General features: G+C 38.2%; 2 protein-coding genes across 51 annotated transcripts; one reads left to right on the top strand and one right to left on the bottom strand.

Moving 5' to 3' along the window:
• Positions 1 to 65,475: 65,475 nt before the first annotated feature.
• Positions 65,476 to 367,117, bottom strand: RIMS1 (regulating synaptic membrane exocytosis 1). 50 transcript variants are annotated; one of them, XM_038132937.1, is made up of 36 exons: positions 366,925 to 367,117; positions 250,426 to 250,639; positions 248,757 to 248,768; positions 225,917 to 225,970; positions 222,142 to 222,482; positions 219,041 to 219,912; positions 192,568 to 192,635; positions 191,708 to 191,818; positions 189,659 to 189,758; positions 188,141 to 188,264; positions 182,647 to 182,703; positions 182,201 to 182,247; positions 181,064 to 181,176; positions 179,888 to 180,018; positions 179,399 to 179,570; positions 179,113 to 179,269; positions 177,807 to 177,878; positions 171,656 to 171,815; positions 171,029 to 171,154; positions 167,012 to 167,074; positions 163,544 to 163,621; positions 163,090 to 163,203; positions 162,537 to 162,626; positions 157,023 to 157,106; positions 152,985 to 153,062; positions 150,770 to 150,841; positions 145,706 to 145,818; positions 140,150 to 140,179; positions 131,684 to 131,796; positions 123,140 to 123,306; positions 106,126 to 106,358; positions 75,252 to 75,393; positions 72,077 to 72,189; positions 69,621 to 69,722; positions 68,804 to 68,943; positions 65,476 to 68,413 (listed from the first exon to the last, which is right to left on the bottom strand). In XM_038132937.1, exons 1-36 carry the CDS (start codon positions 367,086 to 367,088, stop codon positions 68,195 to 68,197), a joined length of 5,046 nt encoding a protein of 1,681 aa, XP_037988865.1. In that variant the 5' UTR covers positions 367,089 to 367,117; the 3' UTR covers positions 65,476 to 68,194. The 50 variants fall into 50 exon arrangements, 49 of the variants coding, with proteins under 49 accessions (XP_037988865.1, XP_037988867.1, XP_037988890.1 ...); XM_038132939.1 differs by having other exon boundaries at positions 171,656 to 171,812; XM_038132962.1 differs by having other exon boundaries at positions 219,419 to 219,912.
• A 64,673-nt stretch (positions 367,118 to 431,790) lies between these two features.
• ASRGL1 (asparaginase and isoaspartyl peptidase 1) lies at positions 431,791 to 452,268 on the top strand. The gene is made up of 7 exons (XM_038133287.1): positions 431,791 to 431,998; positions 433,051 to 433,343; positions 437,073 to 437,215; positions 442,161 to 442,315; positions 446,523 to 446,641; positions 448,452 to 448,562; positions 451,211 to 452,268. Exons 2-7 carry the CDS (start codon positions 433,157 to 433,159, stop codon positions 451,444 to 451,446), a joined length of 951 nt encoding a protein of 316 aa, XP_037989215.1. The 5' UTR covers positions 431,791 to 431,998; positions 433,051 to 433,156; the 3' UTR covers positions 451,447 to 452,268.
• Positions 452,269 to 469,339: the final 17,071 nt, after the last annotated feature.

Genomic DNA, 469,339 nt, shown 5'->3' with positions numbered 1-469,339 from the left:
GGTCATTAGGGAAAAAGAAAAAGGAGTCTGCTATATTATATATAATATGATAGGCCATAATAGATCTTTACATAAATAAATGCAATTTAAAGGATTTTCTAAAATGAATATATTCAGTCCTTTAATGAAATTCATGATGAAAACATTTTACTCATTCACTAGCTGAAACAACAACTAGACACAGAAAATTGAAATTAATGTGGCTGTAGAATGTAACTCACTCTCCATGCTGAAAATCAACAATTTTCTATATCACTGTTGCTATTACCTAATAGATGTCAGGAAGAGATATCATGCTAAAGATATATCTTTATCAAGATATATATTTATATATACATATTTTATATATATGTTTGTGTGTGTGTGTGTGTGTATTTTACTTAATATTTTATTTTCATATATATTTTTATCAAGATAAAGCATGAATGAAAACTGAATTTTAGGATGGAATCAAAAAATGGTCAAGGCTGGAAGAGACCCCTGGATATCATCTGGTACAATCCCTTGCTCTAGCAGGGCCACCTATTTTCCGTTTCCCAGGACGATGTCCAGATGGCTTGTGAATATCTTCAAGGAAGAAGACTCCAAAATCTGGCTGAACTACTTCATGTTCTCAGTTTGGGATCATGAGATTATTATAAAAGGTATTTGCAATGACAACCTAATGTGATGCACTCTTAAGCATGTTTTAATATACCCAGAAAAAGGAAGCTAGTAAACAAAAGAAGACCACATGACAAACTAAGATACTATACCCAGTAGCTATAGTATTTTACCGTTTTACTAGAACTGTCAGAATATATTTCTAGTAAGAAATGATTTCACACATGTATGGAATTATAGAGCAACTTAACAGAGCACATTGGCAGAATGAGTCACAATAGGTGATAGACAATGAAAACCCAGAGGAGCTGCAGGTAAATGTCTGGCCCCATTTGTTTCAGTCACTGTGCACTGATACCAGAGTTTTTACAGCTCTATGGCCTAATAAAGCTAAGTCTCACCAGTGTCAAGAAAAATCTATGCAGTGGTGTACGCTTGGATCTACAGAGAGCTTATATCAAGGATTAAATCCCCTAAATACCTTGACCAGTGATTTAGAGTAATTTTGGTGTGCTGAGTGGCAAGTTCCTGTTGCATTGCACAGTGGGTCTGTCCTCAACAAGGACAGGGACTTGGCACCACCCAGAGCTCCTGCATGTGCCCCTAGGACAAAGAGGTGAGAAGAACTGCGACCAGTACACACATGAACCCCCTCTGCTGAGAGGATGCAAATACTGAGACGAGGGCTAGGGATCACAAAAATCCTGCTGGATCTGCCAGTTTGAACCTCTACTCCAGGATATAGTGCTATTTTCTTAAAAAATTTTGCACTGATCCTCACTCTTCATGACAGCTGGGTTATTTCAGCAGCCCTCTGCATCCTGATTTCTAACCCTGTTTCTCCCTTGTACCTTATATGGGTGCTCTGGGCATGAGGCCAGTACTGACTTTGTTTTGGTTTTGAAGATCAAAAACCATGCTTGGTGGAACAATTGGGACTTCTTCTGTCAATACATTGCCTGCCACTCCAAATAAAGTTAAAGAGAACAAGGTGCCCAAGAGCTGTTTCAGGCCCTGGGTCAAAATGCTTCAGGCTTCTCACACTTCTCAGCAGCTCTGACAGAATCTTATCAGAAGTCCCCTGGGCAGCAAATTGTTGTGATTACAGATGGCTTTAATACGACAAAATTGAGAAAATGCTTTAATATGCTGTTGTCATGTGCCACCAACTTATGTGCTTAAGGTTTCCTCACTACATAATCTCCTTCTCTTTAGCTCTAACTGGCATCTGCTGTAAATTTGTTTTTCTTAAGTAACATTCCATTAAAGGAAATTCTCGGCATAACTGCGTCCCTGAATTATCCTGTTGTAATTCTATATTTGATAGTCCAGAAACCAGAAGAGAGTTTGGCCATATCTGCTTGGGATAATGATCATCACTGTATTTCACCTCTTCTCTGTGAATATTTTTATTGTGTTCCTGCTAAGATGAGAAAGAATTCTGTAAAATGCATTAGCTTATTGTACTTGGCTGTGCAAAGAGCAATGCAGAAATGTAAGAAGAAGATTAGGAGTTTGAAAGAGATGACTTTTTACCAGAAAAAGCAGATCCCACCTAAGAATCACAACTACACTTAAACAGCTAAATACTTTTTAAAATTTTGTTTTTGGTAATTCTGGCAGAACATATGTTTCATTTCTCCAGAGTCAACAGAGCCTTTGCCTATGTCTTAAAAAATGCTTATTACGCTCATGAAGGAACTAATATTAAAGGATCTGAGAAAATATTGCTTTATCCTGCTGGGAAAAATCTTCCACTGTGGTAACTTAGGAAAAAGAATCAAGCTTTTAGGAGTCCCAATTCTTCAAGACAATAGGACTTGATGTGCTGCAGCTTCCAACAATGGATTGCAAGAGCCTGCTAATTTAGAGACAGGTTAATTAACTGCAGTAGCCTCTCCCAAGATTTCCAAGGTAGGACAGGAAACACTAAACCAATTTAGAAAGATAATATGACAGAGGTAGGAAACAGAGATTAAAAAAAGGTCACTACCAGGCTGCCTCTCCTTAGGAATTCCCTAGTATCCAGCTGGGTATCACTTTAAAAAGCTAGTCCCAGCAAAGGTGTTTCTCTCTGCTCTTAACTGCTGATTTTTAAAACTGAAATGCTTTTACTGAAGCAGAGAGATTAATTCAGCCTAAAATAGTTCATTAATTCTTCCCTTACCTTTGATAGCCTCTTGTTCTGTTTATGGTAAGTGAACAACACACTCATTTCGGGGTCTGCATTATGTTTCTCATTACACACTGACCTTGGTTTGATGCTCAGTGACTGATCAGCACTGGTCTTTTGTCAGTCCCAGAATACAGAAAATGGCATCCTTGCCCTTCTACTCTCTCTCCCACAGCTGAGAAACAAAACAGCAGCAGTCGTGTTAGGTACAGGCACAGCATGATGCTCTCTGCCACAAGCTATTCACTCCAGATCTTTCACAGTTTTCTATTGTTTTCTCTAGGTATTGAAGTGCTTGGTCTCAGGGACCATCTCTTTGTTCTTCTTCTGTACAGCATCTGGCTGATGGCCCCCCCCCATCCAGGGCCAGCTCTCACAGGTTTTATAGTGATGTTGTAACAACAAGAACAGCAGTTTAGATTAAATGCCACCAAGTCTCTGGGTTTGCTGTAACCAAACACACAGAGATGTTGTTTAATTTCTCTCTTGGAAACTGTCAAGAAAACAAGTTGCCTAGCAAGAAATATTAGGAAATATGTCAATCTTTCTTAAATTAACAGTCAAATGTAACTTTCAGGTTTCTTAGTTGCACAAAATTTCCTGCACCTGAAAGACACAGCAGGGACGTTTCTCTTGCTCCCTAGAACTTGTTTCAGTCACTATCACTGGGATGTCCACATTGATATCTTCCATTTGCAATCTAACCACCTTCAGTATCTTCACCTTCCACCTTCAGTATCTTCTCTCTTCTGTAGTCCTAAGATGTTTTAGCCTTTTCAAATTACTAAAGACCACAGGAATCTAGGGTAAATCAAGCCTGTATAGACTTTCCAGTCTCCTAAAAATAAATAAATAAATAAATAAATAAAATCAGAATAAATGTTCTATCTGAATCCTATACAAAGAAACATCAAAACCATAACCAAAGGAATAGAAATATTTCCTACAGAAATATGTTCAAAATTTGAATTTTTAATGTTAACATCCAAATAAACTAGTTAAAACTTTGTAATAATGGAATGTGATGGGACCTAGTCAGCATTTTCAAATGGATTCCCAGTAGTAACTTTCCAGAAAGATCAAAAGGCTTATAAACTAAAAAAGGTGGGTCTCATTAGGATATAAAGAATTAGAATTGTAGAATCATTTTAGCTGGAAAATTCATTTAAGACCATCAAGTTCAAGTAACACTGCCAAGTCCATCACTAAATTAATAAATAGAGAAGCACTTGAAGTGACTGGGAGAGATGGAACCAAAGTAAAATGGTTTATAAACAAAACTCTCTTGCATATCATTTTCTGGAGTGCTTTCATCCAACTCTAAAGCTTTCTTCTCAGAATCATACTCTGGCTGTTCCTTTTGGCTTTCTAGGAGGACTTCCCTCTCACCTCCATGGATGTTGGCTGTGTGCCTGCTGCCTGCTGCCCTTTGTGCAGCCCCAGAGCAGAGGATGTCCTGCTCAATATGGTGCTTCTCCAGCTCCTCTACTGGCTTCTCAGCACCAACTCTATGGGGCTGTGGGCAGGAACTGGCCCTACTCCCCTTGCTGGTACCAGCACCCTTCACCCACTCCTCTGCAGTCAGCCAGATGGAGAGAAAACCAACCCAAAGTGTCACCAGAACCCACATGAAGGTGTTAACACATACAAAGCTCCAAGACTACAAATCTGCTTTGTACATCTCCCAGCCTTCTGGTCTGATGCCAGCTGAGATCTGAAATTGCTTGTACTGCATGTATGGTCACTTAGGATACTGCTTCCAAAATTATTTTTGGCAGAGGGGTGAGGAAGGTGGAGGAGCAGTACTTGAAAGAAGAAATAATCCTTTCCTTGAAGGGGTTAGTTTTGGCTATAAGGATTTATTACTATAAAACATACTTCTGTCATACCCTCTCCAAAAAAAACCCCACCTCAATTATTCCAGATAATTGTAGGAATAACAAACTAGCTAAATAAACAAATATCCTGTGAACAGAAAGCTTGGTTGTGTTTTCATTTTTGCTCTGCACTTCCAGGATCTTGGCAGCTGGGTGTGAAATCCAGTGCCTGAGAGCGCAGCTCTGTGAGACCCCAGCAAGACCCTTGTGAAGCAGGAGCTCCTGCCCATCTGCAGGGGTAACACAGGCACTGCGGGTGGGTCTCTAACAAATCAGCTGAGCAAAATTCAATATAAAATTCAGGTTAGATGTATTCTTCAGCATAACCTGTTCCTCTTGTACCCAGCAGCTACATACATCTTCTGGTAGAGCCCAGAGACTGAGCTTCTTGTCAGGGCAATGTGTGTGGATTTGTTTGCTCTCAGGTTGCTAGGAGATCTTCTCTTTCTCAGTTCTACCCTCCCAGATAAAAGGATTACTACTTCCGCACTTCAAAAATTAAAGAATATTTTTTGTCTTTTTCCCAGGGGTTGTGAGCACTCCTTCAGCACCAGTCCCTCGGGGAGACGAAGTTACAGACTACCACTAGCCTGGTTTTGCACTCGGCTAGTTTTTGGGTGGGAACCACACACACCTGAAAATTTCAGGGCAGGAATGGGAAAAATCATGGAGATGAGCTACTCCTCAGAAGGAACTGCTGTTGCACTTGCATTTCTTACACTATGAGTTTGAATCTGTGGAGCAAAAGGCTGCCTAAATCTTTTTTCAAGTTGCTAGGGGAAAAAAAGATAGAAAGAAAAGACATGGGCTTAGATCTCCAGTGACTCCAATGGGCAGGGCAGCAAGCCCTGAAGAACTGGATCAGTAAGAAACTCAGTTTCTGCTGAACCCTCTTGGGAGAATAGTCCCTCTGAAACAGAAACTGCTCAACTGTTTGACAAAGAGCATGTGCTTATTTAACTCACAATGAGAGTTAAAAAACAATGAGATGAGAGCCATAGATTAGCTGGAAGGGAAGGCAGGGGTGCTTTACACCGTATCTTGTTATTTCAAAATGAAAGAAAACATTTTCTGCATAGCAAATTTGATCTGTGAATTCCATTTAGTATTTATCTTGAGGTTACTTTTCTATTAAACTGCTCACATAAATCCTTTTGCCCTGTATTTTTCAAATATTGTCACATTTGGGAGTACATTTTGTCATTGCTTATTCAATAACCAGTACTTTATCAAATTCTGCTGATCTTATTACCTAGGTTTGTTAACAAACAGTACACAGTAACTGGGCACATTGCTTAATAAAGTTAATTGCTAATCTGAATGCCCAGTACTAATCAATTATCTTTTCCCTTAGAAATAAAGATGCTACAGAATGGACATATTCTGATTTAACTGTAGGCATTAACTAGAAAATAAGCTAAATTTTAAGCAGTGATTTTAAGCAGGAGTTAACTCCAAATTTTTTTTCTTTCTTAATTAGAAATAAATATTTGTCTTTCAAGAAAGGCCTATAATATTCATTAAGTTGGATGTTTTGGAGCTGCAGAATTTTTTAAGTCATCATTTTAAAAATAAAATATTTTCCATTCCCACTGGCAAAATTACCTGACAATGAACCACAAATATCTTGTTTGGACTAGTATTTTTGAGGTCCTGAATCCTTCAAGCTTTGTCATTTGTAAATATTTCCATGCCTACTTTGCTGTAAATTGTATTCAATAGTTCAAAAGAGATTTTTGCAATAGCAATCCACTTTTGCTCTGCAAGTTCACACCTCCAAGGAAGAGCAATTGGTGCTATCTGGTTAGCTGTTTTCCTTTCTCTGCATTATTTGTGTTCTTTTCTTCATACATTCAGTTATGTAAAATTGGCTTAGAGGTTTCCTTTCTGTAAATTTCTTTTATGAGTAAAGAAAATATTTCTGTCCTCGGGACTACATGGTATGGCTTTGTTCTGTTTGCTACTTCATGTCAACATCAACCTGGGCATTTTGAAGAGTCACTCCAAGAGAGACAGACTGGTATTTGAGTAATATCAGTGAAAGCCATAATGAAAATAAAAAATTAAAAAAAAAAAAAAAAGATAAAAAGAAAGTTGAGCCCTTTAACTTGTGCCTAGGTACCAGAATACTAGTTTTGTTGTGAGGGCTGAGATCCTGATTGGAAAAGGTTTGCTGAAAACTTTTGAGAGGGAAAGGGAGAGAGCAGCTCACACCACCTATTATCTTATTATTATACACTATTATCTTGCAAGTTTTTACATCTATTACACTGTAATTTTCCTGCATATTCAGATTTGCCACAGTATCTGTCAGAAAAAATAAATAACTGCAATTAAGGAAATCAATTCCTTAAAACAAATTGGAAGGTATGGAAAATCTGAACTTTATCTGATTATTTTAGCTTACTCATGATAAAGCCTGAAAGAAAAAAAAACCCACATATTAACATTATGACTAGAAAAAGCATAGGATGAAGCTGACTTGGTTAACCTTCTGGGTGATTAGATTGTTTAAAATCTTTCAGTGTTAATGGCCTGAAACATAAGGTCATAAAGGTCCTTTACCATGGAGAGAGGGAAAGAGGACTATAAATTCTCTATTGTATTTACTCTTGAATGAATTTGTTCTCTCTGATTACTTTTCTGATGCATATAGAAAACCTGAAAGAGATGCATGCAAACAAAAATATCTTACTGATTGGGGCTGACTGTAGCAGCAAGCTTTCTATCACTAAACTTTAGAAGAAAAAGTTTAGGCCATTCCTCTGGCAGTGGGAAAACCATCAAAACTGTTTTGGTGCTGTCAGCACCAACTGATGGAGCTCTCATTTGCCTGCTTTTTCTCCTCACAGAACGAGTTAGTTTGAGAGCTGTAAATGTGGTTCATTGCCTTTGTCACAGACAGACACCCATGGGAAATGTGCACTTCAAATTCCCCCAAACTAACTTATCCGTGCTCTTTACCCATTTGCTTTGTTATAAGCACATCATCAGCTGAAAAGTACTATAAGTCAAAGACTTTGTAAGTACATTACCATGAGACCTTTCAATCACAATGGTTATTTAAGCCTGAGATATGAGTGTGAACCGTGTCTCATCCTCTTCTTCAAGACAGCTTTTCAAGAACAAACTGAATTTGGATTATATAGAAATCTTTTTGGCACTATTGATTTTTTTCAGAGATTAAAGACTTGTTAGAAAACATCCTTTCCATCCCTATGTGATTGTGTATATATTGGCCAATATTTTTAAGCGTGGAGTCCTTGGGCTGAACACTTTTGGATATCTATAAGTATTAAACATATGCTCTGACTTTCAGACATGCTCAGCAACCACATTCACAGATCCTATAAAATTGCAGTTTATTTTTTTCCATAAGTAACTAAATACAAGAAAATAACTGTAAGAGAGCAGAATTCAGTACTGGCATATTTTCTTTTGAAATTTCCATCTTGGTAGTAAATGGCTACTTTGTGTGTCGTCCTGCGACTGTTATACAATTCTTCCAGATCTGTCTGGGGTATTGAGAAGTGTAAGATAAATTTTTTTGAACAGAGCTGTACAAAACCAACCAACAAAAGAACCTTGATTTTAAATACTTGGAAAAACACATACACCAAGTAATAAGCAGAAGTTTAGAAGCTGACTCAGAGTTCTTGTTTTTCTGTAGAACCCCATTGCACTCCTTGACTCTGTCCTTGTTTCTGTCCTTTATGCCAGCTCCATCCCCTTATACCTCCAGTTTCTTCCACATATGCCACCTTCTTATATTTATTCTCATATTCCTTCTGTTTTCTTTGCAAGTCACATAATTTCTAAAGGGGCACGGGGCAGAATGAAAAGGGACTGGCTTGAAAGTAGATGCCTTGACTGCCAGCCAGGAGGCCAGAGGCGGAGGGTGAGTAGTGAGCTCACTCAGCAGCCTTATCTTAAATCAGACAACAATGGGGACCATTCTTCACTACCCACTGCTCAGGTTTCTTTAAAAACTGAAGGAGTTTAATATCTTCTGGACACCTAGCTTTCTATGAGAGTTTACTGGAGAGTGAATTAAGCTGGTCATCTCTAATCCTCTGGCACAAATTTCTCCTCACTGTGGGATGCAGTTCATCATATACTGGAGAGAAAACATCCTTCTGGGCCTCCTGAGGTTTGTTATTCTGTTCCATTCTTTGCTTCTTTACTTTGCAGTCCTGCTCTGTACTCTTCTCTCCTGTACTCTTGAGCAGTGGATTGTTTCTGAGTTCACTTTGCAGGTTAACTCACAAATCCTACCTCTCGCCTTTTCTTTCCCTGTGCTATGAGAGAAAATGGGATGTAGTAGAGGCAAAGGAGGATAAACCATATGCAATTAAAAATATTGAACGAATTGGATGAGGGGAAGTGGGAGAAAAAGTGAGTGTGGAGATAGGAATCTAGCACCTGAAGTTGTTTATGGTAGATTTCAGATGACATTCTTGAGGTGGCCCTTAAAGTGTTTCATAACTGATAAGCCAAAGGACACCATAGAAAATTATTATCTGGAACTTCAAACTCATTCCTGTGCAAGTACCTCTTTGTAAGTCAAAGATACTACTCATGGGAGTGAGTTTACTAGCATATAGGGTGTTAGAAGGATCAAAAGCATTATAATGGAGAATTAACAGTGTTGAGTAGAAATCTATTGCATTCCAGATCCTAGTAAGAATATGAAATATTCAGTTTTCATTGCCCCACTAAGACTTTGTCAACTACAACACCTTAGTCTTTTAAGATGAAGAGTTCTTAAATTGATATCTTTAAAGGATTTTATAAAGATGTGCAGGACTGTTCATAAAAGAACACCAATGTGTGCACAGAGATGAAGGTATTCTTGGAGGACCTTGAAAATATAACAAAGCAGGAAACAGATAAAAGCAGGAATGGGAGATGTTCTAATTAAGCTTAAACTAAGAGAAATCTGCATATTCCACTGTTTGCTCATCTTTATCTCTAAGTGTTAGAGGTGAAAAAAAGTCTCATTAGATTTCACAGGCCTGGAGAGCATGGTGCTGACTCTGGTTTCAGTGAATCTATTCATCTTCCCCGGTGTTGTTCTGGGGCTAGCAATTTCCAACTATTTTAATTAGTTCTTGTTAGTTTTGCTTTTGTTTCATTTTGGGGAATTTTTTAAAAATTGTATAGAAAAGTCTTAAACATCTATTTTTTTTTTTTTAAATTAAAGCAGTGAGTTTCCTCCAGAGACCAATAGCTAACATTCCTGCAGAAGAACAGAACAGTGGTGTTCCAAGGTGGCAAAGGGGCAGTGCTGCAGGCTCTGCTAAGCCTGAGCTCTGCAGCCCAAGGGCATGTGGAAACCATGGCTCCATACAGCCCTGCCCCACCAAAACTGGGTGTTGCAGTCAGGTGCACTTGTAGATGAGGGTAGTGGAGGTGTCCCCGTGTCCCCACCCAGGACAGTGAAGTGGCACTGTGGGCCTGGCATCCCTGCACCAGAGGCTCCTCAAGAAGGGCCCCTCGGGGACAGGGTGCCACACACCAAGTCCCTGGCCAGTGAGCACCTGCACATGGGTGTCAGGCACAGGCACCTCACACAGCTGAGGCACACCTCTGCCCCTTCCAAGTGTTTGGAGCTGGATGAGTAAGGACACCATAAATTAGCTCTCCTGGGGTGAGTGACTTCATGTTGCCATTGTGACCAGAGACTTCCGTGGCCAGTCCCTTGCGCCTGTGCTGACCCTCAGCCCCCCACAGTGACCAAAACAGCTTCACCAACCGTCTACACTTCTATGGAAATTCATCACAGATGCTGCAAAAACGTAAACCCACAGCATTGCCACCACACATGCTGCCTGGGGAGCACTGGATGACACAATGTCCTGCCAAAACTAGGATGGTAGTGAGATCTAATTGCTGCAAAACTGAATAAAGCTCACCCTGTGAAGGAGCCAGCAAGTATCTCTTACTGGAAAAAATCAATACAGTGAGGAGATGGGCCTGTGATTAATGGGATAACATTTCAGATGCCTCTAATGCTGGATTCTGGGACCCACTGTTGTGACTGAAGCAATGCATGGACTCCACATCAAAGCTCTGGATGAGGGAAACAAAGAGGAGTTGTGCTTCTCCCAGTTGCCCCATTCCTTGTGTGCCCTCAGGCAAATGCAGAGTTCATCTGTACAATGGGGACAGGACACAGGCAGCAACTCCTGTGATAAGTACAGAAAAGGGCAGCCAAACAGTTTAGCTCACACAGTGACTTTGTTTATTCTACCATCAGCACTAATATCTCAGGAGCTCTTTTATTTTAGGTAGCACCATAGTATTAATAAATAATATTAATACAAATATAGCCAACAATGATCATTGTCATGGAGCATATTTTACATATATGTGTAGTTTACTTCCTTGGTTCTTTCCTAATAGCCCAGCTATTAAAAATGAATAAACCACTGCTTTTCTTCAAGAAAATTCATCTCAAGTATCCTTCCTACATGCATGATATCTTCTACTGGCTAAGTGTCATGGGTGTGGTATATTTTGCAGCCAATGCTTAGCAATATGAATGAGGACATAAGTCTATGACACTTAGCTAGTAAAATTTTTTGCTTTATTTTGGCCTGAAAAGACAAATATCCAAAGCCACGTGGCACATGCCTGCAGGGACCAACTCCTGGCTCAGCCATCTCTTCCTTTACTGACACAGGAGCTCTGCGAAGACCACAGAGATGTGACTCTGCCCTCAGATCTGGCAAGCTGGGACAGTGATCTCCAGATGCTGGAAGGATGCTTCTGGAAGTATGATTACCACATCAGTTTTTAAACTTAGAAAGAAAATTATTTTATGCATCTCTTCTCTCCTTATCACAGCTGTCTCAATCTCTCACTTCTGGACATTGTCACCCCTTCTCAGCCATTTCCCTCTACAATTATGGATTTCCTTCCCTTTGACATGAATCCATCTTCATATTAATTTCCTATTAATTTCCTATCCAACATTGTTTGCTTCTTTGCCTTGGTATTTGCCTTATTCTTGCACTGACCTTCTCATACACGTCCAATTATTCACTTCTGTGCAATTAAATTACTGGATTATCTCCTGGCCACTAACACTCATTTTTTTACATTACCAGGCAGGAACTACTGTGCTGTCTTCCACATTGTTCTCTTTCCCACATGCTCGGGAAATGTTCTCCATTATTCCAGAATGCCTACAAAATTTTGATAATGGTTATATTCCTGATGCTGTTAACTCTATCTACCCGTGTTATCCATTCATTTCTCCTTAATTTCTGTTTTATGTCTGAGCTGCATTTTTTGAGGGATACATAGTCCTTTTGGTTTTGTGTTTGAACACTGACTGTCATGACTAGGTCCTGATAATGATACCCACAAAAAAAAAAGTGAATTAAATTTCTGTTAAAATTATGATCTTGAAACTTTAGCAGGGATTGAAACCTGCTATTTAATTTTAATATGTCTCTTGGGACATTCTTTTTTATACAGTGCGCAGAAGACAGCAAGGTCTTAAATGAGACTACTGCCCTGCTGAGTGGAGGAACCACTAAATGTTCTTGGAGCTAGTGTAGGAATAGCTGCTACCCAGGGCTATTAGTACTTCACAGAAACACAGAGCAGCTGAGAGTGGTCAGGACCTCTTTGGAGTGTCTAGTCTACCCACTATGGTCAGAGCAGGGTCAGCTACAGCAGGCTGCTCAGGGTCTTGTCTTATTTCCAAGAATGGAGAACCTACAAGTGCCCTGTGCAATTTGCTCCAGTGTTCAGTCACCCTCACCACAAGAACAGCTCCAAAATTAGTTATCATAGAGATCAAGGCAAATGTACCACTCAGCTCCTGAACCCAGACACATTTTTGACTCATAACCAGTTCCACTGGGGAAGACTTCTCCCATTTTCTCCAGAGAGGGTGAAAATTAAAACCTTTTAAGGCTACTCAACTGGTCCAGTACAACTTCTCCAACAGTTCCAGATGTGCATCAATTTCCCCCTTGTAAGCTCCACCTGCACCAGTGATGTGTGTGAGAATCTGCTACTTATGAAGAATCTGAAAGGGAGCATTACCACAGATGACAAAGCAGGGCATTGCTGAGGCCACACACCTGAGGTTCCAGCAAAAGACTAAAGACACAATCCAAGTAAGAAAATCTCTTCATAAAAGAGCTGGGCAGTAATGCAAGCTTCCCTGGATATTCAAGAGAGCTGATTTTTTTTAAATGTTTGGTGATATTTATCCTCATTGAGAAGTATATTTCTTTGACAAATACCATAAAGCATTTGTCAAAATTTTGGTATAAAAAAAGATTTTTTTCTCATGAAAATAAAAACAGAAATAGAGACCTCTTCTCTCCTTGATAACTGAAAAGATACATTCTTTAGCTAAACTATTTTTATTTATGAGGTTTTTCATTTAGACAATGATTAATTATGGAATATTTTGTCCTAACATATGCAAGGACTTCGGAACTCTGTTTTTCTCTGAAAAATTTTGCATTGTGTGTTAAGTTGCAGTTTTAAACTGCAGAAGTCTAAACAGCAGAAGACACAGCCTAGAACAGGAGCTCCTCTGTTTAAAAAAAGCTTCTAAAATGATGATATTAAATTGTTATTTTTTTCAATATTTAGCAGCCCGAACCTGATTTTGTCAATGTATAATTTAGACTTCAATAAGATGTTGAACATTGCTAATGGCAAATTTTAAAGACAAATGGTGATAGTTCTTCTCTGGTCCGATTGAGATTTCATATTGAATAGAAGCCAAGCATTATGAATTGTGTTAGCTGGTGTCAGTGTAATCATTTCATTCAGTCATAGATATTTTCATCTCATAAAAAAAACCCAAAAACAAAACAATGAAATGAAGCATGTGCAAACTTCTAGTAGATGACTCTCTGTGGATATACTTCCCTGGTTCAGTTCACTGAGACAAGCATTTATGTGATAAAATAGAAGGTTTCTTTCTAGCCTGGGCAATCATGTGAAGTTGTTTTCCTGAGATCTCTGAAGTTTCATAAAGAAAACAGATTGTGGATTTTCAATTTTAAATCATGTCCATCAGTTGTAGGCTTCCACTTTCACCACTAACTGCTCTGCTGACTCATTGGCTGACTCATTCAATGAATTTTATGCTGTTCAATCTTAATTTAGCTAAGAGGGAAGCAGGCCATCAAGCATTTGCCATCTTAACACACACTCTCTCTCTTAACTTTGACTTGTAGTTAAATGACAAAAACCAGAATTGGACCACAACAAGGAAATCCAGGATTTGCTGCCCTGTAAAATTTGATCCTGTCAAGGAAGGTCATGCACTGGAGCAGCACATGGCCAGTCCCAAAAATACTAGATGTGAAATGCAATGTCTCTGGGTGTTGCAGCTTGGTCTCAGTCCAAGTTTCTACTAGTTACACACTTACACTTATCATGAACTGAGACTTACAAAATGTAAGTGCTGAAGGGAGCTGAAACCCTTCCAGTGGCTACACTGCAGACACTTTAAATATTTAATACAAAGTGATATTTTGAATATTTATGGATAGAATTATAATTGGATGTTTTCCTAAGGATGGAACTTGGTTTTGCATTCTTTCTAATGATAATGTATAAACAAATAAAATCTGGGACTATACCAGAGACAATAGCTCAATCCCTTGCTGTTTACATGTTTCATATTAAATATTTCTGAAATTTTAACTTCATAAAGCACACCCAGTGAAAAATAGACAAAAATTGTTTCAACAAATAGGGCTGTTTGAACAGATTCTTATCGTATAAGGATGGTCATTTAATAATATTTTTTTTAAGATTCCAAGTCAAGATGAAATCCTGTTACATTATTTACACTACAGCAGCTTTAACCTTCCTTCACCCCAACCTCGGCTATAAAAGGCATCCAAAGACAACAGCAGCAGCATCCTCCCTCTAATTAAATTAGAGCTGGCCAAGACAGAACTCAAACATTTTTTCTCAAAACACAGTCAGGGTTTCAGGCTGATTATCTTTCTGCTTCTGCTTTTTGTCAGTTGCATGCCCACAATTTTTTGGGAACAGGGGAATACATAAGTATTTGGAGTCTTACTGTCATCTGACCTCATTTGCTGATACGCTCAAGGGAGCAAGAAACAGCAGCTCACAATGGAGGTGACTGCAGAAATGACACAAGAGTTTGGAAATGGTTAAAGTTAATCCATGACCTCAGAGACATTCTTAACACATCCAGTGTCCCAGGGACACCAAGTCCACTGTTCTGTATACAATAGATCTGAAAAATGGTAACATTTAAGTTCCTACCACTTGGACTGACAAGGAATTCTGGGCTTCAATTTTTCAGACAGGTACATGGTTTTAAGGTAACACCTCACACATGCTGTTGACAAGGAGAGTCTACCAATTAAAAATTACGGAGAGAATTTAGTAAATTGCCACAAATTGATTTCTCTCAGTTCAAAGGCAGCTCAGGAATAAGCCAGGTAACAACCTGTTCTTCATCACAGCTGAGGCATGTACAGGAGTAAAACCCTCAGTGACCTTAGTGTGATAAACTCCCTAAGACATTTGGGCACTGAAGAGTTGGAGGCAAACCAACCCAGGAGGTTTCAGAGCTGTATTATGGAATTCAAACACCACTCTGGCTAAATCCCTTGTTCCAAGACTGCATCTCTCTGAATAAGTCAAATGTCCTTTATACAATGTGGACTAAAAATTTCACTTACAATCAGGGATCGTAGTCCTCATATACTGCTTGCTTGCTTAAGACCACAAAAGTATCACATCGAAGTAGGAGGAAGGAGTTGAAGCCTATAAGATATCAAACACAAGTTACTCATGATCAGGCACTCAAACCCGGGAGTCTGGATTAATCTTCTTAATTGATGGTGGAGTGCTGTAGCGATGAAAGCACAGAAAAGTCCACAAAGACTTTAACAGTTCGTGCTTTGTGGAGAAATTGGAAGATGAGTTATAAAATTTGGTTAGGTGTGAATAGAAACACAGCACATTTCAGTACAGCAATCACAATCTATTGTTGTTGCTTCGATAACACTAGGTCTGGAGAAGAAGAATTTATTTAATTAGATTTCCACAACGAGCCCAGAGAAGTCAAAATAAGACTTTATATACTTGATTTTTCTATTTTCTCCTTTTTGGTTGTTTTTACAGAAGAATCTTGTATTTAAGGTACATTTAGTTGCACATATGAAAGAAGACAACTTCCCTGCAGATGCTTATAATTATGCACGGAGCTGCAAATGCAAGAAGCAAAAACAGAACTGAGGGAAGGTCCATAGCTAGATTAATAGAAACTGAGTAGCTGGGGTCAGCCCTCTACAATGCCACAGATGTTGTTTATACCCTGCACCTAAATTTTCCTTAAAAATGGGTAAAATATCACTTCCTTACATCCTGAGAGTCCTCAGGAAGAAGAACAATATGCTAAGACACTACTGTAATGAGGCCATCTAAAGGATTTACAGATAAGAAAAACATCTGCTGCCTTCTGTAACAGTCTTTCCTCTTTTCCCTATCTCCTAGGCAGCAAACTGGGCTGTGTCACAGGCAAAGAAATTTAGCTCTATTCTAGCATGTGCAGAACTTTCGTCACATTTTGTCTAATCAAAGATTTTATCACTGTATCATAAGCCACACCTGGTTCCTGTATAAGAAAAGCAAAATTTCTGGCAAAGTGTGTTGTCAAGCTTTGAGAACATTTGGTTCAAAATAGGTACTCCTTTCCCATCTGGTCTGCAGACATTCACAGTCTACCTGGCTTCTGTATGGCTCTAAGGTAACTCAAGAGGGAGAGAAAACCAGGTCAAGAGTTGTTTTTCTCTCTGCTCCCATTGCCAGAGGCACAGTTCAGTCAGACACTTGCAAGGCTTTTACATAAAGCTTTACAGAGTTGTGCTGGTAGATGATCTCACTTCAATTAATACAGTAGATTGCATTTATTCATTTAACAAACATACTTCCACTTTTATTATAAAAGCCCTGGTACGATCAAAGGTGCTGTGACAAGTTTGAGAAAAGGTTTATCAGTCCAAAACTAGAGGTCAGTAGGAGAATTTGGGTGCCTGACAGCTTTGCAAGCTTTCACCAAAATTTTCTTGGGCAATTTAGATCTTATGCTGGGACTCATGTGAAGTTCCACTACTGCCATATGTTTCTAATGTGGTGTAAGCTGCAACACAGCTTAACTGTGCTTCTAAATTTCTCAACACTTCTTAACTCTTAAGTAGTGGACTTTGCCAGCTAAGTACAATTTTTAACACTGCTTTTTTGGTAGTGGCTGTATATTACTTTATCAGTATAATGACATGAACTGAAGAAACAGCAAATTCCAAACAGAAACTCTCCCAAGTGAAATTGTATTGATGCTGAAGAACTGAGTCCAGACCTCCAGGACTGGAAATCCACCACATAGTGATCTGCCACTTGAGATGTACAGGCAGGGAACAAAATAACAGCCAGCAGCGTTAACTTGTTACTTAGAAAACTAGTTCTAGTAAGGATAGGGGTATACTAGTATAGAAATCTGTTCATTTGGGATAGGAAGACTCAGTAATCACAGATGATAGTCATCTGGAAGTCAGCATGAAGTAGTGGATATGATTTTCCTGACTCTTTTTCAACAGCTTTGTTTTTTTCTTACCTTTGGCTTCATCCCATGCTTATTCTCTTTTGCCAGCAAGTGTATAACTTTTCACGTCCATCTCAGTATTTTTCTCTAGAAACATAAAGTGGCATGATCAGCTTTGTGGAATAATACATCTAATTATCAAAATACTAATAGCATCTTTAAACAAAGCATCTGATGAATGTTTTACCCTTAATAGCATGCATTCAAATAATGCAAAACAGTTTTCTTTCTGTGTAGGCTAAATAAGTCACATGTCTACTTCACCTTAAATATTGTAGGAGACTTTGATTTCTGTCTTCTCTGACATTTCAGCCATGACTGCTGCACTTTCAGGTCTAAGAACTAGAAAAGTTTGCTCTCCATTCTGTGTTGTTCTGTTGGATAGCCCAGAACAGACTAGAAAGAGGTATTCTTATAACAGACAAGTTGAATGCTATTTTCTATTGCATGAACCTTGGTACTTTCTCCTGATTAAATCTTCTGTAGAGTACAAAGTAACTTTTTAAACACGAAAAACATGCCATTAGAAAAACTTGTCTTGCTGATGTTTTTATCTCCTATATTCTGTGTCATGCTTTGAAGTCTAATGAGGCAAGCCACTCTGCACTCCTTAGGTAGCAGTCTAGAAAAAAGGATTTGTGAAGCATTCAGGTGCTTCCCTTAGTTAGGAATTAGCTTCTTTTTTTTTGCTAGGAAGATGTTAGTTTTAGACTTTTGAAGACTGTTGAGTGACATTCCCTTATGCTCATACTTAAGAATTCTATGGTAAAGCACATGAAAAGGGATAGGAAACATTACCACAACTAATAGCAGAAGTAAAGAGAATTAGGCTCTAAAAGTCTTAGGCGGTCCTCAACATAAATAATTCTAAATTCATATCTACATATTTGCTTTTCTCATCATTAACCACTATCTGATTACATCATCATTCACTATGAGAAGCCAGAATGGAAATCTTGGAAATATACCTCGGTTTACATGAGCATTATCTAGAATTCTTATAAAAGCACAAGGTGTACTATGCTACACAAGAACCACGAGATTTCACAGGCAAAGAGGAAGAAAGTGCCAGACATTTGTGCAAAGCAGATGTCTTGCTGGGTTTGCTATTCATGCTATTATTAAATGTGCTATATGTAGTTTTTAAAAGTAATTGGAGATATGGGTGTCACTGAACAAAGTATAACTTACTGATATTGTGTATCACAGAAGAATATTTTTGTAGCCCCAAAATAAATTAAAGGAATTTAACATGAGCAGACTGAGAGGGACAATTAGTTAATGGGCTGTCTATGGAGCTCTGAAGTACTGAAGGCACTTGGCTCCAGCTAAAGCCATCTGGAATATCTCCATTTGTACTCAAATCTTAACAAGAAAGAAATGTCAGAAGGGGGTAGGTAGAGTCATATAAAACTTAGGGAGCCATCTGGAAGCCCTAGGAAATATTTAGAGCCCCAGTTTTTGCAGCTAGGACATGTCAGGAGAATGCAGGCGGCAGGTATAGAAAACAGAAAAAAAAGAAAAATCATTAAATACAAATAGAAATTACATTCTATAATTATCTTATTTGCAACTTTAGTCCAAAAAGTCTTGCTAGTTATGTCCTTACCTTTTTTTTTTCCCCACAGAGACATTTTTGTGTCAGGAACAAGATTAATCTGGATGGAATCAACAAACACAGGATATGATAACAACAGTGACAGCCATGAAAAGATGGTGTGTGCAGGGCTCAGTTGTCCTGTGTGAGGCAATGGACATCCTACCCATCCTGTGTTTGGACAGCCAGGAAAGAGCTCTGGAGAAGGCAGTATTCTTCCCCAGAGGAATAAAGGAAAGGTACAGCCCACAGGTGCCATGCTGCAGCACTGCCACAGCCCCTTACAGCATTGCCCTGATGTAAAGATGGGAAGGTTTAGCTTGCAGCAGAAAGCCACACTTGATGCTGGCAGGAGTAGGCTGTGCAAAATGCTGCAGGCCTCCCTGACCTGCAGACCTTAAACTGCAGTGGAAATGGGGTGAAAAATGTCTGGACTGTGAGATTTGTACTGTGTGATGGCTTTGCATTATTAGTTTGGGGAAGTAGCTCCTAACTTTGAATCAAAGCAAGGACAGAAGGCTTGTTCTGCTATCCCCTGTTCTCATTCCTCCCACATACACACTGCTGCACTGTGACATACAGAGGAGCTTTAGAAGCTCCAGGAGAGCTAACCAGGATCAAGCTCTCTTCACTTAGATTGCCTTGAGAACTTAATGTCTGAAGAAAGCGAGTAACAGAAAGCAGTTTCTTATCTGCTACGGGAAGCTGACACAATATTTCCCTAAACTGGATCTACCTTCACCGGTGTCTGGAGGGACAACATTCTAAGTGATTTCCAAAACTTTTCAGTGGAACATGGGCATTCTGCCATTTACGCACAAATGAATAAAGCATACCCCAAAACTCTCCAAATACAAACTCCAGGTGGACTGGCTGCATTTTGTGTCTGTGGAGAGCAGCCCACACTTTTTTTAACCTAGGAAGCACAAAACCCAGAAAGTACCACTCTCTTCAACACTCTGTCCGTACTGAAGGATGCCAAACACGTTGGTAACACTGCGTAGGTACAGTCACCATCCAACAGTCTGGGGACAGAACGTGTGCCTGTTCTACGACCGAGTGCTGAAAACCCTCTTTGCTGCAGCAAAATTTCTTGTCTAAATTAGCATAGCAACGGCCCTGTGCTCCAAATGTCCCGAAAAAGGTGTGGACTTCCCTCCACACAGTGAATTCCAAGCTTGTGAAATGTGGCATCCTGCCATGAGAAGCTGAATCTCAAAGTGACCTTGTTTCACCTCTGGCTGGTCAGCTACCTCCCAGCCAAAGCTGATCAGGAATTGTAACAGCAGGGGAGGAGAGAAAGTAAATATGAGTATTTATAAAATCTTTTTCCACCTCCCTTGCTCAAAAACAGTGTCATCATCTCAATGCTTAGGAGCCCATTTTTTATTGTTCAGACAGAAAGCTCACAAACAACTGCCAAAACAAAGCCATTTCCTGGGCCAAAAAGACCTAGGGCTATTGCCCACAACCTAAGCAAATCTAGCTACAGGAAGGCAATCTGATTTTCTTCAATAAACTTACCTGTACCTCAATTTCACTGCCAATTGGGTTCACATTCCAGCTGAACTGCCATAAATCATTGTTCTTGAACGAATTTGCAAGGCAAAGACAAAAATAGGCCTTATTCACTTCAAGTCTTAGCATAGCACCACAGGCTTTGAGAGTCTGGTACACCAGCCAGTGTTGAGCTTGGGCCCTGCTCAGAAAACAACTGAACTTTTTTCTCTTCCTCAGGGAATGTACATAGCAACGTGGGTGTGCTTACCAGCACCTTGAAGGATTGGGTTGATCTTTGGATGCGGTGTTATATTAAGAAAAATTAAGTATAATGACAGAAACACTTGAAGTACTTGAAGTAGGAAAGCTTGCCACATCCCAGCAGAAAAACAGAAATCTGAGTTCAGGATACCTGTGGGAATGCAATGGGACCAATTGTGATTTTGTTGATGCTGCAGGTGTGCCAAATCTAACAAGCTGCCTGTGGAACCACTGCCATTGGCAGCTGCAGATGCTGCCAGCCATCTCAAGAGCAGTGATCTGCGTCTGCCAATGAGAGAAGCTGCCAGAGTGAATTATCGCTGCTAAACTGTGAGGTTGCTGTGGACTAGTGGGCACTTAAGAAGGAGAGACACCCCAGAAGAACTGCCCCACTCCCCTTGAGGTCAGAAGCAAAGAACCAGATTTACACCCCTTGTTTCCTACCTATTTTGTTTCTGTCCGATACACACTGTCCCATACACACAACAGATAACTTCAGTTTGGATTAAAAAAACTTAAAACATCCCCCCACAAAGAAAAAAAATGCCAGTGTATTCATGAAAGTAAAGTCCTCATGCAGAAAAAGAACTGCAGGAACACTGTGAAACCAAGTAACAGCTATTCTGCGATCTCCCTCCCACTGTAACTTTACACAGGCAGCTCTCAGAAAGCATGAATGGGATGCAGGGGGCAGAAAGAAAAGACCCAAACGTGAGGAAACAAGTAGTCAGAGCAGAAATCTGACTATTTCAAGCAAATTAATACAGATAGCGATGATCTAAACTACTGCATCAATATTACTTATAGACAAATTATTTATTAGAGGTTTCTGATCATTTTTCAAAAGCAAGTGATTTTAAGTGCTGCACAGAAGACAGATCCTAGCCTAAGAAATTTTCAGTTTTGCTTGCAAAGATGTCTAGATAACAAGTGTCATTTGCTGTTCATAGCAGTGCAGCACACAGCCACATATCTCCTCTAGCCATGAACTGAAATCCCACTGTGTTAAGGACTCTAGATATAGTTGGAAGTGAAAGAAATGGAAAACAGCCAGATACAGGGAAAACCAACACTTTATGAAGTAAATACTCCTGCTAGAGGAGCCATGATCATAATTTACAGTTCACAGAGGTTTTGTAGGCCCTCCTATAAAGACTGATTGCCTCAGGAGCCTGACTCAGTGTTGCTTCAGCGCTGGTGCAGGTGAGAGAGCTCCCCTGAATATGAGGACCAAGAGGCAGAAGATCATACAAGCTAGTATTTGAAAATTTTAGCAGGGAGCACTTGAAGAAACCAATTAGTGGAGGCTGCTGGCTTTCAATTTTAAAAGACAGGGAAGACACAGGTGATAGGATAAGGTGCATATGAATCTAAATGCAAGTCCAAAAGATCAGATGCAGCAGAAAGAGAGATTGTGGGGTGCAAGAGTAAAGATGTTGACAAAAGAACCAGACAGTAAGAAAGGTGAAATAATGTAATCTAAAATAATATTTTTTAAAACCCAAGATGGCAAAGCATAACATAAACATCCTCATTGTATGTATATAAAATCACAAACTCCTTTTGTGATTTTTCTAATATGAATGTTTCTATGTACCGAAAATTCATCAAATCACTACCAATTCCCATAGCAACATATAGCCCATTTCCCATAGCAACATATAGCCCACTACCCTGCTTCCAATCTGAAAAATTTCTGAGTCCTTTTGGAGTGGCAATAGTTATTTCCCCAAAATAGATTCCAGGTACCAAAAAGAAAACTTGATTCCCTGTAAAATCCAACTTTGAATGTCCTACTTTGAATTCAAAGACTGACATTCCTATGCAGCACTAAAAGACATTAAATGTGTTTTAAGGCCACAAAATATATTTACTTTGGTAGCCCAGGGAAACATACAACTGTGCAGCATGGTCAGTAACTGCTGCTACACAAGCATCTGACTGTGAGGGAAGAACTACACTATGGCCTTGATGTGGAAGCCAAGGTAGTAATTTCATTTCTGACTGCCAAGCAGTATTCAAAAAAGCCACTATATATATATATATATACGTGTGTGTATATATATATATATGTGTGTGTGTATATATATATATATATATATATATATATATATATATATATATATAAAAGGATCTGTATTTTCATCCCCTATTAGAAGGTGAAGGGTTTTTAATGTTGCTTGGCATTTAAAGATTTTCACAACTTGGGCTGTAAAAATGGAAGTATAAGATAGGTTTGGGATGTCCAGCTACAGATCCATAATGGTTAGAGGTGTCCTAAAAGTTGGGACAAGAAGGAGCTGCTGAGCTGGCACATTGCTCCTGCCGCTCACAAAGTGTTAGTGTAAGCACTGAGAGAAGCCATTAAGCAGCCTTGTCTGGTCGAGGAGAGCTGCCAAGGGATATATATTTTGAGGCCTTGATAGTGACTCTTTCACAGTGTGCCACTTGTGGATGATGTATAGGGCAGTGCTCAGTTCAGCTATTTGCCGTAAGCGATGCCTGTACACCGTACCTGTTTGCCTCAGTCTTCTCGTGATGCTCGAGGTGGAGTGAGGCAAGCTGGGCTCGGCAAGTAAGGCTGGGAATCAGCTGAAGAGCAGAGGACAAGGCTTTCACAGGCTCAAAGTACATGCTCAAGTCTGTGTTACCCTTCTGGTGTCTTCACCTACCTCAACAGTTGTCCACCTGCTAGGAAAGAAGCTGCTGATAGGAAGGATCACAGATATCCAAGAACATCTGCAAAATGGGAACAATTTCCACAGGGAAGAAGTTGATGTGTCAGCTTAAGGTTTCTAACCTCAGCCATTGCAGCAGCTTTTGTAAAAAAAGGCTTAAAAGCTTAATCTCCCTACAAAGCAAGGATAACAGCACTTATTACTCAAGAGTATTTTACTAAATACAAGTCTGGACAAGGATGAAAAATGAAGACTAAGTATTGCACTAATAATGATTAAGCCTAATGCTAATCCTGCTTATATTTCCACATCAGCTTAGCTTCTGAGTCGAAGCTCCACTGCTTCCTTGCTTTTAACCATCTGTTTTTCTCACCTCTTACCTTGACTTTTATTATGTCCTTCATTATAGAGCCTAGACTTGATGTGTCTTTTATTTATGTATTTTTTAATTCTCTATTTGTTCAGCAAAATTTTTAGAGCTCATAGTGGTATTCTGTGGGGAAAAACATCATTAGAGTCCAAGGGAGATCTTCAGTGGTTGAATCATAAGTTATCTGGCAGCTTTAAGTGGCTTTTGATACGAGATTGAGCCTGATGCAGAAAAACAGAATTAGACCTTGGCATCAAATTTTCCATAAAATAGAAATCTCAGTAGGGGAAAGAACTTAGCTCTTTAAGATGGAAAGTTTTAACAGGAATGATACAAATTCATTGAATTGCTTGCATTGTAGGAGGGCAGGTGAATGACAGACAAGAAGTGTTGAGGTATTGTTTTCCATCCTGCTTCATTTGGCAAGGCTTTCTTCACTATGGAACTGCTTCTCTCCTTGCAAATACAACAGTGTCTTCATCATAGATTAGTCATAAGGGGATAAGAGAAATCCAAGTAGATCATGCCAGCACACCTGAAATAGCAATGCAATATAGGCATAAAAACCTTAAGAAATATAAACTGAGTCTTTGCCTTATGAATTAGGAATACTTTGAGGATCTATGGGTAAAATAATGAGTTCTATTTATTCACATAGAACAACTGCAGTATGAAATTTATATATATATATTTTTTTTTATCAGGGATCTTTAGTTGTGAGGGAATTGGGGTATACACATTTTTAAGGAGAGAATAGCCTAATCCCAAAGGCTGGCTCTGGGACTGAGCTGACAGAGGCACACCCCAGCTTTCCTGCAGAGAGTAGAGGGGCACTCTTCAAAAGCTTTTTCTCTCTAGTTGAGTGGCTGAGTGAGGGTGATGTGCTCATTGTTATGAAAACAGAGACAGAAGGACTGCCTGCCCCACAGCTCAGAACCCCACAGAGGAAAGCTCTTCCATGCATTGATTGACCCACATTTTAAAAGCAATTTGTCTTCTCTGCTACAGTCATGAACTTTTGTCATGTTTCAGGCAACACTCTCCTCATAGTTAAAGTCAGAATTTCCCATATATAGGAGTCAACAAAAGTAGGGCATGAGCTGAAGGCTTTTCAATGGCCTGGCTGTGCTGCTCCCTCTGAAGGAAACCTTTCAGCCCCTAGCGAAGTTACTTCCTACCTCCACCCACAATCTGCCAACACGTTGTTAATAAACAAAATCCTCTGAATTTGCTTATGTTTGAGATGTGGGGTATTACAGAATACCCCACATCATGCTTGATGAAGAGCATCTTTCCAGAATGCCTTGTCTGCATGAGAGCTTTCTGGAGAAAGCAGAAACCCTTTCTCTTACAGCAGAAAAGAGGAGAAATGCTCATCTAGTTGCTAAAAAAAAAAAAAAAAAAAAAAAGAAAAAAAAAAAGACATTACCATGAGAGACATAACTTGCGTTGCTCTGCATTGGGCTCCTCCAGTGTGACTTAGAAAATATAAATGGACCAGTATTTTGTGATTATTCTTCATCTTCCCTAAAAGAAGAAGGTAAAATCGCAATATTGCCCATTAGGGCTCTTAAATCATGTTGATTGTACCAATGGCATTTCTGGTGCATGTTTGTGAAAGACATGAAATTTAGAAGAGCATATTTTATCTGGATGAACAGCATTTGGGACAAGCCAAAGAACTTAATCAGAGAGATTTTTGTATGAAGTAATGTGCGAGGATTTGCATGATTTTACCCTGGAGAATGGGCAATTCCATTTTCTGTCCCCTCTCATTTCTTATGCCAAAATAATGATTTCAGGACTCAGCAGAGACAGAGAGTGCCTATCTACTAGACTGTTTGTTCCTTTCAGTTGCTGAGGATTTATGCAACTGTTGATTAACTCTTGCATTACCACATCAGTGTGTCTAGTCTTTGAAGTGGCCTGAACTTTTGCCATCTGACAAAAACATTTCTTCAGAGGTTATGCCTAAATAAAAAAAATCAAAACCTGAGACTCGCAGGAAACTGAGTCTTAAGAAACTTACAAGCATCCTGCAGCCAGTGAGCCCCACACCTTCCCTTCTCTTCATTCTCTTCCTTCTCTCAAAGGATCCCCGTATCACTAACCTTTCACAGCCTGTCCCCTGCTCCAGCTTGCCTTTTCCTCTACCTTCATGCATTATATCTTGGAGATTTATGTGAGGAGACACATTATCTGAAAACATATTTTACAACTAAAGGTTTGAGGGCCAGAATGATGAAAATCCAATATATTGGTCTGAAACACTAATGGTGAAAGACCAGCTATCACTGGCAAAACCCCAACACTAATCTAGCTGCCCAATGAAGCATGAACAAATGCAGCCCAAATGTCTCCAAAATAACTAAGAAGTATTTCTTCACCCCATATAAGGTTCAATGTACTTCTTCTGAGTGGGACAAAGAAAGGCAACTCTATCTCCTAGGGCTGCAAACCAGCTCTCTTTATTGCATCCTAACCAGAAGCCAGACTCTAGAACTACCTAAGCCAGCAGAAATTCTGGCATCCACACCCTCAGCAAAGTCCTGGATTGGATTTGATCCCATTTTCCTGGCAACAAGTTTTTGAAAGAAATATTCAAATCTGACTCTATTTTACCCTGAGATTCAGAATGGCAAAGTCAGGTGTTTCATGTATTTGATTAACATCTAAAACTAATTTCTCTCATCTTTTACAGCTTCTTGAAACACATCTACTCTGCTGCACTAGATTCCAAAGATCCATTGTTTTGATATGAGACTTCAGTAACATTCCCTTTTGCTTCACTTCATTTTTCCATAATGTCATGTGACACAAGTTACAGATGCGATGCTGGACAGTGAGTTATGCATGACGGGTTAGTCTGTTGCTGGCAGCAAGGAATGTTAGATGTTGCATAAGCAATGTGGAGGAGTAAAACACAAATGGGGTAGTAAAGACAGCTTTGTCCAGTCCTGCCTTTTCTCATTCATTTTATATCAGTTTCAGGCTTCAGCATTCTTCTTTTTAGCACTACTTATGCTTTCTTCATGGATGACACCTGGTTTACATCAGCACTTAGCTTAGTGAAAGAGCACCTAATTGCTTGTATTTCTCCAAATACCAAAGGCCAAAGAGGCTTTTAGGAGTCCAGTAGGATAATTCAAAGGGAAGGGTAAGTCAGTGAGGACAGGGAACAAATAGAAGACACCCTCCTGAGCCTCAATAACCTGAATGGTGAGGAAAGAGAGGAATCCCTTCAGAGTCACAGATTGAACTGCAACTTTTGAGGGCTTTACTGTCCTTCCATAGGATATTTTAGTGTTTGGGGTGCAGGGTGTGGGATGAATTACTTAAGGTACACTTTTACTGTAGCTTTAGAACAAAAGCATATGTAATCTTCACATTGGAAGAGCATAAAACCCCAATGGTGTGCTTGGTAGCTCCTCTAAGAAATAGTTTTAGAACAAGAAATACCCTGATGGAGAAAGGGTTTGTCATCCACACAATCCAAGGCACAACACAGACTCAAAGTACATTATTATTTTATATAAGAAAAAACAGGCAAGAGATACTGCATGGGTTTCCAGGACAGAGCCAAGAAGAGCAGTAAGAAGTTTGGCATCCCAATCTCGCTTCCCACTGACTTCTGGCATGTGAATTCCTACTAAGAAATCCCAGCAGTGGCAATTTCATGTGCTGTCCAGGCTAAATGAGCCTCTCTTGCCCTGATGAGACACATTTAATCTTGATGAAATCAAGCACTTTTAATCTAAATGTATCTAAAAAAAATCCCCACCTATGTAAATATATTCCTATTTTCCTTCTATACAAATGACAGTTGGCATGACATGGAATCAAGGAATCATAGAATGCTTTGGTTTGGAGGTGTCCTTAAAGATCATGAAATACCAACCTTCCTGCCATGGGCAGGGGCACCTCCCACTAGATCAGGTTGCCCAAAATCCTTTATAGCCAAGCCCTGAACACCTCCAGGGATGGAGCACCCAAAATCTCTCCAGACAAACTGTGCCAGTGCCTCACCACTCCCACAGCAAAGAATCTCCTCCCAATATCTAATCCACACCTACCCTTTTTAAGTTTGAAGCCACTCCCCCTTGTCCTAGCAATAAATGCCCTTGTAAAAGTCCCTCTCCAGCTCCCTTGTGTGCCTGCTCTAGGAACTGAAAGGCTGCTATAAGGTCTCCCCAAAGCCTTCTCTTCTCCATTCTAAACAACACCAGTTGTCTCAGCCTGTCTTCATAGGAGAGGTGCTCTAGCACCCTGTTTATCTTCATGGCTGTATATGTATGTATGTACATATACGTATATATGCATATGTGCGTAAATATATATATGTGCTTATGAATTAACACATTCTTTGAACTTTTCTCCTGCTAATTGTGCTGTCACCTAGAATGACCTAGGTATTTCTTAAAAATTTTTGTCATTTTGGCAGCTTAACTGTTACAGCAACTGTTGGCAACTGTTACAACTGTTCTCTTGCCATAAATAGTTCAATTTCATTAATACTTAACAACAGAAATACAATGTCTCTCTCTCACTGAAGAAGAGCCCCCTGCCCCTCCAATGCAGCACAGGCTTCATTCACCTCTTACAGGATTTTTTTCTGAAATTGCTTATTTTGTTTTCCTCATATCATTAAAACTACTTAGTGCAGATATTTTTTTCAGCCAAGTTTATATTACTTGTCTCATAATCTAGAAATATTATTTATATTTTATTTGCTGCATTTGCATTGTAGATGGGATTTTTTTGGGGAGTGGGTCAGTAAATATTGAATTAACCGGAAAACATAATCATTTGTTTGGTTCCTTGTTAGCTTGGCTTGTACCAAAAATATATCCTCTTACTCCTTCCTTTTCTTATTTTTTTTAAGAATATATCACTAGAGTTTCTTCTTGTATTGGTGTTTTTGTAAAACAATTTAAAACTGTACTGTGCTAGCTCAACTCTGTTACAAACACAGCTCAGAGCGCTCCGCTTCAGGAAAGCCAGTAAGCAAGGACAGAGATTGGAGAGAGAAGTGGTAAGAATGATCAGAGAACCAGAAAAGGTGATTTCTGTGAAAGTCTTAAAATGTTCAGTGTACAGAGAAACAGTCTGAGGGAAAAAGATAGCATTCAAGCATGTTGAAAAAAAGATGTTTCACAGAAAGGGAAAGAACTATTTTCTTTGTGGAATAGAGCAGACAAGGCAAGAATAAGTGGGCTTGATTGTAGAAAGGGAATTCATACTGGATATAAGAATAAAAAAACCCCAATAAGAAATTCTGAAATAGAGTGAAGCACTGGTTTCATTACCAGATAAGCCCTGGGAGCCTCACTACTAGACACTTTCAAAACAGATATTTTGGCAAATATCGTGAATCATGTCAGAAATGCAACAGATCCTTCCTCAGAGTAGGAGTGAGTGATCTTTTGAGGTCTTTCTGAGTGCCTTTTCCTATGATTCAGCCTTCAGTCACATCACTTAAAACACAATATGGAACATCATTCTTTGTGGCAAAAACTGAGAAGGGAAATTAAGTGTAAAAACTGGACCTTTGTTACAAAGAGACATGAAAGCAATAAAACAGTAGCATCAACAGACACATTAACCATAAATCCTAATGACTTGAATAGGGAGTAAATAGTTCTATGAAACAAAAACATTTTCCTGTTAATTGCATTATATTAATTAATTAATTATATTAATTTATTCAATATTAAAATATTGTCTATTAGTTGTTAAAAGGATTTCAAAACTAAAACATAAAGCACACTTTACATTATATTTAGCAAATTAAAATGGAATAATTTATGGTATTCACTGCATGATAATGTGACATATACCTTACCTTACATTAAAAAAAAAAAGCCAAAAAAGGTCAAGATAACAGTATCAGGAAAACTTGTAAAACCCACTTAGAGAACCAATTGTATAAGAAGAAGACAATGCTCAATTCCATCTCTTTGCACTTTCATTTCTATGAGGTTTGTCATTACCTGACAAGGCAGCAGGGGGTTCCTTTCCAGAGGGCAGAGGGGGAGAGACACCTGGTGCCCACAGGAACTCCATGACTCCACCACCCTGCAGTACCCCTGCCTTCAGTAATGCCACATTAGACTTCAGGGCTCTTTTTCTGCATCATATTGGAAAAGTGAAGGCCTGACCTAAGTTAATGTGAAGCTATGGAATTTAACTTCCAAGATTTAAAAAAGTGTTGGCATCTTAATGGAAAAGTATTATAAAAATGACACCGGAATATTTGGAACTGAACCTGCCCAGCTTCATATATGTAAGCAGCTTGCTCTTTCTTTCCTCCATTCATTAAATTGATTCCAGATTCAATCTGTGATCTGAAAAATATTCTCTTCTGTAAGCTCATAAGCACTGAGATGACAAAATTTTGGCCATTCAGATCTGTAAACAAATGAAAACTAGGACCTGTGTTGTTTGTTATTTACATGAACAGGCTCTGGAATTGTGTAAGTCTGAAAAAATGGAAAGACTTTATAAATATAATAGGTTTCTTTTCCAGATACCAATGAAGAAATAGACTACTTTTTTTTTTCTTAGCCATGTTAATTTGGCAGCTCTAGCAGGAGGAGCTTGTTTTTGTCACTAAAATTAATTTCAACTTAACTCTTACAGGGAGCACATTACAGATAAAAGCAATTTCCCAGTCACTTTTCAGACTGAAATGGCAGGTAAGATGGAAAGAGACACATTGTCTTAACAGTAAGAGAAAGCTGGAAGAGAAGTGAGAGAGGTTTCAAAACAATTTTAGTTCTGAAAGAAAGAAAAACTTCAGGTTTCCCTAATGGCAAAAGGAAAAGCATCATCATTTCTTTAAAAGTTTTGTAAAATAAATGTATGATAAAAAGGAAGGAAGGCGTATTTTAAGGGTAAAATGTATTTTAGGGTTATTATTTAAAGGTTGTGATTTTAAGGTTTTTCTGTAAGAATATTTTAAGGTTTATTTTCATGGTAATTCTAAGGCATTGTTTTAAGTTGCAATCAAGTGGTAAAATGGAGGACCGATGACAGCAGCAGGGTTGCTACCGGCTCACGAGTTCACGGTCACCATCAGCTGAAGCAGCTCAGGATCCAGAACAGATCCACAGCCACAGGGCTACGGCAGCAGAACAGGTGCATTTTCCTTCTTAAGTTTATGTGAGCCTGCCGTTTTACAAAAACCCCTTTTAGATTTCTTAAAACAGCAGTGGAACTTCCTAACATTGCAGGTACTTTAATAAAAATCACTGTAGCCAAGTTCCCCAACATAATTTCAGCCTTGTTTTGTGTACACCAGGAGCTGGAAATGCAATGTGGCTTCTCTCACTAAATTACACTTACAGAGGGATAAAAGGTAAATTTTAGCCTGCCATGCAACACTTAATGGTCCTCTGAAAGGCAGCCAAACAGGCACCAGTTTTCCTACATCTGCAAAACTGAAACAAAATTCAGGCAGAAACAGCCACAGTGTTACCCCAGACCCTAAATGTCCAGTTCCATTACGGATCAGCATTTCTCCCCACTACAGTCAGACCTTGATCTGCCAACTGAAAAAGATAACCAGGTCATATGCTGTTTTGCCAAAAGGATTGGCATAGCACAGAATCTTACTTTTCTTTACATAAAGCACCAAAATCCAATGAGTATTACAGTGCAAAGGTTTTCATCCAACTCTCACAGGGGCATATGGAAAACACAATGTAATTGTGCAATGCCCATGGTGGTTTAAGGGGACCATGCTGTGTTTCTCAGCGGACTCTCATGGTGGACAGTCCAATTCCAGTAGCCTGGGAATTCTTGTTGTACCCAATGTCTGGTAAATTACTCAAGTGAGACCTGTGGTTCGTGTTTATCACACATTACCTTGAAAACACCAGAAAAACTAATTTGTTAGCCCTTTATGAGACATTCTTGTATGTCATTTCATTAGGTCTTGGAGACAGGAAATACAGGAGAAATTTAGTTAAGAAGAGAAAATGCCAGTATTGGGTGCTTCTCTGTAGGCTTGTTAGAGGAGCAACACATTAGATGTGATACCTGTCTCAAAATAAAAATTTTAATTGTGCAGCAATTGTTCAAGGATTTACCATTCTTTCCTTCAGATTCAGAAAACAATGCTCATGGGAGTGCAAATCAAATCACCTCAGCTAGGAAATGCCTGCCTTCTGAGGTGGGCAGAGACCTGGAAAGGGAGCAGAGCAGCACAATTCTGGTGTCCAACAGCCTGTGGAGACCCTGAGTGGATTATCTAAACCCCAGATGTATTTCAGGTAGTTGGTCATTCTTCTGTGAACCACAGAAAGAAGGATCTGCTGTAGGAAGGTGAGAGAACAAACCTGGATGAAGATACAACTCAAATACTCTGTATTTCAGGTCTGCTTTTAATTATTTTATCAAGCCTTCTCTCCTCTTTACATGTAATCTCTTAATAATATTTATGAAATATCTTGTTCCATTAAAATTTGTGTTAGTTAGAATGAATCCAATTTCCAAATCTGAGTTGAGTGTCTTTGGTCAAAATGATGGAGGTTGTGCAAAGAATAGAAAGAAAAAAATACTCTTACCATCTGTTAAGACTTCTATTTGGACTTGGGAAGCACATTTCAAATCCCTCCTACTGCCTTCTCCAGAACAAAGTGCATGTAGGATAATCTAAAGGAAGTCCATTTCAGTATCAACAGGTCAACCTGGTTCCAATTTGTATAAAACATTTACTGCTGACCAGAGCAGGGACTCATAGTTGGGCATCCCCAGGTCATGACTTGATTAGCTCCCTGGCCAGCCAGAGGCAAAAGTGTTTCCACTTCGTCTAAAATGGGACTTTTTGGCAGAAGAAAGGGTCCTTAGCACAGCAGCTACTGGGATGACAAATATCCACTTTGGATTTCTGTCTCTAATCAGGAAGAATAAGGGTGAACTTATCTCAAAAGTTATCAGCACATCCCGGCCTTATGCATATCACCCATAACAACAACTTCTGAAGCTCCTTTAAAACTATTTGTTAAATTTCTGTTCTTCCCAAATTGTCAGTTGTTTCAGGTTTTGGGGTGAGTATTTTTGGTTTTTTATTTGTATATTTTTGTTTGTTTTGTTTGTTTTGTTTGTTTGTTATTTGCTTGTTTGCTTTGGTTTGGGTTTTTTTTCCAAATCTTCTGTCTTAGAAAGCAGCAGCCTCACAAGCTGATTTTGCTGCACAGGGGCTCATATATATTGTTTCTCTGATGATTAGAAACCATCTACTGCAGTACAATGTGAAAGTACAGCTTTCAGGTTCTGGGTTAATGCTGACTTCTATTTTCAGTGTTTTTTCTTCCTCCTTAGAATCTACAGCTTTTATCTTCTGGGCAGAACAACCTTGGGGGAAAAAAATCTCACATTTTTCTGTCTTATCTGCCACTCTACTTTCTAAGAAAAAGTTAGAGCAAGCCACTGTCCAGAAACATTGTTATATTCAGTATGTTTTTTTTAAGGGTATGCACAGCATAACCCTCAAAGTAGCTTTACTGACAAAGTATAAATCAATAATAAACTGTAACTTTCCCCAATTTTTTTTTTTCACATTCTGCTTCATTCTCTGTCCTACTGCACCCTATATCTGTTTCCTATGGAGCATCTATGGATACCTAAATATTTATTCTTCCTCTGGAAGTCCTTTTGCCCACTGGCTTCAAGTGCAAAGGTAGTGGGGATGGTGTAGAGACCCAGCTGTGAAACAGCCTGTTAGACTTACTGATGTGGCAGTGTGGACTCACTGTGACACTGAATGCAGGCATGGAAAAGAGGACAGTCCTCTTGCCTGCATGTTGCTTAGAAGACCAACGCCACCTCTGTAAGCCTTCTGGCATTCTTCCTGGTATGGAGCCAGAAGACACCTCCATGTAGGCCCCTCAGCCACCATCACAGGACCTGTCAGGCACCAAATGGGACGGTGGCAATCAGACGGACACAAGGTCCCAGGGTTCTCCCTTCTAGAGTTAACCTGGCCATTGGCTTCTGCCACTCATGCTTCACATTCACTTAATGAAAAATACACAATATTAAATGAAACAGAAAATAATGAAGCTATTCCATATATCATTTCCCTATATATAAGTTTGTATTTCAGAGCTACAGAAGGGTCTTACTAATGCCAGCATTGCTTAGAGATCCATGCTCAGTTCAATTGCCTTGTACTCATCCTTGACTTTTTGGAAATGCTTTGTACATAAATGCTTTGTACACAATGCACTTTAAAACTTATCTATCTGCTGCAATAAATATTTCATTTAAGCTTGTCTTGGGTCTCAGTTGTGTGAATTCCTCTACGCTGTGACCAGAAAGCATCTTTTCCTGCTTACCTCTGAGATTTTATCAGCACAGCACTGTCTTTTTCATCATCATCACTCTGTAAATATATTTAGAACTTTATTTCCTTGGTGGCCCATGTTCCCAGCATGATATACCATCATGGAAAAAGGCAAATGGTCTGATAAAATCTTGATGGTTTATATAACCTGTTTCCTAATCTGGTTCTTTACGCCATAGATACTTTGACAGACCTATTTCATGAAATTGCTTCTGAACCTCACATGCCTGCAAATCAGATACATTTTCATTAGTATAATTTTAACACTGAAATGGAATGTGGCTCAGGCACCTTATATTTTTACAGATTGGAAGTTGACATTTCTGTGCCCCCAAAGGGGTACAATGCTTGATGCATAAGAGAAATATGACATTTGGTATACTCAGCCAATTCCTTCAGACAGCCAAGCTGGACTCCGCTTTCAATCACTACCTATCCTTTATCTAAAACTCAGATGCTGTTCCTGTTATTTAATATCCATCATACTGACTTTATTTACATAGATACCTACCTAAAGGCACTGCTGGACCCTTAGTGCAAATCAGCAAGTTTTAGCAGTCCAAATCAAGATCTGAAACTCATACCCGTAAAGGTATGGAGGGATTTACTCAGGGAACCCTTGATCTGAGTCCCAGTCACAGCAAAAAAGAGAATAACCCAGTACTCAAATTCACATTTAAGATAATTGTTGAAGAGTTCAAACACAAGGAATGTGTTTGAGTGTAATCCTCTCCTGTGCTAATGGAACTGCAGGAAGGTAAGATGCCTGCATGCTACCTGCATGTTTTTGATAACAGTCTGATGCAAGGTACTATGACTCTGACTGGCATCACATCCTGCTGCTTCTTATAAGTGTTGGTTTGTTTGCTTTCTGAAAAGGAATCCTACCAAATAAATTTTATTTTTTCCCAAATCTGTAAATTCAATTATTCAGCAGCATTATCCAGCTGACAACCATCAGGAGTGAAGCACTGAGAATATTTTTGAATGAGAAACAGAAGTAGATTCACTATTTTTTACGCTCCAGTATTTTTTCTCAGATGTTTCACACAGCATGAGAGAGATTTAGCAGACCATTGCACAGCCTTGGCCTTCCTACCTTCACGTTTTTTTAATCATCAAAGGTTGCTCATTTGTCATCTAACAATCTGCTTAGTGAAAATGAAATGTGGCACTTTTAAAGACAATTATTTATTTTAAACTTAACTTTCCAGATCCCAGCTTTTGGTCACTTGTGGGTAGAAATTAGATCAATATACCTCCAAAATTTGGACCATATCTGCTTGTGTCCAGATCTTCTGCAATAGCAAAATGACGAGCAACACTATCCCACTTCCTTCCCTTCAGAGAACTGAAACAGGCCTGAGCTGGGAGTCTTACTCTCCATTTTCATATCATGTAAAAGAGTTTAGCCTGGGGCTTCTACTTCTATGTTCTTTTTTTTTACCCACAAAAAGTCAGATTAAAGAAAGAAAAAAATCCAGCTTCTTTTTGAAAAGGGATAATTGGAAAATGTAGGCAAAAATATTTTCTGTAATATTCTTCTTATACAGTTCTTTGGCTAGAATATAAAGCAAAAAAAGTCACAACTTATATTCTGATGGAGGAAAAAGCCCCAACCAAAGAACAAATCTCAGCTCACCTGTTTTTGTACTCGTGCAGACACAGCATTCAGCATTTAGACCTTCTCAGAAATCTTCACAGCATTTTTCTCTACTCCAAACTAGCTCCTACTTATTTTTTTTTATTACATCAAACCAAAATTGAAATAACATCCATTCATACTTTTAGACAAGACAATATCCAGAATAATTATTTTTTCTTTCATAAACAAGCCTAGCAACTTGCAGCATGGTGGTCACCAAACAATGACAGAGGTTGTTGAGGTGATGGGAACAGCCATAAAGGCCACCTGATTAGAGGGGGAAAATTACTTAACAGAAGAAAATATCTACTGGAAAAATACTCTCAGAGGAAATGCCTGCCAGCCTGGGGACTTATAACCTGTGAACCAGAAGCATCATCAAGAAGTGCTCATTTGGCATCTTTGAAGTACACCTAAGTACCTAGAAACCAGAAACCCCCAGAGATACCATCAATAACTGCAAAAAACAAGGAACTTTAACAGCAATTTATTATCTGAAAAGGTGAAAAATAATCTGGAAAAAAGGGAAAACCTCCTGAGAAAGAATGAATTAGTATGTGACATTGGCTATTTTATCAGCAAGAAGATGATAAAAGTTTGAAAAAAAAAAAAGTCTAAAATAGCAGAAAACATTATCATCTGCCCCAGATGAAAACCACCAACTAACACTTATTGGCTGCTCAGAGTGGTGGTGCCCTAAGTACTCATGTATCTGTGACACAAAAATTACTTCTATTTTTTATCAAAAATGGAGCTGTTTTCTCCCTGACAACTTCCTTCGCTGCACATACTTTTCATTCCCTAAACAGCTTGAATTCTCCACATGAACCTTTTATGAAATCTTGGACTGTCGTTGGGGTGCCTTACTGACCCAAATCTCTGAAGTAAGACTTCCATCTCTGTTACATTGTTGGTTCCCTTTGGGCCCCCTTCTGGGGTTCGTATGATTTGTCCTCCCAACTGTTTGAACAGTTTTTCCCCTTCTAATTTGCTTAATATTGATGTTATATGTTCATATAAGTAATCTACAATAAGTATATCTGCTGCTATATTGATAGGTTGCTTTACTACTGAAGAATTTTTAGTAACCTCCTTGGCTACTGCTAAAATACTGATGGTCACTCTAGCTGATTGCAGCTATACTATTGATAGATGCTATACTATTGATTGCTAGGCTTATTGATTGCTGACATACTAGTAATGGCTGAGAGAAATTTTTAAACTTGGGAGATACACACTCCCTTTATTAAGCATAGGCCTACTTGCTAATGCTGATTTTTGTGCTAATAAGTGACAAATTTGGAACAGGCTGCCCAGGGAAATGGTGAAGTCACTACCCCTGGAAGTATTTAAAAGTATTAAAAAAAAAAAAGTAGACATGGCACTTTGAGATATAGTTTACTTGACACTGTGATATTTGGTTAAAGGTTGGACTTCATGATCTTGGATGTTTTTTTCCAGCTTATTATTCTGTGATTTTATGATCTGTAAGGAAGCAGGGAAATTTAGAGGATAAAGTCTCCATGTCTTTATGCATTACAGAATCTTAAAAACCCATCGTTGTGATCTCCTCACATCCGCAGGCAGGGAAGACTTTCAGGCATGACATGAGGAGGAGAAAAGTCAATTTCCTCAAAGAGCTCAGAGCCAGAAGTATGGATGTACTTGTGAGGTTGGCATGGATGATGCAGCAGCACCACGGCCAAGATGGGTGAGCTGAGAAGCAAATGTGGAAACTGAGAGCACAAACACATATGGAAAAACTATAAGCAAAATGATATGAGTAAAAATATGCAGTATTTCTGTACTTGTGAAATAACTAAACTTGATTAATTTTGCAGATAAAATTGTGAAAATTATTGAATGCTGCTAGGAAATGATGGCTGGACTTAGTTCTTTCCTCTGCTACCTATATGCATTTCATGAAAGGAAAAGCCAATTATTTCCATTCGGATCATTTGGATTTAACTCTTGCTTCTCTTAAACCACTTCAGGTCCAAAACCTATTTATTTACAATGTCAATTTGCTTTTAGTTCTCAAGCTCAGTTTTACTGCTCATCTGGTAGTTGTTGATATAGGCAGTTGCTAGGAAATAGAAAATTAAAAGTCCATCTCAGCATGTGAAAAATCAAATCTGCTACCTTGCTGCTGCATTTGGAAGTCTATAGCAAAGACAAACATAGGAGATAGGAGAGAATGAGCTTTAGCACATCTGAGCAAGAGCATTGCTATGAGCTGATGGAGATAAGATGATTCTTTCACTGTCCTCCTCCCAAAAAAGGCAAAAAACCAATTTTAACCACAGCTGCTTGGAAAGGGTTTTTTGATTTGGTTTTTTTTTTTTTTCTCCTAAGTACTCTTTTTATCTGTTTAAATAAAATCTGCAGACCTGAAACTTTGACATTTGCTCATATGGCCCAAACATGTTGCTGCAGAGGACCTCTCCAGTGCTTGCTCCTGGAGCCAGGTTCTTCCCTCATGCACTCTCTCTTCTTTGCAGAGATGCCAAAGCAGACCCGTTGCCACAGTGCATTTCAGGAGACACCGTCATCCGGCAACTTGGTGAGGACAGCAAAGGCAAGAGACAGCCAAGGAGTGACTCCCACAAACCATTGGCAACAGTGCCAAATGAATTTTTCCACACATCTGGCCAAAATGTTTTGCCATTTAGTCTTCAGAGGGAAGAGAAAAAAACATAAATTTTCCATCCAAAGCAAGTGCTGTCTTGTGAAAAGAAAACTCTAAATAGAACTTCAAGAGAGTTTTGACAGAGGTTTTCCGATCAGTGGTCTGGTAAAATGGAGGGTGCAGAGACAATGGTCGCACAGGCAGTGTCCCCCTTGCCCTAGCTAAATGATAGCGCACAGTGGAGGTTGCTGGAAATCTCCACAACTCCACAGCATCACTCAGGAGGGCCTGACCCCCTTTGCTATACAGGCCACGCAGCACTCTCAGTGCCTTGCTCACAAAAGGACCTCAGCAAAAAACCCAAAGGATCCCTCTTGGTGCCTCAAATCTGGAGAACTAAGGGGGGGCCCTGCAGGTCAGGAGTTTCTCCCTGAAAAATCAAATGTTGATATTAAAACCACTTATCGTCTTTCATGTGTGTTTTCTTTCTTTTTGTGGTTCTGATTAAGCAGCAATATTCTTCTCACTACAATTTATGGATAAACTTGCCCTTACTAAGAATGAAACCTCTACAGTAGTGATGTATGCCCATGTTGGTTGTTTTATTGCTTTTCCAAAATGCACTGTTTGCAAAAAAGGTGGCTGCTCAGCAGGTTTTTTTTTTCCACTTTAATATCTGCAAGATTTTGGTCTTGTCCTTTCTCTTTCATGCGCATTAATTTGAGAAATAAGCAGAAACTGTTTCTTAAATCCAGATAAAAAGGATACATAATAATTACCATCTGTGCAGCTTCCTGGGGTGATATCCCCACAATGCTCCCCTAATCTAATAAAACTAAAAGTGAGCAAGATATTATTACTACTATCCACTCACCACCATATTTTCTCACAATGGCAAATTTTTCCTTCTCATAGTATGTAGAGGTAACTCACAGTGAACCCCAATATCTGTATCTTTGCCCATGTGATCATTCCAGTTCCTCTTGTGCACCTACACTTCAAAGTCTCAGCTCTGAATCTCTTCTGGAGACAATTTTTATCAGGCAAACAGCCTCTCTTCATGGTCCTTTCCCAGGCAGACTTAGAACGTGTCTTCTCAAGGCTTTAATTTAGCTCTCTTTCTTAAACTTTTTTTTAAAGAAAGACTGAGTTCCTTCTGTAAGTCTCCTAGGTATCATGTACTATATAATTTCCTTGACTTTTCATTTTCTATGAATTCTGAAACTTGCTACATAACAATATATCAAAAAAGAAAACAGTGTCTAATATGGTACTGCATAGTGTGCATTCAGGCTGAAAGGGAAATAATTTATTACAAAGGAATTCTGCAAAGGAAAGTACTCCTAAGAGGAACACTAAACAACTCTAAAAAGATTAAAAACAACATATGGTATTTTTCCTTTCTTCCCCCAATACTAGATCGACCAAACACGTAATTTAGCTTTTTATGATCTGGCATCAGCAAGTGCCAGTTATCATTGTTCAGTTGCCATCACACAGCTCCTTAACAGATTGCATTATAGCTACAATTAATTAGGAGAGCTTGCTGCTGGCACTGCCACCCCAGGTCTCCAGCTCTCCTGGGGAGTATGTGGTCACTCCCCGATGGAGAGCTCTCAGCTGGCAAAAGCCAGCAGGCTCTGCAGGACCCTTAACACAGATTTTTCCAGAGACTCGTTGCATTTAACACTATATAATGACAAAATCTCAGCACCAAGGGAGGTGTGGAACAAGCTTTTGAGTACAGGAGACAGCTACAAGTGGTGAATTTAACAAAATACAGGAGCTCACTAAGTCTTTTAGCTGTCACCTAAACGCATAGCTGTCATAGAAATATTCGAGTATCTTGCTGGAGCTACCACTCTGACACCATCCAGCTCCTCCCTGGGGCAATTCAGTGCTTTCAATGTGACATCTATAGGCCTTGAGGGGGCCCAGCACAGCACTAGTAGAGCTGCAGCTTCAATGCTGTGGGATTCTGAACTTCTGTCTATCCAATAAATCTCATTAAAGGAAGCTAAAAATAGAATACCATTATTTCTCCATTTGCTTGACCAGTGAGTGGGAGGCCTGTGCTGGGGACTGGGAGAAGCAGTCTGTATATGTGTCTGCAAAGCCAAGGAGCTATGTCTAAGACTGATTTTTATTAAGCTGCATCCCAGTGAGAAAGTTGGTGAACTCTAATTTAAACCCAATAAGGGCTTTTATCTGACTTATATTATTAGAGAAAGTAGACTGGTACTTTTCAAAGTACCAGTGATTTAAACATTTGCGTTTAGCAAAGATAAAGAATTAAAGTTAGTTGTCAGAGTATGCAGATTGTATCCTCCTTTACAGTGCTGGTCTTAAAGCAGAGAAGGCTTAATTCATACAATTGCAATGAATTTTTGCTTAATAAAGCCCTGTATTTATGTATTTACAACAATGCTGAATACATGAAATATTTTAATTAGAAAATTTCCCTTCACTGTTGTTTCTTTTATTACACCTTTCTTCAAAATGAATGAAGAGGTAAAATCTCCATCACATTTCTAATACTATGTTGATATGCTATCCCCTACAGTTTCCAGAGACAGATGTAAAAGTGAAAATGCCTACAATGCAGTCCCAGTTCAAGTGATATGCAACAGTGTTTTCCCTAAGAGTAAAACACCCGCTGCCTCCTATTAGACTTTTAATAATTTGTCCTTGTACTCCTCTGATAGTCTGTTTATGTGTGTCTTTCAAAAGCCCTGCAAAACAGGAAAAGACTAGTGTCTTCACAGATCCTGAATCACGGAATGAAAGAGGATTGTTTAACTTGATTAAAACCATTCAGTGAGTCAAACTAGAATTAGAAAGAAGACCACAGAACTGACACCTATTATCCACTGTTCCTAAGTTTCTCTTCCCCTCTCACTTCAGGAGATCTTTTCATTCTTGTATTTTCTATTCAGAATACTATTTTTTTTTGCAGTGCTACCTTCATGCTCTTCAAGGAACTTGAGCCAAATTGAAAACAATTTCAGAAAAAAATAGATAAAGAAATCAAACCACAAAATATGAAAGTGGTCTTCTTTATCCACGTGCATAAATTTTGTGGAGCTTCTTACTTTATCTTCCATCTTTTACTGGAAAATGTTTAAAGTTAAAGACAAGGGGGAAAAAGGCACTATAAATGATAGAAGGAAGTAACAGGATTATTTGTTGTAATATTGGAGATGTTTCTGGCAAAGCATTCTTTATAATGTGCTTTCTAATGGATGTTGTAATCTTAAAATTAAATAAAATAGCGTGAGTTAAAATTACATTCAATTTTCTATGAGGAAAATGATAGCTGAATTTAAAAAAGGGAATACCATCTGTGTTTCAAGGTAATTACTTACACGTGTTTTAATACTCATGATTTCAAAAATGCTTATGATTTTCAGATCTGATAACAGATGGAGTTTTTCCTCACAAGAGAATTTGAGGCCTCTGTTGTTGTTTTTCTGGGTGCTACAGTCCAGAGCCATGAGGCAGATTCACATTGGAGAATCTGGACAAGCGCAGCCCAAGCATACAGAAAAGGGAAATAGAGGGTCTTTCATAAGCAGTAGAGAGTTTCAAAAGTCTTACAGACTATTAAATATTTCCCTCAAAATTAATTTCAATTACTTGTTTTAATGACATAGCTTGTTAATCCATCCAGCTGCAACCAGTCCTGAGTGAAGCACAAACAGTCCAGGAGGTCCCTGGACAGTATTGGTGACAACTTCCTGCACGGGTGGTGGAGGATCCTCCAAGGAAGTGTGTGCTGTTACTGCACTAACTGGGAAGGCCTCGTTGGAGATGTGAATGTTGGGCACAGCCTTGGCTGCAGACAGTGAGATTGTGGAGTTCAGTATCGGGCCAGGAGAGAACAAACAACAAGTAAGATGACAACCATGGACTTCAGAGAGATCACTTTAGCCTCTTCAGAGGTCTCCTGGAAGCATCCCATGCAGGGAAGAGGGGTCCAAGATAGATGGCTGATATTCATAGATCACTTCCTCCAGGCTCAAGAAACGTGTATCCAGATGAACAAGTAATTGAGCAAAGGGAGTAAGAGACCTGCAAGGATGAATAAAGAACTCTTGTCATTACGGAAGTGTAAGCAGGAAATACACAGGTGATGGAAGCAGGGTCAGGCCATCTGGAATAAATAGAGAGAGGTTGTCAGAGTAAGGAGAAATGAGGCAAGGAAGGCCAAGGCCCATCTGGAATTAAAACTGGTCAAAGATGTCAAGGACAACAAGGAAAGCTTTTTCAAACACATCAAAAACAAAAGGAAAACTAAGGAAAATGTGGGCCTGTTACTTTGTGGAGGAGGGGCCCTGGCAACAGAGGATGCAGAGAGGCAGAGTTATTGAATGCCCTCTTTGCACTGGTCTGCCCCGACAAGATCAGCCCTCAGGAACATCTGACCCAGGAGACCAGAGTAAAGGAGTGTTGGAAGGAAGACTCCCCTCCCCGAGGAGGATTGGGTTCAAGAACACTTGACATCCATAAGTCCATGAGCCCCAATGAGCTTTGCTGTTATGCAAAGTCCCCTAATTTTTTTTTCCTGATGTTTAACTTTTGAACTGTGAACAAGCACTGTGTCCTTTCAATCAGAGAACTAATAAGCTCCTTCAAGTGGCTTGCTAGTTTGCAAAACTACTGCACCTACCTTCCTTACCTTCCTCTCACCTCAAGTTTGCTTCTGATTCTTTGGGAAAGGACAGCTTGTGCATTGAAACAGAAGCCAAATATAGAGAGACATTGAGTACTATATAACATTTTAATACAAATGTGCGACTAGCAACTTTTAATGTTAATGTATTTTAACAAAATGGTATGATTCAGAAATTAAATTTCTTGTCCTCCTCTCTCAGAGGGCCTGAATGTTCAGGATGGGGTGGGCATCAGCGTAGACAATGACAGAATTTAGGATTGTGCAAATTGGATTTTTGAGAAAAAGACAACTATACAACCTTTATTCATGGGGCTGGAAAACCCATTTCATCCCTGTGCAGACATTGGCTGGTGTGGGGTGAGTGTGAACAGCACCCACAGAAAGGCAATGTACCACAGATTTATCAGATATATCAGCTACTGTCAGAGGAAATTGCCCTGTTAGATGGCCTGGAGGCACTGCAGACAGTTTTGGCTATAGCCTGAGATCTACAATATTATCTAATAATCTTTTCAGAGAATCTGAAGGAGGGACATTCAGTCTTCTGCTGGGACTTTATAAACACCTTCTTTTTAAATACCATATGAAAGCACTCAGCAGCACACACCTCTAAGTAACAACTGAAATTTCTTCCTCACAGCCCTCTGTGGTACAGGATAAAAGCATAGATGGCTTTGATTGCATTTTTAAAAACGTGGTCAAGAAAATGAATTGTGCAAATTCTCATGATTAATATTAAGGAGGAGAAATCTCAACTACTAGTTAAAGCATGTTCTTAATAAGAGAACATTTGTACTAAAACAAAATGTCAAATATTTTCTGGTCAGCTGCTTTCTCAGCTTGATGTGCCTCCTACTCTCCCACAAGCTCAGCGTCACCTGCTAAGCTCCAGAGTGAAATCAGGCCTACAATCTTGGTGGCTTTTCCAAAGGGTCCTGGTGCCACTGGGGAGTTACTGTGCCATAGTGGGAACAGTCGGCCCCTGCCCCCTGCAGAGAGTAGACACAGCAGGGAGGCAGGAGACCAAAATTTGGAGGGACCTCAGGGGAAATGCACCTTTTGGATCTGCAACTTTTGAAGAAAAATTAGAGTTAGAGAATACAAGTGAAATAAATACTCACAGATAATGTACAAGACTATTTTTAAGAAGGTTTACTCCCCATGGCCAAAGGTATTCTTTTCCACCCTAGGGAAAGCTATCAAGGGGCACAAACCTACAGGAGCTCTGGGCTTCACCAGCCCCTATAGTGCTCAAGGCATCTGGCTTCCTTGAACCAGTGCCATAAGACTGTGTTACCAGAAGAAAAGGCTACACTGGAAAAGAAATCTTAGGTCAAACAAGGCATCTGTGTTGACCTGCATATTTACAAGCAACATGTCCAACCTCTGCAATTATACATCAATGACAAAAATTTGAAAAACCTTCATTGGAACACAATCAAAGAGATCTTCTTTTAAATATAACCCTCACCTGCAAAAGGTGTTATTACTGAAGAACTGAGAAGCATGAGGAAGTGGCCTAAAAAAAAAAGTAGCCTAAAAAAAAAAGACTACTCATAGCTGCAAGCAACAGAAAAGTGAGGCTTATGGAAACAACTGTTTCATAATCAAAATTATAGTAAGTGATAAGGCTGTGTATTCTCTAGAGTAGAAACTAAGGAGCTGTTTTCATATAAAGATACTTCGCTTATTAAGTTAACTGAGAAGGTCACAGTGAAGCAGAATGATGTTCCCAAGAAACAAAACCCCAACAGTTTTCCTCATTATTATATCTATATTCCACACAATGAGTAGGCACCTAGATGTTGTTACAACTACATATTAGATTAGTTGCAATGATTTCATTGAAACTCTGTGTTCTGCCTGGCCTTTTCTCTCTCTTCTTCTCAATTCAGACACTAAACTGCCCAAGACAGCTGCAGTATTCTGTCGGTTTTACAGTCTATTGCAGGGAGATAAAAACACCTAAGCTCTGCGATCCAGGTGGCTCTGCATCAGCTCTTCAAAGGCAAAGGTAGAAAAGTATTTCTGCAGGACCATATCTACCCACACCTTGTGGGACATCTTTGCTGATTTACAGTGGGCACCCCAGCTAAAACTCACCACCCACAGACAGAGTTTACAGAGCTACTCAAGTGAAGGAAGGGTCTTCCTAAGCCCCTACAGCCCCTCTTACTTTCATCCCATGGATCTGAGTTGTTCAATGCTTCCTCCTATGTTTTGGAAAAGCCCAAACGACGAGTTCAGGACCATTTGGATTTCAAATTCGATTCAGATTTATCTCCTTTTACTGACATCTGTTTTAATCTTTAATGAGGCAAACTGTAGTGTGCAATTTGGAAGAAAACCAAGAAAAACAGGGTTTTGATTTTCAGTTCATTTAAACACCAGACGGTCAAGAAACATCATCCTTCCAGCTAATTGAAATCTGACTGCAGATTGCTGCTAATCTGGGCCTGATTTGTGAGCTGTATTGTGGTCCTGTGTGACCAATCTGCATGCAGCAGCCACACTGAAATGGAAGGTCACAAACAAAACACATAATAGGAATATTTCAGTAAAACAAACAGGAAGAGAAAAAACCCTGAAGTTGTAGGGCCAAAATACTGTAAATGGAAACTTTTTCTAGCCAAAGCTTTAACCATCTTACAAAGCAGCTGTAGAATAAAAATTCTGATATGAAGAGCATGGACCTCTTGGATTCTGTGGTTGTCTGGAAGGGCCCATCTCCATGCTGCTGCAGGTACAGCTTTGATTTATTCTAACATGAGCTGCCTTTACATGAGCTGAGATGGAGACCAGCAACAGATCTTTCACAGCAACAAGAAAATTATTGTGACTTTATTTACCTGTCCGAAATCTGAAGCAACTACTGTGCAAATACACCCCAAGTTCAGAAACTTAGGGTGACATATGCTCCTTTTTCTAAGTACCTTCAATTGTGTTGAGCGCATTAGACTCTCATTTAAAAAAAAATCTTGGTTTTAATTCCTGCTCAGAGGTTGCCACAGCACTGTGACAATCAAAAGAAATAAGATGTCTCATATGATAATTAATGCAATGAGCCTAGTGAATTCATCATGATCGCTGTAAATGTCATTCCTTGGGCCCACAGTTTGTTTTCACTGTGTTTTTAATTTATTTTTTAAATTTTTTTCTTCCAGTGCTGATATATGCACACTTGGTAAGAATAAATAGAAAAGATACTATTGTTTGGAAGATGCTGCAGAGCTGACAAGTCCCTGGGAAACCTTTAACACCAGAATGATAATTTTAAATTGGAATCTGAGAAGACTATGGCCTGGCTGACAGTCAAATACGGTAGAACCAATACCACATTATTTCTGGGAAAAGAAAACACCCCATTACAACATTCAGGGCTCATTAACATATATGTGACAGAAATTTAATAAAACATTCAGAACAGAATCTGGATGTTTTGGTCTGGACAGGTGAAGAAATCAGCTGGGCATTTATGAAGAAGCAAACTGAGACAGATAAAACATTAATAATGTTTTTGTTCTCATGAAAGGTAAATATTCTGGAGGAGAACTAGGCAGGGCGCTCTGGGAAGGCTGTGCAGGGGCTGGGGTCCTTCTTGACTGCACCACTCTTCTTTAGCTGTGCTGCTTGGAAGGTGCTGTTTAGCCTACAGATAAGTTTATAATGCTATGGCACGTTCATCTCAGTCTGAAAGCACAGAGGACACTGTAACCCTATAAACAGCACTGTTTGCTTCTATTTATCTTTCTTTCTTTCTTTCTTTCTTTCTTTCTTTCTTTCTTTCTTTCTTTCTTTCTTTCTTTCTTTCTTTCTTTCTGGCCACAGTTAACTGCTGTCTCCATTTCCTCTTTGGGTTATTGCTAGAATTAATCTCTCCAGGGAATTCAACTGCTGAGCTCAAACTTACTGACTGCTGCCTCAATGGCAATGTGACAGACTTTTGAATAAATATATAGACATGTAGATGTAAAGTGACTATTTTATTAGTGTAAAATAATTTTGTAAGTATATTTTAGTCCCTTAAATAATTTTTAGCCCAGCTTGACATGGCCAGCAATACCAACTTAATAATTTTTTAATTCCCTGGGAAAGAAAGGCCAAGAATTATTTAATGATCCCTTTAAGTACAATGTATATTATATTTTACAAGAAACTGTATATATGGTCTTTCCCAGAAACAAACCCAAAGCTGTTGCATTTTATAAATTGTACGAGATTACTGCCAGAAAGACAGCTGAAGTTGTTCTGATGTCCTTTGCCCAGCAAAGAAGTGCTGTCAGGGAATGTGGTGGTATCTCCAGCTCCTGCCTCTGCTGCTTTCCAGCATCTGGTCTCCCCAAGGAAGAGAAATGGGATGGAGGGAAGAATGCTCCTCATGCCTTGTCTGGGAGCCATGTGGAAAGTTTCTGATGGGAAGCTGGTTGGCAGCAAGGAAAGTTTATGAACCGAGTGTGTGAGCCAGCAGAGAAGATGCTGGGTACGTCTAAAAATGTCTGGGCAAAAATGTGCAAGCCAAAGTACATATACACAGGAGAGAGAATGCAGGGCAGCGGGTGGATAAATAGTAGAAGAATGAAGTAGCTGCATAAACATTACTGGAAAACTTCAGACTGGTACAGAAAGGGCTGTGAGGCCACTTGGATAATTGAAGGCTTCTATAGATGTACTGGGGTCTTAACTCCCGCTACTGCCATGAGATTGAGGGAGCAGTTCAGCATGTCATTGATGGGCAACTGAAATGCTTTCCTAATATGAGCTGGCTGCTCCAGCTGCTTTTCCAGAAAGGCAAGGGTCACATCTGCCGGCCTCTTACCAATGTCTGGGCTACCCTAAGGCTCTTCAAATGCTTTGAAATGACAGGTAAAGGCAACAGAATAAAGCTCCTAACCAGCAGAGCAGTGGAGCATGTCTTGGTTCATGGTATACATCTGGGCTTCAGTTAAGTTATGTTGATTTAAGCACAATGGGATATGCCACGTGGTCTCTCATGCATCCCACATAAGATCTGCCCGCCTTATGAAGCTGCTGGGTGTCTGTGGTACCTCTAGTGACTCCAGCTCCCTAGACATCTGGATTTCATCTCCCATGGCTGGTGAGCTTTAGGCTCCACTGACTACATTGACCTGCCTTCTCTGTTATGCTCAGTTTCAAGACCTATAGATTTAAAGACATTCAACTTCAGGTTTGCCATTCTTGAACCGAACAGTGTTCCAAAGTGTTTAACCAGAGGCAAATGCTGAAAGACCCCTTAGAGCTACTCATTCACCCAAAATAAAAAAGAGTTGTATCAAATGTTATCAACAATTTGAGGAAGATTGTGTTGGCTAGATTGGATGGGGTTTTGTCTTGAAATATTTCTTTCCACTTGGCCCGTTAAAAGCACTAAAACTTCAATCTGTAATGGAATCTATAGTTTTCTCTGCCCTGAGACATTGGATGGTTTATTTCAAGAATTTGTCAAAGAAGCCTATCAAAGGAGAATTAATATTTTTAAAAAGGTATTTGCTATTGCTTTATAATTTCAAGAGCTGTCTGGAAAATTTCAGCAAATTAAACTAGAAAATAAATAGTATCATAATTTTCAGTACATCTTCTCATTTCTTGGAATGGTTATAACTATTCCTTCAGAGACAGCTCCTAGGGACCAAAATCTATTGCCTGTGTACAAAATCAAGCAAACAATCCCAATTTCTAAAAATTTACAACCTGAATAAAATCCTAATCCAGAAACCCATTTATTCATTCATTTTACAGTAAGTGTTTAAATAGCTAGGGCCTCTTAAAATCATGCTTCAACAGATGAGCTGTTTGAATGTAAAATATGCTTGTCACTTTCTGAGTTTTGCCAGAATTTCCATAACTTATATAGACACTGAGTTTAGGAACATGAGAGCTGAAATTCCAAGCAGTATTTTTATACATACACATATACATATTCTGTGTATGTGAGTGTGCGTAGTATATGTATAGATCTGTGTATAAATATGTATTCATGTACAGATGTATATCCAATCGCAAAGCTTGAACTACTGCTGGGAATCTTAGTCACTTCTGTGAACTGGAAAGGTCACTTGAGCTGTATGAATTCAGAGAACTTGCTCTGGGGAGAGAGCCTGGAAGCGTCAGCCCATGTAGCTGTCCAAGTAGGGGAAAATAATTCTGGAATATTTTTTTTTTAATAGGGATGAGCCTGAAGAGTGAAACATAGTGCCAAAGCATCCCAAATGTAGCTGAGTTTGAAAGTGAGTTATAAATTGATTTCTCAATAGAGAAACAGTAATTTGTCATTTGGAAGGACCATCAGGAGGGTCCAGTCATAATACTGGGCAGGAGCCATCTCTCAGTCTTTCATCCCCAATAAGGGCATTCATTAAAATACTTGACAGCACTGTACTGCATGCCTCTCTTTTGCACTGCTCCTACTGACTCAGAAAGCTACAGGGGTCAGCCGAGTGGACAGAGAACAGTAGCAGTTTGAATTTTTGAATTATTTTCTGGATGACCCTTCATCCTTCTCTCCCGCGTCAATGTATATGTGAGTTTTCCTCTATGTTTGATGACTCTTTCAGGTCCTCAGTGAAATTTGCACCAGTTACACAGGACTGCAGATCAAATCACAGATCCCCACCTTTTGTGTCAGGGACTCCCATCTACATTTGACCCAAGCCATGACATTTGTAGAATATGTTAGTGAGCCATGATTACAGGAGCCTCCCTGCTCACCTATCCCTCCCCAATGCTGGCTGTATGGCCCCAGAGGGAAGGAGATCAAAGGGAAATATATTATCACTTTGGGAAGAGTATTGCAGATATCAGGAAATTCCCTCCACTGTCTGATGGAGTACAGGAGAAGGAGCAAAGTGGGCAGTGCTCTGTTGACACTGCCTGCCCCTTAACAGTGTTAGCACAGACTGATGTTGGAGGGGACATTGAGTATGTAGTTTAACTGTAGTTGACATTTAATGCTCCAGGGCATTTACCTGGGGAGGGATAACCAGGGTAGTTGTAATGTGCTTATTTACAAGGCACTGAATGCAGTACAGCAATCTCCTTTAAGGAATATTTGTTCTATTTTCTTTTTGTATTTTGTTTCCAATTCCTCAAGATGTAGTGGTTGCTCTTGGCAACGTTCTCCAGTTTCTTCCCAAAATTTATGAAGACAAAATGGCACATTTGAGGATAAGCCAGTTTGAAAATTAAACAAACAATCTCCTTCCATTCAGTGGCAACGTCAGAGCCATAGGTCTTTTGCCTTGGTAGTTTCCTGAGATTACTGTCATCTATTACCAAAGCTACTGGGCCTTGCAGCAAAAAACCCAGCATGCCCCACTCCCAGGACAACCCATATCTTAGCACATCCTGGGATGTGCACAGTCCTGCTACTCGGAAAACAAGAACTATTTCATCAAAATACTTGATGAAATTATCCTCTTTGAAGTTAACCATCTAATGAAAAAAAAAAAATCCACAAAAATATTTTTATTTATCTTCATTCCAGACTAATTTGAAATCTGTAACCACATACTTCAAAAAATGCTTTAAATGAATATCAGCTCTATAGTGGCATTCACAGAAATGTTTATCTAACATTCCTGAGTGGATGACCCACAACTGAATAATGTCTCTGTGGCCCCCAGTTAAGTAAAAACAGAAAAGCAAAATAGGCACAAAACTTCACAATGGGGAAAAAACAACAGTGAGAAAGATGAAGGAAAAAAATCAGTTATTCTAAATAAATCCTTAACTCCATCTGCATAGTATTTAATTATGGGAAAGAAAGAAAATCAAACCCTTTAGATACCAATATTTTCAGGCAATTGACACATCTTGGCACTAACACGATCGTATTACCGTGAAATAGAGTATTTAAGTCCGACAAACCTTGGCTGTAAAACCAGATTTTCCTGAAGATGGATGAATGTGGAAGAAAAGAAATATTATTTGCTTACAGATTGAAGTACCAATTAGGCAAAATTATATGCAAAATATGCCACATTGGCCAGAAAACATGTCACTTAAATGTAAGTTGCTGAAAAGAATAATCACTTGGAGAAAGCAATGTGATAAAGAAGTTATTTGAATCAAGATTCCACCAATTCAAGTTAATAAGGGGTTAACTCCTGGTTTAGTTTTTTTAAAGAAATTTTACAAACAGTGTTGGCTTGAAAAAAGGCACATACTCGCAGTGCCAGTTACAGACATTTGTACTTGTCAAGAAGGAAATGGAAACTTTCCTAGTAAAAGATGTACAGCAGTGGGGCTAATGTTCTGATTTTGACCTTGTATGTTAAGATTAAAGCGTATTACTGTGGCATGGCCATCGTTTAGTCTTTGCCAGCAGTACAGTACATCTTCACTCTCTTGATTTTGAAGTCTATTATCTTTTTAACCCCTTTTATTTTAAGAGGGATCTGAGTGCTTTTGTTATAGAGCAGACAGGGGTGAATTTATCACAGGTCAGTTTGCCAGAGATTTTACCAACCTGCTTGCTCAGAGCTTGACCAATCAGACAGGGATTAAGTAAAAAAAATAATTTATAAACTATTTTATCCCTAATTTCTTAATAATTCAGATGGAGGTTGATAAATAGAATCAGTAGACTAAAAATCAGCTGTTATTTAAGTAAATGCAGTAAAATGAATACCCTAAATTTTAATCCAAAGAAAGATTATTTTCTCAGCTCCATATCCGAACCACTTAAAATTCCATATTTGCAGTTTAAAGCTGATAAAGAAGCAAGAGGGGAAATACTGTTCCAATAAAAACTGGACTCCAAGAGGTTTTAGGGTGAAGGTCCCAAAAGCACTTCCCCATTACCTAATGGGGATGTTACTACTTCTCTAGGAAGAGTGATACTGAGCGTTTCTGAACCCTAAGAGATGTCCTTCTCATCTCAGGTGGGCTGTGTCCTGTGCGGTTTCACAGCACTACCCACCACAGGGATGGATATGTCAAAGCTTGTTGCCTTCACTGTTGTAGTAAAGCAAGTCTATAGTGGTTAAGCCACCTAGCCTGGCTGTGGGTGTAACACATCAGCCCAGTCTGGCTCATGGGCTGCTCTGCTCTTTGCTAGCATGGGGGCAGAGCCAGCTGCTCTGCCTGTTACCTGTCCAGGGGGATGTTTGAGCTCTGCTCCCAGCCTGTCCCAGCAGCGTGGGGCAGCATGGCCACAGATTCAGCTGGAAGAATTTGCAGTTCTTTGCTTCCCCGGGACCCCATGGGAGCATAATACAGCTTATCACCACAATTCCCTCCTTCAGAAGCTCCCCTGCCTGAGCCTCCCCTCTCCTCAGAGCACTGAGCGTTCTCGCCCAGATTAAAGTATCAGGTTCACAACATTTGAACTTGAGCTGCTGACCCAAGTTAAAACTAAACAACCTGCTATTCACAACTCTTTGAAAACAAGTTAGTGAACCTAGATTAAGAAGATACCTTTTTTCCTGTATTAGTAAAGGCATACTTTCAAAGATGTTCTCTCAATTGTGTTATCAGCTTGTTTCAGTGGTGTGGTCTCACCAGGTTTTACGTACACAATGCCAGTCTGCTCCTTTTCCACCCAAAAGCAAATGAGGAAGGCCATTTCTGTTCAAAATGAGTGTACATTTGTGTGAGATGTTTTAGGAACAGCAGCCTTGGAAGGTAAGGGCAACATGCCCAGCTCTATTTACAGAGAGGGCTGAGGATGTTACATGTATTTACATATCATTATTGTAATAGGGAAGAGTAACTTTCCATACCTCTGAGCATTTCTCTTGCATCCAAAATCTAAAGAGACAGATCAAATGAGGAGTCTGTCTGGAAAAAAAAAAGGTCTCATATAAAGGACATATAAACTGAGGGCAAGATATGACCAAAAACCCATGGGTGGCAAAAAAACCCGCTTATTTAAAACCGCTTATTACATCCATAATTGTAACAGGTTCCCTTGTTTGTGTATTTGACTTCTAGAAGAGATATTGTTATGAAATTAAGATGAACATATTACACTGTTCCAAATGATCATCTTTATGTTTTTTAATAAAATGTAGGGTAATTTACTTAAATGTAGGATAGTTCACTTAAATGTGAACTTCTGAAGTTTCATACCATAAGAGAATCAGATATAAGGAAAAAAACTAAATTTGTCCAGGCTTGGCTATAAGTACCCCAACCCCCCTCCCCCAGTTCAAGGCCATGTAAATTAATCACAAAGCAATCTCCTCTGAGACTGTTCTTGCTGGAGAGGGGGACAGGCAGTAACAAGAGCCCTCCTTCCTCAGTGGAAGACACTGGGAAGCAAGAGGAACACAGGACTCATCTAAGGCAGGAGGACTGGCTGGGGGAGCAATTACTGGGCACTGCCAGTGCAGTGGGCAGTGACAGCTGTTTTAATAACGTGGAGAGGAATGTATAGGACATGGATAAGAAACATCAGATTAACAAGAACTGACTTATATCTGTAATTGGTCTTACTTATTCATGCAAGCATTGGTCATGTTGCAGAAGGAAATGTTTTAAGGTCTGGCCTCAAGTTCTCAGGGTCAAAGTTAAAGATGCCAAGCTCCAAGAACACTTTAACAGCCAACCTTAACTGCAAATGCATACTTTCACCAGGTCTCAGTAGCAATTAACGGGAGGGGATTAAGTTCAGTCTCTCTGAGGGCCCTTTTCCAAGAGTTTTTTGAGCTGAGACCTCCTCAGCTCTACTGTCAGAGGGCTACTTCTCAATCCCTGGGAACAACTGCAAAAGGAGAAGACAGAAGAGGTTCATGACAGTCCTAACCATATTTATGGGCAATGAAACATGCAAAACCCAGCTGGCATGTCAGGACGGTGATCAGCAGCTCAGTTAAAAGTATTAGTTATTGAGTTTGGTGAGGTCCAGGAGGCTTAGTCATGCAGCAGCTTAGTCAGCTCTGAGTCGCTTCAGCCTGTCCCAGACCCAGAGGGATCAGGATCATTATGTGGAGAAATTCAGAGCCTGCAGGATGGTCTCCTCTCACTGGAAGTCTCAGTCATATTTATTGTCTCACCTGTATGCTCCATCCAGCACCTAGGTGGTAAGCATCATTTGGGCAAGTTACAGAGATCCAGGCCTATTTTCCCACATAGCCTACAAGTATAAACAACTGAAAATGGAAAATTTTCAACTAAAACAAGAATACACCATGTGCCATGGTGAGCTGCACTTACATTTGACCAAGCATTCTTTCCCATGATTGAAGTGTACCATTATCCCATAGATACAAACAGTCTCTGTTCCTTTTGGAAAGAATACTGTAACTTTCCAAATACAGCTACAACTACTTTCCCAAAAAGTAGTTTTGTTCAATCCCTCACCACAGGTCTTTGGCTGTTTCGAAATGGCTGCTGTGCCATAAGCTCACATCTTTCCACAGCCATACAAATTACTGAGTAGCTTATTAAGCTTAAAATAAGATCCAGAGTAATTTAGAGAGCATGTGAACTTGCTTCAACACACAGAATGTAGCTGCACTGTTGATTGATTGACACTTTTCTACAAGCCTTTGTTTTTTGGAAAGAACAAATGTGTTGCTACAAATGCTGTGGAGGGGGATTAGCTCTGAAATCCACCACTGCTGCCTTTTGTCTTTTAGCCCTTCCACGGAGTAACAAACAGAGCTGTCACTGTTCTGTTAGTTACATTTCTCTCTCTGCTCTTACGTACATAAATCCCTAATCTCATATGTAAAAGCAGTGGTACACAGTAGGCAAAAATCTTCTTTAGAGACGCCTTATGGAAGGTTTGGATTACAGCCCGGTTAGAACATTTAATAACAGCAGCAGCGTTCCCAAATTCCTTTTCCAGAGTTTGCACAACCAGTAAACGAAGCTTTAAACTCACACTGAAAATTGATACAATTTGTTTGTTGATATAGTTACCGTCATCTGCAGTTGTATAATTTATTATCACCTACTGCTGGTGGGGATAATAAAAGAGTGAGTGGGTTTTGAGATGTGAGTATAACATGAGCACAAAATCTCCACTGGAAATACTGAGTCACTTAATAAACATGTAGACCACAAATTCATTCTACATTATTCATTACACAGGTTACAGATGGGCCTGAAATAGAGGAGTCTGCTTAGGTTTGTGTGCACATCTGCTCGAGCAGGGAGGGAGGGAGTCCAGCTCTGGATGTCACTTCAGCCCACCTCCGAAGACAGAGGCCAGAGGGAAAGCTTGGATGCAACAGAGTGAACTGGATCCACCTCCAGGCCCATCAGCATGCAGTTTTATAGGTTTTGGGTAATCTCCAATGTAAATATTGTAAAAGATGTTGTTGAAAAAGTAGTGATCAGGGGTGTCTATATTCTTATAAGCAGCAGATAAGACATCGGAGATACCACAGCTTCTTCTTGACAGCAGCAGCAGTGGCTGGGCCCACGCAGCCTGGCCTCCTGGTAAGCAATGCAGGCAGTGGCTGAGTACAGGTATACCCACAAGGTGCTCTGGCTTAGTCATGTACATGTGCCAGTGCAATAGAAGCTGACCAAATGTCTGGTGGGACCATCGGACCATCATCCGACCCTCAGCTCCAAGGGACCAATCCTGCCCTGAAGGTACAGACTGGGCAGCACTCACTCCCAACCCAAGAGTCAGACCAGAAGTTGGAGCTGGTAAATTCAGCATTCATTTTAGACCCTGGGAGGAGAGAAGCATCTGCAGAGAGAAATGCAGGGGATGTAAGCACACTGGTGGGTGCACAGCTGCAAAAACAGGGACAAGCTGGCCTTAGGAAGTGACTCTGAAGCAGCTCTGCCTCAGAGCTTAGCCAGATGAACAAGGGCAATTCTTCTTCTTGCCTGTGCACTTGCCTAACCCAAAACAAGCAGCACAACCTGTCTTTTCAAGGCTGGAAACTTGCTCACCTGCTTGGGGGCGGGGAAAGAAATCAAACCTTTGAAGATTACATGTAGCTCTGCCAACTAATGACACCTGTCATAACATGAACAAACTACAAGGAGTTTGCATCTGCCATTTGAAGTGCACTTTGTAGGCGAAATACGAGGAAATTGGTGTTCAGATAAAGCCCAAATGTTAATCCTCTGTGTGTGCTCTGGAATAGGGGAAAGAATAGGAGAAATTGTGGAAATTCTACTCTAAGTAATCCCCACTGTTTTGCTAATTTTTTTTTCAGCCATGGACTATTCTAAGTTGTGGCTCCTGTGAGAGAAGTAACCGCTTACAGATTTAGCCATCGTGGCAGAACTGACAGGTATCAGTAGAATTCCCCCAGACTGAAGCACTTATTTGCTTTTCCATAGCTTTGCTGCTGTATTAAAAAAGGCCAATTATTGATGATTTCCAGGAAAAGCTCTGCACTCACATTTTTGTTCATTGCATAAGCCTTTAGAAGTATCTCAATCATTAAATATCTTTTATTCTACTTTTTATTTCTATTTTTTTTGCAAATGGTTTTGCAGTGCTGCAGTCCAAATGTCTAGAAAGGCTATAATTTCTTTGGATAATCATAACTCTGTTTTAATAAAATGGGCAAAGTGCTTAATAGAAACCTTATTACTATTTTTTGCAGTCATGGTTTGACATTTAGATGAATGCTAACCCAGCTTACAAACATGAGGGCATTCAAGCTCAGATGCCAAGGCATGGCCATGCACTCCATCTGCGATCCCTTTGTGCGACTGTCAGGGTGCCTACAAAATGCCAGTCAAAAAGATAGGACCACCATCTTACCCAGGAATCGCATTACAGGCATTTATATTTTCTCTGCATTTTACACTATTCCCCATCTCTTGAAAAGCCACTGTACTCACTTGCAGTTGACAACACATCCATCCAAATTCAATCCTACAGCAGTTTCCTAGGTAACTGGCACAGAAACTCTCTACACAGCAGAACAAGCCAAAATACCCGTTAGCGTTTCCACTTCTTTTCAACCCTTTTGAAACACAAAAATATACAAAAAAAACCCACCACAAAAGCATTTAAAAAGCCCAAACCCAAAATTAAACCAAACCAAACACCAACAAGAAAGCCAATAACAAGGTAAGTTCAGCCACTCTGTTTAACCTTCATCCAGGGACTTCTGCATCTGCCAAAAATTAGCTCAGATCTGGAGACAAGACTAATTTAATGTCTGAAATTATTTTTCAAGGGTTGGAATTCTTTGGGTTATCTTCACAGATTGCAAAAATCTTTCTAGGCTCTGACTCACACCAGTAATGTGGACAGATACTTCTGAATCATGCTGGGAGCTAACAATTTGTGTCTCTGCTCTCCTAGCCCCTCTTACCGTAGTCAGTTTCCAGTGGGACTTTACAAGGGCTGCAAGGCAAGGACCATTAACTCCCGCCTATTAGTATACTTCCAAGGAGGTGCTTCCTCAGATTGCCTTATACATGCTTCGGTTCAATACTCGCCTGGGATCATGCCAGCTCTCATCTCTAGTGCTGTGCACGTGGCTGCAGCTCGCTTACCAAGGGATCCACTGTTCCCCTCAAGAGAGAGACTCTGCAGCCCCCCTCTGGGACTGGTGTCTAGAGACTCTAGAGGAGGAACAGCAATAAGGGAAGGGGTAGAGGCCAGCAAGTGCATCTGGTTCGGCAGTGCAGCTGTGGTTGCGGCAGCTGTGGTGAGGCAGAGTACATTTCCTTATTTTGTGTGCAAGAGAAAACAAATTCTTGCCCTTGCCTAATATCCACGTGCTGCATTTAAGCACTGGGGAAAAAAGCTGCAGCCTGAAGCCACAGGGTCATAGGAGAGATTGGGCTGCAAAGCTACACTGACAGCCCTTCCTAGCATTAGCATGCACACACACACAGAGCTGATCCCTACAAAAAGGTAATTAAGGTGAGGGGGAAACCTGGGAGTGGCTCGCATAAAATACCCTAAAGGGGAGGAGTGGGCTTAGGAATGTGCATCTGAAGGGCTTGGCCTGGTGTCAACTTTTGAATAAGTCCTGCTGAATCTTGCTTGCATACCCAGGTGAAGCCAACTCGGCAGGCTTTCACCAGCCCCATTCACAAGGAAGTGCTTCGCAACTGGAGGCTGTAGCTTGCAGGCAAGGCCCTCCCTTCTCTGCCTGCAATTGTGATAGCTTGCTGAAGGGCAGCATGTGCACATCAGACTGGAGCATAGTTCAAAAGAAGTAAGTGTTGCCTGCAGCAGTCCTCACTTCAGAGCATGTTATAGCAGGTTGAAGACTGCTGTAAGCTCTGCCAGTCACTAACTAGAGAAGCTTTTCTAGCAACCAAGCATTGCCAGGACCCCTGGCAATAGCCTCTTTTCCTGGAGCTTGGGGGGAAAATTCCAAGGACACTTTCTGTTGACCCCCTGCATCTTACACAGGAGAGGGGAGCTTCAAGAAGATGGAAATACAGGGTTAAGTGTGGGAAGTTTTGTCTTGTGACCTAGTGCGACACTGACATCGAGACCAGCTGCCCTGTCACACTAGCTAATTTGAGAAATGGTAGGTTTTACAATTGCAGACTTTTATGTTTGGGATCTTCCAAAGCATAAAAAGTAAGCACTTATAAAAAGTAAGCACTTCTCTCATTGCAATCTAATAGAACACTATTGCTGAAGCTAAATAAGCAGGGGGGGCAGCAAAGCATGATGTTCCTTGTTCACTCTCAGTGTTATACCAAGTTGAGCATCATTCTTTTAGTTGTGCTCCTTTTTTAGATTCCCAGCAGCTGGGTTAGAGTCCTAAGCCAGGGTCCTGTGTTGTTATCCCACTGAGATTTGTGTAGAGAAGCTCTAGCACTGGCCTTAGGGCTTGGCCCTTTCACCGTTGCACTGTCTGATGACCTTCAGCTGAACTGTAAGGTTCCCTGTGCCAGGTCAGACTGAGCCCAAATCCCAGAAGAATTTAGTTTTTACTGTTTGAGGATGTTGGTGAGCTGAAGGCAAGTAGACTTTATTCATTTGGCACTTTTGGCAATTTAAAGGCCACGCTAAGCTACATGGTGCTATGCAAAACAGTCCTGTGGAGTTCCCTCTTTTAGGTCCTTCACGGTGCTGTGTGCTTTTTTACGGCTCAGATCAAACTAGACCTTGCTTCCCCAAATCCAGCCTCCTTTTTTGTCCCCTCTGACTGAGCAAAATCTTTTGTTTTATGCCATTGTTGACTTAGCTTTCTTAGATAGCAGCTAGATAAGCAGTACCTGAGTTTTCAAACCATTTTGGTTGTCAGCAGTAATATCTTCTTTTTTTCTCCTTAAAGAGGTTACCGTTGAAGTTTAATAATATTCCAGCACAAGGTTTCGCTGGTCGCAAGAAATTCTCCTGATGTATCTGACTTGCAGCGTAATCGGAAATTTACGAAGGTGCAGCGAGGGTACAGCACAGTCTAACAATAAAAGCGGCACTTGGAAAACAAAATGAGCCTTGTCGCCGAACGACACGGTAGCCTGACATTAATCTGTCAGAGCAGCCACTGCTAATAATGCAGGAATGGGGAAAAATGTGGTTTTTAAACACTCCTTAGAGGAACTACATTGATTTAAGTGAGTTCATAATCACCATTGAATCAGAGAACAGGGCGAACTGTTAAATATAACCATTATATTTCTTTGTATGCTTTATGATTCCCCCTTCAGAACTTTCGACTGTTTTGAGAGCTCTTACGTGTAACCAGCAGACAGGCACAGCCAGTGATCACACACCCGGTTTCACTGCACACCCAGAGAACATCCGACACTTGGGAAAAAAAAACATACAGCTGCTTTTTTTTTCTCTTTTTCTCTCCCATAAAAAGCGCCTGACAAAGGCTGCCGCCCGTTCCCCGCATTCCCGCCGGGGCCCGCGCAGGGGCGAGGGGCGGCCCGGGCCCAGCCCCGCGCGGCGCTGCCCGCGGTGCTGCGGCGCCCCCCGGCGGCCGCGGGGGGAGCGGCGGCCGCGGGGGCGGGCGGGGCCGCGCCGGCCGTGAGGCGCCGGGGTCCCGCCCGCCCGCGGCGCGCCTCCCTCACCCCCCGCACGGTTTTGACGGCTTTTTGGCCTTTTCCGCTGCTCGCAGCCAGGCGCTGCCCTCCGAGTGCGTTTCCCCGAGCAGATTTACATCTCTGCGTTGCTGTCAGTACTTGCAAGGCCTGGGCTGGGCAGCCCGTGGCTGCGGGTTTTCCATCCCGCTGCCCCTCAGCCATTGCCGGGCCACCTGGGCTGTTACAGCCCCGAGCCCTGCTCTGCGGCTGCGCTTCTGAAGCCGCTGATTTCCAGAACGTGCCAGCTTTTGCTCTTACTTGCCAGGGCGTTTGCATTATGAAAATAAAAGATGAAGGGGTTCATCCGCGAGCCAGGCGATGTCCTCCTGTCACAGACAGAGGCTGCCACCTCTGCCGTTGCTGCACGGATCGTTGCCTCCTTGAAAGGCAGATGAAGCTCTATGCTTTGCACAGCTGGAATGGCTGGCTGGCCTCCTGCTCGGGGTGCTGTCACCAGAAGAGCCTTGCCACACGGTGTGCACTGTGTGTGTCCGCCACCTTTTGTCACAAAAGCGCTTTGGGTTCGGCCTCATTGAAATCAGTGGCCAAGTTCCATGTTCTACAGTGCAGACAAAGCAAAGGCAGAGTCCATAAAAATGCACAATGTGCATGAGATATGTGAGGAGGGGAAATAGAGGTATTAAACCAGTCACAAAACCAGCCATGTACAAACTGAAGAGCAGCCCCAGAGAGCTGAGGTATTCAACAGTCCTCCTCTGACTTCCTCCATTCACTCTCACTCTCTGACGAAATATGATCTCCAAAGAATACATGTTGGATTTGACAACATTTATAAGATTCAGGTCTGAGCTGGTATCACACACACACACACAAAAAAAAAAAAAAAAAAAAAAAAAAAAAAAAAAAAAAAAAAAAAAAAAAAAAGATGGGAGAACAAGACTAAGATGAGTGCTGGTGTTGGGAGGTTGGGGGGAGATACCCATTTGAAGAACAAAGAGGAAGTTTAAGCCCTGCCATGGCAACATCTCCCTCTCCTCTTTTATATTTTGGAGTTTGTTTTTTGGAAGCATGATTTAAGAATGGCCTAACAGACATCTAACAAAGAAGCCCACATGTGTAGTGGAGCTGAAGCTTTATATGGATAGCACAGCAGCGACGTCTGGTGCAGCTGGAATTTAATTATGTTTTGAACTCCCCAACAAAAGAAAATTTGATGTGTTTTTTCCTTCTGTCTTTTCACACACACAATGAATAAAAAAGGCCTGAAGGTTGCATTATCTGTTTTAATAGGAAAAGTTTAGGATTGCTGGTCTGTTCCACCAATAGGCTTGGGGATCAAGTGAGCTGCTGGCAGCACTGGAGCAGAGCAACTGAAAGCTGAGTCTAGGCACCAAACTCCACTAAATTTTGCCTCACAGTTTTGCAAGAGCAATGATCAGAAAAAGGGCAAGAGGAGGGAATAAGACAATTTCTTACATTTCTTGGAAGAGCAGATAATGTACTTCAGCTGTCTCACAAATCTCAGGGCCTTTTTCCTACCAGATAAAAAGAAGCAAAAGAGGTCAACAAACCACTCTCAAGCTGCCTGTGAGAAGCTTGTTGATGCTTCCTATTCCCAGCAACTACAGACTTCACGAGACTAAAAAGAAACTTTTTGCTTTTTGAGACTAAAAAGATTTGTGCCATCAACTTACTTCTTCCATACTGGTTAACTCCTAGATAGTCATCTGTCAGAAAGTAAAACAGTCACAGAATCAACTAGGTTGGGAAGGACCTTTGCGATCAAGTCCAACCTATGACCCAACACCACCTTGTCAACTAACAATGCATAATATCACTTTGACAAGCCCTACTGTTTCCAGTACCAACGCAATGAAGTTGGGCCAAATCCCTTGACCCTTCAGGAAGATGTGCACTGCATCTATAAGGCTTCAAAGAGTGGCCACTTCTTTTTGAGGGTTTCAATCAAAAAGACAGGGGCCAAGCAATTATGCCATAAGTTTTTCCATGGGTCTCCCTTTTTGGTCCCCCCCAAGGTGAACAGAGGCACTATTTCTGTTCCTTCCTTCCTCCCCCTCTATGCTTCCCAAACTTCTGCTCTGCTATTTCTGACTTACTGGTTTACCAATCACAGAGGACATGACATCTTTAACATCGTATATGAAGTTTTATCAGAGCTGATGCAAAAAACACTTGTACACAACATAGAATTTGAGATTAAATATACCCACCTTTACATTCCCTTAATCTCACAGGCAGTGCATGTGTCAGACCATCTACAAAGAAAAAAGTATGTGAAAACTGCTCTGTTAGAAAAATCTGCCTCTGTAGCACTGGCTGCTAACAGTTACAGTCCTTCTGACCTGTAATATGAGGGACACCTGGGGACTCATTCCAAATCCAGATGTTCTCTGTCTGATTCAGGGCTGCATTCTCAGGCCTTCAAAATCCTAAAAAAGTATTTTGTATGTTTCTGAAGTATTTGTTTTTATTGTAATTGCCTTCTTTTGTTTTTCTTTTTCTTTTTTATTTTGTTTGTGTTGCTTTGCTGTTCCTATGCACTCAAGGGTTGAAGGGTTGCTAACTTCATCTCAGACCCTGTCTGTCACTCTGGAAGAAATGCATCCCTTTCTAAAACTAGAGGATGGTGGTTTGTGGGCTCTCTCTTTTGCTGCAGCTTTAAAAGACAGCAGCCCAAGTATAATGCTGCTCCTGGCTGTGGCTCCTAACTTTGCTCAGTAACTAATGTTTAGAAAACATTCCCCTCTAAGCTATCTCTCACTCTCTGAATTAGATAGCGTATGATCTTTGTTGTTCTTACATGTTAGTGTAATATTGCCACATTTTTCCCTCTGTGTGGACACTCTTTCTGCAGTATGCCGTTTTCAAAAGACTTTAAAATAAATATTTTTGGTATATACTGTAGCATTTAATTGAATTGCTATTTTACAATGTTTACTGAATTTTAATATCTTAAATTTTGATTTAAATTGCATGACAAGAGTTTTTAAAATATCTAGGATTGTTGTACTGCCCTCTGTACGAGCTTGTTCCAACTGGAATTTTTATTCTGCCTTCTATAATCACTAGTCTAGCATGGACATGGGCATCTTGGCTCTGTGGAGACCTGCTGCAATGAAGCAGCCTAGGCCAGTCAGACCAGACAATGGGAAGGTGCTGGAAATGCAGAGGTGATAGTGATGCTGTACTTCCTGAAGAGTAGGAGTCTGGAACATGAGACATCTTCTCTATTAAAAATTCTTTGTATAGGTGTTGGCATAAACTAAAACAAAAAAATCTGCATTTTGCTTTGGCACAGGAACTTTTATTTGGCTGTAGCTGAAATAGGGTGACAAGGTTCAATACAGAAGATATTTCTTCCTGATACTTGTCTGTGTAAAAAACGCTCTGGGAGCCAGGAGAAGATGAAATTTTCTTATGTCATTTATATCCCTGATGACCTCACAAATGCTTTTTGAAAATTTATATTGTTTTGTCTGTATTTATGCAATATCTTTGAAATGGGGAATTATATGTACCTCCATTTAATTAATCAAAAAATGATGAGTTCAGAAACCCATAACTAGGTTCTCAAAGCCACACAGTATATCTCACTGATATAAATGAGAAGGAAATGTGAAAAAAAGACTCAGTCTTCACTGAAATGAATGATTTCAGACTTGGTGAAAATCCACACAGAGGGTGATACCATACAGCCTTTCACTACAGACCACTGCTTTACCACGTGAGCCACTACTGATTTGTAGCTGCATTTTGGCACGGCTCTGAAGCTGTAGACACGTTAAAAGTAATCAGAATAAATAATTCTGAGTTGTCCATTGAGCATTCTAATAATGAGCTCCTGCTCATCACCTTTTGAAGGGAATTTTTCCAGAGGCAATCTAAAAATTTCTGTGAAATTCTTAGGTGTCACTCTTCTAGCAGCAAGTAGCTGAAACCTCCAAAAGATTTGGCTTTTGAGAATGCCATTCTCATACTAGCAGAGGTTTTGACAACTTTATGCCCTTTCCCTCAGTACCTTCTAAGACATTTTGACTTGACAAGGCAGAATGTATAAGGTTTTATGTCCCAATTTAAAACTATGGCTTCAAAATATGCCATTGACAAGAAAATACCTAACTAAGGAGCATTTCATTAGACCAGGGTCTGCAGCTGAATCATTAGCATCACCTAGAAGGCAGTTTCCCCTCCTGTCTCTGCACTCCAGGGGGCAGTTTGGATCACAAAACTCGGAAGACCATTTGATCTGTGTGAAATGCCTGCCACACACAACCTCTTTCATAAGCATGCTATTTAACCACCAGCATACATGGTCATTCCTGCAGACACAGAGAAAATTCATACATGACCTGTGCATTTTCTTCTTCTCCTAGAGAGTAGCCAATGGACTGGAAGAAGTATTGAGACTCTACTCTCGATAGTTATCAGAATAGTTCTTAATCACCAGAATGCTCATCATCTGGCTTGAGAAAGAAATATCATCCTTTGACAACAGTAAACTTTCTTGCAGATTGCTTTCTACTATGCTTGCAGAATTATAGCAGGGTAAGAGACAATGAGCATTTGGGGCTTTAAAGGAAGACTGCCAGGTGACTTTATTCATTTAAGGCAAAAGAAGAGTAAAAAATCCCATAACTTGTTTTCCTTGAGTTAAATGGGCTGCAGATAGCGGAGTAAATGACTACACAGGAGCTGCAAACACCCAGCTTCATTGAAGACAAGTTACAGGCTGTAAGTAAAACCTTGGAGGACACAGAACAGCCACTGAAAGCCCTCTCTGAACTTGACTTCTGTGTATCTTCTGTAACCCATATCTGGGTTGAACCTGACTTATGAGAAAACAGGCAGCCAAACTGTACATGTAATTTCTCTGTGAATTATGAAAACATGAGGTCATGAAGCTCTGTCTTTTCCTGTCCACTCACAGCAGTTCTGATGCCTCTCTAACACAAAGGTTAAGGCCAAAAACTTCTTCCTCTGCCCACAAAGAAGGACATAAATTTGCATTTGAATATAAAATTTAGATCATTTACTCATCACAAAGAAAAGAACTGTCTGATTATATGACAGGGATTTTGAGTTTAATAATCTTTGCTCTTCCCCTGCATGACATATATATAAGGCAGTACTGCATTCTTAAGGGAAAACCAAGAGAGGACTTCAGCTGATTTATTTATATATTATAATCACAACACTCAGCAATGAGTTTTTAAAAGGCAGCAGTCCCTGGGAAAGGAGTCCAGCACAAAACTTGTCTGACCTAGTGTGCTCCACTACTTCATTCTTGAAATCTTGTCATTTGTGATTCCTGTTCATCAGAAACACCATTAATGAAATAGTTTAGCATGCTCTTTCGCTGCCATATTTTCTGTCCTCTAGGGGGAGATCAGCAATGCTGGATTTAATTTATTTCTCAGGATCAGAAAGGAAAAGATATCCTAGTATTAGACACAGTGGTCAAAGTAATGAGATTAATAAAGTTGAGGGCTTTTTGCAACAGAATGAAAAATTCTGTATTTAAACAGATCACTCCCACCACACAGAATAACATGCCTTTTGTTCAGAGATTTACCATGTTTAATTAGTCATTTTTTCAGTATCTTAACCATGTATTCAGTTAAATAAAGTAATAAACAAAAGTGTTCAAAGTGAGGCAATACTGTCTTTATGTTATTATTATTAGTGATCAGATATCTGTGGGACATGGAAAACTAAAAATAAAAGTACATAATCTTTGCTTCTCTAGCAAAATTTTAGTGCCAAATTCTGCTCTCAGGTAATTTCTACAAAGCATTGTTCATAACAGCATCACAATAGAAGGGCATGTTCATGGTTTTAAAAAGTGCCAAAGGTCAGTAGTTGTTCTCGTATCCTAAAGGCTCAGCACACACCAAGTGGAGCCCTGGTGCCTAACTCGTATCACCCCACTGCCCTACTACATGCAGCCACAACATCATTCCTCTCTAACAAACTGGTTTGATTTCAACAGATAATAATTTGGATTTTTTTTTAGTTTCAATTTGCCTGCTTCATCAAATGAGAGCACAATTTGGCTGCTTTCTCAGAGAAAAGGAAGCCAACCAAACATGACTTTCACCAGGCCTCAGTTTTTGGCCCCAGATTTCAACATACACTATTACAGCAATCAAAAGAACCATAGAAATTACTTATTTTACTGTTCCTTAACACATATCACACAGTCCTGCAGCAAGCAGAATCACAGATGAACCTCAGAACATACAGAGAGCACAACTACTACACTGGACATGAAAAGGAAATTTTATTAAACATGTTTACATAACATGAGTTGGAAGTTCATTTAAAAGCACAGGGGAGTGTTAAGACAAGTGGTCAAAATAGAAAGATACTATCGAATTATAGCTAGTTGGTTTTTGTCCACTAAGACAGAACAGGATCTAGTAGTAGTGCACCAATGCTTGAGTTCTTCCTGCTCAGCAGGTCGAGCAGTAACCAATCTGTGCCCTATGGAAAGATGGGCAGAATAATTCCCATGTGTTGAGTAATAATAAATAGTTCCACTTGGTGCAGGCAGTATGTCTATGAATTAAAACCTAGTGTGTACACAGTTTCTACATGTGTTACAGCCCCACAGTAGGAATCTACACCAAAATATTTATTAGAAGGAATTTGGTCCGTACTACATCACGTTTTCCATAGGGTAAAAAATAAAGTCCATCTATAGACATTTAGCACCAGACCCACAGACCTAGCCTGGCTAAAACCTGCAAAATGTCTATAAGAAAAATGGATGGCTTAGATTTCTTGGTTACTTCAGTATAGTAATTACGAGCAAACTGTACAAGTACATGCAACATACAAGCTGGCCTATGTGGAACTAACATACATTATTAAATAACCTTTTTTTCATCTCTTTTTACAAAACGTGCATGCAGCTTTGAACAGTTCCAAGTCATGCTGCTCTATTTGTGTGATCACAAAATTGAATGGCCTGTAAAAGGAGGGGAAACATATCAATGCACCTGCAGGAATCTGCAGTTCTTCGCACATTTACAGGATATCACAAGGGATTTCAAGGCCAAGAAGAACTCAAATGAATAAAAAGCAAATTGAAATTTGATTTTTTTTCTCCAAAAAGTAAGATATCTTGCGTTAAAAAATCAAGCCTTGTGCTTGCATCAATCTCAAAGAAATGTAAACTAAAATTTGGTAAAAACATTAGTAAGTGCAGAATATTTCAACTGGAATCTCCAGTGAAACATTGAACAACTCATACCATGCTCTATCCAGGGCAGACAGGTGCGTCTGAAGCGACACACATCAGAGAAGCCTGGGTACAGCTGAAAGTGTCATATGCTCAATTCATTCCTGGTCAACATTTTGGGAAGTCAAATATACATTTATACACAGAAACGTAAGTATTTCCTCTCCAATTCTAGGAGGAGAATTGCATTACCAGTAACATATTCAATGTCAAAATTAAGACTAAAGCTGCTTTATACCAGTCCCCAGCAGTAGTTGCAGAATTCTTCAAAATTCTTCCATGCAAAACATCATAAACAGAAAAGTTATTATATATATATATAATGCAAACATATCTGCTTTTTACAAAGAAAAAGTGGCACTGTGATGATTTTTATTTTTAAGAATATAACTTAGATTGGTCATTTGTTCTGGGTTCCCATGTGAAAGACTTGTAAGTACCAGAACTGAGGAACGATTTGTACTCGCTGGAATTGTAACTGTGGCTGTTGAACACTTTAACGATGCTTACAGAGATATGCTTCAGCCCTTTTTGTTTGGTTTAGGAAAAGAAAGGAAGGGTCTCTGTTAGCATTGTGAGGACTTCTACAAAACTAGCAGAATCACGTGGCAAAAAACTAGTGGAAGTGACAAGTACAGAAAAACTGCTGAAACACCAGGAAGGTAACACTGCTTGAGGGCTCTCTCAAAATGTGAAAAAACAACATTGTTAACAGAGTGAGAGCTTCCAGTTTGGGTCATCTTTGACTTAGGTCGAATCTAAATGTCCCTCTCTTTCTTTCTTTTTCCTTTCTTTCTTTTTTTTTTTTTTTTAATCATTATAAGCATCAGTGGTAGCTGCTAATAGGTTAGCTGTATGTGATATACCTTTGTTCTGTCAATTTAAGCCATCTCTCAACAGACAGACATATGTTTGGATAATTGCTACAAGCAAAAACGGAAGTGATTGTCTCTCTCCAACTGTGTTTCTTGATCATGTGAATATCTGGTTCCAATTGTTATCCTGCGTGATGTTTTGAATAGACAGCACCTGCGACTATGATCTAATGCAGGGAGGCCCAGTTGAACTTTCCAGAGATGACTGGGAAGCCCTACGTGTCAGGGGAGTCAATGTTGGATCCACTAGCGATGAAGGTGGAAATAATTTATACCAGCCTATTACCACGCTGGACAGATCCAGTTCCTCCAGAAGGATCTGGGCAACTCCCATGAAGCATTTGTGGTCCATTCGGCCATAGTCTCCCCAGACTATTACCTGAAAGAACATAAAATTAAGGTTCATGATTGTCCCCAAATCCATGCTTATACAGGGTTATATACTTAAACCTGTGCTTATGTATGTTCACTCTTGCTGTTACATGTGTTAGCATAAGGAAAATGTTATTCTCAAGAGTGAATGACTGCTTCCCTTTCATGGGAAAACCTCATGGCAGGACAGGAACAAGAGCCAGCAAAAGAGAAATGTTTAATGCAATAAGACATTTTGCAAGTCTGAAACTACAAGCCACAAGGATGTCTGTAACGGTATTTATAAAATTAAATGCTTAGCGAGTTGGAATGGCTTTACACATACTCATTAAATTTAGGTAAACATGCAACTGATTCCCCAAATGACAGCCTAAAATGAGATCAAGAAGAAACTGACCTGAAGGACTTTACCCTGTGGACTTTCTTCAAAAACCAGTGTCTGTTGGTACAGAGGATCAAGTGTCTTCCTTGCAATTCTTGTCTTCTTCTTAGCTATACATGCTCCATTTTCCAGTAAATACACTTTAACATACGGAGCTGCAAACAGAACATCAAGAATGTTATATTTGGACTTACAGTGCCCATCTGAAATGGAGAACAAATGCCTTAAAAGGAAGCAGAGTAGAAAGAAAATGACATGTTATTTTCATTTTATCTTCGCAATTGTATAATCTGAATACAATTATATTCATAAAAAAGATGACACAGCCCACAAGAAATCAATTTGATTTTTATAAACTTTGAAGGTAATGATCTAAGATCTTACTAACAACAATTACACTTCATGTCAGTTATTTAAAAACATTTTCTTTTTCCAGAAGTTAGCTGTCACTGACAGCTATTTTGTATTCTCTATAAATGCTTAGGGGTCAGAGATCAAAGCAAAAGGAACCTTTAAGACTCTGCCACTCCAATGACACAGACACGAATTGCACTTTCATCTCTAGCTCCTAAAGAGATTGCAAAGTACCATTTTCACTACATGTTATCTAAAAGAACCATTCAAGGTTTTACAATAAGCAGTGGTTGGGGTATTGATTCTAAATCTCCTCTAACAACTGTTTCTATAGATAACTAGAACTTTAGCAAATGTCCTTATAAAAGTGATACAGTATTATTACAATTTACATTATGTAAATTATTGACACTGACAGCAACAGTAGCACAAGCTGCTCCCTGCTTGAAGCATTGTTGTGTACAGTTTTTTCCCCTACCTGGGGTAGATTTGGAGCCAGGTTTTTGTGTGAGGCCACGGGCTCTAATGACTTCTACTTCTAACTGGCCTTTTTTATCCACCATTCCAATCTGGATGTCACCTGAGAGGAAGAAAGAAGCCCACATTTTAGAGAAGCAGTTCAGCACAGGAGAGAAGGTATAAGGGTGAGCAAGAGAAATACTAGTTTTATATTATTCTTCTGCATTACTGTGCTTGTTGTGTCTCCTGATGATCCCGTTGGCTTCTCCATCCTTAAACAAGGACTAAATAATATATACTTAGGGCGCATGGTTCCCTCTCTAGGTATACAGTTCATACCAACTAAAAAGAGGTATTTTTTCTTCAAAAGTCCCCACCAGGCACACAATTTTTATCAATATTCCACACACATTTTTGGTGTGACTAAAATGTCACAACATGTTAAAAAAAAAGAAACTGTTTTCATTTCTAAACAGTCAAACTTGTTTCCTTGCCAGAGTTTTGACAAATGACATTTCCTGCAGAAAAAGGGAACTGCTTACTCTGAGACTAAGCAATGTTCTGATCTAGATCAATAAAATACAAGGGCAGTAAATTATGTACTGATGCTCAAAACATTGTATCTCTGTGTTTTCATATATCATGGAATCAGCTGAGTAGAAATCTAACTTAGTAGAAATCTAACTTAGATTAAAATATATTAAGAGAGGCCACTTAGAATTAAAAAATGTGCAGTATGACATGAGCAGCTACATGACACTTGAGCAAATAAATGAACTACATCCATGAAACACATGACTACGTATATATTTGATATGTAAGCTCTGATTATCTAAAAAAACAAATTCACAAATAGCTGATCCTGAACTATAGAATTTGGAGTCTGGATTTAGAGAAACAGCATTTTGAAATTAATTTGGCATGAGATTTTCACATGTTTCTCTAACAGCATATTAACGCAGTGTTTATACCTTGGTATGTGAGGCATGACAGAACAGCAACAAAGCTTTTTTTATCAATTAAACTTTGCTGGAATAAACACAGCCGTGTTTGGCACTAAAAATAGTTCAGAGGAAAATTCCAACAAGCCCTCTTAAGAGCACATCTCAATCTCATATCCAAAATAAAACATGCAACAGGTAACCAGAAGGGGGAGCGATAATCCAAACATCTTCAAATCATCACTAATGAAAGGATAGCACAGAGCAGATCTTCTAAAAATTGTTTAAAAACGGTGGAGTGCTTTTTGTGGGCCAAAACTTGAGTTTATAGTAGATAAAGTTGTAAAAAAAAGTCAAAATAAATGTTTTACTCAAGTTATCTACAGAAAAATCTTTAGTCACAAAACAAGATTAAAATAAAGAAACAGAAGAAATGTAGACACTTATATGCATGCCAATAAAGCCATTTAGCTATTTATTGGACAAATAATCTCACTAATACATTTTCTTCCAAAATTATAATAAAAATGCTAATATTTATAAATTTGATGTTTATGAATGCTTTAGTAGCAGTCATTTGGATTTATACAGCAAGTTTTGCCTTAGAGGGTCCTCAGAGCATTCTAAATAGCATATTTTTCTTCTGCTCTTCAGTTGGGAACACTGTTTTTTGCAATTTTTTTTTTCCGTTTCTCTCTCCTTTTTCAGATGTGTTTCAGTAGCCCTTCCTAAAGCTGGTTTACCAAGACAGTTGTACTGAAGCATTGGCCATTTATTATTTCCAGCAGGAGAAGTATTATTACAGTAGTGGATCAAGGACTCCTCCATTAGCATCCTAAAGCATGTCTAAGAACTGCTCATATATAAGCAAAAAACCCCAAAAAACTCCAACCCCAAATGTGTCCAAAGATACTTATTACATAGTTCTGCACTCTTGTACTCCTTATACAACTCATACCCTGTTAATAAATATGATACAGCTAATGATGCTAAAGGAAGTTACAGACTGGTCTGGAAAATAGAGAAGATCACAGATAGCCCCCAGCAGCTGTTGTAGAAAAGGACTTTGTGTCTCTCATGACAAGCACTGGCTTTATCAGTGACTGATTATTGGTCATTGCCGATCTTTCCAGAAGTTTCACTTTCTGGAGTTAGATGAAGTAAACTTGGAACAGTGCAGTCTGCCAGAAACCCTCTGTCACATCCAATATAATCTGTGTCAAGTAAATATGAACTCTGAACAGTTGAGCTTTTGCAGGGAGCTATGATTGAAGAAGAATATTTTTGTGTGGGAAGTAAAACCCCTGTCTTCAAATTGCAAATAAGTTTAGCCAGTAGCAATAGGAGCAAATAGTTTCTCACCTCACTTTGGGTGCTGCCATGATATGAACACTGGTGACTGCAGATAGGACCTTCATATTGACAATGAAGGAAGACACTTGGTAAAAATCCTTTTGGTGTTGTTGTCTGCCAGTGTGTGCATTAGTTAGTTGTCTTATTATTTGTTTAACAGAGGAGAACATATCATTCTTACCCATGGCAGGGGTCGCTAGTGTTTGTCGGCCCACTAACTGTGCAGGTCCCAGTCCATCGAGGAAATCACTGAACTGACTGTCAGCGCCCAGCCGTACTCCAGGAAATATTAAGCTGAAACAAAATAGAAGCTGGTTAAGCATAAGAACAGGATTAATTTCTGTCATCCTACAGTATTTACCACAAAAGTACTGCTGATACAAGGCAAGCAGCTCAGGATGCACAACCACAAATTATTCTGCAGCGTCCAGAATGATCTGTTTCCCATGGACCCCAAAGCAGAGTAGAGAAACTCTGCACATCAACTCGAAGTAGTCCATAAAATAGGTCTTGCTAAGGAGGTCTCCAGGAGCAGTGAAGAGCTTGATTGGTAAATAGACTAAGAATGACCTTGTATGAGAACACATAAAAAGCTTCATGAAATTTCATAGCCTATTCTTCATTAGTGAGTGTGTGATTTACATTGATCCAAACCCCATCTGCATCAGTTAGAACAACCAGGGAAAACAGATGTATACACTAAATTACTCTGATTGCTGCAGCTGTTTAATGAAGCAGTAAACTGGCAGGTAGTAGCAGTAGTGGTGATTAGAGCTAAATCTAATGCCACTCTCTAGCCAAAATAATCTGGCAGACAAATCTGGATCTGCAGTTGCTACCCACCCCTCAGTCACAATACAAACTGAACCATAACACATCAGCACAGTGTACATGGAAACATTGAAGGTCAGGTTAGACAGGGCTTTGAGCAACTTATCTTGAAGATGGCCCTGTCCAGGGCAGTGGATTAGACTAAATGACCTTTTAAATTACCTTTACAGGTCCCTTCCAACTCAAGCTATTCCATGATGCTATAATGTGTACTTTGCCAAGCTGCTTTCTTATATTCCATAGTGTCCACTTTTTTTTTTTTTTAATAGATATACAAACAATAACAAAAGAAAAAACAAAGAGAGAGAGAAAGAGTGATCCATGGTGGGAAGACTCAGCTTTGACTTCCTTATAACAATTACGAGAAATAAACAAACAGACTCTGAACCAAGTCTAGACAACGCATTCCCCAGCAGGCCATCCACCACTTCTTCTTCCTCAAATGAAATTCCCCATTAGACTGAAAAAAGAATAGCAAACTTCCTAATAAAGCCAAAAGCACCCAGTATTAAAAGCTTTGGTTTCTGCACATCAGCCCTGTGTGCTTCAGCCATTCAATTTACAGTTCTTTTCAAACCCAGTAGTTGCATAGAAGAAGTCCATTCTATGCCTGCATTAAACTTATTGACTGTCAGTGGCTGAAGCTGGTCAGAAAATTTTATAGAATCATAGAATAGCCTGAGATGAAAGGATCCACGAGGATGATCAAAGTCTGACTCCTGGCCCTCCACAGGACAGCCCCAAAAATCTCACTAAGTGCCTGAGAGCATTGTCCAAACACTTCTTGAACTCTGTCAGGCTTGTTGCTGTGACCACTCTCTGGGCAGAAAAACTTTTTCTAACATCTAACCTAAATCTCCCCTGATTCAGCTTCATGCCATTCCCTTGGCCCAGCGTTTTTCTTTAGAAAACTCTTTGCTTTCCAAAAGGTAAGATTTTTCACAGAAATTTAGTTTTAATTTTTTTAATATGGTTTTTTTAGATGGAGGAAGAAAAGAATCTGAAGGTTTCCAGTTCAACACCAAGATACTGTCTGCTTCTCTCCCCAGCGGCACTATCCCTTCACTCTTGCATCTGCTATGAGATGTTTCTTGTTTGTTTCATTGGCCTTTTGTTTCCAAAAATGTGTTACATTTTGCCACAGGCTGACTAACAACATTGAAAACATTCATTTGAGAACACACTTCTGGCTATACATATGATAATGAAGGTTGGAAGTACACATTAATCTTAATGTGTATTAATTCTAATCCATTAAACTTCAGTTAAGGGTCAAGCAAAAGAACATGACAAGGTACTTGGGGTGCATACATCAGTTCACTTCTCAAGCTTGCTTTCCTCACTGCCTTACTCAGAGGCTAATTCTCAAACCAGCAATTTATGGCTCTACCTTTCTTTCCTGCAGATGCCTGCTGCGACCTCCATATCCAGACCTTGGCTGCCGCAGCCCTGCTGAATCTTTTTACACACAGTGAAGGTGGAACAGAGGATTAAGCTGTTCCACTGAAAATGTCTTCAGCCTTAGTGCTGGGCTCCCACCTCTCCTCTCCACTGCTAACCAGGGAAACAGGCTCCCCCAGCTCCTCCCTAAAGGGTCCAGTTTATCTGTCCCTGTGTCACCAAGGTGAGTAACTGATGTCCTACAGATTGACACTCCAGCCTAAGAGAAGGGGAGTGGTAGGGTGAAGTGTTGAAAGGGTAAAAGTAATGGCCTGTCAAGGAATCATAATGGGGAAAACACTCTGATATTTTACTCTTGTCCCTCACTCTTCATCTGATCTTTATCTGCTTTGGTTTTGAATTAGTCATGATGGAGCCTGTTTTTCTTACATGGCTCTTAAAATTCTTAGCATTATCACAGAGCCACAGAATGGTTTGGGTGGGAAGGCGCCTTAAAAATCATCAAGTTTTGATGCTTGTGCCATGCACAAGGACACCTTTCACTAGATCAGGTAGCTCAAAGCCCCATCTAACCTGGCTGCAAACACTCCCAATGATAAGCCAATCCACAATTTCTCTGGGCAACCTGTTCCAGTGTTGCAAAAAAATTAGAGTGGTGCGAAGATCTGTTGATGGAGGCACCTTTACGCAGATCCTTGCCAACGCCACCATAGCAGCCTCAGCTCTTTGTGCCTCACACCATATGCAGTAGCAATTGTGGTAACACAGTAAGCATACAAAAAGGTGAAGCCAAGAAGTCCAGATCTCTAATTTTTTTTCAGGTCTATAAAGGTGCATTTGCCCACCCTCATTTTCCCTTCATTTGAGGAGTCATCTTCTAAGAATTCCCTAGTAACCACTACACCTTGACACATGCAGTAGAGTCCCACTGAGAACTGTGAGGATACTGGAATATTCCTGCACATATTTGTGTCACAACTGCCTTTGCTCTCCTTTCCTACATATCAAACTGTTCAGCAGAGAATGGAAACAGCTGCCCCATTCCCCACAGCTGTCTGTGGGAAAAAAACTTCTATATCATTAGAAACTTCTCCTACATTACTGATATTTTTAATGCCACTTACTTGCCCTCGGAGCTATAACTATTTATGCTGCCGTCAGTGGATTCTCGACTTGGCTGTCGAACCATACGACTTCTCATCTCTGCTGCCATTCCTGTTTCTGTGCTTCTCTGTATCGTGCTCTTTAGCTTCTTGCTGCCAGCCTCTGAAAGCAGAGAAAAAAGGAGCAACAGTTGGAATAACTTGCAGCAAAGCTTTCCCTTGCAGTTTTCACCCAAGAACAGTGCTCTGACTTGGTCATTCCTATTTGCTAACATAAAAAGGCTATTCTGATTGAAGAAGCAATCTCTCTTCCTCAGTTACAAACTGGAAATTACTTCTGTTTAAAAGGCTGCAACCTGAAAATCTTTATTAGGGCAAACTGTTACATATTAGATGTCTTGTTAACAGCCGAAATGTAGACAGGTCATGTTACTGTCTACTAACCACATACTTGGTAGTATGCCTCTAGCCACCTTGCTAGGTTGAGTGACTGCAAAAGAAGATACAATTCTCACAGAAAATAAAAAAAAGGGAAAAATCCTTTATGCATTCCACAGAAAAAAATGTTAAATACTAAGATAATTAGTATCAAAAATATAATAATGTATTTTGACTTGACAAAATCTTACTTCTCCACAAAATGTCTTCAAAGTAAATAGTGGACTTTACAGAATATATGATCTCAGCAGTTCTGCAACAGAAATAACTCTTGGGGAATTTGTTTGGGAAACCACAGTTAAGCTGGACAGGGTCACAGTGGAGCATCTGGTTCAACCTCCCAGCTTCCTAGTGCCCACTGCACAGGATTGTGTCCAAACAGTTCTTGAATATCTCCAGTGAGGAGACTCCACAACCTCTCTCGGTAGTCAGACTCTAGGCTTGCAACTGTAGGATTAGAAAGTAATGTAAATATTTTAAAATCGTTCAAAGACTTCATCCATTTGGTCAAGCTTCTTATCCCACGTCCTTTAAAATGCAATTTGATTTTCACCCAGAAGTTTTCACATTTCCCTTGAGCAAGAAGAGCTTCCAGTGCTTTACAGGTTCTCTATGCGTTATGGCTGATCTAGAGTGAATTCTGCAGTCACATGGCAGAAATTAGTCTTCTAGATGATGATAGTTGTTCTCAATGATCTTTAAATTTCTTCCACCAAAGCCTCCATGTGATGCAATAACATATGTTGTCTTCAAACTCATTGTCCTGGTTTTTTTTTTTGAATTTAGTTTAAAATATGTACCCAAAGTTCAATGGGTAACATTACTTTCTCTCAGAAAGTAATAGATTTGACAAAGTTTCATGTAAGTACATGCTACAACATTCTTCTGCATTTACGCCTTCATTTCAGTGGTCCTTTATTCACCCCTGGAAAGTCTGCGTGCATCTTTTTCATGGTCTGCTTAGGGAAACAGATGAAAAAGCATATATTTCTTCCATCTCCACCTGCTGTGGAGACTGAATTGTTCTGAAAATTTTTTCACCTTCCTGTTGCACATTGTTGAGGTTTGAAACTGACAGATCTTGACAGATCTTATTCATCACAGTAAAACTTTTGTAGCCTCCACACAGCCTGCCCATTCCCAGGGTGTTTAAACATGCTGTGGAGATCAGCTGGCCCTTGCTCTTTGGGTCTGCAGAGCTGGTGGAGGGCAAGGAGAAATCATACCCTAGAGCTATCAGAGTAACCTCTCTGAAGCTCTCAGGGAAACAGCAAACATGGCCAAAGTGAAAGAATTACTATATTGGACTTAGAGGAGATATGCCCACAGTGAAAGGGGCTGAGGTTTCCCTCTTAAGCTTTTTGGACTGGGGTTTGTTTATCTACGGCCACTAAGCCACACCCAAATGCCTCTGCGTGGAAGAGATCAGCTACTTCCAGAGATCCTTTCCTCCCTTCCAAGGCCAGCAGCTCTGAGATTTTCCTGTGGGCCACTACAGCTCATCCACATTGCCAGTCCTTGGTCAGCTGAAAACACATTAACCAGTGCTGCTGAATGTGAGGTAGAGTACGGTAGGCAAGGTACACCCGGCAGACCCAGACACCAGGCTCCACTCTTACACAGGGCAGGTGGCTGTGGGAGGGATTTGCTGGAGCTTCAGTGACTCAGTATGTAGAAACCCAAATGCTACATTCAGTCCTGAAGTTTCTCTTTAAAAACTGAGGGTGTGTTCAACATATCAATGCTGATAGGCAGGATAAGCCTCAAAAATAATGCTAACAGCACCTAGGAAGTATAAGCCACATACTGAGTTGTACTTCAAAGCAGTACAGTATTTTCTGTAGGTGTGCATTTTCCACCCATATTGTTTTCTCAATCTCTCTCTCTCTCTCTCTCTCTCTCTCTCTCTCGGAAGGACTGTCTGAAAATGCGTCTGTTTCCATCTGCTCCTACAAGCATATGAGATTATGTGGTTTAACCCCTGCCTGCATTTCCAGAGCCAGCCTGATCAGGCAGCATGACCTGGAAGATATAATAGGGTAGAGCCTGAAATGTGTTCAGCTGAATAGGGTTGTTTATGAGTATTTAAGGTTCAGGAAAAGTAAATGAGGAGACTCTAGAGGGAGATACAAGACCATCATGGTCTTGGCATATATTGGTAAAGATAGGTTGTTCTGGACCACCTGGAAAACATGATGGGTGCTGAAATTTAGCAATGAGAGCCAGGCTGTGGGACAGATAATGAATATAGACATAGAAATGTAAAAATTGTAAAATAAAAACTGTAAAAATATCCATTCACTAAATTACAAAAATTAATATTTTAGCTTTGAGCCACAGTAGAGATTGAAAATAGCAGATGAATTTTTTTTTAAGAGTAATGTTACGTTATCATGGATAACATTGGTACTGCTGTTTAAACACACTTCTTTGCTCCACAGATTTGAAAAGCACAGACCCTGAATCCTAGGAATCCTTGCATGGCCAAAACCTTGTCTCGCTGAGCTGCAAGTACCAGATTGTCTTTTTCCAAGTACTTTTCAAGTCATTGCTCTCTGTCTTACAGTCAAAATTGTACTTTCTCTTTTCTCATCAGCATTTTCCTTTTCAGGCTGAAGAAACAAAAGCATCCTTTTGCCTCCCCTTATAACTGCTATTAATATCCATAACGTTTCCTAGGAAAACTAGAGTCCTCCAATTTATTCATTTTTATAACCTCAGTCTTAATATTCTGAAGTACAATCAGAAATATAACTGTAACCCAACAGAATGATGAAACACAACAAGTGTTTTAGGGCATAGAGAAAATTGCTTTTACTCATTGATAAGAATCAAAATACTTGTTGCACAGGTTTTGGAAGTTTTACCCTTGGTCACTTATGCATCTCATATCTTACATGATATAATGCATTATTTTTGCAATTTTAGCACAAAAAGTCAAGAGATGGTTTATCTTGTTAGTCTGCTCCTGTAAGCTTCTCAGCAGAACCTAGTTCTGTGAGGGAGGGAGGTGCTTAGCATGCAGATGAGTTGGGAACTGCTTCTATTTCTAAAGGTGCCTTGCTAAAGTGAACTCACTCTGGGGTACAATTCCAGTCCTGCTTGACTGCATGATAAGATCCAAAAAACTGCCAGTGTTTTCCCTGCTATTGATAATACTTCTTTTAGAAAACTTCCACTTTCATCTCGTATTACTTTTAATCTAACAGCTCTGCATATATCCTTGGAATGCTGTCTTTACATGAATGATACAGGTCCATAAAATATTCAAGTTCAATATCTATGCTATGACATACTGAGATTTTCTACTCCTGTCAGGGTGTCTACTGGAGAATGCTTGATCCCGCTCCAAATCTTTATTAGTTTGATATGTACAATTAAATTTTACAATACATCACAGTTATTTGCATTCACTGTGTAAATTACACTATATTCATTGTGCAGACTGAGGATGTTTCTATACTGAATATCATTTAGATGTAAAGTTTACTCCAAATGGTCTGTGTGCTTCTCTGCTATGTCAATTGTGTAAGGATTTCTGCATGCAGGAATGCAGACTGATGTGCATAATTTACATGTAAACACCTGGCTTAACAGGTACAAGCTGCAGAAAAACTACTAAAAAGCAACTGTGATTAATATTTTTGCAGATTTAATAATTGATCCCAAAGCATCATAAAGCAGCCACCTGCAGTTACAAAATAGACACAACTTGTAAGCATTTTGCAATTAATCAACAGGCTTGTTGTAGCAGTCCTGCTGTCCTGCACACTGATGCGCGTGTGCAATGTGCTATTTCCCTCTACTTATTATAAATATAGTCTGTAGTGATTCCTGTTTGCTCTGACAAGAAACTGGCCCCTGATTTTGGTTTTCCCTGACAAAAGTAAGTTAAAAAAGACCAGGAGCTGAGTAACCAAGCACAGCGAAAAGCAACTGTGCTCTACCTTAAATCTGCACAAAATATCAAAGCATCCGATGTGTTCCAAATTTCTGTACGTCTTAATCACTCTGAAGTCTAGGAGCCAGGAGCTACTGACAACAGAATTACAGTGAGAGTGCCAATGATATTATCTAGAGATTTAAGATGGCCTACTACAGATACCTCAAAGCTAGCTTTACATTCTAAATGTAAATCCAATTCAGACAGGACAATGCCAGACATTCCCCCTCCCAGCCCCACCCCACTTAGCAAAGGGATGGCTGCACATGGCATCACCATTGGCCTGGCTTTTCCTCTGTGCTCCATGTGGTACCTGAAGGCAGGTACTACATTTTGCTCTTGTTTCAGTTCAGGAAGTCTTAAATGACGAGGGGCTGCTGGAGCAAAACTCTCATCCAAGGTGCCAAGGTGCATATTGGATGCCATGGATCAAGGCTAGGGGACATACAATAAAGTGTAAAGACATGGGCTTGGCAGCTTAGTCAATAGGACAATATTAGAGACTACCGCAGAGCAGAAGACAATCCTGACATGACCCTCTATGCCCTCTATGTGCTGCCTATGGGGAGAGGTGCCCTAAGTGAGCATTGCCCAGAATCGTACCTGAGGGCAACTAGCTGGCTAGCACCCAAAAAAGAAGCAAATTTACACACATGCAGCACCCAAGTATGTGAAAATTCATGATTGGTTCAAAAGAACACACCAGAGAACAAACCATACACCACTGCTAAATCTACTAATGAAAGGGTTATTAAGAAGTGTCATTGCAGGGCTCAAGGGCAATTCATTTGCAGTATCAAGTACGCTCTTGCGTTCAAAGAAAGCCTAAAAGGACTACAGCTCCAAGCCATCTCTGATAGAATCCTGGCAGAACTGTGACCATATGGTTGGTTTGTACACTGACTCTGTGAGACACCAACGAGATTATGTCAGCTGGAATAGCAAGGGTCAACCTCAAAGATCTATGAAAAGAAAAGCCAAGGGGCATATTTCCTTCTGGTACTTTCTGGTGTGTTAGTGACTTTACTACTTCAAATTTAGCTGCTTGGAGACCTGCTGGGTTACAATTTCTGCAGCATTCCCCTCACTTTGCATGTAGTGCTTTTAAACAACATTGAAAAAGTGCCCCTTGGCTTATGGTCCTAAAACAGAGACAGAAGAAAAAGAATAAATAGTTCAAAGAGCATTTGGTTTTTTAAATGTGTACATCTCTCAGGTGAACTCAGCAGTTCTTTGATCACTAAGACTGAAAGTGCATAGTGACTATGGACAGAAAATAAATAGTAAAAAGCTGACATTTAAATGCAAATTTCAAAAAGACAAGTTTCTAGACTTTATATCATGCAGTATTTCCCCTTACTTTCAATTCTGTGTATTGTGCAATACTCTCCAGAATATAATGCTCTTTGACGTGACGTGAAATGTTGATGTGAAATGTTGCAGTAATTGTCTTTTAAGTGTTTCTTCCAAATAGCACACAAAATATTCAAAGAAAGGAGAATGCTGGTTGATATTCTGTAAGATCCTGAGTTTTAAAATCCAAATATAAACCATCATACACTTCTTCCCATTTCTATTCATTGCAACAAATCTACAAAAAAAATTTACTAATATAAATTACAAAACCTTCTTGAAAGAATATTTACCTTTTCAGCTGGGACAATTCATTAATAATAAATTCTGTCAGAAGTTTGGAATAAACTGTATCTCAAAAATGTATTTATAAACTCATCTGGCAAACGCCTTTCACTCCAAAAACTTTCAGATAATACATAAAAGATAATGCAGTTAGTCCCTTAATATACACAATATATTTTTCTGGCATATGTAGAGCAAAGGAATCCTAAGAAAAGGAGACTTCACTGAATGGATGTCAATGGTTGTACCAATGCTTTGATGGCATTTTAGACAGTATACAGCAGAATCTCACCTTTTGACTAGATTTTTCACTGAAAATCAAAATTCCAGAGTCAGACTGTTAACAGTTTTAGATTTCAAAATAACTTATTCAACAGCTCCTAGTGGCTTGCAGGAAACAGAAGAAGCACTTTGAGAGCAAATGACAGGAGTAGTGCAAAGCATCAAAACAAAAGCAAACAAGATATAGAAAATCAGGCCATTTTTTATTACCTGACAGTGGTCTCAAAACCTTAAGTCACTGCTTTTACAAATTGTATCTCCTTTAGATATCTTAGACATATTTACTGAAAAAAGTAAAAAAAAGAAAAGTAGAAACAAGCATGTGTTTTATATGTTTATTCTGATACTTACGATTTTTTCATGTCAGGGAAGAAAACCTGTGTTTAACCAGGACATATATATCTTAAGGAAAAGCAAGGATGTCTGGTCAGAAAAAGATCAGTTACAGCTTCTGAAATTACTTTATGAAGATTGTTTTGTCCACATACTTGCAATGAAGAGAAAAGAGCCACTGTCTGTCAGCCAAAATGAGGCAATCAAAGATGATCTATAGCAATGAGTTTCTGCTTCTGGGATTGTGCTAAGCATACTTTATAAACATACAGAAATGAAAGCATCTTAATTATCTTTTTCACACATATGCAAAAAGCTACATAAAACCAGAATATGTCAGTGAAGCTGGTAATAGAACATGCCATGTTCTTCAACTCCTAAAGCCTATTTCAATGAAATTCAATTATTAAAACAACAAACCCATGTTTCCAACAAATTATTTACTATATAAACAGTTTATAAAATATCAAGCACTCACTTTCTCATATACTCTTGGCTTTTTTGTTAGATGGGAGGCGAATGTGAGACAGAGCGAAATAAGAAGCTCAGAAGAGCTGTTAGTACTTCAACAATAACATTTTTAATTTAAAACACAGCCCTATATTATTTATAACCAGCCAAGCCCTCTCAGAGAACTGACATATGGTTTGGAGATAACATTTGTCCAAGGCAAGGGTGCTGGGGCACAGCTTGCAGTTAATACAGCAGGGGAAAATGAAATGCAGTGCAGAAAAAAGAAAGGAGATTTTTCAGATAAACTAAACAAACGTTCCATTTCATTAGGAACTTTTACATATTTAAGTAACTTGATGTCTTCTGTGGTTTTAGGCAGCCATTACAATTTTAGTACATTTGAGACATTTTAAGCAAGTTCAAGTATTTATTAAGAAGAGTTCGGTATTTATTATTAAAACATGACATTGTATTTAATAAAAGACAGTATTTTACAAGATGATATCACCAGTATGACAATTTATAAGGCATCACTAATAAAGAAATTCACTTTTACTCTGCATCTTCAAAAAATTTCCTGAGAACTATGTGCTGTACATGATGGCAGCCCAAAGTCTAATTATATTAGTTTCCTCCAAAAATCTGTAAATTGAAACACTGTCAAAACCACTAGTGCTAAAGTATCCTCCAGTAAAAAATGTTACATGCCTTTTTGTACAGTTGAAAAGTTTCTAAATAATAGCTCAACCCTAATACAATTACACAGCATACTAATCAGGAGACATTACAGCTTCAGAAACAGTCCCTTCCTTCTCATCTCAATTACCAACCAGTGAAATTATCTGAAAATGCTCTACCTTTTCAGTAGTTTGATTTGCTCCGACTGCAACTTTCAAGCCCTCTAAATTTTATTTTACCACTACCAGCAACTCCCAGGTGGAGAACACATTTCCCTTTAAAAATGTTAATCACTTGCATTTAAGAGATCATTTCTAACGTATCAGATCAACATCATACCACACCGACTCCAGTTTTCCTTTAGTGACTGTAGCATTGCAAAGTTGTAAGTCCAGACTACCATACATTGCTAAAGCAAGACTCATGAACAGGCTCACCACAGTAAAACACAGAAAATACAAGCTTACCTTTGGTTTAAGCAAAATTAAACATTGGCTATGATACAATCCTTAGCAAGCAGCCAGCACCTAAAGCAGCTCCACCTTTGTTTAAATAACTTGTGCAGTTTGAGGGTAGAATAAATCTTTGGGGTGCTGGTGTTGCCTCTCCCTCGTTATCCTGTAACCACTTTGCACTGCAGCTCTGCGAGGAATGATCAAGTTGCTTCACTCACAAGTTCCTTTTACAACTGTGATTACATTACAGGGCCTTGCAGTGAAAAAAGTTCTGAACTACCTGCCAGCTAGCACTTCGTAATATATTGCTGAAAGGTTAAAAAACTCAGTCAGCAGTGCATTTTCCAGTTTTGTGCAAGCAGAGAAGAGCATAAAATATTCTTAGCAACCTTGGTCAATGGTCATGCACTTTTTTAATGCTGCTGGTCAAAATTTGATCAGGAGTCAGATAAATTCAGAATCACATTTCTCTGTCCTGGTGATTTTGATTTTTGCATGAATTTGGTACAAAACCACCTGAAACACTGCAAACCTGAGAAAACATCAAATTAGCATTAAATACTAAGTTAAAGTGTGCAGCAGAAAAGTCTAAGTGATGTTACTGTCTTAGAGGGACTTGAGCGCAGCAGAGTTAAAAAAGTTTCACTGCCTCTGAAATGCCCATGTGCATTCTGAGAATAGAACTTCATTTTTTAATTGCTCCTTTCATCTTTAAACTTCCTTTTGAGGAAACAGACTTTGCAATATTTGTTTCTATGTCAAATTTTTTCATTTCTCTGATACTCTATTCTGAAAATGTATTGGACTTTCATTTTGCAGTTGGTTAAGAATCAATTAATTTAACACACCCTAATCAACTGGCATTTGAAATTGTAGGGACCAATGTGCCTTCTCAGGGTGATTAGAGCCAGAAAGGAAAAAGGAAATTATTCAGCATTTGTCAAGCCAAAATAAGAGAATGATTTCAAACAGAACTATAAGGAAGAAAAAAATTAAAATGTGCACAATACAGTTCTGTAGATCTTCAAGTTATGGTAAAGTTCTGGTTATTTCAGGTATCATAAAACAATGAAGGAGAAAAAATGCCACAAATTAAACTGTTCATTTCAGCTTGTAAACACATAACAGTAATTAAGATTGCAAATACTGTAGAGGTGACAAAGTCTAACTCCTCCCCAGTAGTGATGCAGTACATCTCATGTCACTCCTATGCGGAAATGTCCATGTATTTTCATTGCTTAGGCACAGATTTCCTATTTAGTTCAACAGCTGAAGTTATCTTCTTGGTAATTTTAGAAATGATGCTTAGAAGGTGATATTGCCTTTTAGAAAAATACATAGCTGTATGGTATGTAATTCTCTCATGATGTGTGTTAAATTAAAAAAAAACCAAAAACTAAAACACGATTAAATTGAAAGATTTATCTCAATCCAATACCATGGTAGGAATGAAATGCTGATGTTGGGAGCTGCTAATATGTGCATGTCAGTCTCCCAAGACCTGTATTCAGCCTGAACCTGGCAAAGGCTCCAGGTCCTGCCTGCCACCTTGAGCAGTTTTACACAAAGCACTGCACTTGTGTCAAGTGTACAGAAGTTCCGTCCCACACAGGTTCTTGCTTAGGGAAACTCAAAAGAGGTTTAAAGTTGAAATAAAACACACAGAGGGAAAGCTACAGGGCTCTACAGCCTCTCAGAAAGCTCATTGGGTCACAGCCTTTCCTCCTTTATGTTTCTTCTCCTAATCTCATAAAAAATAATTCCAAATATTTCTTATTTGTAGGGCCAAACCCCCTTTCCAGGATTAAAATTGTTTGACTTACTCTTCTGGATGTGTAACACAGAAGGTTGACCAAAAACTTGGCTTGTTCTTCCACCACTGAATCCTAAAATATTTAACTCTCTACCAAGTTAATTTTTCTTGGTAGTCTCCAAAGTACCACATCTCAAATAAACTTTTATTTAAACTTTCTACAAATTTAGACAAAATTTTGCATGTTATTTTTGCAACCTTGTTGACACTGCTGTCCCTTGTACCACCATCAGTGATCCCACTGAAGTTTCAGCTATAGTAAACTGTAACCATGCTCTTTTTCAGGAAAGGTACCTGTGCTCATGCTTACTTTGCTTTTGAATCTCTTTTAAAATGTAACTGCCTGAAGTTCCAAGCCAGCTAGGTTGTGATGACGTACAGACAACACCTCTCACCTCTGAGACCAGCCCAGGTAATAACTTCCACAAAGGAGGCTGAACACTCAGGAGATGCTCTTTCTTTTGATCAACTAGAGTTCAAATTCAGTTAATAGTGGTCCTGATGCAAAAATTTGTCTTTTGAAACAGCTTTTTATTCACAGCAGTAGTTAAGACAGGTAAGTAGTGAGCAAGACAGTCACTTAATGTTTCCATGTCCAAAGAGCTTTTTGTGGCATTACACTCAGTCTGCTTTGCATTAGTTACAGCCATCTGTGGGTAAAAACATCTATGCCTTGGACAGCGGATCTGAGCTAGATAAACACTGCATAACTCTAAGATATAATTGTTCCTTTTGTGTTTATATTATTGAAAGTGGACAACTGCACACAAAGACCTGCTTCAGAGACACATCGTTCAGCCAAACTTCCCAAATGAATGCTCTGGCATAACTCTGCTATGAAATCCTAAGGTTTGCATCCAATATTGCTGGTTTATGTTCATTATCAAATATGCTCTGAGGAAAACTACTGACAAGATAGAAAAGTTCAGCTGTGACACAGACAGACACCACCAGCACAAAAAACCTGTCATCAGTATTGCTTTGATATCTGGGCAAGGTAGGGAGCAGCGTGAGACGGCAGGATTTTCTGTAACACCTTGCATTTTGCCATCAAAGACAATTACAGGTTATTTTTGCAGTCCCTATGGCTGCTCATTTCTCATTTTCCCCAGCTCTCCTCTCTTGGTCACAAACCTTGCTTAGCGAGGAAGCACTTGCCTTTCTCAAAGGAGAAGCAGAGGAGACAACAGTCAGCAGACATGAGGCAAAAAGCGCACCAATACAGAAAGAGTTGTTCTGTGATTTCCATGGTAAATGACACTAAATTTTTACTACAAAGCAAACTTTTTTTATTGTGACTGTCGGCTTGTTTTATAATAGATTTATCATATAAATAATCTCTTACAGGCATGATAAAAAGCTAGGAGAAATACAAGCACAAGGGAGAAATAGCCATATATATAATAAAATAATATTTCAGAGTATCTGAATTACAGCCAATAAATAGAAGCAGAGAGTGAGCATTTACAAAATTTTAAAGCCCTTTCAAACACAAGGCAGAATGAGAGGGGGGGAAAAAAGTGGTGCTAATACAGCCTATCTCTACAGAAAAAAAACTTGGTTCCCTCCCAAACTTCTAGATATTTCTGAAGTGAAAACACTTCCAAACTGCTGTGCCAACTAAAACAGAACATTATATGAAAGACATATTTTAATGCAACTGTGCATGAATACCAGTAAGTTTAAGGATCAAAGGCACTTTTCCTGAACTAATACAATATCCAGAAATGTTGTTCCATGGATGCTAATAACAAAAATACAGTACAAATCTAATTTCACTACTTCTGAACTATTCAACAGGCCATTTTCTTCCCTGTGTTTTACTCAAAACAGACACTATGATTGAGCATTAAATTTTCCTGCTGTATTGATATAGAGGGCACTAACAAACCTATCATAGATGAAGAAATAAGAACCATTTAATGATAAACTGGAAAATAAAACTTGCACATCAGCATCGGCACCAAAGAAAATGAGAAAGGACAGCAGAAAATTGCACAGCTGTGCACAAAGGGAAATTTTCAAATCCACAAAATAAAAACAAACATGAAAATCTGCAATAATCAATCAGCCAGTATGAACCACAGATTTCAAATTCTGAATTTACTTTTGGATAGCAGAGAGTAAGATGGCTCCCCAGAGTACACAGCACAAAATCAAAATATAATTAACAAACCTTATTTTCATGGTTCTAGGCTTACAATTGGTTAAACAGAAACCTGCCTTTTACAGTAACTTTAGACTCCATTACTCAAGCCAGGTAGTACTACATCTTTCCAGGGATTTCCATATATATTAGCTCATGGATGAAGATCATAAAATACAAAAGTAAAACAAACTTGCCTTTCATAGCAGGATTACACCATGGTGCTTGAATCTTGCAGAACTAATGGTTTGAAGGTCAGGCTCTTTGGAACAGATGCACTAATCTCTTATTATCTCTATTACACAAATTATTTCAGATAGTATTTTTTCTTGGAACCGAGAGATAAATCTCTATTTGCTGCCGAGGATTATTGTGATCATTAATGAGAGTGGTTCTTCTTGGGTGTGTTTTAAGTGTGAGAGGGTAGCTCCTATTAAGTACAAGTTGGTATAAAAATACCAATGGCCAATTAAATAGCAGGGAAAAGTAGGACACATAAATTCCACACAGGTAAGATGCTGTCAAAATAAGGATTAAACATAATAGATGCACAGAAAAAGAAAGATTCCTATGTACACAATAAATCAAAATCACATAAGGTAAAATCTAAGATCAGAGCACAGCCTTGCTTTATTATTAGGAAATACTATTTAAGGAAATATGCAGTTTTGTTATTATACCCTCTATAATAGGTCAGACTTTAAAACTCCATGGGTACAACACAATCTAATGTGACAGAAGATTTGAGATAAAACAACAAATAATAAAAAGTGCATAAAGCCTGGCTTGTTTATGTAAAGCTGGTATTACTACCTTCCTGACTAAGTAAGGTCTCACAGGACATAATACAATTATCCAATTGGTATCTAACTTCTAATAAAATCACAATGAAAGATGACATCAAGAGCATGCAAATATCATAAAACAGAAATTTTGTGAAGCTCCTTGAAAAATTTAAAGAAATAGCTACTGCCAGAATAAGAACAATGTGAAACTGGGTTTGAATAAACTTAAATATCCTACATAGATATTTTAATATATATTTTCCAGTCTTCATATCACCATAATTATATATTATTAAACACACCATCTTAAGGCTATGAAAAATATCAAAACTAGTATGTCAGGTATTAGAAAAAGAATATTTTTGAAAAAGAGTCTGCAAGAACAAGATTTACCCTATTTGTTAGTGACATATCACTGAAGATGTGTAATGAACACAATCTCCACTTTCTTTTGAAGTGAGTTTTAGTCTGCATTTCAGTGGTAACAGGAGCCAATGTAACTGAAAAATGACTCAAATCTAAATTTTTTTTACTTAATAATCCTTTCACACAATGTGCCTGATTACATATTGTCTTCAAAAGAATATTTTTACTCATGATATCTCCTATTTTCCTCTGCTTCTAATAAATGTATTTAATTTTTAAAAAGAACATATTCTAGTGGAAAATTGAAAGCATTTCTCTCAAGTCAAGATCTTCCAATATATAGTCAGAAAAATTCTTAGAATAATTTATGGTTTTTTTTCCATTGATATGTTTAAGTAAATCAATTTTTCTAACCCTAGCCTAGTGGTGGTCTTTCTCTGAAGACTGCACTATGTGTAATGCCACATTGGGAAAGAGGAAGATGCCCAATGAAGACCAAAACTTTTTCAAAGGCCTTAACTTTTCTATACATTTTTCTGTCATCCTCAAATGAACTCTGGGCTACACAGAGTCACTGACTATATCAAACTAAATATAAAAGCATGGATTATTTAGAACAAATCTGAAGTGCATGGTGTTGTTAAATATTTTCTTTTCCCCTAGATCCATAAGAAGTTTTTTTGTCTTACATATTCACAAAAACATGCAGAATTTTCACCAAGTCCAAGTTCATCATGCGTAGATCTCCAGGGGGCTATTCCCCATGAAGCATACATAGGACTGGACCTCACCATGACGAGGATACTTAATACATTATATTTGAAAAAAAATTCCAATACTTTGTAATGTGACTTTGTAATTATTTGTTTCAACAGTGAGGAAAACAAAACACTTTAGAAACCAAAGTTAACTTGCCTAAAAACTCCCGTTCCAGCACAATGGTGCCTGAAAATTTGAAATACTTGCTGCTAGGATATGATTTATATAAAAAAGTCTTATGTTTTTAATACAACTCTCGATCTGTGAGTTAATATTATGTTCTGTTCTATTCATCCCAACAACAAAATTATGAATAAAGCACCAACCCAGAATCATGGTGAAATTCTGGTCTGCTTTTCATCAGAATTACAAAGGGTAGAAGAACATCTTGTGTACACTTAAGTGATCCCTTATCATAGCACCTTCCTATTCAGCAAGGCAGGTAACCACAGGATTTTCAGATATTTTTTAAGGATCATTTTGACAGTGATAATTCTTATTTTGGTAAAAAAACCTAGCAGTTGTAATGAAAACATCTTGTTACAGAGAGTTCAGCACTGTGCCATCAAGGATAACAAATGTCACCATGCTATGTTCTGAAGTACAAAACACAAGCTAAAAGAACAGTCAAAAGGATGTGAGCATAAACATACACATTTGCAAGGCAACTCAGTGATGGATGAATCTGTTTTAATTTAATTAATGAGCTGTTCACATATCCTATGCATTTCTTCATAGTTCAGCTGAGTTCCCAGCTTAAAAGACTTTAGGAATCTTCTTACAGTCAGGTCCTGACTCAGCTTGTGGTCAACATACCTTCTATAATATCACTAAAAATCACTAATCAGGTACTGCTACTTGCTCATTAAGCTAACTTTACGCTGCAGGGAGTGATCTGTGGTATTTACACTTAAAGCAAGTAACCTCTAAAGAGTAATTAATTAAAAACCCCCAAACAGAAACATTCTTACTAGGAGGACCTAAGAAATGAAGACTCTAAATGAAGCCGGCTCACATTATACCCCAGCAGCACAGAGCTGAGTCTTACTTTAGCATGTTTGGGCATCAAACATTATATTGCTTTCAGCCACAGATCCCAATTTCAAGAAAGCTAACACTCTCATAGTTTATACTGTAAACATTATTAAACATGTTTAATATGTAAGTGATATATAGACACATTTTAAAGTATGGAAATTTAATGTCCCACGGACTCTGTCCTTACAACAATACCCCTGTGTAAAGATTACACACAAGTGGTTACACACATACATGCACACTACATTACTGTCAAGCAGTTACAAATATCTTTTAATCTTACAGTTAAAGTTGTAAGCTTTTTAGGAAGTCTTGGCTCTTCTGCAGACTGTGGTTTTTTCAGTGGATCACTTGCAGTCCTGAAGATTGCTCATCAATAAAATGGGACAATGGCACTTACCGTTCCTTTCTAAAATGCTTTAAGGTCTATGACTGCCAACAATGCAAAGAACAAAGAACCATCACTATTACTAAAGAAGTCTGACATGAACTATAAAATTCAGAACATAAATTAAGAGCACATAAAATAAATTGCACTACAAAGTCCAACGGTACATATTTAAATAGTAGCCATAGCAGCTCTTGCTCCAGTCGGGATTGCAAAATGACTGCTATACTCTTACTAAAACTCTAAGAAAATAGAAAACTTTGTGCAACAGAAAAAAAAAATCTACAAAAGGTCATCCATTTATTCTACAGAACAGTCTTATTGGGCTGCTAAATTCTTAAGCCTTGAAATCAATGGAATTTTTAAGTATCAAACTCTCAAGACAATTGATTTCTTCAAAATAAGCATATCCCACCAACAAAGAGACCATTTTTATGCATTAAGAGAAACTACCTGTGCAGCTAAACATTTTGACTGGCATGGCTGTGGGAAGCTCTTTGAGTGGAAAAGAAAGTTACAATGCAAAGCATCAATGTTCACTTCTCAGTTTTGCAACTTCATTTCATGTATAGTTCTTTTAACAAAAACTGATGATCCTACTTCTCTATGGCATATGGCTTCTGTCATAAGTACTGTCAATATTGTAGTCATGGGCACCACATGAACACAGATAAAGAGTAAAACATGAGAAGAAAGTCAGGAGATGTCACATCTGTCACCCTAAACTGTTATCACAGAATTACAGAATGGCTGGGGTTGGAAGGTACCTCTGGAGATCATGCAGATCAAACCCCCTGCCATGGCAGAGTCACCTAGAACAGGTTACACAGAAACACCTCCAGGTGGATTTTGAATGCTTCCAGAGAGGGAGACTCCACAACCTCCCTGGGCAGCCTGTGCCAGTGCTCTGCCACCCTCAGTGTCAACAAGTTCTTCCTCATGCTGAGGTGGGCCTCCTTATGTTTTAGTTTATGGCCGCTACTCCTTGCTTGACACCCATCTTTGCGATATTCATATGCATTGATGAGATTCCCTCTGAGTCTCCTCTATCTTCACTCAGTCTCCCTTATGGGATCAACCACTGATCCAGCTGGACATTTGATTTGCCTTCCTGTTTCTCTTCCTCACTTTTAACTCAACTACACTTCATGCTGTCCAAATACTGTTTGCTCTTTTAGCAACAGACTATTTGCAACTATAAGCAAAAAGTAATATTGAAACAACACTAAGAAAGCACAGTATTGACAAAAGCATAGGCACACAACCCCCAGGTAAGAGTAAGAGAACATATTTACTGCTCAGTGTACCAGCACCAGGCACAGGGCAGCACTGGGAGAGTGACAGCACATTGCAGCTTGCTGTGCTCCCCAGTTGCCCTTTCAAGACTAAGAGCATTATTATATTCCCAGCACGCAAAAACTGCCAGTTCCATATGCTAGAAAAAAGTAGTATTTTATAAATGGTACACAAAAAAAAATTATTAAAGTACTTATACTTTCATCATAGACATTGTATCACAGGTGCTGTTATAATATATTCTACTTGACTGATGACAAAGGCTTGGCTCATGACAGTTGTGCTGAGAGCACAACTAATTCAAGTTACAATAAATTTACAATTCACTGTGTCATTTCCATCTACATGGTTATTCAGTTTTTGTTTTGACTGGAAAGATTCCTAGCAACTACATAGTATTAGTTTTAATGATGACATTTGCTTATCAAAGGAGGTAGGATATTTAAGGAGATCACCAGACATTTGATCACATTTAAAACAATTAACCAATGGGCTTCTTAAAGATTTTTCACCACTACTGAGGCTGACAACCTCATTTTCTTTAACATAAACATATTAATGGTTCCTTTTGTGCAAACAATTAATACAAAAATATGACACCGACACACACATAACTGTGCCTCTTGATTAGCATTCATACAGAGTCTAGCATTCACACAGAACCTTAGAAAGCTGACTTTACATCTTATGGATGCTGAGCAATCAGCAGAGCAAATGACACAAACCACTTATGAGGTAGAGCGTTACAGCATCTCAGCAAAATTCACAAAAATAGAAGCAGAAATCTCAAGACAGTTGTTCCTATGGAAAATAAGTGTGCCAAAGGCACTCCTGCATTTGTAATTTGAACTTAGCTATCACCCAGCTATCACCCATCAGGTTCAAGCCTGGTGCTCTGACACAGTTTGGTTTTTGCATGTAGAGATGCAAGAACAAGAATGTGGCCACTTTGTGTAGCCCAGAGGTGGTTATTTATTAACACCTCCTCTATCCAAGCAACTCTGCCCTGTGTCTCTCCTCCATGCAAGACAGGCAACAGAAAACCTTGCAGGATTCGGCTACAGGACATGAAGGATTGGGGCAGTGGCAAGCCCTTGTTTCCGAGGGGGACCAAGGAGAAGGCTGGGAGCAGAAATAAAGGGGTCTGGGCACAGGCCAAGTAAGACTCAGCTCAATGAATTTCAAGTATTTATAGATGTTGCACTGGAGTCAGTCATGCCAGACTCCTTTAAGAACATATACAGAAAACCAGACATTTTAGGGGCACTTAGTTCAGACGTTTCCTTGAGGATGGTTAAGCCATGTGTGGAAATGAACGTTTCTTTCTGCTGCCTAGAAAGCAAGCCTGAAGTGATGAACTGATAACTAGGCTGTGGACACCTATACTTGTCTGGACTACTCCCGCCCTTTCTGATTACAGCACCTGGTCCACTTCTTTGAAAAATAGTGTCTTTATACTTGTCAAGGACAGGGTTCATGTTCTAAATCCCACAATCCCTCTCCAGCTCCTGAAGTACAGCTGTACCATGTAGGTCTATTGAGAAAAACAAAATCTGAAAGAGATAAACTCATGGGATTCCTTGAAGAGCTAAGCAGTGGGAATAACTGGTGGAAAGATTTGTGCTCAAGTCTTTAGATGCAACCTTGGGTCTTTATTTTATTAATTAAGAATGGAACAATACATGATGTCAACTATTCAGTCACCAGCATTTTCACAGAAAGATTTGTCTCTGGACCACAAATAATAGGACTGGAGACAGGCTTTTTGCCCTCTACAGAGTGTCCCCTGGCCCAAATCACTAAACTTTAAATGGCATTGTGGTAGCATGCTACAATCTAAAGATGATTACTGGGAAAAGTCACTCTCCTGGGATTTTGGCCATGGGCAAACTTTGGACCAGAAACTACTGTGAGGCAGACAGGGAGAGCATGCACCTTGGCTAAAAGGGGATCCCATCAAATTTCTTGACATTATTCCCAAGTTGGCTATAAACATAGCTATCTTCATGAAACAGAGTATAGGGTAAAGGCCTATATGCAGGCATGGAGCATAAAAATACTTCTTGTGAAAGAATAAATACAACTGTATTTGCAGCTACGTAAATGCTGTCAAAGAAAACTGTGAACTGCTACTCAAACTCATCACAGTTTCTCCAACACCTTCTCAGTAACTTTTTCTCCTGGATTCCCCAGTCAATGACAAAGGTTCAACTCTTATGAGCTCATTCCATTCCTGATCTGTGACTAAAATCCCTGCATAAATGTATTAAAGTTGCCTGTTCCAACACATGCTAGAGATGATTGCTCTCTTGCTGTGATATGTAGCCAGAGCTGTGAGTTTTTCCACATCTTTCCACTTTTCCACAGGAAAAGTAAGCACAATATAAATGCAACTCAGTTCTTCCAAACCCAGCTCTTGGGATGCTTGTCCCTCACAAGGACCATTACTGAGACTCTGGAGACAGGGTTTGTTTACTAGATTGGATCCAGTGTGTGACCTTTCTGAAGTGACCCCTTCACAGTGCAGGGGAGTATCTCTACCTACGCAGAAGAACCTGGTCCCTAACATGGTGTGCCTCTAAGTTAAAGACAACTGATTCCCTCAAAATGTTTTCCTGGTGAATTATTTCTTTTCCAGCAATAAATACTACTTCAATGGAGAACTTTAATTATGCAAAAAGCAAATCAACCCGACCAGTATAAAACCTGGAGGATTTTTTCTATGCCCCTTGAACATCTTTCCTAGAGAATGTTTGGAGTCCAGACTGAAGAAAGCAGATGAGCCTTGTCAAAGAAATCTCCTCACCCTGCCCTGACCATGAACTCTAGAAAAGAGCTCAGTTCAGACAAAAGATCATTAGTAAAATAACTTTTAAAGACAGAGTAATGAGTCAAACTTATCTACTTTTATACATAAATCCTAGGTCATATCTGTCCCTAATTAATTCAGTGTTTAAGTCTGGCTAGGCTCTGAGAGAGAACACTTTACACCATCAAATCTAATAAAATGGTAGAACTATAAATAAAGCCACCAAGAGCCATGTGAAAGCAAAAGTAATTAAAACAGGACCCTGATATTCCTGCATGGAAGAGCTTCTGGATATTTTAACATGCTCTGTAAACAGGAAATCCATTTGCACGCACCTGTGTTGTCAATCTGACAAGTTCTGTTCTGAAACCAAAGAAGTCATCGCAAATAAATGTATTCCCAAGACACTGATTCTTTTCCCGAAGACACAAAATCCACTATTAGCACACCACCACCAACAACCCCCCAGACTTTTAGTAGTGTTTCACACTGATATTTTCCAAGCACCACACAAAATCAAAGGTACCTAGTTAACCCAAGCTTCAAAGGCAGGAACTGTTTTGGGCACCCACCCTATCTTATCGCACCATCAAACTTCAGTGCTTCACAGATGACAGAATTAAAGCAGAAAGACAACTGCCTCTCCTCTGGGCTTAGCAGCAACCTGGCTCGACCTGAAGCAGAGCCAAGCTTCCATCACACAGAGAATTTCTGTTAGGATGGCCAGACATCTAGAGCTTCCACGAATTAAAACATCTCATTTCTGAGTCCTGGTAAAGTAAACCTTTTGAAGTGATTAGACACTAGAAACTGAATTTTTGCAATATGAAAAATGGCTGTATGGGTAAACGAAGAAAATTAAATGTGTCTGTCTGTGAGCATCAAGTATGTCTATAAATATTAAGTAATTTCAAAGCAATTCTCAAGGTAACTTTGAGGATAAAACCACAACAGTTCATGGAGCAAATACTGTAGTGTAGTTTTAGCCTTTTGAATGTCTTAATTCTATGGCACTGCAGTTAAATATTTGTAGACTTCAGTCTGAAAATCTAAACAAATTGTCCAATTTCAGTAAATTCAAGCAAGCTGAGACAGACCTGAGGATACACAGAGGCCACACGTACTGTTACTGAGGTCTAAGTAACTGTACTGAGGTTTGTACTAAAGTAAACAGCAATTCAACTTCAGCATTGCACAGTATTTTTATGCTGTAAAAGAGTAAGTTATGCCAAAAAACAGGCATGCTTAGCACCTAGCACCACCAGAGAAATCAATACAGATATAAACAAACATCACTTTGCACTATTGGACCCTTTCAGACGTTATATGGAAATCACTTCTAAAAACTGCTTATCAAAATAAAGAAAAGCTGGCAGAACATTCAAAAGCCTAATCAAAATGGTAAAAATATGCCACGGTTGATAAAAAAAATATTTGTACTTTGACAATATGCCAGTTGTAGAGATCCCATCATCTCTGACTTCCTGGGATTGTTGTTTTTTGGGGTTTTTTTGTTTGTTTGTTTTGGTTTTTTGTTTTGGTGTTTTTGTTTTTGTTTTTGTTTTTTTTTTTTTGTCTTGGCAATTTAACATGCAATAAACTGGCTAGCCAAAAGGAGTGGTCAAAAATCACTCAAAATTTAATTTTAATACTTTAAATACCAGTACATGTACAAAGGAAAAGACAGCATAAAAATAAAAAAAGATCTATTCAAATATGAACCCGTAAAATTCTCACAAGTGAGACTGATTTGCTGAGAAAGCAATCACTTCTGGTATGTTTTGGTGAAAGCCATTCACAAGCACAGGGAGCAGACGTTTCCAGGGGACAAAAGCCACTGCTCATCAGCCATGTTTATGCATGAAGTGCAAGCAGATGCCACTGAAGAGCCAAGCTTTGTACTGAAGAAGAAGCAATGAATTGGGTGTCTCAATTCCCCCTTTCCCTTCTCTTTGTGTGTCAGACTGGTTGTTAGGAAGCAAGTTTGGACTTGCAAGTAATATGAGGTGCTTGTTTTCATCTCTTCTATCTCTGTGCTATTTTAAGACTTGCCAAAGTGGTTATTACTTATGTTAATTTAATTTATATGCCATCTAAAGTATGAAGAGTACTCTGGGTAATAAAAGTTATACAATCAGAGATCTAATTCCTTTGTCACACAGTTTACATTAAACTGCTGCTCCTTCTCTTCTTTGAAACAAAGTCAACGTTGGACTGGCCAATAGCCCTGGGGAGCAGAAACACTGCCTGACTGATGCCTGTGGGTCCAAGGCCAGTGCCTGTCCTTGTTTATCATCTGTCCACTCGTGTCCTGCAATGCTGCTGTTACCTGGCTCTCAGCCAGCTGAACCCAACCTCCCTTCTTGATGTCTGGAAAGGACTGGAGAAGGGAGTTGCTTTTAAGAGTGTGCCTCAGGTGTGCTCTGACTCCTATCCATGTGCAAAGCTCCTGCTGGAGAGTCTATGTACCAAGAGGGCTCTGCAAAGCTGGGTGAAAGTTTTCAGCTGAAATTTTTTAAAGAAAAAAAAAGATTCAGCAACACTGAATCATTTTGTGAACTGATACCTGCTGTGACACTGGCAGCATTTTATTTAAAACTGTCATTCATATTTATTCCTATTTTAGGAAATACTACAGCTAAATTTTGTCCTTTCAGGAATCATAAACTTTTAGATCGGAAATAATTTTTCATCTACCTTAATAATATGCAAAAAATTATATATTTTTAATTTCTATGAATATTTTTCCATAACTTTACTGAGTTCTGCATATTTCAGTACTTATGATACAGAATTTGGTGTATCTAAGGGCCATCAGCTGTATTGCAGACTAATATAGCTACCCTATATAGGTATACAGCTTTTTTAATAAATACACTAACACAATCAGCTGCAGTAAAAGCAGCAACCTTTATTGTTATTATCACCATCATCATTATTTTCCTGAAAACCTCTCATAAACAGCAGTTTTTTGCCACAGGTTAGGTTTATTGCTTTTTATTTGGATTCTGTTGCTAATAGTTCTATTCCTAGCCAAAAAAAAAATTACCGGAAAAACTCTCAAAGCTCTCTCTTCCCATTCACACGTAAAAGTCCTAAAAATATTAAAATAATGTCTCTAAATCTAATGCTTCTTTGGATTCACCAAATGAACATTTTTTTAAACTCAGCCTACCAATATCTTATTATCAAAAGTATGATTTTTAAAAATGTTCTATAAATTAAACCAAAAAACAACCCCCACAAAAAACCACAACTCCTGCCAAAAAACATACAAACAACAACAAAAAAACCAAAAAACCAACCCAAAACCAAAAAAACCTTTAAGATTTTTTACAAAGTCAGTTTTGTTTTCTAAAATTTACCAAACTACATAATTTCTTGGCCCTACTGGATTTAGAGATATGATACCTGGATGTGAAATACTGTGTTGAACAGGCTAGCTAAATTTAAAAAAAAAAATATCAAGGTTTATGTTAGATAAGAAAAGGACTGCTTCTGAAAGGTAAAAGAAAAATCAGGTCTATCAAAATTAAGCTCAGTCATCTGACTCTAAACAAAAAGGGCTTTATTCTTCAGTGAGAAAGTAGTGAATTCCTGTGCCACAGAGGAAGAGCATTTTTCCTCTGAATGACTACACGTACTCTAAAATTCTACAAGTTCCAGAACACAATCTGTGGATCTAATCAGGCAAGAAGCATATGAAGAGTAACAAAATACAAGTTTTAGACTGACATTCTCTTACAGAGAGGCACTTACACTTTAATATGAAGATAGTACAATTCTCTTCCCTCTTGGTAGTCCTTTGGCACCACTCTGTTTCCTTTTTCTGTCACAATTTTGGTATTATTTCAACTCTGTGTTTATACTTGCACAAAGTAAAGCTTGTGAACATAGTGTGAATCAGATAAGAAAGCAAATAAAAATCTTCTTTAAACAGAGCTCAGTTAAATATAGTCAGAACTCTAAGTAGGCCTTCTTCGAAGACCTTTCATAAGAAAATACAATGTAAACATAGCAGTGAAGCTACACTTATTAAATACATCTGGCATATTTTGAAATTATACAAGACATGCATGACATAGTTTAGGCATAATAAAGATTATACTTTTGGAAAGCTATACATTTTCCTAAACCCTCTGCTACTTACATATTGAAAATAGCCCTAAGAACAGTTATTGCTGCAGTTATATCTGTATTTAAAAATCTAGGGAGAAGTTGCAAATACAACAGCAGAGCAATACTTTTGAGGACAAGTCAGGCAACAGCATAATAGGAGAAAAAGTCAAAATTTGCATTTCAGGAAAAAGGAAGAGAACCACATGTAGCACTAATTCAACAGAGCAGTGGGACTTTGAAAATACTAGCCCTTATTAGGAAATCTTTTGGAAGATGAGTAACTGGAACTGAACTGTGTTTCTATTAAGGGTAGTGAATTCCTCAGCAAGACAGCAACAGTAAATAAAAGAGAACATGCTTACATTCACATGAGTTTCAAAGAATTGAGTATCATTACTAGAAAAAAAGAGTTCCTCTTCTGAAAATAATCAGGTATTTTTTTCTTTTTTTTAAAATATTCTTCATCTGTTTGCTCATTACCCTCCCCTTCTTCCCCACCCCTTGCTGCAGAAATATTTGGGTGCAGGAGCAGCTCAGAGTTTAGCTGGGACCAGCGTTGCTCTTTCCTGCTGGGTGTCAGGTGCAGAGCCCAGATCCCATCACCATCCCTAAGGTACCATGACCAGCCCTGCTGCCTCACCAAAGATTTTTTTAGATTGGCAGAAAAGATAAATCCTTCTAAATGTCAATCTCCCTGCATTCTTTTTTTTGTGCAACAGAGCCATTATCCTCATAGATCATCACAACTATGCAGAGCAAGCCCTAAGGGCCTGCTCTGGCAAAAAAAACCAACCCAGATAGGGAAGACTGTCACAGAGATAATACTGAACAGACAAGCAAGGCAAATGAGGGAGCTGCAGGACAGACCACCACACTTCTGCTAGGCTGCTGAAATTTACTTTTCAAGTACACACAGTCTAAAGTTAAGGAAAAGATTTTGAAACCCTACAGACTTAAGAAAATGAAACAGAGATAGTTGTAGGTAAGGAAACTCATGTGTAAATATGAAACATTCTTGCAGAGATCAATGCCCAGCACAAGCAGACACTTGGAAATGCTCCTCTAAGAAAACAGAGAACAACATGTGAATTCCAGTAGAGCAGGTTAAACCTGTGAGGTAACTCTATAGCTGTAGAATTCATGTTAATTATGAAATCCAAGCTAATTTTCTGAATCTGGCATTAGAAAATCTGGTATCTTGTAGCATTCCCCTTGGATGAACAAGAGATGGCAACACAAAAAAGTAGTATCAGAAAAGAAATCCTATGAAAACAGCAAAATGGTATTATGCAAGATGAGAAACAAACAAGAAAAAAGGCTCTTTCCCTATTGTGCTAAATGCTCTGACAGGTTTAAGATACTTCTCTCTCTGTTCTGACTGTTTAAAACTTTACTGTAATTTTGATACAAATATAAAAGTTATTTGTATCCAATTTATATCTATTTGTTATTATAGCAGTTTCTGATAGCGCTGTCCTTCAGATTCAAAAACTCTTCTGTGTTTTTTTCATCTGAAAATTTTCATTACTCATTCCGAAAGGTATGAACTTGCAATCTGAATTGTCGCAGCTTTTCACTCAGCTTGTTCTGTGAACATTCTGTGATTCAGTGATTGCTACTCAGGAAAACTATTCTATCATCAAGTTCACCCATCACTGAATCCCAGAATGTTCACAGAATAAGCTGCGTTGGAAGGGATCCACAAGGATCATCAAGTCTAACTCATGGCCCAGCACAGGACCATCCTCAAGAGTCCTCCCTGTAGATTACCAGGAACTGACACACATTCTAAATCACTTTCCTCATCATATTCTAGCAGCATAAACACTAGCTCTCAATAAAATATCAACAAAATGTGCCTGTGGGTTTTGTCTTTAAATTCAACTAACAGACATTCTTGTTTTAATAAAACCAATTATGCCCACTCCTTGCCGGTTTCTTCCTGACATCCCGTATTCCTTACTGATTTCCATGCTTTCTATCCAGTCTAATAATTATAGATGATTTATTGAATGCTAGATAAAGTATTTAAAATTTTTGTCTAGCACTCATTTCTTATCAAATAAGCACAATTTCTTTCACTACAGTAATAAAACAATAAACTCACATTATGAGGTAAAAGAATTATACTCAGAAATGCAGCCTTGTCATTCAATCAATCAAGCAATAAATATGAAATGTCAAGGTAAAAAAAAAAAAGCCTGACCACTGCATGGAAAGGTTGCCACAACCTTTGTAAGAAAGTAACAGAATTATGCAAAGAAGCAATGGTGTTCTCAAGAGAGACAACAAAGGCCTTTGCCCTCCAGCATATTTTATTTCTTATTTATTATCCACTTATTCTGTCCATACTATCTAAACCTGTAGGAAACCTCTCATTTTACCATAAAATTACTACAAGGATGGACAGAAAAATACTTCTACCATAGCATTTCCAAACAAAAAAAGATTGAGAAAATTAAGAGCAGATTAACAGACTGGGGCGGGGGGGGGGGGAATGTGTGGTTTTAGTTTTGATTGTTTTGTTGGTTTGTTGGTTTGGGTTTGGGTTTGTTTGTTTGTTTTAATGGCAGTGTCTGCTCTGAAATGAGTTAGCTCTGAGCCTGGAAGGCTCAATTTAAGCATTGCTCTGCTCCCCAAGCAAGGGGGTTTTTTTGCACAACATTGACTTAGTGACTGTTAATAGTCACTAAGTACCTCCAGTGAACCTTCATAATCTCCATCAACAGAGTTATGGAGGAGGTTTTGTTTTCTAAATCTTTACCTTAATTTCAGTCATCCAACCATGAGAGAAAGCCACCTTGAGACCAGTCTTGGAAGGTGAAATGTGGGGCAGTCAGCTGGATGAAGAAGAGCTCTTTAAGCTGCAGTGAGCTCACAAAAAGAGCATAGGTATACTGTGGGATGCACGACTCTCAGAACTTTACTGCTCAGTGACAATTCCCTCATTTAGATGATACAATCTTATCTGAAATTGGGAATTTGGAGTTTAATTCAAAAGAACACAGAGAAAGCCACCTCTTTATAGGGCAAATTACAGAAAATGACAGAAAATATACTTCAGCAGGGAATTCTAGTCCTTCAGGAAATTCTAGTCCTTACATAGAGAAATACATTCTAAGATAGTGTTTTTGCTCAGGCTGCAAGTTACTTCCTGAGGGAAGCAGACAAACACTTCAAGATTCCCTCCAAGTATCCACTTCAGAAACACACATAAATTAAAAGAATTTTTCTTCATTCTGTTTTCACCTTGTGACAACACTTGATTTCAGCTCTGCTTCATGGTATTTAATCTGCCTCTGAAATGTTAATGACTATGGCTTAACTTCAGGTTGTTGATGTTGAACTTCCAACAGAAGATGGAAAGCAAATAACTTTGGCTCTTACACAGAGAAATCTCATTGTGGTTCACACCATAAACATGGCAAGGTATGTTCATTTGGAAAATTGACCTGGTGGTATCAGTGTAGTGTCAAATTAGAAATGCTGCCCATTCTTCTAAGCTCCTTAGCTCTCTCCTTCTCTGCAACTCTTCCACTCTCATCTGTGTCAAAATAGTTGCAAGCCACTGTTGGCACTTAAAGAGAAGAAAAGTGTGTTTCTACAAACAGATGATCTTTCTGAAGCACCATCTGCTGACCAGGGGGTAGAAAGCAAAAGGGAGGAATTCTTTTACTTTCTCAAGACACGTGTCTGTCTCAGGAGAACTCAGAGGGATCCAGGGATGTGAATACTTCTTTTCATCTGAGATTAAGGTTTTCCTTCTCTCCAGAACTCATTTTACTGTTGATACCCACGCCCCATTGCCTCTATCTACTTCGAAATGCTTCGAAATTTACTTTAAAATCCTTTACTATGTCTCTATATATGGTAGAAATTCTGTGGTAAAATTCTTCCTATTTCAGAAGTTTTCATCTCATTCAAAACAAACCTAGAACCTCAAATCAAACTGTGGTATGATCAACACTGGCCTCAGTCATTCATTGATATGGAAACTACAAGGTAAGATTTTCTGTAGGAGGGAATAGTGTTGTAACACAAAATCAAGACAGCTGATGATGATTTCTTATTCTGATCTAGTTTCCTATAATTTTCCTGTGATTTAAAGTTTAGTTTGCTGTATTCAGAAAATTGGCAGTTATATATTTATTCTGTATATATGTGTATATTTATTTACCAAAATAAGGCAAACAAAGAAAGCTAGAAAAGTTGGATTACAGCTAAAATGGTTATGTATGCCTGGAGCTATTTTCAATTTTCTGTGGTCATTTTGGGAGTTTTACTTCTTTTTTCTTCCCTTTTCCTTTTCTTCTTTGTAACTGTGATAACATAAGAAGAGCTGGATTTTTATTAGGAATATTGTCAGCAGATTAAAAGCTTTTTCTGGTGAATGTTTAACCTATCCAATTTGTGGGCACAATGAACAAATACATAGTAAGTCGGGACTTCACAGAACAGTTACTACAAGTATTATGAAATCTTAAACATAAAAGGAAGGTGCAGCAAAAATACATAATTTCATTGCAGATTTACATAACAATAGAAACCAATCCTTTCACTGACCATCTATAAGGCACATATTCTGAATAATTATTTTCCAGCAGCACTGAACAGGGTGTGTAAAATAATTGTAACTGGTCCTTCTAACTTCAACATGCAAGGATCTGCTCCATATGTGCAAAGAAATCCATGTGTGTATGTGTAGACACAAACATGTATGCACAGGCTCACGCACACACACTCCTTTTTCAGCTGAACAGAAAATCAAATCTTATAAATAATAGCTACCTTGCAGCAGTTCCATACACACCACTGCAATTTTTATATAACATCAAGCCCATGCAGTATGTTAAAAAGGAAGAATTATCTACAAATCATCAAATGCAGCCATTTTTGACCATTTCTTCAAGTGAAAAATGTGAGACGGTAATAAACTTTACTGGCTTTTAAGACAGCAGTAAACCAGAATTTCAGATCTACTCAATCCATAAGAATATAGAACCTACGCTTTTCCCAAAAAATTGCCTTTTTATTTCTGATTTTCTGTTTTGAGTTTTCAGAAACAAATAACTATCTTTGTCATGCTTCCCTCACTTATAATCATGCAAGTAATAGAAATAAAACCTGAAAAACTTATGGAGGCTACACATTTATTTCTGTATTTTTATACTTCCTTTAAAATACATATACTGCATCAACAGCACACCTCCAGTTCCTGAAGATCTGTCTCAGAAGTTCCTACTTGGCACCACTTTTTGAGGCCCATAAATTTTCACATCAGATCCAAAACTTCAGACCTTGACTATGAGAAACAATTTTCACATAATAAATTTTAAAGAAGTACCCAGTATATATTATATTGTCATAACAGAAATTTTCTATAATTCTCAGTAGTGGAGACATTAGTAAGTTGCACAACACATTAAATGAAATAGACATTTTTAGGTTTCTCCTCTCATCTTGGATAATATAGGAAGGTGTGTATATTGTTCTAAAAAATCCCACTAATTAACTGATTTTTGACAAAATTCAAAATTAGTGACTGACAAAAAATGACACATTTTCATTTGCTCTTATTCTGCCATAGATAATACTCTTAGCCTGAGTCACAAGACAAGTTAAAGATGATTCTGAACTGTTTTACAATCATGAATAATACATAATCATGTTTTTCATATTTGATTTGCTCTTTGAGTTTCAGAAAAACTTTAGAAGTTCCACTCCTTGCAAATTCCTATTGTTTTGAAATTTACACCAAGCCAAACTTGGAGAGCTGTAGTACCTTTCTATGAGGATTAGGAAAATATGAACTTTAAATAGAAGATTCTGAGAAGTGCTTGGAAGTCACAGCTCAGATTTTAAGTGGATTAAAATATCAGCGTAGAAATCCTTTCTACATGCCAACACCACTTTTTATTACTTACAGAGAACACCATTGATTCTGATACATCTAAAATAGCATCTTACTGTGCACAACTATCTATATTCTAGTCTCAGACAGAGTGCATTCTTGACCAACACAATATTATTTACAGTTCTGGGCCTCAAATACACCAGTTTCATTTATCATTTGGCTCAACTGCATGATTATGTACTGGTTAAAAATTCATGAGTAGTGTAGAAAAGTATAACAATCTTCTTGTTATAGCTGACCAAGCTTTAGTTGTGAAAGGATCAATTCTACTGCTCATCTGGCAATCAAAGAAAACCAGGGGAAAGGGGGGAAATATTTGATGATATAAATAAACAATATTGTTACTTACCTTATTTTAGATACCCTGACTATGTGAGAAGAATGCTGAAATATGAGTGCACTGCATGCTAGGCTGAAGCTTTTCCTCTTTGTTTTTCTTCTCTTAGTAAGAAAGGACCCTTAGGGTCAGGTTCTGCTCCCAGTGAAGACAAAAGCAGAAGTCTTCACTGGGGTTCAGGAGCAGGACAGGGACTTTAAAACATTGTTCTTCCCTTTTTTATCTTTCTGTATGGGCTTTTGTTCCTGGAGGCAATGCTGATATGAAGCTTTTAAGATTTCTGGAGTCACAATAAATAGTTGGAAGGCTTATGCTCCTAATGAAGCATCATGTTGTCATCTAATTTATCTGAAATCACTAACCCCAACTTGCCAGTATTACTTACAAAAAAATAAAGTATTGGATTAACTCTCAACTTAAAAAACAAAAGTAATTTTTAAAAATGTATTTTATGCCACTACATGTACAACCTCTGATCCGAGTTGCATAACTGCCATTCATTTGCTCAGATTTCAGTTCCCACATTCATACGCAACTCTTCTGCTAAAAGAAATTTCCTACACATAAAAAGCTGGTCTTAGCAAATGGTTATCCACTGCTGATACTTACATATGTCTCATTGCATTTCCTGGCCTACCTGTAAACAAGGCTTCTAAGAGGCAACAGTTTTCATTGATCACGACAGAAAGCAACTACAGCACATATTCTAAAATACGTTTGTATATTTTTTCTTGCAGATGTTTAATAATCAAAGAAAATTATTATCTCAGGAATTTATTTACAGCTGGAAAATCTCTCTTGAGCAGTCTGTACGCATATACATGTAACACAGATGCCACAGATGAAATTATGGTAAACCATGTTTGGTGAGAGTCCTGTTTCCAAAGAGTGTGTGTCTCACTCACCTGTTTGACTAAGTTGAGATGTGCTTCTGCTCCTTCGAGACACTATGGCAACCACTTTGGCACTAAAGCTGGAACGCCTTTTCTTCCCACCTGTTCCAACCATGCCGACAGCCGTGTCCGACTGGCTCCCGTCGATGTGCTCCAGCTTATACATCTCTCCGCTCACACTTGTGCTCTTTGTGATTCTCCCTGAAGTCCCCATCCGTCTGCCTTGCATTTTAGGAGTAAATGTACTACAGTTACAAAGTAAAAACAAACATGTTAATTTATCTGTATAACAGCATTTCCAAAAGCCTTATTTTTTTTAATCTGTGAATTAATTTTAAGTCTTGATACATTTCCATTTATTTGGTTCACAAATAAAAGCTTATTTTGATGCTCCTCGGAGTACATATTTTCAATACTATTGTTTGTCCTCCACTTTGAGGGGAACAAATAGAATGAACACTTCCCCATGTTTTTCAGAGCAACAGAAAGACACTTAGAAGTTATGTGAAGCTTCCCTGTCCATATCCCCAAATACAAAAACAAATAAAACAGCAATTTTACAACCAAAGAAAATTAATGTGGGGCAGTAGTTTAACACATGCATCTTATCAGTGCTGTTCACCAAAGACTTAAGACCTAACAGAAATAAAGATATCATCTAAATTTTCATACTTTTCACAGAGATCATGTAATATGTAGTATTTTTTAGGTCTTCAGTCTCTTACTTCATTAAAGGTAAGTGAAATAATCACAGTATGAAAGCAAAATAATTTTGAGGCAAAATGCCTAATAACCCACTAGAATTTTCATTGATTGACAGAAAAACTAATCACTCTGGCAGTTCTGTTCGAGTTCCTTTAGCTATTGAATTGCATTTGAATGTTTCTATGCAAATCCTTTTTCTGCTCCAGCATATAGAGGCAGGATAAAGTGGTCACAAACACGGTTTAGAGAACAGTCTCAAATACACAGATCACACTAATACCCAGTCCTAAGTCTGCTGTCACCAGGCAATGCCCTAGCTCTAAAGGCAATATAAAGTTAGTTGTCACTCTGTAGAGGCAAAAATTTAAGTTGCAGTGGACTCACTTCAGATGAAGTTGTAAAATCAGCCAAGCATGTAGGAAATTTATTAGCCTTGTATTGCTGATTAATAAACCTACTGGTAACATGCTATTTTAGGAATTCTTTTTCAGTTTTTCAGTATTTTGAAGTCAAATTTATTTGTCAACCAACAGTCCCGCGGTCTCCCCCGGCAAGTTCCCTCCCCAGCAGATGCAACGTCCTGCTCCTGTCCCCCATTCCCATCCACCCCTCACTACCTCTCCCCCAGTCAAAATTAGAAAGACTGGGGTTAGAGGCTTTTTTGTGTCATGGCAAGTTTCAGACAGATAGGAAATCAGGCCAGGGAAAAATAAAGGCATCAGTGGGAGAAAATATGATATCCTATAACTTCTATGGATCTGGGCCCTGCTGGAGTTTGAATCCATCCTGTGCCAAGACAGAGCCAAGAGAGTATAAAAAATTGTATCCCTAAACTATAATTAAAACAGTGTAGCCCTGTCGTACTGGCAGTTACCAAGAGTTACTAATGTGTGACCCTAGGCAAGAGCACATAGAAATAGACAGTATTCTTTGAAAATGAAGTAGGAAAAGTTAAGTCTTTGCCTAGACTATACTTAATAGAAAGATCACTATCAACCTCTTCATAGGCTTTTAACGATCTTCAGCACTCAGAATCTGCTCCTGTTAAGCTCAGATAAGAAAACACCTATACCATCAAGCACAACAAACTGCTTGATGCACCAAAGCGTTCGAGAACACATTTCAGTGGACTACCTGAAGTACACTGAGCTTAAAATAAGTTCTGTCGTGTTCTCTGCTGTCCCAGAGAAACTTTATTGACTGGGCTTTTGGTTTTGAAAGGCAAAAATATAAGACATTTTAAAGTTTCCATATAGAATTCCTTTGTATTTTATCTCAATTCTCCCCACCACGCACTCTTTCACATAAATGTGAGCGCAAACACCAACATATTCAATTATTCTAGGAAGAAATTTAGATCAAAACTCAAAAAATACCATCTTCCACACCACTATCAAAGAAAAGGTCTCTAGGGTGATAGAAGGCAACACTGTTAACTGGTTTCTTCTCTGGAGCAAGAGACACTTCACTATTTCAAGGTTCAAAGTCCTCACTTCAAGGGATTTTACATCCTACTTTGATTAGACATGGACAACTCCTTTCCAAGTGGTAATTTCTTTCCAACACTTGGAATTGGATTTCAGTGACTGTTTCTGTGTTGCCAAAAATGGCCCCTCCACAAAGCTTTCTGTGGTCATTTTGTTCCCATTTTTGAGCCTTGGAGTCATCAATTCTGTCAGTTCCTGAGTTATGCATCAATATGTCAGTAAGAGAGGGGAAATAAACTGAAAATACTTCTTTTGAGAGCATCTGTTGCCATTTGAACTATATTAACATGTGCTTTGCTGACATACTAATCTATAAACCTATAATTTCCTATAAAAGACTATAAAATCTGCAATTCAAATAAAGAATTATTTACCATATTATTGAATTTGCTCTACTGAATTTCAGGTGTTTGTGAATATAATAAATACTAATATCATGATGTTTTATGCCAGCCTTCACTTTTTTTTTTCTTTTTTTTACAATTTACCTAAAATGCTCTAATCTCACTTTATTTATTATTTATTTAGGAGGCAGTGATGTCCACCAGCTGAGAAATAAGAAAATATAGTATTGTAACTTTTGGAAAAAAACATTTTTGACGTATGAATTCACTAATTCAGGGAACACAGAAAGCTTCTGAATAATAGAGAAAATTACTTTTTTCAAAGACTCATATAAATTTAATTTTTGATTCTTTGCAATAGGTAGAGGGAACTAGAAGATTTTTCTTAATTAAAAAACCCTGAGAAATTTATAATTTAAATTAATCTTATACCTCTTTTTACCTTGCAAATATGAAGTCCTACTTTCCGAGGAAATATATTCTAGTGTACTAGTACAAAATAGCCATTAATTTTCTAGACATGGGCATAATGGGATAGTACCAAGGATCCTACAGCTGCCCAATACTTCCTCTTGTCATAACAAAGCAAACAGAGTAAGTTTTCTTTGTGTTCATCTAATCCCTGTGCTAGTTTATTATTTTTCAATAACTGAATAAGAATGGGCATTTAAAATTCAGCATTCTTATACCATCTAATTGGTTACCCTTAGAACACAGTGTTTTGCCATTACATTACTGATTATCTCTTGAAGGAAAAGATCCTAACTCACACTCTTGCTTTATTCACTGCTGTAAGAGTTTAATTTATGTATGCAGCACAAAGAAGAAAAGGACCTGCATGAATACATCTCTTTGCATTTAACTGTTTTGATAATAACATACCTCAATTTTCATTTTGTTTTCCAGACTTGCTGGGATTATTAACACATTCATTTAAATGCAGATGCAAGTTTTTGCAGTCTTGTGGCTAAAATTGGTAAATCATTAAATTATGTTTAAACCTAGTTATCATAACACAATAAATAAATATTGTTTTCTGAAGAAGTATAATGAAGAGTAACATATTTATCAGTATAGTCCATTAAGTCATAAATTAATTAATTCACTAAATTTTTATTTACAATTATTTTATGATCTTTAGCAGTTCTTCTGATTAATAATTTGGCAAATGTCTTATGTTATTTCTAAGAATTTCTAATTACAGTCATAACAACATAATTGATGTGCATATTAAGAATGGTTACAGACAATATACATGGGCCTGTGTATTCCTTCACAGATATTCAGCATAGAAAAGGAGTCGTTGCATGTTTAACTTTTGAAAAATTTATTTAATTTAACTTCTAAAAACCTCCCTCTAAGAACAGCAAGAGCAGAGGAGCCTCCCCAGCACTGGGGACAGACACTACCCCCAGGTTTCTGCATCAGCAGGGAAGACACTGCTCCCTCCACCAAGAGAAAAATGCTTTTATTTCCTGCCAAAACTTATGCAGTTGAGACAAATCTCATCTAAAGTTGTACCTGATCTACACAAGACATCAAGACTGTATTCACATGTCAGCCATCAGAGTTATGAAAGAAAGCAACACATTCAGTTTGCAAGCTGCCCCTACCTGAAAGTTGCATCTGTGGGAATGAAGAATGAGCTTTTAAGACAAAAAACTTAATCAAACAGTAGTTTGAGTTACAAACTAGCATAAAAATTAACCCTGAAGCAAATTTTATAAGATGAGCTCACTATAAGAGCATTGTGGATAATACTTGCTTATTTTAAAGTACAGAACACTCAACTATGTAGGACTGAAATCAAGCCAAGTACCTGTATTACATCACTATAGATCTTTCTATGTACAGATAACTACTATATATGTATTCAAGATCCATAAAAGCATACTGGACAAATCATTTGATTTGAGAAAATTGGTATATAGACATACACTCAGTATCTCTCAGTAATAACACAAAAAACCTGCACATTCCACCTGAAAAAGAAAGTTAGTAAGACAGTGGGTAAGAAAGCTAGAAAAATACTTGTCCATTAACTCACCTATGTAATATCTTGAAGTATATCCTTTCACAGAAAAAATCTGAACAGATTAGCCATTGCTAAAATAACAGCGTTTCCTTCATTCTCTTAGAATTACTGATGATGTATAAAAGAATATTTTAGGTGTTTATTTTCATGAGCCCTCATTTTTACTCCACCCATTTTCCCAAGAATGCAAGCCATGAGTAAATAAATGATGCCCTGTATTCCTTGCTGTGTAGATGATGTTGTAAGCTCTTTTCAGGCAGTTGCAGCAACTTGAATCTTTCAGCAGAATCCCTGGCCCCCACCAGCACAAGCCACTGAGCTTCCCCTCTGCTGACTGCAGCACCACGTACTCACGCATAGCCCCTGTGGCTCCCTTTTGCAATGAGGTAGCTCATGAATACTAATAATCTTCTAGACACATAATAGCTCTGGACCAAAGGGAAGATATTTTTATAATGAAAAACATTAAATTTCTAAATATAGATGTCTTGTTATTAGTATTATATGATATATAATCAATAAATACAAACAATTAATTAATTATCTACAAATTTCTTTTTCATTCTAAGAAAATATTTATATTTTATCTTATATATGATATATTACATTTGCTGCAAAATAAATTGCTGTAAATTTTAAAATAAATATTTATAAATATTCATTAGCATTTAATAAATTAATTGAAACATGGTGCTTTACAAACCAAAGGACAAACATCTATTCTATATTCTAATTCCCTCTGGTTATTCAAAAGAATATTTTAGACCATAAAAGTTGGTTCGATCAAGTAATAATTTCGTACAATCTGTACCAACTGGAAGTACATATTGATTTAACATGCACATTGATCATATATTAGATTGTCCTGGGGTGAAATATGTCCTATGAAATAGCTATTAAAATCACAAAAAAACCCCTTGATTCTGCTGTCAAGTCATCATATTAGAGTCCTATTGGTGAATAAAGATATTTGAAGATCCGTAATTTGTAAGTTGTATCTGTTGCTGACAATATTCCTATATTGCATGAAAGTGTCACTCAGTGCCACAGCTGCTCCCTCTGGGTTGACACAACCCCAGCCCCACAGTGTTCAATGTGTAAACTCTCACTGAACTAAGGGCTGGGGAAGATTTCATTACAGCAGCCTCCTCTGGGAGCTTAACTGCTTCAAATCCTACTTTGGAAGATCAGGAAATTTCCATATTGGAACACAGTATATCAGAATCTGGGCTGTGACAATGCTTTTCTCAGGAGCACATTGACCACTGAACTGTGCCAGCTTCACAGCTCTGGCAGATTTCTGCCTTTTAAACTTGGAAAATTAGCATTTCTCTATGAAACGAAAGAATAACTATTCAGAAAGTAAGCCTGAACATTACGAAAGATAAGCAGATTTCAACTGTTTTCCAAGCAAAAGATAAGCAGATTTTTTATTATTTGCCATGAACATTTCAACTTAATTTATATTGTCTGAAACAAGCAGAGCAATTGTCTCTGTATGCGGGAGCCCGTGTGTCTGCCTGCACATACCCAAGGCACCATCAGCCTGAAGCCAACTAATGACATGAATCATAAAATGAAACCAACACAAAAGCAGCCACTCCAGGGGCAATGTTCAGGGTTAACTAATGCTATTAAAGCTGATGTGGAAAGGCTCATGTGAATCAAAGGACAAACAGCTCAAATGACCCAAACTTGACTCCAATATAGCCATGCATATATTCAGTTAAACTGTACCAAACACAGAAAGGATGTAAATCTGTATCAAGAAAATAGATATTGGGGGGGTGTGTGTGTGTATGACAAACACAATAATGGGTAGGTCAACACTGAAGGAAGCTTTTTTCAGCATCAAGAAAGCTGAATTCACCAGTTTTTCTTTCTTTGCATGACATACAGGAGTAATGTTATTTTCCCTGTTGATTTTTTTCCCTCTAAAGGACGAGGTACTGAAGTACCTGTGGTGTCACTGCTCTTCATGTAAAAAAGCCACTTCATTGATATGAAATAGATTGCTCACTGCTCCTTTTCAAAATTAGAGAACAGCAACAGGCAACAGCAACAAAATAGGAAATGCAGGAGGAGAATCTGAAAAGCTAAATGGGACAATGCAAGGTCAGGACTAACAAAAAAAATGCAGATAAATTTTAAAAATATAGTAAACTGAGATGAAGAAAAAGCAAGTGAGAAGTCCTCTGAGGTCTGAGCCATGGCTAGAACTATTTTGCTACGTTTCTTTAATCTAAAAATAACAAGTCCTGCCTGTTTAAAATATTAGCATAATGTACTTAAACTAAAAGTTTATGGATTACATTTCATTTTTATCAACTGCAGTAATTAAATGAAAAACCAATTAAAATAATTTTTTAGTCTTTTTGAAATCATTCACAAAGACTGCTGGTGATTTGACAGTTTCTTTGAGAGAGGAAACATAATTAGATAGTTAAAAATGCAGAAGCAATGCTCTATAGTACATTTTTCATGTACAGATGTTCTGAAGGAATTAAAGACTTCATCTCCATCCCTCTCTGACAGATACATAAAGCAGTTTATAATGATGGATTTTCAAAAATCATTATCTTTAGATAATGAATAATTAGAGCATTAATTACTCTGGTTTCACCTTGGTGTTGTATACAAATGACCTCAGAACCAGAAGTTTCCATCTGTAATAGACTCTTTGGGGGTAAAGAGGATACATTATATTCTTTAAGCAGCTTATCTAAATTTTTTTCATTTATATTGCCTTCATGGTATAATTTGGAGGCTACTGCCCTCTATTTCCCCCTGAAAAAAGCAGAAGTTGTGACTCAGGTTACATCAGAGTGCCTGTCCTTGCCCCAAGACAGATCACCTGAGCAGCAATATTAACTAATGACAGTTCATGCTCAATGTGTTTCTCTCTAATGAAACTGGGAAGTGCACAGTTAATGAAACTTTTCTGGAGTTCAGTTTTCAGCTGCAGTGACTTGGATAATCAAAAACAAAGTAGGACTGGCAATTTACTTCAAGTGTTGCAGTGGATGCTTGCACTGTAGAGATTTTAGACAAAAATTGCCTTGTCTGTTACCTATATCTATTCTGTTTGTCAAACATGAAAAATTTAGGTAGAAATTTTCCATGCCTAGTTTCTGCCCATGGTCGAATTTCTTCTTTTATCTATTCTAAGGTCCAGCTGATTATACCATGGCAGATTTCCTGGCCCTTCTGAAGGAAATTACAAGGAAAAAGAACCAAAACCAAAACCAAACAAAAACCCAAAACCAACAACAAAACCAAAATTATCAATTCACTTCACTTTGAGAAGTGGCTAATGCCTGACTGAAAGATTCCAATGACGTGATCCTTCCATTTGGCACAAATAGAGTAGCTGCCAGTTCTTTTGAGTACCTGCCAATTTGGTAAAACAACTTCCTTAAGTGATACCTCTCATGTTAAAAGATTACAAAGAAATCAACTGTTTAGATACCAGGAAACTTTCCTGTTACAAAGTGGCATTGCACTCACTCCTGGGCCCTATTGCTAAATCGATAGTACATTTCCTGAATATTACTATTTTGCCTCCAGGTCAGAGGCAGAATGTTAGCACCTGCCAGGAATTGCACCTCTTGTCTGCTCTGCATTTGGGAGAAATTAGCTAGACTGTCCAGGATGCAGGGAGGTGGGAATTATTGGCCATCAGGCATGAGTCAAGACAAATCAACTGGCTGGAGTACAGAGAGGTTTAATGGACAATAATCCCTGGAAGGAAGGAGTTCATGGTGATGCTGAAGTAGAAAGAGAATAAGAAAAGTGAGGAATAAATTCTTTTTATCACTCCTTCTGAAAAAAACCTGTTCCTAAAAATTCCTGTGGAAACTGAACGAAAGAAGTCTTTTCAATGTCCTATCACAAGTATTTAGTATATTATGACCCCCTCAAAGGATGGCCAGTTTATCATTTGTAGCCACAAAACACTCACTATCCTCTCTGCTTTTGCAGAGAAAGCTTTTTCATGTGCCATCATTCCTTTTCACATGGTGAACTCAGCAACCATGCCACCATGCAATCTCTTACTCTGTCATTGGGTGAAACAAACCAGAACCCTAAAGAATCGTGTGTGAGTTTTGCTCCAAACTTCCCTCATGATGGGAATGTTGAATCCACAGCATCAAGGCACAATAAACTCCCATGCAACAGGCAGCATATGACCACCAACACAGACATGTCTGAAATGACTTGTCACTAATGACATAAAAACTATGGGGCAAAGAGTGATTTCTCAGAGCAGTAATAAACCAGGCAAGTGAGAAGACCATTCTTTATTTTTTTTACAATTCCTGACTCATTCTCTAAACAAGTTTAGAGAAGGCTTTATCCCTATGGCTTCACCTCAAAATCTTGATCAGGCTTTTTGCAATGTAAATACCTTTTTTTTTTTTTTTTTTTTTTTGCAAAAATGAACATTACTACCATCCTGAACTTTAAAGAAACCCTCCTCATTTATCAGTTTTGATGACAGCTACAACACAATTGTCCACATCTGTGAAGCGGACATCCCTAAGTCCTTGCTAACCCTGCTAGGGAATTTGCATTAACTACAAATTTCATTTTGCACTGTAATAAAACTGTATTATCTTACAAGGCTTGCACTGTTTGTTCTTATATCCATGTTTCTCTATTTTAATTGTTATATTTTAAGCAAAGTAGCACTCATACTATTGCTACTCAACACAGTTATGTGAAGACTGACAAGTTTTCTATCAGCTTGAGCTTTTGGTGTACATAAAAACTAGACAAGGAGTTTAAAGTTTTGTTTAAAATACCTCTCTGTGTTGGCAAAGATCATTTACTCCTCTAGGAGAAAACTGAATCAAGGTATCAATTTGTTAAGCACACACAGAAGTCTCCCCTCCCTGTTTTTAAATAAAGATATGAACTATTGTTATTTTTAAACCCAGATTTAAGATGTTACCATTATGCCAATGTGTTCCACAGCATGTTATTAATAACCATTAAAAGTGTATTAATTCTTGAAAAAATGTATCACTATCTTGAGTGTAGACTTGTTAAAGAGTTTAATGGGTTTTCACTTTCCTGTGAAAGTCACATGGTTTTTTGGCTTATAAATTTCCAATCCAGAAAAAAGACTGTTATTTGTATATTTTAATACAAAATAAACATTGCATTGTAAATAGACAAATGACTTTAATTAGTGTAGACAAGTTCTAGTATCTCTATTTCTTTTCTTGAAAGGAGGAATTCCAATTTACATAGAAGAGGTAGGATTTCACACTTACGAGAAATATAGCCTAATCATCTTAAAAAATCTTGCTCATTAAAATTGGAGGATCTACAATTTGTCACAAGAAAAAAATACCCAGGTCAATAAATACTCTTAAAAGTCAAGTTAAATTTGCAGAGACATAATTTTAAAAATAAATTGGGAACTTAGTATTTTGACCATTAAAAACGGAAACTTCAGAAAAGAGAACAGCACTATGTCCCCAAAGCCATGTCAGTTCACATTAAGAAAAGAAACTATTTACTTTTCAATGAGCACCATTGCACTGGAGCTTTGACAGCTGATTAAAACCAAATCACATTGAAGCATTGATTCTGGCGATCCATAGTCCAGCTGATGAACTGCAACTGCAGCCAGCTATAAATTTGCAAGACCTTAGCTATGCAGGCTTTGAAAGCAGGTATAACGTGGAAGATAAATGGCAAATGAGAACTTGGTTCAAGATTCTTTAGAAATGTGACAACTGAAAAGGTTGATCTGATTCATACGTGAATTTATATGCAGCAGAATTCATCATTTCTGCTGCTTCTGCACGTATTTGACTCTGTGGTGCTTTCAGCCTGAGAAATATGGAACAGATCTTCCACTTCAAAATACAACACATGGCAGAATTTAAGCAGAAACCCAGGAAACACCCCTTTGAAAATGCCACTTGAGTGCCAGCTTTCAATACGATGCAGACTGATATTGCCACACCACTGTCTGTGCAGCTGGGGAGATTTGTAGGATCTAGCTCTTAATACATTGTGAACACCTACTTCTAAGCAAGAGACCCAGCTGAGCACGCTGGCAGAGCACTGTGATCATGGTTACCTGATGGCACACAGCTAGGAATGCATGAGGCATGCAGGGGTTTGGGTTTCTTTAAATCTGCTTGGCAGCGCCACAGCACACAAGATGATCTACTATGCCTTCATCTATGACACCCTGAAGGCTCTCAGAACCCAAGAATGAGGAACCACCTTGATTCCAAGTACATGATGTCGCCTTTTCCAGACAAGGATCTGTGTTGATAACACCTTGATTAATTAAAAAATATTTATTTTTATGCAGAATATCAGTAATGAGAGCTATATACCCTAGGAATACCCAATTTTACCTAGTATACACAAACAGATTCCTCTTATGCTAGGCTCCAGCACTGCACATTCCACTGCAAATTTATAGAGCTCAATCCTTTCTTTATATAATGTGAACTTGCCCTTACACTGGTTTGTTAAGAAATATGGGATCAAACGTAAGTAGGATACAAAATATCTCATACTCCACACATTTTCACAATCTTCTCCCAGGTTTAGATAATGAGTGTGGCATAGTGAATATCCTCCACAAAGACAGTCTGAAATTACTTGTGAATTTGTTCCTATTTTCCAGGAGATTTACTTTTATTGATGAATAAGCTTTAGTGTTCTGTTGTTGCCTCCACTAGTTCTTCTTGCAATATTTATATCAATAATTAAAAGATTTTACATTCATTTTTTTCATGAGAAAAGTATTTTGACTATACCCTTAGTCACTGTAGCACAAATTCAATATAAAGATTTTAATTAATTTTGTAATTAGCATGAAATGAATGGGTTTCTTTATTTCAACACAGACCTCAGTCTCATCAAATGCACGAAAAACCTTGGTGTGTTGTTTTCCTTCACTGTTATGACATGAAGTATAACTTTGCGCAGCTGGCTCTGTGGTGCAGTAGTGCTGCATTTTACTGAATCAGTGTGCTGAGAATGGTGGCTGCAGCCCTTGTCTGAAGAGAGGGCAGGGGAAGGAGTGAACAACTGTATTGCACCAGTCACATCTCATACATTTATGATGTAACAAGCAGCATTATTGGGAATCCTGAGAAGAGGTCAGAAGACCCTTCAGACTCTATCTAGCCCCTCACCACCATAACTTGTATCAAACTAGCTCCAATACTATGTGGGAGGATGGAAAACCAATGGGAGAAAATCTATCTCCAATCCAGAGAGTGACCTTTGGCTAAATCATCTTGAGAGATCTGCAGCTCAACGCTGCTTTTTATCCTCAGTGAGACTGCAAACCTTCAGTCACTTCACTTGGCTCCAAACTAAAGACACTGAGCATTTTGTGCAAGAGAACAGCATGATAAGCAGCATGAAATGAAAATCTGAAAGAGAGTCAAAGAACAGGTGAGGCTGCAGGACAGTTTTGGAGATCGCAGGGTCTGACTCTCCTGCATACTGCAGGTGTGATCAGAGCAGGCTGCTCAGGGCCATATTTGCTTGGGCCTGGACATCCCCAGATACACAGGACTGTGCAAAATCTCTGTATCACCTGTTCCAGTGTTTAATAATTTTTGCAGAAAAAATATTTGTATTGTGATTTGCCTTATTTCAGTTTGTGCTCATCCTCTCACTGAGAAGAGTATGGCCTTTTTTCTCCACTCTCTCTCTGCAGACATTAATGCACATTGATAAGACCTCCCTTGAGCCTTCTCTACTCCAGGGTGGACACTCAGCTCTCTTGGCCTCTCCTTGTGTGACAGACACTCCAACCTCTTCACCATCTTCATGGCCCCTTGCTGGACATGCTCCATTGTCTCTTGTACTGGGGAGCCCAGCACTGACTTAGAACTGCAGAGATGTCTCACTAGAGCTCCTCAACTCTACTGAGTGGGAAGGATCACGTTCCTCAGCTTGCTGGCAACACTCTTCCTATTGCAGCCCAGCATGGTGTTGGTCTTCTTTAATGCAAGGAGGCACTGTTGGATCAGGTTTATTTTAGCATCCAGAAACATCCTAGGGATTTTCCTGAAAAGCTGCTTTTCAGCTGCAAAGCTGTGTTCTAGCTGTGCGTCCCCAGTGTGCAATGGCACATGGGGTTACTGCTCCCCAGGCAGAGGATTTTTCATTTCCTTTGTTGAATTTAATGAGGTTCCTAATGGCCCATTTTCTCCATAGTGGAGGTCCCTCTGAATAGTGCCACACCCCCCTACTATATCAACTATTCCTATCAGTTTTCTGTTGTCTGCAAACCTGCTGAAGGTGCATTACGCCCCATCATTCCAAACACCAATGAAGATGTTAAAAAGTACTGCCTTAATATTGACCCCAAGCATACACCACGAATGATTTGCCTCCAGCTGGACCTTGTGTCACAGGTCACAATGCCCTGAGCCTGGGATTCAGCCAGTTTCCAATCTGCCTCCCTGTTTACTTACCTAGGCTGTACTTCCTCAGTTTGTCTGTGAGGGTGTTTTAGAAGAGGGTGTTGAACTTCTTAGCAGAGAGAAGATAGAGAACATCTGATATTTTTCTCCCATCCAGCAAGCAAGCCAACTAATGAAGCAAGGCCATCAGGCTGGTCAGGCTTGATTTGCCCTTTGTAATTTCATGCTGACTATCCACAATCACCCCCTTGTTCCACACATATGTTTGGAAATAGTTTCCAGGATTATTTGTTCCATCACCTACCCAGAGGTTGATCTAAGGCTGACAGGCCTATAGTTTCCAAGATCCCTTTCCCTTCTTGAAGATAGTAGTGATGATTTTTCTTCTAGTCTTCAAGAACATCCCCTGAATGCCACGTTCCAAAGATTATTGACTGGCTTTGCAATGCCATCAGTCAACAACTGCTCATTTAGTATTCATGGGTACACCTTGTCATGTGCCAATAACTTTTACGTGTCCAGTTTATTTAAATGTTCCTTGATCAGATCATTCGCTGCTGAGTCCTTGCTCCAGACTTTCCCTTTGGTCATCAGTGTACTACAGAAACCTCCTGGATTACTTGTGCCCTACTGCATTGCTCAACCAGCAGATACCTGGATGGTTTATGTTCTCCATGAAAACCAGAATCTACAACTGGAAGACAGTTTCATCTAATTCTTCCTGATCGAGAAGTCCATAGCAGACACCCACAATATAATGACATTGGTTGGGCCTCTAGTCCAGACCTACAAACTCTCAGCTGGTTCATCACCCTTCTCCAGGCAGAGCTCCCTGCACATTCTGCTCTCTTACAGAAAGGGCTTGCTATCCTTCTTTGCTGTCCTGCCCTGTGTTTCTGTGGATTGCAGCACTCCAGTAATATGAGCTATCTCACCACATCTCTGTAACCATGCCCTGCAGCTGCACAACAAACCTCCAATTCCTCTTGCTTGTTCCCCATGCTTTAATAGCACAGGCCATCGGGAGAGCCACACACTTGTGTTCACTTCCCAGAAAAGGTATGAGAGCTTTCCCTAAATGCTCTCCTCTCAATCACATCCTTATTCATATGCATAAACTCTGGGTGGCTCCTCCCTGCGCTGTTCAGTTGTTTATGAGGTCCTGGCTGTCTCCATATCCCTGCACCCATTGCCTATCAACCCATCAACCACTTCCTCACTTGATCTCAAATCATCATTTCTCTACTCCATCATTCCTGTTTTAAAGCTCAAGTGTACTGGAGTTAAGTGTCAGAGTACTGAAAGAACAGCTACACAGAAGTTGTATATTCCATTCTGGAAATCAGGGAAGAAAATGTTTGTCAGGTAGAGTCTGACAGTACAAACTTCAGTGACATACAGAGAACATAAATGCCAAAAAACCATATACGAGTTTGTGATACAAGCCGTTCAGTGGCATGGCATAACATGTGAAATAAATTAGAACTGGATTAAATCCACTGTTACAACTCATTACATTATCCTCTTTCCTTGATAAGCTCATATAAAATATTTTAATTACACTTAAGCATTCAATTTAAAAAAGCATATAAAACCAGATTAAAATTTGGCACAGACATAATGATATTATATCACACACTGATCAACATAAAAAGCCATAATTCTTAATAAGACATAGTTTTCAAATTTAAAATGAGAGATAACAGTAATATTCCTAATGCAGGGGCAATTTGTTTGAAACCCAGAGACAGTGAGACAAATTCACATCAAAAAAAATTATTTAGTCTTTCATAAATTTAGCAGATTTTATTAAATCGGATTTAAATGAAAGACCTTGTGGTAGCTTGTTATTCCTCCAAAAGAGAAGCCTCCACCTCACCTTTACCATGCAGGACAGCTCCCTACTTAACAGCACCAAGAAGTCCAGGTTATCTGCATAAACAGGTTACAAATTGAAAGTCATGCAATGACAGAATCTGGCATAATTTTTTATTAAGTCAGCAAATGTCCTTCTTTGTCTGATCAAGCCCATATGGTGCTGATTAATCATCATGGGTTCTTACTTATCAATCATTTGCATTAAACCACAAAAACATTTCCTTCCGCTTCATTTAGGATGCGAGAAATGTTTCAGAGCCATACACAGTAATGTCTCAGGCACAAAGTACTGCGTGACTGTATCATGAATCCATAAAGACCATGATCAATGAAAGCAAATCTCCATAAAGAAGGACTGATAATTTGACTTCACTCATTAAATGCACACCAACTCGAAATTCACAAATCTGATTCTGATTCAAATCAGAAGTGCCAGAACTTTTTGTTTGCACACCAAAAATTCCTGGTAATTTTTTTCCTCACCTCCAACTAGAGAGCACAGCAGTTAACCAGACTTCCCAGAATGGTAATACGAAAGATGCTTTGAATAACTTCATATACAGAGTAGCTTATCCATGCAAAGCCATTTGTTTTAACACATACCTGAAAATGCTAAACAAATTAGAAAGCAAGAACCTATTTTATAAACTTGTATTTAGAACTTGCATCAATCACTTCAGGTTACAAATCTGAATCCCAGACTACTCTTCAAGGTAAGGATATTTGTTGAATGACTTAATTTAGTGAAATGGCAAGAACTGAGCAACCTCATTTGAGTTTCTATATGCTAACTAGGTTCATATCTAGAACATATGTGGAGAAGAAAAATAGGTGCATATTTATGATCAGATATTCTGAACTCAAGGAAAATTTCTGACAAAATCTGTTACACATATCCTTGGGAAAAAATCCTATTCTTGTTGAACCTGACAAAGACACCATGAGACACTAGTTGAGAAAAATTCTGTGTCTATGAAATAAGGTGTTTTGGTATGAAGAAAGACCCTTGTAAGAGTGTCAAATAGTGAAAAGCTAGGACATTATGAAATGCAGCATTTAAGGACATGAATTGAAATTATTTTAAATACATTTACTGTCCCACTGCAGTGTTCTGCTGGATTGTGGATTACTGCAGCTGTCACGTTATACCTCCACCAATCTGAAATATGACTTTAAACACCTTTGTGAACATTCCTTGAAAAGAAAATTAGGTGTATCTAGCTCAAACACAGAGGCCAGTTTCTGAGTTTTCCCAACATCCCCCCCTTTTTGCATAAACATACAAAACTCCTGCAGCTGATCTTCTCAGACACTGAGCCTGTCTAGAGGTATTCTGAGTGGTAAATGATGCCTTCCAGACTTATATTAGGCAGATTTCCTGGTAGGGATAATTTTTTTTTTTTTTACAGTTTATAATTCTTCTTGTATTTTAGAACACCTAAAGTCAAATTTTTGACAGTTCAGGAACTGGCAAATGTAATCAAAGACTACCAAGCTAATCCTAGAGCATTTGTAGTTGCTGAGAGTTTTGTCATCAAGTTAAATGAAAACAAAAACCAATGTGTGCATCTAAAAAGCCCTAACCCCAGAACAGATTAGTATCAAGGATGAAGGATGTATTTGATTATTGATCATGGAAATGAATTAAACTACTTCTGAACAAGAAATTATTGATCATGGAAATGAATTAAACTACTTCTGAACAAGAAATATCAAAATTACTACATGAATAATAGTTTCAAATCTAGTAATTTATCATATACATGAAAACAGCAAAATAAATGCATGTAAGTAGGGAAAAATACTTTGAGAAAGAAAAACTAAGCTTTTATGAAAAAAACTGCTTAACTGAAAAATCTAGTAATATTTCTGCTGTAATACCTTACTGACATACTGATTACACTGATTCTTAGCCAACAATGAGAGGACAACCTGTGTACATTAATCTATCATCTTCTCATGGGAAGTTTGCTTTCTGTTTAATGCACAACTGCAAAAATATTGTTATCTTAGGCCAGTCATGGAAGACAGTTTATATGAGCATAACATTTTTCACAAATTCTTATGTTGTGGTTATCCAGTTTCAAGGATTTCTGGTTGTGTTATGGCACTCAGTGAAAGAGGGAGTGTGATGCAATTGAAGCTGCATGGAGAACTCACCTGATCCTGCCCCGAGGGCGCTCAGATTGCTCTGACATAAAACTTGTGCTGCTGAGGCGAGAGGCACTGCTGGTTCGGGAAATGGCTGACACATCACTGACATCACTATCTGATGATTTGGCAGAGACGTTATCACAACTTCTGTACTGATCTGTTTGTATATTATACTAGAGATCAAGAAAAGAAAGGGTGAGGAGTCTCATCAAAACAGAACACATTCATTGAGACAACACATGACCTATGTATGACAATTCTCTTTAACTGCTTTTAGATACAACAAAATGGTATGAAATTCAAAGATATGCCTACATTAAGTAATGCCTTTATGTCTAGTGCAGAAATGAAACATGTTATTTATGGACTAAAGAAGATACTTGGAATAAAATAACACATTGGGAATTAAATGGGCTGTTGGTTCTTCAGCACACTAGAACTACAATAAAGAAATATTTATATGAAATATTTATGCAGCAGACAGACATCTCAAGCACATGCACACCATCCATTTGGCTGTAGACTCTGTTTTAAATTTTTAAAATAATAAAAATATCTGTTATGAAATACCTTCACATAGAACTGCATACGAGCCTGAATGAAATGTAATGCTACATGAAGGTATAAGTGATTGATATCAGTTCCTAAGCTCTATAAAAAAAGAAAAAAAATTACATTTTCTATCTAAAAATTTCTTTTTGTATTGTGATACTAGAGGACTAGTTAGGCAGAAGGCTAACTCAGTAAATACAGTATGTTTTCCCAGGCAATTCCCTGATCTAGTTGCTTTTACATCTGCACATGCCCAAGAACTAGCAGAAGACCCAACAGGATGAATATGTGGACAGATGTAGAAGTTACTTCACATTTCAAATCAACTGTCACACCACACGTTACATAATGCTCTTATTGCTCATACCATCCACCAGACAGGTATAAAAGGAAGCTTCAATCCTAGCAATGTCACACTTACCTAAATCTTCACTCATAGATATATGAGGACAAAATGGTTTTCTGGCTCACAAAACTAAAACACACTGTCATTAGAGGAAGGTACTCTTGGCTGGAAAGGAACCAAACCAGTGGCACACTTCCCAGGGTATATTATGGGAAAACTATTAACACATAGGAGCACTAGGCAATTTTTGACATGACACTCTAGGGAGTTCATTTTCCAGATCTGTGCTCTGTAAAATTACAAGTCATAAAGGTTTATTTTTGAATCATACACAAACCTGTGGCTGTCTGTGAATATACAAACTCCGACTAGGCACTGGGTTGCTGGCTGAGTTACTCAGCAAATGCCATGACTTAATTTCAAAAACCTGGCAAACACAAGCTTGAGTTTGTATAGATGAGTGTATCAGGTCTCCTTTCCTTAAGCCAGGTTTATCTTCTCTTGCTCCAGTGCCTTTCAGCAACTATGCTTGTGCACATGTGGAAACTTCGTGGTAAGACATTGAACATAAATTGAGGAAGTCAATAGGAGTAGAGAAAGGGAAGGAATAAAGCAAGTCTAATTGCAAATATAGAAATCTACAGGACAAATGGAGATTATATAAATTTACTGTCTCACTGTGTTTCTCAGGTGTGCATTAGAACACTGCTTAGCAGAAACTCTAAGCAATACCCTGTGAGGGCCTTACAGTGGCTGAGTAAAAACATCTGCAGGAGATAAGGCTATAACTTTATGAAAATGGGTACCAGAAAGGACTCAAGTACCACGATGTTCAAAAATATTTTCAACTACAGCAGGAATTTATTGGGAGGCTCTCTTTACAAGTGACTTGTGACTTCACTGAATAAATGCCCAATGGGGTGAGACTATGCTGGTAGGTTTATTCAGATCACCTTTTGGTAATGTAAAAGTAGAGTCTGCTACTTGTAGAGTCTGTTAAACAATTCTGCTGATTGCTATCCTTCAGACTGCAAGATCAAATGGTAACTCCAAAATGGAAACATAAACCATACTAATTCTTAGCAGACATATTTCATAATATGGTATCACATTTTCCTTCTAAAATCTAAAAAAAATATTCAAAGCAAGAATTGAAGTTTGAAAACTTTTTACTTAGGCTAAATATTTAGAGGCTAGAAAACTGAATGGTTAATTGTCTCCAGCATAAGTTAAATTGTCCCAGCCCTGAATCAAACTTGATGTTTTATGCAAAATTCCTAAAGAATTCCCAACGAGTCCCTCAAGCTACTCTAAATGAGACATGAACAAATATGAAAAATATCTGGACACATTGAATGATCGGGCTTTCCATTATGCTAAATAGATTTGCAATCTGCAAAATCATCCCATTTAATAATAAAATTTCTGTTGATTTCAGTGAAATAGGGATTTCACCCATCCCATATATTGAGATTATATCTACAAATTAATCCTCTGAAGTTGAGGTTTCAAAAATTTTTGTTTAAAATATAACCAAGCAATCTTTCTCAAATGCATGGGGTTTCTTATGTACAGCAACAGACTGTTTCAGAAACACCTCCATGCTTAATTTGTATTTGCTGAAGACAACCTGACTTCTTCCCTCTGCCATTACAAGGTCCAATTACTTCTCTTTCTCTCCAAAAAGTCCATATTCCCTTTGTGGCCTTTGGTTTGAGAGTGTACACAGTGAACCTGCTGGGGTAGAAGACTTAGGTGGTCCCAGAGCAACCATGATATGCTGCTGGAGAAGGCAGACACCCCCATCATAGAACCATCAAGGCCAGATGCAGTGACTTCTGGAAGCTGTCCTGCTGGAAGTCTTTCTTCTAAGTACTGAGGGAGGTTTTGGCTGCTGGCCTTTGTTCCAAGCCACACCTGAATCCAGCTGTTAGCACTCAACTTATGATTCAACAGGTGGACTGGGTATGTCATGAAAAAGACCCCCTGTTTCACTTGTACTGAATTTGTTCCATCTTTCATGGGGTATCTAGGTGAGCTGGGAAGGATGGGGAGAGGGGAGAGAGGGAAAGCATCAAGCATGGTTGTGCAGCTTACTGGTTAGAATACTGGGAGAGAAGTTAGAAGTCCCAGTTTGTGTATCAGTGGCTTTTTAGAGATTCAGCCTCATCAATTCACTGTTCAGTATCAATATGAAACCATTTACTGGTGCAGGGGTCTTCAGCCCAGGTATCATCCTGTAAGTGGCAGCTATATAGATACCCTCACTCTGCTTTTCTCCCTATAGTCCAGCAGTTAGAAAAATGGAATTGTTTTGTAGCTATCAGACTGGCTTAAAAGACAGTTTTTCATATGTTGGTAAACAGAGTATTTTACAGTGAGATGGGACATAAAGAAAAAAATGAATCCATGTCTTCTTCTACTTGCCTTGTATTGCAATCACACAGCTATTGCAAAAAAACATGGAGCATCCCTTCCTAAATGAGATTTTCATGGCATGGCTGAGCTTTTCCTATCCCTTTATACTGTATGGCACAGCTGTGATTCCCAAGAAATTGAAAACCTTTCCCTTCACAGAAATAGAGATTAGCACAAAAAGTAGTGATGCTGAAAATTAATGCTTAGTGCTACAGAGTTTACATTTTACTACCACTGCTTCTGGATTTAGCTTTTCCTTCTTATACCTGCTGCTTCTAATTAATTCACTGACTTCTACAGGAGGCATACAAGTTGTCCTAATGATTTCCTACCTACCTCTGATACAATCTGATAATCAGTCATCTTAGCTAACAGATGAACAAAATTAAGGCAATTCTGAAGTTACGCTTTTTTCCCTTCAAATACAGAGAGAAATAAATAGTATTATTCCACAAATAGTGCTCATTAAAATAAGAATATTTTACTGCTGCAATACACCTGAATGTATAATTCAGAAGAAAAATAACATGGCCTAAGATAGTCTTCTATGGTACCTGCAATGAAGTAATGCCTGCAGGTTTCCAACTGGGCTCAAAAACAATATGAAAAAGTACTACTGAAAAGCAAAAAGCTGCTGCTGTTGGAAACTGCACATATATTTGCAATAAGTTTCCCTGAGATATTTAAACATTACATCATTTTGAAGCTTCAAAATTAAGTATATTTTCAGTGCAACCACTTCTCTTTCAACTCTATATCTTAAAGCTTATGTAACATTTCTTTTCCAAGGTGCACAATTCATCCCATTAGGAGATTCACTGAAGTTTGCAGCAACTGCAATAGAAATTACTAAAGAGTAGGTGTGTTTTTTTAACCATTAATAACAGCTAGTTTCAAATGCCAAAAATATCTGTGCTTTTCTTGCCTGCATTACAGAAACAGACATCCATAAACAGCTGGAATGCAGTTCTTCCATTCACTTTACCACCTGTTGGTTCTTGCTCAGCAGCAAAAGGAGAAAAAAGGGGTGTGATGAACTGCAGATGTGTTAATATCAATGGGAAGAGCATAGCTACAAACCAAAGAGTGTACTTCACGAATTATTTTACAGATCCGTCACGACTAACAATGTTAGCAATTTTACTGATTATAAGGCACATCTTAGAAGTCATTTAACAATTCACTAGAACATATTAGAGAGTATTTCTAATATAAAAGTATTTATATTCCCAGATTTAACTCCCAAAAACATGAAGAATACAAGAGTTCAGAGCTTGGAAAATTAAATGAGTGTGCTGTCCTTTGACTGCAAAAAAAGCCCCAACTGACTAACCCTGACAGGTATATACCTTGTTATGTGCTTAAAAAGAGGAAATGAAATGAGAAAATAAAATGGCTTTAAAATGAGGTCATTAACATGAGGAAAGGGAAATACAGACCAGATGCACAGATTCATCCAGGGACTTACACAAGTCTTGAGATAACACCTATCTTTTGAGGCACTCTTATGAGGAATTTTGTCAGAAAACACTGAATCCTGCTCAAAGCACTTTCAGTTTTATGATTGCTCACATAGGGTTTCTCTGAATGCTGCTGGCATTCACAGCCCAGCAGTTGGCACCTTAGGGTGCTCAGGACTCACCACTGACTCCCACCATCTTCTGTCTTAGGAGGAGCTCACACCATGGTCCAGGGGCCACTAAGCACCAGTGATTCTAAAGAACCCTTCCTACAATTGTATCCAACTCCTATGAACACGGCTCAACTTCCAAACAGGGAACAGTAAAAATGAGCAAGTCAAACCATGAGGAAACTGCAGTGAAGCCCACAGGTCAAATAAATGGAAGTCACTAAATTTTGTGAAATCCAGCCAGTACTGGTGTGACTGCCATCTTAATATGACACATATTAAAGATTTTTTTCTTCCAGGTGGGTGAAGGGGACCGAAAGAAGATGTCACGTCTATGTCTGAAAGTATTTTCTGTATACAGCCCTAGATGCCTTACCCAGCATAACTTAACATAATCAGCTTCCTATCAGCCCAGGTATCCTACCCAGCCCCTGCTTTAGACCTTAACTGTTAACACATAAAAGTTTTAAGACAGTAACTTTTGAGTTAAATCCACAGTGCCACAGAACAAATGCCATGATTACACTTTTACGCTAAATGCTTTTCAATCACATACAGTCTTAAGTCAGTAGTGCATCTAAATATAGAGTGACATCCTTTTAAAGTATTACAGTGCTCTAATCAATAACTCTCTTGAATAAACAGAACTTCCAAAAAAATGTTAAGCCAGAGCAGCTGCAAGCATGGTGTTGTGTTCTATGTGTGGCATCTGGAATAAAAAAAACGTACTGTATTTTGAATTAAAATTGCATTACACTGTAATTCACCTCTGTGCAAATCCAGAATTATGCCACCAAATGTTTTGATTCTCTCAAGCACTGAAACAGCACAAATATGTGCACACTAGCCACTACAGCCTCACCAATAGATAAAAAAGAAGGCAAAAAAGCTCTTGTTTAAACTCTTTTGAAAAATCCTCAGAGGTCTGGTGGTTTTTTAAGTTTCATTTTTTTTTCTTTTTTGTTTAGCTTATTAGAAGTTAACTGTTTCACAAAAATTGTGGAGTCTTTCCACTGCACTGGGAGGAAATAAGGATGTGAGCTCTCAAAGCTCCCATGTGAAAGTCTCAAAACAGAGTGGAACAACCATAAGGATGTATGCAAATGTTGCAGGGCAGACCGTTGCCTATTCAAAATCCATTAATGGATGTTCAAAATGGAAACTTGCATAGTGCACATTTGGAAAATTATTGCTTGCTTACTGTAACTAGAAAATTAAGAAACTGAGTGGGAAAAATTCCAAAACTGTAATGCATCAGAAATTGACTGGAAATTGCAAAGGACCAGTTATAAAATCTCTGTTTAAAAAAGGCTTGTTTCAATATAAGAGAAAAACTTTCCAGAATTATTTTGTATATGCATAATTAACCATTGCAAATATGATCAAGTCCCATACTGAAGGAAAATTTCTGAATGGTTTAGAGAATTTTGTATGTAATAAAACAAACATATTTGCAAATGCAAAAATATTGGAAGAATCAAACCCATGTGAGTTGATTGCTCTGAAATGCAGAATGGACTATTTTCTCAATGTTCAGCACAGTATAATTTCTCTAATAAATATGTTTATTTTCTGGAGCAGTGGGAAAACACTGCTATTTAGGAAAGAAAGAAGGATTTTGTTTAAAGAGAGAAAACCTCTACTTGCAATTGCTATTTCTTTAGTAGTCAGCTAATATTTATTTTTCCCTATTCCAGATGCCTATTATACGACTTAATATTTTTTATTTCTTTAGTTAAAATTAGCCTTGTTTCTGCAGCTTTCAAAGACTTTTTACAAATTTTGCAGCAGCAATTTGGTACAGTATTCAGTTCTGAGAAGTCTCAGTCATCAGCTTTACTACAACAGCTGATATAACCTACTACATTTTCAAATGTCCAAATCTTCATCTGTCTTGGTTATTTTCTTGACTCCTTCACCATTTTCTCAGGATAGAGAAAAACAGTAGCATAATGTTTGCTTTGGTAGCATTTTTAAAGTGATGACTATCACCACAGCGAAATGAAGCAAAATTCTGAATAGAATAATTTCAGTGTTCTTTTGATTCAATACTCATCATGATTTCTATTTTGATTTACACATGCATTTAAAACCAAAAGAAGATCCTAAAAAAGTCAAGGTTCTAAGGATAAGAGAAATTTTTAACATTGTGGGTTGATGTTTTCTAACAACTATTTAACCATACACTGGACCTATACTGATCAAATAAGAAAAACATATTGGAGGGCCAAAATGATGCTTATCATAAATATTAGAGAGTTAGGATCAAGAAATATGTTTTAGAATGATAAATAAAAATTTTTAATCAATCTCTAACATATAATCTAACTCAGAAACCTGGCCTTTGTCTCTGAACAAAGGTGTCTGGTTATCCTGGCAAAAGTTGTCAGACTGTGTGTTACCTCTCTCTAATGAAAATTTTATCAACCCTATTTTGACTATTTTTTCTACCTTGTTAGGTGGTACTTGGGAAGTACCACAGAGACACTTGGGAAGTACCACAGAGTACCAAAGGGCATCTCACCCTCTTGCCCTGAGTGGACCTCTTTTGAAGATAGCAGCAAACTCAGCAGCAATTGAGCTGTTTTAATTTTAAAACAAATTCCTGCTTCTGATAGAGGATCTCACTGGAAATTTCCACCCCAGCTGCTGAGTTTTCTTAATAGCACTGATATCCCACAATTTGGCCCTTCAGGGCCTAAAGCCTTGTTTCTCTTGTTTCTCTTCCTTTTGAGAACTGTTCATTTAGGTTCTATTTAAACATTCCTAAGTAAATCTGTGATTTTGCTTTACATGAGTACCTCACTTATACATTATTTTAACCTGTACCTCCAGGAGCATCCAGCTCCTCACAGCTCGAATTGTAAGCAGCAGTGCAGATGGGCAAGACATTTTCATCAGTTTGCTTAGAACCCTATACCGTTCAAATGAAAAAGTTATGGCCTATCATTTTAGCCTCATCAAGAAAACAAAATCCCTCTGTACAACTTTGTTAACGTAATTTCAATATATTCCATTATCACAGAAACTCTTTATGCTTCTATTCGAAAATGAAATCAAAGTAATCAGTAGGTACTTCAAGAAAGGAAATAGTTTATCTCTGACATTATTAGGATGCAAAAAAAAATAATACAAATACGAGAACATCTGCATGAGGTTGGACCTAGTTCTGTCTAGATCTCTACACATCACACAGCAACAAGGGCCAACCTACTCTTTCATGGCCTACTTTTCCAAACTCCAGGGACTGGAAATATAACGACTTCCTAAGCTAGATGTGATAATCTCTTTTTAACAGCTGTTGAAGGATCTTTCTTTCCTAAACTTTTTCTTTCTGAAAAGCTTTCCTGAAGTTTTTAAGCACACTGGTTTTTCCAGTTTCATTTGAGCTGATGTCAAAGACTAACTCTAATGCACAGCAGATGGGGGTAAAAATGATGCTAAAAAGCTATTAGTTGAAGACATTTCTGTCAGGATTTAAAATAGAGTTGGTTATATACTTGGTTGGTTATATAGAGTTGGTTGAAGGTTATATACTTTAAATAAACAAGTTTATGCCTTCCATTTTCAAGCCAAAGTATCATTTCAAGACTACTGACTTTACCTTGGTATATTGCTCACGCTCATGTTCTTGGCTAGAACCAGACCCTGATGTCTGATTATAACGGTGCGCTTTCATTTTCATCTGTCTCGTTCGCTCCTCCACTACTAAGCTTGCTGCAAAAACACACAATGAAAATCAATTAAAAATAGAGAAAAAGTTTTGGAAAAAACAAATGGTTTAGCAACAATTTTAGCTTATTTCCATTTCAACAAAACAAAGAAATGTACAAACATGTAGAACAAGCAGGGTGTAAGCACAGAACAAAGGAACACTAATGTCAAGAAATCAACTACTTTCATTGTGAGAGTCTTTACCTGAAAATGAGCAGACATCCCAATTTCTACACATAATCAAGCTGGTGCAACAGATATGAAAAGAGTGAAAAAATTTAGGTGGCAGACTGAATTATACACCTGTTAAATATTCTGGATGCAGGGGACATAAATCCATGATCACCTAAGCATGTGTTTGTTTAAATGTAGAAAATATTACAGTAGCATTCTAAGAATTAATGCATGAAACAGGTATTAAAATTTATTTTTAAAGTAATTAACTCCTCCTACTATATTGAAACATAGCAGTTTAACATAGCTTAGACTATTTGAGAGGAATAGTTTCTCCAATTCAACCAGTCATATCAAAAACACAGTCATTTTCTAGTAGTTTGATTTTTTCTTTAACAAGACCTCCTTTAAAATCACTACTTTGTTCTGTAATGATGACCTTTACTTCAAATAATTATTTGTTCTTGTGTTTTCAACTTCCATATGGCAGTGTTTCTTTAAAAACAGATATCTTGCACCTTCAAGGAGTTGTGGTGCTATAAAGAACATCTTCTTCAACTTGAACAAGGTATGGCAACTCATATTGGCTGTGCCTGCCACAGGCAGACAACCTTGCACTAACAGAGAGAGTGCTGTAAATGCCCCTGGGCCAAGGCTTCCTCCAAGTAACTTGCCACCACTTTTGTGGCAGCAAATAAATTTCAGAGGGATCTATATATTCTGCTATTCTTAAACTTTCATAGCATTTTAAATTCAAAGCAATACAGGTAACATCAATACCAGGAAAACTGTCACTTTTTAACAATTCTAGAACTAGACCCAAATATTTATCAGCAACTATTCTAAATCACAGGAGTATTCACTACATTCATTGTGGTTTAACAGGTTATAACATCTCAGAAAAACTTCTTTTAAGCTGGAATTCTTTTATGTGTCACAAATTTAATTTTACTTGAGGCAACCTCCACAAAATCTTCTGCTTTTGTGCCAACCGTGGATTTATATTACTCTCTACAAAACCACTACTTTTATAAGTCAAAGAGCCCCTCCCCAGATTGGTGACAGGAGAGAGACACCTATATTAAAGCTGCCTGTAATCAACTTGCAATCACAAAACACAGATAATTTTAAATTACTGGAAAATAAGTACTGTATGCATTTTAAATTAAGAGGTACTTAAGTTCTCATGCATGGCTTTTATGCTGTTAGTTATACACTGTGGCATTATTTACAGATTGATTTTTTTGTCTGTGCTTTGCCAGCACAAAGATATAAGGCCAAAAAAAAAAATAAAAAGCACTACACTCAGGATTAGATATTTTAAACTATAAGCTACTGCACAAATCACAATTGTGCCTGCACATAGCATTTGTAACATGCTCGTGGAAATGACAGAATGTCTGTGTGCTGGTTGGGTATGAAAATATATACAAAGGCATCATTGTGAATTCCTTCTGCATTTCTTATTTAAAAATAAGAAAAATAAGTACAACAAACTACATTAAAATTCTGCTACAGTTACAAATCTAAGGCATTAAATAAAGTTATCATTATCTTCAGTCTCCCATAATGCAGAGTCCAATCTAGCAAATTCTGCACATGCAGAATGTCACACTGGGCCCAGCAATTATTCCAGATGACTAATTATGCCAGTAAATGTGTACCTTAATTGCAATGAATCCAGTTCCACCATCAGATATGCAGGCACAGCTCCAATTACTTCAATGGAAGTTGCATGGAGGTATCTGAAGGCAAAATTGAGCACTTTAGGTGAAATTTTTAAAGATGGCCTCTTATTTTCAGGACAGATATGAAAGGATTAAGATAGATCAATTAGAGACTGAAGTAAAAAAAAATTGGTATCTTAATCCTATCATACATGCATGAAATAGACTGAGGATATGAAATCAGAGGGAAAAAATGAGACCCCTTTAAAAATTTAGCCCTACATGTGTATGGTGCACAGATTAGAGTTACTCTAAACATAATCCTTTCATTGTGTGAATTTTAGGTCCTTTAGCCTGTCAACTGTATGTTATACTAAATAATATATATGATATGTTACCCTGTATTACCTATGATACCTGGGAAAGAATATTCTGTTATGTAATTTAATGCTATTTCAGAGGTTTTTACTTCAGTCAGGACTGAGTAAATATTCAACCTTAATTCTGTAATTCTTAATTTTTGTTATGTTTAAATCCTTTAGCTTAACATATTTATGTTCTGGTTTTCCTTTGTATATATGTGACTATATCAAAGAATGTGAGAACAATTAATGAGTACTGTGAAGTATTCTAAATTCTCTAATGGAGAAATTTGATTTTGTGCATGAAGTATAATGTAATTTAGCACCAATTAGCTGTGAATTTATTTCTAAGCATGCATTTGCACGAAACTACTCTAGAAAATCCAACTGTGTTCTTTCCATGCATATCTGGGCAGATGTTGAATGTAGCTCAGTTGTGTGATGGAAAATTTTATCTGCCTGACTAGTGGCTTGGGAAAACCTTTACATGTTAATCATGAGAAGCAGAAAAAAGTCTAACACAGGAGCAAAAACACATTAGCAAAACTGTAACAACCATAGGTAACAACACCATATGATCACATTGCTTTCTTGGAACATGGCTGGTTACCACGGGTAACAAAAACTGGACATAAAAATACTTAGCCTGTCTCTTAGAAAAATATGGATCTACTTTCTTTTAAGACATCACTATTTACAGCGTGCTTTTCCTGGAGGTCTTGAGAGGTAAAACTACACAGTAATTTACAGATCAAAGCACTGTAATCCCAAGACCTTTAAACTCTAGAGTGGCTCTAGAATTAAAAAATGAAGATTTACCATAAGTGTCTAAAAATAGTGGTACAGCTAAAATCAGTATCAGTTGTGTCAATGTGTTACTCTCTGGTGTCAGAAGTCACACTTCAAAGACCTCTAACTCTCATCTCTTCAAGGGCTGGTAATTCAGATGTGAGATCGATCAGTGTAAAAGTAATTGAGGGAACTCATTGATCAGACTGCTTAAATAAAGGGTGCAACCTTATAGCCAAAGCTTACTACTAATAAACCACGTGAAGGTTAACAACGATGATGTACATAAACAATCAAGCCATGCAGGAGAGAAAAGACACACATATGAATGGAATCAAAATGTTATATTTCAATTCCATTAATCTATTTTTAAACCCGTCTGACTCCTGTAATCCCAGGTGTACTGGGTCTGGCTGGGATGGAGGCAGTTTTCTTCACAGCTGCCTGTTCTTCTAGTTGTGACTAAGTGTTGGTAACACATCAGTGTTTTAGTAATTGCTGAGCAGTTCTTTATAGCACTGAGGCCTTCTCTGTTCCTCACACTGCAGCCCCCTGCCCTGTCCTGACTTCCCCCTGCCCCCAAGTAGGCTATGAGAAGAAAAAGGTGGGACAGGTGACCCCAACTGACCAGAGGGACCATTCCATACCATATAGCGTCATACTCAGCAATAAAACTGTGGGTAGTCTACAATATGCAATTCCATAGGACACTACTTGAAAGAGGCATGGAATAAACTAAAGAAAATAGCTAGAGATCTTATTTCAGCCTGCAATCTACCCTCAAAGAAAATTAGGACAGACTAACAGTTGTTTTTTTCTTAAAGGAGATAGACACTTAATTTTTCTAAGACTTTACTTGTTTACTAAGATTTTATGTGCTAGTCACATTCATTTTAATATATAACGTTAAGATTTATAGTTACATCTGGTGCCACTAACTAGTTGACAGCCCTCATGTTTATTTCTGTCCTCAGAAAACTACTATGGGCATGTTTCAACCCCTAAATGATGTTCAGCTGAGGGAGAAGTTAGAAGTGGCTAGAATCCTAAATGTCCAGAATATATACTACCTTTTCAATATGTACAAAATAACACAACAATAATCTAGGTACTATACTACTATATAACAGATAGAGTAGGGCAGATAAAGTTTTTCTTTTTTCTGTAAGAAAACCTTTCTAGACAGATGTGTCATATGGCATATTTCTGTTACCCACAGAATATGAATCTAACAATTCAAGAAATATGACTTTCTAAGAAATTAAACTTGCATCAGCATCAACAACAGACCAACCCTATGAAAATCATTGAGAGCTATAAAAGCAGCACTAATAGTAGTGGCTAGAGCAAAAGAAGCAGAAGTAATTTTAAGGTCTAAAGATCTCCCTTTAAGGTTTAAAAGGGGGTCTGAACTCCATGCTGGATGCAAAATTCCCAAATGACACGATGCCTTAAACACCCATCTATTAGGCTAATAGCATAATGTATGTAACTTATGTGGGATCATTTAAATAAGGATTGTATAACAGGCAGCAATAATGAACAAGCAAGAAACAGCAAAAATGCTGTAGCTGCCTTTCTAGTTCTAGTTTTTATTCTTGAGCTCTAACTCTTTACATATCCACCTTTTTCATACTGAAACATTCATCAAAGAGACTCTACATTCTGAAAATTTTGGAAAACAGTGTATTTTGTCAAAAAAAAATCTGGTAAGAATCTCCTCACACATTTCAAAAAAGAATAGGTAAATCAGTAAAGTAATAAGATACATGTTTAAAAAGTCCGGTGATTAAGCCCAGGAACAAATTTCCATCCATTGCACTCATTAAGTGAAAATACCTTTCTAAAAGGACATTCTTGCTCAAAGCCAAGTATGGGCTTAATGCCAGAATGACTGGTGACATTACATGGCCTGTGATTCAAACTGATAACCATACTGTGCTTTTCTAGATGGTAGAAAACCTATGGATGTCTTAGCACTGGCCATACCGTTTTTCTATAATGATGAAGTCTGCAAAAAAGGCAGCATTTTCTCTCGAGGCACTTCATCTTTATGTTCAAGGTGGTCAAGACAGAATGAGGAGGTGCAGGCAAATAGTATGACTTGGAAAACCTCCAAGTCTTACCCGCACTATGAAATGCCAGAGTAAGCTACATAACAAAGAAATTGGCATCAAGATTTCAGATAGCTGCAACTCTTTCCAGACTATGTAATACATCCATCCTTAATGATGCAAACTTTAAGAGAAAAGGTCTAGAAGTCTAAAATGACACAAAGATTTCTTATATAACGACGTACTGAAAAGTAAGTTGAAGTTAAAATTTATCTCATAAACTTATCTCATAATTACAATGCTTCTGAGGCAAGCCCAACAGGTTCAGGCAGGGGAACAGAGAACTGCACTTATTCCAGAAGACAAGAGAGGTCTGACCTATTCTTCAATTTCAGATCTCATATTAAGAAGAAAGCTTGAAAAGCTGACAAACAGCTACAGCTGTAGTTCTGTCTAGAAGCATGTACACAGCCTTTCTACAGCTAAAAGCTGTAGCTTTTTTTTCCCTAAAAGCTAGGAAATTAATCCATCTGAGCAACTTAGATGCAGATGTGGAATCAGGGAGAAAAATTATCTAGTTTGAAGAATTATATATGAAAAAATAAAAAAAAAATCTGGTTTGAGAAGTGGCAGCTGAGGAAGAAACTAGGCAGAACTCATGTCCATAACAAAGACAAGGAAATAAAGCAGCAACAAGATTTGGATGGGAGAGTCCTCTAGTGCAGAGATGGCTGTGTGGCACAGAAAAGAAAAGTCACATTGGTGTTAGACCAGGATGATCCATTTCAGAAATAATACAGAGAGTCTCTTATTTCATTTCTGTTGATCCTGCAGGATGAGTTTTGCAGTATGCACAAACAAAATATCCTTGCAATAGGTTTCATGGCTTTAAAAATTCACAGCAAACACTACCACAAAATTTAAAAAGCACACAAAACCACAAGCAGATAAATGTTCTGAAATATAAGGTGAGTAAAACCAAAAAATCAATTTGTTGCCAAGATGAAGAACTTGCTACAACTTCTTTGAATAAACAACTTTAAAAAATAATGGCAACATGCAGACTGTGAGGGAAAGAGTCCTGAACCCTGCTCTACCTGACCAGAACCTGCTGTAGCTACTTCAAGCTTGTGTGCATGGATTTCCTTTCCACGGGAGCTAATGGTTCTCTGGACCTCCTCCCAGTCATAATTAAGGCACAACCAAGGCACATAGTCAGATTTTCAAGCTGGGAGATGAGCTTGGATCTCTCAGTACACACAGAGGCATGGTGGCCATCTTGAGATTAACAACTCACTCCAGAAGGAAGATACAGAAACCTGAACTGGATGATGCAACATTCAGTTCTTTCTCAAAGAGCTTCAGGGGTCATCCACAGAGAAGCTTCTACGTAAAAGGAAACAACAAGAAAACAAACACAAACCTCTCAAAATTAGGAAAAAAACCCCCCCAAAAAAAAACCAACACCAAAATAACAAACCACTGATTTTGGCAGCAAAATCCCTCAGCACTTTCATAATCTGCTGAAGACTTTATTGCAACCTTTTCCATTGATTACATGGAACAGATGTTTGTTGCAGACTCAAACAGATGTTTTCTTTGTTGTAGACTCATACGGTCAGTGTTGTTCACTTCTGTAGTATATGTTCTCCCTCACATTTATGTCTCCTTTCATAAAACATCCTGTAACTCCCCATCCTCCTCTCTAACTCACCTACTGTCTATTCTTTTTACCTCTTGTAAGAAGTTACAGTGGGCTACTGGTATAAATCAGCTCAAATTAAGGTATTTATGGTTCCCCAGATCTGCTGGCACTTCGTTCTTCTGGCTGCTCTTCTTTTGCCCAGCTCTTTTTAGCCCCTGGGTTTCATCTGCTATCAGCTCCCTTGAGCCAGAGGAATGTGTGCATGTAAATATCCCACCACCTTCTACACATGCCCAGATATTGAGCCAGATCCATCCAAATCTTGTGGAAACAAGCTCTTTTACAAACCTGTTAGAGACAGTCTAGCTTGTCTGCATAAAGTCCATTGTTTTAAACAAAAAATATCCACTGCAGCCCAAATCTTGACAGAGGCATAATCAACAAACAGGTAAGATTGATTTGTACTGTCCTGTTTGAGAGAAATATAAACACTGAGACAGAAATAATTTATAAAATCAACCACTCTTAGCACTTTAAGACATTTCATAGTATATTTTAAACACTGCAACAATATCATATAACTGCTGACACCTAAGTTACATATTTCTTTTTAATCTCTTTTTAACATTACCATGAAAACATACTTCTGTATGTTTGGCATGGGTATTGGAGTTCATACCTAGTGGAGAAGTTGCTTTATTTTTACCTAAGTATTCATCCTTTCAGAAAGTAAAGTAGTTGCAGGAAATACTTTGATTCAAGTTCAACTCGCAGTTTGGCTGTGACCCACCCAAGCCTATATTCAGACCAGAATTTCCCAAGATGAGCAGGACTCAGGAATAAAGGTCAGAAAAGGTTAATCAGTGCTAGTAATATTTATGTAGCATAGTATTTTGATTTTAACATTAAAAGGGTGGGGTGGGTTTTTAATTTTTTTTTCTCCAAGCTTCATTTGGATTTTGAAGTAATTTCTACTTTCAGGTAAAAGGAAAAAAAAAAAAGGACTTTTCTGCAATGTGGCTTTGACAGAGATGTAACAGACTACAGTTTTCATTTTGTGGGACAGCTTTAGATACCTGTTGTTTGAACTCACTGATTCTCTGCTATCAGCACAGGCATAAATTCACAGAAGGTGAGCATTTTATGTCTGCCCCTAAACCTGCCCCACAACTTTCTGACATGGGACTGACATGCAAATAGAACACAGCTCATTCTTCAGAATGTCTCAGCTTACAAAAAGTAGTTTCTGACCATCATCACTTTATTCCTAAGCCCACACCTAGGAAACATCCTTCACTGCTGCCAAGGACCATGGTTGCATCACTAGAAGCATGTGCTGTGCAGAACTCAAGAACAGTTTAGGAAAAATCTTAAGTCTTTGAGTGAACATTAACTCAATCAAGCATCTTCTGAGCCATGTAAAATGTCATGATTACCTCTGTTAAATCCAGTATATTGCATGTCAATAGAAGCATGAGAAATCACGAGAGAAACCATTGTCAGATTCTAAAGAGGGGCATCAGATAGCACAGAGATATTTGAGAAACAACCTTTTTGTCTGTTAACACTGTTAACTAAAACCTATACACTGCCATGGAGTATAATGAAGGAAAAGTCAGTATCAACAGTTGCCAAACATTTGTAAAAAATTACATAAATATTTACCTTTTGTGGGAGAGTTAAAATTCTCTTGCTCTTCAATGAATTAAATGCACGGAATGATGGAAACAGAAAAAGAAATCAGCAAATTTAAAGTTAGATAAAGAAATGTGTTACATGTGACAATGGCATGTACAGTAGGCAGTACTCCAGCATATGTAAAAGTAATGTAGAAAATTAAAGTGATAAACCATGACAAATAATAAAGCCTATGATTTTTTCTTTAAAATTAACAGGAACAATGATGTTATAGAGAACCAGATTGTGGAATCCTTAAGTATCCTACTAGAGAAGTATCATCATACCCAAATTTATGAATGACATAAAAACCTTGTTTTAAATATCACTCCTGCTTCTGAACCACACAGCACAATTTGAAGTCTCTTCTGCAATAATGAGTGTTAAAAATTTATTTTCTATTAACTGAAATCTGTAATACTCAATAACCACCAGACTATTAAAAATCAATTTTTAAGGAAAACATAAAAGATGATGAAGCTTGAACTCATTTGCAAGAGTTAGCAGTGCCAAGAAAAATACTCTCCAGCGTGAGTAAAGATTCCACAAGCTGCCTCAAAATATGCAGTGACACCTAATAATTTAAAAATAAAACCAGAAATATGGAGACAAAACAAACAACATTGATAGGCTGAAATCTAAAACTGAAAGGACTTATTCCTTTTCTTCTGCCACTCAATTTTATACTGATAGATTTGAAAAAAATTTTTACTCAAAAGGTTTGATCTTTTACCATTACCACAACCATACTCTCACTGCAATGACATTTCAATTATCAAGTACACAAACACAAAACTGTTTTCACTAGCACTCCTTTTGGTTTTGGGATCTTAAATTGGTTGAATATAAAAAAGATACTTGCAACTCAATGTATTATTTGACAACATACCGATTTTCTGTATGAAATTCTGATTCTTATTTGTTAAAGGAAAAAATACTGGACATCAAAACACTTTGTTCTTCTATGACATCACCATTGCACAAATATCACACACATGAACTTTATACATGTAATCCCCATTCAGCCCCAGCAGAGTCTTTATTGGAGTAGTTTTTCCTCATGTAACAGCAGCACACACACACACACACACACTTGCAATTCACCTTCCATACAAGTGCTGTACACAGCTTTTTCCAACATCAGCTAAGGTACAGCAACACCTAATGCTGGATGCATGTTCGCTTTGCTCAGTGTCACCACGTGAGCCCTACTGCTGCAACCAGAGCCACTGGAAATACACACAACCCCACTACTCCAGTCAGGTTTACAGATGCTCTCTACATGGAAACAGACTGCTGTTATCACAAACCTTACTCTCATTATGTGACTTCTGAAATAGGAAATTAAATTGTCAAAGCTATGAAAAAGAAACCCAAAGAAGACCCAAATAGAAGGCAGATAGAGGGAGTAAGACCTGTTTTGCACAAATTACTCCTGAACGATTGTTGCTATACTACAGCCATTGCACATTTATATAGCTGGTTCATGAATTTCAACAGTGTTGTTTCCTTTTGTTATTTAGTTGCTAGAGTAATAACACAATCCCTACTATCTGCTGGTATATTCATGTCCTTGATCAATACAACAATCAGCCATTATGCAAAAGTGTAGAAACCCACCCTCAAATCATATTCAAGCAAGAATTCCTGTGATGTTTGATAGCTGCAACGACAGAAGATGGACTGAGTAAAGATCACGGATGTACCCTTTATACAAAAGTATAATTTTAAAACCGTGCAACTACACCACAAAGTTGTTATAGAAACAGCTAAAAAGCAAAGTCAATGCAGAATCCCCATCCCTCCTAACAATTGCACAGTTCCACTCAATCACGATGCAAATAAAAATACAGTGATGCAAATCTGTTACAGCCCAGCACAGAATGACATATTGAGAATACACCATTGACCTTACCATGGCTTAGAATTTCACTGCTTTAGTCATTGAGCCAAAACATCTTCATAGCATTAGGTCCTTTTATAAAATCATCCATTAATACAAGAAAAATCAAAACCACTTCTTTAGTAGCATAAAGTTAGGGCAATTACTATTAAATTGTGATGTCTTGAAAACATACACAGACACACCTATACAGGACTAATTTTCAATATTCAAACATCTCAAGACCTTTCAATACAAGAACATCCCAATCTAAGGTTCTAAGAAATACTGCTGACAGGGCTGCAAAGGAAATAAATACAACTATGTCTTCCTTGAAAATGACTGTAATAAAAATAAAAAATCACATTGCCTAAAAATTACAGAAGCCTACAGTCTTAACTGCAACCACTTTTTAAAACCTGCATGCCCTCAAGTTGCTATTATTTAGTTAGTATTTTCTCAAATATAACTATGCCTCATCTCCACTCTAAAGCCACACAAAATTGTTCTCCCCTTCAGAACATAATCACCAAGAAAACTGTTATTTTTTCACATTTTTTCTTTCCAGTGTGAATTACAATACTGTTTAAAATTTTAGTCCTTAAAATTGACCTTTTCCTCTACATTTAAGGTTGTTTCTCCATTCCTGATCAGTGGTGTCCTATCACCTCTGTTTCTATCATGGAATAAGGATCACTATTTTGGTCTTCTCTGTAATAATTACTTCTGTGAGTTTGTTTTGGTTTTGGTTTTTGTGGTTTGTTTTTTTTTTTAAAGTATATGTATTATTCAGGACCTTGTAAAACTATCTTGGTTTCTTGTAAGTTGAATTTTTATGATTCTCAGACAGCCAACCAGAGTAGTAACTAAGACAACATCATTTGGTAGAGACAAGGAAACAAGTTTTTGTTTAGTTCTAAACTTGACAACAAAATGGAATGTCTGAAATACATCAGCCAAGCCTTATTAGCATGGATATGATCACTTACAATTGATAGCTAAAGATCAGAGATTAGTACTTAAAATATCACTGTTTCTCCTCATGAAAACCGCTACCAGTCTGTCGCTCCTTCATTAAATCTCATTTGTTCCATACTGAGGACTTTAAAGAGTAATAAAATTACTTCACTGGATTCTTCTATGTCTCGTGAATGTGCAAGAGAACAAATAAGAAGCCCATTCTTGATATACAAATATGCAATTTTTTTGCAGCAATCACTATGCCTTGTGTAACAGACTTAAATGCATAAATGTATATATTTAGATTCATAGATATATATGTTTAGATGAGTATTTGACCCTCATAAAACAACAGGATTCTTATGGAATGTAAAGAAGTACTTTACTATAAAAATGATACTTTATGGCATATCATACAGGTTTTCTTTGAAATGCATGACGTCAAGATGACCATCAAAATATAGGAAGAAAATGCATTTTGAAAAATTTCCAATGACACATGGATATTGCACTAGATTTTTACATCATCTGTATCTACAGTGACTGTGAATTTAAACCAGTAAGGACACCCACCAGTTCCAAGCACAGTTAATGCAAATCTTTTACAGACCTCCATATTTTTCGGGTTCAATACTACATTAAGGTCAGATCACTTCTGGTCACTACATTTGACCCTGGTACTCATTGACAGAGATTATAGAGGTGAAACTAATATTAAAATCTGCTGTAATCAGAGCAAGTACTGTGGTCTTATGGCCTTAGTGAATTTAATTTCTAACAGTAGTATTAAGTTAGATATACTAGTACTTCAACAGATACTGACGTTTTTAAACACATATTATAACATCTATTCAACTTAGTACTCTGCAAACATGTTCTGAGCCTGAAGAGAGCATTAGACATGGGTAAAATAAGAAAAGATCCCTTTCAGAAGCAAAGCCAGTCAGGCAGATGAAACCCAAGTACTGTGCAGAGAAGGAAATGTCTTTAACAGCTGATTCCAAGTGCTGTGAAACAGCCCCAGTGACAGGCGGCACGATTTGTAACAACAACCAAGGCACGGCGCATCTCACCTGCACGTTCTATGTGAAAGGCGCAAGCACAGTAAGCACAAGTGCAAACGGGAGTTCACTGAAACTGCATCACTTTACAAGTGTTCACGGTATCAACTTTATAAACCTAGCTTTGGCCTTCTGCTCAACTTCCATTTTTTCTTTCCTCTTCTGTACACATCCCATTTCTATTCATTTTCATGTTAAGTTCTACATTCATTTCCAATGCTTTCAACAAAACATAAACTGGTATTTTACTCTCACACACCAGTTACCGAGACCAGCAGAAAAATGATACATGAATATGCAAAGGAAAGCCAAATTAAAATTAAATTAAAAGCTAATTCATCATTATATATTGTGCCAAGTTCTGAAATTGAAGCAGAAATACTGAAGAAAGTTGAAATTCATTACTTATTACATTTCCCTATGAAGCTCCCAACTTCCTAATATGCAGAAATAGAAACTCTGAATGTAGTTTGTAACTAGTTTATAATTCAGACAGTACTAGAGTCACTACAAAACGAGAGGACCTGAATAGGTAGTTTAAAGTTAATAAAAGTCACTTATATCAGTATATTAGTCATTCAAAATTAACACATTTATAAAACAAGAGTACATTTTACATGTACTAATTCAGGGGTTTGTATGCCATCCCAGCTCAAAGCCTTAACATTAATGCAAACTGATTGCAGATTAATGCAAACCATCATACAAGACAACCTCATTGGTAATCTGCCATGATAAGGCGGTCATGGTCAGCAACTTTATCTGTTCAAGAATGTGATCTGCTGACAGTTCTGCAATGCATTACAATATTTCATTATTAAAAGCATTTCTTCAATTTCCACAAAGAAGAAAACCCTCTAGTATGCGGCAATCTTGGTTTTTGCTTGTAGTAAATGAGAAAACAGGATTTTTTAAACACAGAAGAAAACACAAATGTACAAATATCATCCATTGTGCCACTTCATTTTACCACAACAGCTCGTTCTCTGTGTGTTGTATGTTGCTAGAAAAGGAAACAGCAATGTACATCCTTATTTGATCTTAGTATGTAAGAAACTTCTTCCATAATCATCAGGTCTACATTGTCTTTTTCAGAAAAAAGCAGCACTCTTTCCCTGATCAGTGTAATCTTAAGCAAGAAAGGACTTGTGGCCTGTGCTCTCACATTTCCCATGGTAATTGTTTTCATTGTTTATTAATTGGACTATAAACTCCAGAAGAAAAACAGATCTGTGACATTTGCTATTAATATATCTTAATAATGCACAACAATAAATATAAATCACAAAATCACAAAATAAAAATGAGTAAGACTGTCAAGAAACATTGTCCCAGGTTCTTTTTTTTTTGTTTTGATTTTTTTTCTGCTGATAACATACTAGACATGTTGGAAACTACCATAACTTAAACAGAAAATTGAAACATGAAAAGGTACTAGAAAAGTAAGGCAATTAAACCACATGTAATAACCCACCAGTCAAACTTCACTGGATTTCCCAAACTACAAAGATGCTTTCATTCTCTTCTATTGCTTTACTGGTAGAATTATAGCATTGGACATATAGATATGCAAGAAGACTTAAAGTAAAGAAAGGTAAGACATCAAAGAGTTTGAGCTATCACAAGCTCATTATTTGATACCTTGCTCTATACTGCCACTTCTTACTGGAACTTGTGGTAGCTGTCTTCCCCTACGACTGCTGAAAGAGGTGTCTGCAGGAGGAGACTGCGTGGGACTTCCTTGCTGATGTGTTCTGCAAATGAAATTGAAATGAAAACAGAATAAGGCAAATGACGACACATTTTACATTCTGATTTTTAAACACAAATTCAGTTGCAGGTACTGAAGATGGGTTTGAAAAAGTTTGCATTTGGTCTATGCCATATGCACATACTCAGGTCTAGATATCTAGACTCATAAGGTCTTACATTTAATTTCATAAGGTCTTACATTTAATTTCTCATAAGGTCTTACATTTAATTTCTCTTACTACCTTCAGCTATAGAAAAATTATTTCTTTTTGGTTTTTTGTTTGTTTAATTAATTAATTCATTTGTGGGTTTGTTCTGGTTTAGGTTTTTTGTCATTTTGGGGATTTTTTTTTTATAAAGTAATATTGAAAACCCAGTGAATGAAAAGCAGTTTTCTAAGAACCACTTACAATTATTACTCACAATTTATATACATTCTCCTGCATTGGTAAAAGGGCAATATAAAATGCCACTTTTATATTTTATTAAATTTAGTATTCCCTTTATGCTGATGCAATAATTGCACAAGGCCACTGGACAGCAAGCATCTATTTGCAAAGGACAGCGTGTGCTTTTCCCCAGAACACAAAGAAGAAAAAAGACCTTTAACCTTTGTATTGCAGTGGGGGAAGGGAGGGTGTGTGTGCATGCAAAACATGCACAAGACTTTTAATATTCATATCTAAGTAAATATCCTAAATCACTTTGGCTGAATTCTAGCTAGCACTGTTTCAGAACATTTTGGCTACTTGATGCCTTATTTACAGATACCATTTCAGAGTGTAAAGCATCAAATACCTTTGGAACTTTAACATTTAAAATAAATACAGGCACCTATAATAACTATAGGGAAAAGGTTTAAGAAAGTAAAACAAAGATGAGAAGCAGCAGATTGCTGAGGAGAGCTTACTGTGAAATGCCCTTGCCAGTTACAGTAATGTCACACTCACTATAGTGCATAAGCACTGTTCATCCAGTTGCAAGTAGATAATTTGGAATTTAAAGTAGCACATTTATGCAAGTTCAAAATACTGTTGGCTTTCACTAGGTAGATCAACTGATTTTCTCTCAGCCTGTAAGATCAGAGTTTGCTGTGTGAACACAGCAAACACAAGCTAACAACACATACAACAAAAGGACTAGCACACAGTAGGCTATAAATACCTGGGTTTACCACAAAAGCTTTTCTGTTTCTAAAACATACCTTTTATTTTTATTAAAAAATATTAACTGCATTTCAGTTAGTGACCTAAAAAAGGACAACCTGGAAGCACACCTGTGATTCCCTTTACAGTTTGAAATAGAAAATCTACATAAGTAACTATAAGTACTAAAACAGAAATATAGTTCTAAAGGAGCTCTAATGAAAGTATAACTAATATTATGCAGTAAAATGATTGATCATGTTAGTATAATAGATCATAGTTATTACTAGTTCCATAACTACAAGATAACCTGAAGCATTTCAAGTTTGTAGAGAAAATATTGTAGCTGTGCCTTTTTACTCTTTGGCTTCCCAACAGGGCAGCCTTTTGTGAATTGTACTACTGTATCAGAAATTATATCAGAAAGTTCAATTCTCGTGCCATCATTTCATTGTGGGGTGGTGTGTTGGGGTTTGTTTGTTTGTTTGTTTGTTTGTTTGTTTTTTTAATTTCTGCTGACTTACGAAATCTCCCTTCAAACACCCAGCACAACTTCCCCACAAGATACAGTCAAGGTATCCAAGGAACTGTCTGGCTCACATGACTATCATACACTTAAGAAGAAATCCTAAAAAAGCCCCTATATATGAAATAACACAGGGATATTATCCAAGGATAACAAACAGGTTTGGATTCAAAATAATTTCATTATTTTGTGGAAGGCTGTGGAAGACCAGTCTCAATGTAAAAAAAAAAAAAAGATTTTGTTGCTTGAGCTTGTATTCTCTCTCTTAAATCCTAACATTTCTTCAGCTAACTGCTGGCTTGCCCTATTGATAACCATAACATTCTTGTAGATACTGAATTTCCTGATTCTGAAAGATGCTTACAATAACAAAGATGAGCTGACTTCCGAAAATTTCTGTCTCTCCATGCTGACTACGACAGTAATCCATGCCAACTACTGCACATAACCAGGTTTTAAGCATATATCAGATGTCTAAACATCATAACATCCATAAGGTAAATATGGACCTTACTCTGTGCCAGAAGTTCTTGTTTGCCTTTACTATGGATAAATGCTTCAATCTAACAAAGTCAACATGTTATCAGTTCTGATTTTTTTCCTTTTAGAAACTAAATATCCAGGAATTTATCTGAGAGGCCAGTGAAACACCAGAAGTCTGTCCCACCATTACAGAACAGGACAGGACTTACCTGGAACTCAGAAACTTATCTCCTTCTCCAGTAATACTCTTTTTACAGACATGCCCCCTTCCAAGAAAAAGAGGATCTGCTTAACTCAAATGAAGACAAATCAGGCTTAAGGTTTGCATTAGCTGGGGTATTATAATGAGATTAATATGCTTCTTGGGGTGCAAATAAAAAGAGAGACAAAAGGTAATTGCAGAATAACTAGAATGGCATTAAGGACTTGCTGCCTAGGAGAAAGATCTGTTGCTTGCAGGAAGAAGCCTGCAAATGGCTGATCAGAAGAATGAGACAAAAGGGAACACGGAACAAGTATGGAAGGCAAAAGCTAGCGAGAAGATGAGACAGAAGTGAGATAAGAAGTAGAAAGAGAAGAGGAACCTGGGAAAAAAGTGCTACCTGGTGAGCAGTGAGACTGCAATGAGCATGTACATGTGAATCTCCTGGTTCCTCACAGAGGAAGGAGACTGCAAGCAGCAAACCTCTTAATTCAGCTGGCAGTGGCCTACAGGGGAAACCCACTGGTCAGCTCTTCCAGTATACAAGAAAACTCAAATTCCTTTCCCTTCAGACTGATGCCTCAGCAGTATGCTGCAACCTAAGAAACTATAAAGAAAAACTAAGAATAAGCGAGGGTCACCAATCCAGCTCACCCCTGGAATACTGTCCTATGCCAAATACAAAAAATACAGATCAAGGCTGTATGTATCCTAAAATATGACAAGTAAAGTCACATCTGGTAATTCTAGGGTTAGGGCTGAAAGAAAACATTTTCTAACTGGGATAAACAACTTCTTGCTCGTTCATAAAAGAACAGAAAATTATTTTTGTGTAATCAATTTTACTCCTTCAGAAGTTTACTGAATCCTATCTAGAAGGCTTATCTAATTGAATTAGAACTTCTAGGCTTTAAAAACTATTTTCAAAAGGCTGCTTTTTTCTCTTTTATGTACATTTCCTAAGCTATCACACTACAGTGAAAACTTAATCTTACATAGCATGTTGAAATGCCTTATAGGGAAGCTGACAGCATGCTGATAGGTTATTCCAGTAATCTGCTTAACTAATAGTAGACAGGATTTGGAAATGGCAAAATAAAGCCCAATTGTAAGAGAAAAATGAATATTTGAAGAAAAAACAGTCTCAAGCTATATTCGACAGGAAAATTCATTGCCTGTCCTATTATCAAAACTTTCTGGCACTAGTGCAATATTCCATCATGATGGAATACTGAACTATGGAATTCAGACTTATTGAAACATTTTTGTCTCACATCTAATGCTAGTGAATCATTTAATGGAAACAGAAGCCTACAACAGGTACCATGGAGATGTACAAAGAAGCAGTATAATTTGTGTTTCCCTGTACTCTTGTTCCCTGGGATCACTGCTGAATTACTAAGAGCCAAACCCTTAGGACATCAGTTACTTTTCAGAAGTCAGAAAAAACAGTGGGAAAAAAAGGTTTCAGTAATCTCCATGGCACAAAAGTCCTTGATTCAATCATTGCAAGGATTTCAACCATCATTTAGGTAATCTCTCTGACTCAAACTGAAAAAGCACCTGGGTTGTTGTGACAACAGAGTCATGTGACTCAAGGAAAATGCAGCCATTGCTTTTTGATCAGGAACAATAATCTGGGACTAGAAGCAATAGACTAAAAAGCAAATAAAACTAAAAAAAGTGCCTAAGTTTTGCTACATAATGTGCATTTGCATTGAAAATAGAGATGTCTGTGTTGTTCATGGAAGTTTTAAAGCTCTCACAATGTAAACAAATGTACATCCCACCTCTGTGAATCAAAATAACATAAATCAATTTCTGGCAAAAGCAGGATCTCCTCCCTCCTCACTGCTCTTATTTCAGTTGATAAACAGAGTTGAAAACTTAACTAGATGTATTTATATTCAGTATATATCTTTATTTTTTCTACATATATATCTTTATTGTTTCTATATATTTATATTCTATTTTATTAATATATTTCTATTAATATATTTATATTCTATTTTTTCTATATTTTTTTCTATTTTTTCTACTTTTTCTTAAGATTTTGAACATGTAACTCCATACTACTATAGCATCAAAGTTTAAAGATATAATGACAATACAAATTCAGAAAAAATGCAATTAATTTTAAAAGTTCCAGTTTTTATACTACTTTTATCAAATTATAGATTTAAATGTGTAACTTACAATTTTTATATATTAAAGTGAAATTGAGTTGATCAGAGGCATTTTGAATTATTTATCTGTTATAGCTGTCTATCTATTTATATAATCAATTGTGGTTTTTCATCCTCAAAGTTATTGTAAAATAAGGATTTTTTTGAAAAAGAATCAGTAGTGTTAAAATGAAGAAAAGCACTTCTAGTCTTTGCCATTGAGCTTATCTGCAGTGATGGAGAATGCCAGAAAAATTCCACATGTATGCAACAACGTGATAATAATACAGATACAAAATATATAATACTGTAAATTATGGCAACATAGCCTTCTGTCACAGATGTTCTATAAAAGCTGTATTAGAGGTATATTCCAGACTCTGGGATCAGACTGATAAAAAGAGATTCTTACGCATCAATCAACATTCCTACCTTTCCGTTTCAGCTGCAGGGCCTTTCCTAGCTTGTTTTTGGCTGCTATATCTTTCCACTTTTCTGGACTGCCTGTGAAATGACATGTCAGAAAAGAAATAAACAAAGAAGAAAAAAGAATACAGAAATATGAAGATTATTTATTCATGTATTATAAAGGTAATAAAAGAAACGGTTGACAGATGAGAAAGTGACAACTATCACCATAAACAGGCTGGTGAAGTCTAGGTTTAAGAGATATTGCATTAATTAGGTTTGATTGAGGCTCATGATGTGCAGCTTTTGAGGTACCAAAACAGGGAAGAAAACATTAATCCTGACTGAGCCTGCAACTAGTTTCCACTTCACAGCCTGGATTTGACTAGAATCAATGACTCCTCATGGCCCTATGAGGCATCTCTTAACAGCATGAGAAACAAGTTCAGAGTAGACAGCAGGAAAAAAACCTTGCAGAAAGAAACAGAAAATATTATTTGAAGGTTTAAATAGAACTAAAAATTGCTTTTAAATCTAAATATATCAGATTTTAAAAAGGCTGTCACTTTATTAATAAAAAATTGTTTTTTCAAAAATCTTATTCTATTACCTTTTAAAGTTTTTAGAAACAGATTAAACCAATTCTATTTTCTTCCTAGTCAATATAAGTTGTAAATTATTTCACTCCTTCACTCCTTTCCTACACAAATGTTTTACAGAATTCATTTGACATTCAGCTAATGAAGCACTAGTTACCTCAGACAATCTAAGCACTCCCTTTGATATTGAACAATGAAGAGTAATAGGAGTCTATACATATAAGAACAAAGGTAAAGCCACGTTTCACAATTATTACCCAGGACTATAAATATAATATGTAAACCTCTGCAAGTCTTGAGTTCCAAAATTTTCTGTACTGTTCATAGTAACATTAGTATTTACAAATTAGAATTTACTACTTTAAACCTCAGAAAATCATCAATATGTATTATTTTTCAGAGAAAAAAAGTTCATACAGTATTTCAGGAGTGGTAAAACCAGGGAGTGATGATTATTCAATCCTAGACCAGAAATGCTGACAAACTTTAATACATGCAAGATCTTGCAATTATGCAATCAAATGTCGTATATTAGGCTATATACATTACTGTGGGCAAAACAGAGAGACAAAAATAATATTTAAAATAGTATGTTTTCCTATTAAATCTTCGTGGTTATAAAGAATAATCCAGTCCCTGAACTGGAAGAGACCCAAACAGCTGGGACACCAAACTATGCCCAAAGAACATAATCATAGTGGTTTTTCATTATTTTTACCCACTGCAGTATTTTATGATCATTTTATTGTGATGCAGTTGATTCTACAAAAAAGAAAACACTGCAGCAAATATAATACTTTAATAATGCAAAATACTTTCTGCATGAGCAGAGGTCACTGATACTTTCAGGATTTTAAAAAAAGTATATTCTCACAAAAATAGTATGTCAGATTAAAAACGGAAATCCCTGTTTTCCTCAATCTATTTTATTTTTTGTATATTCTCATTGTTTTTCAATTTTTTTCCTTTACCAGGACAAATATAAAGTGGATACAGGTGAAAACACACACATTAAATGCTGCAGCTTTACTTAAACCTACAGTTAGCAAAGTTTTTAAAGTTACGGCTATATCCACTGTATGCAGCAGCATTACCGTTCAAATTATGTCACCCTCTTCATTTTCTGTTTAGTTGGTTCTGTTTGGGGCTTATTTTTCTCTTACTCCTTATGTTGCTTGCCTAGATTGTGACAATGCATACAATGGAGAAAGAGCTCATAGTGAGTGGTTTCAGTCGGATGGAACAGCCAAGAGCAGGATGTGCTTTGCTGTGACAAGTAACACAGTAATACACAGCACTAATGAGCTGAGTACACTTATTTCTCTGCTCTCAGGGCTGGCTTGAGAGCAGCACGTGCTAGAAATTATTGACAATCAGTTTCCTTTTTGGTTCCTCCCTCTGGCTCAGATGATGCTGTATACATTTCCAATTAGCTCAACATGCTCTGACTTCCTTCCTAAACATACTTCATAGGAGAAAAAAAAAATATCCATGAATGATATGTGCACATATGTACTAGTACATAAACCGGGGGAGGGGAAAAAAAAAGAAAATGTGTGAAAGTATGCAGAGCACATGAAAAATATACTATAACCAATACCTCATTTACTTTGGTCTATGATTTGAGTAAATAAGGATACCTCTGTGCTGCTCCAGGTTTAGCACTTAGGTGGTCTACACTGTCCTGTTTTGGAATGCAAGACTCCAGCGTCCTTGTTCTTCACAATATTTGGAAACATGGATGTGAGTTTGGACGGAATGAGCAGAAACAGAGAGATGGTCACATGCAGTGAAGGTGGAGACATGCAGGCAAATATATAAACAAAAAGCATTAAGTCACTATCTATTGAAAAAAGCTGTATTTCTCATTTTCCTATTCCAAACACTATACAATTTTTGATGGAAGATCAACAGTCTAAGATGCAATGAAGTACAGAATGATAGCCATGACAGTATTTTTAAAAACCATTATGCTCTACATGCTGAATGGCAGCACTGTTATTTAATAGCTGCTATTATCCTTCTTGAGAATATATAAACATATAAAAAAACCTCTTTGCTTAAGAAGATGGATATTTTGTCATTATAGTGTGAAATTCTCCTGAAAATGCAAGTAAATTTCCTAATTTCATGCATTTTGAGGAAACCTTCATGTTCTATTGCCACACAGTTTGCTACAGTAACAATTTTCAGTAATTCAAGAGCAAAGTAGAATAACTGATTCAGATTTTTTTTAAATAAAAAGCATGTAGGAATGTTTATGAATTTCTATGGAATTTTAATTTCTGTTGAAGCCACAGAATTTGTTCACAGCTTTCAATTTGGAAAAAAATATTATTATCTTGTTGGTTTCTTATTAGTTTTTAATGAAATATATTACAAGATCCATAAATGGATTTTTTTTTCAAATCAAATTTTAATTTTAATGAGAAAACTCAGCAAAATTGGTGGTCCACTAATAATCTAACTTTTATTGTATATTTGCATCAATACTCATTAGGGTCAGGAATGGCTAAAATTCCTCACTAAGATCATAAATCTTCCAACTGTCACACCAAATCATTGAACAATATATATCATATTTAGGCAAGCACTAGATATTGTTTTATACACAGACAAGCTATTTACAGTTCATGTTCCAAAGTTCTATGTCCCTCAGCGTATTTACCAGATCTGTGTTAACAAATCTACACACATAAATTTGACAATATTCCTACTGAAATTAAAAATTAGTACTTCTGGAATGAAAACGTAACATTGTTATACAATTCAGTGTCCAGTATTTTTAAATGATTTATTACTGTCTTGTGCAGGAGCCCTCAGTGGTTTGCAGTGAGCGTTACTTTATGTAGCCTTGAAGCCACCAGGAATGTCATGTTCAATACTTCCTGACTTTTACTGAAGTTTTCTTAAAGTCTGGATCTGCATGGTACCTGCAAGTACCAGGAGGGCACTTGCTCTGCAGCTGGCTTCAGGTGACTCTGGGACAAGCATTTTTACACATGCATGCATGACTGACAAAAGCTACTTCTCTTAAATGAAAATAGATGAGAATTCCTTTCTTTTTAAGGCTTATTTTATCCAGTCTTGGTTATATGTTGATATTATATGCAGATTTTTTCAAACAAACAGTCTGAAAAAAATTTCACCCGCCATTAAATGCTCAGCTTTAATTCCCCTCATTTTTATCATCACCTAAATTTCACAGATCTCCAGATACCCATCTGCCTACACTGTACACATTAGACATTTAGACTTCCTAATTTCTAATAGAAAAAATAAAAAACTTTAAAGGAATTATGCTATCAAATCCAATAGAAAAACTATCCTTCAATATATCTTATAGAAATAAATGATTCCAAACATTTCCAAATTTTTAACACTGAAATAATACACAGAAATACACTGAAATAACTCATGTCTTCTCATCAATATATCAAGGAGTCACTTCTTCCTGATATGGCAAGTGAGCAAATTCCAGAAGAACAATCTAGCCAAAACTTTTATCAAAACTTATGTTAATAACCATTAGAAATAAATACAATGTTGCAAAAAATTAATTGACCAAAATTGGAAATAATGCATTAGTCATAGATTTAAGAAATGTATTCAGAAATTGATCTTGATTCCACTCTATATGCAAATTGGACCCATTTGTAATATAAATCTGTGAGGGACTCAAATGAAGAGTAAGATGAAGTCTGTCAAAGTCAATTAATCTGTGAAATGTAATTTAAAAACTGTGATAAGCAGTTAGTTTGTTATCCCTGCTGATCCGTCAGTCATTCCCCAACAGCCACTACACTTCAGTTGTCAAATTGATACAAGCATATCTTGAAAAAACTTTAATTATTGAACTGAGCAGTACTGGCCCACTGCAAAAACTATGTGAATTAATCAGAACGAATGTAAACTTAGAGTAGAGAACAAAGGTAATGCACCTTTGATTCCTTCTCTGATGTTCTCTCTACAGATATGCAAAAAACTCAGTGTTTTCAGAACTTCTCTTAATGTCGGAGAAAATCCTGGAACTCACAGGCTGCAAACACTCATCAGCATTGAGGTTAGCCTAAATTCCTTCTGTGCTCATCAGTGCCTGACTGCTCATCACTGGGGTTTTGGTGACCAGATTGCATGCAAGACTTACAAACACAGGTAGGCACTGGTTTGACATAGAAAATCAGAGTCCTGTTTATCCATCTCAAAAACCTTGCCATGACAGATTCCATATCCTACAGATGTTTCATTGTAAAATATTTGCTAGTGGGCATTAGATGATTTCAGCCTTGCTCCACAAAATTTCAGCTGATGTAAAAAGGCTTGCTATTTGGCATTGAGAATGGCAGTATTTAGAGGAAAACCTTATTTCACTGATTTTTTCAAGTCTGATACCCTGAAGTCAAAGGTAATCTTTCAATTGACTCAAAAAATGAGAACCAAAATTACTTTAAAATGCTTAAAAGACATAAATTACATTTCTAAACTCTTAGTAGCTGTCCCATCAAAGGGATGTGTTGGCAAAATTTCTGGAAATGCAGTATCTGTAAGGGAGGACAGCTCTGAAATTATGTTTCACTACTTTAATTCTGTTTAATTTATAATGCTGTTTGACTCCAATTTAAAAAAAGGAAATACTACCCACACACAGTACACTCTTCCCAGCTGGTCTGAGTGGAATATTTCCAAAATCGAGCAAACAAGATAAATCACAGTACAAATATCAGTACTGTGGTTAGACTTGAGCAGGTCAGGACTGGCACCACTGGTATTTCAGTCTTACAGTTTTAAATGCAACTTCATAAGTTCATGTGAAGATTATTTACATTCATCTGTATTTACATTAATCTCTGTTCTGTCACTTACTGTAATACAAAATACTGAATGAAAAATTTTGAAATTGCACTTAAATATAAATTAAAACGTCTGCTTAAAATAAAGCCAGATCTATTTGGAAATAAAATAACAAAGAAAAAAATTACTGCTGCCAAAGCAATGGGATACCAAAACTCATGTGATTAGAAAGCTCATGAGAAGTAAAAAACAAAGGTGCTTCTATTAATCATAGATGATATTCAGCATAAAAATTTATTTAGAGCCCTGATGTTCTTAATCAAAACCTACCTTATTAGGAAAACCTGCTCCATGGAGGCCATCCTGACTTGGACAGAATTTACAAACAGTGCCAATTTTTACATACATCAACTAGAAAGTGTTAACAAGACCTCCAACATATCAGCCTGTGGGTTTTTTTTCCCATTAGGAACAGTTGAAAAAAGGAAAACCAAAACCAATGAAAACAAACATATACACAAGAATATGCTCTACAACAAGTATTTATCACATTACAAAGAACCACAGTGAAAGCACCAGCACCTTTTACAGAAGCACGTAAAAACAGACTAAAGAACATTAACACAGATGATGTTCTGTTGTACCAGACATCATATTTTGTGTCTGGTGACTATTCAGACAAACAGAAAATTTGAAAATATGTTCATTCTTCTGTGCTTTATAACAGTTCAACAAAATGCAGAGATGATACCTAAACTGCTGTTTTATTTTGGGCTTCTGGAGGTTGCAAGTCTCCACAAAAATGCACACTTCTAAATTTCAATTTACTCCTCTGAGAGTGCAAGATGCAGTAAGCCATTTTTCAACTGGGAGGAGCTGACTAGTACCTGTCATCCTCTGGAGATGCATGCTGGATATGAATCCTGGGACTAGTAGGTCGTCTCCTCTCTAGCGAGGGGGACCATCTACCCCTGTTTGCCCGTTCAATAAAACAGGAAAAAAATACGGTATTTAGTTTGTGGTAAAATTAAATATATGGGATTTGGGACTGGAAAAATACCCCAAAAAAGTAACAAAAGTGTGTAATATAATTATTTTTTCTAACAGCTTTCTAATACCCAAGTATATTTTACTTAAGGCTGATTAACGCAAAAGCATCAGATCCGAAACAAAGAGAAGGTGTGCCCAAAGATGCAGAATTTAGACCAATATAAATCTTCTATATGGTGTACCATTAGGTTTTCAAATAGTCTCAAATGCTTGACTACCTAAAAGCCTGTCATTTGTGTAGGAAGCTGCAATTCCAAATTAGAAAATACTTTTAGAGACCATACGATGATCATTATTTTGGTATTTTGCTAATCCCATCTCTCCTAGCTATTTACACAGAAAAATGTAATCTCAGTAAAAATGTAGGACTTTTACTTATGATAAAAGTTCTAGGGCATAAAGTCACCCTTTTCTGGAATGCAGTGAAAGAATACAGGTAAATTATTTAACTAAAACTAAGCTACACACATTTGTGTACAAGTACTGGGGTAATTTTTTATCATTTGAAAACATACACTCAAGTGTGTGCAGCCATCTTCCGCTTCTATTAATTTCTCTTTATCCCTGCAGTACATGCCAGTACATTACGTTACACAATTAAAGTGAACAAAAAGCACCTGAACTGAGAATGAAAACTGGTGTATTATGAGATTTTTTTTCCTTGAAAAAGGTCGTTCAATTCAGAATTATATATACTGTATTATAGACTGATGCTTATTTTTTTGGGGATGTCATGTGTTTGTAATGCAACAATCGTATGTATAAGCATTTACAATACCAAAACAAACTGATTTATTGACAAATAGCACAATGTTTTCATAAACTCAGCACAAGTATCTTATATTTCCCTTTCTGAGGCATTCTTCCAGTCCATGTAGTAAGGAAAAGGGTTTGATTTATGGAACATGCAAATAACAAAGGCTTTAGGGACATGAGCATTATTTGAGCAGTTAGGTAGGTGTTTCAGATGTTTTAAGAGCAAATAGATTGTTAGTAGTTAGTTTCTTTTTCTCTCCAAAGCAAGAGTTAAAGAAAATGTTAATGCATCAGTGCACTCAGTCAAAGCCCTTAATATGCTGATATCCACTACAGATATTAAAGAGCATTTGAAAGAATTAACTAGAAATAACATGAATTTTCAGACCATGCTCCCTTTCATTGAATGCTGAATGACTGTGAGCCACAGTACAACACCAACATGTAACTACCTACTTTACAAGGCTGGAAAGAACCAGAAAGACATGTCACAGACCTAATGCAAACAGTTATTTCACTGTACATTATTTTATATGGAAATGGGGGTATTTGACATAACTGTTAAGGGCATGCAATATAAAAATCAACATGAAATCAGGACAAGCTTTAAGTGGATCAACCTCCGTGGTATCTGTTTATGATTAGGTAACAGGTAACTGCTGAGCTTTGTCTCTTGTTCAGATAGTAGTGGCCAGCTGATGGCAAACATCCTGTTTTGATTCCCACTGCAGTGAAGCACCTCAGAACAAATCTAACACAGCTGTGGGGCTTTATTTTGCAAGTTTGCTGACCCTTGTATATGACCTAATCCCTGGGCTGTGCTCCTCAGTTTTGTTTGCTCAGACCTCCACTAAGTGATGTCTCAGGCCAAAAGCACAGTAGAAGTACAAATCAGTGCAACTGTTCTCGTGCTAACACATACAACTGCTTGCAACAGCAGAAATTTAGAGGGTAAATAATAGCCACACTACATATTATTAACTATCCCTGACTGCAATCTTAAATCAGTCTGGGGAATGTGCTATTATGATGAGAAACCATTCCTAAATCAGTTCAGAGTCTGCCCTCGAACCTCATGTCTAGGTGTTTTCCTGAGCAGAGACTGGGTGTTGAAAAGAAATTTCTCCATTCTAAAGAAATAGCACCCAATTTACAAGGAAAAAGCAGAAATTTTGAGACACAGTGAGAAGGATAAAAATGAAAAAACCCAAAGCATAATGAAGTAGTAGCAAGAAAAACACTTTCAATGGCAATAGAGGACGTTTTATAAACTTAAAGATGCCTTGCGGGCCATCAAAAGGAACTTCAACCACAGAATCATTCTGGAAAAAAAACAAATTAACAAAACAGCTTGGAATAAATAGAGGGTAGATGGTGGAAAGAGGGAAAAAAAAAAAGGCAGGCACGGTGCAACTGCATAGAGGTATTAGTAGGGGATCGATATTTTTGAATGTCCTAGAATACACTGTGCAAAAGAGAAGTATATGAAGAATTAAACTCTGTACAAAATCAGTACATTTAACAAAAAAATTTAGCAGGCCTGTGTCAAGGCAAGGTTAGTTTGCCAGTCAAGTTATATGGACTTGGTCAAATGATGGAACTTACAGGAGGAGAAAAGAAGTTCTGTCCTCACTGATTTTTGGTTCTGCTATACTGAAACTAACTTGACTTTCATATCACAAATTCATATATAGACATTAAAGTAGTTTTCTGCTTGTTTATAAGCGAGTCAATAGAATGACTTTTACTGGCAAAGCAGTGTCTTAAAAACCAGTAACTACTCTGACCATTCCAAATGACATGAATGACATTGTATAAAATTCAAGGATCAAAATTGTTTCCAGCAAATCAGTGACAGAGACAAATAGGGCTCTACTGTCCATCTGTTATAACACTACCGTTTTGATAAAATGTGGTTTATTTTAGCTCTTGTTCTTAAATATAATCTAATTCATACCCTCTGAGTCAAAAGGTGAGGTGGAAGAAGTAGACGTAATTTTCCACAGGTAAGTATATTCCTAATTTTGTTAAAGAAAATATACAAAGGTGTTTTTAGAAGTCTGTATTTAGAGGCATAGAAGTCTAGACTTTTAAATAATATCTATAATTCTGTCATTCAGGGAAGGGAAAAGACAGAAGAAACAACATGAAAACAACTAACAATGTCTTCAACTTAAGTCTCTCAAATATACTGTAAAGTGCTGTAGACTGGACTTCACAAAAACTTAGAGTGCTTCTCTTTGATGGACAAATTCTAGACCTGACAAGTGTCTCATCTCCTCTAAGTCTCCAGAAATGAAACAACCTTTTCCATATTGTCTATTACATTGTAATTTTTATTGTGTTTAATATTTCATTGTAATTACTTTCAAAATAGATTTCCTACTGCTCAAGGTGAACTCGTCTTACTGTATTTTAAATCTTTTGTTCTTTTCTTGTCCAGCACAGAACCAAAATCCTTTCTACAGACCCTGAACTTAATTCTGTGTTCTTCAGACTAAAGACACCTCTATCATCACATGCAGCTGATGACTGCCTTCATGTTCAATTGTAAGCAGATTCCACATTCAACAGAGGAGAATTAAATCATCCAAAATTTATGTTCCCAAAACCAAAAATATTATTTTGGTGTGGTTTATATATTAAATATAACATTCTCCAAAATTTGGGCTACATAAGAAAATCTTCTATGTCACAAGAAAGGAAAAAAAATCCTCTGCCAAAGCCACACACACCTTATTAATTTGAAAGAAATTATCAAGAAAAAATGGAATATCAACTTCCTTAACAACAGCTTTTCTGCTCTATAAAGGATCCCAAGTCAAAATCTCCTATTCAGGACTTCTAAAAGCTAAGAAAAACTTCCACAGTGATGGGCAATTTTTTCTGCATCAGACCCACTGATGATTTGGCAAAACCACATGTTTAGTAGCAACAGAGGCCATTAATATAGACCAAACTCTTTCCTTTATGAGGAACTCATGCAAAATGATGCAGATTCTGCAGAGTGCCCAGTGGACAGGGTTTGCTGGACATGAATTCCAAAGCCATAATAGAACTTACTTCACATCAGGACAGATGTAGTTTTGAGTACAAAATTTTTACTAGATAGTTTATAATTTGAATAATATTATAATATAATATTTTATATTTGAATAAAATTTATAATAGTTTGAATATTCAGCTTGATGTGTGGCATCTTGAAGTAAGTACAGATCACACTGCTCACAGTTATATGCAATTACATTAAGTAACTGATTGTAGATGCAGGCAGCTGTATGTACGTACACACTCAGTGATTAATATGATGTTACAATAGTTTTAAAAAGATTTAGAAAAAATATCTGTGTTTCATTCTGAGTGGCTATATATCAGCTGGGTTTTTAATTTTTTTTTTAATAAACATGTTCATATTATCTGTAATGTCTTGGGCTCAAACTTAAAAAGGAATAAACTGCTGTAGATCCATCAGGGATACCTCAGCAGAACATTAGTTCCTTCTCTGTAACAAGAGCATAACTTAAGAAAAAGCACAGTTCCAACCAAGGAGCAGCAGGAAGTGGGGAGAAAGGAAAGGGAAATTATAAACAAAAAACTCAGGTGAAACCCTTTGTCAAAGAGGAAAGTGCATTCTCAGTGCCTTTCTTCAGGCATCCTGCCCCACAATAAAGAAAATAACACAACTGTTAACAACCACCACACTGTGTATTCACTGAAAAAGCACTATTAACTTTCATACTAGTTAAACATGTACTGGACAGACTAAAATTTAATTCTGTCCTATTCCCACTCAAAGGGAGCCTATTATTGCCCTTAGTGAGGCTAAAATCTCACCCTAAAGTGGTATAATTCTTAGCCAAAAACATGGATAGTGACGGAGAATTCTCTTGTGGAATCACCTTTTTTACACCAGTTGTATTTGATTCACCTAAAATTTCGAATCAAGCTATTGTAATTGTGAAAGTACAGAAAGCATCCATAACATGCCTGCACAATGTATGTGACACAATAATATTTCATTTAAATTGTAAACATGTCTTAAGACTTATGAGAACCTTAATATAATATCAGAGCAAAAAAACCTTAATGCAGTTATCCACCCTGCAAAAGCAGATGCAGCAGATTAAAGAAAGCAATGATGTTTGGCTGTTTTTTAAAAAATACATCAGTATTGATCCAGTTCTGATTTGAAATGTGAAAGTTTTGTTGTATTCTCCAATTTAGGCCACCGCTTTATCAGCAGTTCACAGAACAAGCAAGAAACAGATGTAATGCTTTTTAGCAGATGATGATGAAGATTCACAACTGAGTGGTAGTTTCAAAATACTTAACACTGCAATGCTATTATCAGCATACTGAGGACTTTTGGAAACAATGAATATCAGCTTGAACTAAAACAGAGGAAGTAGCCGGAAGCAGTCATAAACTCCAACACACAACTTACATGACATACATGAATACAGGAGCAAAAATGTCTACAAATACCAAAGCAGACAAGAATGTACAAGAATGTGGAATACTGATATGAAGAAAAACAAAACTTATAAAGATCACCAGCACAGATGACAAGAAATTCATAAGTTTTTATTTTATACCTTTCTCGTTCTGGTGAATGCAAACTAGTATCTGGTCTCAAGCAGTTGGTACTAGCACTCCTAGCCCTGTCAAGGGAGGGCTGCAGTTCACTAGTGCCAGTGCATTGCATCCAATGGTAGAAGAGAAAGAAAAAGAAAACAAAGAAAGGAATACAATGTTAGATATTAACTCATAAAATAATGCTTTCTTTACAGAAAATGTAGAATCACAATGATTTAATTAAGGAAAACATGAAAGGGTTGACTGGATGATAGTGTCAAGATTTGTTTAGAAAATAAAAGCAAACAAAAGGCTGTGAGAAACTTTTTGCAAATATCATTGAAATGTTTAAAACTGAATGAGACAGAACAGCATCCACTTGTAAGAAAAGTGGAATGAGAAATACCAAACAATAAAGTTATATCCTTATTAACAGCAGTAAATTTTAAGCCAACATAAAATAATGTGATCCACTATATGTCATGTGAAATCCCTTTACAGTGAAGCTCATTTATTCTGCAAAATCCATGTTAGATACCAAACAAGTGGGGGGATTAATCCTCAGTGTCTTACCTAACCAGTAGATCATCTCCAAATTTCGATATTCGTAAATTAAGGCAATCATGAAGGAGTGAAATATCCTGTCTAATCACGGGTTTGGTCTTAGCACATGCAGGAAGAGTTGAGCTTTGTAAATTAAATTTTTTTAAACAAAATGAAAATAAATTTAACATGTAACAGAAATCTCATACATAAACAAAAGAACATAATAGAGAAAAACATGCAACATATAATTTTAACAGTGAAGATAACTACAACTAATACAAAGTAGTTTGGTTTAGGGTTTTTTTTGTAACATAGGTGTCAATTTAAAAATGTAGATGAAGTTATTTTAGGATTTTATCCCTTATCTCTCAGTCATAAAAATGTATGAAACATTTTGTTCTTTTTTTCTTTAACAAGGGAAGTATATTTATTTTTTTAAAAAGAAGCTAACTACTTAAAGGGGACTCTAAATACTTCTTACCTGTATAGGTTCCAATGAGTACCATTTTCTAGTAAAGGCATCTTGGGTGGTAATGTTTTATAGTGCCTAACAGAACTTCTGGAATGTGGTGGGTTAGAAAAGAACAAAGGACAACACAAAAAAATGCCAGAAATAAAAAGACAGGTAAAGGCAAGCCAAGACTGACCAGACCATAAAATAAATGCATAATATTCTACTATATTGTATAGCTGTAGGAGTAGATATCTCATCTATGTTTTTCTCAAATACTGTGACAGCCATCTGGGGGAAAAATTTTGTATTAACCCTCTTCTTAATAAAGTGCAAGAAGTTATGCCAATGCTAGTGCAGCTCAGATGTTTTCTTGAAATGGAAGTAATATATATTCCATTTATAGATACTTTAATTTAAAATGTGCAGACTGTTCTAAGTTGATATTAGATCACTCTTTATTTCTCTTACTGATGCCTTACTTAGACCTGCAGAGATTTTTACCTCTTCAGAAGCTAAGCATGAAAGGGGATATATAGTATCAAAAATTTAATTACAGATGTATTAGCAGCTGGTGTTTTTGAATGTGGAAGTCTTTAGAACGTGCTGTATCAGCTTCAAAATTTACTAGCAATTAAATGTCACTAATTAAATGCTAATTTAAAAACTTAGGAGAAGTACTACATCAGCAGCACAGCAGCACTAAGGTGTCACATGACAACTGTCTAATATCATCATAGACTTTTGAGAAGGAAAAGCTTTTTTTTTTTTTTAGCCAGCTCTCCTCATTGAACGAGAGAAATTTAAAGGCAGACAATGGCTGCTGAATGGGAATTATGGCCATTTAATGGCTAAGACTCAGTAACAACATTCTAACAATTTTCCACATACCCTACTAGGGCACAACTATGGAGCTACTAGGACAAGAACCAGCAGGCTTGACGATTTTGCAGCAGTCTTTCCTGATAGGAGATTTGATTCCTGTTAAGCCTTGGACCAAAGCACAGCAGGATCAACATTAGAAACCTGGCTGTGTCACAGACAGATGAATCAACTCTCTGCCTGGAAACATAACTGTTTGTAAAGCCCTAAAGGATTTAACAGAAGAGCTTTGACCCTTCTTGTATGGGTTTAGTGGTCACCTCTGGTGAATTCTCTGTCAGAGGTCACTGTAACATTGCACAGGAGGAATAAAGGAATGGCTGTCATCAGGCCAATCCTGGAACATGAGCAGATATTGCCAATCAAAGTAGGGGTGATCAGACATGGAATGTGGCAACCCATGATCTATAGCATAGGTACACACCTTTCCACCATTTCTATTAGTTAATAATTGCAGACAGAGCAACAGGATGGATAGCTAGGACTAGTATTCCAAACTGGTGCATCAAACTCACCATATATCTTAACCCTGTAGCTTGGACTACCTAATTTCTTTCATTTAACATGAAGCCATTAACATTTCTTTCCCATTTTAAGCTGAAGCTGTCTCAAAGACTAATTAAACCATTGTTCAGCAAGCTGCCTAGAAAACAAGGATAAAGCCTTATAAAATTTCTAACATGAATAAATGTTGGGTCACTAGAAATAAGAAAGGACAGAAGATGGCATAGAACAAATTTTTGCTGAAACTGTTTTCAAAATTATTCTTTCGAGAATGTATATTGCCAGTCGGGGTATTATTTGGAATTGGGGTGTATAAGCCTCAGAGTTAAATTTAAAAGAATCCATCTGTTGTCATCTATGGCTTTTATATTCATCTTCAATACATTATTATAAGTACTAACCTCATTTATAGTATACCACTACTATTACATTTAAAGGGTGATTTTTTTGGGCTTTTTGATCACAAAAATACTGTAACAATAAATGGAATAAAGAAAAAGGCAAGGAAGTGCTGTAGGCTCTGAATTCAGTGTAGCTATTACCTAACTTTATTGCTGTCCTTGCAAAAAGGACACGACTTGCAAAAAGTTGCCCACAACTTTTTGCTGTGACCAGACTGGTTTCTTAGATTTGTAAAACTATTGGAAAGCTAATGGCTGGGCAAAGTGCACCAGAAGTTTATAATGCTGTATTTACTTCTTTAATTGAGACTTCAAGCAATGTCATTGAAAAATTGCAATAAAAATTATAATCTTTAAGAGGGAAAGGAGAAAGCACAGGGCTGGGGGCAGGAAGAGGATGACGCTACAGAAGATGGACCAAAAAGGCCATGGGAAGGAGGCAGGAAAAATTGCTATTATCTGACAGTAAACAGACATAAAATAACAAGAAGCTAAATAAATTATTAAACTCTAAAATTAAAATCTTGAGGAAAAAGTCTTTTTAGCTGAAGTACAAGAATGAAAATATTTCCATGTATAACAAAAACCTAATTTAACAGCTTTACTGATGCAGATTTTTTTGAAAGCTTACATATTTATTATTTTAGTTTTATACTACTCTGCTTTATAACAAAACCCTATCACAGCATCTTCAATACTGCTTCAAATTTGACGATGAAAATTAAAGCAAGCCAAGACATTTAAAAAAAAAAAAAAACAGCACTTTGTAAAAGAAAATCATAAATTAAATAAATTAATAATAGCACTGGACAACGTGGTTTAACATTTGATGATTTTAAACATTTTGCACTGACACAAAACTCTCATCAACACCCAGATCCTGAAGGGACAAAGGGTAACTACCTGGTTGAATTAGTTGGTTAACTACTTCAACCTACATTTTTACTCATTGTAAATGAAAGATGTTCTACATATCGTGGATTTTTAACATGGTTAACAGAGATGGTGAAAAAAAAGGTGGGGGAGCAGACTTTGATTTTTTAGATAAAGATATTTCAGTCCTGTTTAGTTTCACAACTCTGAAAAGCGGTAAGACAGGGAGCTCCTAGCTTTGGAACAAGAGATTAATGAAGACTGAAGATGGGCCCAAACTACAAAGTTTACACGTGGATCCAATTTATAGAACAATTTTTAGAGGCAAAACCAAGTAATACAAATCTCCTCAAATCTGGGACTTCCAGTAAGGCCTTGTACATCAGTATTTATTCCTCTGCAAGTGACTAAATCAGCATGAGATCAGGTGTCACAACAAGCAAAGATTATTTAATTGTGCATGGCTGTTATATAAACATAAAAATGCAAATAAAAGTAAACAAAACCAAGTGAAAAACCAATGTTTTAAATTATTACAATGCTCATGCATTGGGAGATCGGGATTTTTGTGACTAGACAGAAAATCTACCACAAAATACAACTGCAAAACCAAAGTTTCTTCAACTCCTTTAGTCCTTACTGCTGAGGTTCATAAACAGATACACACATCTGAATCTAAATTAAAACAAGCAAAAAAGAACGACTGACATCTGGACCACAATGTACTTGGAAGTTCTTCATGTACTGGGACTAAATACCACCACGGAAAAAACGCTGGGCACACGAAGTACGCAGAACTAACCAGACGTGTTTGTGACTCCCACACTCCTGTATTTACCTGATGGTGTGTAGGCACTCTGCACTTCTTCCTCGCTTTGCTCTGGGCAGCATAAGAAGCTCACTGCACAGACAGGATGGGTGGTGAGTGAAACAGATATAGTTATGAAGCATTAGATGACATGGGTTATGCCAATGATAAGCAAATGAAAACATCAAAAGAAATGAGAAGCATTCACCCAGATAGATAATCTGATAAGACTGCATGTCTCAAAATATACGAGTCAAAAAATGCATGTAATAATTAAATTTTCAACAAGTTCATTTTAGTGGGGCACCTCCTTCTGTGATATTTTTCTTTTAAATTCAGAATTATTTTTTAAGAGCTTTTCATGATGAAACAAATAACAAAAAATGGCTACAGTTTTCTAATAACCTCTTGTCTTATGAACTAATTAATGGAGAACTGCTTTAAGAAAAAAAAAATGCCTGTTGTTTATTTTGTGTTGGGTTTTGTGGCTACCAAAGCTGCAAAACCATACATGTAAAAGCAGTGAAAGTTTGATAATGATTTAGTGCAGGTTGGTTTATGGGAAGAATAACCAGTCACCCTTTAGAGAAAATCAAAAAATATAGGTTCATTTAAAATACTGTGTTTGGCCAAACATAAATTCTGACTCATAGCTCTTAAAAGGTTTTTGTAATGACAATCCTAAAGAAACAAACAAAAAAGCTAATCAGCCATCAGACTTTTTGTTTCTTATTCTCTCAAATTGAGGAAAATCAGCCATCTATTCTATTTTAATTATACTGTAAGCAAATACAGACTATAGCCAGCAAGATGGTAAAATTAATGCATATTTATGCCTATGGTAAACATGACTATGATATGAAATATCCCTTGAATTAAGCCTGTAGTTTTATGCACTTCAACACAACCAGAAAGAGCAAGCTCCAAAACTCCTATCATTGTAAATATGAAATTAAAGGTAAGCTTCATGGAAACATGCTAATTTTAAAAGAAGCAGGGAATCCCATGAAGTACTATGGCAAAAAAAAGGAAAAAAAAAGAGAGAAAATATTACAAAACAGATAAAGCAGCAGTTGTTCAATGTGTTTCACACTTCATGTCGTTCTAAAATGATCCATTTCATTGATACACTACAGGCATTATTTACCTAAAATTCTAAACAGGGCAGCTTGAAATAATGGCTTGTGAGTCATGTAAGATTTAATTACATCTGGAGACACTAGCTTGATGCAACAATATGTACTGGAGTTGAATTGAATTTTAAAATTTTCTTTCTAAGCCAAATTTCTATTCATAAACTCAGAGGACTGACAGGATTGCATCTTTCCAAAATACAAACTTTGGATTTTAGGAAAAAAGTTACTATTTTCTTTAGAGTTGCAAAGTAGATGCAAAATCCACATTAAATCATAGGGTACTTTGTTAATATTAACCTTTTCTAAGCCAAAGAGTATCTATTGTAATTGGCCTCAAAGCAAACACTAATAAAAAAGTCATCCTGAAAAGTGATGTAAAATAACAAATCCACCATTAAATCTTCTAGTTAAAAAAAAAAAAGAAAATAATCCATCAAGAAGATTACCAATGTTGTGAGAATATGCAGTTCTCTGATAAATTAAGTCTGTTTTGGGTGACATTTAAGGTAGAGATTACTAATCTCAAACAAATGTTTTCTATACTCGTAATTAAGAGATTTTACTTAGGTATAAAAAGAAACACAAAAAAAAAAAAAAAGGGCCATGCTCTTGAAAATCGGACAATGATTTCCTAATAAAAAGCTTTTCCTAACAGTTTATATATATTCATATATGTGTGTATGTATGTACATAAATATATATAACACTGTTGAAGTGGACAAATAAGTTCCACTGGAAACTTATTGCAACGGATGCTTCTGTAAGAGAGTGGTAGTAACTATTTTTACAAAGACATATATTATGATTTAATATTGATTTTGAACCATTAACAGATCCTTGAGAAAATTACTGAAACTAATCAGCAGCTGTAATTTCTGGCATGAAATTATTGGGTAATTCCTCAGCTTTCAAGCCATGTTTACATTAGATATCTATGTGAACGTACTTGTTTAGGTGAAGGGTTCAGTAAATGCACAACACATAATATCTACACTACTCTTGATACTAATCCATAATATTTAATGAAGTTGGTTTTTTCTTTTACTTCTTGGATGTGACAGAGGATCTTTGTTAACAAAACCTGGTTTGGATCTTTCCAAAGAAAGATCTGGCAAAACCTGCCAGAATTAAACAGACTTCACAACTGATGAAATCTAGAGGAAAAGATGAAAAGGAAAACAGGGAAAAGGAGACCACTGCAGACAAGATTACTCTTCAAGGACACTAGACACATGGACCCATCTCTAAATCCTGTAAATAAGCCATGTACATCCTTCATATCTGACCTTTAAACTTCCGAAAAAAGTTTTGTGAACCCTGAAAAGAACTGAAGACTCTAAACAAATCCAGCAGCCCATTGCTCATCCCCAAGAAAGGCTCAGTGTAAACCCAGCTCCTCTCCAACCAGAATCCATGCATCTATCACCAGTTATGTCCAGGTTTGAGGCTTTATTAAAAGAGAAATTTCTAGACAGCTAACTGTCTATATTTATACTGACAAAAGCTACTTTTTAAAGCCTTTTTCTCTTCAAATCTGATTAATAAGACATCAATTCAATAAATATCTTCAGGAATCTTTTGAATATATCACTGCCCAAAATAAATAATAACAGAAAAAAATTGCAACAAGTGGAAGTTACTTGAATTAGCCTAACTACGAATCTGACTACTATATTTGAAAACAATTTTAATTCACCTCTGAAAAAAATTCAGTGCAAAAATCCAACTTAGTCAATTTTGTACACACTTCTTGCCTATTTGAATTTTTAAATGTACCAGATAATTCAGTAATTCCCACACCTGTGTTACCATACTACAAAGGTAAAACAGGCAAGATCATATACAAAACTGAACTAGCTGAACTGGAAGAGCCATCTGTTATTCAGTCTTTCTGTTGCTTCAAATCTGGCCAAAGATTTCCAGATATTTTTATGGTTTAATGTTTACATGTTTTCACGTCACTACGAAATATGTTCCGTACGGAATTTACTGGATTATAGGGAAAGATTTTGTTATACTTAGCTCTAAAAGTAGTTACTTACTGCCAAGAAAAAAAAAATCAAAGACATTACTATGACAATTGGTCCTATCTGAATGGTAAATCTGCTATTATAGTCTAGCTATATGAATTTTTTTTTAAGGAAACACCATCCCATAAGGATTGATAATCTATGTGACTGTTATTATTTTTCACAACTGCTGAGCTGAAATACCTTTCTAAGCTTTTTTTTTCATGTATAAACTAAAAAGAAATTCTAATTTCTTCCATTTTATCAGAATATAGACACCTGAAAAAAGTCCCTACAAGGGGAGGCCAAGCGTTCTTTGAGTGTAGCCACTCTGTATATTCCAGGGAGAGATGTGTATGTGTCACACATCTAAGACTGGAAAGTTTTGCACACTACAACTAGTACTGCAACTATCCTTGCTATGCCTGGGTTGTGTACAAAGTTCACCAGAATGCGATGCAGGGAGACTGCACCCATAGGTGTCCAAAATTTATAAGTATATGAATGCAAACTAGCATGCCTCCAACTCCCAGCTAGGAGGAATTCATGTCTGGTATTTTGCTGGCTAGCACAACTGGTAAATTCTGGTATTACAAGAAGAGCCAGAGCAAACATGAAGAGGCATGGCTTTCTAGCAAAAATCTCTGGGCTTCATTTGGGAAAAGCAGTAGAATATCTAGGAAAAACACAAGAATAATTTGTCTAGACATCTGCAATTACTGTCAACCCGGTATATAATTTAACAAAAAGAAAGGTATAGATAATTTAACAGTGGCACTATCAGTTATGATGAAGTCTCTCCCTTCCCCATTGCTATCAGTCACATTTCTAATGAAAACTTGAAAACTAGGCAAACTGACAATGTTTCTTAACTTTTTTCCATGTTCAGGCTCACAATGTACCTTTCTTGATCAGACAAATACTGACTATCCATCTCTCTGGATCTGTAATCAACTGGAGTTCTGGAGGCATCATGGTGTCTAGTTGGAGAACGTGATCTTCTCATCTGATGAATTTCATCTAAACTCCTGAAAAGCAGAAGTATGTATGATAATCTTGTTTTCTCATGAATAACAATGGATCACAGTACAAGTTGGTTGAAGGAATTCTTTAGTCATAAATTATTAATACATGATTTCAGAAAGAACGCCATTAAAAATCATGCAATTTATACATGCCATTATTATCCTACAAATATTCTTAAGTGGCTTCATACAAGATTCTGCCACTGACTGAAAAAATTTCCCAAACCATGTATTAGTTATGGTACACAGATGATGAATCACAGAGAAAATACGAGTAAAAAGAGGTAAGTTTTACAAAGTTATGATTCATCCCACTCACTCAAGAGTGGTCCTCTTGAGTGAATAACAAAAGCATATATCAAGTTTAAATACTGCACTGATAAATTTAGATAGAAAAACCAAGCTTTAAAATAGTGAAAAATTCCCGAACAAGAGAAAAGTTAATAATGACACAAACAATTATACAAATGTGAAAGCACACTGAGTTTCACTTGAGGTGCCTACCTCTGTAATGGCACATTTGGTAAACGTGAACGGGGCCTGCCCTGATCGTCACCACGGTGAGGAGACACAGAACGTGAACGATGATGAGTTGTTGCTCTTTGCTGCTCTGGCACAGTTAGCGTTGTGGATTTACCTTCTCTAGTACTAGACCTATAACCTACTGGCAAGAGGGTAACAAAAGGCAATTAGAGACTAAAGGTCTGGCTTTAGAAAGAATTCAGATGACTAGTCTTCCAGGAGCACCTATCCAAACTCTTAGGCAACTTTCAGGTCATCACTCAGCTGTTGTACATCCCCAGGTATCATGCAGAATAAACCACTAGCATTACCTTTAAATGTCTACATATACAGAGACTGAAAAAATGAGACTTGTTGATGGTCTGGAAGATGTGGAGAAGTTTTCTTACTTGGGGAAGAATATTCTGGGTATTTTGTGTATATAAAAAAATATTTGAATGGCATATAAACAGTGTGGATTTACCTGATCTAAAAAATGGAGAAACCACGCTTGCATACAACAGCACAGACTCACACCGGGCTGCTCATATATAAAGCATCTTTCTGCCTCTTGTTTCAGTTAAAGATATTCTCCCACTGAACTTGGCCAAAGTCACCTACTTAAAAAAACTACCAGGATTTAGAGAACATTGTACTGAATATTGGGTGTTGCATACTGTGCAGAATATTTTTTTCAAAATATTGTGATTAAGGTGAAAAATTTCTCACGGTATTTTTAAACGGGATTAAAAAAACCAGTAGAATGTTAGCACATTTTCAATATTTCAACGTTGTTGTGACTGTTTTTACGTAGCACACTGTTTGCCTTGTTATATATTTTGACTCCCGTCCTAGAACAGACAATGAAGCTCAGTAAGATAGCAGCTTTCAAAAGGTACCTGTTAATTTTCCAAAAATACCTAAGGAGATCTGCTCAGACTTCACTTGCTCATTTCTAGACATTTGAATGAGATTACAAGAATCCCTTGACAGAAAATCCCTTAATGATATAGAAAGTCATCCCTTAAATCATCCTTTAATCACCTTACAAATTCTTGCTTAGTTATCAAAATAATAGTTTTTCTTCTTCCCTGAATTTGTCTAGAATTAAAGTTACCGTAATGTGTGATTTTGTACAGCTAAAAAACCAACTTCTATCAGGAATCTTCATGCAGGAAAAGATTTGATTTTGTCCCTCAATTATCAATTGGAGGAATTCAATAAATTAAATAATTTGCACTTTTTATGGCTTTCACTACAGGGTTTAAACTTTGGGGGGGTTTTTTTATATTTTATATAATTTGTATAGTTCTCTAGTTCTTCTCTGGTCTTCTACAAAATTACAAACAGTCCCTGTTTTAAAAGTGTGCCTTGTATACAGAGTCTGCATAAGACTTGATCATGTATTCAATGACATTTAATACCCTCTTTAGCTGCAGGTTGGAACCCTGACCACAAACATCAAAGCAGCATTCACACTTTTTTCCCCAAATGTGTAAGAGTTTACCAATGCATCCTAATGGCCTCTAGAAGTTGACAACATGCATTAAACTATCTACTGGGGTTTGTCAACCTTTTAACAAAGTAGGACTCCAGTCTTCTGCAGGTTTTGGTATGTTGTGATGCTGGAGTACCTTACCTGCCAAAAAAGTGTTTCAGAGTTCTGTAATAAAATTATAAAGAAACATGAGGATCTCCCTGATGTCAGAACAAAGATTGGGTGCAAATTTTGAAGCAAAAGGGGGATTCCCCCAGGACTTCAATGGAGATTCACGAACCAGGATTGCTGCAGAAATTGTCTAGGTCTTTTGTGAGAGGAAGAAAATATATGACAAAAGGTGGATGTGTTCCCTTTTCCAGGACAGCTAAATCTAAGCTGCATTAGCAAAAAGATAATTCATTTTCCAAATAAACTTGTGTTAGAAAAAATCCTGTCATCTCTATCAGTAGGAAGAGCAGTTTACATATATTAAAAAACCAAAGAAATCCTAAAAGTCTTTTCAATCTTTAGGCAATTCTACCAAAACACACACAACTTAGGTTTAAAAAACAAAATAAAAATTTAAATTTAAAATATATTTCTAGAGCATTTCTAGTCTCACGAAAAAAATTGCACATAGGATTATTCTGTAAATTCAGAAATCTAGTATAAAATGATTTTATGTTATATACTTTGCACAGCCAAGCTATCTCAGGAAGAATACCTAAAATTTATGCAGTGTGTGCACATAAAGCTTACAGAACAGAGACAGTAATTCATACTTATCCCAAGAATTAATTCAAGAATTGTCAAACTGGTCACATCACACTCATACCTTCAGTGACCATGACAGTGACAGCAACAGTAACATTTCCTCATATCCTCCAATACAAAGGCTCTGTGCTCTTCAGGGTGAACAGAGAAAAATTTTGCATGGACCAGCATGATAGCAGCAACCAAGTTGATGGTAATTTATGCAGAAGTTTCTCAGTTGCTCACGGGAAACTGTCAGGTGTGACAAGAAATGCACGCAGGATGGATGATGAAAATGGATCTAGCAAATGTTTGATCCCAGAATTATTTTTTTTTCTTAAAATCAGTACAGACAAGGAAAAGGTAGTGTATTGATGTCACCCTGCTGCTACAGGAGGAAGGCAAATACATTTATACAGGTTACATGTGACAGAAAAATAAACTGCTCTGAAGAGTTACTCACAGAATAAGCAATGCAGCTTGTTAAAAACACCACTGGGGATACTGGCAACTGTATATGATGGGTTTTTTTGTTTTGCTTTTAATTAAGGAAGTTACTGAAGCTTTGGTTAAACAGACTGGTCTCAAAATGTGTTCAGATTTTATGAAAACTTTCACTGACCCTTACGGAGTACTGGGCTGCCCAGTACAATACAGACACAGAGTGACTGGTGTGAGAACAGCTCAGGTTCACAAATTTACTTAAGAGACTTGAGCATCTCGCATATATGCAGAGGTTGAGAGACTTAAAAGAATATTTTCTTTGTGTAAACAGATGTCAGCATAGCACAAAAACCCTGTCAAAATAATTTTTGTTAAACCTGAGCTTCAAATAAAGTTACTTTCAGCTGCTGATATAAACTTTTATGAACATATCTAAGGGCTGTTTAAAAAAAGGAGATGTATATCACTGCAAGATACTAGTAATAAATAAGGATGGTATAATTAAATGAAAGATAAGATCCTTTAATTAGTGATATGAGAAAGGAAAAATACTTTTAAAAAAATATTTTGGAATTTATTAAAGTACTACTATTTTTGATGCAACAATCTTTACTTCCACTGACAAGAAGTTATTCTTTGCTGCTACTAAAACTTCTAGAAAAATAGTTTTCTTTGTTATTACTAAATTCTAACACTGCATTTGTCTTAGCAATTGGTAAAACATTTGAAACTATAGTTTTATGGATTTTCAAGGTTAGTTAAATTAGCAAAACTATTTTCCTTCATGTTTTTAGCTTGCATGGAGATGAAGTGAAATTTTGTGGTTTTACATTTTGTAGTTATGTGTTTATTTTTTAGCAAATAAGCAATAACCTTTGTGAAAATCTTGAGATATTAGGGGGCTAAAAAACTTCCTTTTCTTTTTTTCTCAATACTTCAGGAAAAAAAGAAAATTGATAACTTTCAGGAAGATTCTGCCTGACTAACCTGATCTCCTATGACAAGGTTACTCTCTTATTGGATGAGGGAAAGGCTGTGGATGTTTTTTACTTTAAATTATTAAAATCTTGTACACTGATTCCCTAGGATTTTCCTGGAGAAGCTGGCAGCCTACAGCTTGGACAGGTCTTCAAAGGGAAATATTTTCTTATGTGTCAAATGTTGTAAACTCAATTTTGATGTTCTTACTTCCCTTGAGAAGGAATATCTTAAAACTAGACTAATGTGGTTGAAGCCAATAAAGGCTACTCCAAAATGGTGCATCACCATATTACATTAAAGGGAAATATAGATATTTTCTGTTCCTTCCCACACACATGCTGTGCAAGAGAATGTGTGAGAAATCAGAACCAGACAAGAGCTGGGCTACACTCTGGTGAGGACCATAGTACTGAAGGGCAGGAGGAGGGCAACACCCTGCAGAACAACAAGGAACTTGCATGGAGCTTAGTTTTAACAAAGGAGTTCGTTTTATGGAGAAGATACTGCAGTACTCATTCAGTGCCAACAAAGGGAGCAGTCCAAAGGCTTAGCAATTTAGCAATGAGGCAAGTTAAGAACGTTGGACAGGAGGGTAAAAATGCATATATATGAACTTGATCTCCAGTCACATTTGTGAATCAGTGCCTAAAGTTCTCAAATAACTTGACAGACATTGGGACTGGAAACGTTTTCCAGGTGTTTTTGCAAAACACATTTTCATACACTGTCTAGGCTTTCATAGATTTGCAGCAGATTACTCAAATTTACTTTGTCCCTGTGCCTAAAGTCTAGCTCCCTTTAAAGAACTCAGGTTGTATATGCAAACAAACCCCACACACTTATACACATATCCTCTTCCCACAGGAATCATGAACAGATGAACCCCTCTTAGAACTGCCAAACAAATGTGCCAATTAAACTCGAAATGGGCAAACTTGTGCTTGGTCAAGTGAACTAGCAGAATGTTTCTGTTGAATGGACTTCAGAAAGAGCTTCCTCACTATGTCCTTCAATTTTTAAACTGGAGACTCTCAGATCATTGAAAACCCAGTTTTAAAAATTAAATCCTGCTATTTTCTACAGTGATCGCTGAGAAAGTTTGGATCTGTGCATTTGTCAAAGGCACACCTGCACATGAAGTCCAAAGAAATGCCAATAAGACTCAGTTACTCAAATGCTGGCCCAGTGAACATGCAGCTGGACCATTTGGAATGCTTCCTGACAGGTGGGCAATTATTTATTTCAACTGGATGCATGAAAGGACTGGCAGCAGAAAAAAAGCCCCAGTTCTTAATAGACTATACAGAAACTTTAAACGTAAGTGTACAAAGATATACTGGTATCTACATTTTCAACTACTAAAACTCCCCCCCCCCCCAAAAAAAAAAACCAAACCAAAAAAAAAACCAGGAAAAATATTTAGAGCCTTTTATTTATATTTAATTTTAAATGGTCACTCTCTCTGCTGATGTAAAAATATCAAATATCATAACTAGGTATACATGAATGAATTTCTCTCTTAGCAACTGAGGTGCAAAGTATATAAAATAAGAAAAGAACCCAATCAGCATCAAAGGAAGGAGAATTGGTCTCAGCTAACATCAAGATGATACAGCATTAATAAGATATGTGATTTATTTGCACAGTAATAGTGTGGATAAATAAATTGTGAGATTATTTTAAACTGAGATCATGAAGATAGAAAGCTTTCTGGATCCTACCACGATTTAATTTAGTGGTTTTCATCAGGAAGATCCAGAGAAAAACTGACTTCATGCTGGCAATGACATGGTGACTCTTCAGTTAGCTTGGGAAAATTGGGAAACATATTTATCTGACTTGTGACACCAGGGAATGAGAACTAGAAGAATGTGGTATCCAAGATAATCCTCAAGATTTTCAGTAAGTAGGAATGCTGAACTACAAGTCAAACCATGACAGTCTCTACAAGTAAATATTTATGAACATTTAGGGTAATGATAGTTCATGAAAGCTTATGAAAACCATAAAAATATAGCCATGCTGCATGCATCTTAATCTATAGCCATGCATTATCAATAAAGTCCATGGAAGACTGCATTAAATCTAAGTTTCAAGCAAAAAGCAAAATAATTTTAAAAATGCTTTCAATAAAAACTGAACAACTTTTACTTTTTTTTAAACTATTTTAAAACGTGGGAGTCTTTTACATTTAATTTGCATATTAAATAATGCTTGGAGCATTACACAGTAAGAAATTAACCAATTTGAACAAACCAGTGGGCCCCATATGAAGAGTGATGTGCAAAATAAATATAAATGAATGAACAGTAGAATCTTTTAATTTACCAGGTATGGGACAGGTACAATGGAATAATCAGGAAAAACTTTTTTCCACAATGCACTCTCCAAAACCAGTATTCTCAATATTCCAAAATATTATAAAGAAAAAAACAAACTAAACAAGCAAAAAAGAAGAAGAAAAAGAAAGCAGGACCATGCTGTTCATCCACGCACCTGGAGGAACAACTCCAATACCATCATCAACATCAAAATCTGAGATGTCACTATCACTGATTGGCCGAGATCCTGCACAACAGTAAGGTAAACAAATACCTGAACAACTGGTCATGTTATAATATGTAAGAATATGTTCATTTAACATAATAATGAAATGAAAAAGATGATTTTAAGTCCAAGCAAGAGAGAAGGAGAGCTCAACTGCAGTGACTAACTGATGCTTCAGAAGATAGCTGAGCCAGTTTAATATCTTACAGCTGCTGCAGCCTCCTTTCCCTTTCTCTTCCCCTCAAGTCCTCAGTAATCCTCTACTAGGACAGATTATCTCTGTAAGCCTCCAAAGGCAAAACTCAAGTAAAGGAAAAAAAACACTTTTGTGTTACTTCAGTGAATATGCTGAATCAGCTTGCTGAACAGGAAAGGAGATGAGGCAACATATGGTGAGAGAGAAGGAAGAGGAAACAGCAATGCCAGCTTTTAGAAAAGCTCAAATATCTCACAAAAACTAACCTTTCATTTGCTCTCTCTATACATATCCTGCGTTTGGGCATCTACACAGCAATTACAGCAGTAACACATATTTATAGTTCATTCCTGAATGTGCACCAATTTCCTATGCATTCCCTATGCATTCCTATGCATTTCCATGTTTTAGAAAAATCAGAAAAATAGCTTGGAAATGCATTTTAAATCAATCCCCTACATCTTTCATATTTATAAGTAAATCTTAGTTTAAATGAACAGAGAAACTATGATGTTGAAATATCTCCTTTTAACGTGCCTCATACAAACCTGAAATCAGACTCATGAAAACAACTGTACCTCCTAAATACATTAACAAAATGTCTCTTTTCTGCAGAAGTACACTTTAATGAGCATATTGGAAGTTGATACTAACTTCATGGTGAAAAATGGTTTTAAGCCTTGTAAGTCTTTAAGGACTTTTTTTCAAAAAGTAAAATGCTTTTAATTTTTTTAAATTATCCAATAATTATAAAATTCATCTTTCTATTTAAAAAGAAATTATGAAAAAAAATCTTTGAACAATTTTTTTGCTAATGAAAGCCAAATCAATTCCAGCAGGTTTCACACACTTGAAAGTTATATGTCACAGTTGTAAGGCTGTCATGTCATAATGTCACAATTTAAATTGTCTTTCTGCCATACATTTTCATTACTTTCATTACTTTTAAAGACTATGAAATACTATCTTTTTTATTTTATTTAGAATTTAAGTACCATTACACCATACCCAGCATTTCTAATTTAAAATTTAAGAGACTTTAATGGAATTTGGACCTACTTTGTAATTTTTTGCTAGTGCTCTCTCCACCATGAACATGTCTTCTTGGCATGAATGGTGATGGCTGAGGCAGAGGTAGTGAAGATTCATCATGTGTCTGTAGCTTATACCAATGTGGTTCATCATCTAAAAGTGCTGTCTCCAGCTCTATAAGAATCTAGCAGAAAAATCATCAAGTTTCAATATTACTTTCAAGGCACTCAGAGAAAAACACACAAAAAATACATATGCAAATATACTCAAAACCAAACAATGAACTTAGAAGAAATGTGATTGTGCGCATCACCTCTCCAAGAAATTCACTCTCTTCTTCTTGTACTCTTGGCTGATCCCATACTGTGATTTCAAGCATTCGTTCTCTAAAATCTCTACGATGTACGTGTGAGTAGAGAAAAGTTTGATTCCATTTTGGCTCTAGACTTTTCTTTACTGTTTTGGTCCTTCTTTTACTTTTATCACTGAAACATAAATATTTTTTGCAAATTATTCATAGAGATAAATCAGAAAGTACCATGTACTCATCAGGATGTAACTGCTTTCATTTTCTCTTAGGTGATAATCCCTAAATAAGCATTTTCTGAACAGTGGTTCACATTCTTACAGAAGACCACAAAATTAAATTGATACTGACTTGCATGATTCAAGTGTAATTTTTTGTTATAAATAATCTAGCTATAAAAAAATTGTAAAAAGGAGTTTTTCATAAGCATTCATTAAAAGCTGATTCAATACATGGTAAATTAAAACATAATTTTATCAACTGGAATACTGTTACCTTCTGTCTGGAAGAAAATACATTTTTACATAGGGATTTCTGGGGCGTCCATCTACTCTTGGTGGCAAATCTGTTGCCTGTAGAACATTTACTATTAACTGATGTCCCACTTTGTCGTACCAGAGTTTAACCTACAGGAATCAAGTTACCAGAAAACATTACTGAAAATGGAGAAAAAACAGAATTTTCAGATTGCATCAAAAATAACCACAATGTACAAGTAATTGTTGTTTGGTTTTTTTTTTTTTTCCCAGAGACAATGAGATATATTTCATTTAAGATCCCTTAATATTTAATTAGGTTAGATGGAAAAGGTGATGGTATATACCAAGACTCTTATACTTATCACAGCTGAATAAAATTATGGTGCCTGATTATACCTCCATTGTTTATTGTACTCACTGCATAATCTTGGAACTGTAAGAGCACCTAAACCAGCATGTCTAGCTCTGCACCTTAAAGCTACACTAAAGAGAAAGTTCTACCTGCATCTAATCTCAAGGCAAAGCTGAAATCTATCTACTCAGATTTGTGACCTTTTCAAAAGTGTTTATGGAAACAATAATATAGAGCTACATAATTTATGAAGAGAATCATAATGTTAGGAAATTTTTAAGCCTGCTGAATACTCCTGAATTAATAAGATCAATATAAAAAATAAAAGAATGTAGAAAACAAAGTTTAAGTACAGACAGTATATTTGATAAGCAGGACTTCAATTAGTATTACAAGAAAGTTTCAATATGTATCTAAATTAAAATGCATTACTGAATAGTGTAATGCATAGCAAATATACAGGCCTTTAAACGCTCCCATAAAGAAAACAGTGATACTATGCTTGAATCTGCAGATTACTGGACATGTACAGCAAAGTCACTCTTTTCAGTGCAGAAGCTACAAAATTACAAGTTTCATGGCACTTTTATGGGCTCTTCTCAACATGAATTCCTGCACTCTTTGGTGTATTAAGACAACGATTTCTTATTTCTGCTATGATTACAGTCATGGCTTGTTAATGCATCCAGAGTGTGTCAAAAATTTTTTGAAAGATGTTAATCTTTACCAACACTGAACATTTCTCTTGGCCTCCCAACAGGCCTTGGGAATGTGCAGGGCTGAAGGACAAGCACTTCACAGATTTCCATTAAGAACCCAAGAAAAACAAAATATGCTCACAGAAAGCTGCCCTGGTAGGACCTGAGGTGCATCCCGTAGGGCTCCAGGGCTAGTTGGAGATATAACAGAAATAGAAGGCCTTTCCATCTTCTGAGATTCAAAAGAACTTGAACCTAAAACCACATGAGAAACACATGAACTTACCATCCAAAATTTGGATAAATTATGAACTGCTTTTTCTTTGAATTGTATAAAATTGATGTAGAAAACAGAGTGATAAGACTGTTTATTTACCCCTACATCCCAGATTAAACCTGTCATTTTTTGGTTTATTTGAAAAACATATAAAAAGAGTGTTCCGCATACATCATTGACAAACCATAGCAGGTGTTTTAAATAAAGTACTGTTCTCTGACTGAATTACACATCTCCCTCCCCACTCAAAGTACTCTGATTCTATGATACTAAGTCTTTGATGAGTTCACCGCATCTGTTGTATGGATTATACCCCCAGTAGCCTCTGAAATTTTAATAAGAAGACATGCAAGACATGAATCTGGCATGGAGGATATTTCAGCATCTGCTGGACATCATCAGTTCTCCCCTAGTGAAACAGAGCCTTCACTAATGATATGAGCTTGTGACAAGTGATCACACCTTCCCTGTCCCTGGGAAGGTTTCTAGTTGCATCTCTGGAAAGGCTCAGATGGGAAAGGACTGGGAGCCATGGCCCTCAAATACTCTGGCTGAAAAGATTCAAATGGCATAGTTAAAAAGAACACCAGTCTTCTGAAGTTTAACCTAACCTAGGTTTTCTTGTTAAAAAATAAAAAGTGAAACAAGAACTTTGGACTTATTCCGCTTGGTGCAGGAGGCGCCTGCATTTGTGCCTTTGGCAGTCCCTTATATCTTTTTTCTCTCTTATATTAGGGGAAGTAAATTACTGTTTTGGTACTATCAACACAAGATATAGAATGAAAAAATAGAGTTCTGCTAGCATTTGAAATCTGTATATGTTTAACAAAATCCATATTGCTTCAAATTTAACACACAAGGCGAAAACCCATTGAATTTTGTCATGCAAAAACCTCAGAGACAATGCAATTTCCACAGATCATCTTTCAGAAATTTCATAGCTGAAATAATTTTGTTGGGTACAAGATCACGCTTAAAGAAAAGAACAAGATGTGTACTCACTAGACTCTAATGGGGGGTGGGAAGTCTCAGGAATCCGTGGAATATCACTAAAATGTGAATACATAGTAATTAGAAACAGCAGAGACAACCTTTGGCTGTGACAAATACATAGTTGGGACAGTGTTTTAAAAACATGGATCTGTTTTTGTTCTAACAGGTTACAAGGAAAGAAAGAGGAAATACTTTATGAAAATCACACTAACACAAACTACGTTCAGGTTAAGGAACAAGCAGATATAATAATATGAGCCCCACAATGTTAACATTGTGGATACTTCTACAAGATACTTCTACAACTGGAACAATAAAGAAAGAGAAATTTTAGGAAGACAAAAAATATACAGTACATAGCTGTACTTCCTTTGCCAAAAGGAACTACAGCTATGGTTGTTCAACTATTTTTTGGAAGAACAAAAATCAAAAAAATAAGACAAATATTAACTCACTAGTAATTTTTATATAAACGTCTCAAGGAGTTCAGAGAATGAAACTGATGAAAATGTCTTACAATAATAAAAAAGGAAAACGAAGATCATTAGCAATGTTAAACAAAGACGTGAATAATATATCTCTCCAAAGGATAAAAGAAAATGAAACCATATTACAACTGGGTATGGACATTTTTCAACACATACATATCCAACATATATGCAGATATAGTAAGATCAACTGATTAAGTCCACACTCATCTATCAGCATTTTCTCATCAATAAATTTATTCTTCCACCAAAATTTGGATGATGCTAGTTCCTGGCTCTTTCTATTCTCAGCCATCACTGAAAATACATTACAAGAGCAACAATCATCTAGCATTGCACAAATCTTAACAAAGCAGCAGAGCAGGGAAATGGGGAAAAACTCTCCAGTGAATTACTTTAATGTATTTTCATGCACACAGACTAATCCAAAACTGGAACTGCAATAACATTTCTGAAGAACATTTACAAGATTTTAGGTCTATAGTTGAGAATTTTAAAGGTATTCAGTCTGCTCGGTGAAACACAGGAATTTTTCTGACTTGGAACTTAATAAATTAAGATTCCTAGGTATATAAAAGTCACTTATGAAAAAGAAACAGACACTTGTATCAGAAAAAGAATGCAACAGTGCCCAGTCACTGAGCCTTAAAGTCACTTTTCTTGTCCTGCAATGTAAACTTGTGGTGCCTGTGTTTTAAAATAAACTATTTCAGCTCTACGTTAATGTCTCAAATCAGCTTAAACCTCACATCACTAAATAAGAATGTGCTTCTCCTTGTCTTGACTTCATGAGTCAAGAACAATGTGGTTTCCTCAAATTCATGGAATTATAGCTGAATTAGTCATTCTTGACATGGCACAGTACTACTCTACAAACACATGAACAGATTAACGACCTGTTGCACAGCAGGGCTGCTGTGCAGTCTTCTTCCTCTTAGCATTTTCTCTTTTTCAGGTCAGACTTTTCAGGGCATTTCTCATCAGTCTGAAGTATTTACTTACCATAATCAAACAGATTTTTCTGTTCAATAGAATGTTAAGTTTGCAATATTTTCTTGTGCTAGAATATGAACACTCCCATCTGCAGTATGGCACTGTTTGCAATACCATCACTTTTAGGATGTCTAAACAAAGGTTCACATGTGCAAGGACTGTTCTGACATGGAAAGTGCCAGCCACAGTGCCAAGTTCTATAGTCCTGGTGTGACTGAAGACACTAAAACTAATTGTGTTTGGATTTTTTTTTCTTGTATTGTCAACAATACAGTAGGAAAAAAGGGTAAAAATAAACTTCAAATATTAATTACACATATAATAATAACATAATAACTGATTCATATTTCTGCTAAGGCACTGTCACACTATTACAACCAATATAGAATTATTTAATAACAAATCAACATGAGAAACAGATCCACACAGTTTAAAAGAGGATTAAATGTTGACATTTTAATTATAGAATGAACATTCTAAGAGGAAACTATAATCTAAAACTTTCCATGTAAGAATACTAGTCTTATCTAGCCTGCTTTTAATTTTGCACTGCAAAAAATATTCTGATGTATGATTTACAAAAAAGTTCTTTAGAAGAAATATTTGCTCTTTACTTAAAATATTCAAAACTAGACTAGTCAAAGGAAAACAAAGTGAAAAGTTGCACAATTGCTTATCTAATACAGTAACAAAATTTTACTCTCCTTTTGGAGCAATATGAACTTGAGAAAAGTAGTGTCAGACACACCTCCAGTACAGAGGTGCCAACTTCAAACTTTGTCTTTCTATCTCTACCTTTTGTGGTCTTACATGATATTACATATTATTATCTTATGTCTGATTCTTTCATGCCTCAATGACTATGTAAATTAAACAAAACTGCACCTTAAGTTGAGACTACTCTGTGCAGATATATGGTTTGCGAGAATCACTACTTTGCACAAGAACAGCTATAATTTCTCTGAGGTATATAGTCAAGAGGTTGCTCACTGAAGAAGAACCAAATTTATATGTGGTTGCAACCCACACTTTTTAGGTTGTTCTAGGAACAGATGTATCATATTCTACACCCCAGAGAGCTTCTAAAGAGTTTCTGAGTACCTCTCCCCAGTGCTTATCCTGCTATTTCCAAAACCATTCCTTGCCATCAGAACTTGTAGATCAATCTGCAGTTTGCACTAATTACTTGGGCAGCTCTCTGGAGCTCAGCACTGCCTGGTTTATGATGGAGGTTCAACCTCCTTGCCAGGACCTAGACCACAGTAACCAACCCTGCACAGAGGAACTGAATCATATCAGAGAAACAACAGTTTTGGCAGCATTATCTGTGGAAATCTAAGAAAAGATAGCTAGCATCTGACAAAGAAAACAGAGACAAATGAAAAAAACATTTGTTTTACCTGCACTATCCCATAGAGCACACAAGAGATGGTGAGTTAGTTACCATGCCACGCTTCTTCTCCAAGAAGTATACTGCCAGAGGATTTTCTGTGCTGTCCTATGTTAACCACCTCTCACATTGTATGCATATTCATAGGTAATTCTTCCCCTCATACTGAGATAGCCAACCCATTAATTCTACTTTTTATAGGTTTCTTATCTACCTTGTGTTGCAGCCATTAGAATTAGTGTCAATTAGTTTCTATGGAGTTTCCACGGTACTATTGCGGTTATACTGTTTATTGTTGTTATGCCTTTAGCTGCTAATAGTGTTATGTGCTTCATATTTTTCTCTAATAAACATCCTACAATTATCCATTACTTAAAATTACATTAGCTGGCAGACAGAGAAATCCAAATTTACAAGACTGAACAAATTGTTTAGACCGCAGTTTTGTAACTGGCAGTCTAATTTGTGGGCAGCCTAATTTGTGGACTTACAGTCCTTCCATTATTCACTTAAGGCAAACTATGTCATATTTGGGCTTTTTAGACCTAATATGCTAGGAATTTTTAAATCAAGACCATTAAAAGTGCTGGTACATTATTTGCATTATTAATACTGAGAGATGAAAACACTTAAATTATGTAGATGAAATACCATTTTCAGGCCTTTCGGGAACTTATACGCTCACAGGAATTTTTTGCTGTAATGGATTACCACTTAATGCTGTATCAAGCAACTTCAATTTTGCTTAGTCAGCACCTAAAAGTACCCACCAAACTTTGACATACTAGATACGTTGGATAGGATGAAATAAAATGCCCTGTCAGGAATCTGAAACCATCACACAGTTTGGAAAACAAGACAAAGAGGAGCTAGGGACAAAATTAAAGTAATCTGTTAATCAAGCAAATCATTTTCCATTATGCAACACAATTTACATAGATCATAATTACTAAGAAAAAAGATAAAAAGGGAAAAAAGAAAATCCTGCGCAGCATGCTCTTTCTTTTGATAACTACTATTAGGATTTTCTCTGTTCTGAAATTTTTGGTTATTTTCAGATGACAGACAGGTAAATCCCAATCTGACATAAAACAACTGGACTTTGACTCATTACTGCAGGATAGAAAGGATCTGTTTAGGGATATTTATTTGTTCTCATAAAGACTCCAAAAAACAACCTGACCCTCAAGCAAAAGAAAAAAAAATCTATAGAGACATAATTCTACAAGAAAAATGTTGTTCTATTATGCAAAAAAACTCCATGCCAAGATTCCTTTTATCTCAAAACAAAAGCAAAATCTAATGTGATCTAATTTTTACTACATATTGAAAAAATATGTATGGGTGATCCAAAGAAAAACTTTACATTTTATTGGTACTATTTCTGGGTGCACAACTCTAATGTAAAATCCACTGTACAGATTCAGGAACATTCTTCGATTTTGAACAAACTTCAAAAAAAGGTGGGGTTTTTTTGGTTTTTCTTTAGGAATGTGGCACTGGAATGCAGTCACCTTGTACTTAATTTTTTCTAAACTAACAGATTTATCAAATTTGCAAACTAAAAGAATATATGTGGTTTAATACTGAAGTTATCTTAGAAGTTTAAGAGCACACAACATCTGCAATATTGACAGAAATAAAGATGTCTCAAGTCCATTGTTTAAAATGCTCATCTAGCACTTTCCTTTTACATCAGTTCTACAGTTGTACAAATCTGTTTCCACGTTTTCTTGGACTGAGATGTGGAATTCAATTCATGTCCAGTATCAACATATTTCTTTTTTTTCCTGTTTTAAATATTAAAATTAGACTTCCTAAATACTCCTTAAGGCATGTTATTTTTAATAACAAAGCTGTACAACTGATATTGCAATTTTCTTTTAAGAATATCTCCTAATTTATCTCAAAAAATGCAAAATAAAGCTTCTACTTCCCCTGGGTCTTCAGCTGGATGGTAATTATAGCATTTAACAGCCACTATTATTGCATCAGATTTGCATTTTCCATTAGAAGGTCAAACTGATAAGTGGAATTATCTATTAATGTCAATTTTAAAGTACTTTTATTAGAGATTGCCATTAAAAAGACAAAATTTGTTTGCAAAATATAGCTACACTCACATGGCACAGACAAAATCAATAATCAAAACATAAGAGGATATTTTAGTCAGAAAGAAAATGAATTGGTTTTTGTTTTTAAAACTGGAAAAGTATCATATTTGAGACAAGCAAAAATTAATAATTAATATGAAAATAGCAAACTCAAAATAATCATTTCTTATTGTAAATCATGTGACTGTTTTGCAAGGTAAATGTGAATTTACAATAAATTATTAATATTCAATTTAGTAAGACCTAGTTCAAAACATTCTTGATATCACTAAAACTACTATCACTAATGCAGGGCCAATCCCCTCAATTTTATCAATTTGAAGAGATATTATTTTCCTTCTAAGGTGTATTTGGGAAATTGAGAATAGAAGAATTGTTGTCACAAAACTCCAAACCTGAGTTCATTATAAAAAAATAGATATTATAAACATAACACATTTATTCTAATTTTTTATTGAATCCTTTTATTTCCATGTTTGATTTCAACAACAATCATTTAAGGATAAATAAAGTCTTTTCAATTGCGAGTTCTGTGTTTCCTTTCTTAGCTTTTTAAAGAAGGCCTGTTTAAAATCCTACTAGTATTGGCTTACTAGAATCCTGCAATGCTTCCCTCCACTCAAGAAGACCTTTGTAAGATATTCTGATCTACTAGGCTAAAAGCCTGAAAACCAAAATTTGTCATGCACAGGTGTACCTAATCCACCAATTTCCCTTTCCCTTGGCAAAAGCCTTTATAGTACTTTGACCACACAGAAAACAATATTCATGCTTATATGTCACTGCAAAGGCACAAGACTGTAAATGGTAGTGAAGAAAACAGACTATACAGAATGTCAGCAACAGAAGGAGAATTGTAGCCCATCACTAAGCAATAAAAAATAATTAACTCAAAAATAATTCCTTTAGGATTCCTATTAACAGAAGAAATAACTATGCTAAAGAAGCAAGTCTTTAGCCTTACCCAATAGGCCTTGAAACAATGATTTCAACTTGAGGTTCTGATTTTGATTCTAAAATAATGTTGTAAACTTCTTCATTTGTAGCTCCAGGCAAGGGTTTACCATTCCATTCTAGAACTTCATCCCCTTGAATTTAAAGAGAAGTTTATCTCACTTTCATATTTTTTTACAAAGAATGAAATCTATATTTTCAAGTAACATGAAAATAATTTAAAATCATGAAAGAGCTGTACTGAAACCTTCAGACACTTTCCTGCCAAGGTGCTTTTTAGCTGGTTGGCTCCCAGTGCTTATTCTTGCATAAGGATGTTCTGTTCCTTGTGCAAGACTTCATGTTTGCAATTATTAAAATTTATGAAGTTTGAAAAATTACTGAAATTTTTATCAACTACCCAAATTTTGCATATTCTTTATAAGAAAAAAAGTGGTTTTTCCTAATTGCAAGGACTAATCCATGCCTTTTTTGTGTGCTCTGGTCCCATGCAATAGGATGAACAGGCTTTCACTCATTGGAAACATGCAAATATATTTTTCCTGGGAAATAATTTTGGCTCTAAAACTACTTTTAGAAATTGAAAATAGCTTTCATTTAAAAAACCCCAAAATAGAAAATTAGGATTTCAGCCCAAATAGTTTAAGATTAGTGGAGACAAATTTATTTCCTGTAATTATAATCTGCATTTAAAATCTATAAACAACTGCTGATTTGGTAAGAAAGAAAAAACTAAAAATGCAAAAAAAAAGTAAAATATTGTTAGAGACTCATCATCCTTTCTAGTTCTTTATTACAATCTGCTTCACACAATTATCCTGAAGCCATCCACATTGGCATTGGAGCTTCTGGGTTCTTAAGACACTACATAGGTACTTTGGTTTGCTAAGACAACATTTGGAAAGTAGTTGCTTAGAGCTATTGTAAAAAATATAAACCATTAAGAAGTGACTATGAAAACCAAATGCTGTGCATAATTCTCACTTCATTTAGAAGCTTGAAAATAGCCATTAGCACAGCCATTTATTTGTAAGTGCAATAGATACATCTGATAGAAATGAAATCTTTTAGGACCATTTTTCAGCTTCTTTTCCATTTTCATTTTTAACAGTTAACACTGAAAGGAACACTGATAAAATCCCCTGTGTATGCAATGTGTATGCAATGTATTCAGTCATGTGAATTTTGTTTGCCACAATCAGTTTAAAAAAAAAAATGTTTACATTGCTTCTGTGGAGTGTTATAAGCAGCTCCTGAGCCAGCAAACAAAAATTTACCAGAGTCACTCAGTCCCCTTACCAGTATTCCTCAGGAGTGTCTTTCGTTTTCCTCATACATCCAAGCAATTGGTGTTTATAATAAATTAGAAATGCAGGCAACCATGGCGTTTCATAATAACATTACAGCATTGTTCTGTATTTTAAAAATATTACCATAACACATGACAAATGTTTGTATAAATTAAAGGTTGCATGCAATAGGCCATTACTAAAAGACAGTATATTTTATATGTAACTGATTGATTTACCTGCTCTGAGATGCCCCACCACATCAGCCAAGCTACCTTTCTTCACTTTGGTAATGAAGGCACCGAGTCGTCCTAATTCTGTCATTTTTCCTCCAACAACCTAGTTAACCAAAAATTTGTGAGTCTCCAAGCCACCAACCGGATGTCAGATAAAGCACAAATATATAGACTAATCAGTTTTCACATTATTTTTAAAATTACACCTGAAATGTTCATAGGCAAGCCTATTATCAGTTTGGGTTTTGGAGAGGCTTAAAGACAAAAAGAAGTAAAGCTGACACAGAATTAATAAAACTGATATTCCTTTTACTGTGTTTGACTAATCAATCTTATGCAGTTTGCTAAGTACCTACATTTGTTGCAGAAAGAACACTTCTTAATAAATAACCAAGCAAATTCACTTTTTACAAATAATTGTCCGTCATGTACTCAAATTTAAATTGCAAGTGCGCATCATTTCCAGTGTATGAAATCCCAAAATGCAGCTGGAACATCAATTGAAAACTTAGCAAATACACTACTATTAAATATGGGCATCTAGTTCACAAGAATGTTGATGATGCTAAAACATAGGCACTCTCATCCAAGAACACAACAGGACAAATCTGCAACTTCCGGCTTTTGTTCAACAGAAGAGAAACTGAAACTGAAGAGATCTGTTTTTGAAGATGACTACAGGACACAGAGATCAGGAACATCAGAAAAAAACCAAGTGCCCTCAAGAGGCCAGATTTTAAATAAAATACAAAGAAAATGTAGTCTTGCTGACTTGGCATCTCTTTAATTATCTTAGTCTCTCCAGTAAGGTGAGGGGTTTTTTGTTCTGGTTTATTTTTGGTTAGGTTAGGGAGATCCTGGAGGATTTTTAAAATAGAATGAAAGAGCAGAATGATGGTTCATGACGTATTAGTTCCCCATCTTGCAATCACAGAAACTAGCGGGAGCTTTAATACCAAAAAAGTATCCAGAAGCCTATCTGCCAACAATATTGTCACATGATAGTGCATAAAATTTATCAATGAGGGCGTTAGTCCATATTACGTAAAACTGAAACTTGAAAAATCAAAGAGAAACATCTCTACAACTCTACAATCTACATTTCCTACTTGGCCCAGCCTTTTTTTCTCACATATTCAAAGAGAATTGTTTGCTGGCAGACAAGATCAGCTTTGTGCTACAGACTGCTAAACATTTAGTAGAGTGAAGCTGTTTTCATCTTTTGTATCACCATGCCACATTATCACATTTCAAGGTGGGAATATTTCAGATCTTGCATTCTTTCTGTCGTTCTCAGTGGAGAGGGAAGGACACCCAAAATAAATTCTATCAGTCCTCTTTGTTGCTCCATAGATTAAAAAATATACACAGAGAGAGAAATGCTTGAACTAGTACTAGCTTCAGAAACAGAACTCTTTTTTAAGTGTTCTGGCAATTTAGGCACATGAACCTAAAAGTCTGCTAAAAACGTAAATTAGGGTTTTAAATCAATTGGACAGCGTTGCCCATATCTCAATTCTGGGGTGCTAGATTAACTGGAATTAAATTTAATACAACCTCTATTATGATTTAAGAGGATTTTTGTGTAAATATTTGGTTTCTTTCTACAAAATTTCTGTTTTCAAATGGCTGGGTGGCTTTTAAACACTGACTTTGTAAGCATTTGCATCCAGATGACATTTATGTATGTTGATGATAACATGATTTACTTGACTAAATTGCAAACAGCAGAGCTAGAAAAGGCAGGACTCCGTTAATGCATTGCCATGTGTAGCTATTTATCTTGCAGATAGGAAGCTGAACAAACATACCCTTTTTAATCAAAAAGGTTCAGCCCCTCTGTCATGGACAACTGAAGACTGTATAGAAGGAGTAAATGTATTTATAGTCATAATTTATCTGTATAAGTTTCAAAATTTAGGAAAAGAGAGGAATACTTTTTTGTCGAAAGACCGTATCATTTGAGAGCCCTCTGATTTAATGTGTTACACCTGCATGTCTAAGGTCAGTGGAACTTCTTTTCATTTAGCACATAAATCATGTAATACTCACTTTTAGCCCCAGTAATGCACCTGATTCTTTAGGCATGGTTGTTCTCTTGTTAAGAATAACACGCCCAATTAAGCGATCTCCCTCTTTGGAAGGCTGCCACGTTACGGGATGCTGTTAAAACCCAAGCAATTAAATTGAATTAGAATTAAAAAACTGTGAACATCCTCCAGTATTTAGATGCACATGTATAAACCAATACAATTACTGTATCATCATGTCACAGTAGACACAAACATCCTTCAGATGTGTTACATAATGCACCTGAGTTTTCTATGAGTATATCTGTTAGACCCTGGCTACATTAAACATTTATCCCTCTTGTAAGAAAATCTCTGCATTAAGTCTACAGACAGAACTATAATCCAGCTCAAACTTCAATACAATTAAATATTTTAAACACATCTTAGATAATACAATTAAATATTTATTTTTAAATTACACGGCTCGGGAAAGCACATTCAGAAATGCTGTTCGTTAGAATAACACATGTTATGCAGGTCTACCATATGAGGGTTCATTATATAATAAAATCAAAATTATGCTTCCCAACTCCAAGTCATAAAAAAATCACTAATCTTTCCCAGAGCAGCATCACACTCACAACTGCTTTTTTTTTTGGTTCATAGTGAAATTAAGTGCCATGTCTATAAAGGAATTAAAGTCAGGTTAAAATTCAGGCAATTTTACAAATATGCATTTTGATAAAACTTTCTTTCTGATTTCTTTTTCTTGGTAGTCTAAAACAAATTTTCATATGATTTGTTTAGAATATTTTTTACAGTCAAATATCTATGCTGAACTAAAATAATTAGCAAACATTTTAACTCATACTTATGAGTCCCTATTTTTCTATTTCTTACCGAACTAATAGGGGACGTCTCCCTGCTGTGCCACGTGGCAGGATCCAGCCAGTAATAATCCAAGTCACCTGGAAGAATATGAATAGAAAGAAATGTGTAATCTCTCAAACAGAGAAAGATGTATGAATGATTACTTCTGCATGCATGAATTTTAAAGTGCAATCATTTGATGAAGCGAATACAAAACTTTTATTATGATTCAAATCAATATATAAATTTGAAATTAATATAGTGTATTATTATAAAATAAGGCATTTATTTGGACCTCTGCTTTTTCATGAATTGCACCTTAGAATTGGTTGTGCACACTGTCTATTTTTACCTTTGCTCAGTCCAAGAATGGACCCCAAAGCACCACATTCACAGCCCTCCTCCTCCCCACCATCTCCATAATAAACACACAGGACTACACCTAATGATGACACAAGAGGGAGAACTCCACAAAATGGGCACTTAGCTATAGTTAAGGACAGAACAGTCAACCACGCTCTAGAATCTGGAGAGATCAATGTTGTGACAACAGGTATTGTACAGAGGGAGAGGCACAGGAGCAGCAAATAGAGTGCCAGAGGGAACAGCCACACATATACAGCAAATAGTACCAACAGCAGGTACAAGGCTGCAATCTTCTCTTTCACTTGGGACAAACTTTTATGCTGTGTACCTCAAGAAAAAAGACCATGAATTACAGTGGTCTGGGAGCCATTAGGACAAGGAGGACACTTTGGCAATATATCTTCAATATATTACTTTATAAACAGATCTCTGTAACACTATTATTAGATGCCTGTGTTCTAGTAAGAGTAGTGATCTAGTAGAAGCCCAAACAAAGCATGCAAGGGAGAACATACCTTTACATGCAGAGATTTTTTTATTCTTTCTCTACAAATACTTAGATGCCAATTATGAAATACAAGTTGCAACATTCTCTACAACTCATACTACCTTTAATAGCTTACCATCTACATGATCATATGGTCAAGTTTATTTTTAAACAGCATATTACTATCATATGCATAACTGCATGAGGCAGTTTGTGGTTTCATTAGCTACTGCAGTTCTGCAGATTTGGAAAACACATTAAATCACATTAAAGATCTTTCAGTTTTATTTTTAGGATTCTTCCTTGTGCCTTTATAAACTTCAAAATTACAAGAACAACAAACCCACAAACTACACTGATACCTGCAGTGCTGGCAGGAAGCTCAAATCTATGGTACAGAGCTCCCCAAGTTTCAGTAATGGACTCAACAGTAACACCAAAAATCAACAGTCTCCTGTGTGGGCTGACCTGCCACACACCAAACACAACACACTTGGTCTTGTTTTAGAGTTATTTGCTTAGCAATAGAGAAATGTTCAGGAGGGAATAAATGTCCGCTCCAACACGCAGATGAGTGTATCCAAGTCCTCAAACACATTTCTGCTCCTCCCCATTGTTCCCTGCTTTCTTTTCCTGTCTTCTTTCCTAGATTCAGCTTCTTGCTCCTAGTTTCCTTGCTGGTCTTCCTCCTGGTTACTGCAGATCCATGACCACTTAATTCATGCACCTAGCATCCTCCGCCACCACATCCCTGCTGTAGCAAGAGCCTCTCATACATCTTCTGTCTTGTCTAACCTGCTGATTTTCCTATTCTCACCATCTACCTACCCTTTGCTGCCTTTTCTTCCTTGCTCATTTTCTTCTGTCATCCGTCTGCTTCTGCTTCTGGCTATAGTGTCCTTTCTTAAGGTTCTGTATTGTAATCCTTCTTTAACCTCAAATCCTTTGATGCTAAGCTACATTCCTGCACCCTCCTTCCCACATCTAAACCTTTACGTGTCTGTCCCTTTCCCCACTTCTATCTGCAGAAGCTGGCCACAACACCAATTCTCTCACCCTCTGCTTTCAAAAGATGAGCAGGAACTGCACTGCAAATGCAGCTCTAGTGAGCTGAAACATGAAAGATATGCTCAGAAGCTATAAAGGTAGCTATCAAATCAAATGTCTTGACTGAATGTCACTGAAAGTGGTAAGTCTACCATTTGGTGAATACTTTAAAAGCTGCAAGAATATGTGAATTGGGGAGAGAAAAGTACACATTCTTTAAAAACGACTCAATTTTAAGATTTCCATTAAAATTCAGTATAATAGAGACCACTGGCGCACAAATGTCTGGGGCAATTTGCAACTATAAAAAAGATTATACAATAGAAAATGTCAGTTAATCTATTCATAAACACTCATCAACTAGAACATAAAAGTTAAGACACAAATGAAAAAACTCCCCAAATGGGCATTAAAAATATTTTATGCAAGCAACACTGATCCTAGGGACATCTGCAGTTCAGTACTCTGTTATATCTTTGAAAATAATTTCTCCTTGGTCATCCTATGCCATTGCTGCTTCTTTGCCTGATGCCTATTTATGCTATTCTTGCACTGCCACACTCCAGAACTCACTCTTTAATTGCACAAAATAACTTCACAGCAGCAGCGTTTTGGAGATCTGGGAATAGGCAAGTTACATGCAAAAATTTACTAAGAACATAGCTTCAAAATTTCAGGTTTTCTCCAAAAAACCCCACCAAAACTGAAAACAAAATTCCCTATACACAGAGAACACTCTCCATTGGTAAAAGTCATTAAAAATAACTAGTAAAACAAGAAAAATTTAAGACATTAAAGAGAGGAAAAAACTACTTTTATGAGGAGCAAATAATAGCTTTATAGACTTAAACTGCTTTTAAATACTTCTTAAACTATTCTTTAAAAACATGAAAAACTTAAAAATAAGAAGACCCCATGAAAATACACATATACTATATCATTATTTTTTGTACATTACTGATGTATTTCTAAAACATATTATTAAAAATGCATTTGCAGTTTTAATGTTTGATTTCATTAAGACCAACTGAGTAAAACAGGGTATTTGTAAATATTTGTAAAACCTTATTTCCTAAGGGAATAATTCAAAAGTTGTATCCTAACAGCAAGGAAATGCTTTTCCTATTAACATGCTGCCGCTCAATTACTTTACTCTTGGATGCACATGGATGCAATAATAACTTACAAGACACAAATGTGCTGAGCTTTTTCCACAAGTCTTTTGCAGCTTTTCATCAAAATTAAAGATGAAGAGTAAAACTCTTAATAAATTCTCATTGTTTTTATATCCATAATATGTGTGCTTTCAAAATAAAGGAAAAGCTAGCTCATACCACCAAAAATCCATTTTCCCAAAAATACTTTGTCTTCAGCAGCACTCTCCATACCAAAAGCTAATGCTGGGGTACTGTGATTTCAAGTGAGATCCCAAAAAGCAGAAAAGTTCTAGAAAAAACAGCCTTGTCCCTCTCACAAAGCCAAAACAAGCACAAAATATGAGAGGGTCTGTTATTGTGTATGAACAGTCATGCTGATTTCCAAAGAGTCTTGAATACTGGGGATAAAATACCCCAAGATGTTTTCCGAAATCCATCCAGATCATATTCAGATACTACTGATAATCAGCAAAGAATGTGCTTTAGTGATTTACTCAAATCCCTATGTGCTGGATTTGCAGGAGTTACTTAAGACAAGAAGCAGAATCTAATGGTAAGAGTCAGTCAGCCCATGTTAGGCACTTAATTAACCATTAGCAGTATGTATCTGCTAATTGATACAGCAGTTCCATCAGATGACTAAGAAACTTAAGACAAATATTTTTCAGAGGCTAAATCTAAAATTACTCTGCAAACTGAATAGACAGACTACACCTCTCTAACCCACAGAATCACAGAATGGCTTGGATTGGAAAAGATCTTAAAGATAATTTAGATCATTCCAGCCACATCTTCCACTAGACCAGGTTGCTCCCAGCCCCATCCAACCTGGCTTTGAACACTGCCAGGGAAGGGGCATCCACAACCTCTCTGGGCAACCTGTTCCAGCACCTCACCACATTCACAGTCAAGATCTTATCTAAATATGCTCTTTTTCAGTTTGAAGCCGTTCTCCTGTGTCCCATCACTACAATCGCTTGTAAAAAGTCCTTCTGCAGGTTTGTTGTAGTCCTTCTTTAGGCAGTGAAGAGCTACTAGAAGGTCTTGCCAGAGCCTTCTCTTCTTCAGGATGAAAAAACCCCAACTCTCTCAGCCTGTCTTCATAGGAGACATGCTTCCATCCTCCAATCATGGTAAAGTTGATCCTTTGCAAGAGTTTGCAAATTCATAATTTTTTTTTTTAAAAGGAATGATTTGCCCATTGCCGATTATGAAAAAGTTTTTCAATGTATTTTTTTTTTTTTTTGTCTGGGCATAAAGGAAAATTTTCTGTGATCTGTTTAAAATGAGTTTCTTATCCAGATATTTATTTAACAAAGAATTTTTATGTCATACATTGTGATTTGCCTTTAACTTGGTGTACAGGCTAGACATGTACTTTTTTATAATGAAGTACTGCACTTGCTCATTGTTGAATGAAGGCTGCTCAAAAGACAGATTTGCAAAAGACCTTCCAAACACAATTGGGCCCATTTCTGTGTTTCAAATAGACAAAATAGACTTCCTACCTGAATTATTTCAGTATTGTTTTAAGGCTTTATAAATTACTGAAAGCAAGGGTTACTAATCTTGCCAATGAAAACTTGAAACCAAAAATCACAGCCTATCTAGTAGTAAACAAACTGAGGAGTTTTGAATGTTTCCAAAATTTTTAACATGGACACAAGGGACATAAGTTTCCTGAATGTCTAGGGAATCTTCTCATGAACTCCCTGAGCCAACATTTAGTAACTTCACTCAAACACCCAGAGTCTTCAAAAGTTCATCAACCTCTTCCCAGCTACATTCTTGTTTTTATCTCAGAGACCATCTAAACTGCTATTCTGAGGATGTGTGAGTCTTATTGAAAGCATGTGAGTCCAAGAATGTGTATGATTCACAGAGGGATGGTCCTCAAAAGCATATTCTGTAGGGTCATGACAAAGTGTGACAGACTTAGAGATGTAAAACATTAAGCAAGATGCATGAGCTTCTATTAATATGAAAGTTATTTTACAACGTTTATTAAAATATTTTCTTGAGGATACCAGAAAAATGTTCAGCATCAGGAACTTAAAATCAACAGGCAAACATTTTTATTTTGATACTGTGGCATTTAAAGATTTAAGGGAAATTTTGCTGTCTAATTGTTGTCTCTGATTTTGCTGACTGGGATTGCTCTCTTGAGTGGGATCTAATTTTGCATATGGATGGAAGGAGATGTCCTTCTGGAAATTTAGAGCTTCTCTGAATAAATTTATTATTTCTATATAATTCCAATTCAATATTGACACTAACTTGTTTCAACAGTTTCATTGAGTTCCTGTTTAATATAATTTACACTTTCAGTTTTGATATGATTTCTTGATAAGATTTTTGTTCAGCGTATAATGAAATTTGGAAAACGTATAGCAAGTTATCTCAAGAAGTCACATGGTCTCATAATTTTGGACAATATGTACACATAGCTGTCTAGAACACCAAAGGCCTGACAAGTTCTTAATATTTTTTCTGGTGTTCTTCAAATGCACTTCAAATATACACCATGCTGTTCTTCAGCATAACACAATTTTTTTTTCCCCTGTGGGCTGGTTTAGTTTTTTTCCCTATCTCCTGGGCACATTAAAGCAATTGAGTAGGTGTTGATGGCAAAAAAAAGTAATATTTCCATTTGGGTCTCCTTTGGTATTTTCTCCTGACAGTTTAAAAATTTTAAGTTTTTTATTTTAGTATTTGTTAAAAACTGATTTATTAACAAATTATCATTTAAAATCAAAGCTGAAAATAAACTCTCCTCAAGCCCCAGGCTGTTTCTATACTCCCAATAGCTAGAAATTTTTACAAGGATAAAGAAAACAGAAAAGAAAATGGCTGTAAGGCTGTAAAGCAGCAGCCCACACATTAGAAGCACTGTGGGGGTTTTTTGGTTTAGTTTTCTGTTGATTTGGGGTTTTGTTTTGTTTTTTGTTGTCATTGTTTCTGTTTGTTTAGGGCTTTTTAACTATCATTCATGAGTATCCTCAGTTATGCTGCATTAGAAGATAATGAGAGGTTTTGTTTCTCCAGTTCAGAGGGGAATACTGCAGGGAGAATCTTTGGAGATCACTGTCACTTGTAAAACAATGAGCAAAGGATCTTTGGAGCTTTGCTTCCCACCAGTAGAGAGGAAATAGCTAAGAATGAGACCATGAATAAACTCATGATCTTCAAAAAGAGACTGAAGCTGAGCAGAAAAAAAAGCCAAAAACCTTCCTACAAATAACCCCAAAAAACAAAACAAAAAAAAAAACAACGACCCAAAACCAATGAAATCCTATTGCCAAATAACCAAAGCAAAACACTCCAACCTTAGAGAAAATTAGGAAGCAGCCACAACAGCAAAAGGAGTCCACCAATCATGGCAGCATTTAACAAATAATACCAACATTAGAAGTAGAACCAGGCCGATCCAATGCAGTCAAAGACTGACCAACTAAATCATAAATGTTTCATTTTCTGGAATAATCAATGTAAAGTTCCCTTTGAGTGTGTACCTTACAGTGATCAAGTACCAGGAAACACACAAGACCTAATCAGAAACACAAAATATAATGCAAACAGCGATGTATGCAAAAACAACTGAGATAATTCTGCAACCATTTAGTCCCTACTACTCAGTATTTAGTACCAAGTAGTTGCCAATCTAAAATACTATGTAAGGAACCTGCTACTATTTGGCTCTATCAGCAGATGTCAAATGCATTCATTTGAGCAGGAGTTTTGTTTATGAGCATGCCATTTTAAGAGCCACATCAGAAAAAAGAGTCTAGCACAGGCTGAAAACCTACTTAGAAAATAATATTCAAAATATATTCTAACCATATTTGGCTAAAATTGGTAACAAATACCCCCTGAAGTATCCATTAAGCAGGTCTGTAGTGTTTGTCTGGAACATAGTAATAGTCAACACTCACTCTACTCTTCCATGTAATAAAACAGAAACATATTGACTTGACTCCAAGGAGAAAGGAATGACTTTTTATAGTAGGCCAGAACCAGACTTCAAAGATATCCTGACAACCTAGAAAAAAACAAACTGGAAACAGAGGATCAGGCTCAGGTAGCCAAGGAAATGGCTCCACACTCAGACCAGGATAAACAAGTGTAGAAACAGGGAGAAATCCACCAGTTGAGAACCAGCAGTGCAGAAGATGATGAGGTGGATATAGCTGATCTCAATGGTAACAGGAGAGGATGGCACACAAGCCTGGCTGCTGTTGGAAAAGCACTACCCTTGCCTTTTGGGAGTTACAGGGTTGGCCAGAGACCAAGACTCCAGGCCTTTCCTACTTTTGCTACAAAAATACCTCCAAAGGTCAGACTGGTGAGGAACTTAAGGTTTTGTTGTTCATTTCATGGACTTTGTGTTGTGTTATTGTCCATCATGGTTTGTCTTTTGGGCAGCCTTGTACTTAACCAATACCCTGACATAGGAGCTGACCTTGATGACAGCTCATTCTCTCAGGTTCTGTCCTTGCAGCACACAGTTCAGTTTTCAGAGAGGAATATTTAGGATAATGATACTGAAGTGTCATTATGGGGGAGAGATGATACAAATTTAATGGACAGAGAGCTATAGATAGCCTGGTTTAATAGTCCATTATAACTCTGTAGGGAGGGGGTGTGGGGCTCAGTGTGATTTTAAAGCATCTTTTAGATCTCTCAGGTCTATGTTGAAGGCTGAAGACATGCTGCTGATTGTCCATTGCCCACAGCACAGCCTTGAATCACCGCAACACAGGGTGTCACTGCTCTGTATTTCTCAATCCCAATCCTATTTCACCCTCTTCATCTACTTTTGCCAAGATGTGCAAGAGACCCCTGGAATGCATTTTACAGTCATCTACACAGTGAACAGCTTGATGAAAAAACAGAGATTTAGCTTCTTTATGTACCTATAAACAACTTACTAAGCATGAGAGAGTGCAAGGCTTTGACCTTAGCCAGAGATGTTCTCAGTCTTATCCTTTAAACTCCATGGACAGCGAAGGCTGACCATTGTCTCTCCCAACCTCAGCATTCTGTCTTCCTGATACTCCTGCTGCTGCTTCTCTTCCATCTCTGTTTTGACTGCTATTAAATCACATTTCCTCCAATGCATACCTCAATATTCTGCCCTCAGTAAATGCTAATTCTCCTCTAAATTCTGTTAAAATTAAATAGATTTCTAACGTGGATATCTTAAAATATAGTATCTAAAACATTATTTTCAAGAGCATAAAACCTCTTTCATGACTTATTCTATCATACATCTTTAGGAATAATTCTTCTAGTGATAAAACTGCTTTTTAAATAAATTTTTATAGACAGTGTTATCAGCTACTTAGATATAGAATTTTAAAGGTATTTGTTATTCTCAACACACTGCATAATCCCCAAGGAACTTGCAGTGATGAATCCTTCCTCTCACTTTCCCCTGTAACCCTTCAGTGATTTAGCTGAGGACCTTATTTCAAATACAAAAAGGAAAAGCTGATGTCCTTCCCTGAGCAGAAAGTGCAATGCATAAATATGATCGCGCAGAAATAATGTACAAAATAACCAGAACTGTACATTTATTATAACTCAGATATTATTATACCATAACTGCATCTTATGATAAACAAACATATTTTTATTCTATGTACATGAGTTTGATGATTTTTCCCCCTAAATAATGTGCAAAAAGAAAAGTAACAGAATCATATTCCATTTTGAACTTTTTCAAGCTCCTAAAAACAGAATAATTCAGGAGATTGAGGACTTGTCAATTGTCTTCTGCCAAAAAGAAACAGTACACAGGAATTTTCATCTGTTTCCTGAAGTAAATTTCTAAATTCTTTATCCTTGACTTCTCCAAAATGCAGAAGTCATAATGCAATAGGAATATTATGATTATTTTTCAGAAACACATTTCTATTTTGATGTGCACTTTCCAAATACAGATTTTTGTTTAAAAGCTCCTTCCATATAGCATCGCTACTGTCAAATTATATTTAACACACGAGCTTTCAAAATATAAATATAACTGAAACACTGACTTAAAAGCAAAATGGTTCTTTATTCCCTCTTTAAGCTGAATATATGCTACAATTAACACTTTAACATTCCAGGGATACAACATCTCCACTAAAACTGCACAGTCAAATAAATCTGCTCATCAAAGGATATAATTTTGTTTAAAAATATGAAACATAAAATTATAATTAAAACCTCAGCACTATATAGCTCCTTATTTACCTGTCCCTGAATGCAACGTATGGAGCAGAAACTGAAGAAACCCAGCAAACATAGCAGCTTCAGCAAGAGAATGTTTAAAGCACAGCTGGCATCTAGTAGGTTGCTGAATCCAGCCTGCAACTGTAGCAAAACCGTAATGCCAGCAAAAATCCACTTCAGTGAGAAGGAGACGATCTCAAAGAAGTCATGAGGTCCTTGCGTCCTGATTCTAAGCCAAATTATTCTGCAGTGTCAAGCACTGAACACCAGTGACACCAAACAGGGCTAACGAGAGCTCTTGTCAGCAAAACAGATCTCTGCAGTGTAGTGCAAGCATCGATTACTGCATTAGTTCGCTGCAATGGCAGGGAGTTTCAGCCTTTAGAAAGAGTTAATGGCTTTTGGGATCCAGAATCAACGATCCTCAGGAAACAGATGGGGGGGAAAAAGCTCCTTCCTCTCTGGATAGAACAGGAAAGAAGTTTCTTAGTGCTTTTAAGTCAACAGTAGACACACGCTCAGGCACCTAAGTAATCAATACCACTGCTGCAGTTATTATTTATATTCAGCAGTGGTGCACTGAACAAGTTTAATCAACTGCATAGACGAAGCAATTGTGTTTAGGAAATGTGGCTTTTTTAATTTATGTAAAACATCCCAAGCTGCAGATTTACTTCTAGCACACTGAAAACACAAATAGCCCTTGAGAAAAACGTACTACTTTTTAAAAATTAATAGGATAATTTAATTATTTTCATATATAACAGATGTGTGCATGGAAACATAATTTTATATAAGAAAAATATACTCCAAATAAAAACCCCCAGGAAAAAACATTTTGTATTCCAAATTACATGTTCAAGATAAAACAGAAAAGCAGAACTTGTATTTGCAAAAGCCAGATGATTAGAGAATTATAGTTAATAGAATTTACTAAAGTATTAAATCTACTGTAATCATATCCAAATTATGTATCATATCCATATCATATCCAAACAATAAAACTATTTCTGTGGCAAAGATAGCCTTCCTCTGTACAAACAGATTTTCTGCAGCCTATCTACATACTGCAGGACTTCCAATATACAATGCAGGACATCCAAAATACAAAAAAACCCTGCTGTTTAGAAACTAAAATGTGAGAAAGCAAAGCAAACAAAGAGAAGCTTAGAAGGGATAAAATATAAATAGTGAAGCTAATGAGAGCTTACAGCTCTTTCATACTTAACAATATATGGATCTATTAGTAATAATGAAAATGAACTTTTAATCAAGTTGTTTCCCTGTAATTCTGGATAAAACCCAAGGTACTGAACACTCTCTTTCACACTCCCACATGTCAGTCAACAGCAAAAGCCACAGAATATCCCTGGCCACTGCTGACTTTAAGTGTCCCCAATAGCACTGCTGCAGGAGGAACTGTCAACTGTCTAACTCTGCTTTATTCACAGACATGCCCTTGTTAGGAGATGGTGTTAGGAGATGGTTTTTTTGGAGGAGAACTGTGTCCAGTCTTTATAAATTTCAAGAGACTGCGATCAACTGCTACTGACCAAGGAACATACCCAGCTTTCTCCTAAAGCCAGAAACACTTCTTGAAAAAGAAACAAAAGACAGAGTATGCCAGATGCCTGATGCTTCCACAGCACATCCACTGACCCTTCTGCATTCCTCCTTGAAGGATGACCTCCTCTTCTGCCAGGGCAGGCATTGAGGGCTTTGTCTCACTTTCAGAACACAGCATACCTGGGTCCTGAACACGCACCTCTCCTCACCTGCACGTACTAAACAAGGCAGGGGATTTTGTCATAACAAAAATCAACAGATAAAAAATTCTTGCTTGCTACAACCTCAGAATTGGTAAATGAGACTGTAGTGAATGGGGGTTGTTTTCTGACTTATTTCAAGCGTTCCTGTCATTTCCATGGCATACATGTGTCTGAGAAAAAAATAATGAACTGTTTTCCCAAACACATTAAGAAAGGTTGTCTGTGCTCCATGGTGTTGTTAAAGCTCTCACTGTCTCCTACTCCCCTATGTGATAACTCCTCCCTGCTCCTCCAGCAGGCAGTTGTCTGTGCCTATTTCCCACTGCTATCCCTAGCCGTGAGCTCTGCCCAAGCCCTGCCTAAGTAGCCCAGCCTAACAGCTTCAGATGGCAGAGATGTCTGCAAGTATTTGCTGAAAATAAGGGAAGAGAGGAGCAACAGAAGAATCTTCTGAGGTCAGAAAGGGCATGTTGCAGAACAGAACAGTACCACCAACTCCAGCATGCATTGCTCATCCCTAAGGGTGGATTTCATTCCTCCCAGCCCCAGACACATTGAGCCTTTCTGCTGCTCCAAAGGTTCATCTGACAGCTTAAGAATAAAGTGCTGATAGTTGGTCTATTTACTTTTACATCCATTAATAGTATCAAAGCATAGCAAACTGAATGTAAAACTGGACATCATTCCATTTTCCTAGTAAAAATACATAATTAAGTTTTAACACACTTCCAAACTTTGCACAGGATAGCACTGCCTTTGTAATCTCTGCAGGTTTTTTACCCTTGCAAATGATTTTATTGCCACTATCTTTTGAGGCATGTTACACTACACATCTGATAGTTAGATATAATCTACACAACTGATAGTTAGATATTGACCACCACATTTCATAATCTTCCTGCTAATAGCTGGTCTAGATCTTAATCTGTGTATGATACTCCTGCAGTTATAAAAATTTCTAAGACCATTAGAAAAGCATGAGATTGTTCAATCTCACACAACTCTACTGAGATCATAGAAAACTTGAAGTAGTCTTTGGCTTTGCACCCAGAACTAAAAACATTAGAAAAATCATATTTGCTTCTGATAAGCTTAAGTGCAGTGTTAAGCTAAGACTGAGCTAATTAAGACATTTGCAGCATAAGTACATCTTCTCTTCAGTAAAGTATTGCCCAGTGAAGAGACTGAATGTTTTTCAGTCTCTTTTTCAGATTCTTTGACAAAATAGTTACAACTTTGCAAAGAAAATGTTTGACCATTTACCAGAGAAAGACTTCTATACATAAATATACAAATGCATAAATTCACACACTTCTGGAGAAGGGGTTACAGATTGACATAGGACCAATTGTGAAATTTTTCGTAACTACTGAAAAAAAAAAGAGGTTAAGAACTCCTTAAAGGAATGTCTGCCTTTAAACATGCATCAAACTTGTTAGAGCTCATCAAAGTTCCTCTCCTTTCACAAATGAACATATTCTGTTTATATTCCTAGCCAGGTGACAAAAAAAATAAAAAAGCACCAAAGGAGAAATTAGGTAGTCGAATCAACAGAGTAATATACTGAAGCTCACAAGTTTGGTCTTTTATTTAGCTTGAGCTAAATCAATGTCATGCTGCTGTTGCTCCACAGCTTTCAAGTCAAACCTTGATCCAAGCTAATCAATTCAAAGTGAAAGTGAAATAATGTGGCATCCATCTGAACAACACCATGTAAAAGCACACACTGGGAGCAGGCTGTGGCGTGCCTCCACTGGCATCCCAGACTAAGGGCTTGACTACATTGTTTCTGGATGTCCTCTGGGGGAGTTTTACAGAACATCACCCACCATTTTGCAGCAGACTGGAAGCCAGAAGAGCATTTCTGCACAACCAAGAGATAGGAACCCCTTCAAGCACATAGGTCTGAAAGAGTCAGTAAGGAAACGCCCTGCTATTTATGGCTTTTGCAACCAGCATTCCAAGTCCCTGTCAATTGTTTAGTACTGTGCTGCCAGTGATGTTTCATTTCCCCCTCCTCCACCCAGGATTAACTCGATTGTTCTTGACTCTTCTGAGGAAGATGATCATGACAGTGAAACTGGAAAGAGACAAAATGAACACTCATCCTTGAAAACCTATGCTGGGCCTTCAATCCCATAGGTGCAGTGGCTGAGATCACTGCTATCCAACCTTCGTGATTCACTAATTTTGCAATGCATTTATCTTAGTTTCCAAAAGTCAACAGCTCCTAAGATAGATCATTTTGATAACTGGCCTTGACTGAGGAGAATCTACTGTCAAGAGAGAACATCAGTGCAAATCTAACAGTGCAGCCACTGTCAGATTTACAGATTTCTGGACTTCTTCTGACATCCGAGGATGATGAATTGACCTCTGTGTGTCAGAGATTTCATGGAGTATTTTTGTTCACGACAAGGGCAGTAAGTAACACATTAACTTACAATATCCATAAAAGATCTGCTGGATAGAATTTCTAGAGCCAAAGGTCCTTTTAAACAAACCTTAATTCAAGCAATTTGCTCAGCTATTCAAGTGCCAACCAAAGCCAGATGTTTTCAGTTAAATGGTGACAAATCTGCAGGCACTGACTTTACAATTTACTGATCAATGGCATCAAAATATTATTTTTGTTCCCAGCTAAACTACCGTGTCTATTTGTTGTGTTACTGTCTCCACCCGCACCCCACAGCACAGTGGATGTGGAAGACTCATATTCCAAGTCCCTTCCCTGCCTGTTGCAGGGTAAGCTGGTTTGAAGGGTTGGTATGCCAGCACCACTTTTGACAGCCATGCTCTAGCACAGACTTGAACTGACAGAACCAAATTGCTGCGATCCATTCAGCCCGTAGGATGAGGCTGCAGGCATTCACCTGCACTTGAGTTTTCCTGGCAAAAGAGAAGTCGAGCAAAATGCATTCCATTCAAACCCAGACTACAGCAAAAATAGGAGAATCTACCTAAGGTGACAATGCCATTACAGTTCATTTAATTCAGCCACATAACCTTGCAAAAATTCCTTAAAACAACATTTTTCCCCCTTCAAAAACTCTCCACTCCCATTACAAAGTAAAAAACCAAAAGATTACACGTTCTGAACTAATTCCTTATTGAAAGGTTACACAGCCATGACTGGTAAACGTTTGTGTGTTACTATTTTATTTTTTTCTATATTTCAGGATAATTTTGACAATTTAACTCACATTCTTTCCTTTTCTTTTTCCTACTACCTAAATGGTAGTAGATGGATGTAGACATGTTTAATTTCTGAATCCTTCTACAATTCAGATTCCTCCCAGATCCTTTAATTCTAGAAAATGACAGGTTTAAAACTAGAAATTAAAGGAGCAGTATGTACTGGACATTCCAAAAGGAACCTCTATTAAGCAGCATTTTCCATTACTTTAAAATGTTATAAATCATCCAGACAAACAAACAAAAAAAAATGCTAAAACCACACATCTAAATGCAGAGTTTAACGGTGACCATGCTGTTTAAGCATTGTCAGAAAATTCATTCCTAATCCTTATAAAAATTTTCTAGGGCAAAGTAAGATTGGGTCCACAATAGTACAGATAACTGATGTTATGATGGCAACATGCCTAAAATTCACATCAATATTTGTTGTTGCAGCTTTTTTTAAGGGAAACTATGCTGATAAATTAGAATTTTTAAGGATATATTTGAAGAGAAGTCAAAATGTAAATGGTACATTTGTTTAAGAAAAAAAAAAAAGAAACCTGCTCACTGGAAAATTAAATGTCTTCCTAAGTGTTTCAGTGACTTGTAGGAATAGTCATTCCCTAAGAATTTTTAGCAGTGATCTTTACAAACTTGGTAACAAGAACAGATTAACCAACTGATTTCAGAGCAACCTTTCTGTGGAAAAGAGACAGCAGCAGCACAATAGGATTTATTCCCAAACATTCAGGGACTGTTTTGCCTTTCCCCAAACACTGTCTGCTTAAAGAGAGTGACAACTGCCCTGCTGGCAAATCAGTAATGCCTTTCCCATGGGAGATAACTGAACCTACCTGGGTACACTTATAAGGTTCAGTGTGTTACACAAACATTGGCAGGCACAGCAAACACCATAAAGTTTAGAGAACCTACATCTATTTAAAATTGTATTTTTGAGTTCCTGTTTTATCTGTAAGCGCAAGTCACTTTTATACTATATTTTAAGTAAAATCTGAGCCTGTAGAGAATACAAAATTCCTAGGCATACCATGCACTTTGATATAAACTGACACTAATTTGCTGTGGTAGTGCTCTGGAACATGACAGGCTCACTAGCTCTGAGCTCATGACACTGGTTAGGATTCACTGACAGAGCAGAAGTTTTTGCTCACCTCGTCATTCAGCTGAGAACTGTATAAAGCACATGTGGGTTAAAGGGAGTCACCTGGGGAGCACTGCTTTGCACAGCATGAGCTTCCTGCTCTGCAAAGCTGTGTGTCACTCCTACCCAAAACTGACAGGATACCAGTGCCTGGTGAAATTCCCACCTCAGAGGCAGGAGAAGGGCTGAGGCACTCCAAGAACTGTATCCAGCTGCTTCAGAATATTTCCTCTCTTGTGACACCTGCCAACGATCTCCAATGCAGAACATTCTGACTTTCAAAGACATGACAGAGGCAAAGAATAAAACAACAAATCTGCAGGATTTTATATTCACATATAGCTCTATTCCCTACCTCTGGGATAATGTCCTGTTAATAACATATCATGATCCTTGAAGTATTTAACTGGAACAGACTCACTGGAGTGCCTTCTAATAGCACACATACATTCTATTTCATATAAATATATATATTCACAAACTTGTACATCTCCCAGAAAAATCTAGTCTTAGTAATGGTATGAAACTAAATTAAAACAAAGAATATGAAAACATTCCTTCTCATACATTATTGTATAGTTTCTTTTTGTTCCTAAACCCACTTGACTGCAGCATATCCTTACCCTAAGGATACTTAGGGTAAGTAGGAAGAGAATATGCAGCTCCACCAAGATTTCTTAAGCACAAACATAGAGAGTCACGTGTCAATGTGTAACTCTGAACGTCTCAAATTTTGAAAATCTGGCTTGTGATCCTCAAACAAGAGTACCTTTTCCTTGTTATGTTTAGTGTTTTTTTCCCTGAGGATAGGACTCAATTAAAGAAATTAATAACTGCTTCCATAGAGCTATCCGTGTCAGTGTCATTCCCATGTGCAGGATAAATCCCATACTTCATTTGTAACATTAAAGCTACAGGACAACATAAATCTGCCTATGGAAAAAAATGCACATGCAGACAAGATCTGAAAAAGGTTTTCAAATTACTGGTTCAAGTAGTAAAGTGTGCCTGGATTTCCAGTTTCTCTCTGTGCTGAGAGAGAAACTGTCTTGCGCAGAGGCTGACAAAAAGAGTGAGATTTGACTGCTCCATCTGGTGGCTCATTAAGCACAATTTTAATGGTTTAAGAATACGTGTCCTTATGGTTTAAAAAGGGCCACCTCTGGAGTTTTTGTTTTCACTGAGCAACAGGGCAAAATAAATTCTTAGAACCTAAATATTTTTTGCACAGGCAGATAATGGTAGGACAAGGAGGAATAGTTTCCAAGTAGAAGAGATTTAGATTAGACGTTAAAAAGAAATTCTTTGCTCAGTGGGTGGTGAGGCACTGGAACAGGTTGCCCAGAGAAGCTGTGGATGCCCCATCCCTTGAGGTTCAAGGGCAGGTTGGAAGGGACAATCTGGTCTAGCAACCTGGTCTAGTGGTTGGATCTGCCCATGGCAGATGATCTTTAAGGTCCCTTCCAACCCAAGCCATTCTATGAATATAACAATTTTACTTATTCCTTTACCACACACAGTTCCCCCAACTAATATCATATATATTAAGCTAGGATCCGTGATGCAATCAAAACTTCTGTGTAATGGAATTTAAATACATCCTTAAATTCTCTGCAGGTCTGCATTGAAAATTGCAAAATAATCCCCTGCTAATTATGGCCCAAATGAACCGTGCAATACACATTTCTCAACTTGCTCAGTGGAGCAAGTTAGACTTGGTCCAGTTTGCACATGAGGCACAGCAAAGACATAGGTGAAAAAGTAAAGAATGATAATATTTTCTTATTTAAAATAGAAAAGGTCATGTTTACAGAGAGAAAGAAAATGTAGAAAGAAATTATTCTAAATATAATGTTTTATTAGCAGTTCCCTCATGGCTTAAAAGAATGTGTAATAAAATATTTAATATTAAGGGTCTAAAACAATTCTGATGCAAGCATGCATTTATTGCATAGCATCACAGTATTTCCAAGACATCCACTCTTTTACAAAAAAAGGTTGAAGTTGCTTAACAATTAGAAAGCTCTCCATATACAATTTTAGCAGTCAGTCAAGGGTATGTGCTGAGGAGGATTTTTGCTCATGAGAAAGAGAGGTATTTTTAAGACATCAGACATGTACAAATGCAGCAATTTAAAGTGATGGAATACCTAAAAAAGTAACAAATTCAACTCTCAACATCTAGAGCAGCTGGGCATCTACAGAGGGAGTGATGAACTGACTAAGAGCATGTTGGACAAGCAGCATGTAGGTCCTGGCTGTCTACTACGTGCCTTAGCCAACCAATAATCGCTGGTGCATATTACACTTAGCACATGTCGTGCTTGCAAACTTTCTATTCTCACAGCAAACTTACTCAGGAAAGACAAAAACAGCTATCAAACTGAAAATTGAACTGCAAATTGAACTGCAAAAACTGCCCCCTCCTTGCGTATCTTCAAGCTGAATGGTGAAAGAAAACTGTCTCCCTTTGAACTAGAACCTTAGAAGGGTCTTTTTTTTGGACCAGAAAACAAACATGCTAAGTTAAGGACATAAAAATTGCAGGGTGGGGGTGCAGAAAATGAAAAGAGCAGAAAGGTCCAATGCACACAAAATATCACACTGTTGTAACTTTTAGAGGTGGCTCTATCAGTAAAACAAACAAATTAACAAAGTAAAAACAAAACCCTACAGCCACATTTTTAAATGGCTTACAAAACCAAAATAACAAAAAACAAACTGAAAAGACACCAACCCAAAGAATTAAAAAGGCTGTAAGGTCTGAAAAAATGAAAGAAAGAGTTTCACAATATTTATAAACATAGAAATATACATAGTATACATACATGAATCACTTTAATAACTGGCAAGAAAACCAAACAGGCAAATCAAAGTGTAATTTAGCTGATTAGCAGTAAATTAGTATGTAGTGAAAACAGGCATCTAAACTCATGGAGGCGACCTGCAGCTATCTATGAGAGAATGCAAGCATGTCAGCAGACACTAGAAAGTAACCTGAATTCTGCTGGTTGCTGATAAATGGACCAAAAAGGTAATCAGCAATAAAATGTCCTTGCACTAAATAAGCATTCTTATTTATTATCATCAAGGCAAGTCGCAGTCTCAGTCACGTACTAAAATCTCGCTAAATTAGTCAATGTACAATCAAAAAAAAAAAAAAATCTGGATTCCACTGAACTTACTATTTAAATGCAAGGCAATAAACCAGCAGACAAATAAATAGAGAACAAGTGACTACAAAGTGACTACAACTTACACCATTGTGTTAGCCAGTGCCAAATGGGTTCTCATTCATACTGTGCCTTTAGAGTAATCCCTGGAACAGCTGTGCCCTGGCCCAGCTAGCACTCTCTGTTTACTACTAGGCAGGACACAGGCCAAGAACAAACCCTAAGAGACAGCTTCCATACACTCCTCTCCTGAGGAGCTCGAGAATGCACTGCAATTCATTGCTTGGCCAAAAAAGTCAAAGAATGGCCACTTCATTTGCTAGTCAGTAAATATCACTGTCGAGATGGGCATATTTGAAACCATAGCACATGTTGGGCTTGGCAACACGGGAGATATGGAAATAAGAATCAGTTTAAGAGATTACAAAGCGTAGATCGGGAGTCCCTGATTTTGAAGCTCACATGTTCTACAGGAGAAAGAAGGAACAAAGATACCATCGGAAGAATACAAAAACACATAAGCAAATATGGAAAAACTCTTTTCAGAGGAACATCCAAAATGGACAGGAAGAGGATGAAACCATGCATATTTATTCAAAGAAAACACAGGTATCTCATAATTATTAACCTTCTTTCTGACACAATCAAGTTTTTCATAGAGCTGTTTATCAGTATGTTGATTGTAGGCAACTCATATAGACCAGTCTGTCTACTCAAAGAAATGCTTAAAGAAAGAAACTGGAATGGTTCTTGTGTATTACAGTAATTGTGTTATTGTACACTAAAAATTATATGGAAAGGTATCAGAAAAATATTAGCACAAAGTACTAACCAATAATACTCAGTACCTCACAGTATAACCCTATGTTTGAATTCAACAGGATGATCAGAATGAATACACTAGGAAAAGGACAGAGGATGAACGTCTTCCGAAAATAACAGAATCAGATGCTTGTTTGTTCCTAGTTAACTCTATAATTAAATAAAATTAAAATCACTAACAGTACCTGCATTATTCTAGAAGCCAGTAATTCATTTACCTTTTTCTTTCATAGACTTTTATTTTGCACCCAAAATGGGACAGATTTCCCATACAGGTGGAAAAATGCAAAGGTTTGGATTTCAGTTCCAAGACCACAAATCATCCTTTAATGATGGATGCTCAGACACTGCTCAGACACCTCAACACTGCACAGACTATTCAGTTATGCAGCTTTACCAAACATATTTTGGTTCATCTTTCACATTTCATCTTTTCCTCTAAGTTCTCTGATCAAAAGAGTAACAGTAAAAGCTGAGTTCACATAACTTTTATGGTACACAAAAAATACATGCATATAAAAAATACTGAATGGCAGAAGTGTAGGAAAGAATCAACGCCTGGCTACAACACCATGCCATGTATCAAGTTACTGAGTTTTAAGTCCAGTTAACTTCATAGCAGTACTTTGAAATCTACTGCTCAGCAGCTAAAATTAGGACAAGCTTTTCAAAAGCTTTTTCATCTCCCTCTTAGACCCTTAAAAAGTGCTCCATGACCCAGAGCTCATGCTCACATTCTCATGCCTGCTACCTGCAATGGCTTCTGTATGGAAAAAGCTGACTGCTGAACGTTCTTGAGAATTGACCTTTCATGGAGAAGCCTATTGAGCTCCTGAGTTTCTCTACAAGTTCAAAAACTCTCACGGCTCCTGAAAGTAAAGGTACCCTGATGTCAAACATTAAGTGTTTTTGAACATAAGACTTCAATCCAGCCATGCTTCAGTATCTGCCCTCCTGTCATGAAAATAATCATCTTACTACTGGAAAAATTACTATGAGGAAAAATTTGTTGCTTCTTCATGAATTAGATGTGCAGAAGAAAGATAAGCAACAAAGAACAAACAACTAATAAAATGATGAACTTGTGAAAAGTCAAGCAACCCAGAAGACGGGACATATTAATAGTAATGAAACCTAAGGTCTTGCCAACTGAGATAGATGTGAAAGAAATCTAGACTTCATGGTTTGTGACATCATCTTGGTAAGTCAAAAGGTGAATTTCTTTTTTCCTTTTACAAAATCAGATTATTATGGATTTTTTTACTGGAAATGGCTTCCAGGCTGACAAAAAAAGAATATGGCACAGATAGGGGTACTGTGAATTTAGCCCCAGATGTTGCCAGCTTAACTCAGATCCTGCCACAGGAACAGCAGCAGCATTTCTTACATAGAGCAACATCAGTGCAGGCTCTGAAGAAACTTTTTTTTAATTTTCAGGAATCCTCCATTTCAACTGAGTAAGAAATTATGATTACAGTTTTTCTTAATTTTGCTTATCTATCCTCAGGGTTAACATGGTTCCTGGCAGCAAATTTCAACCTTCCTAGCAGTAACTCAGCCTTCCAGGGGAAGAGAGGAGCACTCACTCAACCTCTCTCCCTCAATCTACTTCTTTCTGTTTTCTTTTTTCACCCCCACTTCTTTCCTAAACTATTCAACCACAATCCTTCCCACCTTTCCTGATTTATCACGTTTTATAGACCTTAGTGATATTTTGCTCTTTCCTCTGAGCTTCCTCCAGCATGCTCACAACCTTCTTAAGGTAAACTAGAAAAGGGGCTGTATTAGGATTTAATAGGAAGATTCAGCCACATATCTTCCATGACATCCTCACGTATATGGTTACATATTTCTCTGAAATGCAGGATAGCTTGAAAACAATTTAACTTTTTTACCCCAGTCATGTTCAGCTCATCTCACTTGTATATGCATGTACTTTAAATAATTTCATATACACAAACCAGATTTTTTACTGCCCAACTCTAATTCAACAAGCCTTTATTTACAGCTCCACAAGCACTGTAAATAATTTCAGGTGCTCAAAAGCACTGAATACTGATAGCATTGAATAATGTTAGCAATGAACAAAACTCTGAAACGAGAGTCATTTTAAATTATATTTCCATTAAAATCTGAATCAGATGTAGGTCTAAATTACTGCAGAAGGACTAGAAGATAAATTTGAACTAATGTTTAAAAAACAGCAATCTTCCTAGGAAGGGCGTTTTATTTTACACTAACTTAAATCTCAGCCACACTTTTAAACAAATTCTGCTCCAGTTTTAAAACTCCATGCCCAACTTTCCAAACAGATGTTAAAACATGCTAGCAGATGTTAGAGTACAATTTGACTTGCCTACACTCCAAACTGAAAATATCTCTGTCAAAAAGTTTAACTAAAAGATTTCAAACGAGCCTCCTCTTCTCTACAGTCCTTTCCTGATGTTTTCCTTTGGTTCTTTTATGGGCCCTACTGCACTTGTGTGGTTTCTCTCTTAGCCCCCAAACCACCTTTTGTGTCAATAATGCTTACAGAGCTTGGAACAAATCCTTGGGGCAAGGATCTAATTTATTCTCTCCTGTGCCTGGGAGCACACCCAAGCACAAGTACCCAAAGGGACCCTCAAAACACCAGAAAAGGATGGAGGAAGGGGCCAGATCCTTTCCTCCTGGAGCTGAGCCAGCACCGACATATTTGTCAGCAAACCACAGCATCCCTTTCTGCTCCTGACCTCCACATCATCTCCTCCTGCTCACAACCTCCTGCCTCACACCTGGGAATAAACCAAGAAAACAGCAAGATCCCTGCCCGTAACATTTTCTAACCAGAAATTAATGTCATAAGAATGAAATTAAATTAAATTGGGTCACCCAGTTTCTCACAGTACCGTGAGAAAGGCATTATGAATGAAACAATCATGTCTTCACTGAAAGCCATCAGAAAGCCATTTCAGGACTTTGTTTTTCAAAGAAGGCGCCATGCCTCCTCATCATGCTCTCCTCGCTCCCAAATAAATCCAATAGCAAGTATACAGAAGGAGTTTTACTTCGGTTTTCAACATTCTACCACCAATTTGTGAGTTTAAGTTGTTATTTCAAGCCTAAAGTGTGTGAACAAAATACACATGTAGGCAAATATGAACAATAAGTATGCAAAATGTAAAATCATTAGCACATTTATGTACATAAAAGTACTGGAGCAGTACCTCCTCCACATTGCTCTGATTTCCAACAATATCTTATCTTCCAGTTTTAAAGGTTGCATGACAAATTCTGAACTATGTCTGGCATCCATCAACTGATATAATAACTTTTATACAACTTCATCTGGACACAAATCTACTATTTTTAAACAAATTCTTATTTTTCAACTTCGAAGAAAATACGTCTCCTCAAACTTATGCCAGATACAATTTGCATTCTTCACTGGATGGCAGTAGACAGAAACTGCTACTTTTAAAGTGAGGTCTGGATTTAATTTCTACTAGTCTGGTTTATGTTATTCTAGTTTGTCTTTGAAGGAAGTATGAATGCAATCTATGCCTTCTACAAGGATTCCTTTCACCTAGCCAGGACTTCACTGGAAATGCAGTCCACCTATTGTTCAACTATTAGAGATTTCAGAAAAAGGAGTTCTACAGCCTCTATTAATAATGGACTGAAAATGATTATCAGCAATCTGCAGTGTCCTGTAAAGGGACTCTATTAATTAAAGATAATTAATAAGAATTTGAGATGACACTCATCAATTTTTCTTTTTGGACACTGCAAAGAGCTCTGTCTCTAGATTTACTCCAAGACGGAAACAATTTGACACAAATCTTTGGATCCTCCACCACAGAAGTAAAATCCCAGCGGATTTCAAAAGACGTTTATTTTTTGGAAAGAAATCTCCCAGTGCTTGTGCACAAATTTTTGAATAATTTTGAAGAAATACATATTACATGATTAGAGTAAATAGCAGGGGATGTACTAGCTAGATTAGGTTGCTTTTTTTTGAAGGCTTTTTGGGCTCAGAAGAAAGGGCAATGCAATACTAATCTGAGATATTTCTAGGAAATGCAAATGTTCAAAAATAACACTTGCACAGTAACTGATTTATATGTCATTTTTGGCTATTGATTTTCAATGCACTTTTATCCACTCTACCTTTACTTTATCTTTCTCTGGGGCATCATTTACCTTTAAACATCCATGTAAGCTGTTTCTCAGAGAACTTATATTTTATTTGTTCAACATAGAACTGAAAATAGTACATCTTTATTATTTTTGTAGTTGCAGATCATTTCATATTGGCACTCACCAAATGCAAACATTACTTTTAAGATCTTGGGGTTTTTTATAGAGCCATTCAAAGTTTCTTGCTTCATCTATGTTACTTTGGCACCAGGTTTCTGACTGAGCTGACATTTAGATAAGAGAGGATGGATTCCAGACCCTCCTGGGCTTATAAAGTAAAGCACCATAACTCTGAATATGTGCAGTATCTCTCCCAAGTTACAAGCAAAGAACTGAAGAAATTCTTGTCAAATTGAGTTTGTAACAATGCTATTAAATTGCAAAGAATGGGATTACGACCAGGGTTATAATAGCAGCATTTTTAAATTATTTACCTATATATATATATATATATATTTCTTTAAAACTAAATCCTTTTACTGTAGCATATATTCTTTTAGAGTACTGGGGGATTTCTAAAATATTTTCTTAGGTAATAAAATCTCCTGCCTTTCCATCTATTTTTATTAAATACTCCAGAGTATTTCAAGTACTGAAGAAAATGTAACTGAAAAATAATTGGATACTTTACTATCAAAAATGCTTCTGCTTTCTCATTTCTATTTTTTATGGGCTACACACCCCCATCTTCTAACACTTTCCATTTACAATCCTTGTTATAGACAAGTCATATCAAAAATCAGGCAAAAAAATTAATGGCTAAATATAATAGCCATTCAATTAATAAATATACCTCTGTAATTAATGCATTGAATATCCCTCCATATACACACATATACACATATTTATGCTGACAATTAGATACAAAGTATCAAGGAATGCTCAACAATGTAAATCATGTATGTGGAGGTCAGTGTTCAGACAGGTCCCTAACATAATCCTTTCAATAATTTTTATCCAAATACACTGAGGTAGCACTCTGATATGATACTAACCAGGGTCTCCACTCTGTAAAGGCAGACCCTAAACATGTGTCTAGGAGGTAACCAAAAACTTGATTCAGTCATTGAGAACATAAGCCTTTAGCAACATTCAAAATTCTCTGGAATTCATAACACAAAGGAAAAAAACAATCCAAGCCTTAATGCTTTAACAATACTCTGGGAAATTGGTCAAAACCTGAGATCAGAGTCATGAGCCTGAAAGTAGCTACTGAAAGATTTTACTTATAAAACACTATTATAAGACCAACTATATCAATGTAATTATATCAGTATAGTAACTTTCACCCCGGAGTTACATAACAACAACCTTTCTGTTTATAAGAATAACCTACACTGATCATGGAAAATTCTGTCTACTTCAAAAGCAGCCTCAAACTGAGAAGCATAATGAAAACAAAAGACAAAGATGGAAAAGAAACGCTATATTACTGACTTCTACTACCAACAGATGGAGTCAGGGAAAATCACACAAATCCAAATGTCAGCTTAAAACACTGCCACAAAATAAGGGAAAGAGATGTGTTGTCTTAGAAAGACAGAATAGTTAAGACTGGAAGGGACCTCTGGAAGTCTCTAGTTCAAACATCCTTCCTCAAAAGTTGTGTCAGCAGAGCAGATCGCTCAAGGCCATTTGGGTTTTGAGCATGTCCAAGGATGGAGACTGTACAAACCTCTATGTGACACATTCCCGTATTTGACAAAATTTAGTCAAATACATGAGGTTTTTTTTTTAATGTTTGAGTGGAATCTGGAATAAAGTTTCAGATTATGATCACCATTCCTCCTTAAAAATGAGCAGAAAAGCAAGTCTCCATATTTTGAATGTAAAAGCTCATGCTTAGAAAGTTAAAACAAGCACTCATTCAGATGGGATCGGAGAGCAATCTGCTATTTTTGCTATGTACTCCTGGAGCTTTAGGTGATGCTAGGAGACCACAACATCAGATAAATACAGACAGACAGGTTAGCATATATGAATCACAGACATGTCAGGAAACAGTGCCAGGAACTAAAAGGCAATGCAGACAAGCCTTTGGAATTTTCAGTATGAATACCAGCAAGAAACTTTCAAGGTACAAACACAGATAGTTAAAGTAAGGAGCTAAAAGCCAAAGACACAAAAAGCTTTCAGCTCACTGTACTGTCAGCTAAAGACAAAGCAAGATTATAACACTGTTGCTAAATTCTGCCACAGTCTTTTCTGACAATGCTTATTTTATCTGTTCAGGCTTCCTAAATTTGATTAACTTCCTCAGCCAGAAGAAAGGCTTTGTTTAAAAGCACATAGTGTACTACAAGTTACTCCTTGCTGCTGAGTGTTACCATCAGCAGATGAAGACAAACTGAAATAACAGACTTCAAACATACTTAGCTCGAGAGAAAATTCATCTAGACAACAACTTTGTCAATTCTAATTTCTTTTCTACATAACACTCCCTTTGCATCATACCTACTCGTCCTTAGTAACAATGAGCTCTGGCAGGTTTTTGATATTTTATTAAATGTAGTAAAATTTGCATATCTTACGATGCTTTATAATGGTCTCCTCTGATTGTTACAGAACTCACTTTCAATTTTCACCCATCCACAGAAAACTGTTCTACGTACAGACAAAAGAATGAAGTAATGACCAAAGGAGTACAGATATCATCAAGAGAGTAGACTAGAAACCTTGAATTCTGTCTCTTCCAGGTGAAAGAGGGAAGAGAATGAAAAGCAAACTCATCAGCTGATGCTACCTGTAACCACCTCATCTAAGAATGCAAAAGGAAACATTGTAAAGCACATGTAATCAGATATAAGACACTTCTCAGTTGGCAAAAAAAAGAAAGGCAAGGGGAAAAATTGTATGATTAAAAAGAGGAAAAGAGAGAGAAAAATACAGATTTTTTTTTTTCCCCAAATCATGGCCATGTGCATAATATACAGAAAAGTCCTTACCTTTTTCACTGACACTTTCACTTTCTATCTCCACATCTTCACAGCTAGTATATTCTGGTGTTGATGCCCCTTCTTCCTCTGAGCTACTAACTGACATCTGCCTTTTCTTTCCGCCTCTTTTTGCTCTATGAGGCTTTGGAGGGGATGGCCGCACTGATTCCGACTGGTCAGAGCTAAGGGAATCATTCCTTAGCATGGTCTCCATTTTCTCCCGCTTTGCTTTTCGCATGAGAATAGCAGAGCTAGGATCAAGGCGGCTCTGTTTTATAAAGGAATCGTGGTTCTTGTATTCTACGTGTTCTATAGGAACTGGACTATGCCTGGGAGTTGGTGGGCTATGATTAGTTAATTGTTTAGAAACAGAAATTCTTACATCACCTGTTCTGTCTATAGAGTACGACCTCTGAGTTTCCACAAGAGATTTTCTGTCCTGAGTTCCCTGTAATTGTGAGCGTTTTCCTAATTTATTCTCAGGTACCTCCGCTTCCTCCATTTCTGTGTGTGGCAAAGCTACATCACTGTGTCTTCTCTCATGTCGTGCTTTAGAAACTTTGGCGTGCATGCGCATCTGCTGCTCCTCAGGGTGTGGTTTTACAGGGTATCTTGCCAGATTGGGGTCACTCTTGTAACGGGTATGATATTCATCTTCCTTCCTTTGTTTTTCATCATCAGGCACTTTGCCTTCCTCAAGTTTCTCTGGCAAGTCTGGGTAATCCTGTGACTTGCCTTTCTCCAGCCTTCTACCTTCATGCCGCTCTTTACGCTCCCTGTCATCTGTTGGTCCTTCTTTTTGAAGTGAGGATTTTGGCACACGCTTACGCTCACTCTTTACACCTTTGCCATTCTGGTCAGAAACCAATACTGCCTTCTTCCTACAACGAAAAGGAGTACAGTAATATGAAGACTTGAATGGAAAATAGAAATACTTGCATACAGTTATGGAAAACAATTTCAAAACCAGGATAAGCTATGGCAAAACAGAAAATACTAAATCCATTAACATTAATTAAATCTATTAATCCTTCCATCTTAATTTTATTTTCCAATAGCAAACAACTTCCAGAGTCCACAAAAACATAAATTATGAATGGTCCAATTAATGAGTAAAATCAAAAATGAATATTGACATGGATAATTTACCCACATAAGTAAGAAGACCCAGAGTTGTCTCTGTAGTAACTGCAAACTTATGACAGAGTACTGGAGTTTGTTCTCCATTTTTCTGGCAGCAGACATGAGAGTTACAGACTAACCAAACAAGTCAGTCACACTTCAAGTGCCCTGACAGCATAGATATAAATACCACCAAATCGAGTATCTACCCCTATAATATTACAGAAAGAAGTAATATAGTTATAAAAAAATGCAAAAGATAATATATCCAGAAATAGTATTTAAACTAGTTTGATTTATCTTTGAAACTCTACAAAGAAGTGCTCGTTTCATAAGCATGTAAAGGAAAGCAAAGTGATTCCTTGAGATAAATTAATGGTATTCCTTTCTCCAGTAATAAAAGAGGATGAGAAGTTTATTTCTCTATGCAGACATAAGTACAAAACAATAAATAATGAAGCTGCATTAAGATTTTTTTTCTCTTTCATATTCTGCAAGCTAATAAGCAAGCCAAATAATCATAAAATTCCCTTATGGTGGATATTTTTTATTTCTCTCATCATTCCAAATGCCCTTTCATTTAGCAGTTCACATATGAATCCATTAATTTTGAAGAAGGAGGAACACAGCTATACTTCTCAAATACAGTGTATTTGAGAAGAATGAACACCGGGACAAAGTCACTAGGACTTTGTTTTGTGGCACTGAATCTTCCACAACTGACTCATCTTTGGATTACATATCAAAGACCCTCACAAAGAACAAAGTTGGACATCATCCACATTAAGCTCCCTTCTCTTTTTTTTTTTTTTTATCCCCCCATCTCCTGTTTCTCCAGAGTTTTTGGCAATTAACGGGACCTGAGCTTACTACAGATAGTCTTTAATCAGAATGCTTGGAATTAATTTGAAACTCTCAGTGACAAGTAAAGAACACTAATTTTGCATAACTAATATGAACATCTCAGTTTTGGGCATCAAAGCAGAAATCTAAAGTATTTTCCTGCCCTAAAAGTTACAGCTGCTCTGGGGGCCTTCCCTTTGTTGAGGGACCAAAGTCAACAGAATTATGGAAGGGCATCACTTACACAATATATATATGTAACACTAACCTGAATTTGATACAGTTAAACCCAGACAGATCTCCCCCATACAGTAAGCTACCAGCCACTGCTCATCCATTTTCAGCTCCACTAGCTAGGGGAAAAAAAATCATCAACCATTCTGGCCAGAATCTGGAGAATCTTCCATGGCAGACTCCTGTTTTGTTGTCATAGGCTCCCTCCTCAACTGCTCTGCCATCTGCCAGGCAGCAGCCAAAGGAACAGCAACTGTTTCATGGCATTAACCTCTCCTAATTTGCTACTCCTCAACCCTTTCATCAAATGGAATGCAGCTCAGGAATTACCTCTTTAACTCATTTAAAATAGTTTGCTTCTGGTTGCTTTGTTCTTGCAAACAACTTGCTCTGCATTCAAGATGGTACTATTGCTGTTCTACATGAATGTTAACTTCACACATGTAAATGAAGTCTTTTAACTGTATTATTTCTAACAACAAAATTGGAAATATCATTCATGAAGAGATAAAACAGAAGATTTTCTGAAAGAATTCCACAGGGTGTTTTCTGATTGCTTAGGTGTGGATTTTTCAGGAGAGTGTTGCTTTAAAAATTCAAGAATGCTAAAGGCTTGCTCTTGCTTAATAACTTTAAAATACCAGTCAAATTTAAAGTTTAAAAGTAACCTACAATTCTATAGTCAAAGTGTACATCAAAATGCATTGAAGTATATGGGAATATCCATAAAATACATTTTTTTCCTCATTTTTCTTGCACAGATCAAAATAGACAATGTATTTGCTAGAAGTTTATCCTTCCCTGGTGAGTAAATCAATTTAATCTTTGTTTTTACACAGCAGTAAACATACAGAAGGCCCAACTGAACTAGCATTTATAATTGTGGGCTCTATCTAGACAGAAAGCATTACCTCTCTTTTGGAGGTTCACTTCTAGATCTTGAAGCTTGCTTTTGGTCCGGGCCCATAGCCGGCTGCGACACTTCTGCTCCTTTCCTACGGTCAGGCTGCACACTGGAAGAAGAGATTTCCTGTGATGAGGCAGCTGCTGTACTTAAGGGAGTCTGTGACCTCGATCGCTCTTGAAGTCTTGCTTTCTTTTCTCTAGGTGCATCCGAGCTCGCGCCTGTCGCTGTATCACTCAGCGTTCCGTCCTGGCTGGGCGACGGCTGTGGTCCACTTCCAAAAAACCACGCTCCAGATTTCGTTAGGATTTCTTGTTGCTTTCGACATAAATTGCATACCCACATAACCTAGTTGAAGACAACAAGAAGAGTCAGTGCAGCTACCTCCCAGAGCCTGGAATGCATGCTCACTACCGCCGAGCAGGAATGACCTCTGGCTCTCTGAGCTAGTGAGGCTGGTGCTCATGACAGGACCCAGAACATGCTTCTGCACTGGCTAGAGCCAAGCATCCTACAGGCACATGCTATGCGAGCTTCTCCAAAATGTGTTGTCAATATACATCAGTCCTACCTGTGGCAATCCTCCCTCAGCCCAGCCCTAGTTCTCCTCTGAACAGACACCGACAACATGAGCAGTGCTTGTTGGGGGGGTTGATGCAGAGGGGAGTGGGTTGGGTTTTCTCCACTGGTGTGGATCGCTGTCAGGACAAGACAAGCCCACCAGACTGTAAACAGGACTTGTACCTCAGGGGGGCAGTGTCCTGCTCAGCTAACTCCCAACTTCTGTGGTCACAGAAAATTGACACGGTATTTTCTTGTCAATTAATTTTCTCACATTAAACAATTCCACATTATCCTGCAAATAAATTCATTATGCACCGTGAATGATTTTAGCTACACCTACTGCAACTGCTTAGAGGTGTAAATTAAAACCTTAAGAAATCTACTAACAGAAAACTAAATACACAATGAAAAGAATGTAAAAGTACCATATTTTGTACTACTTGCAAATTATCATCATTTTCTCTTTGAGTGATAGCTGCAAAATAAATTAACAAACATGTGTCCCTGTAAATCACAATAAAGTTGTGTGCCTAGACCACGGTGCCTAGGATTTTTTTTTTAAATTTGGGGGGTTTAATTCCTTATACACAGATATACAGGAGCACACACATTAAAGCAAGACTCTATGTTTCCAGCCTGTATACTGCAGAGACAGTCTTATGTACAGGAGCAACTCACCAGAGAAAAATAAATAGTTAATCAAGAATAAAGTATATGAAAATTTAAGAAAAAATTTAGACAAAGAAAAAAACAGTTTTCAGAAAGAAGAAAAAAATAGGCAAAATGCATGAAGGATATAGAAGAGAGAGGATTTTTGTCAGAAATAAAAACAGAGATGAGAGGAAACAAAGCTGATTATTATTAAGGAAAATGGTAAAGAAAATCTCTTAATTTAATATAGAAAGTATATAGGAATGGGTAAAATTGCAATGAGGCTAAGAAGAATGACAAAAGTTGGAAGGAAAAATATGATTGAATTATTTTGTGTAAACACAGGAATGATGCAACAGTCACAAAATTGTACAGCGCTTAAAATAAAAAATAAAGAGGAAAAAAAACACTTAATGGAAGAAACTGAAACAGGACAAAGTTCTGTTACTGAGCTCTTTTACTCTCTGGCCTGTGGAGGTAGTGCATGGCTTACAAGGCACGATGAAAACTTTAGGCATTTCACATATTTAAAATAATTAACATTTATTTAAAACACTCTAGAATGGACTATCTTTGTAGGTCTGAAAACTACATCAGAACTTTCAAGTGCATTCCTGCATTGTTTGACCAAACCACACAGAGAAGACATAAAACTCTTTACCCTCTGTCAGAATTGTACCTTTATCAAAAGATGACTGTTATATTTCTTCTGTTTAAAAGGCTAATAAAGCATCTACTAATATTTTAATTAAAAAAGACCCAACCTTAATCAAAAACTACAATTATTCCAACAGGGGCATTAACATATATCATGATGAAAACAAATAACACTCAGTATGATAATAGAAATAGCAACTTTGACAAAGATAAATTCCAGACCTTTAAAAAAAAAAAAAGCCCTTGATTCCAAAATGCCTAATTTATTCCATCTAATACACCTCAAAAAACAGCAATTCAGTTTATTAGACTATGTGTTCTAAACAGAACAGACTTTTAGTCTACTAGATTATTACAGGTATTCAAAAAAAAAAAAAACCCACAAAAACAAAACAGCAAGGCTAAAAGGAAAAAAAGCCACATTTTAAAATGCTTTTATAGGATTTACCACAGCTGTTAGTTCATTAGACACCAAAAGTGTGCATGCAAATGTGTCTGTGTATAAAATCCACGTCAACACTAGAAACCAAAGTCAGTAACAAAAAATGTCAGTACTTGCATTTTAACAGTTTCCAAGAAAAGTTGAAAAAAGTGTTAATAAAAAAAATAATCAACTAAAGTTTGTTTAAAGGATAGGGAATACTTAAATAAAAGTAAATTATCCTAATTAAATTACATACATGTGTATGTATGCAATACCAGTAACATACTTCCTTTACAACTTAATGTATTTGATAATTTTAAATATGTATAAATCATGTAATAAACTTCAAGAAAATACTGTTAATTTGCATAATCACCCTTGATACTGTAATTAATTTTATGCAAAAATATTATGAGGTACAAACAAATAAGAATAGCTAATGCACAAAGAGACTCCGAAAAATACAGAATACTGAAAGAAGAAATACTAGACAAGTAAATACAAACCCATTTTCTTACAGCTATTTTTAAACTCTGCATCTCGGACACAATACATACCAATCACCACAAATTACACACATAGGAAATCTGTATTATACTCACATAGAAGCTATACTACCACCCCTGCTTAGGAATCTCTTCAGGAATTAAAAAATGCTACAATTGCCTTGAGATCTATTCGGTCCAAAAAGAAAAATAATAAAAGCTCTTCTTTGAGAGGAGAAAAAAATCAAAAATTGAGGTGACAGAAGAGTTTCAGTGACAAAACTGTATATTGAAAAACATTTTTAGAGAAGTATGTGGAGCAAGCAATTCAGCAGCATGCAGGAATTATATCCTGATTGAATATACTGGGATGTGGTCCAAACTAATCCAAACTAAAGCAGGTCTGTGTAATAACTTATCTTAACAATCCACAGATGTTAGGCAACCAAACAAATGCTCTGATGAAGGATTACAGTTCTCTAATGTGGCTTCTGGACCTCCACGCGGTGCATCAGTAAAATGAAGAGTGTAAGACAATTTTACTCTGGCTTGTCACTTCAAAAATAGTTTCTGTTTACTCTCCTCTGGACAGTGAGCTCTGATGAAGTGCTACAGTGAGTCATTCAAAACATCCAGAGTCTGGTTTTTGTTTCTGGGTTTGTTTCTGGTTTATTGTATCCTTGCACATGTCAATGCAATTTCACATGTGAAGCTATTAAAGAGAACCAGTAAAAGGGGGTTCTTCATTCAAAGGGTTCATATGCATGGCTCTGGAAAAGTGCATTTTCACAGCATAGCAAAGGGTTTGGGGCTTTACTGCTACATAACAAAAAAGACCAGTGGCACACACAGGACTCAGCACATGTGGGTCAATAGTTCCCACACAGATTCATGTGGAAACTTGACAGGCTGCGTGAAAACATGCTAGAAGGATCCCATGCTTGCCTTCATGTGGAGTACAGAGTATTTCATTCACAGAAAAAAATATTCCTCAAACTTACTCTTACAGGTACTGCTGAATGTGATCCACAATGAGGAGGAACAGTATTCCTGTACTAACACAACATGAAATTCCAACTTGAAAGAGCCCACAGTAAGTAATATAGATATATATAACTATACGCACAGAAAAAGCATTTTCAGTTACAAAAAAAAAGAACAATCCTACATTATTAAATATTTCAAACCTGCATTTTAGAATGCAGAAAAAAAGGTTTTTTTTTCAAATTAAAATTTGGAAACTTCCAAGCATGCACTGGGAGACTAAAGTTACATTGTGGGGGGGCACAAAAGTTATACCAAATTTATGTGACACATGCCAGGCAAAACTCAGACTGAGGTCAGAGCAACTTCCCCAAATCCTTCACCCAAGCCCGGATTCAGAGGAGGGTCCATAAGGAGCACACTCCTTTCTCTATGCTTCTTGAGTTTGGAAACTGAAATCTCACAGTTAGGATTATTCCCATGCATCCTGCTTCATCCCTGTGCAGCAAATTAGGTAACAAGTGTGCTAACAGAGCAGGCCACAAGCTATTCCTTACTGAACCCTCACACTACCTTAATTATTTTCCTTCTGAAGGGTGTACACACAACATTTTTTAAGGTTGTTGATTTAATGTACATTCCTTCTGCGCACTTTTGGAAGACACTAGTTATTTCAGACAGATCTAATTAGGCAGACCCTCTGCACTGCCTGAGGCACCATTAACTTCAGCCACCAGAGCTCTGCCACCACCCTACAAGTCATCTCTTGAAAGTCAAAGAGAAGAAACTGTAACAATTACCTCCCACAAAATTTTCATTCACAAAATTAAGTTAGATTATGCATCACTTAATGTTTCTGAGATAATATAAAAACATGCAGCAAACCATGAAATTATACAGCATTGCATTCATCTCTTCTGCTATATCAAAATGATTTCTGTAGTAAAATCCTAGCTAAAATGTTGTGATCACTTCACTCCTTTAAAATATAAATAAATAAAGCTGAAAATCTGCTTGAATACTTACATTAGTACAAAATCTTAATAAATAAACAACTCTGCCTTCCTAATGAATGTGTGCTCGTGAGTCCAAGTTTACATTAAATATATTTTTCAAAATGTACAGACAGCTGGGTGCATCCAATAGCTTCTGCTCAGCAAAGGGGAAGGTCTTCTCCCCAACTCCCTCCTCTCTTTCTTCCTATCTGGGCTTGTTCTCTCCCTTTCTTGCTCACAGGAAGGTTCCCTGTGCCACATACTCACTTGTATACTGTTCCTAGATGGTCAGGTTCCCCAGGAGCCACTTGTACTTAAAAACATTGCAGAAACTTATCTGTGTTTTCTTAAACCGGTTTCATTCTCTGTCACATCTATTTTTTTCATATAGGGAATGATGAGTCGTGAAATCATGTGACCAGAAAAAAAAGCAAATGGGGATAAAGGTATGTTTTGCCTACAGCACTGTCTCAGCATCTCCCATCAAATTACATCTGGAAATGACACCAACAGTGGCACACCAGACTTACACACAAACGTTTTTGAGCACTGAAGCCAAATGACACAAAATAATCAGTACCTGTGCTAGGATCTCTGCTCTACTTCAAAGCAAGCTGACTCTGAACAAGGTGCTTCCTGGAGGTGCACCACAGAACACTCAAACTCCCCACCTCCCAGGAAAAGTTGATAAGAAAATGCTCAAGGCAGAAGACCAAGAGTGTGCCAAGTAGCCTTGTGTCAGTTTATTCACAATGATACTCTAAAACTCAGGAATAGTCCCAGATTACATTTAATTTATTAGTAAAGAAGCAACCGAGGAGTCTAGGTTCTCATTTTCTAAAGCCTCTCCCTAGACTGAAGTGTTCAACAGGACTGTGCAATTCTCTGCTGCCCACCTCTCCAGTCAGGGAGAGGACCACCTTGCCCATGCTGATGGTCATCAGACATTCAGGGCTCAGCAATTTCAGGACAGTGACAACAAGCCATTTTAATTTAGTACTCTGTTCTTCCATTCCTATGGAAGCAGATTATCTTCAGAACTTATGTTCTCAGCTAGATATTTTAATTCCAGTTTGGCAAGTAAAGGAAGATTTTGCAGACAGCTGATTGGGCTCTTCCCTATTTTCTGCCCGCACCCTACAATAATGCGCTACCCCACTGGACAAATGCAATAAAAAATTGCACAGGTATGGAAGTTTTCAGGTCTTTACATTCTTAAAAGTTACAAAAAACATGCAGCTCTATAAAATTCATATATATATATACATATATATATTTTATTAGTGTAATCTCTTTTGGCATCACAGAATCGACATGGCAATTCAACCACAAGACAGGTTCATAGGAAACGAGGCTGCTCACAGAACTACCTGTTGCCTTAAAGCCTGTGGTGCTACTTACAAGCTTGACTGAGAGCTTCCAGGAGGGATGTTTAGAAGCCTGCCCTACCAGAATTTTCCACTTGCACAAGAGACTGCACCTCCTACTGTTTTTCTCCTTGCCTTTCAGTTGAGATGTTACATTTTCAAATGAGATTCTATGTGTACAAATAAGGATTTAAGTAAGATGCCTAAATTGTTTCTGTCTACAGTGAAATGACTATAGGCATGTCAGGTATTTAGGTCTCCAGCCAAAGTTTCATATAGAAACAGTGAAATAAAATAAGATCCTATGTCTAATGAGAGCCTAGTGCCTGTAGCAGTAAGTCAGCATATCCCAGCTTGCTGCCACAACAGTTAGGTCCCATGTGCCAGCCATATGTATGTGTCTTATGTATATAGAGCATAAAAAATGGCATCAGAGGCCTACTTTTAGGCAACCGAGCACACAGTTCATGTACTGATCCTAATCATGTTCCTGACCTAGGTTCCTAGATCCACAGCTAAAAACTGCCTGTAGGAGAGGGAAAAGATGCAGAGGAGCAGTGATTCGAGGAGCTAACATCAAAAGGGCATTTCATGCTAGTTTTGTTGCCATTGCTGTTAGCAACAATGTTACTAGTCATTTTATTTTAAGATTAAATAAAGAAAAGATAAAACACCTCACTTTCTTCACATGCCCTTCTGCCAAAATCTCTCAGGTACTGCTGCCAATCTTTCAGAAAGCTGCTGATAACTTTCCCAAAAATTAAACATTATCTAGAATAATCCTGCAGCAAACTGAGTGTTGGAACTCAGACGATTAGGCAGCTATAAAGTAACAATATGAAATATCATTCTAAAACAGCACACTGCTATGTTCAAGACACTATTGCAATGTACTTCTCTGAGAATATCTTTGGAGCTCAAGGAAGAAAGCAAATTCACTAGTGGTGAAGGCGGCAGTTGTATCTAAAAATTCACACCAGCATATTTACATACAGTAATTTAAATATTCTTCCCCTGCAAGTTCTTTTCTAAATCTGCTACACAAAGAAATTAGTACTAAAAAAATACTACAAAAACTGCATTGTCATAGTTACAGCTGTGATTTTCTAAAGCAAGACTATAGCTTTGGTCTCTTTCCTCATAGTTTAGATTATTTTTCAAGTTTATTTCTCCTGCCTGAATTTCTTTTGGTTTCTTCTGATAACATAGTAGCCATGAATTGCTAGGCACATTTTCTGTAACATCAATCTCCATTTTTCACAGACCACTAAGTTATCCTAGAAATTATTATCTCACAGATAATTTTTGTGTATTCTTCTAACTTAAAAAAACTCCTAAAAAGTTTTGCAAATCTATTTGAACATTTGGCTGTCTTGATGAGCCACAGAAGCTGTACTCCTCTGAATCACTTCATGGTTCCCATAGTTACAGATACACATAGAACACAGTTATTTTTTATTTTTTTTTTTTACATTTCAGAAATCTGACAAAATAAGGTAAATGGTATGAAACAGCTTTACAGTCAGGACTGACATAAAGTTTTAGTTGGTATTCATAAAACAGAGATAACTCTGTTTATCTACTTCTACATCTACAAACCGCAGTAAAAATATAGAAATGCTCAGAACCAGACTGTCTTTAATCATGGACAGGTATGTTCATCATTTCTGTGGGAGCTTTCACTACAGCACCATTACTTATATTTTTATACTCTTCTTTTATATAATACATCTTTTATATATATATACACACATACATATAATTATTTATGAAAAGCTCATGGAAAGGAAAGTGAGTCAATTGGTGCAGGTCATAGGGGAATTGATACGCATGAAATAAATTTTGTTTTTTATTCTTATTGATACACCAAAAAATATTAAAAATAGCGTTATAGATTCTACATCTTTGGAAACATTCAAAACCCAAAAGAACACAATCCTGGCAACCTGATCTACTTGGACCTGCTCTAGGTGAGTATTTGGATTCAATGATCTCCAGAGGCGCCTTCAAACATCAAAAACTCTGTGAAACTCTAAACAATAAAGCACTAAAGCACTGATTAAATAATTATATATAATATATAATGAATAAAGCCTTATTGTTCTTCAGCTATGCTACATATTTTACTGCTAGAAGGCATGCCTCTTTCTTGTCTCACTATCTCACACAGGTTTCTGCCCTAAAGCAAACCATATATATAACCTGAAGATCTGAGTGGAGAGGCTCTGAGCTCACATGAGGGGTTGTGGAAAGCCCACAGCATGCTGACCCATTTTCTTCAGAGTGTACACCATGATGCATGAGCACAGCTATGAACAGAGCTACTTCCTCAGCTATCCAAGAGCTTAAGATTACTTCTACCAAAAGCTGGTGGAGTGTCTGAGTGCTGGAAAACTTCCAATATGATATAGTGAGGACAAAGTTGTCTTATATTTATAGCATATATGTGTCTGTCTGTATATATATATACATATACACACATCTCCAGAGATTTCAGAGATTAGTCTCTCTATCCTGTGTTGAAGAAAGGTGTGAACAGCTGATGGCATCCCCTCTAGGTTTGAGAGGTCATCTACCTAAAACATGTATTTGAGGTTTCCAACCTGTACAATGCCTATCACTGTTGAGTTAATGAGAAGAACATACTGGCCTTGACTGCCACCAGGAGCATGGGGTCACCAGGAGATCTTTTCTGACACCTCTATCTGCAGAGGCTTTTGGGGGAAAGAAAAATGAACACAGGAAACGAGCAATGCTAACAGACCCTGTTTGGATCCACAGGAAGAGACAGTGGAGCTGAGACTAACAGAGCACTATGAAGACGTGATGCAAAAACTCAGGGGCTGTGAGGAAGAGGAGGATTATTACTGGCTGTAAATAGGGATAGAAGGCTGGCAGTTAAGGAATACTCCTAGCGGGAATGAGCTGAAAATAAAACAGTGACAATCATGTTAAGACAAAGATTTTTATGGATGATGTAACAAGCTGCCAAAGGAACATAAGGGAGCATGTGCAGCACATTTGGATCTGTTAGTTATAACAAACGCCCAAAATCCTCTTTGGAAGAACAAAATGTTTGGGAGAAGAAAAAAGCATGCTTTCGACATATTGCAGGATCATCTCATTGCAGAGATCTCTGCCACACAGCTTGACAGAAATCTTCTCTGACCACTTGGATTGATCATCCTTCCACGCACAGAGGATTACGATTTAGGAACGTGAACTCTGCTTCGACAGAATTTTCCTCTGTGCCCCACCAACTCCTATGCTGAGAAGTTCTGGCTGCTGAGTTTTCTTAGAGCTCCCACACTCCCAAGTCCACACAAAGCCTAGAAAAAATCTGTCAAAGCCTTGCAACCAGTTTGTGAAATTAGGCATCTAATTTGTGAGTGGTACAGTGGGAGGAGAGTGGCACCAAACATATGCTTCCTCCTGTGCCTGGGCAGCTGCACACACAGCCCTGGCTCACCACCACCGTCTGGGACAGTCCTCCTGAGGCTGAGCACAAAGATGTGAACTGGTTTCTGATCTGTTACAAATACTTTCTTTACATCCCATACAGATAACAGTCCTAAACAGAATCTGCATAAACCTGGAAATGTAAACTTAAACAAAATTATTATAAATAATTCGACCTCGACCAGATTGATCTGCATGTTTTAACTTTTCTTAAGAAAAAAAAAAAAAGAAAAAAAAAGAAAAAAAAAAAAAAAGAAAGTTCTCAGTGAAAGAGCAAAACTCACAAATTACTACTTGTGAAATATTTCATTGGCACCATGGTGTAAATTTCGCTGGACAGAACTTTTCATGTTGAGCATCATATGGTACCTTTAGTATTTGGCACAATTACTACTACCCAGTAGGGTTTTGACAAAGCACCAAATAGGATTATGCCCTATACAGGTTTTATATATTCACATTTCAACACCTATCCTTAGGTTTATAGTTTTTTTACATAATTAGAAATACTTAAGCCTGACCTTTTGTTATGAATGTAAATGCTTGTATTCTTATAATTTTGTAAAGCATAATTATATGCTTATAATCCTTATAATCCTTATGATTACAGAAAGCAAATTCTTCCCACTGATACTATCACAGCAACTTCTTACATGTTTAAAACAAAAACACACTTTATTTGTACAATATTCTACCTTACATGGACCAGCAACCTGATCTCCTCAGACAAAAAATCTACCAGAGTATCCTGAGGAAACACAACATACTGTGAGAGTTTGCTCAACATCTGATTTGCAGTTACTCCCTTACCAAAAGGATGACACGGGTTTTTTGGCTTTTTGTTGTTTGGGTTTTTTTAAATTTCATCTTTGTTGATCCTACCTTCTGAGATGTCCATGGTCCTTTCTTTTAATTCTCCCACCTCTCGCTCCAGGTGCAGAGTCTGAGGCTAAGTTGATTAAGTCTGTGCTATCTGTGCTACCAAGCTCGAGCACAAAGGAACCTCAGTAAATCTGGGATGGAAGATTTGAGGAAGGGGAAGAGAGAATATCAGTGTTCTACAAGAAATTTGAGTGGATATTTCAGATTTATTAAAAAAAAAAAACAATAACTGGGGAAAACAATGTTTTTGGTAAGGAAAAGTGTAGATTTTTAGGAAAGCAAAGACCATGGAGACTGAGAAAGGGTTAAACAACTATGGGTCTGAATATGGAAGATTCAAAAGATAAGGAAAAAGGAAAATGGGGCAGGAAAATGCACCAGGAATTTTGTGCCAGTGTAAGAATATTGCAATTTTTTAACTGATCTAAACAGCAAATTTACGGACTATACCCAGTATTAATATCAGAGGTTTACTGTTCTGAATTTGCAATACTACTGGCAGGCCACACAGGGAAAGAGGGAAGTTTCAATAGGGTAAGATGATGTAAAGCAGTGCAGAACAATACGCTTTGTAAAATCAAACAGTAATGACATTTCATTATCTGATGAAGCTACTGTTACAAAAACAGGGTAAAATTTGAGATCAGAACTTTGCTAGATGAGGAGAACCATTCTGATCTTCTGCACTTACCTGTATATTCTCAGATATCTAATCAGGCTTTGTAATTCCTAAACAAATAAAAGGCATATAGTGCAGTGACAACTTAGGGCTATTTGGGGAAGAGGCAACAGTAAAGGATATTTTGCCTCTTTATTATCTGAAATAGAGGGATGTCTACTCCATGGTGGTACAAATACAGGGACCATGAACTGGACTTGTGCTTACATGCCTGTTCAACAGAAGCAAGCAATCTTTTTCATCAGGTAAGGGATTTATGTGTTGTAGGTTTCTGTGTGTGTCAGGAGTTACATTTAATGGCCAGCTAGATCCCTTATATAAAAGAAAGAGAACCATGTCAGCAAATAAGAGAACTTTCTTATTCCCTGCTTGGTAGAAGGTAGCTTTGCCATAGCAACAGCTTCCAGAGCTGGTGAGGTCCATCTACTATCGCCTAGACTTGGATCACCTCTCCTGCTTACTGATATTTGCTCAATATTCAGCCATAGTTTATGTAGCTGAACACTAAACAAACATGGAGTTTTCAGGAAGCAGGAGTACCTCTGATCACATTGTGTATCAAAAAATAACTTTCAGACACATCAGCCTTCTGCTGGGTTCAAAGACTGTGCCCATTTTGTGAACTGCAAAGATCATTTTCACCAAGATGTGTGATAAACATTCTATGCTCAGTTACTGTTCCTCTCAGTTTTGATTTGATCCTTCCATGTTCTTGTGACTCCATCTTTGAGCTTTTTAAATTCAGATTATATAACACTGCCAGCAGAATGATCTCAGCCAAAAAAATCAACTTTAGTTATTTAAATCCAAAACAGACATAATAGACAAATCAGACAATTCCACCCTCTTCCACAGTCACAGGGAGAGGTTTTCAAGAATATATTATTTCAGTAGTATCTACTCTTTCAAGAATCTGAGTTTAAAAATTCCTTTGTATTTCTCTCTAGTTTATAATTAATTTTAACTTTACGCTGAAATCAGGTCAGTAGACTACATATTTATAAGGTTAGTTTTATTCTGGTTGTCTCTGTAAGTTTTAGGTGATTATACTAAAACCAGCGGTTTATCCCAGCTTAAATGCGACTGGTTTACTGGAGGTCAGGCTCTTCTGGCCCTGTTGTCTTTAATAACTTTCCTTTAACCACTTCAGTTCTTTAGACAAAAGAATACAGGGAAGAAGGGAAGACTTGTGAGATGAGGTGGCCAAGAAGAACAAATGTCCAAGAGGACATGGATGAAGAGATAAAAAGGTTCAAAGTACGGTGAAGAGAAAAGAGAGATAGGCAACAAGTTGAGGAAAAAAAATTGAGAGATGGACATTAGGGAGAAAGTAGGACAAGCATCAGAGATTATGAGGAAACTAGTGTACTGGAAAAAAAACAAAATTGGATTGCTTTGTTGTCACAGAGCAAAAGTTTTATTGCATTTGGAACAGAGATGTCACATAGACAAATAAAACTTACTTCAGAGGAAACTCTACTTCCTTTTCTTGGTTTAAAGGTTTTTTTTTATTTGGGTTTAGTTTCTTTTCTTCAGAGAAGAAAGAAGGCATTTGAGGATTCAGGGTTGTCTTTCTCTTTTAAGAGAAATGCTTTTAGGTGACCTGTACATCTCTTCAGGCATATTTAGCATAAGACATTACCAAGCCTACACACACATGCACTATGACAAACCACCTTACTAACGAGCAGACCAGGACTCTCAGTGCACAGCAGAAAACAGCAGCAGATTGGTCGTGAGACACTAAAGCTCTAAATGCAACCAAAGCACGTCCAGCAGCTTTTGTAATAACCATGCGGCACTGCAGTCCTTTATTTGCAAATCCTTCACTTTTTTCCTCTCTGCTTATTTTAAAGAAACAACTTATTCTGAAGTTTAACATTCAACCACTATAAGAGGCCTCTATTTTTTGCCCTGAGCACAAGTGATGAGAGTATTGATTCCCTTGGAAGAATTTGCTGCTTGCAGACTATGACAGAACTGAAAGGTTTAAGATCTGCACTGAATGTCAGTCATGCTCTGCCTAAGTCATACTATAGTACCAAGTCCTCTGTATGATTTTAATGGCTGTCCTTCAAATTAAATCAATGCAGAAGCGACTCTTCAATTTCTAAACCTGCATATCTTTATTTCTCCCCCTCTCTACTATGTAATTAGATCCAAGCATTTTGTTTGAAAGGGTTGCTGAGACTATGCCATGTCACTTGCTGTGCAAGCACAAGGAGCTTTTCTTTTTGAAACATTTATGGTATTTGCTAAACTTAGCCATCCCAAAATGTTTATTACACAGAAACCTAAGAATCACTCTATACTACATTAATCTTGAACAATGTTCTCTTTCCTTGCTGATTGAAGTGCAGGAATCTAAGTTCTTTGCACACATTTAATGCAATAATATGTGTCATTTAAATTGAAAAAGGAAATTATTGGGCAGCTAAAGTCAGCCACCCAGAAAACTGTCAGAAATAAGAAGGAAAAAAGATTGAGAGATAGTTTTAAATAAACTCAAAAGATTGAGTTTATCAGTAAGATAAACCACTAAGAAATGGTAATTACTGTTAAAATATATGCTGAAGAGGCTATATACTTAAAAGGACAGAAAAATAAAACCAAAATAGAAGCAAGGAGGAAAAGGTGATTTTCTTAGCCAAGAAACATTGTGGTAGCTACATTCACAACACAGATTTGGCAAAAAATTAGAGATTTTATTTGGCAATGATCATCTAAGAAAACTCTAAAATGCAGATTCAAACCAAACAAACCCAAGGCCTTAATCCACTGAAAGGGCACAGAGCAACCTGTGTCAGATGAGTTTTGAGAACAGAGCCAACTTACAAGTAATATAAGGTGTTGTACACCAGAAAGCTCTTCTAGTCACAATTTAGCACTTATAAAAAGAGTGGCTTTTAAATGCAAATGTTAAAGTAGTTAAACCCCAAATGTGATCTTTCTGGGGCTAAAATAGAGAGACAACCATTTTATGTTGATGTGAGTTTACAGTTAGCTCTGTGATCATCATTTAACTCATTTTCATCCACATGGTGTATACAAAGTCGCTTCTGTATGATTCTAATTTATTACACAATATATAATGTAACAGTGGAATACTAAGTGCCGCATTATTATCTACTAAATATTTAATTATTAATTAGCTTTTAATGGAAATAAAGCCTGGAACACTGCCTCAAAAATTGCGATGATATGGCTTCAAAATTTCATTGCAATTAGAAAAATTAACAGAAGAAAAAAAAAGAGAACTGAAAGCAAGTGAATAAGGATAGTTACAACCCATGTGCCACTGACTGCAGAAATGATAAAAAATTAAGAAAAAAATGAAATCTTCCAAAGTAATGTTTTAAAAATCTGCATCATTTGCCCTGAAAACAAGCTACTGTTTCATGCATAAAATCCAAGGATTAAACCCAGTCAGTTCACAGAAGACAGCAGTAACTACAGGAACTTATAGCCAAAGAGGAAGTGATTAGAACATGGCAAGCTGATCCTACGATATGCAGAGCTACAAAAAGAAATGAGCCTTGCCAGCCCCAAGGTGAGGAGAGGAAGGTGTTTAGGGGAGGAAGCACTGCAGTCCCCTGAGCAGGGATTCCCCTACATCCTGCAGAGAAGACCATGCTGGGGAAAGTTTTCCTGACAGAAGCTGCAGCCCCTGGAGAAACCACATGGGAACAGGTACTCTTCCTGAAAGACTTTGCCCCACGGAGGACTCCAAGCTGGAGGAGGAGGGAGCAACAGAGGAGAACTATTATGGACTGGTCCCAGCCCATGCCTGATGCCCTGTGCCACATGGCTGGACAAGGCACAGGAGTGGGGAGTGGAGTAGTAAAGTTGAGACAGGGAAGAAAGGAGGAGCAGAGGGGTATTTTAAGTTTTGTCTTTGCTTCTTACAATCAAACTCTATTTTAGCAGGCAGTAAATTAAATTAACCATCCCCAAGCTGAGTCTCTTTTCCCCACAGTGGTAGTTGGTGAACCAACTCTCTGTTTTTATGTCTGCCCATGAGCTTTTCCATCTTACTTTCTCCTCTTGTCCTGTTGGAGCCTCTAGCAGCCAGACAAGGTCAATCCACCAGAGAAGCCTCTCTAAAAAGACTTACAAAATGAAGAAGTGTGTAAATCCTATATTTGTGAAACAAACTGCATAACACTTTTTTTTACAAATTACTGAAAGCCCATCTACAGTCCTTGGAATCTTAAGTTTATCCCCATAGTGTTCAACGGAAGAAAAAAATTATCTGGATGCATTTTAGCAGCAGCCCAGATAGATTAAACAGCCTTCTTAATCAAATTTAACTTAGTCATGAGCTTCCATATCAAGAGACTTAAAATTCAAGTTATTTTTCATGTAATTAGAGTCACTGAAGCATTAACTTCTGTTTATCAGTGGACCTTGCTAATAGAGGGCAAGATTGGTCAAGTTTTCAACTCTCTTTTCAATTGATAACTTGGAAATTTAGACACATGGTCTGGAGAGAACTGTACCTAGCAGTATGCAACAGATGTTGACACTCCATAAAGCTTTTGCTGCAGTAACTTTTGAAGGTGTATATCTCTCTCTAGGATTACAACAGGAGAACAGATTCTGAGAAACACACACTAGGTTAGCATAAGACTGCCTGCCAAACCTGCCTGAAACTTTTATAGCTTGAAGCATTGGGCTTGCTCCTTGATTTGGCTGCATGGCTAACTGCATCTGCCTTTTGTATCCAATTAGCTGCCTGTCATCTTCTTTTCACAAAAAATAAGCAGTTTCTCCCAAGTCAACTAGACCAACTTGGTTTATCTCCAATCACCATCTCACCCTCAAGAAGGCTAAAACATTCTATCCTTGATTAAGGTTTTTTATTCCCTTAACTGACTTGATCTTTCTGAAGCTGAGTACTCAGCTGAACTCTGCCATTCTCATTATCTGAAAACTGTGCATAGCAAATTTTCAACAAGAGTTTATGACTGTCTCATTGCATGGTCAGAAAGTAAAAAAAGAAAGATTTTGTTCTTCACAGGCCTACGAATTATACTCAAAAAAATGGAAAAGAATTTACCAACGTGAATAAGCATATCCTAAATCAAATACTGAAAATTTAAGTGTGGTTTAGTACAATTTTCAGTAATATACAACATTTGCTTGTCAGTGAGAGTCTGTAATGTAGGGCAAAAAAGCCAAACTGAACTCTCTCCAGTGGAATGTATTCACAACTTTCCACATATCACAGACTGCATAAGACCATATACCCTTTTTTAAGGAGGTCACATGTAAAAGACAAAAGGTTAAAAAAAACCAGCTGGTGCATGAATTGTCAGGTTGCCTGTAGAGGAGAAAGCACGTAGGTTTGCACAGAAGATTCAGAGTGTGTGTCAAGTTTCATTAGAAACAAGACTAAATATAGGTTTCTGAATGTTTCTACAGACCATTGCTGCTGTACGATTTCCTACTGTAACTGACAAAAATCTGTTGTAGGGTTCAACTGGCCTCCATTCCTACCTTCAATGCCCTAACATTTCCAAAATATGAGCACAAAACTGTAAGGTACAACATGGGTATTACCTGAGAGCCACTCTCACTGGGGCAGCTGCTGGGAGTTGCAGTAAAACTCTGCAGTACCTTATAGGACACTTGATGACTTGGGGCTCTATCTGGCTTAACAGGAGACACAGTTGAGAAAGATGCAGAGCTGATTTAGTCTAATTCAGAGCAAGCTGAAGCACTCTGGGGCACACTGATCTCCACCCAAAGGTATTACATAAGCATAAACCCAGCTCACATATAATGAGCTGTGTTCTCATAATACGAGGGGTACTCATCTGGAACTGGTTCCTACTCAGTCTGGCAAGAAAATGCATTGACTAAATCTCCTTTGGACACCTCACCAGTCTCCTCTTTAATAATCTACACAAAAGACCAAGAGGTAAGCTCCTCTAACATCAACAATAGGCTCTACTAAACACTCACTGGTTGATTAGGAAAACATCAGGGGTATGGAGTGAAGAGGTATAACCTGCAACACAGGACATCCACAAGAGTATGTTTATATCGACACTGAAAGCTTAGGGGGCAAAAAAAAAAAAACAAACAAAAACATAAATTAGATTAAATCTTCCTCAATTTAATTCCCTTGTTGCTTTTTCTGCTGCATTAAACTTACATGGGCAAGAAGCTGCCTCTGTGGTCTCTTGACCCATCCACAAAGGCAGTGAGATGAGTCCCTGAAATAGTCTAGAAAAGAAGGCTTCTTTACAGCCAAAAGAACTGATCCAAATAATCCTGAGGGGTAAAGCTGTCAGGCTGACAAAGGTCTTAAGAGGAGTTTGCTCATGAACTTTCAACTGCCCTCTTTCTGTTTGTAGAAGATATTTGGTCAGAGAAGAAAAAGTACAGAGAAAGATTAACTTTGCTGATGCATACAGGTATGAGCTTTGATCACTTTCCACATGTTAAAGAGAAAAAGTTACACTACCATTATTAAAATCCCAGCAACAAACAAATATTTCCTCCAGTCATGACAACACAACCATCATTCCCATGCTCATCTATTTCCAGAGAGTCCCAGCAACATCTGCTCATCTCTATGATTAATCTGCACTTCTCAGTAACACTCAACTTTTCAGAATGCAATATCCCAAATAACTGTCCCAAACCTCACCACTTCAAAGTGTTTTGCTATGGAAGCCTGGTTTTTATGAACAAGTTAATAACAAATATAATAAATAATCGAGAAATTAAAATTTAACTCCAAAGATTCCGTAAACCTGTTGCATGTAAGTTATTTGACAGGTGTTTTAGCTGGAGTACTGAAACTGCACAGTACATGATTAAACTTCAGCCTAAATAACACACAGCATTTTGGAAACCTCAATCTGGATTAAAAAAATTATTGGGTTTTATCTGCTCTTTAAGGAAATTCAGATTACATTTTGTCCAGATTTTAATTTAATCTCTGACCAGTCATTAAACAACTGGTAACAGATACTTTATATCATTTTATAATCACAGTTTTGGAGAAAGATTTCATTTATCTCCATAGGAAGGCTGACTTGCAGATGGGTCCTTATATTAAAGGAATTGAAAGAAATTCACAAAATATTACAGAAACTTTGTCCATAGATTTCCTTGCTTGAAATATACACTTCTACCTTCAATTATGCTTAATAAAATCATGTACCTTAGGTATATGTATGCCAAACTATCCTACATCCTCTCTAATTGCAGCACTGGAGATGTATAGACAGAAAGTATCCATAAGTAAAATTACAAAAGGCTCCAGAATGCAAAATATACAAAAACATAGATGGAAGTATCTTTATCTAGGACATTACGTGGCTAAAAATACACTGAATTTAATCCTGGATGAGGATTAAGGTTATTTATGATAAAAAGAGAAACAGAAAGAGAGCACAGATTACATTTAGCCCTCATAATTACTTTGTTCTCTTGAAATTTTTTCAGCTACTTGTTGATTTCTTGTAATACATAATAGGTCAAAAATCTTACCAAATCTCTCTTTGCATTAAGATCTCTTTTTGGCTAAAATACCTCTGGTTTTGTTATTTATTCTACACTCACGTTTTAATACTCCAAGATTATTTCTGTATAAACAGAAAAGATATAGTTTTTTCAGCAGTAGCACAACTAGGGCAGCTACATATTATAGGAAACCACATTCTTAAAATTCAAATTTTTAAGAGAATGGAGATGCTTTTTCTATATCTTCTTGATTAAGATAGTTATTTGCTTACATTAGTTCTGCATTCCATAGCAAAAAATAATGGTATGTTTATTATATGTGGTATATAGAGATCTCTAATCTCTTTAATGATTTCTGCAGTGCCAACAAGTAACAAATTATTCCATTACAGAAATGAAGATAACAGAAATATAGCAAATACACAATACCTTGCAAAAACATTTCTGGCATCATTTGAAATGCAATAGGGCAAAATGAATTCAGAATTAACAATTGCAAATTTGACATGGCAATGAAAATGCCAGTGGAGTTTTGGATTTTAAGATACCATAAAGGCAATAGTCCAACAGTAATAGTAACGAGATTGGATTTGACTTGTTAGCGCGAGATAACAATAAATTCAAAGCAATTCATATAATGAATTAAAGGACTTGAAAAAATAGGACAGTGTGGAAAATTAACACAATTAAATGTGCATAATACACTGAAAGGATGCAAGAACAATTCCAAATAGGTATAGTGATCTCACAGCTGGAACTGCAGCTTGCTATCTACAAGTTTTGCAGGGATTTAAGGCTGAGTTTCCTTTCTACTGATTGTAACATTACTGGAAACACGTTGAAGTAATGAAGAACTGAAGAACTCATAAACAGATTCCTGGAGTGAGTATGCTTTGAAAATTATCATCTACATAGACCAAGTTAAACAGACATCCTACCTGTAGCTAACCAACCCTATTCCCAAAAATCTGGAAAAAATATATAAACCTGAAATATTTACTGTATAATCCTTAAATATTTATAAGACTTAGTATTTATGAAAATATTAATACTGATTCAGCAATAACGATTTGTTCATAAGAATAAAAGGTTCCTCTTACAAAAAAAGCCCTCATTAAAGAAGAAATGCTCCTCACAAAATTAGGATTTTAATTGTATGTATCATTATTACAGCTATCTACATTATTGACGGCACAATTTCAAGCAAAAGGGGATCAAATAATATTAATGCATTTCCAATCTATCAGAATTAATAACTATAGGCATTGTAAGATGTGGAAAGAAGATTTTATTTCATGCATATAAAGATGCAATTTTAGCAATTTTAATTGATTTATATTTTTTTCCTCATGATTTTATGAAATTGTATACATATTCTGACTAGTCAGAGATGATCAGAATTGTGTCTGGTTTAAACTTTTAATTTTTTCCTTTTACCTTACACCAGATACACATACATTATCATATTAAATCTGTAAGGTCATACTTGCTCATTTTCAACACTGTATTCACTGAATAGACAAGGATCAAAATCCACTATAAAGTTACAGTCTACAGGATCATATTGATTACACTGAGGTATATGAACACATATACCTTTCTCATGACTTTTTACTGTTGCACCACTAGTATTTTCTTTCATTGTCCTCTTTCTTCTTAAGGTGCACTGCATAAAAAAAATCTCAGATTTCAATTGTTATAACTTGCTTAATTTACTTTTCCTTTCCATAGATATCTGCAGTTGAAACTAATTAACTAAAATTATCTTCCTTTACACAAGACCTTGAATCCCACCTCTTTACTTACAGATATTTAGGTCATAGATGAATCATGTTTGAAAAAAAGTAAATTAAAATATTTCTATATTGCTGTATTTTCTGAAGCCAGCACTTATTAGAAAAGTGCAATAAAATCATTTCAGCCCAGATCTAAATACTTACTCAAAGTATACTTCTGGACAAAAACACAAAAAGAAAAATAATTTCAAAATTTTGTATTCTGTCTTTGTAGTAAGATCTTCCTACCTACCCAAGTCAGGTAGGAAGATGTTCCTCTTCAATATTGACAGCCCTATATCCCATATGGAAAAGCAGCTTTTATCACAATGGAGTTCAACAGCGATCTCCCACACCTCACATAGTAACTGAGCCAGTAGGATACACAATATTTTTGGGAGAACTGCTGGAAGGCTCTCCTGCTCTTGCTCCTCAGTTTTATATCATCAACTAAATTGGACCAAACAGAATGTGAGATCTTGAGTGTTAAAATGATAAAAATACTACATTGAAAGAAAATAAAAACTTAATGTTTATTTGGTAGCTTTGGGGTTTTTTTCCTCTCTGAACGCTGAGCTGAAAAAAATCATCATACTGTTAGTGCACTTTCTAAAGGATTCTGTAAAATTCTGAAATTCATTTGTCCAAAACTGTAAGTCACAGAATTATTCCCTAACAGAACTTAAGGAGATTTTGCGTAAGCCTATAATGTGTATAGTTACAATAAGCAAACAAGTAACAAAAATGACATGAAATATCTTTGAGATTTTCACTGTTCACCCTGCAAGTGTGAACTTGCCAAGCTGTAAGGACCAAGTTCCTGTAGGTAGCCCTGCCTGAGCAGGGGGCATTGGATCAGATGAGCTCCAGAGGCTCCCTCCAAACTCAGTCCTTCTGAGATTCTGTGACTGCTATGGCAAAACATCTCTTTTTGTCCAGATAAATGGGCACATAAATAATAACTCCTCAGGTGATTGAAATACCTTGAATCATTTACAGATTTCAAAGGTCAAAAAATTGGGTTGCCCTATACTTCCTGTATTAAGCTATGTAGTAGGATGCACATATGTGGTATGCATGTATATTCACTTATGAAAAATCTGTACAATATATGCTTATACATACATATATATATATATATATATATATATATATATATACACATGACATTAGGTAAGAGGAGGTAGAATAAAGCTTCTCCTGAAATGCCTAATTGACCTTTGCAATCTTATCCTTTTTTTAATGCAATTTTTTGCACTGGAAGGAATTATTACACTCAAAGGTATTGTTTTGCATTCTAAATAATTCTCATAGTCTCAAATCAGTTAAATTGAAACAACAATACTGAAAATACAAGACTAAAAATAGGATTACATGGCAAGAAATAACACTGCGGTGGATTAAAAGTTTGGGGCTTCTAGGCCCAGTTATACTAAATGGGATTTCCACTATTTATGTCAAGCATCCACAGATTGCTGTTACCCAACCTGCATGAAACAGCAAGAACAGATGTGAAGGATTCAGGAGCCCTTTACCACAGTAAAGAGAGAAGGTTGCAGTAGCAATAGATTTTCTTGGTCATAAAATGTCTACACATAAAGCTACCAAATCGCATGACACGTCACAGTTTAAGAGTTTGGCAAACAGGTAAAGTAAACCTGGGTAAAACACAGAGCTTAATAAAGTGGTTACTGATTTAGTGATGATTTAAGGCTATGGTGGAAGAAAAACCCAGGTGTCTAGTGTCCTGACTTCTACAGTCCTATTATTAAATGAAGAAACTCTGATCTGGTTAACTTTAGTGCATTAGCATCATCTGCCTACTTTTTTTTTTTTTTAATATAAGAAAGAAATAATCATTTTTGCTAGCTGGATCCTATAAAAATTGTATTTCAAGGCGAACATGTTTCCTCAGCAAACTTGGTGAAGAGCAAGCTAATTTTAAGGATTTTCCTGGAAATTTTATACACATTTGTTTGAAAGAAATTAACTTCCCAAAAGCAGAGGACAGTGATCCCCACCTTACTTGAAACAGAATTCCTCAATTTCTTCCTGGCCTTTTTTTCTTTTCTGCTTGAAACAGCAGTTCTAGGGAGGCACTACTGAAAAGCAGTGCTTCTTTCACAATGCATATAAGCCCCATATCTTTTGGGAAACAAATTATGTTGAATGCGACAGAGAGAAAATCTGCTATCAATTTGCAATTTGCTATGTAATTTACATCTGTCTGTTAGATTTTTTTGTTTTGTTCTACAGCTGTGTTAGTAAGAGCATACAGAAATTAGCCTCCTAATGGACAATCTGACCCAGGACTTCTGTTCAAGAGATGTAAAAAAAAAAAAAATCCAGACAATCCAGACATTTTGTTCTGACAATATTACCAACTTCTGTTAAAGCATTAGTACACAGCTGAATTGCATGGAATATGTACTCAAGTTGGTAAGGCTTAAATTAAAAACCCATTATGTAAGCAAATTTTAAGCATAATTTAAAGGAACTAAATGACAAACTCCCTGAAAAAGCCACCTGACATACAATTAAGCAAATGTTTCCAAGTTGTCTTTCTTTCCAAGTATGAATCAATGACATTATACTAAAATGAAAACTATCTCAGTGAAAGCCAGATCAGAAATAGGACTCTCTTCTGCACTGATTACCAGCATTATTTTCTGCAACCACATACTACTAAGTTCAGTGACATAAATTGTCATATACTTATAATGTATTTTACATCTGGATTTCCCACCAGTTGCCCTTTACGTATGGAAATAGAAAAAAAGAAAAAGAAAACTGCTCTATTCTGCAAAACACAGGAAAATTGTGACAACATTTACTTTTATCGTTTGGTCCTATTTTTTTTCATTTGAAATTTGACAAAAAATAATCCTAATGAAACCTCTACAATGGCAGACTGATTGCTATGGATAATTATATGGCTTAATCTGGAGCATGGATCTTCCACCTAATTCTGTCAATGTCATGCATATTTCACTTAGTTCAATACACCCACAGGACCTCACAAAATACTTGAATTTTGATCCAAAGAAACTACATTTGCTCGTTCATTTTGTACCCTATAGTGTATCTCCTTTTCCATATGAGAAAGAAACATCTATCAGGTGATCGCAAAGGCAATATATATTTTTGTATTACCTAACCAAATACTATGAAAAGGTTTTACAGGAATGAGGAAAAAAAAAAAAAAAAAGTTGTATTTTCAGTCATTTTTCTGCTATACAAGGTTGTGGTACCATGAGAGGGAAGAACAGAGAAACCAGTGGCAGCCAGGTCATCAGGAGTACTGAGGTTGGGCCCTTCCCACCCCTTCCACCCCTTACCAAACTATGGACAACAACTAGTTGGACATTTTGCTGACTTCACTGCCCTAAAAACCAAAATATTTCACATCACAGGGGAAAGTGAATGGAACAGAGAGAAGTAACTTAAACCCACCACTATTTGGCAATTAAAATTTTGGTGTATGGAACACAACTAAAAGGATTCAAAATGGAAGTGTAGGCCCTCTGTAAGGAACCAAAACCACCTAGAATATTCTGCCAAAATAGAAGTGTCAGCTTTCTCTTAAAAAAAAAACCTACCTGACTTCCTTCTGAAATGTTATCTCGCATAAAATTGAATTAAACCCATTAAATGTGGTCTGCCCACAACCATATGAAAGGAAAGCAAACTCAGGTCAGAAGTGCAAAGAACTAAGCAATCCTCAAAAAACATGAAAGAACTTCAGAAACGTATTTGTGTATGCATTTTGACATTTTAGAACAAGAATCACTGAAATTCATGTAACTCATTAGTCACTGGAGTATGCCAGTTATTGCCAATTAATTTTGGAAGTGTAATGGAGTCATTTCTGGATCAGCCTAGGATGCCTACTAACTCTCACTACAAGGTGTTTTGGGATGTACTTTATGATTTTAAATTAGGAGAGAACATATTAAGTTCCACTACATATGGTGAAAAAATCCTTAAGAAATATTTGGCACTAACTTGAAAAGGTCAAGGACAGCTTCAAAGCATTACATTTTTAAAATATTTAGCTACAACCAAGAGCTGCAAGAACCTCTTAGGGACCTTGTACATAGCCCTACAGCCACGAGCAACCACATCACATAAAGCCTTTCCTAACCTCATTAAATTTAGCCTTTAAAGTTTTATTGGGCTCTTTTTCTTTCCAATAAGCGACATGAAATAAATCCTCAAGGCTTTCATACTTGTAAACATCTTTTTTTCAAGCCAGGAGTGTTTAGGGCCAAGTTACACATATTTGGTCTCATGTATTCTCTGTCTTCTATTCTTATTGTTAAGATCAATTCCATACTTCCAGTTGTCAACTATAATTGCTTTAGGTCTTGTCCTCTTAATCTCCCTAGCCTTCTCTCACATGAGCAGCTCTCCATTTCCTGAGTCATCCTCTGATTGACTTTTTTTGTGCCTGTCACAGTTTGTAAAAGATGGGTAATGCATGGGAAGCAACACCCCAGGTGAGGTATCATTAATTCCCCAACTCTACAGGAAACACCCTGAATCTAGGTTAACACTTGATTTTTCCTGAGCTGACACTTCAGTAATTCACACTTCATCATCCTTCCCAAATGATGCACCCTTAACTTGAAGAAATTTGGTGCATGTGTTTTGCATCAATATAGTTTATTGTGGGAAAAAATCATGGGGATACTAAGGGATAAATATGTTTTAAAAGTTTTTATTGATATGAAACCTGCCATATGTAATTAGTCAGGAATGTTGAGCCACTGAAAAAAATTAAGAAATAATATTTTTCTCACGTTGCTCTATTTTAATTATGCCAATTGTTCAAAAAATGTTGTTTTTAGGTATGTATTACTATTTTTAAATTAATTAATTATACATATTACATTAACTTTTAGAGAGAGGCACTGCTAAAGCAAGGGTACTTTAAAGAAATTATCCCCATGTTTCTCACACATTCAGGACTATTTATTATCATTAACTTTTCAGCTGTTAAAGAGAAGTAGCTCAGCTTTATCACACCATATAGAATTTATTTTCACACATTACTATCATGGCATTTTCTTGGCATGTGGAAGCCTAGAGTTCAACACCTAAACTAACCTAAACCTTTAGGAAAACCTAAACTAAGACAAGTGCAAATGATAAGATTTTATTTAATTGAATTTAGGACAATCCAAACAAGTCAGATATGTCTTCAGAATACCTCTTCAGAGTAGCACTAATACTGACATATTAAAAACCTACTGCAATACTCAAATGTGATACAAATAATTTTCTCTGGGAATTGAACAGTACTAAATTTCAGGTTACAGGTATGCTAGTATTTAAATGGGGGCAAAACACATAACACCACTTCATATCACAAGCATAACTCAACAAAGAACGCATCAAAAACTACACTAGTGTGTAGTAAATAATTTACACTAGTTTCAGAAAAGCTAGCTAATTGCCACACTTAATACTCCATTTGAAAATCTGGAGTGCCACTTTTTGCAGAACTGCCCCAGAAGAGGTGGTAAATGCACGTGCACTCTTCTGCTCAAGTCCTGCCACACCTGATGCCACGCACAGGGTGCAGAGATGAACAGGGAGCTGCCCTCACCTATTTGAGACAAGGCACAGGCAATACTGGTGAATATGCCTGTACCTGATCCTAAAAGTTCTGCAGATTTTTGAAATTATAACTAGGAAATCAAAAAGGATTCACTCCACCCTGCTCACTATACTTACGTCCAGTTTGTTTGCCTATATATATTATTCCAAATGTCAATCAAAAAGCTGTTTTTACAAGAATTCCCTGAATATCAGCTGCAGCCAGAAGTGAAACACAGCAAACCATGTAAAACCATGTAAAATTACAATTAAAAGACCAAATTAGATTTCCTGAAGCTGATGGAAGTACCCTGCATGCAAAAAGTCAAAACTGTTAACTAAAGATGTATTTAGGCTTTAGTTTTTAGCCTATGTCTAATTCTCAGTTCTAAATTTCTTTTATTGTCATAATTTTTACAACAGTCTTGGGTTTCCATGTTGAGCTGTCTTTAAGGCTGATGTTCAGCTAAGGGATGTGTAGGGCCTGGGTGTCAGGATTCCTGTTCTCCCCCCTCCCCTGTGGATGATTATGAAATTTCAGTTCAGTTTTTCACATTAATATGTATCCCAGTTAACTAACAACATTATAACAATAAATTATAAAAAGCATGGATTCTAACCACTTTGTCCTCCTTTGGGAAAGCATCCAAGGAAGCAGAATAAAAAGAGAAAAGAAAAAAGAAGAGATAAAGAATAAAACAGGCAAGTATTAATAGACAGATTTCAAAGAAATGCAATTCTAATAACTCTCTACAAAGAGACAAAAACACAAAATTAAGAACAAAAAGAGCTTTAAATAAAAAGATGACATTACTGCATATGTTGAAAACATGTTTTCCCACCCTGACCCACAGAAGCATAAATAATATAAGAAACAAAATGCAAGTTACAAATGAAATGACACTCTTCCATTTCTGTGGCGTGAAATAGGGGGTAAAAAAATGGTTAAAATATATATTCTTTTTTTTTTCTGAAAAGTTAAGCTGTATCACATGCACTCATTAATAGAATAATTTAATACATCAAAGTAAACTATATTTTCAGACTTGCTCTGATGACACCATCTACAGGTGACAGAATGTAATGCATCTATTTTTACTAATACTAATACATGCACATTTTCATTCAGTTCACCTACAAAGTTTTCTTCAGCATATGAATGTAATTTAATTGAGACTCACAGGTACATCGAGGCTATGGAAAAATTTCTAAAATAACCATGAAATGCATCTTTTTGAGGGGTTATTTTTGGTTTACATGAAATTTCAGAAGGCCTATTCAGCTTATGTTCATCTTAAAGAAAGTGAAAAGGCCACAAACTAGTTCCCCTGTGAACATGATTATCTGCTACACAATCTGTGTTCACTTTAGGTGTATTTGTGTTGATACCAAGAGCACCTATAAATTTACCTTACAAAAGCCTGGCATCTTAAAGCCACACAAGAAAGTTGCCTCATCTCAGGACAGAAACCAAAACTGTTCATGTAATAAAAGGAGATGTGTAAAATGTTTTATAACACACCATAGTCCTTGATGACCAGCCAAAAATAATCACTGGATAACAGTATTCCAAATTTAGATCCTACTGCTCCTGCATGACAGAGGAGTCAGAGGCTTGAAAGGGACTGACTGACCAGAGGCTACTCTTGGATAACGTTTTGTTTTGTGGAAAGCTGCTGCATCTAACTCATGCAGATCAGAGGGAGAACCATTCAGTTCACTTACCTGAAAGTAGGATGCTTAATCCATACTAACCTGAAGTTTTAATCTTTAAATAAAATTTTAAATAAATTGGCGTAACATTTTTCCTGTGCTAAGAAAAGTACTGGTTTTTTTGGTTTTTGTTAAACCAAAAAGTTGACTGATTTAATGTAAAAGCAATCTATAAATGTTTATGACAAGCTCTATGAAAATAAAAATGTAATATTAAATAAGGCTCCAATAAGAATTTATTACTATGGAGTTGTACCTGAGCAAAAGGGTTTCTTCTTTTATTCCATGAAAAACAAGTACATTTTCCACAAGCTGTCACTCCATAGAACTAGACACCATTATTCTTTTGCTTTAATTAACTCTGTGATTCCCAAGTACCTTGGCAATCATTAAATACATTTGTTTTACTTGTATGATTTTACATTGATTTATGTGTATGATACACACATCATAATGAAGCAGTGAGTGAAACACTTAAGTAAAATGAAGCACGAAATGCCAAACTTAAAGTGAATTATCTGCAGCATGACAATGTCACGGAGGCTTTTTCTGAGGAGTACACATCAGAAGACTTACATTGTTTGATCGCAGAGAGACACGACCTCCACATCGAGCACAGAACTTGGTCCGGCAATAAGAGCATAAATGGCCACAACCATCTGCAAACTTTGTTTTATGACAGATTCCACATGTTGGAGCATCATCCTTGTGCTCTCCCTGGTAACGGCGGGCTTCTTCCCCTATCTTTCTTACTTGCTCTTTATAGCTTTCAAATTGTTGATGCAACCTCCTGCATAGATGAGAAAAAAGTTTATATAGCACGAATAGGAGGAAAGATTACTACTCTGCATTTCTTTCAGTTTGCAACTTCACCTAATATTCTGGGCTTGTTCGCAATACTACATGTACCTCATACCAAATACACACTCCACATGAAAGACTGTATAGGGCAATCTAAAGGAAAAAAAATAATAGACATCTTTATTCTTGAAGATTTACTTCAAAGATTACAAGCAAATCATTTCACTTGACCAGAAATTGATCCATATGCATATACTAAATAAAATTGCCTACTGAATAAAAGAAATAATTGTGTGACCAAATTTGCATCTTTTTAACCCACTTAATTTATATATCAGGTGTAATCAAAATATGTAAATCAATCTCCAGTTTCAGTGCTTTCTAAATCTAGATTACTAACACATGCAACAAATATTTCAAAACATGGTCTACGATGACACTGACCTTACAAGAATATGAGAACATCTTTTTATTTCAAATTTACATCTTAACAATCTATTGTGTTTTTTCTTGTTAAGTATGAGAGACTACTTAAGGTTTGCTATCCCTCATTATAGATATTCCAGCTTGGCTGTAGGAGTATATAGAAGCATTAGCAAGTACAGAGGTTCCTAGGATGAAGACTGCTGTTGAAAGAAGCAGCACTTCTCCTCCAGCTGCCCCAAACAACAAACACCCTGACCCTATGCCCACCATCTGGAGAAGCATGCTGCTACACAACACACTCACCTCCTAATCACAGCTCAGAAAGACCTGAGACAGTCTAAGGAGGAGATTCCAGAAGGGCAAAACTTGGTCTTTGCACCATGCTATGTAGAACCCAGGCTTTTCCAGATGTTGCTTCAACTCTACATCTCCATGGATTATGTTAAAAATCATGAGCAACTACACAGATTATGACTAGAAAGAGGCAATCTTGAGTTTAATAAATGGAAACAGTAGGTGTGTTGTCTATAGAGATCTTGGTGATATCCTTTATCTCTACTCTGAGCTACCTACTTCCTTAATTAGCCGTGACTCACACCGTTTAACCAGTGCACTTTTAGTGACACAATTCTATGTTTCTGTGGCTTTGTCTGTGTTTGTGTGTGTGTGTGTGTGAACTTGTCTGGAGTTTTAAGACGTAAATGATCTGTGTTCTTTGTATGAAATACTTTTTTGGTGATGTGAATATTTTTACTTTAACGTGGTATTCAAACCTAAAAAATGATAATTCAACTTGACTCACAGGAATTGTGGTAAAACACACATAATTCAGTTGGACAGGAATATTATTGCTTGTAAATTGTATTTCAACCAGATCTCACACTAAAACCAGTAACATCACATGGGTACATTCTAGTGAGAATGCAGCAACAGCAAAAGCTAAGCAACCAAATAATCTATTCTCCCTAACTACAAATACGATGCATTATACTTAATGCTTTATGCAAATCAAAAGCTTGGCAGGAGAAGCAAGGGGGTTGTTTTGTTTTATTTTTTACTAACCTGCTTAAAAACCTTTGCAGTATTGAGTAAGATGAGAAAAGTAGGTCAAAGAATTAGGTAAAATACTGGAGAAACTTAATACTTTTCACCATATAACTGGATTACACATATGAATTAACTTATCTTACACAGCTTCTCACTTATAATGCATAAAAACAACTGCAGACGTTCAGGAATTTTTATAATAACCAGCTTAAATAATGCAATTAAATAATGGAGAGGTCTGTAGGTAAATTCCTTATTACATCAAATATTCTATTCTACTAAAAAATGAAACCATGGAAACTAAATTCAGTTCTCCTCCACTAAAGTAAAACCAAAAGCCCTGGCTGTTCATTAACATGGAAAGGGAAAATAATAGCAAGCACTGCCCCTCTTCCTGTTCTTTCTGAATTAGACCGTCTACATTTGAACTTTTTCTATCTCAAACGAAGCTCCGGAAGAGTATTAACACAATTATGTTTTTGTCCTTCTGTGTGCACCAAGGAGTACATGAACATGCTACAAACTGGGCAAAACTTATGTGAAATGAGATTAAAGTTCTTTGTAAATAAGTATCACTTGTTTATAGATTTGTTAATTTCTGAATCCATGTAAGACACGTTTTACTATGAGGGGTTTGAAACCTTTACCTTGCATATCATAAACAGCACCACTGAGGAAACGCTGGCATTTTATCTACAGCAAGAATGGAATTGGAGAAAACGACTGCACATTTCACAGAGCAGAAAGAATCTTACCCAGCTCACAGCAGGTCTGGTTCAATTGGCTCTTTTTTTAACCACCTTTGCTACCTTTTTGAGGAAAAAGCTGGACTTCTGTATCTCTGGCTCTTCTATAATGGTGGTAGCAAATCCCTCTCAATAGTTTTGCCATATAGAGATGTATTTTAAATATTAAGCAAGAACCAAAATACAGTGGGTAGGTTTTGACTTGCTCCTTAACTTCTGGGCTATTGAGCACACATTTTCATCAGATGCAAGGAAAATTTACATGTACTAAATATTCCATAATGTAGACAAGCACCTAAAGGTTAAACTAAAGACCTAATAACAGCATGATATATGATATAATGATATGATATATGATATAATGGCTTGGCTGACCCTTGAGGCAGATACAAATTCAATCCCCTCTAATAGAAAGAGCAACCAGACCACTGTGTAAGAGGGATCTATGCATAGACACGTGATTTCTCATCATGCACCTAAACATTTATCTGGTTCTGCTGCTGAAGTGAAGGGCACTTGCAGGATTAGCTTATTCTGAGACATTACTGCAGCACTTCACTTGTGCAGACCTCCCACCACACTGAACAAAAGAGCTGCATCCACAGGAGCTGACGTGTCTGGGGAGGGCGCTGCTATTTCACACTCACAGGCACGGCACATATGCGTGATCAAAAAAAGATCCCACCATGGGAGAATCTTAGGGCACATCACGTCTCCTATGACTAAACCACACTCTTCTGTTGCTAAAATACTGGAAGAGACTGAGCAGCTTGGAGAGGGACATCAGCCTCGGGACTTTACTGCACCTACGAGGGGTCAGCATCACCACCCACAGTGCACAAAAACCAATACATACTTTGCGTGTCTACGGGGAAAGACCTAACCCGCTCACTTTTACAATATACATAGAACTCAACATATGTTGAGGTTGCTGCTGGTTTTTTCTCCAAGAAAACAGGATGGCTTCCTCCTCCCTTTTTTTTTCAGAGGTAGTTCACAAAAATCCCTGCTTCAGCTGTGCTATACATGTATCATACTTTCATTTGAATATTCATTATTTTACTTGGACAGTAAAACTTCTACTTTTTACAGTGTAAACTAGTAAAAAAATTACTGATAAGCAATTCTTCAAGGCTTTACTCACATCTTCATATACATAGCAAAAACTGTAAGCCTTGGAGAACACTTGTGATAAATACCTTACATAATTTAAACCTTTCAGACAGCTCACTGATATAATTAGGAGGACAAACAATGAACATTGATGCCATTTATAATATTAACTGATCAAAAAATGTTACATAACACAGAGAAATGAAGCTGGACCAAGATGTATATTTATTTTCTTATTATTTTAATTATTTAAATTAAAATCGAAGGCCGTAATTTTTAACAGACTATATTATTCCTTCTTTTGCTGTTTTAAATTCATGTGTTAAATTATATTTTGCTGTTTTAAATACCTATCTAAATTATTTGCACATATATGATAAAGAGCAGAAAGCTTCAAAATATCGCATTTGCATACATATGCGCTGTCGGCATAGATTTTATAAAAAATTTACACTATTTGTGTCTCTTTCATGCAGAGTTACATTTCAAATTACTTCAAATGTAGCATGAAATTATATTTTGTACTTCCTTAGAAATCCAGTAGGTGGCAATGCAGATTGTATTTTCACTCTCCCAGTTCGACTCAAATGGTTCAGTCTCGAAATTAAACACCTGATGTAATGTTATAAAAATATTATGCCCTGTCATGAGTTCATGTTAGTAGAAGAAGTGCCGCCTTCTAAGTGACACAGCCTTAAGTAACTATCCACCAGCAGCTACCACATGTCTGAAAAAAAGCTTAGTAAAATACAGCACTTTGTCCTCTTCACCCACACCCCACAAACACATCATCACACGGAGCTCAGACAAGTTTTTCCATAAGATAAGCAGGCGTTTTACCAAGCTCTGTTCTTGGCATTCTTTTTTTAAGACAAATAAATAATTTAAAATGCAAACGGCAATACTGCGTATGCCCACCAAGGCAACAGCTAGAGCTAAAAAACCTGTTGGTGATCCTTAAGCGTCTGCGTTGAAGCTGTGACCTGAAAAACGTTGTTCAGCTGCTCTGTAAAGCTGGGATTACCTCAGCTGCACCAGATGCCTTGCTGGTCTGCCAGCACTGCAGCACCCATCTCATGGAGGTGCTTCCAGAGGGAGCTTGGCTTTGGCCTCAGTCCCATCAGCACCTCAGCTGGGAAAAGCTGTCAACTTGTCACGGGTTTTGGGAATACACGCTTTAAACAACAAAGTCAAGACAGGCCATTTTAGCAAGTTGCTGTGGACAATTTTGTCTGAATAAAGAGAAATGAGGGGTTTATGGGGAATCTAGTATGTGTTGACAAGAAAAACAGCTGAAGTTGAGTGGAGAAGTCTAGATATATTTTCTGGTTACTTCATTAATCATCCCATGCCACATAAATCCATTATTAAAATTTATACCCTCTGTATAGGTAGGACAAGTTAAGGCTGAATAGTTACAACATATCTAACTCTTCAAGCTCCCAAATTCTTGATGTAACAATGTTACTGTGTAAGTCTATTTGAAGACCAGGATATTTCAAAATGTTTGGAGGTGTGCTGCTTTTTTAGCACGGGCAATACTTGGTTTGGTTATTTTGTAAAAATGAAATAACTGCAGGATCTACTTGTATTGCAAAATATTGGACTTCTGTGATTTTGGATGTTAATATTTCTATATTAACGCTATTATTGTATTTTTTTTTATTCTGTGTGAACTGCTGTTGTAAGAACCAAAGGCAAGCAAGACATGGTTTCTGCAAGCTGTGAAACATATGATTAATCAACTGATCTTTAGAGGTAAAAAGGGCCATGTTTCTGTAAAAGAAATACAAGCATTAATCAAAGGACTTCAAATGGTAGAGCTAGCAGCTTCCATATCCATATACTCCCCTGCACAAACTGACTGCTTCTGGTCTCTTTGGTGTTTCCTACTGTCCAACTTGTCACTTTTCTGAGACTTTACTTACCACCCATTTGACCTTGCCCTAATCACATTTCCTGTAGGTCCTGTCTCTCACTTCTACACATTTTTTAATAAATATATCGAAATAGTTATTATAGACATATAGTATGTTCTACATCCTACAATAAAAGCAATAAACATTCCTCAAAATTTCAGATTTTACCTGGACTGAAGCTTTCTTCATCCTCCCCTGTTCACTCAACACACTACTATGGATCAACTCCATTTTCTCTCAACTTGGCAATCCCCGGCCATCCATGACATTTTTCATCTCACCAGCAATCACCTTAATCCAGCTGGGCATCAGCCCTTCCTTCTCCACATGCCAAGATCTCTTCTTCCTCCCCGTTTTATTGGTGCAAACAAAAATCTCACCATGCTTGTAACTCACAGTTCTGTCTCTCTACCTCACATTTTACTCTTTCCCTCCAAACAGAGGGGTTTGGCATAGATACTGACTTCTGTCAAGGGTGACCTGTACACCAAACTTCATAAATTGAAACAGAAATTTCCTTCTACCTCCAGCACAACTTACCACCCTCTCCATTCTATTTGCACTCGGGACCAATAATCACTCTGGTACACACTGGAGTCAGACCTACTTCGACCTTCACCTAAACTGTTGTATAAGTTGTGGGGGCTAATTTTGCAAATTAAAACCAAACCAAACCAAAACCAACCAAACAAACAGAAAACCACACACCCAAAAAACCCTCCATAACCAAAAAAAAAAAACCCAACCAACCAACTACCAAAACAAAAACCACAGAAGTTCAGCTGATTTAATATCTTTCCAGCTTAAACATTCAGCTATCACCAGCTCATCCCTCAATTCCTTTTCCTGCCAGTGCAAGCCTGTCAGTCTGATAGTCTAATCACAGTTCTGCAACAAATATAATTTAATTTATTTTACCCCTCTCTTTGTATTCCTCTGATGAATTTGCTTTTCTACTGCATAAAACATAAATGGCTTATCTTCACCTTCAAAGACTTTGACAGCCTATTTCCATCCTGACTGTGATTTTTCATTCAGTACTGAGATGCTTCTGCTCAAGGTAAACTTTCAAGCAAGAATCACAGAATGGTTTGGGTTGGAAGGGACCTTAAAGATCACCTAGTTCCAAGCCCCCTGCCATGGGCAGGGACACCTTTCATTAGACCAAGCTGCTCAAAGTCCCATCCAGTCTGGTCTTTGAGGGCTCCCCTTTGTTGCCTCTAGCATGGGAGTATTAGGAACATCACCATTATCACATTATCCCCCTTAAAACTCTCCTTCACCTTGATGCCTGCAAAGATCTGGACAAAAATTAGATATGTCAAAAGCATTTTAAAACTTTTACTTAACAGGCTAGGCAATACAGACTCTCCTGTCTGTTCTTACTGTTCTATTATTTGACTAATACCTACAGTGCAGGCTGCCCCTGTGACAAAGATCACCTTTTTTTCTACACATGTGAAAACTCCCACTCAGAAGGGTCACAGTCCATGACAAGTGCTTCCAGGCAGTATGGTAACACCAATCTCCCAACATCATTCAGAAACACATTAAGGTAATTTTTTTAAATTTCTTTTCATCATGTTTTCTAGCCCTCAGGCAATATACTTAGAGCTGTCTCCATGTCCATATGGGAAAAGCATTTTTAAAGACTTAGTATATTCCTATAGGTCCATGACACCAGTCCAGGTGAAGCAAAACCATGAAAAATTTTATTATGAGAATCATGATAAAATTTAGACTTGGCCAAGACAAAGGTTTCACTTACAGACCTCACACAGGAACTTAAACTTGGCCTTCACCACTGGAAAAGTTGTGCCCATGTAGCAGATATTTCTTCCCTCTATACAAGTTGTCTTGATTCCAATTCCTTTCTATAATCTATTATAAAGCACATACTACCTGGCAGCAACCTCACAAGCCCGTACAGGCTGTTGCAAAGATGTCCCACACCTTGTCTAGAAAGTGTCCCTGCTCATCACATCAGAGAAGAGACACATCAGCAAAGTGGTGTGGGCTGCAGTTTATTCCCAGGGCTCTTATCTGGTGCCTTTTCACCAGCAGGAACAGTCATTTTCAAGCTAACATTTTACTTAGGGCAGGTTTTCTGCAAGCATATAAATGAGCTCATTAAATAACTTCTATAAAATGCAATTTTTCATCTTCCTGGAAGATTTCCTAATGTAGATTATTGGAAAACTTTATTTTCATATACTTCTATTTGTTGGTGGTTTTTTAAAATAACTACAGCCCACAAGCAGACTTTTTCCTTACACAACTGAAGAACTGTGAGTCAAGAATGTGCAATATCTACAATAAGGAATTTACATTCCAGCTTCCCACAGTTCCTCCCAAATGACCGATATCCTTTCTGAGGTAAAAATGAGAAACCAGTGAACAAAGCAAACAACACATAATAGTACTAAAAACAGTACAGCTGAGGAATTCAGAAAGAAACTGTGCATGGCTTGTATTAAAAAAGCATTTACATGTTGAGATACATTTAATACTAAAGGAATCAGTGCCTTCTGCTCAAACTCAATTGGCAAAGTGACAGGTTGGAGCCAGTAGAAGGGTGGGGACAACACCCCACAATGTGTCAATGCCTCTTCCTTTGTTCTTAACCAGTATGGCCATTCTAACACGCCTCTCACCTCTGTGGGCAACCTCACCAGTATCAGTTATCCCATGTAACCATCACAGCTCTGCTGCCTTTTCCTGTTTAATTTCTTCACCACTGAGCTCTCCTAACACAGACAGCACAACAGGAGAGCAGCTGGTTTGCTCTGGGAAGTTGTCACCAATTCCAAGAGAGAAAGTTCAAAAGGTTTCATGAGTTCACACAGAGCTGCTAGCAGCCTGGACTTTACCAAATGCAACACCGAAAAAGTTAGAGAAATGTCACTATGTTACAATCTCACTCTTACTACAGCATTAAAACACACACTCAGGCCAAGCAATTGTCTGCCTAATAAACACAGGACCTATAAGCATATTCAGCTTTTTAAAGATTGCTGAAACTACTCATGCAACAAAACTGCAAAGGTAAATGGCTGTATTATTTTATTTGCCATTATTCATGCAACACTTGTTGCAGAAATAACAGCCATAATGACCGAGGGACAGCAATACCCATGCAACCACACAGTCAGTCACTCCAGGAACCTCAATGGGGTTAGACGCGACTGAAAGAAAGAAAATCTGACTCCACACAGTTGCATTAATGCTTATGGTTTAAAAAAAAAAAAAAAGTAGAATCAGAAACTGAGGAAAATTATTTGCAGCAGAAGCGTGAGCTTGAGCATCTCTTGCACTTGTACTGTCAAACCCGGGAATTTTAAGGTATAAAACTCTAGCAGAGTATAAGATGCTAATATTGCTTCTATCTGACTTTATCAGGAATATGTATCTCCTAGAAAAAAAAGGCTAGAAAAAAAAAGGCAGATTTAAAATAGCATGGTTTTCTATAAAGATTGTTTTAAAACTGAATTTGATTTTCTACAAACACTGCTTTAAAACTGAATTTCAGTTCCCAAAAATTTGTCAGCTTAAGTCTCCATAAGATCCACTGTAAAAAAGGCCTGAGTAATTTTCTCCTGTCTACCCACATTATCAGACTGATGCCTTAAGTTTAAGTTTTAGCTTTCATATTTAAGATTCTGTACTGCCTCAGTGTGTGACTCTGAACTTCATGTAAAGTGTAAGCAAGTTCTCTTCATGGGGTAGTTAGACAAAACAATCCTTTTCCAGCCTGAGAACATCTTTGCAGCTTTAGGCTCACGAAGTGTAAACAACGGTGAATAGAAGAGAGCAATCTGGGAGGAAGGGACCTCATAACCTGAAGCTGTAATTGGACAATTGACCCCAACATGTAAATGAACCAAAACTTATAAAAGTGTGAAAACTCGTGGCTGGTCCATCCTGGGTCCATTTTGGGCAGAGCCACAGCTAAGCTCTTGTTCTGCCCAAGGTGTGTCCTTTGAAGGCCTTTCAATAAACACCTACTTTACTCCTTTAACTCTGTCTAGCCTCTGTTCTAGATAGCCTCTTTAGGCATCAAGACCACAACAAGGAGAGCATCTTCCAGCATCTCTTCAATTCACCACACTCTTACAATTTAACCTCTACTAAACAGGGAAGTAATCTCAAGATTTGTTTACTTAAGTTATGAAATCAGGGCTTACTCTAACATGAAGAGAAGACAGACAAAAATACTAAAGGCAATTAATAATATTAATTTCCCTTTGTACTTTCAGTGAAATGTTTTCATTCTCTGTGTTTTCTTTATATAGCATAACAGAAAAACTGTTTTAGTGTAGGTGGCAGGAAACAAAGGTCCCAGAGACACCCAGCCATGCCAGCACCATTTGTGACATTACAGGGCATATCCTTTTTACATTACTGCATTTGCAGATACAAATAATTTTCATACACGGTTCCTTATTTAAAAGAACAAGCCCTGAACTATGTTAGACAGAGCTTCTCTTATAAAAACTTCTAAAAAGACTGCTGGAAAGTCCCTTAAATTTTTTTCCTTATCAACTGACTAAGTGATGTCTTCATTTTCCTCATTTATTTAAATATTACTGATTACCAGTATTACTGATCACTTAAATATTACTGAATTTAATCCATCACCCCACTCTCTTCCCCATGTTCTGTAACAGACCACAGAACTTGTCTTGAATGAGCTGACCTATGTCAGCTTGCAGTGACATAACAATACTTTAATGCCACGGAGTGATCCTTTAAATAGGAGTCTCTGAGCTCCATAGGAAATTTCTGCAGTAAAATACTTTTTTGTGAAGTGGATCTGCCAGCAAATGTCCCTTAAAATACATTAAATATATGAGTAAAGAATGAATAATTTTATTTTCTCTCCAAAAACATCAGTTTCATTTTATTATGGAATACAAATATCATTTATTTAAGCTAAACTTCACCAAAATCAAATTTTTGTGAACAGACAAAACCTAATCTGTTTTCAGACTGACGTGAAAGAGAATTAAATAGTGTTCTCTTCAATTTATTGAATTAATTTATTGAATCACATAATATGCCACTGCAGGCACTTTTTTTCTCTAAGGATGGTCATCATATCTCAACCAATCAGCCACAAAACTCAGAATATTAAGAAAGGAGCAGGGCAGGGAGAACAGGATGGGGGTGGGGAAGCAGAGTGCTACAGTAGAAAAGCTCAATTTAAGAATCACAGAATGAGGAAAAAAGATAATGAAAATCTTAAGGAAAAGTTTTTAAAAGGGAGGCAGAGATTTGGACCTACACAAAATCACACACACAGGTACAAGTATTTAGCTCTCTTGTTCTGAATACAGAAATATAAACCAGTAGACATATTATTGAAGCATCACATGAGAAAGTGAAAGAGAAGCCCATCTATCCAACCAAACCAATTTAAAAAATAGTTCCTTAATGCAACCCCATCTAAATTGCAATTAGCAACCAGAGCAAGAATAGACCCTGACAATATACTCTGACAATATTGGTTTTGCTACAGTCACACAGTGGGAAAAGATGTTTAAACACCCTATCATCTGCTGCAAACAGTACAACGCACATAAGGTTAAAAAAAAATCCTCAGTGCTGGAATAGATCCTTTCAGTCAGCTGGCAACTGGTAAAAAGTTTGGAAAGTTGTGAGGTATGGGTCCTGGTTAAACATTAACAGGATATTACTTGGGATCAATTCTTATCAAAACAGCATTCTGAAACAGTCTTTCTCATACATGCATTTGGAAGAAAAAATAAATCTCAGTATTTTTGGCATCCAATGTGTTAAACAGATGATAGGTATCAGATGGCAATACAGGGTGAGTAGCAAAAATATGACAAACCACAGTGGTCTGTAAACAGAGCAAAGCTACTGAAATTCTAACTACCATATGGCAGTAACAAACAGGACACGTGCAAAACAGGAAAAGATCTCACAGTGAGGGGTGTGATAGAAGCCAGCAAGATGCAGAACTGAAAAAAAATACAATAGGACTGCAAGCGCAACAGTGATAACGTTTCAAATTAATTATATTCAGCTGAGGCTCACTGTGTACAGTATGTCTTCTACCTAAAAATAATTTAACAGCCTTGCTGAGAGCATCTCTAATTTATCATCCTGTTCACCTTCCTTTATAATTTCCATATTACAAGGAACAAAAAAGGCTCACACATCTATTTTAAATATACCATCAAAGTGCTTGAACACAAGATAATGATTAAGCTTGTCTCCAGCATTACTTAATTCTCTTCATTCTTCTGGATGCCTAAGTAAACACAAATGAAACGCATATGGCATCTTAGTGAATTAGAAAATTAGAAAAGGAGAATATTAACTGGTTTATTTTATGCTTTAAGCATACCACATGGTAAAATTAAAAATGTCAAGGCTCTTTATATTTACAGTTTATTTTAATTTCTTCATTTAATGTACTCTCTATTTAAGTTAAATGTCTGTGGTGGTCTGTATTGGAGAGGATGAGCAGTGAAACAGCCACACCGCAGATAGCAGTACTTTGAGAGGCCAGGATAGATAACATCTAGTCCGGTTATGGTGAGAGGTGGTTGAGAAGAAAAGAATGATGGGAACAGTTATGTAAATTAAGTTATTCCTTATTAGGTTATGTTCTGAACCCTGCCCTCTGATTGGTTCCATTTAAGGTATTATTTCTGTTCCTCTTTGTTCATTGGTTCCCTGCCCTGAGTTAATGTCTATGTAAGGCGTTTTTTGTCTCATTTTGAGGTCTTCTGGAGTAGCTCCCCACAGTGTACAGCTTATGTTTTTGTTGCGCATCGATTGTTAGCACACCTTGTATTTCACTTTATTAAACTTTGGTTTTCGAGCACTCCAGTCGTACCTGTCTCTGTTTTATTTACTGCCATGCTCCCGGCTGATCTGCTCCCAGGTTTGCATTCCCCAGTGGCAATGAGGGCTCGTCCACTGCGCCTCACAAGCAATATCCTCAAGAATACTATTTGTGAAAGAAAACCAATAGCATTTTTCTCCACATTTTTAATGCCAACTTTTTCTCCAGAATATCACTGCTCATAACTGTGTTAAGAAAATAGTCTTGAGTTTAAAATTACACTCAGTAGAAAAATGGAGCCTCTTCTGTGATGAGCATCCTTGCTTCTTGATGCTGACTGAGACTGTACAAGCTAAGAAATAAACCCGCGTCATCAAAAATAATTTCTGCAAAACTGTCTCACCTGATGAAGCTGTTGAGTAGAAAGTGTAAGTCCAAAATTAGTGTACACTATTTTTTTCTTTGATCTAAATTTTCATAGCAAGGCCTACAGAAAAACATGACATTCAATTTCTGGTTTTCTTCTCCTTTCCCTCCTGTATCTATCAACATTTCGACTGATTCCTAAACCAACTACTTATGCCCAAACTCTTATGAAAAGACATTCCCATAAAAAAAATCTAGTCCACACAGTTCAGTACTGCTAATATTTCAAAATACAGATTTAATTTCTATAATAATGCATATTGAATAAATGCCATTTGGACAACATAGCAGAAGGACATCAAGAGGGATGCTTCAGTAACCACATTCTCACTCATCACATCCAGCAGACCCACTGCAGTTCTCTCCTGAGGAGTCATACCCATCATAGGCATGATTTTAAGAGAAGAAAAGCTTCTGCCAACCTATTTACCATTTAAGTCCTAGCAGAAAACCCCTAAGGCTCATTTTAAACCAATAATATCTTAAATAACAGGAGTGAGTGTCCTTTGGGAAACACTGCACAAAGTGTACTAAACTGTTTTATGATTCTGCTTGCTACGCTGAAGTACCCATAAATTTGGCAGAGAGACGTTTCTCCTAAAGTTTTCCTTGGTTAGTATTTTTCTGCTGTTCCATAGTGGTTCTCACAACAGCCCACTATGCAGTGTGGAGTCACAGAGATTCAGGCCCCCTGATCATTTTGGACCACCACAGAGGTCCACAAGCTCCTGAGCCATCACATGCCATAAGCTCAGACCTTCATAAAATTTCGTTCAGTACCACAGAAGGCTCCAGGAACAAATCTGATACTCCAGTGTAACTGTGTCCATAGACAAAGCACTGAAAATTTTCAAGTGACCAAGAATTTCTTCCAGACCACTTGGATCTAACCATACCATCAGTCTCCCACTTGCTCTCTAGTAGGAACAGGTATTTCATTCCCCTTGGATAACCCTTTGCAGAGTCAAACACTGTAAAGATTTAGTTCCTGTCACAACTCAGTATTTTCTTAACCTAAAAATGGATTTCCAGATGGAGCTAGATGTAAAGGAAGAATATCAATCTTTTACATCAGGCCTTCTTATTGCTTGCAGCCTCTTACTGCTTGCAGCTTCTTATTGCCAGCAGCCTCTAAGCAGAGTTCTTGTAATTTTGATGACACTGACTTGCCCTTCTGCCAAATTCACAGATTTTTTCACAACAGCATGGAAGAGTCACAGAATGCGACCATTGTTTTGCAGTCTTGTTCTGCGCCACATTTTAAAAGGCCCTCCCTCCCCTTACATGGGGTATGTAATTTCAAATCCAAAGCTGTGAGTCAAGAGTGCTCAAGTGACATTTTTATCCAGTACATTGTACCATATTCTCTAAAAGCTGAACAGAATGATGAAGAGTGGAAGCTGTATGGGTACCCAGAGTGAGATCCTTCAAAATGGATGATGATTTCTTATCAGCTCCCTCCACCCAAGTGGAACAACTAAAAATTTCTTTCTGTCAGCTATAATCCGAACAGCCACAGTGCATTTTTGAAGTAGAAGCGAAAATCTGGAGGCTTCAAGAAAATTCCTGGAGCTGGCCAACAGCAAAAATACTGAGATTTTTTCCATGTTTCAAAGAAAATCACCTAGAAGCCATCTGTGCATTGCGCCACACTTTGGTCTGTCGCCAGGATAGCAAAGAGGTGAGCTGGACCCAGAACACTGACATCATCCAACCATGTCACTGATGTGGCCTCATACGTGCCAGCTTCACAAAAAGTAGGAAGCGAGGTACAATTTGCCAGAAAAAAATTGTTGTATTTAGTGGTGTGGCAAAACAATCTGACTTGGCTGATGAAAGGCAGTAATTTTCCTACCTGAAAAAGAAGGAGTAGGTATCTCTGAATAGCAGCAACTCTCACATTTTTTTTCTCTAAATATTTTGCCAAGATTATCAAAATAATATCCTGGTATGACCAATAATATGTGTATATTCAAAAAGCTCCCTGCGAGGATTGCACCATCTGAAATGCCATTTCTAGCACTTAAGGAAGAGGTGACTAAGGATATGGTGCACTGAAGGACAGACAGGATCTGTTTTTCTGTGACAAGGACTGAGATGTATGAGATTTTTTGTGTATACTAGATTTTCTGCCTTTGCTCACTGCCACTGCTATTGTAATTCAGTTATGTCACAGGTCACTAGAAGACCAGAATATATATGTGAGGAAGACTGCAAGAAGGCAGAGTGTTAGTAACTAAAATGATAATATCTCTAGATAAGAAGTTTGAACGAAAATCTACTAGGTACCCTATTTTATGTAATTTTGTTAGATCTAGTCACCAGGGGGATTATTTGGTATTTGACATGGATTCCTCAGCCAAACCATTACACTGTTAGTACCCTGGAAGGATTACTACTTTAGCCTGGAGGAGTGTGGAAGCATGGCTTTACACACTTTGTGTCTTTACCTAGTTGATTACCAGGGAATTATGACTGGTGGTATGTGTGACTGATGGCTGAGAAACATGGTGGAGTGGTTGCAGCCATTATATTGGAAACATTATCATCACCTGCAATTACATATATTAAAGGTTTAATTTTAGGTGAGTTGTCTCTACTGGACCATAAATCATCTAGTAGTGCTCTTAGGAAATCTGTTCCTGAGTTAGGAAGATGTACAATATGAGCTCATTAACATTCTTGTAACATGGTGGCATCAAAAGCTTTAGTTCTAGCTAATGTAACAAAAATGGCCCCTTCTGTCTCTTCTAGAGGAATTAAAAATTAAAAAGAAAAATTGAAAAGGCAAGAAAAACAAAACTCAAACCAATAAATTATCTAAGTTCTGGAGTTCAGGAAGTGTGTAACACTGTATTGATGGGATCTGAAGCTGTGTTATGCATTAACTTGAAGATAAGAAGCAAGTATTGTTCAGAGAATACTGAGAGATCAACACCTACTAGGTGAATCTCACCATTAAAAATGCATGCCCTGCTTCCAAGGACAGTCACTTCAACTCCCATCCCTCAGTGCTTATGCTGCCTTTCACCACTAGATTAAAAAGCTTTTAGTGGTGAATACTGTGCGTGTATGAAAGTGTTTACACTTGATAATTAAGTCACCTTTTGATCTCCTGTGTGATAAACTAAAGAGATTGAAATCTCTAAATCCTCCACTGCAAAGTAGTTTCTCCAGCATCTGAAACATTATTGTAGCTCTTAACTGAACCTTTTGTGACCTTTCAACAAGCTTTAAAAATATAATGCCCTAAGAATTGTGTCTTTCCTTTATCCTTTTTTCCAAATGTTGTATTACAATTGCCAAGGGTGAACGTCAGGTTTAATGGTCCAACAGCCTCCATGGTTATCCAAGTGCCCCTTCTGAATACTGCCTCTGTGTTAGGAGTCTAAAAAGTTTACAGAATATTCCTAATTCCCAAAATTTAACACAGGAAAACAGACCATCAGAAAGCCAGAGACTTCTGCAGCCAGGTCTTCAGTCTTCTTGTGCACAAATAATTCAGGCCTATTTATTTAAAAATATTTATCAGAGGCAGGTGATGTTACAAGTTTTGTTCCATTACTATCGAAGTCAGAAATGACTTCTTGTCTTCACAGGATATAAATACACTTTTCCATTTTTCCCAATGTAGAAAAAGAAAAATTTAGCAAATTTTTGTACATCTGAAAAAGGGCCAGCATCTTCCTTAGCGTGTCTTCTGTCTAAAATACATTACAAAATTATTTATTTGCTATCTCTTACCAACTCCCTGTATTTTGTGCCTTATAATTTTAAACAGTTTTTGTTTATAAAGAACAAGGACAACTAAAGATGAATAAAGGCAGTTGGTGGTGCTGCATCATTCCTAAGGTAGATATCAGTTAGTTAAAATATCACATTCCCTAGAAGATATTCCATATTAAACTTGACAGGATACTGTTGAATGCAAGCAAATGAAAGTTTCAAAGTCTTACATCAGTATTTTCATCTCTGAAAAAAAACAAAAATATTGCCCTATTTTCTTTTTTGTAGTGTCTACAAAGACTTGCATGAAATCTTTTCTTCACATAAAATCTTTCCAATTCTCAGTAAGCACATTTGAAATTTTTTAAAGTACAAAAATTAACTTTCATTTTTGTGATGCACAGGATTTACAGTTGAAGAGTCCTACATAAGTACCTAATGAAAATTAAAATAAAATTTAAAAATGCAAAATGAAAAGTGGCAATAATTTCTTTTGGGGAAAAAAAACCCCCATCATTTTCTTGGCCAGTTGGGTGTACGCTTTTCCTGTGATCATTTGTACTACTGAAAAAATTTCAAAGTCAGAAAAAATAGCTTCTTTTCATGGAAAAAAAAAATCAACTGTCCCTCCTTAAGAAAGAAGTCACACTTCTAATGCAACTACTCTATCCCCCTCCTGTCAAAAATGCTAGATAATGTGAATCACAGTAGAATTTAAACAACTAAGCCTTATATTACTTTCACCAAAAAAAAATGCATGTATTACTTGCAGCAAAATGCTTCACTGTGTTCTCTCCTTATTTTCTTCTACTAATGTTCCTTAGCTAAATCCCAGTCTACAGCTCGGAAATTCCTTAGAAACAATTCTGCAATCCTTCCTTCACCCTACTTCCTATTTTTAGCTTTCAGATGTTGGCAGGTAGAAAATTTGATTGCTTGCAAATCCTGAATTTCAGCACAGTTCCTTTGATTTCCTTCTTCGAGGTTGCAACAATCAATTAGTATGTCCCCACTGTCAGAAAAGTTCTTAATTGAGTTCATGAAAAGGCTTTTGAATTCTTGACTGAAGTGGAACACTCTTGTTTATAGCTCATGGTGCCCTCGCTGCCAGACTATGAATAGCTCTTCCGCTTCCCCTCGTGCGCTCTCCAGCAGCAGAGAGGCTGCGGCCCCTCGTCAGCTCCGCTGCCACCATCGGCACCGCCGGCAAACCTTCCATATGCCGGGCAGAGATCACCACTGTGCCACTGCTGGAGGCGTTCTCCAACAGGCTTGGGCCTTCATCTTAACTCACACACATTCAACTCCTACAAAATCCAACACGTCACCATTAAGAAAAGAAGTTTTTCTTGCCATCTTCTATGAACTGAAATGATCGTTACAGAAAACATCTAAAAGGCCTAGTTCAGAAAAAGGATACTTCTACGAGCTGAAATTCTGACTTTTTATATAAAGTTTTAGACCTCCAAACAATAATGTGGCATTCTGTGATTTTCTTAAGGTGAATCTCATTTTTAACCTTTGAATATTTATTATGATTTTACTTAGATAAGTGTTTAGCTCTGGCAAGGATATGATTTGCATTTTATTTGTAAGGAGAGCAAATATGGATTCACACAAGAAGAGAGGCCTAGAATGACAAGAATTGAGAAACATAAAATAAAATTTCCAGATTAAATCTTGGTAGATGCTGAAAACAAAAAGGGAGTAGATGACAATACAAATACTGCTCTAGGAAAAAACCAAAAAATTTAAAATAGGGTGTCAGACAACTTTTGTCACTTATTCATTTTTAGCACTTTCAGAATCTTGTAAATATACTGCTCTGCTATTCAATTTTCTTCTTCTCTATTCAGAAAATACTAGCTGCACTAGCAGGCTTCCACTATGTCACGCCAATATCACTCTATTTTTTTTACTTCCTTTCTTATTCATTAGCTGAAATGATGAAGTCAAGAGGATTAATAAGTAAGAAATTTTCTGTTTCTATATCTGACAGTGCAGCAAATTTCATAATGTACTAAATTCTTCTGAGACACATTCATTTAAAATGTGTCTTAGTTTTTTAAGAGACTGGCAACTGTATAAATAAACTAAACAATAGCTGCTTAACTCAGCACCTTAAACAGCACAAGCCCCTCCAACATAGATGTTCCCAAAACAATGTTCCGAATAGCATGTCAAAGGGATGTACTACATTCCCACAGTCAGGCAGCTGAATCCTGCCCCTAGTGGAGTTTATTGTGTAATTGTCTCACACTAAAGCAGAAATCTGCTTTTGATTGCCCTGGCCCTGCCTGAGCTGCTTTCATTTTAGTTCTGGAAACAACCGTCTAGCAGTCAAAATAACAAGACAAAGCAGAAGCCTGCTACACTCTTTCAGAAAGTCACTTATTCTGGGGAAAAAAAACCAAACACCTCTCCCATGCACATAGAGGCACAACTCCTCTCTCCCCTCCTCAGAAAAACAAAACAAAAAAAACCCAAACAAAACAAAAACAAACAAACGCAACCACAAAAACCCCAAAGAAAACAAGACATCCTCTTTTGAAAAGGAAGAGCATAGCAGAATGCTTAATTCAGACAATTAAACTGTATCAGCACTTTTTAAAAAATCTCATCCACACTTCAGAAATTAAGGACCACAGTAAGAGTATTTGTGCAACTCCAGCCTATGCAGTGCTTGTTATCAAATTTGTTATTATTTTGAAATAACCTAAATTCACATTAATAGGGCACAAATCCACACTCAATCTAAATATTATCTTTCTGCTTGTGCTTTAATAACAATCACATATCATACCATCCTTCAAAGTTGATAGTAATGCTTAATTATAAAGGACTGTGGTTTACTCATGCTGAAATAATTCTTCAGTCTAACATGTTTCATACATAGAGTTAATGAAATAAAATATTTCTGCTACTTTCTAAGTCATAAATTCCATGTGCTTACAGTCTCTCTTGGGATGTTGTATGTGGAAATTTCAAGCAACGTATGTATAGAACATCTGTATGTCCAACACTGTTCAAGCACTTGATCATATAAATCAGTAAAACCATTCTGATCAGATATAGCTGTATTAGAGCAAACCAGACAATTACACATTCCACTCTTGGTGAAATGCTTTACTGTTCCCTCATCTGAGGTCTTACATATATGTACATCCTCAATCTGCAGATGAAAAAAGTTTCTTCTTGGGATAGTAGAAAAGTAAAAGTAAGCAAAGATGTCACAACTAATCAAATACCTGATTCAGATGAGAAGAAAAAGAGGGATCTCACAACTTCTGAATTACAAATGCACGTGAATTTTCTTCTTCAAGATCTTTCATCAAATGCATTCTCACTATGGTTAGCATATGCTAGGGATCTGAATTAAAGTTGTTTCCTCAAGTTCACAAAGGATCCAAAGCCAAACCCAAGAATGTTAATTGGGAATGGATAGTCTTATCATGACCCTTAATTATTTCTCCAGCACAACTAGATTGAGGAATTCACGGCCCAGCAAACAGCTAGCATCTTCATGCTTAAATACAGAGTTAAGCGTATTAAAAGCTGGGGGTGAAGAGGTGGCAGGTCTGTTCATAGTCAAGGGGAGGATGGTAAGAATAGTAGGTTTTTGGTTTGCTGCTGAGTCACACTAATACAAATTGTGTCTTGTAGGTACAAGAAGAACAAGAGGTACCTAGTACCTACAAAACTGACTGTTGCACTGGATAGAGTGGGAGGTGAAAAGGTGGACACAAGAGAGTTGATGAGTGAGGTTTTTATTCCTTAGAATTTAACTTGCAGAAAAGAATTTTTACTGATTTAATGGTAAAAGGGACTGACCCAAAAAGAAATGCATGTAGGAGACTCATTTAAGATGAGATAAAAGGCTGCACATGGTCAGCTAGATAGAGTTTAAAAGCAGAAGAGTGGACCAGAAAAATGCAGTAAGCAAGGTACCAAAACACAAAAATTGGAGGGGGGGGTGGGGGCGGTATGGGATGTGCTGCATTAATCACTTAAATGCAGTTATGCAGTTCTGTCATTTTCATGAAGCCACTAGTTTTCTTCTGATTTTTAAAAATGAAAATAATGTATTCTTTCTTTCTACTTGGAGACTAACAATGCCTAGACTTGTCTAAGAATCTTTCAACTGAATACTATTTAATTTCTTCTGCTATACAAGAATATACAAACCTAAAATGCCTACCTTCCTTAACAGCTAATTAAAAGAGGAAGGTATCGGTCAGAGTAGGTCATTTTCTGAAATTCTCTTCTCCATCTTTTGTATGAGGAATTAGATGGATGTATCAACTATATGGATATAAGTGGAACTCCAAGAACAGGCACCTAGAATTTTGGTGAAGTAATACCTACTTAGTAGAAGTTGAACTAAGGAATCTGAACACTTTATTGGTCTTTGCTGCATGTTTCTTATGCACGCATTCATCTTTTCTCTTTGTGGGTCCTGCTGCTTTACTAGTCTTTTATTTCTCGTCTTCATACAAGATGAGAGTCCAGAGTCATACAAAGTCATCCAGAGTCATACAAACCATCAGGATGAGATTTCCAGGATCATGCAAATCCTCTGTCCTTCCCAAACTGCCATTCTCTAATATGTTTCATTAAAGAAAATTAACTAAGTTTAAAAGAGCAATACTTGGAATTTTTTTCATTCTCTCTCAGAGTTTTTTAACAATTAAAAAAATATATCTCTTCTTAATATTACTGCCTAAAATTATATCTTAAAAACAGACCTCTCATCCTTACTCTTGCTTTTCTTCATTGTAAACATTCAGAGAGGACCTTTTCAGCTATTCAATACTGTATAGTATGTGATATTTTTGAACTGAAATTACATTCTGAACACACCACAGGATTGCAATGTTACAAGTTACTACCAAGAAGCATAAAATCAGAAACCAAAAAGATGCCATTACCCACACACAGTCCATACCCTGAGAGAACCTGTAGCTGATAATTTGTAGTTTCTACAGAAGTGGTTTGAAGAATATCATTAAAAGAAAGGAAGATGAAAGTAGATTTGCTTGAAAACATAATGAATGAGGGCATGCATTTTATTCAACTCTTTTCCCAGAATTGTGCTTCTATTCATGAAGGGAATACAAGAGGTAGTTCACAAGTGTCTTTTACAACTTCCCAAGAAGTTGTATTGGGTTTGCATGGCCAGGTTTTGGTAGCAGCAGGGTGGGAAGGAGGCTACAGGGGTGGCTTTAGTGAGAAGCTGCTAGAAGCTTCCTGCATGTCTGGCAGAGCCAGCTCGAGGTGGATCTAAGACAGATGTGCTGCTGGCCAAGGCTGGGCCAATCAGAAACAGTGGTAATACCTCTGTGATAACATACTTAAGAAAAAGAAATTATTACACAGTTGTAATTGCAGACAGAGAAGAGCAGGGCAAGAACCTGTGAGAGGAAAGCTCTGCAGACATCAAGCTCAGTGGAGAACTAGGGGCAGGAGTTGCTCCAGGCGCTGGAGCTGGGATTCCCATGCAGCCCACGGTGAGGCAGCTGTGCCCCTGCAGCCCATGGAGGGACACAGGGATGCAGAGATCCACCTGCAGCCCTTGGAGGAGACCCACACCAGAGGCAGTGGGTGCCTGAGAGGAGGCTGTAAACCCATGGGAAGCCCGTGCTGGAGCAGAGTCTTGCACACCTATGGAGAGAGGATCCCACACTGGAGCAGGTTTCCTGCTAGGACTTGTGACCCCATGGGGAAAGCATGAGCTGGCTGTGCCTGACGGACGGCACCCTGTGGAAGAGTGGCACATATTGGAATAGTTTGTGGAGAACTGTCTCCCATGAAAGGGACTCCACAGTGGAGCAGGAGAAGGAACAACCTGCTGAGAAGTAGCAGGACAACCTGTGGTGAACTGACCAAAACACCTATTCCCCGTCTCCCTGCGCCGCTGAGGGGAAGAGGTAGAGATGAAAAGGAGGGTTGGGGAAAAGGTGGTTTTAAGGTCTTACTTTACTTCTCATTATCCTGTTCTGATTTTGTTAGTAATAAATTCAATTAATATCTCCAATTAGAGCCTGTTTTCCCCATGATGGTATTTGGTGAGTGATTTCTTCTGGTAAGAAAGAAAACCCATAAACCCTTCATTATATTTTCCCTGCACAGTCCAGATGCAGAAGAGAGTGATAGGGAGGCTTTGGTGGGTGCCTGACTCAGAGAGAAGGTCAACTCACTACAGAAGAATAAAATAAAGACATTTCTATGATTGCTAAAGAATATCACAATTATTCCCCTATTTCAGGATTTCTTTCATTCTTATTACACCACAATGAAGTCCACAGTGGCTTCCTACTGCATGTTAATACAGAGAAAGGTATGAGGAAACCAACCCATACCTTCCATCATGAAAAGGATGTCATCATAGGATGTCACCTCTAACATGTTCCCTCAATTCGACTCTGGGGTTTGAAATGTATTCCTATGCACTTCTCTTTGACAGATTAATGCTCTGAATATGGTAGCTCATTAAAACATTTTAAAATAAAGTACAGTTTGGGGATTTCTAATGTGACTATAATTTCTAGAATTACCTCAACATGGAATTTCTTCATTGCAGTATTTCCCCAGACATCACTGCAAGTACAGAAAAGCAAAGCACCAAAGCACACTTTCCATTTTAATTTGTAATTGCTCAGCACCATAAAGTTGCACAGGGAAGGCTGCTGGTGAATAACTGTTTGGTGCACATATTCAGTAACTCCTCACTACAAGCAAATGAAATCAACAGTTTCTATTAATGGACAGAATATCAGCAGTAAATGATGAGCTGAATGTCCTTGCTGATGCACTATACAGAACAAACAAATGGAAAATGCCTCAGCAATGTCTTAGGAAGATGTCTCAGCAATGACGGGCAGAGCCACTCTGCAAGTTACTGCCTGCCATCTCTATAGTCCGCAGTTAACATTGCTAAGTCTTAGTGACCAAAAAAACCAAAAATATACGGTCTTAAACAGAAAGAACAGTCTGTGAGTAGCCATCATATAGAGTCTTGGTGGGGGTAACTGAATTCCTTCAACTTTTTCATACCAGAGAAAGGCACAGTGTGGAAAATACAAAGTGAAGGAAAAGGTGGACTATGTAAAGCAGTAGATGAACAGGGAAGTTATGTTTCCAGCTATTCTGTGCTGGCCACAAAGCTTGCTTCCAGAAGGCAATGTTTTCAAGAATCTCCAGAAGTTAAACCTCAGCTAATAAGAGCAGATCCATGATTAGGCAACTAGAACACAAACACTCTTTTAGATTCATTTTGCTAAAACTGGATCTTTATGTCAATGAAATTCCCCATATAATAACTGGGAGAGTTAATGTCCCTGCAGCCACTTCCCCACATTGAGCAGTGAGCAGACACATTTAATACTACAGGCTATTTGTTCATATGCAGGTAAGAATAAAATAAAGTGATACATTCAGGAATTTGGAAAACTAACTGCCTGACAGAAGAGGTTCAGGACCAACATTTGCTCTAATTATTCCTCCTGTAAGCAGGAAAAAAAAATGACTGCCATACCTTTGGTCTAAAAATCTAGAAGCAGAGTCTCTCCCCCTCTCATGCCCTCCTTATTTAATTCCCCTTTCCACTCACCTGCTCCCCCTCCTTCTTTGTTCTATTTCCACCTTCATTACCACCTCCTCCTCACCTCTCACATTCTCCCTTTTGTCTCCCTCACTCTCCCTCTCACTTTCTCTCCCCCTTTTCTACTCCTCATCCCACACACCCTCCTCTGTTAGCTTCACTATGTGAGAAGTTAAGAGGAAAAGAAGAAAGAGAAAAGACAGAAGGATTTACGGAGGTGGAGAACTACAAATAAAGACGGAGAGACAAAAAAAGAAAGATGTGCTAAGCCATCCTATTTGTGTCAGTGAAAGCAAGGATATGAACCCAGAGCCCCTGATTCTGCAGACAGATGCTAACTAGTAGGAAACAATTCTGCCAGCAGGGACACCATTTAAGAATTCAATCAATAGCAAATCTCTAGTGAAAACAAATAAGCATGCAATATTCAAATGTAGATTAAAAACCATTAAAATCACACTGGGTTTTAGTGGCAGAGTTGGAACTACAAACCGTAGTACAAATGAAGTGATTCCCTACTCAGAAAAGCTTCAAATACAAAAATGGCTGCACAGTCATCTACCCCAAAAATACCTGCAGCTGCTTATTTGTGTACAGACCATCATATACACATCTATTTATTCATATAAATTATCTGGAAAGCATACTTTTTAATATTGAGATTTTACTGACAATATTCATAATTACCAATCCAGTTTATTCTTACATATTCTCCGCCCAGCATTCACGATGTATGTGTCAGAGTTTGCAGCACAGATCCTCCAGAATTGCTAAGCCTGCCTATCTTTCATGGCTTTAGAATCAGTCAGGCAGTATAGAGAGTGATGACTGGTTTTTGGGTTTGTTTTTTTTTTTGTTGTTGTTGTTGTTTTCTTTTTTAATTAGATCATATCAGAATTATATAATTAGCACTGTGTAGGAGCAGAATTAAGGTAACAGCAAAATACAGAATGATTCTACACTGCCTGGCATGGCTAGTGTCAGCAGTAAACCAGCTATAAGCATCTGATCAATTTTTCCTGCCACATCTGCTTTCCTGGCCGCATAATCCAGTGGAACCAGTTCCAGGAGGAGCGAACAGAGGGTGCTGCTCCAGTCCCCCAGTTGCAGAGCTAGCAGGGTGCAAAGGAGTCACTATCACTTTCACTCTGAGTATTCCTGGCTTCCAGGAGCAACTGCAGACCTGCTGTGCCATGCACAAGTGATGTGGCTTTGGTATTATGGGAAACACCTACTTGGCTGCAGGCACCTTTTCTCTGACCTGCTGTAAGGGAGACCAAGGTGTTGGAAGCAGGCTACGCAGCACACACTCTTTCTCACCCTCTCCCACGGTGAAGCACAGTTAACAGCTGAACAGAAACACACTGAGCCTCCCCTGTTGGCAGCTAATCCCTCAGGGCAGCCGCACAAACACCACCCCATCACAAGGTGTAAGACGTGTACGGCAAACTCACATGGTCCTCTGCCACACCAGGAGACAGGTCTTGTGGAAATGAAGCAGTATTGAGAAAAGCAGCAATCATTACAGAGATGCCTGCTCACCACAATTTGCAGACCACTGTCCTTGCAGCTCTGGCAGAGTGGGAGATGGTCCCTTCAGAACTCCTCTAGACATCTCTGCTGAAATCTACGGAAGAGCCCTCACTGCTCTCTCTCTTTGTCTACATCTCTGCGTGAGAGAAAGTAGAATGAAGCTCACCTTGTTCACTTTATCTCAATAAATAGCTGCCTGATAATCATTATCTATTTTAACAAAAAATAACTAAATACCAACAAGTAAGGCCTCACAAAGCAGTCAATATGATTTAAAGCAATGTGACTACTGTAAGAAAGGCAAGTTGGAACACAGCCACATTTCACAGAATAAACAAAACCATGTAGGCTGTAAGGGGTCTCTGGCCTTCATCTGGTCCAACACCCTGCTGAGAACAGCATGGTTTTTGAAGATGCACTGCTGTCTGTGAGCAGCAAAAGCAGCTCTGCAAAGCAAGGGGAGCCAGCCACTGAGCAAGACAACCAGGCAGGCAGACATGGCAGCCTCAGTGACAAGGCAGACAGGCCCTAAGCCCAAATGTGGGGAGCAAAACAGGTTCGGTGATGGTAGCCAAGCTCAGCCAAGAGTCCAGTGATTGCCAGGTAAGTCTGTAGTTATGACACATGTCCCATTAAACAGCATTGTTCCCACGATGTGTTCCTGAGGGATAGCACTAGTAGCCAGTTGTCAGTTGTATTTTGGATGTGGACCACCAACCTTGGAACGCAGCAATCCAACCAGCACTCACCAGTCCTCAAGTTGTTTACCAGGATACTACTGAAGACTTTTCTGGAGAACTTGCTGAAGTACATTTGAAACAACATCCAATGCACTTCTTTGTTTACAGAGCCAGTCATTTGCAGGAGGCAATTATGTTGGTCAGGTATGACTTGTCATTAGTAAAGCCATGCTAGCTATTCTCAACACCTTCTTGTCTCTCATGTGCTCAGAAATGGGCTCTAGAATAATTTGTTCCATAATCTCCTGATACTGTGGAGAGACCAGCAATGTTACAGGTGTTGATCTTCTACAACATAGGTGCAGCACTTATATTTTTCCAGTCATCAGGGATCAATCCTGATTGTGAGATGATAATAAGCAATCTTGTTACATTCACAGGCTTCCTCCAGAACGTTAGCTGCATCTGAAGCAAGATTTGTAAGAACCACTGCAAAAAAGTTCCTTACATCATTTCTAAAATATGTTCTATATCTAGCAAAATTTCAGATCAATTCCATACTTTGCACAGGTTTTATCTGATCTGGGGTCCAGAAACTGACATTTTCACATGCCACTAGAGACTTTAAGGTCCTATTGATAAAATTAGCATACAGATTAACATTTCATCAACCAAGAGCATTTGAAAAGCCCACTGCACCAAGGACAAGGATTGTCCCTCTCATCTAAACAAGATCCCTTTCAGTTTGACGGATTACATTTGTTGTCAAACAAGTTTGCTCCAATGCCAAAGCCATCCCTGTGAAGTTGGATAAACTGGCTTTAAAGATATTTTCTGTGAATGCATAGCAGCATGACATCTTCCAGTGGCTCAGATGTGGTTAATCTAGATCTGTGTGTGCAGAATGCTCTTTATCCACACATGCATCTTCTGGCTAACTTATCCACTTGTCCGTTTGCATATTCAGGGGAATGCTCCATGCCCAGTCTCTCCACTGTGATCAAGTTCCTATGTAATTCCACATAATGGAATTTCAGTAAGATACGGTACTTTTGTCAGATAATCAGTTAATATTCTTTCCATCTCACTGAAGCCAGGATGTAGGCATTCTCTCCATCCTGTGGAGAACTGGCTGCACTTTTTTGCTTCTGTTCTGCCTTCAGTACAAAGGGAATTACATTAGACTGGCAGCAACCGTCTCATGGCTTATTAGTATTTTCTTTGCTGATATTTGAAAGGTTGTACCCAGAGAGGATGCATTTAGCAGCTAAGAAATGGTCAAAGAAAGACAATACTTGAAGACAGTTCTCTCTTTCCCAAACTAAAAAAAAAAAAAAAAAAAAAATTACTAGCCTAATTAACAGCATTATATGCCCTATAAAATTAATTAAGGAGAAATCAAAATTTATCCAAAAGATCAAGAGAATATTCATGAGATTGCTGATTGCTCCACAAAGTCCATTTCCTGACATGACCTCTAAAATTTCTGTCATTTCTCTACATCCCATTTTTTTCCACATCACCCTCCTGAATCAGAACTATGGACTGAATCTTAAAAATTAATAACCAAGAAACATATAATATTCCTATACAATATATAAGAATATATAATATAACATACTTTGTGCCAAGTTTCCCACTTACTTTTCAGCAGATACTCATGTTTTCACATTAATGAACCAAAATATATCTCAGGTAACATGATTATGATTATTAAGAAGGCATCCGTTTTCTTCTCTTACTCACTGTTGTCAAAATACTCAGCAATGGCTTAAATCATACTACCTGTTTTTGGCAATTTCAAACAACTGTATAATTTATACATTACTTGATAATCACATAACTTTTATTTAGCTTAAAAGTTCACTACAGATTCACAACAGCCCCTAACAACTAAGTGGAGTTTATAGTCTTCTGATCCCACTGCCTAAGACTTGTCAGGAAAGAGAAATAAAGAAACAGAAACCCTGCAGGTGTCTCCTGGATAGAAATCCTGGAGAATAGTGGGGCGGGGAGGGGGGCAGTTCACCTGCTGTTTTTTCACACTTATCTGTCTCAGTGTCAGGCACCATCACTACCCAAGGAGAGCTGGTTTTTGGGTCACTGCAACCGTTCTCCTGAACTAGGATTTTATTAACTCATAATCAGTTGCTGAGACACACCTAAGGGGCATCTTTAGACTGGCATTTCCTCCTCACTACAGCCCACAGGAATTCCAAGGAAAGCGCCTTTTTTTCCATGAATTGTTTCAGGAAGTCACAAAATGAGTACCCTTGGATGTCTGGCAGATGCAGGTCTTCAACTAAAAAAGAAATTCCAGGCTGGTATGTATCAATCAAAAAGCCTGAAGATTTTAAGTTGTGACTGCTGAAAACATCTGATTCTATTAAAAATTGAGTGGGACGAGGAAGGGAAGAGAACACAGAGAAAATGGGCTGAACCATGAACAAAGAGACCAGTACTTCTGGAAAACCTTAAAGTTTGACTGTATCCTTCCTCACTTTTAAGAAAAACTTCCGAATATCCTACTGTAGGCAGTCCTTACAGTATGTCCATTTTCACCATTTTCCTCTAACATGCTTAAGAGAGAGTTTCTGTCCTGGATTTTACATACTTGACCCAAGACCATAATTCTGGAGGATAATTACATGCCTCCATTATACAGAAGAAGTTAGCCTAAGGTCAGCAGGGTCACACATCAACTACAGAATACTAAATAAATTTCAATGTACTTGATCTGCCTAGTGATCAATAAGAATTTTAAAGGTTTTCTCAACTCCATGATGAAAAAGGCTGAAGAAGCATGTGGGCAGTATCTGCACCATCTGTGGGACAGCAGTAGTAAAAAAAGAAGTTGAACACAAAAATGCCATGATATTGTTAGAGATAAGACAAGCCTTAAACCCTCTGTTTCTTCACTAGGTTTAGTAGCTGCTACCCAAATAAAAGGAGTTGATATCAGACATACTCCAAAGACACTGTGTCAAATTATTCAGTGACACTATCACATCATATAAAAGCCACTACCAGAAAACACTGATTTGAAGTGGTGGCTGATCAAAACCATCCTGCACTCTTTGAACAATCTCTGTAAGCTAGCATGACTACAGTCTCAGTAAAAACATGGAAGACTGAAATCCCGGGGCGTTGACTTAGTACCTATTTTGGTTGATATAGAAATCTTGAAATATTTTATTAGAAAATAAAGTCAGCGGGATGTTTTACAACTTAGAATGCTCTGATATCCAGTGTTCTCTAAAAAAACTTCCCAGCACACTCCTGTAAACTGTGCCCTCCGCTAAATGGCATCAATAAAATGGCAGCTCCCATGGAGAGAATTTAAACGAAAAAAAAGAAACCCTTTAAAAGCTGGAAAATATAATCCAGAAAGTTCATACTTTAGTTTTATATATACATCCCAGAAAAATCAGAACTTCAGAGGTGCTTTAATGACATTTGCTAATCCAGAACTCTGTGATCCATACCTATATTTAGACCATTCTCTGGGACTGGTCCTAAACACAGGAACCAAAGAAAAAGGAAACCATTTGCAGATTCATGTGAGAGAAGTTCACATTAATACTGACTTGCTGATTTTTTGATTGAAACCATTAGGTGTGATATGGGTTCTGCCAGAAGGAGAAAAAAATGTATTAAAAACAAGGCAGCTGTTATTTCACCAAAATGAGCATCCAGCCTCCAGAGCTCAGCTCTGATAACGACAGATAAGGCTCCACAGCAGTATCAACAAGATGGATCATTTAGGCAATAAGTACAGTCCTTATTTACAAAGACCATTAACTAGCTATGTGGACACACACACACAGAGAAAACACATGGAAACTTTCTTTTGGCTAAGGTTTTATTTTACAGTGAACTTGGGGAGAGATGGGGTTTCATATGAAGTTGCAGAAAAAGTCCTTAAAAAGCATTTTGAAATGAATGTCAGAACTTCTATTACCATTTCTTTTTGATGAGTAACGATTTTTACTTCCTCCAAAATCTATTTTAAAAAATTTTTCCTAATAGAAGCTACTTCTAAATGACAACACACAATTCCATCTTTATGCATACCATGCATTTCAGAGGTCACTGTGAAGGAGGAGTAGGAGGCTGCGCTGGATTTAGGCTAGCAGGAAAACATGTCTTGCAGTCAGCCCAGAGAAATCCTGGCACTGGCCACCTTAGGGCTGCCTACACCACGATGCCAGGAGAGGCCCCTGGGCTGCAGCAATCAGGACATGCCCTCCTCACGCCTCTGAGTGACCGTGCACCCCGAGGAGCTGCCATCCTGTGCCCCAGCCCGGGGGAAGCCGGCCCGGCCTCAGGCACAGCGACAACACCCGCTGCTGACAGCTAATCAAACAGCTTTATATTAATACATAATTGATTCTTTTTTAAAAAAGAGACTTTCAAAACATCAAACCATCTTTCTCGGTCATTAATTCAACCCTCTGAATATTTTATATCTCCAGACACTTCTACTAGTGCATACTTATTTTATTTTAACAGCACTTCATCACAGCACTGATGCTACTTGTATACATCCACTGCTTCTTAATTTCATTGTGTACTCAAATACAAATGGAAATGCCTGGAGTTTGATGTCATTACACCACCCAAACCATACTGGAAAGATGTGAAGCCACTTTTACTAGCAATGGTGAAACTTAGAAACCAAAAATCTGTCTGATTCCAAACACAGAATAGCTAGGCCTACTTACGTAAGACTATTTCTGGCAAACAGAACCTTTTATTATTTATAAAACAGTAGCAACTCCTCTTTCCCCTGAAAAGAAACAAAATTTTCCCTTGTGTGAACATCTTATTTTGACATAACTACCTTAATTTATTTTTTAATTTACAGCATACATCTTCTTTTTTCAAACCCCAAATATCTACATTATTCATTCGATCCAGAATAATTTATGTGGGATGACGGATAAAAAAGCAGCCTGGAAGACAAGAGCTTCTTTTGGGTTTTATTTCCCAAGTGTTATAGAATTGATAATTTTATGAAAACTGAATAGTCAATACCATACACATAATCCACTACCAGCTTCACCTCCTGCAGCACCTTCCTAGCCTGTAAACCAAATTCCCAAGGAGCAAAGCATCATTCACCCACTTCCACTCTTCATGCACTTCCAGCTTCAGATTTTCTACAGATTAACGGGTTAGAGATGGGGCTCGTGTTACTATCTCAATCAACTATCTGCAAAAAATATAATGTATTGTTTTCATGGTAATCAAGGAACTACATCATAAGAAGAACACCCTGCTGAATTCACCTGCTAGCTTTTCCTCCAACTCATCAACTCAATTGCTTGCAACTGCTGTCGCAACTTTACTCATCTAACTTAAAGCTCAATAAGCAAGAAGAAGAGCAGATATAATGAACATGTCCCCCAGTGGCTGCTTTTTAAAAGACTTCTTAGAAGTCTAATTTTAAGAGCAGGATGGGAAGAGAGGAAAAAAATGACAGAGGAGCAGTGGTGAGGAGTGGGGAAATAATTTGTATTCTTTTCTGGTAAAATGAGTTCTATGAGACCTGCTTCCAAAAACAGAAGCAATGCTAGTGGAAATAAATATTATACCGCTTATGTTCTGCTTTTCTTGAGCATCTTCTCTCTGAAGGCATTGAAATATTTTCAGTAATAATACCAGCTAAAAATTAAGTGTTCCACCAATTTTTTACTTTTCTTAACTCTGCTCAGAAAAATTTAGAGCCTTAGTATTGATCACACAGTGCATCATCATCAACTGCCAATGAGAAAATACATGATGATGAGATAAACTGGTGGTGGAAAATACAAGTGGATGCCAACAGCAGCACTGCATCATACCAGACTTGGTTGTTGAAAGAGGCTAAATTCTCCTCAAGGATTTAAATGTTTTACCATTAATAAAGATCTACCTCAGCTCACTAAGAAAACCCCATGGAACCTAGAAAAATATTCATTACATCAGTACACGCACAACAGAGTTTGGCAATCTGTCACATCTAAAAGCAAGAAAAATAAAAGGAATAATCTCATTTGAAATGAACATCAATACACAGTTCTTCACGTGGATCCGCATATGCAAGATCAATTATTAAGAATATTTTTAAAGAAAAAGTGCACTGAATTTACATGTGGTTCCTCTGGGAAAAGCATTACTCTTTATCCAGGTAACTTTAGATATTAAAATGTTAAACTCCAGCCCCTTGCTATTGAGACTGTTATAAAAACAGGAAATTTAAATGAGAGGCTTAGAAATTTGATTTATCTATTTTTTATATAAAAGGCCAGTTTTCTCACCTCACTAGTCTCTCCCCAGGAAAAATCAGCATGTTCCAGCACCCTGGTGGAAGAGAACGTTGTAGTGCAAATAAATGACTAAAGATGAACTTGTTAATGACTATTATTTTTTCAGGTAATATGCACACCTAGACCACACATTCAAAGCTGACTAATCTTTGTCAATTAGGATAAATCAGGAAGCTTTGCAACTATTTTTAGTTTTTTTTTCCAAAACCTAGCAGCCTTCCATAACACCTTCTAAAATGTTGGGAGTGGCAATTTTTTTCAGAAAATGTCTACAGTGAGGAACTGCAATCACATAACTGGTACATAAATGAGCAGTTTTCAACATGATTCTCTCACAGACAGAAATGGAAGCTGCTTTTTTCCAACTCTTTCCCACACTGTACCCAACTACTGCCATCTTCTTCCTCCATTAATTATCCTTTTGATTTTTGGTTGTGCTATTTCTTCCCTATTGCTTATTCTGCTATGCTTATCCACTTTCTATTTAATTTTTCAACTTTCCTTCCCACTTATTTTTTTTTAAATCATGATTTTCTTGATTCCCTGCCTCCTATTGGTAGGGCTGTAGGATACACCTGCTCTTAGCAAACAATTGCATAGTCTGAGAGAAAATTTGCATAAAATTACATATACCAATGTTATGCAAATACAAATATCCCACAGTTCTACCTTGCTACATCTTCCCTAAGTCCACTGACTCCCTCTTGTGTATTCCACTAGCAAATTCTCCTAACTTCACCTATTTCTCCTTCACCAAAGTCCATCTGTCTCTCAAATCCCAATGTCCCAGTCTCACTTTCTTTGTGCTTCCCTCCATCACTTCAAAGATACATTCTTTCAGTTCTGCCAGGTCTCCCATCACAAAGTGGGAAAAATTCAGGACCAGAAGGCAAAAAATATTTGAGCTGGAAGGTCAGGAGAGAACCACAACTGGCCCTTCCATATTATTACAGAAACTTTGTTTGGCTGTTTACAATCAGAAAGGATGCAAAACAAATAAATAAACAGAATCTAGAAGCTCCCATCAAAACCCGAAGGCCAAGCAAGTCTGGTATCTTCAGATGAGAAGAATTCACCAGTCAAAGAAATGTTGATGCTTAGGTCAGGATAAAGGATGGCTGCACCAGCAGTGGCAAGAAACCCATGGACAGAGAAATACAAGTGACCCCAAGCAAAAGATTCCACGAGCACGTGGGAGGAAAGAAAGTCATCTTCAAAGCCTTCATTTTACCAAATGGGAAATTTAAACTGCTTACGAAGACAAATTCTCCAGAATTTCCCTTTCATTTTCTGTTACTTCTCTGTCTCTTGAATGCATCACTTCCATAGTATGTGTGATACGTTTTAGTTCTCATGCAGAATCATTTTGGTTGATAGGGATATCTTGAGATTTTCTTGTCCAACCTTGCTTGGGGTCAGTTACTGCAGGTTTCCAAGGATGAAGTCTCCAGGTCCTCTTCTGGAAGACTGCCTTCTAGATGTTCATTCCCTAGCCAGTACCAGTGCCTACAGTTACTACTCTCCAGATGCTAGACTGTATATTCCTTTGCTGAACTTCATAAGTTTTTTGTCTGGCCAGTTCTAAAGCCTGTTTAGGTCCTTCTGACTTGAACACATTCATCTCATGCATTAGCTGTTCCTTCCAGTTCTGTGTTATCTGTGAACATGCTACAGGTTCATTCTGTCTTGCAGACAGCTCATTAATGAAGAGGTTAAACAGCACTGGACCCAGCACCCAGTGTACTAAAAGACAGCACTGAACATGCAACACTAACTATGTGGGAGAGACTTACAAAAATACCTTAAGGTTAACTATTCACTAGCTTTGCTAAATGAGTTAGCTGAAAATAACCCAAGGATCATTTACATTGGGTTCTTGTTTACTAGAAAATTGACAGTACTGGACTGCCAAGGCTCACAGGCAACATTTAGTAACACTGAACACTCAGTTTTCTATAGTGCACATTGCAAGGCAACTGCTTAATAGGCTGGCATTTTTTTTGCAAAATAGTTTAAAAGGCTGAACTCTGCAGTAGACTGCAACAGGAAGTGCCCCAATATACAACAAAAAACAAAGGAGGATATGCACAGCTAGAAGGCTATGCTCCCATCATATTTACCTGAGCGCACAAACTTTGTGTCCATTCTTCTAGTTGAGTGCTGGAACTGATAGAACTGGAGGCCAACTATGGCACATCTCTAAACCCCCCTATTGAGGACAAACCACCTCCAACCAGGACAAGAAAGAAATTCCTTCAGTTTGAGTCGACAAAAATAGCCTTTCCTTGAACATTCTAGGCTTATCCTTCAAGCCTTTCCTTGAACATTCTAGGCTTATCCTCTTAATTCTTTATTAACAAACAGTTAACAAGCAAGAAACAGTTTATGCTCTATAAGAGACACATGCTGTAGTTAAAAGACCTAATAGATGACTTGAAGAGCACAGAGCAGATTGGGTCAACAATTCTTACCAACAGCACATTGTGTTACTTATCACCACTTTCCTCATTTGCAAGTATGATGTCTCTTGACTCAATCCCAACTTTAGCACCACCTGGCTTTCTTAAAATGGTTTTCAATTCATGAAAAATATGTTCTTAATTCTCATAATGCAATAAATAGCCCATTTGATATACTTTATGAATAATTTTTTTCCATATCCATACTCTTAATTTTAAGTTAGCAGTTTAGGATATTACTTTAAATATCTTTGCACATATACATCGTTCTAAATACAAATGTTATTGATAAGAAAGAAATCCTCAAAGGGTGTTACATCGTTCTCAGCACTCAGAAGCACAATTAAATCTATTCAACCAGACAGACATTATTTAGTAAGTGCATTCCATAAGCTACTGATTCTGAAATTATGCTGTAATACAAAGGAACCAATTTCCACATTAATTTGTATTAATGCAATGACTTCAGATCAAGAGTTTTCCTTATCCTGTTCTTGCCTACTATGAAACCATGGCCTGAATTCCAGAAACATCTCACACTTGAGAGGCAAAGCCCACAGAAAAGTTCCATATTGAGAAGAATAGCTTTCACTTTTGAAGAACAGATGTTTTTTGTCATTCTCACAGGATCAACACTATTTATCCTAACATTTTAGCTACGGAGACCTTCTAGAAGTTGTTCTTTGCCAAAATCTGAGTTTCCTTCAGAAGTAATCCAAAGAAATTTAGACTTAGTAACATGCCTTTTTAGACACACACACAAATTGCGGAGAAAAATAAAAATCATTGCCCTGTAAAATATTTTTTTTAAACAAAGGAATGTAGAAGAGTTTGGTGAATAGCCAGTCCTTTGGTTACTACACTGCGCATAAACACCCTTAGTCTCTTTGAAACTTTCTAAAAGATAGCCAAGCTTATCATAAGTAAACACATAACCAAAAAATTAATATCCCCCACCACTGTAGATCATGTTTGATCTCCAGGTCTTGCATCTGAGTCTGTATTAAGTCCTACTACAAAAATCCTTGTCCCATGACCCATTTCATTTGCATATCCTGTATAATACAAGAACAATTCTCTGTATAAATTATTCCTGTTCGTGATTCATCAAGCTTCTTATCACAGACATGGTTTTCTGCACCACTGGACAGAAAGGCTCCTACAGGGAGTGAAGTCAGCCAAAAGAGAAGCAACTCAACCAGAAACAAAAAGATTAATTAAACCCACCAATTTACGGAAGAAAAGAGGGCAGCAATAACTATATGCTGCAATTTACAGAAGTTGTATTTGTGCATCTCTTCAGGAAGAAAGGCACCTACAGAGCCTTCCCTAGCTCCAAGATGACAGTGACTGTTTGAAGTGGTATCTGGATAAATTTCTCCAATTCTATTTAAAAAGCTGTAAAACCATTAACACGTCAAAAATACATGACTTAGTTTTCCCATGGCAAGCTATGTTACATAAACATTCACCTGCTTACTCTCCAAATTGCACTATATTTTTAAAGCTATTATGAATTCATATTTTATCCTACTTCTGTTTTGATGGCTTGTAACAGATGGTAGAATTATTTAGTTTGTTTTCAGTTTATCATGTACCTACCTTATATGTGTTTAACCCAGAAAGGAAGCAAGTGAAGAAGAGGAGGAAAGCCACCCCATTGCGTCGCTCTACCTACTTCCCTGGGGTTACACGAGAGACTGCTTTGCTCCTCAGAGCTCCTGTGCGCTAGCAGCTCCTGCCATGGACCATCAAAGGGAGGGCACTGAAGAAATCAAAGTTTGAAAAGCTGCCAGGGAGGCTTCCAAGGCAAACCTCTGATGGACTAGAAGGAAGGGCACTGTTCTGGAGACGAGAGGAAACTGCATGGTTTGGATGGCTCAGGAAAATTCTGAAGGTGGACCAATTCCTCCTTTTTAAGAGGCTCAAGTAAGATTCATCTGGCAGACCACAGTTTCCCCCAGTTAAACAATTATCTTCTTTTAGATAATCTGAGTCTGGCCTAGTCAAACATAAATTTCGCTAACTGGAAGGTTTCTGCTATCACTTAGTTTGTTCAGCTTGAAGAAAGTTGGGTACCTTCACTCAAAGACTCAACTCTGAGTAGCGTTTCCTGGTGGAGGTTCCCTACTTCTGTGATACATTCATTCCATTTCTCCTTTTGAGATGGGGAAGTAAAGACACGAATAAATGACCTACATAAATACAGCAGCTGTCAGTGCTAATATAAGGAAATTTCTTAATGCCCTATTATTTGGGGGAGAAATAGTGACTCAGTTATTCTAAAATAATTTTGTTTTCAAAATAAAATAGACTAGTCACCTGTAGTCTCTCAACAGTTAATGTTGAAAGACAAAGATACAAAGGATTACCATTAAACTCATTACAGATGCTTTTCTCAGTATACAAGCCCACCAGAAGGACTTTTTTACAGCACTAAGAAGAAAGTTCGGATGACAAGAAAATGTGTATGAGAAAAATCTCACTCCAAAACACCTGCAGAGTTATGAGTTTTCAGACACTGACTTTTCCTTGCGTTGTCTGTCAAGTTATATTAGAAGCAGAAACAGAGATTTACCTATACATGTGGTTTCAGAAGTAGTAAGTGCTTTATTTGCTGTAACTTCAAAAAGTTGAAAGCTCCTAAGGGCAGTTAAGGTCTCCCGAAAATATGCTTGGTTCATATAATAAAATCTACGACAGTAATAATGAAAGTAAAAATGGTTTGCATTATTAAAGCATTTCTCTTAAAAAGAAACTAACATTTGAGGCCAACACTTATATTTGTACTACGTTCCAAGTTCTGCCAGTCAGGAGGTCTGGTAGGAGGACTAGAATTACAGCAGTGGGATTTACCATAATGCAGACTTTAAGAAAAGGCCATTAGAGTAGCTGTTCTGAGTACAAGTACCATTAATGACTTCAGATTGGCAAGCAGCCTGACACAGACATGATCACTTCCCATGCCAACAGTATTAGCTGCTGTCAAGACCATGGCTAATGATGATGTCTGTCACTTTTGACACTGTTGACTGTGACATCCAGTCAACAGTAAAATGGTTTATGAACCTCTGGCTGAATGTGAATCTGGCTGAGTAAAATGATTATGCATTATGTGAATTCAAAGCACAACACTTATTTAACAGGGCTATCGGAGATACTGATGGAAGTTCCCAAGAAACAAAGCATTCTGTGCACCTGATAGTGAAGCATTACAATAATGAGGATGTTGAAATATTTACACAGAACTGTAACACTTTAAATATTCTTATCCTGATGGGATATCTGAATGAAAATAAAAATCCGGGAAATTATTTTGACAATTTCATGAAGAATTCCTCATTTAAAAAGACAGAGATCTAGGAAAACTAAAACATACAGACATGCCCTGATTTGGGTGAATTCTGTTGAATTTAATTTTAGAGAATCATAGAATCCTTGAGCTTCCAAAGTACTGCTTGAGGTCCTCGTCCAACCCCACCCTGCTCAAGCATGGTCTACTACAGCAGGTCACTTGGGACCATGTCCAATCAAGTTCTTGATTATCTTCAATGATGGAGACTTCATGAACTTCACGTGGCATGACGTTAATAGGCATTTGGTCTAACGTGCTGTATTTTTCTGAGAGCTTTTTCATTCTTTGGCAGCTGAGACAGCCAGCTATCCTCAAAAAAAACCACGGACCATCCACCATACAGTTACCAACAAGGGAGAGAAACTGCTCAGAGCGGCATATCCCACAGCATGCTGGAAGTCTGGCAAGTCTTCACTTCAATGGGCAGGACAGTGGAAAAGTGGTTTATTTTCCATTTTAATGCTTTTCTGTTTTGCCATAACTGCTTAATTGAAAATAGTTTTTACATTCAGCATCTTTTCCATGTTTTTAACTTTAAAAGGCAACCAAAAAATTCCAGCTCTAACTACAATCTTCTGACATCAGAATCAACCCAAGATTTGGTATAATATTACCTACATCAAGAAAAAAAGCTACCATGGTCTGTAATTTTTGTCGCCTCACACCATACTTAAAGCTTAAAAAATCATTTGACTTACAATAGTACAAAACAAATCTAAATTATTTTAAAATAACTTCTCAAGGTGCACATAGCTTAAAGAGGCAATCAAATTTACCTGAAACATACTCTGATGGGAAAGATAAGTATATTATCAGAACAAGTAATCTTATTAAAATTTCAGCAGCTGTAAAGAGTTTAAATTATTCCTTTCAAGATTTATCAAGATGCTCAGAGGGAAGACAAAGACTCAGATAGACCACATACTACAAGACAATAATAGATAATTCACCATACTGAGAAGGACAAGAGGGAGGCAGGCAAGAAGGAAGGAAGGCAGGAAGGCAGGAAGGAAGGCAGGTAGGAAGGCAGGAAGGAAGGCAGGAAGGAAGGCAGGAAGGAAGGTATTCACTATTTCAAATGGCTCTTATTTCAGATGACAGATTTCAAGATGCTTTTAAAAAATAGAATTATCTCCATTCTATTGATAAGGGTGTTACAGTCCACAGGAATAAAAATAACTCAGTGCATATGGCTGGACAATTGAACAATGAAGAACAGTGTAATCCAAAAACCTAGTACCATCTCAGGAGATGGGAGAGTGCTCTATGCACAGATACTGTCAATGGGAATTTTTTCCTCTGTTCTCCAATATTGCTGCTTGCTTTGCTGGAGGATGACAGCACACATACAAAAGCAAGCAGAACATGAATTCAGATCACATGTGCAGCACAATAATGACAAACTGTGTGAATTTCTGAAGAATGGGGCAAATATTTTAAAATATGTATGGCTTTGGTAGCCAAAGTGCCAAGCTAATGTTGCATGCAATATGATCTAAGGGCATACCACATAATTGGCTTAGTTAGCTGCTGAAGCACTCTCCATTTCTTGCAAAAAAACATGCCAGTATCTTAAAAGGAATATTGCTTTCAGATTAAATTTTAATTATGTAATTTCAAATACTTACTTTTTCTGAATATGTACATGGTGCGATACTATGAAATCTGTCTATTACAGTATACCACTCTGAAGTGCATAAGTAGAAGTGAAGTACATACCTTGAGCTTAAAAACTTACATTTTTAAAACATTCTTGAATTTGTAGGAAGCAAAAGCCAGAAAATCTTGAAACATTTCTTCCAAAAGCTGACAATCTCAAACAAAATATCTTAACGAAATTTAACAGCTCTAAAGGTACATTTTTAACAATGTAGGATCAGCAGTAGCTTCGGCTTAAGGCTATGCAAAGTTCTAAACCAACAGAAATTACTTTGTGTAGCAGAGTTTATCATCAAGTGAAGAAGCAAGCATGAAAATAGAAAGCTTACTGCATCAGAATATTGTAAAGTAAAATGAAGAAAAATCCACTTTCTTGCTTATATGTTAGAGTACCTTCAGAACCCCACTCTCTAGGGTATCACTAAAATCTGCTGGTTAAGATCTTGGCTTGGTTTGATTCTAAGTATGTCGCTTACTTCTCTAAAAAAAAAATGGAAAAAAAATTGGATAATGTCATTTCTCATTCTGTAACCTGTTAAGAGAGGATTTTTTCCCCTCTGAGCTCTGCTTCACTTCAGCCAGCCCCATACACCCTGGACACTTCTCCATCTGGGCAGAAATCCCAAAGTAGTAGCAGAGTTAATTCTAGCAACTCCTATTGAGATACCATCAGTGTAATGAAAAATGGTGACAAAGTGACTGCTTCTCCCAACTCCAGAATACCAGCTTCCCAAATCAAAGATGTGAATGGCACACTCACACATGCTTGAAATTGCAGTCTATGCCAGGAATCAGGAGAGGAGAGGAGAGGAGAGGAGAGGAGAGGAGAGGAGAGGAGAGGAGAGGAGAGGATTGCTGGTACTTAATCTATCACTTCACTAGCTTTTCGTAACAAAGGCAAATGCTGACAGGTGAAATGCTCACCTGGTTCCTTGTAGCTGGAAGCTGAGAATCAATACAGGATCAATACAAAGAAGGAAAATTCTGAGATGTGCCAGAACTAAGCCCCTCAAACTCAAACCAAAAAAAATCCATAATGAAGGGAAAGCAGCAATCTCTCACTTCAAATCACAGTTTGTAATGCAATGTAATCATCCACCCTCCAGAGGTAGTCAAGCAGTATTTTGTGTCTCGCCTTTCAGCCATTCTGAACAACATAATTATCATCCTTTGCTAAAATGGATGCAGGAATGATGCAGGTTTAATTCTCTAGCCATGTTTTATGGCGTGTTTGGTTGTTCATATGAATACTGCAATTCAGTAAAGCAAGCTGAACTAAACAAAGCTAAAGCTTTTTTGCCTGTACAATGACTTGAAGAGATTTCTAAATAACAACACTGAAATGCAGAAGGACATATTGCAAAGACTTCCAAAGATGTTGGAAGCAAAACTACTGACATTTGCAAATCTTATATAGCAAACATCTCCTTCATCTTACTTCTTTTCCAGATCTGCTCTCTTGCTTCAGCATTAGTTCCATGCTTGTATTGTACATATATGTGAAACACACCAATTGGAAATACTTTGAAAGCACCAAATTTGATTTAGTAACTAACAGAATTTAGCAAATGATCACTTCATTACAGAACATTTCCCCTTCCTATATGAAGGCTGGGGTTTACTTATAATTTAAAGCACAAATTCAGATCTTGTTTCCACAACACTTAATATATCACCAGACACACTTAGTTTCATTGATTTATTTTACTAATACATTTTCAATTCTGCTTTATTTTATCATGTGATTCAAAGTGACAGCCTATTACTGAGTTCATATTTCCTGTCTGATTTTTCTGGAGTTTATATAATAAATGTATTTGTAGTCATTATTTACACTACCACTTTGGAATTACATTTAACATCCTCTATGCAATACTACATACTTACCTATGACAGATCCACTCTGCCTCTGTAAAATACTGACTTTCTATTACCACCATGAGAAAAGACAGAATTTTAGGAAATTAATTTCTCACCTACCTACAGTTTACTCAGGATGCTCATAAAAGGCATACCAAGTTACCAAATCAATGGAGTAAAAATAGACGTAATTGTTTAAATTATTATTTGTCCTTCCAATGCTTTATACTCACAATAGATGATAAATAACTTATATTTGTGACAATCCTATTAACACAGACATAACTAAATTAGAATTACTAATTAGTTTTTTGGTTTAAATGCTAGAAATATGGAAGCACTAATTAGTTTTTCTTTTAAATGCTAATAATATGGAGGCAGGAGTGCAAACTAAAACTGTATTTTAAAGTTATATGTGCATTTAACACTGAGATGAAAATTTTTAAAGTGTGCTTATTTACCCAGAACACTGTAATCAATGAGTCATTTCTGTGATACTGGTCACAAGCTGATAAAACATTGCCTATTGCTTTTATTGCAATAAAAATGCTAATTGTCTACAGATTTATTTTTTTTTTGTTCTTAAGCACCGACTGATTTCTTTACCACAGGGTGGTGGTAAAGTGGTTTAACACTTTTGAACTGTTCTCTTCCTCAGATATTTTGAACCTAAAAAATAATACTTATCTTGCACTTCAGAAAGATAATTGTGGTTTATAAAGATGTTTTTGTAAATTTCTTAGCTCTTTTGTCCACAGAGGACTGGAATATTTTGTTGGTCAACTGCAACAGTATTTTGACAAAGCACTGTATGTCTCCAGCATAGATATGTAACAGGCTGTCGTTTTTGTCAGAACCAAAGAAATTCTCCATCTGATTAATATTGTAGGTTTTGATGTAAAAGAACTTGTTAAATGGACCCTCAGAACAGTCAATTTGCTCATTTAATTGGCTCAGTATTCTTTCCTACTTCTCTTAATTGGGTGAGTAACTAGAATATAGATAACGCAGTATAAGGATAAAATTACATGCTGTGGAAATTCTGCTACAAAAAAGTGATGGTAAAACAGTTCAGAATGAAGCACATTTCAATTATATAATAAAAATACATTGCAGTGACATTGCAACTCTCCCTGTAACTGTTCCTAGCACAAAAAAAAATAGTGGAATGTTGTAGTGGAAGTGGAATGTAGTGGAAGTTACATTTGAAAATAACTTATTAAATTACATGGGTCTAAATGAAGAGTCAGAACACCCAGAATAGCATTAACTCTGACCACTGAAAACAACAGATGACAATTACATGACTAGCTCATTTTTTGTACTTGCAGTCTAAGAAAAAAAGTAACTGTTTTTTTTTATTTTTAAGAAGCATTTCTCCTGGCTTCTGTCATTACATGTCAAACTCACTGAATTATCCCTCTGAAACTGCAAGGTCCAAGTAAAAAAAAAAAAATTAAAATATCAAATTACATCAAGACATGGCAGAAAGGTGGTGATAGAGGCAACCTAAGAAAATCCCCTAGACACTAAGCAGCAGAGCAATTACTGAGGCATTCTCTCCTTTTCTACTACCTAGACAGATCTCCTGGTTTTCTCAGATAATACAAAGAAAATATTGTGGTCCTAGGAAACATTATCAGATGCAGACAGTATCAAACACACAGAACACCTTCTAATCTCCTTTACTGCCCTGGAAATTCAGAAGGAGAGGTCATCATTCCTCTGCTAAGAAGGAGTAAAGTCACACTGGACAGATTTTTTCTGTACTACAAAACCCTCCATTAAGCCAAGCTGCCTCTGTTCCCTCCCTGAAGGGAAAACCTTCTCCTACAGGAAAGAGTCACGAACGAATCTTCTTGAACAGGCTTCCTGACCAACATACATGTAGTGGTAGTACAAGCCTTCCCCTGAGATCAAGCTTTGTTACCATATAACTTTTTCCAAAATGACCTTTTTAAGGAGGGCTGTAGACTGTGGATATGTACTCGTGGTCACGGTAAGTCCTGTCAGATATATCTGCCCAAATATCAAGGACTCCAGGTACAAAAATGTAAAACCAAAATGTGGTCTAAGGCATCATAGCCAAATGCAGTCATTTTTTCTGCCTGACTTCTGAAACACTTTGGCTTGTGGGCATTTCTGTCTTCTTTGATTAAAAAAAAAAAAAAATAAATCCCTGAATATCAGATGATATTCACAAACAGATTTGCTTTAATGAAAATTCAAAATTCTTTCTAAATAACCCTTAAGGGAATATTTGAGTTGCATTACACATCATACCATTTTTTCTCTCCTTATCTATTGTATATAACCCATACCTATGAACTAAACAATCTGTTTCTCCCAAAAGTAATAAAAACTCTCCCCTACACATTGCTATTACTATTTCTATTTTTAAATCTAAGCAAAATGCAATGATGATAAGTGCCTTGTAAGCAGACAGAAAGAAAATTACAGAAGAACAGCACAGCATATCCCACATCATTTCAGGTAACTCCAAAGAAATGGCCTGCTTTTTTGTTCAGGTCCTTACTTCATGCAGATCCCTACAGTATCTGAAGGCTATCTCTCCTCCATCAAACCTAAAATCCTCACAGTTACAGATGTGATCATCAGCAAGTCCAATTCTGGACTCAAGGTACACTTCATTTTAAATTGCCTTCCAGTTCAGAATTCAAATCTGCTCCATCTGAACATATGCATTAAGCGAAAACATGGTTGCTACTGCTATCAAAAGATTTAGAAGTCATCTATGAATCACAGCTCAAATATCACAAAGCTTCATTTGAAGAACAAATACTACACAACATTTCCCAAACTTCCAAACTATTTTTGGTAAAATTTTGTATTTTGCTTCCCTTTTGTGTTAACAAGTGTTGTCACACTGTTTCAAGTCTGTCACTTCAGTGCAGCTTGTCTTTTAATTTCATTGATCTTATAAATCAGCAGATTCCTACACTTTAAATACTACCTGAAATGTAGCTTTGGGTGCTAGCATAGAAAGACTTAAAAATATTCAGAATAGCATGAATATTCCAGGTGAAATATTTTCTCTCATTCATGCCTCCCTAGCCACTCTTACTAATGGATGGGGATTTTCTGTGCACTTATTCAGGGTTGCTGTTCCCCTAATCTTAAATGTCTGCTTCATGAAGATGGACAACTTGTTCACATTTTAAAAGCAAGCTATCATCACTATCACCTGCAGAAAAGTTTGAGGTATTAAAAAGCAAAATAATTTAAACTGCAGTAACATAGTAACATTTCACCATTGTTTTAGGACAGAACCATCTGACCAACTGAAAGCAGTTTTCTCCCCAGAAGCCGTTTTGAAATCCTGTCTAGAAGAGTCACTAATTCCACAGGTATCCAAGCTGAAAAGACAAGAGAAAAGTAAATTGCTTATAAGCCAGTAACTCTTCTTTTAGACCAGTACTGCTACTAATTGATTCTATTTCAGTATGACAAACTTTTAATCAGACAACTGGGTCCTGAAGAAGCATGTGGCATGGCGTAATTTTGTTGCAAATAATCAAGATAAGTTATCTTTCCACAGACTCATGTGACCAAAAAAATGATGCCAGGAAATAAACTGTTTTGAGAATACAGGAGGAACAGAAATACTTCCGTGGTAAGCAATGCTCACATTGCTTCACAAGCAATGCTCACAGAGCTTCCCTCTGCTTAAAGAGGGAGCTTTCCAAAGTATTTACAAGATGTAAATGAAAAGCCTGGCTTTCATTTCTGAGGGCATCCTGAAAAAAACAATCCTGCATGTTCTGCTCCTTTCTGCAGAAATTTCAAACTTTATAGCTTTACAAAGTTAATAATACAGAAAATATCTGTGATTTGTCAGCTGCCCTACATTGCACTGTAGATGTCATACACCAGACAAAGGATGCAAACCAGTAAATCCCTGTAGGGAAATACAGAAGGGCCTCCTCAGAATTGTGGTCCTTCCTCCTCAACAGCAGACAAAGCTTTCCAGAAAGCTTGTAAGCAGTTCTCCACTCTCCTGTCTAGGCCCCTCACAATTACAGAGGCTCTGCAAAAACATGGTAGATTTGCAATACGGTCTTTCTTCGGGCTTTCTTGTATGCTGTCAATCAACAACATCACAGAATCATCCAATTGTTTAGGCTGGAAAAGACCCTTAAGATCACTGGGAGTGGTACAGTCTCCCCTGAGCCTCCTCCTTTCCAGGCTAAACATCCCCAGCTCCCTCAGCCACCCCTCACAGGACTTGTGTGCCAGACCCTTCACCAGCTCTGCTGCCCTTCTCTAGACAGCACCTCAGCATCTCAAGGCATGGCCTTACCAGTGTCAAGCACAGGGGAAGAATCACTTCCCGGGTCTGGCTGGCCACACTATTGCTGATCCAGGCCAGGATGCCATTGGCCTTCTTGGCCACCTGGGCAGACGCTGGCTGGTGTCCAGCTGCTGTTGATCAGCACTCCCAGGTCCTTTCCCACTGAGCGCTCTGTACCCCCAGCACGTAGCACTGCATAGGGTTGTTGTGACCCAAGGGCAGGACCCAGCACTTGGCCTTGTTGAATCTCATACTGTTGGCCCCAGCCCATTGATCCAGCCTCTCCAGATCCCTCTGCAGAGCCTTCCTGCCCTCCATCAGATCAATACTCCCACCCAACTTGGTGTTGGCCACAAACCCACTTGATTCCCTCACCCATTGATAGAGACATTAAACAGGACTGGCCTCAATGCTGAGCCCTGGGGAGCCCATAGTGACAACTGCCTGTGACTCCATTCACCACCACTCCCCTGGGCCCAGCCATCCGGACAGTTTTATAGCCAGTAAAGAGTGCACCACCAATCCATGGGCTGCCAGCTTATCTAGGAGTATCCTGTGGGGGACACTGTTGAAGGCTTTACTATGTATAGGTATGTTGCAGTGCATTTTGCTTCTGCTTGTATATTGCCAGTTATGTGTGTGATTTCCCAGTTATGTATGTTTTCCCCCCCATGGTTGGTTCTGCCCAAGCTCCCTTTTCCAGCCAGAAGTTCTGTTACCCCCCTTTCTTGCTGTGTCATTCCCCTAACCCCTCCCCAACTCCCTGTCCGTCACTCATCAGCCTGTCCCTCTCTTCCAGAAAGTTCCCTAGGGAGTGTCGAGTGAGGGGCCCCTCCCCATTCCAGATACCCATTGGTTTGTATCCCTTGCCCATCTTACTCCAGCCACACCCCTCTGTCATCTCATTGGACTTGCTAGCCATGCCCCTTCCTGTACTACCCTTTATAAACCCTTGTAACCTTTTTTCCTCGGCTTTGTCTAGCTGGTCCCCCTGGGTTCCAGACCTCTCGCTGTTGGGAGTTAATAAATCTGGTTTGCACCCCCAGACGGAGTTCCTCTTTCCTCCGCCTCGCCTTAGCTGCTTCTCGCCTGCCAACTCCAGCTAGGTGCCCCTCCTGAGGCGATCCTGCTGAGGTTCTGAGGAATGCCCCCCTTGCTGTGGCACGCTGTGTCGGAGCTAGCCGCCAGCAATCTGACTCCCCCGGAGGGAAGTCGTGAGAACACACAGCGCAGCACAGGTAGACACATCCAATTCCTTCCCTCATCCACTAAGCAGGTCTCTTTGTCACAGAAGGAGCTGCCTTTCCTAAACCAAGGCTGGCTGGCCCTGATCCCCCAGCTGTCCTGCATGTACTGCCCCATGGCACTCAGGAAGGTCTGCTCTATGCCCTTCTCTGGCACCAAAGTCACTGACAGGCCTGTAGTTACTGAGATCCTCCTTCCAACCCTTCATGTTGATGTACATCCACATTTTTCCAGTCAGCTGAGATCTCTCTGCTTATCCAGGACTGCTGACAAATGAAGGAAAGTGGCCCACTGAGAACTTTAGCCAGCTCCCTCAGTACCCTCAGGAGTATGCCAGCAGGGCCCATAGGCTAAGTGGTGTAGCAGGTCACTAACAATTTCTCCTGGATTATGGAGGTATAACTGTGCTCCTCATCCCTCTTCTTTCAGCTCAGGGGTGTGGGTATCCAGAGAGTAACTGGTCTTGCTATTAAAACATGAGGCAATAAGAAACTCCATTTTCTCATCATCCTTTGTCACTATGTCACTATCCAGCATCCAATAAAGGCTGGAGACTATCCTTGGGCCTCTTTTTATTGCTGATATTTTAACAGAAACATTTTATTGTTTTTATGGCACAGTCAGATTAAGTTCTGCTTGGGCTTCGGCCTACACCAAAGCATGACCTAGTCTGTGCTCCAGATAAATGTTGCAATGGGCAAGAAGAGAAACCCAAACCACTCCTTCTACCCTAGCCTGACTGAAATAGAAAAAAATACCAGCCAATATTAACAGAGAAAAAAACTAGAAAGATCTAGGAGCAGTTGAGGACATTTTCACAGTTATTTTGGCAGAATATGATCTTTTCCATCCACGTCTGTTTTGCTCTGGTGGAGCAACAGCCCTCGCAGCGCTCTGTTCTCCTCCACCTCAGAGCTGTCTAATCAGCTCCAGCTCCCGAAGAACACAAGAGCCCCACCCGTACTGCTGAAGTGCCCTCCCTTCATGTGCCTGCATAACCTCGTAGGGCACCTGCTCATTTCTCAGCAGCTGATGCAATGTGCGAGGCTGGGGTTCGGACTGCCTTAGTTGAAGAGGCCTTTGGGACAGACCTTGAGCACTACAGCCACGAGCAAAAAGAGCATAAACTAAAGCATGGGGAATTGAAGCATGAGTGATGGCTGCCAGACTGTGGAGAAAAGAGCAGCAGATATTCCAATGAGAATGATGCCTGATTCCCACCAACCTTAACTGTGTGGTATTCATTCAGTATTATTTGTCTTTTTTGAGACTTTATTCTTCTTTTTGTTGTTGTTTGTACTAATAATGTTCTTCCTTTCATTAGGCTACATAAATTACCCTTTGTACTGAATAAAGGTATTCAGTAAATAATAAATGGAAAAAATGTAAAGTCAAAGGAAATAGGAAAGCAGCAAAACATAGAAATGGGAATACCCTCAAAACCTAGAATGAAAAACTGGATCAAAATGGCATGCAGGGCAAAGTGAGGAGTGTTTTTTCAGTCTTGCATACTCCAAAGATTTACCTTCAATCAAGGAAAAAATGCTAAAGTTTATTATGTAGAAGAACTACAAAACAGATCTCTCTCACCACCTCCTTCATCATACAGACAACAAGACAGTGATAAATGGGACAGGACAAGAAGTGATTGGCATAGACTCCATGGATAAACTTAATAATTTAAGGGCAAGAGAAAACCACCATTGTTCACAATACCATATTTTGGTGCATTTAGATGAGATGCATTCAGAAATCTGTCTGTATGGCAGATGTCCCATGAAAGAGCCTGGAACAAAAAGCTTGTTTTAGAAATGGGCTAACAAGCTACTCAATTCTGAGTCAGTGACTGGCTGTTCAGAGAGAATGTCTTCGATTGCCTGGTACCATATTTTATCTGAACTCTAGGGTGCTCTCAACTGCTCTAAATTTATTGTGGCTTTGGGTTTTACATCTCAGTATACTCAGGTTCATTTTGTTACAAGGCACTAGAAATAAAAGCCACTAGAATATGGGCCATCTTCTAAGAGGATTTTTTTTATGAATTGGCAACTGATTTTTCAAAAAATGGAAGAGATGTCAAAAAGAAGAGACATCTCTTCTTCAATTGGAGAGACATCTACAATCACTTCACTTTTATCTAAGTCATTTAACCCAAAATCACAGGCAGCTAAGAGGCATTAACTACTTTTTATCACTATTTTTTTTATTTTATATGCATGACATGAATTATATTTTATAATTTTATTTTTTTTTTTTGTCCTGGGACATAGGATCAAAGCTACACCGGATTTTTACCCAGCAGCTTCAGTTTTTCAGTGCACCGAAGCAGCATCACTGATTATAAATTCAGCAAGTCACCTGTTTCACTACTTCCATGTTTCTGGTCTCAGTGATGAGAGCTGGACATTATTTGGGCAAACTATAGCAGAAGTTTTCCCCTTCTCATCTCCCTGTGGAGGAGCAATGGCTTCACTTTTCTGTCTACAAAACCCCAGGCACACCCACAGATGTGTTCCTGAAACAACGTGTGAAGAGTGACCACTGAGTGCCTCAGGTGGCCGGAGCAGGTGCGGCGGGAAGGCGCGCCAGATGATTCACTGCACGCGCACGGTGCTCGCGTGTGCACAGACTCCTCTGACTCCACAGTGAGCATGAAACATCCCTGCACTCCACGTGGACATCTGGCTGATTGCTAACACATAGGAATTATTTGTGTGGGATCCCTAGGTGTCTCACAGTCCAGCCAGCCCAGTCAAGAAGGGCAGAAGCCCCATAAACATCCCACAGAAAACTGCCAATTCCTTCCTTCCCCATCTCAACCCGAACCTGGATGACACTTTTTAATATTACACCTCAGCAATCAATTGGAAAAGAAGGATGAAAGGGATGGTTTCTGTTTATCAGGAAGACTATAACTGGGGGGAAAATGGATTTTTCGTTTAAGCCCTTTGGCAGGAAAGGGAATTCTGTGAACGGAGCACACCGTTGCCATAGGAAGCTCACGGTAATGCAGGATTTTAACCCAGGATTTACATTTTAACTTCTTCAGGTCTGGAATAGTCTAAGCCTTAGTCTAACCCTTAGCACATCAGGCCTGACACCCCGAATCATAGTATAATTACAGTAAATGATTTATCAAAAAGGTATTTAATCCACAGATGTATAGAGCCTTCACCTACAGGTGAATCTGTTGTTTGGAGAACTCACTGACTCAGTTGTGGTTTCCAGATGTTAAGTTCATGCATATTACCCTTACTCCCAGTAGACAGAAGGATTACAATTCAGGTCCCCATATTTATACAAGATTTATACAGCTAGGAATCTAAAATAAACATTATTTTCTTCAAAACTTAAAAATCTTTGCTCTATAAATTTGTTGGAAAAAAATATAAAAGGTGTATTCTGATTACACCTTTCCTCCCACCTTAGAATTAAAAAGTAGCCATTTCTAATCACAACATGGTTCATGCAAAAACATTGTTTTTGCAGATTTTTCACAGACTGGTAGATTTATACTTGCTAAGCAAAAACCCTATAGTACCCTATGGTTCAAGGAGTGAAAAACCACACACATTTCCATTCACACAGTATATGCCTTCATTCTTCCTACTCCCTATCCTTTGCATTCTCTTCCCATTTTCTCACGTGTGCCCCTAGGCATTCAAAATTATTCTTTACAATGCAGCAAATGCACTTTTTCCTGCATCTAAATCAGCTTTTCTTTTTTTGGTTATTCTTTTTTTTTTTTCTCTGTAGCAAAGAACTATTGAGACTGCAATGCTTTCTACAACAAGGCCAGTTTTCAACATTAACTTAGAATACATGAACAGAATGGACATTTTTGTACTTGATGTTCATCAAAGTTCTCTCAGATCAGACAGTATTATCATCTTCCCCTCCACCATGTGACAGGACTGTGGCTTACGTTTATGTCACTCACACCGTGAAAAAAGCCTGGCTATCACTTTCCAGCTCCGTACATTTGCAGAAAAGCAGATATAGGTTTCCCAAAACCCACACACTACTGAGAGACTAAGCTGTATGCTTGTCAGATTATATTAAATAGTAAATATAAACAGAAAGAACTTCAGAAGGATTTGGCCTGTCTGCCACTAGTTCATACAAACCCAAAATGGAAAAGGTGCTTATAGGGTGCATACAAGGTCAGGCTCTAATTTCTGAATCTCAAGGAGGGTAATACCTGCCTTTCCCATCAGCTCAACTGTCAAAGAGGGCTGGATGCTAGAAGCAGGCTAGGCTAGCACACACGGTGCTGCTCTCAGCCAGCACATTCAGGTGCTCCCTTGCCCCCACGTCAGAAATGCCTCCTCATCTCCACTTCTACTAGAACTAGACATAATTCTGCAGTAACTTCTGGAATCAATCAGATGAAGACTCTCTAAATCAAAAACAAGCAGCTAGTTTGCTTACCTCAACAGACTCCGCTACCCTTCTTCTCAAAACCACACAAGAAGATATTAGCTGTCTTAAATTCTATCTACTCTACTGCAGCACAAGAAGAAAGGGTCAGCTTTCCAGGAGTAAAGGATTTTGAACCAGATTGCATGGAAGTTCCAACAGAATAAGCTAAGAAAATAGCTCTTACTGTGGAGGGTTTCTTTATGGTTCTACTGAAAGCCTCCAAATACACTTTTCCTGGAAATCCCCAGTACAGCCATACAAGACAACTACATGTACTGTGTTCACACAGAAACAGGTCCTTTGGGAATGATTTTTGAAAGCAGTCATGCTTAAAGGGAGGTTTTGGAGTGGGTTGATAAAGTCTTATCAGGCACATGAGAGATTTCAGTAAAGAGTCTATCTGAATTTTTAAGTTCTTAAACACTGTCCAGATTTTTGTCCTTGCATTTAGGCTACAACCAATGACAGAACACGCTACCTAGAAAGATGGAAAAGATAAGTTACTTGGCTTAGGAAGTAATGTTCACTAGTCTATCTCAGAATGGTTTGTTCATACATAGAGAAACTTGACTCCTGTGACTTTACTCATCCACGTTAGAGCCAGTCCCTCTGTGGTTCTTGCATAGCCAGGAGACAAAGGCACGTGTAGGAATATCACATTTTTTGTCCATATTTACTTTAGACTGAGACATAGGAAGTCTAGATACAGGGTTTCCTACTCCTTTCAATTAATCAGTTGGTTTTTTTTTTCATAACCAACCACCCTAGAAGAAGCCAGTGATGTTGCAGATTTTTATACATAGTCTGAGGCATCCTATTTTAGCTGTCTGGATGGCAACTGAGTACTAGTCAGTTAGCCAGTACTACCAGCTCTTTCACGTTTTCCCCTTTTCACATGGAAGCAAGCAGAAAACCACAGTCATAGGCAGAAGCAATTTGTAAAAATCTGCATCGAGAGAAGATATTGGTTAGAATGTGTACTGGCAGCAAAGATAAAACATAAAAAAATGTTTCTGCAGGTAGGTTTCTCAGCCTTGCAGCAGCCATGGCACTTCTGTCACAGAGGGATTTGTATGTTCTTTGGGTTTTTTATTGTTCCAAGACAAAGAACCAAATACAGGACTATGATTTTTCTGATCAAATAAATCTAGTTCTGTAGTTAGTTGTTAGCACTGGACTCTAAGAACAACATATAAGCACAAAAAATACTTTACTGGGTTGGGCACATGTTCCATCCAGTCCTATACTTTGGCTCTAATACTAATAAAAGATGGTAGATGAGGCTACCTAGGGAGAGCACTTGAGCTGCTCAGCTTGGCATAGCCCTTTCCCTTCATTCTCCAGAAGCATCCACTGCTGTTGCTTGGGGGATGCAAAAATAAGATGGGCCTCCCAAAAAATTGAGAGGATATTAGCTATATCTGAAATGTCACAGAAAGCCGTAGCATGCTACATGGGGAAGCTGCCAAGTTAAAAATAGAAACTGCCAATCTGACTACAGCTGTGAGATGCATTTCACTGACAGACTGGCTTTTTTCTCCTTTATTTAAAAGGATGATTCTCTTAAAAAATCCCCAACATTGTAAAATGTTACCTACTTTGGAACACCAAAACCTGCAGTGCTGACTGCAGAGAGAAATTAAAAGCAAACCAGTGTATTGCAATACATGTACTCATCAGCAGTAGGTCAGCACAAAGTGCTGTGATGGATCTGCTGCTGCTCCTGCTTTTCTACTTTCTGATTGTTGCAATAAAAGAGATCATTAGGAATCTAAAAAGGTATCTTTAAAGGGTGAATGCTCAATTACTAAAGTGGGACTATCTTGCCTGGGTTTGAGAGTCTTTTCAGGGCACCACATTCCCCTACATAATGTTTAGAGCTGTACATAAAAGCTATGTATCACTCATCTCTAATATAAGCTGCTCTCCAGTAACAGATGAGGACTTCAAGCCAGCCTCCAAATATCACCCAGCTGAATGGGCTTAAAATGAACAGACAATATATTACCTGAAACTTCCAAAAGATGAAATATCAGTAAGGTGCAATGCAAGCTTACATTTGATTTCTTCCCTCTGTTCTGAAATATGTCTTAAAATCGAAAAGAGATGGCTTTAAAAGTTGTATTTGTACAGCACTTCATTTTTCAAAATGCAAGGAACCAAGCACATTCATTTAACACCCACGTAATCTTATGAACAGATATTTTTTTAGGCATCTGTAAATCACTTCACTTTGACACAGTAAATTAATTGCACATGTACACATGGATAAGAAAGGCATCAAACCCCTTGCGTGCTGCTGGACTTGAGCAACTGGCCACTTCTCCATCTCAAAAGAGGAAACCAGTCTACTGCAGGAAAGTGCATTTACTGGTGCATGAGACTCTGCCAGTCCACTCCATGAGAAAAAGTAACACACCTGGAGAAGTCTCACCTCCAGCCTGATCTTGCATACACTGATCTCTCAGCATGTCACACAGAGTATTCTTTCTTCAAGTGTGTATTTTTCTTTGATGTACATAGATTACACTCGTTAATACTATTGAGAGCACAGAGAAATTCTTGAGAACAAAGAAAAACCAGAGCCCCAGGGCATATGCACTCACTCCTACAGAAAACAGTGACTGCTATAGTTTGAGCTGCCTGAACCACAACATGAAGCTTCCTCAAAAGGAGATAAAGCATACATGCACTTTCATTGGAACACTGCCATAGTGATGTTTGGCTTATATATATTTTAGTCAGAGCTTCTGAAAAGCTTCAAAGAGCCTAGAGTGTACAATTTAATTAGCAATTTATTAGAGAGAGACTGGGGTCGCTTTGAAATTCTGCCATCTGATAAGGAACAAACACATTCAGTGCCTTCTAAACCATACATACACAGTGCTCCAGAACTTAATTTCAAATGAAATCTCCTAGCCCAGCACTATATTCTTGCAGACCATGCTTACATCAGTACTGGACACAGGAGTCCATCTGCAAATAGCTCAAATACAGGAAATTCAAGAGTGACTATTCCATTTCTCAGTGAAGATTTTTGGTTCTGTAAGGGAGTAAGTGTTTTGAGGTTAGGACCCTAAGCCTCAATTTAACCACCAAGGATCTTCTACTTTCAGGTGAATTCCTTACATTTAAATGCAATGGCAGCCTGGACATAAACCCAGCCTAAAATACCATGTCCCAGCCAGCTGTAGATCAGCCTGCAGTGTTAAGCTGCTCTGCAGCTTTCTGAGAAGCTGGGAAATGCATAGGCCAAACTAGAAGAGAGAGAACAGCAGATACAATAGCTTTTACTCACATCCAGTTTTGAATAAATCAGATTTATAAATTACAAACTGAAGTGTTTCAAGCTGCTGTAACTGCCACACTTTGGATAAAAAGATAAAATAAAATCCTGTCGAGACCATCCATGAGATTGGCAGTCATTGCAGCGATGGGAAAAATATAGATGCAACAATTTTTAGAGTGAGAACATAAAGGATGGCTTGCTGCTTCTGACACAGTCTCTTCCTGAAATTAAACATTTGCTGTCATTTTTTTCTCAAAATTATGAAGTAAAATAATATATTCCCTACTCACCTCAAAATTTCCCTTTTATCTCTGGATCAAGACCCATTAATTTCCTAAAACTGCTTATTTTAAAGGCAAAATACATACTCCAGAGGTGTCACATAAACTAGAGGGCACTCCTTGAAAGTGATTTATTGCCTTTAACTGAACAACGGTAGATCTCCGTGTTCACAAACCATTGTAGGCTTGAGAAGAAAATAATTGAAACATTTTTCTTTATTCTAAGCAGCCCGTTTTAATTAGATGCATTTAGCATACATCTTCTCATTACACTCATCATACCATATTCGAGCAGCTTCTCAAATCGCTTGTGATTGCACAAACTCGTCTTCTGCAAGAGCCTGAAAGGCGGCTGCTGCTGCTGGCTCCACCTCTCAGCTCTGCAGTTTTTTATGAATGACTAGCAATCACTGACAATGAATGACTGCCAACTGCCCACTCAACCCTTTCTACTCTTCCCTGCACGTACATACTAGAGAAGCAAACAAGCGTCGTGACTGCAAATGAGCCTCCAGTACGCTTTCCAATATACGGCATTCATCTTTCAAAACAGGAACTAAATGTTCTTCCGGATACTTAGAGTATAGAAATGAAATATTAAAAGCTTATGCAACATCCTTTTTTTTTTTTTTTTATCAACCAGATAACTTTTTAGGCATTTAATCAAAGTGAAATTGTCTTTTTCTGAATGCTTCACTGCTTCAGCAACAAACAGGAAAACTGGAATTAAAGAGCCCTCACCTACTTCCAGCAAACTGAGATTTATCTGCAGCCAAAACACAAAAATCTTTCTGTTGTTCTGAAATACTATTTGGTAAGGTTTCAACATAAAAGATACCTTCCATCCAGAAAGCAGTTACTTCTATAAAACTAATTTCTTAATTTAATGGATACATTAAAAAAAATCAGTACTATTTTGCTGATTTACTACAATGAGAATGGCCTATAAAAAACATTAAATGTCAGAGCTACTATTATAGCCTGATCAATCTAAATTTGTGACTTTAAGCAGAGGGTAAAAACCCACATAGGAGAAACATTTTAATTACAGAATAGTTACTAGCGTGAAATATAAATCAAGAAGTCACTCACTGCATGCTCTGAAAAGGCTCTGCAATAACTGAAAATTAAAATTAAAATAAAATAAAATAAAATAAAATAAAATAAAATAAAATAAAATAAAATAAAATGCAAGGTATGCTCTATTGCCTACTGCTTAAGTTGCTCTTTCAGTTCTTGCAACCCTGCGGCCCAGTATTGCCACTTCCAGGAACAAGTCACAGGCCTTGCACTGAGTTTTCAAGGCTTCAGGACAAACACTTGTCAGGCCTGCTTTGTCTGAACGTCCCTTGGCCTGTCTTCTGCTTGGTTTGACTTAGTTTAGCTATAGCAGCAAATAACAGAGCTTTGTATCTCCCGTTATCTAGAAGAGAAAACAGGACAAATTTGGGACGTGCAAAGATGAATGAACGTGAGCAGGTTGTAATTAGCACACTCAGAAATATGAAAGCAGCACAGGTATAGCAGTGCCTTCACTGGGCATTATTCAATCAGGACAAATAAAAAGCACCTAGAACAGAAACAAAAAAAAGTTGTCAGAAGATTCTGTCTAACAGAATGTCTAACAATTATCAAGAATAGACTTGAAGATTGGAAATTTTACACCATGTTTCAGCATAATTATTGCTAAATAATGATCATGAATCAGAGGTAAAGGCTAGGGAGGATGGGAGGGACTTGGGATCAAAAGAGATCTTGTCAGTATCCTTAAAATAGCAGCAAATTTAAGTAATTTAATGCAATAACAAGTATTTCTAATGTAAACGTGTTGATAACCAAGTATCAGTACACAGGCTGCAATCCCATTCTCCATACACTTTCTCTAATTCCACTGGGCTAAATGAAGCTCCTACTCATGCTCTGCTCACCTGAGCATGAAGAAAATAATGTAAGTAGTAATCTGTGTAATGACAGAAGTATTTCAACACCTTTATCTTCACATCAGGTGCTTAACTTCAGCTGTGACCCATGAAGTCATCACAAAATCTATCAAAAGGTAATAGTGAGCTCCTCCTTAGGTGCTGCACCCTAAAGGAAACTGTTTCCTCTTCTCCAGTTCCCAGCAAATACTGATACATACAGGACATGTGAAGTGTTATGAAAGGAAGGACAGAGCTAACATTTCTGTTGTGTTCTGGGGACCACTATTAAAATAAACCCTTAGCAGCAATTTTTTTGCTGTGACTTGGGTTTTCTGGTGTCTGGGGGGTTTTTTTAAGCCTTTTTGCAAAGGAAATAAAAATACAGAGCCAAAGAAACAAACTAATAGTTTCCCTACTTAAGGAAGATCAAATGGCTGCAAAGGAATAGCAGCTAAGGAGGCCTGACAATAAGCATATTCTTACCCAATTAGTTTGTTTTCCATCTCTACCAGTTTTAGGCAGTCTTGTGATGATCACCACTCATTTTTTTTTTTCCCACCATGCTTACTTACATCATTACACTATCACAAGCTAGCACAAAACTGCTATCAGAAATGAGGAAGGTATCAGTTATAGACACAGGCTTTGAAGGTCTCTAACCCTGACAGAAGCTTGGTGCCTTTCCCATCCCACCACACTGACGTTCACCTGTAAACAAAGCATGTCCTCTCCTTGACGTTTGCTGCACACAGTCTTTAAAAACTGATCACTTTGCACTGGCTGATTTCTAGGCCAGGCACCCAAGGGAGATGATCAGCCATTAAGACTTCAGTAGTCAAGTAAGATTTTTGCTTCTGTCACAACAAAACCCAACATTTTCCACACAAGAACAGCATTAATCAGCTTGCAGTTCTCATGATCATCCTCCAGCTTGAGGCACATCTGATGACCCCCACAGGTGTTTCACTCACTACCCCACAGAAAATATCCAAACTGCTATCTCAAACAGTCAATACATCCCCAAATTTGTTTTCTTCTGTATTGCTTCCCCTGGGTATGTTGCATTTTCAGTATAGCAAACATGACTGCTTAATGCATTCACACTAGTGCTATTCATAGCAAGCAAATCTCAGTAATTCCACTTTTTCTTTTGATCTAATTTTGCAGGTGTTCTGATGCTGACATGATTAGGTTGAGAGCATACTTCTTTTTCTAAAAGTAATTCTGAGGCAAGACCAAAAAACCTTTATCACTGCAAGATCTGAAATACCATCAGTCTTAGGAACATAATTATGATTTTTTTTTTCTAAGCTATTTAAGAGTCTTATGACAGATTATGACTAAATAGTACTAACCATTCTTTCACATCCAATTCAAACAATATGATCATGGAGAAAGCCAACATGTTAGGCATCCTAACATATTCAGGAAGACAGTTATGTTAATATAGCACAAAATCAGCTCTTCCATTATTCTTGATTACATCTATGCTGCCCAGTTGGAAATATCTGAGAGATGCATTTAGACTACATTAGGGGACATTTATTGTATGAATTATTTGCAAACTGTCAAGCACCAGCATGGTGTTTACCTAGAATACATGTATCACCCTTAGTGTCTTCACTTTAATAGACATGCAGTAATTCAGGTGTTTGAAGGGTTGTCCCCAAATAGAACAGCTACACTGATATTTTGAAAGCTGTTTTTTTCCACCTTTCATGCTCTATTCACTACATAAATTATGTAAATGCAAGTCATTTATTAAATCTTTCACAGAGATGCATTCAACATGAATCCAGGCAAGGAATGTGTGCATGAATATGGTGACAACATTTCAGACTTTGCTGGTTCTGGGCTAAAATAAGATCTGCAAAGAACTGGGAAGGCAGAGAAGAGCAGGCACTGGTTTTTTTTACATTTTATTTTTCCTTTCATGGAAATCTGGATATTCCTTATTTTAAAAAGTATACATTACTTGTCAAAAGTGAACCTTTGTGGCCTCTGTGAAGACGTTCCATATTTAGTCTCCACAGAACTCATTCTGTACATAATCTATACATACTCTTATACATAGGATCACAGGATGCTTGAGGTTGGAAGGGCTCTCTGGACATGATCTAGTCCAACCAACTGCTCACAGCTCTGATGTCCTATCAGGTTGCCCAGGCAGTCTTGAAACCTCAAAGGGTGGAGACTACACAATCTTCGGGCAGTCTCACTGCTTGACTATCCTTATGATGAGAAAGCTTTTCCTTATATTCACTCTGAGTCTCTCAAGTTTCTTCTCAAGTCTCTTTTTCTCTCAAGTCTCTTCAGTTTATGCCAAATATCTCTCATCCTCCAATCAACACAGTGTTTGGAAAGCCTGGCTCCATCTTCTGAATAAACTCCTTGCAGGTACTAGAAAGGCACTAACACGTCCCCGCTAAAGCCATCTCTTCTCCAGGACAAGCAGAACCAGGTCCCTCAGCCTCTCTCAGGACAAGAGCTCCAGATCAATCCCTAACCATTCTGGTGGCCTCTGCTGAACTCACTGCAGCACATAATCACATCTCCTGTATTGTGGGGCCCAAAACTATGTGTATTGTATCAGGGAAGATAGAAAAGGTCCAAAAGATGCAATATTCTAGATGACACCCAGTGAGTGCTGACTAGAAGACAATACCTCCCCTTGATTTCCCAGCTGCTGGATGCTGTTGGCTTTTGCTACCAAGGTATACTGCTGGCTTACATTCAGCTTCCCATGTGCTGGGTTGGCCAAAGTATTCTGCTGAACTGCCACCAGCCAATTTCCAGCCCACACAGGTACATTGTTTCTAAGCAGGAGTTTGCATTTGCCCTACCGAATTTCATAGGGTTCCTGTCAACCCACTACTCTTATTTATCAGAGTCCCTATAGATGAAAATCCTTTCCTATCTACTGGCCCTCCCAGTATGGCATAATCTGCTAACTTAAACCAAAATGCATTCTGTTGCCTTTTTCAGGTCACTGGAAAAGACATTAAATGGTAGAAACCCCTGTGGCACTCCACTGGTATCCAGGCAGAATATGAACCATTAACTGCTACACTCTGAGCCTAAATATCCAGCCAGGTTTCTAATAGTTGGTGGCTCATCCAGACAGTAAGGCTCCAGTTTGGACATGAGAATATTATGGGAAACTGTATAGAACTCTCTGTTAAAGCCAAGGTCAATGACACAGTACTCTCTTATCCACGACAACAGTGATTTCATCATAGCAAGGCAACTTAGTTGGTCAAGAAGGATTTACTCTTAAGAAATACATTCTGACCGTTTGAATCACCAATTTGTCCAAAAACATATTACAAGAGGACTTACTCCATGATTTTCCCAGGGGCTGAAGCAAATCTGACTGGCTTGTAGTTCTCCAAGTTAAAATTGTGGAAGTTTTTGAAGGTGGCCACATTTGCATTTATCCATGCAATACAGAAATCACCTGACCTTCCTTTTCAAGGTAAGACAGCAACCTTGTAAGGACAACTTCTGACAGAAGTCATAAGCCTCCAGTGTTTCTCAACACAGTGTTCCTCCACTTAAATAAAAACTGCCCACGGACTGTGGCTGCCCTGTTTTGCACAGTCAGGACATTCAGGTTCTCGTCTCTGCAGGGTCTCTGTGAAGACACTCTCAATCCTTTCTCCATCTTCCCTGATACCATACACATAGTCTGCTCCTCTCCTCCTTAAGCTCCATAACTTGGCCACAACCTACCATCTAGCACACACCTCCAGCAGACACAGTCACCACCTCCAACTGCCCCAGCCTCAGTGAGCCTGCTAACAGGAGGCTAATATAGATGGGTTCTTCCACAGGGACTGTCTTGCAATTGCACTGCTTCCCTGGGCAGTCCCAATCATCAAGCAGGTGGGCTGCAAAAACATCCTTCAAATATGGGGTTTCCTTCAAAACCCACCAAACAGCCTGAAAATTAATCCAGCTAGCCAGAGCGTTCAGATCAACTTGTGAATTGTTTTTCAGCATTCTCCTAAACTGAAATCTCCAGAACAATCAGACAATTAAGTACCTTTTTAACCACTGGGACCCTCCTGGAATATGGGAGCCTGAAGTGATTTTTGGCCACATGCTGCATGAGAAAGAGCTTCTTAACAACAATGGCAGACACAGAGAAACTGGGGACCACGGGTAATGCATTTCATGTGGCATGGGTTTCTTTAAGCCAGCTAAAAAGACTCCTCATCTGAGAGATTTTATGAATATTATAAGGCCTCCTTTGAATTTTTCAATTATATTTCAAATTAGAACCCAAATCAGACTACAATATGTTGAAGAAAAAGGAAACAGTGCAATCATTCTGTCCAGTTCCCTTTTGTTTATGGATACTCATTTCTTTGGTTTTGGCAGATCAGAATGGACCTCCAAGTACAGAATCAGTATTAAAGGTCTGAGACCAGAAGTAGGACCACCATGAAATGAAAGAGCATTAACCAGGGCCAGACATAAACTTCTGACAACATATAATCATGGACAGTTATGATTCTGGGGGAGGAAGGAAGCAGAGAATAACTTGCTTTCATGCATGTTTTCAGACAAAATGTTTAGGTCCATAATTCATGTAAACAGCATATCAGATATCATACAATTAGAATGGTCTGGTTTCAAAGAGATATTAAAGACCATTAGTTCCAACCCCCCTGCCACGGACACCTACCATTAAGACCAGGTTGTTCAAGGCCCCACCCAACCTGGCCTTGAGTACCTCCTGGAATGGGATATATACAATTTCTCTAGGCAACCTGTGCCAGTGCTTCACCATTTTCTCAATAACAAACTTATTCCTTGTATCTAATCTAAATCTACCCTCTTTCCTTTTAAAGCCACTCCCCCTTGCCCTATCACCACATGCCCCTGTAAAAAAGCCCCTCTATAGCTTTTTTAGCCCCCATAGGCCCCCTTCAGGTACTAGAAGGCTGCTATAAGGTCTCTCCAGAGCCTTTTCTTCTGCAGGCTGAACGACTCAAATCTCTCAGCCTGTCTTCTTAGGAGGGGTGGTCCAGCCCTCTGGTCATCTTCATGATACTCCTCTAGATTCATTCCAATAGGTCCATGTCGTTCTTATGTTAGGGTTCCAGAGGCAGATGCAGTGCTTCAGGTGGAGAGAAGGGGAAGAATAACTCCCTTGAAGCAGAAGGGGAGAATAACTCCCTTGCCCTGCTGGACATGCATCTTTTGAAGCAGCCCAGGATATGTTTGGCTTTCTGGACTGCAAGTGCACATTGCTGTGTCATGCTGAGCTTCTCATGCACCAACACCCACCAAGACCTCTTCAGGGCAGCTCTCAATCCATTCACCACCCAGTGTGTACTTGTACTTGGGATTGCACTGATCCATCTGTAGAACCTTGAATCTAGCCTTGTAGAGCTTCATAGGGTTTACACAGGCATGCTTGTCCACATCCCTCTGGACAACATCCCTTTCCTCAGCGTGCTGACCCCACCGCACAGCTCAGTGTCATTGGCAAACTTGCTGGCAAACTGTCCGTGTTGCCAACAAAGATGTCAAACAGCATCAGGCACAACACCAGTCCCTGAGGAACATCACTTGTCACTGGTCCCCACCTGGACACTGAGTCACTGACTACAGCTGAAGTGCATCCATTCCTTATTCACCAAGTGGTCCATCAGTAAAATCCACGTCCCTCGGGTTAGACACAAGGATGTCATGTGGCTAAAGGCACACAGTAATACCAGAGTACAAGTGCTACAAAATGTACCATATAACCACAGGTATAAATGTTTCATGAGCTCCAGCAGAGCCTAAAAAACTTATTGCAAATTGGGTGGAAGAGAAAATGATGCTCAAGGAAGGGGAAAGTGGGTCTTCAGCACTTAGGTCCTTAATCACCCAGCATGTGGGGGAAAAAAAAAATCCAAACAGTTCCTCATCATGTTCTCATGACTAAATAAATAATTGGAAGCAAGGGAGAGGGAAAACACAAAGACTCACCCCTAACCATTCCTTACAACTGGCTTTATGCAAAGCCAGCAGCAGGAGTATTTTAGATATGTAACGAAATACAACTCTAATAAGAAGACAGTTACATAAAAATGGAGCTTATACAGAGAACTCCCACAGGCTGCAGCGTATTATTGGTAGCTTGGTAGCCTATGAGATGTCCTAGCCCCTTGCCCAATGCCACCCCAAGGCTTATTCCCAGGCCAAGAGATTTCCCAAGAAATACACTCTGGTGGTTCTTTAGGTTGCTTTCATTGATCACTGAAGCCTCTGTGGGCAGTTGTCTCATTCCCAGATTGACAGTTTCTCTCCTGTAGTTTACTAGCACACATTGGTCGCTTTACTGAGGCCATATTTTGCCATTTAAAAATGTAATTCAAGCTAGTTCACTCCTAAAATTTTATTTCTCTCTAGTGAAACCTGCCACACAATACTAGACCATATAAGCTTCACAAAGAAGGTCAACACCATCCTGACCTGCATGAGGTGGGGGCACTGCCAGCAGGTCAAGGGATGTGATCCTGCCCCTCTACTCAGCCCTGGTAAGGCCACACCTGGAGTACTCTGTCCAGTTCAGGGCTTCCCAGTACAAGAGAGACATGGACCTACTGGAGCAGGATCTGCAAAGGATCACAAAGACAAGTGCAGGTCATACAAGGGGAGACTGAGAGAGTTGGAACTGTTCATCCTGGAGAACAGAGGGTCAGGGCATCTCAATAATGTGTGTAATATGTGATGGGAGGGTACAAAGAAGACTGAGCAAGGCTTTTCTCTATGGGAGCCAGTGAATGGACAAGGACCAAATGTCACAAACTGAAATACAGGAAATTCCTTTTAAACATGAGAAAACCTTGCTTTTTTAATCAAGAGGTTGATTGAACACAGGTTTCCTGCAGAGGTTGTGGAGTTTCCATCCTTGGAGATTCTCAAAATCTGACTGAATGTGGCCCAGAGCAATCTGCTTCAACTGACCCTACTTGAGCAGGGGAGCTGGTCTAGACGATCTCCAGAGGTTCCTTCCCATCTTAGCTGTTCTATGAGTCTGTGTGCACTGGATGCCTCCTAGGTATGTGTTCTACAATATTTTGCAGTGTGCTAAGATTTTCTCATTCTTAATGTATATGCTTCATTATTTTCCAGAGAACTAGGGTAGAATTTCAGCAGTATAATACTGTAAGTTCAAAACTGTTCATTCAGGAATATTGTTTCAGAAGCTGAACATGGTTGTTTCATCAGATGGTGCAGAAAATTCATGTTTCATTAGCATTTCTTTCAGTGGTCCCACCTCTATTGCTTATACTTGTGAAAACATAGTCAAGAAGCCCCAGAACACCAGCACCAAAGTCTCCTGCATGGTCAGCAATGTACTTACTGTAACTCTCATTATAGTCTCTACACTAAGTTCACTTGGGGAAGGAGGGAAAAGGGCTCAAATCCATAATTACCAGTCAAGTGTACATTTACATCAGTTCTGCATCCAGAAGTCTGGTGTATTCCAGGGAAAGAGGTCAGGAGACTAGCTGGCTGCTAGTTAATAAAAGTGTATCTTGCCCCCAAACCATAAACAGTCACATGCATTATTTTCAGGTAAGCAGCGGAATAACTGGTCTGTGCTTTCTGGGTTGTGATGGAATCTGGACAAAGCACAGAACAGTTCAGAAGGCCAGCAGCATCTGATCTGAGATAGCCTGTATCCAGAGCATAGGTTACAGGAGCAGCTGCTAATCTGCATTAATTCAAACCTTTGCCTATAGTACCTGAAAATTCAATCAAGAGGGGTATTAAAAGCACTGTTATTTCAAATACAAAAGGGTTGTATATCTTTAGGACCCAAAATTATGGCAACATCCAAGTTAACTTCCCAAGTTGAACACCCTCTCCTCCCCATGCAGTGCATGATCAATAGTATCTTTAGCATGCATGATCAATAGTATCTTTAGCTAAATGAGATCCAAGTGTGCCCAACTAAATGTGTCTGAAAATGGTTAATAAATCCAGACTTCTACACAGTTGATAACCAGGTTTTATGTGTATCAAAAATACAAGTGCCTTCCTTGCCATTCACACCACCTTCATCCATTGGTAGCAGAAGGTGGAAAAAAACACACGGTTTTCAGTAAATATCGTTTTGACTAATTGTCAAAGGTAGAACCAACTTAGTTTTTGAAAGCTATTTGACAAATATAAAGGACTAAAAACTTCCTTTTCATAAAATCTAAATTTAACTTTAATAATTAGAATTTTTATAAAAAGGAAATTGTCTTTCAAAGCAAAGATTGGCACTAGTTCATGTTGTCAGATTTGACAGCATGAAATCAGGGAACAAATGACGAAATTCTGCAGCTGCTAAATACTGTCAAATACACTTTACAAGTTTTATTCTTATAAATTCATTATTAGGAAGTCCTGTTCTTGCAAGGAACTGTCTCTCTTCCCAATGTACAATTAGGGCAAAAATAGTTCTAAAACACTCCTCACGGTTGTTAAGATGACTTGTGATACTTTTGACATTTTTTAAAAAGCCTTGGTCTGCACACAGCATTGTACCAGAGCCCTACAGAGTTGGCAATAATTTGAAACATCTGTAACAGTTTAGGAGCAAGTTCCTGCAGTTGTTTTCCATGAGTGACTGAACAACCACACACACCCCCAGCAAAGGCATAAGCCAACCCAGCTGACTTTGTACAGGAGTAGGTGACAGCAAACCCAACCCACTAAGGCAGCTCAGAGCTGACTGTGACCTTCTGCTGGCAGAGAACAGCTACTGATGTTTTAAACCACTTCACCTATATGTATTGGATTTCATTTTTCTAGGTAGAAAGGAAAAATATAAACTTGGGTAACAGATATTGCATGTGTGGAGTCACATCAGCATTAGCCTGATACAGGCTAAACTGCGGTACCTGTATGGTTGGACAGACAAGGTAGCACATGTCTTTAAAAATGTAAATGCAATTCCAAGTGTTTTAATATATAAATCAGATACAAATCATTTGAATAATTACACTGCAAAAAAGCATATTTATTTTAGAATAGCAATCAAGTGCTACATTAATTTTAAAAATCCCATTGGTTTCTTTTCACTGTTGTTAAGGAGAACTCAAAATCAATGTGACAATAAAATTGCTTTTGGAAAAGCATATGCTAACAAAATTTCTTATTGGACTATTGAACCATTTTTTTTCTGTATGTTCCATCTGATTTGTTGAAAACCATTCACAATTCAGTGTTTCAAAAGTCAAAAATGTAACTGCATTCAGGGCACCTGTGGTGCACTTGAGTGGTGTCCTTGCCATTGTCATTTTTAATAACAGCACATGTCAGCTGGACACAAACGAGCCCTGCTCCTCACATTCTGCTCAAGACCGACTAAGGTAATTCACTTCCTTCGATTAGGGCTGCAGACACAACATGCTTTTGTGCAGACCTCATTGCAGCACTTCACTTCAGCATCTACTGACTACATTCACTTCTACCTCCAGACATCATTGTGGATCACCTGACTGGAATCCCTCAATGAAAAACCTGCTTTACATCAGTTCATGCTGGGAATTACTGCAATCACCCAGATCCTCTACTCCCAAGCTCTAGAAAGATTCTCACAGTAAACATCCATCCTTCTATCTCTGGGCAAGGCAACACAACCTGATGTCCTGTAAAAAACTTAGGTCATTCTCATACCCTGTCACACTGTGTTAATAGCAACAGAGAAGGTAAAACACTATTTCTATATGGCCTAGACAGGGAGAATTTGAGACGCCAATAAAGAAAGCATGATGTTCTTGTAGAGGTTAAAAAAACTGAAAAAAAAATGTAGAACTGCTTAAATTAAAAGCCTAAGCTCTACAATTTAAGCAGAATTCACATATGGAAAATGGAAGAAATCTTACCAATGTCACTATAATCAAAGATCACATAAATTCACATAATCAAGGAAGGTTTGTTGTCTCTGTCAGATAAGCCAAGCATGAACATGGATTCAGTTTCTAAACAACATATTTTACTTTATCACTAATAGAAAAACCTTCATTAGAAAGCACTTGTGTATTATTATCACTATGTTTTATTTAGTTTTATGTTGATTTATCTGTTGCTTTTACAAAATCATCTTTTCCTATGAAAGATGAGCAAGTCTATTTTCTGTTTACTATAAAGCTTGCTTCCTGACCTCTGCATTTTGAAAACATGGACTATTTTTTACTACTTTAAGTCACCTAATTTCCAGCACAATTAGAGCTACATTTGGTATCCTCCACCTGTAAGTTTTTTCTCTCATCATTGGTTAAGTTACTGCATCTACTCATATAACATTTCTAATGATATCTTATACTAAGACCTATTGGCTAAAATTAAATTGCAGTTCTACAGTAATGTTTTGGAGTTCCATATCTCTCCAGTACCAGGAGAAAACTCTTCAGCACTTGCACAGAACCTCCTCATTTGGCCTGACAAAGGGTGTCCTGGGTAACCCAAAAAATGTGTGTTGTATTCCATATCTTTGCATATCTTGTTTCTCCTCCTTCCCCAGGCAATCCATGGGAATCAGCACTTCTGTATCTGGTAATTTTTACTGTTATTTTGCCCATTATTTTTTCCATTTTTACTAAACTTTTTAAAATTTTTTTAAATTTTTTTTTTCACATTTGTCTCTCCTTACTGGTGGAAGGGTAGTCCTTAAAACTAAAGGGGAGATAGCTTGTTTCTCAGGTGCCACCCTGTAAATTGTCTTCAACCAACGCAAAGGCCTTTGCAAGAAATAAATGCCTTGTCCACATTATATTTACTGGGAAATAGAAATATAACAAGAAGAAAAAGTATTTTCAAGGTCATCCAGCAAGATACAGGAGAATCTTCTAAATTCCTAGTCCCAGACCTGTTAGTTTGAGGGATGGGTTACCTTGAGGATTTATTGGCAGTTCATGTTTCTCTTCCTTATAACATTACATCCAGCTCCAGGTAGACTTTGCCAGCTCTTTATCCATAGTCCTGACTGCAAATGAGAATGTTCCCCTTAAGATTATTTTTATGTTTTCTCTAAGTGTTCATTAACACAGATTTTTGAGCAAGATATCCCCCTGTGCTGTAACTCTCAGATGCACAGGACAGGCATCCAGGAACTGCTTCCAATTTCCTGATCCTGAGAAAGAGGATTTAGCTCTGACACATAGCTACTGGCAAGCAGCTCCGTGTTGCCTCACTGCCACAAGGAGGGAGATTCAACGTGCATATCTTCACACACCTACCAAAAAATGGTATCGCTAGCTGAGTTACTCACTCTAGGTTTCATCTGTAGTCGGCATAGAAAAATATGGACCTCAGGATGAGATGAATCTACCCTAACAAAGGCCCATTCCTCTCCAATGACAGCTACAGAGAATTTCATGTTACAAACTTGAACAGAGATTTCCAGTACAGGCATGCACTTATATTTGTTAAGTTGAATTCCACTGATGGTTTCTAAGTGAGCACATTCTAGCATAGGCTTGGACTTGGATGTGGCATACACAACATACCAAGAATATTTGGGGCCAGATTTTCTTTTATGGTGTCTGAACATCCAGAGGACTGCTGTATATAGCCAGAGAGCTTCATCTTTACACATGTAACAGCGATCAGCTAACTTCTCTCAGCTCCACAAGGTTTCAGTAAGAACAGCATTGCACCCGCCTAGAAAAGGCACTCTCCCTTTGATACCTCACATCTAAGATCAAGCTTCAAATGTGTCACTCAGTTTTTCAGCCCACAATCACGAATTTAACCTCCTATCAATCTGGCTGGGAATTCCACATCCCTGGATTAAATAAACTCTCAGACAGAAAGTTTTAGACTTTCCTCTCTACAACATGAGAAGAAGCCTGAACAAGATGACTCTCAGGCTGACCATCAGGAGTTCTATGAATTCAGGTGGGAGAAAGACTGAGAAAAACCCAAACTCTCATACAAGTGGTTATTCACAAGTATGATAAATTCTCAGTGTTTTCCTTCTTTCCTACAGTCTAAATTGAACCAAATCTGCATTATTCCAAACCATAATTTTCTGTCTTTTGGGGCACTAAAGACATATATTCGGGACATCTCCCTAGCCAGCCGTCAGGATCACACGGTGCCCACCCTGGATGGTGCTGAGGAAAAAGGTGCCTGGAAACAAGGTACCCCAGAAGAGCAGCCAGGGACTGAAAACCCATCAGTTAGAAGGCTGGAGACTGTGGACACAGTGCTGGCACCCTGGGGGAAGGGAGCACCTTTCACCTTCCATCAGAGACTATAGAAGTCATTGTCCCATGCCACACTCAAGGAACACACCCATTTGTAAGAGAGGAGAGGAGAAGTACAACCCTATTTTTTCCCTTCATACCTGGTCCTAATCCTCTCAACACACACACCAAGTCCTCTTTGACCTCTGCCACTCCTGTTCCTGTGAGACAGAAGCACGAGTTGCCTTCAGCTTCCGCACCCTATTTTTAAAATCCGTACTGCTTTCTGATTTTTTTTAGGTCAAGCCAAGCTGCCCACGAGTCTGTTGATGCTCCATATGCTGCTGAAAGCTGGAGAGGCAGAAGGGCAAGTGAACATTAGCAGAGATCAGTCAGAAGGAGTTGGAATTTCAATAGCATTGCGTGTAACTGAAGGTGGAAGTCATTCCCAGTCAGTGCTTCCCTAGAGGAAAGTTTTTTGTTTTACAGATCTTTACACATAAATCCTTAGTAAATATGTTGCATACCAAATATAAATGCTGAACACTGGAGGACTGGGCCATGTTTTCCACATACAAAATACACAACTCCATTCAGCAGAAATGATAAATACATAGCACACTGGAGTCCATTTTATTCTTCATGCATATGTGGCATGTGGGAGGTGATGTATGGATTCCTAAAATTGTGAAGAGAAGTCACTGCCACCATCACTAGCTGGCTAGATCTGAAAAGGAAAAGACTGTTTTTTCAGTTGGCTGAAATTGAAATCTCATGAGAACAGCTGCTGTCATTTGAGTTCAGGCCAAGATGGCAACATTTGAGACAAAAACAACTGATCTTGTGCATTTCCCACCACTTGGAACTGAAATTTAGAGATGCCAGCATCCGATATTTTTAAGTACAGAGTCGAAGCTTAGGCAGGAAACTGAACTACTGAAGCAGCTATGCAGTCACCACCTGTGTCATCCTCTCACCCACACCTCATCTCCAGGGTCTTTAAAGGTCCAGGAGCTCCAGAAAACTCTATGTCTGGAAATGGTGGACAACAACCACCATTGATTGTTGGCCACCATTTTGAACCACGGAGCTTTCTGGAGAATGCAAGGAACCTGACACTTCAAAAGGAAAACCCCACTCAGCAGGAGCCAACTTTCTCATAGATCAGCTGAAATGAGGACTTTAAGTCTCACTAGGTATGTATACCATCATTGCCTTCTGCTTCAAGGACACATCTTCAGGTCTGCCTTTTCTAATTCAGGCATAGAGAAATACAATTAAAATTAGCTCTACTAAAATAAATTGTTATCCTACGTACCCAGCTTTCTAAGGCTGACAGTGAAGCACACACGACAGATGTTAATCGTGCCACTTAACACATGACTGGGTGGATGCTATGGAAATGTGGGTGGTTTAAAACTGGATATAATACCAACCTACAGCTGCAGAAGTAACTGAACTCTGCCTCTGCTTTAACAGCAGATCTATTATTTATGTGGACCTATTCCTATGAAAGAAAGATCCTTTTAAAATAGCCTCATACCTAAAAAGTATTAACCGAGCACTCAAATCACTACTAAAGAACCATAAGACAGGTTTTAAGAGCTAGTAATTTGTAATGAAAAAAAACCAAAGATTATAATTGACACACCTGAAGAACTATCTATACAGGATTGAATGTATCCCTTTATTTTTGCTCACTAAAAAATCTTACCAAAATATCAGAACTCTCTTTAAAATCTTTTCTTATTGAAAGCTATTCATATTGAAAGATCTGCAAATAATTCTCACTTCAAACAAAGCTTTCAAAATACTAATTATCTTAAATTTGAGTTATGTGAATGATTAGAATGCATGATATACTTCTGCTCCCTCACTGAATCTGTAAAGCAAGGCTGCAATGCAAACAACTGCGATAAAATCATATTAAATATCTGCATCAAACATTTGTAGGTATTTCTTTAAGTATGCAGTCGGCTCAAAGAATCCTGAAGTAAAGTTGCATGGAAAGCAAAAGTAAAATGGTTATCAACACAGTGAAAATTTAATTTGGTTTTAAATGGAAATGAAAAGGTGTTGAAGATGTTTCACTCTTTTTCTAGTTCTCAGGGCACTCAGCAAATATTCAGTGAAGAAATGCTTTGAAATAGGAAAGAATGTAAGCTTTTCAGTGTTCCAAGTGGAAAACTGCTACATAGATATTCCTTTACCTGTAAAAGCTACACTACATTCTGTACCTACAGATGCTAATACTGACTTTTAAAGAACAGCTATCCTAAAAGCTGATAGCAGCCATAAAATTCTCCATTTGGAATACAGGCAGCATTCTGTGGGCAATACTGTCTCCGTGTCAAAATTTAAGTTGTTTAAATTATGATTTCAAAGTTCTTTCTTGGCTATATTTTGTGTACTTGAAAAAACATGTCAGATGACCATGATTTGACCTCAACCAGTCAAGATGTTCAGTTTTACATCCTGTGGAATAGATGGCAATAGCAGAGTAAAACTAGATTTTAAATTTCAAATTATATTATAGCATAAAAGCTTACTTCAGAACTGTCACACTGTGTCTGAAACCTAATAATTTCAGACACAGTGGTAGGTAAAAACCTTTTTTCCTTTCATTAGAGATAAGTCATTAATATTTCTGTGATAACTACAGTACATCAAAACTGAGTGCATTAATCTGATCAGTCTCCTGACGTGCTTTTAACTTTTCAATTGCTTTCTTAAAAAATGGCCAACGTAAATTGCATTGTAACAGTCTATCTGTATTTTGGTTTTAATGCTTATATCATTGAGTTCACCATAACAATAGGATATCTACATTTAAAGTATTATTATGTGAAAGTATTATCAAAATCACTACCAATTAGTGAAATTAATTAGGCATGAATAATCACTCTGAAATATTTCCTTAACGAAGACTAGTTTTAATAAAAAGTTATTATATTTGACATTATGATTAGTTTAGTGGATTTTTTTTCAATTTTTGACCAAATGTCTAATGACTCTACTAAAGTAATTTTACACTCAGTTCTGCAGTGTGCACTTTTGTAATTAAGGGTCTCTGTTTCAGACAAGCTATTCTAGGTAAGAGTTAAAAGCTGAGAGACTAAGATAGTGTATGAAATTCGAGGGAGGCTTTTTCTGCAAAATGTGTGATCAAAGTCTCACTGAAATCAGATGAAGCTTGCTCAGCATGGCAAGCAGGAAAGTCATGTAACAGATGCTTAAGGTTTAATCATTCTTTTTCTCAATTTAACACAATTGCAGGTGTGGAGAAAAAGTGGAGAAAAATCTACAGAAAATTGTATCCATTTTTCCCTAGACTGATTAGAAGTAAGTAAGTAATTTACATGGTTTGGTTCAGTGACCTGTAAGATAACCCATCAACATTAACTGTGCTGGTAATGAATTACATTCACAATCTTTCAATATAACTCGGCGTTCTGTAGAAACAGATTCTGCAAATGAACACATCAAAGTGCTTTAAAATTATTATTTAGCAATAATTTTAAATTCAATATTATTAATTGCCACATTAAACTAAGCTCACACTCCCCCTTTTTCTGCTGTGGGGGCTGACATACTATCCTTCTGAGTGGGCTTAAACTCATAGCCATTAGCCTATAATCTGACAGAGTCTCTAAAGAATCATGATTTCCTAAGTTTTATCAAATATGCAGTCAGGAAAAAAAAGTGAATTCAATTATGTATTTTTATTTTTTCTAACAAAGTCATTAAGTTTTTACTTTTTTAAGGATCTTGTTTTCTTTTTTAATTCAGCTGAAATAAAGTGGAGGCAAGGCAAGGAAGTTCACTTAACAACTAATTTACTGTATTTTAACACATTCTTACATTACTTATTTCCAAATAACCTGGTAGCCATAGGGTTTTTTTATTCATTATTTTCAAGTCAAAAGCATTCTGTCTCTGCACAGAAAATTAAAACAAAGAGTATAATTTCATTGCAGACCAACTTCTAACGAGCCAGTGCACAGAAACTGGGCCTTATCAGCCAGTTCAACAGTTGTTACCTGTAGGACACGCAAAGCCCTTTAGACTTTTGAATTCTTCAGACAGTTTGTTCAAAGCTTTGGACCCACACCCGGTACATCACAACCCTGAAGTTCACCAGAAGCACTTTGCTTATGCTTCTCTTCTTATAAAGCAAGGAACGTCTCACAGGATCATAGAATCATTCAGGCTGGAAAAGGCCTCCAAGAGGTTATCATGTCCTACCATTAAGCCAGCACTGCCAAGTCCACCACTTAAGCACAACCCTGTGTGCCACATCTACAGACACCTCATAGACGAGAAGTTTGTGCTGCATCTCACAGACAGCACCATCCTCCACACAGGACACCGCAATGAACAACAGGAGACCAAAAACTGAACAGGGAAGCAGCTGCAGTTCAGTGTGATTGAGCCTATTCCTTATTTTTGGCTCCTGTAAGTCACTTCCGAGCTCCAGAGTTCCAAAACTCCGGATTATTGACAACAGCCAGAGCCAGCATGCATGCAAGGCAGAGATTCCAGTCTACATTTAGTTGAGGTTTTCTTGCATGGCCTAAGTGGTTTAGCGGGCAGGGTATGCTTTTGTAAATACAAAAGCAAAACAGAAAGGCAGATCAATTTTTGCCTCCTTCCTTGATTTTGAAAAAAATATAATGTTTTTAATGCCAAAAGGTAAATAAAATAGGAGCATCCCAATCACTTAAGAATTCCCCAGCTATACTTCAGACTCAGTGAATACTAATTAGCAGATAAAATGACAGCAAAATTATTACTTCAGTGTTAGTAAATATTTTGATTTTATTCTTGTTTGAATTACAAGTAGAAAATTGATAGTCTTATTTATGACACTTTCTTTTAATGCAACTGAGAAACTGAGGTACTCAAATAGGCCTTCTTTTTAAAAAGGAACAGGTTTTCAAACACTGACAACCTTGAAAATCCTCTAAGGTGTTGCATCTAAGAACTATCTTATTTCAATGACAGTTTTCAAAATCAAGGCCACCATCCTTAATAGGCACATTTTTTTTCAATATTGGTGAACAACTACGATGTTCTGGTGTGGAACGTGCTAAAGGACTGTGAGGAATCATCAAAACCAATTATCTTGAACAGATACTGCAAGTATGTGCTGAAGTGAAGCACATGAAAATTAAAACTACAATGCTAAAAACAGAGGCATGTTTCACCTAGGAGCAAACATTAACATCGTATTTCAAACACCTAATGGTAAACAGCAAAAACAGGCAACGTACAATGTCAGCATGCTACTGAATTGCATTGTATGTAAATGACATTTACACTTTAAAAAATGACAAAAAGATGATTAATCCTGACTTATGTCCCTCTAACTTATTTTAAATTCTAAAATAGTGTTTTTCATCTCACTGATTAATGACATACTAGTATGGTGCAGGACTTTCAAACACATAGCTGATACAGAGATGTACAGTTAGGTTAACACATTACAAAACTTTTTAACACTATGTATCTTCTAATTTTAAGTAAACACACATTTTGTCCTTACACCTAACTCCCACTAACCAGATTTTCTATACTGAGAGAGGTGCTATTGGCTGCACAGAATTCAGCATCAAAGAGCTAAAAACCAGTCTCAGTTGGCAGAGACTGGCATATTCTCAAGTACAGGTTTGCAAAATGACTACGGAACTTCCTGGGTAGTGACTGTGTAACTGCAGGACAAACCTCCTTGCTGACTCTGCACTTTGCAAAGCTGTCAGATTTTGTTTGAGTCTCATTTGTTGCCCAGTTAACATGTGTGTTTCAGAGAACACTGAGAAAAACTTCTTCAAAATAATTTAGTTGTTAACCTTTTCTTACTGCCCCTGGTACAAGTGGGTTTTCTTTTATCCGAACAATCTTTCTCAGGTAAAGACCATGAAGCTTCTGGATATTAAAGCTTATCTCCCTCCTCTGTGGAGCTCAGCAATGATGAGTTCTTGAAAGGAGAAAGAACACAATTCTATACATCCTTCTCCGAAGACAGATGATATCCAACACACAGGACAAACTTCTACCAGCTTTAGAAGGAGCTACTTAGGGAAGTAAAAGCTTCTCCAAACAGAAGTCAAAAGCCAAAAAAGTCAAAATCTGACAGATCTTATTGATCATGCCATTTTAGCCAGATCTGTGGATGCTCTGGATGCTGGGTGCTGTAGGTGTGCAGTCACAAAAGCACAGCCCCTGACTGCAGCTTATCCAAGTACAGGGAACACCACAATGCATGGACACCAACAGATGGGAGAGCAGAAGGAAAGCATGAGTCAGTATTGGCCCATGAGTCAAAAGAGCTGGCACATGAAATTCCAGGTATAACTGCAGGTCTGGCAGGGGACTTTTGTATAATGAGGAAGAAGAAAAATTGCTACTGTTTGCAGAAGGGTGATTAAAGCTCTCAGTAGCCTGGGCATCCAATGTTTTATTACGACCTACGCAGTACATGTGACTTTAGCCAGGCCTCAGTCATACATTTTGGAGGGAAATGAAGGTAAATGTAAGAAAATTGCAAAGAAAGAATTTATGAAAATGCACGTTAGTCCTTCTAAATAAAGGGAGACATAGTTGATGTAAATTTCAGTAAAGCATTTGATATAGTCAAATGAGAAATCACTGGTTAAACTGAAGAAGGTTACTCCAGCAACCAAGCTGAAGAAAAGGCATGAAAACATTTATCTGAGAGGGGTACTACCAGCCAAAAGAAGGGTGACTAGTCAACTTTAACAGAACTGGGATTAGGATTGCCTGTATTTATCATTTATCTCAACAGAATTTCCAGAATAAGTATAACTGTGATGAAAAAATTTTCTTGTGATACAAATTTGGGAGGCAACAATAATTAAGGGGAAGACTGACCTGTACATGAAGTCAAATGACCTTAAGTAGCACAGTAAAATTACATTCAGTAGTACAAAATGTATTGTCAGGCAGCTACAGATTTAGAGCATCTATTACAAGCTGTGAGTTCATTACCTGGAAACAAGTGAGGAAAGAGAGAAACCCAACAGCCCAAGTCCGCTCGTTCATCAGAGCACGGCTGTGAACAACAAATGCAGACCCTGAATATGGTAAATATAGCTCATTACTGATAGAGATGCAAGAATGCTACCACTGTAAAAGTTCTCTCAAAACCTCATCTGTACTGAGAAATGCTGCAGAAAACCCAGTGAAAGCCTAGTAATGTACCCAGCCTTAAATGTAGGTTTTTATTAACATAGAAACAGGCAGTCAGGGATGGCCTACAAAACTGTATTGGACCTCCTATTAAAGCATTTTGACAATGTTGCATATATTGTTACCCTAAAAAAATTCATATGTTTTATGTATTGTAATTATATATTTATATGTATTTATGTAACATATTTAAGTTCCACCTAAAGGCTTTCTAATCCCTCATGAATGCAAGGTGTATTAAATAAAGACAAGAAATTAACTAATGAGAAAGCAGGAAACAGTGGCCTGTGATGTTTTGCTGTAGAAGTGGTACAGGAAGGCTCCCCTCCCTTTGTTATGTTCGCAGACCAAAAAACAAGTAAGAATTAGTAATTAGCAACATATACTCTCAACCAGTCTCTAAGAATTCAAGGATTTATGGACTTGAAAAATGTAATAAAAACATCTCAGGTATAAGGGCGGAATATAAAACTAGAATGGAAAGAAATGAAAGGCACCACTGGAATTACCAGAAAAAAAAAGCATAAGAGGAACAAACTTCCCTACCACTCTGAGAGACTCCTCAACTGCAGTGATTATTTCAGCCTAGCTCAGATGATGAATCTGTCTGTAAGTTGCATATCTTGGTAGCCACCCACTGACAATTCTTGAATTTCAAGAATATATTATGACTCTGGCCAACCTCCTTCTGCATTTGTAGGAAGAAGGGAGACAGGAAAACCTCTTGGAACATTCTGCTGGGCAAAAATACAAGTAGGATAACTTGGGAATGAAGCCTGACTGAGCAAAGCAGACCCAAGGAGCTCATTTGGTCACCCAAACAAATCTTGCAAGAATGTAATACAGTCTTTAACTACATGAGGATAAAATGCACAGAGCAGGAGAGCTGAACAATAAATAGTACATATACACTATCTAGAAAATAACTTCAGCCTGAAATTTATAATATCTAATTGGCAGGCCAGATGTGATGATCTCTTCTAGCCGGCATCTGGGAAAGTGGGATTCCCTGTGACAGAGGAATCCTTTTGCAGAGAGTTGAATAGTTATGTGTATGCATACAAAAAGCATCACTCCTAACACATCTGAAAATACCAAGCCCTCCTCTGCAGCTGAATACTGGAAAAAGTAATTTTTAACCAGTTTCTAAACGCTTCCTATGAATATCAAAAATAAAAGTTACAGAGCTACAAGAATGGCCAGCCTCATGTATTTTACTCTTCCATAAGTATATAGCAGCCAGAAGTACACTGGGAACATCACTGAACAGACCAAATATTTAGATTGAGCTTTTCAGGTCAGGTAATAAACACCGCACAGAAAATCTGAATCAGGCTATAGCATGCAAGTGGAGGAGGACAGGGAGAGTATGGGAAACACCAACAGAATTACATCGTTACTCAGTTTAGATATAAATATTATCCTTCTGATTCAGATGTGTGATCATCTTTTCATTGCTGGTCCTTTGAAGTGCAAACACATCTAAAATCATGAAGAGATATTTTTATCAGTTATCTGAATTATTTTCTACCATCATAATACCTGAATTATAAGGGAAGCCGCAACTAAAAGCCTTTTTATCACATAAAAGCAGTATTCTGAAATAGTTACAATTCAAATTATGATCCACCAGTATATAAGGGTAGGAATTTTAAATGCAGGAATCACTATTTGACAAGTATTTCAGAACAAAAATTTACTTGTGTATGTGTATAAACACATATATATGATTTTTCTTCAGATAAGGATTTTAAAGACCAGCAAGTAATTCAACAACTATATAGTGGGAAGTAATTTAGGAAGATGCTGTCTTATAAAAAGTCTTTCCTCAAACTAGCACAGACAGGAGCAGGCAGCATCCACACTGATCATCTGAGGTTTAGCACAGTGCTTCTCACCTGGAAGAGGCACATCATCTTTCCAGGGACTGGCAGAACTCCAGCCCTGCCTTCACAGGCAGCTGCTGACACATTGATTTGAGCCACTAGGTTCTGTGAGCCAGCACACGACTGCCCAGGGCAGCTCCCACATTAGGCTGCTGGTCTGGATCTGCCTGCCTGCCTTTGGCTTAGAGGTAAGGTAAGAAGCCAAAAATAGCCTGCTGCTCACTGGTGATGATTCTGACCAAATGACTTGAGCACAAATCACTGATCAGTGCTGACAAAACACTAGCAGCTGGGAGAAATTCAGTGCTGTAGCCAGTTCCCAGCTACCTCCACAGCTTCAATAATTTAACCTACAGCATGGTGTTGAACTGATATAGCCAGAACAAAAGCCAGTGGAGGCACCCCTTCAATTCAACTCTCTCCTTGATTCAGAAAGATACATTGGTTATTTCTAACACAGATTTCATAATGGTTCCATAACACAGACACTGCTCTTTTCTGAGGGCTTTCTTCTTTTTTGGTAGAGAGAGGATGGTAGGAGCAATGCTGGCTTTGTCTCAAAGTAGGAAGGTGTTGAATCCAGTGACTGTCCATCATTCTGTGTCACGGTATGACTACAGTCAGGCCACAGTTAGGCCACATCTTACTTAGCATTGACTGAAATCCTGCATGGCTGGCTTCAAAACTGTCCAGATTCAGAAGGATCAACAAAGCAAGGTGCCTTCTAAACCTAGTGTGACTTGGCAAGGAAAGATTTTCTGAGAATTAGGATCTGTGATCTGCAGATTTTACAGAGAAGACTGCAGATTCATTGCTTCTCATACAACATGGCTTTATTCATGCATGAAAATCAGCTGTGATTTACACAGCTACGCAGAATGTATCTCCAGGGTCTGGATCTGAGTAAGTCCTAGTTTGCAGCTCTGATAACCAGAGAAGGAGGAGTGGTGACCCTTGTGTTGTGCTACCCCTTTAGGGTATCTATGTATGCTGACTATATAGGAAATTGGTGTGCTGAAATCTGCTTAGTGGATCATGCTCCTCAGGCCAGGTGCCTAGACTTAGGGGTTGCGAAAGCTTAATTTCTAACAAAAGCCATCTTTCTGGACATACTCTAACTACAGATCTAAGCCAAACAAGTTTATTCTCTCTATCAAACAGAAGTTGCCCAGTTTTATTTGTGTCAGTCAACCGTGCATTTGGTTATACATACAAAGCAAAAGCTAAAAAGAAACCATAAATACTCTATTACTGGGCTATCATTATTTGTCTTGTTTCATTGGCCATTTCGATTTTAATATCATTCACCTCTTTGTGGCAGGATCATATATCTCTCACCAGTGTTTTCAGCTGAGGGGACTCCACACAGATTTTCAGTGGCACCAGCACCACTTTGAATACAACTTATTTCTGAGCCCACCCTGGCTCACACCCCACATGCTGATGCCAGTGATGTATCAAAAAGCAAAGACGGGAAGGCAGATTTCCTTTCTGCAAGGAGCATTGCAAGGTCTTCATATATTCACTAACAGCACATCCTCAGGCTGACTGAAGACAAAGATAATTTGAAGGAGACATATTATGTGGTTTGCACACAGAGAAAAGAGACTACCTTAGATGTAGAACAAAGAGCTCACAGTTCCCTACAGCATCTGGAAAGCATCAGACATGTCTCCCTAAGAGCAGAGGGCACACAATTTCCAAAGGTGACTAAACAAACAGTGGCACCATTAGCTACAAAACTGATGTGCTGACAAAGTTTTGAAAATTTCCTTATTAGAGTTTTCTAATGATTTGCTGATGCATACTGAGAAATGTACATACAGGAAAAACATGCTAATTCAATTTACACATTTCCTGATTTCTGAGATGTCACACATGAGAACCTAAAGCTGTCTTTAGTTTTTCAAAGAATTTCTATGTGGAAAACTACTGAGTTTTTTGCCTAGGACTGAGCACTCGCACCATCTGGCAAACATGTACATGTGAGCACACACAGGTATGCACCAGAGCCACAAAGTGCCATGTACATCTTATCCAGTTTTTCGGGTGAAGAATGCAGCCCTCACATTCCAGTTGTCACCCCAACCTCCTTTACTAGCCAAATGGGCACTTTCAGGCTATGAGTCATTTGTCTTAGCATAGAGGTAAAAAAAAAAAAAAAAAAAAATAGGTTCTTCAAGGGTGTGATTCATCTGTCCTGTTTCTCTCCATTCCCCACACAGGGAGCCTTGGGTGACTAACTCAGATGTAGATGTCTACATTTTGCCATATGAATCCCACTCACAGTCTGTAATTTCCCAAGTGTATCATACAAGAGCATGAGATTTCAAAACCAAAGAAGAGAGGTAACAGAGACAATCTCCCTATCCTCCCCCCTACCTGTGCCAAGTTAATTATATATGTTGCTCTTATACTGTATGTGGTCGCTGGAAGATCTGACAATATATCCTGACTTGTAAGACTATCAAAATATTTTCCAAGTACTACTTTTTTTCTGATACTCCAGTTGAATGCTATTATAGAGCCAAGAAAAACTCACAATGAATATCACATTTTCAGAAAGGAAGGAGTTAGATGAAATTATAATTCAATTGACTAGATGAAAATTGTTTCAAGGGAAGGAAATCTGCATGTCAGAAGGTTTCAGCATCTCAGAGGACAGCCTAGATTCAGGCAATCTGAAAAGAGAAAGAGGGTTGATCTGTATTCTCACAAACAACCAGAGCTAATCAAATTTTCCTAAATTGATTAATAGAAACAAAAGAAGAAGCAGGGGTCCACGTAACTGCTCTGAATATTAACTTGAAAACTGTAATCTCAAGATGACCCTCAGTTCTTGCAAAGCTGAATTCTCAGTGATGCTGGATTTTTAACCTTCCCTGGAGGTGGCAGCAAAGGGGGAAGAAAGAGAGAAGCCACTATTTCCTTTACTTGCAGACACAGAGATGAGAGGAAAAAATAGCACAAGGTGATGTCTGAGGAAAGGAGGAGAATGAAGCATTTCAGAGGAAGTTGAGAATCATCAAATTTTTTATTTATAGCAACGAGGAGAAATTTCTAATCCTTCTATACAGAATATGCTCATTCTAGAAGTTGAAGCAATATCCACTTGGGCATCCTCAGCTGTGAGAAAATAAATCCTCCTCTTTTGCCCCTTCTGACTTCGATGCTTTTTTCTTGTAATTTCCACTTTTCTGAGTAAAATCACAACCACTTGCTTCTCTGAAATATTTAATGCTGTTTCTTGGTATACAAAGCCAAACCAGACGACAGATACAGAACACATTATTTTCACAGAGGAAGAAAAAACAAGTAAAGGAGTGCTCCACACAGGTATCTTTGAAGTACTTAAAAACAAAGACATATCTCAGGATCCCAAGCAATAGGATGTCTTCCTCAATAATCTGCAAGCTTCTGTTTGAGGAAAGTTGTCAGATGAGAGATCCCTATTAGTGAGTATTTTCAGTGTTCCCCTGAGAAGAGGCAGACAACGAAATTACAGTTCACGACTTTGGGAAAACTGCTGTCACGAAAAGCTAATGATATCACCATACTGTGTGAGATATTAGTACATTACCTATAAATATACTTCACAGAAATACTGGACCACCACTAGAGTCCGTGTATACAGATCTTGTCTGGAATCTTTATAAGACAATACACCTCTGCTTTTCCTTCAAGACATTGATTTGAGCTGTTTTACTTCTTTTTTTCCAGTTTTGTCATTAATCTTACAAGAATTTCCAGAGACATTTCCATATTAACATAATTGTCTTTTTTTAAAGTGAAGCACAAGAACATTTCCATTTTTAGAGGATTTTTCACAACTAAGAGCACTGTATTCCTTCTATTAAAATATTTTGCAGACTCATTTTCTTCCAGTATGCATCTAATGCATTTAGGTCCCAAACCTGCAGTGAGCACAGATGCAGGGGTCTGCCCACACACAGCAGGAAAAGGGCCATAATTCTGACTCATCTGGTAATTTATGCTTCTATACTGGTGTTACAATAATGTTAATATTGCATGAAAATATTTCTATAACACTTATAATATTTGTCAAAAAATAATATTCAGAAATTGTCAAATTGCCACCATCATTCCTACATGATCAGAATATCTCATCTTCCAGTAGGCTGCACTGGCAAGGGCATGTAGGAACACAGCAAACCCAGCACACATGCTTTGGTATTGCCACTGTTTGTAATGACCTGAGCCACAGACAGAGCTCAGAGGGGCAAGGAGACAATATGCCAGCACATAAAAATATTCAACTCAGTTGCTGTGAAATGCCTCCAAATTCCATGGCATAAAATGCTTTGCCTGCTGTCAACCATACATTTAGCAGCAGATCTTTAAGGTCTAACACCATTGTCTCTTGCTAAAGTGAATATTCAGCTCATGTTCATCTCTCTCTCTTAGGGATGCAAAAGATAACCACAACTCTCAGAAAGTGCTTAGCAAGTAAAAACAATAAATTTACACTGGCCTATGTGTAGCAATGACTGTACAAAACAGGTCTAATGTATAAGCAGGATAAATCACATGGAGAATAAATATATGTGTGTGTATGTGTGTGTATATATATATATATATATGTATGTATGTATGTATGTATGTATACACTTCATCACAGCTAGGATAAATTTAAAACTTGAGACCAAAATTTAAACTTTTGAATGGTATTCCTACTATCTCATTTAATCAATTAATTTGGTCAAATTAAGAAATGTCCCCCACTAATTTTTTTCTTGTTTTATTCACCTGTAGCATCCTTCACTGATGAAATATATGATATGGGAAGTTTTGCAATTTTTACTTGGATGCACACAGTCAAATTCATGCAAATTTACCAGTTTGATTTCCTTTTGTATTCTGCCTTTCCATGCTTGCATTTCAGGTATCTTTAATCTTTTGTCATTAAGTATACTAAGAGTTCCACAAATGCAGCTCCTAAACTCTCAGTAAGCTGTGATGGAATTGCTGGGATACATTTCTTTTTATTCTATGCCAAGAACACAAAAAAAAAAAAACATTCTCCGAGAAAAAAAAAAATCAACAAACCAAAGGATGGTTTCAAACTGCTGATCAAACTAAAAGGAAATAAGGAAATGCACAGGCAGTTTCAACACGAACAAGTACCCTGTGAAGAGTATATAAGTAAAATTCAGTTGTGTGGGGATGGGGTGAAAGGCCACAGGTGAAGCTGGAACTGAAGCTGACAAGGGATGCAAAGAATAACAGGAAGGCCATGTACAGGATGTTAACCAGAAAATAAAGGTCAAAGAAGGTGAACCACCCAATAGACAATGCTGGAAAACTCTTAACAGAGAATGAGGAGAAGGCCGAGGTGCTCAACAAATTTTTTGCCTCAGTATTCAATGGCAACCTCTCAAGGGGGTGGACTGCAAGATGGGGACTGGGAGAACAAAGCAATTCCAACTGAAAGTAAAGATCAGGTTCATGATCACCTGAGGAACCTGAGCAAACATAAGTCTATGGGACACAATTAGGACATCCCAGAGTCCCGAGAGAATTGTCTGATGTAGTTGCCAAGCCGTTCTCTGTGATATTTGAAAGGTCATGGCAGTCAGATGAAGTCGCCATGTGACTGGAAAAGGAAAACACTGTACCCTCTTTTGAAAGAAGGATCCTTGGACCTACTGACCAGTCAGCCTCCCCTCTGTGCCTGGAAAGGTTGTGGAACAGAGCCTCCTAGAAGCTGTGCTAAGGCACATGGGAGGGGAGGGAATTTGGGACAGCCACCACAGCTTCACCAAGGACAAGTCCTGCCTGACCAACCCTGTGGCCTTCTATGATGGAGTGACTGCATGGGTGCACAAGGGATGGGCTGCAGATGTCATTTATCTGGACTTCTGTAAGCCTTTGATGTGGGTCCCCACCAAATCCTTCGCTCTAAATTGGAGACAGAAGGATTTGATGGGTGGACTGTTAGGTGGATGAGGAACTGGTTGGATTGTCATATCCAGAGGCTTATGGTCAATGGCTCTGAATCCCAATAGACATCGGTGACAAGTGGTGTCCATCAGGTGCCTGTATTGGGACCAGTGTTACTTAATATCTTCATTAATGACAGAAACAAAGGGATCGAGTGCACCCTCAGCACATTTACAGATGACACCAAGCTGAATGGTGTGGTTGACACACCTGAAGGACACGATGGCATCCAGAGGGACCTGGACAAGCTCGAGAATTGGGCCTGTGGCAATCTCATGTGGTTCAACGAGACCAAGTGCAAGGTGCTGCACCTGGGTCAGGGCAATCCCTGGTACCAATCCAGCCTGGGGAAGGAACAGATCTAGGGCAGATCTGCTGAGAAGGACTTGGGCTTGCTGGTGGAGGAGAGGCTAGACCTGACCCAGAAAGCCAGTTCTATCCTGGGCTGCATCCAAAGCAGCGTGGCCAGCAGGGCCAGGGAGGTGATCCTGCCCCTCTCCTCTTCTCTGGTGAGACCCCACCTGCACTGCTGCCTCCAGCTCTGGGGTCCCCAGCACAGGAAGGACCTGTTGGAGCAGGTCTAGAGGAGGGCCACCAAGTAAATTGGAGGGATGGAGCACCTCTCCTATGTGGAAGGACTATGAGAAGAAATGGGACTGTTCAGCCTCACCTTCCAGTACCTAAAGGGAGCCTACAAGGAAACTGGAGAGGGACTTTTTACAAGTATATAGTGACAGGACAAAAGAGAATGGCTTCAAACTGAGAGAAGGTTTAAATTAGATTTTGGGAAGAAATTCTTTACTGTGAGATTTGTGAGGCACTGGCACACGTTGCCCAGAGAAGTTCTGGATGCCTCATCCCTGGAAGTGTTCATGGCTAGGTTGGATGGGCCTTAAGCAACCTGATCTAGTGGAAGGGAATTTGAAACGAGGTGATCTTCAAGGTCCCTTCCAATCTAAGCCATTTGATCACTCTGGCGTTGAAGCAAAACTGTTGCTCTGAATGACTGAGATGAGTTTATTAAAAGAATCTTTAACACACTCAAATGACAGACCTAAGTATAAAAGATATGACTGTGTGTGTGAACGCATGCATGTGGCAGAGTGGGAAGATGTGGAATTACGTAGATATGTACGTTACTGGATAAAACAAGATCATATTTGGGAAGAAAATAAAATAGATGCAATTCCTGTGGTCTTGAAATCTTCTCTTGAAAAGGTCAAATCATTCAACACTTATAGATCCTTCCCAAGTTCCAAATTATTGGGTCAATGTTACTCAAGCCATAACACAATGAAAAACACTGAGTGCTTTTTTTACTTCCTACTAAATGATTAGAAACCCTTCTCTGATTCATTTCTGCCCACATGAAATTAGAAATAAAACCGAAACTAAGTAAGGCAACACCTTTTCCTACCACTAGGTGAGCTGCAGCCCTTTGATGTGCAAACACAACCGTTGTCATTATACTTTGAGGGTTCATGTTCCAAGGGAGCTGTACTGCAAGGAGGAATGCAAAGAAGGTTACTTACAGGCTCATCATTCTGAAGCTAGATGATGATAAGTCGTGGCTGGAGTTTATTAGTTCTTCAGTCAGTCAAAGTCATTACTTGACTTTTCTACTTACTCGCATTAAATTAAGATTGCTTGAAGGCATGTGGAGCAATTTACCTTACATGAACTAAATGAATTAACAGAATTGCACATGGAGAAACCATTATCTGATCCCTGGTTGCAATACTTCACAGTTCCTTAGCATCTGTCATCCAAGATCTCAAAGCATTCAGAAGCCAAAATCATCTAAAGATGAGTCCTACCTTGCTCAGAGGTTACTGCTTGCCCAGGTTTGTGTCTGCCTCTCACTGAAGGTGTCTGCGAGGCCTTTAGAGGTCCAAAGCCATATTCACAACGAAAAGTGTGAAAGTTTGAAAAGAGCAGATCTGCAGGCACAGGTTCATGCATGGCTGGAAGGGGCACCAGGAGTCACACGGGGACCAAATGCACAAGCAGAGCATTCTCATTACCACATCTCCACAGCTCTGCTTGCGTAGGTCTTATGGCACTTGACAGGGAAAGCACCTCAGAGCATAGTTCTGCAAATGGCTGTATTTGAGCCAAATGTTTTGGAAAGGGCAGACACACCCACCCATCATGCTCCACTCATCCACAAACACACATCTTTGGATTACTGTATCCCTTCTCATTTCCTGCAAACAAGTTTATCCTTTCTTTTTCTCAATATACTGTAAGAAGCTAAAATTGAAAATTAAGGAAATTAATAAATAAGAAAGACTAAGCACATTTGTTAGGATTGTTCGGCCACTAGGGAATCAAAATAGCAGTGTCCACCACCGTGTGACACATTATGGGGCTTCATGAATGTAAAAGCCATGGTCTCACAAAGAGACGCATTTCTCCAAGGAGTGTAGACAGAGAACTGTGGGCAGAGGATTGAATTTTACACAGTTTTAACTACTGGTATTTGACTTCCAACACTGGGCTCCCTTGGTAAGAGGTGAAATTCTCATGGTGTGGCACTGAAGAAGACTCAGGATGGTGACAGCTAAGGACAAATCTCTGTATTTCTGAGTGTCAATGTCATACCTGTAGAGTTGATTGCAATGTCTGAAACAATCCAGAACTGCACAGGTACAATGCTGATATAAAGCTTTAGTAATTCCATTCCCTTTTATATGCAAATTCTTTTCTGCACATCACAGAATCTCATCGAATGACCTGATTTCATACACTGGAATTTCTGAACTAATTTACAACAAATACACAGGTGGATGCGCACACACACACACATATATATATATGTATGTACACATTATATAAAACACACTTAAACATACCACAGAAAGTCTGCAGAAATTGCCAGTAAGGAGTGGTCAAGACCCTCCTTATAGATATGACAAGTGACATGATAACACTTTGCATCAAAAACAGGTTTTAGGTCTCAAATGTACATTCTTCATGCAAGATCCTTAGCCATCAGGATCCAGAGTAACTGGATATATTCTCTCTCACAGCTGATGCAGCTGATATAAAAAATACTGAACTTACTAACTCAGTGTAGTTGAAATTATCAAATTGACTCCATGGCTCACTGGTCAAGATGTATACTTAGGAACCTGAGCGATTCATTCACAGAATGATTTGGGGGTTTTGTTCTTTGGCTTTGGTTGTGGGGTTTTTATCAGAGAGGAAAATGAGTGAGAATTTTCTGATTCAGCACAATTTAAAAATACACTATTTTTTGTCACTGACTATCCAAACTCTCTTCTTTTCCATGTTGGGACTACATCCCAAAGAACAGCAATCAGCACACACAGAGCAGTACTGCTTAGAGGGTGTGTCTTATTCTTTTTAGTCTACATGCACTACGTGACACAGTAGGGCAAACATTCAGAAGGGTTCAATTTTCTTCCAGGCACCAGCACAAATCTGATTTCACAAGTATCTGGCCTGCTGAGTGAGCACTGGCACTGACTCCCTGCAAAAACAAAGGCAAGGAAAGGACAGGCACCCCTATGTGTTTGCAAAGTACAGCAGACTCCTGCAATTCCAGCATGCTGGTGGCTGCATCAAAGCTACAGGACATGGGTAGATACCACATTACCAGTAGATACCATATTACCACCGCAGTATCAGCAGAGGCATTCAGTACATTCAGCATTTAATTTCTCTTTCAGAAACACCACAACTGCACTGGAGGTGGTGAGGAGAGGCCTACTGACTTCGGTGGGCAAAGAATATCACCATGAGTCTCTACAGAGAGTATCACACTTAACACACAACACTTTTCATATTTGTCATGATATATTACAAGGTAAATTTCCACTGTTTTTTCAGGATTAGATTTTTCAGATACAGAAAAATCAGTTTATAAATGAAATTCAACAAAATATTCTTTTTAAAAAAGCCTAAACAAATATCACCTCTTATTACTATGCTGTTTTTCTTTCCTTCCAGAACACCACATTCCAGGATATTTTGAGTGATACCAGTCTCTACCAATTTTCAATGAAGTGGAAGACTCAAATGTCTCCATATAATGTAAGTTAATAAGTACGTTGGAAAGAAAAGATCAACCCTTCTGCTCTGTCTGCAATCTATTCCTAAATCATAAAATATTTAGCTCCAGTATGCTGATATTTTAATTTAAGATAAAACTCAAAAACATCGTAATTTGAAAATAACTGGCATTTAATTGTAGGTATTTGTATTCATTTGTGAATTCCTATAGTAATTCCTAAGTTAAAATAATACAATTGACCATTCACTATGTTTGAGTGGATTTCTTTGGAAAGTTTTAGTAAACAGCTTTGAAACACTTCTCTTAGAATCACAGAATCATGTTAGATTGAAAAAAACCTCTAAGATTCTCAAGGCCAACCATTAACCCATTCCAGCCAAAACCAGCATACTGGTTACCAAGTCCACCACTAAACCATGTTCCACATCTAACTTTTCAATACTTCTAGAAATTATGCTGATTCAACCACGTCACCTCCCCAGGCATCCTGGTCCAGAGTTTGACCATCCTTTCAGTGCAGAAATTGTTCCTAATATCATATCTAAACCTCCCCCACCACATCTTGAGGCCACTTCCCCTTCTCCTATTGCTTGTTACCCAGAAGCAGAGGCTGACATCTAGCTGGCTGCAGCCTCCTTTCAGACACATATAGAGAGTGGTAAGATCACCCTTGAGCCTCCTTTCTTCCACCATAAACGCCCCAAGCTCCCTCAGCTGCTCTGCACAGGACTTCTGCTCCAGACCCTTCACCAGCTCTGTTGCCCTTCTCTGGATATGCTCCAGCCCCTCAAAGTCTTCCCTGTAGTGAGTGGCCCAGAACTGGACACAGCTCTCAAGGTGTGGCCTCACCAGTGCCAAGCACAGGGGGACAATCACTGCCCTGGTCCTGCTGGCCACACTATTGCTGATACAGGCCAGGATGCCAGTGGCCTTCTTGGCCAGCTGGGCACACACTGGCTCATGTTCAGCCACTGTCAACCAACACCTCAAGGTTCTAGAGCTGTGTATCAGGGCACTCTGTATCTACTTCCTTTCTCCTTTTCTCTGGGCAGCTTTCCAGCCACTCTGCCCCAGCCTGCAGCACAGCCTGGGGTTGAATGGTTGGTTGAATAACCAGCCACTAAGAAAACTGTTTCTAAGCAGTTATGCATGGGGCAAAACATCATTAAATGTAGACCAGAGCATGCAGGTATTGCAGAGACAGCTGAAAGAATTGCTTTCAACATCTTCTCTTCTGAAGAAAACTGTTTCCTTCATAGGCAAAGAGAACTAGGTAGGTCCTGATGAATTGAATATTAAACAAATGATTCCACAAAAAATTTCCTTCCCTAATTTATTCCAGTGGCTTCTTGTAGCCAGGGAACAAAGGGCCATCCCTGTTGCTGTCTCGTAAGGAAGGCATTCATCAAATGCACCACCAGAGACAATTTTCCTCTCTAAATTTGCCTCCTCAAATCCTTTCTTCATGTAATACCTTTGCAGTGGTTACTCCCTATTTCTTGCAGCTTATTGTAAATAAGCATTCCCTACTGTTATACTGACTTATTAGCTTTGGAGAGGCAGTACATCCTCCTCTGACAATTGTCACCCTAACATAAGACAGTCATCACTTAAGAGAAAAAGTAAAAAGGAAGGGGTTTGTTAGGAGGATAAAAAATACATTCTTCAAAACAAGTTTGGTTTTCTCCGTAACTTATACCTAGCTTATTTGCACCTATGCATATATTTATCTAAAAACAAAACTCCAACAGGTATCCTGGCTGCTAGAGCAACAGCATAAGGGGTCACAGTAGCACAACATTAAGTCTCTTCAGTGCAATCAGCATTTTGATAGATGTAACTCTCTTTTATCCCTGCAATATTCTTTTGTAGGTTTGTCTGGGAAGTGAATGCAGTCACTTCTGCCACCTAGAACTGTGCACCTGGAGATTTCAAGGACATCTCTCCTTCCCAGGTCATGTCTAAATGACCACTGCATGTAAGGCCTACATAAATATACATATTTCTAGAGAATATTTCTAGAGCTGTGTATCAGGGCACTCTGCATCTACTTCCTTTCTCATTTTCTTCTATCAGATACTGTTGGGACTAATTCAAATAATTATTTAAAAATATATTAGTAATAGGCATACTGCATTCAATTTGTGCAAAATTCAGGAATTAAAAAAAAACCCCGACAGCCCTCCTTCGAAGTTATAACAGCAGATTTTAAGAAGCTCAGACCATCCTAGAAAATGGGAATACACAGCTGTATCCAACCCCTCTTTTATAACAAGGACTATAAAGTGATTGAGAGCATCTGGAGCCATTGAGCTTTACCTGTCAATACCCCAGCAGTAAAAAATTCCTGAGTCTGTTAGCAGTCACAGGCTACTCTAACAGGTTCCTCAGGAAAAAAAAAAAAAAAAAAAAAAAAAAAAAAACAACACATTTTGGGTTCTGTTCTGATCCCAGCTTGGCCAAACATAAAGATTGGATCTAAGTAATTCTCACCTTATCCTGACATGACTTAACAAAGCTATTTCTGAGCGGTTTGGTTCTTTCATCTTCATTAAATATTGACCTACAAATTCCTTATTTGTTTCATTAGAAACAAAATACTTGTTAGCATGTTTGGAAAGGGGCTATTTTTGGGTATACAAAGATACAGCTGCTCCTTTTACAGTTACAACAGAAGGATGCTTGCTGTTTAAAATGTGCATGGTGTTACACACAGCTGCTTGCCTCAGCCAGAGGTGTGGTGTGATTGGAGGAGGGATGGGAGTCTCAAGAACAGCAGCTTTCTCATTCTCTAATGGATTGTTCTTTGAAGAGCTGGGACTACACAAAAAAAAAAAAAAAGCAGGAATTGTCGGGATGAGAGGGCTGAGGCTGTAGAGAAGAGAGGATATTAAGCTGGATGTGAAGAGAAGTAAATGGAAAAGAGCAAGAGTGCAGAAACAACGTGGGATGAAAGATGAGGTTAAGATGACAGATGGCAAGCAGAAATGCACCATGGCTTATATCTGTTTCAGCAACCACAGAGAATACAAGGATGCTAGCTATAGAATCGTATCTATGCATATTTTATGTATTATATATTATATATACACACATACATTCAGAAAAATGCTTTATAAGGCATTTAAACAATACTTAGATAGAGGTTTCCCCATCCCTCTCTTCCCTCAGCCACGGGTTACCAAGATACATTAGTGAAGCAAACCTCCACCTCAAACATGTTCACTTGAAACCAGCAGCAGCAAGTACCTTTCTCACTGCTCCTTCTGGGCTTGTAGAAAACAAACACTCCTATGCATATTTTCCAGGCCAGCCTAAAGGAAAATTTGGTGGCAAATTAAAAATACAAGGGAATTGCTGAACAAACGACACACTAAAATATTTAGCAAATTGTGAAGGACTTTCAGAAGACTCCATCTAGCACTTCTTAACATGCTGTATTTTTAAATAAATCATCATCTTAAAATATGAAAAAAAAAATCTGGACAGAGGCTAGTAAAAGGCCCAAACTCTTCCTATTTCCATAACATTCTTCATTCCCTCACTACCACAGCATCCACTCTTATCTCTGCTTCTTACAGTTGTAAAAATGTATGCAAACAGTAATGGAACAAGTGATTGCAAAATCCAATTTTCCTGCTCCTCGTACAAATTTCCAATACACCCAAACACCCACCTATGCTTTCTTACTCAGTGCAGGAAAGCCCATGTGCTAGCTGCTACAAAATGTATTTTAAAAGACAAACTTGGACCTCTAAACGCACTTAGACACATACCACCATAGACCATTCAAAACAAAGAGATCAAAGATTATACTCCTAAGATTCTGCTCTATCACCATACTGTACTGTAAAAAAAAATATCTTCTAGGACTATTTAATGTTTAAGATATTATATTTCTAATGAAGTCTCTGCACTTATTAAGCCACACACATATACCCAGTACTTCATTTTCACTGCAGAATAAAACAAGCAGGAAGAGGAAAGTGTGAGTGGCATAAATGACAATGGAGGCAAAAAAAGAAGGACTAAAGGCAGTGACAACTCACTGGGTCCTTTAGAAGTTCATTGCCAGAGTCACAAACCGATATCTTTTTCACAGATTAAATATTTTGCCTTACACTTCTATTACTTTTTCGTGCATTTTTCTGTTCTTCTGGACATTAAGTTCTCTGAACATTGCTAAGTAATCCCTTCAAAAAGCTGACACAGTTCCATGGCTCCTTACAGGAGCTCTGAGGAACTCAAGGTTTTTAACCTTTAAAATGAGACATTTAGTCACAAGTTCCTATTATCATCAAAATACCATCAATATAAGAACATACATATATATTCCCTTAGCTGAGTGCAACTCAGTGTACATTTGTTAACCTGCAGCATGCCCTCCCTGCTGAGGTTAAACAGAAAAATGAAGAGAATTCCTTGATATGTGCAGAACATCTTGTATACAAAGATTATCACTGGCTATGAGAAAAGAATTTTTGCAGTCACCACTTCCTAAGCTTCTAAGCCACTTGTTAAACTGCTGAAAGCATACCACTCATTAGGGCCTATGGCTTCTAAAAGAGCCACTAATTTTTCAGTAGCTTCCTGTACTTCAGGGCATAGAAGACTGAAACAGCTGTACTTGGAAAGAAAATTGTATTTTGGAGTATGCACTTTATTATACACTAAACCAAAGTTTATCATGTTTGATTAGGGGCCAAATAAGGTCTAGAAAATAGAGAAACTATTCATTCTAATACAATTTGAATTCTACATTTTAATACAGTTTTACATTAAGAAGGAAGGCCCACAGAAAAGAATGTTAAAAAACCCAGAAGATCCCTTTGAAGATCTATTTTAGTTTTCCTTTTTAAGCAGACAAAAAAAGATCTTCATATTAAATGTCTCATGAAGAAGTGTGGCCTTGGTTTCGAGCTTTCAGTGAACCAAAACAATAGAGAAAATTAACAAGATGTCAACAGTATTTTTTAAATCTCTCTTGTTAAAGTTGGAGAAGCATTAATTCTCAGTGTTCTCTGCAGATCCTATATGGCTAAAAAAATTACTAAAATCACCTATTTTCTGTATATTTATTAAATTTGTATATATAAAACTCTACAAAAAAAGGTTTGTAATAACTCCCTTTAATATTTTTGGATTATTTAAAAATTAAATAATAATTTTAAAAATATAAAAACTTTTGCTTACCGAGGAACTGAACAAAGGACTGCATTATCAGAACAACTACATGGCCACCTTGACAAGCATAGAAAACTGCTTTTTGTATGACATTTTTCTGAAGGCAGAACCCCAAAAGGCAAACTAATGACCACTCCATCAGTGCAGTAGGGATTTCCATTCAGAAAAATCAGCAGATATTTCCACTTCTTACAGTAAGGGCTTGAGTGACATTAAAAATATGAACTAAAGGAAAATAAAATATCATGGCATATAGGACCAAGCCTGCACAATCATGTAAGAAATAAAAACTTACCTTTAGAGGAATAAATAGTGCAAATCTGCATTATTTAAACAATTCAAAGATGGCCAGGGAGCAGTACATGGATCAGCACTGACTGTCCCCTGTACTCGGCACTGGTGAGGCCACACCTTGAATCCTGTGTCCAGTATTGGGCCCTTCACTGCAGGAAGGACACTGAGGTGCTGGAGAATGTCCAGAGGAGGGCAAGGGAGCTGATGAAGGGTCTGGAGCACACGTCCTGTGAGGAGCAGCTGACGGATTTGGGGGTGTTTAGTCTGGAGAAAGGGAGGCCCAGGAGAGACCTCACAGCTCTCCAGAACTTCCAGAAAGGAGGCTGTAGCCAGGTGGAGGTTGGCCTCTCCTTCTGGGTAACAAGTAATAGGAGAAGAGGAAGTGGCCTCAAGATATGTTGGGGAAGGTTTACATTGAGTATTAGAAATTACTTCTCCATGGAAAGGGTTGTCAAGCATTGGGCCAGACTTCCCAGGGAAGTGGTGGAGTCACCATCTCAAGAGATATTGAACAGATGTGTGATAGATGTGGGACTTAGGGACATGGTTTAGTGGTGGACTTGGCAGTGTTGGGTTAAGTTGGACTCAATGATCGATCTTAAAGGCCTTCTCCACTCCCAATGATTTTGTGATTCTTCTTGCGGAGGACATTTTAATGCAAATAGAGTTTTGTTAAACATGCTGCCAGCTCGTGCAGTGAACAATATTCCCTGTCATCAAACACCAAAGCATGACATTTCAAGAAGAAATGTTGGTCACTAGCTGTTTCAAACGTGCATGCAGTCTCAAAGAACTTCACAATATGCAGGGAATCCACCTATTAAATCCACACCATGGAATCTTTGCCTCTTAGGTTACATCACTGAGCAGCATGGCTGACTTTGGACAGAAAATGCAAGTGGAGAGATTCAAGGATATTCCCAGCAACACATTTTGGTAAATGACAAAATTGTGTCTAGGTGGAAGATGTGTTACCTAACTGAATTAGGTAACTGAGTTGACTACATCAAACCTCTGAGTTTAAAAGCAGCAAACTTGAACCTTTCCCATGAGCTCAAAGTGTTGAACTTGCTGTAAACTACCAGTGTAAAATAGCAATCCCTAGAAACATGTATCATATACAATTATTTGTATTCATATCTGATTCTTAAGAAATTATCACCCTGAGAAAATCATAAGGCTTCTCTATCCAGGAGGTAGCAGGTCAGATAGAATCCCAGAGTTTGTATTCTGGTACAGAGGGAGTCAGATCCAGCTGCAGACATCAACGAAGCTGGTTATCTGGATTTTTTGTTGTTATTGCTTTGCCTCGCAGCAGAGAGCCATGAAACCTCCACTGAGACCATGGATTCTTGGGACCAAAGCCTAGAGATTATCCAAATACTTAGGAAAGGAGTGACATTGAGACAAGAAACAATTTGAAAAAAAGAAGATGGACAACTGAAAGGAAGAGAAAAGCATTATATCAGTTTAACAAAAGCAGATCTAAAGTACAGGCAGACTCCAACTTCCCCAGAGTGGCAGCACACAAAAGTTAATTGTATCTCAAGTCTCTGTCCAATAACTTAACATCCAGACTGATTCTTTCTTAAAGTGAAATCAAGAAGTATGAATCTCAGAGTAGCAATACCAGAACAATGACAAATTTTCTGGATGACAATGACTGAAAATTGCGCCTGCCACTTGTTATAGGATTACTGGAAGTCTACTGTTATACCCAGCATCATAGCAGCACAGTGCACCTCTGCAAAAAAAAAAAAAATAGATACTCTGATTATAATATCTGGCAAACAAGCATCTGAATTAGCAAAAGCCCATCACAGTCACCACTTCTGGCTAAGCCCAAAACTCTAAGTTCAACCAAAAGTACTGAAGACACGGGAAATAAACCATTAAATTGTCTTAAAGTGATCCTTCCAGTAGTGCTGGTTCCCAGCATGCAATCCGATTGCTGCCTATAAATTGTGGTAGACAACTCAATATCAAGGGCTACTACCTTTCAGGTGCTTCAAATAAATTAAACTATAGGAAAAAAAATGTTTTCAGAAGATTAGTATCATTAGTTACCCTGCTCTCATGATGGATGACCATCCTGATAGACATCGGTGACAAGTGGTGTCCATCAGGTGCCTGTATTGGGACCAGTGTTACTTAATATCTTCATTAATGACAGAAACAAAGGGATCGAGTGCACCCTCAGCACATTTACAGATGACACCAAGCTGAATGGTGTGGTTGACACACCTGAAGGACACGATGGCATCCAGAGGGACCTGGACAAGCTCGAGAATTGGGCCTGTGGCAATCTCATGTGGTTCAACGAGACCAAGTGCAAGGTGCTGCACCTGGGTCACGGCAATCCCTGGTACCAATCCAGCCTGGGGAAGGAACAGATCTAGGGCAGATCTGCTGAGAAGGACTTGGGCTTGCTGGTGGAGGAGAGGCTAGACCTGACCCAGAAAGCCAATTCTATCCTGGGCTGCATCCAAAGCAGCGTGGCCAGCAGGGCCAGGGAGGTGATCCTGCCCCTCTCCTCTTCTCTGGTGAGACCCCCACCTGCACTGCTGCCTCCAGCTCTGGGGTCCCCAGCACAGGAAGGACCTGTTGGAGCAGGTCTAGAGGAGGGCCACCAAGTAAATTGGAGGGATGGAGCACCTCTCCTATGTGGAAGGACTATGAGAAGAAATGGGACTGTTCAGCCTCACCTTCCAGTACCTAAAGGGAGCCTACAAGGAAACTGGAGAGGGACTTATAAGAGCATGCAGTGACAGGACAAGGGGGAATGGCTTCAAACTGAAAGAGGGCAGGTTTAGATGAGATAATAGTAAGAAATTCTTTGCTTTGAGGGTGGTGAGGGATTAGAATAGGTTGCCCAGAGAAGTTTTGGATGCCCCATCCCTGGAAGTATTCACAGCCAAGTTGAAGGGGGCCTTCGAACAGCCTGTTCCAGTGGAAGGTGTTCCTGCCCATGGCAGAGGGCTTAGAACTTGATGGTCTTTAAGGTGCCTTACAACCCATTTTATGTTTCTATGATTCTCTGATTCCAAGATATATGAGTGATCATAGCATCACTACCATATTCTGACTTCTTGAAATTACAAATTCAAAATTAATAGACACATGTTGGTACAGGAGCAAAATACCACTGATAAACCAGGTAGCTGATGTCAAGTTTTGTTTCTACAAAAGTGATTATTATTCTGTAATTTGAGGAAGAAATACAAAATTGTCAGTCCCAAGCTACAACATACTACAGATTTGAAATACCCATCTCCTTCCTCCTTTTTTTAGTACAACCCCAAGTTGTTCTACGTTCCTCAACCTTCTTTTCCAACTTAACTTGTGTCTCTCTGCCTCTCCTTCATCTTCTTGTGGTCAGCAGCACTCCATGAACAGTAGCATTTGCTTGTGTAGCTGTGAAGTCACGATTGCATCTATTTCAGTCTGAGATTTCATTGTGCATGCCTAATAAAGCACAGTGAGGCAGACATCTGTTTCATATTGAAGTCCCCATCCTATAATCCTTAAGGTCATTCAAAACAACCAAAACTAAAGTTTAGTCTAAGACTGTGTCCTGCTGTCACCCCTCCCAAATACAGCACTGATACACTGCTTTGCTTCTTCCATATCCATCTTCTGCCTGCCAAGATACAAGATAACACTACTGCTTATCTCTTTCTCATCACTTTGGAAAACTCATTACTTTCTCCAACATCTAAAAAAGAAAGAGCTAAACCAGTCCAGGAGAGCCAAGGCTTAGTTATGTGTTAATCACAGTATTAATGTGTGGCAATCTTTAATTGTGAAAATAAGATTCATAGTGTAGCCAAATGGGAGTTTCTACACTGGAGGGGAAAAGGCAATAAAGAGCTGGAAATGCTCCTCCTCCCCTTTCCATCTCTTTCAGAGGATGGATCACACAGTGCAGGATCAAGCAGAGACTTCTATGTTACCTCTAAAGGATTTACAAGCTCTCTCCACTCCTTTTCCATTGTACCACAGGGGAGAATACAGAGAGGAACAGCCAGACGTTCCAGGTGGTGGGATCAGTGCTAGAAGTGGCCAACAAGGCCCATGATACCAAAGCACGAATGAAACAAGACTGCATTAAAGCATGCTTCCTCATCCCAAATGAAACTATGCAGCCTATGAGATTATGCACCTATGTGGTTTATCTTAAAAACTGGAGCAAAGTTTTCTAGTGTAACTCCTATATATGATAGGCATATGCACAGCCATGCACACACCAGGAAGACCTCCACTCACTGCCTGGGGATCAAAGAGTCATCCCCTACACACCAGAGTGTGGTACTGGGGGAAAAACTTCACAAAAATGCCAAGGAGTTTTGTCAGCCAAGAGCAGTTGCTGATTTAGCTAAGTAGGGACCTTTACACATTCTGATTAAGGTTTCTACTGTACAGTGAACTCTCTGGCCCCCATGATTTACCCTTCTCCTCACCTGCTGAGGCTTTAGATGTACTTGCCTCAAATGTCAAAATCCTTTACTCCTTTTTGTTTCCATTTAATCAGTTCTTTTTAACTCCGTTCTTCACCTACCCAAAAAAGCAGAGATGCCACCTTTAATTAAAGACAAAAACACACAAACACACACCGTTCCCTCGGGCACTGAGCCTGCACAGATTAATATGTACATGCACATAACCTCCAATATGTCAGGCTGGAGATGACAAGGCTGGACAGACGCAGGGGACATGGCACCCTGCCTATAAACCCTGAGACTAACAAAACAGACCTACTTGTGCTTTTTAAATCTCATCTCACTCCTCTCTGCTTACTCTGTTAGGAAGGCAATCTCCTGGTTCAAGGCATTTCTATAAACTCCACCATACAGCTCCTGTGGTAGCAGGAGCTTTCCTAAACAGAGGGGGGCATTCTTCTTATGAGTAAAAAGATTAAAGCAAATTCTTCTTCTTCTTCTTCTTTTTCTTCTTCTTCTTCTTATTTCCTAAACAGAGGGGGCATTCTTCTTATGAGTAAAAAGATTAAAGCAAATTCCAAATACTCAAAGCCAATTCTGGAGCATCAAAAAAGATCCAAAATTCTGAGACTGAATTAACAAAGCAAATTGCTTTGAAAAATAATAATGTGGATTACTACCATCAGGTTAGGAATTCTAAGATGTGGTTGAGCTTTTATTTCCAAGTCCTCTGCTACAAACAAGGAGACCTGACCAACCTTTTTTTTTTTTTTTAAATCAGACCAGATCTTTTATGTGAATCTATCTTTTAGTGAGAAGGTATGGGGCAGCCAAAGAGTAGTCAGATAATACTATGAAATTATTATTTTCTGGAAATGTTGAATTCAAATTAACTGAGTTGTGCACCTCCTTCTTCAGTCAAACTACCCTGTGTTTCCGGACACTCTTGCTGTACAACCTGAGCCTGCTGAGATCTGTGAAAGCAGCTCTGCCAAGCCTCAAGTGTCTGAACCTAATGACTCAGACCCTTCTCTTCACAGTCTTGAGGCTGGCTAACACTCTGAGGATTTCTAAACCTTTGTGTTTTATACTTGCCTTCTAATTTATTTATTATCACACTGAAAATAAATGTTCACCTCCTTCTGATTTGTGCGGTTAACCATCTCCAGTTCAAGCCCAAAGGGAAACAGACACATAAATAAGCAGGTCCCAGGTCTTCTACCAGAGGATCCATCACTTTGCATTACCCAATTCTCAGTGTGAAGAAGTGCTATTTTACGCTTGTTCTGTACTAGACACATAGTCAGCTGCAGCACTCACAGTCTACTTCCAGACTCCCATCCCAGCTAATTCCAGCCTTCCCCTAACATCTTGCTCCTGTCATATATTCCTCCATTTCTGATCCCCACAGCACTGCCTGTAATGCCCTCTGAGTACAACTTCTTGTGCCTTAAGGGACGGGTACTTTCTTATAGTTTCCCACTTACTTGTGTCCTTTCCCCTTTCCTGCTGTCCCTCACAATGCCATGACTGCACTCTCATCCTCTCTCTTCATTTCTTTTCTCCCATAGCAACTAAGTCAACCATAGCTTTTCTAGTGAATAGCCTTGCCAGCACAATGCAAAACGCTGACTATTTTGCAAACTTTTCTCATTAATCTGGTGGTTACCTTCTGAGGGCATTTTAAACACCTTAGCTAACATGAAGCTTATGTTTAATGCAATAAAATAAAATAAAGATGTTATCAAAGAATCTCAGTTTCACTGATGACAGCTTAATGATAATTCACATTCAAAAGGTACTGCTTCTCATGTCGAAGGAAATATGCTCTAACCTCAACAGCCGTAATACTATTTGAGAAATGAAAGATCCCCGAAGGAAAGATAGTGATCTCAAAAATTATGCAAGAGGGATCTGAAGAAAGTGGCACACTGCTGTACAGGTCTGAAAATCCAGTCAGAATAATTGACTGAGCTGAAACCTTTGCCACTGCTGTCTGTGTCCAGCAATGAAACATGAAGGGTCTGGGAACCACTTCCACTTGAGGAAATGCCCAGGATGGGTTCAAGGGAGCTCCCTGTTGGTCAGCTCCAGAATCCAACGCCTGTTTCCAGGCTCCCTCCACTCCCTGCTGCCCACAGCTAAAAAACCTGCTTTACAGTAGGAACCAGCTTCCTACCCAGTCCTCACTCCTGAAGTCAAGGAGTAGTACCATTGGACATCTCAAATAACAGCTGTGTTTAGACAACCAAATCCCCTCCTGGGAAACAACAGCACAGCTTCAGTGCTGTCACCACGCCCCCAGGGACAGTGCAGACATACCCTCTGCCATGACTGGACAGTGCTTTGTATCTCTGGACAGACTGCAGTTTGTCCTCTCAGCAACTTTTCATGAACTGAGCATGACATTTGCACTGACCAACACTGCATTTTGCTTACAATTTTCCAGGAAGCTCACCTTAAACTTAAACAGAAATGCAATTTATTATGTTAAGAATGGCTCCTTAACTCAGCTTGATTTGGCTAAGATTTTATTTTATTGAGAATATTATTATAATGCCTGGAATGAGGAAAAAGAAAAACTGCCCATGTTCCTAAAATATAACAGATTGAACTCTGATGGCCTAGATACACTGTATGTAATAAGTCAGAAATAGATGTAATATATATCCATGTAACCACCATGATTTAAACATCTGGAAGGTAAGTAAAGTTGAAAGCCTTAATGAAAAATACAGTATGAGATAAAGAATCGTATATTATAACTTTATAAACTGTTATGAATTCAGCTGGGAAGAACCATATTACTATAGGGCATGATTTGAACTGTCTTCTAGAGAACAAACTCTAGTAGTACTTTTCAGGCTTGCAACATAAAACAAAACAGATTTTGAGAACTAATAAAAATAGGATGCTGACAGCCCTGGCATGCAGCTCTCCTAAGGATATTTTGCTACCAAATAAGAAAGACTTTACTTCACAGTATAAAAAAACTTGCAGACTGCTAGATTCTGACAAACTATGGAACTCCACTGGGTTTGTGTGGCAAGGTTTTGGTAGCTGGGATCTACAGAGTAACTCCTGTGAGAAGCTGCTCCAAGTCTTCCTCCTTGTCCATCAGAGCCAATGCCAGCTGTCTTCCAAGATGGACCCATCACTCGCCAAGGCCAAGCCTGTCAGTGTCAGTGCTGCTGGGATAATCATGGAATCACAAAGTCATTAAGGTCGGACAAGACCTCCAAGATCACTGAGTCCAACCTTACACCAAATGTCACCATGTCAATTAAACCCTAGCACTAAGTGCCACATCCAGTCCTTTCTTATACACTTCCAGGGACAACGACTCAACCACTTCCCTGGGCAGCTCACTCCAGTGCTTAACCACCCCGTCCATGAAGAAATTCTTCCTGATGTCCAGCCTGAACCTCCTGTGGTACAGCCTGACACCATCTCCTCCTGTCACTGATTGCCCGGGAGGAGAGCCCAACCCCCACCTGGCTGCAAACTCCTTTCAGGCAGTTTTCGAGAGGGATAAGCCTCCTTTCTTCCAGGCTGAACACTCCAGGTCCTTCAGCTGCTCCTCATAGGACTTGTGAGCCTTCACCAGCTCTGTTGCCCTTCTCTGGTGCTCCAGCATCTCAATGTCCTTCTTGTAGTGAGTGGCCCAGAACTGGACACAGCTCTCAAGGTGTGGCCTCACCAGCGCCAAGTACAGGGATACAATCACTGCCTGGTCCTGCTGGCCACACTATTGCTGATACAGGCCAGGATGCCAGTGCCACCTGGGCACACACTGCTCATGTTCAGCCACTGTCACCCAGCAGCTCCAGGTCCTTTCACCTGGGTTACTTTTCAGCCATTCTGTCCCCAGCCTGTAGCACAGCCTGGGATTGTTGTGACCAAGAGCAGGACCCAGCTCCTGGCCTCATGTTGAGCCTCGTACAGTAGGCTCTGGCCCATCGATCCAGCCTGTCCAGATCCTTCCTGCCCTCCAGCAGATCAGCACAGCCACCCAACTTGGCATTGGCTGTGAACTTACGAAGGGTGCACTCAATCTCCTCATCCAGATAAAGACATTAGACAGGACTGGCCTCAATACCAAGTCCTGGAGAACACCACTAGTGACCAGCCATCAGCTGGATGTGACTCCATTCACCACAACTCTCTGAGCCCAGCCATCCTGCCAGTTTTAACCCAGATAAGAGGTCACCTGTCTAAGCCATGGGCTGACATTTTCTCCAGAGGAAGTCAGTGTCAATGGCTTTACTGAAGTCCAGGTAGACTACATCTACAGTCTTTCCTTCATCCACTAGGCAGGTCATCTGGTCACTAAAGGAGACCAGGTTGGTCATGCAGGACCTGTCTTTCCTAAACCCAGGCTGGCGGGGCCTGATCCCCTGGTTGTCCTAGACACACTGCATGATGGCACTCAAGATGATCTGTTCCACACCAGAGCAGGGGAAGACTATAAGGACTTCTCCCCTGAAAAAGAAGGAATGGCAGAGACAACATGTCATAAACTGACTGTAGCCCCCATTTCCCATCCCTATGCTGCTCTGAGGGAGAAAATCAGGAGTGAAGTTGAGCCCAGTAAGAAGGGAAGGGTGGGGGAGGGTGTTTTAAGATTTGGTTTTATTTATCATTATCCTGCTTTGATTCTTACTGGCAGTAAGTTAAATTAATTTCGCCAAGCTGAGTCTGTTTTGCGTGCGACAGTAACTGCTCAGTGATCTCCCTTGCTCTTACCTGGGACCATGAGCCTTTCAGTATGTTTTCTCACCCCTGCCCAGCTGAGGAAGGGAGCAACAGAGCAGCTTTGGTAGCCACCCAGCATCCAGCCACAGTGAACCCAGCAGAGCACACAGCAATAAAAGCTCTCCTGTACTCTCTGTCGCCTCAACTTTAGCCTGGAGGAAAATGTACTTTTCCTTTTCCTTCAGGGAAAACACTTTTAATTTTCTTGTTCATTCAGTTCTTGGCCTCTGACAAAGGAGTCAAAAATGTGGCAGTTGCCAAAGTCACTTATTGATTTTCTTGGTTTATTTATGAATTCCAGACATGCAAGTGCCTGTCTTCAAATTTTAACACCTGGTATTTCACACCATTAAGTAAATTGCCAGGAGGACTACTTCCTTTCCATCCCTGCAACTTCCACATAACTAGTGAGCTGCCCTCACAGAAAGTTCATCAAACTTTGGCTTTCATAGAAAGCTTTCAAATTTAGGTCTTCACTAGAGCTGTATGTGAAAGTTACCTACCTTTTCTACTTTAAATAAGCCTTTCTTCTGTGGTCTTAGTCTACCAGTACATGGGAAGGAAAGCTTTGTATTAAAATGAAAAGTAATAGGAAGCAAAGGGAGAAGTAAAAAGGTACAGTATGAGATCAACATGAAGTTTCAAGGCTAATCCCAGTACAATACATTGCAGTAATCTAAACAGAATGAGACAAAAACCATGAATCACTCTGTCCAGGTCTTGGCTTCAGAGAAATATGGCAACACTTGCAGGCAGAAAAAAACACACAAGCATAAATTTTTCAAGGATAGAGCTGAAAGCACTCCCAAACTACAAACCCTGTAAAAAACTATGAGGGCAAACCCCCTTCCTAACAAGGAGCATTCTCATTGCTGCTTTTCTCCTCAAGACTCTTCCCTCATATTGTTCATGTCATTAATTTTACTTTACATCACCAAAATCTCAGCTTTTTTTCTATAGATCCCATACAGAGCAAAAATCAAGAAAGAAAGACTCAGATCACCTTGGCTGAATGAAAGATAGAGCATTGTCTCAGCAGCCATGTAACTAGAACTCCCCAGCTCCTTTTCTACATGAACTGCTTAAACCTGGTCAGACAGGGACACGCTTAGAACTTGAAACAGGGACACCAGAAAAAAAGGGAGGTTACAAGTGAACAAACCTGTAAATTCCTCCTGAATCCCTGAACTGATAAGTCGACTCTCAAGAACTTGTGTTGATAGTTTTTTATAGTGAGTGGATAATTGTTTGAAAAATACCTTTTTAAGGGATGATGTTTTGCTTTAAGCTAATGAAGAAAGATATAAAAACCCTTTGCAAGATAAATTATGAAGACATTTTGCTTTAAAAAAGTGAGAGCTTTTAAATTTAAAAACTGCAATCAATATAATATCATTTAAAAACACAAAATACAAGAATCATAATATATTAGTGAGGTTCTGTATTCTTAGAATAGATTTCTCATCAAAAAATCAATATCTAATTTTGCTGTGAAATACAAGAAAAATGTACTGTGCATTAATTTCAAAGGAATTTACACACTTTTTACATATACACTAGCAGAATCAATTGATATAATTCTGCAATTTCCACCTTTGAGTAAATACAGTTCCTTTCTGTGAGTATATTGAAAAAGCTTCTTGGAGAAACCAAAGGAAGACAAAATATACTATTAAGACTGCAGGAAGTTAGGGGTATGCAGAACACAAATTTTAAAAATACAGATACACTTCTGAACAGTGATAAATAAAGTGGGGTGCTTTTTTTGTTTGTTTGGGGTTTTTGTTTGGTTGGTTTTGGTTTTGGTTTTTGGGTTTGGTTTTTTTTCAGAAAAGCAGGTAGCCATGCCTTGGTTTCACTTTTCTTAGGTTTACTTTCTATGTAAGGCTTGGGACGTAACTGGACAATTACTGGAAGCATTTGAGTAAAATGTGCTTTGGTCTGCAAAACACAAGATTTACACAGAGGTATCCCATTTCAACAGACTGAAGAACTCCTCGGTTTTACTCCACTTAACAGATGTGCTTCCAGAGAGACTTGTTCAAGGCAGAGAGTCACCACAGTTAATCAAACTCAGCAGAGACACAGGGCAGCAGAAATACAATGTTTTGCTGGTCCATGGCTGCAACAGTATCACTTGTCCTTAAGATATGACTGCAAGCAAAATTGTCCAATTTTCAGCTCTTTAAGAACTTTCACCAATATACTCTGCATGTTTACAGCAATGCTAAGCAACATAATGTTGCAATTAAAGTCCATAAAGCAACTTGTACGTATTTCTGTACAGCCTAGTTCCATATTCTTAGGCACAAGCAAATATACACATATAAAACCTCTTTTAATTCTCATCCATAAAATGCAAACCCATTACCCTGACACTTTGCAGGTAGCATCCCGGGCCAAAATCAATAGAGTTAACCTAGAATGATCTAGAGCCCTCGTAAATTCTGTCCTTTCTTCTAAACTGCCTCAGCTCACGCTCCCTGTGCTCCATCAAACAGCTGCCTTCCCGTTCTATGTCTATGGCTTAAAACATAAGACCAGCAGAACATTAAACTGCACAGCAGAAGTTTGTCGTGCAGTGTCAAACTTTCTGCAATAAATAACAGTAGCAAGGAGACTTACCACTAAGAGTAACTAAAATACTTATAGCTTTTTCACATTATTTTGCTGCTCAAGCTTTCACATTTTCACTGCACATGTACATCTGTGCAGTATCATTTAATCAGTACAAAATTTAATCTCCTGATGTCAAATGTCAAAATGATTCTAAAGTTAATACTACAAATAAGCAAAAGTGTAATGACTTTACTTTGAATATAACTTCATATAAAAGGCTAGTTTAAAATGCAGAGAGTAATGAATATAAATTTAAAAATATTTTGCTTTCTTAGAATTTGCAAGTGCTAAAGAAATTGTGCAAAGAAACAGATGAGAAAGCTCAGACAGCTATTACATGTGGTTTTGCATAGGTCTTAATGCTTTTTCCAAGACCAATGGAATCACTAAAAGAAAACAGTTCCACTAAAAAATCATGGCTCAAAACACAAGTAAACATGTTCAATCATTCAGCTCCCAGACTGGCCTTTTCTTACATAAACTCCTTCATTGTAATTTCTTGCAAAATCCTATTAGTAAACATTTAATCTTTAACATGATTAACAACCACAGATGTAAGCAGTTCACAGTGAAAACTTTGGATTGTTTGTATAGTGTAGGACCATAGATTTTCTAAGTGTCTGGAAAGAGAATGATGTATCAATAGAAGTATTACAAAATCCTACTTTATGGATATGATTTTGAACCCTTTACAGTATATTCAAAGACTTTAAAATTAATATATATTTTACAAAAATGCAGACAAAATTTTCATGAGCAGTGGCTTCAAGGCTTCAAGATTTTTAGTGCTTGCTAAGCTCACAGCCCAAACAAAGTTCAAAAAAAAGTATGATCTTTTATTAGACCTGCTAGCATAAGAGTTAGACAGAGTTTTGGATACATAAATACTTTGATCAATTCAGAGTATGCAGTATTGGTAACCTAGAGAAGCACTTGAGAAGACACTTCACACTTAGGTCGTTCAAGCGTGTGAAGACTTCCATTAGCAATTTTCAGAACAAACAGAGTGCTCTGCTTCTTGCTAAAAGTAGTAGCCTTTTTCCCTGCAATAAAATAGTACTTACACTAAAATAGTGTTGTTGGGCTGTGCTCCATTCATGACCAATGTCCTAATAAATTTCACTTAATGAAGTTCGAAAAGTAACTCTCAATTAAGGATCTTAAAGTAAATAACTGTATTCTGAAGCAAGGCATTTAAACAACCATTCTAGAAATTCACTAGAATTTAATGTTTATCTAAAGCCCAAAGTACACAGAAAATTATTTTCTGGTTACACCTCAGATCCTCAATATCTGAAACAGTTAATTTGCTAAATCCACCACAGTCATCACTAAGAAGTGTAGCTCTATCTGCTGGGCTCATCCCTGATCAAAAACCACCTCTCAGGGCATATACTGATCTTCAGTGACTACAGGAGGCCTTAAAATAGGAAAGACAGACGAAAACATCAGATTTCTAACACTATGTTTTTATTTCAGATACCTGAAAAAACTCCATATACAGACAGGTACATTCCCTTTTCTTCAACAGTATGAACAGTGCTTACCACAGGCAAAGTGTACAAAGTCCTGACACTGAAAATTAGAGACACATAATGTGAAGAAATTCCAAAATTTGTACCTAAATAGGTGTTCTAATTCAATCCAGAACTGTCTGGAAACAGTTACTCATCATGCTGTGTCTCTTCATGCCTCTGAAGTGGCAACTGTATGAACAGTTTTGTGTGTCATTATTCTGAAAATTGCAACTAGCTCTTCTTGCATCTGTAACAGTGCCAGAAAATATATTTGGAACATGGCTTTCTTGCTTAAAACTCTCTGGACACAGGTATCCAGGTATCTGACATGCAAAAAATCAAATTTTGAAGATGATTACTTCAGTTCTAAGTATAAAGAACTACAATGCTATCTTATGAATTGTCTTATCTAAGAAAGCATTAAATCAGACTCATAGTTGTATTATTTTCTGCTGCTTGCTGTCAATATCAAAAGTAAGTCTGACTAAAATTTACTGTCTAGATTCCCAAACTAAGCTACACTATAAACATTGCATAATGTTTTACCACATCTATGAAGTGTAAGATAAGAGATTAAACCACCATAATTCTTGACAGATGTAGATACCTGATAAGGTATCTGCATCCTTACAGATCTAATACCTGGATTTGACTGAGGCAAATCATACAGAGGTGCAAATCTGGTGAGCTCTAAATCATTTCAGTAATTGTAAATTTATGCAAGTATTTTCAAAAAGCAGAATGAAACTACTCACTCTGTGTTTGTAACTGATGACATAAGATTTTTTTACATGTTTTATTATTGCTGGGAACTGAATTCAGACTACAGGCACGCAAGCTTTTTCCCCTAAAACATAACTGCATGCTAAAATCTATTAATTAAAACTGATAGGCCCAGGGGAGTAGACAAATGCAGTAGCCACCAGTGGGTAGAGCGAAGGAAAAGGTAAACTGAGCTAGAAATTATAATTGGCTCTAACCACTAGCAACCCAAAACAGAATTTCAGTTTTGTCATTTTCCACCTTCAACAATGCCTGCATTTCATCAAGCTTGAATACAAGGGCAGCAGTATTTTTAAACAGCCTTTTCTTAAGGCATTTATCTCAAGTCTTAAAATGCTTAGTAACCGCTTGATGAAGGAAGCACACTACATCTTTGTTAGATGCTTTCCTACCCAAGGACGCAAAAAATTCTTTGTATGAGTCTTCAAAAATAAAAGGGTATTGACAAGACTAAGAATTTCAAATCTCTCTTAATGTTGTTCTCCCTCTGCTCCCTCTCCCTCTGCTATCTTACAGAAAATAAACATCAGGATAGTACCCTCCCCCTCTAAGATGAAGCCTCTTCTACATAATTCCTTTTAAGATAAGGTTTGTAACAACTCTATACTTGAGAAGCTCCTGCCCAGAGATCATGGGTTTTCACACAGTCTTTGTCTTCACCCTTCTGCAGGGCACAGATAATGCCCTGAATTTGAAGAATGACAGACTTCTTAGTTAGAAAGTATTACTGCAATGTCAGACAAAGCTGGCAATGAAGCTCCGGCAGAATCTTGCATGAAGTGGAGAATCATGTGGGAAGACGCATGCGCAGAAATAATGCCATGTGCATTCCAATAAAACCACTGAAACTGGGGCCAGAAAAGAGCTCTGGACAACAGTTTGCACCTTAGACGTTCTGAAAGCTCAACATTTGCCAATCTGAAGCCTGCGTCTAAAAGATGGTAGGAATGTTTATTACTGTCTGTCATCCCCTATCAGCTCCCATTCTTCTGTAGCTTTTAAGAAATGCCCATCTATCTGCTATTGTCTGCTGACAGTCTCCTGCTCCTCCTCAGCAGGGAGACGGCTGCCCAGTAGATCAGTCAATGACTGCCTCATAATTGCCTTGCTGGTGACTGTGTTCAATTCTGGATATGTTTCGAATCCTCAGTCTCCTTAGAAAACTCAGTCCACCCTCCAGTGAAAAAAATCACTAACAATTCTCTGAAATACCCTGAAAGGCATGAAAATACTCCTTGCAATTCTGAGGTCACCACAAGTTGTCTGCTTTATCAAAACACATCTATGACCATGCCTGCCCTCTCAGACTGATGAAAACCTGAATCTTCAAATGTTGTTAAATTCCTTCTGATGCTTCCATTGGCCAAAAGGCCACAACAGTTTCTGCACTGTTGAAATTCTCTCTAGTCCTCTCTGAGCAAAGACCTTGGGCAGTAAAGAGGAAGGGGTGAGGAGCACTGACCAAGGCAATCCTTTCTCTGAATGATGTGAGAACATGTTTAGATAATGGTGTCTCTTGTAAGCCTGAAAACCTCCATCGTAAGTCTTGCACAAGGAGAAAAATCCGAGGGGGCCAATCAGCTGGAAAGAGGCTCTGCAGAGAAGCAACTGAGAATTCCTGGTCAACACCAAACTACACATGAGCCAGCCACACACGCTTGCAGCAAAGAAGGCCAATGCCATCCTGGGCTGCACTGGAAAAGCATCACCAGCAGACTGAAAGTGATGATCTCTGCTTTCTGCCACGTCTGGATGATAAATCTACTTCTGAGCTCCTCAATATAAGAATGACATGCTGGAGCCAGTGCAGCAAGGAGCCATAAATACAGACAAGGGATGGGAGCACATCATGTGAGGAAAGGCTGAGAGAGGGGGGCTGTCCAGCCTTGAGGAAAGAAGACCCAGAAGGATTTTTACTCGTGTAAATGCCCAGTGGGGAGGACAAAAAGCAGACAGAGCCAAACTCTTCCCAGACTTGCCCAGTGACTGGACTAGAAGCAATGGACACAAACTGAAACATGGGAAGTTCCATCTGAATTATTACTGTGAAGGTAGCTGAACACTGGAAAAGACTGTCCATAGAGATTGTGGAGTCTCCATCCTTGGAGATACTCCAAAGCCACCTGCACTTGGTCCTGGGCTACCTGCTGCAGGTGGGCCTGCTCTCAGTAGGGGGCTGTACCAGACAGTCTCCAGAAGTAAAATCGTTTCATCATGGATTTGTACACTCAAGTGTCATGATCAGAGTTTATACTGCCAGGAAGAGGTGCAAGTCTTTCTGGGTGATTCGAGGAGCTAAAAATACCCATGCACACAGTAAGCAACCTGCACTCTGCTCCCTACACCCCCATAGGGTCTGAAACATGGTGGTTCCAAACTGCTTTAAGTACAAAGGAAGAAATAAAGGCTGTCAAGCAGAAGCCTCCATTCCTCCTGCTCCGCTGCAGAGAAAGTGAGATTCATGCAGCCATGGAAAGAATAAATAAGAGCAAGGCTGAATCAGAGGAGAGAGTCTTGGTATTGTTTATCTATTTCATCCTTTAATTCCTTGGTGCCAAATGCACAACCAGTTCCCAGAACTCTCAATTCCTCCATTGTTTCTCAGTGGAATTAAAGATAGGCTTTCGACCTTTCAATCTAAAGATAAGATAAAGCCAGACTTATTCAAGATGGCCCCTTCACTCTCACTTTTATTTCTGGAAAGTGGCCCAGTTTCAACAGAAAGGAGGAAGAATGATCCTACCTCTTCCTACCCTGTTGCTTATGGAAGGGCAATCATTAGCAGGAACTTACAGCATACAGGCTAAGAAGGTCTTGGAACCATACTTCCTCCTGTTGCCCGTAGGTGCTATACAAAATGAGGATGGCAGCCCCTTTGAGCAGTATTCAATGTTTTCTGACTATGTGAGGTGTGGTCCAAGTGCTAGAAAGGGAGAAGAAAAGACAGTGTCTCCAGAAAACTGGTTGAGAGCACAAGCCTCGCAGTCATTGGTTAATCTTCAGTTACACAGTAGTGAAGGCTGGAAGCTTCCAGGTGCCCCAAGGGAATTATAGAGAAGTTACTTTGCAAACCCTGAAACAGATATTCTCATCGACTGCAAGTGACCAGGATCTGGGAGCCCTGAAAGATGAGCAGCTGCAATATCCCTGTTGATTCTAGAGATATGAGTTTTATTAAAATTATGCTTGTGTACCATACTAGGTGGTCAAAATAGGGTGATAGCATCAATTTTTCCCTAGTTATTAACTGCCATGAAAAATCCTGAGAGAACTTTTAAGGAAGGTTTCAAGTATGTGCTACCCCTCTACTGAAGCCACTCAATCAGAGTTACAAAACTACAAAGCACCTCCTGTGTCTGAGTTAACTTTCCTACTACCACCACTACCTCAGCCAACAATCTCACAGGCTTCTTATGTCCCATCAAAAACTTAGTAAGAGCTTTTATCCCCTCTTAAGTTTGCTCCAGCAAATGAATGCCATGGTAACTAGGAACCACTTCCTAATTACTGGCTGAAATTTGAACAGAACTGTAACTCAGCAAGCTGTGTTCTCAGCTGCCATCGTTTCCACTTAGTACTTGCCTAACCCAATGAGATAAGGCACACAACTACATATAAGCAAACTTCATCTTAAGTACACACATATATATAATTCTGCGATTTCTCTGTGATTGAAGTTTGCTGTACATAACTGTGTTTTTTTCAGTTCAAAGCACCTTATAGTCACAAGCAAAATAGTTGTCTCAGGCTACCTAGTGTTTAAATGTACATTTTAAATCCAAACTATTTTTTCTTTCAATTTTACACACACACACACACTTTTGCAAATGACGGTTTGTTTTGCTCTTCAGTCTCATTGAAAACTTACCCTTTCATGCTTCTTCACAATTTTTTAGTCACATCAGTCACCTGTTGGGCAATATCTGGACTTCAGGCTAGACATCAGCCACTCAACATGAAACTCCTCCCTTCCAGCTACAGGAATATCTACCAAGTAAAACAGGAAAAAATGCCTCCGATGTGAATGAGTCTGCAGAGGAGGCCATTTTACTACTGTTCTATGCAAACATTTATTCATACAAGAACAGCAAAAGCTTGGGTGTCTAAGGCAAAGTGCTATTAAAGAGATAATAAAGACTATAGTCTTCAGAGATATGCACAAAATCTGGCAAAGTCAGTGTGAAACAGGGAAACAAGAGTGGATGAGAGTTGAGCATACCATGGTAAAGCCTCATCTACCCAACGGACTGCTCTCCATGCAGTTTTCAAAGGTGTGGCAAATAGGAAAGTGATGCTCTCCCAGACACAGGAGGAACAAAACACAAAGCTCTGAAGCTCCAAGATAGAGCATCTGCTTCCTACTCCCAGACTGTGAGACTGCACTGAAGAAGTTTCAGTTTCTACTTAGTGCCTGGCAAGCATCAAAGTGTTTATGTGGATTTGAGTCTTCAGTACCATGCAACAGACTGGGACCACAGTTCACTGAACAAACACATGGATATGGGTCTCAGGAATACCTGGTGACACTGTCCCTGTTACAGAAGGAATGCAGAACTTGCCTCTGAATGTGAAGGCAATTTCAAGGCAATCAGTTAATGGCAAAGTGTTCCTCAAGCCAAGGAATACCTGTTCGTAAAACATGCCAAAGAAGGAACCTTCACAAAGGAACCTTCACAAAAGCCCAAACTCCTCAACACATTAGTCCATGGTATTCAACAAGTCATAGGACAGCAAAGTGTTCCTTTCCACAAACACGACCCACAGCAGTGTGAAATCTGATTATCAGATGTGTGAGGGGAAGACAAGGTCCCTGCCGCTGACCAGGCGTGCCTAGAAAAAGAAAGTCACTCTGGCCAGTATAAGATGTACATCTTTATCCTAGGAGGGTGACAAGCTCTGTTAGCCCCACACAGCTGAAGGAAACTCAGCAGACCAACAAACTGACAGATGGGGCAAGTTCCTGGAAAGCAGCGAGCAGGTGGTCTCAAATGGAAGGATGTGTTTGTAATGCTCCAGCACAGGCAGTGGAAGCAGCTCAGTGTCCATAGTCCTGCGCCCTGTAGAGCGCCCTGCTCACAGCTGGCACGCTGCAGTGCGTGCTGATGTCAGCATGAACTGGCAGAGAGGGCTTTCAAGGAGGCTTTTAGCTCAGAGTCAGAAACAGGGATCAGGAATACAGAGAGGTACAAACCTGAAGGAGAGGGACACAGCCTCTTTACTGATGACCCTAACTGCTTCCACTTCTCCTGAAATCCATATAGTCCACTCACACAAGCACTTCAAATTCCCCTGGATACACAATTTTATCACCACTGTGTGAAGAATATAGTAATTTAACCAACATTTTTTCCTACTGTTTTCCGCTATGAGGAGTGCTGGAAAGGAAAATTACAAGTACTGTTTTAGAAACTTTCATTCCTATCAGGACATCCAGAACAGGAGAGAAATGCTGCACCCTTTTTAGCCCTTATGATTCATGAGACAGCACACATCCGGCCTCTGATCAGTCCAGGATTGAAGGTAGCCTAGTTTGCAGCGCTGATTCTCAGCTTCACTTTCAGGGAAAATTACAGATTTGCATGTGGGTGTTACAGATGGAAACATTTCTCCACCAGGTGGTTTTAATGAAAACTGGTGGCAGTTTTGTTGAGACATTTGGATAATCAGAAAATCTTTTTACAAAGATAATAGGAAGGGGTGGTGATGATATCTGACTTTTATAATATAGCTGTGTCATCTGATAGCACCACTGTACATTTGTAACAACTCATTATAAAATTACGGAAGCAAATTCTTGTCAAAATTCCAGTCTTAAAAGAGTTACTCCATGGAAAGGTGTGTTAAACTCTTATCCCAAAAAGAAAGTGCTCAGCGTACCAAAAAGGCAAATTATCTCAGAAAAATCTAGTGGCTCTCTCTAAGAGTTGAATCATAACCCATAAGAAAAATATTTGCTGTGACTTGATTTTTACAAACTAACAATATAGCTAAAGCAAGTATACAGGTTTGTAAGCTTTCCCATGTATTTTCCCTTAATTTCTGGCTCTTTAAATAAAGACAGAAATCCATTTAACATCACAGTTTTTCAGGCCAATGAAGAGTATAGACTGTTACTCTCATTATTTGCAAGAACCTTTGTAGGGAAATAAACTTTAAAATATGAGTATTACAAACCTTTGGAGATAATATAAAGTAATTCCTAGCTGAATTCACAAAGCATCATTTTTGCCCTTTTCTAAAAATTATATTTTAAGTGTCCTAAGTTAATTTAGTGAAACTGCTGAAGATTCCCATAATCTCATAGGAAATGAAATATCAGTCCAGAATTCAGAAACACCAATGCAAAAATGAAAATTAAAAAAAAAGAAAAAGAAAAAAAAAAAGCGGGGAAGTGAAAAAAGGAGGAAAATTTATTCTCTACCCAATGTTAACAAGAATAGGGCTGAGAGAATACCATCTCTACAATCGGAAGTTCATTCTCACCGCAACTGTAAGATTTATAGTATTCCTCTACAAAATCATCACAAAACCAGTAATCTTCTTCACAGAATAAAAGTTAAATATTTGTAGATAAGTAGCTGTGCTGAAGGACAAGAGCAGAAGGATACATATAGTTTAGAGCCTTTGAGCTACTCCTTTATTTAATTTTTTTCTGATGAATAGAAACTGAGGAGGGATCCTTCACTCACGTTTCCCCACTGTGACTAATACAATGCATTCATACAGAACATTTCTCATTGCAATCACCCCACCTCCAAGGGTAGCCACACCCCAAGCACAATGAACTGCAACAGCAAACTGAACTCTTCCTCTTGAACTGAGATCCGAGCATCACAGTCCCGGACAGCTCCCAGCCAGTGCAGCACTGGCAGCTGGGCCTCAGTACCCACCATTGCACCGATCTCTAGTAGCCCCTGTAAAAATTCAGAGTCAAGAAGGAATAGAAAGGGACAGGGACAGCAATGTACTAAAACGCTGTCCCAGCTTCACCACGCTCAGCGTACGGGGCCGAAGTCGGGAGCCTGCGGGGCTTTGGTCCCCAGCCGTGGGGACGCGCTGGCACCTGCATGGCTCAAGTGGGTATTTCCGATGCAGCCTACACAGAAACACCCAGATCACGTCACACCTTCAGCGCATCCCTTCCGAGCACAGGTGCACGCAAGCAGGCGACAGTGAGGTAAGGATACACCTCCTGTGGCACGGAGGGTCTGCGTGGCGTCAGAGGCTCGCACTGTTCCAGTCACCTCTCCCACCACCTCCCGCCCGGAGCGAGCAGGCCTGACGGGCTGTCAGAAGAGGAGGAACCGTGATTCTCCTCCACAGGCCACGACTCCAGTCTGTTTATTCTCATCACTCGCAGTAGGCGATTCAGCAGCGTTACGTTTGAAGCCTCCGACTGACGGAGGAGGCTAAAAAATGCGATCACATGCGAGGTTCGGCAGGGACGAGGGGGTGAGGGAAAAGGTTCAAAAGAGGCTGTGGGGATCTGGTTTCCAAACATGGCACCTACCCACACCCCGCGTTCCCCGCACCCCTCCCCGTGCCGCCGGCAGCGGGATAAACCCACTCCCCCGCCGTCCCGCCACCACGCACGCACGCACGCCCGCCCGCCCGCTGGAATGAGCAGTGCGACTAATTCCGTCTATTTCTTAATTACGAACGCCCTGCTACCCCACAGCGCGGTGCTGCCCGCGCTGGAGCCGGCAGCGGGCGGGCCGGGGCCGGCGGCACGGGCGGGCGGAGCGGGGGCCGGGGGGTGTGCCGGGCGGGGGCAGCCGCCCCAGCCCCGCGGCGGGCGGCAGCGGGGGCCGAGCCAGGCGGGGGCAGCACAGCAGCCGCGGAGGCTCCCGCACGGAGGGAAACCCCACCCAGCGGCCCCTCCTGGCAGAGGCGGGGTTTTGGGGACCCCAAAGGAATCCCACCTCGCCCCTCACCCCCGTGTCGGGGTTTCCGCCCGCCCCGTGCCGCCGGCTCCCTCGGGGCGGGAAGGGCCGCCTTCCCGCTCCGTCCCGCCGTGCCGGGCTCCCCCGGCGGTGCTGCCTCGGGAGGAGCTGCCCGGGGTGGGGGAGGAGGAAGTTACGGGCCGGGAGCGGAGCGGGACCGGGGCTCCGCGGCGCCAGCCCCGCCGAGCAGGGCGAAGCCGGCCGGCTCCGGGCACCGGCCGGCTCCCGCTGAGGCAGCGCCCGCTCCGCCCGCTGGCGATCGGTACATGAATGAGTGCCTGAATGAATGAATGACTAGCGTCTGCTTACTTGAGCATGGCCTCTTCTTTTTCTTCCTCCTCTTTCTGCCGGTCCATCACTGCCATGATGATGTTCCTCTCCTCCTCTGTCAGGTGGCTCAGGTCGGGCAGCTCCTGCATCGGGGGGGGCACCGTGGGCGGGCGAGGGCCGCGGGGCCCCACCGAAGAAGACATTTTCTTGCCGCCTCTCCCTTACACCTTCTACCTTTGCACGGCGAGCCCAGCCAGCCTCTCCTCCGCCCCCTTCACAGGGTAGTCCTCCGAGCAGCGGCAGCCGGCAGCTCTCTGGCAGCAGCGGAGGAGGCGGAGACCCAGCCTTTCATGGTTGCTTGCATCCACCCCGGCCCGGTGCTGCCGCTGCTCGCTCCCTTTGTTTCCGCGGCTTCGGGGAGCTCAGGGGCTGCCGCGCCGCCGCCCGCAGCCCATCCTCCCGGCGGTGGGCGTGCGGGGCGGGGGGTGCGGTGGCGCGGAGGGCTCCGGATCGCCGCCGGCGGGCTGCGTGCGGGAGCGGGGGGGCGGTGCGCGCCGCCGGCCGGCCGGGAAGGGCGGGTGCTGCCGCCGCCGCCGCGATGCTCCGCCGCTGCGAGCCTGGCGCTGGAGGAGGGAGCGAGCGAGTGAGGGAGAGAGGGAGGGGAGCTCGGTGCCGGTGAGGCGGAGTCCGAGGCGCGGCGCCTCTGCCCCTGCCCGCGCCGGGCACCCGGGCCGGCCGCGCCTCTCTCCCCGCCGCCCCCCGGGCTCGCCTCACGGCCACGGCGCTGGCCCCGGCACCGCCGCCCTCCTCACGTCCTCCTCCAGGTTTCCTCACCGCAGGTGCTCGCCCGGGTTCCCGCCAGGGCTGCAGGCTCGCCCGAGGCAGGGCCACCCGCGGGAGGAGGGTGCGGGTTTGCTGCGGGGCTGGCTGGGGCACCGGGAAGCCTTGGGCTCCCAGTGCCGCCTGCGCTCCCTCGGGCGTGAGCCGTGCTGGCACCGGCTGCAGCCCTCTTGCCTTAAGACAGCGCTTTCGCCGCTAGACCGTCCCTTCCTTAGAGTCCCACACTTCAACACTTTCTTCATATGCTTCTTAAACCCCGTTAGTGCCACCCATGCCATGGTCCACACACACCTCCCATGCGGGTGACAAGCGATCTTATCGATCAGACCCATTTTTTTCATTACTGTGACCCACCAAAACTGGCAACGAAACATGTTACAGTGCCGACTGCTCATCCGAAGGGTTAGCACGCAGTGAAACAAAACCTCATGTCCAGACAGTGATCGCTTCCCTGCCAGTTTGTGGTCTACTAGTTCTAAGTAACTTCATTTGAGGAGCTGGTAATGAATGCAACAGCTTTTCTCTACAGGAGATCATCTGCATGTAATCCACTGGCCAAAAGCTCATGCCCCTAGCTCTGAAGTGTCTTCTGGTCACACATGTGCCTGTCAGTGAATGAAATCATTCAGGCTACTTAGAAATGCAAAGTTAAAATACGGAGAAAACTGCACTTTCGGGTAAAATGTGAGCTACCGCTAACAGACGCTGATACCCAAGACCTCTCAGTTGTGCTTCTGCTGAGGTCACAGCATGGGAACAGCTCTGGTTTCTAGAGAGATCATCTGATGAGCACAAACCAAAGGGAAAAAAAATCTGTGCTGGCAGCGTTCAATGCTTCTTTCTGCCAAACTTGCCAGGTTTGGAATAGGGAGAGGGACCAGATTTCTCCCAGCCACACTAATACCTCTCACACAAATTCTGAAAGCCATGAACCTCCATGACCCTTTGAATTTGAGAGGAATTACTGTGGCCATCTGCTTGTGTCCCCCCCCAAGAGATTTTCTGCAGGACACAATTTTGATAACACAAATTATAAAGAAAAAATTTAATAAACACTATGGTTACCGCCAGAACTTTAGTAGGATAATGTCCAAGTTCAGTTCAGAAACTGAAGTCTCCCAACTTTTCCAGCACATGAAGGAAACAGAAACTTGAATGACCGACAGATGGCTCAGAAGAGATTACAGTTGTGTTAATAAGCAAAGCACTATGAAAGGCTGGTAAATATAATAATGTCACACTCAGTTTAAGACACAAACCCTCCACTTATTCGTGTGGTGATTTGTCCCAGGGCCTGGCCACATTATTACTGCTAGATGTAATCCTTCTAGCTAAGTACTAACAAATCAATAAAATCACTTGCCACCATCTGTGACCAGCAGGGAAGATAGCCTTCATGTAACAGGCTGGTGCTGAAGAATTTATCCATTCATTAACAACAAGCAGCCACTTCAAGGAAGCAAAGGAAGCTTCCACTAAAGGAAGCAAGACTGAAAAAAATAAGATGATGAGAAGAAGGTGAAGTGCCACCATATGTTTAGTATCAGAAATAACTAAAAGATGGCAGGAATGGCACTACTAGACATAATGATCATGTTGTTAGAGGTGTACATAGGTAGTCCATACCCAATCCTTCAGATAACTTGGTGGTCTTGCATATGCCAAGTAAATGATATAGCTCAAGTAACTGCAGTCACTAGAGCAATGGCCTTAGTGTTCAAGAATCACAGCTTTAAGCACAAATTAACCAAAATATAAAAGGTCTACGACCATAAGATGCAAGTGTCTCCAAGATAATTTTATGAAGAAAATATTACATGAGGTTAAGTTATCCTACTCACCTTTCTGCTTATTAATTACTGACACAGTTATTTATATCTGCTCTGTATTTGTGTTAATTGCTTTATACTGGGTCAAGCACATGAAATCTTACTGCTCTGTGGAAAATACAAAATGAATACAAAGAGTATAGGTTCTTATATATAGTTTCTTATAACTTAAAAGGAAAAGCTTAAAACTCTTGCAGAATACAGGTTTCAAAAGTTATGGGAATTGGAGTGTAGACTTGCACCAAGCCAATATTGTGACAAAAACTGTTTTGCTGAAAAGCACATAATCACAGAAACATTCAGATTGGAAGGCACCACTGGAGGACATCTGGTCCAGCCAACCTGGTCAAGCAGGGTCAGCTAGAGCAGGTGGCTAAGGACCGCATCCAGATGGCCCTGAGTCTCTCCAAGGATGGGGACTCCACAGCCTCTCTGGGCTACCTGCGCCAGTGCTTAAGTCACCTGCATAGTAAAAAAGTGTTTTCTTGTGTTCAGACAAGACCCCCTGTATTTCAGTTTCTGCCCATTGCCACTTGCTCTATCACTGGGCACTGCTGAAAAGAGCGTGACTCAGTCTTGCTTACACCCTCCCATCAGATATTTACTCACATCTATAAGATACCTCTCAGCCTTCTGTTCTCTAGGGTAACTAGTTCCATCTCTCAGCCTTTCCTTATATGACATGCTCCAATTCCTAAACTATCTTCCTTGCCCTTCACTTGACTAGCTGTTCTATGTCCATGTCTTTCTTGTGCCAGGAAGCAATAAACTAGAATTGTCACTCCAGATGTGGCTTTAACAGTGTCGAGCAGATGGGAAAGTTCACCTCTCTTAGGCTTTTGGCAATGTTTTTCCTTATGTCTAAAAGTCCTAGACACAGCAAATGATTTTGTATTATTGTGGCACAAAAGCAGTAGAATTTATTAGAGGGAAACAAAGAAGAAACCATGAAAGTTATCTCATTTTTTGACCGGTCTGCATAAAGAGACTGAACTCTTATTGACACTATTTCCAACTAGATCATTTTCTGATTTGAACACATTTCTTTTGTAATGATGAAACATCTTGCACTGTTGTCCAATCAACTGTGTGTGGGAAGCCCAGTGTAGTTCAATAAATTATATCCCAAAGTTGGAATGATACATGAGAGCCTTCAAGAGAATTTCATTTGCCTGGTTAGTACGAGTTACCCTTGCCTAGTAACATCCAAAGTCTTGTCACTGACAGGCATTCTATTAGATCAATTTCTCTGAAGTCCTGTCTAGAGCAGACTGCTGTGAAATCTAGAAATGGAATATCAATATAGCTATTGTAACATATCAGGTAAATTACTTTCCTAAACTTGAACAGCCAATCAATATAATGGAATCCATGACCTTTTCTTCTCAGTATTGACAACAAATTCACTTGTTGTCGCGCATAGGGCATCATACCATATGCACTTTGCATGAAAAATGCATATTTCTTTATGATTCTAGACTTCCCCTCAATCTTGGGAGCCTTCCTTTTCCCCCATATCTTCCTTTTGTATTGACCAAATGCCACATTCTAAATATCTCAGTCCCATCAATACTCCCTTTTCACTACCTGTTAGCCATTATGATTGTTTCCTTGCATGAGGCAAACTGAAAGAAGAAACAAACCATTCATAGGGTTTTCCTATAGGTCTAGAAGAGTGGTGCTCTTTCTCAGACCGATGGAAGACTGGGGATGTGAAAGCTGTGGAGGAGTTTTCAGTCTCAATGGGTTTGCTGTTTAAGGGACAGCCATGAAAGATGAACTATCCTGTAGCACCAAGGGCCCAAAGTAATTTCTGACAATACGTTAATGAAAGTGGAACACTGTGGCTTCTCTCTCTCAAGAAGTTGAAGGATTTTAAAAACTTCAAAGACTGACCAAAACCAAAGCAAAATATATTTTATCAACCTATCATAATTTTCAAGAGCAGGCATTTTTTTGGCATCTGACTCATGGCTTTTCATTTCTTTAAATTTAGTGGCACCACAGTACTTTAAGAAAGAGAAAAGGGTCAGAGCTAGCTTTAGCATGAGGAGAAAAGGAAACAATCCTTTCCACAGAAGAGAGAAAACACTTGGATTTCATTTCAGGTAGGAATTTCAGGGCCTGTTCTCAACAAGATCTGGTATCATGAATAATTTTATAATGAGTGCCAATATTCTGCAGCAATGAACTTTTAAAAATCATCCCAGGCAGACATCTTCTTTTATATGTTTTTTATTTAAAACAAAGAAACAAAAACCCAAACAAGCAAGCAAAAAATACCCCTATCTCTAAATGACAAACAAGCAGTTCCATTGACAGCAAACTTTATGGAGCCTGCTTTTTGATGACAGCTTTGGATTCTGTTGTGTCAAATAATGCAGTTGCGTTCACACTTCCACCTGTCCTTTACTGGGCACACAAATCTGAGTCTCCTCTATCTGGCTGCTGATTCTTGTAAAACTCACAGGAGCTCAGTGTTTTTAAGCTTCGCCTTTTTTGTCAGGCTTTTTTCAAATTGGTCAAGAGATTCAAATGTTATTGTGGCACACTGACAGAAAAGCAGGGAGATTGCATAGCTTGGTTTCCTTAAGAGAATAAACTAGAGACCCTGTCCCACCCCCACAGGTCTCTAATTATTCCCTTTGCTCTTCTCAGTTCTCTCCTGTTTAGCTGGGTATTTCTGGCATGACAGTTTCCAGAAAATCATCCCATCCTTCAGGTGCAGCTTGCCAAAAATGCATAAACAGGAACTGTCACCTTCCTCCTCCCCAACATGATGCTTCTGTATGTGCACCTCCAAATCAGACCCTTTTAGTGCGTTTGCAAATTCATATCTGATTTGAATCCATTAGGAGCTGATTTTTATTTCAGTCAGACTACTTTCCAAATGTGTTTGTTAAATAATGACTTTTTAACTCAGAAATACTAACAAGGTTATAAGTTCAACATCATTTTCCAAGATACTAAGATCAGTTTCCACTTTATCCCCTTTAACTGGAAGAAAGTGGAAAAGTGATGTAACTGACACCACCCTCCATCCTAAAAAATCGTCATCTGCTTTTTGTTTCTCTTCTGAACCTATTGTGTAAAGCTGATAGTGTAGACAGATTCAACCCCATTTAGTTCAGAGGAACTCTGCATATGACCATTGCATAGAAAGACCCTACATTTGTAATATCATTTTATGTATTTCAGAAAGGCTGAGAAGTGTTGGAGCTCAGAGACAACAAACAGAAGCTCAGTACTTTTAGTCAGCAATCTGGAAGTTGGGAAATTTTCAATACAAGCATTGAAACAATACAGCATTTTCTGTAGTTACAGCCTATATCTTTTTGGAATAAGAATTTTATTGTTGCTTCAGTGTTTTTGGCAAACATGTCTAATATAGTAATGATAATAATGATGATAATAACAATATTTATTATTATTATTATTATTAATTTATTTACTTCCAGTTGAAGTATCTTAACATTATTTTTGCTCCAGAAGAGAATCTTCAATAAAATCTTAAGTGTTTTATGCTATGACTGCAGTAGATAGTGCAGTAAGGGTAAGATCTAAATGACCTAAATCACCAAATAAACAAAGTGCTGAAGTACACAGAGGTCTCTTGCTGTACATGTAGGCACAAGCCCTCCAAAAGCTGCCAGCAACTCAGAAATACTATTGTTGAGAGAATACAAGAAACTCCTGCAGTTTTATCAAGCCTAATTGGCAGTAAACATCTGGTTCCCTAGACAGGCTGTAAAGAAGCAGCAGGTAAGAGGATTGCAGTGAGCAGAGAATGGTGTGTCATTTTCCAAAGCTGTTCATACCGTGGAGGATGTGCCAGGGCACGTTCAGTTGTACAACTGCAGCCTTACCCTAATCTCATCCATCTCTATTCATAAATTGCAAGATACTTTAAAAGTCAGTGTTAGTTCTAAAACAGGCACAAATATCCTGATGGAACAGTTTGCCTTAAAAAGAAAGGGGGGGCAAAGTTTTTAGGAGAAAGTATCTTTAATTATTGAATTGATATAATCAGAAGAGAGGAACAAACTTTAAGGCACACAAGCCCTTTTACATTCAAAAAATTGCATACATACAGCAAAATTCACGCTAAGCAGAGCCTGGAAACAGTTGCTTTGAACTTAACTTCATTATTTGAATCAGCCTGATAACATGAGGAGAAAAAAAGAATTTTTGAAATATGTGGGATAAAGAGGATATTTGTAAGAGGAGTAAAGTGTTTTTGGAAAAGAGAAGGAAAGACAGACAGAAAAATAATTATTACCTGTGAAAGAAGATGTCAGATAGGAGGCAAGAACAACCAGATATCATAAAACCAATATGCATACCAAGCTAATGACTTAAAACGAAGTGTAGTTTCATCAAAATGAAAGCATTTGTCAGGAATGTGTCAGGATCAACTGCATTGTTCAACTGGAGGAAAAAACGTTTTGTTTCTGTGGTGCAGAACTTCTTAATTTTGATTCATTTTGTTTGAATTTTATACTATACTAAATTCTTGAAAGAACAACCACTGATGAAAAAGATGTGACATATGTATTGTATTTAAGAAGTCAAACACTTCCATTTAAGAGGCACAGCTGCATTATGGAGAAAGCATGAAAGTCGAAGTTGTGATAATTCCAAAGCAACTTTTTGGCGAATGTTTGTTTTGCAAATCTTTTTTTTTCTGTTCCAATTCAGTATCCTGGAAAAAAGAAAATAATCACATCAGAGATAACCCCATTCTCATCTAGTTGTACCATCTTTATAACTGGGAAACTGAGGCAGGGATTGAGTAAGTGACATTATTAAAGTCATCAAATGAGTCACTGGAAATAAGAAAATTGCAAAAGGTTACATCCAGTTCCTGTGGTCTTACTATTTATTTGCATTCCACATCTTAGGGTGCTCTTACAATCAAGCTGAATAAGCTATGCAGTTACTTCCCTAAGTATTTCTTCAGTTGCTGTAATCTGAGTCACAACAAAGACTTGTAGTCCGCCACCATACAGGGTAAAATGTGATCTTAAACAGGTGATTTAAAGTATTTGTTTCAATATTTATCTGTAAACCAGCTGTTTCCTTTTCTTATTCAAAATTTTCATTTTTGCTACCAAAAAGCTGCTTCTTATTTATGCATTAAATATCTTTTAGCTACTTATATTATCCTCTCTATTTATTTTGAGTCTTTAGCTACACACATACTTTTTAATACATAACAAAGTATGAAACTGTGAAGAGGGAGGAAATTCAGAACCATCACACCTAAATCAGTGTGTCCCCACCAAAAGCCTTGCCCTGAATAATCTTGTTTCATCATTAAAGCAATACAATAGAACAGTTTTTGTGAAGTTGCATGCTTCATAAATGAAAAACATAGGAAGCAGTTAGAAGTAAGTAATTCACTGATGCCTGGAGATTATGTTCCAAAAATTACTTCCCATTGGTCTCCAATAGTCATTTTGTTGCCAAAGAATTATACTCACCGATTACTTTGCAAGTCAGATTTAAAAGCTGAAATGCTGAAAGCAAAGATGAAACTAAAGCTGGGTTTTTTCTGCATCTCATGGTGTATGAAATTATGCACTGAACTCCTAAAGAAGAGGTCTGTGAGGTCTCATCAATACTTGGGATTCAACATGGAAAGGAATATATATGTAAGTGTAGTTTTATGTTTAATATAGAACGAGAATTATATATGTTGAAACACTTTTTGTGGTGAAGGCATAATTAGAGAGGAGATTTTTGCAAAAAAATGCAGAATGTCTTCAGTTACAGTCAATATTGTTACCTTTTGGGCTAAAAATGAAATCAAAGTGCCAGAACAGAAGATCATCAGGATGAGGAGAATGGAGTAGAATTAGTGATTTTGCAATGAAGGTGAAAGCATTCAGGTCTCAATAGAGTAGAGAAACAGTAGATGGAACTCAAATGTTGGTAATAGAGTGCCAGTAGCAGGTTCCAGGGTCAAAACACAACAGCATAAGCTCTGCTGCAGTCTGAAAGCAAAGGAATCGTACCAAAATTACAAATTATATGACTAAACAGTTACCAATTTACAACTGATTTAGTTCCTTATTTTTTCCTGATGGAACAAAAACAGACAGTGGCAAGCTGTGATCCTAGTGTACAAAATATAATGGGATGAAAAAAGTGTACTGTGTAATTGCTACAGTAGAATTCTGTGTTTAGTTAGAGCTTAGAATCAGATTGAATTAACAAACTGACCACCTTAAAAGGTAGCACAGAAGCTGGATTAAAGTGCCAGACCCAAAGAGGAAGGCTGTAGAGTGGGGTCAACACTATCAGCTTTCCAACCAAGAGCAGAGACAGGCTTAAGTTGTAAGAAGCCATCTCAACATGAGCCAGTGTGTGCCCAAGAGGCCAATGGCATCCTGGCCTGCATCAGCAATAGTGTGGCCAGCAGGGCCAGGGCAGCAATTGTCCCTCTGTGCTTGGCACTGGTGAGGCCACATCTCAAATCCTGTGTCCAGTTCTGGGCCCCTCAGTTCAGGAAGGGACACTGAGGTGCTGGAGCATGTCCAGAGAAGGGCATTGGAGCTGGGGAAAAGTCTGGAGCACAAGTCCTGTGAGGAGCAACTGAGGGAGTTTGGGCTGTTTAGCCTGGAGAAAAGGAGGCTCAAGGAGAGAGGGAGAAAACTTATTCCTCTCTATAACTGCTTGAAAGGAGTAGCCAGGTGGGGGTTGGCCTCTTCTCCCAGGTAACAGGGGACAGGATGAGATTAAAGGGCCTCAAGTTATGCAATAGGAGATTTAGATTGGACATTAGGAATAATTTCTTTATTGAAAGGCTGGTCAGGCACTGAAAAAATCTGTCCAGGAAAGTGATGGAATCACCATCCTTGGAAGTGTTCAAAAGGTATGTGGATGTGACACTTGGAGATATCATTAAGTTGTGTCCACAGCAGTGCTGGATTAACAATTGCACTCTGACAATCTTAGCAGTCTTTTACAGTCTTAATAATTCTATGACTCTAAAGTCAGAGAGTTGGTAAGGACAAAAAGACACTTCAGTTACTGTGCAGAGGAGAGAAACCTCATTTAGAGTCATAAACTGTAGATGAAATTGTCAGCAATTCTTTCCTGGATCAGCTGGCTAGCAACCCCACAAGAGGAAATGAAGCCCTTGACAAGATAGTGACAAAGATCTGTTCCAAACTTTCCTCTGGAAGCACAATTCTAAAGATAGTTGTAACTCAGATCAAACATTCATGACAAAAAAGTAAAAGATAAAATCTTCACCACAATTGTGGCATCCATTAGGCAATAAAGAATTAAGTTACAGGTGGTTTAGAGGCTCGAGAACACCAGAGTGGAAGCACAGTAGCATTGCTTACGGTGTACTAGAAGAGGCTTGGTAACTGGCAGAAGGAAGATGAAATGGCTAAGCCACATTCTTGGAATTCAGAAAGCATAATTTAAAAATTTGAAGTTAAAAAAAAGGATTGAAAAGGAGCATAAATTTGGGTAGATAAGATGTGAAAATATAATCATGTAGATCAAAAAAGAATCAGATTACTTTCCTACAAGAGCTAGACTTAATACTACATTCTTCTCTTAGGACATCGGGAGAAAAACGTCTGGCAAACATTTTATATCACTTCCTCAACTGGAGAAGAAAAGGAGCAGTCAGACGGGTAAGACCATGGAGAGAAGCTAAAGAGATTATTAGCATCCAGATTTGTTATAGAAACAACAGGAGATTACAACACAGGCCTCATTTTTAAAGGGGAACTCAGTGAACGATTTGTCTGGAAATTGAAGCAACTTTGGAAGGGATTATGATTAAAAGAAATACAGTGAAAAGCAGCAAATAACCAGAGCTGGGTGGTATAATCCTAAAAATTTTAAAGAAGAAATAGATTAATTACTAATGGCACTGTGTATTCATTCCATCCACACCTGATGATGACTATCATTATTATTCTCTTGAAAAGAGAAAACATGGCTCTGCCTTGTAATCCTCCTGGAGTTCTCTGACATGACTAGTAAGTGTGAGGTTCTGGGTGATCCTGTTGATATAGTTTACTGGGATTTCCAAAAGACCTTGACAATATCCTTCAAGAATGGACACTGAACAATCATGGTAAAAATGGAAAATTCTGTTTTAAAGGCATAGGAGCTTGTAATAATTTAGGTTTGAATGGACTTCTGGAGATCATATTGTCCAACAACCTGCTCAAAGTGATGCCTGCTAAGAGCTTAAAGAAGGTGTCTTGGGTTCATGAACAGTCAAACATTGGATATTCTGAAGGCTAGAAATCCCACAAGCTCTTTGGGTGTCTTGGTGCACAGTGAAAAAAAGTTTTTCTTTTGTCTAATCAGACTTTCTCTTGAAGCAATTAATGTCTGTCACCTCTTCTCCTTTCTGTGTGAACCTATGAGTTCACCTCTGTGTTCTGTATAATCTCATCTTAAAAACCTATACAAAGCAAGGAGATTTCTCCTTAGCCTTCTCTTAAAGCTGAACAACACAGCTGTAAGCAAAATACAATAGGAACCATTAGTCAAAATTCTCAGTAAAAGAAGAGAGTTTGACAGAACTTTGTGCTGGGATCCCCATGCTTTAGCAAAGCCCAAATGATCTCGAAAAGGGGATGAGCAGTGAGATTCCAAAGTTTCCTTATGATACAGTTATCAATCTAATTGGAACTAGGGCCGAGCATACAACCGCTGAAATATCTTATGAGGCTTCATGACAGAGGAGTAAAATGGCTTCATGACAGAGCAATAAAACATCTTATGAAATGCTGTGGTGAAAAACAATCTTGGCTTCATATATCAAATAGTGGACTTTGACCTGACCATTACCACTCAGAAGTGAGAGAGTCTTCAAGGTTAGGATAAATAGTTTCAAGAAAGCATTTATCTCAGTGCTCAGCAGCAATCAAAAAAATAAATCAAATGTTACAAACTGTTAGGAAAGGAGTAAAGAACCAGACAAAAGACACTGGATTAATGCATGCTTCTTGTACTTTGAATACTATCTGCAGTTTTGGTCTCCTTATTCAAGAAAGGACACATTAAAGCTTAAAAAAGATCCAGAGAAGGACATTTTTGTCAATCAAATAAAAAAGAATGGCTTCTATACAATGAATTATTAGATGGGCTGGAATTCTGAAAAAAAAGGATGATTTGTGGGGATGTGAAAGAGATCTACAAAATTGTAAGTAGCATGACTGAAATGGATGGAGATCAACTACCCACTGTCCCTTCCAGGGACATTAGGAGTCATCAAATGAAGTTTGGGGTGGTATATCTTCACACCTTGGGTCTCAGACCTGTTGAAGTCCTTGCAGAATATATAGTAATGGAAGAAGTTTATGTAAGATCAGGGCAAGAAGTACTTGGAAGAATGATTCATAAAATGTTGCTAAATAAAGAAACTATAAAAGACTTGGGAAATCTAAGATTAAAACTGTAAGAAGCTGGAAGACTATTAAAGGGAAAAACCATATACACTTACATGCTTCTTATTCTTCTCTAAATGTGAACTTATGATCAGACATTTGTTTTGAATGGCAGTTCTTATGTTCTTCCTACTTGGCTTTTTTTTTTCTTAAATAATCATCCTCATAATTAGCCCCACGTTTCATCTGGGTTACGCAGTTGCCCAGCCTGTCTTGCTCCATTACAATATCAGCTGACATGTAGCCTAGAGTCTAGTCTATTTCATTGCTTTCCAAAACAAAGAAATATATATTTTATCACAACATAACAACTTCTGCTCCAACCACAGAATAAAATAAACCCAAGTGATGTGTTTTCTAAGCACAGCCTGCTCCAATATACACTCAGAACAAAGAGATGTTCAATATCTCATTAAACACAATGCTTAATATATCTTCTGTGTTGACAGGATGGGGAAAAAAAAACCCTTTGTAAGACTGGAGATAGATGAGATTTCCTTATTTAAAAAAGCTCGAGCTGGTCCTGTAAAGGATGTTTGATAAATTTTTTATAGTGAACTGACCCAAGCCAGATGCTCTGAAGAAAACCCCAGAGAAAACTGCCAGCTGCTGCTGGTAGAAACTAACAAAATGGATGTCAGAGTAAATAGCTCCTTATACTCTACAATTCAGAGTATAAAGACACATATAGATCTTTGTCTTTTAACTGGTGGTACTATAGAACATAGGTAAGCTGATGAGAGATTTGCATTAAAGAAAGGCCTTGGTCAACAAGGAGACAGCAAAAACAAATTTCAGTTCCTTGGAAAGGATTGTTGCTTGGTCTTCTTACTTTGTGTTAAGGAATCTATACGTTTTCCACTTTGATTTAAAAACCCACATTGTTTTCAATCTAGTGGCTGTACCACAAAGGAAAAAACATAAAACCAGAAGTCAAAGCTATTAGACTTCAAAATAAAATAACTTCTTTCTGAAAGCCAAAGATAGTTGTCAAAAGAAAGGTAAATCCATTTTGTTGTGAGAGTTGACAGGATCAGCTGTCCTCAGAGAATTTTTCTCAGACTCAGAAGCATCACAAACCAGAAAAGTATTGGTGATAATGAAGAGAGCCCCAGGAAATCAGAGATTATACTAAATCTGTCTCAGTATTAATAACTACCCACCACCAATAACTTAGTTTATGTAGCTGTACTGAAGCAAACCTGTAGAAGAGATGTAATGTATGGACGTGGTGCATTGTAACTTACAGTCTACTGGTTTAGGTTATAATTAACATTAATAAAATGTGTTTGCCTTTTAGGAAAGGGCAGGCATTGCATCTGCTGCAACTCTACTTAACTATAAGAGTTTCTTTGAAACAGTTTTTTCATTTTATAGTAGTACACCCTAGCAAGAGGAGTTCTCTGCTTAGCTGTTTCTGTAGAGGCAGCTCTGTAGAGGCAACAGAGGTGCAGCTACTAAAGAGAGTATCCCCAGAGACACAGCACACCAGCTGAATGTCTTCAGGCATAGCCATGATTTAGCTCACATGTTTCTTGCACAGCCTCATGTCCTCAGACCACCCTGCTAAGTCGACTGACTTCCTGCAGCGTAATTATGGCCAAATCCTGGAAGCGCACCTGAAGTTCTGTGAAAGTTCTTACCCTAGAAACTGCAAGTGGCAATTTGCAGATCAGTAGCTTAGTGGATATCTGGCAGCATGGACAGTGTCCTCAGAGACATGGTGCAGGAATTGCAGGGATAGAGCCCCATCATGCCTTCTGAGAAGAAGCATGCTGCCAGGCAGTCATGGTAGCAAGTGGGCACTCAGTCTCCAGCTGATGCACTGCAGCTTGCAGCTCTGGCTTGCAGCTGGTGGGCCTAGATAGGTCTGATTTGTTACTAATAGTGGCACAAACCCTGTAGAATTCAGCATTAATAGCAGTCTCTGCCCTGCAACAGCTGAACTACAATCTGAAGACAGGATGAATACTATGGTGTTGAACCAACATAAAAATGTCTGTCCAGATTTCCTAGTGCTTTTTCCTCAGAGATCAGAAATATGCTTCATTCTGACTCTTCTCTTCTTTGGCACTCTTTGAGGTGAAATACCCCTGGGCATATATCCCTTTAGGCTCAGAGACCCCATTATTTTGTTTAGACCCTTCCTTCATCTTGCCTCACAAAGACTCCATCTCTTCAGACCTCAGAAGCCTACTTTACCTGAAGCTTTAGACTGATTTACAGCCTTGAGTATTGCCATTGAATCAAGGCAGTGCCTATCTCCCATGACCCATTCAGAAGTTAATTCCTTCTTCGAAGTGGGACATTTAAGCATGCAGCCAGAGTGCACCAGGAGAGGGAGCATATCGAGAAACTGTACCTGCCAGCATGAGAGGTGATAAGTCTCAGTCAAAAACTGCTGCTAGTGTGGCAAAGGAGAGTGTAAGGAGACACTTTAAAGGAATTAATGAGGTGGCTTTGTGGCTATTTACAGCATTTTCCCTTGGTGTGAAGGGCAGGAGGGATTAGAAACCACAGGTGGTGTTTATGGTTTGGGGGTTTTTTGTGTTTTGTTTTGTTTTTTAATGCAATAGAAAGTGGCAATTGGCAAATTGATTGAAATGAAAAAAAAATTAAGTCTGAGTCTTAGCACTGCTATTTGAAAGACATAGCCTAGCATTTGTTGGAAGTTCCCAAGTGAAATGAAATGTTATTGATATGCCCCAAAACATTAAAAGGATCAATTTACATTATTTTGTTTCCCAGGAAATCTCCCTCTAGGTTAAAGTTTCACGTAATACAAGGTAACAAGGCAGCACACCTATGGCTCCCAGCTGCTTTTGTAGCCAGGAACTACTAAGCCTCAGAGCTTTCTGTTAGCCTTATTCTATGAGATGGCATTCACAGAGCCTATGGCCGGTGGATTGAACGACCTAATGGAACGATTCCCTCCCTTCCAAATGTTAGTAATAAGTAGGGCATCTTTGAGAATATATTTTTGAATCTGTTTATTGAATGTCCTTAAACATACTTGTCTTCTGAACTCTGAGTAAAGAGATTGGAGCTACCAAAGATGAGGAAATCAATCTGTCTGGATATTTTAAACTAGTTGACTAATCATCCTTTGCTGTAGTAAAGAGAGTAATTAATGTATCACCATTGCTTATAGGCTTTCTGTTTTGCCAATTTAAAGTGGTTTGACTAAGTATTTAATGTGGCAAATATCAGTCCCTTTGGTATCTAAAGTATATAGAATCACTAAAAAAGCAAGTGAGAAGAGGCTTCAGGAAGTCCATCCTACTGCCCAAAGTAGGATCAATTATTCATCTATAGTCATCACTGCTGGTAGACATTTGCCAAACCAGTTCCACAGGACAGCTTATACTATCCCACAGCTGGCTATCTTTACTCTCAGAAAGCTACACTTTAAGTAAAATCTAAGTCTGGTGAAATTTTAGCCCATTTTTACCTGGTTTGTACACAGAGGGCATTCTCATCCTCTTTGCAGAGCTCTTAACACATTTGCAATATTACATCTATTCTCAGTATTCTCTTCTGCAGTGTCCCCATCCTGGCAATTTCAGGCTTCCAAACAACCAAACTTTTAGAATTAAAACAGATTTCTCAATTTCCCTCCCCTTTACTTCCTAAAACATATAAATTTTATTTTTAAAGCTATCAGGAGGGAAGTGGCTACACAATTCTTTTGAGTCACTTGAGAGAAAGGTGCAGGAAAGTCATGGGCAAATGAAACAGCCCACAACAACTGTACCTGTTCACTTTCTCTTTTCACACTTCTTTGAATATACCTTCAGTATTCTAATATCATGATGGAATTTAAGGATAATTTGCTTTTGACAAGTGAGATCTTTGATTTTAGATCCTCTGTTACAGTCTGATCTGTAATCTGATCCTCTAAACAGTCTGTGTTGGTGGAACTAAGACAATCCTAATAGGATCTCATGGAGACGTAATGATTTATCTGCACGGTCCATTTGAAAGTCTTTAGGTGTGCTGATTTACAGCTGAAGTAGCCCCGCTGATTTAAGCATCCTTTAAGTATAACATTACAAGAATTACTATTATGACAAATTTTTATAACTGTTACCTACAAAAATAGTGCATAAATAATTTTCATATATATAAACCAAGGAATTCTCTAAAAAAAACAAGTGTCAGAATCACAGCTTAGGGTAATACAAAAGCAAAAATTAGGTAGGTATGAATTTCACTCAAAACTAGGAAAAACTGGCATTCTGATTAGATATTTATTTCTCCTTATGATTAAAAATGCAGCTTATTAGACCACGAGCCTATCTTGCTGCTGCAGGTTACTGCTCTGCTGCAGCACTACAAATGCAAAGGTCAGCAATTGCTAGGGCCCATTCAATCTCTCTCCTCCTTTTATACACTTGAAAGGGAAAAAGAAAAAAGGTAGAAAGAGATTCTGTTTCTATTCTTGTTGAAGTTAACACAACAGTATCCTGCAGGCCGTAGGTGTTGCTAGGAAAGTACTGCACAAGCTGGTCTGCCTCTTTTTTACTGTACTAGCTCCCTGCCTTCTACCAGCTGAGAATGCCATGGAAACAGAGGTTGGGAAGCAAAAGCTGGTCAGGTTGGGGATCGAAGATTTCTTTTTTTTTAGTACCAGTATCAAAGGAGACTTTCTTTGCAATTGCAGTGTGAAACATTCTGCCCCATTTATAGTGATTTCTATGGCAATGACAATGTTCCTACTGGACAAAGCAGGACAAAAAAACAATAAGACAAGGTAGGTGCAGGAATTGTTTGACTTGATATCTCCTAAGCAGTACTTAAAAACCTGAGAATATTTAGTGAAGTGAAGCATGCAGTTGCAAAAACATCTCTGAATGCAAGCAAATAAATTCAGTTTAACTTAGTACCGGTGGGCTCAGTGGAAGTTAATGAATAGCATGCATTAGCAAGGGTGAACACAAACAATTAAAACAATGTGGAATAAAGTCTGATTTTAATAGTTATATTTTAATTAATTATTTTTCTAATATATTAGCAAATATCTTGTAAAATAACATTGTCTCTCTAGCTGTCATGCTGTTATCACTTCTTGTCTATGTCAATAAGAGCCTGACCTTAATGGTTGCAAATAAAGAATCTTACCACTGCAGTATCTCAACACATTTCAGAGGCCTGGAGTTGATTGGTCTGTAGCTCACAGTGAAGTTGCCATGATTCAACCCTTTGTCCTTGTCAGGTGCCAATGTGCACAGTTTTAACCTTTGACAAATGTGGGACAACACACCTTTAGTGTTTTAATTTGCAGGGAAGAAGAATCAAACTAAATGGAAATACTTCTAAAATTGCTGTTCTGGGCGCCAATGAGCTTAGTTAGTGATTTTGGTGAAATTAAACTCCCATGAGCCTATGAATCCAGATCTTCAAACATGTAGAGTTGCTGTAGAATTGCTACAGCTCAGCTTCCATTATATGAAAAACAGCTCCGTAGCTTTCTAGTACAGATCTTCAAAAAACATTAACCAGTCTCTAATAATCTTATTTGGAAGTAAAACAGAACAAAAAACCCTAGGAAGACCTAATGACATGAGAAGACTAAACCCCTGTGCTACAACAGACTGCTGTCAGGGGAGAATGTATGCCTGCTTTTTTACCAATTTAAACTTGTACAGATTGTCAAGGTTTTGCTGTGCCTGACATTGTCTTAAGCTGGCAAATCTACTGTCATTCATGCTTCAATATTAAATGGAAGTTTAAAGATAGCCATTATCATTTAAATTGTTCAGTGGTATTTATACATAAACATGCCATTAATGATAAAGCATAATACTTTTAATTACAATACTTGTGACCAAAAAGTATCTAGAAATACTTAGCTGGTCTTGTGTTTTAAGGTTCATCAATTTCCAACTAATGAATCATTTGCATTAAGCATATATTGGTGCCCTAAAATAGGCTGTTGATAAACAAGAAGACTTAAACCAGGTGGTCCTTGGAGCTGCTTGCAGAGATCTAAGAACATAGCTCTGAGAACTGTGAATAGTCCCATTTATGTAATAAGAACTATTTTATATAATCAACGGCGCTAATCCAATTAAAATTATTAGCTACATAAAGAGAAGCATCCAGTGGAAACCTGTAGATGCTGCAGACTCTTGCATCAGCTTGACAGACATGACTAAAGGGCATATGTGACCCCAAGCAGAATATTCTGTGACATCTCATTGACATTAGATAAATTCATTTATAAATTTGAATTCTGCCCTAACTGGTATATTGTAATCTTTCCACTGCTTTTGAAAGACAGAAGATGAAATTTCACATTGATAATCCCAACACAAGCTTACGATTGGCACCTCTATTTGGCATTGTAAAATGGTTCCTGGAAGAACAGGTTTATTTTGTTTGCCATGTTTTTGGTCATTCTGACCCACTAAGCCAGAACATTCAAACAGTATAACTAAGTCTGAAGTGTATCAGACCAGCATCATAAACTGTGTCTGTATTGATAAGTTAGAGTACCTCACAATTGGCATAGACACTGGAGGTCAGTTGTTTCTGCTTGCAACAAGGTTTCCTTCTACACCAGCTATCACCTCTGCCAAACAATTCCTCTCCATGGTTCAATGCAACACAAGCCAGTCAGTTCCTACAATGAATTTAAATAATCCAACATTGTCTTGAAGGCTAAAAGTGTTTTTTTAAAGTGTGAACTGAGCTAAACTTCTCCAGCTGGCCTACCCAATACAGAACCTCTCCCCTGTTCAAGCTACTCGTATCAAGCACGTATATATATATATATATATATATATATATATATATATATATATATATATATATGACTTCTTGTCTTCCCATATTACAGCTCCTAAGACTGGAAGTCAATCTGATCTGACAAGGACCAAGAGACTTTTTTCCAGTCTTGATATAGAACCGTTTCTTTCTCTGCTGGACAATATGTCCTGGCTCAGAAAGCCCATTCATGTTTCCAGGTTTCATACAATGTGAAGTCAAGAAGCAAGAGCAAGTTAAGACCTTCTCTACCCCGTATTACTCTAGCCTTCAGCACCTAGAGATACAGATACTGGGCCTGCTCTTTAATGTAGACAATGCATCAAATGTTCATGCAAGAGGACCTGTAAAAGGAACGCAACATGCTTTGTGCAGTATCTTGCTTTGGCCTTTGAGGTGGAAGAAAATTGGCTTAAACTGGATAAGATTTGACAGAAAACTACCAGTATCTTTTTTTCCAGTGTGAATGCTGAGTCATTTTGAGAGTATGCTGCTCACTGAAGAATTAAGCCTTTACCAGTTAAAGGTTGGATTAAGACATTGTGGTGGTTTAGGTCTCTAATCCAGAAAACAAATGGGTTCAAGCCTCTTAAACTGCATCCTGCCTTGAAAAGCTTTAAAGTTGAAGACATCAATAGCTAACTGCAACACTTGTTTATATAGCCAAAGACTAAAAAGCTTAGATTGACTGCTTTGAAAATTGGGATCCAATGACAAAATTGTGAATGGACTAAAAATCATGATTCCCATGCCTCTGGCTTAGATAGTAAACTATATGCTATGTCAAGGAGCAACAAGAAGGGAAGTCACTTCATGAGAGGAGACGAGGAGCTGACCATAGTGCAGGTAAGTAGAAACAATGACCACAGACAAGAGCACAGTCCCCTACTATCCAAGCAAGACTAACAGCAAGGCTGGTGATAGCAACAGGTTCAAACAGTCCAGTATTCAGACATATTCAAAGTGACATGTTAGGCTTGAGGTCAATTCAGGAAGTCCAGCTGATGGCCATGACTTGGATCCAGCAAGCTTGGATCATCAAGGAACAGAGGTGGATACAGACCTACCTACATTGTAGTTCAGGCAAAGCCTTTGGCCTGAGCCTGAGCTTAAATGGAACTAGTGGGCCAGAGGCTGAGGATTTAGAGGGGGAGCTACCAGATGTTCTCTGGGCAATCAAAGCTAATTGGTGCACTCAGGGCATACACTGTATTTCCTGTTCCTAATGTCTATCAAGAGGAATCTTAAGCATTGCTTTTGTTACTTTTCTGGAAGTGACAAGATTTTTCATTAAATGTATGCACAACTATGTTTTTAGAATGTTACAAGAGCTTCCTTACTACACTTTTGTAATTATTCACAATTTAAATTAATTGCTAATTTAGTTAATTTAATTAATTGCTATAGTTATAAAATCCTTCCTACAATGTAAGTAGCAACAAAACAAATCTTTTGACCTCCCAGACCAAAAGTATTTCCTGAAAGGTAATGTGTATTGGGAAAAACAACAGAAGACAACAATGAATGCTGGTGCCTCCTAAGGGAGATCTTACCTCACAACAAAATTGTCTAAGCATGGTGTTGGACACCTCTGTGATTGTCCCTGAACATAGCAATGAGGCTTCTAGAAAAGCAAGAGATGTAAGTTATCTTGCTTGTGATTGTAATTGGTGCTGAATAAAATGTTCTGTATTTGGCAAATGCTGAATAAGTACATTTGAATAACCAAACACAAGGAGCTGCTAGAAATTAAAAGAAAGAAAAGCTAATCTGATAGGATCTGGAAGAGAGTAAGAGTCACGGACAATATAGCATTTTCCTCCTCATGTGAGACCATTTCATGTGAGCTGTTCTTCCTTTGGTCTTCTGATGTGCTGGCTGAAAGGGGTGAGGTTGCGACCTCTTCATTTTACTAGCAGAGCTGATTGACAGCAAAGGACACACCAACAATGACAAAGACCCATCCTATACTGTCCTCTAACATCCAAAACCTTTTGTTACATTTTTAAATCTTTTATATGACACCCCACTTATTCTTAGAGCTTTGTCTGTAAAGTACATTTGTGTATAGAATATTTTATTTTTTAAAGCAGTGAATGGATGCAGAGTGCAGATATGATGGCACACTTGCATTTATGTGTTTACTTTAAAAATTGCACTCGGTCCAGGAAATCTCATTGATTTCTGTATTTGGCAGGGGAGCCAAATCTTTAGCTGAACTTTGTCATCCAGTAGAATTTTTTCTGCTTCTGAAAGCTAAAGTTCAAACTTGCCTGGAGAGTTCCTAAGAATAGAAATTTATGGAGAAGTAATGAAAATTACTAGGGAAAAGAATGCTCCTTTGTAAGTGAAAATGAAAGAAATTTCTTGCAGTGAAGACAACTGCAACAGCAAGTATTGGGTTACAAAGTACCAGCACTAGCCTTTAAAGACTTCCTCACATATAAAGTGACTGGTGATGTAGGTGCTTCATCATAAAATGTTCAAATTAAGATGCCTCAAACATTTTTCAATTTCACAGTGATTGAATACTTGCTTTTTGGAAATCAGATTCCACAAGTTATTTTGAAATAATTATACAAACCAAATGAATTCCCAAAATTTTAGGACAAGTTTTAAACGTATATTGCATCATATGCAATGAAGTTATGGGTGGACCATGGAGTGATGGTGAATAGTTACGCCCTCTTGGCATCCAGTCACAAGTGGAGTTCCCCAGGGCTTAGTACTGGGGACAGTTCTCTTTAATGTCTTTATGAGTGATCTGGATGACATGATCAAGTGCACCCTCAGTCAGCTGGGAGATGACACCAAGTTGGGTGGGAGTGTTGATCATCTGGAGGGCAGGAAGGCTCTGCAGAGGATCTGGACAGGCTGGATCAATGGGCAGAGGGCAACACTGTGAAGGTTCAACAAGGCCAAGTGCCAAGTCCTGCACTTGGGTCACAACAACGCCCTGCAATGCTACAGGCTGGGGGCAGAGTGGCTGAAAAGCGACCCAGGAAAAAGGACCTGGGGGTGTTCGTTGACAGTGGCTGAACATGAGCCAGCATGTGCCCAGGTGGCCAAGAAAGCCAATGGCATCCTGGCCTGTATCAGCAATAGTGTGGCCAGCGGACCAGCCAGTGGTTGTCCCTCTGTACTCAGCACTGCTGGGGCCTGACTTCAAGTCCTGTGTCCAAGGCTTTCACTACAGGAAGGGCATTGAGGTGCCAGAGTGAATCCAGAGAAGTGCAAAGAAGCTGGGAAAGAGTCTGGAGCACAAGTCCTCTGAGGAGCAGCTGAGGGAGCTGGGGTGGGGGTGTTCAGCCTGGAGAAAAGGAGGCTCACAAGGGACCTTATCACTCCCTATAGCTACCTGAAAGGAGGCTGTAGCCAGGTGGGAGTCAGTCTTTTCTGCCAGGTTACAAGTGAGACAAGAGGAAATGGCTTCAAGTTGCACCTGTGGAGGCTTAGATTGGATATTATGAAAGATTTTTTACTGAAAGAGTGATCAGGCTTTGAAACAGGCTTCCCAGGGAAGTGGTAGAATCACTGGCTCTGGAAGTGTTAGGAAGGTGTGTGGATATGGCACATGGGGATATGGTTTAGTGATGAAAATTAGGTCTGGGTTAGTTGTTGGACTCAATGATCTTAGAGATCTTTTCCAACTTCAATGATTCTATATTCTGTGATTCAAAGTTCATTATTGCAAAGGTGTTTTAGAGAGCTGATGGAACTTGGAGCTCTCTGAATGTATGAATTTCTAAATACAACATATCAAATAAGTTTTGGTCAGGAAAATATTCCTTACTATATTATCACACCTTTATGGGAATTGAAGATAAAGTCTGTGCCCTTCTATTAAATTTTTGAGACAATATATCAGAACCTCCACATTGCTTGCTTTGTTATTCACTCTTCATTGACTTTTTTTCCAGTAAAGTACTCCAATAATCAAATGAATAGCAAGATAATAATCCTTAAAAATTTAGAATGTTTTATCTTATTTATGTAAACCATTCCTCCTTATATTTTCTGCTGACAGCTAAAAATGCAGCCCACTAAGAATGCAATTAAATATAGATAGAATAAGATGCTGATGTTGATTAAGAAGACCTAGGTAGTTTTATAGTTTAGTCTTTGGGTTTAGTGTTACCAGAAACCAAATAATTCTTTGGTATAGCAGCACATATGGCACATAATATCACCCACTGTTCTGAGGCACCCTGTTAGACAACCATATGTGCTGAAAAAAGTCTCTGGTTGTTCAGGGGCTTATTCAAGATTGACTGGCTGCTTTTTCTCAAAATGTCCTTGATTTACTGTTTCACGTCTAAATTAGAACTTTTAAACTGTAAATATTCATGCTCAGTTTTAAAATGCTACAGTGTGTATAATTTTGGCCTGAAACACCAGCCTTCATTTCTATCAGACAAAACCAAGCAAGTCCTTGACATTCAGGAATTCAGGAGCTATAAAGAAAAGTTTATATCCTAATACTGCAGTCAAAACATTAATAATTTTCTTGCCTAAATCTTTTTCCCACTTTACTTCCTACCAGTACAGACCTCTAGATGTAACTTTTTTCATGGTTGTATCACCACAGTCCTTATTTGACCTGTTATCTTTTAGTATCCAGTTTGCACTCAGTCTCTGAGTTCTCTGTGGTTTAAAGAGTGGAAACATCCCATAGGAAATGTGTGTAAATAGCAGCAGTTATGGAACAACAAATAATGAATCTTTCGTGAGTCAGCTTTGGCTGCTCTGAATATTACAGTGTAGAAGATAGCTCATCACAGTAAAAAGAATATTGTAGAATATTTGCTTAAAGGAAATGTTAAAGCATGGGAATATATAATGAAAATACGAGTGGTTTTACAATGCCAACTTAGCATGAGAGCAGGGCAGAATAAAACCACACAATATTTGCAATGAAACCTTTCATAAACTATCTTTAATGGGAATTAAAAGGTAGGAGATAAAAATTTGAGTTAACACAAAAGTAGGTCATTTTACTTCTTTGACATAAGAATTCCTTTGCTAAAGGAACTGAGATGATTTAATGTAGGCTTTAGTAAAAAGTATGACTTAACACCTTGTGCCATTCTGTTAAACAATTAGGACCACACAATACCTGCAAAGTGTCTAATAAGGGGACTCAGAAATTACAGTCTGCAACATTGTCTGTCAATATGAAATCATCCCAGGGTAGTCTGTCTCTGGTGGATTTCCTTATGACTAAATTTCACAGTATTCAACATTCTCCTCAGTGACCTAAAAGTAAATATAAGATCAGCATTAATAAAAGCTGCAGATGACATGAGAGTTGGCAGAATGGTAACTAACAGTGAATGTAGATAAATCAGTATGATTTGGGTCAGCTGGTAGACCTATCTATTCAAACAAACTGTAATTTAATACAGCAAGATACAGCTATGCCTGCAGAATACTGAATTCTCAGCTGAAAAATAGAGAGTTTAAAATAAATTGTGGAGTCACAGTGGACAAGAATCTGAGTTCTCATTGTGATCCTGTGGCACAAAGAGGTGGTACAAATGGTGAATGTGCAAACAAGTAGTGAATAGAAACAGGGTAATGTTTTTTACTCTGCATATGGTATTGGTGACACCGCTGTGCCACCTCCAGGTGTGCAACATGTGTCTTAAAACTGGTGCTAAAAATTAGAGGAAAGAGCAGAAAGGAAATGCAAATATATCATGAAAGAATTCTAGAGCTAAGTACTTATTTTTAGCAAGGAGGATATTATGAAGTGACTTGGATATGTTTTCTTTATAAAGAAAATACCAAGTTCTCTTCCCTAGTAGAGAAAGTAATAATAGTGGAGGAAGGGGGGGGAAAGATTCCTTTTTTAAAAATTCAGGCCTATCTTCCTTTCCAAAGGCAATTTTAACCACATAATATCTAATAACCACACTAAGTTCAAGGCAGGGGTACGAGGGTAAATGTGAGGATTTATTAAAGGCAAAGCATCAGGCTGAGTAGTCTAGCACCTTCTTTGATGCTGAACACCATGAATCCATGATACATAGATTAATTTGTTTTCTCCCAGCTCCATTTGGTTGTTCCACAAATAGATTTAATTGTTGTGTTAATCCCATTTCTTTCCAAAAAGCACTGGTATTTTCAAATGAAAAAATGTCAGTTAATATGGAAAATCTGCAAATATTAAGTGTAAATGTTTATATTTACGTCACCCTGAGCTGAGTGGGCAGGTGTCAATATCCATGGTGTAACGGCATTAATATGGATTGTTGAGTGTAACTAGGGGAAAAATTCATTTATTCATAGATTCATATTCATTTATTCTTGCACCAGTCGTCTAAGTATACTGTATTTCTTTAAAGGTACAGGTGAAGTGTTCATTCTTTCAGGTATTAGTTACTCCCATGGAATTGTTACTTCCGACAGGAGCGGCGGGGTCCCGTTCAGCACCACGGCCAGCGCCCTCTCGGCTCCTGGTGAACTGCTCTCTCCTCCTGCAGGCCTGACGTTTTCCAGAACAAAACCCTTTCATTTATAACCTTCAGTGGATTAGTTTGGTTATCTTCTATACCTAATATCCATTGTAATCATGGGCAAAGTGAAAGACTCGGGTTTTGAAGTCCTTAAAGATTCGTAGGTGCATGTCAAACTGCCAACAAGGGGCGAGTGAAACCCTTGTCCTGCTGGTAGCCACCACTGACAGGATGCTGTGCCAAATCTGCTGTGTAGTGGGATGGCTCCGGCCAGCCGCCAAGCACCCACACTTGGCTCACTCTTTCCCTTCTCACAGTGGGAATGGAAAGAAAATAGGAAAGACAAGAATGAGAAAACTCATGTAATCAAAACAAAGATCATTCACCAATAACTGAAGTTGTCATAGTAGACTCAACCTGGTGAATTTCATTTAAAACATTTAATTGCTGATTTGGGGTTTGGGGAACAAAAACAACAAACACCTAAACACTTAGGGAAGACAGCTTTTCTCTCCCACTTGCAGGTTCAACTTCACTGCAGACACCTCTCCTCCCTGCTTCCCAGTCTCCACTCTCCTTCCTTCAACTGCAACTTATACTCATTTCCAACAGCAAGGCGACAGATGAAGCAGGCTTCTGGGGCCAGTGTAGCTGCTTCTTTGTGCTGCTTTGTTCCTATTTTTACTCCACTGCCCCCTCCTTCTTAGTTTCTTCTGCTCCAGTGTGGACTCCTCCATGGGCTATATTCTCGTCAGGGAGGTACCTGCTCCAGTGCAAACCCCCCATACAGTTCCTGCAGAGATGCGACCAGCTCCACCATGGAGCATGTCTTACACCTATGGTCTTGTTGTTCCCCCTCTTTTTTCACTTGTTCCATCACCCTTTGTGTTTTCTGCCTTTTCTTAAATGTGTCCTCACAGAGGCACCACAAATTCCTCTGATTTTCTTTAGCTTTGGCATGTAGTGGATCCATAGCTGAGCTGACTTGAGCTGTCCATGTCTGGCCCAGGGCAGTCTCTGACCTCCTCCAAGAGAGGCCATCCCTGCAGGTCACTAGCAAAATGTTGCCATCAAGACCCTGCACATGATGTCATATCTAAGGTAAAGAAACCAGCTTGGGAAGAGGTCAAGCTGTTGGGTAGAGGCTCAACAGTCTTTTTTTGATATGACAGGAAATGTCCCCTAAGGACAAGGGAAAGGAGTATTTGGTTCACTGCATCTGCGACCAAAACAAATCCATTACTTTCATTTGCCTTGGTTCCACAAGGTCTTATGGACTCATTCTGGATTTAAAGCACCCAAAGTTAAAAGGATAATGGGGATAAAATTTGTTTCTCTTTGATTGAATTTCACCTGCATTGTACATTGGATAATTACTTGCAGATGTGCAAAGAAAATGTAGGATACTACTTCACTGATTTTCAAATGTGTAAAAATCTATAAAGACTCAAAGGATTTGGAAATTACCTTACCACTGAGAAGGTAAGGTGGAAGACCTTTTAAGAAGTACAGGTATTCTTGATAACACAAGATATTCTTCATAACAGCATGTGGCACTGAGTCTTTGTAAGATCAGTCTAACTGTTGCAAGGAACATGCAGCACTGCAAACTTTCAAAAGTGCACCCAAGAACTGGAAGGAGTTTTTATTGTTGGTTCTAGACTGCATGGAAGACCATGCTATTGAGTCTTCACAGTTATTACTTGCACTAGCTCAGTTAAGCTGGCCCTGGCACAATTGCAAGTGCCAGATCCATAATTCCACTTTGTTTTAGACTCTTTTCATGTATCAGACACTGGCTTTGTGCAGCTCTGTTTACCTTTTGGGATTCCTTTGACCTTATTTGTCTGGGATTGATATCAGTGCAGCTCCATTAATTTCAGAAGCATATATCCAGACTTACACCAACATAAATATCAGACCCATATTTATAATGGCATCCATATATTCTTCATTATAGTCACAGACAATTGTCTACTAACAAGTCAATCAACTTCCTTCCAAACAAGCAGACTACTGAGAGTAACTTATCAATATCCAGATATTATTTTTTTCACATACAAAATTAAATCATATCAAGCAAACGAAAAAGCCTCAATGTTTCTTGTGTCTTTAACACAAGAAAAGGGGAAGTATTTGCTGCAATGCATCCAAAATTCTACTTTTGGTGGATTATATGATTTTACCAAGGTTTTTTAGTCTGCAGTGTGTGAATTAAAGAGTAATTAACTACCATTTAAATATTCATGAGTAGAATTTCTGTCATAAATAGACCAAATTAATATGTCACTAAAACAGAAGAGTACATCATTGTCAAGCATTGTTCTACAAAAAGTACCTTAGGTGTTATCTATAGAGAGCTGTAGGTTCTGTCGCAAGATTGAGATTGCAGTGAAATTGGGTAATACATAGAAGATGCAGAAGCCAAATCATGGCAAGTCTTCATGGGGCATTATCATCAGACTTCCATCACTGCTGCTATTAACTCATATCTCTGTGTGAGTCTCTTGCACCCAAACCAGGAGAACTAAATCTTACTAGGACCAAATGTTTTTATTTAGCAGCAATTTCTGTCACTTTTGCATTCAAAATACAATGATTAAGCATGATTCAAGTCATCTGTGCCTAGACACTCATATGTCAGACATTTCTACAGAGTATTTTACAGGGTTAAATAGGGTATTTTTACTTTTTTCATCATAGCAATGTTTCAGTGAAAATATTGTTGGGGAGTGAACAGGTTGAGAAAAAAAGTCAGAACATCGAGTACCTCCATTAACACAAGACGTTCTAAAGCTCTGGAGCGGCTTTTCAAAAATATTCAGGGTTCAGTGTTTCTCAGTGTTCCCTGTAGGAGACAGGATATGAATAGGCTGTGAGAAAACAAACTTAGCCCAGGTTCTAGAAATGTTCAAGTAAAAAAATACACTGGTAGCATCCTTGAAAATTATGAAGTTACATTTCTAGCGTCCTCCCTCTCCTCCCTCAGCTCCACTTTCATTCTCCAAAAAATTCCAAAAAAACACCTGATTTTTAAATGAACCTTCCAAAGCTCTAATTTTCCTGTCGTGGCTTTAGTGGACAAACAGATAAATAGTCAATAGGTAAAGATAGTGGTACAGCAGGAAAATGTTGATGATTAGCATAGCTGTAGTGGAAACCTACATCTATGCTAGAGACAAAGGGTTTTGTTCAAAGGAAGGCCATTGTTTCTATAGAAAGTGAATACTTTGGCAATACATTATAAATTACTACCTTTATAATTTTAGGAAGTTTTTTACTGTAATTTTAGTTGATGACCAGAATTCCTAGCTGAAATGTACAAATCTGCACTGTTTCAGTAATATAGGCAGTTAAGCAGAGCTCAACTTCTCTTTCACTCAAAGTACCTACATTTTTAATGAGACTGTGCTTAAATTAGGTACCTAATAGAGAAAATAACTGGATTCTGTAAAAAAAAATTCTATACTTCTTATTGTTTTGACACTTGTCAAAAGTTTTGTTGCTTTAAAACTTGTCAGGCTTTGGATTTACTTCATTTCAGTCAATAAGCTCAATCTTGTGACACCAAGTCTGCTTTCTTATACTGGTGAGGCTTTTCAGCTATTGTAGGTCTTCAGGTAGCATCTTCTTAAGAAATTGACTGTGCCTCCTCCTCCAGCAAGAGGTTCACCTTTCATTACAGAAGTCCTCATTTTTTCTTTCCTGTCACTTTGCTGTTCTGCAGAAATGCATGATCTTCAATTTCAATATGGGCCTACATGATGGTTCATGTGCGGTTTCACCTCCTGTTGACGTTGACATGAAGCAGCTTCTGCAACAGCCTCAAACTAACAGGACACAACGATAATGAAAGGTGAAAACTGGCAGCTAGAAGCTAAGCAAATAAAACTTTGCAGTTCTTGACTTGCTCTGCGTAAAAAGGCTAATTACAGCCTCAAGAAGTTTTTTTTTGTGTCTGAATCTCCATCTCCATCTAAAATTAAGATAGCAGATTTACATTTACTCTGTTTTTCACCTGTACTATTCCTCTTAATATTGCATTATTATCATGCTGGAAGAAAATAGAAAGAAATACAAACAGCAGGAGTGAAGAGAGTCAAGAAGAGATTTCTGAAAAGAGCACTTGACCTTAACAAACCCTTGTCAGGTCAGCAGGTATCTTGCTATATGCACAATGGAAGGCACTGTGGGTAGCAGAATAGACAAAATAGCTGCATAGAGGTTATTATTTTCAATCACCTGAAAAGCATGGACTTCAGCTGATGAAAAAATAAAAAAAGCAAAACTAAAAATTCCAAAAAGTTAAAAAAATTCTGATGTAATGTCTAGAATTTTAGAAAATTTTCAAGTCTGGGACTGGAAAATAGATTCCTCTGACATTTTTCTAATTATTAGTATAATCAATTCAAGCTTTATTAAAAAGCAAGCATTATTCAAAACCACAAGCACTACCACAAATGATGTTCTCCCAGCTGTCCCATGAGCGTATCAGGCATGGAGGTTCAATCTAAAACCAGATACCCTGTGCACTTTCCTGTTATCAACTATTAGAATGCAGAATTTGGTACAGAAATGTCTCTACTGCAATATAAAGTGTTCTTGATGCTCTTTTATTATTCTTAATAGTTATACATGTTTTGTCCATAGTAGGTTGTTGTGGAAGTTTTGAGGTTTTTCCTAATGGTTTGTTCCAAATTTTCTATTATTTATCTTGCTTCACTGCTTCCATCCTTCTCCATGATATTGTTTCTTGGAATCTTCTGGTTTTTCTATCTCACTCAAACAGCTTTGGTCTGTTACTCATATATTTACTTCTTCACTCATGGGATATTTTCTCTTGGCAGAAGAGAAACTTCTCTTTACTCTCAGACTAGAAGGAAGGGAATGCTCTTCTCAGTTGCTGTTCTGGAAGGAGCAGAGTTCTGATTGAAATGGAAAGACATTTCTGATGCTGATTTCCATCTAAATACAAAAGGGTTCTTCCCTAGAACCTGGCTTTTTACTTCTCATTCCCTAATTTTAGATGTTTAGCCAAATCTTTAGCTGAACTTTGTCATCCAGTAGAATTTTGTCTGCTTCTGAAAGCTAAAGTTCAAACTTGCCTGGAGAGTTCCTAAAAATAGAAATTTATGGAGAAGTAATGAAAATTACTAGGGGAGAGAATGCTCCTTTGTAAGTGAAAATGAAAGAAATTTCTTGCAGTGAAGACAACTGCAACAGCAAGTACAGGGTTACAAAGTACTAGCACTAGCCTTTAAAGACTTCCTCACATGCATTTTCAAAAGGAACTGTAATGTAGGTGTTTCACTTTTCATTTTCTAATTTTAGCTGTTAGCTGATTTTGACCTTTCCATAGTAATTATTGTCCCTTAGATCTCATAAAGGAAAAGTTTAGTCCAAATTTCTAAGAAGTCTTTCTAACACTGCATGCTTAAATCTGTATTTCTTTGCCTACCTTCCAGCTGAGCAGCATACTGCATGATTCCTATGAATTTCTCTCAGCTCTGAAATAAGTAAGGTGGAAAATGAAGATAACATGAATTATAGCACTACAAATCCTCCTTTTTCTTTTAAATTGTCTACAGAGAAATGCAGTAATAGCTAGGCAGTCCATGACCCCTGACAAATCAATCCTTTGTTTTCTTGGGCTTTCGTATCTTTTGTTCTGAAACCCTGCCAGTAACCTCTTGGAGGCAGCTACTTCATTTCAATATAGTAGGTTGTGCCAAACCTACTAACTTGGAAGGTTCGTTGTTTCTTGATTATTAATTTGTAAAAATAATTTTTAAAATTTGCTTGAAAAGATTAGTGCCAAAGTCTATAGAGTTTTAATAACTCTTATGAGTATGACTTCTTCGATATAATCCAGACTATTATAAAGTTTGGTACTTGTTTCACTGCTTTGTATTTGTCTGTCAACAGAATTTAGAGGATGGAGGATGACTGTAGTTTTTCTGCTGTCCTTAGTGGAATGACTTACTGGTTTGTGGTTTCTTGGGCTTAGTCAGTAATAAGAGGAACAAGATGCCTGAAAAGTTTAGTTTGACCCTGTGCTTGGCAGTGGTAGGCAGATGGATCAGTTTCTATCTTCAAAGTATGTAAAGTATGTGTCAGTAGGCAGATTTCATCCATGTATCTGAGTACCCTGGGAACTGCTACCAGGACTGTGTACTTCCTATTGATCATTTTATTATTCCAAAGACATAAAGAAACATTCCAGTACTTAGGATATAGCTTACTGTATCTTTATACTCACTATAACATTTATAATAGAAATGGGCCAGATCCACCAAAATATCACCAGATCCATCTAAAAATTGCTAGTGCTGGGATTAATGTACTTAAAACTCACATAAGTAATTTCCCTCTGCCTTCACTTTGCTGCATTTTTGTACTTAGGGAAGTCCTTTGTTGTGTCCTTCACATTCAGCACTGGTCCCAGCTTCAGGCGAGCTTTTGTTTTCTCAGTTTCATCCCTGCATTCTTTAGCAAGCATCTTTACATTCCTCTTGAGAATTCCATTCCTTCTTCCTCATTTCATCTACTTCTTTTTGGTGTTTGAGCTCATTCAGGGGTTCCCTGTTAATCCATGGTGACCTTCTGCCACATTTGCTAACCTTCCTGCACATATGAATAGAGGGATTTTATTCTCTGGGGAAATTCAACAAGCTCTCCTGTGTCCTGGTGTCCTCTGCTCCCCCCTGGATACTGCCAAGAAGATCACAGAATAAGCCAAAATCTGTTCTCCAAATGTCCAGGGTTATGATTCTAATATCTGTCTTCTTCATTTCCCTCATGATTTTAAACTCCACGATCTCATGGTCACTGTAATCAATACAATTCTCAACTGGTAATGGTCTATCTATTAGTTTCCCATTTGGTGGGATGTTTTAAGTTTTTTTGACCCCTTCAACCCCTCAGTTACGTAGGGATTGTCTCCTCCTCATTGACTGATACTGTGTTTTCTCTCAGTTTTCATAAAGACATTGCAAAAGATTCGACAAAGAGAAGATCTCTGCAGTACCTGCTAAAAATACCACAACAGATGATTTGCAATTTACATATATAATTAGATTTTGCAATATATTACTTGGCTAGTTTTTAACTTGTTTGAAGTCAGTTGTATTGATTTCATATACTCTTAATTTTTGTCAGAATGTCATAAATTTAAAGATATTACCCCAATAACTTGTATTAAACATGCCTTTAATCCAAACATAACAATATCAGATCTGCTTGATAAGACACAGTCAACAGAGCCATGTTCATTGCCATTAATTAAACACCCCAATTAGCTTCCTTGCTGATTGCATTCTGTATCAGCGTTTTTGTGATTCTGCCCAAAATTACTGTACAGCTGATGGGCCTATTGTTTCAAGGTGATGGCAGTTAGAAAAATATGGAAGGAAGACAAGGAAAAATTGTAGAAACAAGAATTTCGCATCTGAATGTGTGTTTTCCTTCTCCCTTGGGCACTGGCCATGTTGGAAAGAGGCCCAGCACAGGGCCTTTATGTTTAGGATAAAACCTGTCCCAGTCAAGAAGCATCAGCAGAGAAAGAAGGCAAACAGTATTTTTTACATTATTTTGCTGCAACAAAAAATTACTTCAGTTTTTCAGTGTTAGAGGATTTTATTTTTTTTTTACAAAATGCATATCCCAAACTAGCAGAAGAGAAGTAAGGGTGATGTTCTGTCCCCTGTTGCTCTAAGGGGTTATGATGCAGACAGCACTCCATGCCTGTTGAGCATGAGCTGGCTACTTCAGAAAGCATCCTCCTCTGACAAAGCTGAATGAGACAGAACTCATCTTAAATACCAAGGATAGGAGCTCACAGTTGCTATAGGTCAAGTGTCTTATTGCTTACTCATTAAGTTTTGTGGTTTTAAGTATAGGTTATTCATCTGTGTAAATGTTTAAATCAGGAAATGGAACCCAGCTGACACCTTCTTGATTTAAGATGTTCCTCACCACACCCCTCTGTCTACTAGCCTTTGCAATTTCAATCGAGCTGCATAACACTGTGTAGAAACATCTCCTGCAGCCTGGCTTGCACAGCCACTGCCATACCAACTTCTTTTACATTACTAAATACATTCAATGCCTCTCTGAATAATGCAACCATTTTGTTTATTAGAAAACTGACCCCAAGACACATTCTTGGAGGTTGACAGGTAACTTAGCATCAATTTTCATTGTAAAGGAACAAACATGGCAAGACCTCTGCCAAATAGCCATATAAATGGGTAAAAAAAAAATCTATTTTCAAAGTTATTTCAGTATTCAAATCTTCACAAAGTATTTGTTTGGGACTTCGTTAAAACTGTATTTCAAAGTCAAGGAACACTTGGATTTTAAGGAGATGCTTTTGTTTTCTCTTTCCAGGTGAGTTTCACTGCCAATTACATCCCTAGAGTAATTCTTATCATCCTTAAAATTTATAGTAATTCTTATAATCCTTAAAATTTATCTGGCCCTTTTCAAGGACTAAAAGTTCCTCACAAAATTCATTGCATGTGAACTGGGACTGCACTGTTGTGTGGCTCCCCTTCCTCTTGTTCTTGTAGCCTGCACATAAAGCAAAGGCTGGTACTAATAGTCTTGCCTGTATAACATACTAATTGCTGTCACTAAATTCCCTAGAATTCACCTCCTCATCCTTCTCTTTTCTCAGTCAATCAGCACCTACCAATATATCAACCACATCTATCACATCACTGGAGAAATCCTGATAGAAGATCCATGAGGGTGTTAAATTCTTCCCTCAGGAGCCCATATCCCAGTAAAGAATCTCTCCATTTGGTGGTTTTCTGAGTTCTTGGGCCCTCTGAAGTTACCAAGGATTTTTTACAGATTTCAAAAGGAACAGGATCAGGATAGTAACATATATGCTGACTGTCCAAAATAATCATAAATATTCACACTACTTCTGGCAGATATATTGTCTGGTTAGCCAGGATAGAAAATGGCAGGCAAAGAACTCTTTTTGTCATTAAAATGCTAGTAGTTCTTTATCTCTGTTCATCAGTAGACTGTGCCTTTTTGCCCTTCCCAGGCAAGTCCTTCAGGCCACATCTCAAAGACTTAAGATATCCTTTGCCCAAACATGCTGCTATCAAAATCTTCTCTCTCCTTGCAAACTGCTTTCCTTCTCCCCCCAGTTTAAACCCCATATTTTTGCTCTCTCATTTCTTCTCCTAGAAAAACTAAATCATAAAAATCCATCTGAGATTGCCAAAATACAGAAAGTAAGAAATCTTGTAGAAACAAGATACACAAATGTTCTGATGTAGACCAGGACCCTTTTTGACCTGCACAGCATGGGGACAAGACCTGTAGTATTAGCTTAACTGAACAAAAAACAATATTCCATTCCACTGGCATCTCATGTGAAAATAACCTGGGTGATTGTAGCTCTTTACAACTTCAAGCTCAAACTTAAGGAAGAAAAAAAAGTTGTTTATTTAGCTCTCACTGGTAGCTATTTTCAGATGATATTGCTTTTTCCTTTACAGATTGAAGTCACCCTTGATAACTTGGCATCTACAATTTCCAATTTTAAATTCCTGGAGCGTTACAAGAAAGTTTGTGTGTAAGTATCTTTAGAGAAGCTAAACTTTAAAAATGCTGTCCATGTAAAGCATAGCAACTCTGCATGGGTATGTATTTTAATTGTCTTATTTGTTTCTTAGTGGCAATAACATTACTAGTTCTTTTATCTCTTGCTGTCTACTCCATTGCTTCAAGCAGGTTGAAAAATAATCTAACTAAAAAGGAATTTTAAACCACTCTGTTAACATGCTTTCCAATTTACTATGCTTGGAATACTGCCATTTGAAAATAAAGGCCACAGAATTAGAAGGAGTACTGTGCCTTGATGCTTTTTTTCCCCCCCTTATATATAATAAATACTTATTTCCTCTCTACTGATGAAGAGGAAACTCAGAGTGATTAGCTTAGCAGTAAGTGGCTCTATTGTAGACTTCTAAAGTTAGATGAGATGAGACTCCTCTTTCTTCATAGTGGAATATTTCAACACTGCTGGCTGAAATCTCTTGCACTTGCTGGGACTCCTTCAGGAGTGAGTGAGTGAGGCAGGTTTAAGTGAGATTGTCCCTTGGTGACCTAACATAAGCTCAGTGAATATCTACAGCAAAGCAGCAACCTCTTTCCAAAGTGAGATGTTACTTATTATACAACATGGACTCAGTGTCTGGAAAACACCAACTCAAATTTTCAACTTTTTTGGTTTAAGAGTGTACCTTTATATAGTGGCCAAGATAGCAAATTATATGCATGTGTGCTATAAGTCTCTCTATTATTGCTGTCCAACAGGCCATGGACTAGATTATCTTCCGCAGAGAAGAACAAGATTCTTATAAAAAATTCCTTACTCTCAATGTTTTTTTTTTTCATGTTGCAGTTACACAGCTGTTATGGTATTGCTTTCTCACACTTTGAATCTGGAGATGGCCAAAAAACATGGAGATGGCCAAAAAAACATACCAGAAGAATAGGAAGTAAAACTGAGAACAACTTGCTAGGAAAAAAATCCAACTGCATCTGCCTGAAGCAATCATATAACACAATCTCCTTCATAACTCAATCAAGCACCAAGCTAACACATTTTCACTTTGTTACTGTTAGAAGATTCTTCCAGAACCTGAATGTTTTGAGCACTAAAATCCTTCTTTGAATTTCATGCCTGGAATTAATTCATGCCAAATTCTCTTCATCTATGCTGTACTGCTGCCCCTTAGTTTAAACAGCTCTACTCCTACACTGATCTTTATATTTATAGGCAGTGATCATTTCTCCTTCTAGCTCTCGATTTAGTGCACTGAGAGCCAATCTCCCACAGGCTCTCCATCACCCTAATTGCCCTGTTAACCATTTCAAAAATGCATTCCGCCTTCTCTTTTTGCACACAGATGAACAGGACAGCATAAAGTATCCTGCATGAAAACTCATCAAACTATTCTAAACTTGCATTAATATTTGCAGATCAAAGAATGCATGGTTGGTGGAGATTTTTGCAAACATGTAGGCAAGAAGGATGTATATTCTTTTTATCTAGGATATATACAGTAGCCACAACTCCTTTTGAAACTAAATGGAACTGTAACAGATGATGCCCAGTACACACTGGCCTGATCAGGAGTTAGAAATGCAGCCAATTACACACACTTCTTGTTCCAAGTCATTGCTGCTGGTGCCCTCCTCAGGGGTTTTTGAGATTGCACTGTGTGTACTAAGTGCATATTCCATATTCCAACAGATAATGATGCCAACCAGATATTTTCTTGAGTATGGAAAAGTAATTTAAATAACCACCAAAGAAGATCTGCTGTTCAAAGAAATTCCAATGCTGAGGTGCTCAAGTGCTTGTACATTTCGGCAGAACAAAATGCCGACTTCTAAAGCAATCCAGCTCCACAGCCATTACATGCATCAGAAGACTCTAGAAATTAGTACTTATGTGCAGGACATGGCACAAACTAGAAATTAAATTTCCCTTTTTTTACTGACATGCTTTGATGTGAAACCCCTGGCATGACGTATGCCCATACATAGACATTGATGGCATTTTTGCCAGGCACTGCAAAGGCTGCTGGAAAGGAAGGCTGTGTTTTCACAGTACAGGACCTATCTCTACAAAGCAGCATGTCTGTAGAAGGAGATCTGTGATGTTCAGTGTTCACAAGGTAGTGAAAAGGATAGTGGGACATCTAGGTGAAATATTTTCTTGTCTGTCAGTCATTCAAAAAGGCAAAGGTCCAGTTGTCGGTCCCCACAGTCGTTCTAGTTACTTGCTGCTGATTCAAGATACACCACTTATATCACAGCTGACATTTCTACTTGAACCAGATCCAATCCATTTTATGCTTATTCCAACCTTTCCAGTACATGAGGAGGCAGCAATACAAAAATCAAAGCATAAATAATACAGAAATACCTAAGTATATGTACCTAATTTATGCCATGAAAAATGCATTTTAATTAATTTTTCAAGAAGGCAAGGATGAATTAGATGAGCAGAAATAAATATTATACACCAAATGACATAAAATTTAGACTATTTTATAATCTTCAGTTTAAAATGGCTGATGGCCTTACATTTTAAAAAGCTAAGATATAAATATTCCCCTCTTAGCTTTGGAGAATTTTGATTCAACTGCAAAATATGCATAGATAATAACACCTTCCTGGGTCAGAATCATGGCTTAACAAGTCACTAGTAACAGACAAAGCTTCAGAGCCTCATGAAAATTCCTTGGATGACCAAATTCTGTGATTCTGTGAAACAGTAGGAACACTGAAATATGAAGGGAAAAACATCCCTTTCCCTTGAGATTCCTTCTAAATAGCTGTCCAATGACTTTCTCACTGAAATGTGAAAATTCCTAGATTTTATAGCAAAATTATTTCTGTTCAATTATCAAGGAGTTTTTGAATTTTGGTGAGATCTTGAAGGCATTGTTTTGAAGAAGTAACTTTGGTGAACTAATTATGTACATGTAGAAATGCAATAACGTGTTCCCCTTCTAGTCACCTTTACAAATATGAAATTTTAGCAACTTTTAATTTTACAGATTTTGGTAAGAGGTTTTGCTGAAACAATAAGAACATTTAATTGCTAGAATAAGAGAAGAATTAAAAGTATGGAACAAGAAGATAAAAGAAAACTAAAAAGAAGAAAAACAAATGGCCTTAAGATCATTTGTAAAGTAGTTATAATTTTGGTGACTCCAGTCTTCATGTGACCAAAAATATATTTATATGGAAATGTGATTTTAGGTTATAGGAGGAGAAATATTTTTCAAAAATTACTACTCAAGAAACCAGATGGGGGTGAAAGTAATAATATTATGTAGGGGAAAAAAAAAAGCTTGAAAACAGATCCTGTATTATGGAAGAAATTTGTTAACTGATCAAAAATGGGCTAATAAGAGAATGATAATACAAAGAGTGGAGAAAAGTATGAGAAGACTGTTTTAAGAAACAGCTACTATTATGTTTACGTAAGACAAGAAGAGAGAGGAATCTTCAATGTAAAAGGTAGCTCAGTAATGCAGCACTAAAATAGCTGAAATTGAAGAAAATTGATCTGACTAAAGTCAGGGAAACTATGTATTGTTAAGATTAAGAAAACAGAGGAGAATTTTATTAAATACTATAAAAATAGAAGAAGAAATTCCTACATAAAGGATGCTGAAAATTAGATGGAAGAGAAACAACAATATGGAAGGTTAGACTGCAGAACTTCTTATAAATAAATGTTTTGAACAAAGTCTTCTCATGTCTGAGAAGAAAAAGCAGACTTAAAGGCAAATGAAATGTTGCTGGTTTAGTCACACCTCTTCGGCAAAAAGATCCACAGCTTTTAGAAGTCATGCATATTGTCATGGAAACAAAATTGGAACTCTTGCTTTGGTGAAGGATATTTCGAGCCCAACAAAAGCAAAGATGCACATTTGCTTGTTTCAGTTATGCTAAACAGAGGAGGTCTGTTGTCAAGTTATCTTTGGATAACTCTGTTATAAAGACAGCTTTACCTAATGCTTTTAAATTATCCTCAAATACAGAAGGAAAAAAGAATAAATAAGAAAACTGTTTATTGTAAACAAATATTACTTTATTTTCACAATTTGCATTTAATTTTCCTGTTGGATGAATTCAAACAAGTTTACTTTCTGGATTACTAGGTTTATATTACCATCTTCCATAGAAAGAAGTGTTCAGATGTTCTTGGACTGCTGTTAAAAACTAACTATGTTATCTTTTAGATAAATCACATATAAAGGGGAAATGCAACTTTGGTTTCTCCTTGCACTATTCAATTCACTGATGGAAAATACTATGGATGGCATCTGAAGTTTCTGACCATTCTGAAGTATCTATTGATTAATGCATTACTTAAAACCCAACTGATGTGACATAATAACCATGTGACCTAGAAAAGTTATTTTGTCTAACCCAGACTCTCATTAAAAAAGAAAGAAAAACAGGAAGAGGAAAAAAAAGCTAAATTAAGCTAGAAGTCATTGAGAAAACTCTTGTATGTCAGAGATGTTTAGGATTTATCTAGGCTGAAGTAAGGTGTGCTAAGAACTGTGTCTTCCTTCTGAAACACTGAATAATGAGATACTTTCAAAACAGACCAACAATGATATTCAAACCAAGGAAATGTAAAAATATTTAAAATTTGCTGTCCAAACAGCTGAAAATTTTGAGGTTTCAGTGAATACTGTTCAAAAGGCAATTTTATCTTTTTAGGCAGTCATACATATCTACAGGCATTCATTTCATCTCTAATGGGCTGTTCAAAATGTTTTCCAAGAAAAGAATAGAACTTTAAATGAAGACAACAGGAACCTGGTTCAAAACAAAACATAGAGGAATTGTTTAGGTGCAAGATGGGCCCAGATAGGGATTCCTTTGCCACTGGGGTCTGGAAGTTTCCATTAACTCAAAGGGCCACTATAAGTTAATTGAAAATAAATCCCCTGAAGGTTACAATAAGCAGAAATCATATGAAGCACAGGAAGTTCCCAAGATGAGGATGGATAGAGGCTGGTAGATGATAGTCAAATGTAAATATCAGCCTTGCTCTTATGTTCTCTATTTGCTTATGGCTGCTGTTGGATCCATGAAAGGTAGCCAGGGTGATCTTTGGTCTGTCATACCATGCCTGTTTATGTGTTCTTCTAGTCTAAGCACTTCCTCCTCAGTTAAGAAACTTGCCTGTCATTGCCATGCTACCATATGTTTCAGTCATTTAAACCTTCTAGTCACAGGTCTTGAAAAACATAACCCTGTTTATACAGTTCTTTCCACTATCACTTTTTTTTCTCCATCAGATTAATTTCTCTTCTATATCAGCCATTCATCCTTTTTTGGTGTTGTTTCAGTAGTTTCTGTATGCTTGAGTTACTTTTTCAGTAACTGCTGTTTCTAAAACAGTTGTGCCACAGCAGTTCTGCCATGTTGCCCATCTTTTAAATGCTTGGAAACAGGTTCATGTTTGAATTGTAATTCAAAAGCAAAAATCTTTATTACCTCTGTAAATACTGCACAGTAGACACTTCAAGATTAGGTGAGAGAATCCCACATTGTCTGAATGAAGACTAAGATTTCATTCAGATTTTCCTAAAAATATTTGTTCCTTCTTTCTGGTGGGTAAATCATCCTATCAGCAAGATATTTACAGAAGTGTGTTCAGTTCTGTCTAGCTCCATTTAACATCTGTCTCTCAGCAGCACTGGAACATGCCTTGCAGAAGGAAGCAAGTTAGCTAGAAGTCATTTGTCAACTTTGATGTCTTCCTTCCAGACACCCAGTTCTGTGAAACTTTCCCTTACTCAGTTAGACTGTCACAGCTCATTATTGTCATAGTGTAGCTCGATGTATTAGCTTTGCAGTCTCAGATAGCATGATAGCCATCAATCATTTCTAATACAAAACTCAAACCCCTGGCTAATTTTTTATGGGGGGACCAAACCAAATTCTTCTTATTACAATGTCATTCTGCTTGTTTTCTTTGTTTCCATTAATCACATGAAAGTAGGGTCTATATAATACTTCCATCTTTTCATCACACCCTTCAAGAAAATGGTGACACCAAATCAGCCCAAAACAATCTTATATGCCTAATTATTTTCATTCTATTAGAAGCTTGCCTTTATAAGACATTTCTCAAAACTATGCCGCAGTTAGCCCTTTCTTAAATGATAGCTACTTGTTAGACCATGGAAAGTTAAAATAACTTTGTTAATTGAAAGCAGAATGTTTTTGTAAAGAGGGTATCAAGATTAAAAACAGTTATTTGTACAAACACAGTCACACAAAACTTGTATAGCTAGTTGAAAAAATTTTGTTGTCAAATTTTTCTACAAAAATGCTATTCCATGGAAATCAAAACTTTCTGTAGGAATGGACCAATTTTGGTGACCTTTTATAAGTAAAAGGCAATTCAAGTTGAAGGACACCAATGAGATCAAAATATTCCACTTCGATCTCAAGTTTCAATTTTTCTTATTAAAATCTCTCTTCATTTCCAAAGGTAATTTTTCTATTGTGAATTATAAAACATAAAGGAAGAAAACATGGGAAAATAAGCCTTTCATTTTACTAAGAGAGATTTTTTAAATAAGCAATTTTCTTGACAATTTCTTGAAAGCATTTTTCTTCATTCTAGTATTTAAGAAAACCAGTTCTTTAAATCCATTTCCCACAGAATATGAAAACCATTTCCTGAACAACTCCAATCATTTCTGAGGCATATATTTCAGAAAGAAATCTTTCTCCACTTACCATTTCTTCTAAGATAGACAGATGAATCATGCCCTGGAGGTGCCTGTTTCTTTCAGCTGGCTATAAAGGGAATCTAGGTTGATGAGTCTAGACATCGACAACCAACTTTCAGATATTTACCCTTAGGCAAGACGACTACTTTCTATTGAAAAGATGAGAGTAGTATACAATTACTTTTCAGTAAGCATGATTTTTTAAATCATGCTTAAGGGAATGTTTATCAACAAGTTTTTTTTCCTAATTATATGCCTTGAAAGAGATTAGCTGGGGAGGTGGTGGAATCCCTGCCATCCCAATGCAAGAATTTACTGAGAATAACTATAGATACCTGACAACACCTTTGTATAATTTCAAATTCAGCAACCCCAAATTTGTGAGAAAGCTTAATAAATACAGATACACTGAATTCTGTCCTTCCTCTTCTTCCCTTGGGGACAGCAGCCCTGGAAGGCTGGAAAAAAATCCCAGGGTCCTGCTCCCAATGATAGTAACTACAGCATGTGGCAAGAGCGGTGTGAGTGAGCTGTGGGTCCAAGAGAAGGCATCAGGGGATGCTCTGTGCAATAACAGGAGCTCTATCAGACCTTGACATGTGATCAGATAAAAAAGTGGTGTGCTAGTGCCTTAAGACATATAATAATACATTTGGGGTTATTTTGCCCAGAGAAAAGGAAGCTCAGGAGGGGCCTTATCACTCTCACAACTCCCTGAAAGGAGATTGTAGCGAGGAGGGGTCAGCCCCTTGTCCCAGGCTACCACTGAGAGGATGAGAGGAAATGGCTTCAAGTTCCACCAGGGAAGGTTTAGATTGGATATTTGGGAAAAATTTTTCACTGGGAAGGAGGTCATGCATTGGAACAAGCTGCACAGGGAAGTGGAATCAGCATCACTGAAAGGCTTCAAAAGGTGTGTGAATATGGCACTTGAGGTCAGGATTTAGAAGTGAATATGGAGGTGCTGGGATATTGGCTGGTCATTTCCAATCATAATTTTTCTGTACATTTTAGAAATTTCATGGAGAAAGATGGGTAAAGTCAGGTTACAGGTATTTTTTGTCAAGCTTTTCAACACTGAAGCTGGAAAATAATATAGTTTGTGTAGACGCTAATTGAAAAAAGCAAAACAAATAGTGTTATAGTGTACATGTGGATCCAGACAAAGGTGACATAGCTGAAAAATTTAGCAGGTGAGTTGTACTTTTTTGAACTAGGGCAAATATGACCACAGAAAACAAAAGCTTCTCTTTCCTTACAGTTTTGGAGACAGAAAGAGAGAAGTTATATGTTTATTGGGTCATTTTTCAAATAAATTAAGAATTAAGGTTATTTGAGAACAGAAAATAATTCTTCATTTTGTGGTTGTCTAGAAGTCTAGTATTTGTGGACTTCCTTAATCTGAAAGGGCAGAAGATATGCCTGGGATGCCTTTACTGCCTTAGCAGAGTTTTGCAGCAGTGAATTATTTTGAAGTGAATGCATTTACATTCACTTTTGTACATGACAGTGGACTTTCAAGTAGCTGCAGTAGCCATTTAAGATGTGGCTGTAGTGATGCAGCTCAGGGATGCAAAATCAGACAGTGTTTTTCCTTGGCACTTACTGGAGGAGGAAACACTACTGTCAGTACTGCACAGAGAAGGAAAAGGTCAGCTCACAGGGCACAGACACAAGTGTCCCCCAAGGCCAGTGAGCAGCTGTAGGGATCCCACATGACTCTTCTCTCCACTAGCTCCAGGGGTGACAGAAATGCCCAGTTCCCATCCCTAAATTTCTGTTTGTTGTAGCACAATGGAGATTGGCTAATGGTTGTCTGAAATACTGTATCAGAAAAGAGAAAATAACTTGGTTTTATAGTCAATGACCTTTCATGACATGACAGTTACAGCAATAGTAAGCACTTAAAAGCAAGTTGATTCTGCCCCTGTCATCATCTACTTCCCCATTTCAGAATATAAAAGTTATACCCATACTGGCCATTCAGAGCCTGTTCCTATTTTTTTTTCATCCCTTTACAGCAAGAGCACTAAAGAAGCAAAAAACATTTATAGAATCTCATAGTTGTTATAAAAGCTTGCTCTTGCTTTCTCCAAAGGCCTCCTCTGGAGATCCCCAGGACAAATTCCCAAAAATACATCTCAGAACCTCCATGTCCACAATACAATCAAAACTGAATAAACATACATATTTCAGAGCACTTACACCAGCTATCCTTTGCACACAAAAGCTTCTCCGGGTCATTCATCCAAACACTGTTAAATGAGTGCAGGTACTCCTGGAGCAGAAACAACCTGGAACAAAACTATCTCTGGCCATGTCTCCTACGCTGGGTGAAGGAGGTCTGAGATAGCCCCTTGCCATGACCTTCTATGGCAGAAAGGTGAAATGCTTAGCATTGCCTAGGAGATAATCCCTCATTTACACACAAGGGAAGAAAATGGGTAACTGGGGAAGACAGCAAGACTACTGTCCCTTGTCCCTCTTGCTGCTCTAGCCTTTCCCTCCTCTCTGACCTGAACTTCACTTTCCTTTACCGGAATGACATATTTTGCTTCCTGCTCTTGCCTCACCCTTTACTTTGCTCCTGTATCCCTTATATTTCCTTTGTAAAACACAGACTGTCATGTCAGTTGCCTTATTACATGTTGGATTCTGTTAAGTCTATCCGAGACATCTCCATGGACTTCTATAAATTCTTGTTTGTGGTAGCAGCTCTCTGGTTACAGAGAGAAACAGACAACTTTCCCAGACATCACTCTGAGAAAAGCTGCAAGAAGATCAGAGAAAAGAATTATAAACAATTCTTAACTTGCTGCACCTGATTTTGTGAACATATGGAATGGAGATATGTTTACCAAAAGGGTGGTTCTCAATTAGCCAATGGTGATGGTGTTTTACTTAAAGGACCCATCAGGTCCACCTGTAGTGAACTAGAATATAAAAAGCAATGGGTTTCTTAATAAAGTGAATTAGCCTTCTGTGAGTGCCTTGGGAGTCTATGTTACTTATTACCTGGCCCTGACATGATGACACTTGCTCAGGATCAAAATCTATTAGAAGTTCTAATCTTAAAAGCCTCTTTTCCACCCTGTGAAGGTGTGCTTAAACATCTGGGTTTGCTGCCTGGTAATGTTTTCATCTCAGAGGAAAATTAACAGCAGGTGAACTCTTATCAGGATTCTATGGTGAATCTATTCAATTTAACATATGCATATTTTCTCTAAATTTTTTATGCATAATGTCTATGAAAAATTAATTTGCCATGTATGTACCTCTGAAATACTTGCTTCTTTGGAAAAAAACCCATAAAATTAGCACTCTATGTCTATACCAAATTATATTCTGTTAGAATGCTAAAAATAACTAGATTTCTTCATTATATGAAGCAAACAGCTCAGATTTATTCTGGGAATCTTTTATCATACCTTCAAGTATATTAATTATAATTAGAGTTAAATTAAAATATTCCTATTTTTTTTAATGCAGTTTGTCTTTTTGCTGTTCCTAAGTTGTTTATGACTAGACCAAGCCTTTCTGGAATTCACTCTTGGTTTACATTGCAAAACCAGTCTGAAAACATGGCATTCTGAAATCACAGCTGAGGAAGTGTAACCACTGAGGTTTGGATACAGCTACTCATGGATACCAGGAGGCTCACCCAGAGATGGGATTTGCCATCCTTTTTTCTCAACATTCCCAGACTGAAGTGTGAAGAAGGGTAGCCACTGAGCCACCAGGCTGTTGCCTCCAGTTTCCCCACATGGTTGCTCTTCCTATAGGTACCATCCCACATGCACGACTGAAAGGTAACCCACTAATATCTATATCCTCTGTTATTTTTAATAATAATTCAAAGTATATTGAAGGAAGGATGTTTGGGGAAGGAAGCAAGTTCATTTTGTCATCAATCCTTTTGAAAAGAAGTTACTGCAATTCCTTACCAGTGTTAGATAAAATATCAGAGAACCTTTAGGCTCATTCTGGTGACATTCTTCAGCACACTGCTGTTAGCCAGAGATCAGCACTGCCCAGGAGCAAGGGTTGTTTGCTTCACTTATCTCCAGCAAGAGCCCAGTGCCAGCTGATCTATCCACCATCAGCAACCTTCAGGAGCTCTAGCACTGCTTAGATGATGCTGTATTAGTGAAATCTCATCACTGAGAGAGCACTTTATTTTATTAAAAGTGCAATTAAAACAAAATCAAATACTTTCATTAACTGCAACAACTAAAAATTATATTCCCAGTTGCTTTCTTCTCATTAAGAAAATTTGCATTTGAATAACTTTTCGACTGTGTGTATTTGTAATTAATGCAATTACAAGCCAGAGAGATGTTCCCAAAAGTAAAGAAAACTTCTTTATCAGTTTTAACATTTTAATTGAAATAAGACTTTGTATAGTGAATTATTTAATGTCTGTTATCTGAAAAGTACATATAGAGATAACAAGTCAGCTCAGTATTTGGGACTGTGCTCATTTATTTTAGAGCTGGTGTAAGTCCGGGGAGCCACAGAGGATGAATTGTTGGGTTCAGCCCTGGAATACTGAGTATTTTGACTTTGTTGGTTTAAAACCAGGGCCTATTGTTTATTTAACTCTGTAAAATTATATTTTTCTTTTCCAAATAAATAGATGAGAAATAGGAAGATAAAAATTCATAAAAGGGAAAACAAACTTTAACTAGGATAAGGGAAGATAAAACATGTTCATGGCAAGAAGGGGAAAATTATATAGTTTATACATAAAATAATGCTACCTGGAATTGTCACATAGTCAAGGCTTTCAGACAAAATCAAGGGAATATCATGCTGGATGCTGCACAAACACATGATGTTTGGAGCCTTTACTTAAAATAATTTATCATCTCCATCTTCAATCCTGAAACCTTTTTTTGCAAATTTCTCCTGGTCTTCAGAGAGCCTCTTGGTCAGGCCTCAGCACTGACAATCTACATGTAAATATTACTGCAGGGCCCTGCATCTTCATGCCTGTATTCCATGATGAAGCCTAGTTTGAAACAAAAGCCACAGGTGCACTACCTGTAAACTGGCATGAGGCAAAAATGGCTAAAAATATATAACTCCATAAATTGGCCAGTTTACAAACAGCTTAAAAGGGTTTAAAAAGGTCCATCCATTGCTAGTTATTATTGCTTGGGTAAGAACTTGTCACCAGGGAATTTTCATTAAACTCCTTCTTTGACTATACAGAAATATCTTTCCTAAACTTTCATTTTTTTGTTCTGAAAGTGTATTCAAGATGCATACAATTCCTTTAAATATCTTCTCTCCAATAGTGAGAGAATATACATCTTCCACTAGTCCTATGACACGGATACATTAAGATTTTTCTTATATATGTTCAGCAGCAAAACAAACCATATGTAGAGAGTAAACAAGTAGAAAGAAAAGACAGATTGAATAGATAATTCTTCAAACTTATGCCCCCCCTCCCTTTCCTCCCTCACAAGTGCAGGACTCACAACATGCTCTCAAACTGTCTATCTTCTTCAGTGAGCTTTGGCTCACTGCTGGAAGAATATTCCAGGTGAAGAATATTCCAGGTGGAAAAAAAACTAAACTGCATAATGACCTGAACACCAAAGGTGCAACCATATGTAATGGACAAGAAGGAAATCAAATCCAATCAGGAACTGCTTCAAGAATATCCTCTCTGCTACACAGTAGGTCAAACAATATGATCACATTAACTCCTGATATTGTTGTTAAACTAGGAATTTGCCGTGAGTTACATCATAGAAACATAGAATTGTTAGGATTGGAAAATAGCTCTAAGCTCATGAAGTCCAACCATCAGCCTAGCCCCCCACCATGTATCCGTGCAGGATTGTTCATTAGCTGGTGTTTTTCCAGTTTTTTCCTGGTTTTTTTTGTTGTTTTTTTTTTTTTTCCCAGCCATTTATTGGTAGTTTTCCATAATAGAAGGCTTCCTCCCCTTCCCTTGAGGGCATTGTTGCAAGAAGGAAATTTAGCATTACAGGAACTGAGTTCTAGAATTGATCAATCCAACTTTTCTTAATTTCATCCTCAATTCTAAACTCTGTTCATTGAAGCATGTAACTCCCATCTTTTCCGGTACACTATTCAAGTATATACAAATTGTTATTGTGCCTTTATAGAATTTTGGCTCTCATGTAGCCAGGTGATACAAGTTTAGTCTGACTCTTTCTCTCTTCCACTTCTACAATGTTTTTTATTGCATTTTTGGTGTTACTCTGGCTTGTTGACACCTTCAGGACACTGACTTGCCCAGAGCAAAACACACTACACTGTGCCTGGTACGTCACCAATGCTACAGAACTCTTCAGCTGCTCTGTATTGTTCCCTCAAATACATCAGGTAATTTGCAGGTCCCTGCAACAGCTCTCACTGAATTTGGCTCTCTCTGTCACAAGGATTTCCGTCTTGGACCAATACTCTCATCCTCATAAACCAAGATCAAAAATACTTACATTGAATTTTGTGACTCCAGACCATGTATAAAGAACTCCTAAAATCTGGCATTTAAATTCCTCTGCAGGCAAACACATTTTAAAAATTTGCCAGCTTTTTCTTATCCATTAAATTAATTAAGGGCAATATTGCAATATCTTTTTCAACACTCACCAGATTCATTTAAAATTTGAGAGCATTACTTGCATTGGTGGAACCCATATTCCACCAATGCAAATTTTAACTATGACTCAGGACATCTCATTTCCATTAAATTTCCACCCCTGTTAGCCACTGATGACATTATCCCTCTTTATTTCTACTGTCCTTTCAGTAATAGTATACTAGTTCAATATAATACATAAATTATTAGAGAACTTCAAACTGCATCACAATCTTTGCTAGAGACTTTTCCACAGTTTCATATATTTTACAGTGTTCTCACTTATTATCATTTGGAGTTTTGACTTGCAAATATTTTAATAATTCCACTGAAATAAATACCCATGCCAAGAAATTTAAAATTAAATCTAGTATCCTATAGATATACCTCTCAGGTTTGAACAGCAATATGGCTTCTTTGATAGCTTTTCAATAAAGAATGCTCTTATACACAATTCTTCCTTCAAAACTGCTCAAGGCACCTCTCCTCTTTGAACATCTTAATTCATGAAACTTGTAGAAAATTACCTCAAAGTTTTGCCTCTTCTCAAATTTGGTTGAAATGGGGCACTAGATTCAACGGTTCTGAAGCATAGAAGAAATATGTCCTATCAAAGCATAACTATTTCAAGGAATCTACTGTTCAACTGAAGAGAAATTACATTTTACAGAAATTACATAAAAAGGAGGTAAGAACTTCTAATGAGGAAACTGATGATTAACAGATGAGTCTGTTGTCACTACACATAATGGGGAATGTATATTTTGTCTCACAGGAAATTGAAAAAGGCAACCAAATTCCTCAAACTTTAAAAATTAATGACAGGTTTCCAATATTATTTTGCAGACATTACTGACTGCTCATACTTCAGCCTTTAATTCAAATACATATTCTTTTTACAAAAGAGTTACTTGGGATAGTGGTGTGCAAACAATCTCTGCTGCTTAAAACAGACTGGTGTCACTTAAGCTGCCTCAGTTTGTTAAGTCAGTCATTTCTTAATAAAACCTTTAAATTCAATTTCAACCCTTTTTATAGAACATAAATGCTGGCAAAATAATCTTAAAGAAAAAGAAATAGTAGGTGCTAGGAAATATAATTTATCTAAAATTTAAAAACCCCAAACAAAATCAAGCCTCAAAACCTGCTCCCCAAACTGTATTATACTAATTATCTAAAATACCTGTTCTGCAGTGATTTTCTGGTTTTTTTATGCTCTCAAAAGTCTTTTGCTTGCACTGAATTGCTGTGCAAAATTGAGAGTCATTTAAGCCTGGAAAGATCTTCACCCAGTGGTTTAAGGTGGTGTTATCGGTGTGAGGTACCTGAAAGACATATGAGATCAAGTTTGTGCCTTTTTGCTTGGAGACACCTTCTACACTGCAACCACTCTGTATTTATGACGGTGCATATCACAAAATAGGCATTTCTCTTCTTTAGCAAATGGCATTATCATCAGATAAGTAGAGGATGGAGTCAGACAAACTCAAGCATTTTGAGGTGGAAATTTAGAATTTTGTGCTCATATGATACCCAGCAAAATGCAGCATATTAAAGATATAAATATAAAATAAAATACATTTAATATTCCTTAAGCAGACCCACTTCACATTGTCTCTCAGGTTTTTTTTCATCTAGACTGTGGATTGGTAAAAGTATTTTGAATCAGGGAGCTAATGTAAAAGCACATATTTGATGCCTATTCTCACATTACAGCCTAACCTTAAGCACGTTGATGCCATGAATGAAAGAATGCAAGTGCCTTGTGAAACATCCTGGTATGTGCATAGCAGGAGCAGCCACTCTTCAAAAAGTCCCCCATAAAGAAAACACTGCATGTGTCCAGCCAGACCTAATCATACCAGCATAAGGTGTTCTGTCAAGAAAACGTTTTCACAAAGCCTGTCTGCTATGTTTTTCTGATAGCAATCAAGTAAAAGAGCAGCATTAGCACTGACCTTCTGGATGCTTCTTTTCCTCTGACTTTGATATTCTGGACACAGTAAATGAAAACAGGGAGAAAAAAGGGTTGATTACAAATACCAAAACTGAACTCTATTAAATATTAGAAATCACAGATATTTAAGTTTAAAATTGTCACAAAAAGGGGATCTGTTGAGAAACAGAATTCAGCATATCAAGATCAGCCCTGAAAGATATTTGGGTAACTTACTTCAAATATTTTCCAACAGGAATGCTAAAGAAACAATAATATAATAGAGCTTGCTTTGGACAGAAGCTCTTCTTGAAAATAGGTTTTGATTAAAAAAATGAAATTGCTGTCCTCTTGCTTAAGTGGCAGCTCCTGCCTTTGTAACAGCTTTCTACAGATTGGAAGAGTTAATTATTTTCCATTAGGAGATTATTTATATCCATAGATATATAGATATACATCTCATTAAACACTAAATATTATTCACTAAACACATACACATAAAAGCATGAGTCAGACACATCAATGGGAGGCAGTGTTCTCCACTCCCCATTTCCATACTGCATTCTGCTCTCCCTTACAGATCATATTTTCTACTGTGTTTGTATTTGTTGTTGCCCTCTGTATTCTCTTTAATTGTGTGTTTTTTTCCCTCCAGTAGCCCAGCTGATGCCACACAGATCACAAACTTCCAGTGCTTTACATATGATATTTATTTAATGCATCACAGAACAAGCTTTGGCTTTTCAACAACAGCATCATCTTGCCAACTTAAATTGAATTTGCTGTCTGTGGTGCTGTTTCCTTTTCTGTGTTGTCCCAGCCTACTGAGGAGGAAGGTGAAAAAGGTATTATTCTGATACAGGAATCTGTGGGTGGGACGAGATATTGTGAAGGAGTGATACTGAGACGACAATATAAAATCAAAGCTAAATTAGAAGCTTGACTATTTATTTCACCAAAACCAGAAGTAGATATTATGTTGGAGAAAAACTGCGTATCTCATGCAGTGCTTGGTGTCAAAGGCTTTATACTCTCTTTGAATTGTATCTTTATGCACATTTGCATGAAACTACTGGTGAAGTTTTATTACCACATTGAATAATAGAGTCCAGAGCTGGTAGGAACCAAATGACATATCTGGTCCCAAGGCAGCGTCTATTATCTCTGACAGATATTTGTCTGACCAGCTCATAAACAAGCAGTCCCAGTGCTTTCAATATGTATGGCAAAAATAATGTAACAATAATATTTAGTCTGAAATTTTCCTATAATTTAAGCCCATTTTATATTTTCCTACTCCCATTAGCCCACAGCACAGCTTATTCTCTTTCTACTTTCAGGTCTTTTAAATATTTGATATTTGTCATGTCTCCCCAGCACAGTTACTTTTTTATAGTAACACAACACTGTTGACTCATGCTCAACCTAAGTACCACTGTCCATTCCTCATACTACGTTTCAGATAAAAAATACCATCTAAACAGAGTAGTACTTTGAAATTTTCCCTGAACTGCATCCTAATTTTCTCTGACTATTTTTCCACATCAGTATTAAACCTCTCTTGGGCGTATTTCAGTCCTCCCAGCTTTAAATTTTGTGCAAACATAAAATAACTGTAATCAATATTGGGAAACATCTCTCATGGATACTATATATACCTGCATTGCATACAGGATATTTTCTGCTGTTTGAGATCAGTGTGAGACAAGAGTAGTCACACCAAGCACATTTATTCATAAAGTAAAGACCGGAGAAGCGATTCATGTAAGGAACAGTATCCCTAAGCAATTGTAATTTATGTATCTTGCATTTACAGAGAACATGGCAGAAATCCACACTTCTCCAGCTTTAATGGTATGCACATCCATATGCAAGCCTAGCCTTAACTATGCTCTTAAATCTCCTGTACAGGTGTTTAGGAATGTTGAATATTTTGTATTTTAGTAAATTTTAAGTTTAATATTTAAGCTACTGTTTCCAAATACAATCCAGCTAATTTCTTGTTGTTTTAATCAAATTGGTAGGTATATGTGCAAAAGACACACTAATAAATCAGCAAGGCCTTTTCTCTATCTTCCCCAAACCAAGGCCCATTCCATGCTGCAGTTTAAGGCTTCTATTCATCTCTCCAACCATACACACAAATGTATCTGAAAATGTGCTGTTTAGTCCTCAAATACAGTTTTTTAGCTTGCACTTACCCTTTACAAGTTTTTATATAATCATCCCAGAATGATTTTACTTTTCATTCTGTGAGATAACCATGGAGATCTGAAGGGGTTGACGTTTCACAGCAAGGAGGAGTAAGGCACTGCTCCAGAGTCTTTGTAGAAAAAGTAATCCAAAACTAATCCTGTTTATTGAAGCAATAGCTGTTCTACAGCTTTCACAAGTCAACATTGTTCAGAATTTTTAGCAGATTTTTTTTTCTTTAATCTGGATGCAGTTCTAAGAAAAAAAAAAAGAATCAGAGAAAAATGAACATTTAATTGTTGTGGACAGTGAGCAACATGCGCAGCTATGTCAGAAAATCTGCAAGAGCAGCTTCATGTGTTGTTCCCAGGCGTGTTAAAGTGAGCCAATTATAGCAACCCTTATGTATTCTCAGAACATGTGTTCATTCTTTATGAAATTGCGGGATATCTTAGTAGAGGGAGTTCATGTAAATTATTTATGATTAATCCTGTGGCTTGGCTTAGCTTATGTCCACTCTCTCCGTGAAAGAACTTTAAACTTTTTAAGTGGAAGCATGATGTGAAATATTAAAGAGAAATATTTATATATATATTCTCTTTCTATCTATGGATTTCAGACATGAGATAAAAGGTTTCTATTGTTGATTATTTCAGCTCTCTTGGTACTACTGCAAAGCACTTACTGCTGAGCTTGAAGCTACAGCTTGGGGATTTCAAACTGACAGAGAAATGCTCCAAACTAGCAGACTCCTTTTGATTTGCCAAAAAGTCTTCTGAGCTAGCAGCAGCAGTATTCTGGTATGAAAAAGATCAAATATAATGAATCACTCTCATCACCCTCTAGAGAAACAATTACATTGCTATATTAAATAAAAGCAGTTTGTATGAGGTAATGATTTCAGGAGTCCACAACAGAGTCTATCTATATTATGCATCACTTAAAGTTTTGCTTCAGGTAAAGGAGATGTTAGTTGACAGCACAGCCAAGTTTATATTCAAAACCAGCAAACTTCTCACAGTCTTTTTTTTAATGGATGCACTCAGATATAGAACTTGCAATGCTGTCCAGCCAGTTATCTTTAGAGTATGTTTAAAATGAAAATTAATTCAGTGGCTGCTCAAGTAATTTCCATTACCCTGTTTAATGCTCCCTATTATAGACAAATCTTCTTTATGGAACCACACAATGACAGATTGGCTTTCCTTGTTATCAGGTATCTAGCAAGTGAGTCTCATCAAACAACTCTGGCGACTATAAATGATGTTCTTGTTCCCCTGGATACACCCTTGTGTCCTTTGCAATTTTACCTTCCTTTGTCTTTTATAAGAAGAATTACCAAAGAACAGAGTTCAAACTTATCCACCAGATTCAAGGTTTATTCTCTCAGATGAAACATTCACTGTTTCTTACGGCTACCATATTAAAGTAATTTTGTCACCTGAACTCCTTCATTGAGCGACAATTCCCTGGGGTACAGCACTTATAGTTGTTGCTTGTCTTTTGTAATATGCTTCCATTTCTTCCTGAAAGTCTGGAAACTCCTCCTCCTCCAGGTGCTAACATAATATCCTATATTGTGCTTTATCTCCAGGTGAGAAAAGGAGATTAATCAAGGTTGATTTGTGTTCATGACTTCTCTTCACCCTTCACTGATTTTGTGCTTTATAAACTTAGCCTTCCATATTAAATGAAAGCAAAATCCACAGATCTCAACTTACCATGACAGTATGTTCCCAACCTCTGTAGATGATTTTTCAAACTGTAGCAAATCAGTTAACACTCTGAATTTTGAAGCCCTGTAGAATCTGCATAAAGCAATACATAACCAGTTATCATACTTTCAAAGCTAAAGTAGGAATGTACTGCTTTAGGTAAAACAGCTGTTGACCAACAAAAAAATCTAGCAATTCATTGTGTTCTTTGGTCTAAAGCACTGTGTTCTGACTCTCTGAATGCAAGGGCAGGTGAAGAAGGCCTTACAGTGTCTGTGCCAGGCAGCAGTTTGCTACTCAGGGCCTTGCAGACACAGTTGAGGTTAGAACTTCTATGATTCAACCGGAGAGTACCCAAAATGAAAGCAAATTTTCTGAGAAAACCAAATGGATTTTTCCTGATTATCCTGGACATCCAGGGGAGTGCTCAGTTAACCAAATCACAAGAAAATAATTTAGAAGTCAGACTACATACACACCACTACATAGTATGCTACTACATTAACATTGCTGATCGTACTATGTACGTTAGCCGCGCCACAGGCACTTCTAATGCACACCTGACATTCAAAAAGATATTCTCAATATATCCAGAAAAATATTGCACTCTGAGTTGACAAGGCACTACTAACCTAAGAATTACAGTAGAAAACAAAAAGGGTAATATTCACGTTGCCCACTTCAACAGTCTACAAAACCAGACTAGGCTTCCTCCACAGTAAATATAGAGGGATAAATAAGTATCTCAGAGATTATTTCAGAGGATTCAAGTTAGGCAGCAGCAGAAGTCCTCCAGAGGGCAACCAGAGCACTAACTTCCTGCTTACCTTAGCTGCTCTAAATTGTTCCCTGGAGGTGTCAACTCTACTCTGCTGATTACAAACGGTGTCTAGACTCCTTATTTAGAAACCTAATTTGGTATCTAAAATCAGATGTGGTGAATAATTCCTTAATATTCTCTAAGACCTCAAAATTTTAAAATCGGGCAAGAAATGGGTTTTAATTAAATATTAGCAAGTTTAAAGCCTGATTTTTGGAACTTCTCCAAGAAATGGTGCATCTGAAGCAGCCAACAATGAGGTTAATGCCCTGCAGACTGCACATCTTCATGCTGTATTTAAGTAAATCCATGCTAACAATCTGTTACACCCCACCTAATGGATTTTACATCCAATACCACCGGTATTGGATGCAAAAAGTGATTTCAATACAAAGCAATTTCAACAATGGAAACTGATGCAGAATAAATATCATGCTCATTGCTTCATAAATCTGTGTACAGTAAATAACACTTATCCCTTTCCAGTGGGATTTTTAGGGTAGAAAATGTCTTCTTTTCCTCACCTTGATATAAATTAATTTAGCAAGAAATAAAATCAATGTATTTATTAAAGATACAGGAGGATAGCAGTGCAGGTCCATCTCTTTTTCAGCATATATTGCATGATCAGTGGTCATACAAACTTCTTCATAATGACTGCATACTTGAGCCTCTTTTCATTGAAAGAAAAAAACATTGGTACTGAGTTTTCTCTCCTACTAACTACCAGCCCAAAATTTAGCTATCCACAGTAAGTTAGTCATCTAGGTCTCCCTCTGTCGTCAGTAGAGTGGCAGGTACTTCCACAGGATGAGTCATCTCATCTATTTTAGACACATCTTTTAGAACTGTATGAATCACTCTGAAAATCCTTCTCCCCACAGTTACAGAGGAAGCCTAGACAACCAGCTTAGCCAGGACACTTAACTTTTTGCCAGCCAAGGCAGGTGCCTGCTACTTGATGTTCTTGCAAAAAGGATGTCAGTTTGGAAAGTGGCTTTTTGAATGTAGACATGTGTCAACTGATGGCAAAATAGAGTCATGTTCATGCCGAACTACCAGACCATAACAGCATTAAATCAGTATTAGCCTGCTTTGTTACTGACCTTGAGGTGAAAAATTCCCTATTCCTCTGCCAACTTTTTGTGCTAACTAATTCACAGTTGAACACAATGATAAGGCAGGTGCAGCTAGGCAAATACCCTAGCAAGCATCAAGCCCATAAATTAGTGACTGGGCAGTAAATTTTTTCTAGCCAGTTCAGATAGTCTATAATCTCTATTGGTTAATACCACGATTTTTTTTTCTGATTTATCATCCTGATTTAAATTAATACAAGAGTGCTTTCATATAAATTCCATTCAAAATATGCAGTTGATTTAGAAAAGAATGAAGCATTATGACACTGATTTTTTTTTTCCCCACACTTCAAAATGGGCTAGAGAAGGAAAAGGAAATCTGCTAATTAAATTACAAAATTTTGAAAAGGTCAAAATAGTGTAACAGACACCAAGCTCTAATTCAAAGAACACAGGAAGCAGAGCAATTCGGATTTGTCATCCTTTGACACAGACTGTAACAATGTAGTCAGAATTTTGAGAGAAACGTGCAGTTTTTTCATTCTTTCTCTCCCTCAAGGGTCACTGCACCGCGATCTATTTTTACACAGAGACAAAAAAAGGAGTTTCAATTGTTAAAACAAGTTGTATGCTTCCATATCTCATATTCTATCAGACAGCATTTCAGAAAGCCTAGAGTCCTCCTTTGAATCAGCTTCGAAGCATTTCTACTGGTTATAGACAGCATTCATCCATAATATTGTAATCATAAAAACCTCTTTTTTTAAAAAAAGTGGGGAGAAATGTGACTTCCAATGACTTAAGCATAAATGGTATTGAAATTATTTCTTTTAAAATGCAAAAGCTAGAAAAGGATAAAAGCACTAGAAAGATAATAGATCTAACCACATATCCTCAAATTTTAGGGATACTGATGTTCAGATGTTAACTACTTTTTCTTCAAAATTCCTCTGCAGAAGCAGCTCACTAAATATGATGAATCTAGTACAATCTCATGTTCTTGAATTTTCCATCAATTTGAAATACCAATTCTGCATTGCCAGTTTTTTCACAAAGCCCACTGTACAGAAAAAGGAAATTTAGAGGAGGAAGGGAGGAGACACAAAGATGAAAAAAGGGGAGGAAAGTAAAGGGCAGCAATGGCAGTTGCCTTGGAACTGGCCATGTGTTCCTGATTACAGCAGGAGTCAACTTGTCATACCAAACACGAAGTATAGTTACAACAACACAGATCACATTTTAACCTTGACATCCTAAGAAGGAACACAAGCTCCATCACCAATACTGAGAGTTCCAAGCACTGTCAAGGCTCACGGTTGTGCTACCTTAGGTCCATGCCACAAACCTTCTTCCCAAATACTGGTCAGAGTTCAGCTCCCCTCTATGAAATATCCAACAGCTGTAGAAGACCACAACTCCTGAGAGTCTCCTCTCCTTTCCTTTAATACTAGAAACTATCTGATATTCAGAACCAGGGAGTTTTTTTGCCTTACCTCAGCACTTTTTTCACAAAGCCTGTTCCAGTCCTCTGGACAAATGTGACACTCAAAACTAAGTTTTTAGTATTGGATTGAAACTTTGCCCTTGAAAACCTGGCATCCATTGTTCTGAACATACATGACAAGTAAGTTTTATTATTGTGCAAACATTTGGATGAAGAAATAAATCTTTCCTGCATAGCCCAGCAAAACCCTCAACATAACTTCAACGTGTGAATGCCCTAAGCAGATCTGTTTCATATTGTGTTAATTTATACCCATCTGAAGGTGGCTACTGAATGTAACAATATGCATTATGATTTATTTCAAAATTCCCTTAATAATATTTTAAATTGAGACTACATTATGAAAGAATATTAAAATAAGGACTTAATAGACAACATCAGAGGCTATTCATAAGTGCATGAAGTAGAGAAAAGGAGAATTAGTGGTTCATAAAATACTTGATTTGCAATTTACAACTCCACCTAAATCTGGCCGCTTTAATACAAGGTATCATGTTTGTATTTGTCTCATTTCTTAACATATACTTCAGTGCTGAAAACAGTAGAATGGTACCAACGTTTTGAACCCTACTCTCTTGATCATTTCTACACTCAATACTCATCTTACCAGTCCTAATTACATTTGTTCATATGTTTGTGCTGTGCTAGTACTGCAATAATTTTAGTCTCTTCAATAAAATACACTATGAATCCATACCCATTCATTTATCTTTACTCAAAGATCAGATGAAAAATTGCCTCTTTTTGCAACCTTAGAATAACACCTAATCCTGAATTTTCTCTTCATATGAGTTTGTTTAGGAATATGCTTGCACCAGCAACACGATCAAATCTTCAGGAAGATCACCAGTTTTGCAGCCATCTAGCAGTCCAGTATGCATATGTAAGCTGCATTTTTTCTCACCTGAAAGCAAACAAAGTTTGCTGCTGTCAGCAGCTTTAGGAAGCTTCCCAGATAATGGTACTAAAATTGACAATATTCCCCACCCGTGATCAACACAAGTGACGCTGTGGAAATCTGTACCTCTGGTCTTGAATTCTCCAAGCTCTCATGGGATGATCGCTTTCTGTACTGCAGCTCAGGGCAAATATCACTGCTTTCATCACCATGACTGAGGAGAAAGACAAAACAATGCTCCCCCTTTCAGCCAACTCCACTGGTTCTCCATTCGCATCACAATCAATTTAAAAGTGCTTTTTGTTTCCGGTACCTTTGCATGGCTTATCTGAAGATCTCACACAAATTTCATCACCTGTTACATTGCATTTACAGAGACCTGACATCAATTCTCACTATAATAGACCTATGTCTGTGCCTGGCAGACATCAATTGGCTATCTCATTTAGTATTCTCATTTTAAAATACATCTTTCTTCTTTTCCCTGCTTGATTAGTTTTCCTTGCCACCAGCCTTATGATTGACTTCTCTGATTTATACTGGAGAATTTTCTGTTAGCACACTATTCATGGCTGAATCTCGGCAGTATTTTTGCATTTTATAAATAATTTGATAAACATTTTAAAAATCCATCCTGAAATATGGCTTTTAGATGTATATGCAACAACATAGGTTTTAGTTACTTCAATTAGAATTTAGTTACATACAACTAGAACTGAGGTGCTGACTAAGGGATAGAAATAAAATAGAAAGTGAAGTATTCAAAACAAAACCCCTTTGCTCCTGGCATTTACCTTGTATTATTTTCACATCATAAACTACAGTGATGTCTTAACTGTAAGCTTTTCCAACTGCATTTTTCATCCATTATTACTACATACAGTAGTAATAATACAGTATTACACATACTGTATGGGTTTATACTTAGGTGGAACTGAAGGGAAAGAAATGCAATTCCTCATTAAAAAAGCAGAACAGAATGTTTCTTCAAAACCAGTCTGACAGCAGATATGATGTATGAAAAAAACTGAACTTTGCTTAAGAAATAAATTGAGGAATGTGGTGGTACCAGTTGTCGGTCTCTCTGTGTCTGGATTGAAGGCACTTGAGATGGTAGTTCATGTTCTGACTCAAGTGTTTATTATTTCTTATCAGTAAAACAGTCCCAGTACTGTGAGTTCAGCAGCTTTTCATTAGAAGGCATAAAATGGCTAACAAGGTCTTTTAAGACTAAACTATCCAATTAAGAACTGACACCTAGATAATTTTCCCCTTTAACCCAATAACTGATCCCAAAGAGCCCGCAATGCAGACTTTTCTGCCCAATTACAAAATGTCACCCAAACCCATGAAGAGGAAGGAAGAAGAAGCATGAAGAAGAAACCCAGGACAACACTCTGTGCCCTCCATCTTGCTTCCATCCACAACATACTAAAAATCCCCAACCCTAAATTTCTCACCAAGTGATACATCTACACTACTCTCTATAATCTTTTACACTTTTGTGGATTCTAATCTATCTTGAAGTCTAGGAAACTTTCTCCATGAATAAGGGTCAAAGTCACTGTTCCCTTGGGGGTCAGGACATCCCAGAGCAGACAAAGAAATATTCCTGGTGCTCTGGGTTTCCACAAGGAAGAACTCTGGAGAGTAATCTTTCTAAACATGCCTTTGAATCTAGTTTTATGTACATAGCACATATTTTTTCCAAATATTTCTTAATGTTAATTACTGAAGTAGGAGATCTTTTTATTGGATACATAAACCACTTCCATTAAACTAACTTTATCACTTAAAATTCCATCATTCTTCTACTGTCACATCTCAGCTTTTTATTTCACTAAAAACAAACATTATTCCAATAATACACTAAACATTTGAACTAAGCAAAACTATCATGCCTTTATTTTTCTTTCTAATGGCCACACATGGTAATCATAACCCTCCTGATAATTGGGTAAGTGCTATATATAAGCATACCTGCAATATAACGCACAGCCAGAAAACTTCCAAAGCTTAATTTTTCCCTGCCCACCTTTCTGCAGAAGTAAATACCTCCACAGGGTCACCTTCAGGTAATGGTAGCAACTCCCTGGAGAATCATTTACTAAGTTTTTATTATTTGAACCCCACTGCAAATCACAAGAGGGAATATTTTATCTGACACAGGAGCCCTGTGATTCTCTTCAATGCCTGACAACTTGGTTAAGTCTTTAAAAAGTTACTCAAAAGTAATTTCTTTAATTCCATGACTGTGTGTCCCAACTTAGTTTCATTTCTTCCTATATCAAATCTCAAGTACAAAGAGCATCTCAGGTACTGTACATACACTTGGTATGTATCTGCCATGATGATGTTTTTTCATTTCCTGCATTCTGTGATTATTTCTTGCATCCTGAAAATAGGGTCACTAAAGGTCCATACATTTCAGTGACAAGAAATCACAAAGAAAGGACAAACTTGAACAGATGTTCATTTTTTCATTTGATTAATTTTCATTCTGTTCCCACACTGGGACAGGGAAATCCCTTATGAAACTGTTTCATGCTATCTTTCTGCCCAAAGGTGTTCTGTATATTGAAAATCCAAAATCCACCTAAAATCTTTACTGTGGATACTTCTATCACCCTCAGTAAGCCTCCACACATGACAAAATGCTTAGAATTGTTACTTTGTTAGTGCTAAGGTGTATTGCAAATTTTCCTGGAAATTCCTGGAGAGTTTGGAAGCTTGAGTCCTTATATCAAGCAATATTTAAGCAAACATCTTCTAATGCACCTTAAAAAGTAATGATGGTTTTGCCTAAAACATGGGCTAAGCTGAAATCTTGTTTCAATGATAGCATGTTAATTGTATATCAGCGAGAACTAAGAAAACTGCATTTTTCCTAGTAATCAAATTATAAGACAAAACAAATCTGAGCATTATATAAGAGAAATACTCCCTAAATTCCGGGGTTTAAAATGTTGCAATTGTTGTGGTAGCTATGGAGTTTGCAAAGCTTTTTGGAAAGGCGCATGGGATTGAACCAAAGCAATTGTAACCTTTGCCAGCCTGAGGGTGCCATTTTCTACGAACGGATTAATCCAGAAGCCCCCTGCACTAGCTGGGAAGTTGTATGCCTCTGACAGACACGCCGACAAGTTTTCCAACACGCTCTTCTGTTTTATGCAGATCAGACAAAACAAGAATGTCTGAAAGAGTTTTACAAAGGGGATGTAAAGCTTGGGATAAACAGAGAATTGAAAATAATCTCAAAAAACTGAACTTGATGTGGCTTCTTTGAAGTTAAAGTGATTAGAATGGAGCAGACTGGGATTTACAGACTTCACAGGCTTATGGGAGGGACTTCAAAAGCATAGAGGTGACAGAGGAAAATATTTTTTCAGTTGCACAGTGACAAAAATGCAACATGGTTTCAGGGTTCTTGCAACAACAGGAAGAAAAGGAAAACAAAAAAGTTCTAATTTTAGTCTCTGCCAGTCATCCATGTGTCAGTCTGGTTGTCCTCTACTCAGGATACTCACCTCAAATGCACCTTCAGCAGAGCACACAGCTGCTAAATGTGATAAAATCTCAGTAAATACATGAGACAAAGAAACAGGAACCACCAGGACCATTTTAAATCTTAAGATTTGAAAACTGGTCAAACGCACAATGCGCACAGTTTGAAACTAGGATGTGAACAGGGATTTCCCATGACCAGTACCACAACCTATGTCACTCTCTCTTCTTCCCCTCACACAGGTTTCTGAGAGTGGCCTGTAACAACCATCCCCCAGTGTGCAAAATGCTTAAATACTAGGAGCAGTAAGGCACTGTTAACTTCTTGTTTGGGACAATCTGCCATGGGGAAGCCATCTATGTTCTACGGTTAAAATCCCTGCAAAGTGGGAAAATAAACCCATCTCCAGTTTAATCTCACTTCTGTGCAGAAGGGGAGGAAACATCATGGACGCTGGTAAGTCTAGTGCTTCTTCCCAAGAAAATATTTCCAGCTGAACTGTTCAACATAGAGCTCATTAATCAATTAGAATTGATCACAACTGTGTTTTAGTGAATACCTCATCTACCATTTACTGTCCTACTACTGCGCATTTCACTGCTGGTCTTACCTGAACATAACTTTTAATTCTGCATACAAAAATTAAACTCTCAGAGGAACTGGTTTTTTCTGGCTCTCCTAAATGGTGGCATACTCTTCACAGTGAGAATATGGTAAGAAGTGGTTTGCAGACTTAAATTGTGCATATGAACGAAGTTATTCAACATGCATGAGTTTATTCAACATCGAGTGTGACCTGAGCATCCTAATGCCGCAGTGATCTCCATATGACAGTTCTGTCTAATATAAAAAGATCCAAGCTTGCAGACTTTGTGAACAACATTCTGTTTCGGCATGCTTGACACTTGCTCAAGCAGCCTTAGCCTTGATCAACTCTGCATGCTCCTCCAATCCAATTAATAAAATATAGAGCGCTGCTTTCTGTGCTACACCAGATTTTGAAGATTTTTAAATAGTTTATGGATAAACACACAAGTTGCTACATAAACATTTATTTTAAAAATAGTTCTATTATAAATATGCATTAAACCAGTTACTTTTACAATGTATTTCACTTGCTTTGCTGGTTCCTAAAATTAACATTTCAATGAGATTCTAGGGGAATTCTTTCTCTAGAAGGAGGGCATGTCCTTAATTTATGGATTCTGCAGTGAAATAGAAGGCATAAGTACAGTTGTACTTTAGTCACTGGAAATGTAGAGTAGACCCTATGACATCAGAGTATTTTCAAACACATGTTCCCCATCCACATGTGCCCAGATCTCTTACCTCTACCGTTAGTCACCTATGACAACGTGTTCCCACCTCTTTCAAATAAGGCACATTCAGCTTACAAGAAGGGAAGTCAATCTCCACAAGGCTCCACATGCAACCCCCCTAATTTATTCTGTACATTTTAAAATTTATTTCTCGGGCAATTATATTACACAAAGGTCTCTTATGAAAATTAGCGAGAGCAAAATCAATAGATTTCTAGAGCAATTATTTAAAACTTATTCTACCAGTTTACATAGCTTTAGGACAGGTTCCTGATATGCAATTCAATGTGCTAATTTAAAAAAAAAACTGAATAATAATCATAAAACTAAATACTGATGCTTTCCAAACTGCTCTGGGAAGCTTTACAGCATTTTAAAAAGCACATAAGTGATTTGACCACAATGACAAAGGCAGTGGCCAAAGAAGTCTTAAGGTAAAAAGCTGATGTAAAAACAGATTATTCCAGTTCTATCAAGTGACACTCTTGTTTTGATGAATCATTATGTTAGACTAATATTAAAATTTCAACTTAAAGTTACTATATAAATTTTGCGTTCAGCTGTCCATGGAAACAAACAAAAAGATTCTTCTAAACTGTTTAATCTAAATAGTGTTTGTTTCCTGTCTTGACACTACCTGAAAACAAGAGAAATATTCTACAGAAACAGGCAGCACTCTCAAATAATTAATGTAAGAAATTTTAATGCCTTTCTTAAGCCTACTAATGACAAAGAAAAACCATCAGGAGTATTTCCTTTTAATTAAACCACCCTAATTAGTTTTCAACAAACCTTCAGGATCAAAACAGATCTTAAATTGAGTGACTTCGCATTGCCATAAATCCTTGCCCTTTTTGCACAGCCATGTCCCCTTGACGCCCTGAGTGGACACGGCAGGCTGCATTCACTGTCTCCTGCAGCCTGGACTACAGCACCTCAAGGAGACAAGGGAGCAGAGAGGCAGTGAGCAAAGCAGGAATTCTCAAGGGAGAAGACCAGATGCATGCCATGCAGTTGGTACAAATGTTGAGAAATCTTTGTTTACACTTCTAGTTACACAGGTAGGGGAGTTCAGAATTACAGGGGTTTTTTCCATAAACTCTTATTTTTCTACTTTTCAGAAAGAACCTTTAGCAGTTCTACTTTTAGTTAACTACTGTTTCTTCCACCAGCAGTGTATGATTAGAAATAAACATCAAGCTCCGTTCTTGTCTTTGCTATCAGTTTCGGAACCGTGTGGCCACATACAGCTTATCCTCACCGACACATACACATATAAATGCGTATAAAATGTAGTCTGTGCCAACCTGCCTGGAATGATGATCCCCACAGACAAAGCTCCCTCGGCCTACAGCACCTTTCAGCCTACAGAACTCCACAGACAGCCCGAGCTTTGGGAACGGGAATAACCCGGCCCGGCCAGAGGGAAGGGTGGGCCCGCGGGACGTGCTGCCGGTGATCGATTTTGGGGAGAGATGCCATTTTTCTAATTTAACTCGAGAGGAAACCGAGCGGTGGCAGCCGGTGAGCTGGTGTGACAGCGCGGCTGCGGCCGTGCACAGGGCGGGGGCAGCAGCACTGCCGGCTGAGGGGGCAACCACGCCGCGACGAGCGCGGTGCGGCGCCACCCGCCGTCGGCGGCCCGGGGCCGGGCCGCCCCACCTCAGCGCCGGCGGCGGCGGCCCGGCCCCTGCCGGTGCGGGGCGGAGACCGCGGGGTGCGAGCGACAGCGCCCGCCATGTTCGGTGCGGGCAGGCCGGGGGCGCCATGTCTGTTAAGGGCGGCTGCCGGCGAAAGGTCCTGGGCCTGCGCTCGCCCCGCGCTGCCGCGGGCACCCGCACGGGAGCGCGCCCAGGGCGGCCGCGAGTCGGCGCAAGGACGGGGCGCTCCAGGTGCGATCGGACCCCGCACTCCGCGGGAACGCCGGGGGCGGGCGGGAGAGCGGCGCGGACCCGCCGTGAGCGGAGGTGCCGCCTCGGAGCGCGGCAGGGCTGGGTCTACGGTCGAGGGTAGCCTGTGCTGAGTTAGGGAAGAGCGTAGCTGCTGGCTGAAATAAAACCCTGAACGGCCTCGCTTACGGGATGATGTGCCGCACAGCGGCCTCGGCTGGGATTTCCTCTGCTCACCGCCTGCTGCCATCCCGGCCGGCCTCCCCTAGGGCAGCAGGAGTGCGAGGGACCGGAGGAGTGCGGGAGGCTCTGTCAGAAGGGTTTGCTGGTATGATGAGAGGAAAGGCTGTTGGATTCTGTTCTTCACAGCCTCCTAAAATAGTCGTCCCCGAGAAGCTTTTCACGAGGGGAGTTTTGTCTGGGAAGTGCCCCAGATTTCAGTGGGAGATGAGTTAGCTGCTGCTTCTTTGCGTTTTTCTGGAAGCAAAACCCGTGATTTGCATCACCAGAGATGTGTAGCAACTAGCAACAATGGCTTTTGCTCGCAGGAGATCGTGATCAGTAACAACAAATTGTTGGCTGCCTGGTGTGAATGAGCGCCTTGTTTTCCTGCTCGCAGTTCAAAGTATAGCAAGAGGTCAGAGGTCTGGGATCCAGGTGGTTGAGCTGGGTAAGCCTTTAACTCAGGTCGGGTCAGTTGCGTTTCTTTATTGCAGGTGGTATTACTGTACTCTGACAATAGGCTACCCATCTAAAACAAAGAGCAGTTGGCAGGTTCAAGGGTTACTCAAATGCTTATTCCCATGTAATTTATTATTGCCAGACAGGGCTCATACTAAACAAACCAGACTGTAGAGTAACTTAGCCTGAAAAGGGCCCTTCCTGTGCCACTTGACCCAGACCCTTCCTCAAAGCAGGGCTGACCTCAGAGTTGCCCCAAGTTTCATCGAGCCTCATCCAGACTGAATTAGGAGCTCCTCCATGTGAGTACTTGGCTTCCCAGAAGGTAAAATTGTAGCAAACACATGCTAATTTATGTGTTACCTAATCTGCAGCCTCTCTCCTTGTATAAAGAAGTGCATGCGAAAGACCACTCCTTCTACTCCTTCCCATCAACTGGCCTGTGTGCGCAGCTGAAAGCCTGGGGAGGAACGTGGCAGGATGAAGCCTGTCATCGTGGTGCATGGTGGAGCTGGCCGGATCTTCAAAGAACGAGAAGAGGGATGCCGTGCTGGTGTTGTCAGAGCTGCGCTGCGAGGTTACGCTCTCCTGAAGCAGGGAGGCAGTGCCGTCGATGCAGTTGAGGAGGCAGTACGGTCAATGGAAGATGATCCTCATTTTAATGCAGGTAATTTTTCTAAGAATTAAGTGGACTTAGAATCATATTATATTTCAAGTGTTTTGACCTGATGCTTCTGAAAATCCTAGCTTGTATTATTACTATTGCGTTATTACTGATTTATGTACATTGCAGTGGAGTAAATACTAGTGTCACAAAATAGGTGATTTCTCATCATGGTATGTACTGTAGTTTCTCCTAGTATGTACTGTAGTTTCTCCTAGTACACTTAGGAAGATGAGTTATGCTTTTGCCATTCTTCAGTGTTATGTATCTGTCATTTAATTTGTGTAGTGCTGTTTTACTTTTCTGTAAATCTTCTGTTAATGTGCTATGTGTATCCAGTTTTATGACATGGACTCTTAAGGAATATGTGTTAAGTAAATGCGTCTCTTTAAAGCTCTTGGATATACCTTGCAGCATTGTTTAATCCTGAGTGTTTGACATTTACCTACTGCCACAGAAATACTGGTGTTGGGGATTTTAGGTGGTTTTCTCTTCATTAATGCTTGCAATTAGTTATTTTGTAAATAATACTAGAGAAGCAATGCAACAATGGTATATGAGTGGTAAATCTATACCTTCCTATAGTAAGGGTTTGTAACTAGATTTCCTAATCAGTAATGTGAATTAGTGTTAGTGTTAGCAATTAAATACTTTCTCCTCTTCTTAGGACCTCAAGTTTATTATTTTGATGAATTTCAGCAAAATTATTTCCCCACTCCCACCATGGTATGTCAGAAAAGAACATGGAGTGAAATGTAGGTGCTCGGTATTTTAGGTAACATAGCTATCAGTTAGGCACTCAGTTAGTTTGCAGAGGTTCATTTGTTCTATCTCACCTTGCAGTCAAGAGCAGCTTTTATTTAATATGAAACTTTTATTGTTTTGTTATTGACTTGGTTTGAACATTTTGATTTTTAGAGCATTCATGCTGAAATCATGAAGTGGACTTGAAGGTGTAGTGTGTACTTTTAAATAGTTAGCATCAGGGTGGCATGCTGTCATTTAGCTTTTACTTAACTGGACTTGAGCGTTCACCCATTGTTCAGGTAGTGGCAAGTGGCAAGTAGTCTGTTACTTACAATATACCTAATTGTGTTAATGCTCATTAGGTACAGCTGCTCTCAGAATCTGGCAAAAATGAGCTGAAAGCTATGTGGAAAGGACCCTGATTGGAGTGGCTGTTTAAAACTCTTTGTGTAGTATTTATCTTGATAAAAGGTTAAAATCAGTTTTGCTGTAATATTTTCTAGGCAAAAAGACATTGCTAAGAGACAACAATAAAGATGGGGAAGAATGGGCAGAGCAGTCAAGTTGTGTCCTTTTTTTTTTTTTGCGTGATAGGGTGTAGCCATGCTATGTAGATCCATCTTGATGTAGGCTTGGTGCAAGGGCTCAGACGCTATACTGGTGTTTAAAATTACCATTTTAGTGACTTGTGCAGCTTAATCAACTCCTCAAGTTCTACTTGTGGCATGGTTATGTTTCTGTGTGATCTCTTTGGCTAGCAGTATGAACCAGTTTGGCATAAGTACTCCAGGTGTAAGAACTGGCACTCCATTGATCCTTGCACACTTTCCTATGCAGCCTTTGCAGGACAGAGGACAGATCTATCTATCCCCAGATAGAGGGAGTTGGAGTACTCAGTATCCCAGCTGTGATTAGGGTAATGTCAAACATGTTGATTATTTGTTTCCTCCTAGATTTTCTGTCTACTGTTTTCTGTCTCTTTCTGTTTCCCAGCCCTTTGCTTAATAAGAAGCCAAAAACTTCATTTTTTCAGCACTGCTGCCAATGGATACCATGGTCTCAGAGGCTGGTAGTCCCTACCCATTGCTCTGGAAGGCAGGTGAAAAGGCAGCCTGTAACCACAGAAGGAAGGTTTCATGCTACCTGAGATCACTTGAAGTTCAGTAACTAGCTTTGCTGTGGTGTACAGACTTTCATGGTGACTAGTGGAATGAGAAAAGTTGGCTGTATGGCTCTCAAAGCTGAAGGACTTGTGGATGCCCCGTCCCTGCAAGCATTCTAGGCCAGGTTAGATCAGGCCCTGAGCAACCTGATGTAGTGGGTGGCATCCCTGCCTGTGGAAAGGGGTTGGCACTAGGTGATCTTTAAGGTTCTTTTCAGCCTAGGCCTTTCTGTGAGTCATGACAAGTGGGATGAATTGTTCTTAGAAGGTACCTACCGGTCTCTCCTTACCACCTGTAAAAGGAGACTACTTTAGAAAGCTGTCTTTGATTACAGAAACTGTCTGCAACTGTTTTCTGCTCAGCAAATATATCTCATATCCTGTGAGATATGTCCAGTAGACATGGGATACTCTTAATGTGGTGATGAAGGGGCCTTGTTGAGTTTCCCCTGGAATGTGGTTCTGGTCACTGATGCTTGGGAAAGGGGTACCCTAGTTCTAGTGGGAATTTTGTGATCGTGGGTTAAAAAGCCTACCCTGTCAAAGGAAGTTAAAAGGGCATTGCGGGGTTTATGTGAGAAAACAATTCCTTACCAGCATAAGGAAAAGCTGGAAGAATGATGTTCACATGTGTGGCACAAAGCAATTAACCTGTAAGCTCTTTAACTTCTAGACTGACAGATCAGTCTAGAAGTTAACATATTGTGAATGATGCAGGACTTAACTGTGGAATAATTTAATTAGTTAGAGACAAGTAAAAAAAATAACTTTGGGGGGGGTGTGTCTGTATGTGGCAGGGGCAGTTTTTGACATTACAAGAGGAGGATTACACGATTTAGCTGCCTTTTGTCACAGGGGATTTAATTTCATATATTCAGGTCTGAAGTACATTGGTATAAAAGTTTTATGTCAGTTATTACCAGTGGTTTCTGGACTGCTTTAATGTTGGTGTAACAGAAAGGAGAAAAACCCTACTGGATTAGTCATGTATAATGCTCAGGTCTTTTTACCTGAGGTACTGTGTACATCCTGACATATTTTGGTTTGTTTTTTTTACTTTTCAGGTTTAGTCTTCACCATCTGTATTAGCAAGGCTTGTGCACTTGATGACTTATAACCTATTATTCCTCTGTGGTACAATTATTGGCATTATTTAAAAACCACCCAATTTGCACTGTCTCATTTTGTATGTCATTAATTTTCAATTAGGTTAGTGATAGCACTGATAATTATCGAAGAAGATAACTACCTGATGTTTTATTACTTAACTTTTATTTTATAAAATTACTTTCTATACTGTTTTTATTTGGTAATGGAAGAACTTAACTCTGCTCCATTAATTTGGGCAGTTTCTTGGAGTGCTGTGTGATGTTCATCTGTTGATAGGATCAAACACTATACTATTTCTTTGGGTGGTGTTGTATCCTCCTTTGGAAGAACTGCAAAGGCAAGATAGTACACTTAAAAGTGATCTGGGGAATAAAGAATTCTGTTCATGATGGTTTGTTCATCTGACTTTAATACCAAGTATATAATTTGGATGGGATTGGAAGTGTGTTTTTCATCTTATAAAATAATAAAACTCAGTTTTAAAATAGATGTTGTACTCTGTGAGGCTTCTGTTAGTGGCTGGATTTTGTGGTTGTACTCAGCAGTGTTTCTGCTGGGTTTTTTGTATTTGGGAGATACTTTTGGTAAGTCAGCAAAGTGGGAAAGAGAAATGCTGCTTGCTGAGAGCTTTTAATTGAATCACCTGGGTGGTTAGCTCTTAATGACTTTCTTCTTTTTCTCTTGCCCCCTGCTTTTTTTTTTTTTGTCTTTAGGTTGTGGATCTGTTCTAAATGAAAAAGGTGAAGTAGAAATGGATGCCATTATCATGGATGGAAAAAATTTAGACTCTGGAGCAGTGTCTGCAGTTAAGTGCATAGCAAACCCAATAAAACTTGCTCGACTTGTTATGGAAAAGGTATGCTGATTATCTACTTGAGTATGAAGCATACTTCAATTATTTTCCTTTGAACTTCATCCAGTATATTGATACACCTCAGTGATTGTGTTTGTGTAGTGCTTTAAAGCAGCAAGGAAGGGAGAAATGGGTTGGAGTGTTTGGAAACTATGGTCATGACCATGAAGCACTTACTTCAAGGGTTTTTGAGAAATATTTATAAACACCAGCATTCTAAGGAAACATAACTTGACCTATACATGTTGGTCTCCTGTAGTTCCACTGCTGGTAATCAAGGGGTTTTTTTTGTTGTTTTTCACTTGTTTTTTGAAGAGCTTTTATGTTGTCACTGAGTGTTGTGCTTGATCTTGCAAGATTAAAGTTAGGTAGTACACTGCTCACTTTGCAGTGATGTGGAACTGAATTAAATGACCCAGTTACATATTTGGCTATGTAATGCACTCCTATGTTGTTCTGGGTAGCCTTCACCACTGTGACCTGATCAGGTGGTAGCACCAGTACAGTTGTAGTCTTCCACCAGTAGAAGATAACATTTGCTTTGTGTGGTGCTGACAGATTTTCCAAGATAATCAAATTTATCATGGCAGTAAAATATTACTTGACCTTCTGTATAACATCAATCCCTCCTTACTCCACTAAGAAGTCCATCTGATACTTGCCACAGCAGACTTCTCTTATTTTTCAGATATGGTGCAATTGATCTGCGTGATATCTGTGTCTGTTTTACTATTAAAAGGCTGTGACAGTGATCAAAAAGTTTGTCCTGTCTTTGGAGTTTACATTTTCATCCTACTATTGCAGCTGCCTCATTGTTGAAAAGGTTCATCTTTATGAAAACACTTATTAATAAGGAAGACTTATGTTTCTTTTGCCTTTTAAAGTTGCTTTTGAGGGAACAAAACCTGTTTTGGTGATCTGTAGAGATGATTGACATTTGTGTTGTCCTCAATGGTCTCCAAAGCAGATAGAATTTTTTGTGTCCTTAATTGAAAGACAGTTCTGCTTTTGAGATCAGAACATTTCACTAACATATTGAATGTAAATACTTCCTTGAAATGTATGTCTACTAGCAAACAATGTCAAAAGTTGTGGTGAATAAGGATTTTTTCCTTCATACAAATTTTTTTTTGTTATTTACTAGATCAGTAAATAAGTATGGGTGGTAGACAGCTTCACAAGACAAAAATTGATAGATGAAGGGTCAGGGGAGAGATATCTCTAGCATGTTAAAGTGAATATTGTATTTTATTTCATTTTCTTTAGTAGAGAGCTTATTCTAATGCCTATTGTTTACTTATTCCAGAATCACTGATTTATTTTCTTGGTTGTCTTGTCTGTGAAAAAAATCCTGTTTAAGTCAACAAGAATAAGGTCAAAATGACACTGTTGGATTTTGAGAATATAACTTTGCAAAGTGTGTTTTAAAAATTGAACAGAAAACCCCAAACCTACAAACAGAAAGCCCTCTCCTCTGTCTTGTCTATTACAAAGTCTTCCTTGTCATTGCATCGTGCTTCTGGTGTTCAAAAGTATTGAGGCTAAATTTGAAATGAAATCATTAAATTCCCCTGTACAGGACCAAGTATAATGGTGTAGCCCTAACACCATGACATTTTGTGGTACAGGCATTACTCTTTGCCAAGATGCAAAAAAATCTGTGTGCATGATGATAAATTTCAAATGTAAATGTTGGCCTAAATTGCTTGATGTATCTTGGGATGAGTTCCTGTGCTTCTCCATCTCCTGTGAATGGGAATATCAGCTGATGTTGCACTTCTGCTCATTGTTGCTCATCTGTTCATCTTGGACAGGAATTTTGGGACACCAAGCCAGGATATTTCACAGTATGTTTCATAGCGTGTTTTGTTGTACTGTGCTTGATTAAAAAGCATTTTTAACTGTGAGACTTGGGGGTAATAAGGGTAGTTTTCCTGGGGTCTTAAGTCTGTGTGCATAATTCCCAGTGGTTTTTAGGTGCATTAATGCTCCTGAAAACAAACAAACAAACCAACCAAAACCACCCTGTATATATGCTTGTAATTGTATTGCCATCCTATTATGGAACGGTGCGGGCTCCATCTGGTGGCCAGAGTAGCTCCTCTAGGTTGTTGCAACACATTTCTCCTTTTTGGCTGTCACTTTCCCACTGGGCTCAAACTTGTCCAAATTCATGAAGTAGAATAAAGGAGAATAATTTCCATTAATGACTTATTGTACTGTTGTTCACAGGATCTTCTAGAGGTGTAAGACTTTTAGTATATTTACTAATGTAACACATTCTTGAAAAAGCACTTAAATTTATGTTGAATTATTCCTGTTTGTATCATGTTTGAACATAAATAGAATGATACATTGATTTTTTTTTTTTTTTTAATTTGGGCCATGTAACCCCTCTCAGCTACAAAACTTCATTAGATGGGCTTCTCATGAACATTAGAGCACTAATTCATTGGTATATGTGAGCTGTGTACAGTTTCCCCTACTCTTATTGTGCAGGACTTTACATTAGGCAAAAGAGAATTTAGCTTAGAACACAGACTTCTTGAAGCAAAGAGCCAGGGGTTTTTTTTCTGAGCTCTGTGCTGCCAGAATTGTTAAATGGAGAACTGTGATGGTCTGAACTTCAAGCCTGGCAGAAATTAATTAACTAAAAGTGCCAGCTTTTGTTGCTTATTTGTAAGATCTCTTGAACCCTTTTCTTTTACTTTTAGATTACTTTATGTAAATGTTTTCCAGAAAAAGAAGGCACTTTATATTAGCAAACATATTAATTAAACTAGAAGAATGAGACAGAAGAATGTGCTTTTGCATTGTTTGAAAGTGTTCTACTAGTTCTTTTGATTGACCACATCTGTTGAAGAGAATGATAAAAATGACCTTAAGACATCTTCTTTTCAGTGAGGACTGAAAAAGAAGGAAAAAAGAAAACCCATCACAAACTCCTATAGTAGAAGTTTATTTATCAATATGCCAGTATTTCTTGTTTGTGTAGCCTAGAAAGGTGCATATATTATGCAAATTTGCATATGGGATGGAATCTTAGGAAAATTTTTTTAGAAATAACTTCCATTTTTTATAATAAAACTTTATATTTTTAAAACTTATTTAAAGGATGCTATAGTCTTAGTTGCTGAAGAACGCAAGGGATGGAGAACATAGCCTTCTGGTTCAGATCAAGACTAAAGCAAATTTCAATTTTCCTACAAAAACCGACCAAACAACAAAAAACCCCAACCCACACCCACAAATAAAAACCAAAACTATTTTGAATATCATATTGAGTGCTTTTCATGGGTCAGTGGTAGTGGCAGAGGGGGGCAGTATTGCACAGAGAAGTTGGCTTTCAAGTCGAAGAACACTACTCATTAGTTTTGTTAGGAATAGGTTGGTCTTACATCATCGGTAATATGGGAACAGCACTCAGCATGAAAGCCCGATGTCCACTTTCACATATACAGGGGACTTCTTCTTGTCACCCTTAGTATTCCCTAAAGCAATGCTCTCCTGAATTAAAGATAAATTAAAAAGGCATTTAAATTTTAAAAAATGTTTGATGTCAGGGCTGCAACATCAGAAATGTTTCTAAAGTGTAGTCCTCTATCCCTGTCCAAAGGGCTTAATGCAGAGACTGTAATAAGCTTAAGTAGAGATCAGTGTCTCTGACTTGGGAAGAGCTTTGTCTGGAATCCTTTAAAACAATGCAGTACTATGCACTGGTCATGGTAGTGATTACTTGTCATTGCTTTAGAAATCAACAGCAGGTGATGGTCTGCAACATCTTAACCTGAAGCTTTGAGACTGCAAATGTCCTCCAGAATGCAGCATGGTACAGAAATACCCAACCTCTGCTGTCCTTACTTCTGGCTGAGAGCTGCCACTGTGCCATGTGGGTGCATGGCAATGCTCTGCAGGCCTGCTGCCTCCAGCATCATGGTTCTGTTTGGACCTCAGCTGGTCTGGTGTGCTTTGCTGCTGCAGGGACAGAAAGGCTGGCTGTAAGTTAGGTGCTCTGCTCTGAAATTGTTCTGTGCTGTATGTCAGACCACTACTTCTCTAAAACCTTCCCAGACTCTGATGAGCAGTTGACAGCTGTGTAATTGTGCAAGAAACTGCTGCTTACTTTTTGACACATTAAAACAAACAAACAAACAAACAAAAAAACAGATTTCAGAGCTACTGCTAAAGTATAAGGATTAATTAAACAAATTTATCTGACAAGTTTCTCTAAAATATGAGCTAACTAAGCTCTACAGACTTTAAAGCATGGAATTAACGAATGTTGAATTAAAATCTGGTTTGGAGTGCTTTGTAAATAAAGAAATCAAAATAGAACTCTCGGGTATTGTTAAAAGAGAGTAAACATTTCTTGGTCAAACCCGTTAGAAAGTATTCTGTTCTTAAATTTGATCCTCTGAGTTAATCAGAATAGCAGCTTGTTGAAGGAAATATTTAAAATGAAATTGTTCAGCTGATGATAAGGAACATTTTAGTTGTATGCTATTTACATTTGTAGGTTATTTTACTAGATGTAATGCCTTTAAACAGGAATTTATTTAGCATTCTTTTGAATAAAAGCCTTCTAAATCTCTAAGTTAACTGGACAAAACAGTTAGTTATGTAGTAATTTGGTGATTCATTTTTAACAGTACAAAACAGTTGCATACAAATTAGCTAAAGAACAAATTTACCAATTTTCCCTCTCCCATTATAGTAAGTGTTAAATAGATAAGTACCATTCTTTTCTATTGATGGTTAAACTTTGTGGTTTGGAGAATAAAAGCTTCTTCAGCTATAGTGGAAGGGGATATGGACAGAAGTTTAGAAGTTTTTTTAAACAAAATTTATAATTTTCTTTTTGTGGACACTTCTAAAAATAGCAGTTATACAAAACTGCTCAGTACAAGACAAAATGACAATTTTCAATGAATCTCTTGTCTTTCTGCAGACAAAGCACATGCTGCTGACTGACCATGGTGCACACCTATTTGCTCAGGCCATGGGTATTCCTGGAATTCCAGGGGAGAAACTCATAACTGAGAGATCCCGGGAGAGATGGAAGAAGAACCTTGAGCCAGATTCCAACCCTGAAGAGTTTCATAAGTAGGTAAAATATATTTTATTTTCAAATTTGGGTAATTTACTTTGGGCTATCTGGTTACAAAAAAACTCAAAAGAAACCAAAGACCCCTGAACGAACAAACTGACCAAGAAAAACAAAACCCCAAACAAATAAACACAAACCTCAAAGGCTTGTATTCCAAGAGTTATGTGGCTTGATACAGTCTTTACAGTATGTCTTTCTTGAAAGCAGTAGAAAATCAAGCTTTCAATGAATTTGCTTAAACTTAAATTACTGGAACAAACTTGATGAAACTTGTTGCTGCTTAAGAAGATTATTGGTCACTTTGAGAATAGCATAGATTTTGTGGCTTTATTGGAGAACAAAGTTAGAACTTGTTACTGCTCTTAAAATCATCAGTTACAGAAGTGCATAGAGTAGATTTAACAAGCAGCAGGTATTATTTTGTAAAGCTTTTTCTATGGAGGAACTGGTTTTAAAAAAAATCAGTGCACATACTAAAACAAGTTAATTAAAAAAGCCCCAAAAACCTAAGAAAGATGATCTTGGTTAAGCATTAAGTAGATGATCAGATTTGTTTTTAAATTGGATTAGATAGTTAAACAACATCAGAGTTTCACCAGTAATTCCTTCTGAGTGGTGATTGTGGCTGTTGGTTATGAAAAGGAATGAAAAAAAATGACCAAGTTCAGTGGTGGGTGGGAAAAGAGATGCTGCTGGATGCCCAACAGCAAAATAAACATCATTTGGAAAACAAGCCAGTCTCATAGAAAGTAGAGGGGAAGGTGAGTGGGACAGTAAAGAAGAATATCAGGTGTCAAGAATGATTTCTGTGCCTTTGAGGTAGGCATAATCACTAAAATGTTTTAAGCTTCCATTTGTACACCCATGGTTGTGGTGCAGGAAAACACTATATTACATTAATAAATGTTGTATTATGTGCTGTTCATCTGTTTTGTGAAACAGGAGTACTGGCAGGAGCAGAGCTAAATTTGTAGATCAGAAGGAGGAAATTTCTTCTGTGAGCATGTTAATTAAAGTCCATGAAATGAGGTTATAAATTACAACCTGTATGTTACTTTCCATAAACTGCTGGAAGGAAAAACAAAGTAATGAGACAAGCATGAATATGGTCTTGTAAACAAAGCAATGTTATTCCTTGGCCATAAGGTCTTGGTCATACTTTGTTTTGTATCCACCAGAAGTTTTCTTTTGATCTGTGGTCTGTCTAAGGACTGTGTGGTATTGTCATTGATTGTGAAGAATTTTGAGGATGTTGTAGCCACCACTGTCTCTGTTCTCTTGAACACTTGGAATAGCATGGAATTTAAGTCTTCATTCATTCCTCATAACTGCTTCATTTTGACCTTCTTTTTTTTTTTTTTTTTTTCCCTTTCCTGAAAACAGTGTTAGGCATCTTCAGTTTCAGCATGGACTTCTGGAATATCTGATAGTAAAAAGCTTGTGTGTTTCTGAAAGGCTGAAGACTTCTTCTGTCTTGGCCATGCTGTTCTTTTTCTGAAAACCAAAACATCAGCACAAATTCACAAAGTTGAAAACAGGTCTTTTTTAATGCAAACCCATTTCATTCTGTATCACACGTGGAATGTTCTTTTTCCCTGTTATATCCACAGTGATTATGCAGAAACTTGCCTGAGGCGAACAGACAGAAGGTGAAGTAGTATTAGTCAGAGGCAACATAATACCAGATCATACTGGCAATTTGAAGGTTGGTGTGTACTTTACTTCCAGTCCCCTGATCCTCACAATGTTGGAAACCCTGGGCTTTCATAGACTTTGCAGGTATAGCCTGGTGTCTCCATAAGAGATACCTTTCTCCTCTTCTGGTTAGAAGCTTGCATTGATTTAAGCTGAAAGCTTAGGATTCCTCTGTGTGTGGAACATTCCATCTTGCACACCTTATGCCAAGAACAAGGCGTGATTTGATTTATCTGCACACTGCAAGGAGTCTGGCAATACCCTTGTTAAGATTTACTGGAGTTTGCCTGAGAATCCCACAGAAAGGGTGTTGAGTCTGGCTGTAAGATAGTAAATGGGCTCCTAGCCCCACTGTGAATCACACTGCTAGAGTAACTTGAGGCATTAACTAACAAGGACCCTAACAACAATAAAAAGAAAACCCCACTACTGATGCAGGGCTGAGAGACAAAATAGCAGGTAACTCATTAGTTAAACAGGGATAGTGTAAATACATGTCACTTCATGGGTATTGGATAATGAAAGATTTATACAAAAGGAAATGAACAAATCCAAATAATACATTCTGTATCACAGTACATGCATTATATAGGAATAATTCTTGATTGAAAAAATTCCTAATAGCATCCTCTGGTACACCACAGGTACTTGTTGAGGTTCTTGCTACTGTCAATAACTAAAAATAGAGAGATGGTTATAATTTGATAGCAGTTTTTTCTTCTTTGTTAATGTTTTGGAGTCAACTAGCCATGCAAAAAAATTTCTTTGTTCTGAAGATGATCAAAGGAAAGATTACACTGAAGCAGTAAAAAAGGAACTGTAAGAAATAAAGTGTCGTTGTGTATTTTGCTCCACTGCAGATGAGGTGTGCTGGACACATTCACTTTGTTATTTATTGCCAGTTGTGCTCTCATACCAAAACAGGTAATTACTGCCTGTGTCATCTGTGTGCTTTTATTTTCACAGTTGCTTAAGGTAAATACTTATCTAAGAAAATATACCTCTGGATAAATCTTTCTTAGTTTCTCAGGAGGATCTAACTTTAGTTGGTTGAAGGGTGCTACATGAATGTGCAAGGGAGTACTGAATTTACTAATGTTCTTTTCAGCAAATCACTTCTAACAGATGGATGGGTGGGAAGCCCATCTGCACCATCATATCAGTTTGAGATGAGGTCCGTCTCTACATAAATGTCAGAGCAGCCTATAAGGCCTGTGATTCATCAGTCAACTTTGAATTGCTGTGAATGAAGTGTAGGGACTGACAGTATGATATTTTACATAAGCAGGAGGGAACAGGAAGTTGGGTCTCTGAGAAACTGACTGTGGGTTTCAAGGTACACAAAAACTTTGTCTGACTTAATTAGCTTAGATTTTGCACAGCTATAGAGAAACCCTCACCAGTGCCCAGGCAAATTCGAAAGGTAGTTCTTTTCCAGTTGCCTGTTGGGTAGTTCCTTGAAGGATTGTTACAAATTATTTTCCTGAGTGGAGGGATTTAGATTATTTTTGGGGTTTGGTGTACTTCTCCTAGTCACATACTGGTTTATGTTCCTACGTGAATTGCTAAGACTGGAATATATGGGTATTTAAACTGTTGCTTCTCAGTAATGTCTCACTTCTCAGTGCAGCAACTGTTACAGTAAGTCACGACAGGCTTTTTTTTTTCCATACACAACTACACATGTCTATTTTTAGCAGGCTATTGTATATGTCTTTTCTGTGTTGAAGAAATAAAGATATAGTTGAGACTTCTGTTTTCTTCAGTGCCTGAAGATTTTTAAACCAATGTGCAGTTTCACCAGAGTCTACTGGCCAAGTGATTTAAACCTCAAGATTACGTAGCTACAGAGAACAAAGACTAAAGTATGTCTTAATGATGCATTGTGAGCAATACTAGTTGAAAGGGAAATAAATAAGCTTTTTCTTTTTTTTTTTTTTTAATAGCATTCAAACATTAAGGGGAGTAAGGAAAAGGAAAGAGGAGAAACAGGAAGGAAATGATTCAGTGCATGCATAACATTACTGTCCTTTTCTGTATTCACTCATTTACGTGCATTGTCATTAATAATTCCGGTTAACCTCCTGTTGAAACAGTGGAGCCAATTGTTGCATCTTTGAGTTGCCATTTAGGGGAAAGTTGTGTGTCAGTTTGTGTGTCAGCCAAAAAACTACTCCAGAAATATAATGACTAGAAGTATTTCTGCCCTGTGTGCTTTTGTTTTGTGGGTTTTTTTCCTCCCCAAGTTTCCATGCTATGAAAATAAACAAGTCATGGGGGAACGATTTTTTTAAAAAGTGTTTTCTACTCTATTAAATACAAAGCTTGTGAGAATTATTGCATGTTTCTTGTTATTTTTGTAGTGAGAAGCGTGGCAAAAGTAGCTTTATGATGAGTAGTAATTCTGTTGTAGAAATCTTCTTTAAAGCTGCCTGGGAAATAAAGGCAACGTGCTTTGGCAGGTATGCTTTAATTCTGTCTAATTTTATGAACTGTTTTTCTTGGCAGAGACCTTGGAACAGTCGGTGCTGTTGCTATAGACAGTGAAGGCAATGTAGCTTGTGCAACATCCACGGGAGGACTCTCTAATAAAATGATTGGCCGTGTTGGTGACACAGCATGCATAGGTATGGGGTGTGGGATCTTGCCTTTCACTTTTTGGGGGCATCTCGTTTAAAGAAAGGAAAAAAAAAGTATTAAAAGTATTACAATCCTCCTTTTCATTAGTGAAACAAAACATAAATACTAGTCCACCTGAAATGGAGGTCTAGCATTCACATCTATCAAAGCTGAAGCTCCTTACAGCTTGGAGATACGCAAGAAGGAATTGGAAAATGGGGATGGGATTTTGTTTTTTCTGTCCTTTCTTCAATGCTAACACCTGTGTTTCCTTTCTGTTTATTCTGATAAAGCTCTCCTTTTTTATGGCTCTGCTTTCCACTAAGTCAGAAACTGTAGCCTGCTCCATGTTACGATGCTGTTTCCTCAATACTTAAGGAAGTAGATGTAATTGCAATTACTACTTGTTGTATCAGTGAGCAAGAATTACAAAGAGATTCGCAACTTTGAGTAAATTCCTGTTCTTAAGAGAGCCCCGATAAGACTGTCTCAGAACCTAATAGATGTGGTGTGGAATAAAGGAAATATTTTAAGAGATTTCTTATCCAAGTGCAAAGAGACACTTGAAATCCTTTCTGCAGACTTGCCAATTGATTGCTTCAGGGTTCTAGCATACAGCTGGGATTTGGAAAATAATTATTTTTAGTAAAATGTGTTCCCGACTCAAATAGCATTGCTGTTGGCAGTATATGATTATTATAAAACTGTCTTTCTTTTGCATACAAAGTTGCTGACATTTTGGTATCCTCTGGATTTTTGACTATGGTTTTTTGTGTCTGGCTGCAGCCTTCTGACTGCAAATACCCTCCTTCTGTGTGGATTATGTTCAGCATTGTTATAGTTTGGGACACGGGTTTGTGAAGGAGAAGTGAAACTGGGCACTTTGGAGCATATTGCTTGCAACTTTTGGTCTTGCTAGGCATCTTCAGGATTTGATACAGAAATGTCAGCTGTGCTTTTAAACATCAGAGGCTTTGGTAAGGGGGCATTGACTTAATATGGCAGTGTTTTTCCACATGTTACTCAGAGTCCATTAAAAGAGTCTGTCAAGAAAGCACAGAAGGGAAGAAAATTTCATTGTTCCTCTAAAGCCTCTTTCCCCTCTCCTAGTACCTAATGCTGTGGTATGTTTCTTCCCAGCTCCTGGGAAATATTTTTCTTAGGAGATGTGCTAGAAATATGGGTATTGAGCAAGCAGAAGCTTGGTAGAGAACAGGGTGTGGAATGTGCCAGCAAAACAAGGATGGAATAAAAAAAAAAAGGGAGGGAAGGGGAGTTCAACAGAAGAAACACTCTGCTTGTGGAAGATACTTCAGGGGTGCTTTGAAGTTTTACTAGAGCCTATGCTCTTCAAATCTCTTATGTGCTGTGGAGGGCAAGTTCTTCTCAAACTGGTCAGCTCACAAATGTCCTCACTAGATCTTCCTTCATATCTTCTCAGTTGACATGAGCTGGCATTCTGCATTCTGACCCTATCTTGCTGATCTTCGGTATACCCTCCCTTGCTGTTCTGGAAAATATTTTTGCCCATTCCTGTGGAGTGTTGGCCTGCTTCTGCCTCTTGTACACAAACAGATCACTAGTCTTCTCTTTCAACTTGGCAGCTGACTTGCTCCAACTGTTGTTCATCTCTTTCATATATTTTACTTTTCATATTGTGGCAGAAATGAGATGGAAGCTTTTCTGACACTTTGCTCTCAGAAATGCATGGAGCAAATGGACCTAAAGAAAGAAATGTTTGGTACCTATTTTAAACACTGCAGGGCTTTTAAATCATATTACAGAATATTGCCTTATTTTTTTTTCCCTTTTGAAAAGGAAGTGGAGGTTATGCTGACAACCATTCTGGTGCCACTTCAACCACAGGACATGGGGAGAGCATTATGAAAGTGGTCTTAGCCCGACTGATTCTCTACCACATGGAGCAAGGTATATTCCAAACTTGCTGTGATCTGAAGTAAGGAGGAAGGAAACATTGCCTAGTCACAGGTTTCAGTGTATATACTGTCATCCTAGAACAGCTGTCAGAAGAGTTGCTCTAAGGTGTATGTGGATGTGTTAAAACAAAAACTTTAGAAACAAAACAAAATATTAGACTATTAATAAAGCTAAAATAGCTGAAGTAAAAAGAATTCTCTCTGCTGCCTGATACTGAATCATGCTTTAGATCAGTGTATATTGAAAGACATTACTCTATACTTTGTTTATCAGAAGTTCTCTAATAACTTTTTCCCAATTATAAACTAAAATTCTGTGAACAAGAAAAAGAAAACAAGTAAAAATAAGATACATTTAAGGGAGCAGTAAGGGAGTGCTAGAAACAGATAACCAGAGCTGAAATAGAAAGTATAGCATATTGCCTTTCTAATAAACTGTAAAGGTCGTTTTTGTAAAAACTTTGATTACAACAACAGAAATTATTTAAAGACTTCTTAACCATGATTTCAATTTATATTTTGTTTTGGAAAATGTACTAAACTGACTGGGTGGGTATGTGGTAAACAGCTGACACAGTATGTCTTATGTGACTGTAATACAATCTGACTGTAGGATGACCCTTTGTAGCTTTACCTTCATGACTTAGTCTGTCATCTAAACCCTTGATTATGTTACAGCCCGTAAACATAGCCAGACAACATACTTGTGTTGCATGCAGTTCAAGAATCATTAATATAGATATCACCATTATTTTTAGAAATAAAATAGCTTTGGGGCAGTACAGTGTAACTTGCTTTGAGATCGACCAAAGTGGAGATAGTTGGAAAACATTCAATTTACATTTCCATTGGAGAAGCAGTAAGTAGAGAGACAAGTAACAGCTGTGAATATTTTTGTTGTGCTTTATAGGGCTGTTTGCATATAATGGGTGCATTCCTCTAAATCTCATAGCTGACATGACAGTTTCAGCATAAAATACAACCTTCAGATTATTTCCCAAAGCTCTTAACATGTTATGCTCTCCCTTTACTCTCTAAATTACGTCTCTAAGTATTCAATTTGTAAACAGCTTTCTAAGCTCTTGTCTAAACTGTATAAACCAGTTTCTTCTCTGGCTTGAAGTTAACTGCATTGCAAGACTTAAGACTTAATTGATAGCAGTTATCTGGCCTGTGATTAATCAATTTGAAAGGCAAATGAGGCTCAAATTAAAATGTTTATTGGAAAAAAAGAAAATTAACCCACATGTATTCATGTCTAGTTTGTTTGCACTTGTTCACCCTGTCCATGCTTGCTTTACCTTCATTCATCCTGCCCAGAAGTATAACTCAGCTGCCAGGCAAACACGTCAGCAATTAGATTCCCCCCGGCCCCTCCTCCCAACATATTTCCATGAAGGCACTGAAAACAAACTCTTAAGTTGTTACAGCTTTTTGAGTTCTTGAATAGTAAGCTGAAGTTGCATGTGTGAGAACAACTGCAGAGCTCTCATAATTCTGTTCAGCTATTTGGTAATTCACATACTAAATATCCTCTTTTGGACAAATGCTGCAAAATTTACTTCTGTATTTCAGGAGCGAGTTGATTTGCCAGTCTTAACAGCTGTTGGAATTTCAGTCTTATGGTGGCAGCTGTTGTCTTGGTGAAAAATCAAACAGTGAAATACTGACCCTTTGAAGACAGTGCCACTGACTTGAATAGTCACAGTGTCACCCGTGCGTCAGAGTAAGGAGCTTTATCCTGTCAGTCAGCAGTGCTGTGAATAATTCTGACTCTGCTGGTTTTATTTGGTTTTAACTCAACCTTCATGCCTTCCCTGCAAATTTTATGTTTTGTTCGATACCCTAAGCTGCGTAACATTACTGAGGGTCTGCATTCCTGAATGTATATTTAAACTTGTAGTGAACAAATATTTTGCAGCTATTACAGACCTGTGTGTATGATGTACCTATTAAATTTGATTTATTTAGAAAATACTCCTGTTGATACAAATCAAGTAGAGAAAAGCTAAAGTTTCACTGCTGGTCCTTTGTCTGATGTCTAGTACATTGAGACCTCATTTTGCCTGATGGTTTCAGAAGTTTCAGGAAGAGTCATGCTGATGTCTGCATTTGATAAATTATGACAATGTGTAGTACGTGCCTTGAGCTCTGTTGCAGCCAGTGGACCTAGAACAGAGATGATGACTGAAATTTTCGATTGTTTTGATGTGTGTTTTTTCAAATTGTAAATGTGTTAGATCTAGCTTGTCATAAACCTTTGATGTAAGCCTTGTGGATTGACATTTTTTTTCTAGTCAGATGATGGCATAAGAAGTGGTGTGTCTTGAACATGGAGTTTGTGAGATAGTTTGTATTAAACAAACTAACTAATTGTACAACAAACTAACTCTGAAACTGAATAAAAATCGGAAGTTATGTAAATAAATACTTGGGGCAGTGCCACACCATAGCAGCTCTTCACAACTGTTCAGAGCCCTTCCAAAAATGTATCCTTTGTTAGACTGGAAATTTCTTGCCAATTTAGTTGAAAGAGAAGTTAGATTTGACTGGTTCCATGGGGAGGGGTGAAATTTTAAGAGAAATTTTAAAACTGTCAGGACAGGTATCTCTATGAAGTGATTTTGTTTTTCTTTTCAGGAATGTCACCAGAGGTAGCAGCGGACACTGCATTAGACTACATGAAGACACGAGTTGGGGGTTTGGGGGGTGTCATTGTTGTCAACAAGGCAGGAGAGTGGGCAGCAAGGTTCTCCACCAAGCAAATGTCCTGGGCTACTGTAAAGGATGACAACCTGCATTATGGCATTTATGCTGGGGAGAGGCATATAAAGTCTGTTGATGAAGCTTCTGCATTTGAAAGGGAGGGATTCTAAGAATGAACAAAGAGAAGAATGAAGATATCCAGTTTTTGCTGGAGGACACACAGTTGATTTTGTCTTTCTGAAAGATCTTGTGGTTCACAGGCATTGCATTTACAGTTAAAAAAAAATCTGGACATTGTTCTTTGGTGGACTTGTCTACATGTGTAATCTTTTAATACCTTTGTGAAGTCAGATCCTCCTTTTTTAGATAAGAAAGAGAATGGTCTGTAGGTTCCTTGGTGTTAGCATGCCTTAATCTTACATTAAAGGGAGCCTGAGTTTCAGCATTAGAGGAACTCCTTTCCACATCCATTCTCAGAGACTGCTGCCAGGTTGATTTGAGAGAAAAAGACCTATTAATTAAAACCTGAATTTTGAAAATCCAGAGTCTTTTGAGCAGCCATCTCATAGTACCAGCTTGCTAATGGTCAGTGAAATACTGCCAAAGAGCAGTGAAGAGTTGAGATTAAAATTGTTCTCACAGGCTTGAGGTAACTAGTCACAGGATACAATGAAGTAAAGAAAGTAATTTCATCCAGAGAAGGGAAAGGTGATGCTAAAGAGTTCTAATTCCATTCATTGACATCACAACCAAGTAGGCTAGAATGTTTCAAACTGTATGTTCTCAGTTAACAGGAAAGATGCTGTGGACTTAGTATCTGGGATATTAATAGAAATAAAAAATAAAAATAACAGCAGTCTTTTCTACTCAAATGCAAAGGTGATAGGCACCTTTTAAGTCAAAACATGAGGCAGAGATGCTGATTAACTGGAAAAATAATTATCTGAAAGTAAGTGATCAAGTTGTACTAAAATAAAACTTCATGTTAATAAGCTGCTTGTGTGAAGTCTGAAACATTGTCTTCAGAGATTTTCTTTTTTTTTAAAAATTGATACTCTGTTACTTCTAATACATTTTCTTCATTAAGATTTTGCATTTTTAAAAGAAAAATTCCATTTTTATTTTCTGATTCTCAACTATGTAATTTTTTTGTGTTAAGAACTGTAATAATTTTATGAATTTCAACTGGTGACTAGATTTTCTCTTAACTGCCATCATTCTGTGGAACGTTCCCTTCACAAGATAGCCCAAATAACCATAACAAAAATCTTAAATTGTGGTTTGAGACCTATTTGGGTCCCAACTGTAATAAGCTGTATTACTGAGTTTGCACACACAGAATAGTAGGGTTGCCAAGACTGTCTAAACTTGCTCTATACTTCACTCAGTGGTTTCTTGGACGTTGATGATTGGATGTGGACAGCGATGGATCAAGAGAAGATGGTGGTTGCAAACCATGACCCTGGAGTACTTATGCACATTTTTTCAACAGAAGATGATGTTGAAAATGGCTGCTACCTGATAATCAGAAGTTCATAAAACATTAACAGTAATTCTGATGAGCTCATTGGTAGAAAAAAGTAGCCTTCTATTGAGTAAAAATTAATTTGTTTCCCCTTCTGTGCATGAGATGCCAATCCTCCTGGGCCAGGCTGTTCTCTGGGGGTAAAAAAAAAGGTAGCTTCATTTCCAAAATACATCCAAAGTATTTGTCATCAATCATCTGCTTTGTTTATCTCACCTGTCCCTAGTGGAAGATAAAATTGAGGACAGGCAATAGAAGAATAACCTCCATGAGTTCAGCCGAAATTCACTTTGCAGCATTATTTTCATGAAATTGCTCAATGGGGTTTTTTAAAAATGAAAAATAATTCAACTTGAAGTATGTTTTTTAGAGCTAAATGGCAACGCGCATAGGCATGGGATGTAGATTGCACACGAGAATACAAATATCTTGTCATATATACTGGCTTTGTTAGATGAAAGAGTGCAGGGAAGGCACACTCCTTATAACCTTTCCTTTGCTTGAAGTAGGTGGAGGGGAGGCGTGTTTACCCGGCACTGCTGTAACACCTTCTTTGTACTGCTGTGTACCTTCTTTGTAAAGCTGTTTGTGTGTTAACATTTTTTGGTCTGGTCACTCTCCAAGCTGACCAAAACCCAAGTGATGGTTATTGTAGCAGCAAGCATAAGCTGATACAGCTGCTGGGTGTTGATTGGTGAGGATTTGGTGCTATGCTAACCCTGCCAGATGGCTTGGGGTTAGCTTTGAACAAGTTCACATCGACCCAAAAGGCATCAGCAACCTCAGCAGCACTACACACAGGATCTCAGGGATGTCAGAAGAAATAGTAAATGGCTACTAATTCACTAATTCAGCTGTTCTTGGGAATACCATAATAAATTGCTGGCACTTGACAAAGTCATTATCCTCTATAGGTTCTTCTGTCACTCATAACTAGAGTCGCTGGGCACCTTCCAACAGTGTGTTAAGCACTGTGTCTACCATCTGCTCTGTATGATTTCTTCTGACTAACCTACCCCTTGGTGCCATGCTCTATATGTGCCTTTCCTATAAAAACTCTGATTGTCAAAAATATGCATGGGCTGTTATGTTGCCTAAAATCAAAAGCCAAAAACTTGCAACTGATAAAAAGCAGATCTTTTCATGAAAGCTTTTCAGGTGCACAGAAATGGCTACCTGCACGTATGATGAAGGATTGCTACAACTGTTATAAGGTTAATTAATTAGTATATCTAGCAGGTACAGCCAATAGGAGATTGGTTGCCCCAGTAACCAACCCTTGGGTCAGCCCCTTGGAGTTGGTACAGGGGCTTCCTTGCCCTATTTGTTATGTCTCTTAAGTTCTGGTGGAGAACCAGATATTCTTGTCAGAAATTCTCTTCCTAAGAACAAGAGTAAACAGAATTTCAAGAATGTGTTAGAAAGAGCTAGCTTATTATTCTAAAATGTGAGAAATGGCAAGAAAAGTACTAGAAACCATACAGCAATAAATAAAAATCTACAAAGCTGTGAATATATGAAAAAGCTAAAAATCTTCAGCTATCAGTTATAGCTTTCCAGTTCATGTGGGGCTGGGAATGATTGCCTGTGCCTTACACATGTATTGATGCCATTTGATAATCTTCAGGCTGTCGTTTGCTCCACAGTTCAAATTATGTCAGCTCAGGCAAAGCACTAGTCCAGGCATTCAGGGGTATATGCTTCTCTTCCAGGTCACTCAGTAAAGGTATGTGATTTCCTCACCTGATCTGGATAGCAGGTAGACCTCTTATAGGATAGCGTTTCTCTCCCTCATAAGGGGTAATGGCAGCAAATGGTCAGGGATGTGGTAGACCTTATTTTCAAAGAAGCTTGAGAGCTGGGGGTGGGAAGAGTTTCCCTCTCTCTCGTTTTAGCCCTTTCAGTCATGTTGTTTAGCAGGGTGAGGCTTTGTTGCAGTGGTGTAAAAGGTTGCTGGTGTTGCACAGGACTCCCTAATTTTTTAATATGCTTACATGCCGTCTGACCTTTGTGAACATTGAGAAACCACCCTTTATAAGGGCTTTAACATTTAACAGCTTTTATAAATGTAGTTGCAAGATGCTGAACTTAGGGGGATACCAACACCAGGACAGGAAGCTGTGTGCCCCTGCTGTGCACTGCTGCTGGAAATGAGCCTCTAATCCAAATGGCTGTGACCTGGATATCAAAGAAAGAAAATTAGAGGTTTGTTGCCAAGAAACTGGGTGTCCTTGGCATCTAGCAAAGCAGAAACAGTTTTAATCATCTAATTAAAGTGGGGCATCCTGTTATTTTATATCATCTAGAAAGCCAGTTGTGGATTTTGTCCTGTTGCTTTCTTAGTACTCTGTAGAAAGGGTCCCTGACATGCACAGATAACTGTGATGGGTCTACTTATCAAAGCAAAGATGTTAACAAAAACACCAGCGTGGTGACCACTGACTTTGTGCACATATTGTTAGTTCTGTGTAGGTTTTGCTTCATAATTTTTGCAAGTTACAAGTAATCAAAACCTGCTCTGTAGGACACCAGCGTTTGGAAACTTTTTTTTCAGTGCTCTACTTTGTCCTACATTTTAGTTCTTTGTCTCTGGGGTGGTTTTCATTGACTTTGAAATCTAACTTGGCAAAGTTTAATGGCACTCACTGTTGTGCTTCTTTCTCTTCTGGTCTGCTTTTCCTTTGATATGCTCTGATAAATATTTGCTGTGGGACAGATTTCAATCTCAATTACGTCAGTATAAATGAAAAGCAAAAAGCACAGCCACTGAAGTCTGTGATTATGCTAAAGGAAGTGAAATCAGACATGGGCTCTCCTGTCCAAAGTCAGTAGCTTTGTATTGAAACAGCCTTTGCTAATGAGGGAGAGAAGAGAGGACACAGAGCCTGCTGCAAGGAGTCACTGCCTGGAACAGGACTCTGGTCTCTGGCAGTTTCAGGATAAAGATGATGCCCGGAGAGATGGTTAAATATGCATACTGGGAAATAAATAAGTGTCAAATGATTCACATGAAAGAGTCTTGAGAGCACACAGGGTGAGCAAAGAGTCATTTTGTTTTAGATGTGTAAACCACAAAGGACGGGAATCTCATTTTCCTTTCCACCGCACTCCTTACACTTGGTTTATTGGGGGCATGTAGATACCCTGCAACCTCTGTGTAATTGAGTTTTGCCAGACCTGGTCACATGTGCTATAACTTCAATTATATTTAAATTTACATTTTTTAAATTCTTGCCTTTTGGCCTTTAAAGTTCTCCTTGCTTGGAATGAGGCTGTTTTCTTGTGGTTCCTCCCTAGGTTCCTTTCCGCTGCGGACAGGATAGGTTACGATGTGGTCTGCGTGGGCTTTGGCCCTCCAGCCCTGCACTTTTGACCCTTTCCTGCTAAGGCTTTACTACAACTTAAGCTATGTAAATGCACGGTAGCATGCAGCTTATTAAATACTCAGCCTCTTCCAGACTTAATGGCTCTGCCAGGTCCTGCCTGCTTAGCGGCATAGCAGGCTGCGTGCTTAGCAACCCGGCTGCCGTGAGTGCATCGCCCCCGTGCACTGCCTTCCCACTGCCGCGCCACTGAATACTGCAAATATTTCCAGCTTTTTCTGGAACAAAACCTTACCTAGGTTTGGGAGTAACTACCACCTGCCAGCCACAGCCTGTGTATTTTAACAGCGTCATGAGGGCTGACTATGACAGGAGACAAAACCCTGGGGTGTTGGAGGTGCTCAACCCCCTTCTGCAAGTAGTAATGGCTGTAAAACAAATATACATACCAGTAAATGTAGACAAATTGTTTTAGCACTTGCTTTTCCTTAGAAATGTCAAAATTTAAAAAACTCATAGTTTCAAGAACAATTTATAAACCTGTTCTTTTGGGCTGAAAAAGTGCGCAAGTTGCTATGGAATATGGGTGCTCTTGTCCTCTGCAGGTGCAACTAATTTCCTGCATGGAAGAGAGATACAGCCAGTAAATCTCTTTGTTCCTACATTACAGAAGGTAATCTGGGGTGTCATTGGTTGGTTAATTTCTTTACTTGTTTTGTTGGTTTTATTTCTTAAAAGCTGAAGAAGGTTGTTGTGACTTGACTTATCTTTTATTTCACCTCAGCTAACCATTCTGAGATTCCCCAGACACAAGTATAGCTCAGCTAAGCCTCCAGTAAGATGATCACTCAGAAATTACTATACTAGGGCAAATGAGTAGCAGGTTTTTAAGTATTTTAACCCAGGAGAAATCACAACTATTTTCTAGTCTTAATGCCTAAATAAACAGGCCATAGGTCCTTCTCTCTGTTATTTCTGCATTAAGCAAATAACTTCTATTGAGGTGTGGTCTACTCTGGCCATGGTCAGAATGAAAATGAGGATGCACTCTGGGAGAAAACATTTGAAAAAGGAGGGAGGAAAAGATGGTATCATGTCAGATGCCATTGTACCTTCTGGGCTGCCACCAGGCTGTGCTTCAAGCTTCTATGTATGGGGCAAGGGCATCTGCTAGAAAGCAGACCTGCATTTTCAAAGCCAAAGATACTTGGTATTTTCCCAGAGACAAACGTCCAGAAGTCCTGCATGTAATGGTAATATTTATATAACAATTCAAAGAAGTATACAGAAGCTGTGAACTGGTCTGCACAGCAATTCAGTGGAGTTTATTATATTTGAACTGTTTTATCTCTGGCAAGCATGCAGGGAGATTAAGCAACTACTCTGGAGCTACCAAATGCATCTGAGATAGGGCCAAGATTAGAATATTGATTTCTGGCTTCCTGAGTGCCAGGCTCAGTTCACTACATTATGTTGTCTTTACAGATAACATTTAGACAAATAGATCTTGACATATCAGAAGCTCAGTAGCCTCTCAGTAAATTGAGCAGGGCTTTAGCTGTTCAGTTCCTGTGATTTGTGCATGTCTCACACTTGGTCCCAGTAATGTCAGTAGCTATTGCATATTTACAGTGAAGCCCACTTGTGTCCTGAGGCATACTAGACCTCTTTTTTTCTCAGAGTAAAATAAGCCTAATTATGACACATCTTCCCCATGTCAGATTGAGATTTACAAAAAAAAAAAAAAAATTAAAGAAATGATGCTTCAGTCCTCTTTACAAAAATCCCCATATTTGCAGAGATTTTCAGTCCTGACCAGGGGTGGCTTTTCACTCTTTCTATTTTCTTGAGTAAGAAGTCAGAAAAATGGGAAAAGTTCTACATACCCAAAGTTCAAATCCAAGTACTTTTGAAATCACCACATACCAAGGATACTCAGTTCCTGATATACAAATGCCAAAGAAAATGCAACTATGTACTTGAAAGCTGAAATACATTCTACAGAGGGAGTAACACAGATATATTGGTATTAGAAAAATTTTCTCTGGGTATCCACAGAGCTGTAAGAATATTGCCATTGCTACAGACCATGAAAACTTCCAAACTACACCTGAGCTTGCTGAGGTGTAGGCCAGAACCGTTTTTTTCCATTTCCAAACTCCAGGTATCCCATCTGCAGCTAACAAAGGACCCTGCTTACTCTCACAAAGCGTACTTGAAGTTTGACAGTCCTACAAAAGCTGTACTGGTGTTTCAAACACATCAAGTTGTCTAATAGTCTTCTCCACCCCTCTTTGTTACTTGATGCAGCGCACAATGTCATTTGTCCGGGCACCAAAACTGGAGACATGCTGAATATGTGAATACCAAGGAAGTGGTTTCCTTAGCAATAACAGGCATGTGAAAGTCAAAACTTCCTTTCCTCCTCATGTGACCTTTTTCAAAGCAATTCAGCCGAGGGACAATAGGAGTGAATTCCAAACACCCGCAATGTTCCTGCATGGCTCGGCAAGGATCCACTAAACAGCAACTTTATCTTACCTATTTATGAAGGTAAAATCATATTTCTCTTTAGACATTCTTTTCTAGGGGATCTGTGTGTTTTGTACAGGAAAGTGCTTCTTGAAAGCAGAATTTCCTAATGCCACATAAACAAATATATAGAATGTAAGTCATTTTCTTGCTGTTGTGGACCAAAATTTTGTTATGCATAAAATCCAAAGTCCTTTTGGTTGTCAGGAAATAAGAGCATGAAACTTATTACCAGTTTATTTTAATAGCTGGACTTCCCTGATGACATCTTGCCCATTTTATTTAAGGTGAAAATCAACACTCCTAAGGAAAAAAAAAAGAGAAAGGGAGATGATTTATGAAGGCAAGTAAGAGGAAGATGACATTCATTTTACCCATCCTGCCCACAAGAGCAGTATCAGTCCTCTGTTCCTATTCTTATCATATTTAGTACAGCCTTTTCTCATCCCTAAGGAGACAGCAGTGATAGCCAGAGTGTTTGCACAAAGCTGCCTGTCCAAGAATCCTGAGGTATTTTCTAAAAGTAGCTACTAAATTTAAACCTGAGCTGTCTACTGAGTTAGGGAACTATTCTCTCATTTTTTTGAGCTGGAGAGGTGACACGGCAGGTAGCTGTCAGAAGGTCAGAGAAAATTCCTGTTGGAGCTGGAAATGGTCACTCAGCATACTTTCTGTATTATAGTGTGTGACAGACTGTCTTGGATTTCAGGAAGTCAAGTAAAGTTCTGGTATTAGAGTTCTCCCCTGATTTGGTATTGCTGGACCACCCATACACATCCTGTTACCTTGCTGCTCATTGATGGGGTCTGTATTCAAGTCCCTGGTGATTCACAGACAACGATTTAGGCCTCAAGGACCACTGATTCTCTCCTCACTTTTAGTCACACATGCTGTGGCTTGCTTGAGTTTTCTCCACCACTTTCAGCCTTTGGTTTTAAACTCTGGAGCATAAGTTTTCAGAAATGAACAATGCAATGTGAGTAGCTGAGTTTGGAGCTGATCCCATCAGGCAGGCAGAAGAAATTTGACAGGAGACAGTTCCTCTGCAGCTTTCTGTGAATCTGAGAAAGAGATGTGCTGTGGATTTGGAGCCTTAATGTCTGGAGGAAAACAGGCAAGCCATCTGCTCCCACAGGTGCTGGCGCATCCGTGCTTTGTGCCGGTTCCTCCAAGGCAAAACTTATTGTCTAGCCAAGCATTCATGTCCAACAGAGTGTGTAAGTACCTGCGGTGAGTTGTTCTATGAAATCCCAATCCACTCTTGGCAAAATGTCACACCAAGCATGTTCATGTTTAATGCCAGGAGCTATTCAACTGCTCTGCAATATTCCTGTGGTTTCTGAAGGTGGACTGTCATGAGGATGCTTGAGGAAGGATGCAAATGGACATGGCAGCAGCCTCTGTCACCGATTCAGTGCCCAAGGGGGAGACATTCAAACCAATTTTTGGTAACACCCTCATACCCAAAGTCAGATATGATCAGAAACAGGGGCAGCTGAAGCAAAACAAACACAACTGTGGTGAACAACTGCAATGAGCCTTTCTGGATATAGGACACCTGTTCCACCCAGGGAACAAAGAGCAGGAAAGCCAGGCCTGTGCTTCCCATGGGGGAGCAAGCGAGCAGCAGCTGGGTCATGGCTCCAATGGCACCACGGAGGTGGTGCAATATGGAGGTGGGCTTTCTGCCATCAGGAGGCTTAGCAAGTGATGCCATAAGCCCAAAGTACCACATTACTCAGGCCGTGTGAAGTCAGTACAGACTTGGAATAGCAGTGGTGGTAAAACCAAAGACAACTGACTGCTCCCAGACAGTGTCTTGAGATAAGAAAGGAGTACTCAGAAAAAGGGCTCCTGCATTTTTTTCTGGTGTGGCAGAAAAGGATCAGAAAAAGGTGTAAGAGAAGCCCAGAGAGTGCTCTCTAGCAGAGGAAAGGTGGCACAGGGTGGCCCACAAGTCTCCTTCCAATAGTAACTACATAGGAGGGGTGAAAGTCAGCTAGGCAGTACCCTGGTGCCACAGTAACACCCAGTAAATTACTGCACTACCAAATTGCTGATTTTGTCACATGTTACTGCCAAAATGAGTAATTCAGGACTTAGTCAACTGTCTCCATGTTGGTGCTCTGCGTGCAGTGCTTTCCAAACTGCTGTCACCTTGGCCGGGGGTTAAGGACTGTCACTGTCTCTGTGAAACTGGAAAAGCACAATGAGATTCTGGGATGAGGGTGGGCACCGTGAGGTTGTGGAGGGTACAGAGTTCCTGGGAGAACACAGCACACAGGAAGGATGCTCCCCTCCCAGCAGAGTCACAGCAGAGCAGAGGTCCCTCCCGCCTCCAGCCTGCTCCACACTGGAGGATGTCTCTCTGGCCAGGCTGGGGATTTAGAGAGGTGCAGATCAGCAAAGGGAAAAAACAGCTTTGGCCAACACTTCGCTTCCCTCAGACAGCACCAGCCCACCACTATCCACGTGTCTTGCTGCCAGCACATGAAGAATTCCAATGAAATTCAAAGGCTAGAAGTCTGCCAGTGGGGAAGCAGCGCTGCGCATTAACCACCCTGGATCACAGGAAGAAGCACAGACTGGTGCAAAAACAGAACAGCCGCAGAAAAAAGTGAAAGACGGGAGAGGTGTGCCCGTGGCTTGGGGGAGACTGGCACCAAGCTGCCGATGTCTGGTAACAGAGTAACCTGCTGGGGCTCAGGGAATTGTCTTCCTATCAAGGACAAATTTGAACATACAGGCTCAGTGCATTGTAATTACCCAACACAGAGCAGACTGCAAGATGTTCGTCTCATGCTGTGGGACCAGGCACTATTTACAGCAATCCCATAGAAATGTCATAGGATGGTACTCTCAGCTACATTAATGAATAGGGTTTTCTTTATTCCTTTGCTCATATTAAGACATGCTCTGTTTCTTTCAATGTGTCATTTAGCTCAATAAATTTGGTTGAGAAATTACTCAACAAATGTTTAAGCAAAGATTCTTTCAAAATTTTTGTCCCTTTTGGAGAAATTGTGGCCCAACACCTTTCTGTTAATAATACAGTCAGGATCTGCCAGCTCCTCCTGTGTAATCCAGTTTTTTTTTCCACTTAGTTTTTGCATGCTTCGGTCTTACAATTGCTCCCATGGGTCATAAGAAACCAAGATATAAAGAAAATATATTCAACATATTTTGAAAAATAACAAGTTATAGTCTTTACAGGAAATGTGGGCTGAGGCATACTATTAGAAATTTTTGTCATGTCCTTTAATCTCACTTAAGAAGGGCAGAGTTCAGCCATGCTGGTTTTTTTAGAGCATGTGCTGATAGGATTTAATTAATAAATCAGATTTCAGATTCTGTGACTACTACAAAATGTTTAGCAGCAAAGTCACTTTGACAGAGCTGCTTTTCAACATATTATCCTTCTGGTGAAAGACCACCCAATGAATCCAATATTTGTCTCAAACACTGAAGACAGCAATGTCCTGCTATAAAAAGCACTGTCTGGTGATCAGAGCTTGCCATAATTAAGTTACTGCTACAGCAGCTCATTTGCAACCTTGCTGAATAAAAAAAAAATGTATTAAATCATTCAGCTGATGAAAAATGCAGATTTTATTCAAATTATATGTACTATGATGTTACTAGACTTCAGTTTTTGAGTTGTGTGTTTTAACAAAACTGGCTTCTAGGAGATGGCAGTGCAAGCTAAGGCAGTGCTATATGCCTTAATACAGCAATTTCCCAGCTATTCCAGCAGAACAGAGCTGTCAGTTTAGTGCACTTTTGAAACTTGTGATGAAACGATTATGGCAATAATGAGAATCAAGCACATCATTCTGGAGCTGTTGCAGGTGAAATGCCAGGCAAAATGAAAAGCTGAGTGGCTGAGAATGAGGGAAGGATGCAGAGACAAGGGTGGGATGTAGAGACAAAGGTGGGATGCAGAGATGAGGGCAGAATGCAGAAGCAGGGGGGGATGTGGAGGCGAGGGTAGGATGCGAAGATGAGGGTGGGATGAGCAGGTCTGGACAGACACACAGCCCATGTGAAAGGGCTCTTTCACCTAACACCAGTTGTATTCTTTCTCTCAGCACAGACACACAACCTTGTCTCTTCACGATGGATCTCTAGGCCCTTTCGTGTTTGAGAGCCATCAGGTACCAGGACTAAATTAAAAAGCATCTCTGCAGGAAAGCAACAGTGTGCTCCAGAGACTTCCCGAATAGCTTGGAAACATGCAATCACCCACAAAATCTATTTGCAGTTGCAGACAGCTGAAGGACACACAGAAATTCAGCATCTCTACTATTGCAGCTACCAGGACCTGAAAAACTGGTTTGTTACCTGTTCTGCAGGTGTAATGGGAGGATATGATCTCCTATCTGTGGTTTCACTTGTTCTCTGTGCTTGTCACTTGATCAGGCAGATTTGTCCCTATTTCTGGTTCATTCTTCCTTTGTTCCAATCTCTTTCACAGACAGTGTTTGGGAAAAGCACCTGCTTCTCCAGCATTGTTTTGGATCAGCAGATCTCCAAGAACTTTACAAAATCAAAATAAATTGAAGGAATGAGGCAGATTTGGGGCACTTGGCAGGGGGCAGGTGATTAGGGAAGCACTGTTGATCAATGGATCACCCTTGAGAGTAGCAGATGGAAGAACTGTCACATGAAAACAGTGTGGCAGGTTCTGGAGTGACAGCCAAGCTCCCTGAATCTGCTGTGGCTGCCACTACTGCTGAAACCCACTGAGCAGACCTGTTCTTATGCTGGTCCTCCTAAAAAGAATAAGCTACTGCTAAAACCAAACACTGCTTCAAGCAGGTGTGATTTCTATGGGGAGCCTCAACATTTCAGCCCCAGTATGCCAATGCCATCGTGCTCCTCCAATTTTTAAAGAAACTTAAGAGCTACATTAAAAGAAAGCCACAAAATCAAACACTCGTTTTAATGTAAGAATCAAAATTATGCTCTTTAATTCTTTGTTCCTGCATGATACAATCTTTAACTACACTCCACCAGCTACACTTTTAATAAAAATGCTGTTGTTCACTTTTCCTGGTAATTTACCATGAATGAATAATGAATGACATGTTTGATGACTTAATATTACCAAAGTAACAATGCGATAAAATATTTGGCATTACTTGTTTGCTCCTTATACTGTAGTTACTGTAAAAATGTTTTAGTGAACAGCACAGAAAGCCTGAAGCTTGAAAGTGTCTTTTGAGAAAAAAAAAAAAAAAAAACAGACTTCTAGCCAATGAGAAAAATGATCTCAGAAAAAAAGCAAAGAATATGGACTAATTACTTTGCTTTCTTGTCCCACACATTCAGCTACAGAAGAGGAGCCTTGCAAAATTCATATGATAGTAGCAGCTTGTCTTGCAAACCAAAATTGTTAGTTCATGCTGTTTGATGGCATCTCCCCAATGTACACAGGGCCCTGATCCTTACAAGCTCATGCACAGTGCGTCTGCTCATGTTACACATATTTACCACCGCAGAACTGTCCAAAAGAGTAAATCATAACTCCACCAATACAGTATTTCATGTTCTCCCCTCTCTTGTTTATAGAGGTATTCGCCTCTACTCCAATTTTTAATTCGTTAGGGAATTATACAGTTCATAATTTCTGGTCTGTTCCTGGTGGAAGATGTGAAGAGCTATGGACATTTACTGTTCTCTTTCAGTATTACAAATATAAATTGCTTTAAATTTAAAGAATTATGTAATATCTCGTACCAGGAGAACTGCTTTTTTGTCTCTAAAGAAATTTGTTAGAAGTATTTATAATTGTAATTGTTTGCCTCTAACTACTATACTTTTTTTTTTTTCGCTTTTTGCTAATATCAAGTAACTAATTAAATAGTCCTGTTTTCTTTAGCCAGACAGCTTAAGGAGAAAATTCCTTTGATACCAGAAGGGCGAAACCAGGCCCTTCGTTCTTTAAACAACAATTCAAAGTCACGTTGCCCTTATTGTTGGCCTTCAGTACTAAAGATTTTTCTCATGCCTGGCTTCACTTTGACTTCATGGCTAAGGTTTCAGCTAGTGATGCTATCAGACAATAGCAGAACACAATTCAAAACAGCTACTGGAAAAATCCCTACACTCTTCCAAAGCCACTAGGTCAGGGTAAAAGAAGAGCTGGGACACCACCTACTGTGAAGCAAACACATGCATGGAAGCTCTATGGCACATATCTGTACTTTGATTTGCTCATTATTCTTCAGGGTTTTGTTCTTTCAAATGTAAGTTGCAACTGATTTGGTAACAAGGCTTGAAAACAGATAGAGCTTCTGCATCTTTTGAAAATTGGCAACGGTATTTTATTTTATTATTTTATTTTATTGTCAGTTTTATTTTATTTCATTCCATTTGTCTTTCAACCACAGCATTTCTCTGGAATTAACTATTGCATTGTCCCATGAAGCTCACCAGAAATGACAAGCATATGCTGTCATGGTCAATATATCATATCTAGTAATTTTCTTAGGGAACTCAGGTATTTTTTGTTAGCATAAACTTCTTCTACTATGCTATATTGAGGTAAACTGTGGTATTAATAACTATGGAGAGAGAAGAGAGTAACTGGTAATAGGAGGGATATATATCACATGCATCTTTGTGAGGCACTAAATTGAGCCCTACCAGTCCAGATTAATATCTTTTATAGCTGAAGTCTGAAGTCTAAAAATCACCTTTGTTTAAATTGTAAAATATTATTTTCTACGTAATTTCTAATCTGTGTTAATTTTACTTTGAAATTCAGATGCAAGACAATATTCCAGTTATTCTGATCATGTGTTTTGAAGGTTAAAGACTACATGCCTCTCCCTAATTGTATCTCACCCAGTGCATGATAGAAGTACTGAAGTGGACATCTGCTGCTGTCTTCTTTACCACAGAGGCCACTTTAAAAAGCTGTCTGCTGTGCTTTCAAAGAAACCCATTGCTGTGTTCCAGCACTGAAGACAATAGTGGAGGAAAAGATGTAACCTCTCTGGTCCAAATGTTATATATTCACATTACATCTCCTGCAGATGAAAAACCTTCTTACAATGAAGAAGAAAATGAATATTGGAACAGTGTATTTTTTGACTTACTGTTGCAGTCAGAAATGAAGTGGCAGAACTGCCCAATCTTAGTATTATTCATTAGTCAGATTCATTATGGTTGTATCTATCAGCCAACACACATCAGATCCTCTTGTGCTAGACATTATAAAACCAATAGCTGTTCTGAAAGTTGGACTGTGCAGAAAATCATTTTGTACCGCTGAAATGTGTCGCTTGGAGGGGTGCCTAGCTTCATCACTTTTTCAGTACAAACATTTTTAGACTAAGAAAAATGGTGTAATATTAATTTCACTCAAAACCTCAGATTACATAGGCCATGCTACACAGAAACAGAACATCAGCCAGAATGTGTTGGTTATTTGTGACTGGGAAAAGCCAGATAAGAGGTAGAGACAAGTGGTCAGAGCTGCAAGAGAAGGGTGGAGTATGTTGACTGAAGAAAATACGAGGAATCAGTCCTTCTGATAGAAAATAGACTGGAAGAAGGCTAGGAGTACTGAACAAATATTGGAAAAGGTATGTTCTTCCTTAAGGAAGCAGAACTTTGTCACTACTGCTCCCAACTCTACCCTTGACTTGGTTTTCTGGTGGAAATAATATGTGAGACCATGAATATTGGCTCAGAAGGTATGTGGGGCACATTTTTTGTATTTGGACCAGAGGAGACAAAAAGATATTACTGGCTTTTGCCCTTAATGCTTCAGTGTGTTTATCCTTCATTAAAAAATAAAATTAAATGTGCTTTTTTTTCCTTCCAGCCTCCTATCCAGCAGCTCCGCTGCAAATCAGATGCCACGTAAGGGTAGGTACCTCTTCTCTCCAAATACCTTGTTTAATCTCCTCCTTCCCTTCTGTTCAGTTTCTCTTTCAGTACAATAAACCCTGGGCTTTTTCCACCAGTCTGTGTGTGTAGGTATTAGATCCTCAACCTTATTTGTATGATGACCTCTGGGGAGAATAGATCACCACTTTTTCATCTTGCTACAGCAGTGAAATTGAGTAAAACACAGTTGTTTTTTTCTTTGAGCAATGGATTTGATGAGGTGGTTATCTTGGTAATTAAAAAACCCCAACCCCCTCCACCCCAAAAACTCTGAATGGCTTCTCCATTAATTTCTACAAGAGCACCATTGACTTACCATGTTTGTGAGAGACATGTCCCTAACAAAGTAGACACAATTTTTCTCTAACTCAAAGAACATTTTTTTGGTGGTCTAATAGCTTTCACACTCAAAGACTACAATAACAAACTGTGAGTGAAAAAAGGTAATAAATATGGGCCTGCACACCTTAAATACATGGCTAAATTCTATATGTTTACCAAGCTACTTTAGGTGCAAACCAGTAATGTTCAGGGCTGTTAGCCCAGCAAGACTGGGCTAACCTAGCCTTCTCATTGATCCATCTGGCTGTTAAAGGCTGGTGAGAGTTCCCATCTGATGGGGTTACCAGATATCAGCCAAGCAGCAGTGCCCATGCCTGCCCTTAGTCCATGGCAGTAGTGAGTATATGGCACTTACGTAACCCTCTTGCCCTGTAAAAGTGGCTTAGGAAAATTTTTCTCACATTTGAAACTGTTTATGAAGAACATGGCTGATTACCCTGGGTCAATCAGAGGTAGATCAAAAAGGCAGTGCAAATCACGATGTATCTGCTGTGACCAGTGTCTTACTTCCCCCACATTTTGTGAAGCTGGGCTTTTGTAGGAAGGATTTGTGCACTGTGGATATGGGTGATTCCAAAATTTTTGCCCTGCTCCACTGCTGAGATTTGGTTTAATCCTTAGGTAATTATTCCAGTAAAAATACTAGATGTCATTGGTTCTTCGGCATCCCTTACACCTTGTCCAACTTGAGCTCTGAATTGTTGGGGGCAGGTTTACCCTTGGTGAGACATTTGTAACAGAATGGCGTGGCAAGGCTCTGTCCCTGGCCGTGATGGAAATGCAATAATGGAAACAACAACAACACCTGAACCTCTGGGCTAAAATCTATGGACACCACAAGAGTACCAAATCATATCAGTAGGTCAGATCTTAATTGAGAAACAGAAATGCAGGGGAAAAAAAAAAAATCTAAGCCCAGGCTCTGTTTTGAGATGCACAGAAGGGGTGCTTGCACAGTTATTCATCTCTCAAGACTAAAGGCTGAGAAACCAAGACCTACATGCCATGTAGAGGAGAAAAATCCAAGTTAGCCAAATCTATTTTTGTTAATCATAATATTGATGAGTCTTTGACAGCCACAAGACACGGTGTATGGCATACAAGCAGGAATTATCTTCCATTACTGTCTATGGCATGGGACTCCTACCATAGCAATCAAAGGAAGAGGAGGAAGCCCACATGGGGTACCCACCAATTGCAGACTCCTTGTCTGCTGCCATCAGTCACTAAGGATTGAGAGCAAATATGTAAGGAGACTACAATTGAATAGGTGCAAGTGGAAAGTGGGATAAAATGCAACAGGACTCTACCAAAGGTATGTTTTGTGAAGCAAACCCAGAACCCTCTGTAAGCAGAGGAAGGTTCCTGAATAAGGAGAAGGCAGGAGATTCAGCATGGCTAGACCTCAGTCAGCATTTGACACATGATTTCACAGAAAGCTGTTACAGGGGTTGGTGAGATGCTGCAGCATGGATAAAAAGTTGGCTAAATAGAGATACCACAGAGGAAATGCTCCCTCAGAGAAAGAAGCTCCAGAAGGATCAGGTGCCACACCAATCTATAGTGTAACAGGTCCATCCATGCCCTAAATTATGGACCACACCAGTGACATTTCTTGATGGTGTGGCTGGGAGGAACAGCCATGAGAAAGATCAGGAATGCCTGAAAAGGGGTTTGCCTGAACTTGAGGACTGGAATAATGACAGAAGTTCAAGCACCAAGCAACAAGGATATGTATTTTTAGAATAAACATACAGAATACACATACAATACACGTATCCAGTTTTGAGGTGCATAATTGTGACTTACAGGTTAGGACCGAGTGGTGCATACTTGTGGATCACCAAATGAGCCTAACATAGTGAGAAGACTGGAGGAAATGGCATTAAGGTGAAACAGGGGAGATTCAGATTAGACAATAGAAACAGATTTTTCACTATTAGGGCGGTCAGGCACTGGAATAGCCGCTCAGTGGAGTCACCATCCCTTGAGGGGCTCAAGAAGCGTCTGGCTGTGCCGCTGGGTGATGTGGTTTGGGGTTACAGCGGCAGTACCAGGTGGACGCTCGGCCTGGGTGTCCTCAAATCGCGCTAATTCCACGACAGTCTTGGTGAGACAGTCAGACCCCAAGCTGATGGTTTTCACCTCCGAATTATCAATACTATTTCTTCTGCTCACTTCTTGGGCATATAAAGGACTTGGGGTTCCCTACAATCCAAAACTGACGTAAGGACTACTCAGGGGAGGCTTTTGGTCTCCACCAACTCCTCTCTCCGGACCCCCAGCTGGAGACGTCACTCAGCTTCTTCGCAAGTCCTTTTTCCCTTCTACCCCTGCCGCCTCTCCGAACAAGTTTGCGGGGAAGCAGGCCGTGCCGTGCGGTGTACAGTGCTGTGCTGTGCTGTGCTGTGCTGTGCGGTGCCGCACCGTGCCGCGCCAGCG

Source organism: Motacilla alba, chromosome 3 (assembly GCF_015832195.1).
Source record: "Motacilla alba alba isolate MOTALB_02 chromosome 3, Motacilla_alba_V1.0_pri, whole genome shotgun sequence".
Classification (NCBI taxonomy): domain Eukaryota; kingdom Metazoa; phylum Chordata; class Aves; order Passeriformes; family Motacillidae; genus Motacilla; species Motacilla alba.
This window is presented reverse-complemented; position numbering and strand designations above follow the sequence as displayed.

Coding starts and splice junctions, on each gene's coding strand:
- RIMS1 (XM_038132937.1), bottom strand. CDS start 367,088: ATGTCTTCTTCGGTGGGGCCCCGCGGCCCTCGCCCGCCCACGGTGCCC. Junction 171,816..177,806: donor TATTGGAGTTGTTCCTCCAG/GTGCGTGGATGA, acceptor CCCTCTTGCCAG/TAGGTTATAGGTCTAGTACT. Junction 68,414..68,803: donor CACAGGGTAAAGTCCTTCAG/GTCAGTTTCTTC, acceptor ATGTTCTTTCAG/GTAATAGTCTGGGGAGACTA.
- ASRGL1 (XM_038133287.1), top strand. CDS start 433,157: ATGAAGCCTGTCATCGTGGTGCATGGTGGAGCTGGCCGGATCTTCAAA. Junction 433,344..437,072: donor TGATCCTCATTTTAATGCAG/GTAATTTTTCTA, acceptor TTTTGTCTTTAG/GTTGTGGATCTGTTCTAAAT. Junction 448,563..451,210: donor TCTCTACCACATGGAGCAAG/GTATATTCCAAA, acceptor TTTTCTTTTCAG/GAATGTCACCAGAGGTAGCA.